The 576,716-nt window shown below is 42.9% G+C and overlaps 15 protein-coding genes and 3 long non-coding RNA genes across 32 annotated transcripts; 8 read left to right on the top strand and 10 right to left on the bottom strand.

The window, feature by feature from the left end:
- Window positions 1–41,534: 41,534 nt before the first annotated feature.
- Window positions 41,535–93,187, top strand: LOC106611200 (serine/threonine-protein kinase D1). The gene is made up of 19 exons (XM_014211165.2): window positions 41,535–41,993; window positions 65,801–65,939; window positions 72,591–72,722; window positions 77,296–77,459; window positions 78,105–78,128; window positions 78,379–78,583; window positions 79,372–79,449; window positions 79,884–80,076; window positions 80,515–80,638; window positions 81,032–81,109; window positions 81,554–81,842; window positions 82,234–82,286; window positions 84,454–84,526; window positions 84,834–84,940; window positions 85,206–85,367; window positions 86,043–86,141; window positions 87,221–87,488; window positions 89,230–89,315; window positions 91,940–93,187. The coding sequence occupies exons 1-19, from the start codon at window positions 41,787–41,789 to the stop codon at window positions 92,183–92,185; spliced, it is 2,727 nt and encodes a 908-aa protein (XP_014066640.1). The 5' UTR covers window positions 41,535–41,786; the 3' UTR covers window positions 92,186–93,187.
- Window positions 93,188–246,517: 153,330 nt separating this feature from the next.
- Window positions 246,518–248,911, bottom strand: LOC106611199 (forkhead box protein G1). The gene has a single exon (XM_014211164.1). It carries the CDS (start codon window positions 248,711–248,713, stop codon window positions 247,478–247,480), a length of 1,236 nt encoding a protein of 411 aa, XP_014066639.1. The 5' UTR covers window positions 248,714–248,911; the 3' UTR covers window positions 246,518–247,477.
- A 21,673-nt stretch (window positions 248,912–270,584) lies between these two features.
- LOC106611222 (uncharacterized) lies at window positions 270,585–273,077 on the bottom strand. Its single transcript, XR_001330080.2, has 4 exons — window positions 271,653–273,077; window positions 271,457–271,525; window positions 271,192–271,283; window positions 270,585–271,103 (listed from the first exon to the last, which is right to left on the bottom strand). It is a non-coding gene; the product is annotated as an uncharacterized lncRNA (long non-coding RNA).
- Window positions 273,078–285,239: 12,162 nt separating this feature from the next.
- LOC123724122 (uncharacterized) lies at window positions 285,240–288,724 on the top strand. The gene is made up of 3 exons (XR_006756814.1): window positions 285,240–286,419; window positions 286,529–286,633; window positions 288,375–288,724. It is a non-coding gene; the product is annotated as an uncharacterized lncRNA (long non-coding RNA).
- Window positions 288,725–298,867: 10,143 nt separating this feature from the next.
- LOC123744616 (uncharacterized) lies at window positions 298,868–304,058 on the bottom strand. The gene is made up of 2 exons (XR_006770987.1): window positions 299,242–304,058; window positions 298,868–298,942 (listed from the first exon to the last, which is right to left on the bottom strand). It is a non-coding gene; the product is annotated as an uncharacterized lncRNA (long non-coding RNA).
- A 27,930-nt stretch (window positions 304,059–331,988) lies between these two features.
- LOC100194743 (EH domain-containing protein 4) lies at window positions 331,989–368,777 on the bottom strand. Its single transcript, NM_001139772.1, is given in 6 exon segments — window positions 331,989–334,221; window positions 341,002–341,166; window positions 343,397–343,809; window positions 356,398–356,495; window positions 359,277–359,453; window positions 368,278–368,777. Coding segments are annotated over 6 exon segments (1,641 nt in total). The 5' UTR covers window positions 368,508–368,777; the 3' UTR covers window positions 331,989–333,663.
- A 1,650-nt stretch (window positions 368,778–370,427) lies between these two features.
- On the bottom strand, window positions 370,428–390,885 carry LOC106611198 (TNF receptor-associated factor 3). The gene is made up of 11 exons (XM_014211163.2): window positions 390,578–390,885; window positions 381,080–381,354; window positions 380,503–380,554; window positions 380,257–380,361; window positions 379,851–380,015; window positions 377,173–377,253; window positions 376,900–376,974; window positions 376,589–376,681; window positions 376,032–376,172; window positions 374,973–375,147; window positions 370,428–372,447 (listed from the first exon to the last, which is right to left on the bottom strand). Exons 2-11 carry the CDS (start codon window positions 381,349–381,351, stop codon window positions 371,876–371,878), a joined length of 1,731 nt encoding a protein of 576 aa, XP_014066638.1. The 5' UTR covers window positions 381,352–381,354; window positions 390,578–390,885; the 3' UTR covers window positions 370,428–371,875.
- A 467-nt stretch (window positions 390,886–391,352) lies between these two features.
- Window positions 391,353–403,470, bottom strand: LOC106611196 (REST corepressor 1). 2 transcript variants are annotated; one of them, XM_014211159.2, is made up of 12 exons: window positions 402,655–403,470; window positions 402,496–402,555; window positions 401,795–401,875; window positions 398,505–398,719; window positions 398,189–398,316; window positions 397,964–398,042; window positions 397,822–397,875; window positions 397,499–397,705; window positions 397,196–397,273; window positions 393,328–393,385; window positions 392,884–393,131; window positions 391,353–392,625 (listed from the first exon to the last, which is right to left on the bottom strand). In XM_014211159.2, exons 1-12 carry the CDS (start codon window positions 402,809–402,811, stop codon window positions 392,584–392,586), a joined length of 1,407 nt encoding a protein of 468 aa, XP_014066634.1. In that variant the 5' UTR covers window positions 402,812–403,470; the 3' UTR covers window positions 391,353–392,583. The 2 variants fall into 2 exon arrangements, with proteins under 2 accessions (XP_014066634.1, XP_014066635.1); XM_014211160.2 differs by having other exon boundaries at window positions 398,198–398,316; window positions 402,655–403,466.
- A 1,921-nt stretch (window positions 403,471–405,391) lies between these two features.
- On the top strand, window positions 405,392–406,906 carry LOC106611197 (ankyrin repeat domain-containing protein 9). Its single transcript, XM_014211162.2, has one exon. It carries the CDS (start codon window positions 405,902–405,904, stop codon window positions 406,769–406,771), a length of 870 nt encoding a protein of 289 aa, XP_014066637.1. The 5' UTR covers window positions 405,392–405,901; the 3' UTR covers window positions 406,772–406,906.
- Window positions 406,907–407,041: 135 nt separating this feature from the next.
- On the bottom strand, window positions 407,042–444,376 carry LOC106611195 (tectonin beta-propeller repeat-containing protein 2). The gene is made up of 20 exons (XM_014211158.2): window positions 444,195–444,376; window positions 443,481–443,724; window positions 443,178–443,306; window positions 442,452–442,583; window positions 441,775–441,932; window positions 438,021–438,327; window positions 437,519–437,651; window positions 436,838–437,242; window positions 435,875–436,632; window positions 435,447–435,630; window positions 433,053–433,226; window positions 426,796–426,976; window positions 426,262–426,403; window positions 422,728–422,968; window positions 422,347–422,436; window positions 421,901–422,134; window positions 415,315–415,463; window positions 412,686–412,827; window positions 412,353–412,502; window positions 407,042–409,154 (listed from the first exon to the last, which is right to left on the bottom strand). The coding sequence occupies exons 2-20, from the start codon at window positions 443,700–443,702 to the stop codon at window positions 409,003–409,005; spliced, it is 4,083 nt and encodes a 1,360-aa protein (XP_014066633.2). The 5' UTR covers window positions 443,703–443,724; window positions 444,195–444,376; the 3' UTR covers window positions 407,042–409,002.
- A 1,636-nt stretch (window positions 444,377–446,012) lies between these two features.
- On the top strand, window positions 446,013–451,236 carry znf839 (zinc finger protein 839). 2 transcript variants are annotated; one of them, XM_014211157.2, is made up of 8 exons: window positions 446,013–447,219; window positions 447,448–448,365; window positions 448,643–448,846; window positions 449,046–449,138; window positions 449,380–449,526; window positions 449,766–449,876; window positions 450,019–450,112; window positions 450,229–451,236. In XM_014211157.2, the coding sequence occupies exons 1-8, from the start codon at window positions 447,013–447,015 to the stop codon at window positions 450,915–450,917; spliced, it is 2,463 nt and encodes an 820-aa protein (XP_014066632.2). In that variant the 5' UTR covers window positions 446,013–447,012; the 3' UTR covers window positions 450,918–451,236. The 2 variants fall into 2 exon arrangements, with proteins under 2 accessions (XP_014066632.2, XP_014066631.2); XM_014211156.2 differs by having other exon boundaries at window positions 446,019–447,219; window positions 447,445–448,365.
- On the bottom strand, window positions 451,115–458,182 carry cinp (cyclin dependent kinase 2 interacting protein). Of its 3 annotated transcripts, none has more exons than XM_014211049.2 (5): window positions 458,027–458,182; window positions 452,590–452,773; window positions 452,278–452,410; window positions 451,900–452,029; window positions 451,115–451,683 (listed from the first exon to the last, which is right to left on the bottom strand). In XM_014211049.2, exons 1-5 carry the CDS (start codon window positions 458,031–458,033, stop codon window positions 451,484–451,486), a joined length of 654 nt encoding a protein of 217 aa, XP_014066524.1. In that variant the 5' UTR covers window positions 458,034–458,182; the 3' UTR covers window positions 451,115–451,483.
- Window positions 458,183–458,353: 171 nt separating this feature from the next.
- adprs (ADP-ribosylserine hydrolase) lies at window positions 458,354–466,270 on the bottom strand. The gene is made up of 6 exons (NM_001141536.1): window positions 466,000–466,270; window positions 465,549–465,645; window positions 465,241–465,448; window positions 464,778–464,971; window positions 459,082–459,185; window positions 458,354–458,895 (listed from the first exon to the last, which is right to left on the bottom strand). Exons 1-6 carry the CDS (start codon window positions 466,184–466,186, stop codon window positions 458,540–458,542), a joined length of 1,146 nt encoding a protein of 381 aa, NP_001135008.1. The 5' UTR covers window positions 466,187–466,270; the 3' UTR covers window positions 458,354–458,539.
- A 603-nt stretch (window positions 466,271–466,873) lies between these two features.
- On the top strand, window positions 466,874–498,817 carry si:ch211-266o15.1 (zinc finger MYM-type protein 4). Of its 5 annotated transcripts, none has more exons than XM_014211153.2 (27): window positions 466,876–467,427; window positions 467,974–468,457; window positions 468,697–468,708; window positions 468,860–468,909; window positions 469,019–469,183; window positions 469,317–469,380; window positions 477,454–477,772; window positions 477,930–478,107; window positions 478,254–478,466; window positions 479,094–479,241; window positions 481,654–481,769; window positions 482,054–482,392; window positions 483,060–483,210; window positions 488,893–489,053; window positions 489,345–489,507; window positions 489,661–489,777; window positions 489,895–490,086; window positions 490,440–490,585; window positions 490,835–490,964; window positions 491,247–491,432; window positions 492,828–492,922; window positions 493,350–493,506; window positions 493,917–494,071; window positions 497,326–497,440; window positions 497,564–497,806; window positions 497,981–498,104; window positions 498,300–498,817. In XM_014211153.2, exons 1-27 carry the CDS (start codon window positions 467,392–467,394, stop codon window positions 498,529–498,531), a joined length of 4,491 nt encoding a protein of 1,496 aa, XP_014066628.2. In that variant the 5' UTR covers window positions 466,876–467,391; the 3' UTR covers window positions 498,532–498,817. The 5 variants fall into 5 exon arrangements, with proteins under 5 accessions (XP_014066630.2, XP_014066628.2, XP_014066627.2 ...); XM_014211152.2 differs by having other exon boundaries at window positions 468,604–468,708; window positions 493,917–494,002; XM_014211151.2 differs by having other exon boundaries at window positions 468,604–468,708.
- Window positions 498,818–518,893: 20,076 nt separating this feature from the next.
- gjb9a (gap junction protein beta 9a) lies at window positions 518,894–521,636 on the bottom strand. Of its 2 annotated transcripts, none has more exons than XM_014211197.2 (2): window positions 521,461–521,636; window positions 518,894–520,330 (listed from the first exon to the last, which is right to left on the bottom strand). In XM_014211197.2, the coding sequence occupies exon 2, from the start codon at window positions 520,319–520,321 to the stop codon at window positions 519,512–519,514; it is 810 nt and encodes a 269-aa protein (XP_014066672.1). In that variant the 5' UTR covers window positions 520,322–520,330; window positions 521,461–521,636; the 3' UTR covers window positions 518,894–519,511. The 2 variants fall into 2 exon arrangements, with proteins under 2 accessions (XP_014066672.1, XP_014066673.1); XM_014211198.2 differs by having other exon boundaries at window positions 521,456–521,630.
- An 819-nt stretch (window positions 521,637–522,455) lies between these two features.
- ptp4a2a (protein tyrosine phosphatase 4A2a) lies at window positions 522,456–526,360 on the top strand. The gene is made up of 7 exons (XM_014211150.2): window positions 522,456–522,623; window positions 523,116–523,244; window positions 523,512–524,040; window positions 524,283–524,375; window positions 524,607–524,737; window positions 524,908–524,982; window positions 525,535–526,360. The coding sequence occupies exons 3-7, from the start codon at window positions 523,945–523,947 to the stop codon at window positions 525,644–525,646; spliced, it is 507 nt and encodes a 168-aa protein (XP_014066625.1). The 5' UTR covers window positions 522,456–522,623; window positions 523,116–523,244; window positions 523,512–523,944; the 3' UTR covers window positions 525,647–526,360.
- Window positions 526,361–526,566: 206 nt separating this feature from the next.
- On the top strand, window positions 526,567–569,058 carry ppp1r13ba (protein phosphatase 1, regulatory subunit 13Ba). Of its 6 annotated transcripts, XM_045723588.1 has the most exons (18): window positions 526,567–527,391; window positions 535,618–535,765; window positions 537,569–537,688; window positions 539,391–539,461; window positions 551,388–551,489; window positions 553,594–553,768; window positions 554,301–554,497; window positions 554,947–555,087; window positions 555,983–556,175; window positions 556,529–556,654; window positions 563,330–563,412; window positions 563,746–564,178; window positions 564,478–565,241; window positions 565,652–565,792; window positions 566,040–566,173; window positions 566,338–566,504; window positions 566,938–567,137; window positions 567,436–569,058. In XM_045723588.1, the coding sequence occupies exons 3-18, from the start codon at window positions 537,631–537,633 to the stop codon at window positions 567,475–567,477; spliced, it is 3,027 nt and encodes a 1,008-aa protein (XP_045579544.1). In that variant the 5' UTR covers window positions 526,567–527,391; window positions 535,618–535,765; window positions 537,569–537,630; the 3' UTR covers window positions 567,478–569,058. The 6 variants fall into 6 exon arrangements, with proteins under 6 accessions (XP_045579544.1, XP_014066622.1, XP_045579545.1 ...); XM_045723589.1 differs by lacking the exons at window positions 526,567–527,391; window positions 535,618–535,765; window positions 537,569–537,688; window positions 539,391–539,461 and adding exons at window positions 549,316–549,880; window positions 550,008–550,055; XM_014211147.2 differs by lacking the exons at window positions 526,567–527,391; window positions 535,618–535,765; window positions 537,569–537,688; window positions 539,391–539,461 and adding an exon at window positions 544,377–545,622.
- On the top strand, window positions 568,027–573,260 carry sdsl (serine dehydratase-like). The gene is given in 5 exon segments (XM_045724950.1): window positions 568,027–568,038; window positions 571,435–571,528; window positions 571,987–572,014; window positions 572,016–572,083; window positions 572,253–573,260. Coding segments are annotated over 5 exon segments (396 nt in total). The 3' UTR covers window positions 572,447–573,260.
- Window positions 573,261–576,716: the final 3,456 nt, after the last annotated feature.

The raw sequence follows: 576,716 nt of genomic DNA, 5'->3' as shown, positions 1-576,716 counted from the left end.
ATACCAAATACCAAAAAAACACATTCTACTTCAACCATTGTAAACTCACATAGCCATGGTGTGTACAGTAAGGTAGTTTCTTACATGTTATATGTGTTGATGATTCGATATTAGTGTCCGTTTCTATATCAACGGTGTGATGACAGGTCCACCCTTGTCAGAGGGATATCTTCATACAGTGGATGGGTGGTTGTGGTTGTCTTTCTGTGTGTGTGTGTGCGTGCATGCGTGCCTTTGTACACGCACACGTGAATGTGTGTATGTGTGTGCACATGTGTGAGTGTGTGGGCTGCTGATGGCTGCTGTCCACATTCTGAACAGGTACCCACCTGACCTGAGCCACCAATCCTCAGGGCCTGGGCCCTGTTGACATGCTAACATGGCGGGCATGTCAGCTATAGCTCTGACTGTAAGCCAACAGTTTATTTTAGATAGACATCAGCAGCATCTCAACAGCATGTCTTTAGCCTTTCAGCAGCATCTCAACAGCATGTCTTTAGCCTTTCAGCAGCATCTCAAGAGCATGTCTTTAGCCTTTCAGCAGCATCTCAACAGCATGTCTTTAGCCTTTCAGCAGCATCTCAACAGCATATCTTTAGCCTTTCAGTAGTATCTCAACGGAATATCTCGAGATGTAGAGCATCTACAGATGGACTATCCAATAAAGTGTGGCCTAATTTGTTTACAAGCATGATAGCTAGACTTTTAGTTTATGGTTTTCACAGCTTGTTGGCCATTATCCAGTCAGCATTTCTCAATGAGTTCAAAGCAAGTGAATGCATCCAACTGGTATTTACGACTTCACCGCACACTTGGTTAAGATGGCAGCATAACAGGTTCCATGGTTTCTTATTAAGATATATGCTGTGAGCTCCGCCCCGGTCGCTCCCTAGCCACACGCATAGTCACTTCCTGGTTTGAGTTGGGTCTGTCAGAGATGTGGGGCCTTTTATCAATTAGATTTCCTCACCTCCTGCTTCCTCTCTCGCTTACTTTTGGAAAAGGTTACATTGAGGAGAGTCGGCGAGGAGAGTGAACGTGCATGAGACAGTCCTTCTCCACTAGCAAGTCATTACGTAGAATAAATGTGTAAATTACATTTGTTTTGTGCAAGACATTTTATAGATAAAACGATAAGTAGCATGTTGTTTTTAAATGTGTGCATGTTTTTCTCCTCCGACAAAACAAAAACTGATTCAAAAGAGGTGTGTCAGGTTTCAAATCTCTTCCACGAAGAACTCACATGACTATCCTCGATGAAAGGTGGCTATCGAGGAGGGGAGGACATTCTTCCAGTTAGCCTTCTAAGAGCTGACACAATCCTCAACCACTTATTGGTTTCCGGGTCACGAAGGAGAGAGGACGTAGGACGGTCTTTTGCCCAAACGAGAATCTCCCGCTGTATATAATGATAAGATGGTCTTGTCACAGCCCTAACAGTGGGAGTCGTTGTCCCAAAGGCAGGAAGGCAGGTGGTCTGCTTATTGGTATGCTTATGTGGACAGATTTTATTGGAGTAAACCCTCTCGCTTCGCCTCTTCCTCTCTGGGTCTGTCAGGAGTAATTTTGTTTTGGTCAGAAATGTTTGATTGCTAAAAAAAACTGTTTATAATTGAAAAGCGTAGTTTTCTCACGCCATACAAGTGAGAACTATCTTAAAGACTTGTATGGGATATTGTCTCTGTTTATCAGAACAAATCATTTATTGTGGCTGGATTAAATCGATTTTTGCTTGTTTTGTTGAATGTTTTATGGATTTTGGGATTGAATTGAATTTGTACCCGACCCTGATAGCAACTATAGACAAATTTTATTTCAAAACCATATACTAATTGATTAATTGTTCAACTGAATGTTAATTATTAACCCTTTGGTGAAACACCAACAAAAATTACACCAACAATGGACTTTCAAGAAAATGCATGACAGGACTTATCAAACGTTTGCAAACGAACAGACTTGTCAACAAAATAGCTTCTGCAGCTGCCTGGCTGGATAACCTTAAAACAAGCAAAGAAAGCCCAGCCAGTGGAGATTTCCATAGAATTGTGTGTGTGTGTGTATGCGTGCGTGCGTGCGTGCGTGTGTGTGTGTGTGTGTGTGCATGCATGCTACTGTGTGTCAGCTGGCCAAACATAACACAAGTCTTTAACAGGCCACTGCTCATTGATGTAACATCACTGATCATCTAGGTCACACAAACAAGTAAAAACTCATGTGAGGAATTCAAATCCTCCTGAATGCCGTTAAACTCCTGGAAATAGCTCAATGAGAGGGAAAGGGGATACCTAGACAGTTGCACAACTGAATGCATTCAACTGAAATGTGTTTGATTAACTCACCTTACTGTAAATCCAATATTACAGTTAACTCCCTATTCCTGTATATCTTAATCTTAAAATATTCATATTCACATGGAGCCTTTGTACAGTAAATTATTATATACTTCAATAATTATAACCAGTATTGGTTTCATGCTGTTTTAGACAGTCCATACATTCTAAAGAATATTTAAGAGTCAGTCTGTCATCTTACACCTTGCATTTGTACTGGAGGCTTGCACCTGTGTCATATGTCTAATCTATTTCCTGTCTGACTTACCTCTTCTTTTACACCTGTCACATTTTGTCACCGGGACCTCACAGGACCTGACAAAAGTGCATTGTGATTTTCACACGTGGGTTTTCACATGATTCATGTTTTTTTTTCTTCACATATGGATTTCTATATGTTAATTGTTATTTCCTACATAAAGGGCAGACCTGCAACAGCTGTGTCTAAGGGGTGGTATCTTGAGACATGTAGGATGCAGGTTAAATTCTCAAGTGGTGTGATTCTCAAACCTATAGAAGTCACATAGGTTGAGAGACAATATGGTGTTACAGTATATAACAATGTATAGCCACATTATTATAGATGCTATGCAAACCACACAAGTTAAATCATCTCTTGATTCCTCTACAGAGTTTTGGCCAGACTACCAATGTGCCAAACAGGTATGAAGCATAATATTAATCCCTTGACTATTTTTGTTGTACATACTGATTTAAATTTTTAAACTTTTTTGACTTGTTGCACCCTCGACAACTACTATGATTATTATTATTTGACAATGCTGGTCATTTATGAACATTTGAACATCTAGGCCATGTGCTGTTATAATCTCCACCTGGCACAGCCAGAAGAGGACTGGCCATCCCTCATAGCCTGGTTCCTCTCTAGGTTTCTTCCTAGGTTTTGGCCTTTCTAGGGAGTTTTTCCTAGCCACCGTGCTTCTACACCTGCATTGCTTGCTGTTTGGGGTTTTAGGCTGGGTTTCTGTACAGCACTTTGAGATATCAGCTGATGTAAGAAGGGTTATATAAATACATTTGATTTGATTTTGATTTGATTAAAAATCTTTACACCCTTGCACATACAATTTATTGTTCACTGTAGTTTTCTATGGAACTAATTCTGTGTTATGATGCTGTTGATTCTGTCAGGGTCTGGGAGGGTCTGTGAGAGTCTCAGTGGTAAATTAACTATGGAAAACAGTGCCCCCTGTTGGGGAGGATGCCTCAGAGCAGAGACATGGATTACTGTCAGCAATAGGTTTGGGCTTTTCCAATGATCGATATTTAAACAAACCATTGTAGCCTAATCTTTTTACACTGCCTACAGGAGGATACAGTCCAAATAAAATTGATCTGTTATTGTGCAAAATTCTGAATGAATAAGTATCTAGGCGTGACCAGATGAATTAGAGATATAACCAAACACAGAGTACTGTATGTGTGCTCAACAACAGACAGTAGATGGCAGTGCAGAACACAAATTGAGTGACAGCTATGCTTGGTATAACGTTTATATAAATTATTAAAGAATACCAAATCAAACAACATTATTTAGAACAACAACATCTTAAAACCCACACGAAATAATGCAATTAATTCCTCATTAATTCTATTAATGGCTTTGTATATCACTGAGTGCAATACGAACTGGAAAATGGAACTAGACTAATTGAAAGGTATCTAATAACATCTGTTTAGCATAGTGTGATGGAGGTATAGATGGTAAAAAAAAACGTTCAGATGATGAACTCAGTCTAAAATAAATAAATACAATTCAATTAATCTAATGTATTTCATAAAGTCCTTTTAACATCATCAATTGTCCCAAAGTGCTTATACAGACACCCCAAACAGCAAGCAATGCAGATGTAGAAGCACAGTGGCTAGGAAATCTCCCTAGAAATGCAGGAACTTAGAAAGAAACCTAGAGATGAACCAGGCTCTGAGGTGTGGCCAGTCCTCTTCTTGCTGTGCCAGGTGGAGATAAGAGTACGTGACCATTAAGGGTAGATAAACCCCAAATACCCATCAGTTGGGTGGAGTGAGTCACTAATGGCTGGATGACTGAACCTTCAAATCCTGTCTCCCCTGTAGATGGAGCTTCCATATAAATAAAATGAATTCGAATTATATGGACAGAACATTCTTCTTGGCTTGAGCAAAGCTACATAGGCTGTACTACCACTGTATTGTACATGGCTTGCCTAGACATAGCTCTTTAAGGTTGAACATGCACAACTATCACTGTGCACAGGGCAAACACTGGAATTAAACTGGAAATGATACACAAGGATTAGTGATTTTCATTAACATTGTGCGGTTAGTCCTAAATCTGCCTCACTCAGACTCAGCCTCTACCAGACATCGACTCTTACATTTTCAGAAATCGTCTTTTACATTTTGGCCGGTGATTAAGTTGCTCTATTTACCCCCATTGTGTCGTCTGAATAAAAAGCCCATGGAGGTGGCTGTCGGGCAAGAAGCGCAGTGTAAAATGCCAAGTAGACGAACGGGGGGAGGGAAGACTGAGGAATAAAAAGGGATGCAGCTTGCCTTGCAGCAGTATGAATTTGGTTAGGGCAAGTCAAATACTGGGTTGAGATATCCTGGTTACTGAGCAGAAGATATGTGCTTCAATCAACTTTATTGGTTTGAGTCTAATTATACTACCTAGTAGCTACAGTATGATGAGTCTAACACAATCAGTCCAATATCAGTACTGTATCTTCATATTGCCTGTACGCAAATCAAGGCAGATGTTAGTTCATCTCACACTACCTCATCATACAAGTCCGTGAAAGCATCCATACCCAGGGCCGACTCTAGCCTTCTGGGTGCCCTAAGCAAAACTTGGTTAGTGGTCCCCCCACCTCATGACAAAACATTTTAGTGGCCCCTCTCTTGAAGGTGGAGAGAAATATATGTTTTAAATTGAATTTCCTGCAATTCTACACGTTGCAATGGGGTGGAGAGACATTTTTGCAGTTTAAAGCTAATTTCCTGCAATTCTACATATTTTGGAAAGTCATATGCCATGTTAATATGATATGAGTGAGAATTACTAAAAAAATCAATGGGGGCCCCTAGCGACCGGGGCCCCTAAGTGACCGCTTATGTCACTTATGCCTGCAACCGGCCCTGTCCATACACACTCTTATGTCTTATTTATTTCTATCTAAAATGACAAACAATAATTAAGCAAGCTGTGTTTATGGGGGACACTGATGCGAGAGAGAGATCCTAAACATTCAAACATGGGTATTGGCATACATATTGTGAACACACACACAGCCTTTGAAAGGCAGGGAGCCGTTGTCATGGTAATAGAAGGAAAACACACTCCAGTCAGTACACACTACTCTGTGAGTGAGCCAGGCAGCCTCTGAGACACTGGCAGACTGCTTCTGTTTGCCTGCCTAGGTCAGAGTAGAATTTGTGATGATGTTTACATTTCTTTCTGACTCCTTGGTGTCGATCTCGATCTTGCCTGACCTAAGGAACATCATCTACTGTCTACACTACAGATGTGTGATGTTCCGCCAATGTGCATTTCACCTAATTACTTCTCTCAGTACCATCCTCATTCAGTTACCATGTAATAAGACTGGTGTGTCTGTTTGAAACAGGAAAGATGTCTCTACTATATGTTTTATTCACTTGAAATACAATAAAGCCGTCCTTTATCGTAAGGGAGGAGTGTTTAAACAGTGACATGACATTTCAGAGGAAGATTATACAACTATAATACACTTAGAGTAGACATGTATGAATTCCAGACAGTAACAAATAATAAGCATAGGTATCTGAATCTCAGTAACATTTCATCTCTATAAACAACTTGATGGTGAAATGTGTTCAACTGTTCTAAAGGGAACAGAGCTAGATTTAAATAGTAGGTCCTATTTGTCTTCTTTTAATACTTTAGCTTCACTTGATAGAGTTTAACTAGTGCAATGGAACCAATGGAATAGTGCAAACCCAACCCAGAGCCTTATTTTGAGAGTTGGGACAACTTTTCGAATTTTGAATATTGTTTTAATTCTGGACATTCAGTTACATAGCATTGCACATGTTATGTTAATGAGGAGCTAACATGGCTGCCATAGAATGTTGTAGTGTCATGTAAATGCATCATAATGCAAAACCTGAATGTCCTAACCATAGAGATCCTATTCAATTACTGGAGTGGCTATATCATAAACTATAAAAGTTCCATAATAAGGTGGAAATGGCAGCCATAATAGCCAGGGAGGAATCCAAAACCAGTCTAATTGGAATGAATGGCAGTAGAGGAATACAGTAGGTGATGCAGTTCCTGCTTTTACCTATGCAGGAAAATAAAAGTAAGGCATGTTGTGTATCAGAAATGGTGTAATGGAATTATAGTCAACATAAATATAATTATTAAGTTTATAATTTACAGTTTATCCTGTTATGGATAGGGGGCAGTATTTTCACTGCCGGATAAAAAACATACCCGATTTAATCTGGTTATTACTCCTGCCCAGAAACTAGAATATGCATACAATTACTAGATTTGGATAGGAAACACCCTAAAGTTTCTAAAACTGTTTGAATGGTGTCTGTGAGTATAACAGAACTCATATGGCAGGCCAAAACCTGAGAAGATTCTATATGGGAAGTGCCCTGTCTGACCATTTCTTGGCCTTCAGTAGCCTCTTTATCGAAAATACAGGATCTCTGCTCTAACGTGACATTTTCTAAGGCTCCCATAGGCTCTCAGAAGGCGCCAGAACGTGGAATGAGAACTCTGCAGTCCCTGGGCAAAAAACAGTAGGGCTTTTGGAGAGTGCTCCTTCTGAGAACAATGACACTGGCGCGCACGTGCATGTGACGACTCCATTTTCTACTTTCAGTGTTTGAACGGATACAACGTCTCCCGGTTGGAATATTATCGCTATTTTACAAGAAAAATCGCATAAAAATAGATTTTAAACAGCATTTGACATGCTTCGTAGTACGGTAATGGAATATTTTGACATTTTTGGTCAAGATACGCGCCGGCGCGTCACCCTTCGGATAGTGTCTTGAACGCAAGAAACAAAACGCAGCTATTTGGATATAACTATGGATTATTTGGAACCAAAACAACATTGGGTGTTGAAGTAGAAGTCCTGGGAGTGCATTCTGACGAAGAACAGCAAAGGTAATCCAATTTTTCTTATAGTAAATCTGAGTTTGGTGAGTGCCAAACTTGGTGGGTGTCAAAATAGCTAGCCATGATGGCCGGGCTATCTACTCAGAATATTGCAAAATGTGCTTTCACCGAAAAGCTATTTTAAAATCGGACACCGCGATTGCATAAAGGAGTTCTGTATCTATAATTCTTAAAATAATTGTTATGTTTTTTGTGAACGTTTATCGTGAGTAATTTAGTAAATTCACCGGAAGTTTTCGGTGGGTATGCTAGTTCTGAACAAAACATGCTAATGTAAAAAGCTGGTTTTTGATATAAATATGAACTTGATTGAACAAAACATGCATGTATTGTATAACATAATGTCCTAGGAGTGTCATCTGATGAAGATCATCAAAGGTTAGTGCTGCATTTAGCTGTGGTTTTGGTTTTTGTGACATATATGCTAGCTTGAAAAATGGGTGTGTGATTATTTCTGGCTGGGTACTCTCCTGACATAATCTAATGTTTTGCTTTCGTTGTAAAGCCTTTTTGAAATCGGACAATGTGGTTAGATAAAGGAGAGTCTTGTCTTTAAAATGGTGTAAAATAGTCATATGTTTGAAAAATTGAAATTTTTTCATTTTTGAGGTATTTGTAATTCGCGCCACGCTATACCATTGGATATTGGTGAGGCGTTCCGCTAGCAGAACGTCTGTCCCTAACAGGATTATACAGGTTTTATACCAATTTTCAAAAATAAATGTCTCAGATTTAGTTTTATTGGAAAGCTGTGAGTGCTATTATATGATACAATATCAGTACTTGTTGCATTTCCAACTTGTTTATGTCCTATCATCAACTGATTTCAGCCAGTGTATGGCTGTGGATTGGCTGCATTGTTTGAATGGAATGTTGACATATTGGCAGTTAATTTGAAATATTAATGCAATCATTCTTCTAAAACTGTCTGGCTAGCTATCTAATACACAAACAGTACAGATACATTCATTGTTTTACACCATATTTACACCACAGCACTGGCAAACCATAGTCCCAGTTGGTATTCACATAATAATAAGGAATTCCCCTTGACCATTTCCACAAATTGGCGGAAACAAACATTCTTTCCTATTGACCCCCACTGTAAAAGATCCTACTTTGGCGTAGATTTTTTTTGTTATACAGAAATAACAAAACATGCTGAAAAGCTGCTGTGTTGTTGAATTTACATGTAGCCAGGTCAAAAATCCCTACCTATGGTTTGCAATGCTTCCATGTAGGGAAATAGAGCCTGCGAGAAGAGCCCTGTGGCTTCAGGCTATTCGGTGCAGGAGAGTGGGAAATGTGGGGACACAGTGTGCGTCTGCGTCATGGGTGACTGTTCACTCAATTATCAAGTTTGCAGACGCCACTACAGTGGTAGGCTTGATTACCAACAACGACGAGACGGCCTACAGGGAGGAAGTGAGGTTGTGGTGTCAAGAAAATAACCTCACACTCAACGTCAACAAAACAAAGGAGATGATTGTGGACTTCAGGAAACAGCAGAGGGAGCACCCCACTATCCACATCGATGGGACAGCAGTGGAGAAGGCTGAAAGTTTTAAGTTCCTCGGCGTACACACCACGGACAAACTGAAATGGTCCACCCACACAGACAGCGTGGTGAAGAAGGCGCAACAGCGCCTCTTCAACCTCAGGAAGCTGAAGAAATTTGGCTTGTCACCAAAAACACTCACAAACTTTTACAGATGCACAATCGAGAGCATCCTGTCGGGCTGTATCACCGCCTGGTACGGCAACTGCTCCGCCCACAACCGTAAGGCTGTCCAGAGGGTAGTGAGGTCTGCACAACGCATCACCGGGGGCAAACTACCTGCCCTCCAGGACACCTACACCACCCGATGTCACAGGAAGGCCATAAAGATCATCAAGGACAACAACCACCCGAGCCACTGCCTGTTCACCCCGCTATCATCCAGAAGGCGAGGTCAGTACAGGTGCATCAAAGCTGGGACAGAGAGACTGAAAAACAGCTTCTATCTCAAGGCCATCAGACTGTTAAACAGCCATCACTAACATTGAGTGGCTGCTGCCAACATACAGACTCAATCTCTAGACACTTTAATAATTTAGAATTGGATGTAATAAATGTATCACTAGTCAGTTAAACAATGCCACTTTATATAATGTTTACATACCCTACATTACTCATCTCATATGTATATACTGTACTCTATACCATCTACTGCATCTTGCCTATGCCGTTTGGCCATCGCTCATCCATATATTTATATGTACATATTCTTAATCATTCCTTTACACTTGTGTGTATAAGGTAGTTGTTGTGAAATTATTAAATTACTTGTTAGATATTACTGCACGGTCGGAACTAGAAGCACAAGCATTTCGCTACACTCGCATTAACATCTGCTAACCATGTGTATGTGATCAATAAAATTTGATTTGACATATTTAGAAATTTCGTAACGGCTATAGAAAACATTAGCATATTTTTCTTACAATCAATCTTACAATCAAAGTTTCACATTCAACCTTTTAGTCTGAAGAACAAAATAAAACCACCGTAAGCATGTTTTATAATATTTCAAAACATTTATTTGAAAATCCAAAGTTCATCATCAATATAAACGACAACACTAACAATTGTGAATTTAGAAAACATGAACATTAAAAGGAACAAAGTGTGCATGTGTGTGATGCTTACTTATGCTGTTTTAATCCATGCATTTGTTACAAACCACAAGCGTGTGACTATGCTATTTGCAGACCGGTGTGTTGCACTGAGAACACCTTTAGAGAAGGCTTATGAGCCTCCTTATGAAACTCATTTTACTTAATGAGTTAAAAAGGATAAATTAAAATGGTGATTAATGAACATTTAAAAACAAGATATTTTATAAATATGTTATTAATTACTTTGATTTTATTGTTGTAGCAAAAAGAAAGGGCAGTTTGACGAGTGCATTGCAGTGAATTCCATTGGAAATACATACGGGTCATATTTGACCCATATATGAAAACTTGGGGTAGTGATACAAAAACAGTTTTTACTTAAAAAAATAAGAAATTAAAAAAACAAAATTAGGATGTTAAAACATTAAAGATACATTATTTAATGAATTCCTGCAATATTAGATAACATTTTTTGGGGGATCAATACAGCAAAAAAACATTAGGCCGGGTCATTTTGACCGGGCACATGCATCCTAGGGTTAAATGTAGTTTTGTAATTGACTAAAAATAAAATTGCATTTGAAAAAGGTCAAGTTTTTGCTGTGAACCAACATGGTAACCTACAGTTGAAGTCAGAAGTTTACATACACCTTAGCCAAATACATTTAAACTCAGTTTTCACAATTCCTGACATTTAATCCTAGTAAAAAATCCCTGTCTAAGGTCAGTTAGGATCACCACTTTATTTTAAGAATGTGAAATGTCAGAATAATAGTAGAGAGAATGATTTATTTCAGCTTTTATTTCTTTCATCACATTCCCAGTGGGTCAGAAGTTTACATACACTCAATTCGTATTTGGTAGCATTGCCTTTAAATTGTTTAACTTGGGTCAAACTTTTTGGGTAGCCTTCCACAAGCTTCCCACAATAAGTTGCCTGAATTTTGGCCCATTCCTCCTGACAGAGCTGGTGTAACTGAGTCAGGTTTGTAGCCCTCCTTGCTGGCACACGCTTTTCAGTTCTGCCTACAAATTTTCTATAGGATTGAGGTCAGGGCTTTGTGATGGCCACTCCAACACCTTGACTTTGTTGTCCTTAAGCCATTTTGCCACAACTTTGAAGTATGCTTGGGGTCATTGTCCATTTGGAAGACTCATTTGCGACCAAGCTTTAACTTCCTGACTGATGTCTTGAGATATTGCTTCAATATACCCACATAATTTTCCTCCCTCATGATGCCATCTATTTTGTGAAGTGCACCAGTCCCTCCTGCAGCAAAACACCCCCACAACATGATGCTGCCACCCCCTTGCTTCACGGTTGGGATGGTGTTCTTCGGCTTGCAAGCTTCCCCGTTTTTCCTCCAAACATAACGATGGTCATTATGGCCAAATAGTTCTATTTTTGTTTCAAGTACGATCTTTGTCCCTATGTGCAGTTGCAAACCGTAGTCTGGATTTTTTATGGCGGTTTTGGAGCAGTGGCTTCTTCCTTGCTGAGCGGCCTTTCAGTTTATGTTGCTATAGGACTCGTTTTACTGTGGATATAGATACTTTTGTACCTGAAATACATCAACAGATACACCTCCAATTGACTAAAATTATGTCAATTAGCCTATCAGAAGCTTCTAAAGCCATGGCATATTGTTCTGGAATTTTCCAAGCTGTTTAAAGGGACAGTCAACTTAGTGTATGTAAACGTCTGACCCACTGGAATTGTGATAGAGTGAATTATCAGTGAAAGAATCTGTCTGTAAACAATTGTTGGAGAATTTACTTGTGTCATGCAGAAAGTAGATGTCCTAACCGACTTGCCAAAACTATAGTTTGTTAACAAGAAATTTGTGGAGTGGTTTTATTGACTCCAACCTAAGTGCATGTAAACTTCCGACTTCAACTGTTGGTAACCACAGGTTGTTTTCCCCACAGGCGGGCAGGGTCGCGACATTCTATTTAATACCGACTGGGACTATGATTGACCAACTCCTTGACCAACATGGCTGACCTTTGGACAATCATAAGATTCATGTCCATTCCAGCTTTCTAATTCCTAATTCTATGGTCCCAACCCTCTAAATACATGGCTCTGCCCCAACCCATCTGGCACTCCAGGCAGACTCAATTAGACACAAAGTATTTTGAAAGAAAATCAATACTATTTGAACCCAAATCTGAATCATGGATGTCAACATGGTTGCAGAGTTTTAGAGGAGCAGTCTGTTTGTTAGAGCCCACTGTGCCAAATGACCCTAGCACTGAGCACTGCCATGATGTCCCTGTGTCACTGAGTCACACTGACGTCCCTGCAAACATACAACGACCTACTACTTACTGTATGTTGCAAAATGTTTTTTCCAGCAATTGTGGAATATTTCTGCAATCAGGAAGAAATAATCAGGAAATCCTCCAACCAACATTTCTGGAAAACCTGGGAATTTGGGGAAAGTTAATTAAATTGTGCAACCCATTCACCATCACATGCACCATCATTTTACAAACACTGAGGCTGCACGGAGCGAATATAGACCATTCAAACACTGAGGCTGCACGGAGCGAATATAGACCATTCAAACACTGAGGCTGCACTGAGCAGATATAGACCATTCGAACACTGAGGCTGCACTGAGCAGATATAGACCATTCAAACACTGAGGCTGCACTGAGCAGATATAGACCATTCGAACACTGAGGCTGCACTGAGCAGATATAGACCATTCAAACACTGAGGCTGCACTGAGCAGATATAGACCATTCGAAGACTGAGGCTGCACTGAGCAGATATAGACCAAACACTGAGGCTGTACTGAGCAGATATAGACCATTCAAACACTGAGGCTGCGCTGAGCAGATATAGACCATTCAAGAAACACGACTGGTGGACAATACAAAGGGCTGAATTTAATTTAACCTGGCCTGCATTACTTTATTTATTCCCCCAGATAATCACATGTAGATGTAGTGCATATGCACGGTGGAAGAAGTTTGTAAACAAAGACATTGACTGTGTAAATGTGCTATGGTGGGTTGCGTTGAATTCCAGCCAAAGTAGTCCAGAATGAGAAACCTACGCCTCTATGGATAGTGTGGTGGTAATCATGGCAGAAAATACCAGCACCCAGAGTCATACGTTAAATATAATGATCAGGAGATGATGCTGTAACAAGGTTCTCAAAGTGTCTATACTTCACTGACTTGTTTCTGGATATAACTTGTTGGATTCAACACAAACTGTAGAAAGTGTCTAGAGACCTCTCATCCCCGCTCGTTACCCTCTCTTCTGATGTCAAACACATTACTGTTGCCAAAACCTGATTTACCAGCTATTCACTACATTAACTTCAACATTTATATATTTGTAAAAAAGTATTTTACTTCATCTAGTTTCACATTTTCCCATGCCATCTGTTGAAATCACAAGGGTGAAATTAAAAAAGTTGTAAATTAACAAGTTTCCACATGTTGAAGGTGAAAGTGGCACCATTTTTAATTATACTTGGACGGGTGCTAATTCTAAATACTTAATATAACAAATGGCAAATGGGCTCTTGCCAGTTCCCTTGGTAATTGGGACTTTGTGTTCTTAGTGTCTGCTACATTCATTAACGCTGCAATGAGCCCAGTTACAATATGTTCTTTATTTGTTTAAATTGATTCCCCTGAGTTTTGTGGGGAGGTGTGAACGCTGCTGGTGGTGGTGATGACAAACCAACCTGGTGCCTGGAGCACTTCATTAGGGGCTTAGTCAGCTTAGCTCGTCCCCGACTGGCCAATGGCTATGGTACCAGCAACACAGATAGCCTTTTCTATGTACTGCACCAACACCACATCACATCAAATGCTATTTGAAATCTTTAAAATACTTTGAGATGTTGCTCTAACATGCCTGGAGTGCCAGATGGGTGGGGTTTGTACTTCGGGACTATTCTATTGATCCATTATACCAGACAAGGTCAATCCAAAGACATTGACTGTAAATCCAAAGACATTCTAGGGAGTTTTTCCTAGCCACCGTACTTCTACACTTGGGGTTTTAGTTTCTGTACAGCACTTTGTGACATCAGCTGATATAAGAAGGGCTTTATAAATAAATGTGATTAAATTTGATTGAATCCAGCATATACATGATTAGAAACGATCAAATAATATTTGAACCCAGGTCTGGACTCCAGAACAGAACCAACAGGATTGGATTCAACCAACACTCCTCAGTCTGATACTTTTACCTCATGCTCTCTGGGCAATGATATTACATGTTCTCTAATTACTAAAGGTGAGGACATGTAGATAGTCACATGTGAATATATCTAATAACAAACCTTTCCAAAGAGGGAAAAGGTCAAGAGAGAGGCAGTCTACATTTTTATTTCTTGCTCACAGGCACAGACACACAACACACCATACACAAAGCATGCATGACACCTGGGATAATTGCCCTCGTCTTTGGTACAGAGTGTCCTTGTATCTGCTAATCATATCCCCACTTATGGCCTCCACCACTCCCATTCTCGAGTCTGTGCATTTCTTTCAAATAAATGTCAGCTTACCTATTCTTTCTCGTCCCTTTTAAAACAGTATTTTCTCCCATCACTCTTTACAATGGGAAATAATGGCTCAAAGGTAGGATTTTGAAATGAATGGCTTTACATTTGATAAACACATTACAATGGGTCCATACTAGCGAACATAAGCAATAATTTAAATTTAAACAGGTTCTCTGGCACAAAATGCGAATCAGCCAATTCAAATCTGTGATTTACTTGCACGTGACATAATGCTAAATTGTAGCTGGTCCCATCAGATAACATGGCACACGTTAGCCCTATGCTAACCTCAACAAATGGCACTAATTATATTCTGGCACGAATTCTTCATCAACCTATCAAAGATCTTAGACTTTATATCCACCAACCAATGGCATTTCTTAAAATAGGTCAACTCTAGCCACGAGAGGGATATTTTAAACCTACCACTTGTTCCGTTGGTCTGTAACAAAATGTTGTGTGCCGTTATTGCATTGATGCAGCCTTGACTAGGATACTAGCTACTACTAACATTAGTCGACATTTTCACGTTTTTGCATATATGACAAAATACAATGTTTTTGTTTCTGATTTATACACAACCATGTGCTTTTATGGAACAAAAATATAAACAAGGTACTTCCATGTATGTTTATCGTACATCGTAAAAAAAATGAAGAGCCTTATGGATTTGTCAAATAGCAGTCATGTAGGCTATTATTGTCATAACTTTTAGGTGGCACACACTGCTAAAGTGGTTGACTCTAAATTGATAGTACACTTTAATGGGTGGGTTCGAGCCACCCTCGCATCAAGCTTTTTTGTTGAGGAAAAAACTGTTCACTGCCGGTCCTTGTTGCTCGATTCAAAACACGCGACGAAGTGGATAGTTATAATAATGCATAGCCTATAAAATCTTGTAGGCATGCATGTACACTATGTGTAGCCTACTTAAGCAATAAGGCCAGAGGAGATGTGGTATATGGCCAATATACCATGGCTAAGGGCTGTTCTTAGGCACCACGCAATGTGGACACAGCCCTTAGCCGTGGTATATTGGCCATATATCACAAACCCCAGAGGAGCATTATTGCTATTATGAACTGGTTACCAACGTAATTAGAGCACTAAAACGAAATGTTTTGTCATACCCGTGGTATACGGTCTGATATAACATGGCCTTCAGCCAATCAGAATTCAGGGCTCAAACCACCCAGTTTATAAATAAGAATATACTAATGACAGCCAAGTGTCTTCCTAGACTAAGACTGTCGATTTCGGACTCGTGATTAACTTATTTTAAAAGAACTGCAGTACTGCCATCTGTAGAACGATATCGAGAGTGCAAACTACAGTCCTACTGTAGACTTTGTAATACTCATCCTCCTCGAGTCAAATAAGCCATCTGTGACAAAGCAGATGATTATAAAAATGCATACAAAACGTTGTAGACCTACATGTCCATGTAATATAGCCTATGCACTAACACAATACACATAAATCTACATTTTAAGGTGGGGAAGGGAACTCATGTGAGATTCGAATGCCAGCCACGAGTAATTACGTGGACTAGGCACTTTACACAGAGAGCCATCTGACCAGTCAGTAAAATACACACTATAGTTGCTTTGATGATCAGAACGTGCTGTTGGACTGAGGTACAGTATGTTAAAGACACTTCCATGAACAAGCGTTGGAACATGTCCAACCACGTCAACGATTTTAATTGGCTGATGCAGAACTCGTGCCAGGATATAATCAGTGACACCTGGTGAGGTTAGCATAGGGCTAACATGTGCCATGTTATCTGATGGGGCCAGCTACAATTTAGCGTTCTGTCAGGTGTAAGTAAATCGACACTTTTAATTGGCTGATAAGGATTTTGTGCCGGAGAACCTGTTTAAATAAAAATGATTGCTTATGTTCGCTAGTATGGACCCACTGTAATGTGTTTATCAAATGTAAAGCCATTCATTTCAAAATCCTACCTTTGAGCCATTATTTCCCATTGTAAAGGGTGATGGGAGGACAATAGATTTTGTGTGGGCGGACAGCAGGCTTTTCTGTAAAATCCTGTTTTTAAAAAGAACAAGAAAGAATAGGTAAGCTGAAATTCAAAATAAAATAAAGGCACAGATTCTTGAGTATGGGCCCTATGAGTTCCCTCTTTGTTTGTGTACATGTATGTGTATGTGAGGGGAAAGAACAAAGACTATTGTAAATACAACCCATATTTAGGTTGATTTATTTTCCCTTTTTTACTTTAACTATTTGCACATTGTTACAACACTGTATATAGACATAATATGACATTTGAAATGTCTTTATTCTTTGGAACTTTTGTGAGTGTAATGTTTACTGTACATTTTTGTTTATTTCACTTTTGTTTATTATCTATTTCACTTGCTTTGGCAATGTAAATATATTTTTCCCATGCCAATAAAGCCCCTTGAATTTAATTGAGTTGAAAGAGTGATATGGAGAGAGACAGGGAGGAAGAGAAAGACACACAGAGAGGGAGAGAGAGGCGACGGAAGTGAGGGAGGGAGCAGCATTAACCGGTGTGTGTGTGTGTGTGTGTGTGTGTGTGTGTGTGTGTGTGTGTGTGTGTGTCTGATAGTACGTGACCCTGCGTGCTTAGTAGTTGTGTTTTGAGAGCTGTTAGTTATTTTTTGCCCAAAAACTTATTCCAACACATACAGTAAATATTAATGATACACTCGATAATGACTGTGTAAATATACACAAAAAGGAAGCATCTGTGGTCACCCAGCTGCGTAGACTAGAGATGTTTTTGTCGAGACTGATGCTTGTGACTCAAATGACGCTACGATATATACCCACACATTGTCAATGTGGCAACACTTTATTGGTAAACAAGAAAACTCAGTTTAGTCAATAAATGATTCACTACATGACCAAAAGTATGTGGACACTTGCTCGTCGAACATCTCATTCCAAAATCATTGTAATTAATATGGAGTTGGTTCCGATTTGCTGCTATAACAGCCTACACTCTTCTGGGAAGGCTTTCCACTAGATGATGAAACATTGCAACTGGGACGGGGTCAAGAAAGGTCCTTACCCAAACTGTTGCCACAAAGCTGGAAGCACAGAATCGTTTAGAATATCATTGTATGCTGTAGCATTAAGATTTCCCTTCACTGGAACTAAGGGGCTTAGCCCGAACCATGAAAAACAGCGCCAGAACATTATTCCTCCTCACCAAAGTTTACAGTTGGCACTATGCATTCGGGCAGGTAGTGTTCTCCTGGCGTCCGCCAAACCCAGACTGCCAGATGGTGAAGCGTGATTCATCACTCCAGAAAACGCGTTTCCAATGCTCCAGAGTCCAATGACGGCAAGCTTTACACACTTGGCATTGCACATGGTGATCTTAGGCTTGTGTGCGGCTGCTCGGCCATGGAAACCCCTTACATGAAGCTCCCGACAAACAGAGGCAGTTTGGAACTCAGAAGTGAGTGTTGCAACCAAGGACAGATAATTTTTCTGTGCTTCAGCACTCGTCGGTCCCGTTCTGTGAGCTTGTGTGGCCTACCACTTCGCGGCTGAGACGTTGTTGCTCCCAGACGTTTCCACTTCACAATAACAGCCCTTACAGTTGCCCGGGGCAGCTCTAGCAGGGCAGAAATTTGACAACTGACTTGCTGGAAAGGTGGCATCCTATGGCGGTGCCACGTTGAAAGTCAATGAGCTCTTCTGTAAGGCCATTCTACTGCCAATGTCCATCTATGCAGTGTGCTTGATTTTATACACCTGTCAGAAACGGGTGTGGCTGAAATAGCTGAATCCACTAATTTGAACGGGTGTTGCTGTACTGCAGAAAGCTTTGGTTATGACCTTCAGGACTACCCTGGTGTGGCTCCTTTAAAACACACACAAATGCTCTTTAATGAGGCGCTTCTCTTCTCACTCTGTGGCGGGCCAAACGCCCCTTTGTTATTTACTGCAGCTATTTTCCTGATACACTCGCTCGCCCGGCCCTGGAGTGGTAAAATAGCAGTAATTGCTGGATCGTTTGCAGGTTGTTTAGCTTGTGCACCAAGCCAGATGAGAACCACTAATGAGCGCAGCTTCCAGCAGCAATTAGTGAAGCAGTCATGTACATCACAGATGATTTGCAATTAACCAGATACATATCATATGTGTGTGTGTGTGTGTTTCGGCTGTTTGAAGGGCGGTGGGCCAATGAACATGATATATAACCCTGTGCTGAACTAAGGGTAAGGTTTCTGTTATCTTAGGTCCAGTGCTTTTTAGATCACATGGACTGTCAGTACTTTCATCCATCTATGAATTTGAGAGCGGTTACATTTTCCCAAGCCACTTGCCTCGGGCAAGGCTGCCGTTTAGCTGAGACACAAACTCAGGATTGTGGCCTTAAGTGGATTGCTCAGTGCAGGATAAACAATACCTCATATGATATCAAAGTGATTGAGGCTCTATTATTCTCATGGTGGACATGACAGATGCTATGAGTGAGAGACTGTCAGATCAGACAGCTTTCTCTCTCCACTACACACCTTCTTGATCTTATGCTGCTAAAATAGTCACTGTAGTAACCAGTGGCCCAACAAAACCATTAGAAAATCACTGTCAGGATATTGCGCCAATTGTTACGATTACAGGTTGCCAAGGCAACAGAAGAAACCACAAGGGCAACATCCAATCAACAAAGGACAAGGAGACCCTGAATTGTGGTCCTGCTGCCAACCCATTCATTTGACTGGTTTACCACATTGAATATCCTCTCTGCTACATCTTGTATATTATTTCTACAAGCTTGAGTTCAATGTGTCTGGATCTGTTAGTCGATTGTTTCTTGACTGAAAATGCCAAACACAATACAATGCATTTAGTGAAGATCAGAAACATTTCGAGCTCTACATTCCTAAATGACTAAACCTTTTTAAAATGTATTTTTTACATTTACATTTACGTCATTTAGCAGACGCTCTTATCCAGAGCGACTTACATGATAAAAGCTCTTTAGAGACCCTCTTCCTCCAGTGGACAGTTCAATTAGCAGGTTTGAAACTGTAGATGGATATAGTGTGTCTCATAGGGGTCTATTATCAAGTTTACTGACCCACCCACCCACCACCACCACCACCACCACCCCTTTTGTGGCCACACCCAGGCAGCACACCATCCAATTACTGTTATCAGTAGCCCTGGGCAGAGTCTGCCTGCCTGTTGGGGCCTGGCCTCAGCTAACGAGAGGGGTGACAACAGGGTCATTATCCGCCTGTGACTATGTAGTCACAGAAAATATCTGTTAGGGGACAGTAAAATCCCTAATGAACACAAGCCAGTGTGTTGGCAGTCCCTCCCCTGCTTCCTCCGACTCAATTAAAGTTGTTTGTGGGAGACACAAAATAATTAAAGGTGCACTTTGTTTTGTTTTTTTGGGTCGGGTGAGGGCTGCCCCTGGCACTGTTGCAATATGTTTTCTTCTGTTTGCTATTCAATTTCCCACTTAAGTATCAAAAAAAGGCTTCTAGCGTTCATTGCCCCCTATTATGAAATCTGGAGAGTTTGTTGTTATTCCTCATGTGAGAGAGAGGTGCAATTACGTGGAGAATTTACATTCTACACCAATCACATTTAATCACACACGTCTTTATGGTGGGGGAGAAACAAGGCATATGTTTATATCTATGTAGAAGTATGAGGGGATGGCAATATTATGTTTCACAACTGCCAGTGAGTAAACATTGATGAGTGTGTAGACCCACGGAGAAGGCGAGGTTCATACACAAGATGTTATGTGTGGTGTTTTTAACAGAGCTGTCAGCTGTCATCAAACGGCAAGTTAGGTTATACACTGATTATACATTTGGGGCTTCTGTACATTTATCTTAATTAAGGTTGAGAGTGCTTCCATAATTTGTTTTCTTGTAGTATACTATTCACATATCTCAAAGTAACAGGAGAACTTGAAATATTGTTAATTTTGTGTTTCACTAGCCAATCTCTCAACCAACATCTGCACATGCAATAGCAATGAGTTATAATGACTTCTACAGTAAATTTGTGCAGATCTGTGTTCGTTTGCATGGCGGAAATGTCTCCCCAAATGTAATATTTTTCACATTTCCATAATCAGAAAAAGCTTCATGATCCACATATCCCCTTTGCAGCTATGCAATATACCAGGGTTAATGAAACAAAGAGTACAAATTACTAAAGTTTAAGACATTATCCCTTGTTTTATTCTTACCCCGCCAATATAACATGGCAATAACATGTTTATCTACTTAGTTGTGTGGATCAAACCTGTTGGCTCCATAATCATAAACAATGGCTGTGTTTGAGGATGCAGTTTTACCACTGATCTACGGAGGGCTGTATGGTATCAGCCATTGATGGAGGAGAAATTAATTGTTGTGGTTTAGCTCAAAGAAGGATTCCCAGTGCAGCAAATTAAGTCAGCCAACATTTCCAAACACATACGTGACTTGACTGGAGCATACGCACCATAGAGAAGCATCAGGCTTCTAGTCCCCACAGGTCACCAGCACACACTCTGTCTAGTGTGTAAATGCTTGATGTTCAGTATTAAAGTCTGCTATAAAAGTAGTGTTTAAGGGTATGTGATCTAGGATAGAGAGTGCACAGACATAGTGTTTCTTACTACTATGCTGCCCTTTGCTTCTTGTGTGCATTGATGACAACAAGTAAACAAACTTCAACAAAAACAACATGGCATCAAGTGCTATGACATTTTTACACCTACATGCATGCATCCCATTGTTCTCTGAATATCACCCATGGTAAGAATAACAATGGCAGACAGTGATAACTTACAAACAGGAACTGTTTGCGCTGTTACCACCAATGTGTCATAACAGATAGTGTGTCTTCACCATAGGGATTTAAAGTAGAGCCAAAATGTACCCTTATAAGGAACATACAACACTTTAGGGACAGTACAAGATAAACTCATTGCAATGTCAGCCTTGCAATAACAGGGTATGGCCAGAGGAGACAAACTCTGATAACCTCTGACTTTTTCCAATGTTGTCATCTTACAGTAATCAGAACCTTTATATGGCAGTTGGTGTATTGGGTATTGTAGTTGTAATATACTTTAGTTCTAGGTCCAGATCTTGGCTAGCTTCCTCTCCAGGGGTTATCGGCTGCATCACGGGACATGAGGCCCTCCAGCGGGTGGTGAAGACGGCCCAGTACATCTACTCAAAACGATGCCTGAGGAAGTCCTGCAGCATCATCAAGGACCGCACACACTCCAACCACGGACTGTTCACTCCTTTACCGACGGGCATCGGGTCTCGGACCAACAGGCTCAGAGACAGTTTCTATACACAAAGCATCCGACTGCTGAACACTTGAACTGGACTGACCACCTGCTCTGATTCTCCACACCTTAGAACACATGCACCTACTCAAACACACACACACGCACACACACACACAAACATACTGTACATACACACATCCATCAACACATACATACACACACAAACACCATGTCTCTTTTATTTGTCCACAGGGCCTGATTGCACAGGGAATGCACACACACACACACACACACACACACACACACACACACACACACACACACACACACACACACACACACACACACACACACACACACACACACACACACACACACACACACACACACATACACACACACACACACACACACACACGCTACACACACACATGCATTCATTCAGGTTCCCTCTGGACAATGCAACTGTCACACCCTGATCTGTTTCACCTGTCTTTGTGATTGTCTCCACCCCCCTCCAGGTGTCGCCCATTTTCCCCATTATCCCCTTTTCGTGAAACCTGCCAGCATTTTGTTCCCCTGCTCCTGCCTGTTTCTTGTTCCTGTTTTCTGTTCCTTCCCGGTTTTGACCATTCTGCCTGCCCTGAGCCTGCCTGCCGTTTCTGTATCTTACCCCACCTTACTGGATTATTGACCCCTGCCTGCCCTGACCCTGAGACTGCCTGCCATTCTGGACCCTTTGCACCCTCTCTGGATTCTTGATCCCTGCCTGCCTTTGAACTGTTGTTTGCTTGCCCCTGTTGTAGGAATAAACTTGTGTTTCTTCAACACTGTCTGCATCTGGGTCATACCTGAAACATGATAGTAACAACAATAAGAAAATATGGAAAATATGACCAACTAGCCCCTCCATCTAATGAAATGTTGTCTTTTCAAATATTGCATGGCACAGATTTTGGAACAGGGCTACTAAAACATTGCACTCTACAAGCCCAGCTGGCCAGTGCCCAAAATCCTTAGTTTCCATCCCTGCATGTGTACACTCTAAAAGTAAAGGTTCCTGGACGGTCCTTTAGGGATTCTTCAAATTGAAACTGTGCGGGAACCCCTAATAAATTCTTTGAAGAACCCTTTTAGGGTTAATTTATGAAGTGCCCCCCATTATTATTATTAATGTCATGCCCTGACCATAGAAAGCCTGTCTATTTCTCTATTTGGTTAGGTCAGGATGTGATTTGGGTGGGCATTCTAGATTTTCTATTTCTTTGTTGGCCGGGTATGATTCCCAATCAGAGGCAGCTGTCTATCGTTGTCTCTGATTGGGGATCATACTTAGGCAGCCCTTTTCCCACCTGTGATTGTGGGATCTTGTTTTTGTGTAGCTGCCTGTGAGCAGCCAAGAACGTCATGTTTCGTTTCTCTTCTGTTTTGTTTTTTTGGTGAGTTTCATCTTCATTAAAAGATGTGGAATTCCATGCACGCTGCGCCTTGGTTTATTTACGACAGGGAGTTTGTAGACAGTGAACGTGACAATTAATCAGCATAAAAATAACAACAATAACAAAAATATTTTAGTTGTCAGTGTTTATTATGACTTTAGTGGCAAAGCAGAATTGAAAAATCTAAATATGAGGTACAATAGCTACTGTATATCCTCTGGCGTGTTGTGATGTTGATGTCCTCTGTAGGCTTTCCATAGCCACAATGATTTTGCACTGCATGGTGATCTAATAGGTTTCCTGTTATAGTCATCAGAAGTGTAGGGAGGGTGAAGTCTGAATACAAAAAATATATAATTATACAGAGATGATTAACAGAATGTGCACACAACAGTATTCATATCTTGGTTTTTGTGGCCAAATTATGTGAATGGAAAAACCTGCTTACTTTTGACAACAGTTTTCATACACACACCTTGTCCATAATGTTGAGGCCTCTGGGATCGTCAGTGAAAAGTCAAGGGAGGAGGAAGATTGCTGCTGTGACTGAGTCCTATAAGGTTTCAGAGAAACCATTATTTAAAATGAATTGTAGATGATACATGTGATCTGCATAACATGAAACAAACCAATACCAATTGTACATACCTTGTGCCTCCATGTCAGTATCAAATAAATAAAATTTTATTTGTCACATACACATGGTTATCAGATGTTAATGCGAGTGTAGCGAAATGCTTGTGCTTCTAGTTCCGACCATGCAGTAATATCTAACAAGTAATCTAACCTAACAATTTCACAACTACTACCTTATACACACAAGTGTAAAGGAATTAATAAGAATATGAACATAAAAATATATGAATGAGTGATGGCCGAACCACATAGGCAAGATGCAGTAGATGGTATAGAGTACAGTATATAGATATGAGATGAGTAATGTAGGGTATGTAAACATTTTATAAAGTGGCATTGTTTAAAGTGGCTAGTGATACATTTATTACATCCATTTTTCATTCTTAAAGTGGCTAGAGCAGCCACTCAATGTTACTAATGGCTGTTTAACAGTCTGATGGCCTTGAGATAGAAGCTGTTTTTCAGTCTCTCAGTCCCCGCTTTGATGCACCTGTACTGACCTCGCCTTCTGGATGATAGTGGGGTGAACAGGCAGTGGCTCGGGTGATTGTTGTCCTTGATTATCTTTTCGGCCTTCCTGTGACATTGGGTGGTGTAGGTGTCCTGGAAGGCAGGTAGTTTGCCCTCGGTGATGCGTTGTGCAGACCTCACTACCCTCTGGAGAGCCTTACGGTTGTGGGCGGCGCAGTTGCTGTGCCAGGCGGTGATACAGCCCGACAGGATGCTCTCGATTGTGCATCTGTAAAAGTTTGTGAGTGTTTTGGTGACAAGCCAAATTTCTTCAGCCTCCTGAGGTTGACGAGGCGCTGTTGCGCCTTCTTCACCACGCTGTCTGTGTGGGTGGACCATTTCAGTTTGTCTGTGATGTGTACGCCCAGGAACATAAAACTTTCCAATTTCTCCACTACTGTCCCATCGATGTGGATAGGGGGCTGCTCCCTCTGCTGTTTCCTGAAGTCCACAATCATCTCCTTTGTTTTCTTGACATTGAGTGTGAGGTTATTTTCCTGACACCACACTCCAAGGGACCTCACCTCCTCCCTGTAGGCCGTCTCGTCATTGTTGGTAATCAAGCCTACCACTGTAGGGTCGTCTGCAAACTTGATGATTGAGTTGGAGGCGTGCATGGCCACGCAGTCATGGGTGAACAGGGAGTACAGGAGAGGGCTGAGAACGCACCCTTGTGGGACCCCAGTGTTGAGGATCAGTGGGGTGGAGATGTTGTTACCTACCCTCACCACCTGGGGGCGGCCCGTCAGGAAGTTCAGGACCCAGTTGCACAGGGCGGGGTCGAGACCCAGCTCAATGACGAGTTTGGAGGGTACTATGGTGTTGAATGCTGAGCTGTAGTCGATGAACAGCATGCGTCGGCTGGGGATGCCGTCTGGGCCGGCAGCCTTGCGAGGTTTAACACGTTTAAATGTTTTACTCACGTTGGCTGCGGTGAAGGAGAGCCCGCAGGTTTTGGTAGCGGGCCGTGTCAGTGGCACTGTGTTGTCCTCAAAGCGAGCAAAGAAGTTGTTTAGTTTGTCTGGGAGCAAGACATCGTGGTCAGCAACGGGGCTGGTTTTCCTTTCGTAGTCCGTGATTGACTGTAGACCCTGCCACATACGTCTTGGGTCTGAACAGTTGAATTGCGACTCTACTTTGTCTCTATACTGACGCTTAGCTTGTTTAATTGCCCTGCGGAGGGCATAGCTACACTGTTTCCGGTCACCTTGTCCTGATTAAAAGCAGTGGTTCGCGCTTTCAGTTTTGCGCGAATGCTGCCATCAATCCACGGTTTCTGGTTGGGGAATGTTTTAATAGACACTGTGGGTACAACATCACCGATGCACTTGCTAATAAACTCGCTCACCGAATCAGCGTATTCATCAATGTTATTGTCCGACGCTATGTGGAACATATCCCAGTCCACTTGATCGAAGCAATCTTGAAGCGTGGATTCCGATTGTTCGGACCAGCGTTGAACTGACCTGAGCACGGGCGCTTCCTGTTTTAGTTTCTGTCTATCGGCTGGGAGCAACAAAATGCAGTCGTGGTCAGATTGCAGTCGGCATTTGATTGTAAGGAATTCTAGGTCAGGTGAACAAAAGGACTTGAGGTCCTGTATGTTGTTATGATCCTACCACGCCCCGCCCTTCTTCTTACCAGAGAGATGTTTGTTTCGTGAAGAAGCCGGGTGGCTGTACCGACTCTGATGACGTATCCCGAGTGAGCCATGTTTCCATGAAACAAAGAACGTTACAATCTCTGATGTCTCTCTGGAAGGCAACCCTTGCTCGGATTTCGTCTACCTTGTTGTCAACAGACTGGACATTGGTGAGTAATATGCTCGGGAGCGGTGCGCGATGTGCCCATTTACGGAGCCTGACCAGAAGACCGTTCCGTCTGCCCCTTCTGCGGCACCATTGTTTTGGGTCGCCGGCTGGGATCCGATCCATTGTCCTGGGTGGTGGACCAAACAGAGGATCCGCTTCGGAAAAATCTTATTCCTGGTCGTAATGTTGGTGAGTTGACGTTACTCTTATATCCAATAGTTCATCCATGTAATAAAACCTAATATTTCCTGGGGTAACAATGTAAGAAATAACACATAAAAAAAACTAAATACTGCATAGTTTCCTAGGAACGCGAAGCGAGGCGGCCATCTCTGTCGGCGCCGGAAGTATACCTGCAGACACAGACACACAAATAAGTGAGCAGTTCAGTCATCTGCACCGAATGCAGCAATAGCCTTTAACATATTCTTACATATTCTTACCTCTTTGTTGATTCATATCCATTGAATTGTGTCCATTTTTTTATCATTTAAAAAAAGGGAGAAAGTGTCAAATAACACAGCCATTTGCACAAATATAAAAACAATATACATTTGGATCATAAAGAGAGAAACCCTAAATTGAGATCTTAACATTTTTCAGTTAAGTGCCTGCACCTGCTGTTGTCTCAAATTAAAATTAAAATATTTCAGTTGGGCAGTTAGGTTCCTGAAAGAACCCCCAAGAACTTAAGAGGTTCCTTGATTAACCCACCTCCTATGTGGTTCTTGGAAGAAACCTTTGGGGAATATTTTCAGTTCCAAGAACCCTAAGGCTCTTCAAGGAACTTTGAGGATCTTAGAAGAACCCTTGTTGAACCCCTAACCCCTGCAAGCACCATGCTCTACCAACTGAGCTACACAGGACTTCTCAGCAGCAGCAGCAGACTGACTACATGTCTTCTCTCCACCGATGTACAATGTAGAGATTATCTTGTACCTTATGATTAATGAGAGAGCCAAGTTAATTGCTAAGTGAGAGGACAGCAGTGCTACCACTAGAGAACACTGAAAAAAGGGAGGCTCTTAACTGAAAACTGTCATACCTGACAAGCATAACAACTCTTTCTCCTTTTCTGCATGCTTGCAAAACTCTCTCCTGCTTATTACATAAATTGTAATTAGAAGTCATCACGACATGGAACAGGGGGTCTTGACCTGTAATTTCTCATACACAGAGAGGCCTTATTATCCTCGGGGAGATGCTTTGACAAATGTTGCCAATTTACATTGCATTTGGTTCCTGTGTGACATGCAAAGATAATCTTTTGATTCCGATCTACTGTAATTTAGACAGATTTCAAACATTTTATTTTACGGATTTATCAGTGGAATAATGTTAGGTCCCGTTGTTGGGGAGAGAAATTATATGTAATTGCGGAGACCTTATGGAGTCAAACATGAAATGACATGCAGTCATTTCAAAGGTTAATCACCTGAAATAGAAATACCGGTATGTTGTTTACTTGGATCAAACTAAATACTATGTTGTTTAATGCCCATGTAATGTTCAAAACCAATGAGGGGAAAATCGAACTGAACTACACAAAATTATAGATAAATACCCAACTTTATTCACCAGACTAAAACAGAAAGAACAACAGAAAGAATAATTTAATGTGCTTGGGCTCCCGAGTGGCGCAGTGATCTAAGGCACTGCATCCCAGTGCTAGAGGCATCACTACAGACACCCTGGTTCTAATCCAGGCTGTATCACAACCGGCAGTGATTGGGAGTCCCATAGGGCGGTGCACAATTGGTTTGGCTGGTGTAGGCCGTCATTGTAAATAAGAATTTGTTCTTAACTGACTTGCCTGGTTAACTAAAAAAATATAGGGAGCTACAGTGGACTAAACTCCACTCCATGGTGATGGAAGTTTCTGATGAACTTCACCAACGGTGTGGAGCCGAGACCAGGCTTTGTGGAATGGAGTTAAGACATCTTAAGAGCAACAGCCAGTGGCGACCTGTCATTCAGGACCTATTTTGAGCCCCACATTCTTAGCAAAAAAAAAAAAGAATGTTATTTTGGCCTTAATACGTGTCACATATCAGTTTGCAAACAATGTAAAAAATTGTTTTTATCATTGAGTTAATAAAGCCGCATACAAACATGGTCTCTTTTTTACTTCCTTGAGTAAGGCTGCTCCGAAATGCAGCTGTTTCAGCCTAGCTCAGTGCCTTCTGTGGTGGTGGGGCAGCCAGCGGAAAATATGGAGAGTAGGGGTAGGTAATGTTCTCTAGTTGCGCCATGATTAGCTCAGTGTTCTGTCACCCGTGGGGAGAGTACGTCACCGCCAAGTCTAAGGGTAGACCTCAAAGATTCAAGCCCCTTGGGTGCTGCCATAGAGTTACATTAAAAGTGCCCATCCAAGAAGGTCTCCCGGCCGCAAACCTGAACCTATAGGGGAGGGTCCGGGTGGGCATCTATTCTTGGCGGTGGCTCTAGTTCGGGGCGTAGCCCCCACTCCGCCCGCTGATCCCCCCGCTTCTGTGTCGCCGGAGGAACCAGACCGTGGATCACTGCTGGAGGCTCAGAACTGGAGACCACCGCTGAAGACTCTGGGCTGCAGACCGCCGTTGAAGACTCTGGGCTGCAGACCGCCGCTGAAGACTCTGGGCTGCAGACCGCCGCTGAAGACTCTGGGCTGCAGACCGCCGCTGAAGACTCTGGGCTGCAGACCGTCGCTGGAGGCTCCGGACTGGGGGACGTCGCTGGAGGCTCCGGACTGGGGGATGTCGCTGGAGGCTCCGGACTGGGGAACGTCGCTGGAGGCTCCGGACTGGGGGACTTCGCTGTAGGCTCTGTGCCATGGATCATCACTACAGGTTCTGCACCATGGATCATCACTGGAGGCTTCTTGCCATGGATCATCACTGGAGGCTCCGGGCCATAGATCATCACTGGAGGCTTCATGCCATGGATTATCACTGGAGGCTCCGGGCTATTGATTATCACTGGAGGCTTCGTGCCATGGATCATCACTGGAGGCTTCGTGCCATGGATCATCCCTACAGGCTCCGGGCCGTGGATCATCACTGGAGGCTTCGTGCCATGGATCATCACTGGAGGCGTCGGGCCATAGATCATCACTGGAGGCTTCTTTCGTGGAGCTGGAACAGGTCTCACCGGACTGGGGAAACGCACTGGAGACCGGGTGCGCAGAGCTGGCACAGGGTATACTGGGCCGTGGAGGCGCACTGGAGGTCTGGAGCTTAGGGCTGACACAACCCATCCTGGCTTGATGTTTAATTTAGCCCGGCAAGGGCGGAGCACTGGCACAGGACGAACTGGGCTGTGCAGGCGCACTGGCGACACAGTGCGCAGAACTGGCGCAGGATATACTGGGCCGTGGAGGCGCACTGGAGGTCTGGAGCGTATGGCTGGCACAACCCGTCTTTGCTGGATGCTCAACCCAGCTCGACAACTTCAGTGCGCGGGCACAGATCACACCGGCCTGTGAGTGCGCACTGGCGACACAGTGCGCATCACCGCATAACACGGTGCTTGCCCCGTCACTCACTCCCCACGGTAAGCACGGGGAGTTGGCTCAGGTCTCCACCCTGACTCTGCCAAACTCCCCGTGTGCCCCCCCCCCCCCCCCTAAAACATTTTTGGGGATGCCTCTCGTGCTTCCCTTGATGTTGGTTCTCCCTGGTCCGGCTCGTCTTCACAGTAAGCGCACGCTGCTTGGCTTTCTTGTGGTGGGATCTTCTGTCACGATCACTATCTTCGAACTCCCTGTCATAAATAAGCCAAGGCGCAGCGTGCCGGTAATTCCACATCCTTTATTTAGAAGTGAAACCGAACAAAACAATAAACAGGATAAACAGAAAGAAACGTGACGTTCTGGGGCTGCTCAAAGGCAGCAGCTCAAAGGCAGCTACACAAAAACAAGATCCCACAACTCAAGGAGGGAAAAAGGGCTGCCTAAGTATGGTTCCCAATCAGAGACAACGATGGACAGCTGCCTCTGATTGGAAACCACACTCAGCCAAAACAAAGAAATAGAAAAACTAGATTGCCCACCCCGCATCACACCCTGACCTAACCAAACTAGAGGAAAATAAACGTCTCTAAGGTCAGGGCGTGACAGTAATACTAAGTGTATGTTGTTTTTTAAGCTGTTAGTAGCCCATGTGCCTCACCCTAATAATTTGATCTATTTACCCCTCTTAATTTCACCTACTTTTCTGACTTGGTGGTACACATGTAGCCTATAACCATTTTTAGAGAAATGTAATCATCGAATTTTGTTAGAGCTTTCATTGTCTGCTTATATGCACCCTTTATTTATCCTACGGTTCTGACTTTGTGTACTGTAAGAATGGCCCATGTTCTGAATTCTGTCGCTGTACATTTCAAAAGTGCTAAACAATAGTTATATTGACTACGTCCGTCCTAGCTCGCTCAGTAATGTCTTAAATGAAATTACGGATTGCCTCTTATCCGCTTGTCGTCCCCTTATGCCATAGTTTGTACATCTCAAATGTCATTTGAAACCACATTTGTTTAAACAAGTCAGCCATATCAGCTATGTTTTTTTAAAAGACAGTAGATGAGGCTGAATTAACTGTTTCGCTGCCAAACGAGAGTCCGCTGATAGCCAGGTGTAGCAGTGGTAAGATGTTGTGACTGCTGTTGGGACAGCTTTACAGTATGTAGGCCCTAACAATTTATGGGCACCGTTTGTCACCGTTATAGTGCAATTCATGTATTGTTTAGCATTGTGTTGTGTAGTGGCTTTGCTGGCATGCACCCCACTTGTTTTTTGTTGTTGTTTTTTGCCCACCAAGATTTACAGTTGAAGTCGGAAGTTTACATACACCTTAGCCAAATACATTTAAACTCAGTTTTCACAATTCCTGACATTTAATCTTAGTAAAAATTCCCTGTCTTAGGTCAGTTAGGATAACCACTTTATTTTAAGAATGTGAAATGTCAGAATAATAGTAGAGAGAGATATATTTCAGCTTTTATTTCTTTCATCACATTCCCAGTGGGTCAGAAGTTTACATACACTCAATTAGTATTTGGTTGCATTGCCTTTAAATTGTTTAACTTGTGTCAAACTTTTCGGGTAGCCGAAAAGCTTCCCCCAATAATTTGGGTGAATTTCGGCCCATTCCTTCTGACAGAGCTGATGTAACTGAGTCAGGTTTATAAGCCTCCTTGCTCGCACACGCCTTTTCAGTTCTGCCCACAAATCTTCTATAGGATTGAGGTCAGAGCTTTGTGACGACCACTCCAATACCTTGACTTTGTTGTCCTTAAGCCATTTTGCCACAACTTTGCAAGTATGCTTGGGGTCATTGTCCATTTGGAAGACCCATTTGTAACCAAGCTTTAACTTCCTGACTGATGTCTTGAGATGTTGCTTCAAGATATCCACATAATTTTCCTCCCTCGTGATGCCATTTATTTTGTGAAGTGCACCAGTCCCTCCTGCAGCAAAGCACCCCACAACATGATGCTGCCACCCCCGTGTTTCATGGTTGGGATGGTGTTCTTCGGCTAGCAAGCTTCACCCTTTTTCCTCCAAACATAACGATGGTCATTATGGCCAAACAGTTCTATTTTTGTTTCATCAGACCAGTTTTAATGACTCCAACCTAAGTGTATGTAAACTTCCGACTTCAACTGTACATGCTAAAATCGCCACTGGCAACAGAATTGAGCAAAGAGTCGGTCGTTGTATTTGTTTAACGTTTTTTAGAAAAAGTTTGGATTTCAGCAAACAAAGAAAGCCACACAACTACATGGGACAAACCACAGGAGGTTGGAAGAGGCACCTTAATTGGGGAGGATGGGCTCGTGGCTATTATAAACATGATAAAATGGCGCCAACAGAGAGGGCTGCCTTGCTTCTAGTCCTTAGGATACTTTGCAGTATTTAGTTTTTTATGTATTATTTCTTACATCGTTAGCCCAGAAAATCTTAATTGTTATTACATAGAGCCGGGAGGAACTATTGGATATCAGAGCAGCGTCAACACACCAGCACATCCAGCACTACGACCAGGAATAAGACTTTCCTGAAGCGGATCCTTTGTCCGAACCACCCAGGGCATTTGAAATGATTCCAAAGGCTGACCAAAAACATCGCCGCCGGAGAAGAGGGAGTTGGAGCGGTCTTCTTGTCAGACTTCGGACGTGCGCACACCACCCACCGCTTCAGAGTAAATGACTTGCTAATGTCCAGTCCCTAGATAACAAAGTTGACAAAATCAGGGCAAGGGTCGCTTTCCAGAGAGACATCAGGGATTGTAACATACTCTGTTTCAAGGAAACAACATGGCTCTCTTGGGATATGCTGTCAGAGTCGGTACAGACACCTGGATTCTCAGTGCATCGCACCGACAGGAATAAACATCTCTCCGGGAAGAAGGGTGAGGGTGTATGTTTCATGATTAACGACTCATGGTGTAATTGTAGCAACATACAGGAATTCAAGTCCTTTTGTTCAGCTGACCTAGAATTCTTCACAGTCAAATGCCGACCGTATTATCTCCCAAGAGAATTCTCCTCTGTTATTGTCACAGCCGTGTATATCCCCTTTCAAGCCGATACAACAATGGCCCTCAAGGAAATTCACTGGAATTTATGCAAACTGGAAACCATATATCCTAAGGCTGAATTTATTGTAGCTGGGGATTTTAACAAAGCAAATTTGAGAAAAAGGCTACCTAAATTCTATCAGCATATCGACTGTAGCACTCGCACTGGAAAAACACTGGACCATTGTTACTCTAACTTCCGCGATGCATACAAGGCCCTCCCCCGCCCTATTTTTGGCAATTCTGACCACGACTCCATTATGCTCCTCCCTTCCTATAGGCAGAAACTCAAACAGGAAGTACCCGTGCTATTCAACGCTGGTCTGACCAATCGGAATCCACGCTCCAAGACTGGAATATGTCCCGGGTAGCCTCAGAGAATAATATTGACGTATACGCTGATTCGGTGAGTGAGTTTATTAGGAAGTGTATAGGAGATGTTGTACTCACTGTGACTATTAAAACCTACCCTAACCAGAAACCGTGGATAGATGGCAGCATTCGCGCAAAACTGAAAGCGCATACCACCGCATTTAACCATGGCAAGGCGACTGGGAATTTGACAGAATACAAACAGAGTAGTCATTCACTCCGCAAGGCAATCAAAAAGGCACAACGTCAGTATAGAGACAAAGTGGAGTCGCAATTCAACGGCTCGGACATGAGACATATGTGGCAGGGTCTACAGAAAATTACGGACTACAAAAGGAAACCAGCCACGTCGTGGACACCGACGTCTTGCTTCCAGACAAACTAAACACCTTCTCTGCCTGCTTTGAGGATAATACAGTGCCACCGACACAGCCCGCTACTAAGGACTGTGGGCACTCCTTCTCCATGGCCGACATGAGTAAGACATTTAAACGTGTTAACCCTCGCAAGGCTGCCAACCCAGACGACATCCCTAGCCGCGTCCTCAGAGGATGCGCAGGCCAGCTGGCTGGTGTGTTTGCGGACATATTCAATCTCTCCCTTTCCCAGTCTGCTGTCCCCACATGCTTCAAGATGGCCACCATTGTTCCTGTGCCCAAGAATGCAAAGGTAACTGAACTAAATGACTATCGCCCCGTAGCACTCACATCTGTCATCATGAAGTACTTTGAGAGACTAGTCAAGGATTATATCACCTCCACGTTACCTGTCACCTTAGACCAGGGGTGGACAAACCTTTTGGCTCGAGGGCCACATCGGGATTTTGAAATTCAACGAAGGGACAGATTTTTTGGGGGACCAATTGATTGTTAAAATCAATTGCTGGGGCCTCCGAGTGGTAAAGCAGTCTAAGGCCCTGCATCGCAGTGCTTGAGGCATCACTACAGACCTGGGTTCGATCCCAGGCTGTGTCACAGTTGGCAGTAACTGGAAGACCCATGAGGCCGCACACAATTGGCCCAGCGTCGTCCGGGTTAGGAGATGGTTTGCATGCCGAGATTTCCTTGTCCCATCGCACTCAAACGACTCCTGTGGCGGGCCAGGCGCATGCACGCTGACATGGTCAACAGGTGTACGGTCTTTCTTCCGACTCATTGGTGCGGCTGGCTTCCGGGTAAAGCGGGCATAGTGTTAAGAAGCAATGCGTCTTGGCTGGGTCGTGTTTCAGAGGATGCACGGCTCTCGACCTTCGCCTCTCCTCGACCTTCGCCTCTACTATGCCTACTATGCCTACCCCCCTTGCCCTAGACCCACTTGAATTTGCTTACCGCCCCAAAAGGTCCACAGATGATGCAATCGCCATCACACTGCACACTGACCTATCCCATCTGGATAATAGGAATACCTATGTAAGAATGCTGTTAATTGACTAGCTAAGCATTCAACACCATAGTACCCTCCAAACTCATCATTAAGCTTGAGGCCATGGGTCTCGACCCCAACCTGTGCAACTGGGTCCTGGTCTTCCTGACGGGCCGCCCCCAGGTGGTGAAGGTAGGAAACAACATCTCCACTTCGCTGACCCTCAACACTGTGACCCCACAAGGGTGCGTTCTCAGTGCCCTACTGTACAACCTGTTCACCAATGACTGCGTGGCCATGCACGCCTCCAACTCAATCATCAAGTTTGCAAACGACACAACAGTAGTAGGCTTGATTACCAACAACGACAAGACAGCCTACAGCGAGGAGGTGAGGGCTCTCAGAGTGTGGTGTCAGGAAAATAACCTCTCACTCAACGTCAACAAAACAAAGGAGATGATCGTGGACTTCAGGAAACAGCAGAGGGAGCATCCCCCTATCCACATCGTCAGGACAGCAGTGGAGAAGGTGGAAAGTTCCTCTGCATACATATCACTGACAAACTGAAATGGTCCACCCACACAGACAGTGTGGTGAAGAAGGCGCAACAGCGCCTCTCCAACCTCAGGAGGCTGAAGAAATTTGTCGTGTCACCTAAAACCCTCACAAACTTTTACAGATGCACAATTGAGAGCATCCTGTCGGGCTGTATCACCGCCTGGTACGGCAACTGCACCACCCACAACCGCAGGGCTCTCCAGAGGGTGGTGCGGTCTGCACAACGCATCACTGGGGGCAAACTACCTGCCCCGCAGGACACCTACAGCACCCGATGTCACAGGAAGGCCGAAAAGATCATCAAAGACAACAACCACCCGAGCCACTGCCTGTTCACCATCCAGAGGGTGAGGTCAGTACAGGTGCATCAATGCTGGGACCGAGAGACTGAAAAATAGCTTCTATCTCAAGGCCATCAGAAGGTTAAACATCCTGGGACCGAGGGTTGAAAAACAGCTTCTATCTCAATGCCATCAGAATGTTAAACAGCCATCACTATCACAGAGAGGCTGCTGCCTACATACAGACTTGAAATCATTAGCCACTAATAAATGGAACACTAGTCACTTTAATAATGCCACTTTAATAATGTTTACATATCTGGCATTGCTCATTTCATATGAATATACTGTATTCTATACTATCTATTGCACCTTAGCCTATGCCGCTCTGACATTGCTCATCCATATACACTGCTCAAAAAAATAAAGTGAACACTTAAACAACACAATGTAACTCCAAGTCAATCACACTTCTGTGAAATCAAACTGTCCACTTAGGAAGCAACACTGATTGACAATAAATGTCACATGCTGTTGTGCAAATGGAATAGACAACAGGTGGAAATTATAGGCAATTAGCAAGACACCCCCAATAAAGAAGTGGTTCGGCAGGTGGTGACCACAGACCACTTCTCAGTTCTTATGCTTCCTGGCTGATGTTTTGGTCACTTTTGAATGCTGGCGGTGCTTTCACTCTAGTGGTAGCATGAGACGGAGTCTACAACCCACACAAGTGGCTCAGGTAGTGCAGCTCATCCAGGATGGCACATCAATGCGAGCTGTGGCAAGAAGGTTTGCTGTGTCTGTCAGCGTAGTGTCCAGAGCATGGAGGCGCTACCAGGAGACAGGCCAGTACATCAGGAGACATGGAGGAGGCCGTAGGAGGGCAACAACCCAGCAGCAGGACCGCTACCTCTGCCTTTGTGCAAGGAGGAGCAGGAGGAGCACTGCCAGAGCCCTGCAAAATGACCTCCAGCAGGCCACAAATGTGCATGTGTCTGCTCAAACGGTCAGAAACAGACTCCATGAGGGTGGTATGAGGGCCCGAAGCCCACAGGTGGGGGTTGTGCTTACAGCCCAACACCGTGCAGGACATTTGGCATTTGCCAGAGAACACCAAGATTGGGAAATTCGCCACTGGCGCTCTGTGCTCTTTACAGATGAAGCAGGTTCACACTGAGCACATGTGACAGACGTGACAGAGTCTGGAGACGCCGTGGAGAACGTTCTGCTGCCTGCAACATCCTCCAGCATGACTGGTTTGGCGGTGGGTCAGTCATGGTGTGGGGTGGCATTTCTTTGGGGGGCCGCACAGCCCTCCATGTGCTCGCCAGAGGTAGCCTGACTGCCAATTAGGTACCGAGATGAGATCCTCAGACCCCTTGTGAGACCATATGCTGGTGCGGTTGGCCCTGGGTTCCTCCTAATGCAAGACAATGCTAGACCTCATGTGGCTGGAGTGTGTCAGCAGTTCCTGCAAGAGGAAGGCATTGATGCTATGGAATGGCCCGCCTGTTCCCCAGACCTGAATCCAATTGAGCACATCTGGGACATCATGTCTCGCTCCATCCACCAACGCCACGTTGCACCACAGACTGTCCAGGAGTTGGCGGATGCTTTAGTCCAGGTCTGGGAGGAGATCCCTCAGGAGACCATCCGCCACCTCATCAGGAGCATGCCCAGGCATTGTAGGGAGGTCATACAGGCACGTGGAGGCCACACACACTACTGAGCCTCATTTTGACTTGTTTTAAGGACATTACATCAAAGTTGGATCAGCCTGTAGTGTTGTTTTCCACTTTAATTTTGAGTGACTCCAAATCCAGACCTCCATGGGTTGATAAATTGGATTTCCATTGATTATTTTTGTGTGATTTTGTTGTCAGCACATTCAACTATGTAAAGAAAAAAAGTATTTAATAAGATTATTTCATTCATTCAGATCTAGGATGTGTTATTTTAGTGTTCCCTTTATTTTTTTGAGCAGTATATTTATATTTATATCTTCTTATTCCATTCCTTTGCTTAGCTTTGTGTGTATTTGGTATTTTTTGTGGAATTGTTAGATATTACTTGTTAGATATTGCTGCACTGTCGGAACTAGAAGCACAAGCATTTCGCTACACTCGCAATAACATCTGCTAACCATGTGTATGTGACCAATAAAATGTAATTTAATTTGATGATTTGGTAATGGCTGGAGTGGAATGAGTAGAATGGTATCAAATACATCAAACACATGGTTTCCTCTTACTCTATTCCAGCCATTATTATGAGCTGTCCTCCCCTCAGCAGCCTCCACTGGGACAAACATAGGTACAAGATGGACGTTTCATATTTTTTAAGTATTGACATTGGGCGAATCGATATAATCCGAGCTAGATTCCACCAAGCCTAGTTTTGGCGCCACGCCGTTGATGAAGTTTATCGGAAACTTCCTTCACCATAGTGTTAAGTTTAGTTCGCTAAGTTGACCTATGATCTAAAGTAACACACACATCTATAACTGAAAATAGATTAGACACTTCTAACTCTTGAAATGGGTTAAGTGCAAGGGCTGAAAAACATCTCTCTAGTCTTTTTCAACAAGTGGATCCATAATTATGATCCAGATGTATTTGTAATCATGATGCTGCAGAAATTATTATCTAATCTTGCCATTTGATCAGGGTAGGTAGGAATTTTCTTTGGACCTTTGTATAGTGAATCACGTGTAGCTAACTACCTGATGATAGAAATTATGATTGAAATATTCACTGTATGCATCATTTCTAGCTAACTGTTCCCTATTTTTTTTTGGTGAACAATTTGTATGAAACATAAATAAGTACTGGGATTAAGACAGATGATAGTCTTGTCCTGTATGATTGTAGAGCATGACGTTGTGGTTTTGATTCCTGGGGCTGCCCAAAATGTACATACAGTAGAAATGTATGCCCGCGTGATTGTAAGTTGCTTCGGAGAAAAGTGTCTGCTAAATTATATATATTACAATAGGCTTCACAGACAACAAACTTTGCAGATGTACTGTATATACTGACAGAGATAATATAATATATCTCCATCAAAAAGAGGACAGTCTCACACTGTGTCAGCCTTCCATTCAAACACACAGAAACACATCCTCTAAGAGGATTCATAATGGTGCTGTCCCTCTATTTTTTTCTGGGAGGCTTACAATAATCAGAGTAATTTGCTGCCACGGTCAGCAGGCCTAAAATGATGGAATCCAACCATCCATCCATCCACACATCCATCCATCTCGATGAGAGTCTAGCAGGGCTTTCATATGACATGTGTCACATACAGTATTGAAGTTGACATAATGGTGGAAACAGGACTTTGTAAGAGGACTTTGTCTTCTGTCAAAATGTAATACTGTAAGGTGGATACTTTAGTTAAATCTCCTTATGTAATATATCATGATGCATTATGCTAGCTATTAAATCACGTAATGCTACATATATTTGTATGTAGTTTGACCATGAAAATGGGTTGAGGTTCAAACTATGATTTTGGATACATTGTTCATAGAGATAGATCTCTATGGCAGTGTCACTCGAGGCACTGTAAATGTACTGCTGTGATGTCTCTATGCCTTTATCAGCTGCAAGCTGCTCGCAAAATACTCAAAGCTGATATGATGGAAAAGCATATCTGCTGGTGTAAATGTATTACATCTGAGCTGAAGCATTAATGTGTACAAGGTTGAAGCGTAGGAGGAGAAGCATCAGCTGTCCCCTCTCTCTCTCTCTCTCTCCTAGCAACCACTAGTCTTGAGCTCTCCCAGCTTGTTACCAACATGCCAGCACACATGCTGTTCTAGGAACACTGTTTAGCAAATCCACATTATTTCTTACTGTTCTAAGAATACTGTTTAGCAAATCCACATTATTTCTTACTGTTCTAAGAATACTGTTTAGCAAATCCACAGTATGTCTGTCACGTGTGCTCCCTCTCCGGCCTCTAGGTGACCAGGCTGCTCGTTATGTCGCACACCTGTCACCATCGTTACGGGCATCAGCGCATCATGACACTCACCTGGACTCCATCACCTCCTTGATTACCTGCCCTATATACAGTTGGAGTCATTGAAACTCGTGTTTCAACCCCTCCACAAATTTCTTGTTAACAAACTATAGTTTTGGCAAGTTGGTTAGGACATGTACTTTGTGCGTAACACCTGTGGATGTATTTCAAGGCCTACCTTTAAACTCAGTGCCTCTTTGCTTGACATCATGGGAAAATCAAAAGAAATCAGCCAAGACCTCAGAAAATAGTAGACCTCCACAAGTCTGGTTCATCCTTGGGAGCAATTTCCAAACGCCTGAAGGTACCACATTCATCTGTACAAACAAGAGTACGCTAGTATAAACACCACGAGACCACGCAGCCATCATACCAGTCAGGAAGGAGACGCGTTCTGTCTCCTAGAGATGAACGTACTTTGATGCGAAAAGGGCAAATCAATCCCAGAACAACAGCAAAGGACCTTGTGAAAATGCTGGAGCAAACAGGTACAAAAGTATCTATATCCACAGTAAAACGAGTCCTATATCAACATAACCCAAAAGGCTGCTTAGCAAGGAAGAAGCCACTGCTCCAAAACTGCCATAAAAAAGCCAGACTACGGTTTGCAACTGCACATCGGGACAAAGATCATACTTTTTGGAGAAATGTCCTCTGGTCTGATGAAACAAAAATAGAACTGTTTGGCCATAATGACCATCGTTATGTTTGGAGGAAAAAGGGGGAGGCTTGCAAGCCGAAGAACACCATCCCAACCGTGAAGCACGGGGGTTGCAGCATCATGTTGTGGGGGTGCTTTGCTGCAGGAGGGACTGGTGCACTTCACAAAATAGATGGCATCACAAGGGAGGAAAATTATGTGGATATATTGAAGCAACATCTCAAGACATCAGTCAGGAAGTTAAAGCTTGGTCGCAAATGGGTCTTCCAAATGGACAGTGACCCCAAGCATACTTCTAAAGTTGTGGCAAAATGGCTTAAGGACAACAAAGTCAAGGTATTGGAGTGGCCATCGCAAAGCCCTGACCTCAATCCTATAGAAAATTTGTGGGCAGAAATGAAAAAGCGTGTGCGAGCAAGGAGGCCTACAAACCAGACTCAGTTACACCAGCTCTGTCAGGAGGAATGGGCCAAAATTCAGGCAATGCTACCAAATACTAATTGAGTGTATGTAAACGTCTGACTCACTGGGAATGTGGTGAAAGAAATACAAACTGAAGTAAATCATTCTCTCTACTATTGTTCTGACATTTCAAATGCCCGTAACGATGGTGATCCTAACTGACCTAAGACAGGGATTTTTTACTAGGATTAAATGTCAGGAATTGTGAAATACGGAGTTTAAATGTATTTGGCTAAGCTGTATGTAAACTTTCGACTTCAACTGTATTTATTTGACTGTTTTACTGCAATGCTGTTATGGACCACTAGGAAGTTATCCCTGGGAGCAGGTTGAGATCAGTTCCCCCTCCAGAATCACTCATAAGGACCAGGTAATAATAACAATAATAATAATCATTTGGTGGGTGCCTATACCTGTCCTATTTCACACATGTACAAGTGTGTAATAATATGCATGTGTGAATTGGAAATGTTATTTTCTATTTTGTTTTGCATATCCCAACTACAGGTGTTGAATAGCTCCTCTCATCACTTGTTTTGCCCCTGTACAAAATATACTTTATTCAACTTTTAAAATTAGAATTAATTAGCCATAATTAGACACGTTTTTTGTTGAATTTCTACATATGATTGTCCCATTGCCTTATCCATAAAATGTACTTCTAGATTTGGCTCTTGGCTGTAAGAGAATGGAAGTCTAGTCGGTGGTAATATTTCCATTGAGTCAGCATTTCGGAAGGTTTGAGAGGACATAATTAAACTTAAAAAAAAGAGAGGGTGAGGGGTAGTCTACCATCCATTTCGCTCCTCGTCACCGCACAGCTCTTCTTTCCTCTCGCATCACTCTGTCTCACTGATGATGAGATCTATCATCAGTCAGGCAGGAGGCGGGCTCTGATCACATCCGAACATTCAAACATAACTGACGTAGGCTATACTTCATCGTCTTTCACCTCTCAAATGATATAAGAGATTTTTCATAATCTCTCTGATTTCTATCATTCGTTTTATTATCCTTATAATCTCGTCATATTTTGCATTCATGACACGGTCGAAGATTTGACATTTTAGTTTGATATTCAAAACAGGCGGTTGTTTAGCGGTTAGACAAGTACGTAGATTTACTCACCTATGTCAAGTCGGTATTGTTTTGACTCCCGGGAGAGTCATATGAGCGCTCCGCCAGTGATCCGACCGCCAAGTCCCCTGTCCCCGGGGTCTAATGGCATATCTTTCCAGATACAGATCGGGCTGAGCCGCGAGCCTGTACTTTTGGACTCGGTCGACTTCAGCCTCGCTCAGGTCCGGGAGATGGCATGCTCCATCGTGGACCAGAAGGTAATATTCTATCACTTCTGCAGCGCCATTCTTATCATGGATTTAGTTGGAAAACATGTAATGCACAGATATAGGCTAGGTATTAGTGATCTATTAACTTTTGCCTACATGTTTACATTCAGGTATAAAGATTTCAGTCTATTATATGGCGTGACATAATCCATACCTCTGGGCACAGACTTAAATTCAACGTTTATTCCACGTTGGTTCAACATATATTTTATTGCAATTACGTAGAAACAAAGTTATTTCAACCAGTGGATGCCCAGTGGGATCTGACCCAGCCATACAGTAGGTCATGTTTGTCTAAACATTACATTTTTTGTGGTTCCTTTCTGATAGCATGCGATGAAACAACTCAGAAAAGTCCATGGTCATGCTTAGGCAAACAAACTATGAAGGAAATAAGTGGCTACAGTTTACACTTTTTTAGACCCCCCAGTTGAGCAAGAGTAGTGGCAGCAAGGGAAATAAATTGGTGACATGAAGTGGTTTCTGTTAGAATTACAGGGGGGTGGGCAGCTACCCCATAAATGTATTGGTCATGGAAATATATACTTACAAAGAGGGTTTATCATGAAGAGAGAGGAAAAGTTCAACATAAGAAAGGAAACGTTAAACAAGCTAAGTACATTAAGAATCCAGATGTTTAATAAAGTTGTAATTGATCACTTATTAACAACATGGTAACTACAGGTGTAGAATCTTAAATTGAGCCTGTTTGCTTCAGCAGGAAACTAATCCTGCAGCAACAGGAAATGCCAATTATTATGTGGATTATAATTATTGGACATTTTTGTAAGAGGTTGATACATTTTTTTGTAAGAGAAAATCAAGTCTGAAATGTCAAAGTGGAAATGACAAACTTCAGAAGCCTTTTAAAACCTCAAATACCAGTTTTACATTTCCTGCATTTCAGGAATGTTCTCCTGTAACACAGTGATCAAATTAAGATCCCACATCTGTAAGTGTCTCTTAATAGCTGTATGTTCACACTTTATTAGAGACTATTTTACAGCTCTTTGCTGTACTGCTGGCATGCCAACACCACCCCAGTGCAGACTCTCAGTAGGCCTACACTACTGGCTCTGCTTGAGTCTAGTCTATAGTGTGCTCATTAATAATGACAGGCTCAGAGGTGGAGGATTTTAAGTTTTGACTGTGAAGGTTTATATTATAATGTTCTGTACTGTACTGTAGCCTATGCATGTGTCGCAAATGGCACCCTTTTCCCAATATAGTGTACTTCTTTTGACCTGGGCCCATAGGGAATAGGGTGCCATTTGGGATGCGAACTATCTGTGTTGTGAGCATGGTGAGGAGTTATAGTACATTCCATGCACAGAGATCACTGACATTGTAGAACAGTTTTGAATAACAAGATAATTATCTACCATTGGAGCATGTGGTGATCACCTCCTTCCTCCATAATCATCAGGCCTGTTGTAGCCTACATGGTGTATGTATGATATCTATTACTCCAAGATCTGAGGTCGTATAAACCCCTTTCATATCTAGAAGAAAAACACCTAGTCTTTATCATAGCATCTTCTTTATAGGCTGCCGTATTTTGTTTATATCTGAAAAGGGTATGGGCTAAAAAACACAGTTTGTTAAAACCCACCTGAAAACTATCTCTCAAAGACAATTTTATGTAGGCCCACATATGTTGTAACTTGATAGTTTCATTTGGTGATGACGTCTTTACCCACTGGGCACAGACGTCAATTCAACGTCTATTCTACCCTGGTTCAACGTCATTTCATTGAAATGACGTGGCAGCAACGTTGATTCATCTATTGTGTGCCCAGTGGGTATAGTCTCCCTTCATTAGTTTATTTCCACTCCAACATGATAACGTTTCCACAGGCCCAAGTTATTGTAATTGATCATATGACAAGTTATCTGTAACATATATAAAGTTCCTGGGTTGCACCTCTGTCATCCTCTGAAGCATGGGTATTAAAATGTAGGCTTTTGTTGTTGTCTAAGGGTTACAGTAGTAATACTGACATGACACTAGAAAGCAGAAACACCTTCTGTCCCAGGGTTATTAGTGTGTGTGGGAAAATGACACTCAATTCTTAATGAAGTAAGGCACAAAATATATATGAACTACAGGAGGTTGTAGCTCAACACCTTGTTGTAGACACATTGTATCACAGAGAGAGGTTCCCTCTCGTGTATAGATGCTCAGAAACACTTAACACTAATTTAAATACCGTAATTTCCGGACTATTAAGCGCACCTGAATATAAGCCGCACCCACTGAATTTAAAAAATATATATTATTTTGAACATAAATAAGCCGCACATGTCTATAAGCCGCAGGTGCCTACCGGTACATTGAAACAAATTAACTTTACACAGGCTTTAACGAAACACAGCTTGTAACAAAAATAAATAGGCTTTAACGAAACATGGCTTGTAACAAAAATAAATAGGCTTTAACGAAACACGGCTTGTAACAAAAAATAAGCAGTAAGCTTTAGTTGTCTTTTTGCACTGAGTCAATTCCTCACGCTGCTGTTTCCAACGTCTTATCATCGACTCATTAAGACCAAGCTCCCGTGCAGCAGCTCTATTTCCTTTTCCAACAGCCAGATGAATCGCCTTCAACTTGAAAGCTGCATCATATGCATTTCTCCATGTCTTTGCCATGATGAGGGTGACAAAATGACTACCGTAATCAGAATGATGGGAAGTTTGAGAGCGCTCGATTTAATCTAAACAGTAAACAAAAAAGTTGTTTGAACTTAACCCGTTCGGCAATTTCATTGGTCTAATGAAAGCTTCATTCCGCCAAAAAACTGAGCATGTCAAAGAATGTGTTTTTTTTTGAGAAAAAAATTTAAAGCGGGAAAAATCCATATATTAGCCGAGTCATTGTTTAAGCCGCGAGGTTCAAAGCCTGGGAAAAAAGTTGCGGCTTATAGTTCGGAATTGACGGAAGTACGAAGTGAGGTGAGATCTTAAATATATATATGTGTGTGTGTGTGTGTGTGTGTGTGTGTGTGTGTGTGTGTGTGTGTGTGTGTGTGTGTGTGTGTGTGTGTGTGTGTGTGTGTGTGTGTGTGTGTGGTGTATAAAGGGACAAAGCTGACAGTATGCAACAGGGCCTGTGTGGATTATGAGAAAGTAAGTTTGATTTCACATTAGCATGTCTTGGGATGGATCAAGTTGACTTTATAGAAGTTAAGATTTGGCCCTAAATGCCTAGAATTAGTAATCTAATTGCAACTTTACTAAAAGCCAGTTTGGCACGATGATTGGTCTTTCCAGGATAAATGACCTCCTTGGGAATGGTTGCATCGAATGTTTGACAGCTTCAAGGTCCAATCAAAGTTTACAGCACTACTCTGGCAGCTCTCTGGGTCTTCTTTGCCAACTTAAAGAAGTCTGGTGTGCCGATTAGAATGTCTATTTATAGACAAAATTATAGAGATAATCTTACTGTGGCAAAGAGAGAGTTAGATAATTTAAGGGCAATGATAACATTGATAGTCATGTCCAAAGAGAAGTTCCTTGAAAGGGTCTTGTTATAGCTTAGATGGACATGTCAATAACCTTCAATGACTGTCTGACTGTCTGATACTGATATTGATTCACACACTGAGTGCAGTTACATGCACAGAATATTGTGATTATTGTGTAGAGTCAGATTCATATAATAGTTCATGAAAACGATTGCATGCTTTGCAAGAAGAACGATTTCCCTAATAATCCTGTTTACATGGACACATTGGAAAACAGGCTACCTGATGATACTGCCAATCAAAATAAACATTCTACCACAGTGATCATGTTATTTTTGGGAAGCATATTTGATTCTGAGTTCAGACATATAAAGTTTATATTTGATTCTGAGTTCAGGCATATAAAGTTTATATTTGATTCTGAGTTCGCGCTAAAGAGGGAGGCTCACTCGGCTGGTGCTAGCACATGTGCAGATCAAATACACCGCTGGAATGATGATTAAGGTGTTTACTTGTCTTAATAATTCAAAAGATTGCTCAGAAAAGCAGGTGTTTTAATCGGCGTATGCTTACTTCGATTTTGACCTTATGCCAATTAAGATAAGCAGAGTAAGGTGTTTATAAGACTATTGTATAATCTGCCTACTGCCATAATGAGTTTAATTTTGAATTATTAGTGTGCATGTAAACATTCTCACTATAAAGCTCTGCCTTTCAATTATGTTGTGTGTTTTTTTTTGGAGGAATGGAACTGTACATGTGGAATGAAGATTTACAGTAGTAATCTGTAGTAAAACAAACAGAGATACAGATGTAGAATCTTAATTTGAGCCAGTTTCTTACAGCAGGAAAATAATCCCGCAGCAAAACGAAATGTTCATTATTATTATAATTAATGGACATTTTTGTAGGGGTGATATATTTTTCCTAAGGGAAAATCAAGTCTGAAATTTCAAAGTGGAAATTACAAACTTCAGAAGCCTTTTTAACCAGGAAGGTTATCCTGCAACAGGTTGATCAAATTAAGATCTGAATAGTATGCAGATGCAGGTGCCCATGATGTATATCGGATTGTCGTGTCATCCTCCACCTAACATGCAAGTCCTGATCCAAATAAGATCTTGCAACCATGAACCAGCATAACCATAACTATTGACATTACATGTATGAGTGTTGAACAGTCCTTTAATAAATTCACCTGCTGTTGGACTGAGAAACGAGGATGGGCAGTCACCTCCTGACCTCTTCATTACTTCTTCAACCAGGGTCCTGGTTCCCATCAAAAGGCTGTCTAATAGACCTAATAGACTGTTAACAGGCCATCCCATTGGATGTCCTTATTAATCAGTTGGCACCATGTTAGTTCCACACAGGAAGTGCTAACTTCCTTGTTCAGTCTGTGTCAGTCCATAAGTAGAGCTGTGATGGGAGCTGTGATGACCACATAGACTAAGCATCCATCCCACAAGTCCGTCAACCAACCTCAACCTTCCATCACAATTCTTCTACTTCTTCTTCACACCAAGCTTTCTTTATTTCTTCACCCACTATAATAACCACTCATATTCAACACTGGGATGCTTTCATAAATTCTTAATGCCGTAAATATGGTTTCAGAAACAGAAGTAATGTATGTTATGTATTTGGAGATAAAGATGGTGATTTTTATATCATGATGATAGCCAGTTCTATTTCTCTTTTTCGCTACGACTGTATGATATACATCTGGTAGTTTTGAACTTTCATCCCTGGTATTATACAAATGAGAAACATTAAACAAACATTATCAAGTTATAGTTTACTGTACGTGTCCCCAAGATGAAATTAATTAGCAAAATTATTACATTCTGTGGTCAGCTCCCCAAGGTTTGTCTCCTAGTTAGAGAATGGTCCCCCAGTTGCTTGGCAACTGATTTTGATTGCCTGTGAAGTATCCATATGAGTGCCATTATCCTGATGAGAGCCATGTGCAGTAGGGTCACGTACTAGCAGACACATGCACACGCACACACACACGCATGCACGCACGCACGCACGCACGCACACACACACACACACACACACACACACCTTGGGAAGAACAGAACCGAAGATGAAGGTTGTGCGATGTGCATAGGCCATTGTGGAGCAGATGTTTTGGAAAGCATTCTAAGCACCATGCATCTTCATTAGCATAAAAGAGATGCTGTAGAGGGTCACCATTCCCTTTGAGGATCATGGCCCTTTTCTGCCCCAGCACTCTCACGAGTGCTCTCCCCTTAGTGTCGGCACCATAAAAGCCTTCTTTGGTCTCATCTGCTAATTAACTAGGATGTACAGTAAAAATCTGTAGTGTCGACTTTGTGTTATCTAGTGTGTTCTTACAGACTAATATTCATCCGCTCTGGTTGCACCCTTTAAAGCTGCAGTCCGTAACTTAAACAACAACAAAACACTTGTAAACAACTGAGGGATGGGGCTGGAGGAATGGAACTATACTAAAATTACATAGATGCTGCTATGGATGCAAGGACTGACCATCCATGAGATGCAATAACGTGTGTGTTTACACTTGCAAACAATGGAGTAAAATAATATTATATTTTGGGTTCTGATGGGGTGTCATGACATATGAATAAGATTAATAGCTATATAACATACATTTAAAAGTAAAAATAAATAATTTATACCACTTCTAGATTGCCCCTTTAAAAGATATATGCTAGTGATGCTAGAGACCCCCTCATTAACGAGCATTGTACTGATCCTCACCACTGAGAACAGGTAGAGAAAGGCAACAAAATTATATACCTCTGCCTGACTGTTCATTACTTTAGTAATTAAGTAAACACTGCACTCTCAATAATTTAAATTACAAAAAATAAGCTGTGGTTTCTGTCAGTGTTGGGAAAAATAAAAATCGATACTACGACCTCATAGCACTCACATCTGTAGCCATGAAGTGCTTTGAAAGTCTGGTCATGGCTCACATTAACACCATCATCCCGGAAACACTAGACCCACTCTAATTCGCATACCACCCCAACAGATCCACAGATGACGCAATCTCAATTGCACTCCACACTACCCTTTACCACCTGGACAAAAGGAACGCCTATGTGAGAATGCTGTTCATTGACTACAGCTCAGCGTTTAACACCATAGTGCCCACAAAGCTCATCACTAAGCTAAGGACTCTGGGACTAAACACCTCCCTCTGCAACTGGATCCTGGACTTCCTGATGGTCCACCCCCAGGTGGTAAGGGTAGGCAACAACACATCTGCCATGCTGATCCTAAACACTGGGGTCCCTCAGGGGTGTGTGCTTAGTCCCCTCCTCTACTCCCTGTTCACCCACGACTGCATCGCCAATCACGACTCCAACACCATCATTAAGTTTGCTGACGACACAATGGTGATCACCGACCATGATGAGACAGCCTATAGGGAGGAGATCAGAGACCTGGCAGTGTGGTGCCAGGAAAACAACCTCTTCCTCAATGTGAGCAAGACAAAGGAGCTGATCGTGGACTACCGGAGAAGGAGGGCTGACATGTCCCCATTCACATCGATGGGGATGTAGGAGAGCGGTTCGAGAGCTTCAAGTTCCTTGGTGTCCACATCACCAACAAACTATCATGGTCCAAACACACCAATACAGTTGTGAAGAGGGCACGACAATGCCTATTATCCCCGAAGAGACTGAAAAGATTTGCATGGGTCTCCAGATCCTCCAAAATTTCTACAGCTGCACCATCGAGAGCATCCTGACCGGTTGCATCACCGCCTGGTATGGCAACTGTTCGGCCTCCGACCGTAAGGCGCTACAGAGGGTAGTGCGTAAGGCCCAGTACATCACTGGGGCCAAGCTTCCTGACATCCAGGACCTCTATACCAGGCAGTGTCAGAGGAAGGCCCAAACATTTTTCAAAGACTCCAGCCACCCAAGTTATAGACTATTCTTTCTGCTACCACATGGCAAGCGGTACCGTAGCACCAAGTCTAGGTCCAAAAGGCTCCTTAACAGCTTCTACCCCGAAGCCATAAGATGGCTGAACCCCCCTCTGAGCCTGCCATTATTAATGAGTACACTATAGACTAGACTCTAGCAGAGCCAGTACAGTGAAGACCTACTAAGAGAATACACTGGGGTGGTTTGGCATGCCAGCAGCGCAGCACAGCTGTAAAATAGTCTCTAATAAAGTGTGAACATACAGCTTTTAAGGTCAGAGATACTTACAGATGTAGGATCTTAATTTGATCACCGTGGTGCAGGAGAACATTCCTGAAATGCAGAAATGTACAACTTTTTTGAGGTTTTAAAAGGCTTCTGAAGTTTGTAATTTCCACTTAGAAAATTCAGATGTGATTTTCCCTTTCGAAAAATGTATTAACCTCTACAAAAATGTCCATGAATTATAATCCACATAATAATTCAGATTTACTGTTGCTGCAGGCTTATTTTCATGCTGTAGCAAACTGGATTAACTAATATTTTTAAAGCTGTACTTCTTGTTGACGTAATTCATGCTAATGTTGGGTTTTTGAGCTAATGCTCAATTGACTCCCATTCACTCCTTGCGGAGTGCACTCCTTGTCCCAGAATCAACCAGCATGCAACGCGCGGCCCGTTGATGACGTGTGGCCAACATACACAATGGCTGTTAATACGATTCCAATGGAGTTTCCCATCTCCTAAAAAGTATCTCTGTTATGGTGACAATGAGAAACCGTCTTAAAAGAGAACTATGATTAAATATGGTGTCAAATGATTAACCAAGAACGTATTCTCTTTGTCGACTATAGTTGTGTCTGGGAGAAAGAGAGTAAGAGATTAGTACAGGGTACAGTACATTAGAATAGTCCATGTCAGATTCAGGTGTTACATATCTCAAGTGTTTGTTAATTAGTACAGTGCATACAGCATAAGATCAGTTTCATATGCATACAGCATACATACAATATACATACAGTGTACATACAGTATACATACTGTGTATATACAGTATGCGTACTTATTTAACTAAGTGAGTGAGCACTCCAGACACTTGGTTATTCACTGTAAAATGAAAAGTACAGTATAATAACAAGTAGGAATTTCATTTACAGTGAGACACGTTAATTGATTTTGTTCCGGTAATTAGTCTTTATAATAAACAATGATTTTCTTTTCTCTACTGGTTATGGACACCCACCCATCATACCCCATGGTACCAGTTATTTCTCAGCTCTTTAGTAGCTATCTCTCTAGCTTTCATATCAGACATTCTCTCTTAATGCATGCGTTCAATACTAGGGTTATAAAATATTAACTTTCCCCAAATTAATACCGGTTAAAGGGTTCCAGATTTCCTGTTTATTCCCTTCTGATTCCGGGAATTTTCCAACCGATATTTCTAAAAAACCTAGGAATTTGGAGAGAGTTACAGGAATTTTGCAACTCTATTCAAATACACTAGTATCCCTGAAGAGTTACATAAATCACATAAAAAAAATAAAGAAACTGTGGCAGGGTTAGTCTAGACTAGAGAGTTTGCCTTCGAATTGCAATTGTATGTGTTGTGAGCATTTATGTGTACTGTACCGCGTATCACTCTGAGGACTAAAATAATAGCAATAGCTGCAGCAACAGCTCTTCTATGGCCGCCAGTCATGGTGTGTGTGTGTGTGTGTGTGTGTGTGTGTGTGTGTGTACACAGAGTGAGGCAGAGAAACAAAAGCCCAGAAGTGTAACAGTATTGACCAGTGGTTGTCACACCACAGCCAGCAGAACTCACAGTGAGAAACATGATAAACCTCTGCTCATACCACACAGGGATAATAACCTGGCTGGAGATGTTTACATTTTAGTAGACACTCTTATCCAGAGGGACTTACAGTAGTGAGTGCATACATTGTCATACTTTCCACCCCCATACTGGTTTCCCATGAGAATCAAACCCACAACCCCAGCATTGCAAGTGCCATGCTCTACCAACTGAGCCACACAGGACCAGGACAGAAATGAACAATGGTGGTTTTAACAAGAACACATTTATTGCATATGTTTTGGTTGAGTCTTTTCTCCTTTCTATTCAATGAGTATCAGTGAATGAATGTGAGAGAATATGAACATGTGAGGAATCTGGATGAAGTACAGTTTGAGAATCACTGATATTGCGTGAGTTACAGTACTTAACCTCAAATGCCTCTCATGTGTTTGTATATTGGAGCAAGCCTATGACTGTGAGGGTCAGATATGGGCCTAGAACAGAGGAGGCGTGGACATGGGCTGCATGGAGGTTGTCAGCTAATTAATTTTGTAACATTTGTTTTGAGTGTTCATGCCAAGTGGTGGCTAGGGGTTTGCTGTGACAACATGTGATGATGGCTGCACTGTAGAAGGGATGTAAGGATCAGCATGGTTTAGCTTTCAGTTTGTTCAAATATACATTTCAGCACACAAAATTTGGTGTTAAAAGCATGAATAATCCAGATTAATAAAGCAGAACTTGTGTATCTTCTTCTTCTCCTCCTCCTCCTTGTTCTTCTCAGCAGCTCCATAACAAAGTTTATTATGTATTTACTCATAGAGCATCATTTTTTTAAAATCAAGATGAAGCTTGGATTTCCTCTACAAACTATTATTTTAATATCAATGTGACCTTATGCCAGGCACATTACACATCACCTCACTATATTTTTGTACAGTGCTGTACTGGCCGCACATTTACAGAATCTGAACATCACTTCAAGGTTGACCTTTGAAAACATAACTAACGATTCAGTCGAAAAGTTTTTTGTGTGGAAACGATGTTTCAGATTCTATGTGAAGAAGCACAAAAACATTTTCCTGCGAATGCGTGGTTAGTCTTGGAAAGATGCGTCTAATACACTTAGAAAGAAATGTGTTAAGTAGAACCATATACTGTAGGGTTCCTTGGTTTGTCCCCATAGGGTAACCCTTTTTGGTATACAACCCTCTATGTAGGGTTCTTCATAGAACCCCCTGTAAATGGTTCAACTTAGAGCCCTCTATGAATGGTTCTGCCTTGGAACCTCTATAAAGGGTTCTACCAATAACATCTAAAGGTTCTTCCTAGAACCATCGATGAACAGTTCTACTAAGAACCCTTTTATCTTTGAAGGGTTCTTCTAAGAACCCTATATGAACGGTTTCACCAACCTTATTTGCCTATAAAATAAAAAATGACAATACATGACATATTGTATACTGTATCATAAAAACTTTCTTTGAGGACCTAGTTATAACACCTAGTTATAAATTCCTGGTTTACAGGCCACATCAGCCCTGCAAGTCACTTTATGCTCACTTGCAAAGTGATGTGTAATTCCTATTGGAATCCAGCCAGAGTGAGGGTATCCAACAATTGGAACTTTTAATCAACATCAACCTGCATTCAGAATGACTGCCAGGGTAGAGCAGATTGATTAACCAAGTCATCTAAACTGGAACAACCATCTCAGTAACGGGTCCCAATATTCTCCTACTTTCTGCTCAATAAAATCATCAAAGTGCTACATTGAAAGACAGAAATCATGGCAAAGATATCAACTACTGTACATCAGTACTGTATATGTAAAATGATGAAGGGAATAATATATACATGTACAAATATTCCCATGTAGGTACAGTTGAAAACATTCTCACACCTATTTTTAAATGTATCATATTACTCAAACTCCTGATGTTAAAGTTTAAACACTGAGGTAAACACTAATGCTCTGGCACTATTTAAAAATGTATCATATTACTCAAACTCCTGATGTTAAAGTTTAAACACTGAGGTAAACACTAATGCTCTGGCACTATTTAAAAATGTATCATATTACTCAAACTCCTGATGTTAAAGTTTAAACACTGAGGTAAACACTAATGCTCTGGCACTATTTAAAAATGTATCATATTACTCAAACTCCTGATGTTAAAGTTTAAACACTGAGGTAAACACTAATGCTCTGGCACTATTTAAAAATGTATCATATTACTCAAACTCCTGATGTTAAAGTTTAAACACTGAGGTAAACACTAATGCTCTGGCACTATTTAAAAATGTATCATATTACTCAAACTCCTGATGTTAAAGTTTAAACACTGAGGTAAACACTAATGCTCTGGCACTATTTAAAAATGTATCATATTACTCAAACTCCTGATGTTAAAGTTTAAACACTGAGGTAAACACTAATGCTCTGGCACTATTTAAAAATGTATCATATTACTCAAACTCCTGATGTTAAAGTTTAAACACTGAGGTAAACACTAATGCTCTGGCACTATTTAAAAATGTATCATATTACTCAAACTCCTGATGTTAAAGTTTAAACACTGAGGTAAACACTAATGCTCTGGCACTATTTAAAAATGTATCATATTACTCAAACTCCTGATGTTAAAGTTTAAACACTGAGGTAAACACTAATGCTCTGGCACTATTTAAAAATGTATCATATTACTCAAACTCCTGATGTTAAAGTTTAAACACTGAGGTAAACACTAATGCTCTGGCACTATTTAAAAATGTATCATATTACTCAAACTCCTGATGTTAAAGTTTAAACACTGAGGTAAACACTAATGCTCTGGCACTATTTAAAAGAAAGAAAAAAACATTCCAGTAAAAAAGCTTATTCAAATTCAGAAGGGTTAAAAATAATAATCAACGAACCCTTTCTTCCAAAACGGTTCTTAGGTTGTTTAAGGTAGAACCCTTTGACTTACAAATAGCCCTCGTCTTCTAAAAAGGGTTCTTCAGATGAAAACGGCATAACCCTATCCCTCTGCACAGAACCCTTTTGGAATCCTTTTGAAATGTAATGCTTTGTACAGTCGAGTTTGACAATATCTCACCTTCGGTGGTGACAAGAGCTTGGACAAGTCAGACAATCTTGAGGCGTCTCTAGCTGTATGTGCTATACTGTGTGTGCTATTTAGTATCACCCAAGCCACATCCACACCTCTGTCTCTTGATAGGGAGTTCCTTTCCATTTACACAACTCAGTCAGGACTCTGGACCAAAGACCACACTATTTCTGGGGTAAAGGTGTCAGTTAGTAAACACAAGGAAAGGTGTATAACTTTTTACGTAATGCACTGTATTTTGAGAGTACATGCCATTTCTCATGACAGGAAGGTGATCCTATAAGATTGTCAGGATTTGTAAGTTGCTATTTGATTGAAATGGTGTCCATTCTATGTGATGCAAGGCTTATATTTACAGTAACTCCATTATTAAAACGAGATAGCGATATACGCCCACAGTACAGTCGTGGGGTACAGGCACTGGAAACTGATCCATAACATGAAACAAAAATACATTAACAAAAAGAAGAGGCAATTGATGTCAAAGCAATGAGGATGTTATGTGGGTCGTTCCACCAATTTGGTGCCTTTTGAGAAGTGTACTGTAACTTTGAGGGGGAAAAAACATTTGCTTTTACCTCATTTTAACATTCTGTCGTAAAGAGCACATGATCAACTTCATAAAAAACAAGTTTTTCCATATCAAGAGGTTAAATAAAAAAAATACTATATAGTATTATAGTATACCTATAAAGTGCCCAAAAAAGTTACAGGGTTGACCGTAACAGGGTTTACCATTTTTATCTTAAATCAGCCATCCCCTTGTGACAGGGGAATGGAAGCTTGTTGTGTGCAACCAGGAGGGGCAAAAAATGTATTGTTAAAACATTTCTAGCCTGTCTATCTATGGGTAGCAGGGTTGACGTGTTATGCTCGACCAACTCAGTCTTCCACCACAAAACACCATGAAATGCCCAAAAAGAGTAGAACCAGCTTACCTGCTTTTACGCTATGATTTGACCATCAGATGATCAATGTTTCTTTTGAAAAAAAAGGAATAGTTTCACAATATTAAAACGAGAGTTCAGATCACGTGAAAGGGTTAACCTTAAAATGAGGGACAGTAAAAATGTTTTCCTTCAAATGAATCACTAATCACATTAAATAAATAATAATCTTCAGAAATAACTTTTTCAAAGCAACATAATAACTAGGGCTTTACAATGATGGTGAAAACTTGGAGACATTTTGGGGTTAAGTAGGTTAAACTCTTCTTGGAAGTCCACAGATGGTGCACAGAGGGACATGTGAAAATGTAGATTTTTTTGCACTTTATTCATATAAAAATTCTTATTGAATTGTGAATGTGATTGATTCTCCATGTGGTCTATATTTCATTATTATTATTTATGGTCACATATACTGGATAGATGCAAAAGGGCACTTTTTTATTAAAGAGCACTTCGTTGAAAATGTAATGTTGGTGCACAACTTCTACTTAAAATATCAAAGGCACTCATTTCGTTATTCTTAGTCTTTTTTTCACACTCAATTCTGCTTGTTCACTCATTTCCACAAAACTGTGAAAATTGGATTTGTTTTGATTTGAAATAGGTTGTGTAGTCATTGTGTACTTCCTTTGTCAGAGCAGTATAGCATTTGGTTTTGCTATTCTTGGGCGTTAGTTTAGAAACGTTATGACCACGGTGCATTTAGACACTTCTATGCACTGAGATGTATACAGTACTGCTGCAACAGACTGCTCTCCCACCACTTAGACACGTTTTGTTCAATTGCAGCTGATGTGCATATTCAATTTTTAAATCAGATCATTTCGCCATGATTATACTTGGACTTGGAACTCGACCTAAGCCTTGTTTATACCTGCCGTTAACATGCGTCCTTTGTCCTGATCGTATCCGGATTTTGATTGTGCACACATTTTCAGAAATATGTCTACACAATGTATTAAAATGTGTCTCATATCTGTCCACCGTGCCCACATTGTGACCAGATTTCCTGGGCCTATTCTTTCAAAAAAGAATATGTATTTATTTATTTTAAGACATAATGATTAAATGGTTTCACTGTCCATATCTGTCTACACTTGTAAGATATCCAGACACAATGCACGCCTGGCTACCTCCAGAGCTGGTCATGAATATCTGATCACAATCAGATCAGAATGCATCTTTTAATCATCTACACCTGTCTGAAAATGTGGGCACAATCAGAATGAGGACAAGATCAAGACAAAGGATGCATGTTAGAACCAGGTATAAACAGGGCTTGAGACACTTATAGCACAGGTTCACTCAGTCATGAATCAATGACATTGTTGAGCTTCACAGTTTGTGTACTATATTGCATTTTTTCACAGCTTTTTTGAATTCATCATGCATTCACCACTATATTTAGTTGATGTATTCATGAAAACAAAAAAACACATCCCCACTAACAACAGAGGACCAGACTATTCTTCTCTCAATCCACCTTTTGAAAGAATGATGTTTTTTGACCGTAGGCACAAATATCTTGTTTGAAAACCTCAACAAGATTTAAACCTTTGCACAGTGGAGTTTGCTACCAAGGTGTAAGGTGAAAGAAAAGCATAGGTTGATGTTCTCGGAAGGAAGGGCAACTCAATAAGACTAGTCTATGGCGTAGGTGTGAGAGCAGAGCGGCAGTTAGAGCTGCATTGGTGATTCACACAGGCTGAATAGCTTTCAGAGGCTATTTTCCCCTCAGCCGACGGACTGAGCCACAGCTGCTTCTAACAGTGTTAAAAACAGAACTTCAGCTAGCTACGGCACTGACTGCGTCTATTGTTTGAGGGAGAAGACGGCCTCCAAATTGATGTTCTTTGTACATCACACTTATCCATAAAAAACATAAAGCAGGAAAATAACAGTGTTGAAAGGCCATCTTGGAAGTGCCACATCAGTCTCCCCAGAGAGGCAATATAGCTAGTACCTTTGCCTGTGAATTTCCTGTGCTTTTAAAAGAAGCATTTCTCCCTCATAGGGGGGTAAATGACAAGGTTCAGTCTCTCTCTGCTTGTCTTTTGATGGTTCAGACATTCAGCAGATATATGTGAATCCGTTGTGTCAAATAAATGAATATAATTTCAATCAGGAATCGAGCCTTGGGTTACGCTGCCATGACAACCCTACTGTTACAGTGGGGTTTCTCTCATGGTGACCTCAGTACCACGCTTACCTCTCTCTATATTTTTGTACAGACCTCATTAGAGGCTGACAGGAGAGATATCTACTGCCATTAACTAGGTAGAGAAAATTGAGATATAGCTTTGCATTTTCCACACTCATAGAAATAAGGTTATGGTTAGGGTACAGTACAAGTCTAAATATATATTTTTTAAAACAATCACATAATGTATCTTCAAAGGTACAGATATAATCTTACATGGTAGGCCTACTGTTCGGTACCTTTTAGGGTACATGTGTGGACAATCTACTATAATGGTACATTTTTGTACCCAATATTTTGAATATAAAGGGACAATCATCACACACTCTCAAAAACCACGCCCATCATTATCATATTTCCCAGCATACTCTATTGCAGGTCGATTTTTGTTTGTTTGTTTCAATATGTGTTTTTGCATGCACATTGATTGATTGATCTTATGCTACACAAAGATAAATATCATACATTTTTCTAAGCTAATCCAATCTGTTAGTATTTGGAATGATTGCACCCATTACTGAGATGGTTGTTCCCATTTAGATGGTTTACGTAGTCTCATTTATAATTTTTCCCTACCTTGGCAGTCATTATAAATGCAGAATGCAGGTGATTAAAAGTTAACATTCATGGATATTCTAACTTTACCTGGATTCAAATAGGAAATACATATCACTTTGCAAGCCAGCATAATGTGACTTGCCTAATGTGGCCTGCAAACCAGGAGTTTCAGACCACTGTGTTGCGGTAAAACTAGGCTGTCAAATTATCGCCTTATGATATATGTAATGTATTGTCATAAAGAGTTTAATTTCAATGATAAAATGTTAATTTAGGCACTCTACAGGACTGAAAGCCATTGAATGCTACAACTATATCTCTATCACTAGCACACAGTCGTATGGGTGGTACTGGTAACTCAAAAATGTGTGTGAAAGGCACCCTGGGAAATATGCAAATAAGGCTTTACACCCTACAGTGTTAAAGCAACACCCCAAAACCTTTTTCGAGGTAATTTTTTTGCCACTTAAAAGGAACACACAGCTTCATCACAGTGGTGGCACCCTAAAAAGTCAAATTTGTACCTTTTCTGAAGGTAAGCTTTTCTACCTGTACTATCTTGTCCCCTAATGTACACTATTGTCTCTATTAAGGTGCAAACTGCCAGGGTACAATTATGTACCTATAACTAAAGGTGCAAGGGACGTAACTTGCAGGGTACCACTACAGTGACAAGTGTTTGTGCCCCTTTAGGAACTAATCTAAACCTTTATTTCTGAGTGCAGGAGCTGTTTGAATTTCAACCAGACAAACAGGTTAGGGCTTTTTCACATATAGTCCTCCTTAAATGAAGCGATCTCAGTCCTCTTTAAAGTGAACTCTGGGGTAAAAAAAGAGTAATTCACACTGCCCTTGCCTTTGACTGAGGACTCAACTCTTTTGCTAGTTCACCTCACCTATTTTGTGGTCTGAGTTATCTTTGCATTCACATTGCTGTGAAAGGAATCAAGATCTTTTACCAACATTCACTCAATGCACTCTGGGTTTTTACGAAGTGCAGGAAAAGACATTCCATCAGAATGTGTTATCAGACAGCTAGATATACCTACAGTTGAAGTCGGAAGTTTACATACACTTAGGTTGGAGTCATTTAAACTCGTTTTTCAACCACTCTACACATTTCTTTTTAACAAACTATAGTTTTGGCAAGTCGGTTAGGACATCTACTTTGTGCATGACACAAGTAAATTCTCCAACAATTGTTTACAGACAGATTATTTCACTTATAATTCACTGTATCACAAATCCAGTGGGTCAGAAGTTTACATACACTAAGTTGACTGTGCCTTTAAACAGCTTCGAAAATTCCAGAAAATTATGCCATGGCTTTAGAAGCTTCTGATAGGCTAATTGACATCATTTGAGTCAATTGGAGGTGTACCTGTGGATGTATTTCAAGGCCTACCTTCAAACTCAGTGCCTCTTTGCTTGACATCATGGGAAAATCAAAAGAAATCAGCCAAGATCTCAGAAAGAAATGGTACACCTCCACAAGTCTGGTTCATCCTTTGGAGCAATTTCCAAATGCCTGAAGGTACCATGTTCATCTGTACAAACAATAGTACGCAATTATAAACACCATGGGACCAGGCGGCGTCATACTGCTCAGGAAGGAGACGCGTTCTGTCTCCTAGAGATGAACGTACTTTGGTGCGAAAAGTGCAAATCAATCCCAGAACAACAGCAAAGGACCTTGTGAAGATGCTGGAGGAAACAGGAACAAAAGTATCAGTATCCACAGTAAAACGAGTCCTATATCGACATAACCTGAAAGGCCGCTCAGCAAGGAAGAAGCCACTGCTCCAAAACCGCCATAAAAAAGCCAGACTACGGTTTGCAGCTGCACATGGGGACAAATATCGCACTTTTTGGAGAAATGTCCTCTGGTCTGATGAAATAGAAATAGAACTGTTTGGCCATAATGACCATAGGTATGTTTGGAGGAAAAAGGGGGAGGCTTGCAAGCCGAAGAACACCATCCCAACCGTGAACCACAGGAGTGGCAGCAACATGTTGTGGGGGTGCTTTGCTGCAGGAGGGACTGGTGCGCTTCACAAAATAGATGGCATCATGAGGAAGGGAAGCTATGTGGATATATTGAAGCAACATCTCAAGACATCAGTCAGGAAGTTAAAGCTTGGTCACAAATGAGTCTTCCAAATGTACAATGACTCCAAGCATACTTCCAAAGTTGTGGCAAAATGGCTTAAGGACAACAAAGTCAAGGTATTGGAGTGACCATCACAAAGTCCTGACCTTAATCCTACAGAAAATTTGTGGGCAGAACTGAAAAAGAGTATGCGAGCAAGGAGGCCTACAAACCTGACTCAGTTACACCAGCTCTGTCAGGAGGAATGGGCCAAAATTCACCCAACTTATTGTGGGGAGCTTGTGGAAGGCTACCCGAAATATTTGACCGAAGTTAAACAATTTAAAGGCAATGCTACCAAATACTAATTGAGTTTATGTAAACTTTTGACCCACTGGGAATGTGATGAAAGAAAAGAAGCTGAAATAAATCATTCTCTCTACTATTATTCTGACATTTCACATTCTTGAAATAAAGTGGTGATTCTAACTGACCTAAGACAGGGAATTTTTACCAGGATTAAATGTCAGGAATTGTGAAAACGAAGGTGTATGTAAACTTCCGACTTCAACTGTATTTACAATTTGGATGCTAATAGTGTCACGTCCTGACCAGTAAAAGGGGTTATTTGTTATTGTAGTTTGGTCAGGGCGTGGCAGGGGGTGTTTGTTTTGTGTGTTTCGGTGTTTTTGGTTTATGTTCTATATTTTCTATTTCTATGTGTATATCTAGTTTTCTATTTCTATGTTGGGTTTTTGGCAATGAGCCTCAATTAGAGGCAGCTGGATGTCGTTGTCTCTAATTGGAGGCCATATTTAGTTGGGTTTGTTTTCACTTGTGTTTTGTGGGTGGTTGTTTCCAGTATAGTCTGTGCACCTTACTGGACTGTTTTCGTCGTCAGTTTATTTTGTTTAAGTGTTTTCTTTAATAAAGAAAGAAGATGAGCACTTTACCCGCTGCGCCTTGGTCCAATCCTTATGACGTCTATGACAGAACCACCCACCAAAAGAGGACCAAGCAGCGGAAGAAGGAGCAGCAAGAATGCACATGGGAGCAAATATTGGACGGCAAGGGATCCTGGACATGGGAGGAGATCCAAAAGGGATTGAATCGCCGTCCATGGGAAGAAGTGGAGGCAGCAAGGGCAGAACGACGTTTCTGGGAGAGGAAACTTAGGGAGCTACATGAGGCCGAGAGGCATCCCCCCCAAAAAAATTGGGGGGGGCACACGGGGAGTTGGGCAGAGTCAGGATAGAGACCTGAGCCAACTCCCCATGCTTATTATGGGGAGCAACGGATCAAGCAAGCACCTTGTTATGCGGAGATACGCACTGTGTCGCCCAAACGCATGCACAGTCCGGTGCGGTCAATAAGGGCTCCGCAGCGTGGCCGGGCGAGAGTTGGCCGGCAGCCAGGGAGAAGTGCGCCGGCGCAGCGCATCTGGCCACCAGTGCATCTCCTCGGTCCAGTTTACCCTGTTCCTGCTCCTCGCACTAGCCCTGATGGGCGTGTTACTAGGCTGGTGCCTCCAAAGCCAGCCCCACGCATCAGGCCTCTAGTGCGCCTGCCCAGTCCAGTACGTCCTGTTCCTGCTCCCCGCACTAGCCCTGAGGTGCTCGTCACTAGTCTGGCGCCTTCAAAGCCAGCCCCACGCATCAGGCCTCTAGTGCGCCTGCCCAGTCCAGTACGTCCTGTTCCTGCTCCCCGCACTAGCCCTGAGGTGCGTGTTACTAGTCTGGCGCCTCCAAAGCCAGTCCCACACATCAGGCCTCTAGTGCGCCTGCCCAGTCCAGTCCGTCCTGTTCCTGCTCCCCGCACTAGCCCTGAGGTGCGTGTTACTAGTCTGGTGCCTCCAAAGCCAGCCCCACACACCAGGCTTCCAGTGCACCTGCCCAGTCCAGTGCGTCCTGTTCTTGCTCCCCGCACTTACCCTCCAGTGCGCCTCCATAACCCGGTACAGCCAGTGCCTGCTGTGAGCACTCGGTCTCCAGCGACGCTCCTCAGCCCTGAGCCTCCAGCGACGCTCCTCAGCCCTGAGCCTCCAGCGACGCTCCTCAGCCCTGAGCCTCCAGCGACGCTCCTCAGCCCGGAGCCTCCAGCGACGCTCCTCAGCCCGGAGCCTCCAGCGACGCTCCTCAGCCCGGAGCCTCCAGCGACGCTCCTCAGCCCGGAGTCTCCAGCGACGCTCCTCAGCCCGGAGTCGCCAGCGACGCTCCTCAGCCCGGAGTCTCCAGCGACGCTCCTCAGCCCGGAGTCTCCAGCGACGCTCCTCAGCCCGGAGTCTCCAGTGACGCTCCTCAGCCAGGAGGCTCCAGCGACGCTCCCCAGCCTAGAGTCTACAGAACGGGAGCTACGCCCAGAGCCAGAGCCACCTCCGTAGTGGGAGGATTGGGGGGGGGTGTAGCACAGGGACCGTTGTTGACGGTGGCCAACCTCCCTTCCCTCCCTTTAAGTTTGGGGTTGTTTTGTGGGGGGTTTTGTTTTTGAGGTGCATTCGGGGTCTGCACCTTTGGGGGGGGGGGGTACTGTCACGTCCTGACCAGTAAAAGGGGTTATTTGTCATTGTAGTTTGGTCAGGGCGTGGCAGGGGGTGTTTGTTTTGTGTGTTTCGGTGTTTTTTGGTTTATGTTATATATTTTCTATTTCTATGTGTATATCTAGTTTTCTATTTCTATGTTGGGTTTTTGGCAATGACCTCCAATTAGAGGCAGCTGGTTGTCGTTGTCTCCAATTGGAGGCCATATTTAGTTGGCTTTGTTTTCACTTGTGTTTTGTGGGTGGTTGTTTCCAGTATAGTCTGTGCACCTTACTGGACTGTTTTCGTCGTCAGTTTATTTTGTTTAAGTGTTTTCTTTAATAAAGAAAGAAGATGAGCACTTTACCCGCTGCGTTTTGGTCCAATCCTTACGACGCTTATGACAAATAGATTGCATTTAGTTCAAAGACAATACATACGAATTATAATCAGAAGATAATATTAACATGCACATATGCTTGGTAACAGAAAAATAAGTAATAATTGCAGATTAAACAATGCTGTAATTGAACATTTTACACCCAATGTAGGCTACTGCCCCTTTAAGAGCTAGCGTTAATTTGTACCCTATTTTGTGTTGATCACCAAATATTGTTGTCTTCTCACACTATTCAAACCCCACAATCAAATAAACAGCATATGAAGTACTCTTAGCCTATAGATCACATATTGCAAACAAATAATCAGAAACATCTTGTCAGTACAAAACGCTACACATACGTTTTTTCCGCGAATCTGACTGATCATCTTCTCACTTTTGCAGAACCAATGTGAGGTGTTATGGCAGGGGAAACGGTGTTGCATAATGTCAAGCCAACCTGGAGAACTTTGTGTACATATTCCCTTAAAAAAGTGAGCCGGACCTTGGAATTAAAGCGAACCGAACTCAGACCACCTCTTGAGATGGTCTCAGTTCGGTTCGCTTCGGGGGCTCTTTTAAGTGGTCTGAGTTCCTTTTGGAGTGTTCACACTGCACAACAAATTTGGGTTTACAAAAATTGGCTGAATGTGACCAAGTGTGAAAACACCCTAAAATTTGTGATATTGCTACTAAGATACATCATTCACAATAGGATTAGCTAACATATTAGACTCATAGTACAATTGTGAGATGCTTAACTTTTTTTTCATGATAGAGATATGTTCATTTCCATGCCACTTGAAGTCTTCTTTCTTTTTGTCTTAGACAATATTTGCAATATATTATCATTGTTCGTTCACATTGATTTAAAAATAAATCTACTTGGTCTCCTTCCCTCTAGCTGTTTCTGTTGCATCGTTATTCTCAGTTGCTCCCTTTGCAAAACGTCTAATTATCTCTCAGAGTTATTACAATAATAATATTGCAACAGTCCATTGTCGGTGTTACTAACAAGTTGTAATTGGATTAGTCTAAGGGTAACAGTTGATTAAATGACTGTGTGTGTGTGTGTGTGTGTGTGTGTGTGTGTGTGTGTGTGTGTGTGTGTGTGTGTGTGTGTGTGTGTGTGTGTGTGTGTGTGTGTGTGTGTGTGTGTGTGATGTGAGCTTGGCTAGATGGTGAAATAGTGGAATTGGCTACATGCTGTAACCTAGCTCATCAGAGTAGATCAATAGCGGGTTATGCACAGCAGTGGTTCCCTCACCAAACTACACAGGTCAGTCAATATGTTGCTCTTTTCTTTGACATTGGATTGATTGGCAGGCTGTTATTCCTAAAACTGTTTTGTAACTAACCACAGAAATAGTGTTTAAACGCAGTGCAAGTAGTTTGACTTTGGATAGATTAGTGAAAACTGACCTTGAGAAATCCAGTGTTCTACTACAGAACATGGTGAAACAGACCAGTCTCCTTTTACTATGTTTCTAAATACCAAGGGTCGGTTCAGCTGGGTGCAACGTTACAGCATGTGCAGCTCTATCAAATGCATTTCTCTCTGCAATATTCTGAACGTTTCACCTAATTGAATACACCCCAGGTTTGTTTAGTGTCCTTGCTGTGGGCTGTTTTCTAGTATCCTGGGTATTTATTTGTATTAAGCACAGGTAATTTTCTAACTCCATTAAAATATAGGAAGGCCTCGGTTAATTAATGTGGGCTCCTTGGCAACAGACTGTTTGGTTGAACACCTACCCTACATTTACCAAAGGAGGACAATTGCCATGTCTGTTTGTTGGCTATAGGCTTCTGCCACTTGGTAAAGACTGTATATAACATATTATAAGCTGCATAATAAGACATCATAAGGGCTCGTAACATGCTTATAACAGTCTGCATCATTATGGGGCTCCATAATCAGCAGAGTAAAACCAATTTGAAGAGGCATATTACTTAGCTGTGACTTGCATTACTACTGAATGGAGGCTGTGATGAACAGCTTTGTAAATATCCCTGAAGGACCATTGGAGCTACTCAGTAATGTGCTTGTATATTTATTACATCAATTGTCAGTTTGGTATCAGACAGTACAGTATCATCAATTGTGAAAATTTGAACTATGGGCTTTCTAAATTGAATTTAGAGACAACATCACTGGTCCTCTAAATGTTATAAGGTTAATCTAATCAAAATCAAATCAAAGTTTATTGGTCACGTACACAGATTTGCAGGTGTTGTAGCAGGTGCAGTGAAATGCTTATGTTACTAGTTCTAACAGTTCAGTCGAATGTCTAGCAAATACAATACTAATACACAAATAAAATAAAACAATGAATCAAGAAATGTCAGAACAAGTCCAATTAACACTCCATGTAGATATATTAGAGTGAGCAGTGTCAGAATCCAGAATATAAATACAAATACATGTTGTGTATAGACAGTATATAACTTGAAAAGAAAATGGTATGTACAGTAGCATGTATATTAGGGTGAGCTATGTGGAGAAAACCGTACACTCTGTCCTAGTCTGCTGTGTGAGATGCCTCCAGAAGGACCTCTATTGAGCCTGGTGTCTTCTTGGGTTGCATACAAACAAAGCAGAAAAGGGCCTCTTTAATTTGACAATTTAACATAATGTTTTATAATAGTTTGAAAGGAAATGATTGTACATTTCTCTCCACTAAGTCAACAAGCAATATAACAACAAATCGGGTTTGAACAGAACTCTAGTCAACCAAACAAGAAACCTATCAAATGTTAACCAATGCCAGCTACTCTTTTTGTCTCTCCCACACAGTTACCTGAGTGTGGCTTCTATGGGATGTATGACAAGATCCTGCTGTTCCGCCACGACCCGGTCTCAGAGAACATCCTCCAGCTGGTGAAATGTGCTACAGACATCACAGAGGGAGACCTGGTTGAGGTGGTCCTGTCAGGTAAGACCAGTGCTCACTACACAATACACACTACCTGGTTGAGGTGGTCCTGTCAGATAAGACTACAGTACACACTAGAATAGGGCTGTGTCCGTTAGCCCAAAACGGAAGAAAATAAACTGAAAGAGGGAGGAACTACCCAAACTTGACCAATAGGAAACATTTGTTTTGGTTTTCTGATGCACGGTTTCCCTAATGAAAATGATCCCTCCTTAGAAGGTCACGCATGGCACAACCTTATCTTCATCATTTAAAGTGGAACTTCTCAACATGCAGACAGTGTTCCTCTGGATTTGAGTATGCAGCATGCTCCTGTTTGAGGGTGAGTTCTGTTCACCTGTGTTGTTTTTGCATATAGGTTACATTCATTTAACCTTTGTCCACAGTATATTAACGCATATCATTAATGCAGATCATATCACCGCCACCTTACCGGCCACTCTAGACCAACTTCAGTTTTCATACCACCCCAACAGGTCCACAGATGACACTATCGCCATCACACTGCACACTGCCCTATCCCATCTGGACAAAAAGAATACATATGTAAGAATGCTGTTCATTGACTACAGCTCAGCACCATAGTACCCTCCAAGCTCATCATCAAGCTGGAGGGCCTGGGTCTCAACCCCTCCCTGTGCAACTGGGTCCTAGACTTTCTGACGGGCCGCACCCAGGTGGTGAAGGTAGGAAACAACATCTCCACTTTGCTGACCCTCAACACTGGGGCCCCACAAGGGTGTCTGCTCAGCCCTCTCCTGTACTTCCTGTTCACCCACGACTGCACGGCCATGCATGCCTTCAACTCAATCATCAAGTTTGCAGACAACACAACAGTAGTGGTCTTGATCTCCAACAACGACGAGACAGCCTACAGGGAGGAGGTGAGGGCACTCGGAGTGTGATGTCAGGAAAACAACCTCTCACTCAACGTCAACAAAACAAAGGAGATGATTGTGTACTTCAGGAAACTGCAGAGGGAGCACCCCCCTATCCACATCGATGGGACAGCAGTGGAGAAGGTGGAAAGTTTTAAGTTCCTGGGCGTACACATCACAGACAAACTGAAATGGTCCACCCACACAGACAGTGTGGTGAAGAAGGCGCAACAGCGCCTCTTCAACCTCAGGAGGCTGAATAAATTTAGCTTGTCACCCAAAACCCTGACAAACTTTTACAGATGCACAATCGAGAGCATCCCGTCGGGCTGTATCACAGCCTGGTACGGCAACTGCACCGCCCTCAACCGTAAGGCTCTCCAGAGGGTAGTGAGGTCTGCACAACGCATCACCGGGGGCAAACTACCTGCCCTCCATGACACCTACAGCACCCGATGTCACAGGAAGGCCAAAAAGATCATCAAGGACAACAACAACCCGAGGCAGTGCCTATTCACACCGCTATCATCCAGAAGGCGAGGTCAGTACAGATGCATCAAAGCTGGGACCGAGAGATTGAGAAACAGCTTCTATCTCAAGGCCATCAGACTGCTAAACAGCAATCACTAACTCAGAGAGGCTGCTGCCTGCATTGAGACCCAATCACTGGACACTTTAATACATTGATCACTAGTCACTTTAAACAATGCCACTATAATAATGTTTACATATCTTACATTACTCATATCACATGTATATACTCTATTTTATGCCATCTACCTCAACTTGCCTATGCCACTTGGCCATCGCTCATCCATATATTTATATGTACATATTCTCATTCACCCCTTTAGATTTGTGTGTAGTAGGTAGTTGTTGGGGAATTGTTAGATTACTTGTTAGATATTACTGCACTGTTGGAACTAGAAGCACAAGCATTTCACTACACTCACATTAACATCTAACCATGTGTATGTGACCAATAAAATTGGATTTTATCTGATTTGATTTGCAATTGAACATAGGCCTATTGCATTCACTGGTTCTATTCAGCTCTCTTTTCTGTCAGTTATGTAGCCTCTGGAATAGACCATTTGACATAGGGAAGAGAGGTGAACTCTCCTTTGAACCCTTGAGGTTGAATAACAGCAGAAATTGGTAGGTTCCTTTTGTTGTGTTCAAAATGCAGAACATGTTCAAGCTTCATACAGATTGTGAACAGAGTACAAAGCATCTCCATAATAGCAGCTTGAAAAGAAGGAGAGCGATACAATGTTACCCAGCGTAATGGACTAATCAGTAGACAGAATGATAATAGTGAGGACATAATGTTACAATGAAATGAATTTACATGACATAAGCTTGTGTGTATTCAGTGCGCTTGGCTAATAGCCAGGGTAGGGTTTGGCCAGGGTAGGTCGTCATTGTAAGTAAGAATTTGTTCTTAACTGACTTGCCTAGTTAAATAAATAATAATCAAAACCCTAGAAGGTTAGCTGCCAATCAGAACAAGTCAAGGTCTAGACATTTGGAGCTATCCCAATATGCAAATTTACCAAAGACAATAAGCTCTATCTCAGATGCCCCTCTCTTTTGAAATAATAAAGCGTTTATGGAAATAACAAACAGTAAGTTGTCACACAAATTGTTAATCATCTATGTGTGTCCAGTGACGTCCCTCTCCACTGGGCACAGACGTATATTCCACGTTGGTTCAATTTAATTGAAATGACGTGGAAACAACATTGATTCAACCAGTGTGTGATCAGTGGGTTTGCTTTGTTTTTGGCAGTGTTCTGCCCCTCTCCACCTGCTCCCCTTGTTGTGGAAAGTTTAAATGCCTCACCCGGTGAGAAATCAGGTGTGGGCTTATCTTAGCTCAGGAGTAGGAAGTGATCCAAGTATCAATCTTGACACTGGTAAAGTGTTTTTCTAAACACTTGGCAGGCTTTCTCTTCCCCCTCTGTGTGTTACAGTATGGCAGGTCATTTAGTTGTGTCTGTGGTACAGCGACAGGAGAGACATGGGGTAGAATGACACCTCTGTTACCGTGGCTACACCCCTCACTGGGAAGGAGACGGCTCAGGTGATTTACACGCCCAGATGCACAGATTCTCATAGACATGCTCCCCGACATCTGTTATGACACTTTTTAATGACACACTCAACAGCTGAGAGATCAGTGAGCACACGCGGTAAAAGAAACACAGGGAAAACCTTACAACTGTCAGAAAGAAGAAGTGAAGACGAGACAGTCTGTGGTTATTAATTGTGATCATTTCCACCAAGGTGGCTGATCTGAACAAAATGTGTCCTCTGTTGACTGGTGTGTTGACATGTGTTTCTGTGTCTGTTTCAGCATCAGCCAGGCAGCGCAAAGTGAATCACAACAGAGAACTGCATTGATTCTAATGTCTAGCTATTGTGTTATGTTAGGGTCACGTGTTGTAAAGGTTCCCATTGGTATGTCTTACTGCACAGGTATTTATTTTTGTACTACTGTCTTTATTCAGTTAATGCTCGCACTCACATTTGAGATAAAAGATCAAAACAAGTTATAACCTTCTTATGTTCCTTAATCTTGATAAGTCTTAGAAGGTATATGAGGGAAGACAGTGTGAGTATGATCATGCTAAAATAGAGCAGCTGCTATAAACGCTTCCCAACTTGACAGAGCCAGTACACTTGAGCTCCATTGAACTCATCAATAATATAATTAATTCCCTTCACAGATGATCACTTTGGTTAAATCTACTACGTACAAGGACAAATAAAAATGCTTATGGTTGGTAAATTAACATTACGGTATGTTACAGTGCATCCCAGAAAGTTGTTTTCACCAGTCAGTCTTTCTGTCTGTAAGGGTGTTTAACTGGCGGCAGAGAAGTCAGACGCAGGAGAGAAATAACTGTGTTTCCAACAGCGCAGTTTATTACAAAAAAACCCCACCGGAAACCATAATAATAAAAATCAATGGGTGACATAACCCGACGCACACATACACTTACAATAAACAATCTCCGACAAGGACATGAGGGGAAACAGATGGTTAAATACACAACATGTAATTGATGGGATTGGAACCAGGTGTGAAGGAAGACAAGACAAAACCAATGGAAAATGAAAAATGGATCAGTGATGGCTAGAAGGTCGGTGACATCGACAGCCGAACACCGCCCGAACAAGGAGAGGGACCGACTTCGGCGGAAGGCATGGTGATCTCCCTAATCAACCCTGACCCTAATGGTCGACTATCTAAGGCGTGAACGGGGAAGGGCACATCCACGGGCACAATGGGGGTCCCTAAACTATGAGCTAACGCTCTATCAATGAAATTCCCAGCCGCGCCTGAATCTACGAGCGCCTTATGCTGGGAATGTGGGGAAAACTCAGGAAAAGTGACAGACACAAACATATGTGCAACAGAGGGCTTTGGGTGAGAATGGTGCCGGCTCACCTGGGGTGACGCCAGAGCGCCCTGCCTGCTGCCTCGATCCCCAGAGGAACCAACCCGGCACCGACCGGCAGTGTGACCTCTGCGGCCACAGATGGTGCACGAGCGGAAACCCCCTCCGGTCTCCCTGTGCACCGCCCCTCCCAGCTCCATGGGTATCGGAGAGGGGGTGCGGGAGGATGGAACCAACAGACCCCGATCTGGACGTCCGCAAGTAGCCAGCAGGTTGTCCAGCTGGATGGACAGGTCCACCAGCTGGTTGAACATGAGGGTGGTGTCTCTGCAGGCCAGCTCCCGACCGACATCCTCGCGCAGACTGCAGCAGTAATGGTCGATCAGGGCCCTGTTGTTCCTTCCCGCGCCGGCAGCCAGGGTCCTAAACTCCAGGGCGAACTCCTGGATGCTCCTCGTCTCCTGCCTCAGATGGTAGAGGAGTTCACCCACCACTCTGCCCTCGGGTGGGTGGTCGAAGACTGCCCGGAAACGGCGGGTGAACTCCTCAAACTGGTCCAATGCCGCATCTCCCTCTCTCCACACTGTGTTGGCCCACTCCAGGGCTTTCCCGTTGAGGCACGAGACGAGGGCGGACACCCTGTCACGACCCGATGGAGCTGGGTGGGCGGTGGCCAGGTAGAGGTCTAATTGTAACAGGAACCCCTGGCAGTTCGCAGCCCTCCCGCCGTACTCCTGGGGCAAGGAGAGATGAATCCCACTGGGTTCAGGCGGGAAAGGGGCGCTCAGGGGAGATCCCGGCAGTGCTGGTGGAGGCGCTGGAAGAACTCCCTGTCTCTCCCAGCGGTCCATTGTCTGGACAACGTGGTCCATGGTGGTGCCAAGATGGTGTAGTATTGCTGCATGCTCCTGGACGCGCTCCTCCACTCCTATGACCGGGGCACCATTTCCTGCTGACTCCATAGTACGGTCGGAGATTCTGTAAGGGGTGTTTAACTGGCGGCAGAGAAGTCAGACGCAGGAGAGCAATAACTGTGTTTCCAACAGCGCAGTTTATTACAAAAAAACCCCACCGGAAACCATAATAATAAAAATCAATGGGTGACATAACCCGACGCACACATACACTTACAATAAACAATCTCCGACAAGGACATGAGGGGAAACAGATGGTTAAATACACAACATGTAATTGATGGGATTGGAACCAGGTGTGAAGGAAGACAAGACAAAACCAATGGAAAATGAAAAATGGATCAGTGATGGCTAGAAGGTCGGTGACGTCGACCGCCGAACACCGCCCGAACAAGGAGAGGGAACGACTTCGGCGGAAGTCTTGACACTGTCAAAAATCTCACAATTTGTGTTTCCTCATTTGATCTTTTCAACTTCTAGAGCAACTTAATTAGTGTGAAGGTGGATAGGATGCTAAAAACACTTTTTCTGTCATCAGCATGAGGGTGTGAACAGAGTACATTTGTTACGTTGGCGCAGGATGCTACTGGATGCAAGCAGGGGTGTGTACACCATACTGTAAACATAAATATGGAAGAGAGGAAGAACTCAACTTGAACTCTGTCCTATGAAAATGCTTTCTGCCCTGTTTGTACACTGAATTGCGACACACTGTAACACTTTTTGCCATTGTGGAAGAGTCAAATGATCAATACTGTACCATACTGGAATGTAGATACACTGTGTATCATGTGAGCTGTCTTTACCACCGCAGTAAAGTTTGTTTTCTTGTAGTATGCTGTACTAAGCAAGCCACTAGAACTACTCATTTGACATAGGAACACATTTGAAAATGCAAATAAACATATTTAGATTAAGTCTACCTAGACTCCACATTCACATACACACAATTATTTTCTGAAGCATGTAATGACAGTTTACATGTTGTTAAACTTCCAAACATATATTGGCCTTTAAACAAAAGGCAAAACAATAATTTGAATAAATTGAAGCAGTTTATCCAGCAGAATGGCTAATCAGAATGTATTCTACTTGAGCGTGCTGAGACAAGCATGTTGGTGGGGAGATATGTGTGTTTGATGAGGCAATCTACTCTCCTGCTGTGCTCTCCACTCTATCCCATTGGCCCAATGCAGCCTAACTGCACCAGCCAATCAGAAAATCACAACTTCATATGCAGCAAAAATCCTTGGTTACCTCAACATGTACCAGGGAATGGCCATTCATTTTTAATTGTACATCCATTGAAAACACGGTCCCACTACACGACTACTATATCACTATTCACAGAATACAACTCAGTTCTTGAGTACTGTTTAAATCTAGGAGTGTTAGGAAAATGTTGGAATTGAACCATTGACTATTGTTGTTGTTGTCGTTGTCCTGTTCTAGCCTCTGCCACAGTGGAGGACTTCCAGATCCGTCCCCATGGCTTGTTTGTCCACTCCTACCGGTCCCCTGCCTTCTGTGACCACTGTGGAGAGATGCTGTGGGGCCTGGTGAGACAGGGTCTCAAGTGTGAAGGTAGGTACTGTATAGAAGGAGCTCTGGACTGCGTCTCAAGTGGCACCCTATTCCCCATATAGTGCACTACTTTTGACCAGAGCTCTGGTCAGAAGTAGTGCACTTTGTAGGGAATAGGGTACAATTTTGGACACAACCGTGGGCCTATTTCAACAAATGTAATTAGGTTCCAGCCACTCTGACACCATTACGTAACTTTCTAAGAGAGGATATTATCAGGGTACATTGGATACAGGCCACTCAGGTGTTCTCTAGTCTGAAGAGGTCTCTTCAGGGTCCACGATGAGCAGCAAAGTCCCTGCTTGAAGAGTGTTGGGAAGAAGAAAACAATTTGTCATCTGTCAGGCTGAAGAGACAGTTGGAAAAGGGTTGGAAAGGTAGTGCATAGAGGGGATGAAGGTATACAGAATAGCCTAACATGTATAAAAGTATTACATCATGTGGTGTCTGACTGAAATGGTGGCAAGCTCATGAAGGAAAGTTTCCCAAAGACAAAGTTTCAACAATCCATGAATGACTTGTTCCATTAGATGATTCCTACTTATACTGAACAAAAATATATTACAGTTCATATAAGGAAATCAATCAATTGATCTTCTGTCACGTTCGTCGTAATGATTGGACCAAGGCGCAGCGTGAGTAGCGTTCCACATCTTTATTATAACGTGAAACTTCAGCAAAATACAAAAACAATAAATGATCAAACGAAACGTGAAGACAGGGAAGTGCAAACAGGCACCTACACAAAAACAAGATCCCACAAAACACAGTGGGGAAATGGCTGCTTAAATATGATCCCCAATCAGAGACAACGCTAAACAACTGCCTCTGATTGGGAACCATACCAAGCACACCAACATAGAAATAAACATAGAACACCCCCAGTCACACCCTGACCTACTATACCATAGAGAACCAAGGGCTTTCTATGGTCAGGGCGTGACAGTACCCCCCCCCAAAGGTGCGGACTCCGGCCGCAAAACCTGAAACCAAATAGGGAGGGTGGGGGGGGTGATTAGTGTCGTGGCGGCTCTGGTGCGGAACGAAGTACCCGCTCATCCCGCGGATCCGCCAGCATCGGGGGCGGCTCTGGTGCGGGCCGAAGAAACCGCTCATCCCGCGGATCCAGCCATGGACCCAGGCTGAACACTGTGCCTGGACTGGATCTCGATGCCGAGGAAGGCTCCTGCCATGGAGCGGGACTGGACACCAGCCCTGGCCTGGACATCGGTGCAGTGGAAGACTCCTGCCATGGAGCGGGACTGGATGCCGTGTCTGGACATTGGCGCCGAGGAGGGCTCCTGCCATGGAGCTGGACTGGACGCCGTGTTTGAACTGAACATCGGTGCAGAGGAAGGCTCCTGCCATGGAGCGGGACTGGACGCCATGTCTGGACTGGGCATCAGCTCAGAGGAGAGCTCCTGCCATGGAGCTGGACACCGTGTTTGGAAGCTCCGGACCGTTGACCCTCGCTGAGGGTTCCGGACCGTTGACCGTCGCTGCAGGTTCCGGGTTGTGGACCGTCTCAGGAGGTTCCGGGCTGTGGACCGTCTCAGGAGGTTCCGGGTTGTGGACCGTCTCAGGAGGTTCCGGACTGTGGACCGTCTCAGGAGGTACCGGACTGTGGACCGTCTCAGGAGGTTCCAGACTGGGAACCGTTGCCGGAAGCTCTGGACTGGAAACCGTTGCTGGAAGCTCTGGACTGGGGACCATTGCCGGAAGCTCTGGACTGGGGACTGTCACCGGAAGCTCTGGACTGGGGACCGTCGCCGGAAGCTCTGGACTGGGAAGGCGCATTGGAGGCCTGATGCGTGGGGCCGGCACAGGATGTACCGGACTGGGGAGGCGCACTGGAGGCCTGGTGCGTGGAGCTGGCACAGGACGTACTGGGCTGTGGAGACGTACTGGAGACCTGGTGTGTAGAACCGGCATCAATGGTACCGGTTCGATGACACACGAGCTGGCACAGGACGTACTGGGCTGTGGAGGCGCACTGGAGACCTGGTGTGTAGAACCGGCATCAATGGTACCGGTTCAATGACACACCTCGCATGGCAAGTGCGAGGGGCTGGCACAGGACGTACTGGGCTGTGGAGGCGCACTGGAGACCTGGTGCATAGAACCGGCACACATGGCACTGGACAAATGACAAGCTCCTCAAGGCAAGTGTGGAGAGCTAGCACAGGACGTACAGGGAAGGCGTACTGGAGACCTGGTGCATGGAGCCGGCACAACTTTCACCAGACTGATAGCACGCTCCTCAGGACGAGTACGGAAAGCTGACTCAGGTGGCATTAAACCGATAACACGCTCCTTAGGGCAAATGTCGTACATCCTCCATCAATTCAATAACTCTCATTTCTCTCTCCTCCAAATTCTCCCTCAACTCACTGACGGTCTCTGATTCTCTCCGTTCACTCTCCTACAGTTTCTCCCTCTTCTCCCAGACTGGCTCTGGTTCACTCCTCGGCTCCGCCAACCACCCCTTGGTGCCCCCCCCTCAAAAAAATATTTTCGGCCTGTTTTTTGTGCTTTCTATGTGGCCGCGAACCCCGACGTCGTCGCTGTCCTCCCTTCTCACCTTGCGTCTGCTTCCACGGCAGGCTTTCGTTTCTTGCCAAGATTTCCTCCCAAGTCCAGGATATTCTCTCCTCGATCTCCTCGTAAGTCCAGGATGCCATCTCCTCCTGGGCACACTGCTTGGTCCTGTTGTGGTGGGATCTTCTGTCACGTTCGTCGGAATGATTGGACCAAGGCGCAGCGTGAGTAGCGTTCCACATCTTTATTATAACGTGAAACTTCAGCAAAATACAAAAACAATAAATGATCAAACGAAAGGTAAAGACAGTGAAGTGCAAACAGGCACCTACATAAAAACAAGATCCCACAAAACACAGTGGGGAAATGGCTGCCTAAATATGATCCCCAATCAGAGACAACGCTAAACAGCTGCCTCTGATTGGGAACCATACCAAGCACACCAACATAGAAATAAACAACAAATAAACAACATAGAACACCCCCAGTCACGCCTTGACCTACTATACTATAGAGAACCAAGGGCTCTCTATGGTCAGGGCGTGACAGAAATAAATTCATTAAGCCCAAATCTATGGATTTCACTGTTGGTCACAGATACAGTACCTTAAAAAAAAGTAGTGGCATGGATCAGAAAACCAGTCAGTTTCTGGTGTGACCACCATTTGCCACATGCAGCGCGACACCTCTCTTCCACATAAAGTTGATCAGGCTGTTGATTGTGGCCTGAGGAATGTTGTTCCACTCATCTTCAATGGCTGTGCGAAGTTTCTGGATATTGGTGGGAACAAGCTGTCATACACGTCAATCCAGAGCATACCCAAACATGTTCAATGCGTGACATGTCTGGTGAGTATGCAGGCCGTGGAAGAACTGGGGCATTTTCAGCTTACAGGAATTGTGTACAGATCCTTGCGACATGGGGCCATGCATTATCATGCTGAAACATGAGGTGTTGGTGGCAGATGAATGGCACGACAATGGGCCTCAGGATCTCGTCAGGGTATCTCTATGCATTCAAATTGCCATCAATAAAATGCATTGTGTTTGTTGTCTATAGTTTATGTTCGTTGTCCGTAGCAAAACCCCACCGCCACCATGGGGCACTCTGTTCACAACGTTGACATCAGCAAACCGCTCGCCCACATGATGCCATACGTGCTGTCTGCCATCTGCTCGGTACGGTTGAAACCGGGATTCATCCATGAAGAGCACACTTCTCCAGCGTACCAGTGGCCATTGAAGGTGAGCATTTGCCCACTGAAGTCGGTTATGACGTCAAACTGCAGTCAGGTCAAGACCCTAAGGACGACGAGAATGCAGATGAGATTCCCTGAGACTGTTTCTGACAGTTTATGCAGAAATTCTTTGGTTGTGCAAACCCACAGATTCACCAGCTGTCTGGGTGGTTGGTCTCAGATGATCCCGCAGGTGAAGAAGCCGGATGTGTGGGTCCTGGGCTGGTGTGGTTACACGTGGTCTGCAGTTTTGAGGCCGGTTGAATGTACTGCCAAATTCTCTAAAACATTGTTGGAGCTGGCTAATAGAAGATAAATGAACATTCAATTATCTGGCAACAGCTCTGGTGGGCATTCCAGCAGTCAGCATGCCAATTGCACTCTCCCTCAAAACCTGAGACATCTATGGCAATGTGTTTTGTGAGTGGCCTTTTATTGTCCCCAACACAAGGTGCACTTGTGTAATGATCATGCTGTTTAATCAGCTTCTTGATATGCCACACCTGTCAGATGGATGGATTACCTTGGCAAAGGAGAAATGCTCACTAACAGGAATGTAAAGAAATTTGTGCACCACATTTTAGAGAAATAAGCTTTCTGTGTGTATGGAACATTTATGGGATCTTTTATTTCAGTTCATGAAACATGGGACCAACAGTTTACATGTTCCATTTATATTTTTGTTCAGTGTAGTTCCATAAAGACAGTCTCTCACCAGTTTGATGCAAGTATAGAAATGACCACGTTACACGTGAACTCACCTTTGCTCTGAAACCGTCTCCTTCTCTCCTCTGAAGGTTGTGGTCTGAACTATCACAAGCGCTGTGCCTTTAAAATCCCAAATAACTGCAGTGGTATCCGCAAGCGGAGGTTGTCCAATGTCTCTCTGACCGGCTTGACCACACTGACCACCACACGGTCCAATGAGCCTTCGCCTTTCACCTCCGACGAGGCCTTACTGGTGAGTTTAACCTGGTTACTGGTGAGTTTAACCTGGTTACTGGTGAGTTTACCCTGATTACTGGTGAGTTTATCCTGGTTACTGGTGAGTTTACCCAGGTTACTGGTGAGTTTACCCCTGGTTACTGGTGAGTTTACCCCTGGTTACTGATGAGTTTACCCTGATTACTGGTGAGTTTACCTCTGGTTACTGGTGAGTCTACCCAGGTTACTGGTGAGTTTACCCCTGGTTACTGGTGAGTTTACCCCTGGTTACAGGTGAGTTTACCCCTGGTTACTGGTGAGTTTACCCTGGTTACTGTGGGTCATCATGAAGAGCTACACACACATGTGCATGCTCACACAGGCATGGACGCACGCACGGACCCAGGCACACACACACGCACACACACCATAGATTACTACAGTACATGCCCTACACATTCCCAACCTCTCTAATGGCAAATTGTTGAATTATGATGAGAAGCATGTTCCTAATATAAACCAGCCTTTGTGGCTGGTTGTGTTCATGATGAATTCTGTTGGAGCAGGTCTTTACTCCAGCAGCAGTCAGTCATGTGTGTGAATATTGTTATGGTTTAACTCTGATCTCTCTCTTCACCTCCTCCCTGTGTGTGTCCCTGTTCTCTCCTCGCTGCATGCTCAGTCTCCTGTCAGTCCCGGCATGGAGGTAGGTACCCCAATACCCTGCCCTCACGTATTGCAGTATCAATACGCCTATTATCACCAGAAGCACATGGGTCTTTCCCTGTTTCTTTGTGTCATATGCCAAAATAAGACAAATAAGGAAAAGAAAGGAGATGGAATAATATAATTTTAGCTTAGGTTGTTGTTGCTTGTCATCTGTTACCTACCATGTGCCTTGCTCTGAATGGGGCATCAGGGCAACACTAACTAGTCTACCCTGCTATCCTCCACAGCAGAAGTCACAGACAGACTTCTTTTCTGGCAGAGAGAGAAGGTCCTCTTCCTACATCGGCCGGCCTATAGAGTTAGACAAAATCCTCCTGTCCAAAGTTAAGGTGCCTCACACCCTCGTCATCCACTCCTACACACGCCCCACCGTCTGCCAGCACTGCAAGAAGCTACTCAAGGGCCTGTTCCGTCAAGGCCTGCAATGCAAAGGTACCATAGGGGTTCAGAGGAACTTGAGATAATGAGGGAGGTTGCCAGTGGTTAGCGGAGGAGGTGGGGATGATAGTGAGTCACACAGTACATACTGCAATAATGTGTGACTCACCTGTGGGCTTTCGCCAGCTCAGTATTTTCAGGTGGTATTATTTTTGGAAATCTCAAGACTCTGTTGTCACAGAGTTGGCAAAGCTAACAGATGGCAGTTGTTTCTACCTCAAGCTTTATTTGTGACATCTTAAATAACTATTGTGGCCTGATTAATAGATAGCCCTGTAACTTTATAATTACATGGTTAATTGCAAATGCAGAAACAGTGTTGTGACTACCATAGACATCATATAATTCACAGATGTACTGTAACTCTATGGTTACTACAGTGTACACAAGAATATGTCAATCATTATTTGAATATGTTGGTAACCCATTGTATACAAGTGATAACGCCCTCAACGCTGGTGTTTGGAGGATATATTGGAACGGTTAACAACACCCGTTCCAATAGTATATCCTCCAAACACCGGCTTCTCGGGCATTATCACTTTAATAGAGTTGTACTTTATATATTCAGCAGAACAGAGTGTGATAGTATCGCGTGTGAGACAGTTCATTTGGTACTCTAGCAGACAGATAAGGGTCTGTTTGTAGTCACAGTGCTATTAGACAGGTTTCATATGGATAGGCCATCTTTCTCTCTCTCTCTCTATCTCCTTTCTCTATCTTTCTCCCTCCCATCTTACACACTCTCTCTCACTCTCTCTGTTTCTCTCTCACGGTTACAGATTGCAAATTCAACTGTCATAAACGATGTGCGCCCAAAGTGCCAAACAACTGCCTTGGAGAAGTGTCTAAAAATGAAGGCAAGTTTCACTTCAGATAGTCATTTGCTTTAAGTGTGGCAGATTTTTCCTAGTAAGTGGTGGTCCATCTCATATAGTTTCCAAGAAATGTCACAGGATTGAGATATTTTTCTTTCAGTTCTGCAACATTTACTTCAGTTATGAGAGACTGTAGAACGAGAATCATATATAGGACACCAGCTGAATTCTTGGAAGTACCAGAATATTCCTTGAAATATCAACAGAATTATGAATGTGAAATGATGTCGCTGTTTTATTTTAAAATCTCTCCCACACTACCGCTCTGATATTCTTTGTATTTTCCGCTTTTCATTCCTTCTTTCTTCTTAAAAAAAAACAGGGGTTTTCTGGCATACTTAATTTTCTACTATTCTCTTTGCCTACACCTTGTGTGTTTCCACCTGTTGCTCCTCCTCCTCCTCCTCCTCCTCCAGATCTGCTGAGCTCAGGGGCGGAGTCTGATGTGGGGATGGGGGAGGGTTGTGACGACCACGACAGTGACATGAACAGTGGTCTGAGAGATGACATGGAGGAGGCCATAGTGCCTGACTCGGGCCTGCTGGAGGCTGGCCATGGGGAAATGGGAGACCTCCATGACCCAGAGGACGACTGCAACAGGGCTATAAGGTGATTGACTGGGCCTGGGACTAGGACAGGGGGACCCCCAATGGCTATGGCTGTAGATATGTACAGTAGTCATAGGTCCTGTTAAAATATCCATTCTAGCATACTGCTTAGAATGAAGCAATGTACCCTGGCTCAACCCTTTCCCTACCCATAACCCTAGCCCTAGCTTCATGTCCACATTCCAGTTCAACCCTTAGCCTTAACCACAACCCTAGCCCTAGCTTCATGTCCACATTCCAGTTCAACCCTAACCTTAGCCTCAACCCCAACCCTAACCATAGTTTCATATCCACGTCCCCGTTCTAACCTAACCCTAACTTCATGTCCACACCTCAGCTCAACCCTGACCCAATCCATAACCCTAACTGAGTCCTGAAGTTGAGAAGAAAAGCATTCACACTGCCAGAGTTTTTATGTTTGACTCCCTTTATTCCAAAGCCCATCTACTAGCAACAACATCCCGCTGATGCGAGTGGTCCAGTCAGTCAAAAACACCAAGAGGAAAAGTAGCAATATCATGAAGGAAGGTTGGCTAGTGCACTTCAGCAGCAAAGACACTCTGGTAAGTCTGATTATATTCATGTATTTTTATCACACCAACTAATCAATCTGCTGTAGAATGGCAAAATTACATGATTTCTGGAAAACCTGCACATTTTGGAAAACGTACTGAAAATTTGCAACACTGATGTTCTGCCATTTTATAGACTTCATCATCTTTTCTGTGTTTTTTTGTAATGTTTTGTGTGTTTTGTGTAAGTTATTTTGTAAATGCTTGTCTTTTAATGTTAAATGTTGTTTTTATTTAGTCAAATCTGCTATGGGCACTGACCTATGGCATAATAGATGCTTTATGAGTAGATGGAAACCCCCATTGCCAAGAGGTGGAAGGCACCAGGAAAATATGTTATGTTGCCCCAGTGTGTGCAAGGCTCTCTATCTGTTTCCACTTCAGAGGAAAAGACACTACTGGAGGCTGGACAGTAAATGCATCACGCTTTTCCAGAATGACACAGGCAGCAAATACTACAAGGTAAGAAATCAATTGAGATGTTATATAGATTATTATGGGTGAGTGGTGAATGAAATCTAGGAACTGAAGTTAATGCAAAATAATTTACTGTAATTTAGAGTTTGAATAAGACGAGGTAAACATGCAGTTTTACACTGTACCCCGTATAGATAAGCAGGCTGCAATCACTTTTTCATATAAAGACTTAGTAAGATATCATGTAATTTGTAGCAAGAAATAAGCAGCCTGGACCAAGACATTGATCAGACATTGATCAGATTGAAATATCATGTTTATATTAAAATGCAAGTGCTCTAACCACTGTAAAACGACTGCTACTACAACAATCAATCAAATGTATTTCATAAAGCACTTTGTACAACAGCTGTTGTCACAAAGCACTTGACAGTAACCTGGCCTAGTCCCCAAACAGCAAAGAGTAATACTACTTCTGCTATGTGGCAGGAAATTCCGTTGTCAGAGGTGTTGTCTCTGGACCCAGCCAAGACCTTCAACCTGCTGTCTGAGGGCTCCAACGCCCACTGCTTTGAGATCGCCACGGGCAGCTTGGTCTACTATGTAGGGGAGAACCTTGCGAGGCCGGAGGGCCCGGGGAGCATGTCAGCCCACAGCAGTATGCTGGTCAGCGGGGTCGGGCCGGATGTGGCCAGGATGTGGGAGATGGCCATCCAGCATGCCCTTATGCCCGCCATCTCTAAAGGACTGTCACACGGGTCACGTCACAGTGGCCACAGTAAGTATAGGCAAAGTTAATTGGATAGATGGTGGCATAGATTGACTCTTATAGAAATGAATGTAATTGAATTGAAGCAACCTTGTTTTACTCAGCACTAGGGTTGCAAAATTCTGGTAACGTTCCCAAAAATCCCAGGATTTCCAGAAATCCTGCTTGGAAGATTCCTGGAATCAGGAGGGGAATAGGCAGGAAATCCTAAAGCCTCCAACCAGGATTTCTGGGAATTTGGGGAAAGTTACTAGAATTTTGTAACCCTACTCAGCACTAGGAAGGAACACTCTCAAGGTTATAGTATGGAAGACTATTAACTCTTATGGAATACTCTTAACTCTTATGGAATACTCTTAACTCTTATGGAATACTCTTAACATTTCCCTTACACCAACAGAGGATGTTTCCATCAGTATTTCAGTGTCCAACTGCCAGATTCAAGAGAACGTGGTAAGTAGGATTTGGACTCACGTTATTTGAACGACTTTGGGTATATTTTTATTTTCAGATTTAGTGACTATAATATTGGTCATAATATATCTATACTGCTCAAAAAAATAAAGGGAACACTTAAACAACACATCCTAGATCTGAATGAAAGAAATAATCTTATTAAATACTTTTTTCTTTACATAGTTGAATGTGCTGACAACAAAATCACACAAAAATAATCAATGGAAATCCATTTTATCAACTCATGGAGGTCTGGATTTGGAGTCACACTCAAAATTAAAGTGGAAAACCACACTACAGGCTGATCCAACTTTGATGTAATGTCCTAAAAACAAGTCAAAATGAGGCTCAGTAGTGTGTGTGGCCTCCACGTGCCTGTATGACCTCCCTACAACGCCTGGGCATGCTCCTGATGAGGTGGCGGATGGTCTCCTGAGGGATCTCCTCCCAGACCTGGACTAAAGCATCCGCCAACTCCTGGACAGTCTGTGGTGCAACGTGGCGTTGGTGGATGGAGCGAGACATGATGTCCCAGATGTGCTCAATTGGATTCAGGTCTGGGGAACGGGCGGGCCAGTCCATAGCATCAATGCCTTCCTCTTGCAGGAACTGCTGACACACTCCAGCCACATGAGGTCTAGCATTGTCTTGCATTAGGAGGAACCCAGGGCCAACCGCACCAGCATATGGTCTCACAAGGGGTCTGAGGATCTCATCTCGGTATCTAATGGCAGTCAGGTTACCTCTGGCGAGCACATGGAGGGCTGTGCGGCCCCCCAAAGAAATGCCACCCCACACCATGACTGACCCACCGCCAAACCGGTCATGCTGGAGGATGTTGCAGGCAGCAGAACGTTCTCCACGGCGTCTCCAGACTCTGTCACGTCTGTCACGTGCTCAGTGTGAACCTGCTTTCATCTGTGAAGAGCACAGGGCGCCAGTGGCGAATTTGCCAATCTTGGTGTTCTCTGGCAAATGCCAAACATCCTGCACGGTGTTGGGCTGTAAGCACAAACCCCACCTGTGGACGTCGGGCCCTCATACCACCCTCATGGAGTCTGTTTCTGACCGTTTGAGCAGACACATGCAAATTTGTGGCCTGCTGGAGGTCATTTTACAGGGCTCTGGCAGTGCTCCTCCTGCTCCTCCTTGCACAAAGGCGGAGGTAGCGGTCCTGCTGCTGGGTTGTTGCCCTCCTACGGCCTCCTCCACGTCTCCTGATGTACTGGCCTGTCTCCTGGTAGCGCCTCCATGCTCTGGACACTACGCTGACAGACACAGCAAACCTTCTTGCCACAGCTCGCATTGATGTGCCATCCTGGATGAGCTGCACTACCTGAGCCACTTGTGTGGGTTGTAGACTCCGTCTCATGCTACCACTAGAGTGAAAGCACCGCCAGCATTCAAAAGTGACCAAAACATCAGCCAGGAAGTATATGAACTGAGAAGTGGTCTGTGGTCCCCACCTGCAGAACCACTCCTTTATTGGGGGTGTCTTGCTAATTGCCTATAATTTCCACCTGTTGTCTATTCCATTTGCACAACAACATGTGGAATTTATTGTCAATCAGTGTTGCTTCCTAAGTCGACAGTTTGATTTCATAGAAGTGTGATTGACTTGGAGTTACATTGTGTTGTTTAAGTGTTCCCTTTATTTTTTGAGCAGTGTATATTATATATAATAATGCAGTAACAATATATTGCGGGTCATGTCTGCTCCTCTTGCATGGTTAGATTATTTTTTAGATTTTGTAGGATTTCAAAAAAATAATAGACAAAAGACAGTAGACAACTTAACATTCCACAGACATGGATCCACTAAACTAGACATGACAGTGGCTGGGACTGTCCAAACTTCAACATAAAGAAAAAAGCTGAATGCGTGGTTCGATTTCTGAGGTGACATCATCTTCTAAGTAGCTCAAATGGAGATTATTTTGATTACCCACTCAGCCGAGCAGTTGCCATAGCTACTCTCGATAATTAGTCACAGTACCACTGGTTATAATTATATTTCTGGGCAACTCTTCCAGTCGTGTATGAGATTAGTGGGTATTAAGTTGTCATGTGAGAAGAGATAAAAATGGTTGTAGACAAACCAAAAACTAAATATTTGTGACAGTATACACATTTAAACCCATTGACTGGATTTTCACACCTACAGGATATCAGCTCAGTGTATCAGATATTCCCGGATGAAGTCCTTGGATCGGGCCAATTTGGGATTGTTTATGGAGGTGATGCATTTGTACCTCCTTGTCACACTGATAACCTGGGAAAAAAAAGTGTTAACTTGATTGCACGAGGGACACAGCCTTTTATAACAATTCTCTCCTGATCTCATGCCAGAAAAATATTTGCATGACCAAGGAGGTGTTTATTATATTGTGAAATAATGCAGTACATTGTTAAAAGGGGGTCATCAGATCAATTTTAATCTTTTGGAAAAGTATTTGAGATAATCATTCATTCTGAGAAGTAAAACCTGTATAAACCTGTAACCTGCCTTTGATTTCTCCATAATATAATGTCTCCATACTACAGGAAAGCACCGAAAAACTGGCCGGGATGTAGCAATTAAGATCATCGACAAGTTACGCTTCCCCACCAAGCAGGAGAGCCAGCTACGCAATGAGGTCGCCATCCTTCAGGTAAACACACCAGCATGCGTGGTCCTGTGTGCTCCTATGAAACACACACACTATTAGAAGCTTTTTCTCAGATGTTGCCAGGCGCACGTTATGATGAACACATGAGAGGAAAAACAACAGATGTAAAGACAAAAATAGAGATATTGTCTCGGTAGGTAAATAATGAAGTTATTATCATGACAACACAGTGGGTGTTTGGAGAGCCTGTCGAGCTCTCTGCCTGCTTCCTTTAAAAGGCTTCTGTGTTTCTGTTTTTACTTCCTAGAACCTGCACCACCCTGGGGTAGTGAACCTGGAGTGCATGTTTGAGACGCCGGAGCGCGTCTTCGTTGTCATGGAGAAGCTCCACGGAGACATGCTGGAGATGATCCTGTCCAGTGAGAAGGGGAGGCTGCCTGAACGCATCACCAAGTTCTTCGTCTCACAGGTAACCCTGGCTGACAAGCGTTGTCGCTCAAAGACAATGGATGGATGTGCTGTAGCAGTGCCACACACCTGCTTTTACTGTGACACTCACATACTGTATACTGTATAGAAACACAGTCAGTGAAGTAAGTGGCTTACAGGTATGTATTTTTTTAATGTATTTTTCTGATATCATAATATTTGTTTAATCATGTGTTGTTGCACTTTTCACTATGATATGCAATGTATTTATTTATTTCAAGTAGCTCTTTGCTGTAGTCAAATGACCTAGTGGCCTCATGGCGGGAATGTTATTCATGTCTTTCATCATTTCATAATTAATAAACATGATTACATTTTTGTTATATTTCAGACTATATATATATAAAGTGTAATATAAAGTGTAATACTGGGATGCAAACTCTCAATGTAATAGATTTCAACTCTATATCTGACATGGTACAGGTGTCTTATTTTTTTAAGCCCATAACCATGTGTGTGAGGTGTATGCTTTTGTTTCAAAGTAGATTTGTTTAAAACTACCAAGAAACAGTCAGTGTGAACCTGATTTAGCTCATTGCAGTAATGTTTGACAGTATATAAATGCAAATGACCAGATTATATTAAATGTTTTAATCATCCCTAATTAAAGTAATCATTCACCGTGGACAAATCATTAATTTCACATATTTTTCAGATTCTTCAGGCTCTTCGTCATCTCCACTTCAAGAATATCGTCCACTGTGACCTCAAACCAGAGAACGTCTTACTGGCGTCTGCAGATGCTTTTCCACAAGTAAGCAAACATCCAGCTCAGCCTCCAAACAAGCCAAAACAGAAACATCAATTTCACAGACATAAACAGACATTCATCTATCAGTCTACTCTAAGATAATGTGGATGATTAGGGAAACTGCATGCTCAGTGTCTCTACAATGTTCTATGTCTCTTAATTTTAATGATGCACTCCCAATTATGCTGCCCTTCTCTCCATAGCCATAGCCCTGTACTGCTCTGTACTGTACTATGAGTCACTGTTTTAGGCATGGCCAGGCATCAGATGGGTGTTAAACAAATTGCATTTGTGTTATTTACAACAAATATTTTCTGAAAGGGAAGAAGGAGAGTCCGTTCTTATATATCTGTATTTCATTTCCCCAAATATGCTCTGGCAACATCACTGGCATCATTATAGTGCTGAGAACTGACATCCTCTGGCAACATTATAGTGCTGAGAACTGACATCCTCTGGCAACATCACTGGCATCATTATAGTGCTGAGAACTGACCACTCTGCAGTCTTGCCAAAGTCTATTTTGGTAGAATTCTGTAGCTACAATAAATCGTCTGTAGACCATATCATGTCCATGTCGAACAGACAGTGTGATAACGTTAACTGGCCTTTTGGGTAATCCTTGCCAGCTGATTATTATTATGTCTGTGGAACCAACTGTTTGGATGGCGAACATACAGTATGTTATGTATTAGAGCGTTGGACTAGTAACCAAAAGGTTGCAAGTTCGAATGCCAGAGCTGACAAGGTACAAATCTGTCGTTCTGCCCCTGAACAAGGCAGTTAACCCACTGTTCCTAGGCCGTCATTGAAAATAAGAATTTGTTCTTAACTGATTTGCCTAGTTAAATAAAGGTAAAATAAAAAATAAAAATTAGCCTTCTCTAACAAGTCTTAGTCCAGTTACTCTAGTATGAAACCCTTGATTACCACCACACTTTCTCATGTTCAAGTGAACACGAGACTTGGAACTGTGGCAGTGCAATATTCACTACCACACATGACCGTGTCTCAAACATCACTGATATTCCCAACATACTGGGGAATCTAGTGTAATTTGAGACACCCTATCTGTGTCTCAGGTGAAGCTGTGCGACTTTGGCTTTGCCCGCATCATTGGAGAGAAGTCTTTCCGTCGGTCAGTGGTGGGCACTCCGGCCTACCTGGCCCCTGAGGTCCTGAGGAATAAAGGCTACAACCGCTCCCTGGACATGTGGTCTGTGGGGGTCATCATCTACGTCAGCCTCAGCGGCACCTTCCCCTTCAACGAGGACGAGGACATTCATGACCAGATCCAGAATGCTGCCTTCATGTACCCACCCAACCCCTGGAAGAAGGTGTCCCAGGAAGGTGGGTGTCTGTCGAGCAGCAATGACTCATGCATTACTGTGATAACTGCATTACTGTAAAATAACATTTGATATAGTTGTGTTGGAATGATACATCATTACTCTGAAAATCAGACTAGAATAGCCTCTTCCTGAGTCTCTGTTCGATTTTGTAATCATATAGTGAATGTTTGCTACACGGTCAGAATGCCTTTTATGATCATCTGATTTAGTAGCGGTGTGTGGGTAAAATCACTGAAGAACCCAAGCCAGAAAGAAAAGCCATATTACAACCTATGTGTTGTGATAATTGCGCTGTTTGCTCTAGTTAACATTAGCCTTCAACATCTAGCTACATATTGAACTTTCGTCCTCTCAGTCCAGGGGCACAATGTATGAATTTATGTTTGGATTAGAATCGGCATTATAATCATTGGCCAGTACGGAGAATTAAGTAAAACCACAAGCCCAAATCCCTATCTCCATCCATGGCTAATTTAGGAAAGGGACAATTTTAGCTAGCTAGCTAGCCACCGGAGGACACCAACACAACTAGATGCAACAATTTAAGTTGTTTCTGTCAATGACATATTTCTTTTTATGCGATGTGATAGGAGTGAAGCAAAATCCAAACTGGCTTCCCTTGACACTTTATTTTGGTGTGCCAGGACCATTCACTATTGTGCTTGCTCAGTTTAGCTCAAAGCTGATTGCCTATTATTTTATACTTTTTTGTCAATGGAGGCCAAATGCTCGCTTGCTTCCCTTGCATTGAATGGTATGGGCGCAACAATGTCATACTCTTTATGACCAGACAGAATCAGATAGATGTCATACACATACAGAAACAGAGGGGCGCTGTTTCGCTCACTCAGATGCTTTCTCCGGTGAGATACATTCATTATGAAACACAGAGACGAATGATAAATAAATAAAAAATGAATACACGCCATACATTTACGAAGTCAGTGAGTCAGTTTTATGTTTATCTGAGGGAGTCTGCAGATTTTATATAATTGATTCGTGTTAGGGCCTGTCTAGCATAGGAACCTCTCTTATCACAATTGTTCTCACCTCTAGTGCTCCATGGCTCACAAAACGACTATGAAAGCCTACAACACAAATCCTGGCCCCAACAACTATGCTGCTATTGAATTGAGCGGATGGCATGCGTCATTGTCCGAGAGATGGAAAAGGAAGGAAAGAAAGTCTGTGTGTGTTTGTGTGTGTGTGAGAGAGAGAGAGAGAGAGAGAGAGAGAAAGGGAAGAGAAAGCAACAGAAGGAGTGTGTGAGTGTGTGTGTGTGTGTGTGTGTGTGTGTGTGTGTGTGTGTGTGTGTGTGTGTGTGTGTGTGTGTGTGTGTGTGTGTGTGTGTGTGTGTGTGTGTGTGTGTGTGTGTGTGTGTGTGTGTGCGAGAGAGAGACAGAGGGAAGAGAAAGCAACAGAGGGAGAGTGTGTGTGTGCTTGAGAGAGAGGGAGGAATAGACAGAGGGGGGGGAGAGAGAGAGTGTGTGAGAGAGAGAACCAATTCTTGTTGCAGCCTATTCATGTGCATAATGCCAAGCGATCCCTGGTACTATAGAGGAGTGGCCTAAAGGTCAAGAATCCCAACTGGGACTCAGAGAACCATGACCCCTGAAATAATCTTAACATGATGTTGGCTTTGCTCATTAGCCCTTGCATGGCTCTGAAAGGGGCCTGCACCAAATCCTCTAGGTTTCCCACCATGAGTTATCCTCTGACGGCCTGCTTTGTTGTTCCAGCAATTGACCTCATTAATAACTTGCTGCAAGTCAAGATGAGGAAGCGCTACAGCGTGGACAAGTCGCTAAGCCATGCCTGGCTACAGGTAAGCCTTACTCTGGACTAAACTAGATATTTGACATAAATCATTACAGATATAGAAACAAGTCTCTCAGCCATCCTGGCTACAGGTAAGCTCTCCCTACTGCATACTCTCCATACTGCATATATCACAAATTAGTTTAAAAAATAATTACATTTTCGGGCCGTCTTGCAGCCATCCCTGGCTACAGATAAGCTACCCTTCCATAGCTGCGGAAAGTATGGGTGCTGCAGCACCCCCTGAAAAATTACAATTTAAAAAATATATGAATAAAAATATATATTTATATAAAAAATTTAAAAAGTCGTGCACTGGGCCTTTAGTAGTATTATCGGACTGATATAGACCACAGGAGGTTGGTGGACCTTAATTGGGGAGGACAGGCTCGTGGCAATGGCTGAAGTGGAATGAGTGGAATGGTATCAAATACATCAAACATATAGTTTCCATGTGTTTAATGCCATTCCATTTCCAGTTTCAGCAATTATTATGAGCCGTCCTCCCCTCAGCAGCCTCCCCTGATATAGACGTCTGTAGTGCATGCAAAACAAAAAAAATCTGCATCTCCACTTAGTTGTATAATTAAGAACAGTATCTTGCAGGATTCAATAGGTGATATTGTAAGAGTAGTTGCCATGCCCCTTTCTCTGCTATTGTCACTCTAATGGAATCCAGAAAGAACTAAACCCTTTCCTCAAAGATTTACATCAAAAGGTGCAAAGTTATGGGCAATGACACAAAACATCCACATCAAATTAAATTGTTTTCTTGATCAAATAACATCACTTTTTGTGCAATATTAAATTACCATCCTTACAAACCACTTAATGTAAATGTGCGTTACTGTATTGTACATAGGCTGGTTATCTAGGTTTGTACCTGCAGACTTTCTATCACCACGATGAAAAACAATGCACAATGCAGTAATTGAGTACATTGAGACATAAGTGATTTGTGATGATGTGATGTGAGAATGTGGCTCAGTTGGTATGGTGTGCCACTTACAATGCTAGGGTTGTGGGTTTGATACCCATGGGGGACCAGTATGAAAATGTATCCACTCACTACTTATAAGGAATGATTGGTTACTACATGATTCCATATGTGTTATTTCATAATTTTGATGTATTCACTATTATTCTACAATGTAGAAAATAATACAAATAAAGAAAAACCCTTGAATGAGTAGGTGTGTCCAAACCTTTGACTGGTATTGAATATCAAGCAAGTATTTTTATATTCCACAAGTATTATCAGATTATCTGTTTTGTTCAGATAATCATCAGACTCAAGTTAGAAATGATGGTAAACAGTAATACATATAGTTTTTAAAAAATCACAAAAGCAGTGCACTGGGCCTTTAATAGTACAGTATGTCTACAACGTGGGGGGGAAAACTTCTTTAAATTAGAGATTTAACAGACAATGTAACAGATAAAAAGAGGTACTGTACATATCACAAAGGAGTAAGAAGACTTATTGTATTTGGATAAGTCTGTCAGCCATCCATGGCTACAGTAAGTATTTTATATTATTTTTTCATTTTTATTTTTTTATCCCGTTTTTCTCCTAAATTTCATGGGATCCAATTGGTAGTTACAGTCTTGTCTCCTCACAGCAATAAGCCGCACTGCTTCTTGACACAATGCCCACTTAACCCAGAAGCACCAATGTGTCGGAGGAAACACCGTGCTCATGGCGATCGTGTCAGCGTGCACTGCGCCCGGCCCGCTACAGGAGTCGCTAGTGTACGATGGGACGAGGACATCCCTGCCGGCCAAACCCTCCCCTAACCCAGATGACGCTGGGCCAATTGTGCGCCGTCCCATGGGTCTCCCGGTCGCGGCCGGCTACGACAAAGCCTGGACTCAAACCCAGAATCTCTAGTGGCACAGCTAGCACTGCGATGTCAGCCATCTATGGCTACACTAAGTCTGTCAGACCCCCCTGGCTACACTAAGTCTGTCAGTCTGTCAGCCATCTATGGCTACACTAAGTCTGTCAGACCCCCCTGGCTACACTAAGTCTGTCAGACCCCCCTGGCTACACTAAGTCTGTCAGACCCCCCTGGCTACACTAAGTCTGTCAGACCCCCCTGGCTACACTAAGTCTGTCAGACACTCCTGGCTACACTAAGTCTCTCAGACACTCCTGGCTACACTAAGTCTGTCAGACACTCCTGGCTACACTAAGTCTATCAGACACTCCTGGCTACACTAAGTCTGTCAGCCATCCATGGCTACACTAAGTCTGTCAGACCCCCCTGGCTACACTAAGTCTGTCAGACCCCCCTGGCTACACTAAGTCTATCAGACCCCCCTGGCTACACTAAGTCTATCAGACACTCCTGGCTACACTAAGTCTGTCAGACCCCCCTGGCTACACTAAGTCTGTCAGACCCCCCTGGCTACACTAAGTCTGTCAGACACTCCTGGCTACACTAAGTCTCTCAGACACTCCTGGATACAGGTAAGCCCTACAGCAAGAGAGATGAGAGACATGAGTTTGTCATCCAACAGCCGCATAAAATCCTGCAAAATGATTTTTTGTGACACAATCAAAAGAAAACAATTGAAACTGTAGGCTAATGCTAACTACTGTATCCCTGCTAATGATGTCCTTCTCAGGACTACCAAATGTGGCTGGACTTACGTGGCCTAGAATGGAAGATGCATGAGCGCTACGTCACGCATGAGAGCGATGACACCCGCTGGGAACGCCACGCTGAGCAGCACGGCCTGACGTACCCCGCCCACCTGGTCAACCCACACGCCGATGTCAGCGAGGGGGTGGAGCCTGACCCCGAGTCGGAGGAGGTGGACACCATGGCGGCCACGATGGCGGCCCTCAGCGACAGAGTCAGCGTGATGTGAATACTGTAAATGCAGGGCTACTGCCCCCTTTAGAGTCAACGTGCTGTAGTACTGAACACTGCTGCCTCTGCCCCCTTTAGAGTCAACGTGCTGTAGTACTGAACACTGCTGCCTCTGCCCCCTTTAGAGTCAACGTGCTGTAGTACTGAACACTGCTGCCTCTGCCCCCTTAAGAGCCGTCTCACTCCCTCCACAACACAACACACCACAGCACAACTGACTCACTGACTGACTGAGCCCTCCACTCCCAGCCAGCAGCTAGGGGCTCGATATCCAAACCCTGCCTTTAAACTAACTGCCTAACTAACAATTAATCCCATTTCTAATTGTCTGTATATGAGTCAATCAGGTGTATTGCCTACCTGCCTAATGAAAGACAATCTAATTTCTTATACTGTAAAACTCTGGGTGTGAAGGATCATCCAAGTGTACTGTATGTTAAGTCAACAGCAGCAAACAATCCCCCCCAAAAAGCCAGCTAAACGATTTAGTCAAAACCAAAATGAGATGTGTTTCACTGTGATTGGGTGCAACCCAACGAGACAGCTCAGGACTAACCTTAGTGGTATTAAGAGTGAGAAAGGATACTATTATTACTAACGTTTTATTTCACTCTTGAATGTACCTTTATATGATGACATGGTAAGAATTCACAGAAAACCAGTATAGCCAGAAATGGTGGAAAGACAAAGACAGAGAGGGAGAAAGAGAGCGGCCTCTGTAGGCTTCAAGAGTATGGAGACAAATCCTGAGGCCTGGATACAGAGAAACAGTGAATGTAGAATACCTGTAAGCATTTGTTCTCATCAAGAGCTAGCTGCTTTTCTAGTGTATAGTGTTGAAATGTGTTCATGATGTGATGCTGAACGTTGCGTATGTGGCTACTGTACAGTATGTTTGTGCTCTTTGCACAATTGCAACCAGCCTTTAATGCATTTTTGCCTACAGGGAATACATTCTTTTCTCTGGCTACACATTTAAATAAATATATTTCAAAGCTGATATGTAAGTGTTTAATACCATGGATTTATTACATGATTTGTGAGTTTGCTTTACATATACACCCCAATGCCTCATGCCTCATATTTTGACCTACATTTGAGTACACTGGCAACAGGAGTTATTGAGAACATATGTTTACAAATTGCAAGTTATTTTAAATATGGCACCCATACTCATGCTGCATCCTCATCCATCGCTTAGGGGGACTGCGTAAAGAATGACCATGGAGAATCAGGGAGAAAGATGAGGGCAAAATAGCCATTCCCCATACTGGGAGAAGAAAGTCAAGCCAGAGGTGAGACAAAACCATATGCACATTAGCTGAATGATGAGAGAGAGAGAGAGAGAGACTATTATTCACTTGGAGATTCATGTTGATATTACATGTATATGATTGAGAGCTGGTTGAATCGGATGGTTTATTATAGGTATGAAGGCCTAAGTACAGTAGCTTGGGTAATTCATTCGGGGGACTGATTCATAATCCATTTCCAGAGCAATACGGGTTTAAAAATATATATATATTTTAGAGATAAGTTATCCGTTTTCATACTTTGGAGATATGAAGGCAAATAACTTATGCTGGTTTATACTGGCACATTGGAAAGTTACACGCACTGTTGAATGTACAACAATTACTATTCTACCATGAGATGGCGCTCAATACAAAATGTTTTCCGTGTTAGTCAATGGATCAGGGTCCACGCATACGTACTTTGTGTTTAGTTGGGCACCAGGGGCCATAAGAAAAACATACAAAATTAAGAAAGACGGTAAATGAAAACATGCATTCCATACAAGACAAAAACATGAATATATGAATTACCAGCTTTGTGACTCTTATCGGAAACCCAAACAAATAAGAGCAGAAGTGATTGCTTCAAGTAAAATTATTTACAAACACTAAGACGTATGTTTCCATCGAACATTTAACTATTAGGAATAATAACAAGTTAAAAGTGCATCCTTCCATAAACACTACCCTGCTAAAACTACCATAAACTTAAGTTACCAAATTAATGTTTTAAAATTATTTTATTGAGTGGATTAGAACCAGCGCAAATATGTTGATTTATCTCATAGTTTCTGTTGAATATAAAGAAATGCAGTATGCAATGGTGTGCACTTCTCGGCATGATTGTCAAAATAGTGGACGAGGTTGTACACTTTGCCTTCTTTGAAAGCTTGGTCAAATCAAGATTACCTACCAGTATGTGGTATATCGAAAGAGAAAAATGCAGCAGAGAAGCCAGCTCCTCTATAAGGATTGCTTTTTGAAAGCATGAATAATTAATAATTAGTATTATTGACTTATTGCAAACATTATTACAAACATATCACAAATTGCAAACTGTAGCCATATTCGATAAGAGTCAGCAATACATTTTTGGGAAGGCAGGATATTCACTTGTTAAGGCTGGTTATAGGCTATACTCTTGTTCGGGTATAACAATAATGCAACGAAAATGACAGTTTCGTCTCCCGAGGATTTGATTAATTAAGCGACGAAATTCGAGACACTGGTTATTACCGATATTCCGATGCTTGAAATAAGCAACTAATTTAGCACAATTGTAATTATTATTGTTTTTATTAAATATTGTATTACCATTAGCATATTGTTATTATTACTTAGACATTTAACTGATTGTATTATTGATTATAATTTATAGTTAATTATTATTAGGCCTACATTATTATTAACAATGTTATTTTTGTTGCTGTTATTATAAGATCATTATTATTGTTATTTTAATAGGCTATCATAATCTTCATACAATTATTTTCAAAGAAGATTTACTAATACATAAAAAATACATGAAACATTATAACATGATAATAATATTTATTTTGCGGGAGATATTCCACAAATAAACGAGAATTAAAATCTTGTGTCTAGCCTTCCGACACAGTGTGTACGAAGAATCAAAGAGAACCAAACAGATATCTCAATGATAATCAAATAAAACAGGAAAGTGTATGAAACACGATACAAAGGATGGAACCAATGTTTAGGCCCTACTGGTGAATCAAAATCTCACCTCGAATAGCCCTCATCGGCAGTGGCCCCCCATGTCTGCAAAATAAATGGGTCTAAATAAACCACATTCACATAATTTCATGAATTAATTTGCATATTCTACTTCTGTTTGTAGCATTTTATTAACAATAGAAGAGAGCTGTCGACAACGTTTAGGCTATTTAATAGCGGGTTTTGCAGTAGAAGATATGTTGACTAGTTTATATGCTAATGACAAATCACAAGTTCTACTGATGATAAACCGTATGTTCTGTTTCCAGATAAAATACTGAATGGGATTGTGGCATTAGTAGCCTAACTCGTTTATTCATTATATTCCAATTGTTGGCACAAGTAATAATTCCACCAAAAGGAAAACAAAAAAGCTAAATGATATGGTACTTCTGTTAGACAACAAGAACGAAAAAAGTCCCTTTGCAAGTTGAGGAGGGTATGTCCATTTTGAGAACATAGCCTATACCAAACGAGACTCCTTCATGTAGGCTACACTACACTAGTATGTGGTCTTTCTCTTCCTGCACCGTTTAGTGGTGGCTTGTATTCCTCCTCTGATATTGATTTTATGTCAGGACTGTTTTCCTTTCCAGGTTTCCCCCAAAGGATCATTTGAAAAGAGTTTCTCAACTTTGAATATAAAATGCTTGGTGCCAATTAATGCGTCAGTTGGTGTTTATTTGACACAACATCACAAGTACATTTATAGATCTGTGTTGGTTGCCCATGAGCCCGCTACTATAGCGGCGGAAGCGCACTGAGTCCATGTGAACAGAGACGACTCCATTAGCGCGCGGAAATAGCGTGGTGCTGAGTGAATGCCAGTTCGCTGTCTGAAGAATGTACACCTGCAGTTGTACTCCGCCATCCGTCACTCTGCAACTCCAAACACATTCTTTACAACAACCGTGGTCGCATCGGTCAGTGAGCGACGACAGCAGGAGACAACTTTTCAAGCATAACTTAAAAACAGGCCTTCAACATACACACTGCCTACACATAACACTGAGTTTTAAATTACACCCTCTTGAAATATCCCACAGAAAAAAATAGGCCTACATTTATTTTCGCATAATGAAAGTATTTTCATATTCTTTCTTTTCGTTTGTAATTCTGTCCACAACTTGCACTCTCTTTGGGTAATTATGAGACCTCATCCTTATATAACTTAATTTCCTGCACATGCCGATTTTGATAGGGTCTTCATAAATAATACACTCATTGCCAATATATTAGGAAGACAGAAGTGATTTTGCACATTTTAGTCTGTTTGAATTTGATCACAATATGACAACACCCATTCGTGCATGGAATATTCCTTTTTTTGTCTGCAGAAGAGGAAATAAATGTTAATATTACTTTCAAAAATGAAACTTACTTGTCCAATGAATAGGCTATATAGTGTTAGAGGTTGCTACGTCGTGCACGAGGACAAGTGGAACGAATAAAAGACAGATCACATCTAAAGTATAAAAACATCGGGTTCCGACTGAAACCAGGAATAGCTCATCTAAAGAGCATGACATGCAGACAAATTGAATGAATAACTTTACAAATCACACACTCCACCAGTGGTGTTCTCAATCAAAATATATTACATCAATTAAACATTCCGTTCATTCCAATTATTCAACAGTATCACCTAGATTAAATGACTCCACCAATGGACCTGAATACAACTACTCCCTCACTGCTTGTGTAACTTATGCCCTACCTCTGAAAAATTAAGTGTCAAATAGTTTTTAATCTAATAAAGACTAACATTTTTAAAGTACAATTAGTTGGTAGAATTATAATTATTCAAATTTAGTAGAATACACAGATGGAATACCTAATTCCATTAGTTGGAGGTTTGTTAAAAGGGGTTGGGTAAGGGGAGGGGCGGCACACAATCCACAAAAGCGATTTTTTTTTAGGCTGAACTTTGCACTATGCTTCACTCCCTCTGAGAAGCCCTTCCGATGTTGGTGTTGGAGTGCTGAAGCCTTCATTCCCCATCCAAGACAGCCTTCCATCCCCACAGCCAGGCCTCCAAATTAGTGTTGGAGTGCTCCACTCTCTTTAATATTTCAGCAATATTGCCATCCCCTTAGTCAAAAGTTCAACTTTAAAACATATATTTTTCCTCTGGATGCCCCCACAGGGAACAGTTCAAGTTCTACAAATTGGGCTAGCTAAATATTATGATAACCTTTTCCCTTCTAATTTGTAGTGGAGTCTGAACACATGTTAGGCTCAACATCAATTACTGTGCAACATTTCAAGTGCATGGCTCATGGAAATGTCAGGGAGCTAGTGGTGGGGAATCAACCTCGCTGCACTGCACCGCACTGTGCCAGAGAGCATCATGGGAACTTATTTAGCCCAAACACAAATGTGCTGTTGTCTCTATCCAATGAGCCCTGTTGCCTCTAGTCGTAGAGAGAGAATCTGGAAAGTCATGAAGCAATTTGTCTGTCAATTAATCGAGAGACAGATTCAGGTTCACAGGCTCTCTCTCCCCTCTCCCTCAAAGTCTGTTTGCCTGGGATTATTTCACACCAGGTCTGTTTATGCTCATATACTTTTGTTTGTTATGGTAGTGCTAGCTGTTTGGGCAACAGAGTAGTTAAGAGGCTCAGAGAGAATTTCCGTGCTGATCGCTCAACGTTCACTCTGTTGCAAAATGTGTCCGACTAGAAAAGAGCGAGAGAGCAAAATAGCCCTGATTATTCCACCATACTCTCCTAGTAGTGGTTAGATGAAGTTATTCTGGGTCACCACTTCTCTCTCTCCGGCAGCCAGAGCAGAGCCACCCGGCGAGCGAGAAGCCCCTCTGTGTCTGAAATTCAATAGTTGGCATCAATGAGCACACCCTGCCTCGCACGCAAGGGGCCAGGAGCGGAAGTGGTCGAGCAGGGTAACATTTCCCTTATTTGGCCCCACCACCACCGTCCACCACCAATACAACAAACTCTGTGCAGTTACACCACCAACACTGCAACCTCCCTGTGTGTTTGTGTTTAGCTGCCAGGGATGCCATACTGACCAAGCGAGTGGTTGCACTCTGCTGGGATTGAGGGAGGCAGGGATTGGATGACTAGCTGTATGGGGATTCTTTGAGTCTCTGTGTGTTCTTGGGCAATGCGGTGGAGATTAGTGGGATTACGGGTTTGGCAGAGGGAGGAGGGTTTAGGGATTAAACAAACCTTCCTTTCTGGCTCTGAACAGACACAGCATGCCAATGTTAGTGGTCCACTAGTGCTGTCTGTTGATCCTGCTTCTTCCCCAAAGCATGTTCTTCTTCTCACCGGCAATTAAGAGGAACATAAATGTTGGTCCTCCCAACTCTAACTGGGCTGGGCCTGCTCATGTTAGGCTGCATACATACACTCTGAGCAGCTTTCTTCGTGTCATTGACGTGCCGTTAATGTCTGTCAGTCACCCACTCTATCTCCTGCTCAGTCAGTCAGTGACTATGTCATGGAGCTGTTTTATTCAGATGAATTCTCAAGTCCGTGTGCCAGTTGGTGGGAATGTAGGTCAGATACAGACAGTAGAATGTTGATGAAAGCTGGACCTGGGTGATTCTGTCTGGAGGGAAAAAGCTGTAGAAATATACGCTCATCAAATACAGTAGAACCTATATATATACACATTTCATACATCTCATCAAATCCAGTAGTACAGTCTATATACACATTTCATACATCTCATCAAATACAGTAGAACCTATATACACATTTCATCAAATACAGTAGTACAGTCTATATACACATGTCATACATCTCATCAAAACAGTAGTACAGTCTATATACACATTTCATACATCTCATCAAATACAGTAGTACAGTCTATATACACATTTCATACATCTCATCAAATACAGTACTACAGTCTATATACACATTTCATACATCTCATCAAATAAAGTAGTAGAACTTATATACACATTTCACAGAACATTAATATAACCTTAGAACAGGTCTGTCTTGTAAAATAGATTTGATCTCAATGAGAATAATCTGTATAAATCAAAGGTTAAATGAAAATAGCATTTGCAATATTCCATATACGAATGCTGTGAAGTATAAAATAGCTGTTTTTCGTCTTAAGTGGTAGGGTAGTTTCCCCCTACCGCGGCATATTAGTTTGACAGGCTGGCTTACGATGGAGGAACTCTGTTGAATCTCACACTTAAGATGGAGTGCAAATAGGTTCTTGACCCCCAAGGAACCCTAAAAAAGACCTCCGCCAGAAAAGTAGTCAATATGAATACTAGATAGTTGATTTGATTCAATAAATTGATTGTCATTAACTGTTGTTTATTTTACACTATACATTGTTGACACAATAAAAGCAAGTATTGAAAAGATCATTTCATCTCTATTTTCTATCACTGTACATGAATCTTACAGTGAGCCTGTCAAGTACAGCATAGACTCAAAAATTAAGACTCACAATAGCAATTCCTAAAATGATGTAACATATTAAACCAGCTTCTTCCAAAGTCTTTCAACGGTATCATTTAGATGACAAGTAAAACACTGCCATCAAAGTCGTTGTTTCTATATAAAAATCAATGTGGAAAAATGACTATAATGTAATGGACTCAATTCCATCTCACTTTTAATGTCCTTTAAGAGTGAGAGAGAGAGAGAGAGAGAGCGAGAGCACAATGAGTGGCAGGGTCATAATGAAGGGTATGTTCAGCAGTTGATTTGACATATTAGGAATTGCGCAAGCATCTCTCCAGTTCCCTGGATCTTTTAATGAGTAAATATTAACAGTAATGGCATGCAGTTTCCCCCGGTCAAATTCACCTTGCTATCTTTCTTGTTCACCTCGGTGACACCATCCGTGTTTGCTGAAGCTGTGCCTAACGTCACCTTGGTAACCATAAAAAAAGCCCCTACTGTAAGCGAGAAAGAGAACACTAGTCCGGAGCTTTAATAAGGGCCCCTATTACAAGCCAATGTTCTAAAGGCATGAAATGAGAGTTACTTTCATATGAGCATCATCATCTCAAAGTCCCTTGATTGGTTTCTCTCGTGTGTCCTTTGTATAAAGTTTCAGGGTAAAATACCCGTTGGGCATGCAAGTTCTAAATTGAGTTCTAAATTGTTACCTAATTGTGCTCTATATGCTGTTTTTTAATGTTATTCTTTCTTTCTCACAGTAGGTCTGACTGAGAGAGTGCTACTTTGACTTCAATCAGAAGGAGAACATTCTCATTATGTTTTATACACCCTTAAAAAAGGTGCTGTCTACAATCTTAAACTGTGTAGAGGGTACTTTCTTGAGGTAAGACTAACTTACCTTCAACTTGAAGTTAACTTCAATTTCAAGTTACCTTCAACTTAACTTCAATTTCAACTTAACTTCAACTTACCTTCAACATCAACTTACCTTCAACATCAACTTAACTTCAACTTAACTTAAATTTCAACTTGCCTTCAACTTCAACTTACCTTCAACATCAACTTAACTTCAACTTAACTTAAATTTCAACTTAATTTCAACTTCAACTTAACTTCAATTTCAACTTACCTTCAACTTCAACTTACCTTCAACTTCAACTTACCTTCAATTTCAACTTAACTTCAACTTACTTTTAACTTCAACTTACCTTCAGCTAAGGTCCTTACAGCATGGAGACTGTGTTGAGTGAAGAAGACTGTTAGAAATGCAATCCAATATCTTTCCATATGTTGCCTGTGGGTATACGGAAACCATGGTAACATGAACTTTTTTTTGTAGAAAAATATGAAAAGTGGACTTGTTTGCAAATTACTGACTACTATTGCGTTAAGCTTCATGCATTTGGCCGTACTGTGTTTTCTGAAAAGAGATTGGCACCTCAAAGAATAGGGTTGTTTTATCATCATGGTGTCCTGCTGAAAATCCAGATTGGGCACCTCACAAAATCACCCTCAGTTTATTGGCTGACATTACATTACATTACTCTGGTGGGAGCTAAAGCTAGAGTTACAGTATGTACTTGTCATTCTATTCATGTTGTGTACAGGATTACATTCTGTGTTTTATTTTCAGACAGGAGAATAGTTTAAAAAAAGAAAACGACTTGAAGGCAATGTAATTGGCCACAAAGTAATGGTCCTCTGATTATTTACATGAAACACATTCTTTTTCAACCAAGCGTCACAAATAGTTTCACTTTCTGACATTACTCCTGCCTAGAGGAATCGAATTAGACAGTCACATGAAGAAAGCCTCTGTGTTCTTCATTTTAAGTAGTGTCACATGGCTTAGAAAAAGCTGTTGGGTTCTGTGACTGAAGGGTTTTACCTGATGTTTCAACATATCAAACACCTCTTCAAACTACTGCTTTGACAACCTCCCTCTTGTAGTCTGGACAGTTTGATACGAAGTAACCTGGGTTTTGTTCAGATGGGTTTGGGGTGGACGTTTATTAGTCTGTAAATATTTGTGTGATAGTTTCGTTCCGACATTCTCATTATGCCATGTTATGTTTTTCTTGTGGCAAGAGATGGTCTGTATGATGACTTTTATAACTTCAGACTTTCTGTGGGAACAACAGCACCATTAGTGTGATTTGTATTCTGTACTGATAATAGGAATGGTTCACCTGATTGCCGGTTTAGCCTCAGCATATTTGAATCCAAGTACTCTGTATTTGACCTCTTTGTGAACATTACCTAACATAACATCTTTGCAGCTATTACAGGTTTTGCATCTGCATCATTGAATGATGAGTATATTTGACCTGAACATAACATAAAACAAATATTCTAGCTATTTTGTTTACCTTAGAGATATCGGCAGCCATATTCTCCCCAGCTGACTGAGCTAGAGGTGAACTGACACTGCTGCTGACAATGTCATCTATACGCCTGACTGTTTACAAATATTCCGATCCCAGGCATGTTGACTTGGTCATGGTTGTTTATAGCAGCAGTCCAACAGCATTAATCAACAGCCAGCAGAGGTATCTGAAGAGACTGGTTCCCTGGCTAGAGAAGATAAATAACACTCTGGTGGCTCACGATGAGTTCAGCCTGAGGAGAGAGGCTGGAGAGAGAGAGGTGAGAGAGAGAGGAGTGAAAGAGAGAGAAGAGAGAGAAAGGAGAGAAAGGGGGGATGGGTAGAGAGAGCGAGAGAGAAAGAAAGAAGGGGCGGGTAGAGAGAGAGGAGAAAAAGAGGGGTAGAGAGAGAAAGGTGGGAGAGAGAGGGGTGGGGTAGAGAGAGAGAGAGAGATGGGAGAGAGAAGAGAAAGAGTGGGGGTAGCGAGAGAGAGGAGAGAAAGGGGTCGTAGAGAGAGAAAGAGAGCAATGAGAGCAAGATGGGAGAGAGGGGAAAGAGAGAGGGAGAGAAAGAGGGGGGTAGAGAGAGAGGAGGTGGAGAGAGAAAGAGAGAGAGATAAAGAAAGAGACAGAGAGTTATTTAGGAGCTGACTGATTCTCTGCCTTATAACCTCCTGATTATAATCTTGACCTTGGGGTTTGGCAAGTAATTCTGGGATACCACAACTCCTTGCCATGCAGTGGGAAACTAGCCTAGGCCTACCCTACTCTATTTCGGCTTAGTAGCTGCTGTATTCAGATAATTATTATTGTGCCTAGGGCAGGCCAGCCTATTCCAGTTCAGCTATGCAAAAACACTGAGAGCAGAGCAGGTTGGAAGGATGTAGTGCAGAGTTTTGCAAGGTAGGTTTATTATTGTTTCTATTGTTGTGATCTTAACATGTGGTCCAAAGTTGCACTGTGAGAGGAGGGTGGTAACACAATCTCTCAGTCTTGTAAGGGGCTATTAAATGATTGGAGTATGTAGTCTGAACATCATAATATAACACTGGCCCTTTGTCTGTGCTTTCTGTGCAAATCAATGCTAATCAAAGAGTCCATTTCCTACTTGAGGGAGATTGGTAAATTATTACATATTCACCAAATGAGTGTCACCACGAGCGACAAAACCACCATGCAATCACATTGCACAGTATCTGAAGTATGTAAAAACTACAATGGGGCTTTTAATGAATTTTCGAATAAAAGGTGGAATGGAATGATGCTGTGAGAATATTATATCTATGCATAAGATATCATACCTATACAGATTTAAAAAAGGGATACAGAAAGTTGTTACTGTGGATACTCATGGATTGCGCACACACATAAGTGCCTTTACTAAATCTGAGACATTTTCAAACTTCTAACAACTGAATATCTATCACTTAGATTTTTGTAGTGATATGGATCGCTCTCAACAATGCACAATACAAATAGATGTCTCAATGCTTTTCTCTGGATATTTGTAATTACCTGAAGATTTTGAAGGTTAATACAAGGTCATTGTAACCACAGATTAAAAATGATGTCGTACACAGCGCTGTTTATTTCCACTGCTTCCATAATGATATACAGAGGAGTGTAGAAATTCATTCACTTCTGTGTAAAGTTAATCATGTAATCTATCAAAGTACAAAGTGGACATAGTTGAGCACAATGGATTGTGAGAGAGCCCAATTCATGTCAAACATAATGACAATTAACAGCCAAACCGCTGTAGGAATAACTCTAATAGCAGAGTACAAAGGCCATAACTGGCACAACCGTTGTTCTTGATAAGACATGTCTCTGTTTACAAAATCCAAACCCTAAACATATTGTTCTAAGGGGCATATTGAGAGAGTTTATTTTGAATCCTACACATTCCTTTGTCTCTCAGGTCCTTTGCATTTTTTTCTTACTGGCACCTTGTAGAGAAACTCAGAGGGAGAAGCTAGTGAGAAAAGAGTGATGAACACTACAGTGACACTGGCGTTGTTGCTAATACTTCAAGACACAAGGACGATGTCTTAACGGGTCGTTGACTTACTGCACTTGACTCTATCTCACCATCCATTTAAATAAACTTGATAGTGAATGCATGCAAGGTGAGGCCATTGTTCTGTCTCATGTGCCAATCTAGCAGGTAGTATTTGTGTTTGTGTTCCAAGGAATCTGTCGAATCCATTTTTCGGAGGCCAACAGGTATTTATGGTTTACCATCAAACTACATGGGCCCACTGAGTGGTGTTTTTTCTACTCTGGGAAAGGACCTTCTACCCCCAGGGCTGAACAAGGCCAATCTGGCTGTGTTCTTCCTAACCCTGGGAATCTACGCTGACATTGTGTACATGGTGAGAAAGCTAATCCGCATGGATGGTCTCTGTGAATCATGGACACATAGCCCTCTCATTATCCTCGACCACAGTCTCCCTGGAGGTGTGGGGAGTGGAGGGAGGTTGGGGGGTGGGGGAAGACGACGACGATCTGCGAGGCCTTAGCAAACCCCAGATACAACCAGGGCGCTCATTACCAATCTGTTAGAAGGGTCCCTGTGCGGCCCAAATGCCTCAGCTGGTCAGGTAAAGGGGGTCTGATCCTTTCTCCCCCTGAACACAATGTACTGCAGCAGGCTCCTCAGTGCACTGAAACAACATGGCTTTCAGACGAGCTGCAGGTGTCACAGCCCTCCAAGCCCCCCAACACCTCCCATCCCTCCTTCCATTTGCTGTCAAGCAACATGGAATCACATAGTGGAAATGCGGAGGGAAAATGAAATAATGGTGAGGCAAAAGTTTGCTTGATCTCCCCCGACATATTCCCTCATGAACTGCAATTAGAGATGACTGATATTGGTGGGAGAGTCGGTGTACCAAACCACACTCTCCCAATTAGGATCCCACCCTTTTGCAGATGACTAGCAGTATTCAATGCAACAAAACAATCAGATTGAAAATACTATAATAGAATCAGATAAAAAAAAAATTATTGTATCAGATAAAATGCACGTCTTGTATTACACTTGTATTTTTTGTGTGATGGTTGGAAATATTTCAAACTTACTGACCTGCTTCACCTGTTGGCTAATTTAGTTCCGTGCTCCTTGGAAGACGAGGGACCTGGTCAACAGTAGTGCACTAAATCGGGAATAGGGTGCCATTTGGGCCACAACCATTTGGGGAAAAATCTATTAAAAGCAGACAACAATGTGACATGATGGAACACATTATCACTCTCCTCATATGATGGAACACCTTATCACTCTCCTCGTAAGATGGAACACATTATCACTCTCCTCATATGATGGAACACATTATCAATCTCCTCGTAGGATGGAACACATTATCACTCTCCTCATATGATGGAACACATCATCACTCTCCTCGTAGGATGGAACACATTATCACTCTCCTCGTAGGATGGAACACATTATCACTCTCCTTGTAGGATGGAACACATTATCACTCTCCTCATATGATGGAACACATCATCAATCTCCTCATATGATGGAACACATTATCACTCTCCTCATATGATGGAACACATTATCACTCTCCTCGTATGATGGAACACATCATCACTCTCCTCGTATTATGGAACACATTATCACTCTCCTCGTATGATGGAACACATTATCACTCTCCTCGTATGATGGAACACATTATCACTCTCCTCATATAATGGAATACATTATTACTCTCTTCGTATGTTGACGGTTTCAGTGTGACATGATGGAACACATTATCACTGTCCTCGTATGATGGAACACATTATCACTCTCCTCATATGATGTAATACATTATCACTCTCCTCGTATGTTGACGGTTTCAGTGTGACATGATGGAACACATCATCACTCTCCTCATATATTGATGGTTTCAGTCATGAACATGCAGTATTACCTGTTTCCTTTTAGTTTTTTATTTGCTTGTTTTGATTGTGTGTGTGCGTGCACGTGTGTGTGTGTGCATGTATGTGTATGTATATGTGTGTGTACGTGTGTGTGTGTGCACCGTCGAGCCGTGTTCTCTATGCTCTGATTACTGACTACATGGAAGGAAAACACATCTGCATGTTATTATCACACATCACAGTAATTCCCTCTCTGATTTCCAGACACAGCAAATGTTAATTCAGGCGATGGGTGCCGTCAATAATTACACAGGTGCCTGTTTTGATCACCTATTCGTATTGAGATGAGATCAGAAATAGTTCTTAATTGAGGAGCAATTGATAAAAACACACACACGTCAGCAAAGGAAGATGAATCATTTAATTATTTAAACTCTCAATCCAATGTGAGATGGAAGGTCTGGAAAATACTAAACAGTCACTATTCTATCATTCCTAGTCATGTATTACAGTATATCACCCTGGTCTCATAGACAAGACATAACATAGTAAACGTACAGTTGAAGTCGGAAGTTGACATACACTTAGGTTGGAGTCATTAAAACTCGTTTTTCAACCACTCCACCAATTTCTTGCTAACAAACTATAGTTTTGGCAAGTCGGTTAGGACATCTAATTTGTGCATGACTGTAACGCGCTGGCCATAGAGAGGGGTTTTTGTTCTTTATTTTGGTTAGGCCAGGGTGTTACATTGGCTGGGTGTTCTATGTTCCTTTTTCTATGTTTTTGTATTTCTTTGTTTTGGGCCGTGTGTGGCTCCCAATCAGGCACAGCTGAAGCTCGTTGTTGCTGATTGGGAGTCACACATAAGGAGCATGTTTTTCCTTTGGGTTTTGTGGGTAATTGTTTCTGTTAGTGTTTGCACCTGACAGGACTGTTTGGCTGTCAGTTTTCTTGTTTTGTTTGTATAGTGTTCTTTCTTTATTAAATATTCAATGATGAACACTAACTCCGCTGCACCTTGGTCTCTCTCTCACGACAGCCCTTACAATGACACAAGTACATTTTCCAACAATTGTTTACTGACAGATTATTTCACTTCTAATTCAATGTTTCACAATTCCAGTGGGTCAGAAGTTTACATACACTAAGTTGACTGTGCCTTTAAACAGCTTTGAAAATTCCAGAAAATGATGTCATGGCTTTAGAAGCTTCTAATTGACATAATTTGAGTCAATTGGATGTATTTCAAGGCCTACTTTCAAACTCTGCTTGACATCATGGGAAAATCAAAAGAAATCAGCCAAGACCTCAGGAAAAGAATTGTAGACCTCCACAAGTCTGGTTCATCCTTGGGAGCAATTTCCAAACGCCTGAAGGTACCACATTCATCTGTACAAACAATAGTACGCAACTATGAACAACATGGGGTCACACAGCCGTTATGCCGCTCAGGAAGGAGACGTGTTCTGTCTCCTAGGGATGAGCGTACTTTGGTGCGAAAAGTGCAAATCAATCACAGAACAACAGCAAAGGACCTTGTGAAGATGCTGGAGGAAACAGGTACAAAAGTATCTATATCCACAGTAAAACGAGACCTATATCGACATAACCTGAAAGGCCGCTCAGCAAGGAAGAAGCCACTGCTCCAAAACCGCCATAATGTAATAAAGTCTGTGTGAGCTGGTGTGGAGGAGTCTGGCGCAGGACAGCAGATATGAGTAAAAAGCGTATTTACTCAAAATACAAACAAATACAACGCAATAATGCGAGCCCACAATAACGGACCTTATTACATACAAACAATTACTCACAAACAAACATGGGGGAACAGAGGTTTAAATAATGAACAAGTAATTGGGGATTTGAAACCAGGTGTGAAAGACAAAGACCAAAAAAATGGAAATTGAAAAGTGGATCGGCGATGGCTAGACGTCAAACGCCGTCCGAACAACGAGAGGGACCAACTTCGGCGTAAGTCGTGACAGTACCCCCCTTTGACACGCGGCTCCAGCAGCACGCCGACACCGACCTCGGGGACGACCCGGAGAACGAGGCGCAGGGCGATCCGGATGGATACGGTGGAACTCCCGCAGCAACAAAGGGTCCAAGACGTCCTCCACCAGCACCCAGCATCTCTCCTCCGGACCATACCACTCCCACTCCATGAGGTACTGAAGGCCCTTCGCCTGACGCCTCGAGTCCAGGATGGCTCGAACAGCATACGCCGGGGCCCCCTCGGTGTCCAGAGGGGGCGGAGGAACCTCCCGCACCTCAGACTCCTGGAGTGGACCAGCCACCACCGGCCTGAGGAGAGACACATGGAACGAGGGATTAATACGGTAATCTGGGGGAAGCTGTAACCTGTAGCATACCTCATTCAGTCTCCTCAGGACTTTGAATGGCCCCACAAACCGAGGACCCAGCTTCCGGCAGGGCAGGCGGAGAGCCAGACCCGGTCCCCTGGTGCGAACACCGGGGCCTCACTGCGGTGGTGGTCGGCGCTTGCCTTCTGCCGCTTCATGGCCCGTTGCAGGTGTACATGGCCTGCGTCCCAGGTCTCCTCCGAGCGCTTAAACCATTTGTCCACCGCAGGAGCTTCGATCTGGCTCTGATGCCAAGGTGTCAGAACCGGCTGATACCCCAGGACGCACTGGAAGGAAGAGAGGTTAGTGGAGGAGTGGCGGAGTGAGTTTTGGGCTTTCTCTGCCCAGGGGATGGACGCCGCCCACTCTCACATATCGGCCAGTCCAGCCAATATGACTGCAGAAACCTACCCACATCCTGGTTTACTCTCTCCACCTGCCCGTTACTCTCGGGGTGAAAACATGAGGTGAGGCTGACTGAGACCCCCAGACATTCCATGAACGCTCTCCAGACCCTGGACGTGAACTGGAGACCCCGATCAGAGACTATGTCCTCAGGCACCCCGTAGTGCCGGAAGACGTGAGTGAACAGGGCCTCCGCAGTCTGTAGGGCCGTAGGGAGACCGGGCAAAGGAAGGAGACGGCAGGACTTAGAAAACCGATCCACAACGACCAGGATCGTGGTGCTGCCCTGTGAGGGAGGAAGATCCATCAGGAAGTCCACTGACAGGAGCGACCACGGCCGTTGTGGAACGAGTAGGGGTTGTAACTTCCCTCTGGGCAGGTGCCTGGGAGCCTGGCACTGGGCGCACACCGAGCAGGAGGAAACATAAACTCTCACGCCACGGTGGACCACCAGTACTTCCCACTAAGACAACGCACTGTCCGACCGATGCCAGAATGACCAGAGGAGGGTGACGTGTGTGCCCAATAAATCAAACGGTCGCAGACAGCAGACGAAACGTACAGACGCCCAGCTGGACACTGGAGAGAAGTGGGCTCTGTACGTAATGCCGGTGCCACTAGGCAAGAGGCCGGGAGTATGGGAGTGTGATCCATGGACCGCTCCTCTGTGTCATACATCCGGGACAGTGCGTCTGCCTTAGCTTTCTGGGAACCTGGTCGGTAGGACAGGGTGAACACAAAACGGGTAAAAAACATGGCCCACCTTGCTGGCGAGGGTTCAGTCTCTTCGCCGCCAGATTGCGGTGGTCAGTCCCGATGAGAAAAGTGTGTCTGGCCCCCTCAAGCCAATGTCTCCACGCCTTCAGAGCCTTGACGACAGCCAACAGCTCCCGATCCCCCACATCATAGTTTTGCTCCGCCGGGCTGAGCTTCTTCAAAAAGAAGGCACAGGGGCGGAGCTTCGGTGGCGTACCCGAGCGCTGAGATAGCACGGCTCCTATCCCAGCCTCAGACGCGTCCACCTCCACTATGAACGCCAAAGAGGGATCCGGATGAGCCAGCACGGGAGCCGAGGTAAACAGAGCCTTCAGATGACCAAAAGCCCTGTCCGCCTCAGCCGACCACTGCAGTCACACCGGTCCCCCCTTCAGCAGTGAGGTAATGGGAGCCGCTACCTGACCAAAACCCCGGATAAACCTCCCGTAGTAGTTGGCAAACCCTAGAAACCGCTGCACTTCCTTTACCGTGGTGGGAGTCGGCCAATTACGCACGGCTGAAATGCGGTCACTCTCCATCCCCACCCTGAAGTGGAAATGCGGTACCCTAGGAAGGAGACGGACTGTTGGAAGAACAGACATTTCTCAGCCTTGACGTACAGGTCATGCTCCAACAGTCGATCGGGCAACCTGCGCACCAGGGACACATGCTCGGCGCGTGTAGCGGGTATATCAGAATGTCGTCGATATACACCACTACACCCTGCCCGTGCAGGTCCCGGAAAATCTCGTCAACAAAGGCCTGGAAGACTGATGGAGCATTCATCAACCCGTACGGCATGACCAGGTACTCATAGTGCCCTGAGGTGGTACTAAATGCCGTCTTCCACTCGTCCCCCTCCTGGATACGCACCAGGTTGTAAGCGCTGCTGAGATCCAATTTTGTGAAGAAGCGCGCCCCGTGCATTGACTCGATCGCACTGGCAATGAGAGGCAGCGGGTAGCTGTACCTCACTGTGATCTGATTGATACCCCAATAGTCAATACACGGTCGCAGGCCTCCATCCTTCTTCTTCACAAAAAAGAAACTCGAGTCGGCAGGTGAAGTGGAGGGCCGAATGTATCCCTGCCCCAGGGATTCGGAGACATATGTTTCCATAGCCGCCGTCTCCTCCTGTGACAGAGGATACACTCCTGGCAAGTGCTGTGTCTACCAGGAGATGTATTGCACAATCCCCCCGTCGATGGGGTGGTAATTGAGTCGCCTTCTTCTTACAGAAGGCAAGAGCCAAATCGGCATATTCTGAGGGGATGTGCATGGTGGAGACCTGGTCTGGACTTTCCACCGTAGTCGCTCTGATGGAAACTCCCGCACACCTCCCTGAGCACTCTCGTGACCACCCCTTGAGAGCCCTCTGTTGCCACGAAATAATGGGGTCAGGACAGCCCAACCAGGGTAGGCCCAGCACCACGGGAAACGCAGGAGAATCAATAAGGAAGAGACTGATTCTCTCCTTGTGACCCTACTGCGTAACCATGCTTAGTGGAGCGCTGGCCTCCCTAATCAGCCCTGACCCTAATGGTCGACTATCTAGGACATGCACAGGGAAGAGCATATCTACAGGAACAAGGGGGATCCCTAAACTATGAGCAAATTAACGGTCAATAAAATTCCCTGCTGCGCCTGAATCTATGAGCGCCTTATGCTGGGAATGCGGGGAAAACTCAGGAAATTTGATAAACACATACATGTGAGCAACAGGGGGCTCTGGGTGAGCCTGGTGCCGACTCACCTGGGGTGACACGATAGTGCCCTGCCTGCTGCCTCGACTCCCTGAGGAACCCCCCCAGCACCGACCAGCAGTGTGCCCTCTGCTGCCACAGGTGGTGCAGGGATTGGCCCCTCCTCCGGTCGCCCTAAATGCAGCACCTCCTAGCTCCATGGGCGTCGGATCGGAGGTGCTGGGGGATGGAACTGACAGGCCCCGATCCGGACGTCCGCGGGTGGCCAGCAGGTTGTCCAGCCGGATGGACAGGTCCACCAGCTGGTCCAACGTGAGGGTGGTGTCTCGGCAGGCCAACTCCCGACGGACGTCCTCGCACAGACTGCACCGGTAGTGATCGATCAGCGCCCTGTCGTTCCATCCCGCGCTGACGGCCAGGGTCCTGAAGTCCAAAGCGAAATCCTGCACGCTCCTCGTCCCCTGCCTCAGGTGGAACAGACGTTCACCTGCCGCTCGACCCTCAGGCGGGTGGTCAAAAACTGCCCGAAAGCGGCGGGTGAACTCTGTGTAATGGTCCAATGCCGCGTCTCCCTCACTCCATACAGCGTTGGCCTATTCCAGGGCTTTACCTGAGAGGCAGGAGACGAGGGCGGACATGCTCTCACGTCCCGAAGGAGCCGGGTGGACGGTCCCATCATACTCCCTTGGGAGTGCGAGCCGAATCCCGCTGGGACCGGGTGAAGGAGGGGTGGACAATGGAGCCTGCTGTAGTGGGGCTGGTGGAGGCATTGGAGGACCTCCTTCTCTCTCCCATCTATTCATCGTCTGCAGCACACGATCCATAGCGGTGCCCAGATGTTGTAACATGGTCGCGTGCTGCTGGATGTACTCTTCGACCGCAAAAGGGGGGTCGTCTGCTCCTGCTGACTCCATTTCAGGTGAGTAATTCTGTAATAAAGTCTGTTTGAGCTGGTGTGGAGGAGTCAGGCGCAGGACAGCAGATATGAGTAAAAAACGTATTTACTCAAAATTCAAACAAATACAACGCAATAATGCGAGCCCACAATAACGGTATTACATACCAACAACTATTCACAAACAAACATGGGGGAACAGAGGTTTAAATAATGAACAAGTAATTGGGGAATTGAAACCAGGTGTGTAAGACAAAGACAAAACAAATGGAAAATGAAAAGTGGATCGGCGATGGCTAGAAGGCCTGTGACGTCGACCGCCGAACGCCGCCCGAACAAGGAGAAGGACCGACTTCGGCGGAAGTCATGACACATAAAAAAGCCAGACTACGGTTTGCACCTGCACATGGGGACAAAGATCGTACTTTTTGGAGAAATGTCCTCTGGTCTGATGAAACAAAAATAGAACTGTTTGGCTATAATGACCATCGTTATGTTTGGAGGAAAAAGTTTTCTTGGGTCTTCCAAATGGACAATGACCCCAAGCATACTTCCAAAGTTGTGGCAAAATGGCTTAAGGACAACAAAGTCAAGGTGTTGGAGTGGCCATCACAAAGCCCTGACCTCAATCCTTTAGAAAATTTGTGGGCAGAACTGAAAAAGCGTGTGCGAGCAAGGAGGCTACAAACCTGACTCAGTTACACCAGCTCTGTCAGGAGGAATGGGCCAAAATTCACCCAAATTGTTGTGAAAGGCTACCCGAAATGTTTGACCCAAGTTAAACAATTTAAAGGCAATGCTACCAAATACTAATTGAGTGTATGTAAACTTCTGACTCACTGGGAATGTGATGAAAGAAATAAAAGCTGAAATAAATAATTCTCTCTACTATTATTCTGACATTTCACATTCTTAAAATAACGTGGTGATCCTAAATGGCCTAAGACAGGGAATTGTACTTGAATGAAATGTCAGGAATAGTGAAAAACTGAGTTTAAATGTATTTGGCTAAGGTGTATGTAAACTTCCGACTTCAACTGTAAGTCCAGGACATACAAATGAGTATGATATGTTATTTTTGGTATGGTAATAGGTGGCTACTTAAGGAGGGGTGGGCGTGTAACTTTAGCATTTTAGCAAATTAGCCACTTTTCAACTACTTCCTACTTTGCATTACTTAGCATTTTAGCTAACCCTTACCTTAACCCTTACCCTTACAGAATAAGACAAAATGCTCTGAGACCAGGTTGATTATAATCCACATCACAAGCACTGAGAACAAGACAATCATGCCCAGATGCTTATGTTAGCCCATTCATTTCACTTCAAAGTAATGTCTCACCCAGCCAGAGGTAGTTCCCTAACACTTTTGAATGAGCGTTCATTTGAGAAGCTGGAGAGTCATGTTTGTTTCCAAACATGGTGCATTGTGAAGGTTATACCTGACACCAGTATGCCACCTGAGCAAATACAGGAGGAGAGGGAGGGAGGGAGGAACGCCCAGCTGCTAATCTGTCTTCTCCTGTCTACCTGACTTGTCTCACTCACACACACACACACACACACACACACACACACACACACACACACACACACACACACACACACACACACACACACACACACACACACACACACACACACACACACCCCTCAGTGAGCCTCAACCCCTGTCTGTCACAGTCACACTGCCTGCCTGATGGGAGGGGACAAGTCAGATGCTTTCCCACGGTCCCTCTGACGCTCTGCCGTGCTGCCACTGGCCTGCACTCCACTCAACATGGGGATTTTATTCCCAGGACAGCTTGCCCTCAGACCTCGGTTCAGACAGTATTGGACATCAGGCAAATGGAGGAGATTGAGGTTCAACTCAAGGTCCCGAATGACTCTGGGTAGTAGTCAATAAAGACTCCATGGAGATTGTCGGAAGAGTAGGGGTGCTAAAAGGGTGCTAACTCTGAAATTAGCCTGCCAGGTGCTGCTAACCTGAAGTGTCACACTATCATGGTAACCTAATCATCCCCCAGCTGGCTGATTCAGCCCCAATCTCTCCACTGGCACATACACACCAGGTTGTTGTTTTAAAAGAGAATGTGTTAAATTTTTCACATTTACATTTTAGTAATTTAGTAGACACTCTTATCCAGAGCCATTTACAGTTAGTGCATTCATCTTAAGATAACTAGGTGGGACAACAACTTATCTCAGTGATAGAAAGTAAAAAAAAGTCAAATTGAATAAAATGTTATTCGTCACATGCTTCGTAAACAACAGGTGTAGACTAACAGTGAAATGCTTACTTACCAACAATGCAGAGAGAGAAAAAGAGAAATAATAAATATAATAATAACAGATGGAATAAATACACAATGAGTAACGATGACTTTCTATACACGGGGTACCAGTACCAAGTAGATGTGCAGGGGTACGGGGTAATTGAGGTACACATGTACATAGGTAGGGATAAAGTAACTAGGTAACAGGATAGATAATAAACAGTAGCAGCATGCAATGAGTCAAAAGTGCAAAAACGATTTAGTAGTCTTATGGCTTGGGGGGTAGAAGCTTTTCGGGGTCCTGTTGGTTCCACTTAGGCTACCTAGTGAGATAAAGGTCAAATAACTCACAGTTTGGGTATTTAGATGAGCACTGGGCCACATTGGCCATTTCCTTTCATTAAAACACCAAGAGAGGCATTCCATTGGACACCCATTCTAAATAAAATCCTTTGGATTAAAAATTGGTTATTCTTTATATATTGATGAAGATGTATTATTTTTTTTCTATTTTTTTTATTTGACACCTCTAACTAGAAGAATATATTAAAGTTATTTGAGAAGAGGATATTTGACAAATGTTACTACAGTTTTTTACAATCACTTTGGCACTAATTTAAGAACCTTGATGGCATTTTTTCAAAACTCTAGACACAAAACTCACAACCAATGATCAAAATGCAAATTTTTCTAAATTAACACTTTTTCCAATTACTTGGATACAATACACATAAAGCCAAGATCATTTGTTCATTGAACTAAAATCACCTGTTCAAAATGACACAACTTAACATCAAAGTATTACCATTTCAAAATGCAATTCACACATTACATCTGAGATGACTGCCTATTCATTTCATTACAATTATCTAACTATCAATTGATACAACTGATCAAAATGATAAGTAACTGTTGCATTACTCTTAATGCATAGTTTTATGGAAATTGACAAACAATATTCCATGTTTAGATCATGAAAGTTTCAGGATTACGAGATCCATTGACATGAATTACCGTGGAACATGAACCAATTGCACTACATTATCTATGGATGTAATATTTAATCATCATTCTTTATCAGACACTGTTTCTATGGTCCCATGTACCACTTTTCCAGACCATGTTTTCAGATTTGACATTACTGTACACTCACTGGCCACTTTATTAGGTACACCTCTCTAGTACTGGGTAGGTCCCCCTTTTACCTCCACAACAGCCTGAATTATTCATGGTGTTGTATGTTTAAGAGATGCCATTCTGCACACCACTGTTTTAAACAGCTGTTATTTGAGCATTTGTGGCCTTTCGGTTAGCTTGAATGAGTCGGGACATTCTCCTCTGACCTCTCTCATTAACAAGGTGTTTTTGCCCACAGAAATGCCACTCACTGAATGTGTTTCGTTTATCGCACCATTCTCTGAAAACTCTGGAGACTGTAGTGTGTAAAAATCCCAGGTGGGCAGCTGTTTCTGAGATGCTGGAATCAACATGTGTGGCATCAACAGTCATACCACGGTCAAAATTGCTTAGATTACTCATCTTGCCCGTTCTAATGTTTGGTCGAACAACATCTAAAGCTCTCTACTCTATATACTCTATATATTGAGTTGCAGGCAGCCACATGATTCACTGTTCGAATGTAACCTTCCTTGATGAGCTAAATCAGGTCTGTAGAGCTGATGGCGTGACCTATGTCATTGCGTGGGATAATGTCAGGTTCCACCATGCTCAAATGGTGCAAGCATGGTTTCAGGCCCAACCACAATTTACCACCCTGTACTTGCCCCCATACTCTCCTTTCCTTAACCCGATTGAGGAATTTTTCTCCACATGGAGGTGGAAGGTATATGATAGGCTCCCTCACGAACAAGCCGCCCTTCTCCAGGCCATGGATGACGCATGCAATGGCATCACGGCAGACCAGTGTCAGGCCTGGATTCACCATGCCCGAAGATTCTTCCCAAGATGTTTGGCTAATGAAAACATCCATTGTGATGTGGATGAGAACCTATGGCCAAATCCACAAGACAGGGTTGAGGGGAATATAGAAGTACAGTAATCAATCCTTTATTTTGCTTTTTACAGTAAGCCAGGTGAGGAACACTGCAGTTGACGTTTTACTGTAGTTTTTTTTTTGTAGCTAATTATTTTTGCTTTGATTCAAAGAAACCTATGTTGTGATTTTATTGTATTTCATCAATAAATGTAATATTTTGTTCAATGATTCCACTGTGGCTATAGTATTCTCTCTACTAGTCCTTTTACAGTGATGTATTTACGTGTAGTAGCATAATGGAACATGTATCACATATTTTGTACTACAATATTTAATGATTGTACGAACAACTACACAGTGAAACTATCGGTATCTTGTATGTGGGTGATCTAAATTCATGTTCCTATGGTATTTCATGATAAATCAGTTATTTGAACCAATGATTCTGCAAGTGCAAGGTTTCTTTAAAGATATGAATGCACAATGCAATGTTTTGAACATTGGACAGCCTGTGTTACAAGTGATGACCGTTTTGAGTTTTGTGTCTAGAGTTTGAAAAATGACCACAAGGTTCTGAAATTAGTGCCGAAGTGATTGTTAAAAACTGTAATAAATAATGAAATCAAGTTACAAGACAATTGCTGTTTTTCATGTTACATGAATCATGGTCGAGCTCATGTTGCATATTTCAGGCATGTAGAAGTGTATCTTACTGTGACAAAGCTGCATTAAGTGGACAACTAATTCCTTGATTGACAGATGGCTGTCACTTTAGATGAATGATATGTGACTCTCTATTCTGAGAGACAACGTCCTCTTGACAGTGCCCTGACCTTTGACCCTTGACCTGACTCTTGTTCCACCACTGGTTCACAAGGGCCATTCTCCACAGGTGCAGGACAAAGAGCAAGACAAGGGAGATACTAAGTGGCCACAGATTTATTGTTCTCTCTCTAAACTACACCCTAAAGGAGGTGAAGAGGCAGACATGAAGCTCTTGAGACTGGGATGGTTTGTGCTGATGCCCTGTGATCTTCCCTTGGACATCAGTAGGACTGGGGAACAGAAGACTGGACATGAAAGGGACTAGGGGACACACTTTGGGCGACAGGCTGGGGGACAGACTGGGGGACAGAAAGATAAATGGAAGGGTGAGATAACCAACTCTCTCTACTCCATCAATCTATTGAAGATGATTCTCAGGTGCGTAGTGGATCAGTGGACAGTGCTGGTAACTTATAATTATAGAAAATCTAACTTTTTCTTAGTAATGAAATAAGTCATTGATGTTATGGTGCATTATATTTGTCCTATTCAGATAATTGAATTATCACTTAGCTAAAAAGCAGTAATACAAAAAGGCTAAACGTAAAAACGTTGATTAAATTATTTCTAAGTGTTCTGAAACTAAGAGTGTGTACCAGCCCACTCTTAGTTTTATAAATGCTATTATACGGATGGTAATTACATGGCAAATAAATAGCCACAATATTATTTTTGGACCAACCTTGAATTAAGTCAAATGGTGTTTACTGCTCCACAACGTTGATCATTACTAAATAGCATTTGATCAGGGAGCACTGCACCAGTCGAAAGTGGACTGCAACCCCCACACAAAAACATGCAGAGGCGTGAGCATAATAAATAAATAATCACAATAATTTAATTCTTCCCAGACCAGCCTGATGATTGTTCACTTCTTTCCTCTATGTGTATAATGATTAATAGCAGCTTAGCCCTGGAAGGCGGGCCCTCTTTCTCTTTACATGAGAACTGCTGGAGAATGAATTAATACGCTTTTTCTCCAGTCAGCCAGAGCAGCACAGTGCATGGTAGAGGAACAGCATGATTACAGTATGTTATCAAGAAAATTAGTTGTTTCATTTGAGCATATCCCCAGCATGCTGGAAGCAACATAACAACTCTGCTTTTGTTTACAGAATGCTTCATTATGTTGAGACAAGCTGGAGATTCCAAACACCTGCTAGTTGTTTTAGATCATCCAAATGAACAAAAACAGTACTAACGTGATTACAGGGCTGATGTGGAGTCAACTTTCTTTCTGCTGGAGTGAGGGAGGGCTCGGGGAGAAGTGGAGGCAGCAGCATGGACAGGGCATATTGACTCGCAGATTCTTAGAGGTCATCCAGACAGGTCAAGGGTTGCGACCTGTGGTCATTATTCACCCGCAGAGTACTTTGATGAGTAACATGACACTTTGTAGATAGGGTTTGCAGATAATTGTTCCGAATGAAATACTGTGATTATGTTACTCCTTGTTGCCAGGGATTACATTTTGATAGAAACACTTTCGGTGGGGAAGTGAACAACTTGTATTAAGTAGTCCATATGCTTTTCAAATCAAATCAAGAAATATGAATAATATGTCATGGGTATAAAACCAGTGCCTGCACCCATCAGAAGGCTCATTGTGCTCACAGAATTGTGCAAACTCCTTGTAATGACATACCATGTTTTTAATTCATTTCATGGCGAGAGATTGTTGACACCGAATAGGTAGAGTGCATCATGGCTTGTTGACAAATGAAACAGTTTGGCATGGATAACAGTCACTTAGTCAGTAGGTTCCTGTCATTATAAACTTACACTTGCAAGAACCAAATACATTTTTTTGATGGAAAAAAATTATTTTTTAGCTGAGTGTATTTTTCTTCCAGGCATAGTGAATATACCTGGTTATTTGGTCATTGTGTTGGTGACAGGCATTTGACATATTTCTAATACAGGGGTAGGTGGCGCAGGTGTAGCAGCCAGTCAATGTAAAGAGAGTCTCAAAATCCCTTCTTGCGTGGAGATGGAGGTTTGCCAGCCAGCCCAGCAGCAGAAAGGTCTATGCTTCATGCTGTGACAAGCAGCCAAGCCAGGGAGGTGGAAGGGCCCAAGCAGACACACAGGCCTTTCCTCAATTGGATTTGCTCAACTCTTGCGTCCTCTCTCCTCCGTCCTCTCTCCTCCATCCCTCTCTCGCCTCCTTTTGAAAAAGCTCAAAGAGAGGGAATGTTGATGAAAATGTGATTGTATGAAATGAAACTCCACTCACACATCACACACTCACTCCACTCACACATCATCATGCAAATGACTTTTGCATGGGTGGATCCCAAGATAAATGTATGAAGTTATCAAAACAAATTAAGTTTGTTGTGCAAGACATCGAAAAAACGATAAGTAGCATATCATTTGTAAATGTCTGCATGCTTTTCTACTCTGACAAAACAAAAGCTGATTCAAAGGGGGGGTGGCAAACTCTTCCACGAAGGACTCAGGTAGGATAGACATGACTATCCTTGATGTAAGCTGGCTATCGAGGAGGGAAGGGCACTCTTCGGTTCGCCTACTAACGAATTCACATCCCCTTGACCACTCAACAACGTATAGGTTTCCAGATCAGGAAGGAGAGAGGACGGCAGAAGAGAGGGTAGAGGAAACTGCTTGTCAACCTCCTTCTCTCCATCTGATGGGTGAAATTAATCAGGAAGGGGAACAGCTACATCATGCCTGATGTAGGGTTACCTCCATGGCAGGTGCTACGTCCCAAATGGCACCCTATTCCCTACATATGGGCCCTGGTCAAAAGTAGTGCATTATATAGGGAAAAGGGTGGCATTTGGGATCAACACAGGGTGTTCTTCAGTGGCCATTCATTACTCGCTGTTGGTGGTGGTGGAGACAGTTGAATATGGCCAAGGTTCCCTTGTGAGCTTTGACTGACAGGGTGAGTGTGGGACGGGTGAGAGGGGGTGGGGTTGGGTAAGGGGGTCAGGTTTGTGATGTGAACTCCACTTAAGATCTGAATTGCCTTCTCCACTCCAATCAGCTTGGTGGAAGTTAAATGAAGTGCCTTTCATTTTCCTCCCCTCACACTTCCTCCCTGTCTGCAAAGAGAGACTCCTGCGGGAGTCTGACAGCCGCACAATCACCTCTCCATTCACCACTGCTCCTATTTTAGCTTAACATAGAAAAGCATGCGTTGGTTTTAACACATGGTTATAGCAATTAGACGGACAGGAAATATTTGAAAGAGACAAAGCTAGAGTCTTGGATTTAGCCTTACAGATGTTTCAGAATCAGTCGAGGACAGGTTAGGGTAAAATGTGGGAAACATTTATTTGTTTTGTTTCCTGCTCTGTCGATCAAAACAGACTATGGAACTGGTGAATTAGACAAGAGTAAGGTGTAATCTGGATTCTGGATTCTACCCTCACTTTGGATTCTAATTCTGGGTTGTAACTCCACTCTGAATTCTAACTCTGGGTTCTAACTCCACTCTGGATTCTATTTCTGGGTTCCAACTATACTCTGGGTTCTAACTCCGGGTTCTAACTCCACTCTGGGTTCTAATTCTGGGTTCTAACTATACTCTGGGTTCTAACTCCGGGTTCTAACTCCACTCTGGGTTCTAACTCTGGGTTCTAACTCCACTCTGGGTTCTAATTCTGGGTTCTAACTCCACTCTGGGTTCTAATTCTGGGTTCTAACTATACTCTGGGTTCTAATTCTGGGTTCTAACTATACTCTGGCTTCTAACTCTGAGTTCTAACTCCACTCTGGGTTCTAATTCTTGGTTTTAACACTACTCTTTCCGGTGAACATATTTCACATTGATGATGATTGTCATTTGTGAATAACAACTGACCCCCACTAATCACTCTGTAACTGTGTATATTAATGATGTAGCAGCAACAAACTAGAGGCAGAGAAACGTTATGTCACGTAATGTCTTTGAATAAAAATAACCAGAGAAAATGATTGCTTTGTGTGTGAGAGAGTTGGAGAGTTCTCCTCTGTTTCTTGCTGTGTTAGATTACAGAAATATCTTTCCCCATTAGAAGATATGGAGAAAAAAAACGAAGGGGGAAAATGTACCATTTAATTAAACAAATGTTCCCTTATACATTCACATTGTACAAAAACATGCAAATACATTGACAGTCACAATAGAAAACTTGTACAATAAGAGTATAAGAACATGAGGTTCCTAGCCTGGGTGAAGTATTTGTTTAAAAGAATAGAGGAATGGAGAAAAAAAACAGATGCAGCAATTAGGAGCCTATTGCTGCAGCAGTGGAGACATGACAGGAGTGGATGACTGTGGCTTTCACCCTCACACCCCCTTGTCTCCTACATGAGTCCCTTAACAATTCCTGTCAGGAACACTCTTTGAGAAGTGCTTGCACTAGACAATGGCTCTTCACCCTTATTTTGTGCTCTAAGTAATACTGCAGAATGCTGGAAGGAGCTGAAAACAGGCCGTAATGTGAGAAAGACGGGCAGTCATTGTGGAAAGTGTGAAAACCAGAAGGACCCTTGTGAGAGGCTCGCCTGAAAGTGCTATGAAGACCTTTAGTCCTTTGCTCTCCCTGAATCCCCAATTAGACAAACATTAACATCAATTAAGCCTTTATATGACACAGGTTCCATATAATTACCTTAATGGGTTGACGCTTTCTTTAGCAGCAATTTCTTAAACAAACTTGAGCCTTTGTGTGACGGGCTAAGAAAATGTTCAGCAGGGAGTATTTGCTTTTGTCAGGCTTTCTAAAGAGCTAGCTGAATTGTTCTATTTAACAACAAACACCTTCAGAGAGGACCCTCGAGCAGCTCCAGTTCCCACCACATCACACTGCACTCTTCCAAGCTGATTATCCCCACAAGACAAATAAAATCTGACCAGCCCGGGGAGTGAAGACACATGCAGTGAGGGCTAGGATACAAAAGGCCTCAGTGAGTCTGGCAGAGGCTATGCATCAAGGCAGACGTGGCCCAGAGAGAGAGATGGAGAGATGGAGCGAGACAGAGAGAGAGAGAGGGAGCGAGAGAGCGTCTCCTCCGATTGAATTAGCTCTCTATTTAATGTCTAAAAAGAGCCAGATCCGCTGCCTGTCCAAGAAACAAAAGGGGGAGAATTAGAAAAACAGGATCTGGGTTATAAACAAGGCAAATCCTCCGCTGGTCAATTGAAAGGAGCCACCACTAATTAAACAAGGACCGGCTGCTTCCATTCCTCTCCTCCTGCTCATGTCCTGACACCTCTCTCCTCTGGCATCTGCACCAAGGCCCTTTTCCTTTGATATAGACAGCAAAGCACAGCCACAGGGCTCCAACATACAAACCACTGAGACAGGTTGTTGTCTACACATGAAACATAAAATATATTTAAGACCATTGTTACGCATTTTAGGTTTACGTTCAGTATGGTTATGACAAGACAAATCAGATCAGATTGTGCATTGAGCGAACATGATTAGACTTCCTACATTTCTCTTGAGGAAGATATCACTTCAACTTCAACATATTTTTTAACCATGAATAATACATTGATTTTGGACTGTGTATGGATAGTGTGTAGTTGATCGTGTAAAGATTCTAATTAGGAAGGAAAGACCTTCCTACCATAGAAACTAGAGTAGCATAAACTCTGTAGTCATAGCCTTCTTTTGTTCAAAGCTTATTTTCATGCCCCGTTATATCATAAAAGTGAATACCCCTAGTATTTAAAATGGGTCTTGTAAAATCAAAGTGGACCTAAAATTGCTTTGTGGGCCATCAGAACAAAATTATAACTGACCAGAGACATAATTAACTCTAGGGGGCAGTAGCTCTTCAGGACCATGCTGACTGCTATAGGCCCAGCCTTGTTCAGACTACTACACCACAACCAGAGCTGTACACACCTAGGATCTTAATTTGAACCAGTTTGCTACAGCAGGAAAATAATCCTGCAGCAACAGGAAATGTGAATTATTATATTATAATTCATGGAAATGTTTTTTTAAGGGTTGATACATTTTTTTTGTTATAACAAATCAAGTCCGAAATTTAAAGTGGGAATTACACATTTTAGATGACTTTTCAAACCTCAAATACACTACAAGTTTGCATATAGAAAATACTCAGCAACAAAAGAGTGGCTCGTTGGCTTGTCAGTTGGCTTGTCAGTTGCTCTAATGAAGTGTTTGTGTGCTCAGGGCAACAGGTGCGTGGCTGCGTGATTTGGAATAGGCATGGGAAGATAGAGAGAGAGAGAGATGGCTTCTACCTGCAAAACGATTTGTTTTATCATATAGTTTAATATGAGTTTAGCATCAAATGTGAAATATATCAAACAAGAGAGTGGAGACAGATCCATGAATGTTGGGGTCAGAGGGTTAAAATTAGGCCAGTACTGCAGATTTGTCTTGATATGGTTCCATTAAAACATGTTTATATGCCCAGCTCCCAAAATCACAAATGATGTGTGCAACATAACGCTCCTAACAATGATGATGCTTCCATTACTAGAACACAAAACTTAAGATCTTAAATGAAAATGAATTATATTCTAAATATTCTGAGATGACATTATTTCTACTTTCATGATTTCACTGTGAATTCTAAAATACAAATTCCTAGATCAAACAAGAAGCAACATTTCTTAGATGAATATTTTAAAAGCAGATATGTTCAGAATGGCCATTCAGGATTTTGATTAGAACTCCAGAATCCTAGAGAGGTAGCTGCATGGGAGTCTGGGCCTAATCTTCAGAGTGAATGGCTTGTGTCTTTATTTTCACTTCTGTGTGGGCATGTTGTCAGCTTTAGCCTGCATGGACTGACAAAATAAAAAGCATATTCTAAAAGCACTCTTGGGCAAAACAAATATCTGGGTTTTAGCCAGGTAGCTAGCTATAACTAGCCGGCTAGAAGGATGACGTTAGAAGCTAATGTTGAACGGAGCCTGACCTCAGCAGGAGCAGTTGGCTGAAATAAAGCTGGGCCAATAGAAGTTCTCATAACGAAATACATTTTCTTTACAGAGAGTAATGAGACATACAGTTGGACCAAATAAAAAAAATGTATAGGGTCCCCTGAGATAATCTTTAATCTTATCAAACACATAAATAGCTTGTTTCTCTTCAAATGGGTACAGAACACAACATTTTAGAGTCAACTAAGGACCTTTTACACTGTCAGAATTAACTTTCAAGTCATTATGTGTTGGGACAACCTGTGGGACTTAACATTTCGAAAATATGTATGTAGTAAATAAGTTGTGAAATACGTGTTATTGAGTAGAACTTGTAAGATAGTGATGAATAATAAGTTAGTAGTAAGTTGGGACTGGCAGGTAGCCTTGTGGTTAGAGCACTGGACTAGTAACCGAAAGGTTGCAAGATTGAATCCCATATCTGACAAGGTAAAAATCTGTCGTTCTGCCCCTGAACAAGCCAGTTAACCCTCTGTTCCTAGGCTGTCATTGAAAATAAGAATTTGTTCTTAACTGACTTGCCTAGTTAAATAAAGGTTACATTTTATTTTTCAAAAATATTAAAGTTAGAAGTTTTTTTTCATGTAGTTGTGGCAATATCCTGCCATCTGGTGGTGACTGGAATGCATTACATAATAGGAACTATTACAGATTGATGGTCCTTGAAATTAATATTCGTGCTTGAAAAAGTACTTGAAAGTCCTTGAATTTGTCTTGCTACTGTCTGCACAAACCCTGAAAGGGGAATGAGGTTGGCTAAATTGACCTACTGTTGATGCTCCAGGAAAAACCTTTCAGCCATGATACATTTCATAACTTAACCATTTGTATTAGTTAGTTAGTCAAACATGTTTTAAGCGTGCAAAATCATGAATCAGGTCAAGATGTTGTTTAAACTTTCACCCGATCTCTGTGTGTCTGTGCACTCAATCACTGACAAAAAAAGAGAGTTGTGCATTGTCCTTACCAGAGTTTTGTTAGGCTGTGATGCACTTCACTTTATTGCTAGCTAGTGATATCATTGTCATACCAGTGGCATAACTGTTAACTGTCATTGTAAGATAATATCAACAGAATGGTTTTTACAATATGTTGCCATTCCAAGGCAAATTTTTGCTTTTTGCTTTTTTTCACAGATCAACATGATGTTGGTGGGCATTTACACAAGGTATGTCATGTAACAGTTGGGATTTTGCATAGCTGACTGACCTTCATGTCATAAAGTAATGATGAACTGTCGTTTCTCTTTGCTTATTTGAACTGTTCTTGCCATAATATGGACTTGGTCTTTTACCAAATAGGGCTATCTTCTGTATACCACCCCTACCTTGTCGCAACACAACTGATTGGCTCAAATGCATTAAGAAGGAAAGAAATTCCACAAATTAACTTTTAACCTGTTAGGGCTAGGGGGCAGTATTGACACGGCCAGATAAAAAACGTACCCGATTTAATCTGGTTACTACTCCTGCCCAGTAACTAGAATATGCATATAATTATTGGCTTTGGATAGAAAATACCCTAAAGTTTCTAAAACTGTTTGAATAGTGTCTGTGAGTATAACAGAACTCAAATGGCAGGCCAAAACCTGAGAAGATTCCATGCAGGAAGTGGCCTGTCTGACAAGTTGTGTTTCATCTTGGCTCTTTTTATTGAAGACTGAGGATCTTTGCACTAACGTGACACTTCCTACGGCTCCCATAGGCTCTCAGAGCCCGGGAAAAAGCTGAACGATATCGAGGCAGCCTCTGGCTGAAACACATTATCGCTTTTGGCAAGTGGCCGATCAGAGTACTATGGGCTTAGGCGCGTGCCCGAGTCGACCCCGTGCTTTATTTTCTTTCGTCTGTTTACCTAAACGCAGATTCCCGGTCGGAATATTATAGCTTTTTTTATGAGAAAAATGGCATAAAAATTGATTTTAAACAGCGGTTGACATGCTTCGAAGTACGGTAATGGAATATTTCGATTTTTTTTTGTCACGAATTGCGCCATGCTCGTCACCCTTATTTACCCTTTCGGATAGTGTCTTGAACGCACGAACAAAACGCCGCTTTTTGGATATAACTATGGATTATTTTGAACCAAACCAACATTTGTTATTGAAGTAGAAGTCCTGGGAGTGCATTCTGACGAAGACAACAAAGGTAATAACATTTTTCTTATAGTAAATCTGACTTTGGTGAGTGCTAAACTTGCTGGGTGTCTAAATAGCTAGCCCTGTGATGCCGGGCTATCTACTGAGAATATTGCAAAATGTGCTTTCACCGAAAAGCTATTTTAAAATCGGACATATCGAGTGCATAGAGGAGTTCTGTATCTATAATTCTTAAAATAATTGTTATGCTTTTTGTGAACGTTTATCGTGAGTAATTTAGTAAATTCACCGGCAGTGTTCGGTGGGAATGCTAGTCACATGCTAGTCACATGCTAATGTAAAGGCTGTTTTTCGATATAAATATGAACTTGATTGAACAAAACATGCATGTATTGTATAACATAATGTCCTAGGGTTGTCATCTGATGAAGATCATCAAAGGTTAGTGCTGCATTTAGCTGTGGTTTGGTTTTATGTGACATTATATGCTAGCTTGAAAAATGGGTGTCTGATTATTTCTGGCTGGGTACTCTGCTGACATAATCTAATGTTTTGCTTTCGTTGTAAAGCCTTTTTGAAATCGGACAGTGTGGTTAGATTAACGAGAGTCTTGTCTTTAAAATGGTGTAAAATAGTCATATGTTTGAAAAATTGAAGTTTTTGCATTTTTGAGGTTTTTGAATAACGCGCCACGGGATTACACTGGCTGTTATGTAGGTGGGACGATTTGGTGCCACCTACCTTAGAGAGGTTAACAAGGCACACCTGTTAGTTGAAATGCATTCCAAGTGACTACCTCATGAAGCTGGTTGAGAGAATGCCAATAGTGTGCAAAGCTGTCATCAAGGCAAAGGGTGGCTACTTTGAACAATCTCAAATCTCAAATATATTTTGATTTGTTTAACACTTTTTTGGTTACTACATGATTCCAAGTGTGTTATTTGATAGTTTTGATGTCTTCACTATTATTCTACAATGTAGAAAATAGTAAAAATAAAGAAAAACCCTTGAATGAGTAGGTGTCCAAACTTTTGACTGGTACTGTATGTGTATTTATGACGGTGTTGTTGATTGTGTGTGAGTGTTTGTGTGTCCAAGTGCTGCGGTCGCTGTGCCAGGCCTCGGCCACCCCCCTGTGGAGCAGCAGCTCTATGTGAGCCAGGCTCTGCTGCTGTGTGTGAGACTACTGAGTGATGCAGAGCAACAGGAGCTAAGCTCAGGTACACCCCCTACACTACGGCACAGAACTGTCACACGATAAGAGCTCTTCAAACTACTTTCTGACCTGTCTGCCTCCGGTATTCATTTGAGAAATGAAAAACATTTTTCCTATGGAAAACGACTATGAGTGTTTTGTTATGGGAAGTGTCCATGTAGTCCTGCCTTGTTGAAGTCCGTTTTCTTCCGTTTGGTGTCTAATAATCACAACCCTCATGTCCTTTCCCCTGTCTACTGAGCCAAGCTCAAATTGGAGGTACAGTACAGTATAGCACCTTAACGAAGGTTTAGGGTGTATGTCAATAGTCTGAAGTGGCTCACTCTCACTATATTATGTTCTCTGCTCCTACTGATCTAAATTAATGGGTGAAAACAAATAATGCTTTCACCTATCTGCTGTTGAAAGTACAAATGAAAAAAGGAGATAGTGGATGCCAATGTAGACTATTGAGGTGCACCCCCACAATAGGCTATGGCTGCCTTGTTATGAGTCCTGTGTTAGGACACATGGAAGGGTGTGTGTTATGTGTTTCTTTCCCTCAGGATGAGGAGACCAAGGAGCTGCTCTCACTGATGTCTCCACTGTCTGGTGAAGAAACGGAGCAGCTTGATGACAGATTGGATCTTCCTCAAGAGGTCAAAGGGCAGACTGTACGCTCTCAGGCAGTACCATCCCAGGCTGCTTCAGTGGCCCAGAAATCAGGAGTTTTATATTTAATTCAAATCATTACAACTTAATCTTCCCATGGGCAGTTAAGAAGGAAAACAATAAATGAGTTACCTCTGGTTCGTTCAGCCATTCCTATGAGGGAAAGAATAGGGTTTTGGGATAAACGCTGAAAATAAAGTCTGATATTAACACAGGCTTAGGAGATCTTATACGTTTTGTTCTGTGAGATAATATCAGTCAGTTAACATGGCCATTATGAATTATGAAGTATTTATGTGCTTTTTATCATTACATAAATGCTTCAAAATTCACAAAAAGTGTTGTTGAAGATGATGAAGATTATCTCATAGAACAAAACGTATAAGATCTCCTAAGCCTGTGTTAACCACAGACCTTACTGTCGGCGTTTATCCAAAAACCCTCCAAAAACGCCATTCATTTCACTGTAAGATTTGTCCAACGAACCAAGGCGGAGTTAGTGCCTACAAAAAGACGCCATTTCTATTTCTCTTTATAGTAGTGTTGTATTAACTAGGCTCTATATCCCTGTCCTGTGTGTGTATGTACCAGTGATGATTCACTCACCCACTACTAACCAGGAGATGAGCAAAGCTGCCCCGCCACACTACCTAAGAGACTGTTTGCCGGGTAAGATACATTATATCGGTCTCTATGGGTGGGAGATGGACATTTAAGCTTACCAAAGCTCTTTTTATTTTAATGACTTGTTGAATGATTGATCCATTCATCCTTCCATCCCTCCATCTTTCCCCAGCCTTCCTCTCCTCTGAGGACCCAGTAAGGGTGGAGTTCAGTCAGAGAGCTGTTGAGGGACTGGTTCGGAAGAACCCTTCTACAGTCAGTGAGGTGAGAAATCCCACATGATTTTTAAATGTTAAGCATTTGTCACCATTGCGGTTCATTTCAAAAGCAAAAGGGAGTATGTTCCATCATCTATGTTAATTTACATTAGTGCAAATTGTCTGTCGATTATTCTTGTCATTTCCCAACCCTTTTGGCTGTGGGAAAGTTTATTTCCCCTCAGGCACACACATTTGTTCTTTGTTATTATGAAAGTTATTTGTGTAGAATGTACTTTTCCCCACTCATTCACCGCATTTCTTTACATTGCTTATGCATATTCGGTGGCCTGTTTGCGTCCAGACTACACTATTGTAAAAAAGGTGCTATCAACAACCAAAAAAGGTTATTTGGCTGTCCTCATAGGAGAACCCTTTGAACAACCCCTTTTGGGTTCCATGTAGAACCCTTTTGTCACGAATCCCACCGAAGGTGGCTCCCCTGCCTGCTCGGGCGGCGCTACTAGCCGCCGCTGATCCCTTTTTCCTTTTCATTTGGTATGTCTGATTGTTTGCACCTGTTCCTCATTTGGTTCTCTTGATTTTTGGTTATTTAAGCCTGTGTAGCCCGCCCAGGTTTGTGCGGGATTATTTGCGTCAGAGTGTGTTTGTTATTGGATGTGCTGGCGATCGACTAGTGTTGTTTTATGTGCATGCTGTGTACCTGTTGTTTTGGGCACTTCGCATTTCACGCCGGTTGTGTTGGCGTCGACCGTTTTGTTGTGTTACGGAATAAACACATTATCTCCTTACCTCTGCTCTCTGCGCCTGACTCCTACCACCACTCCTAGCATTTACTGACACCTTTACATAGAGAGTTCTACATGGAACCCAAAATAGCTCTACCTGGAACCAAAGATGGTTCCACCTGGAACCAAAAAGTGTTCTCCTATAATGACAGCCGCAGAACCCTTTTGGAAGCCTTTGTTTTTTGTGCTGTATATCAAATTCCGAACACAATGCCAATCCTGGCAGATCTAAACCTAATGTGAGCACCATGTGACTTTTGTGTGTTCAGACCTAAAGCAGCTTGGAGTGAACGGATAATAAAAGTCGCATTTAAGTGCCTGGTGTTACCGAGGCCATAGGTTGTACATATCCATTACTTTGAGTGTTTTATATAATATAACTAAATGTTTTTTTCTGTGTTGCAGAAAAGAAATTCAGCGGCAAGGCCACAGAACATGATATACGCATAGCTGTGTTAGTCTTTGTTTGATCCATTTGTTTGTTTCAGTTTTCACTAGTTAAATCCTTTCACACATTGTTGATTTCAATTTGGATTGGTTGAAAATACTAAACTTACCACTGAGTGTTCAAAGGATTAATATCACCTTCCTAATATTGAGTTGCACCCCCCTTTTGCCCTCAGAACAGCCTCAATTTGTTGGGTCTGCTGGCCCATGTTGACTCCAATGCTTCCCACAGTTGTGTCAAGTTGGCTGGATGTCCTTTGGGTGGTTCACCATGTTTGATACACACGGGAAACTGTTGAGTGTGAGAAACCCAGTAGTGTTGCAGTTCTTGACATACTCAAACCGCTGCGCCTGTCACCTACTACCATACCCCGTTCAAAGGCACTTAAATATTTTGTCTTGCCCATTCACCCTCTGAATGGCACTCATACACAATCCAAGTCTCAATTTTGCAAGAGTTGGTTGATTGGTTGGTTCGTTGGTTTTCCATTGTGTTGATGCCGTTGAAAGGATCGGCGTTCCGTCAATGGGACAACGCATTATGTCAAGATCGCAGATTTTAGAGAAACAACAAATGTCTGTACATATAAGTGTCTTATATCGGCTGAAAGCTTAAATTCTTGTTAATATAACTGCACTGTCCAATTTACAGTAGCTATTGCTGCGAAAAAAATTCAATGCTATTGTTTGAGGAGAGCTCCTAACAACAAAACACTTTTTTCACCGCAATAGGTTTGATAAATTCACCTCTGAATGTGAAATGTGTACTTACATTCTGAAATATTGCTCTGATTTATCATCCAAAGGGTCCCAGAGACAACATGAAGTGTTGTTTTGTTAGATAAAATCCTTTTTCATATCCTAAAAAGGTCCATATAGCATGCATGATTGATTTTGTATGTCCACTCGTTCAATTTGCAAAGAAAGGAATCTGTGAGAATCTCACCCTAAACGTTGTTTTAACAAGTCAAATCACATCCGTGTCTATTCCTCAGAGATCCTAGAAGGTAACAACACTTCACTATTTCATTAGGGGTGTAGTATATCCTATAGGACACCATATTTGGTCAGAGAGCGACGCCTTCATGGCACACCGATGATGCGGGCGGCCATCACTTGAACGACTGTAGCTTTGTCAAATAAGCACCAATCGGGGTCAAACAAAGCTAGCTAGATAGCCAATGAGCTGGGCTTTACGGGAGTCCCGTACCGGGCTTTACATGGTCCCGTACTCTCTACGGGAGTACGGGACCATGTATAGGTCGTAAAATTTAGCTACTAACCTTGTACAACAGCATACCTTTTCATTTTGGACAAAAATTATAAGGATGTTATGAAAACTGCTTGTTTTGCAAATGTTAAACTTATAATATGGCTACTAATACTTGGAAAGCTAAATCAAGGTCCAAGTATACAGATTTGACGATATTCTTGCAGAAAAATTGAATATGAATGCGAATGTCTCCTTCACAATTTGCCCAAATGTACCTGGGGACTTGTTGTTCACTCATACTTCAAGTTATCCATCTGAAACTTTGCACATACACTGCTGCCATCTTGTGGACACTATCGGAATTACAACCAGAGTGATGGCTAGAACTATCAAAGATGGTGGTAGAAAAAGATCGGTTGGTTTTTTCTTTGTATTTTCTTCTACCAGATCTATTGTGTTATATTCTCCTACATTCAATTCACATTTTCACAAACTGCAAAGTGTTTCCTTTCAAATGGTAACAAGAATATGCATATCCTTGCTTCAGGGACTGAGCTACAGGCAGTTAGATTTGGAATGTCATTTAGGCGAAAATTGAAAATAAATTGTTTTAAAAGACTAAGAATAGGATGCAATGTCCAACCCAAAATATAAGCTTGTTTTACTCCATTGTTTGTAAACAATATAATTGCACAAACACATTCTCAGTTGGTTGCATAAATAATTATGATTACTAAATGTTACATGAAATATACATTTTAAATATAAAAAACTGAATGGAAACCCCTTTGTTAATATGTATTGGCAATAATTCACTTAATGGTGAGGCATAAAAATAAAAACTGTCACGCTGGATGTTTGAAATATGAGTAGGTGATTTGAGTCATGCTTCTTCAGTGGATAAAGATAATTAGCATTTGAATGTTGTAAATACTGGAGTGATGTATGATTGTTAGTAAAATTGTTCATCAAATTTTCTTTGATACTTTGTCCATGTGTATGCAAGTATGTTGAAATTACATTGTTTTCAAGTTGTTTTCAACCAAAACCGAACGTAGTAGATTGCATGTCTGGTATAGTCATCTTGAATGTCTTTTCAACAACATTTTGCTAGGTGGGTAGTGTGTGTGTGTGTGGCTTCTGGAGGGGGAGTTTCAATGCAGGCGAAAGTGGTCATATTCAGTGAAGTGGTGGGAAGCGGAGGGCTAACTTTGCTAGTTAGCCAGATTTAGTTTCTTCACGAGACTCAAAGGAAACCCTAGAATGTCCTGGTATCTAGAGTCGCTACCTGGTCTCGCCACTCGATCATCAACTCTTTTTAGCAATTTATACAATTCATACGCTATACACAACAGATATTTACACTGAACAAAATATAAACACAACATGTAAAGTGTTGGTCCCATGTTTCATGAACTGAAATAAAAGATCCCAGAAATTTTCCATACGCACAAAAAGCTTATTTCTCTCAAATGTTGTCCACAAATATTTTTAAATCCCTGTTACTGAGCATTTCTCCTTTGCCAAATTAATCCATCCACCTGACAGGTGTGGCATATCAAGAAGCTGATTAAACAGCATTATCATTACACAGGTGCACCTTGTGCTAGGGACAATAAAAGGTCACTCTAAAATGTGCAGTTTTGTCACACAACACAATGTCACAGATCTCAAGTTTTGAGGGAGCGTGCAATTGGCATGCTGAATGCAGGAATGTTCAACAGAGCTGTTACCAGGGAATTTAATGTTAATTTCTCTACCATAAACCGCCTCCAACGTCGTTTTAAAGAATTTCGCAGTATGTCCAACCGGCCACACAACAGCAGACCATGTGTATGGCGTCGTGTGGGCGAGCGGTTTGCTGATGTCAACGTTGTGAACAGAGTGCCCCATGGTGGGGGTTGGGGTTATGGTATGGTCAGGCATAAGCTACAGACAACAAACACAATTGCATTTTATCAATGGCGATTTGAATGCACAGAGATATGATGACGAGATCCTGAGGCCCATTGATTGTGCCATTTATCCACCGCCATCACCTCATGTTTCAGCATGATAATGCATGGCACCATGTCGCAAGGATCTGTACACAATTCCTTGAAGGTGAAAATGTCCCAGTTCTTCCATATCCTGCATACTCACCAGACATGTCACCCATTCAGCAAGTTTGGGATTCTCTGGATTGACGTGTACGAGAGCGTGTTCCAGTTCGTGCCAATGTCCAACAACTTTGTTCAGCCATTGAAGAGGAGTGAAGCATTCCACAGGCCACAATCAACAGCCTGATCAACTCTTTGTGAAGGAAATGTGTCATGGTCACACCAGATACTGACTGGTTTTCTGATCCACGCCCCTGCCTTTTTTTTTAAGGTATCTGTGACCAACAGATGCATATCTATATACCCAGTATTGGGAAATCCATAGATTAGGGCCTAATGAATTTATTTCAATTGAAGGATTTCCTTATATGAACTGTAACAGTAAAATCTTAGACATTGTTGCATGTTGCGTTTATATTTCTGTTCAGTATACATTACAGAAAACAGCCACAGCTGTCCGCTATTAACCAGAAATACAATTTTAAAAACTCCCGCCCCCCGGCTATTGTCATTTGTTCCTTTCCCTTCCCCTACTATCCCTCTGATTGGCTAAGGCATCAACAGGGATTAACTCGGTTACAGATACATTTCTTAGAACTTGAAAACAGTTCATTTGTATCTTTCTGTTGAGTTTCAATGGAATTATTTATATCACACTGGCGTCTCAGAGCAACACAATAACTTCCTTTCAAAATAACTGAGCCCTGTGCAACTTGCATTTATTATTTTTAGTATGACTTAGTTTTCTTAGACACAGCTGGATATTTACCTGGATAAGTACCTTGTTGAAGGACTGAGAACTGCGGAGAGAGAGAGAGAGAGAGAGAGAGACCCTTCTAAGGATTTAGTCCTAGCAACTGTTTATATTTGTACCTTTCAGTTCCTTGACAGGGTTGACTAGGAATATTTAGAGTGTCTTTGGCGTCTTCTGGAGGTGACATGTTATTAAGCTTTCATAATGCAATTGTTAGAGAAACACAATTTAGCTATGCCTGTTGAAGACATACGGTACAGTGCCTTCAGAAAGTATTCATACCCCTTGACTTATCCAACATTTTCTTGTGTTACAGCCAGAATTCAAAATGGATTAAAAAAATAATAATTCTCGTCCATCTATACCCCATAATGACATCGTGAAAACATGTTTTTAGACATTTTTGCCCATTTCTTTAAAGGGAAATGCAGAAATATCTAATTTACATACTGTAAGTATTCACACCTCTGAGTCAATACATGTTAAAATCACCTTTGCCAATGACTACAGCTGTAAATATTTCTTGGTAAGTCTCTAAAAGCTTTGCACACCTGGATTGTACAATAATGAAATTCCACTGCTCGACTGAGGGACCTTACAGATCATTGTTTGTGTGGGGTACAGAGATGAGGTAGTCATTCAAATATAATGTTAAACACTATTATTGCACACAGAGTGAGTCCATAGAATAGAATAGAATAGAATAGAATAGAATAGAATAGAACTTTATTGTCCATCCAGGATGGACAATTGTCTTTGGCATCACCTTCATTAAACAAATCACAGACACATACATTCTCACATCATACACATTTAAACCAGTCAGTCCATCATGTTGCATACACTAAAAACATAGAGGACATTAATACATTCACTCACAAACGACCACTGTCGTAACTGCGCTAGATAGATAAGTACATATACAATTGACTTTGCATTTAGTAGTCCAACAGCACAAGGAACGAATGAATGTTTGAACACGTTCTTCTTGGCCATGGACATTCTGAAGCACCGGCCAGAGGGAAGCCTCTCAAACTGAGAGGGTAGAGGCTGGGAGGGGTCGCCAATGACAGCCAGTGCCTTCTTTTTAGTTGCCTTGAAATTTGGTAATCATGCAACTTATTATGTGACTTGATAAGCAAATTTTTACTCCTGAACTTATTTCGGGTTACCATAACAAAGGGGTTAAATACTTACTGACTCAAGACATTTCAGCTTTTCATTTTTAATGAATTAGCAAACATTTCTAAAAACATAATTGACTTTGCCATTATGGGTTATTGTGTGTAGGCCAAGGTAAGTTGAGCCAACTTTGTTTCTAGGAAACCATATACAAAATGTATCATTTGTCCAAATATTTAGGAAGAGGCCTTTTCATGGAGTCTTTGAAGGAAGAAATCACATAGAAAAAGTGGTAAGCAAGTCGAATTTATTGTGTTAGAGGTTTCGTAATGCTTGTGTCTAAACCAAAGTAGATCATTTTAAGATTTTTCTATACTGTACATCAGTTGGGGTCTCTATAAGCTTCAATATGAGGTCCTAAACCTAGCATGAAAGTGCATCCTTGTAGCTGTGTTGGCTAATATAGTACAAAGGTTCGCCTTGGGGTAAGTTGAGCCAATGGTTGAGCCAATGGCAAGTTGAGCAAATTTAAGTGTTTTCTTCCCAGGTGTAATACGAGGTATTATCCCTAGGACATGATGTAATAACAGGGACTGGCCTATGTTAAATGTGTTTAAAAACTGCAAAGTGTTTGTTAGGTGTTAAGCCTGAGTTAAAATATGCTTAAAATTATTAAAAGAAAAAAAAGCAATTGTGATTGTGTTCAATTGTGTTTGGCGGCTTTCCCTGTCTTGTCCTGCAGCTCAACTTACCCCAATATTTTCCAAACTCGAATGTTTCAATGAATTGTGATTATTTCCAGGGATACACAACATCCTGAAATACAGTATGTGTAGATAACTTGTTAAAAATAATACTGTATTTCCCTTGACGGAGTGATGCTGAATGTAAAAATGTCTCTTCCCCTATAGTGAGTCACTTCAACAAAGAGGGAATATAGCTTACTTTAAAGAGTTTCACAATGTTAATAAACAAAAGGGGCAATATCAACAACAACAAAAAATAAACAATCATAAAACAAATACAAAATAACCCATATAACTACAAATTGACATAGTGACTTTCCTGTGATTGTTTGTGTCCTTATAAGCTGTATGACAATTTATTTTGAACCCTCGCTGTATGGTCCGTTTAAAAGCATCAACAAGTTTATCCTATAAGGTTCAGAGTTCTCTCTCTATATTATAACCAACAAATTATTTTAAAACTGCAGTCTACAGCCCTGCAGTAAATAACATACAGTATTCACACCCCTTGACTTTTTCCACATTTTGTTGTGTTAAAGCCTGAATTTAAAAAGGATTAAATGTAGATGTTGTGCTGACATAAAAGAGGCTGACATAAAATACTGACATAAAAGAGGCTGACATTAGAGGCTGACATAAAATACCCCATAATGTCCAAGTGGAATTATGTTTTCAGATTATTTATTTTTTTACAAGTTAATAAAAAATAAAAAGCTGAAATGTCTTGAGTGTCACGTCCTGACCAGTAAAAGGGGTTATTTGTTATTATAGTTTGGTCAGGACGTGGCAGGGGTGTGTTTGTTTAGTGTGTTTCGGGGTTTTTGGTTTATGTTCTATGTTTTCTATTTCTATGTGGGGTTTTCTAGTTTGTCGATTTCTATGTTAGTTTTGGGAACGACCTCCAATTAGAAGCAGCTGGTTGTCGTTGCTTCTAATTGGAGGCCATATTTAAGTAGGGGTTTTTGTCTTGTGTTTTGTGGGTGGTTGTTCCATGTATAGTCAGAGTACCTTACAGGACTGTTTTTCGTCGTTCTTTTGTTCAGTGTTCATTTCTTTAATAAATCAAGGAGATGTTTCACATACCCGCTGCAGTTTGGTCCGATCATTACGACGGTTATGACATTGAGTCAATAAGTATTCAACCCCATTGTTATGGCAAGCCTAAATAAGTTCAGGAGTAAAAATGTGCTTAACAAGTGTCACGCTCTGACCTAAGAGAGCTGTTTTTTCTCTGTTTAGTTAGGTCAGGGTGTGATATGGGTGGGCATTCTATGTTTTTTGTTTCTATGTTTAGTTCTTGTTTTTGTATTTCTATGTTGGTGTTTTGGGATGATCTCCAATTAGAGGCAGCTGGTTCGCGTTGTCTCTAATTGGAGATCATATTTAAGTTTTTTTTTCTATTGTGTTTGTGGGTAGTTGTTTTCTGTTTTGTTTGTTGCCTGACGGAACGGTTTGCTGTCATTTTGTTTCTTTGTAAAAGTGTTTAGTTTTCATTAAAGTATAATCATGAGCACTCAACACGCCGCGCCTTGGTCCCCTCTATACGACGCCGTTACAGAACTACCCACCACGATTGGATCAAGCGGCGTACCCGGGCAGAGATGGATACCTGGTTAAATGAGGATTGGATTGAAAGGAGAAACTGGACTTGGGGCCGGGTAATAGACAGGTATCGTAGCCTACCGGGGAAGAACGAGAGGCAGCCCCCAATTTTTTTGGGGGGGCACACGGGTAGTTTGGCGGGGCCAGGAGTGAGACCTGAGCCAACTCCCCGTGCTTATTGTGGTGAGCATGTGCCTGCCTCTCGCACTCTCCCTCCAGTGCGGCTCCATAGCCCAGTACGTCCTGTGCCTGCTCCTGGCACTCTCCCTCCAGTGCGCCTCCATAGCCCAGTACGTCCTGTGCCTGCTCCTCGCACTCTCCGTCCAGTGCGCCTCCATAGCCCAGTACGTCCGGTGCCTGCTCCTCGCACTCTCCCTCCAGTGCACCTCCATAGCCCAGTATGTCCGGTGCCTGCTCTGTGCACCCGGTCCTCAGTGCATCTCTCCAGTCCGGTGAGACCTGTTCCAGCTCCACGAGAAAAGCCTCCAGTGATAATCTATGGTCCGAAGCCTGTAGAGATGATCCATGGCCCGAAGCCTGTAGTGATGATCCATGGCACGAAGCCTGTAGGGATTATAAATGGTCCGGAGCCTGTAGGGATAATCCATGGCAAGAAGCCTGTAGGAATGATCCATGGCCCAGAGCCTGTAGAGATAATCCATGGTACAAAGCCTCTAGTGATGATGCATGGCGTGGAACCTGTAGAGATGATCCATGGCGTGGAGCCTGCAGCAACGGTCCCTAGTCCGGAACCTATAATGACTCTTCCCAGTCCGGAGCCTCCAGCGACGCTCCCCAGTCTGGAGCCTACAGCGACGCTCCCCAGTCCGGAGCCTCCAGCACGGTCTGCAGCCCGGAGTCTTCAGCGGCGGTCTACAGCCCGGTGTCTTCAGCGGCGGTCTGCAGCCCAGAGCCTTCAGCGGCGGCCTTTAGCCTAGAGTCTTCAGCGGCGGTTGGCGGTCCAAAGCCTCCGGCGATGATCCACGGTCTGGTTCCTCTGGACACACAGAAGCGGGGGGATCAGCGGGTGGTGGGGGTGCTACGCCCCGAACCAGAGCCGCCGCCAAGTACAGATGCCCACCCGGGCCCTCCCCTATAGGTTCAGGTTTGCGGCCAGGAGTCCACACCTTTGGGGGGGGGTACTGTCACGCTCTGACCTAAGAGAGCTGTTTTTTCTCTGTTTAGTTAGGTCAGGGTGTGATATGGGTGGGCATTCTATGTTTTTTGTTTCTATGTTTAGTTCTTGTTTTTCTATTTCTATGTTGGAGTTTTGGGATGATCTCCAATTAGAGGCAGCTGGTTCGTGTTGTCTCTAATTGGAGATCATATTTAAGTTTTTTTTTTTTTCTATTGTATTTGTGGGTAGTTGTTTTCCGTTTTGTCTGTTGCCTGACGGAATTGTTTGCTGTCGTTTTGTTTCTTTGTAAAAGTGTTTAGTTTTCATTAAAGTATAATCATGAGCACTCAACACGCCGCGCCTTGGTCCCCTCTATACGACGCCCGTTACAACAAGTCACATAATAAATTGCATGGACTCACTCTGTGTGCAATAATAGTGTTCAGCATGATTTATAATGACTACCCCACACATACAATTATCAGATTCAACCACAATATTTATTTATATATTCTTCATTCCATTCCATTTCTTTACTTTAGATTTGTGTGTATTGTTGTGATATTGTTAGATATTACTGGACTGTTGGAGCTAGAAACACAAACATTTTGCTACACCTGCAATAACATCTGCTAAACACGCGTATGTGACAAATACATTTGATTTGATTTGATTTGACCAGGGAGGTTTTCCAATGCCTTACTAAGAATTTAAATTACACTTTTGATGGTGTATCAATACACCCAGTCACTGCAAAGATACAGGCGTCCTGCATAATTCAGTTGCCGGAGAGGAAGGAAACCACTTAGGGATTTCACATGAGGCCAAAGGTGACTTTAAAACAATTACAGAGTTAAATGTCTGTGATAGGAGAAAACTGAGGATGGATCAACAACATTGTAATTACTCCAACACACTAACCGAATTGACAGAGTGAAAAGAAAACCTGTACAGAATAAAAATATTCCAAAACATGCATCCTGTTTGCAACAAGGCACTAAAGTAAAACTGCAAAAAATGTGGCAAGAAATGTGCTTTTTGTTGTGAATACAAAGTGTTATGTTTGGGGAAAATCCAATACAACACATTACAGAGTACCACTCTCCATATTTTCAAGTGTAGTGCATCATATTATGGATATGCTTGTAATTTTTAAGGACTGAGGAGTTTTTCAGGATAAAAAATAAATGGAATGGAGCTAAGCACAGGCAAAATCCTCGAGGAAAACCTGGTTCAGTCTGCTTTCCACCAGATACTGAGAGATGAATTCACCTTTCAGCAGGACAATAACCTAAAACACAAGGCCAAATCTACTCTGGAGTTGCTTTCCAAGTCGACAGTGAATGTTCCTTAGTGGCTGAGTTACAGTTTTGACTTAAATCTACTTGAAAATCTATGGCAAGACTTGCAAATAGTCTAGCAATGATCAACAACCAATTTGACTTTTGAAAAGAATAATGGGCACAATCCAGGTGTGGAAAGCTCTTAGAGGCTTACCCAGAAAGAAATCACTGCCAAAGGTGCTAATACAAAGTATTGAGTGTGAATACTTATGTAAATGAGATATTTCTGTTATTTACATTTTAGTCATTTAGCAGACACTCTTATCCAGAGCGACTTACAGTAGTGAATGCATATATTTCATACATTTTTTTCCATACTGGTCCCCCGTGGGAATCGAACCCTCAACCCTGGCGTTGCAAACACCATGCTCTACCAACTGAGCCACACAATTCTCAATAAATTAGAATCAAATTCTAAAAACATGCTTTCACTTTGTCATTATATGGTATTGTGTGTAGATGGATGAGAAAAAAATATATTTATCAATTTGAATTCAGACTGTAACACAGCAAATTGTGCAGTAAGTCAAGGGGTATGAATACTTTCTAAAGGCACTGTATCTGCAACTGCATATCCCAAGCATACATAATTTACTGGGAAGCAAATTTACTCGCTAACGGGTCCAAAATTAATCATGACTGGATTTGACATTCCATTTTAATTAACAAGTTAGAAGCAACTTAAAATGAATGCAGTTGTTAGATCTTTTCTCATGTAATCAACACATTGCCTAGATAATTCTATCTTGAGAATAATTAGGTACCATAGTTAACTATCTTTACCTAATGGATTTGTCTGGCTGAATAGGCTGTGCTGATGGTACCATGGGGATTGGAGCTGTTTTCAGTGTTGATGTGATGTAGCTACATTCATGAAGTAACGGCACGGTAAAGTAGCAACCTTGGTACAACCACTGCATAGTGACATTTTCAGATCACAGAAATGGATATCTAAAATAACATCAATGAAAAAATAACATAAATAAGGTTTGCACATCCAAGAGATTATAACAAAGTTGTGCTTATTCAAATTTTATTCAAATATTATATGAAAATCTGCATAAATTAAATAGAAGGTATTAAAATGGTAATAGCAGAAACAAGTTCCAAAATGTTTTATATGGAAACAAGGGAAACATCTTAGTTGTACTAGAAACAACAGCAGTAATAACGTACTAATGATAGTTAGCATTTTTCTAAAACTGTAAATAATATAGTGTCTGTGATCTGAACCCAATCCAGAGAAGCAGAGAAAAACTAACTCAACTGCCTCTTAAAAGTCCCTTGCTAAGGCTTAATCTTGTTCCACCTGTAATCTGCTACATAACCCACAAGTGTTTCACAGCAATTTCCTCCTGAAGAATAATATCACTTGTATTCAGGTGACTGAGATTGGAATTACATGGGGGTGAAACAATCCTTGTTCTGTGGCCCTATCCCTCCTCTAGCCGTGACATGCCAGTGGAGCAAGTTACTGAAGCTACTTAACTACTTAAAGAGGCTTAATGAATTCATCAAAAAGATAAGGTAATTGAGGAGGAGAACTGATATTTTTGAGAAATACAAAGAGGGGATTGTCCTAAAACTATAATCCACGGTCTTATTTCCTCTTGTTGGGTGTATTTTGGGGATAGATGTTTCAATATCTTCAAAAATAGGGCAAAAGTACATCAACTACGGCAAGGTGTAGAATTATTGAAGATGGATATTGTTAATTCATTCCTATACCTACATTTATGCAGAAATATACTGTGATCATAAATGGTTCATGCTCAATTTTATTCAAACGTCTAAGCACATATTCATAAATTTCCTCCCTCATGTGAGAACCAATCTACAGTCAAACTAACTATTTATCTACATGTTACAGAAAGTGTTGCTCAATCCAAAACCATGCATCATCTGGCATATGACAAGAACATGATTTATATTGCTCTCCTCTATCAATAAATGTGTTATTCCTCACAGACATAAATAAAGACTTAGAAAACGGTTCTATGGTTCAATTTTGAAAAGTGAAATAGACACATTAACACAATCTGTCATATCCTTAAATAGTAAATCCTAGTGATTTGCCAACAGAGTCTGGGAGACCAGTGTTTTGCACTGAGACTAGAGCATCATGATGCCTCCTTCTTTAGGAAGTGTTCAAACATGGCACCTTCTCGATCTCCATTCTCACTCTCTCCTCCTCATCACCTGAACTGTCTGAGGCCTGTCTGTCAATCTGGAGAGGAGTGGTGGGAGGAGGAGGATATGAAAGACAGCATTCCATTTCTATTTCAGTTGGGGGTAGGAGATATAGCACCCCAGTGGTGCTGCCAGCAAAAAGAGAAGAAGAAGAAGATGGACGCAATGTGGTGTGTTCTGTACATTTATCATCCCCACCCCCACCATGAAAGGCAACCTTCTCTCTTTTTTACGCTCTCAAAGAGCAGATTGACTCCCCTTGCCCCCCTCGTGATTGAAACTTCAACCCCGAGCAGATGTCAGAGGAGAGGGAGATGCCAGCCAGAGATGGGCCAGGCAGGCCAGAGCCACTGTGAGCCGCTGAGCCATAGAGCACAGCAGAGCAGAGCAGACCGGGAGGTGTGAGGCTTTGTGTCAGGTCCACAGCTAAAGGACCAGGCACAGCGGGGATTTTAGCACATCCATTGGGATGTCTTTAGTCCTCAGGAAAATGGCTGGAAGGAGTTAGAGGGGTGGAGGGGGTGGGTCGTTTTAGAGTTCCCCGCTACCACTATATACCAATTCTATTTTCTCCATGTGTACAGACGTATCCCGGGATGCTGGAGAGCAGTTCAACCGTCATGTCGAAATTATGTTCAGTTTTTAGACAGAATCAGGCATAGTGGCTGACTGAGAGATACTGGGAGGTTAAGAAAACAATGAGTTTCCCAAACATGACTGTATGGGAGGGAAGGAGTGAGGAAGGGAGAAGCAGAGAGGGCCGATGCTTAATGGTTATTGCCTTATGAATAAACAACCCTGGGTATGAATCCCTGTAGAGCAGCTGGCTCGTGCTTCTCCAAACAGTCCTCCTCGGCCAAAACTTACACCCTCTCAGATATCTTTAAGAAAATAAATCCTAAAAGCATTTATTAAAATAGACACAATTTTAATCCCTAATGATGCTCTTTATTTAAGCATGTGTTACTATCATAACCTCATTGAAGGTTCCAGCCCACTCAAGCTACCGTTCCGGAATAAAACAGACTCTCTCTCTCTCAACTGTTAGAAGATACCCGCACAAGCTGTGATTGAAAATAGTCTAAAATGTTTTTTGTTTACTGCGACATACTCAAAGTATCAATACATGTTTAGGAGGAATTGAAATACCAAGCATTTTAGAAGGGTCAGATGAGTTCATTTAAACACATTTCATAATAACAGACTGAATAAATAGAATAATGCATCACTTCAGTCCCTGGTTATCTGTAATCCAAGTGTGACTGATCTGATCAGGGCGAGTGAGAAAACAGTGACAGACTCTTTGTCTGCAATATTTCACATCCAGTGTATATTTCTAATGGTGTGAGAGCACAAAACTATATTAACGAAGCTGTGTGTGTGTGTGTGTGTGTGTGTGTGTGTGTGTGTGTGTGTGTGTGTGTGTGTGTGTGTGTGTGTGTGTGTGTGTGTGTGTGGAGTAGGAGTAACGTACCACCCGAGGTGATCTTTCCCAGACAATACCTATCCATATCAATGTGGAACCCAGATGGTTTAGGATCTACTTCTCTGCCAAGCAGATGGACCTACGATGTACATCAATGGTCACAATTATCAGTGCACCACACACACACATACCGCTTGAAAACGAATATAGGGAATCTGAGAATCACAATCATTACTGATACTGGCCACAGTCCAAGCTGGGTGACCTCAATCATTCCAATGTGTTTACATTTTAAGAGTAATTGAGAAGGACGCGTCATTTGAATGCCATTTGATTTTCTCTCTTAAAGCTAGAATCCACAGTTGCTACATCCATTTTTGGACTTGTAAATTAATGATGTGCATACCGATTTATTGTTGAATAATATAACTCATAAATGCCTAATGAGCTTAGTTCAACTGTCGTACCTCATCAGAACCCAAAATATACGCTTGTTTTACTCCAATGTTTGTAAACAACGTAAATGTAAACAAACATTGTATAACCTCAAAACATGGTTATAACTATAATTTTGATATCCATAGCTCTGTCTATGAATTTGAAAGTGGTTACATTTCTGCAGGCCCATCCCTCAGCTTAATTACCAAAACAGAGGCGGGTGGTGACCGCTTTGTTATTTTTTTCCACTGTGGATTCTAACTCTGAAAATATTTTTCTAGTTAGAAAGTCCGTCTAGCACCATAGACATTACCACCAGTTACAATCATATTCAAGAACATGTTGCTAAAACATTATCTTTGACCTATTAATGTCAAACTCCATTTTAGATATTGAAGTAATAATGAAACAGGCATGGCCGCTGGTCATCTGTCTGTTTTCAGTGTTTTGTTTTCAGGGCCGTTCATTCGCTCAGTGAGAATCTAATCCAGTTTCATCCATCAGTGCTACCTACCTCCACACTAATCCACTTCCCAGGGGACACATCTGGAGCAATAGAGAAAAGGAGATTTAGACACAGTTTACGTTGAGTAGTGTTTAGTACACCAGCATCACCACCCACAAAAGCTGGAAACAACAGTCAAACAATAGCTCCTTTAATTGCTCCACAATCATGAATTTGTCTTCTTAAGGCACAGGATATACCAAAATGTATCTATGTTTCTTTTATTTTTGGGCCTTCAAGTGTAAACAACACCCAAAGTCATGTAAACATCGTAGTGTTTTAACAGAGAGTGGCCGGGCTAGGGGATAATTGAACTCTGCTGATGGACAAGCTCCAAACGGGAGAAACCTGAGAGAAATCAGGAGGCTTCTCTTTCCTCTCTCTTTCAGACACTCATGTTGCTCTAATTGTTGGGGGCTAGATCTCTGGGACTAGGTTCAGTTTCTGCTCACAATGATACATAATCCTAATAAATGGAAATGTTTAGGAGTAGATTGTTTCCTGTGGTCATAGATCATGTTTACTTTGTTTCTGTCATTTTGTTTCAAAGAGGGTTAGAGAGTGATTTTGAGTGTCATAGATCAAATATGTTTTACTCTCCTGTAAGTTCTAATGTGATTTGAACATTATAGAAACACTTTACAATATCATCATATAAGGATAATAACAGTATTTTCTTCTGAGTGGCACCACCTTGTATGAAAAAAATGTAAGTGTATTTTTTTACCTTAAAAAAGCAAACATATAAATGTATAGTGATTATATAGGCTGTGTTTACACAGGCAGCCCAATAATTGGTCTTTTAATCAATTAGATCAGATCTTTTGCCAATTTATTTAGCCGGAATTGGACTGACTGCCTGCGTAAATGCAGCCATAGTGACTTATTCTTGAAATGAGTTTTCTGGGGTTACTGGCAACACATTTTCATTTTCCAAAGCAGCAAGCATAACAGACAGTGTACGATTTCAACTCTAGTCGAAGTAATTAGTGAACCGCCTACTGTTTGCCTTAAATAAAGGAGGCCAAAAATGATATTGACAGCCACGGCCTCTCGCTGGGAAGTGAGCGACAAAACATGTAATTGTGGTAAGGTTTTGATCACAACTAACTGGGAACTGTTCTAAACATGAAAAGGGTTGATGGATTGATGGAAGATTGCTGCAACGCATAAAGATCAAACCCCTATTGTCGCTCTGCGGACACTGGGCCCACTGGATCCCCATTGATCCCTCCTCACAACATTTCACACAACATTTCTAAGGACTGTGTGGCACTTTTTTTTCTTAGTAACAATCTAAAGATATTAATTTAAAAAAGGATGTGAAAAATATACCCGAGGACCACTAAATACTTTTAATTATGGTCATACATTATTTGGATAGTCCCCAACAGATGACAGATGCTCAAACTATCAAATGCAACTCAACTATCAGAGTACAAATACATCTAAATAATGTGTTATCTAAATGATTTATTCCGTCAGTTGAATTATGTGTCTCAATGGTTTTTCTTCCTATAGAGTACTTTAAACCCCTGGCACGTTCCTCTCTGTTCGTGTTTAAAGGGTATGTAGCCGGTTCAGTAGGCTTTCTGCTGTAGCCTCTGAAAGGCAGGCATCTGGCACTGTAATTAGAGTTCTGTAATTACCAGTATGCCATTTCAAATGTCCAGTGTGTCCCTGCATTATTATCATAAGTAACAAACACAGAGAGCCAGTTGCAGAGGTCACTGTGCAATTAACAGAGGATGAGTACAAGGTTGTCTAAGTGCTATTAATTACATAACGGGCCATAAAAACTTTGCTGCTGTTTTTTGGTGCTATTCAGACTTTTTATCAACAAAAATGTAATAGGTAGGCTATACAGTCAGGAGAGTTAGACTATTCATGAGGGTGTGAAATTACCAAGCAGAACATGCAGTCATGGGAAATTAATTAGTTACCCGTTCGACCTGTTAGCATATAGTAAGCTATATGACTGAATTTGGATAACATACATATCATCATCATTTCTGTGTGTGTTTTTTCCTGACTGCTCATTGACACCTATTTCAATACTTTGCTTTGGTATGTTTGTTACATACAGAAATGGATCTTACACAAACTAGCTGTCGTAGATGAAAGGTATCTAACGTCTAAGTGCAGAGTTAGCTAGGTAACTTCCTGAGGGCAGCTAGCAAAATACTTCCTCTCCAGGGCCTTGGCTGGTTGACCCCTACCCAGTAGCACCCTGCCGTGCTATTATACCCCAGTATTCTCAACCCTACCCTGGGCATTCCCCTCCTTTTGGAGCCCTTACAATGGAGACCCAGCATGGAAGTAGTCCTCTCCTTGCCACCTGAATGTACAGGGCCTCACCAACATTCTCAAAGGGAATTCTCAATGACTTACCTGGCTAAGTAAAATGTAAGTAAACATTTATTCATCTGGTTGACATGGGCTGTCATGAAATTATGTAATTGTCTTTTTGTATTATGAGGAGGACCGTAATGTTATCACTCCAATGTCACCCATATCATGAAGCGTAAGACTGATACTGATTGGTCCATTTTGATTTTGATTATTCTTTAAGCCCTCCAGTGGTATTAGGCAAAAATTATTATAGTTGTTTGTAATGGAGGGGTGAGGTAGCCAGGTTAGGCTACAGGTATGAATGGGAGTGAATCGGTGCAGTGGGAAAGGAAAGGGGAGGAAGGAAAGGCTAATAGGTATGCTGCCATGCAGTTGGAAAGGGAAGGCTAGTAGGTATGCTGCCATGCAATTGGAAAGGGATGGCTAGTAGGTATGCTGCCATGCAACTGGAAAGGGAAGGCTAGTAGGTATGCTGCCATGCAATTGGAAAGGAAAAGCTAGTAGGTATGCTGCCATGCAATTGGAAAGGAAAGGCTAGTAGGTATGCTGCCATGCAATTGGAAAGGAAAGGCTAGTAGGTATGCTGCCATGCAATTGAAAAGGAAAGGCTAGTAGGTATGCTGCCATGGAACGGGAAAGGAAAGGCTAGTAGGTATGCTGCCATGGAACAGGAAAGGAAAGGCTAGTAGGTATGCTGCCATGGAACGGGAAAGGAAAGGCTAGTAGGTATGCTGCCATGGAACGGGAAAGGAAAGGCTAGTAGGTATGCTGCCATGGAACGGGAAAGGAAAAGCTAGTAGGTATGCTGCCATGTAATTGGAAAGGAAAAGCTAGTAGGTATGCTGCCATGGAACGGGAAAGGGAAGGATAGTAGGTATGCTGCCATGCAACGGGAAAGAAAAGGATAGTAGGTATGCTGCCATGCAATTGGAAAGGAAAAGCTAGTAGGTATGCTGCCATGGAACGGGAAAGGAAAGGCTAGTAGGTATGCTGCCATGCAATTGGAAAGGAAAGGCTAGTAGGTATGCTGCCATGCAATTGGAAAGAAAAGGCTAGTAGGTATGCTGCCATGCAATTGGAAAGGAAAGGCTAGTAAGTATGCTGCCATGCAATTGGAAAGGAAAGGCTAGTAAGTATGCTGCCATGCAATTGGAAAGGAAAGGCTAGTAGGTATGCTGTCTGCAGTGGGAAAGGAAAGGCTAGTAGTGTGCTGCCGTGCATGACGTTCCCTCACAGCCTCAGAGAGAGGGACTCTGTGGGAAGCTCTGTGAGGAACAACACTCCTGGTCACCAGATAATGGAACTTCTGAATCTCTACCATCTGCTGTTTGTTTAACACACACAAGGTCAAAAGACCAGCCACTCTTTTCTTTCTCTACTCTGTCACTGACTCTGCGTGGGCGAGGAAGTGGGGAAAATCGATGATATACCTTTTCTTCTACCTCTATCACATAATATTTTTGTGTTTAGCTCAGTATAGCTAGGAAAACAAAGCTCATTGCTTTAAAGGAGTTCACACAGTGAGATAGGAGGTTAGTACAACTGACTGACTGACTCATGTTTGGGTGTTGGTTTGGGTTGATTGTTTCACCCTGGCCTCTCCGACAAATCCTCTTGTAATCAGGAATACAGTGCCATCAATGTATACAGAGATCATGTTGTGGAGATTAGTCACAATGTCACTCTGTGATGATCTCTGCTCAGTGCTTACTGCAGATGTACAGTGGGGGGGAAAAGTATTTGATCCCCTGCTGATTTTGTACGTTTGCCCACTTACAAAGAAATTATCAGTCTATAATTTTAATGGTAGGTTTATATGAACAGTGAGAGACAGAATAACAAACAAAAAAATCCAGAAAAACGCATGTCACAAATGTTATAAAATGATTTGCATTTTAATGAAGGAAATAAATATTTGACCCCCTCTCAATCAGAAAGATTTCTTGCTCCCAGGTGTCTTTTATACAGGTAACGAGCTGAGATTAGGAGCACACTCTTAAAGGGAGTGCTCCTAACCGCAGCTTGTTACCTGTAAAAAAGACACCTGTCCACAGAAGCAATCAATCAATCAATCAGATTCCAAACTCTCCACCATGGCCAAGACCAATGTAACGACGGTCGTCAGGAATGGACCAAGGCGCAGCGGGTTGAGTGCTCGTAATTAACTTTAATGAAAACACTTACACAAACAAAACAAAACGATGGACGACGAATACAGACTTGAAGGCAAAAGACAGCAATTCAAGAGACAACCTCCCACAAATGACAAACACACCCTAATATATCCTGTTAGGGCTAGGGGGCAGTATTTGCACGGCTGGATAAAAAAATGTACCCGATTTAATCTGGTTACTAATCCTACCCAGTAACTAGAATATGCATATACTTATTATATATGGATAGAAAACACCCTAAAGTTTCTAAAACTGTTTGAATGGTGTCTGTGAGTATAACAGAACTCATTTGGCAGGCAAAACCCTGAGACAGATTCTGACAGGAAGTGGATACCTGATGTGTTGTATTACCTTTAAACCTATGCCATTGAAAAACACAGGGGCTGAGGAATATTTTGGCACTTCCTATTGCTTCCACTAGATGTCACCAGCCTTTACAAAGTGTTTTGAGTCTTCTGGAGGGAGATCTGACCGAACAAGAGCCATGGAACGATGATGGCCCATTAGACACCTGGCGCGCGAGTTCATGTTGGGTACCCTCGTTCCAATACGTTATAAAAGAGTGCATTCGTCCACCTTGAATATTATTCATGTTCTGGTTAAAAAAGGCCCTAATGATTTATGCTATACAACGTTTGACATGTTTGAACGAACGTAAATATATTTTTTCCCCTCGTTCATGAAGTGAAGTCCGGCGGGCTTAGATCATGTGCTAACAAGACGGAGATTTTTGGACATAAATGATGAGCTTTTTTGAACAAAACTACATTCGTTATGGACCTGTGATACCTGGAAGTGACATCTGATGAAGAGAATCAAAGGTAATGGATTATTTACATAGTATTTTCGATTTTAGATCTCCCCAACATGGCGGCTAGTCTGTATCGCAACGCGTATTTTTCTGGGCGCAGTGCTCAGATTATTGCAAAGTGTGATTTCCCAGTAAGGTTATTTTTAAATCTGGCAAGTTGATTGCGTTCAAGAGATGTAAATCTATAATTCTTTAAATGACAATATAATATTTTACCAATGTTTTCTAATTTTAATTATTTAATTTGTGGTGCTGACTTGAATGCCGGTTATTGGAGGGAAACGATTTCCTGAACATCAACGCCACAGTAAAACGCTGTTTTTGGATATAAATATGAACTTGATAGAACTAAAAATGCATGCATTGTCTAACACAATGTCCTAGGAGTGTCATCTGTTGGAGATTGTAAAAGGTTAGTGCATAATTTTAGCTGATTTTATGGTTTTGGTGACGCCTGTCTTTGAATTGGCACAACATTACACACTACTCTTGTAAATGTACTGTCCTAACATACTCTAAATTTATGCTTTCGCCGTAAAACCTTTTTGAAATCGTAAAACGTGGTTAGATTAAGGAGATGTTTATCTTTCAAAGGGTGTAAAATAGTTGTATGTTTGAAAAATTTGAATTTTGACATTTATTTGGATTCAAATTTGCCGCTCTTGAAATGCACCTGCTGTTGATGGAGTGCACCACGGGTGGGACGCTAGCCCATAGAGGATATAGGCCTCTCAACAAAGGCAACTAGACAACACCTGCCTTCAATTGAGAGTCCACACCCCAATTAACTAAACATAGAAACAGACTAACTAGAAAGAACATAGAAATAGACTAACATAGAGCAGTGCCAAAAAACCCCGGAATACATAAATCAACTACCCTCTACATAATACACACACCCCGAACCACATAAACCAAATACCCTCTGCCACGTCCTGACCAGCCTACACTAACAAAATAACCCTCATACTGGTCAGAACGTGACAACCAAAGAGCTGGCCAAGACCAAAATTATAGACTGATCATTTCTTTGTCAGTGGGCAAACATAGAAAATCAGCAGGGGATCAAATACTTTTTTCCCCCACTGTAGGATGTTAATTTGATCACTGTGTTGCATGAGAACTTTCCTGCAATGCAGGAAATGTAAAACTTGTAGTGTTTTTACATTTTGAAAAGTCTTCTGAAGTTTGTAATTTCAACTTTGAAATGTAAAACAAAATTTTCCCTTATGACAAATGTATCAACCCCTACTAAAATGTCCATTAATTATAATCCACATAATAATTATCTTTTCCTGTTGCTGCAGGATTAGTTTCCTACTGAAGCAAACTGGCTGAAATGAAGATCCTGCATCTGTACCACTTTATCATCACCATGTACAGTCGGCTATATTCTACTTCCACCAAATCCCCTTTAATAATATTATGGAATCTAGAACAAATACCGCAGCATGTGATTTACAACCAACATGGAATTATTATGTCACATTATAATCCCAATTTTTTTATTTAATTTTTTTATTTAACCTTTATTTAACTACGCAAATCAGTTAAGAACAAATTCTTATTTAAAATGACGGCTTACCCCAGCCAAACCCTAACGACGCCAGACCAATTGTGTAGCCTAGTGGTTAGAGCGTTGGGCCAGTAACTGGAAGGTTGCTGGTTTGAATCCCCGAGCTGACAAGGTAAAAATCTGTCGTTCTGCCCCTGAACAAGGCAGTTAACCCACTGTTCCCTGGGTGCTGAAGATGTGGATGTTGATTATGGCAGCCCCCCGCACCTCTCTGATCCAGAGGGGTTGGATTTAATGTGGAAAACACATTTCAGTTGAATACATTCCGTTGGACAACTGACTAGGTATTCCCCTTCCCCTATGGGACTCCCAATCACAGCTGCCCTGTGATACAGCCTGGAATTGAACCAGGGTCTGTAGTGATGCTGTGCCACTTGGGAGCCCTCACTACAAAAATATTAAATAACTAAAATGTTACTGTATTCTTCAAAAATGTCTCCTAAAGGAGGATACACGGGAGGAGAAGGAGGAGATGGCATCTAGATATGGTCTCTGTCATTGTACTGGACAGGAGAGTAAAACACTAAAGCAGAAAGACAGTCTTACTACAGATGTAGGACATTAATTTGATCACCTTGTTGCAGGATTGCCTTCCTGCAATGCAGGACATTTAAAACTTGTACTGTATTTCAGATTTAAAAAGGCTTCTGAAATGTGTAATTTCCACTTCATTTTCCCATATGAAAAATATATCAACCCTTACAAACATGTCCATTAGTTATAATCCACATAATAATTCACATTTCCTGTTGCTGCAGGATTATTTTCCTTCTATAGCAAACTGGCTGAAATTAAGATCCATCTGAACCCTTCAGTGGCAAAGCAGCCAATCTCACATTCAGGAGAATGACAGGAAGTCCTAAGGACATGATAGAGATATATGCAATGCTATCTAACGGTAAAAGTGTGCCAGTGCCTATAAACCGTAGTTAAGCACAATAGGTTAAATGGAGGGGAGAGTGCATAGGGTGACAAGAGAAACTAGAGGGCAGTACGCTGTGCCATATAGATGGAGCAGCAAGCCGTATAGCAGCTTTGATCATGTAAGTGGTAATACATCCTCACAGTATTAGAAGCACTGCACCAGAATCAAATGCATCGCTATTAATTAGCTAATGCATGCAAGTCCAGGCAGACGTTGGTGTTGTGCCTAGGTACATTTCCTATGGTACTGTATATGGGCTGCTGTGTCTTAGAATCAAAACGGAGAGCAGTGATCATAGAAAACAGGAGACTCGTGAGACATAGTGGACATGGGGTAGTTTTATTCTCTCCTCTAAGAGGCTTTAATTCACTGTGTGTCTCTCAGAGGTATTGAGGTACCCAGGAAGACAGCCCAGTTCACTTCAGACTAGTACTTAAATACAGACACATCCAACATAGACACAATCTATACGGACTCAAGCCAGCACACTGCCGAGCACATGCATCGCCGTGAGAGCACAGATTAATAACATGCCTGCAGGGACGACATAGTAAGTGAGTGAGCTGAGCCATGTTCTGATCCTGTTATGAGCTGCTAGGCCGGTGTCTTACCCGGCCTGTTGACCTTATACTGCTTTCCTGTAGTAGTCTGTAGTGTGTGTTCATGTTTTAAATGTATGTCAATTGTTAAGTGTTTTGTCTGTAATGTCTTTTTCATTATGTGTCGAACCCCAGGAAGACTAGCTGTCGCCACTGGCATAGGCTAATGGGTTCCTAATAAAAAATAAATTATTCATCTGCTCAATTAAATGCATAAAGGTAATTTTACAATGCTCACCTGGCCAATATACTGTATGGTCACAAATATACTTCTATGTCAAGTGTCCAAACAGCTTTGCAAATAAATGATAAATGAATGTAATATGTGAATGTGTTAATTGTTGCTGTTGTTGTTGGTTATTGTTGTTGTCGTTGATTGGTCAGCAGAGGAGCAGAAGGATTATTTAGGGATAGAAACAATGGGTGTAATTAGACGTGGACAGGTCAGGGGACAGGGCCAGGGGGTAAGGTACAAGGGCAGGGGGGCTGGGGACAGGGCAGGGTCTGGGACACCACAGGACACTGCAGGCCTCAACAATGGATCGACTCTCCTGACAGGAAGCTACTTTAAAAGGTTGATCCCATGAGGTCAGCAGCAGAGGTGGAGAAAGCAGAGGAATCTCTTTTAATGAAGTGTTGTTAATCAGTCTGGTGTCAGAGAGAGAGACAGAGAGATAGGGGGGGGGGTAGAGACAGAGTCCCTTTTGGACCAACGGTCTAGTCCAGGCCACATAGCCCCATTTTACAGTAATGCAATGAAAAATGTGGACTAAAAGACTAAAACTTTGAAACAGGACGTAAAAATAGTATCAGTGTTTCAGACCCTATCATGAATGTTTACATTATACAAGCAGACTTAAAATCCCTCATTTGGAGACTTTGACGATGAATGTAATTTTCCATGGAAAGCTTACATACTTAAAAAAACATTGACGAGGGTGCTGGTTCAAGTAAAGTGGTTTTGCTATGGAGATATTATTAAATCCACTTTGATGTACAGCATTTGAATGAATTAGTTTCCCATTCTGGGGTTGAAGTGAGAGATTGCAGCAATCTGTCTTCCTTGGCAAGGTCTTTACATTGGGTTGTAAGAAACAGCTCGACTAGAGGGAGAACCAGTGTAGCACTTTTCACAGCAGGTAGAAATATAATGCAGCTGATTATTAATTTTAATTAAACACATTTTGGAAAATTATATTGAATATCTGAACCCCTGGTGTTTTAATTACTTTATTGCCTCTCAGCTTTAACAGTAAAAAGCTTTGCATAGGTTGTATTGGGAATATATCCTAAAAAAAACACAGCTGGAGAACCAAGGGGCTTCTTCGTTCATTTCTATCATTCATTTACTATTAGAATCACAGACACACCAAGACAGAGACATTTGTCAATTGATACCACTGTGAATACTAATTTGCCACCAGACAAAAGAGTGTTAAACTCTCAGTTTATTTGCTGACAGCCTACAGGTTACCATAGAATGCAGCTAGTGACATGACTGAGGAGGAGGAGGAGGAGGAATATTCAACATTATTGTTGCGTGATGAAAACAAAACTCTTTGAAAACAAAACTCTGCTGAGCGCTCCCGCAGGAAATGTGATAATTTCTGTTTGTGATCATTATGAGAGGTTAAGATGGATAACATTCAGATGCCTTGCTTCTTGTAGCTAGCTGGGTTGTACTGAACTATACTGTAGCTTAGGTTACACCTTGATGACAGGAGGCAGGACCAGCTGAGGGGAGAACCCCTCCACAACTGAATCATCAGACACTTTCTGAAAGCCCCATCTCAAGTGCAGTTGATTGGATGGAAAAAAGCCGGCACTTGAAGCATTTGAATATGGTCATCAGGCACTAATGGCCTGACAAATGTCAGCATCATTGGCTATGTGGAGAGACAAATAGCAACTACAAAGCGCTTGGCCCTAAGCCTCTTGAATATCCTCCACCAAAACCAGACAATTCCAACAAGCCATTATCCCATCTCTTTGTGTAGCGGCTGGAGAGATCATACAGTTCAATGGGAGGATTACCCCTACTTGAGCGGGGCTGAGAGAGATTCATTGATAAGTTCCTGTTGGGGTTGTAGCAGGTGGGCTCAGCTATGCAGCAGGGGTTTTGGGAGGACCACTGGGATGAGAGTTTGGCCTATAGCTATGGACGAGCAGAATCACTCATCCATAGAAATGCTTACACAAGCAATTTTAGAACGTCCAATTAATTGCAAAGTATACCCATTACAAATAAACAATTGTGTCAACATTGAAGTAGTTATAGACATGCCATATATTTATGATTAATCTTCATAGATAGGATTATGGATATGGCCCACTAAGGAGTATGGATATGGCCCACCAAGGAGTATGGATATGGCCCACCAAGGAGTATGGATATGGCCCACCAAGGAGTATGGATATGGCCCACCAAGGAGTATGGATATGGCCCACTAAGGAGTATGGATATGGCCCACTAAGGAGTATGGATATGGCCCACTAAGGAGTATGGATATGGCCCACTAAGGAGTTTGGATATGGCCCACTAAGGAGTATGGATATGGCCCACTAAAAAAGGAAGTCACAGTAGCTGTAGAGGAGATAATTTGATATTTCCTGGGGTGTCAGGATAGCTGATAGGGACAAGATGCTTCAGGCCAGGAGTAAAGTAGAGTGACAACAGGAACCCAGTGCTCCAAATATGGGCAGGAGAGGATGCTTGGATAATAAATCTCTGTCTGTATGGGTACCAAAACTGAATTGTTTTGTGACTGTGTGTCACCAACAAGTAGACTATGTCAAAAGAGCAAATAAGCATTTTCCATAGGATTTTTTCACTTTGGCCCTTCTTCTAGCCAAAAGAAACAGATGTTTTATTTTATTTTAATGTACATTATTAATAATAACATATCAACAGGAAGGCTTTATTCATGATCAATAATGTATCAAGCTGAAGTTACAGTGGATCACTGTGAGAGGTCATAAACACTGATCAAATAACATGTTAAATAATTCATATCGTGAACATTCTGATAGATGCCGCGCCACTGGGCAAAATACATTTTCTACAGGCTTTTCTTGCAGTTGTAGCAATCCGTATTGGCTCAGATACACACATTAAAATGCTCAGCAATGGATGTTTAACCACAAGCCACTGTAGTATGTCTACTGCGTCAGCTATTCTTACACTCAAAAACCCAGAGACATCGTACCAGCAGTGCAGGCAGAGATTGGATGTATTGATCTGTCTGAACAGCCGTCTTTAATAAATACTGGCCTACATTATGAGTGCAGGGTTCTGTTCTGACTACAGACATGCTAGCTAGCTGATGAGGGCTTGCTGTATGCCTCTCCTAATCGGTAATCAGAGCAAGTTTTCAGTGGAAGATAATCTGTGGCTCTTTGCATCCTCGCTCAGAGATGGAGATGCAGGCGTCTAGGCCATGCAATCAGGATCAGGAGAACTACAGTGATTGCTCGGGTTGCACTTGTGAAATCAGGGGCTTGCATGGCCTCATTGGTCTGGGCCTGAAGGAGATGGTAAAGCCAGCCTCTCTTTAGGTTTTGCTTTTCAAGCAAATAGACTTACTGATTGGACTGACTGTGTGAACCAATGGATGTCTATGGGGTTTTCTATCCAGAACTGGTCGTATGAGTCTGACAGACTTTCATTGTATTTCATGAAAACAGTGATTGGAAGGACTGCAGACAATGTTTTCTTCAGGTGTAAAAAAAAAGAAAGAAGAAAATACAATAAAGACTTTTATTTATTATTTTTTGAATTCAAAATAAAAATGAAAGGCAGAAATGTCATTATTTCCCCTGTTGTTAGACTGTTGGGTCTCACTTTAAAAAAAGTACAACTTACAAAGGCATTACATAGCATACAGAAAGGTTTCACAAGCACTGCATAAATGCCTTACAAATCATCTATAAGCGTACGTCATGCTCTTTAAATGGTCTATAAACATACATGGTGCGTTATTTCACATTTGGCAGTTCACCCTACACTGGGAATTATGTCACCCTTTAAACTCCATAAGTAAAGTATGACATACACACATAGATGATTTGTGAACCATTATGTAGTGCTTATAAAACCTTTATGTATGCTATATAATGCCTTTAATAGTTTTACCTCATTTAAAGTGGGACTGACAGTTGTCTTGAGATGCATTCATTGTGTTCATCTATTTGGTGCTGTACCTGTATAAAATGAATGATGAATTATTTCCCCATTGTGATAAATTAGAACGTAGAACTGCAGAAATGTTCTCAAGTGAGCAAGACAAAGAAGCAACGGAGCATATGAAGAAGAAAAATCAAGTAGTGCAGCCATGCACTCAGCATGGATTCACACTAGCTAATTTAGCACACCAATGACCAAGTAGCCCTTGATGGGCTGAAATCAGATGCTTAACCAAGCCACTTGGGGATGGCACAGACAAATGTAGAGAGGCAGAAGAAAGTGCTTTAGAACTGACGTCTTGTTTTCTTCTGACCTCCAGAAAGCCTTTTCCTGTTTTATACTCCTATGATTCAATTCAATAGGATCATGTGTCATAAAGAAAAGGCAATTAGTAGACGACAGTGAAACGGCCAAGAAAACAAGTTTGAAACACGCTAGAAGACAGCTGTCCAGATATTACACATCTCGGCAAGCAAACTGCTCGCTATTCACTTTTAATGTAAGGCTTTTAAGGAGAAGGATTTAGCTTATCAGTGAGATATGGTCCAAGGGAAAACAATTTTATTGATTCTATCATTTTAGATGTAACCGATTCCTTAAGTAATTTCTCTGGGTTCCTGTGTGTCAGTTTAAGTGTCTTGCTGTGGCTGTTGTAGGCCTTGTGTTCATTTAGAATTCTGCATGGGGAATTTGTGCATAATGTACAAAGTGTTGCAAATATGATACACTCCCCATCACATCTGTCAGAGAGAAAACACACTTATGTTGCCATCCAAGCCCCAAGACAAAAACACTGAGCAAGACAAGGGCAGTCAAATTATTAAAATGAAGTGCTGTTGGGATGCGTCGTGATTGATTGTTTGGGGAAAGTCTATTTCTAAGTATCGATTCTTCCTTTAACCAGCCGGCACTATATTGGTGCTCAGTTGTGTGCACTGATAAATTACTTCGACATGCAAAATAGTGTCTCAGTGTTGATTCTTTTCTCAATATTTTGGAATATATTCAGAAATAAATGTGTTATTTTGAATTTTATCAGTTATTGAATTATTAAAAAGTAATGATAGGCTTGTCATTATAAACACATTGTTTAGCATCTTATTTGTTTGTTTCTTTATCAATTAGTGTTTTTCTCAGTATTTTGTCACGGAAAAAGCCGGCATCTGTTCAAGATGTTTCCTCATTTAACAGACACCGTCTATTTCTGATGACAAAAGCAATATCATTAGAACTAGGGTGATGCACAAACAAACAACTCTGACTTTTAATTAATCTCTCTTCCCTTCTCATCGAGCTCCCACTTTCATACATGTACAACAAAGCATCAACAAATATCAATTTCTAAATATTCTCCTGCAACCTGCCTCACCCAAAGTGGTGTGGATCTGTTTTTTTCTCTAAAGTATTTCTATTTACTTCAGTTCTGGAATCCCTCAACTGAAGCTAGCCAGCTAACTACCTACCAGCTATCAGTCAGCAAACATTTGCTAGCGGTCATCAGCTAACCTTTAGCTCAGAAAGCTCTCGCCAGTTCGAACAACGTGACTCAAACCAGAGCATAATGGACCTATTTATTATTATTTTTTTTTAAAAATTTCCTCCATATCCCCGGATTCCTACCGCAAACTTTGAACATTTTCATCTGGATCTTCGCAACTAGCTAACCGCAATCCCGGGTGACTACACCTAGCTAGCGTTTCCATCCTGAAGCAAGCACCAATTAGCCTGAAGCTATCCCGGCTAGGGCTCCTGTGCTACCACCGAAGCCCACTCCTGGGCTACAATATCCGGAACCCTTCTACTGCCGGTACGGGGCACGGAACCCCGCTGATCCTCTACGACTGGAATAACGACATAATCTGCCCGAGGATTCCAACAGGCCCCTCAGGCGCGACGTCCGCTGAAGGCCCATTCTGCTAACCGCATCCTGCTAGCTACCTAGAGCTACTTGGAACCGTACTAATCCACGACTGGTCTATCGACGTCTCCGCACGAAGAGGCAAAACAGACTTACCTCCATCGCGACGTCCCCCAAAGACCCTTCTGCTAACTTGTTAGCCCAAGTCTGCTAACTGCTAGCTTGCTTGCCCCGGTCTGCTAACTGCTAGCTTGCTATCCCCGGTCTGCTAACTGCTAGCTTGCTTGCCCCGGTCTGCTAACTGCTAGCTTGCTTGCCCCGGTCTGCTAACTGCTTGCTTGCTAAGCCGGTCTGCTAACTGCTAGCTTGCTAGCCCCGGTCTGCTAACTGCTAGCTTGTTTAGCCCCGGCCTACTAACTGTTAACTTGTTAGCATCGGCCTGCTAACTGTCTGAATCGCCGTGTCCCCAGTCAGCCCAACAACTCACTGGACCCATATGTTCACTTGGCAACGCATGCCTCTCTCTAATATCAATATGCCTCGTCTGTTACTGTCCTGGTTAGTGATTACTGTCTTATTTCACTGTAGAGCCCCTAGCCCTGCTCAATATGCCTTAACCAACCATGTTGTTCCACCTCCTACATATGCGATGACATCACCTGGTTTAAATGTCTCTAGAGACTATATCTCTCTCATCATTACTCAATGCCTAGGTTTACCTCCAATGTACTCACATCCTACCTTACCTTTGTCTGTACACTATGCCTTGAATTTATGCTATCGTGCCCAGAAACCTGCTCCTTTTACTCTCTGTTCCGAACGTGCTAGACGGCCAGTCCGTATAGCCTTTAGCCGTACCCTTATCCTACTTCTCCTCTGTTCCTCTGGTGATGTAGAGTTTAATCCAGGTCCTGCAGTGCCTAGCTCCACTCCCACTCCCCAGGTGCTCTCATTTGTTGACTTCTGTAACCGTAAAAGCCTTGGTTTCATAACATTAGAAGCCTACTCCATAAGTTTGTTTTACTCACTGCTTTAGCACACTGTGCCAACCCAGATGTCTTTGTCGTGTCTGAATCCTGGCTTCGGAAAACCACCAAAACCCCTAAAATCTCCATCCCTAACTATAACATTTTCCACCAAGATAGAACTGCCAAAGTGGGCAGTGTTGCAATCTACTGCAAAGATAACCTGCAGAGTTCTGTATTATTATCCAAGATTGTACCGAAACAATTCGAGCTTCTACTTCTAAAAATTCACCTTTCCAGAAACAAGTCTCTCACTGTTGCCACTTGCTGTAGACCACCCTCTGCCCCCAGCTGTGCCCTCGACACCATATGTGAATTGATTGCCCCCCATCTATCTTCTGAGCTCGTGCTACTAGGTGACCTAAACTGGGACATACTTAACACCCCGGCCATCCTACAATCTAAGCTTGATGCCCTCAATCTCACACAAATTATCAATGAACCTACCAGGTACAACCCCAAATCCGTAAACACGGGCACGATCATAGATATCATCCTAACTAACTCACCCTCCAAATACACCTCTGCTGTTTTCAATCAAGATCTCAGCAGTCACTGCCTCATTGCCTGCATCCGTAATGGGTCTGCGACCAAACGACCACCCCTCATCACTGTCAAACGTTCCCTAAAACACTTCTGCGAGCAGGCCTTTCTAATCGACCTGGCCGGGGTATCCTGGAATAACATTGACCTCATCCTGTCAGTAGATGATGCCTGGTTATTCTTTAAAAGTGCCTTCTTCACCATCTTAAATAAGCATGCCCCATTCAAAAAAAAATTGAAATAAGAATAGATATGGTCCTTGGTTCACTCCAGACCTGTCTGCACTTGACCAGCACAAAAACATCCTGTGGCGTTCTGCATTAGCATCGAATAGCCCCCGTGATATGCAACTTTTCAGGGAAGTTAGGAACAAATATACACAGGCAGTTAGGAAAGCTAAGGCTAGCTTTTTCAAACAGAAATTTGCATCCTGTATTACAAACTCAAAAAAGTTCTGGGACACTGTAAAGTCCATGGAGAATGAGAGCACCTCCTCCCAGCTGCACACTGCTCTGAGGCTAGGAAACACTGTTACCACGATAAATCCACAATAATTGAGAATTTCAATAAGCATTTCTCTACGGCTGGCCATGCTTTACACCTGTCTACCCCTACCCTGGTCAACTGACCGGCACCCTCCACAGCAACCCGCCAAAGCCCCCACCATTTCCCCTTCACCCAAATCCAGATAGCTGATGTTCTGAAAGAGCTGCAACATCTGGACCCCTACAAATCAACCGGGCTAGACAATCTGGACCCTCTCTTTCTAAAATTATCTGCCGAAATTGTTGCAACCCCTATTACTAGCCTGTTCAACCTCTCTTTCGTATCGTCTGAGATTCCCAAAGATTGGAAAGCTGCCACGGTCATCCCCCTCTTCAAAGGGGGTGACACTCTAGAACCAAACTGCTACAGACCAATATCTATCCTACCCTGTCTTTCTAAGGTCTTCAAAAGCCAAGTTAACAAACAGATTACCGACCATTTCGAAACCCACCATACCTTCTCCGCTATGCAATCTGGTTTCCGAGCTGGTCATGGGTGCACCTCAGCCACGCTCAAGGTCCTAAACGACATCATAACCGCCATCGATAAGAGACATTACTGTGCAGACATATTATTTGACCTGGCCAAGGCTTTCGACTCTGTCAATCACCACATTCTTATTGGCAGACTCAACAGCCTTGGTTTCTCAAATGATTGCCTCACCTGGTTTACCAACTACTTCTCTGATAGAGTTCAGTGTGTCAAATCGGAGGGCCTCTAGTCCGGACCTCTGGCAGTCTCTATGGGGGTGCCACAGGGTTCAATTCTCGGGCCGACTCACTTCTCTTATACATCAATGATGTCGTTCTTGCTGCTGGTGATTCTCTGATCCACCTCTACGCAGACAACACCATTCTGTATACTTCTGGCCCCTCTTTGGACACTGTGTTAACTAACCACCAGACGAGCTTCAATGCCATACAACTCTCCTTCCATGGCCTTCAACTGCTCTTAAATGCAAGTAAAACTAAATGCGTGTTATTCAATCGATCACTGCCCGCACCTGCCCGCCCATCCAGCATCACTACTCTGGACGGCTGTGCCTTAGAATACGTGGACAACTACAAATACCTTGGTGTCTGGTTAGACTGTAAACTCTCCTTCCAGACTCACATTAAGCATCTCCAATCCAAAAATAAATCTAGAATCTGCTCCCTATTTCGCAACAAAGCATCCTTCACTCATGCTGCCAAACATACCCTCGTAAAACTGACCATCCTACCGATCCTCGACTTCGGCGATGTCATCTTTAAAATAGCCTCCAACACTCTACTAAACAAATTGGATGCAGTCTATCACAGTGCCATCCGTTTTGTCACCAAAGCCCCATACACTACCCACCACTGCGACCTGTACGCTCTCGTTGGTTGGCCCTTGCTTCATACTCGTCGCCAAACCCACTGGCTACAGGTCATCTACAAGTCTCTGCTAGGTAAAGCCCCGCCTTATCTCAGCTCACTGGTCACCATAGCAGCACCCACTCGTAGCACGCTCTCCAGCAGGTATATTTCACTGGTCACCCCCAAAGCCAATTCCTCCATTGGTCGCCTTTCCTTCCAGTTCTCTGCTGCCAATGACTGGAACGAACTGCAAAAATCTCTGAAGCTGGAGACTCTTATCTCCCTCACTAGCTTTAAGCACCAGCTGTCAGAGCAGCTCACAGATCACTGCACCTGTACATAGCCCATCTGTAAACAGCCCATCTATCGACCTCATCCCCATACTGTATTTATTTATTTATCTTGCTCCTTTGCACCCCAGTATCTCTACTTGCACATTCATCTTCTGCACATCTACCATTCCAGTGTTTAATTGCTAAATTGTAATTACTTCGTCACCTTGGCCTATTTATTGCCTTAACTCCCTTATCTTGCCTCATTTGCACTCACTGTATATAGACTTTTTGTTTTCTTTTTTCTGCTGTATTATTGACTGTATGTTTTGTTTATTCCATGTGTAACTCTGTGTTGTTGTATGCGTCGAATTGCTATGCTTTATTTTGGCCAGGTCGCAGTTGCAAATGAGAACTTGTTCTCAACTAGCCTACCTGGTTAAATAAAGGTGAAATAAAATAAATTAAAAAAAATATGAAAGAGGGAGGGAATAGTGGTATATGACCAACAGTAGCTATACAATACGTTATTTAATATCTTTACTGAACATCTAAGCACTAAGACTGTTGAAACCACTGTGCTCACATTTGTCCATACAGTATACTTAGCTGAGGATATTTCAAATGAACATTTACATGACCTTATAGAAATATAAATAATTCTGTGTCATTGTGTCCACAAGTTATCATCAACTGTTCAATATTGTTGATGGATCAGGGAAGTTGACAGTGTTAAACCTTTACGTTTTTGTACAAGTCCATCTAATAGACCATGCTGTCTGGTGCAGCAATGTTCAATAATAACATATTGACAGAGAGGTGTATAGGCTATTGTGTCCATCTCCCAAAGTACTGTAACTCTCTACTGCTGTAATAGAAGACAGTAGGCCTTCTATCCACAACTGAATTAGACTGGCCACAATTAGCAGGATGTTGAAAGAATGGGAAGGTTTTGTTACCCTCACTTATAGATCATATAAGATTTTGATTAAAGAACGGTGGTTTTAATGCACATTGGTCGATTCAAATCAAGTCAGAACTTTTTAGACATTAACTTACAAACCAACAACAGTAACCTGAGCTTAAGTGTTACATTTTTGGCACATTATGGGTGCTTCAAGAAGGGAAACCAAAGACAGAAAATATAGGTTCATATTTCAGCCATCACTGAGTGTGAAAATATCCTCAATTTGATAAAAAATGTATAATGCAACTTTCCTAGTCTTAAATTTGAAATGGGCACTTGTTTTCCCATTATGGTTTCTTTAATCCATTTATGTCTGAGTTGTCTTGCTTAAAGATCGCTCCTCCATATTGGATGCACACCATCTGAGGAATGTGTTCCACTGCTGGGCCTGATAAAATAACACAACAGTTTACATATTTCTAAAACCTGATCTGAAAACTGATTTAAAAATCCATATCGACAATCAAATTCCCTGAAAATATATGCACACAAGTCTGCTTTGAGGTGACTAAAACGAAGCAAATTTGGTTTCAGGAGACAGGAAGGCAGTGGGCAGAGATCAGACAGTAAATGGATACTCATGGTGACCAGCAAGGAAACCCATCCATCCCTGGAGACGCTTAGAGGAGGGCAAGAGAGCCAAGCGATGGGGAAGGAAGAGTATGTGTGCCTTTCTTCCCTTCAGTCTGTCATTAAATATTCACCAAACGGGAGGGATCCTGTTACATTACCCCCTCTTGTTTCTTGTGCCTTTAATGACAGTTGTTGTAAACATACACAGACAAACACCAGCCCCAAGCCTGCACCAGCCACAGTCTTCAGTGGCTGAAATACTTTAATTCCTTCAACTGATAGATTTCTCCTGGCCCCTCAAGGGATGGATGAAGGCCTCTTAGTAAGTGACATCTGCCTCTTGAACCGGACTTTGCAGTCTCTCTCTTTCTCTCTCTCTGTCTCTCTTTGTCTCTCTCTTTCTCTCTCTCTCTCTCTCGCTCTCTTTCTCTCTCTCTCTGTCTCTCTCTCTCTCTCTCTGTCTCTCTTTGTCTCTCTCTCTTTCTCTCTCTCTCTCTCTCTCTCTTTGTCTCTCTCTCTCTCTTTGTCTCTCTCTCTCTATCGCTCTCACTCTCTCTCTCTCTCCCTGTCTTCTAGCCTGTGTTCCTTCGGCAGCCTTTAGTAGCTTGGGTTACTCTGAGTTACTCAAAAATGTGTACGTGTTCAGTGATTGGTCCTTACAGGCGACCGTGTCAGCGCTACCATTTCTCATCCGATATTAATTAAAAGTGATGAGTGACACCTCTGTGTTTGTGTGCGGCTGCCTGACTCTTGCTAGGTTGAGGAGAAACATTTGGCCTGGGCCGAGGAGGACGAAGGACTGGTATTCAAAACATTTGCCTCGTTCATGTTTAAGAGATGTCTTTGTTAATGAATTATGTCTGTTTACAATAAAGCCTAAGTGTCTACCTTTTCACATCGTGGCAGACATTCGGTCTTGGATGACTTCCTGTTGCCATAGGGTACATGCAACTAGACTAGTCTGCTTGTAACTGGGAAACTAAATGAAAACACTACTGTGCTAGGCTAGCTCCTATTGGAGGTTGTGGTTTTATGATATTTGAATTCATTTTAGTTTCAAAATGAGTATTTTGATTTGCAGAGGAAGCCCGAGCCCAACTGTCAATATCCTTTAGTCTAGTTTATATTCAAATTCCCACTTGGTTGACCTAATTCTACTGTTGTAGTTACTTTAATTCTTTAGCCTATATACCTTTTTCTTCACTACCTTAAGAACTGTCATCATGAGTGATGAACATAGTGGAAGTGAATAGATTATTGATTTACAGAGTTTATCTGAAAGTCCTTTTCCATGATATGGCAGTGGAATATGTCTGGAGGTAACAATGTTATATCAGGTAACAATGTTATAGTCACTGTGCTGTTACACAGGTATAACAACAATTTCATTATTTACAAAATGTTTTAACTTGTGGCAAGCAGAAGTAAGATTTCCCTCTGTGAAGATACAGTACTACAGTATGTTGGTAGTGCACTGTTCAATGTCAACATATCCACTGTTTTCACACACATAGTGGTTCCCTGTCACTTGAGTTTCTGGGTTTTGACACAGAGGAATGAAGAAAACCTTACCTTGCTTTTAGTCCCTTTGGCACTTGGAGGGGCCTGTCACTTAACAGCTGGGCTTGGTCTGGGCTCCCTGAGACAGGCAGCACCAAACAGACTTTGTATCAATCTGCCAGTCCTGGTAAGTGGACTGGGGGAATTTCAGGTCTCCAAGGTGAGATTGTGTGGATAGCTCCAGTCGATTGGTTGTGTGAGGAAGTTGCGTGTGTGAAAACGTATCTGAATATAGAGACCCTTTAGGTTAGAAGGTCATTTTGAAAATATATTATTGGTTGAATGTACAGTATATTTGTCACGTCCTGACCATAGAGAGCTCGTGTTTTTCTATGGTAGAGTAGGTCAGGGTGTGACGGGGGTTTTGTCTAGTTTATTTATTTCAATGTTTGGTTCTAGTTTCTTTTTTCTATGTTGGGGTTTTTGTCTAGTTTACATTTTCTATGTTGTGTTCTAGGTTCTTTTTTTCAAGGTTGGGGTTTTCGTATGATTCCCAATTAGAGGCAGCTGGTCATCATTGTCTCTAATTGGGGATCATATTTAAGTTGTTGTTTTTCCCACTAGTGTTTGTGGGAGATTATTTTGAGTTTATGCATGTAGCACCTCTTCGTCACGGTTTGTAGTTTCTGTTTATAGTTTATTGTCTTGCATAGTTTCACATAGAAATAAATATGTGGAACGATACGCACGCTGCGCCTTGGTCTCTTTCATACGACAACCGTGACAGAATCTCCCACCTCCAAAGGACCAAGCAGCGTGCCCAGGAGGAGCAGGGATCCTGGGCCCGGGAGAGAAGAGAGTGGAGGACATCCTGGACCTGGGAGGAGGTAATGGCAGGGGACAAGACCCTGCCATGGAAGCAGGTGGAGACAGCGAGAGAGGAACGGCGACGATACGAGGAACTAGCACGGAAAAGACGGAAGCCCGAGTGGCAGCTCCCAATTTTTTTTTGGGGGGGGCACACGGGGAGATGGGCAGAGTCAGTGTTGAGACCTGAGCCAACTCCTCGTGCTTACCGTGGGGAGCATGTGACCAGTCAGGCACCGTGTTATGTGGTGATGCGCACTGTATCTCCAGTGCGCATTCATAGCCCGGTGCACACTGTGCCTGCGCCCCGCATTTGCCGGGCTAAAGTGAGCATTCAGCCAGGACGGGTTGTGCCGGCTCAGCGCTCCTGGTCTCCGGTGCGTCTCCTCGGTCCAGGATATCCTGCACCAGCTCTACGCACTGTGTTGCCAGTGCGCCTTCACAGCCCAGTGCGTCCTGTGCCAGCGCCCCGCACTTGCCGGGCTAAAGTGAGCATTCAGCCAGGACGGGTTGTGCCAGCTCTACGCTCCAGACCTCCAGTGCGCCTTCACGGTCCAGTATATCCTGCACCGGTTCTACGCACCAGGTCTTCAGTGCGCCTCCACAGCCCAGTACCTGTGCCTGCTCCCCGCACTCTCTCTGAAGTGCATGTCCTCAGTCAGATACGTCCTGTGCCTCCTCCTCGCACTCTCCCTGAGGTGCGTGTCACTAGTCCGGTGCCACCTGTACCGGTCCCATGCATCAGGCCTCCAGTGCGCCTGATGCAAAAGAAACAAACGACGAAGCAGTCCCATAAGGTGCACAGACTATACAGGAAACAACCACCCACAAAACACAAGTGAAACAAACCACAACTAAATATGGCCTCCAATTAGAGACAACGACAACCAGCTGCCTCTAATTGGAGGTCCTACCAAAATAGAAATAGAAAACTTTATTTAAACATAGAACCTACACTAAAACAAACACCCCCTGCCACGCCCTGACCAAACTACAATGACAAATAACCCCTTTTACTGGTCAGGACGTGACAATGGTAGGTTTATTTGAACAGTGAGAGACAGAACAACAACAAAAAAATCCTGAAAACGCATGTCAAAAATGTTATAAAATTATTTGCATTTTAATGAGGGAAATAAGTATTTGACCCCTCTGCAAAACATGACTTAGTACCTGGTGCCAACAAGGGTTTTGCCAATCACAGAGGTCAGACGTCTCTTGTAGTTGGCCACCAGGTTTGCACACATCTCAGGAGGGATTTTGTCCCACTCCTCTTTGCAGATCTTCTCCAAGTCATTAAGGTTTCGAGGCTGGCGTTTGGCAACTCGAATCTTCAGCTCCCTCCACAGATTTTCTATGGGATTAAGGTCTGGAGACTGGCTAGGCCACTCCAGGACCTTAATGTGCTTCTTCTTGAGCCAGTCCTTTGTTGCCTTGGCCGTGTGTTTTGGGTCATTGTCATGCTGGTATACCCATCCACGACCCATTTTCAATGCCCTGGCTGAGGGAAGGAGGTTCTCACCCAAGATTTGACGGTACATGGCCCCGTCCATCTTCCCTTTGATGCGGTGAAGTTGTCCTGTCCCCTTAGCAGAAAAACACCCCCAAAGCATAATGTTTCCACCTCCATGTTTGACGGTGGGGATGGTGTTCTTGGGGCCATAGGCAGCATTCCTCCTCCTCCAAACACGGCGAGTTGAGTTGATGCCAAAGAGCTCCGTTTTGGTCTCATCTGACCACAACACTTTCACCCAGTTGTCCTCTGAATCATTCAGATGTTCATTGGCAAACTTCAGACGGGCATGTATATGTGCTTTCTTGAGCAGGGGGACCTTGCGGGCACTGCAGGATTTCAGTTCTTCACGGCGTAGTGTGTTACCAATTGTTTTCTTGGTAACTATGGTCCCAGCTGCCTTGAGATCCTCCCGTGTAGTTCTGGGCTGATTCCTCACCGTTCTCATGATCATTGCAACTCCACAAGGTGAGATCTTGCATGGAGCCCCAGGCAAAGGGAGATTGACAGTTCTTTTGTGTTTCTTCCATTTGCGAATAATCTCACCAACTGTTGTCACCTTCTCACCAAGTTGTTTGGCGATGGTCTTGTAGCCCATTCCAGCCTTGTGTAGGTCTACAATCTTGTCCCTCACATCCTTGGAGAGCTCTTTGGTCTTGGCCATGGTGGAGAGTTTGGAATCTGATTGATTGATTGCTTCTGTGGAAAGGTGACTTCTATACAGGTAACAAACTGAGATTAGGAGCACTCCCTTTAAGAGTGTGCTCCTAATCTCAGCTCGTTACCTGTATAAAAGACACCTGGGAGCCAGAAATCTTTCTGATTGAGAGGGGGTCAAATACTTATTTCCCTCATTAAAATGCAAATCAATTTATAACATTTTTGATATGCGTTTTTCTGGAGTTTTTTGTTGTTTTTCTGTCTCTCACTGTTCAAATAAACCTACCATTAAAATTATAGACTGATAATTTCTTTGTCAGTGGGCAAACGTACAAAATCAGCAGGGGATCAAATACTTTTTTCCCTCACTGTAATTGATCAGATATTAAAATATCTGAAGAGTTATATTCGCAAAAGTATAATTTTGTAATCTGAAGATTTTCCATGGTGCCCGACTTCCTAGTTAATTAAAATGTACATGATTAGCTTAATCACGTAACAATTACAGAGAATTGATTTGATAAAATAACAGTCTTCACCTATAATGATGCCAAAGACACAACACATTATGACACCCTGTGCGAGGAATCTAAAATGGAATGAGACTTTGCTGTTGAATTATGTATATATCAATTGTGTAAGCAGAATTGTGCAGACAGACTGTTGTATGCAAATAGAGAAAGATATTGGTTGCGTGTGTGTTTCCATTTGAACAAGCTATTTGGATGCGCCTCCGGTCATGTGTTGATTGCATCAGAGCAATGAGTTGTAAATTCCAGATTTAGTCCGTTAGGCCAAACGGTACGATTTCTGTCGGTCAATATTAATGTCTAGAGCAAGGGCATAGAACCAGTAAGGTTAGAAATTAGAGGATAAATCTATTCGGTGACCTGAAGTTATTTGTCCGCCTACCGCGCTAAGCCAGTGTGGGTAGACCACAGGCGTATCTGTTTTTATGTACCCTGCGCTCCGGTAATATAATGCTAGCAAATAGTATGCCGAATGGGTTAACGTGAGACGTCACTAGTAAACCCCTCTTTCCATGGTGAAGGGGACCCTATTTTATGCTTGGAAGTGAGATTTCTGTACAAATAGGATTATCTTAGCACGAGATGCTAAGCTAACAAAGGGAAAACGTAATTTTATTTTTCCTGTGTCACGTTGAAATTCCTCCGCCTTGCGCGATGGAAGTCCCGCCCTTTGTATTTCCGTTTGATTTCAGCTTTCTGTACATTTCTTAAAAAAAAAAAAAATTAGTTGACACCCAAACGTGGATCACGTTAAGATATCCAGCCAGTCGCAATTGACTGGATATCGACGTCTCATTCAATTTTACTAATAAGTAGAATTGCCAGATTTCCCTTTTCAGGTGTATCTTTTAAATAATATCCAAACTGATTGGTTTTCTACAACGTGAAAATTTAAACTTTTCACATTAACCTAGAGCAACGCTCTCAGGTTAATTCAAGTTTAATTCCCAAAAAGCCTATATAGGTTTGATTTATCATGAAAATTGATTAAAATTCCCGCCTCCACCGGGAATCCCATGTGGCTTTGGCCTTAGGGATATGTGAACCTAGTGGTGAATGTACCCTAAAATTTTAACTACTGTTTACACTTATGATAATCCAGACACTCAATTGATTGGATATCATCGTCTCAGTCAATTTAATAAGTTAAATTGTCGAACATACCTTAAGGTTCTTCCAATTAAATGAGACATTAACCTAGATGAACCAACTTCCCAGGTTAATTAAAATGTAATTCCCAGATAGCCTATCCAGGTATGATTAATTATTATCCTTGATTAATCAATTCAATTTGCTTTTGCAAATTCATTCACATCCAACTCACACAGTACAGGTACAGTACTGATGGTTCATTAACATCTATAAATAGATTAAAATCATCTTTGCAGCTTCCAACATATTCCAAAACCAAACGTTTGGAAAATTACGAGAAAAAAAACATTTCCTTTCAAATGTTCTAATAATGTGCAAGCTATCAGAGGGGGTAGTCCCCACATCCCCTAGTGGGTCTATAATTATATACATTAAAATGCTAATCCTTCACACATGAACGGCTGCTCATTCGAGAGTAATTGCAAGTACATATTTACGGTGTATGTCATTGTTGTCTTCTCTGTTGGAATCCGGTCCGTCTGCTGGAGAGTTCATGCGAGTTTCTCTCTCTCTTTCTGTTTCCCTGAAGAACAAAGTCTTTCATGGTTAGAATGGATACTTCGGAGTATCATTCAGAAATGTTCTCATAGAGTAGATTTTTCGGGGGTTGTCGGTATTCACATCCTAGGGTTACATAATTTCTAGCTGCAGACGAGTAATTAGTATCTAAGATTTGCTCTTATTCTGTAGGGATCGATAGTCTCAGAGTTTAACCATTTCCAGCCGTGTAGCCGATGCTCCACATAGTATGGTTAGGAATTCAACCAACATTACAACCTTAGCTTACACTGAGGTTTTTGTAGTCTAAATAACTATTTGCAATCACAGCTCACGCTGCGGGTTTGCTTAGTCGGAAGAGGATTTCCTCAGGAGGGGGTTTTATTCGTAAAAATAGATGCCAGATCATGATGAAGGGTCCATGGACTGTGCTCACGGGGGCGTGGCCAATGACTGAGTTAAACTTTAAAGGGAATACAATTCTCTCACATTAAAGGTTTAACATCACATTACATCATTTCACAAATAGTTTCATCTTTACTAATTCATTTTATACAAGAATTAGATGCAAACACCATAATTGAGAAATGTACACATTCAGAGATATAGTTGTGTGTGTTTCCTGTCCTTCTTGAGGTCATCAAATGAAACACACTCAACATAACTGTCCCTTAAGTGTCCATGGACCCTTCCCACATTCTCACAAGTGGACATATAGTTTAATTTTCCCATTTTGGGGATTTAGGAGTTTGGCCACGTGAAATCCTTTGTTCACTCTGTGGTCTCTCTCTCTGCATGAAAAGGGGAAGAGAGTCTCTGCCAGGAATTTACAACCTGATATAAGAGAACCTGGGTGTAGGAGAGAGTGAGAGGGGGAAGCTATGATCTACGCCCAGAAATGGCCACGTCATGACACTAGCTACATAACAGTACACTTTAACTTAAAATCAAAACAACTTTCTGACAAAATTAGAAATGTGTAATATCTGAAAATGTAGCTGGATAGACTATTTTACCCTCAGAAAGTTTACGTTCAAACGGCTCTCCTGTGAAGTATCAAGTAGTGACCCACAACATACGCCTAGTTTCCTGAAACCAGTCACATATGCCAAACATTTTGCTCACTCATTCAAGGACATTGTGTTGGAAAATTTGGTAGGCTGCCTGAGAATTATATTCATATTTTGAAAAAATAAATAAATATATATATATGTTTCAAAGCTGTGTGTTTGTAGATGCTGCTGCATCAAATCACCTATCACTCTCATTCTGTGTCGCTGGGGTACCAGGCAGCCGACATTTGTTGTGCATCGTTCTCACATTATATTTCCTTTTCCTACCTCTGCTTGCTCTTGTAACTGGGAACCCTACACTCATTGGCAGCGTGCACCCTTCTGCTGAGCCCAGCATCTTGGTCACACTCTGTGACTGGGTTTGAGTGCAGGGCGCTGGGTGCGAGGGGACTGGGGGAAGTGTTAGCTACTTCACCACCATGAGAAAGCCTGGATGATTGTGGGCTGTTGATAGATTTCAGAGGTGTTGATTCAAAGGCTTGAACTCCCTGTACACAAGCTTGACAAAATATTTTGGTGGGAAGAAGAAGTCATTATTGAAGCAAACGACTAGTGAACAGTGTTTTTCTGCACAGCAGCGGGGGAGACGTGATCTGCCTGCACTTGCCAGAGCAGAGCCCCCTGGTTTGTTTGCCTACCGGGCTGGGTGGGTAAGAGGGTACCAGTACCAGCCCTGCTCCCTGCCTCCTCTCCTCTTAGCTCCATCCATTGCTGTGCCAGGATGTGGCCACCTAGCAGAAGAATCAACAAAAAGTACTGTTTCAATTAAACCTCCAGCTGGCGGTGGTAACCGCCCCCCTATCCCCATCACCAGCCCCCATCACTACCCCCGATCACCAGCCCCCATCACCAGTCCAGAAGAGACAACCTTCTCAAGCTTTGTGCAATTAGACACTCCATCTGTCTGAGATGAGAACCCCATCATAGTTACTCCTTTATGCGTTTACTCAGACTTTTTCCAATTGCAGTCCTTCCCATGGAAAAATGTAGCAATGCACTGAGGACTCAATGCATGGCAATTGCTACACAATCATTTTTTCCATCATAATTTCTCAAACATGCTATTTTGATGATTACCCCCAAGTCTCTAATCTCTTTGTCTGTGTTCCGTCCATAACCTTTGAGAGAGTGAAAGAGATCACGCTGTAAAGCAGATTGCTGTGATGATCAATCTCTCTCTCTCTCTCTGTGTGTGTGTGTGTGTGTGTGTGTGTGTGTGTGTGTGTGTGTGTGGGGTGTGTGTTGCGCCGCAACTGTTTTTGCAAATTCAGCTCTCCATCAATGTGTTCAACCTCACATATGCACGCACACAGACACACCTACATGTAAGCTACACATGTATATCTCATATATGACAAATGTTTCCGTCGCGCACAAACAAGACTACGCTCCTGGTGATGTCTATTCTTCGGTTGGGTGTGAATTGAGGAAGGCTGGGAGCCAGATGGGACCGGTGGATCAGGTTACCTGTTATAGCAGCGCATCTGCCAAGCCAGTCAATCACCTTGATGTCTGTGACAGGTCGATGGAGCCTGAGCAGGAAAGGCTAATGCAAAGGGAAGAGCAATTGGTTTGCTGGATCTAACCCTCATCCTCCTTCGCTCCCCTCCTTCACATCCTCCTCCCCTACCCCCAACACTATCTCTGGAGCCTCCGCCTCACCCACCCAGCCCCATGCAGCACCAGCCCTGGACCTGAATATGCAGCTCAGGTTGGCTTCTGAGGGTTCTGTCTGAGGGACACGGGACAAAGGTGGGGCTCAGTTACAGCCAACCCACTACAATTCTGTATTGACCAAGTCAATACAAAATACACTCCAAAAAGTCTCTGAAGTTTTTTTGACATCTCAGATCACTGTCCTTTGTCTATGGCCATAGAACCACTTGGCTCAACCACTTGGAGAGTATATTCTTCAGCTATTGCCTTTGTGCATGTATACTGCTCAAAAAAATAAAAGGAACACTTAAACAACACATCCTAGATCTGAATGAAAGAAATAATCTTATTAAATCCTTTTTTCTTTACATAGTTGAATGTGCTGACAACAAAATCACACAAAAATAATCAATGGAAATCCAATTTATCAACCCATGGAGGTCTGGATTTGGAGTCACACTCAAAATTAAAGTGGAAAACCACACTACAGGCTGATCCAACTTTGATGTAATGTCCTTAAAACAAGTCAAAATGAGGCTCAGTAGTGTGTGTGGCCTCCACGTGTCTGTGTGACCTCCCTACAACGCCTGGGCATGCTCCTGATGAGGTGGCGGATGGTCTCCTGAGGGATCTCCTCCCAGACCTGGACTAAAGCATCCGCCAACTCCTGGACAGTCTGTGGTGCAACGTGGCATTGGTGGATGGAGCGAGACATGATGTCCCAGATGTGCTCAATTGGATTCAGGTCTGGGGAACGGGCGGGCCAGTCCATAGCATCAATGCCTTCCTCTTGCAAGGACTGCTGACACACTCCAGCCACATGAAGTCTAGCATTGTCTTGCATTAGGAGGAACCCAGGGCCAACCGCACCAGCATAGGGTCTCACAAGGGGTCTGAGGATCTCATCTCGGTACCTAATGGCAATCAGGCTACCTCTGGCGAGCACATGGAGGGCTGTGCGGCCCCCCCAAAGAAATGCCACCCCACACCATGACTGACCCACCGCCAAACCGGTCATGCTGGAGGATGTTGCAGGCAGCAGAACGTTCTCCACGGCGTCTCCAGACTCTGTCACGTCTGTCACGTGCTCAGTGTGAACCTGCATTCATCTGTGAAGAGCACAGGGCACCAGTGGCGAATTTGCCAATCTTGGTGTTCTCTGGCAAATGCCAAACATCCTGCACGGTGTTGGGCTGTAAGCACAACCCCCACCTGTCGACGTCGGGCCCTCATACCACCCTCATGGAGTCTGTTTCTGACCGTTTGAGCAGACACATGCACATTTGTGGCCTGCTGGAGGTCATTTTGCAGGGCTCTGGCAGTGCTTCTCCTGCTCCTCCTTGCACAAAGGCGGAGGTAGCGTTCCTGCTGCTGGGTTGTTGCCCTCCTACGGCCTCCTCCACGTCTCCTGATGTACTGGCCTGTCTCCTGGTAGCGCCTCCATGCTCTGGACACTACGCTGACAGACACAGCAAACCTTCTTGCCACAGCTCGCATTGATGTGCCATCCTGGATGAGCTGCACTACCTGAGCCACTTGTGTGGGTTGTAGACTCCGTCTCATGCTACCACTAGAGTGAAAGCACCGCCAACATTCAAAAGTGACCAAAACATCAGCCAGGAAGCATATGAACTGAGAAGTGGTCTGTGGTCCCCACCTGCAGAACCATTCCTTTATTGGGGGTGTCTTGCTAATTGCCTATAATTTCCACCTGTTGTATATTCCATTTGCACAACAGCATGTGAAATTTATTGTCAATCAGTGTTGCTTCCTAAGTGGACAGTTTGATTTCACAGAAGTGTGATTGACTTGGAGTTACATTGTGTTGTTTAAGTGTTCCCTTTATTTTTTTGAGCAGTGTATTTGAAACAGACAATTCTCTAACCAGATTCTAAACAATTTGAAACATTCAAACTGTGGTACAGTCCTGAAAAGCATTTATCATATTAACATACTGTAATATTCTGTATGACTTGTGGTGTATTGCCACAATAGCCAATAGACTGACCCTGTTCCTCCTCACATTAGATAAGACTATATAAAAGATGTAACCTGATACCGCTAGGGGTCCTACATCACCTGGCTTCTTTAAATATGCTCTTACTTGTAAGCTAAGTGATTTGAGAGAGATTGTGCCGAGACTGTCAGAACTTTCCTGTCATATACTTCAACAGCAAATAGATAGCTGCTGGATGAATAATTCATAAGAGGCAATTTTCCCCCAGTCACTGAGTCATCAATCACATCACAGAAATTTTGTGACCCAAACGGCACCCTATTCCCTATTTAGTGCACTACTTTTAACCAGAACCCTGTGTGCACTATATAGGTAATAGGGTGCCATTTTGGATGGACCCCAGGAGGATGATGACCCCTGAGTCGGCCAGTGGAGCTGCTCTCCTGTCAAAGCCAGCCAGGTACTATTATTGGACAAAATGGTTGACACTTGCTGATCTTTTAGTTAATGTTGCACTGCAGCACTGTGAAACTTCCAGTTGCATAGACAAGCTACTAGAGTGTCTAGCTCCTCTTTGCTTATTGACTTACTGGCCAGTGTGAGCTCTTACTATTCTTTACTTTGTTATCGCTATCACACTACGACTGCAGGTGCAAGTAGATTCTTTTCATTAAAAAAAGGTGTATTTTCATAAAGAAATCAATGCAAATATTTTCTACTTTGTCTTTTTTTTTTACCGACAGAATTGCTCTGCTTGAAAAGACCCTCTTCAGTGGAGCAATTTGATCCGTGATTGCATGCATTTACCCATGTAATTGAAATAATGAGAGATGATTGCTTTCAGCTCTTAGTCATAAGTTTCTAATCTTTTTGTTTAATCCTGGCATCAGCTGTCAGCGTGCTCATTGGGGCTTCGGGAAGATACACTGAGGATATCATTTGCATCACCTCAGACTGTAATTTCTTCTCCCTTTCTCCCTGAGCTGATGCATGCTCCTGATTATATACAACTCTCCCAGGAACACAGGAGTTCTTGTGTTGTTTTGATAGGAACAAAGCAAACCGGAGCACAAATATGCAAGCGGCTTGTAGCAAAATTGCTGTCAGCCACAAGCAAAATAAAAAGCCCTCCTCCTCGTCACATGTTCCGTGGCATTTGATAAAGCTGTAATTCCTCCTTCTTCAACAGAGCTATTATGTCCTGATGATGGTGAGGATAGGATGCACCCTGCCACGGAGCTACACCTGACCTCCCTCCATCCCATCCTCCTCAATCAGAGAGACACACCTCTGGGTGAAGCATTTTACAAATGAACTATCAATCCCTCGATGTCTCCAGGCCAGCTGTCTACGACTATCACAATAACAAGAGAACGCAAAGCAAACACAAGCACATGAAAGTGTGGCAGTTCATTCTGCAGCAAATCAAAACGTGTCAAAGGGTTTTGAAATATTACTGAACTCACTTTTTTTTCTTGTGAAAAACAGTGATAGTATAGTGAACATCTTCTAATTACACAGAGAGAGGAAAATAATGATTTACAGTATTTGATTTTTGTAGTATTTAAATGTAAAGTCATCAAAATGGGGATATCTCCTGTCACGTCCTGACCAGTAAAAGAGGTTGTTTGTTATTGTAGTTTGGTCAGGGCGTGGCAGGGGGTGTTTGTTTTATGTGTTTCGGGGGTTTTGGTATATGTTCAATGTTAGTATATTTCTATGTCCGTGTCTAGTTTTTCTATTTCTATGTTTAGGGTTTTTGTTTGACCTTCAATTGGAGGCAGCTGTTTCTTGTTGCCTCTGATTGGAGGTCCTATTTAGTAGAGGTTTCTCGGCTTGTGTTTGTGGGTGGTTGTTTTCAGTCTAGTGTTTGTTGTTTAGCTGTGTGCCTGACAAGACTGTTTTCGTTGTTCTTTTTGTTCAGTGTTCATTTATTTTAATAAAGAAGATAATGAGCATTCACGTACCCGCTGCATTTTCGTCTAATCATTACGACGGCCGTGACATCTCCATGCAGCAGACAATCATTTAGAGCCATTAGTTAGTGCTAAAAATGGTAAAATGACTAAAATGTAATGCTCATGTCTCTTTTCTACTTTTCCTCCAGCCATGCAGGATGATAGACACCAAGTATCCCCCCCAGAGCAATACTAACTTATTACAGTAGCAGACAGACTGACAACTCTGCATTCCCAACCCATACGCTCTCCTTGTAGAATATCCTCTCTTCATTTCTTTCACACTAAACTCCTGTTTCTTTCATCTAATGCAGCTACAGTACTGCAGGCTACTGGAGGCTCTGACCATGACAATGGACATTTTGATATACCCACCATTCAGGGGTTACAGTATATAGGAAAGATTTAACACACACATAAGACATCGTAAAGGTTGCTGAATCATAGGTGCCATGTCTTTCAGGACACCAGATGAGATGCAATCAACTCAGGTGTACATTTTCCTAAACCATTTTATCAGAGATTCTTTTCTATTGTGAGACATGTGACAAAAGGGTTGAAGGTTGGCGGAATGGATACAATAGCTGACATGTCCTCTCTCTGACAATAGCAAAACTTTATTGGATTTTTGGGCCTTTATTCCAGTAAGCGTGTATTAGTTAGGTGTGGAATTGATATAATGATGTGGATAGCACTATGTGGAATAAGAACTAGGGTCTGCATCATATAGGTAACTCTGTGGGTGTTTCCATCAGCAATACCAAGGCTTTCTACCGAGGTCTAGTGTACTCAGGCACAATTTCACATAATTTCCCTGTTCAAAGCCATACAGTTGTAGTCAGAAGTTTACATACAACTTAGCCAAATACATTTAAACTCAGTTTTTCACAATTCCTGACATTTAATCTTGTAAAATTTCCCTGTCTTAGGTCAGTTAGGATCACCACTTTATTTTAAGAATGTGAAATGTCAGAATAATAGTAGCGAGAATTATTTTTTCAGCTTTTATTCCTTTCATCACATTCCCAGTGGGTCAGAAGTTTACATACACTCACTTAGTATATGGTAGCATTGCCTTTAAATTGTTTAACTTGGGTCAAACGTTTCGGGTAGCCTTCCACAAGCTTCCCACAATAAGTTGGAGGAATGTTGGCCCATTCCTCCTGACAGAGCTGGTGTAACTGAGTCAGGTTTGTAGGCCTCATTGCTCGCACACACTTTTTCAGTTCTGCCCACAAATTTTCTATGGGATTGAGGTCAGGGCTTTGTGATGGCCACTCCAATACCTTGACTTTGTTGTCCTTAAGCCATTTTGCCACAACTTTGGAAGGTCATTGTCCATTTGGAAGACCTGTTTGCGACCAAGCTTTAACTTCCTGACTGATGTCTTGAGATGCTTCAATATATCCACATAATTTTCCTGCCTCATGATGCCATCTATTTTGTGAAGCACACCAGTCCCTCCTGCAGCAAAGCACCCTCACAACATGATGCTGCCACCCCCATGCTTCACGGTTGGGATTGTGTTCTTTGGCTTGCAAACCTCTCCCTTTTTCCTCCAAACATAACGATGGTCATTATGGCCAAACAGTTCTATTTTTGTTTCATCAGACCAGAGGACATTTCTCCAAAAACTATAAATGATACGTGAAATTATCTGTCTGTAAACAGTAAACAAAAATGACTTGTTGTCACGCTTGTCGTCGGTTAAAGAGGACCAAAACGCAGCAGGCATGCGGTTGTTCATTTTGAACATTTAATTAAATCAAAACGAACACAAAACAACAAAAGAGAGAACGAACGATCTACTGACAGTCTGCAAGGCACAAGGCTAACACAGAACAATCTCCCACCAATAACAAACACAAACACACCCTAATATATGGGACTCTCAATCAAAGGCAAATAGACAACACCTGCCTTCAACTGAGAGTCCCAACCCCAATTAACCAAACATAGAAACAGACACACTAGACTAAACATAGAATACATGAAAACCAAACAGTGCCCAAAAACCCCGGAATACTTAAATCAAATGCCCCTTCAACAAACACACCACCCCGAACCACATAAAACGAATACCCTCTGCCACGTCCTGACCAAACTACAATACCAATTAATTTTATACTGGCCAGGACGTGACACTTGTGTCATGTACAAAGTAGATGTCCTAACCGACTTGCCAAAACTATAGTTTGTTAACAAGAAATTTGTGGAGTGGTTGAAAAATTTGTTTTAATGACTCCAACCTAAGTGTATGTAAACTTCTGACTCAACTGTATATAGAGAAGCCTCCTGTTATCACAGAACACTCTTCGCTTCCTGATATAATTAAATACAGAATGCAAGGAACAAATCAATTTGGGACAGACTGAAAGCTGTGGATTTCTCAAGCAACAGTTACAATTTAATTGGACCACATCAATTTATTTAACATTTTTGAAATGTCATGCCTTTGCAAGAACTAACCAAATTTGCATCTACTGCTGAATGTTTTTGCACATTGGGGAAATAAATAAATAAGTCTAAATGCCAGTGTACTAAAAATGCCAAGCGTTTTCTAAAGCAGCGAAAGTTGACTTATAAATGCATTGCGTGGTGCGGCCGCCTTCACTATGACTGTTCTGCGTAATGTTTCCAAATGCTTTGAGTGCAGGTAGTCTACTTGGCTTAAAAGGGCAGCAAACTGTGGCATGCCTTTGTTTCTGTTTCCTCTGTTTCGTTTAATGTAGTGAAATATTCAGCCATCGAGACTCATAGAAATCCAATATTGACACATACCGGAAGACATTGGTGCTATTCATTTGAGTTTTATAAAAGAACAAGGGCCCGATTCCAACACAGGAATGTATGCCTTTCCTACACACCCCTTTCCTAAGCATTTCTCAGTAGTTGGTATTCGGATTTACTTTATGAAGGTGCCTAACGAGCTTTGCAGGCTTGGTTTCCTTGTGCACACGCTGAATACATGTATTTCAGCCACTGAAAACCCTCCCACTTGCAGGCCAACAGATTATCTCTTGGAGTTTTCATTTCATTTGCTGCCATTTGACTGCTTTCACATTTGTCTCTAGTGATTATAAGGTAAAATAGATCTAAAAGAAGTATCATTTACATTTACAATTCCCCTCATCCCAACGGATTACTAATTTACCTAGCTCTTATCAATAGATCTTATCAATTTGTAAATTACAGTGCATGGAGAATGGTGTTATTTCAATCTGAAAAAATTAAGTAGATGTTTTCCACGTGGAACTGGCAGGTTCACTTAACCTTTTTCATGGTTTCCTCACGCATAAAGGTGGTGGAATTATTAGGGAATTAAGTCAAGGTCAGAATATGGCGTATCTGTAGACACACCTCCGCCACACCTTCATTTATTCGTTTTCCACCCAAAACTAATAGCTGGTGAAAAGCATGCTTAAGTATGCTTAAGATCAAGGTCAGAATACACATAGAGAGAAAGTGCATACAAATTGAATTATGTTCCATTGACGCACGCTTAACTCGGACAGAATCGGGTCCCAAATGATTAAACTCTACCTCAAGAAATAATCAAAGGGATTTTAAGTCAACACCCCATTGTACTGTATGTTACAATTCTACACACTTTGACATGATTTATTATGCCTTGAGGGGTATTTTGAGGGGTAAGTAGAGGGGTATTTTGAGAACACAGTATAAGTGGAAAGGCCCCCAATCCCCCCCAAAAATATAAATATACACTACCGTTCAAGAATTTGGGGTCACTTAGAAATGTCCTTGTTTTTTAAAGAAAAACTTTTTTGTGTGTATTAAAATAACATCAAATTTATCAGAAATACAGTATAGACATTGTTGATGTTGTAAATGACTATTGTAGCTGGAAATGACTGTTTTTTAATGGAATATCTATAGAGGCGTACAGGGGCCCATTATCAGCACCCATCACTCCTGTGTTCCAATGGCAGGTTGTGTTAGCTAATTCAAGTTTATCATTTTGAAATGCTAATTGATCATTAGAAAACCCTTTTGCAATTATCTTAGCACAGCTGAAAACGGTTGTCCTGATTAAAGAAGCAATAAAACTGTCCTTCTTTAGATTAGTTGAGTATCTGGAGCATCAGCATTTGTGGGTTCGATTACAGGCTCAAAATGGCCAGAAACAAATATCTTTCTTCTGAAACTCATCAGTCTATTCTTGTTCTGAGAAATGAAGGCTATTCCAATGCGAGAAATTGCCAACACTGAATATCTCATACAACGCTGTATACTACTCCCTTCAAAGAACAGCACAAACTGGCCCTAACCAGAATAGAAAGAGGAGTGGGAGGCCCCAGTGCACAACTGCACAACTGAGCAAGAGGACAAGTAGATTAGTGTGTCTTGTTTTTATAGCCTCAAAACATGGTTAAAACAATCATTTGATATCATGGTTGGTCAGTCCTTGCATCCATAGCTCGGTCTATTAATCTGTGAGTGGTTACATTTCTCCAGGCCCATCCCTCAGCTTTTTTACCAAAACAGAGGCGGGGTGCCCGTTTTGTTATTGTTTCATCTGTGGATTATAAAGATATGAAAGTGTCACCAAAAAAATGCAGCATATGGCATTCATTAATCACATGTCCAGGATGTCTCTAGTGGGCCATAACCCTCCCAGTCAACCAGGTACTGGAAACCCCTGCCCCGTGGTCGAACCCTCAGGAGGCATCTCACCGTGTATGCCGGATGGCCATCGATGACACGGGGAGGAGGGGTGGGCCTGGAAATAGAATACAAAGGGCTGTGAGACACAGGTTTAATTCTAGACACATGGAATGTAGGATGTATACGAAGGGTACGGGGCAACAGAAGGCGGACAGCAGAGGGGCTAATGATCTTGGAGATGGGGAAAGGGCCGATAAACCGGGGGGACAGTTTGCGAGACTCCACCAGGAGGGGAAGATCCCAGGTGGACAGCCATACTTTCTGCCCGAGATTGTCACGTCCTGACCAGTATAAGGGTTATTTGTTATTGTAGTTTGGTCAGGACGTGGCAGAGGGTATTTTCTTTATGTGGTTCGGGGTGGTGTTTTATGTAGTAGGGTGTTTGATTTATTATTTCCGGGTTTTTGGGGTTATGTTCTAGGTTTGTATTTCTATGTGGTCTCTAGTCTTTTGTATTTCTTTGTCTAGTTTATTGGGGTTGGACTCTCAATTGGAGGCAGGTGTTTTCTAGTTGCCTCTGATTGAGAGTCCTATATATGGGTATGTGTTTGGTTAAGTGTGTGGGAGATTGTTTCTTGTTTTGCCTGTGTGAGCCTGACAAGACTGTTTTGTTGTTTGTGAGTTCTTCGTTTTGTTATTTTGGTGTTCTCTTTATTTAAAAATAAATACAAGATGAGCATCCACATTCCTGCTGCGTTTTGGTCCTCCATTCCCAACGACAACCGTTACAGAGATGATACTGGGGAGCTGGGCTCCAGTGGCGATCCGCTTGTCGTCAATACCTGGAGGTGGTCTTGAGGGCCGACTGGGCTCTCCTCCAGGTACGACAACAGCGGCGGACAAACATATGGGCTGAAGGCTTGCTGACCTCCTCTTCCTGCTCAGGGAGGAGCGGGGGCTGATACCCAAGGGAACACTCAAAGGCCCGTGGCAGAGCAGGGAAGGGTGTTGCGGGCGTATTCGACCCACACAAGCTGCTGGCTCCAGGTGGTGGGGTTGGTGGAGACCAGGCAGTGCAGGGCAGTTTCGAGGTCCTGGTTGGCTCGCTCCGACTGACCGTTGGACTGGGGGTGGAACCCGGAGGACAGGCTGGCAGACGACCCAATGAGGGTGCAGAACACCTTCCAGAAAATGGATGAGAACTGAGGATCCGGGTCGTAGACCATGTCCACGGGCAGTGCATGGATCCGGAAGATGTACTGCAGTATGAGCTAGGTTGTCTCTAGTAGTTTGGGGAGAGGAATGAAGTGAGCAGCTTTGAAAAACCAATCCACCTTGGTCAGGATGGCGGTGTTTCCATCAGACGGGGGAAGACCCGTGACGACAAAGTCCAGGGAGATGTGAGACCAGGGATGGTGGGGGACAGGCAGAGGTTGGAGGAGACCAGCCGGAGCTTGCCGAGGAGTCTTGTTCTGTGCACACACCTTGCAAGCGGTGACGAATGCGAACACATCAGGAACCATAGTAGGCCACCAAATGCTCTGTCACACAAAGGCCAGGGTCGGACGGGCGCACAGGTGGCAGGCAAGCCTGGAGGAGTGGGCCCACTCCAGGACGGCGGCGTGGATGGCATCGGGAACAAACATTTGGTTATCAGGCCCCCCCCCCCCTCGGCTGGGAGCACTGCGCCTCATGGACCTGCTTCCCTATTCCCCAGCTGAGTGCCGTCGCCAGGCATGAAGTGGGAAGGATGGTCTCAGGTTCCGGGGTAGTAGTCCTGGGGCTATAGTGGCGGGACAGTGCATCCAGCTTGATATTCTTGGATCCCGGCCAGTAAGAGAGGGAGAAGTTGAACCATGTGAACAGCAGGGCCCATTTGGCTTGACAGGAGTTGAGGCGCTTGGTGGTGCATACATACTCCAGGTTCTTGTGGTCAGTCCACACGATGAATGAATGTTCCGCCCCCTCCAGCCAGTGCCTCCATTCCTCCAACGCCAACTTCCCCACATCGTAGTTCCTTTCCATGGCATTGAGGCGATGGGAGAAGAAGGTGCAGGGATGTAGCTTGAGGTCAAAGGTAGAAAGCTGGGACAGGACAACCCCCACTCCGACATCCGATGCGTCGGCCTCCACCACGAGATGGGTCAGGATGAACCAGGATGGGAGCTGTGGTGAAGCAATGTTTGAGGTCTGGAAACGTCGAGTCAGCAGCTGGAGACCACGTGAACGGTTCCTCGGGCGAGGTGAGTGCTGACAGGGGGGAAGCCAGGGTCCTGCAACCCCTGATAAAGTGGCGATAGAAGTTGGCAAACCCCAGGGAACGTTGCAGTTGCACCCTGGACGTAGGCTGAGGCAAATCCATCACTGCTTTCACCTTCCCGGGATCCATCTGGACACTCCCAGCAGAGATGATGTAACCCAGAAAGGGGATGGAGAAGAGATGGAAATCGCACTTCTCCGCCTTCACAAAAGGCTGATTCTCCAGAAGTCGTTGAAGGACCTGCCGGACGTAGAGCATGTGTTCTTCAGGGGAGCAGGAGAAGACGAGGATGTCATCAATGTAGACGAAGACGAATCGGTTCAACATGTCACGGAGGAAATCATTCACCAGAGCCTGGAACACAGCAGGGGCGCGTTGGCGAGGCCAAAGGGCATGACCAGATACTCGTAGTGGCCACTGGCTGTGTGGAAGGCAGTCTTCCACTTGTCCCCCTCTCGTATCCGCACCAGATGGTAGGCGTTCCGTAAATCCAGCTTGGAAACTACAGTGGCCCCCTGGAGCGGCTTGAAGGCCGAGGAGATGAGTTGTAGCGGGTAATGGTTCTTAACCGTAATGTCATTGAGTACCCGGTAGTCAATGCACAGGCACAGGGTCTTGTCCTTTTTCTCCACGAAGAAGAACTGTGCGCTGGAGAGGAAGAGGGACGGATAAATCCAGCAGCTAGGGAGTCCCCAATGTAGATATCCATAGTCTTGGTCTCCGGTCCCGACAGAGAGTACAGACGTCCTCGGGGCGGCGTGGTGCTAGGGAGAAGGTCAATCCCACAGTCATAGGATCGGTGCTGCAGAAGCGATGTAGCCCGGGTCTTGCTGAACACCTCCCAGAGGTCCTGGTACTCCACGGGAATGGCGGAGAGGTCCGGGCACCTTCCGAGCCCTCAGGAAGACGTCCCGGGGCAGGTTGTGCTGACTTCAGGCAATGTGTGTGGCAGAACGGGTTCCAGCCCATGATGGCACCAGTAGACCAGTTAATGAGGGGATTGTGTCGTTTGAGCCAGGAGAATCCCAATACCATGGGAATCAGAGGGGACTTGATGAGCAGGAATTGGGAAGCCTCGCTGTGGTTTTCCGACACTCGTAGGTTGATAGGAGTGGTGTTGTGGGTGACTCGGCCTATAGAGCGCCCATCCAGCGCTCTAACATCCATGGGAATGGAGAGGGGCTGAGTGTTCAGCTCGGACGCCAGGGTAGCGTCCAAAAAGCTCTCATCGGCCCCAGAGTGAAAACCCAGAGAGATTTGGACTGGTCTCCCCACAGCAGAATGGCATGAAAAGGGGTGCAAGCAGCGGAAGCAGGAACGTTCTCCATATGGCCCACCTGAGTACTTGCTCCTACCGGTGAGCCTGGTTTCTTTAACTTCTTGCGAATCATTGGGACGCTAGCGTCCCATCTGGCCAACATCCGGTGACATTGCAGAGCGCAAAATTAAAATTAAATTACTATAAATATTTAACTTTCATGAAATCACAAGTGCAGTACATCAAAATAAAGCTTAAGTTGTTGTTAATCCAGCCGCCAAGTCAATCAACATTTGTAATCAATCTTTAGGTACCCTAAAAAGCAAATAAAGAATCAAATTTAAGACGGAGAATCGTTATTGTCTTTATCGGAGATAAACCAAAAGAACGCGCTCTCTCGGCCATACGCTTCGAAACACTACAGCCAAAATGGGAGCCACTTAGAAAAACTACAACTTCTCCCTCATTTTTCCAAAAACCAGCCTGAAACTCTTTCTAAAGACTGTTGACATCTAGTGGAAGCCCTAGGAACTGCAATCGGGGACGATTTCGCCCTATTATAAAAGTGCCAGCCATTGAAATCAGTGGTATGCTGAATTTTTTTTTTAATGGTTTGTCCTTGGGGTTTCGCCTGCCATTTCAGTTCCGTTATACTCACAGACATTATTCCAACAGTTTTAGAAACTTTAGAGTGTTTTCTATCAAAATCTACCAGTTATATGCATATCCTAGCTTCTGGGCCTGAGTAGCAGGCAGTTTACTTTGGGCATGCTTTTCATCCGGATGTCAAAATACCGCCCCCATCCCAAAGAAGTTAAAGGACAAGAGGCCACGAAATGACCAAGAGTCCCGCAATACAGACAACTCTTCGTGTCAATCCTATATTGTCATTCCGCTGGCGACAACCCAGCTCTGTCTAGTGGCATAGGCTCAGGAAGCGGTGACTCGGTCATCTTCGGCAGCCCTCGGGTTCTATCGGCAACGAGACCATCAGGAGCTTCCGGGATGACTCGGACGCAAGGTAGGATCCCTGGGCGTGCGAGCGAAATCCAAATTCCTCTCCCTCCGTCGTTCCTGTAATCGCCCATCGATACGGATGGTCAAAGTGATGAGGGAATCGAGCTCCGTAGGCAAGCTTGTCCTTGACCCCCTGCGAGACGCCGTGCAGGAACATATCGAACAGTGCCTCTTGATTCCAAGCACTCTCTGCTGCCAACGTGTGGAAATCCACCGAATAATCAGCTACACTGCGGAAATCCTGCCGAAGCCGGATTAGCTTCCGGGTGGCCTCTCGCCCGGGGAACGGGGTATCAAACACTTCCTCACTTCTCCCACGAACCCCTCCAGGCTGTTGTTCCCACACTGCAGTAGCCCAGGTGAGAGCCCTCCCGGACATCAGTGTGATGAGGTAGGCTTTCTTGGAGGGTTCCGAGGGGAAGGAGGAGGGCTGAAGCTCGAAGACAGGGGCACACTGAGCTAGGAACTTCCGTCAGGTGCTCGACCGTCCATTGAAGCGTTCCGGCGGAGGTAAGCGGGGCTCCTGAGAAGCTGGAGTGACCGATGAGACGGCACTGCTAGCAGCTGAGTCGCTGAGGCGCTGTGGGGTTACCACCGTGGTAGGCGACCTCCCAGACAACCCATGGAATTGCTTCAGCAAACTATCCAATGCCCGGTCATGGCATTCAGCCAATGTTTGGACCCCCTCCACAAGGCCACGAAGCAATTCCTTGTGCAGACCGATAGTAGCTCCCTGGGTGGAGATGGCGTTGCGCAGCTGGCCCGGGTCTGCTGGATCAGTCATGGCCAGTTCGTACTATCAGGATAAAGTAAGACCCAGATGCAGACCGTGTCGAAGTAACAATGTTAATTACAGCAACAGAGGCCAAGGTACAGGACGGCAGGCAGGCTCAGGGTCTGGTCAGGCAGAGGTCGGTAATCCAGAGGTGGGGCATAGGTACAGGATGGCAGGCAGGCTCAGGGTCAGGTCAGGCAGAGGTCGGTAATCCAGAGGTGGGGCATAGGTACAGGATGGCAGGCAGGCTTAGGGTCAGGTCAGGCAAAGGTCGGTAATCCAGAGGTGGGGCATAGGTACAGGATGGCAGGCAGGCTCAGGGTCAGGTCAGGCAGAGGTCGGTAATCCAGAGACGGGTCAAAGGTACAGGACGGCAGGCATGCTCAGGGTCAGGGGCAGGCAGAGTGGTCAGGCGGGTGGGTACAGGGTCAGGACAGGCAAGGGTCAAAAACCAGGAGGACGAGAAAATATAGACTGGGGAAAAGCAGGAGCTGACACAAAAATGCTCGTTGGCTTGACAAACAAGAAGAACTGGAAACAGACAAACAGAGAACACAGGTTAAAATACACAGATAATGGGGAAAATGTGCGACGCCTGGAGGGGGTGGAGACAATCACAAAGACAGGTGAAACAGATCAGGGTGTGACAGTAGATAACAATAATAAGTGATATCCGTATCGCCGTAGTCTACACCACACCTGTCATCCTTAAATCCAAGCGTTTATTCAAGTTGGATAATCTTTGGATGCCGACAGCAGTCGTACCATTGGAAGACATACCTTGGACTGTAGCCTACAAAACCCGATTGCTGCTCTTTTCCCACAATCCATCAAACCCATTTGGTGTGTAATCATAGTCGTCTCTGACTTGTAGTCAGACTCGCTCAGGTGGAACAAACTTAAACTTGCACTTTTTTCAATGCTGATTTGAATTTCATTGAGAAAATAGAGAAGTGTCAAATATTTATTTTCGCAAACCTCCATTCTGAATTGAAAAGTAATCCTTGAAGTAATCATCTACATTACACTTACCTGTTTTTTGGAATCCCTTACATGTAACCCGTTACTCCGCAACCCTTCTTGATACACACGGGAAAGTGATGCGTGTGAAAAGCCAAGCAACATTGCAGTTCTTGACACACTCAAACTGATGCGCCTGGTACCTACTACCCTACCCCGTTCAAAGGCACTTAAATCTTTTGTCCTGCCCTGTCACTCTCTGAATGACACACATACACAATCCATGTCTCAATTGTCTCAAGGCTTAAAACTCCTTATTTAACCTGTTTCCTTCCCTTCATCTACACTGATTGAAGAAGATTTAGCAGGTGACATCAATAAGGGATCATAGCTTTCACCTTCGATTCACCTGGTCAGCCTATGTCATGGAAAGAGTAGGTGTTCCTAATGTTTTGTACACTGTGTGTTAAGAAATGATTGGGGGAGACAAATCAACTTGTCCCCACATTCACCGTGGCAATGTCACCTATGTCATACTATAAGATATCTATTAGTGACAGGATAAATGTTCTCAATACTAATTGGGCAACTACGGTGCCCCTAAGGGGCAAAGTAGGAAAACCATTCACAGCAGGTGTTCCAGCTCTCCCCTGGGTTGTATCCGTTAGGGAACCACGGAGCAAAATGAAAACAAGGTGTTCCTGTTGAACAAATCCAGGTAGTCCCTCCCCACTTTCTTCTGTTTTGTGCCAAATGAATAAGACCCTGTTTTCCTGGTGGTTCTCATCCTCTCTCTTGTTGTAGGCTACCATAGTTCACCTCTTCCTGGACCTCACTTTGTTTCTACTCTGACGCTCTTCAGTCTCTTTGTTAAAGTATGATTCATAAAGGTAGCATTACCAGTCTATTCCTATTGCACATCCTCTACTTCGCTCAATCATCCTGGCTCTTGCCAATGACCACACTGAACCTTCCAAATCCGTTGAGACATTTTGACTGATTTATTATGGGGCTTGACATGAAATCCACATATTCAGTTTACACATACATACAAACAAATAAAATAAAATAAAATGGTATTTGTTCGTGCGTGTGTGTGCGTGCGCGTATGTGTGTGTGTGTGTGTGTGTGTGTGTGTGTGTGTGTGTGTGTGGGGGGGGTTGTGTGAGAGTGTGAGTGAGTGTGTATATAGTGTACACACGCACCCTGAGGCCAAACTCATCTGACTAAAGTCCAACAGAAATAATATTTACATGTTTACTCTCCTGTTGTAGTTTGTAGTGGCCTTGACACAGCATTAGTGTGTTATTCATCACACAGCCTCTGGAGCTAGCTGCTCGAGCACTGAGTGAGCTTGGATTAAGTAAACTTTAGTCCTCGTTGCTCAGCCCAATCTGTTAAGTGGGGTTTAACCTGAGTCCTGACAGATAGCTCGGCTTTCCGACTCCTGAACCTCATATCCCAGTGGCTCCACTCCACCAGGGCAACAGAAACCTGCTTCAAAACACGTTCTGTTCACTGAGGCCTCAAATTCCAAAACAATTTATCAGAAGATTGAATATCCAACAGAAAGAGAGGGACTTGTCCATGGGCTGTAATTCAATGCAGCAACAACATAGTCAAGTGGCAGTCTGACCTGAGAGAACCATTACTCCTGTCTGACAAGTGGAGCCCACAGGCGACTCCAGACAGCCTCTTGTGTCCTGGAAAAGTATCTTTGTAGTAAAACGGTTGCCTGCAAGTATTTAAAGTCATTATCTCACATTATTTACAAAACATCCCATAAGAAGAGCTTGACAGTTGACCAGCTATTTTGCTGATTGTGTACAATGGAGACGTCATCGTTTTTAAAAGCTTCTCTGGAATGTGTGCAAACTTTCGTCGACTTTGGGTTATCATAGCACTCAACAGAGCTGAAGAGGAGCTTTACTCACAGGGAAAGGGCAAGAGAGTATTCACTTCCAAAGTCCTCACTCACACCTTGGGTAGAAGTGCCGCTTTTATTGACACGATAAATTAGGTACCTCATTACGGAAAACACGGACTCATCTCTTGAAAAGAGGAAAGCGGTAGGTAGGCCTAGTGAATAATCACCTTGTCATTTGCAATAGAAGATACATGGTAGGATTGTTTAAAGAAAAGATGCAACGTCATACATGTTCACTAGTAAAAGTAGTCACACATGTTCACTAGTAAAAGTAGTCACACATGTTCACTAGTGAAAGTAGTCATACATGTTCACTAGTAAAAGTAGTCATACATGTTCACTAGTAAAAGTAGTCATACATGTTCACTAGTGAAAGTAGTCATACATGTTCACTAGTGAAAGTAGTCATACATGTTCACTAGTGAAAGTAGTCATACATGTTCACTAGTAAAAGTAGTCATACATGTTCACTAGTAAAAGTAGTCATACATGTTCACCTGTGAAAGTAGTCATACATGTTCACTAGTAAAAGTAGTCATACATGTTCACTAGTGAAAGCTCATTTGAGTTTCCTCAATGTATTTGATTCATTTACACAGAATCGTGTTTTAATTTAAAAAGGGGTCAAATGTCAAGGAAATGAACATTGCAATAAACAGTTAATAATACAGGAAGTCTATGTTATGTATGTTATTATTCAGAATCTGTTGTCAATGATAACATCGGCTTGGCTCCTTTGCCAACGTGTTGAACAGTGCAAATCATAAAACCCAAGTTCAAAAAGCAACTGATGTATATTGAATTACCAAAGTAAAAAGATGAAGGCTAAGTTGACACTTAGAATATCAGGTCCTATTCAATAAACACAAACAAAGGCTTTGTACGTGTGAAAGGAAATGTCTACAAGGTGAAACTTGAGAAGGTCCGCAGGTCCAACAACATATTCCCTGTTATTCGCTCTCTTAGATCTGAACAGCAAATCTCTGCACTGCGACACGTGGATAAAAAAAAATGTAGCAAAAGGAAACTGAAAAAATGCCAGTAACATGATGTTTCATTCAGGTCTCAATGTAATCGTCAGCCAATTGTACAAAGCAACACTGCCAGAAAATACTTGTCTACAGATGATGGGACTGCTTTTTCTGCAGGTGAGGGCTGTTGTGTTACTTTAAGGAGGAAGGTCTCCTTATGAATGGGAAGCTTTGTTAAGGCCACAGTTAAATATCTTAATGACCAAGTGCAATGTGTGGCTCAGAAAGTACAAATCTTTTATTCCATTTTTGTCACTAAAGCACAATGCCTTTGACAGTTCTTTGAATATAAAACCAAAATAAAGAATGATGTATCTGTGATTTTTATACCTTTTTATAACTGTTTATAACTGTTTTATAGCTGTAGAACAAAGCTTGTAAAAGGGGAAATTTAGAAGAATACTGTGTTAGATTTTACTTGCAGTCCATGGAAATTCATGTTTTGCTTTGAGCCCAACCTCTTCGAAAAACACACAACCACACACCGTTTATGTGACGCCTCTCTCAGTGTATCCTGGGAAAAGCCGTGGTTGTGACACAATAATTAAACATCTGATTCCCTTACCATACCCAGGGCCCAGGGATGACGGGGCGTGCTCCGTTGTCATCCCGCTAAAAGGGTGATTTGCCTCCTTGCTCTCTGATGAAAACGCTCTTTGACTTAGGCCCAACAATGCAAATTATACATGAAAAGCAAACAAATGAAAAAAGAGAGCAGCCTTTATCTTTTGTAGGGAAATCGGTGTTTGGGTTGATCCAGGGATGTGATCACATACACAGTGAGGCACAGTAGACGCACCTGTTATTCACCAGAATATTTTATCAAGTTCAACTGCAGCAACAAAACCGTCTCAAAGGAAGACAACACCGCCCATTATTTTGTCCCTGAATTGTGCTAGATAAATACTATTAGCACCTTGGGTGTAATTATATCCCTTCAGGTGACATATAATACCACAAGTCAACATGTTTTCAAGTCTTTCTCTCATATTTGTACGGACTGAACTTCCATCTGGATAAAACCATTTTTTAAACAAAGGGGTGAATCAGTAAACTTGGAGGCAAAAAAGCTAACATGTTTTCTACTGGAGTTCCAAGGTTTCATTTTGATCTGTCTCTCTGGCTGGCATGGAGAGTGCACACGGATGGAGAGAAGATAACCTGATCCCAAGCCTTGTTGTACTCTTTGTTACTCCCGCTATGACAAAGAGCTGTGTTTCACCTGCATTGAGAAGATGTAAACAAGTGATTGATGGCTTCTAATAATGAATGTAAAGAACCATTGTTCTGTGTGGAGTCCTTGCCTCATGTAAAGATTTAGTGTCAGGCCCCAGGGTAGCTACCTAATGCTAGTCTCACCTTTCTTCATAAACATCAAAGAAAACCTGTGCTCAAAAGTCACAATAAAGCCCACAGGTAGCCTCTGAGTTTGCACAGTGCTCATTCACCAGACACCCACCCACGAAATATCTGCCGATGGGCAGACATTTCAGACTGCTTGAAATAGCTCTTGGAACATGACTTTAGACACCCAGGTCCTTAGCTTATCATGACACCTCAAGCCAATTACACAGGAGGAATGCTAAAGAAGATAATTGGTTGATTGATTTACCTCTTACTTTCTTTTTTTTCATCAATAGCGCATCATCATTTGGATTGTAAGCGAAACTGCAAGACCTGTGTTTTCTCTTGTGAGTCAACTTTAAAGAGTGATTCCACCACTTTTCAACCTCATTTCCATTATCTCCAGCACAATACCAGTGTTTACATTTGTGAAAATGCCGCATTTCTGCGTTTTGTAGAAACAAATATAAAGTTCAAAAAAGTTAAACCCGATGACACCATCAAAAATGATCAAACACTATGAGATTTACGGTGATGTGATGTGGGAAGCAAGAAAATATCCTCCCTCTGGCTAGAAACTCGTTGCAGGTTTTGAAAATCACAGTTTTTCTTACTTTTAATCCTACCCTGTGATGTCACAGAGAAGCATTTTTTAGGACCTTTCTTCTTATCATTTTAACCACAGATCATAGAAACTTACCGTTTTCCCATATGTAGACACTGGTATGGTGCTGGAGATAAAGAATATGTGGTTAAAAAGTGTCAGACTTGCCCTTTAAACACAAAAAGCAGAGTGGGAAGGACCCAGATTTGTCAAAGAGGTTAGATAGAGTTCACTTCACACCTGTAGCACAGAGGCTGTTGGCAGTATAGGTCCACCAGTAACCTTGGTAACCAATCATAAGGATCATTAGTGGGGTCACTGCTTACTATGTCAATGTGTGAAGTTGTCTGCAAAGCGAGGAACAATTAATGAGAGGCTATACAGTTAGGTAGAGAATATTATTCTGTGAACAAACCATGCAAAAGGTCATATGACAGGGATGTAACTCGTGGTTGAGAGGGGAGGAGAAGTGTATCAGGTTGGATTTTGCACCTTAGTCAGATAGAGAGCAGTACATTGGATACTGGGCTAAGTAGGCCTCAACAGGAAGGAACACACATAATACAGGCGATTGACGGGTTGGACTTGTACAGGCATGAAAATGAGTTTCTCAGAGTCAGACTGGGGGAAAGGTGGAGGAAAGCCAGCTAGAGCAACTCTCATGGACTAGATACCTCTGACAGTCTTCTTCCACAGACAGGTGGGGGAAATATACCTTATATAACCCCTGAGAACTCACCACAAATTATTTTTCTGACTGAAAATGTACAAAATGTTTCAATTTCTCTTTGAGATGGTTTTCAAAATACTGCAGCAAACAGGTACGCACCGTATAGCTTGTGATCCCAAAAAAACATATGTTCCAATGGAGATGCGGCTGAGATTATATACAGTATGCTTTCAAAATCCCTAACAAAAGCCTAGCAACACAATCCTAATAGTCGTGTTAGGCTACATAGCAGACTCTATATGTTGTATTCCTAACGACATGCAGTAGACTTCTTTATTCACACTGTACCTTCACCTATGACCTTAGCCATGATACATAATAATATGAAGGAAGAGGAGTAAAGGAAAAGGAAGAGGATGGCACACAGACAAAAGTTGTATTTATTTAGTTGTATTTATTTAGTATTTATTATTTTATTTTTTATATAAGATGGTAATTGCTCTCTCATTAACACTTGGTTACAATACACTGCTGGCATGAGAGGAAACGTTTTCCATTGTTCTGTTACCAAGAAGGACAACGTGAACATTCATCAAATATCTTTACAGACTTTGATGATTTTTTATTTCGTTGTGTGTGTACCCATTTTGTGCTGCAAAATCTGTCCAATCATTGTTCATGTTGATTTGTCAAAGGACAGCTAGCTGATCTCCTTATCAAATACAATGAGTGAGTGCTGCAGTAAAGAAAATAAAAAAACATGAATCATTCAATTAGACTTTACAGTTCTCATACAGTAAACTCAATATACGTATGTATGTTTTCTCTTTCAGTACAACAAACAAGATAAATTCATACAAAGCATGACAACCTGTCTACAGCTCCAGTGCCTTTGGGGGCAGGGGGAAAGAATGATTCATAAGGATTGAAATCATGTCTTCTTTATCCCCTGGGATAATGGCTGTTGTACCTTTCAGGGGTGATTCTGGACAGATCTTGTTACACCCAGATCTCACTCTCTCCCTCTCTCCCAACCAGCCATTTGAAATGCCATAGATCATTAGCATCTTGGGTTACTTTCCCCTCCACTACTTTTCCAAGACCTCATACTCACTTACTGACTGGCCACATTGCAGTCTCTAAACAAATGTAATAAACTTCCTCAGTGTGATGACATTCCACACCATCTCCATTGTTTATTTTCCTTAAATACTGGGGTTAAATACTGGGGTTAGTCAGAGGCCTGGGTCAGGCTGGGGCTCACACTCTCATGGGTGGTTTTAGATTATCTTAATCAACTAGCTAGCCTAAGTAATGACCTCTCAAAGTTTCACCTCAATACGAGAATGAATCGAAAGGGTTTCGCAGGAAACCGTTGTTTTTTTAAAAGGGTAAAGCTTCTGGCAAGAGGGACAAAGTTGAAGATCATCCATTACCAGTTAGCTGTAGCCTAACTGTTTTATTGAGAAGCAACTCGCTTTGGGAGTTAGTAATCGACGATTTGAATGTTTGAGACAAATCATGTGAATGGACAGACACGTCTCCAAGTGAAATATCACTTATGTCCCCTCCCTGTAGTGCAAGAAATGTGTGCTCTACCTAACTGTGCAAACATACAGTGCCTTCGGAAAGTATTAAGACCACTTGACTTTTCCAACATTTTGTTACGTTACAGCCTTAATCTTAAATAGACCAACAACAAAAAAATGTGCCTCATCAATCTACACACAATGCCCCATAATGACAAAGTGAAAACTGTTCTTTAGAAAGTTTTGCTAATGTATTAAATATTAAAACAGAAATACCTTATTTACATAAGTATTCAGACCCTTAGCTAAGAGACTCGAAATTGAGCTCAGGTGCATCCTGTTTCCATTGATCATCCTTGAGATGTTTCAACAACTTGATTGGAGTCCACCTGTGATGAACGTAATTGATTGGACATGATTTGGAAAGGCACATCTGTCTATATAAGGTCCTACAGTTGACAGTGCATGTCAGATCAAAAGCCAAGCCAAGATGTCGAAGGAATTGTCCGTAGAGTTCCAAGACAGGATTGTGTCAAGGCACAGGTCTGGGGAAGGGTACCAAAAGAATTCTGCAGCATTGAAGGTCCCCAAGATTATTCTTAAATGGAAGAAGTTTGGAACCACCAAGACTCTTCCTAGAGCTGTCCGCCCGGCCAAACTGAGCAATCGGGGAGAAAGAGCCTTGGTCAGGGAGGTGACTAAGAACCCGATGGTCACTCTGATAAGAGCCCTAGAGTTCTTCTGTGGAGATGGTAGAACCTTCCAGAAGGACAGCAGCACTCCACCAATCAGGCCTTTAAGGTAGAGTGGTCAGACGGAAGCGACTTCTCAGTAAAAGGCACATGACAGCCCACTTGGAGTTTGCCAAAATGAACCTAAAGGACTCTCAGACCATGAGAAACAAGATTCTCTGGTCTGATGAAACCAAGATTGAACTTTTTAGCCTGAATGTCAAGCGTCACGTCTGGAGGAAACCTGGCACCATCCCTACGGTGAATCATGGTGGTGGCAACATCATGCTGTGGCGATGTTTTTCAGCGCCTGGGACTGGGAGACCTGCTCCAGAGCGCCTAGGACCTCAGAATGGGGCAAAGGTTCACCTTCCAACAGGACAACAACCCTAAGCACACAGCCAAGACAACGCAGGAGTGGCTTCGAAACAAGTCTCAATGTCCTTGAGTGGCCCAGCCAGAGCCCGGACTCTCTGGAGAGACCTGAAAATAGCTGTGCAGCGACACTCCCCATCCAGCCTGACAGAGCTTGAGAGGATCTGCAGAGAAGAATGGGCGAAACTCCCCAAATACAGCTGTGCCAAGCTTGTAGCGTCGTACCCAAGAAGACTCGAGGCTGTAATCGCTGGCAAAGGTGCTTCAACAAAGTACTGAGTAAAGGGTCTGAATACTTATGTAAATAATATATTTTCTGTATATTTTTTTTCAAATAAATTAACAAAAATGTCTAAAAACCTGTTTTTGCTTTGTCATTGTGGGGTGTTGTGTGTAGATTGATGAAGGAAAACAACTATTTAATCAATTTTAGAATAAGGCTGTAATGTAACAAAATGTGGAAAAAGTCAAGAGGTCAGAATACTTTCCGAATGCACTTTACTATCTCCGCTTTTGCTTCTACAAAAGAAATATACACTCTGAATTGACTGTCTCACAACATGTCAATAGAAATAACCATATGCAGGTAGTGAAGACCTCCTTTACCAAATCCCTGAGGTCAAACAGGTGGTACGGAGAATGCTGACAACACAGGTGCTGAAGATTAGTGTCGCCAAAGTCTCTGTACCTTGAAGAGCACACGCTTTACTGGCAAACAGAAAACAGACTCAGAAAACACAAACACCTGAAAACAAGTCAAATAATCTGATGGCACCACCGCTAAAGTTTCTGTCGTCCATCGCCCACACAGATGATGATGGAGAGATGTTATGGCCATAGGAAAAGACAGTGCTCAATCTCTGTCCAGAGGTACAGCAAAGATATATTATGGCTTAGGATATGAGATACTGGCGTCCTTTTAGAGGCAATCTAATATAGAGCATAACTAACAGCCGTTGGCAGCGATCCTAATAGACACTTCTTTTAGCATAGTGATGGGTAATTAACAGTAGTTAGTGGTTGTCAGGAATATGTAGCTAGCTGCCTGCCAGCCACCACTGTCAAAGATCAAACATTCAACACCCCCACCCACCTAACCCACTACCTGTACTACTCATAGAGCACAACCCATCTACATATCAGTATCTCTTACACCAGCCACTGTACACAGACCGTGTGTGTGTGTGTGCGTGTGTGCGCGTGCGTGTGCGTGTGTGTGTGTGCGCGTGTGTGACAGGCAGGCTAACACAAAACCATCATAAAGCAGCAGGTTACGTATCAGTTGATATGCGAGGCTGCATCGTGTGTCCTTACAGAACCTAAAGCTGTGATTAGCTGTGATTTGGCCTAATGGAACCCAGATTCGACGAAACATTCGGTGTCACAGATTGTGATATGCACTCAGTGTTGTACCTGATCAAGGCTATTAAAGTGCCTTCTTAACCCCAACTGTACCCGTGGAAGACAATGTACATGACATGAAAGTGGTTGTGTCAACTCACCTTTCAATAAATCCTATGACGGATTCTTGTAAACTGAACCCCTTCTCAATATTTAGACAATAGAGATGGGAGGCATAACATAACGGACATGTTGGGAATGGTATGCCTTAGAGCGCTGACCATTAAGGATTATAAGCAATTACACATCCAAAAAGAGAGTTGTTTATTTACTGTAGTCAGTAGGCACCTATATCCAACACACCAATACTGAACACATAACATGAAAAAAGCATAGATCTGTTGTGTATGGTAATAAACTGAGATGCCAAATGTGCCACGAGTTCAAATTAGCAAGGATCCAACTGTGCACAACCAACACATTAACTTATCAAACATCACTTTACATGACATATACTATACACAATTGTCAAAGTTGGAAAGACAGATGTTTTTATGTAAATTCTGGGTTTGCGGTTCAGTTATGGATATAATTAGCCTGGATAGAAATGTGTCATTTCACGGGTCAGCCACAACAGTTTTCCGCTTCAAAACATCTTCCTACAGTATCTTACAATACTGACCAAAACATTAAAACATTTCTCGTAATAGACTGTAAAACAAGGTAGGCACCTCCTTATCTCGCTATTTCTCTTGTTTTTTTCTCTTTCTCTCACTCTCTTTTTTCCTATTTTTAATCCCCCTCTCTTTCTCTCTCTGGTTGCTGTCTTCCATTGAGACCAGCTCCCCCTCTCTATCCAGGAAGAGAGAGGGGGAAGAGAGTGGGGACTTACGGGCATGTGTCTGCTAATGAGCAAGAGCAGGGAGTAAATCAAAGAAAAGCATCGCAGACAGAGCCGTTGCCCTCAGGCCATTTCACCACACTCCCCTGGAGGAAGCGCGCTTTCATTTGAATACATCCATCCTCAGGTCACACTATCTTTTCATCCTTACTGGGGTGAGGAGGGTGGAAAGGCTCAAGCTATGGATGCTCTGTGCTCCAAACGGATAGAATCCCCTCTCCCCTCTCCCCACCCCCCTGCCCCCAAACAAAGCAGACAAAGCTACCGGCTGCACTTCCCACCCCTCTCTGACCCAGACAATGCAGGTAGAAGAAACGTCACACATTCACAGTCCCAACCTTTACCACTTTCAGGTCAAGCTCTCCTAAACCATTCATTCCCCTAAAGTTAACAGCAATTACCTAGTAATGAACAGATTTATCAACAAAACCAATTAATCGCATAGGAAATGCCCTAACAGAGCATGAAAGGCCAGCAGTTTAGCTCACTCAATCAACAGCCATCGCTGGCTTTGCACAGAGAAAGGAATACTGGAGCTGTGGAAGAGTGTAAATTAGTTCTCTTCTTCTTTCTCCTGCTTTTCTCAAAAAGCTGATAAAACACCTTTCTTGTACACGCTATAGATAATGAGCTAGTTTATACAAGGCTCTCAATCGTGGAATAAACAGGCTTGTTTTTTAAAGCCGTACTACTCGTAAAACCAGCATCATGTAAATGTAAAATAATTGGGGGTTTTAAATATGTGAGTTCCCTCAAACAATAGAAAACATTGAAGGCATAAACAATTAGCTCTTCTGTTTCCTAGACTTTAACATGTCAACAGTTTGCATGAAAAGAGAAATTAAATTATGACAGGAAAGAAATAGTCGTAAATATATAATCAAAATGTTGATGCTGGATAGTAAACAATGCCGAAAAAGCCTTTGTGCAAAAAAAACAGAAGTAATCAAGGCACTCTCATGCGGAAAAATGTAAAAGCCTTCATATTAACAATGAGCACTTTTTAATTTTCCCATTACATGAGTGCCTACACAATGCTGTTTTGGCATTGTTTACAATCCAGAATCAACTTATTTTTGTTCAATAGTGTTTCATCCCATGATCAAAGAGCACCTCATGCTAAACAGCTATAACTAAAGAGGTGCCCCTCTCCTGTGTCTCTATATAATCAAAATGATTGATACATTTCAAACAAACCATGTTGAACAACAGCGTAGGACTGTAGCTAACATGAACTGTTTGGATCATTGTCGACATGCTGTCAATCCTCTTTCATGATGCAGATGTTGATTTTGATAACACTAGACTAACTATACTATTCTGCTAACATGTTCCTTAATGTTTACTGATAGGGCTAATATGATAATCGGGACAAGAATAGTACAGTCAGACAAAGGAATGCATCTATTGTGACAAGCTTATGACATTGATCCAAGCTCTGAAGTCTTAAGTCTTAACAGTGGCAACATGCACCACCTTGTAAAAATAAACACAATATATTTTTCATGTCTCAAATCAAATTGATTTCAGCAGCAGCAGCTGATTTCAGCAGCAGCTGAAACCTGGTCCTGACTGAGTCCAAATGCTCCTTGGCAACAAATCAAATTGAGTTTCAAAGCTCCTGCTTGCAATATCTTCTGGTGTGAGATGTTGCCAAAACACCTAGCTAGAGTTCAGGTCGAACAAGTTAGTCAAGTGACTTATTGATGTAGTGTGGGTAAGTGACCTGAAAGAGAGCATGTGTTTGAGTCACTGCGAGCCGAGGTAAGAGCTTTCTCTGATCTTCGGAGAAACTATGTTGTTATGGCTAATCTCAATAAGCACTCCAGTGTGTGTAGTCATGCAGTGCAGTACAGTACAGTGTGTCTGTCCATATAGTGAAGCTACTGTAATGATAGTATCAACAAAACATCTCCAACAGAATATTATAAACCTTGTTGGTACGCAGTCGTTTTGTAGGAGGATGAGGGGCTCAGTGGTGGCATGACATGCTGAAAATATGCAGCCTGGCTGATCCTCAGTCCTCACACAACAGAGAGAGAGACAGAGAGTGTGAGGAACAGAGAGAGAGAAAAGAGTCAGAGAGAGTCAGAGAGAGAGAGAGACGAGAGACAGAGAGTGTGAGGAACAGAGAGAGTGACAGAGAGAGAAAAGAGTCAGAGAGTCAGAGAGAGAGAGAGAGAGAGAAAAGAGTCAGAGAGAGTCAGAGAGAAAGAGAGAGACAGAGAGACAAAGAGGTAGAGAGAGTGTCAGAGAGACACAGAGAGAGAAAAGAGTCAGAGAGAGTCAGAGAGAGAGAGAGAGAGAGACAGAGAGACAGAGAGGCAGAGAGAGAGTGTGTCAGAGAGAGGGAGAAGGGGGTGAAGCACAGGGGATTGTTATTTTCTGTGTGCAAATATAACAAATTTGAAGTAGCACACACTCATATCCTCAGCTCACACGGGGGAAGGGTGAGAACGGGCTCTGTTCACCACAGTGTCAATTTCTTCAGACGTTGCTTCTGTTGCCTCAATTCATTAAGTAGATTGGTGTTGCAGAAATATAGTGAGAAAATAACAGGAATGCATTGAGAAAACTTGTCATCCACTTTAACCCAAACATACAACTAAAAACCAGTCAACAGGATAGAATTCTAGAATGTGGTGAATGCTCCTTTGTTGCAGCTACAATCAAATACCACAGGCAGTATCAGATTGTGGTAAAACAGGTCTTATTTAATATTTGTAAATGCATTATACACCATTAATAAACCGTTATATTGCATTGGTCAAAAGAGTGCAATTACTGGTTAGTGTTTGCAAAATAGTGAGCCAATATTTACCCCCAGTTATTAACCATTTACAAATGCTTATAACATGAACCCGTATGTATCATCATTCAACCTTGTTTTCAAGGGTTGCAGAGTTAAACAATAGTTATTTTCTCACTTTTGGGTGCGATGCATTGTTGTCTCAGGAACAGAAGAGTTTGGTTTTCATGATCTGTCTTGACTGACCATCGACGCCCTTATGTCCTGGACAAATTTACATTCAGGACATTATTCAATCATTATTACCCATTACCAGATTATATCAACACACACTTACTACTTCTCTGTGATATTCCAAGTATGGTGAACGCTCTGGTGTGAAATGGTAACCATAATATCTTTAGTTGGGGAAACAGTGGAGGAGGTATTCTCACAACATTGAATGTTTTAGTCTTCATACCCGCCATTCATTGAATGAACATGTGTTGAAGTGTTGAATCTTCTCTCATGTATGGAGTGATGAGTACCCAATACTGCCTATAAGTATGCTTAAGCTCTGAGTGAACTCTCAAATCATGATTTACCCACATGTATAACTGCTAAAAGTATACCTTATTTTAAAGTGACGGACATGTGGACATTTATAACTGAGTTATCAATATTTATAACTGCTAAAATGATACCTTATTTAAAAGTGGCAATCCACTGACAATTAACAAATGAGTTACCAACATTTTGGCAAACCTTTTGGACAGCTGTTTTTGGATATTGATTAGCGATTGTCAAGGATGCACAGAAATTCCAAAATGTGTGGAGTTTTTAGTTCAGATTATTTGTTTGTGATATGTGATCTATAGGCTAAGAGAGCTTCACAAGCTGTTTATTAATTGTTGGGTATGAACAGTTTGAGAAGACAACATATGTGACGCTCGTCAAAAGGAGTAGACCAAGGTGCAGCGTGTTGAGTGCTCATGATAAATATGTATTTTAACTCAGAACACTAAAGCAAAACAACAAACAACGGAAAATGAACGTCACGTTCTGTAGGCTTTACAGAGCTGTACAGAAAAAAGATCCCACAACACCAGGTGGAAAAAACCCCTAGTATGATCTCCAATTAGAGACAACAAGGACCAGCGTCCTCTAATTGGAGATCATCACAAACAAAACCAACATAGAAATACAAAAACTATAACATAGAAAAACACCCCCTGTCACGCCCTGACCTACTCTACCATAGAAAATAACATCTTACTATGGTCAGGACGTGACAGTACCCACACCCAAAAAAAAAAAGGGAGGGTAGGGTGGGTAACTAATGTCTATGGCGGCTCTAGTGCAGTACACATAACCTTATCCCGCGGATCCTCCAACAGAGGAGGCGGCTCTGGTTCGGGGCGTAACCCCCGCTCCGCCCGCTGATCCCTCTGCTTCTGTGCCACCTGACCGTGGATCATCGCCGGAGGTTCTGGGCTGCGGGTCGTCTCAGGAGGTTCCGGGCTGCGGGCCGTCTCAGGAGGTTCCGGACTGGGGACCGTCTCAGGGGGTTCCGGACTGGGGACCGTCTCAGGGGGTTCCGGACTGGGGACCGTCTCAGGAGGTTCCGGACTGGGGACCGTCTCAGGAGGTTCCGGACTGGGGACCGTCTCAGGGGGTTCCGGACTGGGGACCGTCTCAGGGGGTTCCGGACTGGGGACCGTCTCAGGGGGTTCCGGACTGGGGACCGTCTCAGGGGGTTCCGGACTGGGGACCGTCTCAGGGGGTTCCGGACTGGGGACCGTCTCAGGAGGTTCCGGACTGGGGACCGTCTCAGGAGGTTCCGGACTGGGGACCGTCGCTACAGGCTCCATGCCATGGATCATCACTGGAGGCTTTGTGCCATGGATCATCACTGGAGGCTCCGGGCCATGCATTATCACCAGGATATCCTGGACCGAGAAGGCGAACTGGAGACCAGGAGCGCTGAGCCGGCACCACCCTTCCTGGCTGAATGCTCAACCTAGCACAGCGAATGTGGGGCGTGGGCACAGATCGCACCAGGCTGTGAATGCACACTGGCGGCACAATGCGCATCACCCCATAACAGGGTGCTTGCTTCTTCACTCGCTCCCCATGGTAAGCACGGGGAGTTGGCTCAGGTCTCCACCCTGACTCTGACAAACTCCCCGTGTGCCCCACAAAAACATTTTTTTTGGGGTGCCTCCCGTGCTTCCGTCGTTGCCGTTCTGCTTTCGCTGCCTCCACCTGTTCCCATGGGAGGCGATCCCATCCAGCCTGGATCTCCGCCTATGTCCAGGATCACCTTTCCATTCACAATGTCCTCCCAGGTCCACTTCTGATCACGCTGCTTGGTCCTTTGGTGGTGGGATCTTCTGTGACGCTCATCAAAAGGAGTAGACCAAGGTGCAGCGTGTTGAGTGCTCATGATAAATATTTATTTTAACTTAGAACACTAAAGCAAAACAACAAACAACGGAAAATGAACGTCACATTCTGCAGGCTTTACAGAGCTGTACAAAAACAAGATCCCACAACACCATGTGGAAAAACCCCTACTTGAGGATACCCTAGGATAGGGGGCGCCACAGCGCATTTTGAAAAAAATTCGTTCCCATTTTCAACGGCCTACTAATCAAACTCAGAAGCTAGGACATGCATATACTTATTATATATGGATAGAAAACACCCTAAAGTTTCTAAAACTGTTTGAATGGTGTCTGTGAGTATAACAGAACTCAAGTGGCAGTCAAAACCCCGAGACCGATTGAACCAGGAAGTGGAATTCTGAATTGTGGACTCGACTTCTCATCTTTCCCTATTAATCACACCGTTAACAATGGTTCAGTGAGCACTTCCTATTGCTTCCACTAGATGTCGCCAGTCTTTTCACAGTGGTTTGAGCCTTATACAGTCGAAACTCAGTGAATGAGACGCATTGGAAATTGGTCACAGGGGATTGGCCATCACCATTATGACGCCGGCGGCGCTGTCTACCCCCACCTTTGGAAATGTTTCAAAACACTCTGCAACCGTCCCCGTCAAATCTTATTGGCTCTCTAGGTGTTACAGGCCCTGAAGATTAATGTTTTACAACGTTTGACATGTTTGAACAAACCTAAATGGGAAAAAAAAATAAAAATTCGAAACGGCTGTGCCGCGCCCGGCAGAGTATTTGGATACAGCATTCAGACGCGCTAACAACAGAAAGCTAATGGAACATAAATGATGGACTTTTTCGACCGAAAATACATCTGTTGTGGACCTGGGATTCCTGGAAGTGCTTTCTGATGAAGACAACTAAAGGTAGGCGATTATTGACAATATTATACAAGATGAGATGTGACATGCGATTGTTCCAAGATGGCGCCGAGCTCGGTTTATTAGCTCATTTTCTGTGTATCGCATCTCCTTTTATCGCAAAGTGTGATTACCCAGTAAAGTTAATTTAAAATCTGGTATGACAGGTGTTCTCAAGAGATATTCATCTATAAATGTTAGATTGACAATATAAATTTAAAAAATCGTTTTCGAATAGTAATTTAGCGAATTGTAGCATTCTTTCCCGGGACGCATTTGAGGGGAAAATAGTCAGTCAACGTCAGACGCCGATGTAAAATGCTGTTTTTATATATAAATATGACCTTTATTGAACAAAAGAATGCATGCATTGTGTAACATGATGTCCTAGGTGTGTCATCTGATGAAGTTTGTAAAAGGTTAGTGCTGCATTTAGCTGTTTTTTGGTTATTTGTGATGCAAGTGGTTGGTCGGAAAATGGCTATGTTGCTGCTTTTTACGATGGACTCATCTAACATAATCTAATGATTTGCTTTTCCTGTAAAACCTTTTTGAAATCGGACGACGTGGGTCGATTCAGGAGAGGTGTATCTATAAAACAAACAAAAAAAGTATTAATTAAAAAAATATATATATATTAATTTTTTTAATGCTAATTGGCGATATGATTTTTCGCTGGATTTTGATCCCGCTAACGGGATCAGACGCTGAAGAGGTTTTAAGTATGATCTCCAATTAGAGAAAACGAGGACCAGCTGCCTCTAATTGGAGATCATCCCAAACAAAACCAACATAGAAATACAAAAACTAGAACATGAACATAGAAATACAAAACATAGAAAACACCCCCTGTCACGCCCTGACTAGTCTACCATAGAAAATAACAGCTTACCATGGTCAGGACGTGACACATGGACTAACATTTAGCATTGTTCCCACCCTCTTATGCCTTAGCCCCACCCATCTCCTTAAGGATTCACATGTGAGGTTGTGCTAAAGGTCATGTAGTGTGGTAAAGATTAAGGCTAAAATAAGTAAAAGTAGTAGCCTACAATAAGGACAAATTCCAGGTAAACAGAAAGTGTCCAGATAAAAATATTTTATGAATATTAGATGACGCTTACCCAGACACACTTGTCTAAATTAATCGGTCATGTGAAAGAAATGCTATAACCCCAAGCCACATCTTGCTAACTGGATGGGTATCTACAGAAGATGTAAACAGTACAGAGAAATGGTTAATTGCATCATAGCAATATCAAAAATAGATAGTGTCAATATATAGAAAAAAAGAACAAGTGTCAATGCAGTAGAGAAAGAACAATATCAATAACACGATCAGTGATCCTGGTGATAGATGAGGTAGTTTTATGCAAACAATCAGGGGAAAATTCATTGAGCATGAGGATAAAAAAATAAATAGTAGCAGCAACGTATGGCGTGTGTTAGGAGAGAGTTATGTGAATGTCCATAGAGGCACTGCAGATAGTGCTGATGACTGGGAACTCGCCCCCAGTGATGAAGTGGTCTGTCCAAACCACGCATGAACAAGGAATCTATATTTTTCGAGCCTGTTTCTGTCCTGCCTATGACTTTGATGTCCATAGACTCTTCATCGCAAAACTCCCTGATCTTCTGAAAAATATACATTTGTCTAGCTGTGTCCAGTCCAGTTGGTGCTTGTACAGGCAGACCATCTATGGGAGGAAGGATGTCAGCATTGCGCAGCAGCTGAAACCTGGTCCCGACTGAGTCCAAATGCTCCTTGGCAACAACAACACCAGGCTCCAGAGCATCGAAGTTGTAAAACTGGAAATAACAAAAATAATTAAGAAGACATTACAACCTTGCATAACATCAATTCACCTCCCAACTTAAGATAAGAAGAATAGCCTCATACAATGCAATGAAAATGATATTCACCTGAAGTGCTGGTACTGTTTGATCTGTGACAGTGGACTGAAGTACAGAGTCAGGTGTTGTTGCCAGCCATAGTTTCCACCAGCACCGTACCATTCTCCAGTCCAACCAGCTGTGGGATGTTGAGCCCTGTCACAGTGCAACACCAGCAATCTTGGACAAAGTGTTCACTCTGGTTTTTCTGAAGCGTTGCTTGATGAGGCCAAAGCACCAGTCGCGGGCAAACTTGGTGTGGCCTGTGATCAGGAAGTGAAGGTCCAGACTGTGATGGAGCTTATGCATGGTCACAGTACCAATACCACAATACCAATACCACAATACCAGAGCACAAACTTGTTCTTGTTTTGGCGACTGCAGTTATCACAATTCAGGTCCACACATGTTTCCCCAACTCCGTAGTTGGTGAAGAAATGGTGCTTGTAGTTAATGACTGCGCTGCTGCCTTTGCTGGATGACATGCCTTCATCATTCAAGTAGTTGACTTGTTGTGGTATTCCTTCACAGCAGACGCCAAACAAGCCACACTTGCGAGGAGTTCAAAAGTGGATGGGACCTGGCTGCATAGGGTCAGAAGGATAGTGCACCTGCAAACAACAAAAGAACATTAAGATAAACTAAAATGAATTGTCTCACCCCTGTCAGTCTGTCTTTACACAGCTAAGTGAAAGGCATTTTCCTGCTTCATATATATATTTTTGCTTTGTTTTTTATCTCTCTATCTCTCTATCTATCTATCTATCTATCTATCTATCTATCTATCTATCTATCTATCTATCTATCTATCTATCTATCTATCTATCTATCTCTCTCTGTATTTTACAGAGGTATGTAAAATACAGAGAGATTATATGATATATATATATATATATATATATATATATATATATATATATATCCTTCATATAATCAGTATAAAAGACGAAATGTTGCTTACTTGTTGAGCAAAATCAAAGCTGTAATGCATCCTGATGTCTTTGCTTGCTGGTTCAGTAGGGCCCCCAGGGACAACTGCAGGTCTTGACAGGTGGTCTTGCAGTCAGAAACCATCTTCTGGTAGACAGACCGCTCACTCTGAACAAGCAGGAGATGCTGCTTTTGCTTCTTCAGCTTGGTTGATTTAACAGTTTATGGCAGATTGGCAGGTCTGAAGACCTAAAAGTTGTTACTCTTGCACTGCTAGCACAGATCTGTCTGGGGCTTCGTGCTTGAGATGTGGGGCATACATTTTCTACACAGATTCCTGAAGGAAGACAGCCAGACTACACATACCTCTGTAAAATACAGAAATAATGTGAAATCAACAAAAGTAGTGCCAATCATGTTGGAGGTAAATTAAATAATCAAAACGTGTTGTTTATGCTTACCAAGTGTTGTTATCGATTCCTTGTAGAGATGCCACACCGCTGCTTTTGTCCCATGAGATGTGTCCTGGGTAGCATCCTGCTAATACTATTGCATTATCCTCTACATGGTTATTGATGAAGTCCACAACTCGCTGTAAGTCCTCATGCTTCAGGTGTAACCTGTTCTTGCTTGGGCCAGCTCTCTTTTAAATGGGAGGCATTAGACCATTATCCTTGTATGACTGGTGGAGGAGAGTCAGGCGTGTTCTACTGATGCTGAAAGACAAATTCCAGACACAAATATTTTAGCATTGTTATACAATAGATAGCCGTAATCACTGTCAGACACACCTGGCTAACTTGATGGGGAATGTAATCTGGCGAAGTGGAGTCTTTTGTTTAGACATGTAGCTAATCCCAATCCATAGAGTACTAGAAATACAAACCAATTGTCATAGCTAGCTGAAGTTAACCAAATAGTTTCAATGTTAGCTAGTTAGCTAGTGAACATTATGCTATAACTAGCAATGCAAATGACTTGCTGAGATAATATTACTACACAGATCATATTGTTATCTAGCAAGCCAGCATTCTAACGTCAGCTAGCTAGCTAACAGTACAGTTTAACTTGGGGTCTTTTGTTTAGACATGTAGCTAGCTAGCTAAACAATGAACCATAATCCCAATCCATAGAGTACTCACAATACAAACTGATTGTCATAGCTAGCTACAGATAACCAAATAGGTTCTATATTCTACAATATTACTACACGGATCCTACACATAATGTTAGCTAGCTAGCTCACAGTAAACTTTAACTGTGAGCTAACTTTAACTAGTTAGCTAGCCAACATTAGGCTATAACTAGCAATGTAAATAGCTTTCTGAGACAATATTACTACACGGATCATACACTTAATGTTAGCTAGCTAGCTCACAGTAAACTTTAACTTGCAATGAAAACAACATTCTGACTAAATTAGAAACGTATAATATCCGAAACTGTAACTAGCCTCTTACCCATATACATGGATGAACGCTTCACGGCAGACCGCAATCCCTTTCATTAAATAAGACGTCCTGTGTCGTTTCCGTTTTGTTTGTACAACTTGCTTGGCCTGTTGTGTCAAGTCACTCTGGTTCACACTGACTGTGTGCAATGCCATGAGAGTCATCAGATCTTTCTCTCTCTCTGTCACGGATGCCATGGTTGCCCTTAGTTTGAAGATGTAATCCGGAGACAGGTGTTTTATACAACAGTGTGTTCTCTTTTCGACTCCGCCTCCATTTGCAATCAAACACTATAATTGTATTCATCTCCTTAACCTTCTCTGCTTCTACCCTTAACCTTCTCTGCTTCTACCAGACATTCCACTAATTTCAAAACTCGGTCAACTTCTTCCGTGACAACAACACTGTTGATCACCGTTTCTTCCCCATCACTGTCATCAGAAGACTCTACAATGTCTTTTTCAATGAAAATGTTTTTACCTAAATCAGGTAATTCCTCATCATCTGATTCATTTTCAGAGTCAGAGAGAGTCAGCATGGTACGATCGTCCTTCTGAAAGTATTTCCACTGACCTTTGTCGATAGCGCTTGATAAATTTAGGGCAGCAATGTTATTGAGAACATTAGCTACACATTTGCAGTTCTCCATGGCTAACGTTACATCTTTAGAAAAAACTGCAGTAGAAAGGATTATCTACACATAATGAGCAGCTCATTTTATAGACAGAAGATGCTACACGGCAGACCAATCTAAAACTCATCTCTCGGCATGTCCAGGTTCCTGTCTTTTTCTGTGGCTAAACCAACTAGGCTCGTAATTTTACTTTATTTGTGTTTACAGATGGCATACAAGTTTGTTATTAAAGTACATGAAAGTTCAAATGTTCCAACGCATTTAGATGAAAATAAAAATAAATGTTCAAATGACTCTCCTGTGAAGTCATGACTTGCGACATATGCCTATTTTCCTGAAACGAGTCACATATGTGAAAACACCCTGAGACCTTATGGGAATGTGTGGGAAAGAAGAGGAATGTATGATCATTTAGTATAGACACTAGCTACATTACTCTAATATCATCATTATCATGATTTCTACCATTTATACTATATTCAAAAATCCATTTTAGGTTTTACCTGATGTTTCCAAACTAGCTAGGTAGGACAGAGGTGCTAGCAAAAGTTAGCTAGCTAGCTAGCTACTTAGCTAGCTGAGCAGCGTGCTAAATCATCCAGCAAAACTTTTGTATTCAAAAGATAAACAAATTGCATAGAGAATTTGCACACTTCTCATAGCCACGCCCATCACGATTCTTCAGGACTCACTGTCACATGATGTCAGTGTCAACACAACATTCTGGGCACGTTCCAGGTCGTCTTTATTTCAAGCGTGTTTCACAGATGGGCAGATTTGACAAAGTCTGGGAATTTTTCAGAAACCAGTGAACCACACCAATAATATGTCTTGAGATCTTGAGATGAAGCCTTCATTCCTGAAATAAGTGAACCACAATGCATCATCAGGATTTCAAATGTGGGCAAGACACATCATGGGAGTTGACCATTGGTCTGAAAACCAACCATTTCTGTTCCTGGAAAAGAGCAACAGTACATCTGTCACGACTCCTACCGTAGGTAGCTCCCCCTCCTGTTCGGGTGGCGCTCGGCGGTCGTCGTCGCCGGCCTACTAGCGGCCACTGATTTCCTTTTCCCCCTTTTTGTTGATTTTGTGCACCTGTTTTTGGTTTGGGCTGATTAGCTGGGCTATTTTAGCCAGGAGGCCCGCCTGCTCTGTGTGTGGGATTGTTTGGTACTGTATTGCTTGTGTATGCACGCTCATTTGTATTTTTGAAGTGCGAGTGCGTATGTTGCGCCGACCTGTTTTTGTCCCATGTGTTAGGGCACTTTGGTTTTGGTGTGCGCTCTAGTTCGCTGTTGGGGCGGCTTGTGTTTTGCCGTTGTGTGTTAAATAAATAACACTACCCTGCATTCTGTGCCTCCTGCTCCTGACTCTGCACCCACTACGCCCTAGCGTTACAACATCATGGGAGTTGACCATTGGTCTGAAAATGAACCATTTCTGTTCCTGGGACAGAGCAACAATGCATCACACCCAAAAGTGAGAAAAAAAACAATTGTTTAACTGCACAACCATTGAAAATAAGGTTGCATGATGATACATAAGGGTTCAATATTAAAATCAAATTATTTTATTGGTCACATACTGTAAGGGGTGCATAACTGGTGACAGCGAAGTCAGACGCAGGAGAGCAGAAGTGGGTAATAACCGGAGCAGTTTAATATATATATACATATAACCACCGGCATCCAGAATAATAAAGAATGGGTACAAAACCCATCGCGCACCAGACAACAATGTGCACAAACACTTACAACAAACAATACCACACAAAGACATGGGGGGAACAGAGGGTTAAATACACAACACGTAATGAGGGAATGAAAACCAGCTGTGTGGGAAAACAAGACAAAACAAATGGAAAATGAAAAATGGATCGGCGATGGCTAGAAGACCGGTGACGTCGACCGTCGAACACCGCCCGAACAAGGAGAGGAACCGACTTCGGCAGAAGTCGTGACACATACACGTGATTAGTAGATGTTATTGCGGGTGTAGCGAAATGCTTGTGCTTCTAGCTCCGACAGTACAGTAATATCTAACAAGTAATATCTAACAAATTACACAACACATACCCAATGCACGCTTTACACCTTCTCCACTGTGGTCTCATCAATGTAGATAGGGGGCTGCACCCTCTGCTGTTTCCTGAAGTCCACAATGATCTCCTTTGTTTTGTTGACATTGAGTGAGAGGTTGTTTTCAAAATCAAATCAAATTTATTTTTATATAGCCCTTCGTACATCAGCTGATATTCTCAAAGTGCTGTACAGAAACCCAGCCTAAAACCCCAAACAGCAAGCAAAGCATGTGAAAGAAGCACGGTGGCTAGGAAAAACTCCCTAGGAAAAACTCCCTAGAAAGGCCAAAAACCTAGGAAGAAACCTAGAGAGGAACCAGGCTATGAGGGGTGGCCAGTCCTCTTCTGGCTGTGCAGGGTGGATATTATAACAGAACATGGTCAAGATGTTAAAATGTTAAAATGTTCATAAATGACCAGCATGGTCAAATAATAATAATCATAGTAGTTGTCGAGGGTGCAACAAGCACGTCCGGTGAACAGGTCAGGGTTCCATAGCCGAAGGCAGAACAGTTGAAACTGGAGCAGCAGCACGGCCAGGTGGACTGGGGACAGCAAGGAGTCATCATACCAGGTAGTCCTGAGGCATGGTCCTAGGGCTCAGGTCCTCCGAGAGAAAGACAGAAAGAGGGAAAGAGAGAATTAGAGAGAGCATGTTTAAATACACACACGACACCGGATAAGACAAGAGAAATACTCCAGATGTAACAGACTGACCCTAGCCCCCCGACACATAAACTACTGCAGCACAAATACTGGAGGCTGAGACAGGAGGGATCAGAAGACACTGTGGCCCCATCCGATGATACCCCCGGACAGGGCCAAACAGGCAGGATATAACCCCACCCACTTTGCCAAAGCACAGCCCCCACACCACTAGAGGGATGTCTCCAACCACCAACTTACCGTCCTAAGACAAGGCCAGGCACCACACTCCCAGAGCCCTCATCTCCAACCTGTAGGCTGTCTTGTCATCGTTGGTAATCAAGCCTACTACTGTTGTGTCGTCTGTTAACTTGATGATTGAGTTGAAGGCGTGCTAGGCTATGCAGTCATGGGTGAACAGGGAGTACAGAAGGGGGCTGAACACGCACCCTTGTAGGGCCCCAGTGTTAAGGATCAGCGGAGTGGAGGTGATATTTCCTACCTTCACCACCTGGGGCGGCCCGTCAGGAAGTCCAGGACCCAGTTGCACTGTGGCTGGTTTTCCTTTTGTAGTCCGTGATTGTCTATAGTCCCTGCCACATATGTCTTGTGTCTGAGCCATTGAATTGCGACTCCACTTCAAATCAAAGTTTATTTATCAAGTGCGCGGAATACAACAGGTGTAGACCTTACAGTGAAATGCTTACTTACAGGCCCTAACCAACAGTGCAATTATTAAGTAAAAAATAGGTATTAGGTGAACAATAGATAAGTAAGGAAATAAAAAACAACAGTAAAAAGACAGTGAATAATAACAGTAGCGAAGCTATAAGAGTAGCGAGGCTATATACAGGCACCGATTAGTCGGGCTAATTGAGGTAGTATGTACATGAATGTATAGTTAAAGTGACTATGCATATCTGATAAACAGAGAGCAGCAGCAGCGTAAAAGAGGGTTTGGGGAGGGGAACACAATGCAAATAGTCTGGTTAGCCATTATATTACCTGTTCAGGAGTCTTATGGCTTGGGGTTAAAAGCAGTTGAGAAGCCATTTGGTCCTAGACTGGCGCTTCGGTACCGCTTGCCATGCGATAGTAGGGAGAACAGTCTATGACTGGGGTAGGTGGGGTCTTTGACAATATTTAGGGGCTTCCTCTGACACCGCCTGGTGTAGAGGTCCTGGATGGTAGGCAACTTAGCTCCAGTGATGTACTGGGCCGTACGCACTACCCTCTGTAGTGCCTTGCGGTCAGAGGCCGAGCAGTTGCCCTACCAGGCTGTGATGCAACCAGTCAGGATGCTCTCGATGTTGCAGCCGTAGAACCTTTTGAGGATCTGAGGACTCATGCCAAATCTTTTTAGTTTCCTGAGGGGGAATAGGCTTTGTCGTGCCCTCCTTACGACTGTCTTGGTGGATTTGGACACGAAGGAACTTGAAGCTCTCAACCTGCTCCACTACAGCCCCGTTGATGAGAATGGGGGCGTGGTCGGTACTCCTTTTCCTGTAGTCCACAATCATCTCCTTTGTCTTGGTTACATTGAGGGATAGGTTGTTATTCGGGCACCACCCGGCCAGGTCTCTGACCTCCTCCCTACAGACTGTCTCGTCATTGTTGGTGATCAGGCCTACCACTGTTGTGTCGTCTGCAAACTTAATGATGGTGTTGGAGTCGTACCTGGCCACGCAGTCGTGGGTGAACAGGGAGTAAAGGAGGGGACTGAGCACGCACCTCTGAGGGGCTCCAGTGTTGAGGATCAGCATGGCAGATGTGTTGCTACCTACCCTCACCACCTGGGGGCGGCCTGTCAGGAATTCCAGGATCCAGTTGCAGAGGGAGGTGTTTAGTCCCAGGATCCTTAGCTTTGTGATGAGCTTTGAGGGTACTATGGTGTTGAATGCTGAACTGTAGTCAGTGAATAGCATTCTCATGTAGGTGTTCCTTTTGTCCAGGTGGGAAAGGGCAATTTGGAGAGCAATAGAGATTACATCATCTGTGGATCTGTTTGGGCGGTATGCAAATCGGAGTGGGTCTAGGGTTTCTGGGATAATGGTGTTGATATGAGCCATTACCAGCCTTTCATGGCTACGGACGTGAGTGCTACGGGTCTGTAGTCATTTAGGCAGGTTGCCTTAGTGTTCTTGGGCACAGGGACTATGGTGGTCTGCTTGAAACATGTTGGTATTACAAATTCAATCAGGGACATGTTGAAAATGTCAGTGAAGACACCTGTCAGTTGGTCATGGCATGCTCGGAGTACACATCCTGTTAATCCGTCTGGCCCCGCGGCCTTATGAATGTTGATCTGTTTAAAGGTCTTTCTTACGTCAGCTACAGCTGACAGCTGATGCACTCATGCATATCTCAGTGTTACTTGCCTCAAAGCGAGCATAGAAGTGATTTAGCTCGTCTGGTAGGCTTGTGTCACTGGGCAGCTCACGGCTGTGCTTCCCTTTGTAGACTGTGATAGTTTGCAATCCCTGCCACATAAGATGAGCATCGGAGCCTGTGTAGTACGATTCAATCTTAGCCCTATATTGGCCCTTTGCCTGTTTGATGGTTCGTCGGAGGGCATAGCAGGATTTCTTATAAGCTTCCGGATTAGAGTCCCGCCCCTTGAAAGCGGCAGCTCAACCCTTTAGCTCAGTGCGAATGTTGCCTGTAATCCATGGCTTCTGGTTGGGGTATGCATGTACAGTCACTGTGGGGACGATGTCCTCGATGCACTTATTGATAAAGCCAGTGACTGGTGTGGTGTTCTCCTCAATATAATCGGAAGAATCAAGGAACATGTTCCAGTCTGTGATAGCAAAACAATCCTGTAGTTTAGCATCTGCTTCATCTGAACACTTTTTTATAGACCGAGTCACTGGTGCTTCCAGCTTTAATTTTTGCTTGTAAGCAGGATTCAGGAGGATAGAATTGTGGTCAGATTTACCAAATGGAGGGCGAGGGAGAGCTTTGTATGCTTCTCTGTGTGTGGAGTACAGGTGATCTAGATTTTTTTCCCCCTGGTTGCACATTTACCATGTTGATAGAAATTAGGTAAAACTGATTTAAGTTTCCCTGCATTAAAGTCTCCGGCCACTAAGAGCGCCGCCTCTGTGGGAGCGATTTCCTGTTTTCTTATTTCCTTATACAGCTGACTGAGAGCGGTCTTAGTGCCAGCGTCCATCTGTGGTGGTAAATGAACAGCCATGAAAAGTATAGATAACTCTCTTGGCAAATAGTGCGGTCTGCAGTTTATCATTAGATACTCTACTTCAGTGAGCAAAATCTAGAGACTTCCTTAGATTTCGGGGATAACGGGGATGTCGGCCTTGTTGGGTGTTCACAGTATATCCTGTGCTTCCTGCTTGTTGAGGAAAAAATCTGTGTCTAATCTGAGGTGAGTGATCGCTGTCCTGATATCCAGAAGCTCTTTTTTTGCCGTAAGATGCGGTGGCAGAAACATTATGTACAAAATAAGTTTCAAATAATGCGAAAAAAACACATAATAGCACAATTGGTTAGGCACTCGTAAAACTTTATCTCTATACTGACGTTTAGCTTGTTTGATTGCCTTGCGGAGTGAATAACTACACTGTTTATATTCTGCTATATTACCAGTCGCCTTGCCATTGTTAAATGCAGTGGTATGCGCTTTCAGTTTTGCGCGAATGCTACCATCTATCCATGGTGTCACGTGTGCTCCCACTCCGGTCTCTAGGTCACTAGGCTGCTCGTTATGGCGCACACCTGTCACCATCGTTACGCGCACCTGCGCGTCTTCAGACTCACCTGGACTCCATCCCCTCCCAGATTACCTTCCCTATATATGTCACTCTCTTTGGTTCCTTCCTCAGGCGTTACTGTTTCTGTTCCAGTGTTAAGTCTGTGCTTCTTGTTTTGTTTTATGTTGCGTTTATTTATTAAAACACTCACTCCCTGAACTTGCTTCGATGACTCTCAGTTCAACTCGTTACCCAAGGTTTCTTGTTAGGGTAGGTTTTAATAGTCACAGTGGGTACTACATCTCCAATTCACTTCCTTATGAACTCAGTCACCGTATCCATGTATGCTTCTAGATTATTTTTCGTACGCTACCCAGAACATATCCCAGTCCACGTGATCAAAACAATCCTGAAGCGTGGATTCCGATTGGTCAGACCAGTGTTGAATAGTGCGAAGCACGAGCACTTCCTGTTTGAGTTTCTGCCTATAGGACGGGAGGAGCAAGATGGAGTTGTGGTCAGATTTGCCAAAAGGAGGGCAGGGGAGGGCCTTATAAGCATCCCGGAAGTTTGAATAGCAATATTCGAGAGTCTTAGTAGCACGAGTCGGACAGTCAATATGTTGATAGAATTTTGGCAACCTAGTCCTCAGATTTGCATCGTTAAAATCCCAAGCTACAATAAATGCAGCCTCAGGATATGTGGTTTCCAGTTTGCATAAAGTCCAAATAAGTTTTTTGAGAACTGTCGAGGTTTCGGCTTGAGGTGGGATGTAAACGGCCGTGGCGATGACGGATGAGAATTCTCTTGGTCGATAATATGGTCGGTATTTAATTGTGAGGTATTTAAGGTCGGGTGAACAAAATTACTTGAGTTCCTGTATGTTCCTAGAATTACACCACGAGTCGTTAGTCATGAAACAACCCCCCCCACCCACCCTTCAGATTCCCGGATAAATATTATTTATTCCTGTCGATGTACAGAGTATCCCGAGAGAGCCATGTTTCCGTGAAACAAAGTAAGTTACAGGCAATATTATACGCATTTGTATGTGCATTTATAAATATGTAATAGCTGGAGGTAAGTAGTGGCTAACTTTTTGTCAAGCACTGACTGGCTATCGCACTATTTTGACCAATTTGTTATAACCCATTTATTAATGGTTTATAATACATTTACAAATTATTAAATAACGGGAAATAACATAATTACAACCCCTATATAAACGCTTTACAAATGGAACCTTCTTTTAAAGTGTTACCGGAAATGATTTATATGTATGCTCATGATGTAATCGTTAAAGTTAAGTTCACTGGTTGGGGTTCAATTGTGAACTAGCTGTGAAGAATATTATCAACCACTGAAAGTAGATGTGGATCAGACCAGCAGGTAGTGATCATACAGTACAGATCTAGGTTCTTAATTTGAGCCAGTTTGCGACAGCAGGGAAATAATCCTGCAGCAACAGGAAATATTAATTATAAATCAAGTCTCACATTTCAAAATGGAAATAACAGACTTTAGAATACTTTTTAAACCTCAAACACACTGCAAGTTGTACATTTCCTGCATTACCCCAAATGCTGATGGGTAATCAAAAACAGTCTGGTGTCAGTAGCGGCGCAGATGTGGTCAATAGAGAGTTTTGTCATTCATAGCTCTAATTTCAACTTGGTTAATGAAGCTGACTGAAAACACTATGATTCTGTAGATAGATTCTGGGTTATATGTGAGGTGAAATGTAATATGAAATCTGATGAGAAATATGTATAAATGTAAATTGTTCTCTGGGGACACAGAAAGAGGCCTGCGGGAAGATAACGCAAAGGTTGATGAGAACAGGTGCTAAATATATACAGTATGTAGTACGTCCTCATACACCAGTCTCATCCTAACGTTCTACGGCAGTGTTATTGTTTTGCAGGAACTTCGTGTCCTGATTACATTTCTTTGATGATCTCCATTTTGCACATTCCAGTTATATGGAATGTTTGGAATCAATTAAATAGATGGTATGTTCGACTACTCATAGTATTTTCATATCAAGTTAATGGCTGGCTGCATACAAATTGTGTTATGAATGACCAACTTGTTACATTAAACTGAAATAACAACTTTTAAATATTTATCTTCCTGGAGAACAGACCATGACATTGACTCCTCTCCTGCTGTGGTGAACGTTCCTCCTATTGTTACCTAATCTCTAACGTACCAATGTTTTGTATCACCCTTCACCCAGTGCAAGATTCCCTCACCATGTCCCTGAAGTATCCTCCTCCTGGGATCTCTCCCATTGGTCTCTTTCTTAACACACATCTCTTACCAGCATTCTGTTCCTTTCTTTCAACAGCCACTTGCTCATTGCACCCTAGCCTCCCACATCTCTCTCAACACCAGTACTGCCAAATCTGGTTGCACACAACACACATGCACACACACATGCACACACACATGCACACACACGCACACACACACACACACACACACACACACACACACACACACACACACACACACACACACACACACACACACACACACACACACAGAGAGAAACTCCGGCTTGGCCCCAGATGTGTCCTGTAGCTGGTATCCAACTGTGTTTACATGAAAAGTTAATGTTGAGGAGTCTGTAGTTGTTGGAGTTGGGCGTTCGGTTGATGTTGAGGAGTCTAAAGCTGTTGGAGCTGGGGGTTAGGGAGCTGGGGGTTAGGTTGATGTTGAGGAGTCTGTAGTTGTTGGAGCTGGGGGTTAGGGAGCTGGGGGTTAGGTTGATGTTGAGGAGTCTGTAGTTGTTGGAGCTAGGGGTTAGGGAGCTGGGGGTTAGGTTGATGTTGAGGAGTCTGTAGTTGTTGGAGCTAGGGGTTAGGGAGCTGGGGGTTAGGTTGATGTTGAGGAGTCTAAAGCTGTTGTAGCTAGGGGTTAGGTTGATGTTGAGGAGTCTAAAGCTGTTGGAGCTAGGGGTTAGGGAGCTGGGGGTTAGGTTGATGTTGAGGAGTCTAAAGCTGTTGGAGCTGGGGGTTAGGGAGCTGGGGGTTAGGTTGATGTTGAGGAGTCTAAAGCTGTTGGAGCTGGGGGTTAGGGAGCTGGGGGTTAGGTTGATGTTGAGGAGTCTAAAGCTGTTGGAGCTAGGGGTTAGGGAGCTGGGGGTTAGGTTGATGTTGAGGAGTCTGTAGCTGTTGGAGCTAGGGGTTAGGGAGCTGGGGGTTAGGTTGATGTTGAGGAGTCTGTAGCTGTTGGAGCTAGGGGTTAGGGAGCTGGGGGTTAGGTTGATGTTGAGGAGTCTGTAGCTGTTGGAGCTAGGGGTTAGGGAGCTGGGGGTTAGGTTGATGTTGAGGAGTCTGTAGCTGTTGGAGCTGGGGGTTAGGTTGATGTTGAGGAGTCTGTAGTTGTTGGAGCTGGGGGTTAGGGAGCTGGGGGTTAGGTTAATGTTGAAGAGTCTGTAGTTGTTGGAGCTGGGGGTTAGGGAGCTGGGGGTTAGGTTAATGTTGAAGAGTCTGTAGTTGTTGGAGCTGGGGGTTAGGGAGCTGGGAGTTAGGTTAATGTTGAAGAGTCTGTAGTTGTTGGAGCTGGGGGTTAGGTTAATGTTGAAGAGTCTGTAGTTGTTGGAGCTGGGGGTTAGGTAGTTGGGGGTTAGGTTGATGTTGAGGAGTCTGTAGTTGTTGGAGCTGGGTTTATTGTTTTTATGGAATAGTTTTCATTAAATCATTTTTTATCATAAATAAAGTGTGTATTGCTACGGATTTGGCGACGCTGGGACCACATGTTTGTGTCCTGGATTCTTGTTAAGTAGTAGTTAGCTGCTAGCCATCATTAAAACAGAGCAGGCTAACCCTAGCTGTGTTTTTATCCACGTCTGGGCACAAAAGCTTCAGGTGTGAGATCATTTCCACACAATCACAAGATGAAGGTTGAACTGGAAAATGGACAGGGATTTGTCTGCCCTAAATGCACAACCATCAAGCAGCTTCGGTAAGAGATCCTCTGACTGTTGGCTCGGCTGCGAGAAAAAGGATAACCTGCTTTCTAAGTACACCGACCTTGCTGTAACCCAGGCAAAACAAATCTACATTTTAAATGCCTCCTGTAGCAAAGTTGTCGATGAGTCGGGCGGCATTGATCTGTCCCAATCCAATGAACAGATGTTAAGCTCAACTCCGCGGCCCATGGGAGACTGGACACTTGCAAGGCATAGGAGATCGGAGAGGCAGTCTGGCCACCCTTCATCTATCCGAGAAAATCCGATCTAGCTATCAAACAGCTTTGCCCCTCTTGAGATTGACCTGCCAGCCCCGGGAGTCAGCACGAATCCTGGTTGTATACCAACAGCCGGCGGCCGCCCAGTGGCACCCTCCCCACGGCCACCGCAGTTCAGCAGGTCGCTTCCCCATCGGCTTGCCTATGGTCTGTGGACCGACCAAGGTCCACTGTTACCCAGGAGCCCGTGTCCTCAACATCAACTCCTGCCCACGGTTCCTGCCAACTACTCAAATATTGACACCATCGTCACTCACATAGGTTTTAATGACCTTCGTTTTAGGCGATCTGAGGAACTGAGGGAGGACTACAAACATGTTTTACACCCTCGCTAGCACAGGGAAGATAATAATAATCTCTGACCCCCTCCCATGTTACCGAAGGGGTTTGGAATGTTTCAGCCGACTCTTTGCCCTGAACGAGTACCTGAAGAAACTTTGCAACTGACGGACAGAGTCGGTAGTGCTCCAGTTCTCCCTGTCAGAATAAGCAACAGAGGACTTGGAAACCATATCAACTCCTGTAGAAATGGCACTGTGAGTAACCTAATTTATGTTCTTTTAACTCTGCCTTCTAGTGAGTTTATAAAAACTGTCATCTCCTACCATTATGATAGATTGGAGACTGTCAGAAAACGTGGTTGTAACGTTAATAATTTGATTGCTATTCCATTGATTACCTCGGGCAGATGCCCCAGGGGCAGAGTGGCCACACTCATTGAATATGCCGCTTTTAAATGTTAGAGAAATCACAAGTAAAACCTTTCTCATGAATGACCTCATTACTGAGTACAAAGATGATTTCATGTTTCTCAATGAAACATGGCTGTCAACAGACTGTAATGCCACTCTTATGGAAGCCTACCCCCCGGACTACAGCTTTTCATACTCTATCAGAAAAGGGAAAATGGGTGGGGGACATTTTGTTTGGCAACTTTGGGTCTATTCTTTTATTTAGTATTTTTTTTACCTTGTTTTCTCTCCAATTTTGTGGTATCCAATTGGTAGTTACAGTCTTGTCTCATCGCTGCAAGTCCTGTACGGACACGGGAGAGGCAAAGGTCGAGAGTCATGCGTCCGCCGAAACACAACCCAACCAAGCCGCACTGCTTCTTGACACAATACCCACTTAACCCGGAAACCAGCCGCACCAATGTGTCAGAGGAACACTGTACACCTGGAGACCGTGTCAGCGTTCACTGCGCCCGGCCAGCCACAGGAGTCACTAGTGCGAGATGGGACAAGGACATCCATGCCGGCCACACCCTCCCCTAACCCAGACGACGCTGGGCCAATTGTGCACCGCCCCATGGGTCTCCCGATCGCGGCCGGCTACAACAGAGCCTGGACTCGAAACCAGAATCTCTAGTGGCACAGCTAGCACTGTGATGCAGTGCCTTAGACCACGGCGCCACTCGGGAGGCCAACATTGGGTCTTTTGAACATCATGCTATACTGTAAATGTCAGCCAATGGTGCTGGCCATAACCCTGTAAAAGCCACCAAAGCACTGCCCCACTTTCTTCACTGATTTATCTGAACTATTGCCTATTGTCCTTGAGAACTATGATAAAATCATTATGTTGGGCAATTTTAATATTCATGTTGACAAAGGCTCCAAGGCCATTGAATTTATGAATCTTGCGGCCTCTTTGGACTTTATCCGATATGTTACTAGGCCCACCCATAACCATGGCCATACTCTCGACCTGGTTATTACCAAGGGGCTTTCTATTGACATATCCTCTATTGTTGATGTTGCTTTATCTGATCACCACTGTGGATTTTTTACTACCTTATTGTCCATAGCACAGGGTAATTGTCATAACTGTCAGAAGGATTAGACCAAAGCGCAGCATGTTGAGTGCTCATCTTCTTTAATTAGAGTAACATGAACACTTAAGCCAAAAAAATAACAAAACGACACACCACAGTTCCGTAAGGTAACATAGACTATACGAAAAACAACCACCCACAACCCACAGGAAAAAACAGGCTGCCTAAGTATGGCTTCCAATCAGAGACAATGAAAGACACCTGCCTCTGATTGGAAACCATACTCGGCCACACATAGAAAATGAACATAGAAAATGAAAACTAGAACAAATCCCCATGAAACAAACCAACCCCAAAACACACAAAAACAACACCCCCTGCCACGCCCTGACCATACTACAATGACAAATGACCCCTTTTACTGGTCAGGATGTGACAGTAATACTAAACACATCATTAAGAAACGCTATCTTACCTCTGAAGCTGCAACAGATTTATTGAGTGTATGAACAATACTCCACCACCTATTCTGCCTTCCTCTTGTGATGATTTAGTTGATAACTTTAATAGAAAATTAAGGGCAAGTTGGCATATACAGTCAGTCAGAAGTTTGGACACACCTACACATTCCAGGGTTTTTGTTTATTTTTACTATTTTCTACATCTTGGCATTCTCTCAATCAGCTTCACCTGGAATGTTTTTCCACCAGTCTTGAAGGAGTCCCCACATATGCTGAGCACTTTTTAGCTACTTTCCCTTCACTCTGCGGGCCAACTGATCCCAAACCATCTCAATTGGGTTGAGGATTGAGCAGGCCAGATCATCTGATGCAGCACTCCATCACTCTCCTTCTTTGTCAAATAGCCCTTACACAGCCTGGAGGTGTGTTGGGTTATTGTCCTGTTGAAAAACATATGATAAGCACAAACCAGATGGGATGGCGTATGGCTGCAGAATGCTGTGGTAGCCATGCTAGTTAAGTGTGCCATGAATTCTAAATAAAACACTGACAGTGTCGCCAACAATGTACCCCTACACCATCCCACCTCCTCTTCCATGCTTCACGGTGGGAACCACACATGCGGAGATCATCCGTTGACCTAAGCCAAATAACTCAAATTTGGACTCATCAGACCAAAAGACAGATTTCCACCGGTCTAATGTCCCTTGCTCATTTTTCTTGGCCCAAGCAAGTCTCTTCTTCTTATTGGTGTTATTTAGTATTGGTTTCTTTGCAGGAATTCGACCATAAAGGCCCGATTCACGCTGTCTCCTCTGAACAGTTAATGTTGAGATGAGTCTATTACTTGAACTCTGTGAAGCATTTATTTGGGCTGCAATTTCTGAGGCTGGAAACTCTAATGAACTTATCCTCTAATGCAGAGGTAACTCTGGGTCTTCCTTTCCTGTGGTGGTCCTCATGAGAGCCAGTTTCAACAAATGGTGAAACTGATGGTTTTTGCGACTGCACTTAAAGAAACTTTCAAAGCTCTTGAAATGTTCCGGATTGACTGACCTTCATGTCTTAAAGTAATGATGGACTGCCATTTCTCTTTGCTCATTTGAACTGTTCTTGATATAATATGGACTTGGTCTTTTACCAAATAGAGCTATCTTCTGTATACAACCCTACCTTATCACAACACAGCTGATTGTCTCAAAGGCATTAAGAAGGAAAGAAATTCCACAAATTAACTTTTAACAAGGCACACCTGTGAATTGAAATGCATTCCAGGTGACTACCTCATGAAGCTTGTTGAGAGAATGCCAAGAGTGTGCAACACTGTCATCAAGGAAAAGTGTGGCTACTCTGAAGAATCTCAAATATAAAATATATTTTGATTTGTTTAACACTTTTTTGGTTACTACAAGCAGTCTGCTTTCCAATTTATCCCGAAGGTGTTCGATGGGGTTGAGCTCAGGGCTCTGTGCAGGCCAATTAAGTTATTTCACACTGCTCTCGGCCAACCATTTCTCTATGAACCTTGCTTTGTGCACAGGGACATTGTCATGCTGAAACAGGAAAGGGCCTTCTCCAAACTGTTGCCACAAAGTTGGAAGCACAGAATCGTCTAGAACAGGGGTTAGCAATTCCAGTCCTCAGAGGCCTGATTGATGTCACAGTTTTGCCCCAGCCCTAGCTAACACACCTGACTCCAATAATCACCTAATCATGATCTTCACTTTAGAATACAATTTGATTAATCAGCTGTGTTTGCTTGAGATGGAGAAAAAGTGTGACACCAATCAGGCCCCCGAGGACTGGAGTTGCCCGCCCCTGGTTGTCACGTCCTGACCAGTATAAGGGTTATTTGTTATTGTAGTTTGGTCAGGACGTGGCAGAGGGTATTTTGTTTATGTGTTTCGGGGTGGTGATGTATGTAGTAGGGTGTTTGATTTATTATTTCTGGGTTTTGGTCTATATTCTATGTTTTGTATTTCTATGTTCTTTCTGGTTTGTTGTATTTCTATGTTTAGGTTGATGGGGGGGTTGGACTCTCAATTGGAGGCAGGTGCTTTCTCGTTGCCTCTGATTGAGAGTCCTATATATGGGTAATTGTTTGGTTTGGTGTTGTGGGAGATTGTTTCTTGTTTTGCCTGTGTGAGCGTGACAAGACTGTTTTGTTGTTTGTGCGGTTTTTTCGGTTTGTTATTTTGGTGTTCTCTTGATTTAAAAATAAATACAAGATGAGCATCCACATTCCTGCTGCGTTTTGGTCCTCTATTCCCGACGACAACCGTTACACTGGTCTAGAATGTCGTTGTATGCTCTAGCGTTAAGATTTCTCTTCACTGGAACTAAGGGGCCTAGTCTGAACCATAAAAAGCAGCCCCAGACCATTATTCCTCCTCCGCCAAACATTACAGTTGACACTTTGGGGCAGGGAACGCGTTTGCACTGTTCCAGAGTCCAATGACAGTGAGCTTTATAGCATTCCAGCCAACACTTTCCATTGCACATGGTGATCTTAGGCCATGGAAACCCATTTCATGAAGTTCCCGACAAACAGTTATTGTTGCTTCCAGAGGCAGTTTGGTACTCAGTAGTGAGTGTTGCAACCGAGGACAGACAATTTTTTACACGCTACATGCTTCAGCACTCATCGGTCCCATTCTGTGAGCTTGTGTGACCTACCACTTTGCGGCTGAGCTGTTGTTGCTCCTAGACATGTCTACTTTACAATAACAGCACTTACAGTTGACCAGGGAAGCTCTTGCAGGGCATACATTTGACTAACTGACTTGTGGGAAAGGTGGCATCCATGACGCTGCCACATTGAAAGTTACTGAGCTCTACAGTAAACCCATTCTACTGCCAATATTTGTGTAAAGAGATTGCATGGCTGTGTGCTCAATTTTATGCACCTGTCAGCAACGGGTGGGGCTGAAATAGCCAAATCCACTAATTTGAAGGGGTGTCCACAAACGTTTGTATATATAGTGTACCACATGTGGCGTTCCACAAGTTTCGATTTTGGGTCCGGTACTGTTCAGTTGATATATGTTACCCCTTGGCAGCTTTATCAGAAAGCACAGCATTGATTTTCACTGCCAATCAGACAAAACTTTACATTTCTTTGTCATCAGAGGATTTTAGCTCCACGGATAAATTATTAGACTGTATTAAGGATTTAAATACTTGGATGGCTCACAAATTCCTCCAGCTAAATCAAGACAAGACCGAGATACTTATTGTTAGAGATAGAATCTAGCCGCACATTTTAAGGTCTTTGCATTATTCTATTGGTTTTTAAATCAATCCACGATTGTGCACCCCAATGCATGTCAAACATGCTTTTAAGTTATGTACCGAGTAGGTCCCTCAGGTCCTGTGGCTCTGGCTTTTTAACTATTCCAAAGCCTAGGACCGAGACCTGCAGAGGCCTTTAGTTATTATGCCCCCAGCCTCTGGAATAGCCTGCCAGACAATCTGAGGGGGGCCAAAACTGTGGACATATTTACAAGAAATCTTTAAATACATATTTTTATCTTTGCTTTTCCTTGAGGTGCTTTTTAGTCATTCAGTTTGTGTAATTCTTTTGATTTTTATCTTATGTTCGTTGTGGGGTAAATATTTCCGCTTTTATTTTCCTTGTTTTTTATTATTATTTTCTTGCCAAGCACATTGCGTTGCATTCCATGTCTGAAATGTGCTGTATAAATAAAGATTGATTTGACTTAGGTTGATGTTGAGGAGTCTGTAGTTGTTGGGGCTGGGGATGGAATTGACCCCAACCCTGAAATGGAATTGACCCCAACCCTGATGCGCACCAGTGTTTGAAGCTAGGAAAACACAATTTCAAGCCCCATTGAAAAATATGCTGGTGTGGCGTGACTTCTGATCTCTCAGTCAAGACCTCCAGCTGACCTCTTCACCTCTAATATGACTAAGCCTCAGGATGCACCCTGACCAAATCCTCTTCAGTGGACCACGGTAGCTCACACAAACACCTTTAAATCAACGAGACAGGGACGTCTCTCACTCGAGGTAAAGGAAATGAGACAAAGTAGGCAGAAATGAATGAAACATACAGTCTGTCTGTACTAGCTACATCAGTCTGAAAGGAGATCTGCCTGGCTCATGAAAGCTATCTAGGGGTGCAGGTCCAGCTGGGTTCTGTCTTCTACCTCTATTAATTCCCTTGACTTCCACTCTCTGCACTTCACAATCAAATAACTCCCAAGGTGCTTCATTCTTTATGCTCTTCCATTCATCATTTAGGTTGCTAACGGTTTGTGGTAGATGGTTGTCCTATCAGCGCATGTTCTGTTCTGCAGCTAACTAACTTCCAGGAACCTGGTTGTGATCTATCCATGTTTAAAGGAGGGAGGGTTAGGCCCTATAGACTTCAAATCAGAACAAACACCAGCTGGTTAACTGCTTTTCAACACTTCACAAGGAGGCTCAAGGGTCTTCGCATATAGTTACAGACTGCAAATCAACAGTTATCAACCCCAAACTACAACGTTTAAACCAATTCGATGCCTTTCGGGAAAGACGGTTGATACAATATTTTTGGGATGTTTGTGTCAGGTTCAAAGTTTCCTCAGCTCATAACCTTTCACCTACAGGTATTTCCATTGTGGAAAGAGCCCTCGTGATTGGTGCCTACTCTGGGAGAGAGATGGATTTTTGAGAGGAGGAGGAGGAGTGGAGATGGAGTCATTCAAAGGTCAATCTACCAGCCTCCAAAGCCTCTTAGTAAAGTAAAGCCCTTTACCTGTGAGGTATAGTAACCGGATCACTGGGAGTGTGGGCAAGCGTGTGAATGCAGCACGAGAAAATTAACACACATGCTACACGATTGAGATTAAGTTTCACTTACAACTAGAATATTGTCTAGTTGCATACATGACATTCCACTTGGAACCTGAATATTTTCTAATTCCATAGTTCCACAGAGGGACTATATTTGCATTTTAAACATGTCAGCTCTTAAGCATTTTTATGTGCTCAAATATTGGCTACCACGGGAGGAAATGTACCCTTCAACTGGTTATAAACAATCCCATAGTACTTTAAAGAAGCAGAGGGAAAGAATCTACTGAACATCCCATACAAAGTGCCCAGTTGTTCTGGAATTGCTATTGTCCTAATACTTACAAGCCCATTTTTGCACCCAGTTAACAATTTCACAAGATAGATAACTCCTGAAACACGATAAAATTACAGCTTTTCAACAATGGCATGTAAGACATTTTTCTGCAGCAATTTCATGACAGCTTAAAGCCTAAAATGATGATAATGTGTGCTCTACTCTGCCCTCTTCACTCAAACAGGGATGTGTAAAATGGAGCATAACAATATAAAATGGCTTCTCTAATGGGGTTCTTAAATTGCACAACATATTTATCTTACAAAATATATTCTGTCAGAGATATTCTGCTTTGTTCAATCTCCATAGATGTCAAAGCCTACAGAATGACATCGGCATTTTCCTAATGGGTTGCCTACTACCAGAGTGAAGTGAGTTTTCAAGAAATACATACTGTACGTACAGTAACATCCAATCCCCCCCCCCCCTCCCCCCCAAGTGCATAAAACACTAAATGGAATGTATTCTTGTGATAAAATCACATTCTGCACATGATCAGTCATATAGTTTGTGGAGATGTATTTCTGTTTGTTACTCTGCTACGGAAGAAACCATGAAGACAAAAAGGTTCTTTGACATATTCTTTATTTGTCATCTGTCGGGAACACTACCTGTACAAGTGACCTTTTGATAGGGGTCATACAAAGTATTTTTTTTCTCAGTTGTCGAGAGCACTACACGGCACCTTTTGATAGGGGTCATACAAAGTCTACAACGCATATCATAGTCATGAGGAAGGACAATGATACTGTGCGTGTTTTCAGTTCGCTGCAGCTAGCGACTGGAACGAGCTACAACAAACACTCAAACTGGACAGTTTTATCTCAATCTCTTCATTCAAAGACTCAATCATGGACACACTTACTGACAGGTGTGGCTGCTTTGCGTGATGTACTGTTGTCTCTACCTTCTTGCCCTTTCTGCTGTTGTCTGTGCCCAATAATGTTTGTACCCTGTTTTGTGCTGCTACCATGTTGTGCTGCTGCCATGTTGTGCTGCTACCATGTTGTTGTCATGTTGTGTTGCTACCATGCTGTGTTGTCATGTGTTGCTGCCTCGTTATGTTGTTGTCTTAGGTCTCTTTATGGAGTGTTGTCTCCCTTGTCGTGATGTGTGTTTTGTCCTATATTTTTATTTAATGTATTTTTATTTTTAATCCCAGGCCCCGTCCCCGCAGGAAGCCTTTTGCCTTTTGTTAGGTTGTCATTGTATATAAGAATTTGTTCTCAACTGACTTGCCTAGTTAAATAAAGGTTAATTTAAATGTTAAAAAATGTACAATTCCAGATGGGTTATATCCCAGACTGATTATGTTCCAGACAGGTTAAGTTCCATCTGTATACAGGTTTTAGAATGACAGAGCACATTGGGTCCTCACTCAATTCTCAACAATTAAACGGAAGTCAAACATTTAATGAAGAAAAGAATCTTACATATAGTCATACAAAAGTGAGTATCATTCCAAATCTTGGCTACGTCCCAAATGGCAACCTATTCCCAGTATAGTTCACTACAATTGACCAGGGCCCATAGGGAAAAGGGTGCCTTTTGGGACACATTGAGAACATGTGTAGTGGTCTTCTCTACTGTACACACTGACTTTTCCATAACCTCAAAGGTAGACAATGTTGAGTTTCCCTTTAAACACAGATTAGTCTGAAAACACGCACATATGGCTGGAGCTGTATATCTAATCACATCTGTTGCAGATAAAGATCCTTCCTGTTCTCTTCCCCACTCCTCTCCTTTCCACCTCCTAGCTGTGTGAAGCACTGGGAAGCTTTACCCCCAGTCAGATATCCCTCTCTCTCTCTCTCTCATTTTTGCACAACACCCTGAGATATTGGTTACTGGGGCTGAGTGTTGAAGTGATAGCTCAATGCAGCCTGCAGGTTGACATATGAGAACATTCCAGGTTGCGCTGCACTGCAAGTGGAAGGAACAGATTAGGATACTTAGATGACTATGGTGCGACTTGGTGTGTCGCAAGTGCCTCATGTTTTGAGGGGAGAAATAATTGTACCACGAAAAAAAAACGGATGTATTACAATATTACAATATGAAACCTTTTGTTTCTTTATCTTAGATTGTGACAGATAGGGCAAGGCTGTGTAGTTGTCAAATGAAATAAAGGCCTTAGTGTTGATATAAGGATGAAGTTTTGACAGTGCTTGTTTGTGGTGGCCTATCACTGTAGCAGTGAGCTGAAGAGAGACATACTTTCATCACAGCATTGTGTTACAGCACAGCATGAACACACACACATGCATGCATCTACGTAGGCCTGCACGTATGCACACACACACGCATGAATGCACACACACGCGCACACACACAGGTCCACAAATAGACCAACGAAATGCATGCTCTTCCTCTCCTTGCTGTATGGGATCTGAAATCAAAGCACTATGGTGTTTGCCAGGGCTATTTGTATTCCAGATGAACCAAGACAAATCATTGGGGTACTGAGTTGCCATGCATGTTGTAGAGGCCTGTTTTCACCTCTATTTTCCCTCTATTTTTATGAGTCGCCAATCATAGAAGCAGCACAACTCGGCAAGTGTGGAGCTGCCAGCTGCCACAACGGGTAAGAGCAGGTTGCCATGGCAGCCACAATTGGAGGAGCGCTGTAGATTGGCAGAAAAAAACGTGTCAACAATTGCCCTGTTGCAGAGAGAGAGAGAACCCTCTTCCTCGCTTAGCACTCCATGAAGCCTGAGCCTCGTCGTCTGAGGCGCCCCATGCTGTTTAATAATATCCATTTACTGCTCACAGATTGATCTGGAGATGTGGCGTAGAAAAAACAACATTCTACAAACATTCTCCTCTCTCTTTCTCCAAACTTCTCACAACAAATGTAACTGCTGCAATTTATGCACAAAAGCAGCCTCGTCTGGGAACCGGCATCAAAGGCACTTAAAGTGTTGGTGGGAGGGGTCTGTAAACTGGAGAAACTATGCAGGGGTTGAGTTTGAAAACAAGTGGAGCATCATCAAAGTGAGCATCTTAACCTTATGTTGGCGGCAAGTTAGATAGAATGAATGAGAAGTATTTGAGCCCTCTACTATCTATACTGTAAAATATGGGCTTCCTAATCTGGGCACTGTACAAAATGGCTGTGAAAAATCTAAGTCGACTACTCAATGCCAATAGGTCCAGAGAGAGTGAATTAAATGAAGATTTGTATGTGAGTTTAATGAATGATTCAAAAGGAATTAACATACATAACAATGCACACTTGGTCATGGCTCATTCAATATCACCATAATCAATATGCATCAACACATTGTCTATCCATCACATTATCCCAGCCTTTTGCTAAGAGATCTATCATCATTTGTGCTTTAGGCTAGTTATGAAAATCACTTTTTTTTGTGAAAATGTGTTTGTCAGACTATTCAGGTAATAATGATAGGCAGCATCATTGTGTGACACCAGTCCATAGTGCTCAATTAGAACAACATTTCTGCCAAGACATGAAAATCAGATCAGTGCTGAAATGGTTGAGCTAAAATAACTGAAATGTCCCTATCGGAGAATAACATCTGAAATGTCCCTATTCCCCAGCAGTCTTTCCAGATCTTTACACCTGATAAACAAAGCGGGGTGGATTTTCTTTGTGTGCAGACAAGTAGAGCTTATTTGCTGTACACCTCGTCTATGTCTGGACACTCCCGCCTCGAACTGTGAATGTGCTGTCATCAGTCTAATCAGGATGCCATTGATTTTACTCTGCTGTGGCTGACTAATAGCTAGCTGTCTGTGCTGCTTCCTGCTGAAATTGACAATTGTCACTGTCAGCCTACACCCATACTCTGCCTCTGCTGATGCACATAGTCTCTATCTCGCAAAAAAATAATAATAATAAACAAAACATTAATTTATTCGAGCAGCAATACAAACCCCAGTTTGTGGTAGGTGATAAAAACAGTGATACGTCTGTAAATAAATAGATTTCCCAGTTCCTTCGTCCTTCATGATGATGATACAGAGGTGATCAATGAATGAAAGGTGGTTCTGGGTTGGTGTGGCGCCCGTGCGACCAGGGCAGGTGAATGAGCAAGGTGAATCATGGCGGGGGCTGGCGCTGGCTCTTGTGATGAGGAATTGATCTGGTGTAAAAGCCCTGTGAGAGGCTCGGAGGTCACCCACCAGCCAGAGACCTGCCAGCACTCAGCAGCGCTGCTGTTTGTTTGTTGAACTCCAAGTAGATAATTGGTCTGTAAAATTGGTGGCAGAGGAGGGTCTACATCTCTTTTCTTTCACACATTTCAAAAACCTTCACAGCGAGACCACTAACCCTAAAAAAAAGTGTCTTTCTGTTCTTGCGTTTTCAGGTGGCGGTGCCTGGGGAGCAGGAGAGATGGGGAGATGTTAGGGACTCCATAAAATCTCATTATTGACAGGGAGTTACATTGGGAGCGCTACAGGAGGACTGGCAGACATGACAACAGTGACAAGGTTTAATGTGTTGCATAGGGTATTGGGGAAAACAGCAAATGTCATCCCATGTGAATTTGATAACCCTCTACACACCATGTTCACCACTTTCACAATCAGTTATTAGTTGCAGTGAGCTGCAGCTGGGGTTTTAATCCTTAGACTATAACACCTGGCCTCATGGTATTCTGTCACTGCATGAATTATCTGATGTAGTAGTGATGTGCAATGTTTAATGGGCAATGTTTATCCAATGTTCAGACAATTTTCAATACAGTTGAAATAATCCCCAATGCCAATAAATACTGAAATAAACATTACAACATAAAACAGACACGGATATTTATTTACTGTATACATTGGAAGTTAAACAAAGGTTTGACAATACAAACTAACATCATTATATAACATAAAAAAGTGTGTTTTGTTTCTCCCACTACAACCAAAAAAGAAATAAGCTGAAATAAATATAAATATATTACATATTTTTCAGCAAGTAAAAAAATTGTAAAATGTCAAGTGTAATTTGCACCGTTCAAAATGAGACAGTGGTGTCAATACTCACCAAGCAAACCAGATGCACCAACACGTTTTATTTGTAGAATGCCAAAACGTCAAGGGGATTTTTTTACCCTAAAACAACACTTGGACAGATCCATGTGGAACAAAGAGCTTGAACCTGAATCTGCACAAGCTTCAACTTTAACAGACCCACCATGACCTCAGGAAAAAAATATAATAATAACAATTTACTACACTAGCAAGCAACAACATGCATAATCAAGTGTTTGTCAATGTTTATTCCATTTAGTGCTATGATAGGTCTCTGACAGTTCAGACCCCTCTTTGAGGAATCCCATGGGCTGAGAGCTGTTTAGTACACAGAAAAGCCTGTTTAGAGCCGCAGTCTCCTTTCTGTCAGCAAACTTCAGGAAATGTTGGGGAAACACAGATAGTAACCCAGGAGCTCCATGCAAAGTCTCAGAGTGGTTACATCATCATCTAAACATAATATAGAGGTGTCACATATGTTTGAAGCTATGTATGCAACATGGTATTATTAGAAAACGTAATGCTGACGTCTAGGCATGTTACTTCTGTCACCAGCTGGTGTATTGGTATTGATGTGTAATTATATAAGGCTGATGTATAATGTTTACAAAAAGTAAAGAATAGCTAGCTTCTTGAAAAACATCTAAACAGAATAGAGTAATCATCTGTAAAGTTAAATCTAAGTCACATTAAACAATCATGCATTTCATTATGTATCCATAATGTTCTTCTAAATAGGAATAGAAATGGTACATATGAAAATACAAGTGCAAGCTCTCACATTTGCTGAATGTTAAATCGGCTTCTCTTCGTAGGCAAGAAATAATTTTATTTTCAAACAAAACCTCTCCATTTTGTAGATAGCTTATTTTGTTTTCATTTTTGCAGACAGCAATTTAATCAAACTGTGACTTCATGCCCCACTATTTGCAAATTATATAGCACCTCTAAAACATAAAGGCAAAACATTTCACAAACAAGTTACATGGACCTTGATTACAACAGTAAACATTCTCAGCATGGGTGAGCAACACATCATGGGGCGGATGCAGTCTACTGTTGCTCCCATTGCTAGAGAGGCTGGTACTGGGAGGAAGACAATAACACATCTAACGAGTTGTATTGGCTCTGCTCTAAAGACTATTGTCGAAACCATAACACATCATTTGATTGTTGTGGAAGGGGAGAGCCAAATAGAATCAGAGGATGATGATGTTGATGGGATTTTCAATTGCAATGTTTGGTGCAGTACAGTAGCACATCCAGCAGCACAATGTAATTCAAAATGCCAAGGAATTATTTCATGAATTAGGTGAAAGTTTTCTTTCATTTCAACAACAAAAAGAGATGGTTTATCTTTAGAGATGGTTATGTTTATTTTGTGGGAATCATGACATGATGCATACCTACCAAGAAAACAATGTGACAATTTATTTTGTCATTTATCCCCTACCTATTTTATCCACCCCATCACAACTTTGCTAGGAGTTGAGGCTGGCTGGACAGACCCATTGAACTCATATTCTAATTAACTGATAATCTACCTCTGCTTTTATTGTAGTCAAGGTAACATTAGTGTATATCTAGGATACCCTCAGGAACCTCGTGTAAAGTTGACAAAAGTAACACAACCTGCACATCTGTGGGATTGGTGTAGTTTTCCCAACAGCGCAGATCTAGTTAGTGACTAGCCTGATTGACGGGGGACAAGGTGACATTTAAACAAGGCTCAGGGGGGTTCCATTGTTAGAGCACAGGGCAACTATTCTGTTGGCATAGAAGAAAAACATACTATCCATACAAGGCATGTAGGCTAACATTCTAACAGTATACTGATGCTATACAAATCTACTTTTCATTTGCAGAGAATGTATTAATGTTATTAACAAACATGCATTATGGCTAGCAGCATTGGCTAAACTATTGGCTAAACATATCTCACCAGATTGGACTGTCGGAGAGATGCAGTGGATGCCAACATATTCTTATGATGCCCAAGACAACAGATAAGGCAGGCGACCAACTTGGCATACAGACCCTCAATAGGACAGGAGCTCTACAATTGGGGATCAAATCAAATCAAATGTTATTTGTCACATGCGCCCAATACAACAGGTGTAGACCTTCCAGTGAAATGCTTACTTACAAGCCCAAACCAACAATGCAGTTTTAAGAAAAATACTTAAAAAAAATACAAATAAATAAAAGTAACAAATAATTAAAGAGCAGAAGTAAAATAACAATAGCGAGGCTATATACAGGGGGTACCGGTACAGAGTCAATGTTCGGGGCACTGGTTAGTCGAGGTAATTGAGGTAATATGTACATTTAGGTAGAGTTATTAAAGTGACTATGCATAGATAATAACAGAGAGTAGCAGCAGCGTAAAGGGGGGGGGGGGGGGGCAGTGAAAATAGTCTGGGTAGCCATTTGATTAGATGTTCTTCTGGCTTGGGGGAAGAAGCTGTTTAGAAGCCTTTTGGACCTAGACTTGGCGCTCCGGTACCGCGTGCCATGCTGTAGCAGAGAGAACAGTCTGACTAGGGTGGCTGGAGTCTTTCACCATTTTTAGGCCTTCTTCTGACACCGCCTGGTATAGAGGTCCTGGATGGCAGGAAGCTTGGCCCCAATGATGTACTGGGCAGCACACACTACTCTCTGTAGTGCCTTGCGATCGGAAGCCAAGCAGTTGCCATACCAGGCAGTGATGCAACCCGGATTTAGTGTATACGGCTGAATATATAATACAACTGAACCTGCGTCATGTGTTTGTGCTATAAACTCCCTAAGGCATTGTTGATCAGTATTATCATCATAACAGGGTTACAACAACAAGCTGCTTAATGTTTGTGCATACATCCAAATAAAATTCCTATTAAAATGAACAACTAAATGCTGAATGAATGGACTTGTTTTGATTAAACACCTTAAATGTATGCACGTACACACACGGACACAGGCAAGCGCACACACACACACACACACACACACACACAGGCAGGGATGAGTAGTGAAAACTATTCAGAGAGTCACAGGCTCATGATCAGACTTATAGAGGGCCAAGGGCTAAAGTCAGCAAGAGGGCACTGCAAACTGTCTATTGATGAGAAGATGAATTAGAGTTCAAAAACTGCTACAAAATCATAATTTAGTATGTTTGGTGGAGAGGGTTTTACCTCATTCTAAGGTTAGATGTATTACCCTCATCATTAGCACTAATAGGCTACATGAGATAGCCACTTTACGGATCTATTCTGTTGGCTTATAGGTCACCAGAGCACTCAAAGCCCCAACCTGTTAACACAGTAGCTAAGTAAGTTAGTTAGGCAGCTATTACTCCAGAGTGTGAGAGCAAAATGTCAACAGGATATACTAGGTCTGCCTAATACACGGATTAATTCAACCTATCATGCAAATAGGGCCGACTAAATTTGTCATTAGCAGGCTGAAATAAAATAGGAAACTTGGGGACTGCATTTATCAAGTGTTTCCACCATGTGAGAAATACACGATCGGTCTCTTGGGGAAGATGTGTTGCCAAATGTAAAATAAAAAACGTCTTCAATGTTTTTTTTACCTGTGATTTGTGACTGTGATTGCTATAAGCTTAAGTTACAATAAAATGATATCTAGATGTTTGACTGAAGACATCACGATCTTTGAGGGTTCTGATTAGAGGAAGACCAGCAATATCCTTGCTAATTACTTAACTAGGCAAGTCAGTTAAGAACACATTTTTATTTACAATGACGGCCTAGGAACAGTGGGTTAACTGCCTTGTTCAGGGGCAGAACGACAGATTTTTAACTTGTCGGCTCGCGGATTCGATCAAGCAACCTTTCGATTACTACTGGCCCAGCGCTCTAACAACTAGGCTACCTGCCGCCGTCACTGACTGTTGTCCTTAAAATTATTATTTATTTACAAAGGATATTCAGAACAACAACACCACAACATATAACACAACACAGCAGAAAATACTGCAATATTATCAATGTTCAAACCGAGTGCTGGCTAAGAATGGAGGGATATGCAAGGACCTGCGCTCCCCTATTAGGCCCGAATAGGGAGGACTATACAAGCCAGAGAAACGAATATTGATGTTTAACAAGCAGCTCAAGAAGAAGTTTGATAAATAACAAACTACCTTTTAGTGGATCCTATTTATAAAGCCTTAACTGGGGCCATAATGGAGTAATTAGTTGTATCTCACGTTGGATGTTATTGGACACTGGTCGGCTGTATGAATAGGCCCATTTTTATGTCTGGCCTGATTCGAAATACAACGAAGAGTAATTTTCTGTTTCGATGTATGAGTGGGTGAGGCGGGAGGGAGAGGGGTGGTCTTGACTTTCAACCACCGGAGCTCCACGGGAGATGGGGATGTCCAGGTACAACACGGTGTTTATGTACTCCCAAAAGTGTATCAAAGCTCAGATCCATGGAAATAAAAGAAAAGTGAAACAAAACAAGCATTCGACCGCATAAAATAAAGTATGAACAAGGCAAACAGGTGAGTCTTTGTTTAGGTGGTTGAGGTAGATCGATATCTCGGCTTGCAAGTCCGGATTCTTGCCCGTTTTCCTCCAGCACTCTCCATATCAGTTTACGGTTTGTAGACAGACTGTCGCCACACCTCACTGACAGACAACCTGCCTCACCCCCAAAAGACGGAATAAAAAATATGTCTCCATTATTTTTCAGGGGTGAAAAGAAAAGTGGGTGAGGAGCTGAGAACTGAGTCCAATATCTGAAAAACATTTTAAAATTGAATACAGCAGCAATCTAATGATGTTTGTTTGTTGTTTTCGGCTTTACCCCACTAGAGCAGACTGTTTCGTCATGGGAGAATAATCCATTCCATTATCTCTCTACAAGCAACAAGGGAAGAAATTAGGCAGCGCTGCACATGTGGAACCGGTATATGAATAATTGTATGCAATCTAATTTGCAACTAATTATCACAAGCGATCTGAACAAAAAAAGTGTGAATGCAAGGGCCTAAAATGTAATTCTATATAATCGTATGACGTGTTGTTTAAATGTCCAACAAATCATGGAAGTGTTTAACAGATTACATCTATTTGAACACACATAGGCCACAAGAGTAGTAGTATTTATTGATTTTGCTTGCATATCGATGATGGAGAGAAAAAATCTCATCTTTCCTCATGTCCTCTCTTGATATCAAAATTCTCATTTTGATTGCGAATGTAATCTCCCGTGGGCAGATTCTGCGTGTAGCAGTTGACCAAATTAGGCGAGGTTTTACTTCTGGTTTATAGAGATTATGGGGAATGCGTCAAAGCACCAGTCACTCTCTAGACACAGGTTTAAAGTTGAAAGTGTCTCAATGATTTGCTCTTTAAATGAATTTGTTTAATAGATCTGACATAATGCCGGCACTATCAGCAAGCCACAGTTGATGACCATGGAAATGATATCGGCCTATTGACAACTCGGCTTATTGATGGGCCATTCATTGGCAATATAACACTATAAAATGCCTATAGTCTATTACACCTACTTTGACTATTGCGACTGGCCCATCACTGCGACTAGGCTAGCTGATCAAGATGATTCATGATTTGAGTTGTTCAGCATAAGAGACCCCCATTAAAGGTGCAGTCAGTAGGCTATGCTTTTCACATACTAAATACCTATGTAGTGATATAAACAGTATACATTTATAACACCACTTGAAGGTAAAAAATGTAATATTTGTTCAAAGTAGGCCTATGCCTGCTGCAGACTTACCCTCTTGCAGCATATTCACTTATTGGAACTTGTTCTCAGTGAGAAGGTTAAGACAATAGTTTTTGTGTTGCGTAAAGGTGTGGTTGTACTGAGCATTTATAAGAATGCATAGACGTAAATGACCGTAAATTGTAGGCAGGCCTGTCTGGTGGTTGGGGTAGCATATAAACCGGTTTAGTTGCTATTCTTTTCCAAATATCATTTTACAGCGCTTGCTGCCACACTACACCACCAGCCAACTACTACTACTACAGATGTAGGATCTTAATTTGAGCCAGTTTGCTACAGCAGGAAAATAATTCTACAGCAAGAGGAAATGTGAATTATTATGCGGACTTTTTTTGTAGGGGTTGATACATTTTTCGTTAGGGCAAATCAGGTCTGATATTTTAAAAAATTAAATTACAAACTTCAGTAGCCTTTTTAAACATTGAATACAGTACAACAGAACGATCAAATTAAGCTACTGCATCATCATCATCATCATATTCGACATAATACACATTGTTGTTATATTATTAGATTTCACTAATACAATCAAATGTTCATGTTAAAAATCACCAGAAAATAAACATTGCAACAACAAAAAACAAATCATGCTCTCTCACACGCGTTGACAAACCAAAATGATAAAATAGGCCTCCACATTGAAATATAAGATACTGAAATTAGAACTACATATTGAATGACTCTAGCGAATATCGCAATTCCTATGTCTTCAATAAATCGACAATATTGTTTAGCCTATGTTTTTCTGTAGCCTACATTCTTGAAAATATAAATGTTTACCACAATGCTTTGTGGCTCCGAGGGTATCTAGATACATGAAACCTTCCAATGAGTGATTCCAAGCCGTGAATTGAATATGCCGCAGTACTGATGGGTAGACTATATACCCAGGTGTCTGATGGGTAGGCTATATACCCAGGTGTCTGATGGGTAGGCTATATACCCAGGTGCCTGATGGGTAGAACTATTACTATTATATTTAGTAGTGGAGTAATAATAATACACAATCCTATTGGACGATAGCCTAATAATAACATACATTAAAACATACATTTGGTCATTATTATAGTTCATTGCAAAAATGTATTATTATTATTTTTTTTTTGTATTATTATACACAATCATCAGCTATAGAAAATAGATTTGGGTTGTCTTCACCCAGGTGGTGTGATCACCTCCAATAGACAAACGTTGGACAAACGTTGGTTTTAACCATGCCGTCTCTGTAGAAAGAAAACTCTCTGAAATAGGCTTTGGGCCTCTATTGAATGAATACAACTCTGCGGGGTTATGTCAACGGGCCTGGCCATGTATAGCCCTATGCGTCAAGCGTTGGTAAATTGTAGAATAGTTATTCAAAATAGCTCTCACGCTTCATAGGCTTAATTGTTCTTCAAGTCTGTCCATTTTATTCGCAGTCAGTTGGGGAGTTCTAGGCGCAGTTGGGGATTTTTCACAGATTATGCTTATAATTTGGTCGCACTGCTAAATGTTTTAGAGTTAGGTAGCCTAGATATAGGACAGCGTTATAAACAACAGCAACAGTGAACGTTAGTACAGCTTAATATATAAAAAGTAGCTATGATGCACGTACTACATAAAATTTGAGCAAACAATAAACGTTGAGCACCAGCACCATGAGGTTGTGCGTGACAAGTTGCCTCAGGTGAAGTTGCGCAGCTTGATCAATCAAATCACATGAATAACGTCTCAATATCAAAACTCACTGACAAGCAGCCTCCAACAGTCCTCAACAATGCATCAACTTGTAGTAAATTCGTCTATGGGCCTAAACGAACCATAAAATCAGCCATTTTGGTACTTTATGAATATGTAAATTAGGCCCTATAGGCTAAGTGTGAAGCTTGAATTAGGATACATATAGACTGTTTCAACCTAATATTACTAAGTGACGAAGCAGGATTTTTTTATTTGTGATTTAGTAGACGCTCTTGTGCAGAACGACATACAGTACAGCATACATTTTCATACTTGTCCTCCGTAGGAATTGAACCCAAAACCCTGGCGGTGTAAGCGCCATGCACTACCAACTGAGCCACACTGGACCTGGTGTGCCATGAACCAAGAGGTTGTCAGTTCAAATCATAAATGAGGACATGTTGAATAATAATTATTGTATAAATGAACATGCACAATGTAATCATGTATGTCAACGTGTGTCAAAAATGTAAGTGGAAAACATTATATGTTAAAAGTACTGTGTAAATGTAAGCAAACACATTTTAAATTTACTGAAGTTCTCTCAAATTGGAGCTAAGTTTGGGCCAACAATTATTTTGTTTTGTTCAGGTAACACTTGGACCGAAAAGTATGTCGATCCAGTTACTTAATATATGTTTTTTTTTACAGTAATAGGCAAAAGACGGACCCTCCCATTGTTCTAATTTCCTCAAGACAGAAGTAAAACAATACTTCCGTGTTTGTGGATGAATCTGCTTGTTGACCAACTCATCAAACGGTGTTGTATGCAACCGCATTATGTTCCCCAATGGGCATACCCATACAGGCGATTACTCAAACATACAAACATATTGGTCACAGGATACTAACCTGCCTGCGGCGAACATCACACACACACGCACACACACACACACACGCACACACACAGTGTTGCAGTTTTCTGTCACAGTCGCCTATCAACAGGCCTATCCTTAATACTATTTTTTTTCATGATTTTAAGCATCTGAAATTATAATCGTTAAATCCGAAATATTTGCTCAGTGACGATAAAAAGACACGGCTATAATGGCACTATAGGCTACTTAGCGACACTTACGCATGTAGATAATTACTTTACAACAACCAAAACCGCACACACACACGATCATTTATTTTGTCAGCTTTACACTGACGCTTGTTAATTCCAACTACAACTCTGTGTTGTTGTTTTAGTCGCCCTGCTCTGCTTTATCTTGGCCAGGTCGCACTTGTTCTCAACTGGCCTACCTGGTTAAAAAAAAGGTGAAATATATATATATATATATTTTATTTATATTTAATTTTTTTAAAGATCCAGCGCCATTTATGTATTTTCACATAGGGCCTGGGGGAGAAAAGGAAATCACACGTTGTTTCATTCAGCCCATTATTTAGTTACTATGTAAGAGTTCATCCTCTTATCAACAAAAAAAAGCTAATAAAAAAAAAGTTTTAAAACATAACTATATTTTTTAGGGAGAGATGCACTCTCACAGAACATAAGAATAATGGTGATTAAATGCATTATCAAAACAAATAGACCCAGTAGCCCTTCGTCTAGGCCGGCTAGCCTACTCCTTTCTGTAATCTATAAATTATTGAAAGAAAGCGCTCGAGCATGAGGCTAGAAATAATCCAAAATAGAGCACACTCGGCTTAAGAAAATATTGATATGTCATATGATTGGGAGGATTGGGCCCCTGTGTATAGGATCTGTAGTTTCACGGGAAGTAGAAGTAAATTGAAATGACACGACTTTGCACTTAAACAATCGGATTTCGTCAGGGTATGGGTTGTTTGTTTAACCCGACAGCTCGGTGGAACAAGTCGCACGCTTTACACACTCATTAAAACGATTATTCACGATCTGTCGAATGTTTTCTAGTTCGTTCACACGAATCTCTAGCAAAGTAATACAGTCAGAGACTGCAACAAAAATGTTATTATTGCGTGTGCGGGCTAGATGTTGGATAGCCTGTTGCGTCTCACAAACTGGGGACAGGTTTGACAGACTACTGCAAAATAAGTATTGTTTAACCAGCATTCGAGACACATTTAATCGCTGTTGGTGTGGTGTGGCCTGGACATGACATGCTTGAATAAAATAATGACACCTAACACACACACACGCACACACGCACACACACGCTTGTATAATTTTACACTTACAAGTTTAATTGTTTATTATTATTGTTTATTTGTATTATCATTATTAGGCCTGTTATTATTATTACAATGAATTACTTTACCGATGTGAAAATATGTAATACTCATAACGGACAGATTTTTACTTCAAATTTAGACTTTTTACATCAACGCCTCTGACCAGTGACCATCACCTACATTGTTTATTACTGGGACTGAATAATAAATAACTGAAAATATCTCAGCCTGCACTTTGACAAGGCTTACGCTGCCATGTTATAACTCTGACGCTAATCTCCACATCTCTGCACGCATTTTCAATGTTAGCCATGTAGGGTTAAGGTGGTTATCATGATATTACGTAGCCTTCCAAAAGATTCTAGCGCCCTCAATCTGCGAGGCGTAGAACTACAAGATAATGGCCGATGCAAGCTTTTTGTACACACACAGGCAAGGAATGAAAAAAATAAACGTTTTTTGATTAATACTTCCACATTTTTGGTCATAAATTAATAAAGGATATTACCATTTTTTTAAGTACATGACTACTATTCAGAAAAAATGTAGGACTATGCAATCGTATAGTTATCATTCGCTCCTTTTTTATTGGGCTATTAGGCTATTCGTAGTAGTAGTAGTAATAGTAGTATTAGAGTAGCAGTAATATTCTTATTCGTATTAATAATATTATTCATATTTTATAGTATTATTCAAATCCGTGCCTTTTGATTTGGTCCCAAGAAAAGTTTGGTTTCACCTCATTTTAACATTCTGTCATAAAGAGCAAATCTTCAACTTCATAAAAGAAACTAGTTTTCCCATCTCAAGAGGTTAAAAAAAATACTATAGTAAGTGTGCCAAATGAAGTAACAGGGTTGACCCTAACAGGGTTGACGATTTCATCTTAAATCAGCCATGAATCCCATGTGACATGGGGAATGGAAGCTGTAACAGGGAGTGACAATTGAATGCAAGCTTCACAACAACAACACATTGTAGAACCAGCGCACCTGATTCTACATTAATTTGACTATTGGATGTTCAATGTTTCTTTAGAAAATATATTTTTTAAAGGAATAGTTTCACCATGTTAAAACAAGAGTTCCGTTCGGGTAAGAGACCTTAAAATGAGGGAAGGGGTTTCTTTTACCTTAAAATGAATCACTAATCACATGAAATAAATAACCTAATAACCTTCAGAAATGACTTTGTCAAAGGAACAAAATATCTAATTCTTTACAATAATGGTGCCATCTTGGAGAAATGGTGGGGTTAAGTGGGTTAAAATCATCTTAGAAGTCACAGAGGATGCATAGAGAGACATGTCAAAATACTGAATTTTGGCACCTTAGCAAGTCTTTAATCATATTAACAAATCAGATCTATAGAAATGTTAATGCGGTCTATATTAAAGGGCACTTAATTTACTATAGCAGGCATTTAATATTCAGTAGGCCTATTTGTGCACAATTTCTACTTCAAATATCAAAGGGATAAGGTATGCAAAATGAATTATTTTCGTGGATTGACCCAGGCCTATTATTGCTGAGGCATCAGCACCAATTGTTGTTAGCTGCTGTTGTTGTTCTTGTTGATGATGTTAATGTTTGTGGTCAGATATTTGTGTGTTTAGGCCCATGCGCGCAGAGCCTCAGGATTGTTGCTATGCTATACGTTTATACTGAAGCCCCTGCACGTGCCCTATCATACAGCTGTTACGCTAGTTCTGTGCAGAAAGCAGGATTTGGTGCACAGGCCTACTCATTGGACACCAAATACATAGGATATCCCCACTATTCCCATCCCTGTGTAAACGTGCATAAAGGTCAGTTGTTATCCTATGTGTCTGCGTCGACATACATTCATAAACATGTCTGCTCGTCAATTACCTTAATCGGCTGGTTTCTCTTGGGGTCTATGTCATTTCGTACTACAGTACAGACTTTGATCCCCTTTAACTTAACCAATATATTACCAGAGAATCGAGTATGGCGGTATTCTAAAATTGGTGTTTTCATTCATTCATAGATTTGCATTTGTCGATTGGGAATACTTATATGTTTAACTTCAAAATATAGATGTAACACTAATAGCCTACAGGTCTAGATTTTGGTCTAAATGTGTCATAGATTTTTCACTTCCGGTGAAACGCTTTGTAGTAGGCTGGCGAGTCCAGTCTCTTGAGTAGCTGGTGTCTGGATTGAGTCATTGGCTGGACTGGAGGATGTCCTCAAATCGCTCTGCTGTCGCTTTGGGGTACAACCACGCCCTTACCCAATCCATATTTAAAATGGGATACACCGATTGTAGTCTTCATGACACATGAGACCGAAAACACGAGAACTTGAAATTCCTCACTTATAGGTTAAAAAAGATCTATTATTGTGCTGACAGACAGTAGCGTATATATTTCCGCCTCGATTAGCGGTTACATCACCCATGCAGTATAGGGTAAAGCAACCCAGTTGTAAAGACCAACGCTTGGCACGCAATCCTTTAGTTAATGCTTTGTTCTAAATATGATACGGAGTCCTCTCTGTGGTTCAGGCCTATTAATTGCTAATTGTTGTGGCTAAAAGTGCAAGCTAATAACTCGCAAATTGCCATATTGTTAGGCATTTTATTTGATTCTACATTTTCTGTATACGCCTATTGGCGTAGCCTAAATAGCCTAACAATATGTATGTCCACCGTTTAGAATTTCTTTCATTTATTATCAAACTGTGAATAAATGTAAATATTATCTTATATTTTGTGTGGGAAACAACATTTCTGCTTCAAATGTATCATATTGTTTCTTGGAGCACGTATACTGTATATATTTCCATAATTTAAGAAGATATATTTCTTCAAGATATAACCCTACCTCATTGCCTTTTGAGTGGTCACCCCATTTAACATTTGAACGATAACATCTAACGAGGAGATATTGAGTTGCACTAGTCCATTGTGAAAAGCAGTAAGGTTATTGCATTACAGTTATACTCATTTAACACGAGGCCTCTTTAGGAACTGAACAAATTACTGACCACACAGCGTTGAAAGGTAGGCTTTATATGCTTCTGTTGTGTTTTGTTTGTATTATGTATGCCCTACTACCACCTCGGATGAAGAAAAATACAATAAAGAAAACAATTAAGTAAAACGTATTCTACAGGTTATAGCTGCACAGGCATTTAAATAGTCATGAATTTCCTTATTATTCATTTAGCCTACCATTATATAGAAATGTTTTAGGAACACATGTAGACCTATGGCCTGGTCTGAGTTTGAACAATTTAACGTCCCCGAAGCTAATCAATCAATACTCATCATATAGAGGATATGAGGGAGAGGAAGGAGGACAAATACACAACCACACAAACACCAGCGGTTACTGGTAATAAGTGCTAAAGGGCTAAACCGAATCCAAAACAGCCTGCGCGAGACCATGAATAGTCACGGGCATTCTGTAGGCCTACTACTAGATGTTTCATCTTATCCATCCCTTTGCCACACGATTGTTAATGTGTTATTGCAGTTTATTTAACATGGGTAGGCCTGATTTGTTTTTATCAAACACATACTTTGTACCAAGTGGTGAAAATAAGGGAGACAAAGAAAGGGTAAGTTGGTTCTCAAAGCCAAATGCTGAACCGAGGAGGCCTTTCACGGGTGAAGGCCAAGGCCTAGGTCCTCCACGCACAGTGTTGCCTGCACAGTAGTCCAATAAACAACCACATGCAACATAACAACCAACCGAAACGTACTAATATTCGGAATGACAAAAAAGACAAAACTTTTCATCAGATATGGACGTTCCTATTATTTTATTTTGTTCGATTGACAGTTTTAGCGACAAAACACGGGAATAAGACCACAATATCACAACCATGAAATTTAAAGACAACATAAACAATCACTCCATATTTGTATGAGTCGTTTGCTCAACACGGGTTACACGTTCGCAAAGTTAACCTATAATTACAATAGGTATTGACAGTTCACTAAGTACAAAAAGGATGTGGTCTGGTGGTGACCACATACAGTAAAATATGCACAACACAAGCTAAAGGCATTCATTCATTTTGTCCCCTTCTGAATCTGTTCTGGTGCTGAATACTGAAATTCTCAAGTATTTTTTCTAAACCCATTCTTTGGTCTATAAAGTATAACAGTATTGTGAAAATGTAATATATAAATGAATGTCATAAAGTACTAGCCTAATTTGTTCATAATGGGAGAGGACAAAATAACAAAGAGCCATGGGTTGGTATGGTTATTCTGCATTTTAAAAACACATTTATTTGAAAAGGAAAAATAATACAAATTAGTGTTATTTTTTTGTTGTTTCAAAAATCATATGCCACCAGTGCACTCATGATACGTGATAATACTGCAAACATGGAGACTGGTGGTTGATGTGATGGTATTAGATATTCTTAATATTAAAATTAGGCAAATCTGCAGACTATTTAAATACACATTCTAAGGTAATGCATCTCAGTCCAAAACCTACATTTACTCTTTTTTTTGTTGTTATCACATTGCAAGTTGCTGACGGTGGAATAATAAACAACTTCCCGACACATGGTATATGCCTACGTACACAGAAATAAATGCAGAATATTAATAAAAAATACCTGGACTTCAGTTCTGGCTGCTTTCATTTTGTTTTTCTCTTTGTTTACTTTCTCTTTTCTTTATATGTTTTAGAATGTAAACGGGTGTAAAATGTTCACTTACAGTCTTGCTCCCGAGGGATGTTTTGTTAGTGTATAAGTGGATTTGAAGTTGACCCTTGATTATGATGTGTGAAGTAATCAGAAAGTCCTCCAGAAAGTCCTGAAGAGAAACTTGGAAGCGAAGACCTTAAAGACTCACAAGGAAGAGATGAGGGCGCCTGCGGGGAGGAGGAGGAGGAGGCAGCCCTGGCCGCCATCGAAGCGCTGCTCTGGGAGGTCAGTGATGGATGCGGGACATGGGGGAAAAAGTAACTTGTCTGTCCTGCAAGGAGGTTTATGGACGAACATGGGTTTAAAGAGTAAGTCCCGGTGCAGGGCACTGATAGACCACATGGCACAGAGGCCGCCAACGCCGCCGCCGTTAGGTGATGAGTGGCATAGGGAATGTCTCCATTCACAAGTCTGTCAACACTTAGGCCATTGGAAGAAGGGAAAGAATGGTTGTTCCCCAAACTGTTTTGAGTCAACATTGTACTGTAGGACATAGGATGACTAGGGTAAGCCGATGATGTCCCATTGTAGCTCAATGCGCTGCTGGCCCTCGGATGGTGAAGCGAAAGAAATGGTGACATTGGCCAATATAGAGAGCCGGCTCTATCCATAAAGGTCAACCCAGAGGAAGTAAGACGAGCACCCCGCTTGAAAGCCAACTTTGCCCTGGATGTGGTCGATCTCCGGCGAAGTTTGCCGGTTGTCCCACCGATAAACACATCGTCACTCGAGGGGTCAAGCATCCAGTAGTTCCCCTTACCCGGGTCATCATAGTGCCGCGGGACTTTAACAAAACATTTGTTTAGGCTGAGGTTATGCCTGATGGAATTCTGCCAACCCTGCTTGTTCTCCCGGTAATAGGGGAAATTCTTCATAATGAATTCGTAAATACCGTTCAGAGTTAGTCGTTTATCCGGACTCTGCCGAATAGCCATCATAATTAAAGCATTATAGCTGAATGGTGGTTTCTCGTACTTGCCGTTTTTCTTTTCACCGTCTTTCCCACCGCTCTCTCCCTCTTTGCTATCCTTCTTCTCTTCCTGTTTTTCCTTTTCGTCCGTGCAAGTGGTTTCATTGGACGAATTGTCACTTTTGGTGCAAATGTTCTCTGACTTTGCATCTTGCACTAGGGAAGGTAAAGTAATCTTCCCCTCTTCTGAGACGGTTCTGTGGTGGTTGTCACTTTGGACGGCTTCAGGTACCAGACTGTTTATACTGAAAGATGATTTAGGAATCATTTTCACTTCTTTCCGTTCTCCCATATCCAACATCACACGCAAGGTCAAATGGCAATAAGCAGCAGCACAGTTATATCTCAATATCTTACACCGGCAACTCTGCTAATAAAAACTATTTCATGTTCTTTACAACACATCGATAGGAGACAGATAGTTACAATTAATTATGGAGCCACAGACACTACGCTGTAAAAAAAAATTGGTTGAACCTTTACGGACTACAGCCAACCACAGCACCATAAGTATTAACGCGTCCTCCCTTCTTCCAGCCAATCACAGAGTCGTTCTTAGCAGTTGCTTAAGTGCGCAAGGATACACAGGTTCACCAATGCAACGCAGAATGGGCTCATCCTTATCAACAAAGGATTTATTTCTCGGACCAAAATCATACCAAGAAAATAGACCACATAACCTTAATCCATTTCACTGCTCTTGATATTTCCAGATTGCTGATTCAACATATCTCTCCGTCTTTAAAGTTTCTTTACATTCCGTTGGAAATAAACACAAGAGGATCACAGACATGTAGCGGCCGAAGAGAGGTACTACTTTATGTCTCAAGCATAAGTAGCCTTCTATTCAAATGTGGATATTAGACAACTTATGTTTGAAAAATGGACATGACTGTGACGTTTTTATATGGAGGAAGATTTAGGCTACCTATTTCAACCATAGCAAAACGGCATGAAGCCTATGTTCATGGTCCTTATTAAATGTTCAGGCAGCATTCAAATATTATACTTAATTCATATTTAATTATGTTTGTTTCCCCTCTATCTTTTTAGAGTTCAAATAAATCCAAGCCCCGGTGGTCAGCTACTTGGAGCGCGAGATCTCCATCTTGGGCTCGTGCGTAATGGTTTCGACATATCGTTTCAAGAAGTACCCCTTATATTTTATGTATAGGATATGCGGCGTTGCAAACATCACAAACATATCATAATTATTAGTATTAGGCCTACCATTATCAGCCTAGTAGTAGGCTAGCCTACTATTAGTAGTAGTAGGCCTAGTACAGTAGCCTAGTATATAAGTAGGCCTTGTATTAATAGTATTATTATTAAAAGCTACTACTTTAACCACATATCAAAGCATACAGTAGACCTTTAATAATAGTTTTCGTCATACTAGTAAATCCCTACGACGGGTAAGAAAGTTCACGGGGGGGGGGGGTAGTTGCCTGAGGGCAGACAGTTAATGTGTTGTGAAAAGTGTCATGAAATGTAATGTTTTGTCATATCTTTAATTGTATATAACTGCCTTTATGTTGCTGGACCCCAGGAAGAGCTGCTGCCTAATGGAGATCCTTAATAAATACAAACAGAAAATATGGTCATAACTCTCCAACAAACAAGGGTTGCACCTTGGAGTCGAATAAAGCATGTCTTCACCCATCTTCCATTGATTTAATCTGAAATCTGAAATTCAAACTCAAATGTATTACTAGTCCAGATGCGTAAATGCATTGCGAGAACGAGTAGCCTAAATTTTGGACATGATATATGGTTCTCACAGTGCTCAGCTCAGACCAGTTCCAGGTCAAACAGCTTAGAGAGCTTGTCTATTTGTGTATTTGTATATCTAGGTAAACTCATATCGATGTACGCCAAGACAAATTCACCAAAAAGCGAGCGCAACAGAGCGAAAGAAGTGGTGGAAACTGAGAGCCTCGTGAATTCCCACAAGGTGACTTTTGTTGGCTAGACTTACTGTTGATGCACATTCATGTAAATATTAGTGGCATTCGTTAGAAATGTCAAGCCAACATCATGTGTTTGAAGAAAAAATTAAAATAGAGATTACACAAAGATATCCAAAAATAACGGAGTTGTCGGCCTATAACAGTTATAGTTGTCCTATAATAACACAATTAAACAAATCATGTTATTTTCGATATTTTGGTCCTGTCATGTTGGTATGATATCCAGTATGTTGTTTCGTGATTAGTCATTGATGATTTAAGATAGTGCTATGACCAATGGCTACCTCGGATTTTTCTTAATATTTTTGTCTGCTATTATTAACATATAATAAAAACAATAATAGCCGATATAATAGCAATAACAACAACAATAATAATATGTTATGCTGTTATAGTAACGCACTTCATTTTTATCAAATTTCTGAAGGGAGGGGGAGGGGGAGTGGGACAAAGCATGATGAGAGTTTTTTTGAGTCGGGCTATTTTCCAAATATGTTCGATAAGTTCAATTTCAACAACACTTTTGGTATATCATTGCCAAGTGCAAATTGTTTAAAAAGTCGTGTAATTTCATTTCAGGTTTGCAAAAATTAAGAAAGGTAAACTGCTTAGGCCTATAAGCACCAGCAACGCAAATATCTAATCTATGCGCAATATGATGGGGGGCAATATGATGGGTGGCAGGTATCGGTCAATAGCGTTGGACCAGTAACCGAAAGGTCGCTGGTTAGAATCCCCGAGCTGACTAGGTGAAAAATCTGTTGCTGTGCCCTTGAGTAAGGCACTTAACTCTGATTGCTCCTGTAAGTCGCTCTGGAAAAGTGTCTGCTAAATTGTACATGTACACAAAGTGTTTTTTCTTGCATTCTCATGGTGGTGATGAGTCCAGAGACTATAGCTGTTGTACAGAGAATGTGATACTCCTGAGCAGCCATATCGCATCACTTAAGGAACGGACTGGTTGTCAACACTTTCTTTCAGCTCTAGAAACCAGCGGGAGTAAACAAACAAGGTCATGAGCACGTGCTTTCTAAAGTTTGTGGTATTATCTCTGCAACCTATATCGTCTATTTTGTTATGGCAAATTAGTTTGCAATACACCATTACACAATTTAATATATTTAACGAATAAATGTCAGTTCTATGAGTAAAAAAATACCAGTAATAACCTATAATTAAAATAGGCTATATTTGAAAACTGCATGAAAGACAATTATGGCCTAGGCCTGTGTTGCGCCAGTGAGTGAGGACGCATATGCATCCGATTTCATCACAAATCACATTCATCTACTTGATACACCCTGCAAATGCTGTGCCGCATCGTTTGTTTTGTGAAGGCTATGTTTATGCATGTGCTTGTTTTAAAAACACATATTTGGAGACGCTGCTACTGCAGCCACTGATTATGACGTCTATCTGAATCCTAAAGTGTCGGTATAAGGTAATTAACCTAGCCTACTACAAGAACTGATGCACAGGCCTGATGCACAGCACATCTCTATTGAGGATTAATAGTGAAGAGTAGGAGATTAGTAGGCCTATTTGATGCGATTATTGCATTACAAAATCATTTGATTATTGTCTTATTTCCAAAAGTAAATGCCTACGTTAAATAAAAAGTTATTCAAACACCTTGTTTCCGTAAGGGAACCTAAAGTAAATGAATGGTAGCCTATAATGGTTTACAACGAAGTTCCGGCCATAAAAGTATAATTCTAAAAATAATTCCAACTATGTTATGTTCCACACCTAAAACAAACGCTTACAATTTAATCTCTCAGACTGACAAGCACAATTTAGTTGGCCTCCCGAATGACGCAGCTGTCTAAGGCACTGCATCTCAGCGCAAGAGGCGTCACTACAGTCCCTGGTTCGAATCCAGGCCGTATCACATCCGGCCGTGATTGGGAATCCCATAGGGTGACGCACAATTGGCCCAGCGTCGTCCGAGGTAGGCCGTCATTGTAAATACGAATCTGTTCTTAACTGACTTGCCTAGTAAAATAAAGGTAAAAAAAATATATTGAAAGTACTAGCTTAATCAGTGTATAGGTATGGATTTGTTTTGATTACAATGTCAACAGGTAGGCCTACTGCAACATATTTATAAACACGCCGTTAATCTAAACAGTTATTATTCACTTTCGGGCACAAATAATGTTATGTGGTCATGAGACGATAAGCAAGCAAACAGACAGCAAAACTCCGTTATTAAACTGAACGACACTGGCGCACATATGAGAGCAGAGAGCCCTCTAGCGGTATAGGACAGAAAGCCTATTGGTTTACAAAGCTGGTGTATTGCAGAGGGGAAATCTAAGTCTATTGAATCAATCAATCAATCAATGGTATTTATAAAGCCCTTTTTACATCAGCTGATGTCACAAAGTGCTGTACAGACCCCCAGCCTAAACCCCAAACAGCAACCAATGTAGAAACAAATGTTATTTGTCACGTGACGAATATAACACGCGTAGACCTTACAGTGAAATGCTTACTTACAAGCCCTTAACCAACAATGCAGTTAAGAAAAATAAGTAAAAAATAGATAAGTACAAAAATAATTAAAGAGCAGCAGTAAAATAACAATAGCGATGCTATATACAGGGGGTACCGGTACAGAGTCAATGTGCAGGGGCACCGGTTAGTTGAGGTAATATGTACATGTAGGTAGAGTTAAAGTGACTATGCATAGATAATAAACAGAGTAGCAGAAGCGTAAAAGAGGGGGTGGGGGGAACAATGCAAATAGTCTGGGGTAGCCATTTGATTAGCTGTTCAGGAGTCTTATGGCTTGGGGGTATTGGAGAAAATAATTTTGATTCAATTGATACAATGAAAATAAAATGTTTGATCTGGAATTTTAATAAAACTATTCTCTGCATGTGTTATAATGGCTAACAGAAACACAAGTTACTCCTTCAGTTTATAACACATTTTGCATAATTTAGGTACAGAGATAAAGTATCTCTACAACTGTTATCACAGCAAACCGTTATATTGATTTATAGACCTTGATAAATAATAATGAATAATTATTCGACGTAGGCCTAATTATTTGATCATACATTTTTATTATAAAATTGGTCTGGCCGTGGATAACTTTTTTGGGACCTAACCTAAGGGCACACTTTTTAATTGTGATTTTGTTTAGAGGTGCTGTATTACTTACTGTATTGTAAATCTGTATTCGTTTATAACAGACAAGCCTGCAGTATTTTGACCGTTATGTTCCGTAGTCGATAGCCATGTGTGGGATAGCTGCACAGTTGAAAAGAGTGTTTGCATTTCGCCTTCCCCTAATGTGTGTAGCAGGCTATATGCATTTATTGGTCAACCATAAAGTGAGAGCTTAATTAAAGGTGTGTGCATATATGTTCTCCTGCAATAAATCGGAAAGATGTTCAATTTCAAGCCAATGTTCATACACAACAGGAAGTTTTTTTTTCTCTTTTGTGGTTAGGTCAATTGAAGTAATTAAAAACAACAATTTGTGGAACAGAGATATTTGTCGATATTGCAATCTCGTTATTTTGGGAAATATCCTATTTTGGGGAGTTTTATAATTAGTTTATCAAGGACTGATTTTACTGGCCGAGACCAACATTGTTAAATCTTTGAGCTGTGTGGTGATTGATTTAATCAGCAGCAGCAGCAGCAGCAGCTTTAGGAGGCGCGTGATCGGAATAACGAATAACCTATCGAATGAAGACAATTCTATAGGCTTGGGGCCACTGGGTGTTCAAAACAATAGGAACACCTGCTCTTTCCATGACATAGACTGACCATGGGAATCCAGGTGAAAGTGCCTTTGAACGGGGTATGGCAGTAGGTGCCAGGCGCACGGGTTTGAATGCGTCAAGAACTGCAACACTGCTGGGTTTTACACGCTCAACAGTTTCCCGTGTGTATCAAGAATGGTCCACCCCCCAAAGGACATCCAGCCAACTTGACGCAGCTGTGGGAAGTGTTGGAGTCAACATGGACCAGCATCCCTGAGAACGCTTTCGACGCCTTGTAGAGTCCATGCCCTGAAGAATGGGGGCTGTTCTGAGGGCAAAGCGGGGTGGGGGAGGTGCAACTTGATATTAGGTGTTCCTTAACTTTTTTACACTCAGTGTAGTTCACAATTAAATGCTTTACAGGCAAGCCGAATAATGATGTGATTTTGTAAAACAAGAAAGACAGGCATATATATTAAATTAAAGAAAATATGCCGAGCTACATCTGGTCATTTGACAAATAAGCCCTTTGCCAGCCTGTAGCAAGGCAGAGCATGACATTTGCTTATGAATGATTTCTATAGAATCTGTGTAAACATTATAAAGGGTAAGCCTTTATATCTGGAACATGTTGTTTCGTTTAAAAATGTATTATTAGGATTTTGCTTTTTTTTTGCTTTTCAGTCACAATTCAAACACAACGTAATCGATGTTAAAAACATGATGTCCTGTAATTACTAGAAAACCTCAAAATAATGTAAATGTCATGAATATAACTACTATAAATATTAACCACCACACAGAAATGGTGAAAATGAAATTACCAAAAATAAACGACATGGTTACGACAAGAAAAAATGGTGGGACTTGCTTTAACTCTTTAAAAGTAGTGGAAGAAGTTTAAAATGTTTTAATTCAGCCAAGCAGTTAAATATACTCCTAGTTAAATTTAGCAAAATAATTGTTCTGATTATTTTTATAGACTACACGATCAACCCTATTACTTTGGATTGTGGGGCAGTTGGATCATCACAAATAAATACACTCAGACTAGCCTACTACACTTTTATACAATCTTACTAGAATACCACAGTATAGAATACCACAGTATAGAATTCCAAAGTATATGACAACTGTAATAATAGAGTACAGAAGACAAGGAGACGTTGCTGAAGTTTAAAATAAAGAAATCAACTATTTTATCTCGAGCGTTTAACCCTGACATTCATTTCTTAATCAAATGATAAAGCTGTTAAAAAAAAAGTTCTGACTGGATAAATACATACAGTTGAAGTCGGAAGTTTACACACTTAGGTTGGAGTCATTAAAACTCGTTTTTCAACCACTCCACAAATGTCTTGTTAACAAACTATAGTTTTGGCAAGTCAATTAGGACATCTACTTTGTGTATGACACAAGTAATTTCTCCAACAATTGTTTACAGACAGATTATTTCACTTATAATTCACTGTATCACAATTCCAGTGGGTCAGAAGTTTACATACACTAAGTTGACTGTGCCTTTAAACAGCTTGGAAAATTCCTGAAAATTATGTCATGGCGTTAGAAGCTTCTGATAGGCTAATTGACATAATTTGAGTCAATTGGAGGTGTACCTTTAAACTCAGGGCCTCTTTGCTTGACATCATGGGAAAATCAAAAGAAATCAGCCAAGACCTCAGAAAAAAATTGTAGACCACAAATCTGGTTCATCCTTGGGAGCAATTTCCAAACGCCTGAAGGTACCATGTTCATCTGTACAATCAATAGTAAGCAAGCAAAAACACCATGGGACCACGCAGCCATCATAACGCACAGGAAGGAGAAGGAGACGTGTTCTGTCTCCTAGAGATGAACGTACCTTGGTGCGAAAGGTGCAAATCAATCCCAGAACAACAGCAATGGACCTTGTGAAAATGCTGGAGGAAACTGGTACAAAAGTATCTATATCCACAGTAAAACAAGTCCTATATCGACATAATCTGAAAGGCCGCACAGCAAGGAAGAAGCCGCTGCTCTATAACCGTCATAAAAAGCAAGACTACGGTTTGCAACTGCACATGGGGACAAAGATCATACTTTTTGGAAAAATGTTCTCTGGTCTGATGAAACAAAAATATAACTGTTTGGCCATAATGACCATCGTTATGTTTGGAGGAAAAAGGGGGATGCTTGCAAGCCGAAGAACACCATCCCAACCGTGAAGCACAGGGGTGGCAGCATCATGTTGTGGGGGTGCTTTGCTGCAGAAGGGACTGGTGCACTTCACAAAATAGATGGGATCATGAGGAACAAAAATTATGTGGATATATTGAAGCAACATCTCAAGACATCAGTCAGGAAGTTAAAGCTTGGTCGCAAATGGTTTCCAAATGGACAATGACACCAAGCATACTTTCAAAGCTGTGGCAAAATGGCTTAAAGACAACAAAGTCAAGGTATTGGAGTGGCCATCACAAAGCCCTGACCTCAATCCTATAGAGAATTGTGGGCAGAACTGAAAAAGAGTGTGCGAGCAAGGAGAACAAACCTGACTCAGTTACACCAGCTCTGTCAGGAGGAATGGGCCAAAATTCACCCAACTTATTGTGGGAAGCTTGTGAAAGGCTACACAAAACATTTGACCCAAGTGAAACAATTTAAAGGCAATGCTACCAAATACTAATTGAGTGTATGTAAACTTCTGACCCACTGGGAATGTGATGAAAGAAATAAAAGCAGAAATAAATCATTCTCTCTACTATTATTCTGACATTTCACATTCTTAAAATAAAGTGGTGATCCTAACTGTGTCACAACGTCTACTGAAGGTGGCTCCTCTTTCTGTTTGGGCGGCGCTCGGTGGTTGTCGTCGCCAGCCTACTAGCTGCCACCGATCCCCTTTTCATTTTCGTTTGGTTTTGTCTGTCTTGTGTTATCACCTGTTTTGATTTGAGTTTGTTAGTGGGGTATTTAGTCTAGCTTTCTAGGTTTAGGTTTGTGCGGGATTGTTTGTGTTTCCTGTCGTGGGGTTTTGGGTATTGTTTTTCTCTCTTGTACTTTGTTGGAAGGACGTTTATCCTGGGCTGTGTCCCGACTCTGTTGAGGTGGATTTTTGTCTAGTTGGGTTTCCTTGTTCCCTGCCTAGTTATGGCATTTTTGGAAATAAAACGTTCTACTATGGACCTTTGGTCTACTGCGCCTGACTTCACCCCTCCCTCACTTCTAGTGCATCGTGACAGAATCCCGCACCCAACACTATGGAGTCAGCAGGAGTGGAAGCGCCCCACTCATTCATGGAGGAACGGGTCGCTCAACACACCACCATCCTACATCGCCTGGGAACAGCCATGGACCAAGTGTTGGCACGAATGGAGAGTTGGGAGAGAAGCGCTCTCCCCACCACACCTGCAGCTGCTCTACAACCTGCGCCCCTACCATTGCCGACGGCGCCCAGCCCCAGCGGGATTAAGCTTGCGCTCCCGAGGGAGTACGATTGGACGGCCGCTGGGTGTAAGGGGTTCCTGCTCCAGTTGGAAAGCGTCAGTGTCTCCTGTCTCACGGGTAAAGCCCTAGAATGGGCCAATGCCGTCTGGGAGGGTCCGGACTCTGCAAGGGACCATTACCCAGAGTTCACCCGCCACTTCCGTGCTGTGTTCGATCATCCACCGGAGGGCATAGTGGCGGGTGAGCGGCTATTCCATTTAAGACAGGAGACGAGAAGTGTGCAGGACTTCGCGCTGGAGTTCCGGACCCTGGTCGCTGGAGCGGGGTGGAATGAGAGGGCCCTGATGGATCATTATCGGTGTAGTCTTAGAGAAGACATCCGCAGGGAGCTGCCATGTAGGGACACTACCTGACACTGGACCAACTCATAGATCTGTCCATCAGATTGGACAACTTGCTGGCTGCCCGCGGGCGTCCCGATTGGGCCCTGTTCATTCCACCTCCCAGCACTCCTGCTCCAACGCCCATGGGGATAGGGGGTGCTGCAGCTAGGAAGACTGGAGGGAGAGTCTTCTCCTGCACCCACTGTGGTCGTAGAGGACACACTGCCGACCGGTGCTGGAGAATCTCGTCCTGGAGTCGAGAAGTCAGGCAGAGCACTACTCCGACACCTCAGGTGAGTCAGCACCAGACTCACCCAGAGCCCCCTGTCGGCCACATGCATGTATTGGTTTCTTTCCCTGAGTTTTCCCCTCATTCCTAGCATAAGGCGCTAGTCGATTCAGGCGCGGCTGGGAGTTTTATGGACCGTGGGGTCGCATCTAAGTTAGGGATTCCTTTGGTTCAGTTGGACCAACCCTTCCCATCCTCGCCTTAGATAGTCAACCACTTGGGTCAGGGCTGGTCAGGGAAGCCACAGTTCCACTGGTCATGGTAACGCAGGGGGGGTCATGAGGAGCGGATTAGCCTCTTCCTCATTGATTCCCCTGCGTTTCCGGTGGTGCTGGGGATTCCCTGGCTGGCCAATCACAATCCTAAGATTTCGTGGAGAGAGAGGGCTCTTAACGGGTGGTCAGAGGAGTGCTCGGGCAGATGTGTAGGAGTTTCCATCGGTGCGACTACGGTGGAGAGTCCGGACCAAGTCTCTACCGTGCGCATTCCCTCAGAATATGCCGATTTGGCTTTCGCCTTCAGTAAAACGAAGGCGACTCTATTACCACCTCATCGACGAGGAGATTGTGCGATAAACCTCCAGGTTAACCCTGCACTTCCCAGGAGTCACGTGTATCCTCTGTCCCAGGAGGAGACAGTGGCTATGGAGACATATGTCACTGAGTCCTTGAGGCAGAGATACATTCGGCCATCCAACTCACCTGTCTCCTCAAGCTTTTTTCTGTGAAGAAGAAGGAGGGAGGTTTGCGTCCGTGCATTGACTACAGAGGTCTAAATTCCATCACAGTGGGTTTCAGTTACCCGCTACCTCTCATCGCTACGGCGGTGGAGTCATTTCACGGGGCACGCTTCTTCACAAAACTGGATCTCAGGAGCGTGTACAATTTGGTGCGTATCCGAGATGGAGACAAGTGGAAGACCGCATTTAGTACCACATCTGGCCATGAGTACCTCGTCATGCCGTATGGGTTGAAGAATGCTCCAGCCGTCTTTCAATCCTTTGTAGACGAGATTCTCCGGGACCTGCTCGGGCAGGGTGTGGTGGTGTACATCGATGACATTCTGATCTACTCCGCCACACGTGCCGCCCATGTTTCTCTAGTGTGTAAAGTGCTTGGGAGACTGTTGGAGCATGACCTGTACGTCAAGGCCGAGAAATGTGTGTTTTCCAAACAAGCCGTCTCTTTTCTGGGGTGTCGCATTTCCACATCTGGGGTGGTGAAGGAATGTGAACGCATTTCGGCCATGCGTAATTGGCCGACTCCGACCACGGTTAAGGAGGTGCAGCAGTTCTTAGGGTTTGCCAATTACTACCGGAGGTTTATCTGGGGCTTTGGGCAGGTGGCGGCTCCCATTACCTCACTGATGAAGGGGGGGCCGGTGCGGTTGCGGTGGTAGGCGGAGGCGGACAGAGCTTTTGGTCGGCTGAAGACTCTGTTTACCGATGCTCCTGTGCTGGCGCATCGGGACCCCTCTTTGCCATTCATAGTGGAGGTGGACGCATCCGAGGCTGGGGTTGGAGCCATGCTGTCACAGCGCTCGGGCGCGCCCCCAAAACTTCGCCCCTGTGCTTTCTTTTCTAGGAAGCTTAGTCTGGCGGAGCGTAACTATGATGTGGGGGACAGGGAGTTGCTGGCTGTAGTAAGGGCCCTGAAGGTTTGGAGACATTGGCTTGAGGGGCGCAACACCCTTTTCTCATCTGGACTGACCACCGTAATCTGGAGTACATCCGGGCGGCGAGGAGACTGAACCCTCGTCAAGCTAGATGGGCAATGTTTTCACTAGATTCCGGTTTACTATCTCATATATACCAGGTTCCCATAACACTAAGGCCGACGCACTGTCTCGTCTCTACGATACCGAGGAACGGTCCATCGACCCCACTCCCATACTTCCGGCCTCCTGTCTGGTGGCACCGGTTGTCTGGGAGGTGGACATCGAGCGGGCGTTACAGTCAGAACCTACTCCACCTCAGTGTCATGCGGGTCGGAAGTACGTCCCGCTCGGTGTCCGCGATCGATTGACCAGGTGGTCGCACACGCTACCCTCCTCGGGTCATCCAGGGATTGAGTGGACGGTGCGGGGTCTTAGAGGGAAGTACTGGTGGCCCACATTGGCGAGGGGCGTGAGGTTCTATGTCTCCTCCTGTTCGGTGTGCGCTCAGTGTAAGGCTCCTAGACACCTGCCTAGAGGGAAGCTACAGCCCCTCCCCGTTCCACAGTGGCCGTGGTCCCACCTGTCGGTGGATTTCCTCACCGATCTCCCTCCATCTCAGGGGAACACCACGATCCTGGTCGTTGTGGATCGGTTCTCTAAGTCCTGCTGTCTCCTCCCTTTGCCCGGTCTTCCTACGGCCCTACAGACCGTGGAGGCCCTGTTTACTCACGTCTTCCGGCACTACGGGATACCTGAGGACATCGTCTCTGATCGGGGTCCCCAGTTTACGTCCCGGGTGTGGAGGGCGTTTATTGAGCGGCTGGGGGTTTCGGTCAGTTTGACCTCAGGTTTTCACCCCGAGAGTAATGGGCAGGTGGAGAGAATTAATCAGGATGTGGGCAGGTTTCTGCGGTCCTATTGCCAGGACGGGCCAGGAGAGTGGGCGAGGTTCGTGCCATGGGCCGAGATGGCTCAGAACTCTCTCCGCCACTCCTCTACTAACCTGTCGCCCTTTCAGTGCGTGTTGAGTTACCAGCCAGTCCTGGTGCCCTGGCATCAGAGCCAGACTGAGGCTCCTGCGGTGGAAGACTGGGTGCAGCGCTCAAAGGAGACCTGGAGAGCCGTCCAGCAAACCTTAAATGGGCTGGTGGACGGCAAAAGGAGAGCGCTGACCCCCGCCGCAGGGAGGCCCCCGTGTTCACACCGGGGGACAGGGTCTGGCTCTCAACCCGGAACCTGCCCCTCCGCCTGCCCTGCCAGAAGTTGGGTCCGCGGTTTGAGGGGCCATTTAAAGTCCTGAGGAGGATAAACGAGGTGTGTTATAGGTTACAGCTCCCCTCTTATTACCGTATTAACCCCTCGTTTCATGTGTCTCTCCTCAGGCCGGTGGTAGCTGGTCCACTGCAGGACGTTGAGGTGTGGGAGGTCCCTCCGCCCCCCCCTGGACATCGGGGGGGACCCGGCGTACACAGTCCGTTCCATCTTGGACTCTAGGCGCCGGGGAGGGGGCCTGCAGTACATCGTGGATTGGGAGGGGTACGGTCCGGAGGAGAGGTGCTGGGTACCAGTGGAGGACATCCGGGACCCATCACTGTTGCCGGAGTTCCACAGCCTCCATCCGGATCGCCCTGCGCCTCGCCGTCCGGGTCACCCTCGAGGCCGGCGTCGGCGCGCTGCGGGAGCGCGCGTCGGGGGGGTACTGTCACAACGTCTACTGAAGGTGGCTCCTCTCCCTGTTCGGGCAGCGCTCGGCGGTCGTCGTCGTCGGCCTACTAGCTGCCACCGATCTCCTTTTCATTTTCGTTTGGTTTTGTCTGTCTTGTGTTATCACCTGTTTTGAGTTGAGATCGTTAGTGGGGTATTTAGTCTAGCTTTCTTGGTTTAGGTTTGTGCGGGATTGTTTGTGTTTCCTGTCGTGGGGTTTTGGGGATTGTTTTTCTCTCTTGTACTTTGTTGGAAGGACGTTTATCCTGGGCTGTGTCCCAACTCTGTTGAGGTGGATTTTTGTCTAGTTGGGTTTCCTTGTTCCCTGCCTAGTTGTGGCATTTTTGACAAACTGACCTAAGACAGGGAATTTTTACTAGGATTAAATGTCAGGAATTGTGAAAAACTGAGTTTAAGTGTATTTGGCTAAGGTGTATGTAAACTTCCGACTTCAACTGTAGGATAGACATGGTTGAAGGGAGGTTGACGTGTGGATGATGTGTGTGTGTGTGTGTGTGTGGGGGGGGGTGGGGGTGTTATACTAAGATGTTATACTCTCCAACTTTTTGTCTAACTTGTTGGGAAAGTGGTCAAAATGGCAGTTGTTTGTAAAAGTTGAGATGAAAAGTTGTTGACACAGTTACTAAAACAGCTATATTGTTGGATCCATATAATCTATTTTTGATCTGATTGTATATTTGAATAGCAGAGAAATGGACAAAGATGGCATTCACTAAGTTTTATCTAAAGGGCTGGTAAAGTGGTCAAAACAGCAGTTGTTTCAAAAAGTTCAGGGGGAAAGTTGTTGATGCGACTAAAAAAGATCAATAATTTAATCCGCAGAAGATAATTATGTTCTGATCCCAGATTTGAATAGCAAAGAAGCAGAGAAAAAAACGAACAAGCACTATATAATGAAAGGTCATTCAATAGAGGCCAAGTCTTTGAAAGCTCCATCCTCCGAAGATGGAGAGGGTCAGTTGATGGCTTGATCGAAGGGAGCTGGACAGAGAATGGTAGATGATGGTGATGGAATCTTCTGATGATCATTTTTTTATGGGCAAGTCTGGGAACCAGCCTGACTCTTATAGCCACTGGACTTCTCCGCGTCCACTCTGTGTAGCAGCCACTTGGACAATGCCTCACCAGCTCTGGCAAATATTTAAAGTCAGGACTTTTGCTTTGCAAGTCCACACTAATTATCTTGCTGGCTAATAGGTCTACATTCCAATCATTGTGTTTGCGGTAATAACCGAGCCTACATAGAATCCCTTGATCCCTTTCTTCTACACTTTTAGGGTTCCATTGCTTGCTTCATGTATGTAACCCTTTAAGGTTCTATATAGAACCCTTTTGTATGGTTCTTTGATCAGAACTCCAGGGGTTCTTCTTCACTGAACCAAATATATGAATCCTTGGATCCATATAATGTTCTAAATTAAACCATTTTCAGTTCGATATAGAACCTTAAGGGGTGCCATATTTGAAGCAAGCATGGAACCATTTTTGGTTATTTCCAGAACCTATTTTTCTAAGAGTGTATCCACACGTCTCGTCTTTGACTACATGCTTTTAACAATAAAACTGTTTGATGAAATGCATGACCTGAAATATCATGGCGCATTACCCAAACTGTGTCAAATTCAACAACATGATTGTGTGGTGTAAGCTATAGGCAGACCTAGGCCTCATCGTAACGGAAATATGTGCACCAGCAATTATGAAGAAAAAAAATCACAAATTCTTTCACAAATAGACACAGCTCAAGATGTTAGACCAATTGCAACATTTTGAGTCAACTTTTGAACTACAAAAACAAGGAATAGACTTGAGGAATTGAATGGCTTGTTGCTTTCATTGTCTCTGTCGCCATCGTGCGGTAGCAAATGTTGCTGATTCAAGGAGGCGTAGTACGCTACTGTAGCCTACCAAAGGCCTAGGATCGAAAACGTCGAAAGATCTGTTATTTGTGGCATGTGATTTGCTGACGCTTCTTCTTCGACTGTATGTTGTGATATAATTCTTCACATATTTCTCAATTCCAGAGAAATTGAACATTTCCATCAAAAACATTTATTTTGACAGAATCTGCAACAAACACACAAACGTCCAATCAGATGATCAAAAGTGAGACAGTGCTAGCCTAAATGGGGGGGAAATCATAATAAATGTGGAATATTAGATGAGAAATTGTCCCCTAATTTTATCTGAATGCAGGCTTTATTAGACTAACACATGCTCAGTGTTAAATAAGTCCTTTCGTTGTTTCTTAGTTGAAGTCTGTATCGAAAATAATCGAAACCTGACTATTGCACCTTCTAAAAGTGCATCCATCGTAATCACACCGTGATTAAATTAAATTAAATTATGAAACGAAAATTAATTGCGAAAAGGATACTGTCTTTGGAAATGTCCACTCATTTAGTTGTACTGATTAAAATATGTTAAGATACGAATACTGTTCACACAATGTGATGTTCAAAATATGCTAAAGTTTTCAAAACAAGATTGGAGGCCTTTAATCGATAAAATGACAAATGCACCAATAATGTAGGCTTCTTAAAATGCACATGTATAATTCCAATATCGGGAAATTCGTCATTGGCATAATGAATCGTTTACCCAAAATTTCGTTTGAGCAAGTTAAGGATTATCTATTTGTTTCTACATCAGAGATATTGGGCCTATTTCAATTAGCAAAAGTGGTGATTTGAAAATTATTGTGGATTGAACTGTTGTGCAAAATGAAATACGCCAACTGAATGTGATTATTTTGATAGAATAAATACATTAGTCTTTTTTAATAGGCAGTGGCATAAAATCTCACGAGAAAAGATCACGTAGCAAAATCTTAAGTAGATCAACAAAATGATCAAATTAACATATCAATTGTTGCCAACATATCATCAACAAATGCTCACAGTTTACAACAGAAAAACATTGTGGCATTTTGACAGTTGTAAAGATGATATGAAGATCAATTGTTAAGATGACAGACTCCACTCACAGGAAATACCACAAATCACTTTCAAATCAAATCAAATTGTATTTGTCACATGCGGCGAATACAACAGGTAGACCTTACAGTGAAATGTTTACTTACAAGCCCTTTAACAACAATGCAGTTTTAAGAAAAATACAAAAAAAAAAAGAAATAAAAGTAACAAATAATTAAAGAGCAGCAGTAAAATAACAATAGAGGCTATATACAAGGGGTACAACTGTTAGTCGAGGTAGTTAAGGTAATATATACACGTGGGTAGAGTTATTAAAGTGACTTATGCATAGATAGATAATCAAAGAGAGTAGCAGCAGCGTAAATGAGGGGGAGAGGCAATGCAAATAATCTGGGTACCCATTTGATTAGATGTTCAGGAGTCTTATGGCTTGGGGGTAGAAGTTGTTTAGAAGTCTCTTGGACCTAGACTTGGTCCTCCGGTACCGCTTGCTGTGCAGTATTAGAGATAATAGTCTACGACTAGGGTGGCTGGAGTCTTTGAGAATTTTTAGGGCCTTCCTGTGACACCGCCTGGTATAGAGGTCCTGGATGGCAGGAAGCTTGGCCCCAGTGATGTACTGGGCCGTACGCACTACCCTCTGTAGTGCCTTGCGGTAGGAGGCCGAGCAGTTGCCATACAAGGCAATGATGCAACCAGTCAGGATGTTCTCGATGGTGTAGCTGTAGAACCTTTTGAGGATCTGAGGACCAATGCCAAATATTTTCTGTCTCCCGTGGAGGAATAGGTTTTGTCGTGCCCTCTTCACGACTGTCTTGGTGTGCTTGGACCATGTTCGTTTGTTGGTGATGTGGACACCAAGGAACTTGAAGCTCTCAACCTGCTCCACTACAGCCCCATTGATGAGAATGGGGGTGTGCTCGGTCCTCCTTTTCCTGTAGTCCACAATGGTCTTAGAGGTTAGAGCTTCACAATCATCTTCCGAAGATGTTATGTTATAACAGGCTTCAAAGTATTTCAGAGTATCTAATAAGGAGTTATTGATGTACAGTACCATTTAAACGTTTGGACACACCTACTCATTCAAGGGTTTTTCTTTATTTTTACTGTTTTCTACATTGTAGAATAATGGTGAAGACATCAAAACTATGAAATAACATATGGAATCATGTAGTAACCAAAAAAGTGTTAAACAAAAAGTGTTCAACCAAAAGAGTTAACCTGTCTGGGAACGTGGGACGCTTGCGTCCCACCCTAGTCAACAGCCAGTGGAATCGCGTCGCGCGAAATACAAAACCTCATAAATGCTATAACTTCAATTTCTCAAACATTTCACACCATTTTATAGATACACCTCTCCTGAATCGAACCACGTTGTCCGATTTCAAAAAGGCTTTACAGCAAAAGCAAAACATTAGATTATGTTAGGAGAGTACCCTGCCAAAAAAAAATCACACTGCCATTTTCAAAGCAACTAGCATGCATCACAAATACCCAAAACACAGCTAAATGCAGCACTAACCTTTGACAATCTTCATCAGATGACACTCCTAGGACATCATGTTACACAATACATGCATTTTTTGTTCGATAAAGTTCATATTTATATATAAAAACAGCATTTTACATCGGCGCGTGACGTTCAGAAAATATTTTCCCTCAAATGCTTCCGGTGAATCAGCGCTACAATTTACAAAATTACTATTCGAAAACATTGTTAAAATGTAATATTGTCATTCAAAGAATTATAGATTAGCATCTCGTGAATGCAACCGCATTGCCAGATTTAAAAATAACTTTACTGGGAAATCACACTTTGCAATAAACGACGTGGTATGCTCAGAAAAATAGGCTAGGCAATACATGTTAGCGCCATCTTGGAACCATCTAAAATCAAATATACTATTGTAAATATTCCCTTACCTTTGATTATCTTCATCAGAAGGCACTTCCAGGAATCCCAGGTCCACAACAAATGTAGTTTTGTTCGAAAAAGTCAATAATTTATGTCTCAATAGTTCCTTCTTGTTAGCGCGTTCCGAATGCTACTCATAATGTACCGAAGCACACGGGACTTGTCGTTACGAATGTGCAAAAAATATATATTTACGTTCGTTCAAACATGTCAAACGTTGTATAACATAAATCTTTAGGGCCTTTTTCAACCAGAGCTTCAATAATATTCAAGGCGGACGATTGCACTGTCTTACTAAACGTTTCGGAACAAAAGGGTTCCCATGGGCGCCCGCGTCATAGTAGTAATGGCCCTCCCCCTGTGACCAACTTCCCAAGCCTCTCTTTGGGTCAGTTTCTACCATAGAAGACTCAAACCACTTTGTAAAGACTGTTGACATCTAGTAGAAGCCTTAGGAAGTGCTAAATGATTAATAAGTCCCTGTGTGTTTCAATGGCAAACGTTTGAAGTGATTCCACACATCAGATTTCCATTTCCTGTTAGGATTTGTCTCAGGGTTTTGACTGCCATATGAGTTCTGTTATACTCACAGACACCATTCAAACAGTTTTAGAAACTTTAGAGTGTTTTCTATCCAAATCTACTAATTATATGCATATTCTAGTTACTGGGCAGGAGTAGTAACCAGATTAAATCGGGTACGGTTTTTATCCGGCTGTGCAAATACTGCCCCCTATCCCCAACAGGTTTTAAATAAATCAAAATATATTTTATATTTGAGATTCTTCAAAGTTGCCCCCCAGTGCCTTCATGACAGCTTTGCACACTCTTGGCATTCTCTCAACCAGCTTCTCTCAACCAGCTCCAGGTAGTCACCTGGAAATGCATTTCCATTAACAGGTGTGCCCTGTTAAAAGTTCATTTGTTTAATTCCTTCTTAATGAGTTTTTGCCAATCTGTTGTGTTGTGACAAGGTATGGGTGGTATTCAGAAGATAGCCCTATTTGGTAAAATACCAAGTCCATATTATGTCAGGAACAGCTCAAATAAGCCAAGAGAAACGACAGTCCATCATTACCTTAAGACATGAAGGTCAGTCAATGCGGAACATTTCAAGAACTTTTAAAGTTTCTTCAAGTGCAGTTGCAAAAACCAAGTGCTACAGTATACTGGTTATTATCTAGGCATAGTCATTTTGCAAATCACCTTAAATAACCTATACCCCCGCACATTGACTCGGTTCCGGTACCCCCTGTATGCAGCCTTGTTATTGTTATGTACATTTCTTGTGTTACTTTTTGATTGATTAGATTTTTTTTACTTTAATTTTAGTAAATATTTTATTAACTATTTGTTGAACTGCATTGTTGGTTAAGGGCTTGTAAGTAAGCATTTCACGGTTAGGTCTACACCTGTTGTATTCGGCGCATATGACAAATACAATTTGATTTGATTTGACTTGAAACTGGCTCTCATGAGGACCGCCACAGGAAAGGAAGACCCAGTGTTACCTCTACTGCAGAGGGTAAGTTCATTAGAGTTACCAGCCTCAGATTGCAGCCCAAATCAATGCATCACGGAGTTCAAGTAACAGACACATCTCAACATCAACTGTTCAGAGGAGACTGAGTGAATCAGGCCTTCATGGTCGAAATGCTGCAAAGAAACCACTACCAAAGGACACCAATAATAAAGAAGAGACTTGCTTGGGCCAAGAAACATGAGCAATGTACATTAGACCGGTGGAAATCTGTCTTTTGGTCTGATGAGTCCAAATGTGAGATTTTTGGTTCCAACCACCGTGTCTTTGTGAGATGCAGAGTAGGTGAACAGATGATCTCCACATGTGTGGTTCCCACCGTGAAGCATGGAGGAGGAGGTGTGATGTGTGGGGGTGCTTTGCTGGTGACACCGTCAGTGATTTATTTAGAATTCAATGCTCACTTAACCAGCATGGCTACCACAGAATCCTGCAGAGATACGCCATCCCATCTGGTTTGCTCTTACTGATTTTCAACCGGACAATGACCCAAAACACACATCAAGGCTGTTTAAGGGCTATTAGACCAAGGGGCGTGATGGAGTGCTGCATCAGATGACATGGCCTCCACAATCACCCAACCTCAATCCAATTGAGATGGTTGGGATGAGTTGGACGGCGGAGTGAAGGAAAATCAGCCAATAAGTGCTCACCATATGTGGGAACTCCTTCAAGATGGTTGGAAAAGCATTCCAGATGAAGCTGGTTGAGAGAATTCCAAGAGTGTGCGAAGCTGTCATCAAGGCAAAGGGTGGCTACTTTGAAGAATATCATTTGTTTAACACTTTTTTGGTTACTGCATGATTCCATATGTGTTATTTCATAGTTTTGATGCCTTCACCATTATTCTACAATATAGAAAATAGTAAAAAAAAAAAAAGAATGTTTTAAAAAACCTTGAATGAGTAGGTGTGTCCAAACTTTTGACTGGTACTTTATATCAAATAATATAATGTGAACATACCAAACAATTTGGTGAAGTATTTAATTTCTTTCAGTGCCTAAATAGTTGTTTGGAACCATTGTGTAATAGGTCAAATTGAGGCAAACAATTGTATAATCTCACCTGGAATTTATTTTGTTGTCAAAATAGTTGTTTTTGTAATATTTCACATTCACACTTTAGTAATTTTAGACGCTCTCATGCTGAGTGAATTATAGGAGCAATTATGGTTAACTTCTTTGGGATAGGGGGCAGTATTTTCACGGCCGGATAAAAAACGTACCCGATTTAATCTGGTTACTACTCCTGCCCAGAAACTAGAATATGCATATATTAGTAGATTTGGATAGAAAACACTCAAAAGTTTCTAAAACTGTTTGAATGGTGTCTGTGAGTATAACAGAACTCATATGGCAGGCCAAAACCTGAGAAGATTCCATACAGGAAGTGCCATGTCTGACAATTTGTTGTCCTTCTGTTGCATCTCTATCGACATTACAGCATCTGTGCTGTAACGTGACACTTTCTAAGGCTCCCATTGGCTCGCTAAAGCCGCCAGAAAGTGGAATGGGGTGTCTGCTGTCTCTGGGCAAAGTACAGCAGCAGAGTTTGTAAGTGGTCAGCCTGGGGACAGTGAGACTGAGATGCGCATTCACGAGACTTCTCAATTTTTTTCTTTCAGCCTTTGAATGAATACAACTTTGCCCGGTTGGAATATTAACGCTATTTTATGAGAAAAATAGCATAGAAATTTATTTTAAACAGCGTTTGACATGCTTCTAAGTACGGTAAGGGTATATTTAGATTTTTTTTTGTCACGAAATGCGCTCGCGCGTTACCCTTCGGATAGTGACCTGAACACACGAACAAAACAGAGGTATTTGGATATCGAAGAACAGCAAAGGTAATCCAATTTTTCTAATAGTAATTCTGAGTTTAGTGAGCCCCAAACTTGGTGAGTGTCAAATTAGCTAGCCTGTGATGGCCGAGCTATGTACTCAGAATATTGCAAAATGTGCTTTCGCCGAAAAGCTATTTTAAAATCGGACATAGTGATTGCATAAAGGAGTTCTGTATCTATAATTCTTAAAACAATTGTTATGTATTTTGTCAACGTTTATCATGAGTAATTTAGTAAATTCACCGGAAGTTTTCGGTGGGTATGCTAGTTCTGAACATCACATGCTAATGTAAAAAGCTGGTTTTTGATATAAATATGAACTTGATTGAACAAAACATGCATGTATTGTATAACATAATGTCCTAGGAGTGTCATCTGATGAAGATCAAAGGTTAGTGCTGCATTTAGCTGTGGTTTGGGTTTATGTGACATATATGCTTGCTTGGAAAATGGCTGTGTGATTATTTGTGTCTATGTACTCTCCTAACATAATCTAATGTTTTGCTTTCGCTGTAAAGCCTTTTTGAAATCGGACAATGTGGTTAGATTAACGAAAGTCTTATCTTTAAAATGGTGTAAAATAGTTGATTATTTGAGAAAATTGTGGTATTTTAGTTGGTTTTGTATTTCGCGCCGTGCGATGCCATTGGTTGTTGGCTAGGGGTTCCGCAGGTGGAACGGGGTTCCGCTAGCGGAACGTCTGTCCTCAACAGGCTAAGTGCCTTGCTCAAGGGCACATCGACAGCTTTTTCACCTAGTTGGCTCGGGGATTCAAACCAGCGTCTTTTCGGTTACTGGCCCATTAAGCGCTAGGCTACCTGCTGCCAAACTAAAGGGTAAGGGCACTGGTAAAAGATATGTGTTATTCATTTATAATAACAAAGTTTTAAGGAATGGCCCATCCATTTGACAGTTGTCTTATCCAGAATCTTAAGAGTCCGAGGACTTTCCAGACTTTTCTGAAGTTCCTCCACCCATTTAATCTGCTGCTCTCGGCTGGAGGCAGGTACTGATTGCCATCATCCAGACTGAACAACATACACAGGCAGCAAAACAGACAGTCACAGACATTTTGTCAGAGGTGCATCAGTCTCTATATACTTTATTACAATGTCCTCAAACTTCTAACATAGCATCAATGCTACAGTACTTAGATTGCCACTTTAAGCATAAATGATCTTTTAGTAATGTGAAGGACTCACATTAGTTTGAAGATATGGTCCTTTCTCCTGTAATCTGGGTCATCCTTACATATTATATTGATCGGCGGCCATCACAAAGACCTCTGCAAAAGGGCACCAACATGTAACATACTGAACTCTATTCCTAAACCTGAAAAGATAGCTAATACATTAACTTAAATTTTAAGATACCTCTGTAGCTGCATCCCTGTCTTTGAACAGCATCCCTGTCTTTGTGTCTCCCTCTCCAGTACTCCATAGACAGCATCCCAGTTGTCCAAACCCTGCAAACCAATACAGTTTTATGCTTTTATTGCTTCATCTAGTTGTAGATAATGAATGATTTAATTATTTTAAAAACTTGAGATGACCTAGCTTCAACAGCATCAACAATTGTTTCAGGTCAGAATGTTTCAGTCCTCTACAATGAGGTATTAAAACAGGCTGAGGGTCTTACTTTGTTTCCGCCTTGTTTCAACTTGATCGCCAACATCCCATCCATTTTTACAGGCACTTGACCTCTGACCTATAAATATGTAAACAACACAGTACTCAAGATGGAAAACAGCAGACAGTGTAAAACGTAAAAAATACAAAAGATGGTGTCCACTCAGACTCGGAGCATAGTTAGTTAGTTATTGATCTGATCTCACGTCAGGTGTTGAGTCTGAAAGCGTAGCCGAGTCCTCTGGTAGGACCTTTAATTTCCTGTGGTGCAGCAGCAGAGGGGATGCTGGCAGGTCCCACGGTGGGGAAGCGAGGTCCCACGGTGGGGAAGCGAGGTCCCACGGTGGGGAAGCGAGGTCCCACGGTGGGGAAGGGAGATCAGGGGGAGTGGTGGATTCCTCATCTGGCTGCTCAGGAGGTTCAGAGGGGACAAGTACAGACACAGGTGGGGATCGAGTCTACACAGGTGAGGCTGGGGGAGACCCAAGACAAGCTGGGGCCGACATCATAGATGAGGCTTTGGCTAACATAGGTGAGGGTGGGGGAGATATAGGTGAGGCTGGCTCAGGTGAGGTTGAGGCTGGGGCTGGAGCCAGCTCCTCAGGCCTGGTTAACTTTCCCTCTCTGAGTGATAGCCTTGGCTTGGGTGATAGTTGGTCTCTCTGTGGGAGGCAACTCTTCTTCCTTAGCTGATAATCCATTGGATCTGTAGCGGGCATGGCTACAGGTTTCTGTAGTGGGAGAGGATAGACGGGATGGATGAGGGTTGACTGGAGGGGCGAAGTGTGGAGATCTAGAGGGGGCTAGCTGTGCTCTGGGTGGTCAGGGTCCTACAGGTGGGGCTTAGAGATGGAGGAAGAGGAGGAGGGAGAGCGACATAGAATTAGGAATTAGAATACAAGAATGGACATGAACCTTCTTATGATGGGACAAAGATCCGCCATTTAGGTCAAGGAGTTGGTCAACCAGGTTTTGTCAGTCCTGTGATAAGATATTGTGTAAAATAATTAATTTAAAAAATTGATCTGCACTGTATGTTTGTTAACTAGCTAGCCAGACAGCTTTAGAGGAACACTGTCTGAAATCAGTTGATGATAGTACATAGACAAGTTAGAAATGCAACAAGTACTGATATTTTCAGTGCTTGACTTGGGCAGGAGCTCACCAGAGCTGAGTACCAGCACCTCAAATATTCTACTGCTTGAGCTCCTGTTCCTCTTATAGAATATTAGCTCCAAAGTATTGTGGAGCTCCTGCCCCTAAATATAAACAGTAGTGGCACCCAAAATGAGTACTGGCAGCTATTTTAGTCCATGTCAAGCACTGGATATTGTATCATATTATTGCACTCACAGCTTTCCAATATATATTTTTGGGACATTTATGATCTGTTCACATATATTTTAGAGGCTATTTACAGTGCCTTGCAAAAGTATTCATCCCCCTTGGCGTTTTAACTATTTTGTTGCATTACAACCTGTAATTTAAATTGATTTTTATTTGGATTTCATGAAATGAACATACAAAATAGTCCAAATTGGTGAAGTGAAATGAAAAAAATAACTTGTTTGAAAAAATGTAAAAAATAAATGAATGGAAAAGTGGTGCAAGCATATGTACTCACCCCCTTTGCTATGAAGCCCCTAAAAAAGATCTGGTGCAACCAAATACCTTCAGAAGTCACATAATTAGTTAGAGTCCACCTGTGTGCAATCTGTCACATGATCTGTCACATGATCTCAGTATATATACACACCTGTTCTGAAAGGCCCCAGAGTCTGCAACACCACTAAGCAAGGGGCACCACCAAGCAAGCAGCACCGTGAAGACCAAGGAGCTCTCCAAACAGGTCAGGGACAAAGTTGTGGAGAAGTACAGATCAGGGTTGGGTTATAATAAAATATCTGAAACTTTGAACATCCCACAGAGCACCATTAAATCCATTATATATATTTTTTTATAGAATATGGCACCACAACAAACCTGCCAAGAGAGGGCCGCCCACCAAAACTCACGGACCAGGCAAGGAGGGCATTAATCAGAGAGGCAACAAAGAGACCAAAGATAACCCTGAAGGAGCTGCAAAGCTCCACAGCAGAGATTGCAGTATCTGTCCATAGGACCACTTTAAGCTGTACACTCCACAGAGTTGGGCTTTAGGGAAGAGTGGTCAGAAAAAAGCCATTGCTTAAAAATAAGCAAATACGTTTGGTGTTTGCCAAAGGATACGTGGGAGACTCCCCAAACGTATGGAAGAAGGTACTCTGGTCAGATGAGACTAAAATGTAGGTTTTTGGCCATCACGAAAAATGTTATGTCTGGCGCAAAACCAACACCTCTCATCACCCCAAGAACACCATCCCCACAGTGAAGCATGGTGGTGGCAGCATCATGCTGTGGGGATGTTTTTCATCGGCAGGGACTGGGAAACTGGTCAGAATTGAACGAATGATGGATGGCGCTAAATACAGGGAAATTCTTGAGGGAAACCTGTTTCAGTCTTCCAGAGATTTGAGACTGGGACAGAGGTTCACCTTCCAGCAGGACAATGACCCTAAGCATACTGCTAAAGCAACACTCGAATGGTTTAAGGGGAAACATTTAAATGTATTTTAATGGCCTAGTCAAAGCCCAGACCTCAATCCAATTAAGAATCTGTGGTATGACTTAAAGATTTCTGTACACCAGTGGAACCCATCCAACTTGAAGGAGCTGGAGCAGTTTTGCCTTGAAGAATGGCCAAAAATCCCAGTGGCTAGATGTGTCAAGCTGATAGAGACATACCCCAAGAGACTTGCAGCTGTAATTGCTGCAAAAGGTGGCTCTACAAAGTATTGACTTTGGGGGGGTGAATAGTTATGCATGCTCAAGCATTCAGTTTTTTTGTCTTATTTCTTGTTTGTTTCACAAGAAAAAATATTTTGCTTCTTCAAAGTGTTGTGTAAATCAAATTATACAATGCATTTAGTTTTCCGAGCGTCTAAGAGCAGTTGGAGGCCACGGAAGGACTGTTATATGGCATTGAATTTCGTCTGGAGGTTTGTTAACACAGTGTCCAAAGAAGGGCCAGATGTATACAGAATGGTGTCGTCTGCGTAGAGGTGGATCAGGGAATCACCCGTAACAAGAGCGACATCGTTGATATATATAGAGAAAAGAGTCGGCCCGAGAATTGAACCCTGTGGTACCCCCATAGAGACTGCCAGAGGTCCGGACAACAGGCCCTCCGATTTGACACACTGAACTCTATCTGAGAAGTAGTTGGTGAACCAGGCGAGGCAGTCATTTGAGAAACCAAGGCTGTTGAGTCTGCCGATAAGAATACGGTGATTGACAGAGTCGAAAGCCTTGGCCAGGTCGATGAAGATGGCTGTACAGTACTGTCTTTTATCGATGGCGGTTATGATATCATTTAATACCTTGAGCGTGGCTGAGGTGCACCCTTGACCAGCTCGGAAACCGGATTGCACAGCGGAAAAGGTACGGTGGGATTCGATATGGTCAGTGATCTGTTTGTTAACTTGGCTTTCGAAGACTATAGAAAGGCAGACTATATCTCGGACGATACGAGAGGTTGAACAGACTGGTAATAGGGCTTGCAAAAATGGTTTTGCAGCTCTTTCAGAACATCTGCTATCTGGATTTGGGTGAATGAGAAGCTGGGGAGGCTTGGGCAAGTAGCTGCGGGGGGTGCGGAGCTGTTGGCTGGGGTTGGGGTAGCCTGGAGGAAAGCATGGCCAGCCATAGAGAAATGCTTATTGAAATTCTCGATTATCGTGGATTTTTCAGTGGTGACAGTGTTTCCTAGCCTCAGTGCAGTGGGCAGCTGGGAGGAGGTGCTCTTATTCTCCATGGACTTTAGTGTCCCAAAACGTTTTGGAGTTAGAGCTACAGGATGCAAATTTCTGTTTGAAAAAGCTAGCCTTTGCTTTCCTGACAGACTGTGTGTATTGGTTCCTGACTTCCCTGAAAAGTTGCATATCGCGGGGACTATTCGATGCTAGCTCAGTCCGACACAGGATGTTTTTGTGCTGTTCGAGGGCAGTCAGGTCTGGAGTGAACCAAGGGCTATATCTGTTCTTAGTTCTACATTTTTTGAAAGGGGCATGCTTATTTAAGATGGTGAGGAAAGCACTTTTAAAGAACGACCAGGCATCCTCTACCGACGGGATGAGGTCAATATCCTTCCAGGATATCCGGGCCAGGTCGATTAGAAAGGCTTGCTCGCAGAAGTGTTTTAGGGAGCTTGACAGTGATGAGGGGTGGCCGTTTGACCGCGGATCCATAGCGGATGCAGGCAATGAGGCAGTGATCGCTGAGATCCTGATTGAAAACAGCAGAGGTGTATTTGGAGGGCAAGTTGGTCAGGATAATATCTATGAAGGTGCCCATGTTTACGGATTTAGGGTTGTACCTGGTGGATTCCTTGATAATTTGTGTGAGATTGAGGGCATCTAGCTTAGATTGTAGGACTGCCAGGGTGTTAAGCATATCCCAGTTTAGGTCACCTAACAGAACGAACTCTGAAGATAGATGGGGGGCAATCAATTCACATATGGTGTCCAGGGCACAGCTGGGAGCTGAGGGGGGTCTATAACAGGCGACAACAGTGAGAGACTTATTTCTGGAGAGATTCATTTTTTAAATTAGAAGCTCGAACTGTTTGGCCATAGACCTGGAAAGTATGACAGAACTTTGCAGGCTATCTCTGCAGTAGATTGCAACTCCTCCCCCTTTGGCAGTTCTATCTTGACGGAAAATGTTGTAGTTGCGGATGGAAATCTCAGAATTTTTGGTGGCCTTCCTAAGCCAGGATTCAGACACGGCAAGGACATCAGGGTTGGCGGACTGTGCTAAAGCAGTGAGTAAAACAAACTTAGGGAGGAGGCTTCTGATGTTAACATGCATGAAACCAAGGCTTTTACGTTTACAGAAGTCAACAAATGAGAGCGCCTGGGGACCTGCAGGGGCTGGGTTAACCTCCACATCACCTGAGGAACAGAGGAGTAGTAGGATGAGGATATGGCTAAAAGCTATCAAACTGGTCGTCTAGTGCGTTGGGAACAGAGAATAAAAGGTGCAGATTTCTGGGCGAGGTAGGTTAGATTCAGGGCATAATGTACAGACAGGGGTATGGTAGGGTGCGGGTACAGTGGAGATAAACCAAGGCATTGAGTGACGATAAGAGAGGTTGCATCTCGGGACACACTAGTTATGCTGGGTGAGGTCACTAGGGGCTTCGCAGTAAACTAAAACAATGATAACTATCCTAAACAGTATACACGGCATATTGACATTAGAGAGAGACATAAAGCGAGGCATAAAGCAATCACAGGTGTTGATTGGGAGAGCTAGCTAAGACAACAACGGGTAAGACAACAACAGCTAATCAGCTAAGACAACAACAACAGGTAAAAGGGCGATGAATGGGCAGAGAGGGTCAGTTAACTACACACAGGGCCTGAGTTCGAGGCTGGGGCCGACAGATAAACAAAAATAAACAATATGGAGTACCGTGATTAATGAACAGTCCAGCAGGCATCAGCTATGTAGCCAAGTGATCATAGGGTCCAATGAACAGCAATAGATGAAACAGGGAAGCCGCTGAGTAGTCGTTACTACGCTAGCAAGCGGGAGACACAGCGTTAAAAAAAAAAAGAGTTAGCAGGCCAGGGCTAGTAGAAGCTTCTGCTCCGACGTCTGGCAAAGACCGGTTGAGTGCACAACGGATGGAATTACGTCGGCAGACCAGTCGTGATGGAACGGCGGGGCTCCGTGTCGACAAAGGGTCCAGGCCAGTTGGCAAACGAGGTAGTGTAGCTGGAGTAATTTAGTTTGCTAGCCGGGAGATGCGCCTGGCTCTCGGCTAACTGGTGCTAGCTTCGGGACCAGGGCGTTTGCCACTATAGCCACTCGGTAGCAGCTAGCTAGCAGCAATGATCCGATGCAAAGGTCCAGAGCTTACGGCAAGAATCCGGTGGAGCAGTGGATTCTAGTCGTGTTAGTGAAGAGTCCGGGAGGCATCAGCTGTGTAGCCGAGTAGTCACTGAGCAGGCCGGGAGGCTCAAGGCTAGCTTCGGGGCTGGGCCACTCGGTGGCAGCTAGCTAGCTGTGATGATCAGGGGTAATGGTCCAGGGCTTACGGCAGGAATCCGGTGTTGTAATGGAGAAAACAGTCCGATACTGGCAGGCTGGCAAGTATTATCGAGGCTAAAAGCGACTGGTGACTGTGCAAAAGGTAAAGGCCGCTAGCAGTGGCAAACAATGACTAAATAGCTAGTAGCTAATTAGCTGGTTAGCTTTTGATGGAGGTTCTGTCTATAAGGTCTAAAAATAGCAGATCCGTATCACATTGGGTGAGGCGGGTTGCCAGAAGGTATATTTAATTTAAAAATGGAAAAAGAGATTGAAAATAAATTTAAATATATACAAAACAGACGAAAAATACAAAATGTATCCGGGAGAACGACAAACAACGTCTGCACTGCTACGCCATCTTGGATCTAGACGTGTGAGTTATCTACTGTATTCATGCAAAAGTCATCTTTTCGTTTGTCATCTTTTTCTGTGAGGTGCTGAACCTGTCACTTTGGGCTTGAATCATAGCCCCTAAGTCCTCCTGTTTCTTCATCCACTCCAGAATGTCTGACACAGAGTCCTGGAAAGGAAAACAGGCATCACTGAGCAATTTAACCAGGATTAACCAACTTTCACTTAGTGTGTCAAAAACAAAAATACATAAGACTAAAACCAATCAGCAGTATCATCAAAAATCGTTAATTCAAGAAAATATTAACTATTTCATACTAAGTTCAAACCCAGGTCTCCTGCGCACCACAAGTGTGTGTTAGCCCACTGAGCTAAAGGCTTGCTTTTAACTGGGCTGTCTTCACCCCGTACTCCTCTGCCCTCAGAGTGGCTTCGTAGGTACTGAGCCAGTGCTCTGCCTGCTCCAGTTCCCTCTGTAGCCTTAGGATCTCTACTTCCTCCTGGTACAACAGCCTCCACTCCTCCCAGACCTCCTGCACCCGCGTCTCCAGCTCCTGCAGCTCCAGAAGACGCTCCTCCAACTGCAATGGGTAGCAATAGATAGTCATTAATGAAAACCAGCTTCTAAATGTTCCTTTAACAACATTTAAATGGTAGTACAGTGAAAAACGCACTTTCCATATATATATTTCAACACTTTGAGGTCGGAATAATACTGTGAACTTTTGAAAATTAGGATAATGCCCTTTTAGTGTTAGAGCTATTTGAAAGTATTTGGTTGAATGGAGTTTGGGCTGCCTGGTGGTAAATTAGTTAATAGACCAATAAAGAGAGTTACAAACCTCTCTGACAACAGCTCCCTCCCCCCACTCAGATCCCCTCCCTGACAGTCCTAGCAAAATTCTTACTTGAGAAATTGCTTTTCGCTAAGAAGCCATTTTTGTTTCTTTTTTTACCCTTTTAACTGAAAACAATCACAGTAAGGTACTTAATTGCCCCAAAATTATTTGATATTAAGATAAAAATGGCTGCATTGGACATTTAACATTGTGACACAAGACATAATAATAGAAACATGAGTACAATAATGCTTAACTGTCACGACACCGACGGATGGTGGCGCCCCTCCTCGGCCGGGCGGAGCTCAGCGGTCGTCGTCGCCGGCCTACTAGCTGCCATCGATCCTTTTTTGTTTCACTTTCTGTTGGTTAGGTCTAGGTAGGCACGCACCTGTTTTGGGTTAGTTATTAGTAGGGGGGGGGGGGTTATTTAGTTTAGCGTAGGATGTCTGTGTTTGTGCGTGATTATGTTTCTTGTCCGTTTTGTGTGCTTGAGGAACGTGTGCTGGTTTTCCTCTGCCTGTGGTTGGTTTCTTTGTGTTCACCACCGCAGAAGTATTTAAGGGCTGCGTCCCTATTTTTTGGCGACCATATCTACTTTCTGGAATAAGGAAGTGTGGTCAAGAATTCTCTGTCTCCTGCGCCTGACTCTACCTCTCCTGCTTTCTTGAGCCAGCCCGTGACATTAACATATATTGATGTTTAGGTTGCTTTGACATTGTGTCTGAATGTAAAGTACTGTGCTGCTATCTCTTGGCCCATGAAGTTGCCTTCATCCACAAGGTATTTTCCCTCATCTTTCACGGCCTGTGATTTGTTGAGCTGCATGTCAATCTGAACGTGGTACTCTTCGTGTCTTTTTATTAGCTGCTCCAGGTCAGCGCCCTCCCCTCCTCACCCCTCCCCAGGGACAGTGTCTCTTTTAGCCATGCCCTTGGCAACAAAGGCAAAAATAAAATAACCTAATGATTCAAAACCATAACAGCCCTCAAATGTATATTACAATTACATGTTCAATTACAAATTAGGTCCAGGTCAGGTCACACCTCAATAATTATACGTTCCTAAAGTACATATTACACATCTATAAGCACATCATTAATGTGACATTATAGCATCACCTTAACAAGCCCAACTACATTAAGTCAAAATAAGTAGACCTACATGAGTTCTGTCCACTCTGTGAGGTATCTCTTCACAGCCTCATCCTGCACCAGTCTCATCCTGTGAGGTATCTCTGCACAGCCTCATCCTGCACCAGTCTCTTCCTGTGAGGTATCTCTGCACAACCTCATCCTGCCCCAGTCTCTTCCTGTGAGGTATCTCTGCACAGCCTCATCCTGCACCAGTCTCTTCCTGTGAGGTATCTCTGCACAGCCTCATCCTGCCCCAGTCTCTTCCTGTGAGGTATCTCTGCACAGCCTCATCCTGCACCAGTCTCTTCCTGTGAGGTATCTCTGCACAGCCTCATCCTGCCCCAGTCTCTTCCTGTGAGGTATCTCTGCACAGCCTCAGCCTGCCCCAGTCTCTTCCTGTGAGGTATCTCTGCACAGCCTCATCCTGCCCCAGTCTCTTCCTGTGAGGTATCTCTGCACAGCCTCATCCTGCCCCAGTCTCTTCCTGTGAGGTATCTCTGCACAGCCTCATCCTGCACCAGTCTCTTCCTGTGAGGTATCGCTGCACAGCCTCATCCTGCCCAGTCTCTTCCTGTGAGGTATCTCTGCACAGCCTCATCCTGCACCAGTCTCTTCCTGTGAGGTATCGGTGCACAGCCTCATCCTGCCCCAGTCTCTTCCTGTGAGGTATCTCTGCACAGCCTCAGCCTGCCCCAGTCTCTTCCTGTGAGGTATCTCTGCACAGCCTCATCCTGCCCCAGTCTCTTCCTGTGAGGTATCTCTGCACAGCCTCATCCTGCACCAGTCTCTTCCTGTGAGGTATCTCTGCACAGCCTCAGCCTGCCCCAGTCTCTTCCTGTGAGGCATCTCTGCACAGCCTCATCCTGCACCAGTCTCATCCTGTGAGGTATCTCTGCACAGCCTCATCCTGCACCAGTCTCTTCCTGTGAGGTATCTCTGCACAGCCTCAGCCTGCCCCAGTCTCTTCCTGTGAGGTATCTCTGCACAGCCTCAGCCTGCCCCAGTCTCTTCCTGCGTTGGATGGCCTTGGCCTGCAGACTTGCCCAGCGCGCCTCCATTTCCTGTGGTCTCTCACTCAGACTGGCCCGCACCTGGGGGTACTTCCTGGTCAGCCCCTGCCCCTCCTCTTTAGTCCAGGACACCTCCGCCTCAATGACCACCAAGTCTCTCTGTAAACACACACAGTTATTTGATGGGTGAGTCAGTTGTAACTGACCGGTACCACAAGACAGTGTTAACCCACTGAGCTAAAGCCTATAGGCATTAACCAGAGTAATACATAGAAATAAGACTCAGAAGGAGAGTTTTTAATGCACATCAAGCTTGGTACAGGAGCTGGACAAAAAAATAGGACCACTTTAGAAAAAAGTCTGTCAATTGTGAGCAGACATTGCCTTTTTTGCCTACCGTTTAATGTACCATTTTATGTCCCATTTAAGAAACAAGTTGATAAAATAACTGGATTTAGACTATTACCTTAACTCTAATCTTCACATTCTGGTTGAAGTCGTCCCATAGTTTATGCAGTGCTGCCTCTCGTCTCTGTTCTTCAGCAGACTTCACCTCCTGTCTTAGTTGTTGAACAGTACTCAGTTTACTCTGGCCCTGCATGTTCATCTCAGCCACAAAGTATTCAAACTTCTTCTGCAATACCTTAAAGAGTGACTATTAATAAAAGTGCATTTGATGTGGATCATTACTTGTCTAATTACAGTATTTCACAACTGTAATCTCAAAAAGCCAGTTTTCAGCTACAGCAATATATAAATGATACACCCAACTTCTGATACAGACTGTCCAGTACTTGGCTTGTCCACATCAGCCCTAAATACTTGAGCTGCACTTAATTTGCCCTGTATAATGGAACAGTCCACTCTGCATCATCCACTCTGCATCAAACATACCTCCACGTCCTCCAGGTCTTGTACAAAATCTTTTGACTCAGCCAGGGTCTTGAGGGAGAAAATCCAGTTCTGCAGCTCCTTGTTTTCTGTCTCAAACACATAGAAGTTTAGCCGATCCTCCAGAGCTGCCCGTCATGAGGCAGAGCGGCGCAGGAGAAACTCATAGTCATCCAGCAAGTCTGGAAGACTCTTACTCACTAAATGGCTAACGTAGTGTGAGAGTTGGGTTTCGAAAATGTGAATGAGTGACATATTTGAATGAGAGACATAAACATCAAGTAATACATTTAATGGATTTACAATCATTCCGTGTTGGTATGTGTGTGCTCTGTTGCATGGTAGTACATGTGTTTTGTTACCACATCTAGTACTCAGGCTATTATTTAAATCAAAACAAAAAAAACTGTTAGTATTTTTTTAATAAAAAGTGCATTCGGAAAGTATTCAGACCCCTTGACTTTTTCCACATTTTATGTTACAGCCTTATTAAAAAATGTATAGTTTAAAAAAATATATACTAATCAATCTACACACAATACCCCATAATGACAAAAAACGGAAATATCTTATTTGCGTAAGTATTCAGACCCTTTGCTATGAGACTCGAAATTACGCTCAGGTGCATCCTGTTTCCATTGATCATCCTTGAGATGTTTCTACAACTAGATTGGAGTCAACCTGTGGTAAATTCAATTGATTGGGCATGATTTGGAAAGGTACACACCTGTCTATATAAGGTCCCACAGTTGACAGTGCATGTCAGAGCAAAAACCAAGACATGAGGTCGAAGGTATTGTCCGTAGAGCTCCAAGACAGGATTGTGTCGAGACACAGATCTGGGGATGGGTACAAAAAACTGTCTGCAGCATTGAAGATCCCCAAGAACACAGTGGCCTCCATCATTCTTAAATGTAAGAAGTTTGGAACCACCAAGACTCTTCCTAGTGCTGGCCACCTGGCCAAACTGAGCAATCGGGGGAAAAGGGCCATCGTCAGGGAGGTGACCAAGAACCCAATGGTCACTCTGACAGAGCTGCAGAGTTCCTCTGTGGAGATGAGAGAACCTTCCAGAAAGACAACCATCTCTGCAGCACTCCACCAATCAGGCCTTTATGGTAGAACGGCCAGACGGAAGCAAGATTCTCTGGTCTGATGAAACCACGATTGAACTCTGGCCAGAATGCCAAGCGTCACGTCCGGATGAAACCTGGTACCATTCTTATGGTGGAGCATGGTGGTGGCAGCATCATACTGTGAGGGTGTTTTTCAGCAGCAGGGACTGGGAGACTAGTCAGGACATTTGCAACAAAAAAAAAAGAAAAAAGGTTTTTGCTTTATCATTATGGGATATTGTGTGTAGATTGATGAAAAAAAAAGTCAAAAAATAAATAAATAAAAAAAATATATAAATAAATATATATATATATATATATATATATATATATATTAGAATAAGGCTGTAACGTAACAAAATGTGGAAAAAGTCATGGGGTCTGAATACTTTCCGAAGGCACTGTAGTCACTCGCTCAGTACGCGCAAAATTATGACCTCAGAATCGTTCTCCAAGGATGGTGTTTTTGACGGTGACTACCTACTGCTTCAGAAGACCGAAAAGACTGTAAAGAGATAAGAAAATATTGTTAAACAGGGAAAAATTATTGAAGTTGTTTTTCGATTGACATTGCTTGCTACTGTACTTACACTGAACAAAAATATAAACGCTACATGTAAAGTGTTGGTCCCATGAGCTGAAATAAAAGATCCCAGAAAATGTCCAAATGCACAAAAAGTTTATTTCTATCAAATTTTGTGCACAAATTTGCTTACATCCCTGCTAGTGAGCATTTGTCCTTTGCCAAAAGAATCCATCCACTTGACAGGTGTGGCATATAAATAAGCTGTTTAAAGAGCATGATCATTATACAGGTGCACCTTGTGCTGGGGACAATAAATGGCCACTCTAAAATGTGCAGTTTATTCACACAACACAATGCCAAAGATGCCTGCATACTCACCAGACATGTCACCCATTTATCATGTTTGGGATGCTCTGGACCGACGTGTACGACAGCGTGTTCCAGTTCCTGCCAATATCCAGAAACTTCGCACAGCCATTGAAGAGGAGTGGGACAACATTCCACAGGCCTCAATCAACAGCCTAATTAACTCTAAGCAAATGAGATGTGTTGGCTGCATGAGGCAAATGGTGGTCACACCAGATACTGACTGGTTTTCTGATCCACGCTCATAGATTTTTTTGTTGTCATGGTATCTGTGACCAACAAATGCATATCTGTATTTCCAGTTATCTGAAAACCTTAGATTTTAGGGCGTAAGGATTTTATTTCAATTGACTGATTTCCTTATATGAGCTTTGAAATTGTTGCATGTTGCGTTTATATTTTTGTTCAGTCACCCTAGTCAGCTAGCTAGCCAGACAATATTATTTAGCTAACGCTATCTAGCCAGCCGATGCTTGGCATTGCGCATGGTAAGCTTAGGCTTGTGTGCGGCTGCTCGGCCATGGGAACCCATTTCATGAAGCTCCAGACAAACAGTTCTTGTGCTGACGTTGCTTCCAGAGGCACTTTGAAACTCGACAGTGAGTCTTGCAACCAGGGACAGGCGATTTTTACACGCTACACGCTTCAGCACTCGGCAGCACTTGTGTAGCCTACCACTTCGCGGCTGAGCCGGTGTTGCTCCTAGAGGTTTCCACTTCACAATAACAGCACTTACAGTTGACAGGAACAGCTCTAGCAGGGCATAAATGTGATGAACTGACTTGTTGGAAAGGTGGCATCCTATGACTGTGCCACGTTGAAGGTCAGTGAGCTCTTCAGTCAGGCCATTCTACAGCCAATGTTTGTCTATGGAGATTTCATGGCTTTGTGCTTGATTTTATACACCTGTCAGCAACAGGTGTGGCTGAAATAATCAAATACACTAATTTGAAGGGGTGTCCACATACTTTTGTATATACAGTGTAAGTTAGCTTGCACTTGAATGGCATCCCTCGAAGAGATAGAAGAAAATCAATCTTTCCAACAAGGTGAAGTACTATGAAGGCACCACCGATCTCAACAAGAGGCGCAACATTAGTAGGGGGCAGAGAAATTCACAATTCAAGGTAACGTTAAGCAGTTAACTTCAATTAGATAACTGGAAGGATTTAGCTATGTACAACCATTTTTCAACAACCATTGCTAGGTATACATTTACAGTTATATGTTGGCCATATTGAGGTACTGATATATAGCTATAATGTCACGTATCCCACCGAAGGTGGCTCCCCTGCCTGCTCGGGCGGCGCTCAGCGGTCGTCGTCGCCGGCCTACTAGCCGCCGCTGATCCTTTTTTCCTTTTCTGTTTGTATGTCTTATTGGTTGCACCTGTTCCCTATTTGAGTGTCTTGATTTGTGTTTATTTAAGCCTGCTTAGCCCGCCCAGGTTTGTGCGGGATTATTTTATGTCAGTGTGCTTTTTGGATGTGCTGGCTATTTCGCCTTGATTTTCTTTCCGGACTGTGTGCCCGTTATTACTGGGTTGGTAATTTTGTTCACGCGCCTGTTGTGTTGGCGTTGACCGTTTTGTACCGGAGAAAATAAATCATTATTTCCTTACCTCTGCTCTCTGTGCCTGACTCCTACCACCACTCCTAGCAATTCGTGACATATAAATGAACCCTGATCCAGCAAATGGATTACGGTAATTCCAACTGCCCTTAACTAGTTGTCTTCGCTAGACAGACACAGGCAGACAGAGAGAGAGAGAGAGAGAGAAGGGGGAAAGTGAGAAAGAAAGGATGAATGTGACAGGTGGGAAGAGAGAGAGAGAGAGAGAGAGAGAGAGAGAGAGAGAAGAAAGAAAGAAAGAAAGCAGTGCAATTTACTTAGACTTGAGTATTTCAACAACTCTTGTCTTTCAACTTGTTAGACAATCACATGTACCTACGGGGGAAGGATGGCCAGCCACACAGGAGGGTGATTTTCACTGAGGAGGAGGCCGCGCTGACCGAGATGCATGCTGGCCATTTCGGTGTGAAGCACATGATTGCCAAAATCAACCTACGCTTCTTCTGTCGTGGGATTGTCAAGGATGTGGACAGCTGGGCAAGTGAAATAAACTTTTGTTTATAATCACATTCTATTATATCTGAAATTATTATCATTTCAATTAATGTCATATCAGAGAGCACACAATGTTTCAATTTGTCACTGTGCTTAAAGGTCAGTACCTGTCTAGCCTGACAGAAGTTTGTGAGGGTGAAGATTGTGGGCGCTGGAGTTGTTTCACCATGGCACATGATCGGTAAGAGTCACATTTCAAATTTTGCCCTGATAAGTTGTTTTGTAATGGTTGCTTCATTTGATCACAGCAGAGATCAATATTATAGAATGTGTGTGTGTGTCAGTATCCTTACAAATATGCAAACCTGCATAATGTATGACAGATACGGCTAAGAAGGAAGTAATCTTCTCTCTAAGACTTGAAATGTTAGGGGTGGACCTCAGACTCTTCACAAAATCCAGGAATAGCAACAGCTGGTGTCTAAAACAGCAACTGATTACTTTACCAAGTGGGTGGAGGCAATACCCATTAAGGTCAGTAAAGGAAGAAAATGTGCTTAACTCAAAAATTCCCTTCTGTAACCCATTAAAAAGGGTGCTTGGAACCAAACCTTTATTTTCATTTTGTATGATACCCATCAAGGACCAGACTTACGAGGCCACCTCCAGGGCTTTGATGGACATCCTCAACACCCACAGTTCTCCTGAGGTCATCTTAAGTGACCGAGGTCGTGAACTCTGGAAAAAGGTACGGATGTTAAAGGTTATATTCTGTCACCAATGTACACTGCTCAAAAAAATAAAGGGAACACTTAAACAACACAATGTAACTCCAAGTCAATCACACTTCTGTGAAATCAAACTGTCCACTTAGGAAGCAACACTGATTGACAATACATTTCACATGCTGTTGTGCAAATGGAATAGACAACAGGTGGAAATGATAGGCAATTAGCAAGACACCCCCAATAAAGGAGTGGTTCTGCAGGTGGTAACCACAGACCACTTCTCAGTTCCTATGCTTCCTGGCTGATGTTTTGGTCACTTTTGAATGCTGGCGGTGCTTTCACTCTAGTGGTAGCATGAGACGGAGTCTACAACCCACACAAGTGGCTCAGGTAGTGCAGCTCATCCAGGATGGCACATCAATGCGAGCTGTGGCAAGAAGGTTTGCTGTGTCTGTCAGCGTAGTGTCCAGAGCATGGAGGCGCTACCAGGAGACAGGCCAGTACATCAGGAGACGTGGAGGAGGCCGTAGGAGGGCAACAACCCAGCAGCAGGACCGCTACCTCCGCCTTTGTGCAAGGAGGAGCAGGAGAAGCACTTCCAGAGCCCTGCAAAATGACCTCCAGCAGCCCACAAATGTGCATGTGTCTGCTCAAACGGTCAGAAACAGACTCCATGAGGGTGGTATGAGGGCCCGATGTCCACATGTGGGGGTTGTGCTTACAGCCCAACACCATGCAGGACGTTTGGCATTTGCCAGAGAACACCAAGATTGGCAAATTCGCCACTGGCGCCCTGTGCTCTTCACAGATGAAAGCAGGTTCACACTGAGCATGTGACAGACGTGACAGAGTCTGGAGACGCCGTGGAGAACGTTCTGCTGCCTGCAACATCCTCCAGCATGACCGGTTTGGCGGTGGGTCAGTCATGGTGTGGGGTGGCATTTCTTTGGTGGGCCGCACAGCCCTCCATGTGCTCGCCAGAGGTAGCCTGACTGCCATTAGGTACCGAGATGAGATCCTCAGACCCCTTGTGAGACCATATGCTGGTGCGGTTGGCCCTGGGTTCCTCCTAATGCAAGACAATGCTAGACCTCATGTGGCTGGAGTGTGTCAGCAGTTCCTGCAAGAGGAAGGCATTGATGCTATGGACTGGCCCACCCGTTCCCCAGACCTGAATCCAATTGAGCACATCTGGGACATCATGTCTCGCTCCATCCACCAACGCCACGTTGCACCACAGACTGTCCAGGAGTTGGTGGATGCTTTAGTCCAGGTCTGGGAGGAGATCCCTCAGGAGACCATCCGCCACCTCATCAGGAGCATGCCCAGGCGTTGTAGGGAGGTCATACAGGCACATGGAGGCCACACACACTACTGAGCCTCATTTTGACTTGTTTTAAGGACATTACATCAAAGTTGGATCAGCCTGTAGTGTGGTTCTCCACTTTAATTTTGAATGTCACTCCAAATCCAAACCTCCATGGGTTGATAAATTGGATTTCCATTGATTATTTTTGTGTGATTTTGTTGTCAGCACATTCAACTATGTAAAGAAAAAAGTATTTATTAAGATGATTTCTTTCATTCAGATCTAGGATGTGTTGTTTAAGTGTTCCCTTTATTTTTTTGAGCAGTATATATATATATATATATATATATTTTTTTTTTACAATTTGTTTGAGTTTTTCCATGGTACATAATCAGACATAGTTCAATATCTTACATTGTCAATAGATATTCCTTTCCTACCTCCTCCTCCAGGTTTGGATGAACGGACGAACCAGATCCTCAAAACTGCCATGGAGTTGACGGGTACCAGGAATGGTGAGAGGACAACCTGAAGGTAATTCTCTTTGCACACAACAGCAGCGTCCAGTCCTCCACCGAGTACTTTCCCTATTGCCTGCTGTACAGTTGGGAGCCGCAGCTGTTGACTGAGGTAATATACTGTTCTTTCAAATTTGTGATTGACTTAGTGTTGTTGTTTGCCAAATTATTTTTGTGGGGGGGTTGTCTGTTTTGCATGTTATTTTGACATTAATACGTGTCACTTATCAGTTTGCAAACGATGTAAAAAATGTAATAAAAATAATAGCGTTAGTAATGGTCTCTTTTTTGCTTTCTTGAGTAAGGCAACTCCAAAATGCAGGTGTTTCAGTCTAGCTCTGTGCTTTCTGTGGTGATGGGGCAGCCAGCAGAAAATATGGAGCGTAGGGGTTGGTAATGTTCTCTAGTTGCGCCGTGATTGGCTCAGTTTTCTGTCACTCATGGGGACACTACGTCGCCGCTAAAAAAATTCAAGCCCCTTAGGGGCTAAAATAGAGTTACATTAGAAGTGCCTATCCAAAAAGGCTCAAGGTCATTGGCCACAGATAAAATTACTTCAAATCATGTTATATAGTAGCTTTGATTTGGACTGATCATGTCAACATCATACTTTCAAAATCTTAGCTAGCACTCGTCATCATTAATCAAGTCGACAATATACTGGAAAATCCTTTTTTAATCCTTGTCATATGAAGAGAAATAATGAAGAGAAATTATAGATAAAACGTATCGGTTACCATCGGACATAAACATTACACAACAAGTTGGAAATCGCAAATTCAACAACAAATCTGTATTTAAGGGTCTCTTTTCCAAGCTTAAAAAATTATAAACATTCAACATTGTCCATGCTGTCAATCCAGCATGATTTCTGCCACGCTCAAAACAACTGTTATCTCGGAACTGGGAATCTGATTTCAGTGAGTTCAAGACAACTGGGAACTCAGGGAAAAAACAAGCTCCGACTGGGAAAATACGTTTTGAACGGTCATCCAACTCGGAACGGTAAGTCGGGAACTCTGGCCTCTTTCTAGAGGTACGACCTGAAGATCACTGACATCATCATGATTCAACCTTGTTTTGTTCCGAGTTCCTAGTTGTCTTGAAAGCACCATAAATCCAGAGAATGCCAGACTTTGATGACACAGTTTGATGACAAAATTTGCCCACGAAGGACTGCCGCACCACCTTCCTGTTCAAGTGAGCACAGCACAACAAGTTGAGTCCAAAAATGTATTGTATGCTCCTGCATAAATTATTCAATATGCCTGGGAGATATGTATATTGTGTAGCTAAGAAAGTAATACTAAGTGTATGTTAGTAACCCATGTGTCTCACTCTAATAATTTGGTCTATTTTCCCCTCTTCATTTTGCCAACTGTTCTGACTTGGTTGTGCACATTTAGCCTATAACCTGTTTTATAGAAATGTAATCATTGAATATTGTAAGAGCTTTTGTTGTCTGCTTATATGCCCCTTTTATTTATCATATGGTTCTGACTTGGTGTACAGGGAGAACACTGACGCAAAGGCCAATGTTCTGAATTCTGTCGCTGTACATTTCAAACGTGCTGAACAAATTGTTATGTTGACTACGTCCGTCCTAGCTCACTCATTAATGTCTTAATCAAAATGACGGATTACCTCTTATCTGCTTGTCGTCCCCTTATGCCATAGTTTGTACATCTCAATTGTCAGTATAAACCAAATTTTGTTAAGCAAGTCAGCCATTTCAGATATGATTTTTTTAAAGGTAGTAAATGAAGCTGAATTAACTGTTTCGCTGCCAGACAAGGCTCTGCTTATAGCCAGGTGTAGAAGTGGTAAGGTGTTGGGACAGCTTTATGTATCCCCAAACAGTTTGTGGGCACTGTATCAAATAAAATAAAAAATGGCCACATGCACCTTACAGTGAAATGCTTACTTACAAGCCCAAACCAACAATGCAGTTTTAAGAAAAATAAGTAAAAAATAAAAAATAAAAGTAACAAATAATTAAGGAGCATCAGTAAAATAACAATAGCGAGGCTATATACAGGGGGTACTGGTAAATAGTTAATGTTCGAGGGCACCGGTTAGTCGAGGTAATTGAGATAATATATACATGTAGGTAGAGTTAAAGTGACTATGCATAGATAATAAACAGAGTAGCAGCAGCGTAAAATATGGGTGGGTGGGCAATGTAAATAGTCTGGTTAGCCATTTGATTAGCTGATCAGGAGCATGGCTTGGGGGTAGAAGCTGTTAAGAAGCCTTTTCAACCTAGATTTGGTGCGCCGGTACCGCTTGCCGTGTGGTAGCAGAAAGAACAGTCTATGACTAGTGTGGCTGGAGTCTATGATGATTTTTAGGGCCTTCCTCTGACACCGCCTGGTATAGAGGTCCTGGATGGCAGGAAGCTTGACCTCAGTAATGTACTGGGCCATACGCACTACCCTCTGTAGTGCCTTACGGTCGGAGGCAGAGCAGTTGCCATACCAGGGGGTGATGGAACCAGTCAGGAAGCTCTCGATGGTGCAGCTGTATAACTTTTTGAGGATCTGAGGACCAATGCCAAATCTTTTCAGTCTCCTGAGGGGGAATAGGCTTTGTCGTGCCCTATTCATGACTGTCTTGGTGTGTTTGGACCATGATAGTTTGTTGGTTGAAGTGGACACCAAGGAACTTGAAGACCTCAACCTGCTCCACTACAGCCCTGTTGATGAGAATGGGGGCGTGCTCGGTCCTCCTTTTTCTGTAGTCCACAATCATCTCCTTTGTCTTGATCACGTTGAGGGAGAGGTTGTTATCCTGGCACTACACTGCTAGGTCTCTGACTTCCTCCCTATAGGCTGTCTTATCGTTGTCAGTGATCAGGCCTACCACTGTTGTGTCGTCGGCATACTTAATGAGGGTGTTGGAGTCATGCTTGGCTATGCAGTCATGAGTGAACAGGTAGTGCAGGAGGGGACTGAGCATGCACCCCTGAGGGGACCCCGTGTTGAGGATCCGCGTGGCGGATGTGTTGTTACCAACCCTTACCACCTGGTGGCGGCCCATCAGGAAGTCTAGGATCCAGTTGCAGAGGGACCTGTTTAGTCCCAGGGTCCTTAGTTTAGTGATGAATTTTGAGGGAATCTATGGTGTTGAACGCTGAGCTGTAGTGAATAGCATCTCACATAGGTGTGGGAAAGGGCAGTGTGGAGTGCAATAGAGATTGCATCATCTGTGGATCTGTTGGTGTGGTATGCAAATTGGAGTGGGTCTAGGGTTTCTGGGATAATGGTGTTGATGTGAGCCATGACCAGCCTTTCAAAGCAGTTCATGGCTACAAATGTGAGTGCTACGAGTCGGTAGTAATTTAGGCAGGTTACCTTAGTGTTCTTGGGCACAGGGACTATGGTGGTCTGCTTGAAACATGTTGGTATTACAGACTCAGACAGGGAGAGGGTGAAAATGTCAGTGAAGACACTTGCCAGTTGGTCAGCGCATGCTCGGAGTACAAGTCCTGGTAATCCGTCTGGCCCAGCGGCCTTGTGAATGTTTCTCATGGTGAGTCTTTAGGTGCCTTTTGGCAAACTCCAAGCAGGCTGTCATGTGTCTTTTACTGAGGAGTGGCTTCTGTTTTGCCACTCTACCAGAAAGGCCTGATTGGTGGAGTGCTGCAGAGATGGTTGTCCTTCTGGAAGGTTCTCCCATCTCCACAGAGGAACTCTAGAGCACTGTCAGAGTGACCATTGGGTTCTTGGTCACCTCCCTGACCAAGGCCCTTCTCCCCCGATTGCTCAGTTTGGCTGGGCGGCCAGCTCTAGGAAGAGTCTTGATGGTTCCAAACTTCTTCCATTTCAGAAGGATGGAGGCCACTGTGTTCTTGAGGACCTTCAATGCTTCAGAAATGTTTTGGTACCCTTCCCCAGATCTGTGCCTCGACACAATCCTGTCTCGGAGCTCTACGGACAATTCCTTCGACCTCATGGCTTGGTTTTTGCTCTGACATCCACTGTCAACTGTGGGACATAATATAGACATGTGTGTGCCTTTCCAAATCATGTCCAATCAATTGAATCTACCGCAAGTGGACTCCAATCAAGTTGTAGAAACAGCTCAAGGATGATCAATGGAAACAAGATGCACCTAAGCTCAATTTTGAGTCTCTTTGCAAAGGGTCTGAATAGTTATGTGAATGTGATATTTCATTTTTTCATTTTTAATATATTTGCAAAGATTTCTAAAAACCTGTTTTCGCTTTGTCATTAGAAGGTATTTTGTACAGATTGCTGAGGATTTATTATTTATTTAATCAAACTTTAGAAAAAGTCAAACAGTCTGCATACTTTCTGAAGGCACAGTAATTCTATGGATAAAATAATGTCACTGTACTAGCTAGGTTAGACATATTCCATACATTCTCCCTACATATAATCCTTCTGTCAAACTTTCTATTTCTGTGACTTTTATTTGTGCATATTTTTAATGGTTGTAACTTGTTTGATGACGATGGTTGCATGCAGTCTGTTTTTGCCATTGGCCTCTTCGTCCTTCAGGTGTTCCCACTGCTTTTTGAGGGTCAGGACAGACTTCCGACTTCTGGATGTCCTTCTAAGTGGGATGTTTCCCTCGGCACATCTCCAGACCTCTACTGATGACCACTGAGTACAGAGACTGATGGTACAGCACCTCGGTAGGACAACAAAACTGTCACTCCCTGACCATAGAGAGCCCTTGGTTCTCTATGGTGTTGTAGGTCAGGGCGTGACTAGGGGGTGTTCTAGTCTTTTCATTTCTATGTTGGTGCTCTTGGTATGGTTCCCAATTAGAGGCAGCTGATGTTCGTTGTCTCTAATTGGGGATCATACTTAAGGTGTCATTGTTCCCACCTGCTTTGTGGGATATTGTTTTGTTGAGTGCTGATGTGTGCGCTGTTACTTCACGGTCATTGTTTGTTTATTGTTTTGTTTACGTTTCACTAATAAAAGATGTGGAACTCGAATCACGCTGCGCCTTGGTCCGTCTATCCCAACAACCGTGACAAAAACACATATAAAAGTGTGAGTTGAGTGTTTGTTTCACATTATGATATTACTTTTTTTCATCAATTTATACTGTAAATGCCAGTGTATTTCGACAGGCCTATGCCAATTTATAGTTATGCCCATGGATTTCTGTTTTTTATTGATTGCTATGTAGGTGTACTTTAACTTTAATAATCAATGTTTGTGTGACTGAAGAAGGTCTGACCCAAATAGCATCCTATTCCCAAGATGGTGCACTACTTTTCACCAGGACCCTGGTCAAATGTAGTGCACTATGGGGAATAGGGTGCCATTTGCGGCATAGCCAATGTCTCACCTGTTTCTGAATATCCAGCTGGATCTGGCTGAAGTCTCTGCCCAGCCTGGCAGACTACAGAGGAAGCCACTTCTCATAAATCCACACCTCCACCTCCTCACAGTCATCAAAAAACTCAAACAGCTTCAACTGGCCCTCCAGCATTTTCCTCCTGTTGATTCATTAAGGCAATAACCAACAATAGACCCACTTCAATCAACAGTTACCGTTCCTGTGGTTACACATTTTACAAAGACCTACAGGTACTAATAGGCCTCTATTGTCATTAAATATCAACTAACAACCAATTCAATCAATTGCAGATAAAGAGTGTTTATGCTGTATCTGAAGTGTAAACCATTCTGAAATGAACACACCCGGCAAGATGTTTCTGTTACAAATGTCGTCATTACTGAGGCAAAACCAGACCTTTAGTTAAAATAGAGTCTTATGAATGAACATGTGGTTCTCCGTTATCTGCAATTGATTGTATTCGGGCCTAAGCGGTTGTGTGCATGCTCACCTGTTCTTACTAAGTGCCACCAAAGAGTTGTACTGAGCACTGAGTGATTTGACCCGGGTCTGGATCTGCAGTGCGTCTCTGTGTGTCCCATTAAGGCAATGTTACTGATGGTACTCAGAGTCTCTCCATGAGCAGAGATCTGGGTCTCCAGCAGGTCCTATTTCTGAAGCAGAGCCACCTCCCCAATGTCAGAGGACCCTGCTAAAATCTGAGAGGAAGTAGGAGGGGTGCAAGAGAGGGGGAGAGACAGAGGAGTGGAGAAAGACAGATGGGGGAGAGAGATAGGGGGTGGAAGAAAGATGGGGAGAGAGAGAGAGAAAAAAGAGAAGGGGGAGAGAGATAGGGAGAGAGACAGAGAGGGGGAGGAAAGAAGGAAGGCATAGAGAGGGAAGGAGAGAGAAAGAGACTTAGTTGTGCAAACATACTGTAAGTAGGAAGCATTAAGCATTATACTGTTAAACTGTTGTACATTATACTGTGTTGTTTGCTGTCCATTAGTTGTGTAGCTGTAGATCTCTGAGCTCCTGGGCGACAAGTTCGATGTCTCTGAGGATGCTCAGTGTGTTCACAATGCCCCCCAGCTGCTCTCTCTTCTGCTGCAACTGGAGCAGGTCTTTCAAGCGCTTTGTGATTCTCACCTCTCTGAAACAACGGACAGAAAACACTGATGCAGATGTTATTTTCAGTCAAGTAGGCAGTATTTACCTTCCTGATTAATTATTTGGAGCAATAAATAACAAACATACTGATTATTTAAAAAAAGATTGTAAAATCACTTGGAATTTAATATTCCCGCGAATAAAAAAGAGACATTTGTGATCATGTCTCAAGGTATGAAATTATTCTTATTTTCAAATACAATCACTTTTTGGGCTTAGTTGTGGTTAATTTTGCAGTCTACAAATTATTATAATTATGTTCCGGCCACCCGACCATCAGTGGCTGAATCTAGTTGCCCACTCCTGCTCTAGATGGCTTGGGCCTTGCCGGGATAGTTTAGTCATAAGCCTTACCTCAGAATGACTTGGGCCTTGCAGGGATAGTTTAGTCATAAGCCTTACCTCAGAATGACTTGGGCCTTGCCGGGATAGTTTAGTCATAAGCCTTACCTCAGAATGACTTGGGCCTTGCCGGGATAGTTAAGTCATAAGCCTTACCTCAGAATGACTTGGGCCTTGCCGGGATAGTTAAGTCATAAGCCTTACCTCAGAATGACTTGGGCCTTGCCGGGATAGTTTAGTCATAAGCCTTACCTCAGAATGACTTGGGCCTTGCCGGGATAGTTAAGTCATAAGCCTTACCTCAGAATGACTTGGGCCTTGCCGGGGTAGTTTAGTCATAAGCCTTACCTCCGAATGACTTGGGCCTTGCCCTGATAGTATAATCAACTTCTAAGCCTTACCTCCGGATGACTTGGGCTTTTCTGTGGTAGTTCCCCTTCTTGATGACAGCTGCCATGTCGCCGAGGGTGTCGCTCCCTAACCAGGGTGTCTGTCCCCAGGGCCTCCAGTCTCCGGGCTGCAGCCTGGACCTACACCGGGTTGTTTAACCCCATCAGTTACTGTCTGCTGATCAGCTGGGCTGTGTCCTCCAGGTAGCCCTCCCTCAGCCCTGCCTAAATGGAATTGAATTAAATTGTTGTCAGTGTCATAACACATTATACAGTAAGTGAGTACACACAATAATGCATTAAAAAAGGATGTCATAGAGCATTATACTCATGTCCTTCATAGAAAGTGTTACATAATGTTAATATGCGTAAAAAAGTATGCATATATCAATCTTTAAGATGTGAAAGTATTATTAATTAAAACACTTATTTCCGAAGTGGTCCTCAATGGCAAAACAAATAACACATAATAATAATAAAATACACTAAGACAAAGTTACAAAACAAAAAACATTACAAATATTACCTTCCTGCCAAACTTCTGGGCCAGCTGCTCCAGTTGTTCTGGACAGCCTCAGCAGCGCAGGCTGAAGAAGTTTTCCTCAATGCCTCAATTCCTCAATGCTCAATGTTCCACAGCAGGAGGTCAGACACCATTCTCTCATAATGGATCTTCTGATCATCTAGCTACTTCAGGAGAACTTCCATCTGGAAGAGGAAGAGAGAGAGTTATTACACTAACGGATCAGAAAGAAAAACATGAAATGTAGAACCTATAGAAAATAAACACATGTTGAAATAAAGTAAATATGCTTCTGTACAATCTGAAGCCTAAAGGGCACTGTGCATTCTGCATAAGCATAATTCAGACTTTTCGTCTGCTCGCGAACAATCAGTCATTCTCTATTCAATGCTGTCAAAACAATGATTCGTACCTACACTGCAGTTGCAAACAGAGTCTCAAAAGGGTTAAGGTTGCATGTGGATCACAGGAGGTTGGTGGTACCTTAATTGTGGAGGATGGGCTCGTGGTAATCGCTGGAGTGGAATGGTATCAAATACACCAAACACATGTTTTCCATGTATTTGATGCCATTCCATTTGCGCCGTTCCAGCCATTATTGTGAGCCGTCCTCCCCTCAGCAGCCTCCGTTGATGTGGATGGAGGCTAGATCTTTAAGCCAAACAAAGTCAAGACATAGCTACACACTACAACAGTAGTCTACACACCATGCTCACTACATCGGTACATACACACTACACCAGCACAAACCTGTCTCACTAGATCTACATATACACACACTAGATCTACATATACACACACTAGATCTACATATACACACTAGGCCTACATACACACTAGGCCTCCATACACACTAGGCCAGTACACACCTTGCTCATTTTGGCCATTTTGGGGTCTAATAGTCAAATCAAATTGTATTGGTCACATACACATATTTAGCAGATGTTATTGCGGGAGTAGCCACCTAAACTATTGGTCACTCAGACTGTCACCGAAGAACATGTTATGCCTGTCAGCTCCACTGCTCTTTGTAAATTCTAATTTCACTGCTGCCTTATTCCACACGCAACCTTCCACTCTTAATGATTTACTGTACTGTAATACACCTCAATGATCATAACACCACAGCAACTGTCTCTCCACCTCAGCACTGCAGAAACATGTTGCTGGATCTGTTTCCACGTGTCAGCATGTTGGGGATGATGATGAAATGTCTCCCAGCTTGGCTCAGTCTCAGTCCATTCAAAACAAACAGCACTCAGTGCTCCTAGCTTCCGGCTACAGTGTGTCTCAGTGTCTGTTTCTCCCCACAACAGACAGTCATTGCTCTGCATTACAGGATCTGTATTTGTACTGATCTGATTAGTTTAGCACTAGCACCACCCGTTCTCCCATTACTCCACAGTGCATACACCTCCCATTACAGTGCATACACCTCCCATTACTCCACAATGCATACACCTGGCCTAATCCACAGGACAGTCAGAGAAGGCATGGCTGTTATTTAGAAACTACGGTACATTCAAGATTAGGAGAAGTGCAGTTCAGACCAACGGCCTGCAGAGGGAGCCTGAATCCCAGGTTGATGCCATTGTGTGTGTGTGTGTGTGTGTGTGTGTGTGTGTGTGTGTGTGTGTGTGTGTGTGTGTGTGTGCGTGTGTGTCGCCTATCACATACAGGCAAAGTGTGTTTTCTCAACAGAAGGATCTGTTATCAGCATCACAACTGAGCCACCAGGCCAGATGGGCCCATCCCTGACTAGATCTGATGTGGATATGACACAAGGATCTGCTTTCCTCAATATCATAACCATAGATAATGATGGACTATGATTAAACCCACTACAAATATGTAATTTCTAGAGCAAGTTCAATAGGCCCGTACCGCCCTACCAAGCAAAAGAGCAGTAACTTCGCCTTTTGTCCAAAAGGAGTTACTGAAATGTTTTATACATTAAATACATGCTTTATCATGTGGGCAAAATCCTTCCTCCATTGTGTTGTGCTGTAACTGAAACTGTATGGAACTGAAAGCCGTATACAAATAAAGCTATGAACACAAGTTAGTGTTGACATTTTTTTGTCATGGAAACATTCCAGTGGGTGTACCAAGTAAGAAGTGTTGATGATCAATTACTTGAGAAGGAGACCAAGTCAAGACGCTGTACCAGGTGGATTCAGTTTATAGTAAGGCAGTTTATTATGAGACAAAGATATTTGGCTGAGCGTGCACGGACTCCTTCGTTTAGCTCATAGGGAACTAGCAGAAGAGAGCCCCGAAACATAGTGTACATCCAATTTATACAATGAAATAACAGTGTGTTGACGTTGAGTCTAGTGGGTCCGCTCTCCTGACTGGTCGATGAGTGGAGGGACGGTCCACTCTCCAGGTGGTGTCGACTTCCCATTGGCCCTTGGCAGTGTCCTTTGTCCTCGGAGTCCAACACCCCTAAGTGTGTGTGTGTGTGTGTGTGTGTATTTCTGGTAATTCGTGTCTGGGTGCTTTGCGATATTCATGGAATGTTGTTCTTTACACCAGTGGTCAGTTCGTGTGGCTAGAGTTAAGTCAGCCATCTGTCTCTAGGTGTGGTCGTGATTGGTATCAGTTGGTTGCTCAATATGTCTCTGGAATTTTGTTGTGTGCTGTTGTGAAACATGTTGTGCAAATGCCCTCCTTATATATCATTAGGTAAAACGTTAGATTATCTTTATTACAAATCCCCCTCTTCACGTCTGCAAGACGTGACAAAAAAGAACAATCTGCGGCACAGCGGGAGTGAAAACAAATAAACGGAAGTACACAAATTTGTCAGAGACAAATTTTGTGAGTCCCCCTCTTCTCACATCTCACCTCAGCAGATAGCTTGTCAAGTCTCAATAGGGATTAAAATCATATCATTTCCATTACAATCCACCCGTTTTGCTAGATATTTCACATACATTATAACACATCTATTTTGATTGGATTCAGAAATTTCACACAAATTCAAACTAATTCATGCATCCCAATAGATGGTCTCATCTAACATGTGCTCCTCATATTTGAATGAATCCTCCACCTTGCTCGGCGGTAGGTACTTGTCATCTCATTGATCTGAACTTTGACTCGGTCCGTAGCTCACCATCTGCTCCGTTATCATCTCTCTAGAGTTCTGGTGATTAAACCTCTTGCACACGGGACCAAACAACAACCACACAACCCAATCACACTCATACAGGTGAAAGCAGCCCATAATACAGTTCTTGCAACACTTTTCCATTTCCCAAACATGATCTGTGTTATCAAAAATGTACGTACAGCAATGAACCTAATCATTCTACCTACACCATCCTCTTTGCCCGTAACCTATCGAGAGTCAGTCTATTTTACCAGGTCATGAGGGAGGTGGCGGATAATTGGTCAGAGAACCTCTTTACTGCATCCCCTGTTTCATTCATGAATCTCTGTTGATTAAAATATGTCATTAATTCAATCCACATTATTATTTATTGTCAACTACCAAAATAATGTAGTGTTAAAGCCTTCACATATTTGATTCATAGCTTTGTATTCATCTGGAACTTCCCTGAGGATGCCAATAGCATCCATCTTGTAAAGCTACTCCCATCCTGGTCAAAACTCCTCCTGTGCCTACTTTAGCCTCCTATAACTGGCCTCTGATGACTAACTCGAACTGGTTAGACCAATAACCCCAGGGCGCAATTCCTAACCACCCTTTGTGGTAATTTCTGTCGTATGCGTCCTTTGCTGGTACTAGCCCACCCTTCATCAGTTATAGGTGCTATGAGGTTACACATTTTCTCCTGTGCTTTCAAACCTAAATCAGTCATATTAACAATTACCTTTCCAGCCATTAAAATCATCTTAATTCTCGGTGCCATTTTTGTATCTATAACACTGGTATTCATCCGGAATTTAGGTGAACCGAGGTGGGTTGGCTGAGTACTTCAATCTGGCCAACCCATATTCCTGTACAGTTGTCTGCTTCCCCAGGAAATTGTTTAATGTTTACCTTAAATTCTACATCTTGATCTTCTTTGATTCCTTATTCTGTACGTCACTCATCAGTGTATTATATAGTTTATCTTTTACTTCTTCTCCATGACAACGGTAACCTATGTTTAGTACCAGTAGGTGGTGGATCTGAATATATCAGAAAGATTAGACTATGATGCAGCTCAGAGTTTCTACTCTTCCCAAAAACCGTCAACCCTCTCCTGCCCTTAGTCTCTCTGCTTGGTACCACCCCATACTCACACCTCTAGGAGCACACACAGTGATGAACGGTCGGGATAGGGAATCTTCGTTAAGGAGGTAACCCCCGGACCCTGTTGGTATCGGTTCTTCTCCTAACTCTGTGTGTGATCAGCAGTGGTCATATGTGTACATACCTCCTTGCAGTGGGTAACGTGGACCCAAGTGACTCTCTCAGCTTTTCTAATGGCAAAGGCAATGGTTTAACAGCACCTGGTATGGGCCTTCCCCACGGGGCTGCTTCCCGTCTTTTCTCCTCAGGGACTGGATCCACACCCAGTCTCCTGGTTGGATTGAGTGAATCACCTTCTCCTGTAATTCACCTGTTGAACACAAAATCTTGGACATACGGGTTTGGTTAACAAACAGTCTTCTCATGTGCTCTGCTAGTATATCTTTAACTTCTATGTGTACCTGTTCTGGTATCTCTATTCTCCCTAACTCTGGCATTCTATAGGCTCTACCTGATTAGCTAAACTGTCATCCATCATTTAAAGAGATATAATCCCTAGTGTTGATACTGGGATCTATCTTGTCCTAATATTCTAGCTACCATAATCATGTCCACCAAGTAAGTTGGGAACACTTCTACCCATTTGCTATACTTATCTGTTATTGTTAAACACCCCTTCTTCCCCTTAATTCTGAATAGTTCAATAAGTCCATTTCCAAATGTTGGAATGGACATTCTACAAAAAATGTTTTTGTTCTAGTAGCATCCTATCCTGTTCTATCGCCTGCTCTACCATACTCCCCCTATTTATACATGGCTCAAGCCATGTATCAATTTTGCTGCATTTCTTAACAATGTCTTTTGTAAGGTTAGTAAATTATCCTTATGTCAGCCCTTCTCTTGTAGGATTGCCCCCTTTCATATACCACATGTACAATTCTCCCTGGGGCATTCATCCTTAGCTACCCTGTGCATTTCTCTATCAAGTGTCCTATCTTCTTTAAGATTGAACAACTTCTTTCAACTAAATTATCATATCTTTTCCGAGCGGATTTTACCAAACATAACTTAAAATCATAACTATAATACATGCCTATGGAGCCGATAGTCTCTCTATGTATTAATATCCTAACTAAATGAACCTAACTAAATTATCCTGCTATCTTCTATTCTTATGTCTTTTCTGTCTCTCCAGTGTTATTTCTGTCCTCACCTGTTTATAATTTAACTATGCTGGTCTCCACTCACTAACCGTTATCTAATTCTTCTATGTTACTTTTATCTTCTCTTCCTTGTTTATGCTCTCCTCCTTCTACTTCCAACCCATCAAGGTCTCAGCAGTGCAGGGGAGTACTAAATGTCTCATGGTCTTATTACATAGCTATTTACATTTATCTCGATACCCTCAATAATCCTGGATTCCCTACAGATATTCATATATTCCTGTCCTGTTGGCTTAAGTCTACCATTATTAACCTGTTTTATCCAGAAAATATAATATTACTATTATATTAATTCCACAGTCTTGTTGTGTTAAATCTCTTCCACTAAATACAACCACAGCTGACTTCCTAAGGGAAAATAAACTTATCTAGATAATGTAAAAAGTACCCCTACTTATCAAACGATATTCACGTAACATAATCAGATCAAAATGACTAATCTGAACTACTCCCCAAAGAAAAATTATTGTACCCTTTTCGTCATTTTGTCTTCTCATTGGTTAAAATTATCAATTGTGTCTAAGAACTTTAACTCCATCATAATTATCAGTTCTCCTAGTTTCCTTAAAGTTAGTATCCCAAATGACCTTAAATTCACCATCCAATGGCTTTTCATTGCGGCTGATCAGACCACAAAAGGAAAAGTCACCAGTGGGGTCAAAAAAATCATAACCCCTTTTCAGAACCGTTTTTTCTTTCTTACTACATTAGACAAATGAAAGCTAATAACCTAATGTAGATTTCGTATCTCAAGTTCCCAGAACATTCCCTATCAAAAGAATTTCACGTGTTTAATTAAAACTCAGAAAATAAAACTTTAAAATGCCATGTGTGTCTACCCCTTTAAGATATCCTGTCCCTAGGAATTTTTCCCCAAAGAGCTAAGCGCTCCATATTCCATAAAATAACCACTTGGTCAGCATTTCCTCATACTACACCGATTCAGAAACCCAAAAGTTAACTACAAACAAAACCTAAAAATGCTTATACTTCCATTGTACTCCCCCCAATCATTAGTTTTAAACTTAATTGAACATGCGCTACCCTTGGATACAATACTGTCCTTCAATCTATGAAACCCCATATTTTAACGTACTATTTAACCAATTTGACCCAAGATTGCTTAAAACCCTAAAACCCTTTCAGTTTGTCTGCAAACCGGCCCATTCTGTTTGCTAGGAATACCCTGCCATTATACACAACTGTGTTTAATGTGCACCTTCCCAGTTAATTATAAAATTAACTCCACCTGTAATTCACCTTAATGACTTGATATTTTTCCTTGCAATGTTCAATTCACTGGTGTTACTAAACAATCAATACCACGAATCAATAACCAGAATTTATCACAAAACAAAACGCTTCTTTCCCGCCAAACATAGCCCAGCGATTACCTCTTTTCAAACAGCGTTCTGCCTTTCCTCTATCACAAGATTAAAACCAATATTCCAACTGTATCTCTCTTTCGGCTTCACACTTATGAAATGTCTATGTCCTTATATGTACCATGTAAATCGCCATACTTATAAAAATAACATAATTCAACTCTTTCTCTGTATGCCATTTCCAGCAACAGAGAACGTATTATATCAAAATTCTCTCGCTATTATTTTCTAATTAGTTAGCCTTTCAATTTAAACTAATCAAGCTATCAAAACGTTACATTTATATCTTAAACAAACGCTAGCAACCGTATCTCTCCAGGCAAAACATATCTTCTTACATTTTAGTCCCATGGTGCATGGGCTGGGATCCAAACCCGGGCCTCCCGCGTGGCAGGCGTGAAAACTAAACTATTCGAATGCATACTCGGGTTCAGTGTCTTCCACCTGAACCAAAGGAAACATTAGGCCCCTATCAGCCTGACCAGGGTCAATAGCGGTGGTGATCAGCCTAGTAGCAAGAGTACGAGCGCATGGAATGCAACAGCATCCACAAAGAACGAGTATTGCGACAAAGACGGAAATAGAGACCAGTACTGACGATACCAGCATTTTATATTTACCGAAGGCATCCATCCAAGAATCCCACATAGAGGTATCCACCCCCGAGTGCCGCTTCATCTTGCCGTTGAGAGTACGGAGACCCTCCAAGGCAAGCGTGAAACTACCGTCAGGAGCAGTATTATTAGGAATGAAGGTGCAGCACTGTTCCCCGAAGATAGTACATACGTTACCCTTTTCTGCCAATAGCATATCTACAGCAATACGATTTTGGAAAGCCATGAGCGAAGTTGCTTTCAATTGGCCGTGGATAGCTTCAAATCCCAGTTGAGTCCAATTACCCAATTTCTGAACATTAAAATGGATGTAATTTATTCTATCAATATTTTTGTTAATTGTGCACCACCAGCAAATAGAGGATTCAAACCCAGCAACCACTTGGTCTACCAACTTGTATTCGTCGGGAACCCCCCTGGGGACCCCGATAGCGTCAATGTAGGTGGAGTCCCCCGGCAGTTTGGGCCGCTGCGCTTTTGACTTAAATGGCCCAACCTCGGTTCCCAGGGATTGGATACGAGCAAGAAGATCCCAAACACCCATGGGGTAGACAGAAATAGGCAACAAGAGGTTAATTAGGCCACAGAGGCCAGTAGTATTATCAGGCAATCTATCAAACAAGCGTTTACCCCCACACCACCACCACACATCTGCTCTAGAGAGGGGTTTGAATGATCCGTAAACAGTAAAAACGTCTAGACACCATCCGTCCTGGATATCCCCTACCCAAGCTTTACCCCAGTTAGGTTGACGCAGGTAAAGCTGGCCTTAGCAACAACATAAGAAAATAACGGCTTCATGACGGAGGATAGCGCGATTGGGTAAACCACGTCCCAGTCAGAACAATTTGCATCTAGATTGTCTTGTGACATTAATGGAATCAGACATGTCGGGGAGATAGGGGCAGGCACAATGCGGAGCAATGGTCTTGGCCCCATGCAAACCACACAGTTCTGACGTGTGGTATTAGCTGCTTCCTCAGTTAGCAGGAGCCAGTTGTTAGAGAACCCGGAGATACCGGTAGCTATCTGGATGGTATCATCCATAGTTGGCGGGGAGGTAGCCAAAGTAACTGGACCCCATGCTCCACCCTTCCTAGGCGCTGCCTCAGGAGATTAAATGTTGTCCTTCACCGTGATTGCTTGTGGGCTAGATAAATTAGTTAAGCAAATCCGCAGATTCCAGTCTAGGGAGTTTGGTACATATGGAGCGAGTACAAACTGCCGACAGCCTAGGCTTTTCCTTGGCCGAACAATAAATTTCAACCCCGTTGTAGTTGTAGATAATGTCAGGACCCTGCGCCAACCCCCGACATCGTCCCCCTCAGACCAAGCGGACCAGTCTGGACCAGATTCGGACACTAGATTTTTCCAGGACCACTCGCTATAGCCCCCTAAGGTCATATACCATATTTTGTCAGTAAACTCCATCGCACTAGCCCACCCATTTCTAGAACGTCCCAGAAGCCCCCATGGCAATGTCACTGTAGTGGTGGTGTTTATGGCTAGACATAGGGTGGTGCTCCTAACTTGTGTTGGAGTACATGATTTGTCAGTGTAGTCAGTGGAGCGTTTGTGGATCCTGTGGTTTGTGGAAGGTAGGGTACTGTTGACTGTGGGTGGGTGAGTAAGTTGTTGCACTAGCCATGTGAGAGTTCCTAAGGATACTCCAGTAATAATTATAAAAATAACAAACAGGGGAGCTGATATCCCCAGCCGCTCCCAGGGAGGAAGATACCCCGTCCCTGGGCTTGGCGCCTTAGGACGTGGAAAAGGGAGCTGTGGCCCCATTTCCCTCGTCTAAGGGATCAGTGGTTGGGGTCGAATAAAGGGCGCGTAAGTCGGCCCTGGTTTCAGTCAAAGTTCTGGAAGGGGTTGGCGCTGGAGTGCAGTGTGTAAGGTGGTGCCAAGGTGCTCCTGATTTACCTTTGACCTGGACAGAGTGTGAAGTAACTTCCTTCACTTCGTACGGCCCAGTCCACCTGGGTTCCAGCCACTTTCTCTTGTGGACCTTGACCCTCACCCAGTCCCCAACTTTTACCTTCAGTGGTGGCGAGTCTCCCAACAGCTCCCCCTCTTGGACCTTGCGGATCTGTGTGGAGAGAGCTGCAGAAAGTTCCGTCAGTTTTCTCACATACAGACATTACAATTTGTTGTACATCAAGGGCGGGCATATGACCTCCCTCCCTTGGTGGACCAGGCATATTCAAACCTGCACATACCTTAGCTATTTAGCCTTAAGGGTTTGAGTGGCGCGTTCCACTAACTTTGTATACTTAGCCCGTCGCTGGTTGGAACCAGCGATGTATTCACGGCGCGGACACTGACTTATCTCTTGTGCCCCACCCTCGTAAACAAAGTGTTATTCCTTGTCTAATTTCCCAGGCAATATTCACGGCACGGCGGCCACATCAGTTTATTTATTCGAATTGGTCGGGGTCTCAAGGAACGGACCTTAATAACTTGCAATTACCAGTCCGGAATTAACTATAAAACTTTCAATCAGGCTTATACAAATGCAGTTTATCAAACACTTACAATCAGAACAGATTTATAAACAATTATGCAGCAAGGAATACAAATATGCGGGTCAGCAAATTATGGCTCCTTCCCAGACTACCGGGCAGAATAAACTGAAATCCGGGACGTGGTTTGCACCTATAGTGTCGCGTCGGAAGGAGCTACACTTCTATCAAGTCTCACCGAGCAGTATGCAGTTTACTGAATTCGGGACGAGGCTGAATCAGCCTATTCTATAAGTTTAAACAATACCTATTCTAATACTCATTTCTTTCAGCCGAATGAATCTACCACTTTTTAAGTTTTCTGTATGACATGGGTAGATTGCAGGCCTGCTTATTTACTTTAAATAAACCTGAAAAATACGGGTGAATTTTAGCGGGTGGCCAGACCAGTCATTCCCCGAATCTCACAGATTTATGCTATCAATATTGGGCCACACAGGCCGGGTCCACACAGGACGGGTCCACACAGGATGGGTCCACACAGGACGGGTCCACACAGGACTTAACTAACTTAAAATCTATTCAGTCAAATATCTTTGTGTTCGGCCTTAACATTTAATTATAGTTATTACAATTTCGACAACAATTCATACTCACGCCCAGTACTACTGATCAGAATTTGAATGAGACTATAATACAATATGCAGATTTTGTTTTAACAGGCTCTGCTTACCTTATTTAGTCGAGCTCGTTGATCAGTTTCCTGGGGCGGGCAGAATCGCCGATGTCTCCTGCGAACAGGTCACCCGTCCTTGCGAAATTGTCCCGGACTTGTCTCCTCTCACATCAACCATTAATGGACCGAATTCAGGAGTTTGAAACCATCCTCTGCTACCAATTTTGTTGATGATCAATTACTTGAGAAGGAGACCAAGTCAAGACGCTGTACCAGGTGGATTCAGTTTATAGTAAGGCAGTTTATTATGAGACAAAGATATTTGGCTGAGCGTGCACGGACTCCTTCGTTTAGCTCATAGGGAACTAGCAGAAGAGAGCCCCGAAACATAGTGTACATCCAATTTATACAATGAAATAACAGTGTGTTGACGTTGAGTCTAGTAGGTCCGCTCTCCTGACTGGTCGATGAGTGGAGGGACGGTCCACTCTCCAGGTGGTGTCGACTTCCCATTGGCCCTTGGCAGTGTCCTTTGTCCTCGGAGTCCAACACACCTAAGTGTGTGTGTGTGTGTGTGTGTGTATTTCTGGTAATTCGTGTCTGGGTGCTTTGCGATATTCATGGAATGTTGTTCTTTACACCAGTGGTCAGTTCGTGTGGCTAGAGTTAAGTCAGCCATCTGTCTCTAGGTGTGGTCGTGATTGGTATCAGTTGGTTGCTCAATATGTCTCTGGAATTTTGTTGTGTGCTGTTGTGAAACGTTGTGCAAATGCCCTCCTTATATATCATTAGGTAAAACGTTAGATTATCTTTATTACAGAAGGCAGTAACTGCCATCTAGGGCCAAAGTCATGTCAGAGGTAAGGGTCAATATCAGGGGCGTAGGCACGGGTTGGCCTGGGTGGGGGGCCACTGGGGAGCCAGGCCCACTGTTATAGGAATTTTATATCTTGATGATAACAATCAATAATCAATTCGCCTTGACTAATGCTCAAGGTTTGTAAGACAATGGGTTTAAAATAATTAGGCAAGGACTCAGCTTTCTGCAAAAGGTTTCTGTAGCTTTATTCATGAGAACGTTCTGCCGTCAGGATAACAAAACAGTCATTATATAGTTCTTGCTTACTTACGCACATGCATTTACACACAATCTGTTGGTGACCTGCAACCCCCATACATTTCTCACACTGTTTATCACCTTCTGGCTCAGCCTGTTCCGTTCCTTCAAGGTTAGGAACTCTCTGAAGTTTTACTCCCTTGACCATCTGCTTCTCTAGCTCTCTATACTAATTGCATACACACATTTCTTTCCCTCTCCAGTGGTTCCTGGACTTACCGGAACTAATCAGACCAATCGATCCCTACATTGATCATTACATTGATTATTCATTAACCCTGCTGTATGACTAATAATTCATCATGGTTTATTGATTCATTTACCTTTATTAGATAATTCACTTATCACCCACCCAATCAGATTGAGTAAAAATATACTTGTCAGTGTTTCAAACGGGACATTATTTGCCTTTTTACTTAAGCACAGTAGCCTACTTGACTTGGGCAGGACCTCACCAGAACTGAGTACTGGCAACTGAAATTTTCTTCTACTTGAGTTCCTGCACCTCCTTTAGAATATTAGCTCAAAATAATTGAAGAGTTCTTGCACCTAAATATAAATGGTGCCTGTACCCAAAATGAGTACGGGCACCATATTTCAGTCCAAGTCAAGCACTGGCCTAAACATGCATACACCATCAGATGGAATTCATAGGAAGCAGTAGGGAGGGAGTGGGAAAACTAAAGAGATATAGACTATGTCGTGTCTTTGGTATCATTCAAATTAAGACTGTTATTTTATCATATCAATTCTCTGTAATTATTATTACGTGATTATTCTAATCATGTAAATGTAATTAACTAGGAAGTCGGGGCACCAAGAAAAATATTCAGATTACAAAGTTATAATTTTCCTAAAACACCTTTTCAGATATTTTAATATCTGATCAATTAGTCTTCTAATTAATGAATTATTCTTTACCTCACGTTAGTCTCATGCCAAACGTCGCAAATTGTTGGTTATCTGCATGAACCCAGTCTTCACTATGAATCATCCATACATCAATTGTCTCAATCATTTATTTATTATCTAACTAAATAATCACAGAAATGCATACACAAACAAACAAAGTTGATATGGTTACAAGGAAATGATAGGGGATGTGCCCTAGTGGGCTAAACCGGCATGGCAGCTTGGTAGACAAAGGGATTGAGAAGAGCGCGAAAGACAAAAGACACTACACGGTTGATAACTATAAACTATAACAAAAATGCTAATTCTTCGCACATGATCGCTCACTCATTCGGGAATAACTGCAATCAATATATATATTTACGCTCAGTGTGTCATGATCTATGTTGGAATCGTCCTTCTTTCTGTTGGAAGTTCATCAGCCTGTCTTTCGTGATTAGAATGGGTACTTCAGAGTCCCATTGAGAAATGTCCTTATAAAATAGATGTTTTGGCGGTTGTCGGCCTTCGCATTCAATGGTATAGAATTCCTAGCTGCAGACTAGTAATTAGTATCAAAGATTTGCTCTTATTCTGTCGGTATCGATAGTCTCAGAGTTTCAACAACCATTACAACTTTAGCTTATACTCAGGTTTATGGTCTCTACTCAAACCTTAGCCCTCTCGTGGTAATCGAGGTAAGCTGGTCTGGTGGGAAATCCTTCAGGAGGGGGTTATATTCGTAACAGCAGTGCTCATGGGGCGGGCCTATGACTTAGTTAAACTCCAAAGGGAATTGGAGTTTCCTTCAATAAACAGTTTATAATCTCATTACATAATTTCACAAATAGTTTCATCTTTACTCATTCATTTTATACAACAATTAGATGCAAGCCTCACAACTGAGACTCTTGTATAAACAGAATTATGGTAATGTGGCTGTATTGTCTCTCATGAGTTTCACAAACATTAAATGAAATGGACCGGTTGTAGCTGGAATCTCCCTCGACACATTCTCCAAAACATGGACATTGTTCAGTTCTCAAGTTCTATGACGGAGAAGAGGTTCCTTTGTTCTCCTGTGAAACCTTCTCTCTCTACACTGCATGGCCATGAGGAGAGAGACTCCTCTAGGAATTTATGACCTGCAATAACAGAGCCTGGGTGTAGGGGGAAGAGAGAGATGGTGAGAGAGGGGGATGGTGCTCGCTATACCCAAAGAAGGCCACGTCATGACAACTATATATACAAAAATATTTAGACACCCTCTCAAATTACTGGATCGGCTATTCCAGCTATACCCGTTGCTGACAGGTGTATAAAATCGAGCACACAGCCATGCAATCTCCATAGACAAACATTCGCAGTAGAATGCCTTACTGAAGAGCTCAGTGACTTTCAATGTGGCACCGTCATAGGATGCCACCTTTCCTTATTCAAATATTTTTTATTGAACACACACAAGAATGGTGTATAAGTATTTTGTAGAAAAGACAAGTATGCAATTCTTACCTAAACATAAAAGAGCAGACAGAAACAAAAAGACCCAGAGTTCTAGGTACAAAGTAAATAATACCACTGCTCGGGTGCCGGGGCAAGCACATGCTGCCAAAGGGTAGATTGAAATATTACTGTTGAGAGTGCGTTAAAATGTACAAATTCACAGTGCCGAGTAAGGGAGGAGAGGCTGCCAGATTTAGTCAAATGTTGATAATTTATTGTTCAGAATATATCTAATTCTTTCTAAGCGTACAGCGTTTGCCAATTCGCTAAGCCATAATTTGGTAGAGGGAGCTTCCTTCATTTTCTAAAACATCAAGATTTTATTTTTGCCGAAATGAGACTAAGAGATTAGTTGTTTTGGGGGGTTGGTTAATTGGTTTAGGGTTTCAGACACTCCCAGGATGATCAGAAGCGGGTCTGGGTCAATTTAAGTCTCCAGAACTTCAGAGTGGATCCTACAAATTCCAAACAAATTGCCATACAAGTTAGAGCATAGGGCAAAGCAGTGGAGTAGTGTACCGTGCGCAGCATGACATTTATCACACATAGGGGATGTATCAGGAAATATCCTATGCAGCTTAATTTTGGAATAGTGTAATCTGTGTAATACCTTGAATTGTATGAGACGATGTCTGGAGTTAATGGAGCAGGTGTGGATATACTCCAAGCTATCTTCCCAGTCTGCCACAGAAATGTCAGTCCCTAGCTCTTCCTCCCATTTTGCCTTAATGGCATCTGTAGAAGGTGTGGTAACAGATTGAAAAGCGTCATATAGACGAGATATCAGTACGCCTGAGGTGGGGCATATTTTTATGCATCCGTCAAACATGGAAGGTTTAGCATTCCCAAATGTCGGAAGATGTTTTCTAACATAGTCTCAAATCTGTAGGTATCTCAAAAAGTGACTTCTGGGAAGATTACAGGTTTGCCTCATCAAATCAATGGAGGCAAAGGTCCCGTCTATATATAGATCACATATGGTATTGATCCCTAGTTCTCCCCATCGCTCAAAGGTGTTATCAAGGTTAGAGGGGGCAATGGAGGTATTCCTGGCAACAGGGAGTAGGAATGATATTGGTCTTATGTCAAAGTAGACTTTAATTTGCTTCCAGATACGAACTGTGCTATGTATAATGGGATTGTTACTATAAAGTGACATCTCCAAATTGACAGGCGACAAAATCACAGCACCAATAGAGAAGGGGTGGCAATCCTCACACTCCATACTAAACCAACTGGATGACAGAAGTGCGTCATCCAGCAAAAATGTAACAGCATAGAGGTTAGCGTCCCAATAGTAAAATATACAATTTGGGAGAGACAATCCTCCTTCCATCTTGGATTTACAGAGGTGTTTTTTTTACCTATCCTGAGTGTTATATAATCCCAGATGAATGGATGGTTAATTGAGTCCAGTTGTTTATGAAAGGACTTAGGTATGACTACTGGGATGTTCTGGAATAGGTAAAGCAGTTGTGGGAGGAAGACCATTTTAATGGCATTAATTCTTCCGAGCAATGAAATTAGGAGAGTTCTCCAAAATTGTATGTTTGCCTTGAGTTTTTGCATCAGAGAGGGGAAATTCTCTTTAAATAGTAAGGAGTATTGTTTGGTAACTACAATTCCTAGATAGGTACATTTTCTGAAGGTACATTTTCTGAAGATAACTTAAATGGAAGGAGTTTTAACCAATAGGTGTTTTGCAACCGTATGGGCATTAATTCGCTCTTGTTCCAATTTATTCTGTATCCCGAGAAGGTACCAAACAAATTAATCATATCAAGAATAGCTGGAATACTAGATTGGGGTTCTGTTACATAGAGGAGAATGTCATCTGTGTATAGAGAAATCTTATTTAGAGTATCTTTAGTAGTATAGCAGTGTATTGCTGTATGAGATCTGATCGCCTGAGCGAGAGGTTCAATGATTAGAGCAAAAAGCAGAGGCGACAGCGCACAACCTTGCCTTGTCAGGGTTCACAGGGTTCCTATATAAAAGCTGGATCCATTTTATGAACCCATCTCCAATATTACATTTCTGTAGGACCTTGAATAGATAGGACCACTCAACTTGGTCAAAGGCCTTTTCGGCATCAAGAGATATAACGGCAAGGTCCACGTTGTGCAACCTCTGGGAATATATAATGTTGAAGAGGCGCCTGAGATTGAAGAATGAGTTTCTGTTAGAGATAAAGCCCGTCTGGTCCGAATGGACCAATTTGCCCTCTAAACTGCTAAGCCTGTAAGCCAGAGTTTTTGCTAAAATCTTTTGGTCTTTATTAAGGAGAGATATTGGTCTGTATGACCCTACCTCTTCTGGATCTTTACCCTTTTCATGTATAACTGTAATAAACGCCTCATCCAAAGCAGGTGGGAGAGCTCCATCCTCATTGGCCTGAACCAACATTTTGTGCAGGTAGGGAGAGAGCATGTCGCTGAATGTTTTATAGAATTCAGCAGGGAATCAATCTGTGCCCGGGGTCTTGCCACTCATTAGAGAAGTAATTGTTTCTTGAATTTCTCCAAGAGATATTTCCTTATTCAGGAAGTTGGAATCTTCCTGGTTCAGGGCAGGGAGATTACAGTCCTACAAAAGGTTTTGCATAATTAAGCGTTCGGATCTGCTTTAGATGTATATATAGTTGTAAAACTGATGGAATCTGTCATTGATGTCCTTGGGGGAAGAGAGTAATTCCCCAGATGCAGATTTAACTATGTGAATCATTTGGTCACTCTCAGTTTTTCAAAGTTGTCTGGCAAGTAATTTCTGCGGTTTGTCACCAAACTCAAAATATTTTTGCTTGTCATAGAGAAAAGATTTAGCAATTTTAGCTGAGAGAATCCGATTATATTCAAATTTTAAAGCGGTAATTTTTTTAATGTTCCTCCAAATATGGATGACCAGCATTCTCCCTATCCAGTAAGTGAATTTGTCCCTCCAATTCTACACATTTTTCTCTGTTTTGCCTACTCCTGGCAGCCTGAAAGGAGATGATACAGCTTCTCAAATAAGCCTTCAGTGTTTCCCACAATAATGCTGGGGAAGTCTCTGTGTTGTCGTTGGTATCAAAGAAAAATGTAATTTGGTCTTTAAGATGTTCACAGAATGTTGGTTCTGTGAGGAGCTGAGGATTCAACCTCCAGACCCTCTCGTTTGATACGATGTCACCCAATCTCAGGAAGAAGGTGAATGGACTGTGGTCAGAAATGATAATATCATGATACCTCACATTACAGGTATAAGGGAGTAATTTCGCATCAACCAAAAAGTAGTCAATTCGGGTATAAACATTGTGAACAGGAGTATTCCCTACCCGTTGGGTTAGAGATCCTCCAAATATCAAATAAGTTAGAATTTTTTTATCTAGGTATTCAAGAATTTGCTTGAATAGGAGATAGGGGTACGCCGGGTAGAGGATCTATCCAAATATTGGTCTAGCACACAATTAGCGCCCCCCCCCCACCACTCCCAATGACCAGGTTAGTATGGGAGATATCTGGAATAAGGGCAAGGACTCTTTTGAAAAATGTGGGGTTATCAATGTTTGGGACATAGATATTCAGTAGAGTTACAGGCGTAGAATGGATCTCTCCTATTACGATCACATAACAACCTTCTTTATCTGCAATAGTGGTTTTATCTAGAAAGGGAATTCCTTTCCGTACCAGAATTGCTGTGCCTCTCATTTGACCCACCCACCTACATTTAAGTCTGCTATAAGAATTGTTTTTCAGATGGGTTTCTTGCAAAAATATAATATCAGACGAGAGTGATTTCAAGTGGGCTAGGACCTTGCCTCTCTTAATTGGTTCTTTAAACCCTTGACATTCCAGGAAGTAAATGTAAGCCCTGCCCTCCTCTCATTTGTAGTTCCTATTGTGGCCTGCATAACATGTAACTCAATAAAAATTTAAGAAAGTGCACCAAACCATGAAGATCAGCATATGTAACACCTACACCTGAGCAGTATCCAACAAACCCCTCCCCCCCAGCAAGCACCCTTACACTCCACCCTGTCCCCCAACTTTCCCCAACATTTACACTCCCCCTCAACCCACCTTTAACAGCAAATACAAATAGGGGGAAAAAAGGAAAAAAAGATAAGAAACACACTGTCTGGCCGATGCCAAAAATGCACGGCGCGAAACGAGAGGTAAAACAAAAATAAAATCCAAAATATGCGTTCACCTCTGATAAAGGAATTTATATGTTTAAAGTAATGACTAAAGAATTCCACCCTGAAACGTATAAGACTATGTGAAATGTATTAGAATTATAAGACTATAATCCAATAATGTATGTGTGAGACAAGTTAAGGGTGAGAAATTTATGGTTGAGAAAACAAAGAGCAATTGAACTACATATGACCTGGTTGTAACTCTGAAAACTGACAACAGGAAAGAGGGCCTTTCCTAATCTAGGGAGGAGAGACACGGCTAGAAACTGAGGCTGGTAGAAAAGTGATAAACTGTGTGTGTGTGTGTGTGTGTGTGTGTGTGTGTGTGGGGAGTTATAAAATGACTGTGTATGCATTTTTGACTTCAGAGGTCTTGTGAATAAAGAACCACGAACCTTTTGCAGAATCTTTGCCTAACTATTATTAAACCCAAGGTCTTACAAACCTCGGGAGTTGGTCAAAGCTTAAATGATTGTTTAGTTATCATCATTGGGATTGAAAATTCTCGTGACAACCTCTCACTATCCTAGAACTTCTACTAACATATGAACTGAGTATGCTCCTGCAAATCAAGTGTTAATTTAGCATCTAATAAACCAAAACAGAGTAAGTTGCAACATAAACATATTACGTACTTAATGCCATCCTGGGTCAACCCATGAGATAAGCAAGATAACAGCTCAAGGTTATATTGCTAAGCAATGCAGGTCTAAACATAAACCATCAGCAACCAATATAGACAGCAGTACATTTATACATTGTGGGTTGGGAGATAAGAACAAGGATCTTGCTAAATTAAACATACCCCCCCAATCAAAAATAAATATATATACAGTTGACGTCGGATGATTACATACACCTTAGTCAAATACATTTAAACTCAGTTTTTCACAATTCCCAACGTTTAATCCGAGTAAATATTCCCTGTCTTAGGTCAGTTAGGATCACCACTTTATTTTAAGAATGTGAAATGTCAGAATAATAGTAGAGAGAATGATTTATTTCAGCTTTTATTTCATTCATCACATTCCCAGTGGGTCAGAAGTTTACATACACTCAATTAGTATTTGGTAGCATTGCCTTTAAATTGTTTAACTTGGTTCAAACGTTTCGGGTAGCCTTCCACAAGCTTACCACAATAAGTTGGGTGAATTTTGGCCCATTCCTCCTGACAGAGCTGGTGTAACTGAGCCAGATTTGTAGGCCTCCTTGCTTGTACATGCTTTTTCAGTTCTCGGGCTTTGTGATGGCCACTCCAATACCTTGACTTTGTCGTCCTTAAGCCATTTTGCCACAACTTTGGAAGTATGCTTGGGGTCATTGTCCATTTGGAAGACCCATTTGCAACCAAGCTTTATCTTCCTGACTGATGTCTTGAGATGTTGCTTCAATATATCCACATTATTTTCGTTCCTCATGATGCCATCTATTTTGTGAAATGGATATAGATATTTTTGTCCCTGTTTTCCTCCAGCATCTTCACAAGGGCCTTTGCTGTTGTTCTGGGATTGATTCGCACTTTTCACACCAAAGTACGTTCATCTCTAGGAGACAGAATGCATCTCCTTCCTGAGCTGCATGACGGCTGCGCGGTCCCATGGTGTTTATACTTGCGTACTGTTGTTTGTACAGATGAATGTGGTATCTTCAGGCGTTTGGAAATTGCTCCCAAGGATGAACCAGACTTGTGGAGTTCTACAATTTTTTTCTGAGGTCTTGGCTGATTTCTTTTGATTTTCCCATGATGTCAAGCAAAGAGGCACTGGGTTTGAAGGTAGGCCTTGAAATACATCCATAGGTACACCTCCAATTGACTCAAATTATGTCAATCTGCATCCAAAACCGAGGAGAGCCAAATCTTCTCACCAGAAGGAGGGGTAATTCTGAGTCTGGCAAGGAAGAGCAAGGCTGGGCGAAGATGGAGTTTGTAGAGTTTAGTCATGACATCAGTGTAGCCGGCGCGATGCTTTGCCACATCGGGCAGGTAATCATCATAGACACGGAAGGGATATCCTTTATGTAACAGGTTACCCCTCATTCGAGCGTTGAATTCAGAAGCCTTCTTAAGGTCCACAATACTCTGGCCCTGCGAAGCAACCGTTCAAATGGTGCTCTCGTTTTTGGTGTCCAGTTCAGCAATAGTAGCCTTAAAATCCTCAGCTATAGCAGCATGTAGTTCTCCCAGAGCCTGGATACGTTTTGAAAGTGTCACGTTATTACCTGTGCCTTCCGTCATATCTGTCTCGTTGTTTGGTGGGGAGGAAGGCTCCAATGAGGATTGGCATGTTCACATAAAAATTTACAATATTGTATTCGAAAGAGACTTATGTTGTAAAAAGTGCTGTAAAGTAGCTTAAGTTAGATTGTTTCGCAAAAAAAGTTGCAGGAGCCTCTCTCAAACACAGCTGTTCACTCCAACATGCTAGCTCCGCCCCAGATGCCACCATTCCAACAAGTCAGTTAGTCAAATTTCTGCCCTGCTAGAGCTGCCCCGGTCAACTGTAATTGCTGTTATTGTGAAGTGGAAACATTTAGGAGCAACAATGGCTCATGCACAAAGTGGTAGACCACACAAGCTCACAGAACGGGACCACCAAGTGCTGAAGTGCGTAGTGTGTACAAATCATCTGTCCTCAGAATGCAACACCAACTTACGAGTTCCAAACTACCTCTGGATGCAACGTCAGCAGAATAACTGTTTCGCCGGGAGCTTCATGAAATGGGTTTACATGGCCGAGCAGCCGCACACAAGCCTAAGATCACCATGCACAATGCCAATCGTCAGCTGGAGTGGTGTAAAGCTCACCGCCATTGGACTCTGGAGCAGTGGAAACATTATCTGGAGTGATGAATCCCGCTACACCATCTGGCAGTCCAGATGGTGTAGCGTGTGAATATATGCATAAGTTCACATACATACATACACTGGTGGACTTAGGTATAGGTGACATGGGCAGTTGCCCAGGGCTGCATCTTGCCAGGGGTGGTACGGGGCACAATTGTTTTGGGGAATGGTGACATTTGCACGATTGGTTTTCTATCGCTCATTTGCACGTCACGTCAATGATATCATGTCACCGTGTGGGACTGTGGGTCAATTAATCTTGTCGGAGTGGGCACCCTGATTCTAGTTTGTGAGCTAGGCAGGCTACTGCCTGGGAAGGTCTACCATCAAAAGTACGAGATGGGGAGGGGGCGGGGGTAGGTTGACCTCAGGTCTCCCCACTGGAAGCCCGAGGTAGGGGGAGTGGGGGATTCTATCAAATAGCGCATCTCTAACTTTGTACTGTACTAATGCAATTAGTAAAATCAGTCACACTACGAAATGCTACCAAATAAACCACAATTCATTCATAATCCTGTGAATATATAGTTTCACAGACGTATTGTTGCATTTTTTTCTGGTTTGTGCAAAATTATTAAGAATAATTGCTGGGCAGATTTCTTATGATGACGTAATTGATGACTTTGCATCAAGGAAGGCAAGAAAGGTCAGGGTTTAGATGGCAATTGTGCAATTTAGTTTGTGTGTTTCTTGTTTGAAGTGCAATAGTGTAATAATCAGGTTCTCTTCTTTATAAGTGTGTTATTCTATTTGTGTATTTGTATGATATAGGATTTGTGCAATTTAGTTTTATTTGTGTGTTTTTTGTTAGCAATAGGGGAATAGGGTAATAAAAAAAAATTATTTGTATTTATATACTACAATTTGTTTCTACTTGACTCTGTTACTTCTTTGATATTTATGATATTGTTTTTGTATATATTTTTATACTTACATAGTTCTAAATGTTATGATGATTTATTTGTGTTGTTCCAAATGTCTGAACAGTTAGTGCAGAATGGTGCTATTTTTTTTGTTGGGGGGGGGGCTGAAGGAAGCCATACTAGCTAGAACCGCCACTCCATATATATAATGCAATTAGTATATATATATAAAATCTCAATTCACTCAGTGAGTTGGTTCCAGGTCACGGAGGAACTACCAAAGAGATATCATTATTCTGGTCAGAGGTTCCAAGCCTGTTCTACTCATTCTTATTCTATGGGAAATACCTCATTGAGATTGATGGCTCCGATCTGGAGTAGGATGGTAATCCACAGCAAGCCCAAGATCAGGGTCACGTAGGCATGTTTTTTTTCTTAAAATGAACCTCAAATATCCTTGCAGACTCAGTCTGCCTCTGAGTGCTCCATGATAGTCATCATGTGAAGTGTCCTGGAGTAAGATGTTTTTGGGGATTTCTAAATCCTTCAGTTCACTGAACGCTGTGTTGAGAATATGTATGGTACTGTAACTGTATATTGGTGTATTGTACCTTAGTGTTGAAGAAGTTGGTGGTACAGTAGCTGTATTTATGTGTATTGTACCTTAGTCTTGAGGAAGTTGATGGTGATGCTGTTGATGGGCAGCTTCTCCCTGGAGATGAGCTCTAACAGACGGACCAGGGAGACATGTCTTCAGCTCTGTGTACACCACCCAGGGATAGCTTCTCCTGGAGAGGGAAAGACAACATGGGAGAGATTAGTCCAACATTGATGTGAGGTTCATTCAATTGTTTGTGGAGCATTTATGATCACCAGTGTGCTGCAGGTTCATCCTTTTTAGCAATAGTTTATTTTTAATTGTATATATGTGTGCATAGTTTTTTCAATTCAGTCGCATGCTCCAGCCAAGCAATTTCATACTATTAGTTTTAGTTGACAGCACAGAATGGTTATTGAGCCTTTTTTTTCAGGGCAGACCTGGTTGTGCTAGATATTTTCGAGTTGCGTCAGGGACAATTTTTGCTAACCCTAACCCTTTTCCTAACCTTAACCTAATTATCCTAACCTGCAATGTGAATTCTCCTAACCTGCTGCGTAAGTTCCCCTAACCAGCTACGAAAAAAGACTTCTGCTAGACAAAACTACTATCCACTAATGCGATACAGCAGCTAGCACCACTAGTTACAGTCAACCTATCAAAATCTGCTCATCTCTTTCCTAGAAATATGATTAGTGGACGTGATGAACAATTTAATTCACACATTGTGCAAGTCAGGAAGGAAACTATGATCAACTCGTCGTCACCTTAGCCACTTCTGCAAAAATACAATTAATACATACTGGGGTGTCTATTTTCACTGACCTGTGTAATTTTGTGACATTGGGTTAGGAGGGGCAGGAAACGTTAGCCTGGCTGCAGCCCAGTCAGACAGCCAGCTGCAGACCCAGCCTGGGCTCTGAGGCTTTGCTCTGACATTGGGGCCTGTTAGTTTGGCCTGCTGCCAATGTTCTCCATTAAAGTGTGACTCAGACAAGCAGCCCTCCCTTCCTCACTCAGACTTCCTCTCCTTTCATATCCTCTCCTCCATCTTCTCCTCCGCTCTCTCCTCTTCTTTCCATTCCTCTCCTCTCCTCCCCCCTATATTCTCCTCCACTCGCTCCTTTCCACTCCTCTCCTCTACCCTCCTCTCCTCTGCTTTCCTCCCATCCCTTTCCCACTCTCTCTTCTCCCCTTCGACCAGTGTGACGGCCACTCCCTAATCCAGACCCCGGGGGAATCATATGTCTCTGAACAGATTGTTTTACCTCCTGACAGCCACGCTTGGGTTCAAACACTATTCTAATTGCAAATACTTTATCTGTGCTTGATTAAGCTTGCCTGGTATAATGGAACAATAGAATAGCCATACCACTGCAACCCCCACCCATCTGGCACTCCAGGCAGGCTAGAGAAAACACTCAAATATTTGAAATATTTCAAATAGTATTTGAACCCAGGTCTGTTGATTGACTCTCCTCTCTGCTTGCCAGCTAGCTGGGTAATTATGGGAGAGCCTAAGCAGGCGTGGTCTGCCTTGGTCTCTCTGGAACCACAGTGGTGGACTGGAAGGCAGCTGGAAGGCTGTTGGGAGGGGTAGCTACCAGCACCAGGCCAGGGCTCAGGTTTGAGTAGATTAGTACAGTGCAGTGCACTGCAGCCTGGACCCAGATCTGTTTGTGCTGTATAGCCAACTCCTATGGCCATGTTGTCACATGCTTTGTCACATGCTTTGTTAACAGGTGTAGACTAACAGTGAAATGCTTACGGTCCATTCTCAACAATGCAGAGCAAAAATAAATAGAGAAATAATAGAAAAGTGAAACATGTAATAATAAAAGTAATAATAAATACACAATGAGTAACGATAACGTGGCTGTATACACGGGGTACCAGTACAGAGTCGATGCGCAAGGTATGGGGTAATTGAGGTAGATATGTACATAGGTAGGGATAAAGTGACTAGACAACAAGATAGATAATAAACAGTAGCAGCAGCATATGTGATGAGTCAAAAAAGTTAGTTGACAATGCAAATACAAATTCAGGTTAACTTGGTGTGTTTGTGATCCAGTTTTCTAAATAGTCAGATGTGTATCGGTAATGCCAGTAAAGTGGAGTGCTTATCTGTCTGCAACGTGTCCATGACCTACCAGGACATTCAAGGCATACTGTATGTTGCTTATGAGCAGATTTCAACAGAACAACACCCAGGGGAAAGAGAGAAAGAGAGTAGGAAAGGGAAGGAGAAAGGGGAAAGGAAAGCATTTAAAATACAAATGGTGAGCCATGCATCTGAATCATGTAGTATGATGCCTTGTATCCACACAGAAAAGAGAGGGACATACAATACAAAGAACAGTGTCATATTCTGGCCATTTAAGTTAGCCACCTTCAGTTCCTTAAACAGTTGTGATGGGATCTGAATAACAATGTTATCTTCCCTACAGTCTTAGAAAAAAGGGTTCCCAAAGGGTTATTTGGCTTCCCCGTAGGAGAACTGTTCCAAGTCAAATCAAATTGTATTTCTCACATGCTTTGTAAACAACAGGTGTAGACTATCAGTGAAATGCTTTCTTACGGGTCATTTTCCAACAATGCAGAGTTAAAGACATAGATTTTTTTTTTACTGCAAATAGTGACACAAGGAATAAATATACAGTGAGTACAAGTACCGAGTACCGAGTCCATACGCACGGGTACGAGGTAATTGAGGTAGCTATGTACCTATAGGTAGGGGTAAAGTGACTAGGCAACAGGATAGATAATAGACAGTAGCAGCAGTGTATGTGGTGAGTGTTAAAGTGTGTGTGTGTGTGTGTGTGTGTGTGTGTGTGTGTGTGTGTGTGTGTGTGTGTGTGTGTGTGTGTGTGTGTGTGTGGCGTCAATATGCATGAGTGCGTGTGTTATGTATGTGTGGGCGTATGCAGTGTGTGTGTGTAAGTGTGTGTTGGGGTGTCAGTGTAAGTATGTGTGAGTGTGTGGGTAGATTCCAGTGTGTGTGCATAGAGTCAGTGCAAAAAAGGTTTCAACCCTTTTGGTTCCAGGTAGAACCCTATTGGGTTCCACATAAAACAATTTCCCCAGAGGGTTCTACATGGAACTCGAAATAGTTCGACCTGAAACAAAAAAGGGTTTTTACACGGAACCAAAAAATATTATTCAAATGGTTCTCCTATGGGTTGTAGATAGCACCTTTTTTTTGTAGAAATGGAACATTAAACAAAACTAATGCTATAAAAAGACAGCCTGTCTCTTTCCTTCCAGTGTATCTGATGGGTCTGTCTGGTGCAATATTTATGTCAGACCTTGGATTATGGTAGTTCTATTCTTTCTCTCCAGAGAGTGGTGTGTCCTTTCTGCTATTGATGACAGAATGAGGTTACATATTGACCAAGAGTCTGCACTGTTAGCTGTCTAGACTTCATAAAGCATGAAGGTCCCTTGGCTAGTGTACTGTAGTTTAGGCCTCAGTTTTGGCCTGCATCTCCTCTCTAACTTTTCTGAGATAAGAAAGGCACAGCCTATGTGATTGAATTAAAAGTGTCTTAATAATAACAAAATAATAATACAGAATCATAATGTGTACCAGTAAGTAATATGCTATTCATTTATCTAAATGTTGATTATGCGATCTGTGTGCTCTATTGACGTCTGATCTGAGTTTGATTGGTTATACCTAGGACTTCCTATAGGGGCGCACCGGGCATCCCAGCTCATTACAAGTGACTTGAAGCTGTAGCTAAATATCCGTGTGATATATTTTCATATTTCCCCCTTTCAGGTATGAATGAGATTTCGAATGTATTTGTTCCGGTTAGAATGTTCCAGATGTTACTGTGTGTTATTTAGTCAGTAGCAAATATGTTTAAAACAATAAATGTGTTGTATGTTTAGATCACTTCTTAGCCATTAGCCGTTTTGCTAGCTAGCTTGCTAGAAGGCTGCTCACTTGCACGAGGTGACTTCGTGATCAGAGCGTGCCCGAGAGAGACCACGCGCACAGGTATTTTGTGTGTGTGTGTGTGTGTGTGTGTGTGTGTGTGTGTGTGTGTGTGTGTGTGTGTGTGTGTGTGTGTGTGTGTGTGTGTGTGTGTGAGTGAGTGAGTGAGTGAGTGGGAACAATGGAAAAGTTTTGGGAAATGTGAATGTTGTTGTAATCATTATTTTGTACGTATGTAAATGGATGATTTTATATTAAAAAACTCATTACAAGTGATTTATTTACATATTTCCCCCATTCAGGGGTATAACATTTGAGGCTCCGCTGAGATGAATGCACCTAACACGGAACCCAAACCGGCTGCGACGCGTGAGCCATCGTGCATACATTTATTTTGTCCCCCCACCCCAAACGCGGTTAAAATATCAAAACAAACTCTGAACCAATTATATTAATTTGGGGACAGGTCGAAAAGCATTAAACATTTATGGCAATTTAGCTAGTTAGCTTGCTCCGCCAATTAATCCACACATAAAACGGTCAACCGAATCGTTTCTAGTCATCTCTCCTCCTTCCAGGCTTTTTCTTCTCTTGACTTTATATTGCGATTGGCAACTTTCATAAATTAGGTGCATTACCGCCACTGACCTCGTTCGTCTTTCAGTCACCCATGTGGGTATAACCAATGAGGAGATGGCACGTGGGTACCTGCTTCTATAAACCAATGAGGAGATGAGAAAGGCAGGACTTGCAGCGCAATCTGCGTCAGAAAAATAACTGATTTCTATTTTAGCCCATGGCAATGCAGACGCTCGTTGGTGCGCGCGAGCAGTGTGGGTGCAATAATTGAATAACATAGATTTCGGAATTTATTTTGCAACACTCACGCATGCGACGCGAGCGGTGTGGTCAGCCTGTAAGATCGTCTCCACGAGATAGGAAGACATTCATCTTCAAAACCAACTCGATGACAGTGTGACAGATGGCTACGGTGGAGGTTCGACAGACACTGAGGTCAGAGTGAACATCAGGGAGCAGCAAGGTCAATTCAGTAAAAGAAAACCTTCATTAAAAGCGTTTTCAACTTTTTTTGCTAGTAAAATGGAACCAGCATTAGAGGATATGCAAAAAGAAGTGAAAGGAGCATTGTATAAACTGACTAAATACAATCTAATTGAAATAAGTGACATTTTGGAAATATCAAGTCCGGACCAAACCAAGAGAATCTAACTGGTAAAACACGCATGACCCTTGTTTCACATGTTATAAAATATCTTGAACGGGAAGTAAAAGACACAAGCATTTCGCTACACTCGCATTAAAATCTGCTAACCATGTGTATGTGACCAATAAAATGTGATTTGATTTGAAGACCTAGAGGATGATGGTATGTCTGAAATATATGATAAATGAGCAGGAGGCTAGTGACCTTATCTCAATGGCCAAAGCGAATTAAAATGAAGAACTCAAACTACAAACAGAGCTAGAGAAGTTCAGGCTTTCACTTAAACGAAAAGAAAGTGAGATGCAGGGGCTCGTTAACAAAAATGGAAATGACACTGACACAAACCAGCCCCCCCCCCAAAACACAGTGCAAATGCAGGGACACGCCATCAGTAGGGCACAAAGAGTTCAAGATATCCGGTCAAATATGTGAACCAGGCCAAAAAGAAAGACTCACGTTCTCCAGCCTTGCTCACCAAACCAAAAACGGACTAAATAAAGGGTATCCAGAGATAGAAATAGTGGATGCAGTGGTAAGAGCTATTGCACAAGGGCTGCAAATGCGGCGCTATCTGGAAGGGAAGTCAGAGTTGACTCTGCCCACACTGAGGAAAGTACTGTGGTCTCACTACCAAGAGAAGGGTGCAACAGAACTGTATAGCCAACTCACATAATAAGTACAGAGCAGCAAATAGACCCCACAAAACTTCCTAATCTGTTCCTTAGATCTGATACAGAAAATCCTGTTTGCCTCACAGGAGCAAAGTCTGGTCCTAAGTATGACCCAGCACTGGACCAGAGCATGTTCATGCATACTGTCCTGACTGGTCTACAAAATGACAACACAAGAACGTACATGCAGCCATATCTCTTAGACACAAAAACAACAGATGAGCTGCTTCTAGAGAAACTGAACACTGCATGTGCTAACGAGACAGAGAAACAGAACACTCCATGTGCTAACGAGACAGAGAAACAGAACACTCCATGTGCTAACGAGACAGAGAAACAGAACACTCCATGTGCTAACGAGACAGAGAAACTGAACACTGCATGTGCTAACGAGACAGAGAAACAGAACACTGCATGTGCTAACGAGACAGAGAATCAGAACACTCCATGTGCTAACGAGACAGAGAAACAGAACACTCCATGGGCTAACGAGACAGAGAAACAGAACACTGCATGTGCTAACGAGACAGAGAAACAGAACACTCCATGTGCTAACGAGACAGAGAAACAGAACACTCCATGTGCTAACGAGACAGAGAAACAGAACACTCCATGTGCTAACGAGACAGAGAAACAGAACACTCCATGTGCTAACGAGACAGAGAAACAGAACACTCCATGGGCTAACGAGACAGAGAAACAGAACACTGCATGTGCTAACGAGACAGAGAAACAGAACACTCCATGTGCTAACAAGACAGAGAAACAGAACACTCCATCTGCTAACGAGACAGAGAAACAGAACACTCCATGTGCTAACGAGACAGAGAAACAGAACACTCCATGGGCTAACGAGACAGAGAAACAGAACACTGCATGTGCTAACGAGACAGAGAAACAGAACACTCCATGTGCTAACGAGACAGAGAAACAGAACACTCCATGTGCTAACGAGACAGAGAAACAGAACACTCCATGTGCTAACAAGACAGAGAAACAGAACACTCCATGTGCTAACGAGATAGAGAAACAGAACACTGCATGTGCTAACGAGACAGAGAAACAGAACACTCCATGTGCTAACGAGACAGAGAAACAGAACACTCCATGTGCTAACGAGACAGAGAAACAGAACACTCCATGGGCTAACGAGACAGAGAAACAGAACACTGCATGTGCTAACGAGACAGAGAAACAGAACACTCCATGTGCTAACGAGACAGAGAAACAGAACACTCCATGTGCTAACGAGACAGAGAAACAGAACACTCCATGTGCTAACGAGACAGAGAAACAGAACACTCCATGTGCTAACGAGACAGAGAAACAGAACACTCCATGGGCTAACGAGACAGAGAAACAGAACACTGCATGTGCTAACGAGACAGAGAAACAGAACACTCCATGTGCTAACAAGACAGAGAAACAGAACACTCCATGTGCTAACGAGACAGAGAAACAGAACACTCCATGTGCTAACGAGACAGAGAAACAGAACACTCCATGGGCTAACGAGACAGAGAAACAGAACACTGCATGTGCTAACGAGACAGAGAAACAGAACACTCCATGTGCTAACGAGACAGAGAAACAGAACACTCCATGTGCTAACGAGACAGAGAAACAGAACACTCCATGTGCTAACAAGACAGAGAAACAGAACACTCCATGTGCTAACGAGATAGAGAAACAGAACACTGCATGTGCTAACGAGACAGAGAAACAGAACACTCCATGTGCTAACGAGACAGAGAAACAGAACACTCCATGTGCTAACGAGACAGAGAAACAGAACACTCCATGGGCTAACGAGACAGAGAAACAGAACACTGCATGTGCTAACGAGACAGAGAAACAGAACACTCCATGTGCTAACAAGACAGAGAAACAGAACACTCCATGTGCTAACGAGACAGAGAAACAGAACACTCCATGTGCTAACGAGACAGAGAAACAGAACACTCCATGGGCTAACGAGACAGAGAAACAGAACACTGCATGTGCTAACGAGACAGAGAAACAGAACACTCCATGTGCTAACGAGACAGAGAAACAGAACACTCCATGTGCTAACGAGACAGAGAAACAGAACACTCCATGTGCTAACAAGACAGAGAAACAGAACACTCCATGTGCTAACGAGACAGAGAAACAGAACACTGCATGTGCTAACGAGACAGAGAAACAGAACACTCCATGTGCTAACGAGACAGAGAAACAGAACACTCCATGTGCTAACGAGACAGAGAAACAGAACACTCCATGTGCTAACGAGACAGAGAAACAGAACACTCCATGTGCTAACAAGACAGAGAAACAGAACACTCCATGTGCTAACAAGACAGAGAAACAGAACACTCCATGTGCTAACGAGACAGAGAAACAGAACACTCCATGTGCTAACAAGACAGAGAAACAGAACACTCCATGTGCTAACGAGACAGAGAAACAGAACACTCCATGTGCTAACAAGACAGAGAAACAGAACACTCCATGTGCTAACGAGACAGAGAAACAGAACAAAAGGAAAATTGCCATGCCACAGCGGCCCGCCACTGTCCAATCAGCTCAGACTGATGAGGCACCCTGTTGAAGAGAAATGCCCTCCCCAACAGAACTCATCAAAACGATCCCCTGACCTGGTATCAGAGCTAAAATAATTGAGGTCTGATATGATGGTGTTAAAGGACTTGAGTGCTGAAAGCTTACAAATCAGAGAATCCATTCAACAACCTGTGTTTATACTGCAGAAATATCCCCCACCACCAAGCAGAGGACAGGATAACATGACAATGCATTATCAGGCACAAGGTCCACCGCAGCAGCACTGGCCAGCTCGTGGCCTAGGACGGATGAGAAAAACCGTCCAGTTCCATCAACAATGATATGAACCATAGGTGAGAAAATTAGTCCAGTTCCAGTCGAGATATGAACCACCGGTGAGAGAAACAGCACAGTTCCAGCAGAGATATGCACCACAGCGATACTATGCACCCCCAAACTGTGCCCCTATGAGAAGGTGCTTCCACAGTCAACAGAGCAGATCAGAGGAGTACTGCCAGCACTGCTACAGATGTGATTTTTTTATGCACACACCTGTCTATATAAGGTCCCACAGTTGACAGTGCATGTCAGAGCAAAAACCAAGCCATGAGGTCGAAGGAATTGTCCGTAGTGCTCAGAGACAGGATTGTGTCAAGGCACAGATCTGGGGAAGGGTAGCAAAAAATCTCTGCAGCATTGAAGGTCTCCAAGAACACAGTGGCCTCCATTCTTAAATGGAAGAAGTTTGGAACCACCAAGACTCTTCCTAGAGCTGGCCATCTGGCCAAACTGAGCAATCGGGGGAGAAGGGCCTTTTTTCAGGGAGGTGACCAAGAACCCGATGGTCACACTGACAGAGCTCCAGAGTTCCTCTGTGGAGTTAGGAGAACCTTCCAGAAGGACAACCATCTCTGCAACACTCCACCAATCAGGCCTTTATGGTAGAGTGGTCAGTTGGAAGCCACTCCTCAGTAAAATGCACATGAGAGCCTGCTCGGAGTTTTCCAAAAGGCACCTAAAGTGGCAGCATCATGCTGTGGGAATGTTTTTCAGCGGCAGGGACTGGGAAACTCGTCAGGATCGAGGCAAAGATGAACGGAGCAAAGTACAGTGATCCTTGATGAAAACCTGCTCCAGAGCGCTTAGGACCTCAGACTGGGGCGAAGGTTCATCTTCCAACAGGACAACGAGCCAAAGCACACAGGCAAGACAACGCAGGAGTGGCTCCTGGACAAGTCTCTGAATGTCCTTGAGTGGCTCAGCCAAAGCCCGGACTTGAACCTGATCGAACATCTCTGAAAATACCCCAAAATAGCTGTGCAGCGACGTTCCCCATCCAACCTGACAGAGCTTGAGAGGATCTGCAGAGAAGAATGGGAGAAACTCACAAAATACAGGTGTGCCAAGCTTGTAGTGTCATACCCAAGAAGACTCAAGACTGAAATTGCTGCCAAAGGTGCATCAACAAAGTACTTAATACAGGGTCTGAATACTTATGTATATGTGATATTTCAGATTTAAAATTTTAATACATACATCATTATGGGGTATTGTGTGTAGATTGATGAGGAACATTTTTTTGAATACATTTTAGAATAAGGCTGTAACGTAACAAAGTGGAAAAAGTAAAGGGGTCTGTATATTTTCCGAATGCACTGTAGATAGATTATAAATATACACTACCATTCAAAAGTTTGGGGGCACTTAAAAATGTCCTTGTTTTTGAAAGAAAACCCAATTTTTTGTCAATTAAAATAACAAATTGATCAGAAATACAGTGTAGACAGTAAATGTTATGAATGACTATTGTAGCTGGAAACGGCAAATTGTTTTTAATGGAATATCTACATACAGTTGAAGTCGGAAGTTTACATACACTTAGGTTGGAGTCATTAAAACTCGTTTTTCAACCACTCCACATATTTCTTGTTAACAAACTATAGTTTTGGCAAGTCAGTTAGGACATCTACTTTGTGCATGACACAAGTCATTTTTCCAACAATTGTTTAAAGACAGATTATTTCACTTATGACTCACTGTATCACAATTCCAGTGGCTCAGAAGTTTACATACACTAAGTTGACTGTGCCTTTAAACAGCTTGGAAAATTCCAGAAAAAGATGTCATGGCTTTAGAAGCTTCTGATAGGCTAATTGACATCATGTGAGTCAATTGGAGGTGTACCTGTGGATGTATTTCAAGGCCTACCTTCAAAAGCAGTGCCTCTTTGCTTGACATCATGGGAAAATCAAATGAGATCAGCCAAGACCTCAGAAAAGAATTGTAGACCTCCACAAGTCTGGTTCATCCTTGGGAGCATTTTCCAAATGCTTAAAGGTACCATGTTCACCTGTACAAACAATAGTACACAAGTATAAACACCATGGGACCACGCAGCCGTCATGCCGCTCAGGAAGGAGACGCGTTCTGTCTCCTAGAGATGAATGTACTTTGGTGCGAAAAGTGCAAATCAATCCCAGAACAGCAGCAAAGGACCTGGAGGAAACAGGTACAAAAGTATCTATATCCACAGTAAAACGAGCCCCATAGCGACATAAACTGAAAGGCCGCTCAGCAAGAAAGAAGTCACTGCTCCAAAACCGCCATAAAAAAGCCAGACTACAGTTTGCAACTGCACATGGGGACAAATATTGTACTTTTTGGAGAAATGTCCTCTGGTCTGATGAAACAAAAATAGAACTGTTCGGCCATAATAACCATCATTTTTGGGAGGAAAAAGGGGGGCACTTGCAAGCCGAAGAACACCATCCCAACCGTGAAGCACGGGGGTGGCAGCATCATGTTGTGGGGGTGCTTTGCTGCAGCAGGGACTGGTGCACTTCACAAAATAGATGGCATCATGAGGAATGAAAATTATGTGGATATATTGAAGCAACATCTCAAGACATCAGTCAGGAAGTTAAAGCTTGGTTGCAAATGGGTTTTCCAAATGGACAATGACCCCAAACATACTTCCAAAGTGGCAAAATGGCTTAAAGACAACAAACTTAAGGTATTGGAGTGGCCATCACAAAGACCTGACCTCAATCCCATAGAAAATTTGTGGGCAGAACTGAAAAACTGTGTGCGAGCAAGGAGGCCTACAAACCTGACTCAGTTACACCAGCTCTGTCAGGAGGAATGGGCCAAAATTCACCCAACTTATTGTGGGAAGCTTGTGGAAGGCTACCCTAAACATTTTACCCAAGTTAAACAATTTAAAGGCAACACTACCAAATACTAATAGAGTGTATGTAAACTTCTGACCTACTGGGAATGTGATGAAATAAATAAAAGCTGAAATAAATAATTCTCTCTACTATTATTCTGACATTTCACATTCTTAAAATAAAGCGGTGATCCTAACTGACCTAAGACAGGGAATTTTTACTAAGATTAAATGTCAGGGATTGTGAAAAACTGAGTTTAAATGTATTTGGCTAAGGTGTATGTAAACATCCGACTTCAACTTTAGGTGTACATTGGCCCATTATCAGCAACTATCATTGCTGTGTTCCAATGGCACGTTGTGTTAGCTAATCCAAGTTTACAATTTTAAAAGGCTAATTGATCATTAGAAAACCCTTTTGAAATTATGTTAGCACAGGTGAAAACTGTTGTTCTGATTAAAGAAGCAATAAAACTGTCCTTCTTTAGACTAGTTGAGTGTCTGGAGCATCAGCATTTGTGGGTTCGATTACAAGCTCAAAATGGCCAGAAACAAAGCACTTTCTTCTGAAACCCATCAGTCTATTCTTGTTCTGAGAAATGAAGGCTATTCCATGGTAGAGTTTGCTAAGAATCTGAAGCTGTCGTTCAACGCTGTGTACTACTCCCTTCACAGAACTGCGCAAACTGCCTCTAACCAGAATAGAAAGCGGAGTGGGAGGCCTCGGTGCACAACTGAGCAAGAGGACAAGTACATTAGTGTCTAGTTTGAGAAACAGATGCCTCACAAGTCCTCAACTGGCAGCTTCATTAAATAATACCCGCAAAACACCAGTATCAACGTCAACAGTGAAGAGGCGAATCCGGGATGCTGGCCTTCTAGGCAGAGTTCTTTTGCCCATCTTAATCTTTTCTTTTTATTGGCTAGTCTGAGATATGGATTTTTCTTTGCTACTGAAGGCCAGCATCCCGGAGTCGCCTCTTCACTGTTGACGTTGAGAGGGGGTCAAGCAGTAAAGTATGGGCTAGCATTATAGGGTAATTTGGAAGGCAGTAATATGATGAATAGGCAACTTACATAGCAGAAAGAGGGTGTAAGAAGGACATGGATGATGATTCTGATTTGATATAAAGGTTAAGTGCCCAATGCAATAAAAGTCAATCAGAAATGTGTTTGTTGTTTACAGTAGGTAACTCCCACCTGTGAGGTAACCTTTCAAACCTGATACTTGGGTAACAGTTGTATAAATCAGTCATTGTCAAATAACATATTTCAGACAGAGGAGGCTGGTGGGGAGAGCTATAGAAGGACGTGCTTATTGTAATGGCTAGAATGGATTCAATGGTACGGAGTCAAACACATTGTTTCCATGTGTTTGATATTATTCCATTGATTCCATTCCAGCCATTACAATGAGCAGGTTGTCCTACAGGCCATCCCACCAGCCTCCTCTGGTTTGAGATGGGTTTTGATGCATCACCCATGGCTCAACAGAAACCCATATGATATACAGTTACTTCTGCATTCATAACTCACTTCCTATTCCAGCTAATTTGATCAATTTAAGTGAACTGAAAAATAAATAATTAGTGAGTTAACACTTTCCATGCCGTCTTCAAACCTGCAGGTAGTCCATTTCGAAGGCCCATTCTCCGTACATTCAAAAGAAACATTTATGAACACACTTTATTTTTTTACACATTCTTTAATATATACACATCCCCTGAATGATACAAAGGAATCTATATTGTAGGATTCTTCACAAATGGTAATGCACAATGTTGAGGCTGTACATAAGTGGGAATAGAATATAACCGTTTAGGTTTAGAACGAGAAAGAGATGTCTCCTGCACAACATTCATCATTATAATTGATGCAACACTTTATACAATGAGCAAAAAAAGTCTCCACCTTCCAAGAGAGGAAATTATACAATAACTATTAAATGCATTTATTTTTTTCATTTTAGACTGAATGTTGACAGGAAGGCATATACACTCAAGCACATCCCCCAAAAGCAACAGTGTTGTACGAATGGAGCACTTCTGTTCTGGGCGGTGTATAATGAAAACATAGGGTGGTGGCTGACTAATACGGAAATCTCTCTGACCCATGATCATCAAGCCACCTGGATGATTTGTGGGAGAGAGGAACACAAATTGAACTTATTGTTCAACTATTCAAATAACAATGTTACAAAAACAACACACTTCCAAAATAAAATTGTAACTTTTACATTCAGATAATTGTTAAAGGTTTGAAATTATTTTTAAGAATTACATTTTTTCTAGATCCAGTCTACAAGCTGGCAAGGTAAGAAGACACAGTGCAGCCTTTTTTTACTATACGGACAATAAATCTACAAGGCACAATCATAAGCTTGTTGTGAGTATCATTGTCCTCAAGAAATACACTCCTGTCATATGCACACAAACATAAACATTTTTTTGGGCTAACCCATATTTTCTTCTTAACAATTGCAGAAAATCTAGTATTGAAGCAACAGCAGTTATTTTGCAAAACCAGATTGCGCTCTCTGAAAAAAAATGTTTTTCCCAGTAGGTCAACTGGCCAAGCCACTTCCATTGTCATTGAATGTTAAATCAAGAGGAGATGCACTCTAACCTTTGTCCAGTCTATCACATCAACCTCTCCCACCCATAAATCTTTCCAAGCATGTACTTGTTCAGGAACACACTTCCACATATTTTCTTCCTCTATATTTTGACTACATACTAAACATATGAGACAATTTTGAAATATATTGATTTTAAATATTACTTTAACCATGTGGCAGCATGGTACACACTGGTCCTGGATAAATATACAAGTAACCACTAATCTTAACTTGAGTGCGGTGTCAATACTTTGAATAAATCCTTCATTCATTAAATTAAAAGCTTTGGACAAAGGTAGAAAATAAGACTTGGCCCATATACACTCAGTTGCCATACATCTAAAAATATATCTGAGAAACTGATTATTCAAATCTTTAAGAAAATGTGTTGGTATACCCGAAACTACCAAGAACAGGAAAAAAAAGAATCAACTGAGGGAGTCTGTATCACTTGATAAGAAAAAGTTAACCAACCCTTTTAACATTTTTTTAAGTAAGTCAAAAATCTCAAGGCAAAAAAAAAAGCCTTTAATTCCAGCTTAAGTAGGATTACTGCTTGTTTTTTAGTCAGATTTGACTCCTCCTGTTAGACATTGATCCAAGATCTAGTCTTATGTCCCAAAAGCCACACTAGCACACTACTTAGTATGCCAATACATCACACCATACTACATAGTGCACAAGTTTGGGCATTGGGACACAATAGAGTTGAAGTGTCCTCTCCATTGGTGTTTTTTGGCTTCGTCTTTAGTCCTCGTCATGGTTGTAGAGGATGTCAGCGACCTCGTTCTTCCTGTGGGCGGGAGGCACCAGGTGGTGAGGTAGCTCGGTGGGCAGCTCGTACCCCTCCAGCTTCACCTTGATCAGGTGCTGTGCCAGGGCAAACTCCTCGTCATCCAGCATGCCGTCTTTATCACAGTCCGCCAGCTTCCAGATCTTCCCCAGGACTGTGTTGGGCAGACTGGAGCTCATCATCTCCTTCTTGGCGTTGACTCCACTGATCTTTCCGTTGATGGGATTCATGGAGTAGAAAATCTCATCGTACTTGTGTTTGTCACGGCTCACGATCCAGTCCTCGCAGTCAGACCCGGCGCTGATGCCCTCTCCATAGCCCTGGCCGAAGGGACCGTCTTGGGAGCCCTCAAAGGCCCCACCGCTCACCATGGCTGGGGGTGCCATGCTCTCCTCGTCGCGGATCATGGTCATCAGGCCGGAGATCTTGTTAGCCAACATCTTGTCGACGGACTCAATCAGCTTCATCTTCAGGGAGGGGAACTTGCTGAAGTCATAGTGCTGGAGCTGCTCCTGAAAAACAAAGACAGCAAGAAAGTTTATGAAACAGGGATCAATGTCATTTGTAATCTAGTCCTGCTTCACAAAGTAACACATTACAGTAAGACAGAGCTCTCCAACCCTGTTCCTGGAGAGCTACCCTCCTGTAGGGGTTCGATCCAAGCCGAGTTGTAACTAACCTGATTCAGCTGATCAACCAACTAATTATTACAATCAGGTGTGCTATATTAGGGTTGGCGCGACAGTAGCTCTCCAGGACAGTAGCTCTCCAGGAACAGGGTTTGAGAACCCTGCAGTAAGACAACAGCTTCCCATCTATGCAGCCTACCCAATCACTTTTTATAGATACTGTTTACAGGCCTCCTGGGCCATATACAGTGTTCCTCACTGAGTTCCCTGAATTTCTTTCAAACCTTGTAGTCATGGCAGATAGTATTCACATTTTTGGTGACTTCAATACTCACATGGAGAAATCTATAGACCCACTCCAAAATACTTTTGGAGCCATCGACTCAGTGGGTTTTATCCAACATGTCTCAGGACCTACGCATTGCCACAATCATAACCTGGATCTTATTTTGTCCTGTGGAATAGATAGTGTATGTAAATGTTTTTCCTCATAACTCTGGTCTATCGGATCACTATCTTTTTACGTTGGCAATAAATCATTTGCTTAGACGCCAACCAAGGATTATCAAAAGCTGCGCTATAAATTCTTAGACAACCAAAAGATTCCTTGATGCCCTTCCAGACTCCCTCTACCTACCCAAGGACGTTGGGAGTACAAAAATCAGTTAACTACCTAACCAAGGATCTAAACTTAACCTTTGTAATACACTAGATGCAATCACATCTCAAAAAAAAGAAGAAAAGTCTGACAAGAAACTAGCTCCCTGGTATACAGAAATTACCCAAGCACTGATGCAAGCTTCCAGAAAATTGGAACGGAAATGGCGTCCACCAAAATGGAAGTCTTCCGACTAGCTTGGAAAGACAGTACCATGCAATATCGAAAAGCCCTCACCGATGCCTGATCAGCCTATTTTCCAACCTGATTGAGGAGAATAAAAACAATATATTTATTTTTGATATTGTTGCAAAGCTAACAAAAAAAAAATAGCATTCCCCAAGTTAGGTTGACCTTTACTTCAGCAGTGATGAATTCACGAACATCTTCAACAAAAATATAATTTGAAGACAAATTACGAACTCATCCTTGAATATGGCTATTTCTCCAAAACTCAGTTGTCCTGAGTCTGCACAGAACTGCCATGACCTCGTATCAATGGAAAGACCCACGTTTTTATCCTGTATCTCTCAAAACAATCAGCTGTCTATTGGACCCTATTCCAACTAAACTACTGAAAGAGCTACTTCATGTGCTTGGCCCTCCTATGTTGAGGTGGTAAGGGTATGCAACAACACATCTGCAACGCTGATCCTTAACACGGGGGTCCATCAGGGTTGCGGTTTTTCTGGCCAGTCTTCCCTAAAGCCCAACTCTGTGGAGTGTACGGCTTAAAGTGGTCCTATGGACAGATACGCCAATCTCCGCTGTGGAGCTTTGCAGCTCCTTCAGGGTTATCTTTGGTCTCTTTGTTGCCTCTCTGATTAATTCCCTAATTTGCTTGGTCCATGAGTTTTGGTGGGTGGCCCTCTCTTGGCAGGTTTGTTTTATAATGGATTTAATGATGCTCCGTGGGATGTTCAAAGTTTCCGATATATTCTTTTAACCCAATCCTGATCTGTACTTCTCCACAACTTTGTCCCTGACCTGTTTGGAGAGCTCCTTGGTCTCATGGTGCCGCTTTCTTGGTGGTGCCCCTTGCTTAGTGGTGTTGCAGACTCTGGGGCCAGACTCTGGGGCCTTTCAGAATAGGTGTATATCTACTGAGATCATGTGACACCTAGAGTGCACACAGGTGGACTTTATTTAACTAATTATGTGACTTCTGAAGGTAATTGGTTGCACCAGATCTTATTTAGGGGCTTCATAGCAAAGGGGGTGAATACGCACCACTTTTCAGTTGTTTTTTGTTGTTGAATTGTTTGAAACAAGTTATTTTTTAAATTTCACTTCACCAATTTGGACTATTTTGTGTGTCCATTACATGAAATCCAAATAAAAATCAATTTAAATTACAGGTTGTATTGTAACAAAATAGGAAAAATGCCAAGGGGGGTGAATACTTTTGCAAGGCACTGTATGACCTCAATTAACTCAACTAACCTGTACCCCCCCCCACACACACACACACATTTACCCTGTAAAAAGCCTCGTTAATGTTATTTTATCGTGTAACTTTTGTTCCTTGGATGCCACATCCTGTGGCGTTCTGCATTAGCATCGAATAGCCCCCGTGATATGCAACTTTTCAAGGAAGTTAGGAACCAATATACACAGGCAGTTAGGAAAGCTAAGGCTAGCTTTTTGAAGCAGAAATTTGCATCCTGTAGCACAAACTCAAAAAAGTTCTGGGACACAGTAAAGTCCATGGAGAATAAGAGCACCTCCTCCCAGCTGCCCACTGCACTGAGGCTAGGAAACACTGTCACCACCGATAAATCCACTATAATTGAGAATTTCAAAAAGCATTTTTCTACGGCTGGCCATGCTTTCCACCTGGCTACCACTACCCCGATCAACAGCTCTCCACCCCCCACAGCAACTCGCCCAAGCCTCCCCCATTTCTCCTACACCCAAATCCAGATAGCTGATGTTCTGAAAGAGCTGCAAAATGTAGACCACTACAAATCAGCCGGGCTAGACAATCTGGACCCTCTCTTTCTGAAATGATCTGCCGAAATTGTTGCAATCCCTGTTACTAGCCTGTTCAACCTTTCTTTCGTATCGTCTGAGATTCCCAAAGATTGGAAAGCTGCCGCGGTCATCCCCCTCTTCAAAGGGGGAGACACTCTAGACCCAAACTGCTTCAGACCAATATCTATCCTACCCTGCCTTTCTAAGGTCTTTGAAAGCCAAGTTAACAAACAGATCACCGACCATTTTGAATTCCACCGTACCTTTTATGCAATCTGGTTTCAGAGCTGGTCATGGGTGCACCTCAGCCACGCTCAAGGTCCTAAACGATATCATAACTGCCATCGATAAGAGACATTACTGTGCAGCCGTATCGACCTGGCCAAGGCTTGAGACTCTGTCAATCAGCACATTCTTATCGGCACACTCAACAGCCTTGGTTTCTCAAATGATTGCCTCGCCTGGTTCACCAACTACTTCTCTGATAGAGTTCAGTGTGTCAAATCGGAGGGCCTGTAGTCCGGACCTCTGGCAGTCTCTATGGGGGTGCCACAGGGTTCAATTCTCGGGCCGACTCTCTTCTCTGTATACATCAATGATGTCGCTCTTGGTGCTGGTGATTCTCTGATCCACCTCTACGCAGACGACACCATTCTGTATACCTCTGGCCCTTCTTTGGACACTGTTAACTAACCTCCAGACAAGCTTCAATGCCATACAACTCTCTTTCCGTGGCCTCCAACTGCTCTTAAATGCAAGTAAAACTAAATGCATGCTCTTCAACTGATCGCTGCCCGCACCTACCCGCCCGTCCAGCATCACTACTCTGGACGGTTCTGACTTAGAATATGTGGACAACTACAAATACCTAGGTGTCTGGTTAGACTGTAAACTCTCCTTCCAGACTCACATTAAGCATCTCCAATCCAAAATTAAATCTAGAATCAGCTTCCTATTTCGCAACAAAGCATCCTTCACTCATGCTGCCAAACATACCCTCGTAAAACTGACTATCCTACCGATCCTTGACTTCGGCGATGTCATTTACAAAATATCCCCCAACACTCCACTCAACAAATTGGATGCAGTCTATCACAGTGCCATCCGTTTTGTCACCAAAGCCCTATATACTACCCACCACTGCGACCTGTACGCTCTCGTTGGCTGGCCCTCACTTCATACTCGTCGCCAAACCCACTAGCTCCAGGTCATCTATAAGTCTCTGCTAGGTAAAGCCCCGCCTTATCTCAGCTCACTGGTCACCATAGCAGCACCCACCCGTAGCACGCACTCCAGCAGGTATATCTCACTGGTCACCCCCAAAGCCAATTCTTTCATTGGCCGCCTTTCCTTCCAGTTCTCTGCTGCCAATGACTGGAACGAACTGCAAAAATCACTGAAGCTGGAGACTCATATCTCCCTCACTAGCTTTAAGCACCAGCTGTCAGAGCAGCTCACTGCACCTGTACATAGCCCATCCAACTACCTCATCCCCATACTGTATTTATTTATTTATCTTGCTCCTTTGCACCCCAGTATCTCTACTTGCACATTCATCTTCTGCACATCTACCATTCCAGTGTTGAATTGCTATATTGTAATTACTTCGCCACCATGGCCTATTTATTGCCTTACATCCCTTATCCTACCTCATTTGCACATACTGTATATAGACGTTTTTCCTACTGTATTATTGACTGAATGTTTGTTTATTCCATGTGTAACTCTGTGTTGAACTGCTTTGCTTTATCTTGGCCAGGTCACAGTTGGAAATGAGAACTTGTTCGCAACTAAATAAATAAAGGTGAAATAAAAATAAACTTTGGTTTATTTTACTTTTCATTTAATAAAAAATAAGAAAATCTTACTTTAAAAAAACTGCATTGTTGGTTAAGGGCTTGTCAAGTAAGTATTTGACAGAAAGGTCTACACCTGTTGTAGTCGGCGCATGTGACAAGTAACATTTGATTTGATAATAATAAAGCCTAAAATCACCACGCGCAATGCCAAGCGTCGGCTGGAGTGGTGTAAACTCGATGCCACTGGACTCTGGAGCAGTGGAAATGTGTTCTCTGGAGTGATGAATCACACTTCACCATCTGGCAGTCCGACAGACTAATCTGGGTTTGGTGGATGCCAGGAGAACACTACCTGCCCCAATGCATAGTGCCAACTGTAAAGTTAGGTAGAGGAGAAATAATGGTCTGGGGCTGTTTATCATGGTTCGGGCCAGGCCCCTTAGTTCCAGTGAAGGGAAATGTTAACGCTACAGCATACAATGACATTCTAGACGATTCTGTGCTTCCATTTTGTGGCAACAGTTTAGGGAAGGCCCTTTCCTGTTTCAGCATGACAATGCCCCCGTGCACAAATCGAGGTCCATACAGAAACAGTTTGTTGTGATCGGTGTGGAAGAACATCAACCCCATCGAACATCTTTGGGATGAATTGGAACGCTGACTGCAAGCCCAGCCTAATCGCCCAACACCAGTGCCCGACCTCACTAATGCTCTTGTGGCTGAATGGAAGCAAGTCCCCGCAGCAATGTTTCAACATCTAGTGGAAAGCCTTCCCAGAAGAGTGGAGGCTGTTATAGCAGCAAATCGGAACCAACTCCATATTAATTACAATGATTTTGGAATGAGATGTTCGACGAGCAGGTGTCCACATACTTGTGGTCATGTAGTGTATATTGACCCTGACTGACTTGGGTGGCCATGAGCTGTCCATTGTCGTATATGAGGAAACTTCTAGGCCACATCTGTAAAGCAGGGATTAGGCTTTCCCTGATATGACTCCATTATTGTGGCGTCTAATGGATCATACAGTCATATCAGGGCTAGGATTAGGGTGGGATGACCAAACGATATGTAACGGTTACATTGGCTTAAGGTCTCAGGTCTCGGCGGTGCTGTGGGCTAGGATTAGGGTGGGATGACCAAACGATATGTAACGGTTACATTGGCTTAAGGTCTCAGGTCTCGGCGGTGCTGTGGGCTAGGATTAGGGTGGGATGACCAAACGATATGTAACGGTTACATTGGCTTAAGGTCTCAGGTCTCGGCGGTGCTGTGTTGAACATTTTTTTAAGTAAACACCCATGACTAAAAAGCAAAGACATTTTTGACTATGGCAGGTGGTCCCTCTCCTCAACACACAATAACAGGACAGGGAATTACAGTCCTCCTTAGGGACCAGTACACACTACACTGATCAATAGTGGAGCATTCTCTCAAGACAATGTCTCACAACCAGCTGCACTGTTCTCACTTCAAGTGCTGTGGTGATTCTCTATGTTCAATGAGTTGAGCTTTCCCTTCCTAATCCAAAGCCAGGCTCAGTCTGCCTCTGATGCCAAGCTCGCTCTACTCTCTGTAGCTGACAGAAAACAGCTGCTTTCACACAGAGCTGGGGAGGTGCCAGAGGTGTGGCCGTCTCTCGCTTTCAACCGGATGGCAACGTCCAGCAGTGCTAAACGATGCCCAATGATGAATTTTGATGAACTGTTGATGTTAAAGAAAAGGGTGGAGATGGATTTGATCTGCACAATCCATCTACCCCTTTACTTGTATCTGCAAGTACCGTTTCACTACTCATGTTGAGGTATGCAAGATGACTGAAATGACTATGGGTACATTCAGTATTTGATAATACTCTGCATTTCAGATGAGCCACTGAGTTGCACCTAGATAAAAACCTATGATGTTTTTATTTAACTAGGCAAGTCAGTTAGGAACAAATTCTTATTTTCAATGACGGCCTAGGAACAGTGGGTTAACTGCCTTCAGGGGCAGAACGACAGATTTTTACCTTGTCAGCTCAGGGATTTGATCTAGCAACCTTTCGGTTACAAGTCCAACGCTCTAACCACTAAGCTACCTGCCTAGTGTCCCAAATGGCACCCTATTCTTTTTTTGGGCACTAACTTTGACCAGGGCTCTGGTCAAAAGTAGTGCAGGGGAATAGGGTGCCATTTGTGACGTAGCCATATGAATTATTCTGAAGGTGGGGGGCATGGTAACCCAGCTGACCTGCATCTTGACGACATTGGGAAAGTCTCCAGGGGAGATGTGGTGCTCTCTCTGCAGTATGGTGTAGATCTCAGGAAGTCTCATGATCAGTTCCTCTTTCTTCTTCTCCTTCCCAAACAACGACGGCATCTCTTTCTTCAGGTAGCTGATGATGTAGGCATGCACCTATGGGAGAGATACAGAGAGGGAGTATTAGTATAGTCAAGCCTGAGCCATTTGTCTATTTACGTAATTTCCAGATTTCAGCTTTCCACATATTCAAATAAGGTTCTATTACACTGTATGTATGAGGTCATGCTGCTTTTGATACAACTTTTGTCTACATCTCTGTGGTAGTCTTCCTTCTCCATGCTTGATATTTTCATCTGGTTTCATAATAATAATAATAATAATGATTTGGTGGGTGATTACGTTTGTCCTTTTTTACACATCTGCAAGTGTGTATACGCATGTGTGAATTGGAAATGTGTTTTTCGCATGTCTCAACTCCCCCGGAGACACCCTCAGAGAATGGGGTCACGGCCAGGGACAGCCATTATCAACGACGACCCTGTTGATGAGACTTGTACAGTGTATTTGTGAACTGAAATTGTATAAGGGGAGATGATAAGGTGGGTTAAAACAGAATACATCAGATAGAAGCTGATTGCATTCATTCACCAGGTTCCTTCAACCTCCAAGCATTGTTGGACCAGCAGGGTTATCAATATGTTCCTCATGTTTGCAAGTGTGACTCCACCTTGTAAATGTCCTTGCCAGGGGGAACATTCAACAACACCGGTGTTTACACAATCATTTCCTCAATAAAGTAGGTTTGGGAGGAAGTTCGCTCCTGGGGATAAAGTAAGGTTGTGCCTTTTTAGTTTCCAGAGAATGTTTATTCCTCTTGAAAGCAGGCAGACGTTGTGGGATGGGCAAACAGACGGACGGACAGAGACAGACAGGGTTGGCGTAAACACTATGGTGCTGGAGGCTGGAGTGCCAGTGCTTACAGGCAGGCAGGCAGGCAGGCAGGCAGGCAGGCAGGCAGGCAGGCAGGCAGGCAGGCAGGCAGGCAGGCAGGCAGGCAGGCAGGCAGGAAGAGGGTGGGTAAATATGGGCCTTGGTGTTTTTTAGGACTTCATACATTCCTCTCTGACCAGGGGTGGGGGGCGACCGAGACCGACAGGGCCAACCTGGGAGTACGGACTGAGTGCTTTACTACCTCACATGGTCTCACACACTCTCAGAATAGCAGGAAGTAATGTGGAGAGCTGCTGGATTTCAGTTTGTCTGGCCAGTTGGAAAATATTGCGGAAGAGATAAGGGTACACTCTGAGGAATGGCCCTCCTCTGTTCTGGATAAATTGCTCTGTGTGCTACAGGGAGACTTAAGTACCAGTCTGAATGGAAATACTGGAAACCAGGGATCCCAGAGGAAGTGTTCATGTTGCACAACAGGCCAAAAACAACACAGGTGTAAGACCACGTGGTCAGACTTAAAGATGTAGTCCGGGATCTTAAGCACACTTAAGTGCCGATACGATATGTATAGCGATTCTCACGATTCTATATTTATTGCAATTCGATACTGCGATTCTATTGCGATTTGATGTTCCAAACATATTGCACATTGTCTCCTGCAGAGAGATGAGATAGCATTGTAAAATTAGTTTTGATCAGTCATGGAAATGAATGGTGCTGAAAACATGTTGGCTCATTAATGAAAAAGATAGAGAACAAGTTATAGGATGAAACATTTTTGCAAAGGTACCGTACTGTCACGACCGTCGTATGAATAATTGAACCAAGGCGCAGCATGAGTAGAGTTCCACATTTTAATGATAGTGAAACTTCCAAAACAACAAAGATATAACGATAGTGAAATACATAGCGCACATAGGCACTCATACAAAACAATAGGACACACTAAGTATGATCCCCAATTAGAGGTAACGAGATTCAGCTGCCTCTAATTGGGAACCATACACACACACCAACATAGAAATATAATACCTAGAAACCCCCCTAGTCACGCCCTGACCTAAAACAGCATAGAGAACCCCGAGGGCTCTCTATGGTCAGGGGCGTGACAGTACCCCCCCCCCCCCCCCCGGACTGGGCACCGGCGCAGAGGAAGGCTCCGGCCATGGAGCGGGACTGGAGGAGGAAGGCTCCGGCGTGACACGTATAGTCGACTAGCGCCAGCTGAGCAAAAAATGTTAAATATTTTACAAATCGAGTCAAAGTAGATATAATATTGTCCAAAACAATATTGCGATATGTAACTGTATAATCCCCCTCAAATCACCATTAGAGACATTTGACTTATTAGGACTATTGGCCTCCAGGGACAGCACAAGAATGGGCAGGGCAGAGTACGTACTGGGGGAGTACAGTTACAGAAACACCTTACCTTAGCAAGTCGAGCCCGTTTGATGAGGTCATTGAGTTTGCGTAAGGCAGCGTTCCGGGGCAGGCCCTGGATGTCCTTGAAGAGGTCCTGCGCCTCTGCCTCAAAGAGCCTCCGGTTCTCTGTGTTCTGCAGGGGCTTGGCCCAGAATGAGCCCAGGTAGACCCTCACCACCTCGGGTGTGTTGATGACTTTCCCAAGCGACCACATCAGAGCTCCGTAGACCCTCATTAGCTGCTGGCTGTCCACCTGGTCAGCCTTGTTCAGCACCACGCGGATCTTGTCGTCCTGGCCACGGAAGGCCTTGATGGCCTCAGAGAACTCGTCTGAGATGTCCAGTTTGTGGGCGTCGAAGAGCAGGATGATGCGGTCCACCCTCTCTCCGAACCATCGCAGCACCTCAGAGAAATCATAGCCTGTTGAGCGGGAAAAACAAACAATATTACAATCATGATGCTCAGCCAACATTGAAGTAGTATCATTGTTGTATTAACAATAATTACAACCGATATTCAGCTGTTCTGCTATTGTTTGTAGTCTTTTGTCTGCAGAACATTTGATTTACAATCTATTAGAGTGCGATGATTTCCTGAACTTGAAAAGAAAGCAGTAACGCAAACAAATATCAACCACAAATCAAACACTAGATGTTTATATGTCCTCTAACTAAGAGCGCTACAGCGGCCCAAGGGAGAAATAACTATCTAAAAGTCACCACTAGTATTTATACAACAGCCAACCAGCATCTTTGAAAATGACTACACTATGGGCATCCTGAAACAGAATGAGTGTTTACCTACTTGTAGACAAAATACACACTAAGGTACACATACACTAGCCTAAAGATACAGGTTAAATAATGTGCACGTGGCAGCTGTGTCACTTCTTTTATAAATATGTTTTGGCTCATTGACAAGTACCGGTATTTTAGAAGGTCGCCAGTAAAAAGTATGCATATATACAGGTAACTGCCAAAATAAAGGAAACACCAACACAGTGTCTTAATAGGGCGATGGGCCACCACGAACCAGAACAGCTTCAATGCACCTTGGCACATATTATACAAATGTCTGGAACTCTAACGGAGAGATACAACTCTATTCTTCCACAAGAAATTCCATAATTTGGTGTTTTGTTGATGTCGGTGGAAAAAGTTTTCTTTGCGCCACTCCAGAATCACCCATAAGTGTTCAATTGGGTTGAGATCTGGTGACTGAGACGGCCATGGTACTGTATATGGTTTACATCGTTTTCATGCTCATCAAACAATTAAATTACCACTCGAGCCTTGTGGATGGGGGCAATGATGGGATGTTAATTAACTCAGGAACCACACCTGTGTGGATCACCTGCTTTCAATATACTTTGTATCCCCCATTTGTTCAAATGTTTCCATTACTTTGTGAAAAGGACATTTAAATCACATGATTGCCTGCATGGAAGAGTAGGACTACTGTTATTTTCTTGAATAAACAATGAATGATCATCTTAAATAATTGTGGTTTAATTTTGGAAGGAAAACAGAGTCGCCTTTGAGTAGCAAGGGAAATGTAGTTTAATGACTGCATGTGTTGCTAACAAATAAAATTAAATGGTATTCATCACATGCTTCGTAAACAACGGTGTAGACCAACAGTGAAATGCTTACTTACGGGCCCTTCCCAACAATGCAGAGAAAAAAAGAAGAAGAGAAATAATAAAAATGACAAAAAACGTAATAATAAATAATGAGAAATGATAACTTGGCTATATACACGGGGGTACCAGTACCGAGTCGCTGTGCAGGGGTATGAGGTAATTGAGGTAGATACAGTTGAAGTCAGAAGTTTACATACATCTTAGCCAAATACATTTAAACTCAGTTTTTCACAATTCCTGACATTTAATTCAAGTAAAGATTCCCTGTCTTAGGTCAGTTAGGATCACCACTTTATATTAAGAATGTGAAATGTCAGAATAATAGTAGAGAGAATTATTTATTTCAGCTTTTATTCCTTTCATCACATTCCCAGTGGGTCAGAAGTTTACATACACTCAATTAGTATTTGGTAGCGTTGCCTTTAAATTGTTTAACTTGGGTCAAACGTTTCGGGTAGCCTTCCACAAGCTTCCCAAAATAAGTTGGGTGAATTTTGGCCCATTCCTCCTGACAGAGCTGGTGTAACTGAGTCAGGTTTGTAGGCCTCCTTGCTCGCACACGCTTTTTCAGTTCTGCCCACAAATTTTCTATGGGATTGAGGTCAGGGCTTTGTGATGGCCCCTCTAATACTTTGACTTTGTTGTCCTTAAGCCATTTTGCCACAACATTGGAAGTATGTTTGGGGTCATTGTCCATTTGGAAGACCCATTTGCAACCAAGCTTTAACTTCCTGACTGATGTCTTGAGATGTTGCTTCAATATATCCACATAATTTTCATTCCTCATGATGCCATCTATTTTGTGAAGTGCACCAGTCCCTGCTGCAGCAAAGCACCTGTAACGCCCTGGCCATAGAGAGGGGTTTTTGTTCTTTATTTTGGTTAGGCCAGGGTGTTACATTGGGTGGGCGTTCTATGTTCTTTTTTCTAGGTTGGTTTGTTTCGTTGATTTTGGCCGTGTGGCTTCCAATCAGACACAGCTGTAGTTTGTTGTTGCTGATTGGGAGTCACACATAAGTAGCCTGTTTTTCCTTTGGGTTTTTCTGGGTGATTGTTTCTGTCTAGTGTTTTCTGTTTTGTTCATGTAGGACCAGACAGGACAGTTTGCTGTCGTTTCTGTAGAGTATTTTGTTTATAGTGGTTCATTTGATTATATCTTTAAAATGAATACACATCCTGCGCTGCATCATGGTTTTCTTACGACGACAGCCCTTACAGCACCCCCACAACATGATGCTGCCACCCCCGTGCTTCACGGTTGGGATGGTGTTCTTCGGCTTGCAAGCCTCCCCCTTTTTCCTCCAAACATAATGATGGTCATTATGGCGAAACAGTTCCATTTTTGTTTCATCAGACCATAGGACATTTCTCCAAAAAGTATGATCTTTGTCCCCATGTGCAGTTGCAAACCGTAGTCTGGCTTTTTTATGGCGGTTTGGAGCAGGGGCTTCTTTCTTTCTGAGCGGTCTTTCAGGTTATGTCGATATAGGACTCATTTTACTGCGGATATAGATACTTTTGTACCCATTTCCCCCAGCATCTTCACAAGGTCCTTTGCTGTTGTTCTGGGATTCATTTGCACTTTTCGCACCAAAGTACATTCATCTCTAGGAGACAGAATGCGTTTCCTTCCTGAGCAGTATGACGACTGTGTGGTCCCATGATGTTTATACTTGCGTACTGTTGTTTGTACAGATGAACATGGTACCTTCAAGCGTTTGGAAATTGCTCCCAAGCGTGAACCAGACTTGTGAAGGTCTACAATTTTTTTCTGAGGTCTTTACTGATTTCTTTTGATTTTCCCATGATGTCAAGCAAAGAGGCACTGAGTTTAAAGGTAGGCCTTGAAATACATCCACAGGTACACCTCCAATTGACTCAAATTATGTCAATTAGCCTATCAGAAGCTTCTAAAGCCATGACATCATTTTCGGGAATTTTCCAAGCTGTTTAAAGGCACAGTCAACTTAGTGTATGTAAACTTCTGAGCCACTGGAATTGTGATACAGTGAATTATAAGTGAAATAATCTGTCCGTAAACAATTGTTGGAAAAATGACTTGTGTCATGCACAAAGTAGATGTCCTAACCAACTTGCCAAAACTATAGTTTGTTAACAAGAAATTTGTGGAGTGGTTGAAAAACAAGTTTTTATGCCTCCAACCTAAGTGTATGTAAACTTCCGACTTCAACTGTATGTACTAGGGATGCACGATATATCGGTAAGCATATTGGTAAGCTAAAAATGCCAACATCTGCATCGGCTCTATGTACAGTTGTGGCCAGGAGGACTGGGGTAAAGTTATTTTCTCTGATGAATCCCCTTTCCGATTGTTTGGGGCATCCGGAAAAAAGCTTGTCCGGAGAAGACAAGGTGAGCGCTACCATCAGTCCTGTGTCATGCCAACAGTAAAGCATCCTGAGACCATTCATGTGTGGGGTTGCTTCTCAGCCAAGGGAGTGGGCTCACTCACAATTTTGCCTAAGAACACAGCCATGAATAAAGAATGGTACCAACACATCCTCCGAGAGCAACTTCTCCCAAACATCCAGGAACAGTTTGGTGATGAACAATGCAGTTTCCAGCATGATGGAAAGTGATAACTAAGTAGCTCGGGGAACAAAACATCGATATTTTGGGTCCATGGCCAGGAAACTCCCCAGACCTTAATCCCATTGAGAACTTGTGGTCAATCCTCAAGAGGCGGGTGGACAAACAAAACCCCACAAATTCTGACAAACTCCAAGCATTGATTATGCAAGAATGGGCTGCCATCAGTCAGGATGTGGCCCAGAAGTTAATTGAGAGCATGCCAGGGTGGATTGCAGAGGTCTTGAAAAATTAAGGTCAACACTGCAAATATTGACTCTGCATCAACTTCATGTAATTGTCAATAAAAGCCTTTGACACTTATGAAATGCTTGTAATTATACTTCAGTATTCCATAGTAACATATGACAAAAATATCTAAAGGGACTGAAGCAGCAAACTTTGCGGAAATTAATATTTGGGTCATTCTCAAAACTTTTGGCCATGACTGTATAGTTGATCTATGCCTAATGATACTTTGGAATGCAGGAATAATGCAATATGTTGTATTAAATGTACTACCCCCCCCCCCCATTATTTGCAGATACTATCATACCTGACAGAACCTACTATTCCCAGGAATGAAGATGAACTTGGATACTGGAGAAGTAACAAGCCCCGTTTTCCTTCCTAGCTAAAGCTGCTCGCAAGAATCTTGATGCTCCCTGTACTAGTGTGGACAGTGAGCTCCTTTTCAGTGCAGCTTCACACATTGTTGACAAAAAAAAGCAAGACTCTCTTGTGACAAAGCCGAGCTGGTCCTCTTTGTGAAGAAAAACCTCCCCAAATGTTAAAATTGTAAATGGGCAGTCATACTGTAACCCAGACATCTAGAGTCACTGGAAAAAAATAGACTAAGCCCTATGGCTTTTCTTCTGTTTATTCATGGCTGGTATAGGTCAAGAGTTTAATTTAATTTAAAACAAAGCAGTTTTGTTCTTTAGTTTATTTTTTAATTTCCTAAATCAATGATGAGATGTGTTGTAAATTTGCTCGCATTTTACAAGTCAAGTCAGTTGAGCACATTTGAAAACTTTTAGTTGTGCCATTTATAGCAGTTTATGACAGCCTAGAGTCAGTCATTTTTTCAGGCAGTTAAAGCTACAATTATTAACCTGTTATGGCTAGGGGGCAGTATTTTCACGGCTGGATAAAAAAACGTACCCGATTTAATCTGATTATTACTCCTGCCCAGAAACTAGAATATGCATATAATTATTAGCTTTGGATAGAAAACACTCCAAAGTTTCTAAAACTGTTTGAATGGTGTCTGTGAGTATAACAGAACTCATTTGGCAGGCCAAAACCTGAGAAGATTCTGTACAGGAAGTACCCTGTCTGACCATTTCTTGGCCTTCTTGATTATCTCTATCCAATACAGGGGATCTCTGCTGTTACGTGACACTTCCTACGGCTCCCATGGGCTCTCAGAAGGCGGCAAAAAGCTGAATCGTGGCTTTGCAGGCTCTGGCTGAAAAACATTGGCGCGTTTGGATAGTGGCCGGTCACAGTACTATGAAACTGAGGCGCGTGCACGAGTCAACTCCATTGTTTATTTTCTCTCTCTTTGAATGAAAACCACCACTCCCGGTCGGAATATTATCGCTTTTTTACGAGAAAAATGGCATAAAAATTGATTTTAAACAGCGGTTGACATGCTTCGAAGTACGGTAATGGAATATTTAGAATTTTTTGGTCACGAAATGCGTCGTGCGCGTGACCCTTATTTTCACTTTGGATAGTGTCTTGAACGCACGAACAAAACGCCGCTATTTGGATATAACTATGGATTATTTGGGACCAAACCAACATTTGTTATTGAAGTAGCAGTCCTGGGAGTGCATTCTGACGAAGAACACCAAAGGTAATCAAACTTTTCTAATAGTAAATCGGAGTTTGGTGAAGGCTAAACTTGCTGGGTGTCTAAATAGCTAGCCCTGTGATGCCGGGCTATCTACTCAGAATATTGCAAAATGTGCTTTCACCGAAAAGCTATTTTAAAATCGGACACCTCGATTGCACAAAGGAGTTCTGTATCTATAATTCTTAAAATAATTGTTATGTTTTTTGTGAACGTTTACTTGACCTGTCTTTTGCCTGCCCCTGTTGGAATATTAAACCATTGTCAATTCGACGTGTCAGCATCTGGGTCTTACCTTGATTCCTGATAGATGTGAGCCATGACCAGCCTTTCAAAGCATTTCATGGCTAAATATGCAAGTGCTATTTAGGGGGTGATAGTCATTTAGACAGGTTACCTAGGCGTTCAAGGGCACAGGGACTATAGTGGTCTGCATGAAACATGTAGGTATTACAGACTGGGTCGGGGAGAGATTGAAAGAGTCAGTGAAGACACTTGCCAGCTGATCAGCAAATGCTCTGAGTACTCGTCCTGGTAATCTACGGCCTTGTGAATGTTAACCTGTTTAAAGGTCTTACACACATTGGCAATGAAGCGCGTGATCACACAGTCATTCGGAACAGCTGGTGCTCTCATGCATGGTTCAGTGTTGCTTGCCTCGAAGTGAGCATAGAAGGTATTTAGCTCATCTGGTAGGCTCGCATCGCTGGGAAGCTCGCTTCTATGTTTCCCTTTGTAATCCGTGATCGTTTGCAAGCCCTGCCACATCCGATAAACAGTTTTGTTATATTTCCGTCTTCTGTGACGTATATAAAGTGACATTTGGGAGGCAAACTCAAAAGTGTATACATTTCAACTCTACATCTGACATGGTACAGGTATCTTCTTTTTTTTACACCCATAACCATGTGTGTGAGGTGTATACTTTTGTTTCAAAGTAGATTTGTTTAACACTACCAATAATCACTCTGTGCGACCCTGAATTATCCCACTGCAGTCAAAGGTTAATGAAGCCGGTGACTGATGTGGTAAACTCCTCCTCAATGCCATTGGATGAATCCCGTAACATATTGCAGTCTGTGCTAGCGAAACAGTCCTGTAGCTTAGCATTCACTTCAACGGACCACTTCGGTATTGAGTGCGACTCTGGTACTTCCCGTTTGAGCTTTTGCTTGAAAAAAGGAATCAGGAGGATAGAGTTATTATCAAGGCACAAGGCGAGACCCAAATGCAGACACAGGAGGCAGATTTTTGGAGTCTTACAATGTTTATTAATCCAAAGGGGTAGGCAAGAGAATGGTCATGGACAGGCAAAAATGTCAAAACCAGATCAGAGTCCAGGAGGTACAGAGTGGCAAACAGGCTCGTGGTCAAAGCAGGTAGAATGGTCAGGCAGGCAGGTACACAGTCCAGAAACAGGCAAAAATGTCAAAACCGGGAGGACTAGAAAAAGGAGAATGCAAAAAGCAGGAGAACGGGGAAAACGCTGGTTAACTTGGAAACATACAAGACGAACTGGCACAGAGAGACAAGAAACACAGGGATAAATACACTGGGGAAAATAAACGACACCTGGAGGGGGTGTAGACAATAACAGGAACAGGTAAAACAGATCAGGGCGTGACAGTTATGGTCAGATTTGCCAAATAGAGGGCGAAGGAGAGCTTAGTATGCATTTCTGTGTGTGGAGTAAAGGTGATCTAGAGTTGTTTCGCCTCTAGTTGCACAGGTGACATTAGGTAAGACAGATTTCAGTTTTTCTGCATTAAAATCACCGGCCACTAGGAGCGCCTCCTCTGGATGAGCATTTTCTTGTTTGCTTATGGCCCTATACAGCTCGTTGAGTGCGGTCTTAGTGCCAGCATTGGTTTGTGGTGATAAATAGAAAAACATAGATGAAAACTCTCTTGGTAAATAGTATGGTCTACAGCTCGTCCAATTTGGTCTCCAGTGATTGTACACTCGCCAATAGAACGGAGGGTAGAGGTGGATTATGTACCCGCCGACGTATAGTAGCTTTGTCAGGGTGCCCGCACTCTTAGGTCCTGGTCCGGGGTGAGCAGTATGTCCTGCACCTCTGACTCGTTGAAGTAGAAATCTTCATCCAAATTGAGGTTGGTGATCACTGTTCGGATTTCTATACGTTTTTTTTTTGTTCAGTCATAAGAAACGACGGTGGAAACATTATGTCCAAAAAAGTTAAAATCATCGCAAAAAAAAAAACACAAAAATTAGTCAGGAGCCTGTAAAATGGCAACTATTCATTGCAGCTCCATTTTCATAATCACAAACAATGGCAGGGATTATAAGGCTATAAAGAATGTGAGCAGCCAGACTGGGCCAAGTCATTTAACTAGGAGGAGCTCTGAGAGAGAGGAGAGTGTGGGAACAGTCAATGCTGTAGTGAGATAGGTCACAGCGGACATCGGTATAGTAGCCTGAAGGACACTCATGAAACAAACTTCCTCTGCATGGCTAATTTGAATCATTGGAACTTGGAAAGATATCAACACCACTTTTTATTTTGATGACAACTACTTCAGCAAGTCCAGTGGTCATGAATTATACCACTTGGCCATGACGTTATTGATCATATCAAATCAAATTTATTTGTCACATACACATGGTAACCAGATGTTAATGCTTGTGCTTCTAGTTCCGACCACGCAGTAATATCTAACAAGTAATATAACCTAACAATTCCACAACAACTACATTATACACACAAGGGTAAAGGAATGAATACGAATATGTACATAAAAATATATAAATGAGTGATGGCCGAACGGCATAGGCAAGATGCAGTAGATGGTAAGAGTACAGTATATACATAAGAGATGAGTAATGTAGGGTATGAAACATATAAAGCGGCATTGTTTAAAGTGGCTAGTGATACATCCCACACGGGGGACCAGTAAGGAAAAAAAAAAAAATGTATGCAATGTATGCATTCTGGATAAGAGCATCTGCTAAATGACTAAAATGTAAAATGTAAAAATGCAAGATGCAGTAGATGTTATAGAGTACAGTATATACATATGAGATGAGTAATGTAGGGTATGAAAACATTATATGAAGTGGGATTGTTTAAAGTGGCTAGTGATACATTTCATCAAGATGGCAAGATGCAGTAGATGGTATAGCGTACAGTATATACATTTGAGATGAGTAATGTAAGGTATGTAAACATTATATAAAGTGGCTAGTGATAAATTGATTACATCAATTTTTCCATTATTAAAGTGGCTGGAGTTGAGTCAGTATGTTGGCAGCAGCCACTCAATGTTAGTGATGGCTGTATAACAGTCTGATGGCCTTGCGATAGAAGCTGTTTTTCAGTCTCTTGGTCCCTGCTTTGATGCACCTGTACTGACCTCGCCTTCTGGATGATAGCGGGGTGAACAGGCAGTGACTTGGGTGGTTGTTGTCCTTGATGATCTTTTTGGCCTTCCTGTGACATCGGGTGGTGTAGGTGTCCTGGAGGGCAGGTAGTTTCCACCCGGTGATGCGTTGTGCAGACCTCACTACCCTCTGGAGAGCCTTCTGGTTATGGGCGGAGCAGCTGCCATACCAGGCGGTGATACAGCCCGACAGGATGCTCTCGATTGTGCATCTGTAAAAGTTTGTGAGTGTTTTTGGTGACAAGCCGAATTTCTTCAGCCTCCTGAGGTTGAAGAGGCGCTGCTGCGCCTTCTTCACCACGCTGTCTGTATGGGTGGATGCACCCTTGTGGGGACCCAGTGTTGAGGATCAGCGGGGTGGAGATGTTGTTACCTACCCTCACCACCTGGGGGCGGCCCGTCAGGAAGTCCAGGACCCAGTTGCACAGGGCACGGTCGAGACCCAGGGTCTCGAGCTTAATGACGAGTTTGGAGGGTACTATGGTGTTATCGATGAACAGCATTCTTACATAGGTATTCCTCTTGTCCAGATGGGTTAGGGCAGTGTGCAGTGTGATGGCGATTGCGTCGTCTGTGGTCCTATTGGGGCGGTAATCAAATTGGAGTGGGTCTAGGGTGTCAGGTAGGGTGGAGGTGATATGGTCCTTGACTAGTCTCAAAGCACTTCATGATGACGGAAGTGAGTGCTACAGGGCGGTAGTCATTTAGCTCAGTTACCTTAGCTTTCTTGGGAACAGGAACAATGGTGGCCCTCATGAAGCATGTGGGGACAGCAGACTGGGATAAGGATTGATTGAATATGTCTGTAAACACGCCAGCCAGCTGGTCTGCGCATGCTCTGAGGACGCGGCCGGGGATGCTGTCTGGGCCAGCAGGCTTGTGAGGGTTAACACGTTTAAACGTTTAAATTTACTCACGTTGGCTGCAGGGAAGGAGAGCCCCCAGGTTTTGGTAGCGGGCCATGTCAGTGGCACTGTATTGTCCTCAAAGCGAGCAAAAAAGTTGTTTAGTCTGTCTGGGAGCAAGGCATCGTGATCCGCGACGGGGCTGGTTTTCCTTTTGTAGTCCGTGATTGACTGTAGACCCTGCCACATACCTCTCGTGTTTGAGCTGTTGAATTGCGACTCCACTTTGTCTCTATACTGACGCTTAGCTGGTTTGATTGCCTTGCGGAGGGAATAGCTACACTGTTTGTATTCGGTCATGTTTCCGGTTACCTTGCCCTGACTAAAAGCAGTGGTTCGCGCATTCAGTTTTGCGCGAATGCTGCCATCAATCCATGGTTTCTGGTTGGGGAATGTTTTAATAGACGCTGTGTGTACAACATCACCGATGCACTTGTTAATAAACTCGCACACCGAATCAGTGTATTTGTCAATGTTGTTGTTCGCCGCAATGCAGAACATATCCCAGTCCACGTGATCGAAGCAATCTTGAAGTGTGGAATCCGATTGGTCGGACCAGCGTTGAACAGATCTGAGCGCGGGTGCTTCCTGTTTTAGTCTCTGTCTATAGGCTGGGAGCAACAAAATGGAGTGAGTCGTGGTCAGCTTTTCCGAAGGGAGGGCGGGGGAGGGCCTTATATGCGTCTCGGAAGTTAGAATAACAGTGGTCCAGGGTTTTACCAGCCCTGGTAGCACAATCGATTTGCTGATAGAATTTGGGGAGCCTTGTTTTCAGATTAGCCTTGTTAAAATCCCCAAAATATGTGGTTACCAGTTTACATAGAGTCCAATGAAGTTCTTTCAGGGCCGTCGATGTGTCTGCTTGAGGGGGAATATACCCGACTGTGATTATGATCGAAGAGAATTCTCTTGGTAGATAATGGGTCGGCATTTGATTGTGAGGAATTCTAAGTCAGGTGAACAAAAGGACTTGAGTTCCTGTATGTTGTTATGATCACACCACGTCTCGTTAATCATAAGGCATACACCCCCGCCCTTCTTCTTACCAGAGAGATGCTTGTTTCTGTCGGCGCGATGCGTGAAGAAACCAGGTGGCTGTACCGACTCAGATAGCGTGTCTCGAGTGAGCCATGTTTCCGTGAAACAAAGAACGTTACAGTCTCGGATGTCTCTCTGGAATGCTACCCTTGCTCGGATTTCGTCTACCTTGTTGTCAAGAGATTGGACATTGGCGAGTAGTATGCTCGGGAGCGGTGCGCGATGTGCCCATCTACGGAGCCTGACCAGAAGACCGCTCCGTCTGCCCCTTCTACGGCGCCGTTGTTTTGGGTCGCCGGCTGGGATCCGATCCATTGTCCTGGGTGGTAGGCCAAACAGAGGATCCACTTTGGGAAAGTCGTATTCCTGGTCCTAATGTTGGTGAGCTGAGGTTGCTCTTATATCCAATAGTTCCTCCCGACTGCATGTAATAAAACCTAAGATTACCTGGGGTAACAATGTAAGAAATAATACATAAAAAAACAAGATGCTGCATAGTTTCCTAGGAACGCGAAGCGAGGCGGCCATCTCTGTCGGCGCCGGAAGTCCTTCTATATTAAAGGCCTACTCTTTAAAAATGTGTAATATAACTCAACATGAAAACTACTGATGTCATGATGCTATGAATCATTGAAATCATGTGGAAATGGCTGCAACCTCAGCTGTACACAGAGAGAAAAGCAGGAACAGATGTAGAAGAACACCCATCTCTCCATGGTATGAGTCCCAAATGGCCCTAACACTTCTGTAATTGCACCCAATGTTTCTGTCTTATGCATTGTAAGTATCGTTTTTCTTTGCAGCTTTTCATATCAGAAACCTTGTGGTTTTTCAAAAAGAGGAAAAGAAAGTGAGAACAGGGCAGCACATGATTACCCTAATATCTAAAACAGGGTTGAGGTTACCATCATTTTCTCAACATGGAGGAAACTTGAGTGGGGCTGCTAACAAGGCCTACAGTATGACTTCATATCTCAGGGTTTCCAGTGGAGGCTTAGAAAGCCATTGTTGGATTCCAATTCTGGAGAAAACATAGCTAGAGTCCTGGAGGTGTTGCATCATGCTGTACCATCGGTGCTTCGTGGTGATGATATTATTCAATGTAATATTGGTACAATTATGACACACAGCTGGCTTACAGTGACATCCTGTACATACTGAGAGCATGAACATGCTGCTTATCTATCTGGTGAATTACACAAAACACTTAATAAAGCTCTCCAACCCATGCTCTGACACTTGAAACACACTTGATAGCTACCCATTTGCCCTTACTGCACTGTAGAATACAAAAATGCCAGTATGTGAAAAAGGTGCATCTGTAAAATGTATACAAACAAGGATAGACTTTATACATGATCCACCACAAACAAAATGACTATTCTTTCTTAAAGAAAAGTACCACCATAGCTCTCCAAGTTTGGTAGTTTGATGATTTATAGTTTTAAAAGGGTGGTTGATGTTAATAAAAGCAACATTGAGTGGATGAAGTCTACATCTTGAAGTATTTTGGCATTGTAGGCCTTCCTCCTGTATCAATGTCACATCTCAGCTTGATAGCTATCTACTGACCTCGGCTAACGCGTTGCTTCTCTCCAGACAGGATTCCTGGTGTGTCAATTATACTAATGCCCTGGAGGACCTGGTTAGGCATCTGGGAGCAGATGAACCTACAGGAATACAGGAGCGAATAAAATAACAGAGTAGCATTAGTATTAAAAATACAGTAGAGAAGAAAACAACACTCGTAATAGACACGAAGGCCAGCTACAGAAATCACCCCGATTTTAACTTATATTGTCAAAACATATTGAGACGTTTTCTTTTCTACCCCATCCATTGCTTTTTCTACATTTGGTATGTTTTTGATTTGGAGGAACAGTGATGAGTATTCAACCATTCAATCAGATCTGATCTGATGAAAATATAGTGTTAATGAAAGCTGTATATCTGTCTGGTTGGCAGCAAGGCCCATACCTGTCTCAATGTCTATTGTTTTTGTCAGGAGGGATTTATAGAATGTAGTATGCAGCCATGTACAGTACCAGTCAAAAGTTTGGACAAACCTATTCATTCAAGTTTTTTAACTATTTTCTACATTGTAGAATAATAGTGAAAACATCAAAACTATGAAATAACACATATGGAATCATGTAGTAACCAAAAAAGTGTCAAAACATATTTTATATTTGAGATTCTTCAAAGTAGCCACCCTTGCCTTGATGACAGCTTTGCACACTCTTGGCATTAGCTCAACCAGCTTCATGAGGAATACGTTTCAATGAACAGGTGTGCCTTGTTAAAAGTTAATTTGTTGATGCGTTTGAGCCAATCAGTTGTGTTGTGACAGGGTAAGGGTGGTATACAGAAGATAGCCCTATTTGGTAAAATACCAAGGCCATATTATGGCAAAAACAGCTCAAATAAGCAAAGAGAAACGACAGTTCATCATTACCTTAAGACATGAAGGTCAGTCAATCCGGAACATTTCAAGGACTTTGAAAGTTTCTTCAAGTGCAGTCGCAAAACCCAAAGAAACCACTACTAAAGGACAACAATAATAAGAAGGGACTTGCTTGGGCCAAGAAACACGAGCAATGGACATAAGACCGGTGGAAATCTGTCCTTTGGTCTGATGAGTTCAAATGTGAGATTTTTGGTTCCAACCACCGTGTCTTTGTGAGAGATGCAGAGTAGGTGAATGGATGATCTCCGCATGTGTGGTTCCCACTGTGAAGCATGGAGGAGGAGGTGTGATGGTGCTTTGCTGGTGACACTGTCTGTGATTTATTTAGAATTCAAGGCACACTTACCCAGCATGGCTACCACAGCATTCTGCAGCGATACGCCATCCCATCTGGTTTGGACTTAGTGGGACTAACATTTGCTTTCAATAGGACAATGACTCAACACACGTTCAGGCTGTGTAAGGAGTGCTGTATCAGATGACCTGGCCTCCACAATCACCCGACCTCAACCCAATTGAGAAGGTTTGGGATGAGTTGGACCGCAGAGTGATGGAAAATCAGCCAACAAGGGCTCAGAGCATGTGGGAACTCCTTTAAGACTGTTGGAAAAGCTGTTATCAAAGCAAAGGGGGACCCTACTTTGAAGAATCTCAAATATAAAATATATTTTGATTTGTTTACCACTTTTTTGGTTACTACATGATTCCATATGTGTTATTTCATAGTTTTGATGTCTTCACTATTATTGTACAATGTAGAAAATAGTAAAAATAAAGAAAAACCCTTGTTTGTGGTCCTTGACCACCTACTCTTAGTGACATCTTGTGTGACGCACATTAACGTGCCCGGGAAACAATGAGCTTTGTCGGAGGTTCTCTGGAAAGGAGGAGACGTCCACTGTTCTGTCAGGAATGTCTTTGACCTTAACTTGGGCAACAGTCATAGAAGTACTTAACCATTTCCCCTGGATTATAAATACCTGGAAAAAGGAAACATGCTTCGGCCAAGTGTTGTTTGGCTAAAATTATATCTACGAGAGACTCTTGACTGAGCCCACAAAAGACAGCCAAGCCAACAACAGACAGCCAAGCCAACAACAGATAGTGTGCACTACAACTAACGAAAGGTGACAAAGTCACTGCTTCCTCCTAACTGTTTGTGGAAGAAAATGACAGCTATGTCAAAAGGCTGGGCTGACAGGAAGCAATGGGACAAAACTACCAAAACTATCCCTAACCTTCTAAGCTTTTTTAAATCATGATTACATAAACCAACTGGATCTGCTTTGTAAATCACTCTTGGGAACATAGGGGACAAATCAACAAACCTTGTAACTACAGGGAGGAAAAAGCATATGTTATTTTGCACTGCATGCAGTAATGCATGCTCGGATGAATGTACTCAACAAAACAATGCCTACAATGTGAAACAAAAATGTAATTTCAAGTATGTGTTCTCGCTTCACAAGAAGAATTACTTATTACAGCTGTTATAATGAACAGGGCCCCGTGTCACTAATTTCAGATTTATTAAGACAAAGTGAGAGAGGGAGGTAAATGTAGTTAAGATAAACGATAATATGAACCCATAATACATGACAGGGGGAGGTGGTGTCTGGTTGTAATCAATCAATACTCATATCTAAGAAAATGTCTTAACCTTGAGTTATCAGCTGAACAATTCAACATATCTCTGCTCAAGCCTTTACCAAGGCTCAGATGCCTTTTTATGTAATGGAAAATTCCACATGCCACAGCAATTCATAAAAAATGACACCACCATGTGGGTAACCCTTGATATTGAGAAGATCTTACACCCACAGAGATCCTTTAAATTGTGTAATGTGATTTTATGCTTATACCTGTGTAGTAATACTGCAATTACTATGGTTACAATATTGTTGTTACATAATGTAGTAACAACTTTTTAAGAGCAACTTAATGTAAAGTGTTACCAGTAATAAACAAAAATTGTCCACTTTACCTGTTGAGGAAAGCATTTCCAAAAGCATTGAGTTTACGGAAGGGTTTCTTGGGGTCGACCACCAGAGCGTTACCAGGGACAATCCCCTCGTTCTCCCCGTACATGACAGCGATGAAGCCATCTGTTGTGGGCTCTGGGCCAATCCGCATGCCTGGGAAGTCCTGCTCCAGCAGGTACCTGGAACAGAACAGAGTAAGAGTAAAACACCACTGTTTTGTGATACAATACCTTTATTGCCCATTTCAGCAATGCATACATTACAGCAACACACCAAATCAATACATCCAGATACACCATATCAATACATCCAGACACCAGATACACCATATCAATACATCCAGATACACCATATCAATACATCCCCGACACCAGATACACCATATCAATACATCCAGATACACCATATCAATACATCCGGACACCAGATACACCATATCAATACTAGAGGTCGACCGATTATGATTTTTCAACGCCATTACCAATACCGATTATTGGAGTACCAAAAGAAGCTGATACCGATTAATCGGACTATATATATATATATATATATATATATATATTTTTGTAATAATGACAATTACAACAATACCTGAATGAACACTTATTTTAACTTAATATAACACATAAATAAAAATCTATTTAGTCTCAAATAAATAATGAAACATGTTCAATTTGGTTTAAATAATTCAAAAACACAGTGTTGGAGAAGAACGTAAAAGTGCAATATGTGCCATGTAAAAAAGCTAACGTTTAAGTTCCTTGTTCAGAACACGAGAACATATGAAAGCTGGTGGTTGCTTTAAAACATGAGTCTTCAATATTCCCAGTTAAGAAGTTTTAGGTTGTAGTTATTATAGGAATTATAGGACTATTTCTCTCTATACCATTTGTATTCAATATACCTTTGACTATTGGATGTTCTTATAGGCACTATAGTATTGCCAGCCTTATATCAGGAGTTGATAGGCTTGAAGTCATAAACAGCGCTGTGCTTCAAGCATTGCGAAGAGCTGCTGGCAAACGCAGGAAAGTGTTGTTTGAATGAATGCTTACGAGCGTGCTGCTGCCTACCACCGCTCAGTCAGACTGCTCTATCAAATATAAAATCATAGACTTAATTATAATATAATAAACACACAGAAATACGAGCCTTAGGTCATTAATATGGTCAAATCCGGAAACTATAATTTCAAAAACAAAATGTTTATTCTTTCAGTGAAATACGGAACCGTTCCATATTTTATCGAATGGGTGGCATCCATAAGTCTAAATATTGCTGTTACATTGCACAACCTTCAATGTTATGTCATAATTATGTACAATTCTGGCAAATAAATTACGGTCTTTGTTAGGAAGAAATTATCTTCACACAGTTCGCAACGAGCCAGGCGGCCCAAACTGCTGCATATACCCTGACTCTGCTTTACAATGAATGCAAGAGAAGTGACACAATTTCCCTAGTTAATATTACCTGCTAACATTAATTTCTTTTAAATAAATATGCAGGTTTAAAAATATATACTTGTGTATTGATTTTAAGAAAGGCATTGATGTTCATGGTTAGGTACATTGGTGCAACGACAGTGCCTTTTTCGCGAATGTGCTTGTTAAATCATCACCCGTTTGGCAAAGTAGGCTGTGATTCGATGATAAATTAACAGGCACCGCATTGATTATTTGCAACGCAGAACAAGTTAGTTAAACTAATAATATCATCAACCATGTGTAGTTAACTAGTGATTATGTTAAGATTGATTGTTTTTTATAAGATAAGTTTAATGCTAGCTAGCAACTAACCTTGGCTCCTTGATGCACTCGCGTAACAGGTGGTCAGCCTGCCACGCAGTCTCCTCGTGGAGTGCAATGTAATCGGCCATAATCGGCGTCCAAATATGCCGATTACCGATTGTTATGAAAACTTGAAATCGTCGCTAATTAACCTGTTAGGGCTAGGGGGCAGTATTGACACGGCTGGATAAAAAACGTACCCGATTTAATCTGGTTACTACTCCTGCCCAGTAACTAGAATATGCATACAATTATTGGCTTTGGATAGAAAACACCCTAAAGTTTCTAAAACTGTTTGAATGGTGTCTGTGAGTATAACAGAACTCATATGGCAGGCCAAAACCTGAGAAGATTCCATGCAGGAAGTGGCCTGTCTGACAAGTTTTGTTTTATCTTGCTCTTTTTATTGAAGACTGAGGATCTTTGCAATAACGTGACACTTCCTACGGCTCCCATAGGCTCTCAGAGCCCGGGAAAAAGCTGAACGATATCGAGGCAGGCTCTGGCTGAAACACTTTATCGCGTTTGGCAAGTGGCCGATCAGAGTACTGTGGGCTTAGGCGCGTGCACGAGTCGACCGAATGCTTTATTTTCTTTCCTCTGTTTACCTAAATGCAGATTCCCGGTCGGAATATTATCGCTTTTTTACGAGAAAAATTGCATAAAAATGGATTTTAAACAGCGGTTGACATGCTTCGAAGTACGGTAATGGAATATTTAGAATTTTTTTGTCACGAATTGCGCCATGCTCGTGACCCTTATTTACACTTCGGACAAAACGCCGCTATTTGGATATAATGATGGATTATTTTGGACCAAACCAACATTTGTTATTGAAGTAGCAGTCCTGGGAGTGCATTCTGACGAAGAACATCAAAGGTAATCAAACTTTTGTAATAGTAAATCGGAGTTTGGTCAGGGCTAAACTTGGTGGGTGTCTAAATAGCTAGCCGTGATGGCTGGGCTATGTACTCAGAATATTGCAAAATGTGCTTTCACCGAAAAGCTATTTTAAAATCGGACACCTCGATTGCACAAAGGAGTTCTGGATCTATAATTCTTAAAATAATTGTTATGTTTTTTTGTGAACGTTTATCGTGAGTAATTTAGTAAATTCACCGGAGGTTTGCGGGGGGTATGCTAGTTCTGAACGTCACATGCTAATGTAAAAAGCTGTTTTTTGATATAAATATGAACTTGATTGAACAAAACATGCATGTATTGTATAACATAATGTCCTAGGTGTGTCATCTGATGAAGACCATCAAAGGTTAGTGCTGCATTTAGCTGTCTTCTGGGTTGTGACATTATATGCTAGCTTGAAAAATGGGTGTCTGATTATTTCTGGCTGGGTACTCTGCTGACATAATCTAATGTTTTGCTTTCGTTGTAAAGCCTTTTTGAAATCGGACAGTGTGGTTAGATTAACGAGAGTCTTGTCTTTAAAATGGTGTAAAATAGTCATATGTTTGAGAAATTGAAGTAATAGCATTTCTAAGGTATTTGAAAATCGCGCCACGGGATTACACTGGCTGTTGCGTAGGTGGGACGATTTCGTCCCACCTAGCCCAGAGAAGTTAATCGACAATGCCGATTAATCAGTCGACCTCTAATCTATACATCCGAACACTAGATACACCATATCAAGACATCCAGACACCAGATACACCATATCAAGACATCCAGACACCAGATACACCATATCAATACATCTGGACACTAGATACACCATATCAAGACTAGAGGTCGACCGATTATGTATTTTCAACGCCGATGCCGATACCGATTATTGGAGGGCCAAAAAAAAGCCGATACCGATTAAATCGGCCCCTTTTTTTTTTTTTTTTACATTTGTAATAATGACAATTACAACAATACTGAATGAACACTTATTTTAACTTGTCGCATCCTGACCAGTAAAGGGGGTTATTTGTTATTGTAGTTTGGTCAAGGCGTGGCAGGGGGTGTTTGTTTTATGTGTTTCGGGGGTTTTGGTTTATGTTCTATGTTAGTATATTTCTATGTTTGTTCTAGTGTGTCTATTTCTATGTTTGAGTTTCTTGGGTTGACCTTCAATTGGAGGCAGCTGTTCCTTGTTGCCTCTAATTGAAGGTCCTATTTAGTAGGGGTGTTTTTTCCTGTGTTTTGTGGGTGGTTGTTTCCTGTTTTGTGTATGTTGCACCTGACGGGACTGTTTTCGGTCGTTTGTTGTTTTGTTGTTTGAAAGTTAAATAAAAGTGAATATGAGCACGTCTCACGCCGCGTCTTGGTCCCCATTAGACGACCCGCGTTACAAACTTAATATAATACATAAATACTATCAATTTAGCCTCAAATAAATAATGAAACATGTTCAATTTGGTTTAAATCAAAATGCAAAAACAAATGCAAAAACAAAGTGTTGGAGAAGAAAGTAAAAGTGCAATATGTACCATGTAAAAAAGCTAACGTTTAAGTTCCTTGCTCAAAACATGAGAACATATGAAAGCTGGTGGTTCCTTTTACCGTGAGTCTTCAATATTCCCAGGAAAGAAGTTTTAGGTTGTAGTTATTATAGGACTATTTCTTTCTATACGATTTGTATTTCATATACCTTTGACTATTGGATGTTCTTATAGGCACTTTAGTATTGCCAGTATGACATAACATTGAAGGTTGTGCAATGTAACAGGAATATTTAGACTTAGGGATGCCACTCGTTAGATAAAATACGGAACGGTTCCGTATTTCACTGAAAGGAAAAACGTTTTGTTTTCGAGATGATAGTTTCCGGATTCGACCATTAATGACCTAAGGCTCGTATTTCTGTGTGTTTATTATATTATAATTAAGTCTATGATTTGATATTTGATAGAGCAGTCTGACTGAGCGGTGGTAGGCACAAGCAGGCTCGTAAGCATTCATTCAAACAGCACTTTTGTGCATTTTGCCAGCAGCTCTTCGCAATTCTTCAAGCATTGCGCTGTTTGTGACTTCAAGCCTATCAACTCCCGAGATTAGGCTGGTGTAACCGATGTGAAATGGCTAGCTAGTTAGCGGGGTGCGCGCTAATAGCGTTTCAAACGTCACTCGCTCTGAGACTTGGAGTAGTTGTTCCCCTTGCTCTACATGGGTAACGCTGCTTCGAGGGTGGCTGTTGTCGATGTGTTCCTGGTTCGAGCCCAGGTAGGAGCGAGGAGAGGGACGGAAGCTATACTGTTACACTGGCAATAAAGTGCCTATAAGAACATCCAATAGTCAAAGGTACATGAAATACAAATGGTAGAGAGAGAAATAGTCCTATAATTCCTATAATAACTACAACCTAAAACTTCTTACCTGGGAATATTGAAGACTCATGTTAAAAGGAACCACCAGCTTTCATATGTTCTCATGTTCTGAGCAAGGCACTTAAACGTTAGCTTTCTTACATGGCACATATTGCACTTTTACTTTCTTCTCCAACACTTTGTTTTTGCATTATTTAAACCAAATTGAACATGTTTAATTATTTATTTAAGGCTAAATTGATTTTATTTATGTATTATATTTAGTTAAAATAAGTGTTCATTCAGTATTGCTGTAATTGTCATTATTACAAATAAAGAAACAAAAGAAATTGGCCGATTAATCAGTATCGGCCTTTTGGTCCTCCAATAATCGGTATCGGCGGTAAAAAAAACAACATAATTGGTCGACCTCTACTCTGTATACATTCTATCATTTTGCATTTTTCAAGCTGAAAGACTAAAAAATACTTGCAAATGAATGCGAATACCACATATGAGTAATACCACATAATATGCTACTATGGGAGAGCTTGGCCATCTGCCTAACTGTATGGCACATGCTCACATTTTCAAGTGCCAACGCTAGACACTTTACAGGCTGGCAGAGTGCTTGATATGTGCCCCTCAAGACCAAAAAAAACAGCTACTCATGTTGTTGAGTTCAGACCATGCAATAGGTCATCAGCCCTTCCTGTGAGAGGATGGCACTGTGTCAAAGGTCTTCAAACAGAGGAATGCCAGCTTGCCTTGGCCACATCCACTCAGAGAAGAAGACATGTCTTTAGGATGACTATTAATGGCCTCAACTCCCTAGCCTTGTTTAGGCCAAAATCTGTTTGTGCTGTCAAACACGTCACATTCGGCAAGACAATGACCATAGGAGTTGGCAAGACAGCACAAATAGATCTGGGATCAGGCTATGATCAACTCCTTTGATTTATTATTAAATTCCTTAGAATTGGGTGGGATCCCTGTATGAAGTAACTCTGCAAGCTGTGCAAGAATCAAATCAGTTGTTGTGAATGAGCAATACAATTTAACAGTAAGTGACCATGTAGTCTACTTAAGATAAGAAAATGTTTTCACTAACGTTGATCGTTTTTTGTTTTTTTAAAGTTCAACTTAATATATATTTTTTTATTGTGTACATACTTTCAGCAGCTACCAGACTGGAGTACTGTAGCTTACCAAAGGCACTGTCATGACGTTGCCCTCTTTGGGTACAGCGAGCACAGTTGACCCCCTCCCCCTGCACTTCTTCACCATCTCCCTCTGTCTCCTACACCCAGGCTGCTGTGGTCAGAAGGGGTCGTAAATTCCTAAGAAAATGTCCCACCTCATGGCCACAGTATAAAGAGACAGAGTGTTTTCATGGAGAGACAAAGGAATTCTTCCACCTCACAGAATTGGAGAAACGAACAACATTTATGTTCTGGAGAAGGTATAAAAGATCGGTGAAGAATCCAGCTACAAACTGGTCCGTTTGGTACAATTTTGTGAAACTCATGAGAGACAATACCATGGCTCTGTACATTACCATGGCTCTGTTTATATAATAGCCTCAGTGGTGAGACTTACATCTAATGGTTGTATAAAATTAATGAATAAGGATAGCTATTTGGAATATGTTGGGATGCTTGTAAGATGTTAATGTGAGAGAATTGTATTTTCTGTTTTAAAGTTTTACCAAGTCATCGGCACGCCCCCAGGGACACAGACAGGACCTGGCGTCATGAGACAGCCTTTTTTATGTTCCGAATATAACCCCCCCCTGATTTTCTATCACCAGACCAGGCCTCCACTCCATTACGACTTGGCTAATAGGTTTGACCATGCATCCCTCTACTGAACTTTAACCATACCAAGTGGTTAAACTATTAGACTACCGATACAGAATAAGAAAAAGTCTTTGATATTAATTACTAGTCTGCAGCTAGGAATTCGGTATCATTGAACGCGAAGACTGACGAAACATCCATTCTATAACAACATGAACGAATGTCGCTTTGAAAGATCCATTCTAACCGAGAGAGAGAGAGAGAGAGAGAGAGAGAGAGAGAGAGAGAGAGAGAGAGAGAGAGAGAACTCTCCAACAGAACAACCTTTCCAACAAAGATCCCGACGACATACTGAGCGTAAATATATATATATATTGATTGCAATTGTTCCCGAATGAGTGAGCGTTCATGTGCAAAGGATTAGCATTTCAATTGTTATAATTATCAACTCTGTAGTGTCTCCTCAGTTGACCCCCCCACTCCCCTTTTGTCTAACAAGCCGCCATGCCGGTTTAGCCCACTAGGGACCATTCATTCCTCTACCATTTCTTTGTAACGATACCTACTGTTTTGTATGCCTTTCTGTGAATTACTTAGTTTAGTAAATAAATGATTTTAAGACAATTGACGTATGGATGACTCATAGTGGAGACTGGGTTCGTGCAGATAACCAACAATTTACGACGTTTGGAATGAGACTGACGAGGTAAATAACACATCATTAATGAGGAGACAAATCGATCAGATATTACAATATCTGAAAGTTATATTAGGAAAATTATAACTTTGTAATCTGAATATTTTCCTTGGTGCCCCGACCTTCTAGTTAATTATAGTTACATGATTAATCAGTTTAATCGCGTAATAATAATTACATAGTTATTTGATAAACATGTCTTCAAGTTAATGATGCCAAAGACACGACAGCACCTTCCCTAAAGATAGTGAAGCTAGCTGCATGTCCTATCTTGCTGCAGAACCTGCAGATCAACAAGTTATGAAACTGACGTAGTTTGCGCCTGTCCTGGTGATTCAGAGAGAAAGATCTTAAAATGGCAATAAATTCAGAGGTTTTTAGACAGTTTTACCCATTCTGTAATGGTTCTATTCTTTCTCTCATATATATAATGGTTGGTTGTTCAGAGGCTCCAGGGGAGCACAAAAGGCCCATGTCACCAGACATGTCTCATTGATATTGATGGTGGAAACTGGAAAGCAGTTGGTGGAAACTGGATAGTTAATACTACTCTGCTTCTCTACTTAAACAATAAGGCACAAGGGGTTATGGTATATGGCCAATATACTACGGCTAAGAACAGCCCTTAGCCGTGGTAGTATACTGGCCATATACCACAAACCCCTGAGGTGCCTTATTGCTATTATAAACTGGTTATCAACGTTATTAAAGCAATAACAATACATGTTTTGTCATACCCGTGGTATAAGGTCTGTTATAAACTGGGTGGTTCGAGCCCTGAATGCTGATTGGCTGATAGCCGTGGTATTTGGTATATTTACTTCTCTAATTACATTGATAACCAGTTTATAATAGCCATAAGGCACCTCGGGGGTTTGTGATATATGGCCAGTATACCATTGCTAAGGGCTGTGTCCAGGCACTCCGTGTTGCATCCGCTTAAGAACAGCACTTCGCCGTGGTATATTGGCCATATACCACACCTCCTCGGGCCTTATTTCTTATATATACCACGGCTGTCAGCCAATCAGCATTCAGGGCTCGAACCACCCAGTTTATAATCAAGCTTCCACCTCGTGACATTAAAAAACATTCTAAGTAGCAGTTGGTGTGGCATGTTGACGATGTTTCATGTTGTATTGAATTGGAATATGGAATATTGGTTAAAAAAAAAACTAGAAACAAGCTGTTTACAACCTTAACATAATGCTAACCCATTCCCAACACTAGACAGTTATGTTTACATTAGGTTGCTGGGGGCAACAACCTGTTCCAACAGTGTTTTTCCTCATTTACATTTTGACAGCAATTAACCTCCATTTTGACAGCTCACAACTGTCATAGTAGGCTACTGCTTAGGGGTTATTCAACAACTCAATCATTTCTGACCGGCAGAGAGCCCTGTAGGTAAAATAAAGTTAACACAAACATGAGAACGCATAACTGTTGCTGATTTCTGGATGCACTACCTTATGAACGTCGTCTTCCCCGTAGAATACTGTCCAACCAGTAGAACCATTGGCTTGCTCTGAAAATCCGCTGCCTCCAACGCAGGTGAGTGGAAATCATGGAAAAGATAGGTTTCTTCCAATGGAAATAATTTTTTGGAGTAAAGCTGTTGAAGACCCTCCGTCACAGTTTGGTACATCTCGCCGTCCTTGTTTCTGCCTCCTTGTTCCTTATTCACCCAACTGAACATGATGATGCTCCTCTTCTCAGTTCCCAAATCAAGAACTAACGTTTTACTTCCTTATTTTCCACAGCTTTCAAAGTTTGCGCAACGAGGCTACTTTGTATCCGAATATATTACAAAAATGGGCACTGTTACTTTGAATCAAATATGTTCTTTGGCAACTGAAAAACGTGGCATCTAGAATCTACGGTTGTTTTCCCAACACTGCTTGATGGCTGCTCTCTACAGTAGCTCCTCTGTGCGTCGCAGTAGTTCACAGCGTTGCAGTGGTTCGCGCCACAGTGGTGCCTGTGCGAAGATTAAGTATTATGTTAACAAGATATTCGGGTGACAGCTCTAACAATGGAAATACATGTCCTCAACCGTGGAAGGCAGGCGAGATCAGAAGGGACCATTCTAGCCAATGAGAGTGCAGATAGGCTACGCGTGTGAACAACAGACACAACCAAGTTGTTTTTATCGAAGTTGCCGGAATGCCACGTACATCAACTTATATCAGTAAATTTGTAACAACCTAAACATTATGAAACTTCTATTCGATTAAATAAGCCTCACATAATTTTACACTCTCACTGACCTCCATACAAAAAGGGCTAATCTCACGCAGACAGAGAGTAAATCCTCTCGCTTCGCCTCTCCCTCTATGATTTGCATTACCTTAACGGCACCGCCCTTCCTTTGAATGACCTAGTGACATGAGATTGAATAGTCCAGAGGGAAAAATACGAGTCTAGCCCAAGCCCACTTATACATTTCAATGACGTGACATTGTCATAAGTGAAGTAAAGTTTTCTAACTCTATACTGCAAACTTGAATGGACAATACAAGTTTGCATTAAAGACTTGGACAACTTAAATTCGCCCATAATAATGTTGAAGGAGGACAGGACTTTTATATTGTCCAATTTTTACCGACGCCATGGAATCCATATTAAGTGACAATGAGAATACATGTACTGCATTACATATTGTATGTAGGCACCTAGCAACATGCACGTTGATTAGACACAGATGTCAGAAAGAAAAAGGTGGAATCCTACAATACCTTCACATAACCACATGGTTTATATGTATGCACGTGAAAACATTGGCTAATTATTTAATAGTTGCCAGGTGGGAGCAACTTTACAAAAATACTAGAATGCACATTTATCGTGGAGAATATACATGACCTGAATGTACCCTGATCAGAACTGTCATACAGAATGTGGAATTGTGTTAGCTCTTCATAACATCTCTATCTGCAACAGTTCACTGATGGATACACGTCTTGTTATGCGTTGCCAGGTTCTCCTGAAATGTCACTTTGCGGTTGTAGCCTACCCTTGGTGGAAAATATACTGTAGAATAACATTCTGTACTATCCTGACATCTAGTGGAAGGAAAAGATAGACCGGCACCATGGAGGGTTCCCCATGTTTGTTTTTGGACTGTTTCCTATGAAACAGTGGTCCCCTACAGTCTGCACAGACTTTTTTGTCCAGGCGGACCCACCACAGCCAACCCTAAATAAACTGATCATCAAGACTTAAATTAACCAGCTTGTGATCACTGTATATTTTCCTTGATTCAAAAGAGGAAAAAGTGTAGCTCCCATTTCCTATGCCTTAAAAATGAATTCAGGATAACCTCTCACTCAAATTTACTTAGGTCCATTGCTACCCAGGGAGCATAGGACATCAACGACTCGTCTCTATTGCACTCTGTTCTGTCTTCTCAATCTCGTTCCATCCCATGCCTGATCTTTTGGTGTCTGCTTCAAGCTCCAGCCTCCAGGTGTTTCTCTGGTGCCTTCTTTTCTGTTTCCCTTGTGGGTTCCAGGATAGTGCTTGACTGGTGATGTAGGAGGGCTTTCAGAGGGTGTGGCCAATGCCTCCCCATCTTCTCCTTCTGATCTCCTCCACAGAAATCAAACATCAAAGCACATTCAAGTTTTGTTTAACAATTTTATTAATACACATTCAAACATAACTTGTGCAAATAACATTCTCCACCAACCATCATGAAAACAAGTCACTGTCACTTTATGTCTCAGCTCAATCAACATGGTTGGAGTTTTAATGAGGCATTTTGTTTTCCCAACTGTTACAAAAAAATATGATGCACAGCATCTGTTCTGAACATTACAAAACAATGTGTAAGTTACAAAAAGCAGTATAGAAGTAATTTACAGATCTTTATAGATCTTCAAAATGAAAGGCTAGTCTTATTCTTAACTCCGCGAGACAGTGGCATTGCTGTACCGGTGTGTATCCATTCCTTTGTGCCATCTTTGTCTGTGTCTGAAATGGCACCCAAATCCCTATATAGTGCACTACTTTTGTACAGCTCTGGCCAACAGTAGTGCACAATATAGGTAGCTGGATGCTGTTTCAGATGCAGACCAGGTCCACTAAAACCAAATCTGAAATAAGAGACAGGCTGTAGCCTGCACACAAGACACACCCTAGTGCTCACACGACACCTGTTAATAAAAGCTTGTCAATCAACAACTTTCTCCAACACAATCACAAGACTAGAAACATACATTACATTCTATACTTTAACAATGCAATAATACAACCAAACTTCACCAGCAATGCAAACAGCATACACAACCACATATAGCATTGTATCTCCTTATTCAACATGTCATGTGGGATTGTATCTTCTGGCTTTAATTTAGACAAGTTTCATCAAAGTCAAGTAATGAGTTCTCAGAGATATTTGATATTACAGAAGATAGTTGTGCCGTGCCCAACTATCTCCACACCTCGACTTGTGTTGGATGATGCACTGTCCCATGTTCTTCAAGGCAGAAATGATCAATGTCTACTGAAATATATTCACTATCTCCATTCTGGTAGACTTCCTTCCTTCCTTCCTTCCTTCCTTCCTTCCTTCCTTCCTTCCTTCCTTCCTTCCTTCCTTCCTTCCTTCCTTCCTTCCTTCCTTCCTTCCTTCCTTCCTTCCTTCCTTCCTTCCTTCCTTCCTCCCTCCATCCATCCACTGGGTCCATGTAGTTTGATGATGGTTGCATCCTGATAACTTGGGTTAGAATGATCCATTGCCATTTATACCTCTCCCTGCTGTGAGTAATATAGGCATTCTTTAGACTTTTTAACATTCAGCCTGGTTGAAAAATAACCATTTCCTTCTCTCACCTATCTGGTGAGCAACACAGGCACCAAAGGCAACTGCTCTGAGGTCCACCCAGCTCTTTCTGCAGGCTTAGGCTGCACCTTGAGATCTGCAAAGAAACCTTACTCTTCTAACTTCTGTTATTTTCTTGTTCGCCATCCTTATTTCTGCTCTCTCCATTCCATCTTTTGCAATCTCTCTCACATAAGGGCACCCTGATCCAGATACATCTGCTGTTCTCTACAGACCAGGGGTCAAGGGTCAGGGAGGTCAGATGTGTCCACTGTGACCTTAATGAAGATGGTATCATCCTTGATGTAAGTACCGTTCTCCAACACAGTCTGGGCCACGAACAGCGGGCAGCCGGAGGCTATGTTCATCTCTGCCGTGGGTCGTCTGAAGCTGCTGCTGTTGGGGTCTGGTTTGAAGGCATCCCCTAGGTGCTTCCTGGCTGGGCCCTGGTCCATCAGCATCAGAGTCACCTTCTGCTTAAAGGGCCAGAGCAACAGGGCATCGTACTCGCCACGCATCACCACAAAGAACAGAGACAGGTGGGTTCCTTTCCCCATGCCGTCTCCGTTCAGGTAGACCCGGGCACACATCTTGTAGCCAAAGTAGCCAGTGTAGAAAGGCTGGCTGTAGAGAGACAGGGTCTTTGACGCCACGGCTTCTTGTTTCCGCCGCTTGTAGTCACGGATCTTCCAGATGAGCGTCCCATTGAAGGAGGCCGTCTCTAGGACCTGGAAGCGCAGGTCCATGTCGGCCAAGCGGATCTCGTGGACACTCAGCATGTCGTCCTGACGGGAGAGCTGTGTCTCTAAAGAACCTGCAGAGAAACAATAGCAAGCCAATGGAATAAGAGTCCTGTATGTTTGTACCACTCTGGACTTCTCGCTACTTACATTTTCCCAGACTTTTATGTCAGGCCATAAAAGTACTGGTTTATCTATCTATCTATCTATCTATCTATCTATCTATCTATCTATCTATCTATCTATCTATCTATCTATCTATCTATCTATCTATCTATCTATCTATCTATCTATCTATCTATCTATCTATCTATCTATCTATCTATCTATCTATCTATCTATCTATCTATCTATCTATCTATCTATCTATCTATATAACCAATTATGATTTTTCAACGCCGATACCGATGCCGATTATTGGAGGACCCCCCCCCAAAAAAAGCCGATACCGATTTTTCGGCCGATTTTTGAAATGTATTTGTAATAATGACAATTACAACAATACTGAATGAACACTTATTTTAACTTAATATAATACATCAATAAAATCAATTTAGCCTCAAATAAATAATGAAAGCTGGTGGTTCCTTTTAACATGAGTCTTCAATATTCCCAGGTAAGATGTTTTAGGTTGTAGTTATTATAGGAATTATAGGACTATTTCTCTCTATACGATTTGTATTTCATATACCTTTGACTATTGGATGTTCTTATAGGCACTTTAGTATTGCCAGTGTAACCGTATAGCTTCCGTCCCTCTCCTCGCTCCTACCTGGGCTCGAACCAGGAACACATCGACAACAGCCACCCTCGAAGCAGCGTTACTCATGTAGAACAAGGGGAACAACTACTCCAAGTCTCAGAGCGAGTGACGTTTCAAACACTATTAGCGTGCACCCAGCTAACTAGCTAGCCATTTCACATCGGTTACACCAGCCTAATATCTTGGGAGTTGATAGGCTTGAAGTCATAAACAGTGCAATGCCTGAAGCACAGCTGCTGGCAAAACGCACGAAAGTGCTGTTTGAATGAATGCTTACGAGCCTGCTGCTGCCTACCACCGCTCAGTCAGACTGCTCTATCAAATCAGACTTAATTATAATATAATAAACACGAGCCTTAGGTCATTAATATGGTCGAATCCGGAAACTATCATCTCGAAAACAAAACGTTTTTCCTTTCAGTGAAATACGGAACCGTTCCGTATTTTATCTAACGGGTGGCATCCCTAAGTCTAAATATTCCTGTTACATTGCACAACCTTCAATGTTATGTCATAATTACGTAAAATTCTGGCAAATTAGTTCGCAACGAGCCAGGTGGCCCAAACTGTTGCATATACCCTGACTCTGCGTGCAATGAACGCAAGAGAAGTGACACAATTTCACCTGGTTAATATTGCCTGCTAACCTGGATTTCTTTTAGCTAAATATGCAGGTTTAAAAATATATACTTCTGTGTATTGATTTTAAGAAAGGCATAGATGTTTATGGTTAGGTACAGTTGTGCAACGATTGTGCTTTTTTCGCAAATGCGCTTTTGTTAAATCATCCCCCGTTTGGCGAAGTCGGCTGTCTTTGTTAGGAAGAAATAGTCTTCACTAGTTAACCGTAAGGTTGCAAGATTGATTCCCCAAGCTGACAAGGTAAAAATCTGTCGTTCTGCCCCTGAACAAGGCAGTTAACCCACCGTTCCTAGGCCGTCATTGAAAATAAGAATGTGTTCTTAACTGACTTGCCTAGTTAAATAAAGGTGTAAAAAAATACAAATCGGCCAAATCGGCGTCCAAAAATACCGATTTCCCGATTGTTATGAAAACTTGAAATCGACCCTAATTAAATCGGCCATTCCGATTAATCGGTCGTTCCCTTGTTTTTTTTAACCCCTTTTTCACGCCAATTTCGTGGAATCCAATTGGTAGTTACAGTCTTGTCTCATCCCTGCAACTCGTGTACGGACTCGGGAGAGGCAAAGGTCGAGAGCCATGCGTCATCCGAAACACGACCCAACCAAGCCGCACTGCTTCTTGACATAATGCCCACTTAAGCCGGAAGCCAGCCACACCACTGTTTCAGAGGAAACACCGTACACCTGGCGACCGTGTCAGCGTGCACTGCGCCCGGCCCGCCACAGGAGTCACTAGTGCGCGATGGGACAAGGACATCCCTGCCGGTCAAACCCTCCCCTAACCCGGACAACGCTGGGCCAATTGTGCGCCGCCCCATGAGTCTCCCGGTTGCAGCCGGCTGCGACAGAGCCTGGACTCGAACCCTGAATCTCTAGTGGCACAGCTAGCACTGCGATGCTCGGGAGGCCCCAAAGCACTGTTTTTTTTCAATCACTGCTTTGCTCATAATGTAGCTTCAGACTTTGAACATATCAAATCGGTCCAATATCACATTACACTCATTCTGAGCAACTCCTAAAAGAGTTATACAGGTTTTAGCGACAGTGAAGTAGCAAAGAATAAAATAATTCCCAAGACAAGTGTTGAGAGAGACAGAGACACTGAGGGAGAGACTAGAGAGCGAGACAGAGAGAGAGAGAGCTAGACAAAGGAAGACAGAGAGAGAGTGAGAGAGCATTCAGGGTAACTCACCTAGTGTGTGTGTGGCTGGGATGGCTCCACCCCTTCCTCCCTCTAGCGTTGCAACCCTTGAACGAATGCTCTCCACGGTGCCTCGTAGTGTTTCCACCTCCTCTCGGATGGTCCTCAGAGACCTCAGCTCCAGCTCCATCTCCAAAAGCTTCTCAGAGTGGGAACTCATCAAGTTCTACATGGAGAAAACGTCCACAAACACACACATACAGTTACACACACTTCATGTAGCCTAGGCGGTAGGTAGCCTAGCGGTTAAGAGCGTTGGGCCAGTAAGCTGAAAGAGCGTTGGGCCGACTAGCTGAAAAATCTGTCGATGTGCCCTAGAGCAAGGAACTTAACCGTAATTGCTCCAGTAAGTTGCTCTGGATAAGAGTGCCTGCTAAATTACTTATAATGTAAGTTCCATACATGGCAGGACTTTACCTCCAACTGAGAAATCAGTAAATGGGACTGTGGGACAAGACAAGTATTATTATGTATGTCAAAGACTAGTATTACATCTCTATTGAGAGGTTTTATAATGACAGTGTACAAAACATAAGAAACACATGCTCTTTCCATGACAGACTGACCAGGTGAATCCAGGTGAACACATTGATCCCTTATTGATGTCACTTGTTAAGTCCACTTCAATCAGTGTAGATGAAGGGGAGGAAACAGGTTAAAGAAGGACTCACCTGGTCACAGTTAAGACATGGATTGTGCATGTGTGCCATTCAGAGGGTGAATGGGGAGAACAAAAGATTGAAGTGACTTTGAACGGGGTATGGTGGTGCCAGACGCACCGGTTTGACTGTATCGAGAACTGCAACGCTGCTGAGTTTTTCACATTCAACAGTTTCCTGTGTGTATCAAGAATGGTCAACCACCCAAAGGACATCCAGCCAACTTGACAACTGTGGGAAGCATTGGAGTCAACATGGGTCAGCATCTCTGTTGAACGCTTTCGACACCTTGTAGAGTCCATGCCCTGACAAATTGAGGCTGTTCTTAGGGCAAAAGGGGGTGCAACTCACATGTTTTGTACACTCAATGTACTTCGACCTTTTCATTTACCTGCATGGCAGTGAGCTTCTGCTCCAGCTGTCTGTTATTCTCCCTCATCTCCTCGTACTGAGACTCTGTTTCAGACAGACGGCTGCTTAGGCCTGGCAGAACCTTGTACCGCTCCAGAAGCTCTCCTTTAACATCCTCCATCTAGATGGGTGGGAAACAGTCTGTCTTATTACTGCTTCCATTACCCTGAACTACTTAACCATTCAGCCCTGTGATTAGTTGGTTGTTAAAAAGTTAGTTGTGGTTGAATATTCAGTTTAATATCTCCCAATTTATTATTTTGGGGTACTTGTCAAAATACATGTTGTTAGAATGTATGTGTTATGTGTAACATGTAAGAGCACATACTCAAATGTGTGATTATATCATGAGTCAAAACAAGTATGACAGGTAATGCAGATACAAGGCAACATATTTATACACTGTATGCCTTGCATATGGATTGAAATAGAAGTTGGTCATGATGCTGGTGAATTTTCATTATGTTGACTTTATACATTTTTCCTTTAATGGTACACAGGGCAAATTGTTCTAAAGAACAAAGTAGAGTTGATCACCTTGGCCTCCAGCGTAGTGTTCCTGGTTGCCATCAGCCGCAGGTGTTCAGAGGCAAAGCTAGATTCATGATCCCTCATGTCTTGGTTGAGACCCTACAGAGGAATATCAGGGAAAATATCATATCAGTAACATACCAGCTTAAAACTACTGTATGTTCTCTTAAATTAGTTGTAGTTCAGTGGGACAACAGCCAGATAACAGAGTAAAAGAGACATCACGAGGAGTTCATAGTGGCCATGATATTACAACTTATATTAAGCATATTATTATTAATACCACTTTTAACAATCATAGTAACATGAAGACTGACCTTGAAATTGCATCCAAAGCGAATAAAGGAGCAGGTGACATGAGCCTTGGGGCACTCATGTTGATGACTTGTCAGCTGAGAGTAGAAACACATTTAGGTTCAATCATGTCCTTCTATACCAAGCATTTGCATTACAATGTGGTCTCAATGAAATGGGCAACCGTATCACAACATTTAAAACTATGTTAATCCATCTGATGATAAGAGAAAAGATGGCCATACTTCCTTGCATGAATACATTTTATACTACAAACATTAAAATACACTCCTTACCTCACTCCGTAAGATGGAGGGAAAAGTACAATGATTGGGGCAGGCCACCGGAAATGAAGGACAAACGGTTTCTTTGTGTTTCTGAAATGTTTTAATAAGAATAAGAAATAAAAGTAACAAATAATTAAAGAGCAGCAGTAAAATAACAATAGCAAGACTATACACAGGGGGTACCGGTACACAGTCCATGTGCGGGGGCACTGGTTAGTCGAGGTAATACACTGCTCAAAAAAATAAAGGGAACACTAAAATAACACATCCTAGATCTGAATGAATGAAATAATCTTATTAAATACTTTTTTCTTTACATAGGTGAATGTGCTGACAACAAAATCACACAAAAATAATCAATGGAAATCCAATCAACCCATGGAGGTCTGGATTTGGAGTCACACTCAAAATTAAAGTGGAAAACCACACTACAGGCTGATCCAACTTTGATGTAATGTCCTTAAAACAAGTCAAAATGAGGCTCAGTAGTGTGTGTGGCCTCCACGTGCCTGTATGACCTCCCTACAATGCCTGGGCATGCTCCTGATGAGGTGGCGGATGGTCTCCTGAGGGATCTCCTCCTAGACCTGGACTAAAGCATCCGCCAACTCCTGGACAGTCTGTGGTGCAACGTGGCGTTGGTGGATGGAGCGAGACATGATGTCGCAGATGTGCTCAATTGGATTCAGGTCTGGGGAACGGGCGGGCCAGTCCATAGCATCAATGCCTTCCTCTTGCAGGAACTGCTGACACACTCCAGCCACATGAGGTCTAGCATTGTCTTGCATTAGGAGGAACCCAGGGCCAACCGCACCAGCATATGGTCTCACAAGTGGTCTGAGGATCTCATCTCGGTACCTAATGGCAGTCAGGCTACCTCTGGCGAGCACATGGAGGGCTGTGCGGCCCCCCAAAGAAATGCCACCCCACACCATGACTGACCCACCGCCAAACCAGTCATGCTGGAGGATGTTGCAGGCAGCAGAACGTTCTCCACGGCGTCTCCAGACTCTGTCACGTCTGTCACATGTGCTCAGTGTGAACCTGCTTTCGTCTGTGAAGAGCACAGGGCGCCAGTGGCGAATTTGCCAATCTTGGTGTTCTCTGGCAAATGCCAAATGTCCTGCACGGTGTTGGGCTGTAAGCACAACCCCCACCTGTGGACATCGGGCCCTCATACCACCCTCATGGAGTCTGTTTCTGACCGTTTGAGCACACACATGCACATTTGTGGCCTGCTGGAGGTCATTTTGCAGGGCTCTGGCAGTGCTCCTCCTGCTCCTCCTTGCACAAAGGCGGAGGTAGCGGTCCTGCTGCTGGGTTGTTGCCCTCCTACGGCCTCCTCCACATCTCCTGATGTACTGGCCTGTCTCCTGGTAGCGCCTCCATGCTCTGGACACTACGCTGACAGACACAGCAAACCTTCTTGCCACAGCTCGCATTGATGTGCCATCCTGGATGAGCTGCACTACCTGAGCCACTTGTGTGGGTTGTAGACTCCGTCACATGCTACCACTAGAGTGAAAGCACCGCCAGCATTCAAAAGTAACCAAAACATCAGCCAGGAAGCATAGGAACTGAGAAGTGGTCTGTGGTCACCACCTGCAGAACCACTCCTTTATTGGGGGTGTCTTGCTAATTGCCTATAATTTCCACCTGTTGTCTATTCCATTTGCAAAACAGCATGTGAAATTTATTGTCAATCAGTGTTGCTTCCTAAGTGGACAGTTTGATTTCACAGAAGTGTGATTGACTTGGAGTTACATTGTGTTGTTTAAGTGTTCCCTTTATTTTTTTGAGCAGTGTATGTATATGTAGTTAGAATTATTAAAGTGACTATGCATAGATGATAAACAGAGAGTAGCAGCAGTGTAAAAGGGGGGGGGGCAATGCAAATAGTCTGGGTAGCCATTTGATTAGATGTTCAGGAGTCTTATAGCTTGGGGGTAGAAGCTGTTTAGAAGCCTCTTGGACCGAGACTTGGTGCTCCGGTACCGCTTGCCATGCGGTAGCAGATATTCAGTGTTGTTGTTGTCAGTGCTTAAAGGGCAATTCCACCACTTTTTAACCTAATTTCCTTATCTCCAGCACAATACCAGTATCTACATATGTGAAAACTTTAGATTTCTACGTTTTGTATAAAAAAATATAAAGTAAAAAAGTTAGACCCAATGACATCATCAAAAGTTTAAACATTTTAACAACAGTAATTTTCAAACACTGGGTGTTCCTCAAATAGCATAATTATGAAGTTAAACTTTTGCTTTGTGCATATCTTGTTCCGTCTATTGTTGCCTTTGTCCTGGCTGGAAGAAGGTTCAGTGAATGGGGAGGTGCAGCGTGAGGTAATACAGTAGGGGGAGTGCAAGTGCTTCTCAAATGTAATGTTTTATGCGTTCTCCACACTCTCATCTTCACAAGAACGTACTCAAGAGAATGTCGTGGGAGAATGCACTCGGAGCTTGGGAGTGTGGAGCACGGTAGTATGCATATTGAGAAACACCCTATGAGATTCGCGGTGACATACGGTGCTGGAGAAAATGAATATATGGTTGAAAAGTGTCAGAATTGCCCTTAAGGTGGACTAAAATATGTGCCAGTACTAATTTTGGGTGCCGGTCACACTATTCTCTAAGAGGTACAGGTTCGGTGAGCACCGGCCCAACTCAAGTAGTTGTTCTAGTTACCTGTAATTCAGTCATGGCCATCTTGTGCATGCAGAATTCACAGGTGGTCTCTCTGTGTTTACATTTCCAACTCAAGTGCTCAGAAATGTCTTTGCGCATCATCTTCTCTTTGCACTTTCCTAAAGGGCATGGCACCTCAAAATACGGACACACATTCAAATGATCCTGGGAAAAAAGGAGGAAAATGAATCATAAGGATTTGGTGTAAAGAAAATGTAGCCTATTATGAAGTGCTATAAATAAGATCGCATTTGGGTTGTAGTCATTACAGTTTCAACAGGAAACATTCAATCAATGTGACTGAAATCAACGAGAATTGTAGATAAACACTTTTCTAGAGCTTGAATAATGACTGTGTGTAAACAATGGGACTTTTTCCATTTCCCTCAGTCAGTCAGACACTTACCATGACCTGATGTAGACTCATCTGCTCCTTACAGCCATTCTTCTCACTCCTGCAGTACACTCTCAGAGCCATGATCTCTCTATGGCAGCACACATCACGGAAGATCTGACAGAAAACACAACAGCTACTGTGAGGAGACACGCTGCGATTATGTACGAGGCCATTTAGAAAGGGTATAGGGCTGTTTAGCATGGGTATCATAAGGATGATGACAGTGATGCAAATCATTCACATACGTAGTCTTACCTTGTCTTTGAACAGCGGCTCCATATCTGCTGGACATACTGGATTTGGTTTGCTGTAAAGGCGACAAGACATTTAGGCACATTAATACGATGATGATTGACGCGGAGTGAGAAATCTATCATTATAAACTGGGTGGTTCGAGCCCTGAATGCTGATTGGCTGACAGCCGTGGTATATCAGACCGTATACCACGGGTATGACAAAACATTTATTTTTACTGTTCTAATTAAGTTGGTAACCAGTTTATAATAAAGAACAGCCCTTATATATATTATATATATATTATATTAGCCATATACCACACCCCCTTGGGCCTCATTGCTTAATTAACTAATGTCCAATCAAATCCTCCTTTTACCAACATGTGGCCAATGACATCATTATTTCTCAATCATAATCATCACACAATCACTAAACAATTATGACAACCCCCATTACCAGAAGACAGCTGACATATCAAACACACTGACAAGAAGATGTTTGTAATTTCTCAACTATCATTTCCTCAACAAAAAAAACATACCCCTTCACTCTTACACTCATCATGAAACTGAAATCTCTTGTCCTCAGTCCTCACCTTAGCTGCTCAGAGATGCAGGTTTCACAGAAGCGGTGTCCACACTCTGTCTGCCTGGGGTTGCAGAGCACTAGCCTGCAGGCCTCACAGCAGTATTTGGGCTCTGGGGTGGCTATGAAGTGGTCCCAGAAGCCCCCGTGCTGGGGTAAGAAGCCTGTCTCGGGGTCGCTGGGCCAGGGGCGCTGGGCCAGAGAGAGAACAGCCAGGGAGGGAGAGCGATGCTGGAGGGGGATCTGCAGCTCCCGCACGTCCGCATTCCGCCCTGCTGACATGACCTGGAGAGGGCACGGGCACACACACACACACACACACACACACACACACACACACACACACACACACACACACACACACACACACACACACACACACACAGACAGAAAGACAGGAGGGAAGAGATGTTTAATAAAAATGCACTCGACAGTTACAACATACAGGACAAACACGCATTTCATAAAAAAGGAGTATACAATTGTCTTATGTTACATGGTCTTGGAGTGGGACAATGGTGTTTGAGCTGAGGATGTGTGTGTGTGTGTGTGTGTGTGTGTGTGTGTGTGTGTGTGTGTGTGTGTGTGTGTGTGTGTTAATGCTGAGCATTCATTGCCACATCAACAGCCCTGACTCTCAGGCCAAACCTTGGGAAACCCCTTCATAACAGACATAGTTAACTGGGGCTAATGTTATCTCTGCTCTGACTCGGGGGGGGGGTGCAGTGCACAAGCAGGAAGGCCCGGCTTGGGACTGGAATAGAGCATATCCAAAAGTAGATGGAGTAGAGCTGGGAGGATAAAGTGAAAGTTATCAACACCAACCATACCGATCACTTACCGCAGGCATTTTGCTGAGATCGTTACTTACTACGATAAGTAGCCTATACTAGATAAATGTGAAGTTTGAAATTAAATAAGTTTGCTAATATGGGTGACTGTTAAAGGGACTGTTGATGGCTCCAATCAAACTATAGTAGAAGTAGTAGCTCAAAAGGATAAAAAACTACTGCGGTGGTGCACATTGTTATAAACGTATCATCTTATGTATTTATCGTTATTGAATCAATTCAGGCAATTTATCGCAATACGGCCTTTAGTCCATATCGCCCAGCTCTAATGGAGGACAGTACAGCTTAATCTAGACTGACACAAGTCTTTATTATAGACTTGCCAACACATTATTCATTTTCCGAGGGCAAGCAACAGGAGGGCAAGCAATCTAGGCTTGAACATCCAACCCAAATAACAGCATACACCATCCTAAAAGACAGCATCATCCACTGAACATCCAATCTCAAACTGGTCAAAACATATGTAAGGTTCTACTAAATATTTAGCTGGTCTTCCATCATTGTCCTTTTGCCTTTTGGTAGGCCGTCATTGTCAATAAGAATTTGTTCTTAACTGACTTGCTTAGCTAAATAAAGGCTAAATAATGAACATTTAAAAAAATACATGTGGAACATTCTTCCAACATGTATGTGGAACATTCTTCCAACAGTGCCTTCAGAAAGTATTCAGACCCCTTTTTCGCATATTTTGTTATGTTACAGCCTTATTCTAAAATTCTAACATTCTTTTCCTCATCAATCTACACACAATACCCCATAATGACAAAGCGAAACGTTTTTTGGAAATTTGTGCAAATGTATTAAAAATAAAAAACAGAAACACCTTATTTATATAAGTATTCAGAACCTTTGTTATAAGAATCAAAATTGAGTTCAGGTGCATTCTGTTTCCAATGATCATCCTTGAGATGTTTCTACAACTTAATTTGAGTCCACCTGTGGTAAATTCAATGGAATGGACATGATTTGGAAAGGCACACACCTGTCTATATAAGGTCCCACAGTTGACAGTGCATGCCATGAGGTCGAAGGAATTGTTCGTAGAGCTCAGAGACAGGATTGTGTCGAGGCACAGATCTGGGGAAGGGTACCAAAACATTTCTGTGGCATTGAAGGTCCCCAAGAACACAGTGGCCTCCATCATTCTTAAATGGAAGAAGTTTGGAACCACCAAGACTCTTCCTAGAGCTGGCCACCCGGCCAAACTGAGAAATCGGGGGAGAAGGGCCTTGGTCAAGGAGGTGACCAAGAACCCGATAATCACTCTGACAGAGCTCCAGAGTTTCTCTGTGGAGATGAGAGAACCTTCCAGAAGGACAACCATCTTTGCAGCACTCCACCAATCAGGCCTTTATGGTAGTGGCCAGACAGAAGCCTATTAGTGCCGGATGCTGGAGGGAGTAGTCGTGCTGTTCTTCGCTCCGCGGGTAATATTACATTTCCATACATTACAACGGAACGATTTGATTAGTGTAATGTTAGCTAGTTAGCTACATAGTTGTCTTTGCATCAAGGATAAAGGTGTAGCTAAAGGTGTAGGTGTAGCTTTGAGAAACTAACTTTGAGAAATTAACAAGGTTAGCTAGCCAGCTAGCCAGCTGTATTCGTTCGTTCGCGCCGTTTTCCAAACGGCATCAACATCACAACACCACAGCTAGCTAGCCAACTTTACCAACTAGCGGTACTGTAGAAACTAAATACATTACAACGGAACGATTTGATCAGTGTAACATTAGCTAGCTACATAGTTGTCTTTGTATCAAAGATAAAGGTAAACACAGCCACTGCTAGCTAGCCAACTCTACCAGCTAGCAGTACTGTATCATTTTTAGTCAATAAGATTTTTGCAATGTAAGCTTTCGAGTTGTGTAGTCCACTTGTGTAGCTAGCAGGACTGACTTTGTGTTAGCTAGCCAACGTTTAATTACTTCTGCGATATGAAAGGAACTAGTCACGGACACGAATGATCCATTGGTAGTTTGTTGTAACCAAGTATTGGTGCTAACCGTGTGTTATTGGATGCTAGCATGCTAGTTAGCTACGGCGTCATAAGACACGGTGCACTGGGTGGGTTTCACGGAAGAATACTGTACCAAGTTATCTAGCTGAATAAACTAAGTTTGAGCCTATTCCTGGAAACATTGAACCACTGTAGTTTACATCAATTATAATTTTAAAGTGGTAGTTGGAATAGTTATATTTGAGTGTTTTAGAGAATGGTTAGTGAGGGAGGCCCTGCTCTCTCGCTTCCCCAGTTGTTTAGTTAATTTTCATTCCAATCTCCTTTGCATTAGCGTAGCCTCTCCTGTAGCCTGTCAACTATGTGTCTGTCTATCCCTGTTCTCTCCTCTCTGCACAGGCCACACAAACGCTTCACACCGCATGGCCACTGCCACTCTAACCTGGTGGTCCCAGCGCGCACGACCCACGTGGAGTTCCAGGTCTCCGGCAGCCTCTGGAACTGCCGGTCTGTGGCCAACAAGGCAGAGTTCATCTCAGCCTATGCTGCCCTCCAGTCCCTCGACTTCTTGGTGCTGACGGAAACATGGATTACCACAGAAAACACTGCTACTCCTACTGCTCTCTCCTCGTCTGACCACGTGTTCTCGCATACCCCGAGAGCATCTGGTCAGCGGGGTGGCGGGACTGGAATCCTCATCTCTCCCAAGTGGACATTCTCTCTTTCTCCCCTGACCCATCTGTCTATCTCCTCCTTTGAATTCCATGCTGTCACAATCACTAGCCCATTCAAGCTTAACATCCTTATCATTTATCGCCCTCCAGGTTCCCTTGGAGAGTTCATCAATGAGCTTGACAAGTTCCTTTCCTGAGGATGGCTCACCCCTCACAATTCTGGGTGACTTTAACCTCCCTACGTCTGCCTTTGACTCATTTCTCTCTGCCTCCTTCTTTCCACTCCTCTCCTCTTTTGGCTTCACCCTCTCACCGTCCCCCCTTACTCACAAGGCAGGCAATACGCTTGACCTCATCTTTACTAGATGCTATTCTTCTACCAATCTCACTGCAACTCCCTCCAAGTCTCCGACCACTACCTTGTATCCTTTTCCCTCTCGCTCTCCTCCAACACTACTCACTCTGCCCCTACTCAGATGGTATTGCGCCGTCGCAACCTTCGCTCTCTCTCTCCTGCTACTCTCTCCTCTTCCATCCTATCATCTCTTCCCTCTGCTCAATCCTTCTCTAACCAATCTCCTGATTCTGCCTCCTCAACCCTCCTCTCCTCCCTTTCTGCATCCTTTGACTCTCTATGTCCCCTATCCTCCCGGCCGGCTCGGTCCTCCCCTCCTGCTCCGTGGCTTGACGACTCATTGCAAGCTCACAGAACAGGGCTCCGGGCAGCCGAGCGGAAATGGAGGAAAACTAGCCTCCCTGCGGACCTGGCATCTTTTCACTCCCTCCTCTCCACACAAAGAAGGTTGACGACATCCGATCCTCGTTTGTTAAGTCAAACGACACCACTGGTCCTGCTCACATTGCCCTACCCTATGCTTTGACCTCTTTCTGCCCTCTCTCTCCAGATGAAATCTTGCGACTTGTGACGGCCGGCCGCCCAACAACCTGCCTGCTTGACCCTATCCCCTCCTCTCTTCTCCAGACCATTTCCGGAGACCTTCTCCCTTACCTCACCTCGCTCATCAACTCATCCTTGACCGCTGGCTACGTCCCTTCCGTCTTCAAGAGAGCGAGAGTTGCACCCCTTCTCAAAAAACCTACACTCGATCCCTCCGATGTCAACAACTACAGACCAGTATCCCTTCTTTCTTTCCTCTCCAAAACTCTTGAGCGTGCCGTCCTTGGCCAGCTCTCTTGCTATCTCTCTCAGAATTACCTTCTTGATCCAAATCAGTCAGGTTTCAAGACTGGTCATTCAACTGAGACTGCTCTTCTCTGTGTCACGGAGGCTCTCCGCACTGCTAAAGCTAACTCTCTCTCCTCTGCTCTCATCCTTCTAGACCTATCTGCTGCCTTTGATACCGTGAACCATCAGATCCTCCTCTCCACCCTCTCCGAGTTGGGCATCTCCGGCGCGGCTCACTCTTGGATTGCGTCCTACCTGACAGGTCGCTCCTACCAGGTGGCAGGGCGAGAATCCGTCTCCGCACCACGTGCTCTCACCACTGGTGTCCCCCAGGGCTCAGTTCTAGGCCCTCTCCTATTCTCGCTATACACCAAGTCACTTGGCTCTGTCATATCCTCACATGGTCTCTCCTATCATTGCTACGCAGACGACACACAATTCATCTTCTCCTTTCCCCCTTCTGATAACCAGGTGGTGAATCGCATCTCTGCGTGTCTGGCAGACATATCAGTGTGGATGACGGATCACCACCTCAAGCTGAACCTCGGCAAGACGGAGCTGCTCTTCCTCCCGGGGAAGGACTGCCCGTTCCATGATCTCGCCATCACGGTTGACAACGCCATTGTGTCCTCCTCCCAGAGTGCTAAGAGCCTTGGCGTGACCCTGGACAACACCCTGTCGTTCTCCGCTAACATCAAGGCGGTGACCCGATCCTGTAGGTTCATGCTCTACAACATTCGCAGAGTACGACCCTGCCTCACACAGTAAGCGGCGCAGGTCCTAATCCAGGCACTTGTCATCTCCCGTCTGGATTACTGCAACTCGCTGTTGGCGGGGCTCCCTGCCTGTGCCATCAAACCCCTACAACTCATCCAGAACGCCGCAGCCCGTCTGGTGTTCAACCTTCCCAAGTTCTCTCACGTCACCCCGCTCCTCTGCACACTCCACTGGCTTCCAGTTGAAGCTCGCATCTGCTACAAGACCATGGTGCTTGCCTACGGAGCTGTGAGGGGAACGGCACCTCCGTACCTTCAGGCTCTGATCAGTCCCTACACCCAAACAAGGGCACTGTGTTCATCCTCCTCTGGCCTGCTCGCCTCCCTACCTCTGCGGAATCACAGTTCCCGCTCAGCCCAGTCAAAACTGTTCGCTGCTCTGGCACCCCAATGGTGGAACAAGCTCCCTCACGACGCCAGGACAGCGGAGTCAATCACCACCTTCCGTAGACACCTGAAACCCCACCTCTTTAAGGAATACCTGGGATAGGATTAAGTAATCCTTCTAACCCCCCCCAAAAAAAGATATAGATGTACTATTGTAAAGTGGTTGTTCCACTGGATATCATAAGGTGAATGCACCAATTTGTAAGTCGCTCTGGATAAGAGCATCTGCTAAATGACGTAAATGTAAATGTAAATGTAAGCCACTCCTCATTAAAAAGGCACATGACAGCCCACTTGGAGTTTGCCAAAAGGCACCTAAAGACTCTCAGACCATGACAAACAAGGTTCTCTGGTCTGATGAAACCAAGATTTAACTATTTGGCCTGAATGCCAAGGGTCATTTCTGGAGGAAACCTGGCACCATCCCTACAGAGAAGCACAGTGGTGGCAGTATCATGCTGTGGGTATGTTTTTCAGCAGCAGGTACTGGGAGACTAGTCAGGATTGAGGGAAAGATGAACGGAGCTTCATACGGAGAGATCCTTCATGAAAACCTGCTCCAGAGCGCTCAGAACCTCACACTGGGGCGAAGGTTCATCTTCCAACAGGACAACGACCCTAAGCACACAGCCAAGACAACACAGGAGGGGCTTCGGGACAAGTGTCCGAATGTCCTTGAGTGGCCCAGCCAGAACACGGAACTGAACCCGATCGAACATCTCTAGAAAAACCTGAAACCTGTGCAGCGACGCTCCGCATCCAATCTGACAGAGCTTGAGAGGATCTGCAGAGAAGAATGGGAGAAACTCCCCAAATACAGGTGTGCCAAGCTTGTAGCATCATACCCAAGAAGACGAGGCTGTAATCTCTGCCAAAGAAGCCTCAACAAAGTACTGAGTAAATGGTCTGAATACTTAAGTAAATGTGATATTTCCGTTTGTATACATTTTCAAACATTTCAACAACAAAAAATAAAAAATGTGCTTTGTCATTATGGGGTATTGTGTGTAGATTGATGAGGAAGAAAAACGATTTAATCCATTTTAGAATAACGCTGTAACAACATGTGGAAAAAGTAGAATGCACTGTATGTGGAACATTCTTCCAACATGTATGTGGAACATTCTTCCATCATGCATGTGTATTGTTCTAAGGAAGGTTTCCATGAAGCTAGAGATGAACTCGGACCTAATGACTGAACCTTCAGCTCTATATCCTGTCTCACATGGTTCAACAGGCTCATTCATACAAATCAAACAATTCAGAATCACACTAGTTAGGATATCAAAACTGGCCACTTCTACAGGTCTGCCTTCAACATTCCCTCAACGTTGAAAGTACATCAGTCCATCATCACTGGATGAGCAAGTGGATTAGTCCTAGGCTATTGGCTGACCAGTTCCTGTGGTTCTCAGGGGACTTCCTGGGATAGTGAAGGGGCTTTTCCACATGCTGCTTCACCGCTGTCTATCATCACTGACTGACCACACACACACACACACACACACACACACACACACACACACACACACACACACACACACACACACACACACACACACACACACACACACACACACACACACACACACACACACACACACACACACAAACCCTAGACCCAGCTGAATCGAAGCAGCCAGCAAAAGTTTGAAATGTAGATTGGCTAGGCTAGATATCTAATTCAAAGCATATAGTACAGTTGAGATCATTTTGGGTACATTTGGGCCGGGAATGAGATTAATCAGGTCTCTCTTCCTCTACGGGAAATCGGTTTGATGAAATGCAGAGCATTATGTATAAAAGGGTATTTCCCCTGTTAAATACACTCACTGATTTACATGGAGAATGAGAAATAGGCCCAATATTCTTGTCTTTAAACCTGGTCATATGCTTGATGTTGACAGGTCAAATTGTATCTAAGAGTGACTGGATGGAGAAAAGTAAAGGGAAATCTGTTACATGTTATAGCTTCTCAGGTGCGATCATCTTCAAATCAAATCAAATGTTATTAGTATCATGCGCCGAATACAACAGGTGAAGACCTTACAGTGAAATGCTTACAGGCCCTTAACCAACAATGCAGTTTAAAAAATATGGATAATTAAAGAGCAGCAGTAAAATAACAATAGCGAGACTATATACAGGGGGTACCGGTACAGAGTCAATGTGTGGGGGCACAGATTAGTCGAGGTAATATGTACATGTAGGTAGAGTATTTAAAGTGACTGTGCATAGATGATAACAATAGAGAGTAGCAGCGGTGTAAAAGGGGGGGAAATGCAAATAGTCTGGGAAGCCATTTGATTAGGTGTTCAGGAGTCTTATGGCTTGGGGGTAGAAGCTGTTTAGAAGCCTTATATGGCCATGCAATGCACCAGCTATCTATTCTACACAGACATTATTGGTACAGAGATCAGTTTCTCCACTCCAATCATACAGATGTAACCAAGTCTTGAATGCTGCTAGAGTATCATGACATCACAACAACAACAAAAAGTAACATGTAGGGGAATTCTATGACTGACCTGTCATTGTACATGGGCAATTCCACAGTAACGGAATTACGCTGAGACTCACTTTTTTCACTTTAAAATGTATGAAAAACAAAAACTATTGATTTCAATGTTTAACAAACAATACAAGTCTATGCACAATGGCTACTTTGAACAACTTACACAGTAAATAAATCAGTTACTGGAAAAACTGTGCAGATGCAAAGTTTGGTAACAGAATTACTGTAAAATCTCCCTCAGTTTTATTCTGTTACAAAACTTTGTATCTGCACAGTTCTTCCTGTAAATGTGTTTTTGTAAACTACTATTTCCACTGAACATTTTTCACTGTAATGTGAAGTCAATGTTTTTGGCTTGGTATACATTTTGAAGTGAAAAATTTGAGTCTCAGCAGAATTCCGTTACATGGAATTGCCCACATGTAATTCTATAGCCTGCCTATAACCTGAAAGCAATAGAACATGTTTCAACTGTGTGAACAGACATGCAAACAGCTGAATCTTCCGAGAATAGAGAATCATGCTTTTTTACAGTGATCTTAGATCTGGTCAATCAAAAATTAAACAGATTCCGTTAAAGAATATTTTCAATGTTTCATATGCATACAGGCATACTGTTTGGCATGATTCAAAGGCATTATTGACATATGTTAAGCATATAATTTGAATTTAAATAAATGTATTTTGCAACCAATATTCACCCAATTGGCCAATACACTAACTGTGTACATTGTGTGAGCCTGTTCACCATACTCAAATAATAATTTATGTAAATTACTTTGCATGCACTGACTAGACAACTAATTTGTCATAACTGCAATGAATGTACTACACATGCATTGGCGTAATACGGAATATATTATAATACAATGAGACATGTCAAGGTGATTATATAGAATAATACATTTTTAGAATTTGCTACTATTGGAATATTTTCACAATTGTTTTGATGGCTAAGTCTCGCAGGCAATTCAGTACACCGAAATTGATATTTGAAATTACCTCATACCCCAATTCGAAGCCTCCCTAGCTCCCCGCTTTGGTACACCACTGTATGGCTACTCAATGTTTTTACAGACATAGCTACATGCTGTGTTCCCACATTGTAACATGGACGATAATATAGTTAACTTTCCTAGCTAGCAACAATACTTACATGAATCAGATCTGTAACGTTGGCCAATGCAACGTCGTTTTTCAGGAGCTACAATGTTAGAAATGGAGCTTCGGTGAATGGCACGTTCATGAACGCGAACACCACAATGTAACCGCTTACAATGAAAACGACCGAACTCCACCGTTTTTAAAATAGGCAGCTAGAGTATTTTTATCGGTAGCTGACATTGTAAAAACAATATTAAAGTAAATATTTTTTTTAAATCGAGATGGGAACATAGCAAAATGGAGCCGCCGCTTATTCTTCTGGCTGTTGATGTCTCAGTTGGAAAGCCCCCCTTCGGTATTTCTTCCCCAGGAAATCCCCGTCATGAAGAAAAAAATTTGTATTCAGCCAGTGACAGGCAATGTTTGTATCGTATTTCCACTAGATGGCAGTGTCATCAACATCAAGTGTGAACTGTACTGCGGGAATTGCTGTCAGATACACAAATGTGCAATGGTCCGTACACTCGGTACCCATCACTTAAACTACTTCAATAATTTCTTCCTATCCAGTAAAAACATATATATTTGTGCAATCTGTTCTGAAACAATACTTCATGATCCTTCTTCAGAAAAGGCTGATCATCACTCAAGGTTTTATATACACTTAGTGTACCAAACATTTGGAACACCTTCCTAATAGAGTTGACCTAAATATGACAAGCTGTGCTGAAAGACAGAACAAATGAGCCTGAGTGACAACAGGTCTGGGACCAGGCTAAAAGCAAATAGCAGGAAAAGACAAATGAGCATCCAGTGAATTCTTTAAATGTCCCTATAAATCCTTCAAATTTATTTATGGTTAATTGATGAGCAAACTGAATACACAATGGTAAATGACAGCAATAAAATATACACACATTAAAACCCCACCTCAGGCATTCACAATTTCTTCACAAATATATATATAAAAAAAAGTTTCAAAACAGTACGCTAAATCATGGCATCAGTACATTAAAAACAGTTGAATAGCATAGGCAGGTTGCTGCGAAAGGGACAGGGTTTGAACTGACAAATAACACTTCAAAACTCAAAATGTTTAAATTAAAAAGTCAAAATTCTCTCATTCATCTACTTAACTTCTCATTCAACGGTCCTTTCAACTGAAAATCATTCATAACATAATTGTGTTGACCCGATTGTCCTGAGGTTACTAGTAAACTGAAAATGGACATCCTCACAATGTTTAACAACTCCTATTTAAAGTTCCTTACATTAATTACAACTAATGCATTATTTCTAAATATGCACTAGGGTCACAGACAAAAGGTTAGGGAGGAAGAAGACAAATAGATGGTTGTGTAGTATCAACTTGCACTGGGTCTCAATACGAAATGTTCCTGTGGAAATGCCATCCTCTCGAACTACGCCCTGTGTTTGTGTCGGGGGTACAACTCGCCTGACTCACCCCATCTCCAACACTGCGATGGTATTTATTGGGGTGTTTCTTTATGGCCGCCTGGTATACAAAGACATCTTCGTCAAGCACACAGAATGACAGGATAGTAATCACAGGGTCATTTCATAATAAAGACCTATTATGATTAAATACTACACAACCAAAACCAGTCTTTACAAAGTAAAGAGGGTTACAGAAGGATAAAATGAAAAATGTGTATTGTGGTCTAGATCACAGGGATCATCTGTAATGTTCAGAGTGACAGGGTAAAAGAGGCCAGATACAAAAACAAGTTAAATTTGATACAGAAGTTTTCCTTCTCACCAAGGTGACAAAAACAGTGATGGGATAAAGTGCAGTCAGATAATCCTGGTTACTTTGACTGTCAGCCCGGCTGAAGAATGGTGCTTGAGTTAATTGGTGGGCAGCTGCAAAACATTCTTGAATTGGGGAAGAGGTAACAGGAATGCCCTTCTTGAAGAAGCACACACAGACAGGATGTAACCTGTGCAGATTCAGATTAATCATCGTCTCTTCAGCACAAAAGTAAAATCTCAGAGGGAGGAGTTCCGCCAACAGAATAATCCAAGATGGCCGACCACTCAGGAGGCCAGAGGTTGTTTTGCCGCCACTGGCGATGAGTCCTGTAAAGGTACAATGGGGAGTATTTACAATTAATACATCTGGAAAATCAAACTGAAATTAAAGACTGGAATTCTTTGTACATCCCTCTGAATTACTATACTGGTGCAGATAAAAAGGGGACCACTAAAATAGTAGGGCACAGTGCAAATGGTGTCTCATTTCATACTGAGATTGATAACTGAATTTAGCCAATCAAACCCGTTACATTTAAAATAAAAATCCATAATGGAATACAATCAAATTGGTCAGTCACAGACCTCTTTTTGACCCTCTGGCACCACAGGGGTGGTGGCTCCATCCTCAGTAGAAGATGATGTGTCCATTTTCTCCTCCTCTCCTCCCTTGGCTGCTCCCGCCATCCCGTGCTCAGCCTCCCATTCCTGCAGCACCTCATCCAGGTTGAAGCGTCGGCGGTAGTTAACAAAGAAGTTCTTCACCTGCACCACAGACTTGTTGCCAATCACGTCCGAGATAGCCTGGAAGTCCCGCCCATATTTTCTGATGGCTGGAAGATGTTACAATGGAGGGAACAAACATTTTAAACAAATGTAGATTATGTGCCATGCCCCCCCAGCAAAACAACTTAAGATGGAATTCTTTATACCATGACTTTTCACATGGGCCTCATTTCAGTTGGTTACATTTTCTACCTCTTCCCTTTCTCTAATCCCTACACATCTGTTGCAATTGAAATCAATTACCTTGTACAGCAAGCAGTTGCTCCTCTGTTGTCCAGCGAGTGTTGAACTTCTGGGTCACCTGAGACATGAATGGTCATGTTATCACTGGCACGCAAACATGACATACACCACAGGTCATAATGAGTTAAAAGCAGGGGTTAGAACAGAAAACTGGAAAAAAATAAAAATATTCTAGGAACAGAATCGGGAACGAAAGTGAGAACAAGTATTTGATAACCTGCAAAATCGGCAGTGTATCCTACTTTCAAAGCATGTAGAGGTCTGTAATTTTTATCATAGGTACACTTCAACTGTGAGAGACGGAATATAAAACAAAAATCCAGAAAATCACATTGTATGATTTTTAAGTAATTAATTTGCATTTTATTGCATGACATAAGTATTTGATCACCTACCAACCAGTAAGAATTCCGGCTCTCACAGACCTGTTAGTTTTATTTTAAGAAGCCCTCCTGTTATCCACTGTTTACCTGTATTAACTGCACCTGTTTGAACTCGTTACCTGTATAAAAGACACCTGTCCACACACTCAATCAAACAGACTCCAACCTCTCCACAATGGCCAAGACCAGAGAGCTGTGTAAGGACATCAGGGATAAAATTGTAGACCTGCACAAGGCTGGGATGGGCTACAGGACAATAGGCAAGCAGCTTGGTGAGAAGGCAACAACTGTTGGCGCAATTATTAGAAAATGGAAGAAGTTCAAGATGACGGTCAATCACCCTCGGTCTGCGGCTCCATGCAAGATCTCACCTCGTGGGGCATCAATGATCATGAGGAAGGCGAGGGATCAGCCCAGAACTACACGGCAGGACCTGGTCAATGACCTGAAGAGAGCTGGGATAACAGTCTTAAAGAAAACCATTAGTAACACACTACGCCGTCATGGATTAAAATCCTGCAGCGCACGCAAGGTCCCCCTGCTCAAGCCAGTGCATGTCCAGGCCCGTCTTAAGTTTGCCAATGACCATCTGGATGATCCAGAGTAGGAATGGGAGAAGGTCATGTGGTCTGAGACAAAAATAGAGCTTTTTGGTCTAAACTCCACTCGCCGTGTTTGGAGGAAGAAGAAGGATGAGTACAACCCCAAGAACACCATCCCAACTGTGAAGCATGGAGGTGGAAACATTCTTTGGGGATGCTTTTCTGGAAAGGGGACAGGACGACTGCACCGTATTGAGGGGAGGATAGATGGGGCCATGTATCGCGAGATCTTGGCCAACAACCTCCTTCCCTCAGTAAGAGCATTGTGGCTGGGTCTTTCAGCATGACAACGACCCGAAACACACAGCCAGGCCAACTAAAGAGTGTCTCCGTAAGAAGCATCTCAAGGTCCTGGAGTGGCCTAGCCAGTCTCCAGACCTGAACCCAATAGAAAATCTTTGGAGGGAGCTGAAAGTCCGTATTGCCCAGCGACAGCCCCGAAACCTGAAGGATCTGGAGAAGGTCTGTATGGAGGAGTGGGCCAAAATCCCTGCTGCAGTGTGTGCAAACCTGGTCAAGAACTACAGGAAACGTATGATCTCTGTAATTGCAAACAAAGGTTTCTGTACCAAATATTAAGTTCTGCTTTTCTGATGTATCAAATACTTATGTCATGCAATAAAATGCAAATTAATTACTTAAAAATCATGTGATTTTTCTGGGTTTTTGTTTTAGATTCCGTCTCTCACAGTTGAAGTGTACCTATGATAAGACTTACAGACCTCTACATGCTTTGTAAGTAGGAAACACTGCCGATTTTGCAGGTTATCAAATACTTGTTCTCCCCACTGTATACTGTTCCGGACCATAACCGCTTTTTTAAAAGCATGGGAACCAGTTAGTAACGTTCTTTTACATTTCAGTCCCACAAAAAATCTGCAACAAAGCGACTACGCAATGTCCTCACTGTCACTCAAACGTATTTCAGCATCTGCATGCCACCTGAAAGTGTTTGAGCGTATTCAGAAAGAGATTTTTTTACTATAGAAGAATGGATTAACTTTTTCAATGCTAGTTAAGGATACTATTTATACTGAACAAAAATATAAAACGCAACATGAAACGTGTCGGAAATATGTTTCATGAGCTGAAATAAAAGATCCCAGAAATTCCATATGCACAAAAAGCTTATTTCTTTCAAATTGTGTTAACAAATTTGTTTACGTCACTGTTAGTGAGCATTTCTCCTTTGCCAAAATAATCCATCAACCTGACAGGTGTGGCATATCAAGAAGCTGATTAAAGCATGATCATTACACAAGTGAATCTTGTGTTGGGGACAATAAAAGGCCACTAAAATGTGCAGATTTGTCACAACACAATGCCACAGATGTCTCAAGTTGAAGAAGCGTGCAATTGGCATGCTGACTGCAGGAATGTCCACCAGAGCTGTTGCCAGATCATTTCTCTACCATAAGCCACTTTCAACGTTGTTTTAGAGAATTTGACAGTGCGTCCAACCATGTGTAACCACGCCAGCCCAGGTCCTCCACATCCAGCTTCTTCACCTGCGGGATAAACTGAGACCAGCCACCCAGATATCTCATGAAACAGTGGGTTTGCACATCTGAAGTATTTCTGCACAAACTGGCAGAAACCATCTCACGGGAAGATCATCTGCGTGCTCCTCATCCTCACCAGGGTCTTGACCTGACTGCAGTTCGGCGTTGTAACCGACTTCAGTGGGCAAATGCTCACCTTCAATGGCCACTGGCATGCTGGAGAAGTGTGCTCTTCACGGATGAATACCGGTTTCTACTGTACCGGGCAGGTAGCAGACTGTATGGCGTTGTGTGGGCGAGCGGTTTGCTGATGTCAACTTTGTGAACAGAGTGTCCCATGGTGGCGGTGGGGTTATAGTATGGGCAGGCATAATCTACGAACAAATACAATTGCATTTTATCGATGGCAATTTGAATGCTCAGAGATACTGGGAAGAGATTCTGAGGCCCATTGTCGTGCCATTCAGCCACCGCCATCACCTCATGTTTCAGCATGATAAAGCACAGCTCCATGTCACAAGGATCTGTACACAATTCCTGGAAGCTGAAAATGTCCCAGTTCTTCCATGGCCTGCATACTCAGACGTGTCATCCATTGAGCATGTTTGCGATGCTCTGGATCGACGTGTACGACAGTATGTTCCAGTTTCCGCCACAATCCAGAAACTTCGCACAGCCATTGAAGAGTGCGACAGCATTCCACAGGCCACAATCAACAGCCTAATCAACTCTATGCGAAGGAGATATGTCGTACTGCATGAGGCAAATGGTGGTCACACCAGATACTGACTGGTTTTCTGATTCATGCCCAAGCCTTTTTTTATTTTTTAAAGGTACCTGTGACAAACAGATGTTTATCTTTATTCCCAGTCATGTGAAATCCATAGATTAGGGACTAATTCATTTATTTCAATTGACTGACTTCCTTACATGAACTGTAACTCAGTAAAACGTTGCGTTTATTTTTCTTCAGTTCACTACATTTTATTACCTACAAAATGGTAAGACATCTTTTTAATTTTAATTCTGGTGCCACTGCATACAGAAGCTTGTTAGCTAGCTCTGGTCCAACGTTAAGCCAAATCTCGGAAGTCCATAGCAAGCTGTTCTATCCGCACTGATTAGTGAAAGAATTTAAAATGTGGAGCCAAATGTTTAAAAAAAACTATTTCAGAGGTTTAAAAAGGAACTACAGATATTGATTTTTAGTTCAAGTCTGTTCAGAACTTCAGCGAAACAAAAAATGTTTCTGTTCAGAACGGAACGATTGGAAAATCATTTTTGTTTCAACCCCTGGTTACAAGCCACAAGAGTAACATTCATTCTATGAAGAAAGAGACCAAATTAGATGGTCAGAACTCTAGGTAAGCAATAGCTTTACCTCAGGTACTCTGAAGTGGTCCACTCCCACATCAAGCTTGTCCTTCAGAGCACTGTTATTCTGTTTGATGCTCTGGATCTAGAAAAGGGATAAAACTCATTCAGGAAAGATTTCTAGGTTAACTCATCTCTCATCTGGACTTGGGTGAATACTGAAGATACTTTAGGTCCTGTTCTTAATTTTCATACAAATCTCCCATTAACATCCATACATGATTGATGCAAAACTTACTCTCATCAGAGGAGAACAAGAAAATCCTATCACAGAGAAGATTAACGTATTGATGTTAAGACTAACACTAACCTGCCGTTTGATAGCAACCAGCTCCATGTCGATTTGTTTCAGCACACCGACTGCAGCAGGGGTGCTGGTGGACATAGCAGCTACGTCTCCCTGGCTCAGGTGCATTCCTTTTGGAGGCTTCTTTTTAGCACGATGCTGGTTCTTCCCTGGAGGACCCTGGGGTTCTTTCTTGACTTGGGTCAGCTTCTCTGCCATACTAGTATTCGGCTAGACGTAAAGGAATACATTTGGGTTAAAATGTCCGAAGTATCAAAAGTAGGCAGAATTTAACATGAATTATGTATGTTTCTATTCAAATGGTAATGAAAATATTTAGACGCTACCTTCTGTACCACTGGTACTGGTTTTATCTCCTGTTTCTCAGGTGCAGCACCCAGCTGAAACAGAAAATCTACATGTTAGTTGGTTCAATAAAACAGCATATATTTTGTGTATTAAGTTAAAAGAGCCTCTGAACAGACCCACCTCTTTCTTCTCGTCCTTATTTGGTTCGTACACTACATCCCTTGGAGTGTTACCATTGGTCTCCTCAGCCTCATTCTCACTAAAAAGATAAAGCAAAACATTTATACATAGAACAATGTATTCTTGTCCTGAGTTTCTAAGATTACAATATGTTTTTCTAACCAATTTAAGTTTTTAAAAAGGAAGAGAGAATGTGGTTCATGCATTTTAAACAAAAGCACACACTTTTCATACCTCTCTTCTCGCTCCCTCTTCTGCTTGCGTGCATGGCGATCCATGACACTGGTTTTGCTCCGTGTCTTCTTCCAAGAGTAGTAAAATCTAACCAAGCTGGCAATGGACTTGTCAGGCAACTAGCACAAGAACAAGAAAACCTTATCAATCAAGGAAAACACATTTTTGTACATTATTTGTTGTTTAGAGACATCACACAATGGGCACCCCAAATTAGTATTTAGTGTCATGGTCAACTATGTGTTACAATGTTTGTCAATGAAGTATTCGGTTTTTAACAGATAGATTTTTTTTTAAAGTCTCTCACCATCTGCTGTATACGGTGGAACGTTTTTCCGTGGAAGCTAAAGCCCTGTTCAAACAGGACCTTGTCCTCCACTGACCACTCATCTGGGAAAGGTGTGAAGTTGGGCAAATCTGCCAGGGACTTCTCAATGTTGTGCTTGTGCCAGAAAAGCATCCCCAGTGCCTGCTCCATGTTGTAACCATGCTTCTCTTTGGTAATTGAGATGTATTCATCCACTGTAAAAACAAATAATTAAAAAAAATAGTATATAGTGCCTTCAAAAAGTATATACCCCTTGACTTTTTCCACAGTGTTTTGTTACAGCCTGAATTCAAAATGGATGACATGCATTTTTTTCTCACCCGTCTACACACAATACCCCATAATGACAAAGTTAAAACATGTTTTATAGATTATTGCAAATGTATTGAAAATGAAATACAGAAATCTAATTTAAATAAGTATTCACACCGAGTCAATACTTTGTGGAAGCAGCGATTATAGCTGTGAGTCTTTCTTTCAACATTTGCACATTATTATTATTTAAAAAAAAATAAATTCAAGCTTGCCATAGAGTTTTGACAAATCTACTTGAAACTCTAACTCAGCCATTCAGGAACATTCACGGTCTTCTTGGTAAACAACTCCATTAAAGATTTGGCCTTGTGTTTCAGGTTACTGTCCTGCTAAAAGGTTAATGCATTTCCTAGTGTCTGGTGGAAAGCAGACTGAACCAGGTTTTCCTCTAGAATTTTACCTGTGCTTAGTTCCATTCCATTTATTTATTGATTTTTTTTATTTTGGGGGTTACAAGCATACCTATAAAATGATGCAGCCACAGCTATGCTTGAAAATATGGAGAGTGGTACTCAGTAACGTGTTGTATTGGATTTGCCCCAAACATAACACTTTGTATTCAGGACATTTTTTGCAGTATTACTTTAGTACCTTATTGCAAACAGGATGCATGTTTCATAATACTTTTTAATTTACCGGGACCCTTCTTTTTACTCTTTCAATTAGGTTAGTATTGTGGAGTAACTACAATGTTGTTGATCCATCCTCAGTTTTCTCCTATCTGTTTTAAAGTCACCATTGGCCTCATAGTAAAATCCCTGAGCGTATTCCTTCCTCTCTAGCAACAGTTCAGAAGGATGCCTGTATCTTTGTAGTGACTGGGTGTATTGATACAGTACATCATCCAATATGTAATTAATAACTTCATCAAGCTCAAAAGGATATTCAAATGTTTTTTTTTTAGCAGACGTTTTACGTGCTCAAATAAAATGAAAAATCAAATTAAAATGTATTTGGCGCATGTGAGAAATACAACAGGTGTAGACTACCGTGAAATGCTTACTTTCCCAACCATGCAGAGCTAGAAAGCTCCTGATCAATTGTGCTATTTTGCATATTTTTTTTAAACTGTGGATTTAAAAACTTTTTTGGGTTTGTTTCATGTTTCCACCATAATTTCCTATGACTGAAAAGAGCTTCTGGACATCAGAACAGCTATCACTAACCTCGATTTGGGTGAGGCCTTCTACTTCAATAAGTCAGAGGTGGAGAACATATTGATTATACAAGACCCAAATCCCAGACACTCTGAGGAGGAGGCGGTGGCGGCGCTATAGAGGCCGACGTGCGGGATACCCGAAGGGACTACGTCTGCGAGTAGATAAACTGCCTACCCTCTGTTCTATTGGCAAACATGCAATCACTGGAGAATAAACTGGACAAGCTCCATTAGAGACTATCATATCAACATGATCTAAAGAACTGTAATAACCTATTTTTCCTCAGAGTCATGGCTGAACAAGGACGTGGAAAATATTAATCTAGCAAGTCCGACCGGCAGTGTTGAGGATGCTCGGGGTTGAGAGTGTCTCTTTGTAAACAGCTGGTGCGCAACCTCTAATATTAAGGAAGTCTTGAGGTTCTACTCACCTGAGTTAGAATACCTTATGATAAGCTGTAGACTATACACCAAGAGAGTTTATCTATATTTTTCCTAGCTGTCTTTTTACCACCACAAACCAATGCTGGCACTAAGAGTGCACTCAATAAGCTGTATAGGGCCATACACAAACAAGAAAATGCTCACACAGGTGGTGCTCCTAGTAGCTGGTTAACGCAGGAGAACTGAAATACGTTTTATCTAAGTTCTACCAGCATGCCACATGTGAAACTACAGGCAAAAACATTTTTTGTTCACCTTTACTCCACACACAGAGACGTGCACAAAGCTCTCCCTCACCCTCCATTTGGAAAATCTGACCATAACTATCCTCCTGATTGCTGCTTACAAGCAAAAACTAAATACAGAAGTGGTCCAATGAAGCTGATGCTAAGCTACAGGACTGTTTCGCAAGTCAGTCAAGTTCTTCCACACTGATCTCAACAAACCATTTCTTTACGGACCTCGGTTTGTGCACAGGGGCATTGTCATGGTGAAACAGGAAAGGACCCCCCCCAAACTGTTGCCACAAAGTTGGAAGCACAGAATTGTCTAGAATGTCATTGTATGCTGTAGCGTTAAGATTTCCCTTCACTGGAACTAAGGGGTTTAGTCCTAACCATGAAAAACAGCCCCAGACTATTATTCCTCCCCCACCAAACTTTACAGTTGGCACTATGCATTGGGGTAGGTAGCATCTGTCGGACTGCCAGCTGGTGAAGCGCGATTCATCAGTCCAGAGAATGCATTTCCACTGCCCCAGAGTCCAATGACGGTGAGCTTTACACCACTCCAGCCGACGCTTGGCATTGCATTAAGTGATCTTAAGCTTGTGTGCGGCAACCGAGGACAGATGATTTTTACGTGCTATAGCACTCGGCTGTCCCATTCTGTGTGTGGCCTACCACTTTGCGGCTGAGCAGTTGTTACTCCTAGACGTTTCCACTTAATAACAGCACTTACAGTTGACCGGGGCATCTCTTGCAGGGCAGAAATTTGAGGAACTGACTTGCTGGAAAGGTGGCATCCTATGACAGTGCCAAGTTAAGTCACTGAGCTATTCAGTAAGGCCATTCTACTGCCAGTGTTTGTCTATGGAGATTGCATGGCTGTGTGCTCAATTTTAAATGCCTGTCAGCAACGGGTGTGGCTGAAAAAGCTGAATCCAAAATGTGGAAAAAGTCAAGGGCACACAGAGAGAGAGAGACAAAGAGAGACAAAAGACTGGAATAACCCTCATCTACCCATTTCTGCTATTATTGTATAGTTAATTCATTAAGTTAAACTTCAGATTTGTAAAAGCAACTATTTTATATTTAGTACATAATGAGAAAATGGATGGGATGTTCCTTACATTTAGCTTCGGCCAGGTTCCGGCTGGGGATCCACACCCGCATGCCCAAATTGTCCCTCTCCTCGGCCACTTTGGCAATCTCTGACATAGGGAAATAATGGGATTAAATGATTACCAGTGACTTCATTACGCTTAAACTACTCTGCCTTTTTCTTTAAAAAAAATGTAACTGGTGAAATCAGCATCACAAGCCAATCAATTATCTCATGGAGACATAATTTAAAACAAATATGGACCATGAGCAGTCAGGACTTACAATCATAAAGTAAAAGCAACTACACAATCAATTTCATAATGCTTCATTCTTTGATGGGTAGCAATCATATCTAAACAATATTTCTCTCTCTCAATAAATAATCATGGTCTTTCGCCCAACAATTATGGCCTAGCTACGACTGGTGTAAATTAAAACTTTTTAATTAGCTATCTCATCTCAGACATGTTTTAATTCAGCATCTAAAAATGCTGAAATATATTGGATATATTTTAACATCTGTGATTGAGTTGTGTAGTTAAATCCATTCAAACATTAAACAAAATGTAGCCGTGGACAGGAGTTGGAATGTCAGAAGAATCAAGATTAGCAGTAACAAGCCAGTTTAGTCAAGGTTCGTGGAATCGACAACCAGGAATTGTTCGAGGCTATCATGTCTGGTAACGTGTTCTAGCTCTACGACTGTCTGAACGGTAAAATGACTTACCTGGATCATAGTCTGGCACAAGGGCTTGATACTGAGTCCCAACTCTCATACCACCACTACCTGAACATTAAATAAACACAGGATTAACATTTTGAATCAGTGTACAATTGTATGAAGTAGTTTAGTGTGACCGAGGCTACCACCGTCGTGTTGACCTACCATGTTCATCATCACTGGAGCAGCCCGAACTTCCTTCTTCCCACGAATTGTTGCTATTTCCATTTGTAGAAAAACTTTTGTTTGGATTATTCACTGCATTCCTACCCCTTCTTTTCCCAGACATTTCTGAACCACTCTTTTCCATCATTGCAGGCATTTTTTAAATGGAGAAAGAGCAACAAAACTATTTGAATTTCGGCTAGCTACTGTCTGGCTATCGTCAGCAGCACCTTGCTAGTTTGCTAGCTAGCGAACAAAGTAACGTTAGCGAGTTGGCTAGCTAAGCTACTGGCTAGCTGGACGAAACTATGATGACCAACTGATTAAACTGGTCAACTACCCAGCTAAAGACTGCTTTATTATAAATTAGTTCAGATAGCTAGCTTGCTCCAAAAAATATGACGAGTGACCAAATAGCTGTTGTATGGCTCTCTGAATATTAACCAGCCACTCAGAAAGCTAGCTAGCAAAAAATACCCAAGTTAGCGAGGGGTGCTTCACTGCTAGCTTGCTACTACTTGGATAAAAGTTGCGGTTGCAACTAGCAAGCTTGATTTATGAAATACATTAGCATAGCTACGTGGCTTTAACACCAGCATTTGTTGACTATATTCTACAGACTTTGACTAGTTAGCCGGCTACTTTTGTCCATTATAGTCGTTACTACGAGGTGTCGAGAATCTTGCCAGGTAGATCGGTTGCTAGTTCACACTCCACGGGGTCTTGATAAATTGCACGATTGCATCAAATGGAACTCAGAACGTTTCAAGCATTGCCCTGAAGAGAGACCCCTCAAGCTAATGATGAGGACCAATTCTCTTCTTACCTGGAAACTAGAGGCTACAATTAATTAATTAATTATTTAATTGGGAATTTATGCAACTAAACAAAATTAGTTCTGCAAATACAGCCAATTTATGGAATTAATAAAAATCCAAGGCTACTTAAATTAATCTCACTGAACAGTGAATAAATTAATCAAATCATATGAATTTCAGTCTTTTTTTTATTTTAAAGGACTGCATTTATTTTCGTTTTTGTTTATATGCCAGGGACCATGCACAAATTATACTTAAACCTATATTAGCTCAATAACCTCAATCTGTCATGAGCCCCTGGTCCCCATCCTCAGAAGCCCTATGAAGGAGCAATGTCTTGCATTCACAGTCACAATCAAGCTAATTCTGGTCTCCTTGAAAAGGGTACTCTAAAATATTATGTGCATGTATTCATAGCAATGTGGCAATGCAGTTGCAAACTATGCCCTCCAAAAATATCTGGCCAGGGAAGTCAAATAATATTTGGGGAGCTCAATAGCCTACTTGAGCTAGACTCATATCTTGCTAAATGGGGGTCCTCCCATAGGTATAGGAAATACTTTCTATAGGCAAATTTTTTACCTGATATTAATTTATCTCATTTTTTTACTTCTCTGGCCAAATACTTCTGGAAGGCACAGTATCTGTGCAGATACATGGATAAGATACGAAATGTGTTTTGTTTTTTTCCTGCTGTTTCCATTGTTATTCCCACACAGATGTGGTGATAACAGATTGTGATGTATTTCATTCTCCACTTAACATTAATTTAATCAAAAACTCATCCATCATGCTTCTTCTGAACTGTAACGTGGCCTATTTTATACAGTATAGCCCAGCCCTATCTAGCTGCAGCAGTCATGCTCACATCTATACACTAAATCTAAATATTATCTTTAGTGATCTTCAATTTCTCATTACATAAGCTACATAGATTACCCATGCCATAACGTCATGTTAGCAGGGTTGGGGTTTATGACTATGGAACATCACTGTGCCTGTTTGCATCGTCACTGGGACATAGTCACTGGGAAATGAAGATTGCTATTACTCAAAACCATGCTCAAGTAGAATATGGAGAACAGTAGAAGCCCATGCAACTCCACAACAGTATGGGCGGAAGGTAGCCTAGTGGTTACAGCATTGGGCCAGTAACAGAAAGGATGCTATAATAATATATTTTTTATTTTACTACACATTTTAATTAGCTGATTCAGAACCAATTTTACACTGATTTCCCACTTCATAACCCATTTTAAACTGCATTTACACTTCTGCATGGCTCATAATAAATAATGTCAACAGGTCAGATTTGATCATACCATGATGTGTGGACATATTGTATGCTGTGTTTGAAAATTAATTTAAATGGGTGAAGATGATGAAGATGTGCATATCCTACTTTGTCAATTCAAGGTTATTTATGACATGTAATTACACATATTCACCAGTCAGATGGCGTGGTGGACTATCGAAAATACGCCTATAATTGTCTGTCCTATACTGAAGCTACTAAAACGAATACGTTATATAACACATACATTTGACTTTTGCACGAACCTACAAGCTGTTACAGAATTTGAGGTTAATTTGAATGTCAACGTTTAAAAAACACTTTCAAATACCTATATTGTTGCCTGTCTAGACCTGTAGTCCATGTTATTGATGTGGTATATCTTGTTTTATAGGTCTACAGTCGATAGGTTTAACCTAATCCTGACGACACAACACGACCTAAACAAGATGTAAATTCCTTGAAATTATGAAACCGAGGCGGCGCGTTGCACCAGACGCTCAATTACATAATGCACTGTGGACCCACAACCTAACGTGCGTCCTATACACCGGACGGTTCTGTATGCACTGGGGACATTCGATAGGGGGGGGGGTTTTGGGCGACAGCGCGTTGCCCAAACAAATTGCTCACATGGTCCACCTAACACATACTTTACAGTTAACTGCACTTGGAACTGAGGACGTCACACTTCATCTCACCTTGGAGTCGTCATCAGACAGCCAATGGGGATTTTTGTTGACGCAGTGAGCGACCAACGAGGGCAGTCGTGAAGGAAGTTCCACTATCGTTCGCCACCAGCAAGGGTATATAAACTGCCGATGGAGTCTGAAGAGGGTTTGAAGCAAGTCAATAACAGCCGAAACATACTGAACACAGACTCCAAGAGCAGCGAGACAGAAGAGCCGTTACGTTTGCTATAGGCTTTCATTTTTATTTGAAAAACTTTTTGCCGTGTGTTATCCAAGTTCCCTGAACTCAGCTATTGATTATTTTCTATATTTATAACTGTTCTCTTGTAAATCACATTGACATCCTGTGTTGATGTTAACAGAGCTGGCACAGAGGTGCTAGGCTATACCTTGCAAAAAAGGTATATTCAGAAATTAAAAGGAATCTGCCGAACACAGTAGCAATGCCTTACGATCTAGGTGTGTTTGACAGCCGGGCCGATTATAAATCAGAGAAACAGTGCAAAAGAACCTCCTTTGCCTTCTACCAAGCAGTGCGGGACCTGTTACCAGTATGGGTGCTCGAGGACATGCGGACAATGGAAGTGTTTCATTGGGAAGAAGAAGGGCGGGCGTGCTCTTTTACTCCACCCGAGGCTTTTCTGTATGCACTTGTTCACGACCATCAACAATACGCCAGATACCTGCTCAACAGATACTCTGTCGGTGCACTGGAGATGCCCAGTCAAAGCTTCTGCTGCTGCCAAGCATCAGCAACACCACATCTCACAGTAGCTGTCCGCTATAATCGTATTACTATCCTGGAAATGATCATGGACTCCCTAAAAGACTTCTCTGATAGTGAGCGCCAGAGCTACTTGAACACCCGTGGATGTTTTCACATGCAAGGAGGCAAAGACGCATTGCATCTGGCGTGCGAACTGGTGCGCCCTGAGTGTTTGATTATGTTACTAGGACACGGTGCATGTCCTTATGTCACAGACCGAGATGGGAACACCCCCTTGGACTGCCTCCTAAATCAGATACGCCAGGGCGAGCCTGACATGCGTAGCAAGCACGTCTGCCTTGGTTACCTCATTCTCTTCATGCCTAAATTAAATTTTCAAATGAAGGGACAGTTGCAGAAGAATCCAGCGCTGTGGCAGAGTCTTATTGGAGAGCAGGCGTTCCAGTGGCTCTTAGAACTATCGCCTCCCTCTCTCTTTGTTCAGGCTATGCAGAAGATGACCCGGTCTATACCTGTTAAACAGCTGGACTCTCTGCCAGACTTTCTGAAAACACTGGACTTCAGGCTACACCAGTATGCCAGATAAAGATTCTCTCAGACCTCTCAGATAAAACTACTTTACTGACTACAGGACTCAAATGTTTATTTTTGGCAATGGTGTGAACGCTTTAATAGTGTGAATAAAATGCAGTATGCAGCTTTGTAAATAGTAACAACTCAAAAGGTTATTTCATTTTGATGTTTAAAAACAATGCACCATAGAATACACATCTTGACTTGTCATACTTTAAAGTAGAGTGAATTGAATAATGTTGCAATGTAAATAAGAGTATTATTGTGTACACGAGAGAACCTGTTGCAGTTGTATTCTTTTATTCAGAATATACTTCCCCATTATCTGGAGGTTGTGGAGTGAAGCAGTGCAGAGAACGTTATTACTATAGTAATTATACAGGCAACTGAGAAGTGTTTTGTTTTACAGACCTACAGAAACAATAGTAGACTAGGTCCAAAACTATAGCACAGCATGAACTTTTCACAGCATGGTATCACCCACCCATAACATGGCACAATGGTTTGAATGTGCTTTTTGCACACATTCATGGTTGTTTTCTCTGCTGACGATTGCACGGCTCATGGTCAGAAGGAAAACATTCTCAGCTCCAGTCCTATCCTAGGCCCCCACAATTTTGTTCCAGATCAGCACTGTGTTAGTGATGAGCTTGAGTAAAAATGTGCAGTCCTATGGAGTTGAGAAACACTGCTCTATCTATGGTGATCATACAGCACCATCAGGCAGAGTCACTGTAAACACCTTTATTAAGATAGTTCATTCATACTGAGGAGAGGCATGGATTCATACAACAGGATTCAGTGGACTTGCAGTGCTGTGTATCCCATGGAATCCCATATAGACACACAGAGGGGCTACTTCAACTCGATCTTTGGGTTTTCCTGTCTAGTGTAAAACATCTGTCATTCAATCTGATTTTACATCTCAAATGGCACCCTATTCATCTATATTGTGCACTACTTCTGGCCCGGACTTTGTCAATCTGAATTGAACTGGCAAAATCCTAAGGATGAAATAGCACTAAAGTACAGTATTCAGAAGCAACAATATGGTACCATTAACTGCATGATTCCCTTAATTATACAGTAGCTGTATTAAGACTGAATAAATTATTTGGTTCGTTTCCCTTTCTGGTAGTTATACAAAATACACGTGTTATAAATCTCCTAGAACAAACTCCTGCAAATATCCCTTCCTTAGTGAGCACAGCATTCCACAGTAAAAAAGGAAGCATCAATCAATATGTGCACAGTAAGCACCTACACTTATATGGTACCCTTGCACTGTGACTAACATAATACATTACTCCATTCAAGTACTTACAGTCATGTTACATCTGTGTTATTATAAACAGTAAAAAAACAGAATGGATCTCCTTCATACTACCATTGTAGTTTCCTTTAAAACAACATGAAAACATAATTCAAAGACCATAGCCCTATATAACTCCTGTGGTAGTGGTTCAACTGGACTAGATGTAAATATTTAATTGAAGATACCCTATTGGAAGGCTCTTAAGTGTGTTGTGGTACGTACAGTATTCATCGGGATAAATCGATATGTAAAAAACAATACAAGAGCTACAGTAAGTTCCTTTGGGAGAGGATGTCTTTTAAGACAGCAGACTGTCTTAGGGTATAAAGTCTAGACTAATGCTGTGTACGGTCTCAGGGTAGCAAGTCTTGACTAGTGCTGTGTACTGGGAGTGCAGTTACCTTCCCACTTCAACTAAAGTGCAAACTAACTAAAATGAAGAAAAATATCACCTTCCTAAAATGTCACCAATATATATATATTTTTTTTAAATAATATAACAATTCATTTGTTAAATTAAATTCAATAGGGATTGGTTGGGTTAGGTTAAAAGTAAACACCAGCATGAGATGGTCTGGGAGACACCCCCGTTCCCTTGGTAACACCAATTATCCCGTCCTGTCTGTCCACAGAGCCATTGTGCAATCCGTACTGATTCATAAGCACCTAGCAGTTGCCTTAGAATCTATTATGTACATAGGATGATAACATTAAAATGTAGGTAAAGTGCCCACCAATAAATGCAATGCAGCCCACTTCAGTAGTCAAAGTGAATATTAATAAAGAGTGGTTGTTTCAGTTGGGGAGAGACGTGAGAAATAGTACCATATTCCCTTCATAGTCCACGACTTGACCAGAGCCCTATGCACTATGGTCCCTAGTCAAATGTAGTGCACTATATAGGGAATAGAACACAATTTCAGTCTTCTTTAGATGACCTCCCACTCCTCCTCCAGGTCCTCTCCGCTCAGGGAGCCTGTGTTGACATGGCAATTGATGGTGTTGTGCACCAGGGTCTCGGTGAGCCGGTGCCTCAGACCTCCAGACACACTCACAGCCCACAGCTCGTCCATGGGTGTCACTGTGGGACAATCAGCACGTTGGAGGTGATCAGTTTGAGCAAGGCGAAGCAGAGGCACACAATTTTCTAATGTTGATCCCCTAACAAGGAGTTATTGGGGATGATTTGTAGATCTGTATTCTGACTGCAATGTAGTAGATCTCAAATGTGTCTCTCTCGCTCTCGAATCTCCCTCCCGCTCTCGAATCTCCCTCCCGCTCTCGAATCTCTCTTCCGCTTCTAGAATGAAAAAAGCTGTGGTTGTGTTCATGAAAAGAGCAAATTTGGTTGGTAGGCTAATTGCTAGTGGAATATTTGTAAGGGGTGTGTTGGTGCCAATTTTGCCTCTTCGACAAGGGTAGTAGTTGCAAATTTGCCTCCGTTTATTACAGATGATCAAATAAGGAAAGAGCTGAGTGGTTTTGGTAAGTTTGCTAGCGGGTTTCGTGTACTGTCGACAGGTTTTCAGGCAGATGCCGTTAAGCACACCTTGTTTCGTTCCGGAGGCAAGTGCTCATTGTTATTCAGAAACATAAACAACAGCTAAATGTGCATTTTAAAGTGAGGCATGGGGAGGGGCTCTACGCAGGGTTTGCCAGCACAGATAGTCTACGGTGTTTTGAGTGTGGGGATTTGGGGAATAAGAGTTTTGCTTGCCCACATAAAGGCCGTAGACAAGGTGAGGGCACAAGTGCCAGTGGGGGAAATCGAGGTCAACGTGCAGGGGGCAATGAGATGCAGACAGCAGAAGCTGGGTCTAGTCATGCTATGGATGGTGGTGTAGACGAGGCTGGGCCTAGTCAGGCTAGAGATGGTGGTGTAGACGAGGCTGGGTCTAGTCAGGCTAGAGATGGTGGTGTAGCTGGGTCTAGTCATGCTATAGATGGTGGTGTAGATGAGGCTGGGTCTAGTCAGGCTATGGATGGTGGTATAGCGGAGGCTGGGTCTAGTCAGGCTATGGATGGTGGTATAGCGGAGGCTGGGTCTAGTCAGGCTAGAGATGGTGGTGTAGATGAGGCTGGGTCTAGTCAGATTATAGATGGTGGTGTAGATGAGGCTGGGTCTAGTCAGGCTATGGATGGTGGTGTAGCTGAGGCTGGGTCTAGTCAGGCTATAGATGGTGGTGTAGATGAGGCTGGGTCTAGTCAGGCTAGAGATGGTGGGGTAGCGGAGGCTGGGTCTAGTCAGGCTAGAGATGGTGGTGTAGATGAGGCTGGGTCTAGTCAGGCTATGGATGGTGGGGTAGCGGAGGCTGGGTCTAGTCAGGCTAGAGATGGTGGTGTAGATGAGGCTGGGTCTAGTCAGGCTAGAGATGGTGGTGTAGATGAGGCTGGGTCTAGTCAGGCTAGAGATGGTGGGGTAGATGAGGCTGGGTCTAGTCAGGCTAGAGATGGTGGTATAGCGGAGGCTGGGTCTAGTCAGGCTATGGATGTTGGTGTAGATGAGGCTGGGTCTAGTCAGGCTATGGATGTTGGTGTAGATGAGGCTGGGTCTAGTCAGGCTATGGATGTTGGTGTAGATTAGGCTGGGTCTAGTCAGGCTATGGATGTTGGTGTAGATGAGGCTGGGTCTAGTCATGCTATAGATGGTGGTGTAGCTGAGGCTGGGTCTAGTCAGGCTATGGATGTTGGTGTAGATGAGGCTGGGTCTAGTCAGGCTAGAGATGGTGGTGACCCCCCGTTGGTCTGCTCGCAGACCTGCAACGCAAGCTGGTGGACTTTTTCTGGTCGGGCCATCACTGGCCGAGGGCGGCAGTGTTGTACATGACCGTCCACAAAGGAGGACAGGGCCTGGTGAAACTGGAGAGCAGGATGGCTGCTTTCCGACTAAAGGCAGTGCAGAGACTGCTGTACCATACTGGTGTTGGCTGGAGGGAACCAGCATGAGCGCTGCTGAGGAGAGCTGGCGGATTAGGGTTGGACCAGCAGCTGTTCCTCATGAAGCTGGAGAGGCTGAGAACAGCAGGTCTCTCAGATTTTTACTCTGCAGTGCTGAGGGCCTGGCAGCTGCTAAGGCCCACACGAGAAGGGGGTGTGGAGCCTGGGCTGTGGGAGGAGCCTATTTTCCACAACCCAACCATCCCTTTGAGATCGGTTCAGTCGGCCACCCTGCAGAGGCAACTGATGGCAGCGGGTTTACAAAGGCTGGGTGACCTGAGACTGCTAGGACAGGAGGGGTGGAAAACCCCGGATGTCCTGGCACAACAAACAGGAATAACGTCTCTTAGGCTGCTGGAGAGATTCCTGGAGGAGGTCCAGGAGGCACTGTCTGAGCCGGTAAGGGGGATGTTTGAGTGGCCAAAGGGAGAGGGGCCACCAATGTTTCCGCCACTGCAGGAGACGGCAGAGACCGGCAAGGGGGTCTGGAGGACTTGTTAGATTTTAACACTCCGAGCCTGGGGGAGTTTGAAGGGGTGGGAGGTAAAGCCCTCTACAACCTATGTGTTAAGGTGAGGAACATTAGGAGCCTAACAGGAGTGAAGGCACATCAGTGGCAGGGGGTATGTGGGGAGGAGAGTATGGTGGGTTTTAGATGGAGGGGGCTCTACAAACCCCCAGTACCAAAGAGGTCAGGGGACCTCCAGTGGAGGGTTCTACATGGAGCCCTGGCCACTAACAGCTGGTTGGCACGGGTTGAGCCGGGAATCAGGCAGGGGTGTCCTTTCTGTGTTATGAAAGAAACTGTGATTCATGTGTTTTCTGTGTGCACCAGGTTAATGTCATTACTGTCTCTGTTGGAATGTCTTGTGTTATGAAAGAAACTGTGATTCATGTGTTTTCTGTGTGCGCCAGGTTAATGCCATTACTGTCTCTGTTGGAATGTCTGTGGGGGAGGTTTTAACTGTTGGGATGTTTATAATGGGATACAGGTATTCGAATAAGGAGAAGGTCAAATGTGTTATGTTGAATTTTCTGTTTGCTCAGGCGTAGTTGGCTATTTGGCTAACAAGAAGGAACAGGGTCAAAGGTGGGGGGATAACAGACCCTTTATTATTTAATGGGATAGTCTCTGCGCGCCTTAGGGTTGAATATGAGTTCTATAGAATGATAAAAAGTGTGGAGATGTTTCAGGAGATATGGTGCGTTGGGGGGCTGTCTGTATAGCTGGGGAAGATGTTTTAGATATACGGTTGTAGAAGTGGTGAGATTTTTTGGTTATTGTGATGTTTTATATCGTGTGGCAGAGGGAAAGGAGAGTATGGTACATGCATGCATGTACCTGTCAGCCAGTTGAGCAGGCCTGGTATCTTCTTCCAGTAGTCCCCTGCTGGGTTCTTGTCAGTGATACCATAGCGCCTCGCCACCTCCCCGTTGGGGCAGCGCACCCAAACAGTCTTCACACTCAGCACCAGCTGACTGGCCTGCAGGCCTGGGAATAAATTGGATAAACGAAAGGAAAAATTATGATCTAGTCTTTGGACAAAGGTTTTATGAATGGGTGTCTGATCTTCCGCTTATGAATATGTACATTACATAGTCTTTGGAGTCGGACAAAGGTGTTATTAATTATCATTGGGTGTCTGACTAGTCGGTCAATCGTCAGGTCATTTACCTGGAATGTGTTCCCAGTCGGTGCCGACAGGCATCTCGTCTGTGATTCCCATGCGAACATGTATGTTCCCTCTGTTGTCCATGGCCCACAGCATGCTGTCGTTGGGACTGGTGTGGATTCTAATAAAATGCACTCCTAGTGGCTGATGGAGCAGGAAACCATGACGGTGTCAACAACACAGCACAACAGGAGATATCATGGGCTGAATTATAAACTCAGTGTGAGAGTCAAATATTTGTGTCTGGTATGTCTCCAGAATTACTTTATCATCAATATCTACAGTAAAATGCTAAGACTATTTAACAGTCTGAAGATATGAGGATTGACTTAAAAATAAAATACATAAGCAACCATCACTGTATTAATCAAATGCAGGCAGATGTACAATGTAGGTAATCATATTGGTCTTTCTATAAATAAAAGGAGCCAATTTGTGACATCAAGGTCAACACTTCAAAATGGTTTGATATACATTTAAATATGATTTTCTTGCTGCTTCACATGTAAAAGGAATATGAGTGTATAAAAGGCACAATGAGACCATAACTCCTAGCAACAACAAAACATCTACATGTAATTCAAATGTCACATCTAACATGGATACTGCATGTTTATTTTGTCATGCCTAGTAGCCAGGTCTGTTTGTGCTTTAGTCAACTTCTCTATCATTTATAGCCATGCTTAACCTTCCATTAGGATGAAAAAGATAAACAGCATCTCTATTTTTTAATAGTCGATATAATAATATAATACAGTGAGTTCTGTAAACAACATAATTGACAATAATAATAACCAATAATTAAATGATTATAATTAGTAAACTCTTCAAGAAGTGTGTGAAAACTAGACATCCCATTCATGCTTCCTCTATCCTGATTCCCTCCACTTCTTGTCTCTCCTTGAAAGTGCATTGAAGCCTAAGAGGAAGAACCTTCCCTCCTCTACCCCAATGTGCTTTGAGAGGAAGGTGAGGAACGGAGGAAACATCCCTCACCCGTCACTCTCTAACATGAGTGGCGCAGCGGTCTAAGGCACTGCATCTCAGTGCTAGAGGCGTCACTACAGACCCTGGTTCGATTCCAGGGTGTATCACAACCGGCCGTGATTGGGAGTCCCATAGGGCGGTGCACAATTGGCCCAGCATCATCCGGGTTTGGCCGTAGTTGGTCGTCATTGTAAATAAGAATTTATGCTTAACTGACTTGCCTAGTTAAAGGTTAAATAAAAACGAAAAAAAAAAAAAATATGTTGCATCACTCACCTGTCACACTCTCATCACTCACCTCTCACACTCTGTCAAATATTTGACAGCTATTACATGTTTTTGACAGCGCCAGACTGACTGACTGAGCTACCATAACACCCATGGCCTGTCCATAAACAACCCATAGCTCCTACTGCCCAGAGTCTAGACACTTGTGGAGATCTGAGAGGGATTGATGGGTGGTGACATGGTGAGAGCTCCACCTTACCCTCTGATAGGCTTGGTGGAATTTTGGTGGAATAGCTTACACCTGTCCAATTCTCTGGGGCAAGGGGTTGTTTCTGGACAGGACTCCACAACCCGCTGGGGTGTGTGGTGGATCTACAGCACAACTCCTGAGGCATTTGTTGGATGTTTAATTACATTGTTATGCACACAGATTTGCACAGGTGTAACCTGGACACACCCACAGATTTCTATTCAAAAACGAATAAACAGCCGTTTTCACATTCCCGATTGCTCCATTTAACTACGGAAAACAAGAGATCAAAACGTACATGGACCGTAATCTTAACTCAGGTATCTTGATTTAATGTTGTCCACAAATTAGGCTAATTATATTGACCACCATAACAACAGACACAGAAATGTTCTGTCAATCCTTGAAATAAACATGAATTCCCGCACCTTGGCAGTTGTTAAATCACATGCAGTATCACACAAGCTCTTTACCACTTGACTGTCATTCAGAAAATCCTTTCCTGAATCAGCTGTTGCACGATAATGTCCCCATGTAACTAAACAGCTAGATATCAAACGTGCATCAAATAACTAGTGTAATTATTGAAAAACCCCGTTAATGACGGTATTGATTTTTGCTTTATTAATCATATTAAAATTACTCTTTCTGTTTGAAGCATTGGATTTTGCAATCACATACATCTTTTTGGATATGTGTGCCCATGAAAACTGTTTTCACACCATAACATAGGGAGATACGAAATTATACCAGGTTACAGTACACTTCCGAGATCTCCATACAAAAAAAAAAGACAACAATATCCAGGAATTTCACAGGATCAGGGTCAAAGTGTAATTCAATTGTTAAAAGCTTACTATATAACAAACAATATCATAAATGTAAGGAAAGAAAGGTAGTGTTTTATGTCACATGATTTTTGCCAAATCTGTGAAGACTCCAAGCATGAGAAAGGGCTTAAACATATGTTTTAATTCAATTTATGAATTATATTGAATGTATCCATGTTCCTCCTTTATATCTTAATGCATTCACATACATTTTATTTATTAATTAATGACTTTGTAAAAGCTCCAAACAGTTGTCCAATAAAATAAATGCTCACTGGTACCCTAGTTCATAGAAAGACCCATATAAACTATACACTGTGGTTAGACTGGCTTTACCTGCTCTGGTGGTTCGATACAGATCCAGGCAGGAAGCATCATGCTGGGGTTGAAAGGTTGCGTTCCCACGCGGAAATAGACCATCCCATAGCCATCACACGCCCACACGTTCTGACTGCCACACGATACGCTGACCAGCCTTACCTGATCTGCAAGACAAAGCAAACCAAAATCAGTTCTTCAGCTTCTTGGAAGTCTTTCTTCATGACATTTACATAATGTTGTAACCGGCTTTGATAATAGGCTAATTTTAACTGGGAGTAATATAGAGTGTATGTACAAGTCTCTATTACTATTGTTTAGTAAGCAGCCTAACACAGCAACCACAGCCATGGCTATTGCTTTTTGCAGCACAACACACTAAGTCCATGTGACAAAACACTATTATGTCACAGTAATCTCACACAGATTACAAAATCTGACTATTGGGATGGGCGACCTCTAAACAAACAATGACCTAGCTACGTCTACTTTAAACATTCAGTGAGTGACGTACATTGCGCTGCCATTGCAAGCCTTGAAATGTATGTGACAAATGCATAGGTCAAGACCTGTCACTGGACCATTCATAGAGCACAGCCAAGCAGAATAACTCCTGGAACTCGTTCCTTGGTCTATTTTTCCTCTGTAAATAAACTCACAAACAGGGTTTCTCTCTTACCATTAATTTTTAATAGCTCACATTTGCATAAAACAGCCAGTGGAGAAGCATGATATTTACCTTTCCCAAACTTAATAGGGCATGTGATGTTGCAAAGAGAATATGGATATAGGCAGGCAACCCAGAGAGGAGGGCAACATGTCTGGAAGTCCTCACAGACACCTCAGTGCAGGAAGTTGACAAATTTAACTGGTTTGTTAAATTGTCATACTAACCTTGATGCTCCTCTATGATATCCTATCATATTGATGACATCTGTTGGGCAGTCCTTTTAATCTAAACACATCACTTAGAACAGGAGGCGGCATATTGATAATGCAAACACTTCAAAGAGTTATCTGAATGGGAGTGATGTGGACACCAAGGAACTTGAAGCTCTCAATCTGCTCCACTACAGTCTTGTCAATGAGAATGGGGGCGTGCTCGGTCGTCCTTTTCCTGGAGTCCACATTCATCTCCTTTGTCTTGATCATGTTGAGGGGGAGGTTGTTGTCCTTGCACCCCACGGTCAGGTCTCTGACCTCCTCCCTATAGGCTGTCTCATCGTTGTCGGTGATCAGGCCTACCACTGTTGTGTCATCGGCAAACTTAATGATGGTGTTGGAGTCGTGCCTGGCTGTGCAGCCAGGAGTGAACAGGGAGAGCAGGAGGGGACTGAGCACGCACCCCTGAGGGGCCCCCGTGTTGAGGATCAGCGTGGCGGATGTGTTGTTACCTACCCTTACCACCTGGGGGCAGCCCGTCAGGAATTCTAGGATCTAGCTGTAGAGGGAGGTGTTTAGTCCCAGGTTACTTAGCTTATTGATGAGCTGAGGGCACTATGGTGTTGAACGCTGAGCTGTAGTCAATGAATAGCATTCTCACGTAGGTGTTCCTTTTGTCCAGGTGGGAAAGGGCAGCGTGGAGTGCAATAGGGATTGCATCATCTGTAGATCTGTTGGTGCGGTATGCAAATTGGAGTGGGTCTAGGGTTTCTGGGATAATGGTGTTGATGTGAGCCATGACCAGCCTTTCATGGCTAAAGACGTGAGTGCTACAGGTTATTTCATAGTTTTGATGTTGTCACTATTATTCTAAACTGTAGAAAATAGTAAAAATAAAGAAAAACCCTTGAATGAGCAGGTGTGTCCAAAATCACAATTCCAGTGGGTCAGAAGTTTACATCCACTAAGTTGACTGTGCCTTTAAACAGCTTGGAAACTCCAGGAAATTATGTCATGGCTTTAGAAGCTTCTGATAAGCTAATTGACATCATTTGAGTCAATTGGAGGTGTACCTGTGGATGTATTTCAAGGCCTACCTTCAAACCCAGTGCATCTTTGCTTGACATCATGGGAAAATCAAAAGAAAATCAGCCAAGACCTCAGAAAAATAATTGTAGACCTCCAAAAGTCTGGTTCATCCTTGGGAGCAATTTCAAAAAGCCTGAAGGTACCACGTTCATCTGTACAAACAATAGTACACAAGTATAAACACCATGGGACCACGCAGCCGTCATACCGCTCAGGAAGGAGATGCATTCTGTCTCTTAGAGATGAACGTACTTTGGTGCGAAAAGTGCAAATCTATCCCAGAACAGCAGCAAAGGACCTTGTGAAGATGCTGGAGGAAACTGGTACAAAAGTATTTATATCCACAGTAAAACAAGTCCTATATCGACATAACCTGAAAGGCCGCTCAGAAAGGAAGAAGACACTGCTCCAAAACCCCCATAAAAAAGCCAGACTACGGTTTGCAACTGCACATGGGGACAAAGATCATACTTCTTGGAGAAATGTCCTCTCGTCTGATGAAACAAAAATAGAACTGTTTGGTCATAATGACCATCGTTATGTTTGGAGGAAAAAGGGGGATGCTTGCAAGCCAAAGAACACCATCCCAACCGTGAAGCACAGGGGTGGCTGCATGATGTTGTGGGGGTGCTTTGCTGCAGGAGGGACTGGTGCACTTCACAATGTCGTCATGAGGAACAACAATTATGTGGATATACTGAAGCAACATTAGTCAGGAAGCTAAAGCTTGGTCGCAAATGGGTCTTCCAAATGGACAATGACCCCAAGCATACTTCCAAAGTTGTGGCAAAATGGCTTAAAGACAACAAAGTCAAGGTATTGGAGTGGCCATCACAAAGCCTTGACCTCAATCCTATAGAACATTTGTGGGCAGAACTGAAAAAGCATGTGCAAGCAAGGAGGCCTACAAACCTGACTCAGTTATACCAGCTCTGTCAGGAGGAATGGGCCAAAATTCACCCAACTTATTGTGGGAAGCTTGTGGAAGGCTACCCGAAACGGTTGACCCAAGTTTAAATTGTTCAACGCAATGCTACCAAATACTAATTGAGTGTATGTGAACTTCTGACCCACTGGGAATGTGATGAAAGAAATAAGCTGAAAGAAGTAATTCTCTATTATTCTGACATTTCACATTCTTAAAATAAAGTGGTTATCCTAACTGACCTAAGACAGGGAATTGTTACTAGGATTAAATGCCAGGAATTGTGAAAAACTGAGTTTAAATGTATTTGGCTAAGGTGTATGTAAACTTCCGACTTCAACTGTGTATATGTGATGGGATGTATAGACATTATGGACAGTATGAGAGTTAGAATATGTAGCGTATCGGTAGAATAGGTAGGATAGAATAGTATATGTATAGCAATAGTTTAATAGGATGGCCTTGACTAGAATACAGTATGTCAACAATATTAAAGTGACCAGTGTTCCATTATTAAAGTGACCAGTACATAGGGCAACAGCCTCTAAGGTGCAGGGTTGAGTAACCGGGTAATAGCCGGCTAGTGACAGTGACTAAGTTCAGGGAAGGGTACTGGGTGAAGGCCAAGGGGTTTTAACCAAGGCAAATAAGCCAAATTATTTCAATTGAACAAAAAATGGCTTCATCCCTCATCCTTTAAAAACATCGTATTTTCATCTTTAGGTAAGGTTGCGGACTCAAATTAAGTGAATTATTTTGTGAAGTAGGCTATGGAGACAGAGGCATCAAAGTTGCTTGTCTTTAGTTCTTTTGTGGAAAGGTTAATGGACAACCCTTCCAGGGGTGAGTCATTGCTCTTTCCATGTATCACATTATCACTATTTGATTAAGCTATTTGACATTCTGTAACAAAGGTCTGTGTGGGGAGAGACTGGGGCAGGGGGCAACTTCTAAACTGTAGATAGGTAGCTGTCATATCTGCTGGGTCTTCTTTTACTATCATAACCCGTGCTAATATCATACTTAACCAGCCTGTCAGAAGATCGGGATTTCCACCTCTCCAAATACAGATAACCCAGGAAGACCTCATATGTTGATCATTGATAACCTATAGAAATACTCCTGGAACTTCTGGGCAAAATACATTCTAAGAAAAGATTAGTCCTAAACGTTCCCTTAGTCAAGACTATAGACACATGGTCTTCAGCCACGTCTCAGGGCAAGGCCGAAACAGGTCTTTGTATCTTTCTGAATAGTGTATATGGTGTTGCAGCTTCTATGCTTGGCTGCTCAGAGTGGTCTTCAAAGCTCAGGTCAAGGAATAATGTTTTCTGGACATTCATGACCTTGGACATCACCCTTTCAACTCTGACCTCTATAATGTAAATCAACCTTTTATAATAAAAAAATGTTCTACACCCAATGAACATCTTACGTAAAAGAAGCTATACTTGCAAATGTCACTATGGCATCACTTTCTAAACTACCCTTCATGAACTATAATGAACTGTGAAAGGTGTCAAAAACATTATGTCCCTGTGCAGCGTTCTAGTTTGGAGACTTAGATCATGTGGTCAATGACACTAACAGAACAGGGCTAAAAATGAGTGCACTCTCAGCTCCTTCCCCGCTCATGTTACATTGTGATGCACACAGAGCCCAATAGGACCTGGCTACAGCTGTCTGCTGTCATCATATGGCTGTCTATTTGCACCCGCCACTTTCCAGCAGCAGAACATATACAACCTGAACCTCTTCAATAAACAAACACTGAAGCTTCTACCAAGTCCCTGGTGGATCTAGCCAAGGGTAGAAACCTATCTGCTATTAGATCATAAAAAAAATCCATGGAAAGTAAGCTAACACTGAACTCTAGGAATGGAGGGTTGGGACTATGGATGGTTGGGCGATATTTGGGTAGACCTATTCCAAGGTAATGCTACTCCAAATATCACTGGTATCCGATATCGTTTTACGCTGCTAATGAGTAGTAAATCATTCCAGACTGTGCAATTTTTCTGCTTATTTGTGACATAGTTACCTTCTCATAAATAAATACATAAAAATAGATAATTCATTCGAGTTTGAAATTGATACAGCCTAACTGATGAAACTGCACCCTTTGATTTGTAAAGTTCAAATATAGTATCGTCTTGCACATCAGAATATGTCAACCATATATCGTCAATGTCAAATATCACTGATACTCGATATTATCAAGCCTAGTAGTGACTGAGTTGTTAAAGATTAGGCCGTCTGCCAAATGAGAGTAACACATCGGTCCAATATCTGTTTAGGATCATGTGTTTTCTGCAGACATGTCAGCTCACTGCTTGAGATGTGGTGACAACAAACAAAATCTAAAGGCCATGTAAACAACACTTCAACCTAAAAGCAGATTAGGTCTTTTTCTTTGGTGAATTTACCTGACATTCCTTCAGCATGGAGTATTGACAGGTCAGTCTCAGTGATTGTACCCTTGACTTGATCTTTTCCATACCTAGCCTGAACTTTGACACCTTGCTCAAGGAAGACCTTAATACAAAACAAGTCTTACGTAAGTACCAGCTGCCAATACCAAGAAAATCAACACCTCCCTCGTAAAAGTGGGGAAGCGAGTGACATCTGACACCAGCCTGTAGAATCTGTGTCCGCGGCCAATCAAGAGGAGGACAAAACGGGTCTTCATACACTGTTGTAAACAGTCTTTCTACCTACCTGGCTCTTACCTTTGAAGTCCAGATCCTCTGCTTCAGGTGTGATAGTTTATTGCTCTCCCTGCATTGCCAAAGGATGTGACTAGGACTAGAAAAACAACCGCATATAGACCCCTTTCTGTGTTTACAAACATTGTCGCAAGAGGGCGATGTGCACAAGTTGGTGGCAGAACAAGGGGGAGTTCTTACAGAAAGACAGCAAAAAAGCCTCTATTTACATGTTGCTTACAGGTGCATTTCACACTACATTTGGATTATAATTGGATTTTAAGGCTTGTATGAATGTCCTGCTTAATATAATGTTTGTTTGTTGAATGTGCGCAAATGGCAATGGCTTTCTTACTGCCGCCAAGAGTGGCGCGAATCTGTGTGTGACGTCAGTATGTCGTGTACTGAAAAAGGGTCTATAGAGACGTGAATTAGGTCAGAGTCAGACGGTCTGCAGCTAGGAGGTGTCAGAATCGTAGCCGACCGGGGGACACAACCTGAGCTGGTGGGGACACTAAGATGGCTGTATGAAAGTATGCAGCTACACGCAACTGACACCAAAAGACAGGCTGACATTTGACAGACTAGACATACAACATGTGCTAGATACAACATGTACTAGATACATATGTGAGACTAGGAACAGATGTCCTAGCCTGATCAGTTATGTAATGGCTATAAAACATAATACCTATTGCCAATATATACACAACTAAATGTTCCTTTAATATCTGCAGACCAAATTAATGAGTTACTGCAGTATAATGAAATGTAGGAAACATTTTGTTTTCCCACAAAACAGAGTGGAAACACCACATAACTACTGCAATCAACCTCCCTGTGAGGGAACACAACACCAATGCGCCAAACAAAATCACAAAATTATTTTTGCATTGAGCATCTAGCAGAGCCATGTATTAGCAGAGCCATCTGGTCTCCACTTAGCTACCCTAGCTTGTGATCTGCCCAGTGTTATTTCTAAATGTGAAGATGGTGGCCTTACCGAGCTGGCTGAGGTCCAGTAGGTTCCAGTGCATACCGGTGGGGCAGCTAGTGGAGAGGGTGCGGATGTGGACGCGGCCGTGTTGGTCCAGTCCCCACAGGGCATCGCGGCAGGCAGAGAGCTGGACCATCTCTGTGCCCTGTGGCAGTTGGACTGTGGTGGGGTGCATCTGACCATCCTGGTCCCAAACACAGAACAGGTCTTTCCTGCTCTGGCCCAGCCACAGGAAGCTCCCTGCAGAGACACAGATACAGTCAGTCACATATTTGTGATGTACAACACAGAGAGACACAGATAACAGCGGCAGATGTCACTACACAGAGAGACACAGATAACAGTGGTCTTCCTTATTTCTGTTAATATATTTGAGATGGGTTGTTGCCATCAGGTGGAGGGTGGGTAGGGCGTGTTATGTTTGTATTACAATATTGTGTTTTGTGTATTACCTTCTTTACTGAGTACAGCCGAGGAATAGACGAATGCCCACTTGGTGGCTGAAACGGTTCCTCTGGGTACCACACCCTGCCAGAACATACCTGTGGCGTCACAACACATCACTGTCACACTGAACACACTGCAGTATTCACACAAAAAGTCCCTGTCCACCACACTGACTTAAAACAGAAGGTGCCAATAAAGCAATGCTTAGCTGATTAAGTTATGTGAAGTGTAGTCATGTCAGAAAGTGCATTCCATAAATTGCATTCCAATGCAGAAAACAAAAATGAAAATTCCTCATGACTAAGCATCTGTGTTAACCCACTGAGCTGAAGCCTAGGCATTTGCTTGGAAAGCTAATGCAAGTCTTGAGGTTCATAAATTCACACCGCTGAGGCTGCCCTTGGCGACATGGAAGTTGTTCCTGCCGGATGCAATCCAGACGCCGCTGGTGTTGGAGCAGACCAGGCTGGGCTGGCACTGGAACTGCTGGGACAGGAAGGCCATGCGGAGGCACTCTGCAACCCGCTCCACCGGGGCCTTGGTGGCTATGGCCATGTTCTGAGTGGCCTGGATCAGAGTCTGGAACAGACTGCCCTGATCAAACACCACATAGTCTGTGATGCTCACCTGAAAAGGAGGGAGGGGGGGGGTAAGGAGGGTGAGGAAGAGAGAGGGAATAAAAGGCCAGAAATGTATAAGCATTAGAAGTTGTGCCATGGTTAGCAGATGTTAACGCGAGTGTAGCGAAAAGCTTGTACTTCTGGTTCCGACAGTGCAGTAATATCTAACAAGTAATCTAACAATTCCACAACAACTACCTAATACACACAAATCTAAAGGGATGGCATAAGAATATGTACATATCAATATATGGATGAGTGATGGCCGAGCGGCATAGGCAAGGTGCAATAGATGGTATAAGGTACAGTATATACATATGAGATGAGTAATGTAAGATATGTAAACAATATTAAAGTTGCATTATTTAAAGTGTCATTGTTTAAAGTGACTAGTGATCCATTTATTGGGTGTCAATGTAGGCAGCAGCCTCTCTGAGTTAGTGATTGCTGTTTAGCAGTCCGATGGCCTTGAGAAAAAAGCTTTTTTTCAGTCTCTCGGTCCCAGTTTTGATGCACCTGTACTGACCTCGCCTTCTGGATGGTAGTGGGGTGAACAGGCAGTGGCTCAGGTGGTTGTTGTCCTTGAATATCTTTTGGCCTTCCTGTGACATCGGGTGCTGTAGGTGTCTTGGACGGCAGGTTGTTTGCCCCCGGTGATGCGTTGTGTGCAGACCGCACCACCCTCTGGAGAACCTTGCGGTTGAGGGCGGTGCAGTTGCTGTACCAGGCTGTGATACAGCCCAACAGGATGCTTTCGATTGAGCATCTGTAAAAGTTAGTCAGGGTTTTGGGTGACAAGCCAAATTTCATCAGCCTCCTGAGGTTGAAGAGGCGCTGTTGCGCCTTCTTCACCACACCGTCTGTGTGGGTGGACCATTTCAGTTTGTCTGTGATGTGTACGCCGAGAAACTTGAAGCTTCCCACCTTCTCCACTACTGTCCCGTTGATGTGGATAGGGGGGTGCTCCCTCTGCTGTTTCCTGAAGTCCACAATCAAATCCTCTGTTTTGTTGACCTTTTGAGTGAGAGGTTGATTTCTGACACCACACTCCGAGTGCCCTCACCTCCTCCCTGTAGGCTGTTTCTTCATTGTTGGTAATCAAGCCCACTACTGTTGTGTCGTCTGCAAACTTTATGACTGAGTTGGAGGCGTGCATAGCCACGCAGTCATGGGTGAACAGGGAGTACAGGAGGGAGCTGAGCATGCACCCTGTGGGGTTGAGGGTCAGCGAAGTGGAGATTTTGTTTCCTACTTTCACCACCTGGGGACGGCCCATCAAAAAAGTCCAGGACCCAATTGCACAGGACAGGGTTGACATTCTTACATAGGTATTCCTCTTGTCCAGATGGGAAAGGGCAGTGTGCAGTGTGATGGCGATTGCATCGTCTTTGGACCTGTTGGGGTGGTATGCAAACTGAAGTGGGTCTAGGGTGGCCGGTAAGGTAGAGGTGATATGATCCTTGACTAGTCTCTCAAAGATTGAATATGTCCGTAAACACACCAGCCAGCTGGTCTGCTCATGCGGCTTGGGATGCCGTCTGGGCCAGCAGCCTTGCGAGGGTTAACACGTTAAATTTCTTACGTTGGCCATGGAGAAGGAGGGGGGCCGCAGACCTTGTCAGCTGGCCGCGACGGTGGCACTGTATTTTCCTCAAAGCGGGCAAAGAAGGTTTTTAGTTTGTGTGGATGCGTGACGTCGGTGTCCGTGACGTGGCTGGTTTTCTTTTTGTAGTCCGTGATTTCCTGTAGAACCTGCCACATACGTCTCATGTCTGAGCCGTTGAATTGCGACTCCACTTTGTCCCTGTACTGGCATCTCACTGGTTTGATTGCCTTGCGGAGGGAATAACTACACTGTTAATATTTGGCCATATTGCCAGTCCTCTTTTCCATGGTTAAATGTGGTGGTTCGCACTTTCAGTTTTGCGGAAAAGTCGCCATCCATCCAGGGATTCTGGTTAGGGTAGGTTTTAATAGTCACAGTGTGTACAACATCTCCAATGCACTTCCTTATAAAATCACTCACAGAGTCAGCGTCTAGATCGATGTTATTCTTTGAGGCTGCTCAGAACATTTCCCAGTCTGCGTGATCAAAACGATCTTGAAGCGTGGATTCCGATTGGTCAGACCAGCTTTGAATGGTTCTAGTCACGGGTACATACAGTTTAAGTTTCTGCCTATAAGACGGTAGGAGCAAGATGGAGTCGTGGTCAGATTTGCCGAAGGGAGGGCCTTGATTACATCGCGGAAGTTAGAGTAGCAGTGATCGAGTGTATTGCCCGCGCGAATGCTGCAATCAATATATTGATAGAATTTAGGCAGCCTTGTTCTCAAATTTGCTTTGTTAAAATCCCCAGCTACAATAAATGCAGCCTCAGGATATATGGTTTTCAGTGAAGTTCTTTGAGGGTCGTCATGGGGTCTGCTTGAGGGGGTATATACACAGCTGTGACGATAACTGACGAGAATTCTCTTGGGAGATAATATGGCCGGCATTTGATTGTAAGGAATTCTAGGTCGGGTGTGCAGAAGGACTTGAGTTCATGTATGTTGTTATGATTATACCATGAGTCGTTAATCATGAAGCATACACCCCCGTCCTTCTTCTTCCCAGAGAGGTGTTTATCTCTGTTGGTGCGATGCATGGAGAAGCCCAGTGGCTGAACCGATTCCGACAACGTATCCCGAGAGCCATGTTTCCGTGAAACAGAGAATGTTGCAATCTCTGATGTCTCTCTATAAGGTAACCCTTGCTCTAATTTCGTCTCCCCTGTTGGCAAGAGACTGGACATGGGTGAGTAGTATACTCGGAAGCGGTGGGCGGTGTGCACGCCTACGGAGCCTGACCAGGAGGCCGCTCCGTCTGTCTCTTCTGCGGCAACGTTGTTTTGGGTCAGCTTCTGGGATTAGATCCATTGTCCTGGGTGGTGGTCTGAACAAAGGATCCGCTTTGGGAAAGTTGTATTCCTGGTCATAATGTTGGTAAGTTGACGTCGTTCTTATATCCAATAGTTCTTCCCGGCTGTATGTAATAAGACTTAAGATTTCCTGGGGTAATAATGTAAGAAATAATACATAAGAATATAAAAAATAAATACTGCATAGTTTCCTAAGGACTCGAAGCGAGGCGACCATCTATGTCGGCACCAGACCCATACTCATCCTAGGGTGAAGTCTAATGCAAACCATCCTAAATTTGACTTTAATAATACATACTCTTAAACGATCATAGTTCAAGATATGCGACGTATGGAAATGATGGGTGTGAGTAACATTGAACACAGTCTGTAGGATACCAACCTGCCACCAGTGGTCATCTTCCCCCTGGGGCTTCCTGGCAGTGACTCCAGTCCTGAACCACAGACTGCCGCTGGTGTCCAGAGCCCAAGCCGTGTTGCTCTCTCCCAGGGCTATACAGATGGGCTCCAGACCCTGACTCTCACTTTGGGAGGAGGAAAAACACATTCACACGAATATGTAATGATCAGCAAAGAAAGCTAACATTGCCTGAGTCCTGAATACTTGCATTAGCTCCCCAAGCTAATGCCTAAGAGGCTTTAGCTCAGCAGGCTAGCACAGTCCTGTGGCATGCTGGAGATCTGGATTTGAACCCTGGTCGGTCATACTAACTAAACGTTCACTGCTACGAGGCCTCTATGACACACATCTTCCTTCCTCTTTTCGAAAAAGGTGAAAGTTTCACTGTTAAATTACAATTATCTGGATTGACCACAACCCACAGGGGTGTCACAAGAACCGAGCAGAGCTAACTCCACTATCACTGTTACTGGGGCCTACGACACACAGGTTCTCTTTTTCAGAAAAAGGTCCTACCTGATTTTGTCAAACTTCCACATTTCCCCCTCAGAGCAGTAGCTGCTGAGGCCATCTCTGTAGAAGACGGCCCTGTGTTGGCTGAGGGCCCACACCACCCCGCCACGCGCTACGATCTGGGCCATAGGACACGGGCAGTCCACCTTCACAGCTCGTGCACACGGACGGTCCACACTCAAACCTGCAGAACGGGATCCCAACCACACAGTCAAGTTTCACAGTCTGTGAGTTAAGGCATTTGTTGTATTTGTAAATAAGGTATGTTTTTTATTTTTAATACATTTGCAAATTCCAAAACATGTTTTCGCTTTGTCATTATGGGTTATTGTGTGTGGATTAATGAGGGGGGGAAAAAATATTTATCTATTTTAGAATAAGGCTGTAACATAACAAAATGTGGGAAAAGTCAAGGGGTCTGAATACTTTCCGAATGCACTGTATGTATATGGGATATATACATTTAATTTGAATTCGATATGATTAACTAAGACACTAATGTGAGACTGCTATACTGCTAATAGTTTAGCATGATTAACATTCTGTTACATACAGACATTCCCGGCCCCTCACTAACTCACATAAGTATTCAGACCCTTTGCTATGAGACTCAAAATTGAGCTCAGGTGAATCCTGTTTCCATTGATCATCCTTGAGATGTTTCTACGACTTGATTGGAGTCCACCTGTGGTAAATTCAATTGATTGGACATGATTTGAAAAGGCACACACCTGTCTACATAAGGTCCCACAGTTCACAGTGCATGTCAGAGCAAAAACCAAGCCGTGAGGTTGAAGGAATTGTCCGTAGAGCTCCGAGACAGGATTGTGTTGAGACACAGATCTGGGGAAGTGTACTAAAAAATGTCTGCAGCATTGAAGGTCCCCAAGAACACAATTGGCATCATTCTTAGACGGAAGAAATTTGGAACCACCAAGAATCTTCCTAGAGCTGGTCGCCTGGCCAAACTGAGCAATCGGGGGAGAAGGGCCTTGGTCAAGGAGGTGACCAAGAACCCGATGGTCACTCTGACAAGTGATCCAGAGTTCTTCTGTGGAGATGGGAGAACCTTCCAGAAAGACAACCATCTCCACAGGACTCCACAAATCAGGCCTTTATGGTAGAGTGGACAGACGGAAGCCACTCCTCAGTAAAAGGCACATGACAGTCCACTTGGAGTTTGCCAAAAGGCACCTAAAAAGAGTCTCAGACCATGACAACAAGATTCTCTGGTCCGATGAATGCCAAGCATCATGTCTGGAAGAAAACTTGCAACATCCCTAGTGTGAAGCATCGTAATGGCAGCATCATGCTGTGTATTTCAGCGGCAGGGACTGGGAGACTAGTCAGGATCGAGGCAAAGATGAACGTAGAAAAGTACAGAGAGATCCTTGATGAAAACCTGCACCAGAGTGCTCAGGACCTCAGACTGGAGTGAAGGTTCACCTTCCAACAGGACAACGACCCTAAGAAAACAGCCAAGACAACGTAGGAGTGGCTTCGGGACAAGTCTCTGAATGTCCTTGAGTGGCCCAGCCAGAGCCCGGACTTGAACCCGATCAAACATCTATGGAGAGACCCGAAAATAGCTGTGCAGAGATGCTCCCCATCCAACCTAACAGAGCTTGAGTGGATCTACAGAGAAGAATGGGAGAAACTCCCCAAATACAGGTGTGCCAAGATTGTAGCATCATACACAAGAACACTTGAGGATGTAATCGTTGCCAAAGGTGCTTCAACAAAGTACTAAGTAAAGGGTCAGAATACTTAAGAAAATGTGATATATTTTTGTATTTTTAATACATTTTCCAAAATTTCTAAAAACCTGCTTTGCTTTGTCCTTGTGTGGTATTTTGTGTAGATTGACGAGTGAAAAAAACGAATTCATTTTAGAATAAGGCAGTAACATAAAAACATGGAAAAAGTCAAGGCGTCTGAATAATTTCGGAATGAACTGTATATCCTCCAAACACCGGTTGAGGGCATTATCAATTTCACAGTTTACCAATATATACAGTTGAAGTCGGAAGTTTACATACACTTAAGTTGGAGTCATTAAAACTAGTTTTTCAACCAGTCCACAAATATTTTGTTAACAAACTATAGTTTTGGCAAGTCGGTTAGGACATCTACTTTGTGCATGACACAAGTCATTTTTCCAACAATTGTTTACAGACAAATTATTTCACTTATAACTCACTGTATCACAATTCCAGTGGCTCAGAAGTTTACATACACTAAGTTGACTGTGCCTTTAAACAGCTTGGAAAATTCCGGAAAAAGATGTCATGGCTTTAGAAGCTTCTGATAGGCTAATTGACATCATTTGAGTCAATTGAAGGTGTACCTGTGGATGCATTTCAAGGCCTACCTTCAAACTCAGTGCCTCTTTGCTTGACATCATGGGAAAATCAAAAGAAATCAGCCAAGACCTCAGAAAAAAAAATTGTAGACCTGCACACGTCTGGTTCATCCTTGGAAGCAATTTCCAAAAGCCTGAATGTACCACATTCATCTGTACAAACAATAGTACGCAAGTATAAACACCATGGGACCACGCAGCCGTTATACCGCTCAGGAAGAAGACGCTTTCTGTCGCCTAGAGATGAATGTACTTTGGTGCGAAAAGTTCAAATCAAGCCCAGAACAGCAGCAAAGGACCTTGTGAAGATGGAGGAAACAGGTACAAAAGTATCTATATCCACAGTACAACGAGTCCTATATCGACATAACCTGAAAGGCTTGCTCAGCAAAGAAGAAGCCAAAACCACCATAAAAAAGCCAGACTACGGTTTGCAACTGCACATGGGACAAAGATCATACTTTTTGGAGAAATGTCCTCTCGTCTGATGAAACAAAAATAGAACTGTTCGGCCATAATGACCATCGTTATGTTTGGAGGAAAAAGGGGGATGCTTGCAAGCTGAAGAACACCATCTCAACCGTGAAGCACGGGGGTGGCAGCATCATGTTGTGGGGGTGCTTTGCTGCAGCAGGGACTGGTGCACTTCACAAAATAGATGGCATCATGAGGACCGAAAATTATGTGGATATATTGAAGCAACATCACAAGACATCAGTCAGAAAGTTAAAGCTTGGACCAAATGGGTCTTCCAAATGGACAATGACCCCAAGCATAATTCCAAAGTTGTGGCAAAATGGCTTAACTTCTTATGGATCCCTTCGCGTGCCAACCCCATTAGCGGGATCGATTTGACAACACCCAGTGAAATTGCAGCGCTCCAAATTCAAAAACAGAAATACTCATAATAATAATTCATAAATCATACAAGTGTTATACATCGGTTTAAAGATGAACTTCTTGTTTATCCAGCCGCAGTGTCAGATTTCAAAAAGGCTTTACAGTGAAAGCAAACCATGAGATTATCTGAGGACAGCGCCCAGCATACCAACACATGAAAATCAGATTTCAACCAGGCAGGTGCTACACAAAAGTCAGAAATAACAATATAATTCATGCCTTACCTTTGAAGATGATCTTCTGTTGGCACTCCAATATGTCCATTAAACATCACAAATGGTCATTTTGTTCAATAAATTCTGTCGTTATATCCCCAAAATGTCAATTTATTTGGCGTGTTTATTTGGCGCGTTTGAATCAGAAAATACACTGGTTCCAACTCGCCCAACATGACTACAAAGTATCTAATAAGTTACCCGTAAACTCGATCCAAACATTTCAAACCACTTTCCTAATCCAACTTTAGATATTTTAAAACAAATAATCAATAAAATTTAAGACAGAATAAACTGTGTTCAATAGCGGATAAAATGAAAGTGGAGCGAGTTTCAGGTCGCGCTCCCCAAACAAAACAGTCCACTTGGCTCTAAACTCAGAAAGGAAAGGGCTACTTCTTCATTACTCAAAGGAAAAACATCAACCAATTTCTAAAGACTGCTGACATCCAGTGGAAGCCATAGGAACTGCAACCAGGTCCCTCATAAATCTAGTTCTCCATAGAAACCCAATTGAAAAAGACAGTGACCTCAAAATATTTTTTTTCCTGGATGGTTTGTCCTCGGGGTTTCGCCTGCCAAATAAGTTCTGTTATACTCACAGACATAATTTTAACAGTTTTAGAAACTTTAGATTGTTTTCTATCCAAATCTACCAATTATATGCATATCCTAGCTTCTGGGCCTGAGTAGCAGGCAGTTTACTTTGGGCACACTTTTCATCCGGACGTGGAAATAGTGCCCCCTAGCCCAAAGAGGTTTTAAGGACAACGAAGTCAAGGTATTGGCGTGGCCATCACAAATCCCTGACCTCAATCCTATGGAAAATGTGTGGGCAGAACTGAAAAAGCGTGTGCGAGCAAGGAGGCCTACAAACCTGACTCAGTTACACCAGCTCTGTCATGAGGAATGGGCCAAAATTCACACAACTTATTGTGGGAAGCTTGTGGAAGGCTACCTGAAACGTTTGACCCAAGTTAAGCAATTTAAAGGCAATGCTACCAAATATTAATTGAGTATGTGAACTTCTGACCCACTGGGAATGTGATGAAAGAAATAAAAGCTGAAATAAATCATTCTCTCTACTATTATTCTGACATCTCACAATCTTAAAATAAAGTGGTGATCCTAACTGACCTAAGACAGGGAATTTTTACTTGGATTAAATGTCAGGAATTGTGAAAAACTGAGTTTAAATGTATTTGGCTAAGGTGTATGTAAACATCCTACTTCAATTGTAAAAATAATGATTGACAAACGTTCATTAGAAACGTTATTTTGATTAATTTATTCATACCATTTCCTTCTTCCACGAGATATAGTCCCGACACAAATCTAAAGTTGCTACCCAAGCCGGCTGGTCGTTCGTTCTATTGGTTCTGTTGCCAGAGACACGACCCAGTCGTTTAGTCTTTTTGTTCTGTATCTATGGACGCGAGCGACCCAGTCGTTCGTTCTAAATGTCCCATCGCCATAATGACTGGCAATGTTCTTATCCCTTGCTTGCTAGCTAGACAACTACGGCTAAGTTACAGTCACGTCAAACAGTGCAGACAGAATAACAGCAAAGTGTCTACATTTGCTTAAGGTGTTTTCTAGTGACATTTATTTGGATACATTCCTAACAATGAGCTAATGATGCACGATTTTGCCTGGCGTAGAAAATGTGCTCTCTCATCAGTTCTAGTTCTGAGGAGCTAGCCAACAACACAGCTAACACAATCACTGAAATCTGAAGCTGGAAAGACAGCTAACTAGCTGCATTTCGTTTCATTTGACCTGTTTTCAACTGACATTTCTTTGCATATATCCATAAAAATTATGCCAGCTGATTCATGATTTCGACTGGCTGACAAAAGCTGCCTGCCTGTCTGTCTCTTCCCGACTCCCGTCGGACACGTTCAATATTATGGGACAGCTGGAGATCGAATTTCAGTATAGAAAAACATTGTTGTAAATGTCAGAGAGACAGACAAGGTTTATACAAATCTCCCCTGTTGAAAATCAAACGCTAGTCTAAAAGAAGTGGGAGATAATGTCAAGATGCTTTTTACAGTGGAGATCAAGTTTATAAATTGCCTGGCTGGGCAGTGAGATGAAACAGAGTAAATAGGCATTTCAACATCATAGCTTTAGCCGGTGGTAACTTGTGGAATAGACATCGGCTGGAACGCAGTTTTAACCAATCAGCATCCAGGATTAAACCCACCCAAAGTATAATAATATAATACCTGTCATGAAAAGCAGGGCAGGGTCAGCGAGTGTGTTACAATCCATCACAACACCAAAGGTTAGACATTACTTTCTAAACGCATGTTTTGGATTTACTAGGCTTCATTATTTTGATCCTTAATATGCCATCCGTACAGAATTATGATTACCTCTAAAAAGATTTAGCCAGTGACTGATGATACTATTTACTATGGGCCTGAACAGCGCCATCTAATGGAGAATGGTTAATCTCAGGAACTGATTTGCTGAATTGAGAGTTCAGACTGCCAATAAACAGGATTGTGATATAATATTCTTAATACTCTGAGACCACCTAGGGCTAAAAATCACAAAGTCTTGTTTAAAATAGAGCGAATCAGGCCGTTGTGCAAAAAGTACATTAACAATACTTACATTAAAGATGCATTCAAATAATGTACCATCAAAATCTTGAAGCAACTTTTTTTTTTACATGAATTTGTCTAAATGTGTTTGATCTAATCAGGTCTGTTCATCTATACTCCATTAATAGTAAAAGGACATACAGTACAGAATAGTCACCAGTAGCTCACCTGTCTGCAGGTAGAGGTCCCCGCTGGTTCGGATGATCCATGCTGTGTCTTCACCAAGCGCCACAAAGGCAGAATCCTCCAGGGCCTTGTACCAGTGCCTCGTTCCTTTGATGGTGACTTTACCACATGCATATGCTGTCATGGTCTTCTGTTCCACCTTCCATAGCAGGGACCCTAAAATAAAATTAAACTTTAATGCATCTACTAATATGTACACTATCGTTCAAAAGTTTGGGGTCACTTAGAAATGTCCTTGTTATTGAAAGAAAAGAAAAAAAATATTGTCCATTAAAATAACATCAAACTGATCAGAAATACAGTGTAGACATTGTTAATGTTGACTATTGTGGCTGGAAACAGCAGATTTTTTATGGAATATCTACATAGGCCCATTATCAGCAACCATCACTCCTGTGTTCCAAAGGCACTTTGTGTTAGCTAATCCAAGTTTATCATTTTCAAAGGCTAATTGATCATTAGAAAACCCATTTGCAATTATGTTAGCACAGCTGAAAACTGTTGTCCTTATTAAAGAAGCAATAAAACTGGCCTTCTTTAGACTAGTTGAGTATCTGGAGCATCAGCATTTGTGGGTTCGATTACAGGCTCAAAATGGCCAGAAACAAAGAACTTTCTTCTGAAACTCATCAGTCTATTCTTGTTCTGAGAAATGAAGGCAATTACATTCGAGAAATTGCCAAGAAACTGAAGATCTCGTACAACGCTGTGTACTACTCCCTTCACAGGACAGTGCAAACTGTCTCTAGCCAGAATAGAAAGAGGAGTGTCAGGCCCCGGGGCACAACTGAGCAAGAGGACAAGTACATTAGAGCGTCTAGTTTGACAAATGGACGCCTCACAAGCCGTGAACTGGCAGCTTCATTAAATAGTACCCGCAAAACACCAGCCTCAATGTCAACAGTAAAGAGGCGACTCCGGGATGCTGGCCTTCTAGGCAGAGTTCTTTTGCCCATCTTAATCTTTTCTTTTTATTGGCTAGTCTGAGATATGGCTTTTTCTTTGCAACTCTGCCTAGAAGGCCAGCATCCTGGAGTCGCCTCTTCACTGTTGACGTTGAAACTGGTGATTTGCGGGTTTAATAAGCTGCCAGTTGAGGACTTGTGAGTTGTCTGTTTCTCAAACTAGACACACTAATGTACTAATGTCCTCTTGTTCAGTTCTGCACCAGGGCCTCCCACTCTTTCTATTCTGGTTAGAGACAGTTTGCACTGTCCTGTGAAGGGAGTAGTACACAGCGTTGTACGAGATCTTTAGTTTCTTGGCAATTTCTCGAATGTAATAGCCTTCATTTCTCAGAACAAGAATAGACTGATGAGTTTCAGAAGAAAGTTCTTTGTTTCTGGACATTTTGAGCCTGTAATCAAACCCACAAATGCTGATGGTCCAGATACTCAACTAGTCTAAAGAAGGACAGTTTTATTGCTTCTTTAATCAGGACAACAGTTTTCAGCTGTGCTAACATAATTGCAAAAGGGTTTTCTAATGATCAATTGGCCTTTTAAAATGATAAACTTGGATTAGCTAACACAACATGCCATTGGAACACAGGAATGATGGCTGCTGATATTGGACCTCTGTACGCCTATGTAGATATTCCATTTAAACACAGCCGTTTCCAGCTACAATAGTCATTTACAGCATTAACAATGTCTACAGTGTATTTCTGATCAATTTGATGTTATTTTAAAATGGACAAAAAAGGTGATTTTCTTTAAAAAATAAGGACATTTCAAAGTGACCCCAAACTTTTGAACGGTAGTGTACATCCAAAGATGTCATTTTGGTAATCAAACTAACTCCGAAAAGTACAGATCTCTCTCGATGATAGTGGTTGCTGGTGCAGTCTGTCTCCATCAACTACAGTGCCTTTCATCTCTTCCACAATATATACACATGATAGACCCTAACAGACCCAGTCACTGAATAAAATATCAATAAAAGCTTAAAAGGTACAATATGCAGAAATCGCCCACCATTTCCTGGTTGCTTAAATTCTAATAGTTCTCTTAATGTCAGTTTATATGATAAAACAAGCAAATATAGTGTAGATAATCTTTGTAGCATCTAAACCGCAGTGGAACATCTTTTCAATACCCCAAAATATAGTATTTTCAGCTGGTGTTCAAAACCGATAGTCAAAGTCGCAAAAATTCAACTTAAGAACGGGAAGCATAGAAATAGTGCATATAGAACAGATCTACCACTTCTTAGACTTGCTTTTAATGATAATGACAGATCTATAACTCACGTTTCTATGTGGATTTGGTCATGTTGCCTAAAAGGTTACATATTGCAGATTTAGAAATAAAAGCATCTAACAATAGATTAATAAAAGCTTCTGCTAAATGACCATATTACAGACATCCTCATCACCTGAAGGTGACAGTGCCACCTGCTGCACATTGTCCTCAAACTTCTGCCAGCTCAGGCCCCTGTCTGGGAGGGCACTGCAGTACAGGCCTCCTTTGAAGTCCAGACACCAGATGTATTGGTCAGTCACAACCAGGTTGAGGATGCCACAGCCTGGCCCTGTGTAGCCCATCCAGCTCTCTGCCAACTACAGGAGAGGAGAGAAGGTTCAAACCAGACACAGCATCCTACAGTAATGGTTTGTGTGTTATAAATGTGCCATAAAATGACTAATAACAATCAAATGATCCATTGCTTTTCATTTTGATGCGCCATTACTAACCACATTGAAATGGAATGTGATGTACTGTAGCACACACAGTGAGGAAGGTGCAAGATGCAACGTCACATGTTGTGTGTAATATAACTGTAACCACTAGTATAACTATTACTGTCTTGTCTTGGTCCTGCTGCCCGATGTTGGACCCCTGGAGGTTGAGGGCGTTGAGTCTGTCTCCCAGGCTGGCGCTGGAGGCTGAGTACGGAACTCCGTGGACAGCGTAAATGTCCTCCTCGTCACTAGAGGGGCACTGCTCAGGCTCCAGGGAATAACACATCTGATCAACACAGCTAGGAGGCTCCAGATCCAGCAGACAGTGCTGGTGGTGGGGGTCGTCCTGGTCCAAGTCATCCGGCCCAATGAGGGGGCTCAGGAGATCATCCTCCTGCTCCTCCATGGGGTCCTGCTCCTTCGAGGTCTGCATGTAGGCAAAGGTGCACTCCAGTAACAGGTCTACGTGTCGGGTGGGAGTCTCCCCCTCTTTGTTATTGACGGAGGGGCTGTTGACATTCTCTGGGTAGGACTGGCACTCCATGTCCTGGGAGGGCAGGGACATGGGGCAAGAGGGAGGCTGAGTCCCAGGGGGTTGAGTCTGAGTCAGAGGGTCCTCTCTCTGGTCACCACCCTGGCTCTGAGCTCCAGAGGTAGTGAGTTCTGGAGAGCCCCCACTGATGGAGCCCTCCTGGTCGGGGGATCCGCTACTCCTGCACTGTAGATCCAGACTGCTGCACGGGAAACTTGTGTGGTCGGAAGCTGAGGGGGGCTCACTGATAGAGGTGCTGGTCCCCCCGTCGCTGCCCCCTCCTCCATCCTGACTGTAAATGCTCTCGGACCAGCTGTTGTGCTGCTCACCGATGCGGTTCCCACTTTCTGTAGAGAGAAAAAGAGAGAGCGGAAGAACATAGCAGCAAGAAGTTTCAACATTAGTGGCTTGAACCATAAGAGAAACGTAATTACAAGACAAGCTGTTAGTTTTTTAATCTATTCAAAAAGCAATTTGCAGCAATTTTTTCACATTTTGTCATCAATCACAGCATAACACACTAGATCTCAAATCACTACAACTGCCACTCGCCTTGCCTCCTCCTCTTGGCCTTCTTCTTGACTTTGATGGCCTGGACCACCAGCTCATGCTGAAAGTCCTCCTGGTTGATGGCACTGTATTGGCTGGAGGAGAGCTCTGACTGCTCCATGGTACTGGTGGAGAGCATCATGCCCTGAACGCTGTCGCAGGACGTGATGGAACTGCTGCGGCTATGAAAATCACTGGTGCCCCGTACACTGCCCCCTCTCTGGTGGTCCAGTCGCTCCCCCACCTCAGGTCTCTCCATCAGGGCTCTGGCCTTCCCCGCCTCGGGGGTGTTACTCAGCTGGTCCTTCTCCAGCACCTCCTCTACCTCCTCATCCACCAGCCTCTCCCACTCCCCCTGCTCTGTGATGATTGCCATTGTCCTGATCGGCTCCGTGGAGACAGTCCAGCCTGTGGGAGGGAGCAGGATGGTAGGAGTGGTCAGGGGAGAGGTCAGATGGAAGGACAACTCAGAAACTGGGCGGGAGAAAGTTAAGAGCAGAAGATTGTTATATATCTGGGAATGACTATAGAGATACAAGAATTCAAAATTAAAGTCTAGGAGTAAGAAAAGTGTTAGCTGGAGATCATGATTCTCTCTCTTTCAACTCTCTATGGTTGGTTTGAAATGAACAAAGTGCTTCTGATATATTATGACATGACGATGTACTATGTATGACATCCTACTGTTGGAAGCCAAGTCCTCAGGAGCATTCGAGATGCGAACAATGTCCCGATCTCCTTTCAGGATGAAGATTTCATTTTCGGTGCATGATACAGAGATGATGTCCCCACAGCTCTCCAGTGCACCGATGATCACCTAGAAAGGCAGCTTTTTTTTTTTTTTTTACAGAGATAGACCTGTAACATGACACCCTGACAGGACACAGGTTTAAAGACTCTCACAGGCTAGATTCACCTACCTGACTACTTTTTTCTCTATCGAAATATGATTTGTGACAAAAGTGATTCAAAAGTGATTACCTGGTTGAGGAAATACATAAGACAGCTCAAATTCATGTATTAATGTATCCATTAATCCAGATATCCATGTAAAGTATCCATTCCTTTGTATTAAGTGAATGATGTAAATGGTCCTGCTTGTCTACCCTTTTGTTATGAAAAAATATATATACAAAAATATTTCAACAACAACAAAGTATCCATTCCTGCCTGAGGACATCTTTACCTGGTTGAGGCAGTCCAACACGTAGACACTATATTCGTTCCAGCTGAGGACCCAGCCCTCTCTGAGGAAGCAGCTCACCACACCCAGCTGCCTCTCGTGGGGCCGGCAACCCCCCGTGGGGCCCGGCCTGGCGATCAGCTCAAACTGCGGCACCTCCTGGTTGAACAGACGCTTGAGGACCAGCGTGTCCACCACAAGCCCTCTTACATCCGTCCGCCACAACCGGAGGCCAGGCCTCGCTGCATAGACTAGCAGGTCACTCTGCTTACACAGGCCTGGCTGGAAGCACGCACCAAACTTCCCATTGCTTTGAGGAACAACAACAATGCAAGATAAATATAGTACACTGAACAAAAATATTAAATGCAACATGCTAGAAATTCTTTTTTTTTTTACTGTGTTTACAGTTCATGTAAGGGAATCAGTCGATTGAAATAAATTGATTAGGTCCTAATCTATGGATTTCACATGACTGGGAATACAGGTATGCATCTGTTGGTCACAGTCAGATACCTTAAAAAAAAAAGGTAGGGGCGTGGATCAGAAAACCAGTCAGTATCTGGTGTGACCACTAGGGCTGTGGTGGTCATGACATTTTGTCAGCCGCTGATTGTCAAGCAAATAATTGCCAGTCTCACGATAATTTAACGTTAATTAACAAACACATTTAGCATCTCCTGGCTTCCATGCATAGCCTACAAGTCACTGATGCAGACCTTTGGATCATCTGTTTCAGAAGAATAGCATACTCTGCGTTGTCCTTGTTAGGCCCTGATCTGGTTATGCCTTTTAGCTGTGGGCTACACTAGTTCATTTAGCAAAAAATATTTACTTAGAATTCCATGGCATTATTTTATAGTATGAAGAATACAATTGAACATAGGTGAATAAAATAGAAAGGATATTTTCTCCAAACGATTTGAGGGAATGCTCACATACAGCTACTCTGTGTTAAGCAGTTCAAGAAACAGGTCCTCCTATATGCGTCATTTAGAGTTCATTATGTAACTTTAGTTGTGAAATAAACGTTGGGCTATATGTTATGATTTTAATACATTGTAAGGCTGCATAAGGTGACTAATGATGATTTGAAAAAAGTCTCATGAAAAGGCATGAGCTCTGCTTTGTTTTCTGTCAGGCTGCACACACTTCATCAGTCTGATTCACAATTTGACAAGCACTTGATAATCCCTAGAATTTCCCGGCGGCATCCCCTTTCTGTGGCCGTAATGCACCCCAAAAGAATCCATGCCTGTTGCGGCTAGTGGCCGTTGTGCCCTTGGGCTGAATATAAAAATTACAATTCCCTTCTCACATCTGCTTGCTCCGAAACACCTCTCACTCACATGGGTTTCTCAGATATCTCAATTCGTATTATTCCAAACAAAGTCTGGGACAGTTGTGGGATGCCATAGATCCCAAATTAATACAACGACTAGCATCATCAAAAAAATATTTAATTGCATGAGGCTGACGCAGCAGATCAGAACATTTAACTAAAAATGTTAATAAATTATTAGGCTATTTCTTCACATTATAAGCGCAGCAATGAGCACACAGCAGTAGGCTATACGGGCAAATGTTCCAAACTGCAATCAATTAGCAGACAAAAAAACTTTCTCAAAAGTCACCGCAAATGCGATTATGCATGTAATGCTTGTATTATAATTTTTAATCGGGAAAATCTTCCCCAAACTTAAAACATGCGCTGCGTATGTACATCAGTTAGGCTCTACACCTGTTGTAAAATGGATTAATGTGCTTCATTTTAAGTAGTTATTTGGCCACTTCAGTTGTGATACAAACCTGATACAAATCAAAACATATAGGCCTATGAGCTAGGCTACTTGACGTGTTTGACTATGACTTGAAAAAGTTGCACAAAAAAAAGTAATGCGCTGTTTCTTGCCTTACTGCACACAAACTGGGCATTATTCACAAGTTATATCATTCACAAGTGATAGGCTAATATTGTCACCCATCAGACTATTCTTGATTTAATCTTGTCTTTACATATACTAAAAAATATAAGTGTGAAATTTGTTTTGATTTAGAATGGACCATTATCATGCACCTGTCTCAAAAAATACATGTCATATATGCACTTAAATAGTGAATGGAGAACACTTTTCCTGTGGATTATTTTCATGCCAGCCAGGTAGGCTATGCTCCTGTGGTAAAGAGAAGCAATGTGATGAATAGTTGAGAAATAAAGTTGAGAAATAAATATACTAGACCTAGCCTATAGAAAGCTGATGGGATCCTCCTCTTTTTAATAGAGGCCATCACTCTGTTTTCTCACGCAATTGCATAGCCTATAGAAATGTTGCATTAGATTTTCAATTACATTTGCATTAATGTGAGTGATTACAGGTACAAAAGAGTGCTGAATACAAGGAAGTTAGCAAGTTCGGTAGGCTGCTAATGACCATCAGCAGCATCAGAGTTGAGAAGCCTAATTACCATGACTAATAGGTTACGTGGAATTTGACTGTCGTCATGACTTGTGACCGCCGGTGTGGCGGTAATACGGTCACCGTAACAGCCCTAGTGACCACCACTTGCCGCATGCAGCGTGACACATCTCCTTCGCATTGAGTTGATCAGGCTGTTAATTGTGGCCTGTGGAATGTTGTCCGACTCCTCTTCAATGGCAGTGCGAAGTTTCTGGATATTGGAGGGAACTTGAGCCCACCGCCGTACACTTCGATCCAGAGCATCGCAAACATGCTCAATGGGTGACATGTCTGGTGAGTATGCAGGCCATGGAAGAACTGGGACATTTTCAGCTTCCAGGAATTGTGTACAGATCCTTACGACATGAGGCAGTGCTGAAACATGAGGTGATGGCGGCAGATGAATGGCACGACAATAGGCCTCAGGATCTCGTCACGGTATCGCTGTGCATTCAAATTGCCATCAATAAAATGCAATTGGGTTCGTTGTCCGTAGCTTTATGCCTGCCCATACCATAACCCTACCATGTGGCACACCGTTCACAATGTTGACATCAGAAAACCACTCGCCCACAGGACACACGACTTTCACCTGCCCGGTACAGTTGAAAACGGGATTCATCCGTGAAGAGCACACCTCTCCAGCATGCCAGTGGCCATTGAAGGTGAGCATTTGCCCACTGAAGTAGGTTACGATGCCGTACTGCAGTCAGGTCAAGACCCTGATGAGGACGATGAGCATGCAGATGATCTTCCCTGAGATGGTTTCTGACAGTTTGTGCAGAAATTCTTTGATTGTGCAAACCCAGTTTCATCAGCTGTCCGGGTGGCTGGTCTGAGAAGAAATCGAATGTGGAGGTCCTGGGCTGGCGTGGTTACACGTGGTCTGCGGTTGTGAGGCCAGTTGTCGGGATGTCCTTAGGGTGGTGGACCATTCGTGATACATATGGGGAACTGTTGAGCGTGAAAAGCCCAGCAGCGTTGCAGTTCTTGACACAAACTGGTGCGCCTGGCACCTACTTCTATCCTACTACTTACTATATTCCGTTCAAAGACACTTGTCTTGTCCATTCACCCTCTGAATGGCACACATACACGTCTCAATTGTCTCAAGGCTTAAAAATCATTATTTAACCTGTCTCCTCCCCTTCATCTACACTGATTGAAGTGACATCAATAAGGGATCATAGCCTTCACCTGGATTCCCCTGGTCAGTCTATGCCACGGAAAGAGCAGGTGTTCTTAATGTTTTGTATACTCAGTGTAAGTTGTGGTACTTCTAATGAGTAAGTGGCTACCTCTTCCTAGGCTTGGTGCCCAGCTGCTGCAGGGTCTGTTCCTGGGTGTAGAACAGCAGGGATCTCTGATAAGAGGAGATGAGCAGGACCTTCTGACTGTACTCCAGCTGGACTATGGCTGAGAGCTCCTCAAACAGTAACACAGGGTTACACACACCCTAAGGATATGAGCATACAACACATGTCAAAGCTTCAACCGCAATACTGGGTTACATACACCCTGAGCATTCTGGGTTACATACACCCTGAGCATTCTGGGTTACATACACCCTGAGGATACTAGGTTACATACACCCTGAGGATACTGGGTTACATACACCCTGAGGATACTGGGTTACATACACCCTGAGGATACTGGGTTACATACACCCTGAGGATACTGGGTTACATACACCCTGAGGATACTGGGTTACACACACCCTGAGGATACTGGGTTACACACACCCTGAGGATACAACACATGTGAGAGAAGTGAGTTAATAAACAAACAGCACAGTGTGATTGATAGATATATTGATAACTGTTATTGGAGGATATAAGGGAGTATAAAGGGGTAATAAATGCTTATGGCAAGTCTCATTATAACTGCATAATACATTATACCTGTAGGCTTTAAGTAAAGTGTTACTAAAAATTCACACAAAAAAGACCTTGACCCAAAATGAAAGCTGCTATACCTGATCCAGGTCCACAGTAGAGTACACAACCTTTCCTTTGTCATCACCAGAGAAGAGCTTCATTCCATTAGCACTCCAGGCCAAGGCTGTGACTGTGCTTTTGTGCAAACCAACCACATCAAATCTCCTTAGCTACAGAAAATAGAGGGACATCAGTGTTTTGCTACACAAATGGACACATTTACTAAGCACTTACATCTGTGCTATGTTTGCACCTGTTCATTTTAGAAGAGAATAAAAAAGGGTTGGGTGGTATATGAATGTTTATACCATCATACTGTTCCTGTACCATAACATACTATTGTTTTCTAAATGTAAAAATAAATAAATACAGCTAGCAAATTACTAGCGAAGTCCCATAGCGGACGCTTGCTTAATGCTAACAATACGCAAGCGAACATAAACTAATTGCAACCCAGCTCATAAAGTTATACAACAATCACAAAAGGCTACTCACAGTTTGCTGTGCTCAAAAAAACAAAAATTAAACAGCAAGGATCTTGATCCAGAAGGGGATTGTCTTTGCTCTAACCAATAAGCATGATCTTGCCATCGAGCCACCACTATGTATTTTTTTTTAAATCATACTGTAGGTATTTCTAAACACCCCGGTATACGGTATATTACCCAAGCCTAGAATAAAAAATATAAAAAAATAAAACAGCTCAAAAACACCATCTTTAGTCATATCAACAGTTCAGTTGACTGATTGGTTTGTTGGCATACCTGTTTGTTCCTGCCTGGAAGTTGAGACACCAGTTGAAAGACAGCAACCCGACCAAACGCCGTGCCCACTGCCACCAAGTCATCAAAACAACTGAGCAGCTTCACTGCTGTGATAGCTTCGGATTTCCCCTGGAACGATAACATGTTTAGAATGACATACTTACTTACTTGGGGAAAAAACTTTTACTTACATTTTTTTTTTTAATATATAATATTTGGATGTTTGTTACCAAATTTGCTTTGGGGTGAAAGTGCTAAATAATTCAATCAACTAAGCAATGCCTAAAACAGTGGCATACTCACCTCTATGCTGTATTTATTAATCTGTCTGACCCGCCTGCAGTACAGGTAGAGCATCCCAATACTGCTCCCCACAGCAATGTAATCGCTGTTGGTGTCCAGAGCAGTCAGGTAGACCACTACAGAGCGGAAGCCTTTCTGGACCTTGGCAGGTATTGCATTAAGCAAGTAGTATAGGGGACAGAACTCCCTCAGGGCGCTCTGTGGAGGAGTTTGGGCTGCCATAGTGCACAGGCAATGCTCTGCTCTGTTGACAAGAAAATTAGGCACGGCTATCAAACATGTGTTGAACGCATGGTGATAGACATGACATCTATGGCATAGAATGATATAATATTTGGCTAGAGTACATAGCGTGGGACCAGGCTTGGTACCTAGCTTGCTAGTTGCTGCAGTGGTTATCCTCAGGTTTTTCACACCTTCTACTAGCTAGCACACGCCAAGTTAGCGCTAGCTCGATTAGCCTAACTAGCAACAATCCACATCAACTGAAACTACCAGCTAGTGACATTACTTGGGCAGGTCAAAATTGAATTAGCCTGCAACCGAAAATATTGGATAGCTAACGAGCTTAGAATGAGCACAGCCAGGCCAAGAGATGTTTATCAGCAATTTTGACATTTCACTTTGAGACATGAGCTAACTAGATAATGTTGACTAGCCTAGCTATCGTTAACTAACTACAAATATAAAACACAAGTGTTTACACAGACTTACATTATATTACGTCCCTATATCCTGTTATCATATAGATGGCACGTACGTTACGCTAAACTCATGTATAAAAGATAGAGCCGACGACATTGCTATCGCAACCTTCTATGATTTACTATTCGAGAACGTCAAGAGCTATGTTGTCAACAACTCTACGACTTCCTAGTCTCGCGGGAATACAATTATGCATGGCTGCCTCTACTGTGCCAGATGAGAAGTTTATTCTCATAAGAAAATGTATTGTCACTATTCAATACTGTTTATTTTTCTCTGTTGTGTGTCAAACTAAATAGGCACCTTGATATTAGGACCAACATTTGTGTATTCATGGACACATACAGTAATCCCAGTGCAGTGACCTGCAGCATCCAGCTATGTGTATTGGCATTTCAATATGATAGACAAAGCAAATATTTGTTGGATCCAGAGCTTGAGGCTGGTAACTCTAACTAACTTATCCTCTGCAGCAGAGGTAACTCTGGTTCTTCCTTTACTGTGGCGGTCCTCATGAGAGCTAGTTTCATCATTGTGCTTGATGGTTTTTGCGACTGCACTTGAAGAAACTTTCAAAGTTCTTGACATTTTCCGGATTGACTGAGCTTCATGTCTTAAAGTAATGATGGACTGTAATTTCTCTATGCTTATTTGAGCTGTTCGTTCCATAATATGGACTTGGTCTTTTACCACAAATTAACTTTTAACAAGGCACACCTGCTAACTGAAATGCATTCCAGGTGACTACCTCATGAAGCTGGTTGAGAGAATGCAAAGAGTGTGCAAAGCTGTCATCGAGGCAAAGGGTGGCAACTGAAGAATCTCAAATATAAAATATATTTTGATTGGTTTAACACTTTATTGGTTACTACATGATTTGATATGTGTTATGTCATAGTTTTGATGTCTTCACTATTAGTCTACAATGTAGAAAATAGTAAAAATAAAGAAAAACCATGGGATGAGTAGGTGTGTCCAAACTTTTGACTGGTACTGTACATAATTGGGTCGTACAGGAGCAGGTGGTTACATCCCTGAATTTGATGTAGAGATATGTTGAAACTAACAGATTAACTGTCAGTATATTAAGTTGAACATTTGGCAATAGTAGGTGCTCCAGTGGGTGGAGGACGCTCCGCTCCACCAGTCAGAAATGTAGAATGGTCAGATTCCCTGTCTGTACTGAACAGTTTATCATCCGGAAAATCTAATAGGAGTGACCTGCTATTGAAGGCATTAATGTTATTATGGAGAATCAAGAGACTGGGAGTAGTAGTGCGATTCTGCTGGGTCCCAGCCCACTTGGGAGTGAAATAGTAGACCAGGTAGCCAAAAGGGCTTTAAAACTAGATATAATTGATATTTGTGCTCCACTGGGTAGAGATGTGTGGCAGAAGATGTGGGACTCAGAGCCCAAGGGCCGGCATTTATATGCCCTCCAAAGAACGGTTGGTGGACCAAGATTCAAGGGTCAAATTAAGAAGGAAGAGGTGGTGTTTGCTCAGTTGAGTCTAGGACTTTGTAAATTAAAATCGGCATTATATCTGGTTGGCAAGCATGCAAATGGTTTGTGTACAGAGTGTATAATTTATGAAACAGTAAAGCATTTGTTGATGTATTGTTGTAAGTACCGGTATGTGGAAGAGAGAGAAATATTGAAGTGTAGGGTTATTGAGGTTGGATGGGGATCAGGGTGTTGAACGGGATTTTGGGGATAGGTTGTTATAAGTTAGTAGGGCTGTTTTTTATTTTCTTAGTAGTACCGTATTACATAAGAGGGTTTAATTTATCTTAATTACTGGTTTCTTTATTCAGTCTGTGAACTGTGATTAACTACACACTCCAGGACAGTAGGCGGTGGCATGCACCTCTAACATTTGTTTGCGGACCGCTATAATGATATAGAATACGAAGAACGGATCCGGAAACGGCATATCAACGCTAGAGAAAAATATAATAGCTTCAGCTAGCAGTCTCTTAGCTCACGACGTGAACTGTTTCCTTCTGTAGCGTTTAATGATTGCACCGTTTCACAATATTGCAACAACAAAAAATTGGGACCATTGCAGTAACCTTTGTAGATAAATATTTTTACAAACGTATTGGTCTGTAAAAATTTATCGAAATTCAAGTTACCTAACCTATCGATTGGTTCAGGATTGCACATGAACATCTAGCTAGCTAGCTACAACAATCAAAATGGCCGACAACGAGAGCAATATGTCAAGTACAACAACAGGGGCAGATCATGTTACAGTGTCTCAAGTTCCATGTGTTTCTGAATTGCCAGTAAACCAGAAGCAAGTCGGCGAGAAATGCATTGAAGCAAATGCACCTGAGATCACCGAAGCCCAGGGCTTGACAGATTTCCTGCAAAACTGCACAAAAGAGGAGACATTCGTTGCAAAGGACTCGCAGGAGGTTGTCAGCCAAACTGAAGACCATGAACAACAACCTGAACAGAACATAATCTTCTATTGTTGAGACCCCAGGTATTGCAACGGGAGCAGAGTATTCTACAGTCAGTGCTGACTTTGTAAATGCTCTTGCACCTGGGACCACCATCATTTATGTGCAACCAGATGGTAGTTTTGTTGAGGGATCAGGTCTGACTGAAGAGGAGCAGCAACAGCTAGTGGAGCAGTTGGCTAAACAGCAGCTTATCACAGTAACTGAGAATGAGGCTGCTCGTCTGTTTGAACAAAATCAAGGCATCAAAACAGTCCCTACTACTTCGTCACAGATACAGTATACTATTCCCAGTACAGCACTGGCTCCCAACGAACTGCAACAAGTGATAGAGCAAGTTACCAAATCTCAGCAATTCATGGCCCAGACACCCAAGGGATCAGAGCAGGTTGTGACCACACTGGATCCCACAACTGGCTTGTTCACGACTGTAGCAGCTTCTGAGATTGCAGTAGCAAGCCCACAGCCACTGGTCACTATGCAGAATGCATCACAGAAGCTGAAAAATGTTGCGAAACATGTGGCACTTCAGTCCCACAATGGTACACGCCTGGTTCAGAAAAAGGTAACAACTTTTGGTATTTGTTCATGTATTCTGTTATAATTTAGCTTGTAGTCCAAATTATTGCTTGTGACTTTCACTGATAAGTAGTATGCTTAATTGTCAAATTCTGTTTTTAAGGAGAAAAAAAAGCTAATATTCGATCATTGCACTTTAATCAGCTGCATGAAATCTACTGTCTGGCAATTATGACCGCCACTGACATTAATATTGTTTATATTTTACCAGCAGGAAACCATCAGAATCCAAGTCCAGATACCCTCTGGAAAGCAGGAGGGGAAAGGACCTACACAGGCTACCATTTCAATCCCTCAACAGAAGAACTTGGCTGTGGCCAGTCAAGGCCAGCAAGTCAAAGTGTCTACAAACGGCAGTGTGAGCAACAGCCCCCAGATCATCCACATCACACCCATAGTGGGACAGCAACAGTACTTCCTACAGCAGAACCCTGGAGACCCTCCTATTCAGCTGCTACTGCAGAGCTCAACGCCTGTGGTTGGGAGCCTGGTTCCCGTTGTGCACAAACTTCCTATACCTGTTCAGACCCCTGTCCAGCAGCCTTCAGGTAAGGCCCCGGTCAATGGCACAACAGTCACAGCAGTTAAACCTGCCATGTCTGTCTCTGTCCCCACAGTGGAAAAAGTCAAAAGGGTCAAAACCAGAATGAAAAAGGCACCAAAAATCAAAACGCGTTCCGGGAGGGTGTCCAGACCGCCCAAGTACAAGGTGAAGGACTATAAATTCATCAAGACAGAGGACTTGGCCGAGAGCCATCAGTCAGATTCTGACGACTACTCTGAAATCAGTGTGGAGGAAGATGAAGATGGTGAGGATGGTAAAAAGGGAGCAGCATCTATGATTTACAGTCACAAGCGGAAGGCTTTTCAATGTGAAACGTGCGATAAAGCTTACATAGGCCATGGAGGTCTGTCCAGACACTACAGGCTGAACCCCTCCCACGGTGAACTGAAGTCACTTCCTGAAGGGACCTCTAAAACAGACAGCCCTGGTAAAAGCGCAGACACTGGGGCCGAACATAAGAAGCCGACTGAAGAAAGTAATGCAAGCAGTGTTAAAAATACATCAGGTCCTGAGAAAAGTGAGGCCACAGAGAAAACAGCTGCTGCAATGTCAACCACTCAACAAAAAGTAAGACCCTACAAAGTTACCGTCTCAACCAATGTTGACAGAAAATTACCATTGGTATGTTTACAACCCATAGCTAATTTAGCCTAAAGCTAATATGGTTATGTCTGTCTGTTATAGTGCCAGTTTCTTGGACACAGACTAAGCCTAGTCCTGTTCTAAAAATACAAATCATGCACAATGGAAAATCTCTTGAAATAGCTTTAGTTCAGGACTAGGCTTAATCTGTTTCTGGGAAACCGATCCATAGTGTTTTACTGATTCTGTTGTACCTCCACAGGCAGATACCACAGCAACCCAAGAAGTAGCAGCTTCTACCAGGCAGGCTGTGGTACAGGCTCGGGGACCAGGGAGGCCCAGAGGACGAGGCAGACCACCTACCAAAGCACACCCAGCGGTGAGACTGGGCCGACCTCCAAAGCTAGGAGGGGGAGCAGCCAGCGTGGAGCAGCAGACCCAGAGTAGGAAAGCATGGCTCAAAGAGGTACATCAAATTAGGCGTCAGGATTAGAAAACGTTACTACCATAATAAATGTGCTCAAAAGCATTTTGTTCTAAGAATGCAACACGCAGCGATGCTGTGAGTATCACATCTGAAAATCATACCTACCAATGGTGCTAATGACAAAGGATAGGAATGTGAATATACTAGTACTTTACTACATCACTTGTCCCCTGTTTAGGTGACACACGAATGTGACAATGAAGAACTTATGGAGACTGTGCTCCCTCGTTTGGCAAAGGTCATGACTGTCTGGGAGTTCCTCCTGATGAAGGTACGGTCACCACCTGAAAAACAGTGCAATAAAAAAAGTTACGCAATACATGGTTTTTGCTACACAATGTTTGAATGCATGGTGATATAGTGGGAAAATTGGATCACATTTTAGGCTTGATATGGAAGCTAATTACCTCTGGACAAATGGTGGATCTTTGTCATATTTTTAGCAACAGTCAAATAAAGAATAAGATGTTCTGTTTAAGTTTACTGAATAAGTGTATCCCATTTAACCTAAGGTGGAGAAGGGGCGGCAACCCAAAACCCAGTTTTCAGATGTGTACCGGGAGTTTGAGAAGCTCCACAGTCAGGTGAAGAAGATGGCCCAAGACTACATCAGTAACCCTCAGGGTGTCCACATGGCCTTGGAGGTCCACAATGTAGAGGTAAAAATGAATACATAATATTTTCCTACTAGCACTGAGTTTGCTGATAACTACTTTGAGGGAAAATGTACTTGCCTACGACTGTGATATGTGGTTGTCTCACCCAGCTATCTTAAGATGAATGCACTAATTGTAAGTCACTCTGGATATGAGCATCTGCTAAATTACTAAATTGTTATTCCATCTTGGAATCAAAATGTGGAGAGTAAAATGTTCATACTGTACATCCTGTCACTTAGGTTGCCAAATCTCTTGGCATCTTCGATGAGGTGAACAAGTTCAAAGTTCTGAACCCTACAACTCAGCAGAATGTCACCAACATGGCAACCAAGAATGTCCACTACATGGAGGTAAGGAGAGCACCATTTAATTTAGACCACACACACTTATGGAATTATGGCATTATTATGGATTTTTTTCATAATAATGAATTGTTATGAGATGCTCAGATTTGAGTAATTGTTAGATTGATGTAAGTCTTTCTCTACCTAGAATTCTAAAATGTTACCTCCAACAAAGAGATTTAAAATGGAAAACCAGGCTGGTGTTCAGATCCATCAGAACGGCATTGAGACTTCCACAAAAGGTATGTTGTACTTTTTTACCTGATGCTACTATCAATTTGTGGATGAATATTTGCTATATGTCCAAAGCAGATCACTTGTCATTATCTTCTGCTTTCTTTTCCCTGTATCCTCTCAGAATCAAGTGAGGCCAAAGTAGAGAACACCGCAACAACAAGCATGAAGTACATATCACCAGATACTGAGGTGGCCACCAAGAGCCCCGTGGGCCCTCAAGTCACTCAGACTGCTACCATCACACCACAGGTCGTCTCATCTAACCCTGAGACGAACATAACACCCATGGAACTGATCCAGGATCACTTATCCAACAGCATGACAGAGACCATTGACTCAGTAGGAGGAGAGGAGGCCATGGAGACAGATCAGGGTGTGTCTGGTACAGAACCCACCGAGGTCCTGAGCTCCAGTGACATAGCGGATCAAATGAAGGAGCTAGAGAAGGCCTTGGCCACAGACCCAGTCGCAGTTGATCAGCAGCCCAGGAGTACTCAGCCGCAGCAGTCCAACCCTACCCCAGTCCAGCAGAGTGGCCTGACCCAGGCTGCCTCCACCTCCAGCGGACTAGGCCAGGTGGTGGTTCAGGAGGCCCAGGGCTGCCAGGACGTCCAGGAGATCTACATCCAGACTGAGGGGCTGACCATGCACCTAGCAGAGGGCCAGGAGGGCGAATTGGCCTCGGAGCGCATCGTCATCGTCAACGGGCCTGACGGCACCACTATGCACATCCGCGCCCCTGAAGGAGTCCCTCTGGAAGCAGTCCACGCTCTGCTTGGTATTGAGGCTGAGGGGAAACCACAGCAGTGATGATGTTTTGTTCCTCCACACCCGGCCACCTCAACACCAAGCACACATCTCTCTTTTCCATCTGGTGGATTTTAAGTGTATTCCTGGTATTCTTTGTAAATTTGTAAACGTTCTTTTCGATGTGGTGTTTTCATCCTTTAACAAGTGCTTAGTTTGTGATATGTTTATATGTAGATAAATATCAAAGCAGTACAAAAAAAAGTTGCACTATTTTATTACTTTTTATATATTTGGGTGTAACATTTTCCAAAAATAGGTTTATAATACCATTGGAAATGAACGCAAATAAAATCAAAAGTTGAGAAATTGTGGTTATTAATTTCCATGTTTCATTTGTGACTCATTGTTGCAGTACAACCATTTCATATGCTGTACAGTTGAACTAATTTTCCTAATAAAGGATGCGAGAACCAAATCATTATATTATTTCATGTTGAAACCAGCAGCATTGCTGTGCATGAGTTCCTTTGTAATGGCCATAAAGTAGTTGTAATCTATTTATGGACTTGTTAGTACAGTAGCCATACAAGTCCATAAACAGTATAGAATGTTCCAACTGAAGTTTGTTAAATTGGCCTATGCCCCGTCTCTAAAAGAAGACCCTCTAACAGTAACTTTGCCCTGTCATCTGTGTACGGCTGATACAGCCAGCAGGAGAGGTACACCATTGAAAGGTCTGGGTTAGTTGTGTGAGCTAGTTCCTGAAGAATAGCCCGTTTCAGAGTCAGTTCTTGCTTGTAGGCTTCATAGAGCTCGGAGGAGACGTCTGCTGCAATGAAAAGAGACATTTCATAAAACAAAAATGGTCCATACTAAAAACACCTCAAGGGCCAGATACAAATTAAGCCTAGCATAGAACTAAAACGCAATTGAGAATCTCCATTGAAAGTGTTTTTTAGTCTAGAACTTGGTGTAGTCTGGAAAACCGGTTCAATGTGTATTTTCAAAGCATAGGGCATCTAAAACTGATTAATAGTCTCACCGAACTGTGACGTAGGCCAGGTCTGAAACAAAGGAGTTTGTCTTCCTCCTGTTCCATACTGGAACGTCTCCAGATCGATGATCCCCTTCTCAGAGGAAACTAACTTCTCCATTTTTGATACAATACGAGTCTGATGGAAATAAAAACAATTGTCAGTAATGACACCGACAGCACAATTGTAGCCTGGTCCCAGATATGTTTGTGTTGTGACAATGACCATTGAGTTTGCAAGACAGTACAAACAGATCTGGAACCAGGCTACAATTGTTGGTGTTTCCAGAGAGAAAAAGAGAAGGTGGAACAATCCTCAATCAAGATTTGGCAGATTCTTCCACAATCTTTGGTTCTGTTCAATAATGGCACAAATAATCGACTCACCATTTTGTCCACGACACGTAGCAACTTGTCACACTCCTCTTCTAGTTCTCTACTGTTTTCAAATGCATTCTCTGAATTAGAGCTGGCAGAGGTGTCCTGACCCTCCATCATGACTTGCATCTCTTTCTGTGAACTGATTTTAATAAAGGGATAAGGAGGGGTGCACTTTAAGAGGTCTCTCACATTGGCATGACTTTCCTCCAAATTCTGTCTAATAATCCATGGATTTATACATGTATTATTATCCTACTACAAATCTTACAACAGCCTCATTGGTAGAAACCACACATTGCAGAACATGGATTGACTTACCTTTTATTGAATCCTAAATTCACTATCTTATTTGCCATGGTGGATCCTTCATCATTCAGTCGGTCCCATTTCAGAATCAGATTGTGCCAGTCTGCTGCGTTGTCCTTCACTTTCCTTGCACTGCCAGTCACTGCAGACTGGGACTTTCTGCCAGGAGTGGTCGTCTCTGATCCTTTTAGGTCTACTGGGGAAAAGACAGAAACACTTCTATGTGTGGCCTAAGAGAGTGTGCCTGCCTGCTAGTGTCTTTGGTGTGGCCAAAGATATGGGAAGAGGTAATTTACTGACAACCAAGTAATGGGTAGATGAGTATATTAGATTAATTTGTATTGCATTGATAGAAGATGAAATAAAACATAGCAAGTGATTCACCAGCTGACACAAGAAGGCTTCTTACTAACTACCATTATGATTCTAAGGATGTAGCCAGAGCCATATATTTCATATTTAACAAAAATATAAACGCAACGTGAAACAATTTCAATGATTTACAGAGTTACAGTTCATATAAGGAAATCCGTCAATTTAAATAAATGTATTAAGGCCCTAATCTATAGATTTCACATGACTGGGCAGGAGCACAACCATGGGTGGGCCTTGGAGGGCCCAGGCCCAGCCAATCAGAATGAGTTTTTCCCCACAAAAGGGATTTATTACAGACAGAAATAATCCTCAGTTTTATCAGCTGTCCGAGTGGCTGGTCTAAGAAGATCCCGCAGGTAAAGAAGGCGGATGTGAAGGTCCTGGGCTGGCGTGGTTACAAGTGGTCTGCGGTTGTGAGGCCGGTTGGACTTACTGCCAAATACTCTAAAACGACGTTGGAGGCAGCTTAGAGTAGAGAAATTAATATTCAATTCTCTGGCAACAGCTCTGGTGGACATTCCTGCAGTCTGCATGTCAATTGCACGATCCCTAAAAACTTGAGACGTGGTGTTGTGTGACAAAACTGCACACAAAAAAATTGTCAGAGACTCCAGTCACCCAAGTCATAGACTGTTTTCTCTGCTACCGCAGGGCAAGCGGAACCGGAGCGCCAAGTCCAGGTTCCTTAACAGCTTCTACCCCCAAACCATAAGACTGCTGAACAATTAAACGAATGGCCACCAGACTATTTACATTAACCTCACCCCCTCCATTTGTTTTGTACACTGCTGCTACTCGCTGTTTATTATCTATGCATATTCACTTTACCCCAACCTACATGTACAAATTACCTCGACTAACCTGTACATTGACTCGGTACCGGTACCCCCTGTATATAGCCTCAATGTTGTTATTTTATTGTGTTACTTTGTAATATTTTTTACATGAGTTTATTTCGTTCTTCTTGAACTGCACTGTTGGTTAAGGGCTTGTAAGTATGCATTTCACGGTAAGGTCTACACTTGTTGTACTCGGCGCATGTGACAAATAATGTTTGATTTGATTTTAGAGTGGCCTTTCATTGTCCCCAGCACAAGGTGCACCTGTGTAATGATCATGCTGTTTAATCAGCTTCTTGATACGCCACACCTGTCGGGTGTAACGTCCATTTGTATAGTTTACTTAGCTACCTGAGTCATCTCTCCCCGCCACCCAATGAGAGCATTTGTTGTTCCTCGACCACGAGACACTTGCATTGAGTCTGCATGGTCAATGCAGCATATGCAACAATGTTGATGACAACGATGATGTTTCCACTTTGCTTCTTAATATAAATCCACTAGCGTTATATCATTAATATTAGTTTGTGTTTTTACATCAGCAAACAGCTTGTTTGTCTTTTCTTCGCAAATTGGGCCTAAATCTTGTTAGCCGCTAATGCTAATCACTAGTTAGCTGGCTAACAAGCTAATAAATGTACTGAATCAGAGGACACATAATTAGCTATACAGCCTGATAATACCAGTGATGGTGTAGACCTAAATCAGCATGATGTTTGTACAACAGCATTAAGTAGCTAAGATAAAACCTTCAATGTAGCCAACGATTATAGGGTCCCCAAGGAAACACAACACTTTGGTTCCTACCCTGTCACAATAACTCCTCCCTGGCATTTTAATTCCTTGTCATGTCAAACAACACTGTATTCAAAGTGTCAACATTTATATTCTAACTATAGAATTAGAATAATCATATTTCCATGATTCCAACAGTTCACACAAGTGTTTTAATCTCAATCACTAGTCAAATTGCAGTTGTAACATTTGGTTAAAAATAAGGCCTAGATGATTTGCCCATATCGTGCAGCCCTATGTGGCAGTATGGAAATTATCTCAAATGAGTGCAGGAAATGCAAAAATGTATGAAAATGCTGAAAACTATTTTTATTTTAAGTTAAATTGAACAGTATAAAAGAATCAGAATGGAGAACGACCCATTGAAATCCCTTGGAATATAGGTGTTGCCACCCTAGGGTCACGTACTACTGAGCAAATTTAACAAGATTGCCGTCTCGCTTCAAGTCCTTAGGAAACTACGCAGTATTTCTTTTTTTAATGTATTTTTTCTTACATTGTTAGCCCAGCAAATCTTAAAAGTCTTATTACATACAGCCAGGAAGAACTATTGGATATAAGACGGACGTCAATTTACCAACCAGGAATACGACTTTCCCGAAGCGGATCCTCTGTTTGGACCAGCACCCAGGACAATGGATCTAATCCCAGAAGCAGACCCAAGACAACGGCGCCGCAGAAGGGGCAGACGTAGCGGCCTGGTCAAGCTCCATAGACGTGCACATCGCCCACCGTTTTCGAGTATACTACTCGCCAATGACCAGTCTCTTGACAACAAGGTAGACGAAATTAGAGCAAGGGTTGCCTTCCAGAGAAACATCAGAGATTGCAACATTCTCTGTTTCACAGAAACATGGCTCTCTCGGGATACGTTGTCGGAATCGGTTCAGCCACCGGGCTTCCCCATGCATCGCGCCGACAGAGATAAACACCTCTCTGGGAAGAGGGGGTGTATGCTTCATGATTAATGACCCATGGTGTAATCATAACATACAGGAACTCAAGTCCTTCTGCTCACCTGACCTAGAATTCCTTACAATCAAATGCCGGCCATATTATCTCCCAAGAGAATTCTCGTCAGTTATCGTCACAGCTGTGTATATACCCCCTCAAGCAGACCACTTGACGGAACTTCACTGGAAACCATATATCCTGAGGCTGCATTTATTGTATTAAAACCTACACCAACCAGAAACCGTGGATGGATGGCGGCATTCGCGGCAAAACTGATGGAAAGAGGTCTGGGAATATGGCTGAATTTAAACAGTGTAGTTATTCCCACTGCAAGACAATCAAACTAGTGAAAAGCCAGTACAGGGACAAAGTGGAGTCACAATTCAATGGCTCAGACACGAGACGAATGTGGCAGGGGCTACAGGAAATCACGGACTACAAAAAGAAAACCAGCCATGTCACGGACACCGACATCACGCTTCCAGACAAACTAAACACCTTCTTTTCCCACTTTGAGGATAATACTGTGCCACCGTCGCGGACCGCAAACAATAACTTTTCTGTGGCCGACATGAGTAAAACATTTAAAAGTGTTAACCCTCGCTAGGCTGCTGGCCCAGACGGCATCCCTAGCCGCATCCTCAGAGCATGCACAGACCAGCTGGCTGGTGTGTTCACGGACATATTCAATCGCTCCCTATCCCAGTCTGCTGTCCCCACATACTTTAAGATGGCCAACATTGTTCCTGTACCCAAGAAGGCAAAGATAACTGAACTAAATGACTACCACCCCGTAGCACTCACTTCTGTCATCATGAAGTGCATTGAGAGACTAGTCAAGGATCATATCACCTCCACCTTACTGGCCACCCTAGACCCACTTCAGTTTGAATACCGCCCTACCAGGTCCACAGACGATGCAATCGCCATCACACTGCCCAATCCCATCTGGACAAGAGGAATACCTATGTAAGAATGCTGTTCATTGATTACAGCTCGGCATTCAACACCATAGTACCCTCCAAGCTCATCATCAAGCTGGAGACCCTGGGCCTGCCTGTGCAATTGGGTCCTGGACTTCGACGGGCCGCCTCCAGGTGGTGAAAGTAGGAAACAAAATCTCCACCTCGCTGACCCTCAACACCGGGGCGTGCTCAGCCCCCTCCTGTACTCCCTGTTCACTCACGACTGCGTGGCCATGCACACCTCCAACTCAATCATAAAGTTTGCAGGCGATACAATAGTAGTGGGCTTGATTACCAACAACGACGAGACAACCTACAGGGAGAAGGTGAGGGTGTGTGGTGTCAGGAAAACAACCTCTCACTCAACGTAAACAAAACAAAGGAGATGACTGTGGACTTCAGGAAACAGCAGAGGGAGCACCCCCCTATCCACATCGAAGTGACAGCAGTGGAGAAAGTGGAAAGTTTTAAGTTCCTTCGGCGTACACATCACAGACAAACTGAAATGGTCCACCCACACAGACAGTGTGGTGAAGAAGGCGCAACAGCGCCTCTTCAAACTCAGGAGGCTGATGAAATTTGGCTTGTCACCCAAAATCCTGACAAACTTTTATAGATCCACAATCGAAAGCATCCTGTCGGGCTGTATCACAGCCTGGTACGACAACTGCTCCGCCCTCAACCGCAAGGCTCTCCAGAGGGTGGTGCGGTCTGCACAATGCATCACCGGGGGCAAACTACCTTCCCTCCATGACACCTACAGCACACGATGTCACAGGAAGGCCAAAAAGATCATCAAGGACAACAACCACCTGAGCCTCTGCCTGTTCACACTGCTACCATCCAGAAGGCGAGGTCAGGACAGGTGCATCAAAGCTGGGACCGAGAGAAGCTGTTCTTCAGTCGATCTCAAGGCCATCAGACTGCTTAACAGCAATCACTAACTCAGAGAGGCTGCTGCCTACATGGAGACCCAAATCACTGGCCACTTTAAACAAATGGATCACAAGTCACTTTAAAACAATGGCACTTTAAATAATGCCACTTTAATAATGTTTACATATCTAACATTACTCATATGTATATACTGTATTTTATACCATATATTGCACCTTGCCTATGCCGCTCGGCCATCGCTCATCCATATATTTATATGTACATATTCTCATTCACCCTTTAGATGTGTATTAAGTAGTTGTTGGGGAACTGTTAGATTACTTGTTAGATTTTAGTGCACTGTCGGAACCAGAAGCACAAGCACTTCGCTACACTCGCATTAACATCTGCTAACCATGTGTATGTGACAAATACAACTTGATTTTACTTTTATTATTCAAAAACATAAAATAACGTCATGCCGTGATATATTTTCTCCATATCGCCCAGACCTAGTAGCTTGCTACCTCTGGTCCAGGGCATCATTCGAAGCTAGACCAGAGCTAGTGGTAGCTAGCTAGCTCAGTAGTGGTCCAATCAATCACCATTGAATTCGCTAACACAAGACTGTAGTTATTGCCTTACCTTCCATTGTTATTGTATATCCATGGTTTATACTATTCAAGGGAAGTTAGTTTATTGAAGTACTCTTGTGCTTTCTGAAGCACACATTTCTTCCAAAGTCAACTTTCGCATATTTCTTCTTCTGGGTCTGTGACAGACTGTCAGCGCCCGTGAAAATACCGCCACCTACCTCAGAGTGTTGAATTACAAGGGATTTCAGTGTCTTGCACCTCCCAGTACATTCTCAGTAACACACACACACACACACACACACACACACACACACACACACACACACACACACACACACACACACACACACACACACAAATACATCATAAAGCTTCTGACATTAAAAACTGTTTATTAAATACTTTTCTCCATCAAAAAGATGACATACAGTAACTCATGTTAAATCCATAATGGGGGTTTTCATGACAGACTAATTTGTTCAACAGATGACAGAAGGAGGACCACAGAATAAGATGATGTATGAAATAGCTATCAATGTATGTTTATCTCTGTCAAAGTCATTTATTGGTTGGGGGGGTCATGTGCTGCTGTGTGTGGCTGACTGTCGGTCCCAGAGTCTCCCTCAGCCGGTGCCTGGTGGTACAGAGTGTGTAGGCGCTCAGCATTTATATCAGCATCCTCTGCCCCTTCACAACACCGCTGCCAGATTTGGGGGATAGCATCGATTCCATAGTGTGCCCCTGCAATGGCCCCCGCCATGCAGGCAATGGTGTCTGTGTCTCCCCCCAAGGCCAGACTGTACGCCATTGTCCTCTCCAGGCCACCATAGCGCTCAGGCAGACCCTCCCGGGGTTCCAGGCAGTGCAGCACACAGAAGATGGCAGTAGGGACAGAATGCAGGGCTGCAATGCCATTGCCTGAGTACAAACACAGAAAGAAGTACATATTTAGAGTGAACAAAAATTGCTAGTCTATCATACTAGCTAGTGATAAGTGATAAACTAGTAAATTATATTCCAAGACTAGTAGAGAATAACAAAATCCTAGAGGGATAATGCCACCATTGAATGTAGATTGTATTTACCCCATAAGTCAATACTGACCTAACTCAGATATGACCTCTTCAATGCTGACACTGTTGTTCCTTTCCATCAGGTCCTTGACTCTGTGCAGTCGATCACAGAATGGGAACTCTGACTCGCTGAAGCTGGAGATACAAAACAGAACAAGATGAAAGAAAAGTTGAGAACCAAAAACTCTCCTCCGCGCAACAGTTATTTCTTCAAGCACCCTAGAAAAGGCATACCCTTATGTTAGAATTCGTCATTGGGCGATTCCACGCCAGGATAGCTCAGAGTCCACTCTGGAAATTTCACATGTTGGTTTATTGTTCCAAACAACGTCTAAAAATAAGCCAAAAAAAATAAATAATATATCGGGTATTAATAAAAAATTGAATTGTTGAATAAATGAATGTAAAAAAAGAATTGCCACTTTCATCATGACATTCTCAAAAATAGTCTGTGATACAAATGTAAAAAGCATGTCAAACATCTTTCCTCCCAATTAAGTTTCTATGTGAGATTTGCCAACAATCTGAGATACCAAAATTATTTTTGGGCAATCCTGGCGTGGAAACAGCCCATTTATTTATTTTTTACCTTAACTAGGCAAGTCAGTTAAGAACAAATTCTTATTTACAATGACGGCCAACCAAAAGGCCTCCTGCGGGGATGGGGGCTGGGATTAAAAATATAGGACAAAAACACACATCACGGCATCATTCTCTAATTGCACACTATTACTCATGTTTACAAGTACAGTACCAGTCAAAAGTTTGGACACACATACTCATTCCAGGGTTTTTCTTTATTTTTATTATTTTCTACATTGTGCTGAGACAGTTGTGCTGAGACAAGGTAGGGTTGGTATACAGAAGATAGCCCTATTTGCTAAAAGACCGAATCCCTATTATGGCAAGAACAGCTCAAATAAGCAAAGAAAAATAACAGTCCATCATTACTTTTAGACATGAAGGTCAGTCAATGTGGAAATTTCAAGAACTTTGAAATGATGACCGCCACAGGAATGGAAGACCCAGCGTTACCTCTGCTGCAGAGGATAAGTTCATTAGAGTTAACTGCACCTCAGATTGCAGCCCAAATAAATGCTTCACGGAATTCAAGTAACAGACACATCAACTGTTCAGAGGAGACTGTGTGAATCAGGTTGTCATGTTCTAATTGCTGCAAAGAAACCACTACTAAAGGGCACCAATAAGAAGAGACTTGCTTGGGCCAAGAAACACGAGCAATGGACATTAGACCGGTGGAAATGTGTCCTTTGGTCTGGAGTCCAAATTGGAGATTTTATTTTTTTTGCGACGAGGTGTGGGTGAACGGATGACCTCCGCATTTGTATTTCCCACCGTGAAGCATTGAGGAGGAGGTGTTATGGTGCTTTGCTGTTGACACTATCTTAATTATTTACAATTCAAGGCACACTTAACCAGCATGGCTACCACAGCATTCTGCACTGATACGCCATCCCATCTGGTTTGCCTTTAGTGGGACTATCATTTCTTTTTCAACATGACAATGACCCAAAACACACCTCCAGGCTGTATAAGGGCTATTTGACCAAGAAGGAGACTGATGGAGTGCCGCATCAGATGACCTGGCCTCCACAATCTCCCGACCTCAACCACATTGAGAAGATTTAGGATGAGTCGGAACGCAGAGTGAAGGAAAAGCAGCCAACAAGTGCTCAGCTATGTGGGAACTCCTTCAAGACTGTTGGAAAAAATTCCAGGAGAAGCTGGTTGAGAGAATGTCAAGAGTGTGCAAAGCTGTCATCAAGGCAAAGGGTGGCTATTTGAATATATTTTGATTTGTTAAAAACATAAAATGGTTACTACATGATTCCATGTGTTATTTAATAGTTGTATGTCTTCACTATTATTCTACAATGTAGAAATAGTACAAATAAAGAATAACCCTTAAATGAGTAGGTGTTCTAAAACTTCTGACCACTAGTGTATATTCCCCGCTACCAGTCACTTTTCAGCCCTGTTTACATTTATATCTTACTACCAGTCATGTTTTATGTATAAACCCACCTCAACCACACCAGTCTACTGCGCATTGAATAAGGTGTAAATATCATACCCCCAAAAAAATGCTAACCTCCCGTTATTGTAATGGTAAGAGGTTAACACGTCTTGGGGGTATGATATTTGTGCGTCTACAACTTTATCACTCATCATTATTCACAATTAATTCAGGACTATCCGTAATCATGGTAGCATCCTCATTAATGTAGAAGTGTAAGTCGCTCTGGATAAGAGCGTCTGCTAAATGACTAAAATGTAAATGTAAATGTGTTTTGAAACACATTGTATTCTTATTTACAATAAGAGACTCCAAAATGACACAATGCCTTATTTACAATTTCTATTGGGCACAAAATAATCTGAAACACAACCAAAACAAACAGCAAATGCATGCAACAAATTTGTAGAATAACAAGCTCGATGTAGTCATTTCGTGCTATAAATATGGGACCAAACACTAAACTTTTGACTACTTTAATACACATATACACCACCGTTCAAAAGTTCGGGGTCACTTAGAAATGTCCTTGTTTTTGAAAGAAAAGCACATTTTTTGTCCAGTAAAATAAAATAGATCAGAAATACAGTATAGACAATGTTAATGTTGTAAATGACTATTGTAGCTGGAAACGGCAGATTTTTAATGGAATATCTACAGTTGAAGTCAGAAGTTTACATACACTTAGGTTGGAGTCATTAAAACTCGTTTTCCAACCATTCCACAAATGTCTTGTTAACAAACTATAGTTTTGGCAAGTCGGTTAGGACATCTACTTTGTGCATGACACAAATAATTTTTCCAACAATTGTTTACAGACAGATTATTTCACTTATAATTCACTGTATCACAATTCCAGTGGGTCAGAAGTTGACATACACTAAGTTGACTGTGCCTTTAAACAGCTTGGAAATTTCCAGAAAATGATGTCATGGCTTTAGAAGCTTCTGATAGGCTAATTGACATCATGAGTCAATTGGAGGTGTACCTGTGGATGTATTTGAAGGCCTACCTTCAAACTCAGTGCCTCTGCTTGACATCATGGGAAAATCAAAAGAAATCAGGCAAGACTTCAGTCTGGTTCATTCTTGGGAGCAATTTCCAAACACCTGAAGGTACCACGTTCATCTGTACAAACAATAGTACGCAAGTATAAACAACATGGGGCCACGCAACCGTCATGCCGTTCAGGAAGGAGACGTGTTCTGTCTCCTAGAGATGAACGTACTTTGGTGCAAAAAGTGCAAATCAATCCCAGAACAACAGCAAAGGACCTTGTGAAGATGCTGGAGGAAACAGGTACAAAAGTATCTATATCCACAGTAAAACGAGTACTATATCGACATAACCTGAAAGGCCGCTCAGCAAGGAAGAAGCCACTGCTCCAAAACCACCATAAAAAAGCCAGAGTACGGTTTGCAACTGCACATGGGGACAAAGATCGTACTTTTTGGAGAAATGTCCTCTGGTCTGATGAAACAAAAATAGAACTGTTCGGCCATAATGACCATCGTTATGTTTGGAGGAAAAAGGGAGAGGCTTGCAAGCCAAAGAACACGGTCCCAACCGTAAAGCACAGGGGTGGCAGCATAATGTTGTGTGAGTGCTTTGCTGCAGGAGGGACTGATGCATTTCACAAAATAGATGGCATCACGAGGAAGGAAAATGTGGATATATTGAAGCAACATCTCAAGACATCAGTCAGGAAGTTAAAGCTTGGTCGCCATGGGTCTTCCAAATGGACAATGACCCCAAGCATACTTCCAAAGTTGTGGCAAAATGACTTAAGGACAACAAAGTCGAGTTATTGGAGTGGCCATCACAAAGCCCTGACCTCAATCCTATGGAACATTTGTGGGCAGAACTGAAAAAGCGTGTGCGAGCAAGGAGGCCTACAAACCTGACTCAGTTACACCAGCTCTGTCAGGAGGAATGGGTCAAAATTCACCCAACTTATTGTGGGAAGATGGTGGAAGGCTACACAAAACATTTGACCCAAGTTAAACAATTTAAAGGCAATGCTACTAAATACTAATTGAGTGTATGTAAACTTCTGACCCACTGGGAATGTGATAAAAATAAATAAAAGCTGAAATAAATCACTCTCTACTATTATTCTGACATCACATTCTTAAAATAAAGTGGTGATCCTAACTGACATAAGACAGGGAATTTTTACGAGGATTAAATGTCAGGAACTGTGAAACTGAGTTTAAATGTATTTGGATAAGGTGTATGTAAACTTCCGACTTCAACTGTACATAGGCCCATTATCAGCGACCATCACTCCTGTGTTCCAATGGCGCGTTGTGTTAGCTAATCCAAGTGTATCATTTTAAAAGGCCAATTGATCATTAGAAAACCCTTTTGCAATTACGTTAGCACAGCTCAAAACTGTTGTCCTGATTAAAGAAGCAATAAAACTGTCCTTCCTTATAGACAAATTGAGTATCTGGATCATCAGCATTTGTGGATTCGATTACAGGCTTCAAATGGCCGCAAACAAAGAACTTTCTTCTGAAACTCGTCAGTCTATTCTTCTTCTGAGAAATGAAGGCAAGAAATTGCCAAGAAACTAAAGATCTCGTACAACGCTGTGTACTACTCCCTTCACAGAACAGCGCAAACTGGCTCTAACCAGAAAAGAAAGAGAAGTGGGAGGCCTCGGTGCACAACTGAGTAAGAGGACAAGTACATTAGTGTGTCTAGTTTGAGAAACAGACGCCTCACAAGTCCTCAACTGGCAGCTTCATTAAATAGTACCCGCAAAACACCAGTCTCAACGTCAACAGTGAAGAGGTGACTCCGGGATGCTGGCCATCTAAGTAGAGTTGCAAAGAAAAAGCCATATCTCAGACTGGCCAATAAAAAGAAAAGATTAAGATGGGCAAAAGAGCACAGACACTGGACAGAGGAACTCTGCCTAGAAGGCCAGCATCCCGGAGTCGCCTCTTCACAGTTGACGTTGAGACTGGTGTTTTGCGGATGCTATTTAATGAAGCTTTTTAATCAGAACAACAGTTTTCAGCTGTGCTAACATAATTGCAAAAGGGTTTGCTAATGTCCAATTAGCCTTTTAAAATGATAAACTTGGATTAGCTAACACAACGTGCCATTGGAACACAGGAGTGATGATTGCTGATAATGGGCCTCTGTACGCCAGTGTAGATATTCCATTAAAAATCCGCCGTTTCCAATACAATTGTCATTTACAATATTAACAATGTCTACACTGTATTTCTGATCAATTTGATGTTATTTTAATGGACCAAAAAAAATGTGCTTTCTTTAAAAAACAAGGACATTTCTAAGTGACCTCAAACTTTTGAACGTTAGTGTAAGTGAATTTGTCCCAATACTGTTGGTCCCCTAAAATGGGGGGGACTTTGTACAAAAAGAGGTGTAATTTCTAAAACGGTACACCCAATAAGGATGAAAATACACTGAAGCTGACAGTCTGCACTTTAACCTCAGTCATCATATCAGTTCAAATCCAAAGTGCTGGAGTACAGAACCAAAACAACAACAAATGTGTCACTGTCCCAATATTATTATTACTACTACGATCACTGCATTGTTGGGAAAGAGCTCTCAAGGTAAGAATTTCACTGTACTGTTTTCACTGGTTGTATCCTTTGCACTTGGTAAATAAAAGTTGATGCTTTTTTACTATCTGTTTAAGTACTTACACTCTTGAGTCACTGCGAGCAGCATCTTCTGCTTCCACCTCCTCCATCTCTGAGATGAGTTTGTTGATAAACGTAGGCCTATGTGGCAGTTCCAAACCCCCCTGTAAAGAAATGTGGACCGCGAGGGCCTGGAGCACTGCTCCATTGTAACCCAGAGAACAGGAGTGGGTCAGCATCGCACCAAGCCTGGAGTACTGGGAGCAGAGAGGGAGAGAAAAAGGAGATACAGAGAGAGCGAGAGCAGAGAAAGAGAGAGAGGATTTAAGTATGGCAGTGCCCAGCAAAATGAAGACAGTCAAATTGGAATGGTTGTTAGGGTGACAGTAGCCTTATATCCTCCTCAAACAGAAAATCTGTTGAGTTTCTAGCTGGTTTTCTATCTGAGGAGGATGTAACCAGCAAGGACAGCCAGTAATGGTAGCCATTGTAGCCACTCGCCCCCACCACACATTCTATCACTAACCCTCCTAATGTCAACTGGGTTACTGAAAGCCAGCGCAAAAGGTGCAGCTCTCATCGCACCACCATTCCCAAAGGAGCCGTGGCCACTGAACTGAGCCCGAGCCGGCTGAAAGACATCATTAAGGTGTGGAGATGCAAGCTTCCTCAACACCTGGATCACACCTGCCCCGTACCCCCGCCCTGGAGAATGGCTGTATTCCTTTGCAAACCTGCAGAGAAAAAGCACCCCAACAAAATATTTACACTTTATAGATACTTAATACTACTGAAACTGTAATACACAAACAGACCCCTAACTGTCGACTTTACCTGCGTGCCATGTCTTGCTCATCGAACCCTGCCCTGGTCAGCAGAGACTGGACAACACAGCGCGTCATGGCAGTGTCATCACTGTACTGCAGAATACCTGGACACGGACACGGACACGGACACACACACACACACACACACACACACACACACACACACACACACACACACACACACACACACGATGATGATGATGACGATATAGTAGTGTGGTGGAGGGTGTCTGATATTAGGCTTAGAGGCACATTCACAGAAGACTGCTATAAATGTGAAGCCATTTCCCATTAAATATAGGTTAATGTTGCATTGAGCAATCCACATATTTTATAGGGATTAGGATTAAGCGGAGAGGGGGGCTGAGGTAGATGCATGGTGATAAATGTGAGTATTTGTACTGTAGACACATTAGTCTATTGTTTTTCAATATTAGTAGTGATCAATCTTGTCTCACCATCGCCGCGACTCTCATCCTCCAATCCGTTCAAATGCTGCAATACACGGTCCATGGGCACCTCCTCTGCACCTTCAAATTCTCCACCAACGCAGTCTCCCAGCACCGCAGCAACCAGTGCACCGCGGAACCGAGACAAAGAGGCTGGTCCTCCCGCTCCCCCTGACCGCACCGCCGTCATGGCCATGTTGTAACTTGTGAATGACTTTTGCTTGCTAAATTATCTGTACCCTCCTCTCTGTACAAACGATTGATCTCCAGTTCGCTGACGATAGCTAGAACAAATCAACAACAATGTCGAGTCTCCTTTCCTGCTTCCTGTTGACGTTTAGTTGACTATTTGACCTATGAGAAACGTTGAGCGTTGCAGCTGGGAATAAACGATTTCGCTAGAACAATAACTAACCCAAGATAGTTCATCTGTGTCGTTTTCAATGGTATAAAATGAAGCATAGTGGGCAGAACAAGCAAAGAGGTGGGCACGAACTATCGAGATCCTATTGGTGAGTTATAGCATTATTTGCATATTTTCGTTAGGGAACGCCTTCTCTGTGAAGTGCGCGTGTGTAATAAGTAAATTCACCCTTGTACTCCCTGTGAACAACGTCACGTCTACGTAGCTTAATGCACCATATTCGTAACATATTTTAGTTTTGTGAACAGAAAACTGTATTGAGATCGGGGTTTTCTTCGATTAGAAAATTAGCAGAATGTCGGCCCAGTTCCGTCTCGCTATATTACTGCCAGCCACTTGGCTTCCTCTCTTCACCATATTTGGAGAGTGGACGTTCCAACCGGATGCTTCAGGTTTGTATATCCGGTGTGAAAATCTGTCTTCTTGTTTTATCTGTAATATTACCTATCAATCTACACTTAATTTCGATCTGCAACGTCAATGCTAAACTACCTAGTAGGGTACAGGACTAATCCATATATGCGCGATTTTAGCTTGGAAAACTAAATAAGGTGTCCACATTGGCTATCTAGCCATAGAAAGGAGTACGAATCAAATAATATGTACGATGTTTATCTACTGATTGGTTACATTTTAATGTATTGCGTTATTGAATCAAATTACCAGACCATAAACAGAGAATGCGCGCATCTATGGCGCTTTACGGTACAGCCATACCAGCAGAAAGGGAGAGTTCGATGTGCATGCAATTTCCCATTGAAAAGCTAGCTAGCGGTTAATAACACCGATTAGAATGCCCCCTCCATGAAAATTATTTCATACACATCCTGCAAATAATAATCTACCTCATGCACAGTGTGAAGTCGCTTTGGCACTGTCTCTAACAATAACATTGTGAAACAGTGCATCCTAGCTAGCTAGCGTTAGCTGCAAAGCCAAAGGAAACACCCCCGAGAAGAACAGCGCGCAACAAAAACATGGCGGAGTCAGAGGAGGCTAAACAAAAATCTCAGGTGAAAATATGTAACAAATAATTAAGACATTATCTTATTAACTAGTTAGCCATCTGTTTCTGTTCAGGCTGGTTACAGCCAGCTTCATATATGTCCCTCTTCAACTACATTAGTAGCTAGCTAAACGTTGCAGTCGAGCTAACGGTAGCTAGCTAACTATTTAGCTAGCTAACGTAACAGTGCTCGTAGAACAATCAACCCTCATATCAAAGATGGGCCCACAGTTCTGTCAAAAGTACGTTATGAGATTGTATTACTGTGTAAGTGTACAACGGCCTATGTCAAGAGGTCTGAAACTGTATGGCAGACAGTCCATAACCGCACATCAGGGTCGCTGTTGCAATCAAGGGCCACTACGGCTGTGTACCTACTACAGTAACTGTTCAGCGGTATGGACCCTCATGGCACAGGCAGTAGAGTGCTTGTTCTGTATGCAGTATGGTTTCTGGTTCACACCCCAGTCAGAACATTCCCCCTCAATATGCTGCACTATTAATACTATAGGAACAAAGTCGTAACTTAAACTGCTTGTCTACCTCCCCACAGCATGAACTCCGGCTGTCCAAGGCTTTTGATGAGGCGGTGAAGCTCTCAGCTCCCATGGCTGGTGAGTCCCAGAGACAGCACACTCCCCTCTCAACCAGATCTCTCTGGAGCAGCATCACAACCGGACCAGTCTTTGATGCACCAGGACCAATCCGACATCCTGACGTAGACCATGATTTTAGCAGTGATGATGAGGGGCATGTATTCCCTCACATCTCTCACCCTACCAGTGCCACCTTCTCCCTGGCTGGTCTGGGGGTGGTCGAGCCAGAAGACGAGCTGGATGGGGTTCCTGTGTTTGGGGTAGATGAGGAGGAGGAGGAGGAGTGGAACATAGCCCTGCCCAAGATGGCACTGGGTGATGTAGAGTCTGACAGAGAGTCACCCGGACGGCCTGACACACAACATGCAGAGACTCAGGATGATGATCAAAATTCGACTGACAGATTCCTTGATGCAGTTTCACTTTCCAAAGTTAGAACAGGTGAGAATGAAACCATGATGTCTAAATTGAGTTGTCCTGTGATATTGTTCCTCAAGCATTTCTTACTTCTCAACATAACTTTTACATTTCTTACTACTTAGGCCTACTTCTTGTGCAATGATTAACAACAGTCATTCTTTTGACAGCTTCTGAGGAGGCTAGTCAAACTGCTAAGTACAGACTAACCATGCAAGGAGAAAGTAATCTTTCAACTAACCACTCTCTGTCCCCTTTACCAGAGAACAGCTTGGGTAAGACTGCAAGCAACCTTGTCCTGCTAGTTATAACTCATTTTAATAAAAACATTAATTTGCTCATTTTTCCGCTTCATGCACATGCTATGCACATTATTAGAGCTGTGATGATGATTCCATTAATTTGCCTTTTCTCCATTTCTGTCAGATGAAGGAAGTCTGAATCGGTCTACGGCTGGGGGATCCAGCCGTCAAGAGGTCTGTTACTGTATGACTTAAGTATACGGGTAGTGTAAATGTTTTTATGAACATAAAAAAAAATGGTCTCCTTCATTTATCAATTTTGTCCCTTTGACCTGACCTCCAGAGGTCAGAGAATGTGTTCCAGAACCCAGCGATGGGGGACAGAGAAGAGCCCCCCATCTCTCCCCTCATGAACATCAAGGATGAGCCCATAGATGAAGGATATGACTGTGCCCTTCTACCCTCAACACGGAGTATCAAGCAGGAATTGGACAACACAACTCCTGAGGTCAGACAACGCTCCCATGTCCTGCCTTCAATCAATCTTCCCCCAGCTTTCACACACTTGATTTGATGGTTCTGTGATACTGTATTTTTATTATTATTATTATATAGACTCTGCTCTGTGTTGTATGTTACAGGAGGAGCTGAGAATCAGTTCTGTCTTTTCCGTTGGAGGAGGAAACTCCTATGGCTCTCCCACTGGTGAGAGAATCAGCATATTATTGTGCCTTTTAGAAAGTATTCATAACCCTTGACTTATTCCACATTTTGTTGTTACAGCCTGAATTCAAAATTGATTAAATTGATTTTTCTCTCACTTATCTACACATAATACCCCATAATGACAAATAAAAACAAACATCTTTTTAGAATTTTTGCTATTACTCTCTAAATTGAGCTCATGTGCATCCAATTTCCTTCGACCATCCTTGAGATGTCACTACGACTTGGAGTCCACCTGTGGCCAATTCAATTGTTTGGACATGAAAGCAACACACCTGTCCATATAAGGTCCCACAGTTGACAGTGCATGTCAGAGCAGAAACTATACCATGAAGTCCAAGGAACTGTCCGTTGATCTCCGAGAGAGAATTGTGATGAGGTGTATATATCTGGGGAAGGGTATAAAACAATTTTGAGTGTTGAAAGTTTTCAAGAGCACAGTGGTCTCCATCATTGGGAAATTGAAAAAATTGTGGAACCCCCCCCCAGACTCTGCTTAGAGCTGTCTGTCTGACCAAACTGAGCAACTGGGCAAGAAGGACCTTGGTCAGGGAGGTGACCAATAATGTAATGAACACTCTGACAGAGCTACAGAGTTCCTTGGCTGAGATGGGAGAACCTGCTGGGAAACAAGGTCTACTTGCATTTGATTTTGTGTAATAAGACATTACAAACAGTAGACGTTTTCTTTATTTTTGTGGTCTAGCATGACTGTGCTGTGACTGTGGTCAGCATTGCAGGTGCTTCACATAGTTAACAGTAGTGAAATTGATTTTGATTGTGATAATGATAGGATCAACCTTTTATACCTGTTGTAAGTAGGAAAACAGAAACAAAAGGGATCGTGATGGAGGTCTGAATACTGCTGGGGATTTGAGTGGTGTTGAAATTAGGCTCTAGAACAGGACACTATACTGTAGAAGAGCGATTACAAAATGTATTTTCCCTGGAACCATCAAACTAAAACATTCAGAGAATGATAGGGTTGGAAGGAAAGCCAAAGTTTTGGTATTTGGCAAATTATTTATTTATGCAAATGGTAAAATGCTACAGGAGAAAATTCTTATCCTTAATGAGGTTCGGGGGAAATGCTATATCTCCGGTGCTAAGGCCAAATTGGGGTAACTGCTGGGATACCACTAACAGTAACCATAGAAGACGTTAGGACTTCCTTGAAAGGTGGGAATGTAACTGAAGCAAAAAAGATGTTGAGTGAAAAGTGGCTCTAGAGTGGATCCCACAACGGTACTCTTAAACTTTGAAGGGATATTGCCAATCAGAGTACAAATCAAATTTTAAAAAATCGAATCAAATTTTATTTGTCAAATGCGCCGAATACAACAAGCCCTTAATGCAGTTTTAAGAAAAAAGTGTTAAAGTATTTACTAAAATAAACTGAAGTAAATATATTAAATAAAAAATAACAATTAAGTAGCAATAAAATAACAGTATCAAGGATATATACAGGGGATACCGGTACAGAGTCAATGTGCGGTGGCACCGGTTAGTCAAAGTAATATGTACATGTAGGTAGAGGTAAAGTGACTATGCATGGATAATAAACTGAGAGTAGCGTAAAAATGGGGGGTGGGGACAATGCAAATAGGCTGAGTAGCCATTTGATTAGCTGTTCAGGAGTCTTATGGCTTGGTGGTAGGAGCTGCTACCGCTTGCCGTGTGGTAGCAGAGATAACACTCTGACTAGGATGGCTGGAGGCTTTCGCAGTTTTTTGGGCCTTCCTCTGACACTGCCTGGTATAGAGGTCCTGGCGGGCAGGAAGCTTGGCCCTAGTGATGTACTGGGCCATACACACCACCCTCTGTAGTGCCTTGCGGTCGGAGGCCGAGCAGTTGCCATACCAGGCGGTGATGCAACTTTTTGAGCATCTGAGGACCTATGCCAAATCTTTTCAGTCTCCTGAGGGGGAATAGGCGTTGTCGTGCCCTCTTCACGGCTGTTTTGGTGTGTTTGGACCATGTTAGTTTGTTGGCGATGTGGACACCAAGGAACTTGAAGCTTTCAACCTGCTCCACTACAGCCCTGTCGATGAGAATGGGGGTGTGCTCGGTCCTCCCTTTTCTGTAGTCCACAATTATCTCATTTGTCTCGATCACGTTGAGGGAGAGGTTGTTGTCCTTGCACAACATGGTCAGGTCTCTGACCTCCCTGTCGGCTGTCTCGTCGTTGTCGGTGATCAGGCCTAACACTGTTGTCATCGGCAAACTTAATGATGGTGTTGGAGTCGTGCTTGGCCATGCAGTCATGGGTGAACAGAGAGTACAGGAGGGACTGAGCACGCACCCCTGAGGGCCCCTGTGTTGAGGATCAGCGTGGTAGATGTGTTGTTACCTACCCTTACCACCTGGGGGCGGCCCGTCAGGAAGTCCAGGATACAGTTGCAGAGGGATGTGTTTAGGCCCATGGTCCTTAGCTTAGTGATGAGCTTGAGCACTAAGGTGTTGAACGCTGAGCTGTAATCAATGAATGGCATTCTCAAGTAGGTGTTCCTTTTGTCCAGGTGGGAAAGGGCAGTGTGGAGTGCAATAAAATTGCATCGTCTGTAGATCTGTTGGTGCGGTATGCAAATTGGAGTGGGTCTAGGGTTTCTGGGATAATGGTGTTGAAGTGAGCCATGACCAGCCTTTCAAAGCACTTCATGGCTACAGACGTGAGTGCTACGGGTCGGTAGTCATTTAGGCAGGTGACCTTGGTGTTCTTGAGCACAGGGACTATGGTGGTCTGCTTCAAACATGTTGGTATTACAGACTCGGTCAGGGACAGGTTGAAAATGTCAGTGAAGACACTTGCTAGTTGGTCAGCGCATGCTTGGCGTACACGTCCTGGTAATCCGTCTGGCCCTGCGGTCTTGTGAATGTTGACCTGTTTAAAGGTCTTACTCACATCGGCTACGGAGAGCGTGATCACACAGTCATCCGGAACAGCTGATGCACTCATGCATGCTTCAGTGTTGCTTGCCTCGAAGCGAGCATAGAAGTTATTTATGTCTGGTAGGCTCGTGTCACTGGGCTGCTCGCGGCTGTGCTTCCCTTTGTAGTCCGTAATAGTTTGCAAGCCCTGCCACGACGAGCGTCGGAGCCGGTGCTAGGAATGCTAAGTTATCGTGTTAGAGAATATGTGCCACCTCCACTTCAGTGCGTTTATGCGAAAGGACAGAGCATATTGCTAATGTGTACAAAGGTAAAATTAGATGTGCAAGGTGTGGTGGGGATCAAGTGTATGGAAAATGTAGATCTGATACTAAATTAAATGTTGCAACTGTGAGCGCGTAGTGCAGCATACTGGTGATGTGAAGTACAATACAAGCCATGGACGTGCAGAGGTACAAAGTAACGAATAATGTATCCCTTGCGGAGGCTGTTTGGAAAATGAACAAGCCTTTTGATCTAAATGCTCTGGTTCCAGTACATTAGCAGTCAGTGCTGGCTGCTTCTAGGATGCCCATTGCACCGAGGGGGTCCATGATACCTCGGACTAGTGTCAATGTGACACGCGAGCATAAATACATGGTAACAGAAATCCATGGTTGTAAATCGTATACACTTCATAGCCTTCTTGTGTAGAGCAATCAACATCGCCCATATGAAAAAGAGCAGGACTGCACGAATAATGGAAGTAGTGAAGGCGTTCCAAGAAATACTGAGCATTGCTGAAATTTCAGTACCCTTGATACATCAGATGATCAGGAACAGAATAAATTGTTGTATTATGTGTTTTATCATCTTCCTTCAATGGAATGCTAGAAGCTTTATTGCTAATTGATTTAGAGATTAAACCTGATGTTATATGTCTTCAAGAAACGTGGCTTAGACCACATATTTATTTTATTATTCCTGTTTATTGTTCAATCAGATCTTGATATAAAACTTGTCTTGCATATCGTAATATACAGTATCTGTTCCACCTGAATATGAATGCATGATGGTGGAAGTCTACAGTACAGGTAGTCATATTAAGCTGTTCAATGTCTACAGTCCTTGTCGACAATTTTCAGTAGCGATGCTTGATGAAATATCAGGATGCTTGGGTTCTAGAGAGATATGGTGTGGTGACTTTAATCACATATTAGTTGGTGGAAGCACACATACAGATGTTAATTGTGTGATTGTCGAAGATATGAGGATAGCAAGAGCATTAGTATGTCTTAACGATGGATGTGGTACAAGAATAGATGTTGTCAGAGGGGTTACATCCTGCCTGGACCTCACACTGGATTCTAACTCTATTGCAGCAATGTGTGAGTGTAATGGATGATTCTACTGTTGGGAGTGGCCATTTCCCAGTTTGTTGTACCATGAAGTGTGATGTCACTATTCCAGATAAGGCACCGTTCAGAAGATGGGGCTTTCCTAAAGCGGGCTGGGAAACGTTTGGAGAACATTGTTTAAACTCTGTTGCAGCTCTGTTGTCTCTAGAGAGGCCTGTTGATGTTGATGCTGCCTCTGTCACTTCTCTTATTTTGAATGCCGCGAACTTACATATACCAGTGAGTGAAGTGGGTATGGAAAGAAAGGTGGTTCCTTTGTAGACTGAAGAGTGCTCTGCGGCTGTTCGAGGAAAGAAATAGGGCCAACAAAGTATTACGTAGGACTTTGACTCCTGAAAATCTGGTTAATTTCCAAAGAAGAGAGCTTTGGTGTATAGGGTCGTTAAGTCTTCCAAGAGAAATGCATGGAGACGGTTATGTTCTACAAAAGGTGCAGGGAATGGACTGCTGAGGACTGGGGTAAAGTCATTTTCTCTGATGAATCCCCTCTCCAATTGTTTGGGGCATCCGGAAAAAAGCTTGTCCGGAGAAGAGCGCTACCATCAGTCCTACCATCAGTCCTGTGTCATGCCAACAGTAAAGCATCCTGAGACCATTCATGTGTGGGGTTGCTTCTCAGCCAAGGGAGTGGGCTCACTCACAATTTTGCCTAAGAACACAGCCATGAATAAAGAATGGTACAAACACATCCCCCGAGAGCAACTTCTCCCAACCATGCAGGAACATTTTGGTGACGAACAATGCCTTTTCCAGCATGATGGAGCACCTTGCCATAAGGCAAAAGTGATAACTAAGTGGCTCGGGGAACAAAACATCAATACTTTGGGTCTATGGCCAGGAAACTCCCCAGACCTTAATCCCATTGAGAACTTGTGGTCAATCCTCAAGAGGCAGGTGGACAAACAAAAACCAACAAATTCTGACAAACTCCAAGCATTAATTATGCAAGAATGGGCTGCCATCAGTCAGGATGTGGCCCAGAAGTTAATTGACAGCATGCCAGGGCGGATTGCAGAGGTCTTGAAAAAGAAGGGTCAACACTGCAAATATTGACTCTTTGCATCAACTTCATGTAATTGTCAATAAAAGCCTTTGACACATGAAATACTTGTAATTATACTTCAGTATTCCATAGTAACATCTGACAAAAATATCTAAAGACACTGACGCAGCAAACTTTGTGGAAGTTAATATTTGTGTCATTCTCAAAACTTTTGGCCACGACTGTACGTAGTGGGGTTACTTTGAACACAGTCGTGAGATTTTAATGCTCATATTAATGTCTATAAGAAGAGGGATATTGTTGACTCTGGATGCTGATTACATTGCATGAGATGCGATTAGCCCTAATAGGCTGTGGATGGACCGCCTCAGGTCATAATAAATAGTGTTATGCAGTGTTTAAGCATCTTCCTGATGAGGTCATAAAGATTCTCCTGGGAATATTTTAATAAGATCTGGAGTGAAGGGGTTATACCTCCTGGATGGAAACTTGCCGTTTACCTTATGTAAAGCCTGGGAAGGATCCTTTTACGTGCAGCTTGTTAGAGACCAATAGCACTGACCTTTAACCTATGTAAACTGATGAAAAAGATTTTCAACGGACTGTCTTATTTCTTTGAACAGATGTTTATTGAGTCAATGTCAAAGTGGATTCCATAAAGGTAGATCTTCCATGGAGGCGTTAGTAAAGGTGATCAATGAAGTGGGAAAAAACTCTGGTCATAAAATAAGTAATGGCTACTGTCTTTTTGACATTGAAAAGGCATACACCACTGTGGAGAGAAGGCCTACTGATTAACATGGAAAGACAGGGTATTGGTGGGGGGGTTATATAAATGGGTTCCGGTTTATTTATCCGTTCTTTTCAAGTTAAAATAGGATCCAATTTATCTGATTATGGAGTTGATAATTGTATTCCTCAAGGCATTTCTATCAGTCCTATTCTGTTCAACATTATGATTAACAATGTGTTTACGAATGTGGTTGGGGCATTGGGGCTTCCCTATATGCTGACAATGGAGCTATTTGGAAGAGGGGAAGGTATGTCTCGTGATCAAATTGATTCAACAAGCTATACTCAACAAAAATATTAACATAACGTGTTGGTCCCATGTTTCATGAGCTAAAATAAAAGATCCCTGGAATTTTCCATAAGCATAAAACGCTTATTTCTCAAATTGAGTGCACATTTTTTTTTACGTCCGTGTTGGTGAGCATTTCTCCTTTGCCAAGATAATCCATCCACTTTACAGTTGTGGCATATCAAGAATCTGATTAAACAGAATTATTACACAGGTGCACCTTATGCTGGGGGACAATAAAAGGCCACTCTAACATGTGCAGTTTTGTCACACAACTGATGTCTCAAGTTTTGACGGAGTGTGCAGTTGGCATGCTGATTGCAGGAATGACCTCCAGAGCTGTTGCCAGGTAATTTAATGTTAATTTCTTTACCATAAGCCACCTCCAACGTCGTTTTAGAGAATTTGGCAGTATGTCCAACTGGCCTCACAACTGCAGACCACGTGCAACTACGCCAGTCCAGGATCTCCACATCTGGCTTCTTTGGGATCGTCTGAAACCAGCCACCGTGACCGCTGATGAAACTGTGGGTTTGCACAGCCAAAGAATTTCTGCACAAACTGTCACAAACCATCTCAGGAAAGTGTGATCTTCATGGATGACAAGATCCTGAGGCCCATAGTCGTGCCATTCATCTGCCGCCATCACCTCGTGTTTCAGCAAGATAATGCATGGCCCCATGTCGCACGATCTGTACACAATTTCTGGAAACTGAAAATGTCCCAGTTCTTCCATGGCCTGCATACTCACCACACGTCACCCATTGACCATGTTCGGGATGCTCTTGATCGATGTGTGCGACAGCATGTTCCAGTTTTTTAAGGTATCTGTGAAATCCATAGATTAGGACCTAATGAATTTATTTCAATTGACTGATTTCCTTATATGAGCTATAACTCGGTAACATTTTTGAAATTGTTGCATGATGTGTTTTATATTTTTGTTCAGTTGGCTGTTAAAAGATGGTTGATTGACTGGGGATTCAAATGATCAGTGCCAATGTCTTTGCTGTATGTTCTTCTCAAAGAAGAAAGTTGCTGATAATATAAACTGTTTTTGTGTGGACATCCTATTGGTAGAGTTTCTACGTTCAAATATTTGGGTCTATTGTTCAATGAGAGAGACATGGAAAGATCATAAATGTTGAAACAAAGTGTAAGAAGGCGGTGAATCTTATGCTCTCTGGTTATGGTAGAAGCTTTTATAGTTTTCTTTACCAAATTTACAGATGGTTCCAAGGAGCAGGCATTTACATTCCTCAATTTGATGTGCAGATACAGTACTTGTGTCATGTTGTTTAAAATCTCTTACATACAGTACCAGTCAATAGTTTGGGCACGCCTACTCATTCAAGGATTTTTCATTATTTTTACTATTTTCTACATTGTAGAAAATAGTTGAAAGAATGCCAAGAGTGTGCAAAGCTGTCATCAAGGCAAAGAGTGGCTACTTTGAAGAATCTGAAATATAAAATACATTTTGATTTGTTTAACACTTTTTTGGTTTCTACATTTTTCCATATGTTGTTTTCATAGTTTTGATGTCTTCACTATTATTCTACAATGTAGAAAATAGTCAAATAAAGAAAAACCCTGGAATGAGTAGGTGTCAACTTTTGACTGGTACTGTATATATTCACAATAAAATAAATGGGTGCTTGATTCTGCCCTGTCTCCTTCAGGCTCTATGGCAGCCTCCCAGAACACCACCTCCATATTTGGACCAGGAAGAAGTCTAATTCCACAGGGGCCAACAATGACTCTCAGGAGCCTGGCTCCAGTGCCCCAGCCACCCCCTCCCCAGCCCCAACCCCAGGCCCCCAGCAGCTCCAACCCAGCCAACGCAGTGCGTGTGTCCTGCTCAGGCTGCTCTAAGATCCTGCTGCGCGGTCAGACTGCCTTCCAACGGAAAGGATCCACCCAGCTCTTCTGCTCCACCGTCTGCCTCACTGGGTTCACCCTGCCTGCCATCAAACTGAGAACCTGTTACCAGTGCCTCAAGTGAGTCACTCAGCCACTGTCATCCAAGTCCCAGCTGAACTGTGGTGGTGCTCCAAATAACATTATTCTTTTTTTGTCTTCCCCATTACTGTAAAATTCTCTTAACGTTATTGCTGTTTATAACTATTTATCTCTTGTCTATAACTCATATCTTCAGGGAGATTGAGGACCCCAAAGATGTGATCAGTGTCATTACAGACAATAACCTGAAGGATTTCTGTAGCCAGTTCTGCCTCTCCGTGTTCAACCGCAGGAGGAAACCAGGGCCTCTCTCCATGCCTTCTGTCCAAGAGCCTGCCACCCTGAGGTGCAGTATGTGCAAGAAGAGCGACACGGTAAGGGACATGACAGACAACCACTGGTTCGACTAGTTCACTTCTAGTTTTAACTCAATCGCAGGTGAGGTTACATGAGGAAATGTTTTATTTGACTTGATAATTTTGCCTGATTTGATAATCCTCCTTCCACCTCTCTCTCTCAGATTCAGCACGAGGTGACTCACCAGGGCTCCTTGCACAAACTGTGCAGTGATGAGTGCTTCATGCGCTTCCGCTCCTCCCACAACCTGGTCATAAACGTTTGTGAGAGCTGTGGCGAGTACTGTTCCAGTGCTGACAGGAACTGCCGGAGACTCCGAGTAGAGGGCGTCACCATAAAGTTCTGTAGTCCTACCTGCATTAGCACTTATAAACAGGTAAGCACGTACAGTCAAGTAGTACACACAGACGGTCCTCCATAGAAACCGTACTCCACTTTTGAAAACTGTCTGGCCTTGGTTATAGATGGTCATATGGTCTTCTATCACAGTGGTGTTTTTTTTATTTAGTCTTTTTTAGCCCATAGATATTATTGTAATTTTTTTTTGTCACTCAAATAGCACATGAATACACATTAGACGTGGCAAAATGTTTACAATTGCAAGAAATTATTTAAAACTGCTAAATTTGCTTTGCAACCCATGACAAAATGTGTAGAATTGCAGCAAATAAGCTTTAACCCAAAATTCTCTCTACCAACAAGAGGGGTTGAAAAGTTTGTGTCATGAACAGTGCTTGTACCCATAGAAATAGACATGGTGTGGGGGGGTGGGGTGCTCCCTAATGTTGGAAGGGGGGCCCAGAGTGAAAAAGTTTGGGAACCGCTGTTCTATCAGGTAGTCGGAGGATGGGCCTCCCCTCTGAGGCTCGTTCCTCTCAATGTTTCTCTATGAATAAATTATTGCTATTATGCACATTTATCTCACTGAGTCCCCGTCTCATCTTGGCCATCATCAAATCTCTCCTAGTTTTATCCACTCTTTCCAATTGTTCCTGTATGACAGACAACCACCAAGGTGATGCCGTGCGGACGCTGCCGTGACCTGAGGCTCATGTCTGACATGTTGGAGAGCACCGACTCAGAGGGCAAGGTGGAACTCTTCTGCAACTCCATCTGTGCCAATAAAAGCTGGCCTCAGAACGAACTGTCAGGTAGCATTGACTTTACCATGGTATAAGCGGAAGTCTGCAAATGTATTTTATTTATCGATATTTTAGGCCTTACGTTGTCTGAAACGGTCTGAAATCTGTTTCTGACTGCTATAATTTTTTCTGGGATGCGTCGGCATTTCCATTTAGTCCAATAATTATTAGTCAGAGAGTGGAAAAACCCTGCAATGGCTTCTGGACTAGGCTCGGTCAGCAGATTTCCCCCGCAAGCCAGGAAACAATTTAGCTTTTCAACCAATATTTCACCATGAAATTGTTATTGAAATGTATTTGCAGTGGTATTAACAAGTAATTTATCTAGCATAAGCCGCCTCCGTCGTTTTAGAGAATAGGGCAATACGTGCAACCTGCCTCACAAGCGCAGACCACGTGTAACCACGGCAGCCCAGGACCTTCTTCACCTGCGGGATCTGGTGCGGAGGAGTATTTTTGTCTGTAATAAAGCCCTTTTGCGGGGAAAACTAATTCTGATTGGCTGTGCCTGGTTCCCCGATGGGTAGGCCTGGCTCCCACGGCTGCGCCCCTGCCCAGTCATGTGAAATTCATAGATTAGGGCCGAATGAATTTATTTCAATTGACTGATTTCCTTATATAAACTTTAACTCTGCAAAATCATTTAAATTGTTGCGTGTTGCTTTATACACTGCTCAAAAAAATAAAGGGAACACTTAAACAACACATCCTAGATCTGAATGAAAGACATATCTTATTAAATCCTTTTTTCTTTACATAGTTGAATGTGCTGACAACAAAATCACACAAAAATAATCAATGGAAATCCAATTTATCAACCCGTGGAGGTCTGGATTTGGAGTCGCACTCAAAATTAAAGTGGAAAACCACACTACAGGCTGATCCAACTTTGATGTAATGTCCTTAAAACAAGTCAAAATGAGGCTCAGTAGTGTGTGTGGCCTCCACGTGCCTGTATGACCTCCCTACAACGCCTGGGCATGCTCCTAATGAGGTGGCGGATGGTCTCCTGAGGGATCTCCTCCCAGACCTGGACTAAAGCATCCGCCAACTCCTGGACAGTCTGTGGTGCAACGTGGTGTTGGTGGATGGAGCGAGACATGATGTCCCAGATGTGCTCAATTGGATTCAGGTCTGGGGAACGGGCGGGCCAGTCCATAGCATCAATGCCTTCCTCTTGCAGGAACTGCTGACACACTCCAGCCACATGAGGTCTAGCATTGTCTTGCATTAGGAGGAACCCAGGGCCAACCGCACCAGCATATGGTCTCACAAAGGGTCTGAGGATCTCATCTCGGTACCTAATGGCAGTCAGGCTACCTCTGGCGAGCACATGGAGGGCTGTGCGGCCCCCCAAAGAAATGCCACCCCACACCATGACTGACCCACCGCCAAACCGGTCATGCTGGAGGATGTTGCAGGCAGCAGAACATTCTCCACGGCGTCTCCAGACTCTGTCACGTCTGTCACATGTGCTCAGTGTGAACCTGCTTTCATCTGTGAAGAGCACAGGGCGCCAGTGGCGCATTTGCCAATCTTGGTGTTCTCTGGCAAATGCCAAACGTCCTGCACGGTGTTGGGCTGTACCCACAACCCCCACCTGTGGACGTCGGGCCCTCATACCACCCTCATGGAGTCTGTTTCTGACCGTTTGAGCAGACACATGCACATTTGTGGCCTGCTGGAGGTCATTTTGCAGGGCTCTGGCAGTGCTCCTCCTTGCAGAAAGGCGGAGGTAGCGGTCCTGCTGCTAGGTTGTTGCCCTCCTACGGCCTCCTCCACATCTCCTGATGTACTGGCCTGTCTCCTGGTAGCGCCTCCATGCTCTGGACACTACGCTGACAGACACAGCAAACCTTCTTGCCACAGCTCGCATTGATGTGCCATCCTGGATGAGCTGCACTACCTGAGCCACTTGTGTGGGTTGTAGACTCCGTCTCATGCTACCACCAGAGTGAAAGCACCGCCAGCATTCAAAAGTGACCAAAACATCAGCCAGGAAGCATAGGAACTGAGAAGTGGTCTGTGGTCTCCACCTGCAGAACCACTCCTTTATTGGGGGTGTCTTGCTTATTGCCTATAATTTCCAACTGTTGTCTATTCCTTTTGCACAACAGCATGTGACATGTATTGTCAATCAGTGTTGCTTCCTAAGTGGACAGTTTGATTTCACAGAAGTGTGATTGACTTGGAGTTACATTGTGTTGTTTAAGTGTTCCCTTTATTTTTTTGAGCAGTATATTTTGATACATGATTGTACTGAGAATTTTATTATTATTATGGAATCCGATTAAAAAAATATATATATCTACAGTTTATTACTGAACTGTTTTAAAGATGGCTTGATCATCTGTGACCTTGCGGACTAGTATGTAAAAAAATGGCAATTCTATAATAACGTCCCCCTGTTGTCACACACAGGAACTGCATTCCCATGTACCTACTGCAAAGTGAAGGCTGTCTCTCAGTACCACCTGGCCATGGTGGACGGCAGCATCCGCAACTTCTGCTCCTACACCTGCGTCAAGACCTTCCGGGTGCTGCTCATTGATTAATTGGTTAAATAGATTGAAACAGATTGTATATTACATATGATCTGTGCTTTCTGTGTGTGTATATTAAAGACTGTTCGGTCTCTATTAGGTAGATTTTAGAGGGATTTAATGAATTTTCTAGCATGCATTTAGGTATATTTTACATAATTATACATTATGCAGAACCATACATAAAAATAAGATGCCAATCAGCCTTTAGAATATGGATTTTACAGAATACATAATATGGCTCTTTTAATGTGCTCTCCTACGATGTAATCTGGTAGGAGGCCGAAGGCAGCCAGCCTCCCCCCCAGCAGGGCCAGATGAACGGCTCCTCATCCACTGGTCCTCCCCCTCCAGCACCACCCCAGGGCTACTTCCGTCCTTATCCCCCGTCCTGGGTCCCCACCATTGGCCACCCATACGCCCCAGCCCAGACCTCTGCTCCACCTCTACCCTATGGAGCCGCCCCAGACATGGCTAGGGCCTATGGAGCAGGGCAGCATCAACCAGGGCTGCCCATGCCCCCCTCCTCTACCTCCACCCCCAAGGGGCATGTGAAACTCTCCTGCCATCAGTGCCCTCAGCAGTTCCGCTGGAAACCTGAGCTCTACGAGTACAATGTAGGTACCTCCCTCTCGTTCCTGAACCTCGTTCCTGAACCTCGTTCTTATCTGATGTTTCATGGCGATTGTAAAATTTGTGGGGGTTTTTCAAAAAAATGTGTTTAACCTTTATTTAACTTTAGTTTTGTGTTGGGGGATTTTTAAACTTTTTTTAATGTTCTTGTGATGGGGTTGTAGTTGTATCTGTCTAATGCTCTTGTGATGGGGTTGTAGTTTTGTCTAATGCTCTTGTGATGGGGTTGTAGTTGTAGCTGTCTAATGCTCTTGTGATGGGGGTTGTAGTTGTATCTGTCTAATGCTCTTGTGATGGGGGTTGTAGTTGTAGCTGTCTAATGCTCTTGTGATGGGGGTTGTAGTTGTAGCTGTCTAATGCTCTTGTGATGGGGGTTGTAGTTGTAGCTGTCTAATGCTCTTGTGATGGGGGTTGTAGTTGTATCTGTCTAATGCTCTTGTGATGGGGGTTGTAGTTGTATCTGTCTAATGCTCTTGTGATGGGGGTTGTAGTTGTATCTGTCTAATGCTCTTGTGATGGGGGTTGTAGATGTATCTGTCTAATGCTCTTGTGATGGGGTTGTAGTTGTATCTGTCTAATGCTCTTGTGATGTGGGTTATAGTTGTATCTGTCTAATGCTCTGTGTCCTCCTGGGCTCTTGTGTTCCTTCAGGGTCGCACCATGCAGTTCTGTTCCAAACCTTGCTGTGTTGAGTTTAAGAAACAGAGTAATGTCATAGTGAGGTGTGAATACTGCAAACTGGAGAAGTTGGTCAAAGAAGTCATAAAATATGACTTCATCGACCGGCCCTTCTGCAGCGAGAGTGAGTACCGAATCCCCTTTCTCTCCCTCTCTTTCACCCTGTCCTTTCCCTCGTTCAGCTAGTCCTTTCTCTCATTCAGCTAGTCCTTTCCCTCGTTCAGCTAGTCCTTTCCCTCGTTCAGCTAGTCCTTTCTCTCTTCAGGGTTTAAAGTTCTCAGTTTCTGTGACAGATTTCTGTCATATTGATTCTGGAGTAGACGTTTTAAATCGGGGGGTTGGGGTGATAATACTGGTTTGGACATGACATAGCCAGACAATAATACAGACAAATATATTCTCAAAAAAATATATATATATATATATTACAGTCTTATTCTAAAATGTATTTATTTTTTATGCATTTGCAAAAATGTCTAAACCTGTTTTTGCTTTGTCATTGTGGGGTATTTTGTGTAGAATGATGAGGGTGAAAACAACTATTTTATCAATTTTAGAGTAAGGCTGTAACGTAAGAAAATGTGGAAAAAGTCAAGGGGTCTGAATACTTTTCGAATGCACTGTCTGTTAAGCTGTGTGCACTGAACTGACATGCATGATTGTTGCCAACACTCCGATGTTCAGATGACGGGAATTAAATCATCTATAATGCACAACACCGCGGTAGAGCGGTATGTAGCCTACTGTAGCTGCTCACGAAGTAATTCAAAGCCTCTACTTTATCACTCATGGTAGGATACAACGTTCCAGTGCTTCTATTTTTTTCAATGTAATGATGTAGGGGAGGGAAACGTATTCTGACCAGCAGTCCGTGCACAACAATTATTAATGCAATCGCAGGAAAACACTTTTGAAAGTCGTTTTGGCAAATGTATTTTGAAAGCAGTGTTGGACTTTGTTAAAAGAGTTGGGTCCCAGTTTTCCTTTGCTTACTTTATTTCTTTACACCTTCAAATGCGCGAGTGGCATTGTTTAACGAATGCAGTTTTACCACCGGAGTTTCAAGAATGGTTTAGGAGCAGCAACGATAATGATTGGTCGTTCGCAACAACCATATTTTTTAAATGGTTATTTTTGGAACCATCTGGAACCAAATAGTGAAAGCCGTCGATTTGTCTCCCAGATTTTTATACTGTTAGCTACTATAGCTTTTTGAGCTGCAAACATCAATTATCTGCAGATAAATTATAAAAACATTCTCTGAAGATGGTAGTTCCTCATTACATGAACAATATAGTTAGGATAGAGCCTCATTCTGGTCCAGATTACATTTTGTCAACTTTTTTTGTTGTTGCAGGCCATATAATAATTTGGTCAGATAAAAATACATTTTAACTCACATTTCACGATCTGACAATGGTAGGCAATGTTTTAGGCTTTACATTTGAGGTTTACATTTTTTTCATGGGCAGAGAAGAAGAGGAAGAGTCCCAACTCTGTTGAAAATATCTCTCTCCAGCAGGTGGCGACGTTCCGTCACCAAGCAAGGAGTTTTTGAATGGAGTGTCAAATTTGGTCAACAACAAAAAATGTATGGCTTATATGCTACGTGAGTTTTATTTGTTCAAATGGAAGTTTCGTAATGCTTAAGTTGTTATGAGTGTACTGATATAAGTAGGACACGTGACATCCCGGCAACTTTGAGAAAAACACTTTAGCGGAGTTGGCTATGCATATTCATGGTGTGAGGCTAGTAGCGTAGCATCTCTCTCCATGGAATACAGGCGATTGACGTCAACAATCCACATTGAATATTCAAAATGATTACAATAATGAGATGTATCCACCAATAGAATGACAGTTATTTTAGGTGAATGTAGCCAAATGATCCGGCTGACAGAAAAGACTCGGAATGACCATCACTACACAACAGCTCAAAGGGAACAATGCTGTCTTAAAAGGGCTTTACATACTTTGTAATACATTTGAGTGAATAATAATGAGTAAATATTTATAGATATTTATTATAAAAGAAGAAGAAGAACTAACAACAATCAGGATGTTGTGTCCAATAGGCTAAATGCAGATAGGCTAAAGCATGGGGTTTGTCTATGTACATTTTATAGCCACTATGCTGCATCAGTTGGGCTCCAGATGATAATGCATATTGCTAATAGCATATCTGATAATATACATTTACATTTAAGTCATTTAGCAGACGCTCTTATCCAGAGCGACTTACAAAATGGTGCATTCACCTTATGATATCCAGTGGAACAACCACTTTACAATAGTGCATCTAAATCTTTTAAGGGGGGGGTTAGAAGGATTACTTTATCCTATCCTAGGTATTCCTTAAAGAGGTGGGGTTTCAGGTGTCTCCGGAAGGTGGTGATTGACTCCGCTGTCCTGGCGTCGTGAGGGAGCTTGTTCCACCATTGGGGTGCCAGAGCAGCGAACAGTTTTGACTGGGCTGAGCGGGAACTGTGCTTCCTCAGAGGTAGGGGGGCCAGCAGGCCAGTGGTGGATGAACGCAGTGCCCTTGTTTGGGTGTAGGGCCTGATCAGAGCCTGAAGGTATGGAGGTGCCGTTCCCTTCACAGCTCCGTAGGCAATCACCATGGTCTTGTAGCGGATGCGAGCTTCAACTGGAAGCCAGTGGAGAGAGCGGAGGAGCGGGGTGACGTGAGAGAACTTGGGAAGGTTGAACACCAGACGGGCTGCGGCGTTCTGGATGAGTTGTAGGGGTTTAATGGCACAGGCAGGGAGCCCAGCCAACAGCGAGTTGCAGTAATCCAGACGGGAGATGACAAGTGCCTGGATTAGGACCTGCGCCGCTTCCTGTGTGAGGCAGGGTCGTACTCTGCGAATGTTGTAGAGCATGAACCTACAGGATCGGGTCACCGCCTTGATGTTAGTGGAGAACGACAGGGTGTTGTCCAGGATCACGCCAAGGTTCTTAGCACTCTGGGAGGAGGACACAAGGGAGTTGTCAACCGTGATGGCGAGATCATGGAACGGGCAGTCCTTCCCCGGGAGGAAGAGCAGCTCCGTCTTGCCGAGGTTCAGCTTGAGCTGGTGATCCGTCATCCACACTGATATGTCTGACAGACATGCAGAGATGCGATTCGCCGCCTGGTTATCAGAAGGGGGAAAGGAGAAGATTAATTGTGTGTCGTCTGCATAGCAATGATAGGAGAGACCATGTGAGGATATGACAGAGCCAAGTGACTTGGTGTATAGCGAGAATAGGAGAGGGCCTAGAACAGAGCCCTGGGGGACACCAGTGGTGAGAGCGCATGGTGCGGAGACAGATTCTCGCCACGCCACCTGGTAGGAGCGACCTGTCAGGTAGGACGCAATCCAAGCGTGGGCCGCGCCGGAGATGCCCAACTCGGAGAGGGTGGAGAGGAGGATCTGATGGTTCACAGTATCAAAGGCAGCAGATAGGTCTAGAAGGATGAGAGCAGAGGAGAGAGAGTTAGCTTTAGCAGTGCGGAGAGCCTCCGTGACACAGAGAAGAGCAGTCTCAGTTGAATGCCCAGTCTTGAAACCTGACTGATTAGGATCAAGAAGGTCATTCTGAGAGAGATAGCAGGAGAGCTGGCCAAGGACGGCACGTTCAAGAGTTTTGGAGAGAAAAGAAAGAAGGGATACTGGTCTGTAGTTGTTGACATCGGAGGGATCGAGTGTAGGTTTTTTTCAGAAGGGGTGCAACTCTCGCTCTCTTGAAGACGGAAGGGACGTAGCCAGCAGTCAAGGATGAGTTGATGAGCGAGGTGAGGAAGGGGAGAAGGTCTCCGGAAATGGTCTGGAGAAGAGAGGAGGGGATAGGGTCAAGTGGGCAGGTTGTTGGGCGGCCGGCCGTCACAAGACGCGAGATTTCATCTGGAGAGAGGGGAGAAAGAGGTCAAAGCACAGGGTAGGGCAGTGTGAGCAGGACCAGCGGTGTTGTTTGACTTAGCAAACGAGGATCGGATATCGTCAACCTTCTTTTCAAAATGGTTGACGAAGTCATCCGCAGAGAGGAAGGAGGGGGGGGGAGGGGGAGGAGGATTCAGGAGGGAGGAGAAGGTAGCAAAGAGCTTCCTAGGGTTAGAGGCAGATGCTTGGAATTTAGAGTGGTAGAAAGTGGCTTTAGCAGCAGAGACAGAAGACTAGAATGTAGAGAGGAGTGAGTGAAAGGATGCCAGGTCTGCAGGGAGGCGAGTTTTCCTCCATTTCCGCTCGGCTGCCCGGAGCCTTGTTCTGTGAGCTCGTAGTGAGTCGTCGAGCCACGGAGCAGGAGGGGAGGACCGAGCCGGCCTGGAGGATAGGGGACAGAGAAAATCAAAGGATGCAGAAAGGGAGGAGAGGAGGGTTGAGGAGGCAGAATCAGGAGATAGGTTGGAGAAGGTTTGAGCAGAGGGAAGAGATGATAGGATGGAAGAGGAGAGAGTAGCGGGAGAGAGAGAGCGAAGGTTGGGACGGCGCAATACCATCCAAGTAGGGGCAGAGTGAGAAGTGTTGGATGAGAGCAAGAGGGAAAAGGATACAAGGTAGTGGTCGGAGATTTGGAGGGGAGTTGCAATGAGATTAGTGGAAGAACAGCATCTAGTAAAAATGAGGTCAAGCGTATTGCCTGCCTTGTGAGTAGGGGGGGAAGGTGAGAGGGTGAGGTCAAAAGAGGAGAGGAGTGGAAAGAAGGAGGCAGAGAGGAATGAGTCAAAGGTAGACGTGGGGAGGTTAAAGTCACCCAGAACTGTGAGAGGTGAGCCATCCTCAGGAAAGGAACTTATCAAGGCGTCAAGCTCATTGATGAACTCTCCAAGGGAACCTGGAGGGCGATAAATGATAAGGATGTTAAGCTTGAAAGGGCTGGTAACTGTGACAGCATGGAATTCAAATGAGGAGATAGACAGATGGGTCAGGGGAGAAAGAGAGAATGTCCACTTGGGAGAGATGAGGATTCCAGTGCCACCACCCCGCTGGCTCGATGCTCTAGGGGTATGCGAGAACACGTGGGCAGACGAAGAGAGAGCAGTAGGAGTAGCAGTGTTATCTGTGGTAATCCATGTTTCCGTCAGCGCCAGGAAGTCTAGGGACTGGAGGGTAGCATAGGCTGAGATGAACTCAGCCTTGTTGGCTGCAGACCGGCAGTTCCAAAGGCTGCCGGAGACCTGGAACTCCACGTGGGTCGTGCGCGCTGGGACCACCAGGTTAGAGTGGCAGCGGCCACGCGGTGTGAAGCGTTTGTATGGCCTGTGCAGAGAGGAGAGAACAGGGATAGACAGACACATAGTTGACAAGCTACAGAAGTGTTGTTTCTTGTATTATTGTCTCCTGTGTCTTTAGAGAACTATAGACCATGCATAGGCTATATGCATGGTCCAATGCCTATGCATGGTCCAATATGTTAAAATCATTTTTACCAATATGTTTTTGGGTTCATTTCTGGAGGTGGAAATTATATTTTATGTTGTCAGCATTTTTATTTTCATTCATTTTGGAATATATGTATATAAAAATTGTCCCCGGGAGGACCCCACACCCCCTAAACAAGGGGACTGGAATTGGTCAAACTCGCCGTATAATGCATGGACAAAATGATCCTCTTTCCCTAAAATCATGATGATCATGACTTTCTTACATGAAAGGGGAGGTTAACGTGGCCCCAGACCATCCATTCTGATATCAACTTAAGTTTAAGTCATTGGATTTCTTTTTTTTCAACCCGTCTTTCACGTAGTCCTTTTCTCTCATCTCGTACACCAACTACACCAACTAACCTCATCATATTTATCTCTTTGTCTGTGTGACTGTAACAGGCTGTAAGCTGCTCTTCAAGCACGACATGAAGGGGCCATGGCGGATGTGCGCCTACTGTGCCAACATCAGCCCCAATATGATCCACAACCACTTTGGTGGCAAGATGCAGGAGTTCTGCAGTGAGGCGTGCATGTCAAATTACACTGTTCTTTTCTATGAGGTCAGAGCTAAAATCATCTTTATGCATGTTGACCTCTGGGTTGTATGTAGAAATCATCTTAGAGTAGGAGTGCTGATTTAGGATCAGTTTTACGTGGACAGCAGGGACCTGATCCTAGATTAGCACTCCTACTCTGAGACGCTTTCTGAATTCGGGCCCTGGTCTCTCACTCTCTTGATCTGATTACCTTACAACCACTTCCTGGTTTGATAACTGGGAGCTGTCTATTTAGTCCACGAATGGTTGAAGTCCTTTGAATTGCTGACCTGTTTGTTGTCGTTCCCTCCCCAGATGGCTAAGTGTGAGTGCTGCAGACGTCAAGGGAAGATGAAAGAGCAACTGAAGTGTTTTGGGGCTGTGAAGCTGTTCTGTACCTTGGAGTGTGTCATTCAGTACTGCTATCAGACCTTCCAACAGCACCCTTGGACTAGCAACGGCACCACTGCTACACAGGGTACTACTAAATGATTTACTCAATTAAATTCCTCTTGAAAGCGACTGCCTGGTTGTCTGACGTATTGCTACATTTCCTTTTTAATGGCGGATTTAGGCATACTACTCAACATGTCTCTCATCCCTGCCCTTCTTTCTCTTTCTCCCGCTGTAGGTCCATCCCAAACTCCATTCCCCTTCTCCAAGCCAGCTCCTGTCATTGCTGATGTTGTATCGTTGGCCACCTCTCCTGCTGGCCAGCCCCATACTACGGCTGCCACTGCCCTGACTGGTAGCTAGCAAATTAATCTAGAACACTGTGGAACACCAAGCACGGTTAAGACATTGTGAAGAAGAGGTCTGGTAATATAAGCTTTGGAGTTAAGACTGTTTTTTGTTTTGCTTGCAGGAGCTCTTCCGACGTCTAACTCTCATGGCAAGAGCCTGGGCGATGCGAGCACCCAGACGGAAGCCATGAGGATCTCAGCCCGCCGGAGGATCATGAAGAACAAGGCCATCATCTGTAAACCCCTCATGCTGGACCAGCAGACCAGCTGCCAGATTCAGACGCAGACCACAGAGAAATCCATGACGTCAATGGGTACAAAAAACACCATGCAATTCTTATCATTTGCAACTTGTTAAAAACAGTGTGTGTGTGTGTGTGTGTGTGTGTGTGTGTGTGTGTGTGTGTGTGTGTGTGTGTTTTTGTGTGTGTGTGTGTGTGTGTGTGTGTGTGTGTGTGTGTGTGTGTGTATATACTTTTATTTTTCACAACACACCAGCCCTGTCCATGAAGTTCTAATAATGTGTTTATTATATTTCTTTGGCCTCACCCTGCCGCTGAATTTGTACATCAGAACTTGCACTACATGTACATAGTGGGTTTAAAGGTTTAGTATTGACCTCTGTTCATCATCCTCTCTCTCGTTGTTGATGTTATTGTTGTTTTAGGGTTCGCAGAGACTGGGTTCACGTACACAGAGAACGGGGAGAAAGTGCGGGTGATTGTGATGCCTGTTCCTGTTCCAGTCTTCATCCCAGTGCCGATGAACTTGTACAGCCAGTACACTCCTGTGCCCATGGGTATCCCTGTGCCTGTACGTCTGCTCCGTGTTCTCTCCTCATGCCCACATCCACTTTCTCTTTATTTTCCATTTTTCAACGGGAATTACTGGGAAGTACCCATCCCTGGTGTCCTTAACACTCGCAGGCCCCCACAAACACCCTCATGTCGTGGATTGATATACTTCTGAGAACCCTGCCATGTTTCATGGTGCATTCTTTTAATGGTCTGTTAACTTGGCTGGTTAAACCATATTGTTCTGTTCTTTGTGCCCCCTGTCCAGGTGCCAGTGCCCATGGTAATACCCCCCTCGTTAAGCCGTTCAGAGCTCAAGGACAGAAAAGACGATGTTATATCTCAGACCATGGCCGAGCAGGAAGAGGAGGAGAAAGACAAACCTGTCTCCCATGGAGGTGAAGAGAATCGTTTTTACTCTGAGCTGTGTATCGTGTATGGGAACGTTACTGTACCTTTATTGTTGCTTGGCACACCAGCTTGAACAGGTCTCTCTTGCAAAATACATGTTACTTCCATAATGAGATGAACCTGTATTAATAGATAGGCATTGTGTTTGAAAAGCAACTTTTTAAATGAAAATCTCTCTGTGGTGGAGGCTCTTACTGAATGCTTACATATCATGTTGTCTGTCTGTCTGTCTGTCTGTCTGTCTGTCTGTCTGTGGTGTTTATCCACAGATCAAGGCAGCGCCTACAGTGGGGACCTGGAGTCGGAGGCCGTGTCCACCCCCCACAGCTGGGGTGGAGAGGACGAGTCCACCTCCACATCCAACCCCCAGAGAGGGGCAGAGAAGCCTTCCGAGCACCCCAGCACAGCTCCCTCCTCCCCTCAACTTTTGGACCTGGAGGCTGACTACCCCCCTGGTGAGAAAGGCTCTGAGAAAGTCAACATGCATTTATGTTCCTAGACATTATTTATACAGTTAAGTCAGTTAAGAACAAATTCTTATTTGCAATGATGAACTTGCAAATTCCCACAGATCACATCTGTGTCATCTGTATAAGTAACATTATAAACTGGGTGGTTTGAGCCCTGAATACTGATTGGCTGACAGCCGTGGTATATCAGACCGTATACCAAGGGTTTGACAAAACCTTTCCCTTTTAATGTTCTAATTACATTGGTAAGCAGTTTATAATAGCAATAAGGCTCCTCGGGGGTTTGTGGTATATGTGGGTTTGGAATATCTGTAACCAAAAACAGCCTTTAGCCGTGGTATATTGGCCATTTACCACACCCCCTCAGTCCTTATTGCTTAATTATAAAACAGGTGGGTCTAATCCTGGATGCTGATTGGTTAAAACCGCTTTCCAGCCGGTCTATTACCACAGGCGAAAGCTTGATCTCAACTGTAAAAAGCATCTAGATCATTTCTTTTAGATTAGCATTTGGTTTTCAATAGAGGAGATTTGTATAAACATTGCTGTCTGTCTCTGGCATTGGCAACATTGTTTCAATATTGAAATTCGTTCTCCAACTGTCCCATTGTAATGAACGTGTAGGGGTCGGGACGAGACAGACAGGCAGGCAGCTTTTCTCAGCCAGTCAAAATCATGAATCGGAGTCATTTTTATGGATATATATACAAAGACATGTCAGTAGAAAACAGGTAAAATGAAACAAAATGCAGCTAGTTTGCAGTCTTTCCAGCTTCAGTTTGAAGTGATTGTGTTAGCTGTGTTGTTGGCTAGCTCCTCTGAACAACAGTGTCCTGACGAGAGAGCGCATTTTCTATGCCAAGAGATATCGCGCATCATTAGCTCATTGTTATGGAAGTCTCCAAACAAATACAAATGCATTTACTTTGCTGTTATTCTTTCTGCACTGTTTAACGTGACTGTAAGTTAGCCGTAGTTGGCTAGCTAGCAAGCAAGGGATAAGAACGTTGCCAGCCAGCATGGCAATAGAACATTTAGAACCAACGACTGGGTTGCGTCCATAGATGCAGAACAAAAAGACTTGTTTCTGGCAACCGGACCGATAGAACGAACAACCAGCCAGGTTGTGTTGGGACTATATCTTGGGGAAAGATGAACTAGTATGACTAAATGAATCTAAATAACGTTTTAAATTAAAATATGTCAGTCATTATTTGAGCATGTTGGTAACCTGCATAAAAGTTATAATGCACTCGAAGCCAGTGTTTGGAGGATATATTTGCACGGTTTGCCTGCCCTTGACTTAGTTTCGGGCCTAACAACAGCCGTACACCGGCACTCGGGCATTATCACTTAAATGTGTATTCCATGCTGTTTCAGATTCGTTTGATCCTGCTGCAGTGAAGGGGCAGAGACTGACTGTAAAGATTAGAAGACGTAAGAGACCCGGAGATGGCTTCCCTCCCAGTAAACTGGTATGTCAATGATATAGGATACGTCTCAAATGGTACCCTATTTCCTTTTATAGTGCACTAGTTTTTGACTAACAGTAGTGCTCTATAAAGGGAATAGGGTGCCGTTTGGGTGCAACATAGTCTACTGGTCACATGGGCGCAACCAGTAGTCTACTGGTCACATGGGCTAGGTGATAGTAATATAAAACTTGGAATAAAGTAGTCATACAGTATTGTAATATAATGGTAACAGAACTAGTTAGTTAGGTAGTATGGCCTCTGTCACATCAGCGCCATTATTACTTTTGACTGCAATAGGGTTGTATTATTAGATTATAAAATCAAAGATATTATACAGCAAAAAAAAGTAAGTGGATTCTACTCCTACTAAGTTGTTGGTCCAATTGTTTTTCCCTTTCCCTTTCTGTGGGCGCTTTCTGTATTGCAGAGTTGTAAGCGAAGTGGGACTATTGACATGGTGGAGCACACTGTTTCACTCCCTCCTGCCAGATCAAAACTCCATCACAAGTACGGGGTGAAAGCCTGGAAGAATTGGGTCCTGCAGAGGAACAAACAGATTGACTGTGAATTTTCCAAAGATGCCTGTGAGTCAAACCTAACTGCACAGACCATTTTTAGATCTGTGCTTATCATGTAAATTGAGTCTAAAATATGCTACCGGTGTTCATGTACCTTTTGTGGTGTTCTGTGTCCATCTTTCTCCCTATGGCAGGTAAATCCATGGTTCCCTAATCTGGTTTTCTGTGTCCATGTGTCACTCTTACAGCAGCTAAATCCATCGTTCCCTAATCTGGTTTTCTGTGTCCATGTGTCACTCTTACAGCAGCTAAATCCATGGTTCCCTAATCTGGTTTTCTGTGCCCATGTGTCACTCTTACAGCAGCTAAATCCATGGTTCCCTAATCTGGTTTTCTGTGTCCATGTTTCACCCTTACAGCAGCTAAATCCATGGTTCCCTAATCTGGTTTTCTGTGTCCATGTTTCACCCTTACAGCAGCTAAATCCATGGTTGTGAAGGAGAACGTGTTGCAGTGTAACTCCTCTGAGCTTAGTTACGGCCTCTGTCATTTCATCAGTGAGGTACGTCGCCCCAACGGCCAGGCCTACCCTGCTGACAGCATCTTCTACCTCTGTCTGGGCATACAGCAGGTATTGAGCCTCCACGTTACTCCCTAGTATTTTATTTTTATTCAATACTTTATCCAAGATACTTCCAGTTAATCCTTATACCTTATTCCGTACTATGTTATCCACTACGGTACCACCTTTTCTGTCTGTCAGTGGCCATACTGGTTATAGTGACGTGATGGCAGCTAATACTGTTTGCAGATGTGTGATGTGACAAATTGACCCTTTTTCTTAATTTTTAAGCAGCAATTTTTGTTCTCTTTGATTTTGCATGAAAACAATAAGAAAAATGTATACAGTTCCATGTGAATTCACAATGCAGCTGCACTGCTGCCAGCAATGTTTATTTGTTTCACGGTGAGTCCTTTTCAGATGGGTAAGCATTGCACCTGTACTCTGTGGGTCCCGACAGATCATCGTGGCGCGGTCGGTCGGTCAGACAGACGACTTTAGGATAAAAATATTTTTTTGTCCCGCCGATTATTTGGAAACGGTCGTCTTTCTGCTTTGTATGTATTAGCCTTGCTTCTAGTTGGGCGTTTCAGATCAAGTGTGCCTAGTGTACATTCGGAAAGTATTCAGACCCCTTGACTTTTTCCACATTTTGTTACGTTACAACCTTATTCTAAAATGTATTAAATAGTTTATTTTTTTCGTAATCAATCTACACACAATGCCCCATATTGACAAAGCAAAAACCTGTTTTTAGAAAAAATGTCAGATCCTTTACTCAGTACTTTGTTGAAGCAAATTTGGCACGATTACAGCCTCAAGTCTTCTTGGGTATGACGCTACAAGCTTGGCTCACCTGTATTTGCGGAGTTTCTCCCATTCTTCTTTGCAAATCCTCTCAAGCTCTGTCATGTTTGATCGGAAGCGTTGCTGCACAGCTTTTTTCATGTCTCTCCAGAGATGTTAGATCGGGTTCAAGTCGGGGCTCTGGCTGGGCCACTCAAGAACATTCATAGACTTGTTGCGAAGCCACTCCTACGTTGTCTTGGCTGTGTGCTTAGGGTCATTGTCCTGTTGGAAGGTGAACCTTCGCCCCAGTCTGAGATCCTGAGCACTCTGGAGCAGGTTTTCATCAAGGATCTATCTGTACTTTGCACCGCTAATCTTTCCCTCGAGCCTAACTAGTCTCCCAGTCCCTGCCACTGAAAAACATCCCCACAGCATGATGCTGCCACCACCATGCATCACCGTAGGGATGGTGCCAGGTTTCCTCCAGACATGACGCTTGGCATTCAGGAGAATCTTGTTTCTCATGGTTTGAGAGTCCTTTACGTGCCTTTTGGCAAACTCCAAGCGGGCCTTTTTACTGAGGAGTGGTTTCCGTCTGGCCACTCTACCATAAAGACCCGATTTGGTGGAGTGCTGCAGAGATGGTTGTCCTTCTGGAAGCTTCTCCCATTTCCACAGAGGAACTCTGGAGCTCTGTCAGAGTGACCATCAGGTTCTTGGTCACCTCCCTGACCAAGGCCCTTCTCCCCTGATTGCTCAGTTTGGCTGGGCGGCCAGCTCTAGGTAGAGTCATGATGGTTCCAAACGTCTTCCATTTAAGAATGATGGAGGTCACTGTGTTCTTCTGGACCTTCAATGCTGCAGATAAGATACCTTTCCCCAGTTCTGTGCCTCGACACAATCCTGTCTTGGAGCTTTACTGACAATTCCTTCGACCTCATGGCTTGGTAATTGCTCTGACATGCACTGTCAACTGTAGGACCTTATATAGACAGGCCTTTCCAAATCATGTCCAATCAATTTAATTTACTACAAGTGGACTTCAATCAAGTTGTAGAAAAATCTCAAAGATGATCAATGGAAATAGGATGCACCTGAGCTCAATTTCGACTCTCATATCAAAGGTTCTGAATACTTATGTATTTAAGGTATTTTTGTTTTTCTATAAATCTGCAAACATTTTGAAAGACCTGTTTTATGCTTTGTCATTATGGGGTATTGTGTGTAGCTTGATGAGAAAATGTTTGTATTTAATCCATTTTAGAATAAGGCTGTAATGTAACAAAATGTGGAAAAGGGGAAAGGGTCTGAATACTTTCTGAATGCACTGTATGTGTGGTTTCTCTGAAATAGTATGCATGAGCTGCCAATGATTGGCCGCCATCTTTCCAAGGAAATGTACTTGCTAAATATAATTAGGCTATAGTTTACTTCATTGCCTAGAAATAAATATTGATCTCCAAAACCAAAATCATCCCACTCCTAAAAGGTAGGCAGAAAAAAAATAGCTAAAGAGAAAGTGCAAGTCTCTAACTTGGCTCTCTTCTAGCTAGCATATTGGCCGATTTAGCCCAGTAATACGATAGCATAATAGAATCTTAGGTTATTTTTGTGCATTTTGATATTGCCTATAGGGCGCAAAATTCGCTGGAACCATGGCTGGTAGGTGAGCTGCGTCACATACTCCTAAAATAACATTGTGGGACTGCTGTTAAGTTCGGACCAGTAGTTCTTGATGTAGAGCGTTGCAGTCGGGACAGAACCAGCAGGTGCGCTATGAAAAGCTGTGGGGGTGGGGATGAAGAAATCAGTCCCGCGCAAACCTCTAACCTGCACTGCCCTTACTGGGGCTCAATTCCACTTCGCAAACGTTTGCATTTCCTTCTCATTTAACTTCTCAAAGTATTGCTATACAGGCATTCGCAGCTATCGCTTGCCTTTCTCCCATTTTTTCCAACTGTTAATGAAGATGGTGGAGAGTCTACTCCAAAATAATTGATTTCTTGACTCCAATTTCTGAGTGTCAAGATTCAGTATTTTTGGAATGGAGGAGACTGATTAGTTGCCATACTTCCGACAACACAAACACTTGCATCTTTCATAGCGATCTATCAACGGACCAAGCAGGACCTATCATCAATGAATAGGCTAGGATATTGAGATGAGCGAGATGCAACACTTTGCTCAGTGTTGCACAGGTTGTTCGCAGCGTGGTAGCTAGGGCACCAAAACAGCGGAGAAGTTGAGCCTCGCTCTTCAAAGCTTTTAGTTGTTGAGGAAATTGACCCACTATGCAGTTTACTTTCTGCATCTACATAACAAAACACAATTTTTCAGTTATGGATTTTTCTTGACATTAAGGATCCAAATGTTGTTTTAAATGTTCACACCCCTACTAGTAACATCAATATTATCTGCACTTTTGCTATAGTAACTACTGCCCCAGGGACATCTATTGTATTTGCCCCTCTGCCAAATATGATATACAGTACCTAATGCCTCTCTCCCTCACCATCTCTCATTTGTCTCTACAGTATCTATTTGAGAATGGAAGGCTAGAGAATATCTTCACTGATGTGCTCTATCATAAGTTCAGCATGGAGATGACTATGATGCTACATTACTGGAGTCCTACCCTGCTGCCCAGCGGTAAGAAGGTTTCTAGCCTTCTCTACTACGCCTGTCCTATCCCTTTAATATCATTGGACCATTTGAAACACACACACAATGATGACACATCCCTCTGTCCCTCCCTCCACTGTTTCTCTTTAGGCTACCTGCATTCCCGCGTGGAGGAGGAGTACCTGTGGGACTGTAAACAGCTGGGAGCCTACTCCCCCATCGTGCTGCTCAACACCTTGCTCTTCTTTGGCACCAAGCTGTTCCAGTTCAAGACCCTGGGCCAACACAGACGTCTGTCCTTCACCAACTTCACCCGCTGTACCAGGGTCACCAAGAACGGCAAGAGCTCCTTCCTGAGGTTTAGGCCTGGTCAGGATGTGTCAGACACCCCCGGTGAGTTGAGTTCCAACCTCAATGCTGTTCAAGGCTATCACATTTTATTCTACATTCTTTATCCCATTAGGAGCAATTAAGAAAGGCATTGCCATATCACAAGCAATAACATCCTCTACGAGTTCCATAATGCGCTAGGTTGTGGGTTGTTTTCTCTTTTGTGTGCATATCCAGAGCTCCTAGCTTTGCCTGCCAAGAGAAGGCTGGATGAAGAGGAAGGTGACATGGAGATGCCTGAGAATACTGAGAACCCACTACGCTGCCCTGTCAGACTCTACGAGTTCTACCTCTCCAAATGGTAAGATTACAAAGTACATCTTTATTTATGTTATATTCCACTCTAATTATACTGTAGCAATATGACTTGTTTGAGATATTGACAAAGTTTTAATGCCTCAATGTTTTGCAGTCTGAAAAACAAAAATTGAGAATATTTCTGGAATTGCTGCCTTTCGATAATTCTATAATCCTCTTCCTTTGTCTCCACCTGCAGCTCAGAGTCGGTGAAGAATAGACCACACCTGTTCTACTTGCAGCCAGAGCTCTCCTGTCACTCAAACAGCCTGCTGTGGTATTCTGCCCAGCAACTAGAAGGCCCTGCGCTGGAAAGCATGCTCACACGCATCCTGGCAGTACGGGAGGTCCACCTGGATGAGCTTCCGCTGCATAATCACTATACTGAAGCCTCCGCAGCCTCCACAGATGATGACAATGACCATTTGTAGTGGGAATAACCTACTCATGGAATGGCACACTATTCCCCATATAGGGCAGTGCACTACGTTTCAACAGGGCCCATAGGGCTCTGGTCAAAAGTAGTGCACCATATAGGGGTTAGGGTGCCATTTCGGACACAGCCATGGACATGCCGCAAACATGCACAATCATGTAAAGACAATAAGATACTGTCTGACACTTCATTTAGTTTTTCATTACGTCTTTGTTTTTAGATTCTAGTTTTAGAAGATGAATGGAATTATGGCTAACAAAACATTAAAACTATTCATGTTACATTCGTTTCTGTTTGTTTTTCTAGTTTGTTAATATAGCTGAAAATGTTACTTTCTACCAATATGCCTTATTCTGAGGGCCCACACAACTAATTCCATAGTCTTGATCATCCAAACTACTAACTAAACCAAGGTGATCACATAATGGTGTACATAGTTTTGTTGTTTTAGTTTTTTGTATGAATCCCTCTGTTGTGGACTTGAATAAGCAACATGATTATGCAAAGGACATTTCTGTCTGCTCTGCTGTCTGTTGTCTGAAGTGATTAAAAGAACCTGACTGAGAATACAACTCATAAACCAAATGGAAATGTTCCTTCACTGTGAAAGTGATCATCATTTAGATTTGTGAATAATGTTATGTTAATGTTAAATTACCTGTATGAAAATCTGAGGAGTTGAAGAGTCATTCTCATCTGCTTGACTGCATGATTTACTAATTGATGGTTCAAAGGTGGGGTGATGTATTGGGTATCGTGCTTTAGCAGTGCAGAGTATTGTTATTGTACAGCGCATGTTGGACAAATAGGAGAGAAACCACGTTCTCCTTGCATGTGCGAAAGGGCATGAGTGGGAGGGAAGAGGGCACTGTACTGAGAGAAGTGGTACTGGGGGATAGTGTGCTGAGCGAAGAAGAGTTTGTGTGGGAGAGAGAGGAGGCAGGTAAAAGAAACTGCAGGCTTTATCCTCATGTATCTCTCAGCCAAGCCAAACACATTGAAAGTGGTTATATAACAGAACATGTTTTGTTTGCTATACCCGTTTCTGAATCGTTTCGAAGGTCATTTCAAGGATATCATTCTGTCAATGTCACATGCATCACCTGTGTGAGACGATGAAGCTGTGACTGTCTTTTCACCACGTCTTTAGAGCCGTCTGATTTCCCCTGCTGATTCATGTCTGGGGAGGACATCAAAGCCCACAGAGGTCAAACCTAAATTGAGTGAAAAGAGGACGGAGAGAAAGAAAAAGAGAAAATTTGTCTTTAATAGAAACCTCTGAAGCAGCCTTAGAAACATGGGGGAGGGGAATCTGCAAGTGTGTGAGGGCGAGAGATGGAGAGTGGGTGAGAGAGAGGAGGGGGGTGGCTTGCGTTGGTGTTCAAATAAGAGACCATTTGTCAAATAATCAGTGCCTCTGAGCAGACGGATGATTTACATGGTTTCTTAAACCTTTAGTTTCTTCATTTCAGAAATGATGTATTCTGGAGCGCAAGCAAAGAGATGGATTAATCAGCTGCCATGGCAATGACAAGTTTTTGACTCATTTATTGATGGGGACAGTTGAAAGTGATGACAGCAGAGACTAGTATGAGGAGAAGGCGATGCAGAGATAGACAAAAGGAAATACTTTTGGGGTTCTGAACGGACCAACACAGAGAACAGTGAGTTACCCAGCATCATGTTGAAGTCGTGTTATTTTTTTGAAGCTGCAACCCTATTCAACACCTTTGCGAATCGGTTTTTGTGTTGTTGGCTGCAGTTCTGTCAGAGCAAGCGAGCAAAATTGTTCTTGAATATGCCTCTATGACAAAAATACTTTCTCAAGCTCCTCTACTGGTATTATTGAGAGGAGAGAGAGAGGCAGTTTTAATCGACTTTACAGATGGCACTCAATCTGAATATTTCTCATATTTGTAATTGACTATTGCATGATGATAAGGAATGAGCTGACATGCATCATACTCATTTTTAAGTTGTCTCACTGCACTTCTTTTATATCTAGTATATTTTAATTACCATCTCTTTTTAGACTACTCTTTTTGGAACATTTACTGACAGTAATTTTTGCTGGTGGTGGATAGAACACTATGGGGAAGCCTTTTAGTCGACCGGGTTGCTTCAGGCAGTGTCCCTGCTGCCTGGAGAAGAGTGTGGACGGGGATGGCTACAATGAGGACGGTTACATCCCCCAGCGCTCCATCTACGACACCATGTGTATCAATGAACATATTGACCATGGCTCTGCTCAGAGCACCATAACCTCCAGGGGAGGCCAGGACAACAACTTCTCCAGCAACGGCAACCTAGGGGTGGGGGCAGGGGCCTGCGGGGACATGATCACGTTCGAGACACGATCTACAACTCCCATACCTTCCATGGGTAGGAGGCTAGACGAAAGGGTGATATTTGACCAGCTGAAGCTGGTTGAAGCTGGCCAGAGCAGCCGTTCCCCAGGGGGGTTTGGGGGGAGGTCAGTGTCCCCCAGTGTCTCCTTGATGTCAGCCCCTGGGGGAAATTCCTCCTTCAGTGGCAAGAGACATCAGCACCAGCATGACAGCGGCAAGAGAGGGGACAACGGCCAGCGCTCCTGGAAAGTCCTAACACCCCCCCAAACATCTTGAACATCTAGAACTCTCATCTGGAGACGTAATGGAGAAGAATTTCTTAAATCCTTTCTACTCACAACACAACATGACCTCCCCTCTGATCTCACCCTTCTCTGGGTCACCCCTTTCCTCTGGCTGTCACACCCCTGTGTTCTACTCCCCAGCCAAACCCCTTCCGTTTCAGCATCAGAGCTTCATCTTCGAAGAATCACCCCCCTCTCAGCCTCGTCACCCCCCTCCCAAACCCCCTCTTGCCCAACTCTCTGTCACGGCCCTCCAATGTGTTCAAGAGGATCTCAGAAGGATAGGAGGAAGAGACAGAGAAACAGAAAGAAAGAATGAGAAAGGGGGAGAGATTGAGAAAAAAAAGGGCAGTATCCCACTCAGTGGGCTCCATGTCTCAAGAGGAGAATGTTGGGGTTTTTGGTTTTGCGCCGAGGACGAAGGCACTGGACTCAGCCATTGACAATGATTCTCCCTTCTCCCCAGAGGTACCCCGTGACACTACCCCCCTCTTGCTCGATCAGATTTCCCCAGGACCTCGTGCTGTGAGCCCCCAGCCTATGGAATCCACCTGGCCTCGCAGGCTGATTGTAAGGAAGAGAACTGTTAGACAAGGTGGTGCAATCCATAACTTTCCTATCCTTCCCCCTCTGCCCTCCCTGGTGGTGCTTAGTGCCATGGAGAAAAAAAATCTTCCTCGCCTCACCCCTTTCTCTGAGCACCAGGGTAAATTGGTAGGGTTGATGGGTAGGGTGGGTTACTCCTTGAAGGAGCAACACTTGGAAAATTGGAGGGTCTTCTCTGCAAAAAAAACTCTCCAAAAAACAGAGAAGGAAGGGGAAGGAGGGGAGGAGCCAGAATGTACAAGCAGCGATGGCACTGAGTCAGGTATAAAGGAGGGAGATCCAGAAAGCAAGGAGCAGGAGGGTGGAGCAAGAGGTGGCGGTGCTGAGGGGGAGGAGGTGGAGGAGTGGGACACGGTGCTCGGTATGGTGAACACACTGTGGGATGAAGGCTGGGGGGATGCAGAGTCTTACACTGGTTCTCTGAGGCACTGGCCTCTGCTTAAACCCCCTTCTGGGTTTGGAGGATCTCACCCACCCTCTAGTGCTGCTTCTGAACTCTCTCTCCTGGAGCTGGAGAGAAGGGCCAAGGATGTAGAAAGTGAGCTTGTAGCAGAACAATGTCTGACAGATTCTCTGAGAAAGAAAGCTTCACAGCTCACAGCAGGGCAGTCTGTTGTTTCTGGAAGTGTCTCTGAACCTGAGCAGATCAGTACCCAACCCAGCCTGGAACTCCTTGCCATGGGGTGTTCAACTGGGACAAAAAATGTCAAGGAAGATGGTTCGCCTGATTCCAACCTGACCTTGGAGTCAGACTCAAGTGGAGTCTTCATGTCGAACCCCAGTCAGACCAGCCAGGAAGACAACGCCTCAGATGGTAGTGACAGACCCTTGACTGAGTCAGACTTGGGGAGCAACACATCTCTGGACCAGGATAAAGACGAGGTGGCATTTAAAGACTGGGGGAGGCAGGAGAGCACAGAGCTCCAGTGGTGCTACCCATCACTCTTAAAGAGCTCCCCTCACTGTGAGGGATATGGGATTGAGGAAGAAGCACCTTTGATGAAAGACACTGAAATGGGTGACATGCAATCCACCAACAATGAAGGGCTTGATAATCCAGATCTACATGATGGTTTCACCCCTTTAAACCAGGCAGAATTGAAATCGAGGAACAAGAGTGTTAAGATCATATCTGGCACTGACTCCCCACTCCCCTTGTCTCCCTCCAGACATGCGATACCACGGAAGAAGTCAGGCCTGGACAGCAGTGACCTGGATCCATTTGTCACTACAGATAGTTTTGTATACCTGGCTGTGTCTGTGCTCCCTGATGTCTCACTGGCACAGGAGGAGCCCCCCTCTCTCCCCACTGAGTCTACACCCCCAACCTCCCTTTCCAGACCCCTCTGCCCCAACGTTGAGGAGAGTGACTTCCTCTCAACAGATAGCTTTGTGTATCTGGCGGGTCCTGAGTGTCATCTGCTTGCCACAGAAGGCCACTCTTCCTTTATTCGTTCTTCCAAGGGGTCCGACTCCTCCGATGACAGCGGGTCCGGAGTGGACTTTGTGCTCGGCTCCATGGTTGGAGACAGTGACTGGGATTCTGATGAGTCCGAGTCCGGCTCTAAGTCTAAACCAATCAAACAACCGACATGGGATCTGTGGGAGGAACTAGAGCAGGAAGTGTTGTCTGATCTATTCTGTGAGGAAGTGAAACCAGTGACAGAGCCAGTGACAGAGGAAATTACAGTCCCCGTAACCGATCAACCGAGGAAGGTTACCTGGCAGTTCAGGGCTGCTGAAGGTTCCACTCGTCAGACGAGTAAAAAAGACACGTCATCCTCTTCATCTTCCTCTTCATCGTCTTCATACTCCTCAACCCACACAGAGGTGTGAGAGGAGAGACACACTGGCTGCGTATCACATGGCACCCTATTCCCTATATAGTGCACTGCTTTTGACCAGGACCCAATGGGAATAGGGTGCCATTTGGGACACAACCAAAGTCTGAGTCTGGTTCATAGTTATTGATCTCACAGTCATTAAGGCAGCCCGTGACATTCTTTTGATTAAAATATAAATTAGTTTTTAAGGTTTTTAACACCATAACCAATTGATTCAGTCATACGTTTTGATATTCATGCTTCATTTAAGTAAAGATAGTCATAGTAAATACTACCTTAATAAGAACTTCATTGTTCATAGATTTCTATTACCATATAAGCAAAACAGTTGCTTTATTTAATGTATTTTCTGTTGCATCAAATAAGTTACATATAATTTGTCAAGTTGATTGATATTGAAATACTGTTGGATTTTCATTTACAGTATTTGTTTCATCTGATTGTTCGACATGACTACACATTTGCTATATACACTGAGTGTACAAAACATTAGGAACACCTTCCTAATATTGAGTTGCGCATCCAATTTTGACCTAGAACAGCCTTAATTCGTCAGAGCATGGACTCTACAAGGTGTCGAAAGCATTTCACAGGGATGCGGGCCCATGTTGATTCCATTGCTTCCCACAGTTGTGTCAAGTTGGCTGGATGTCCTTTGGGGGGTAGACCATTCTTGATACACATGGGAAACTGTTGAGTGTGAAAAACCCAGCAGTGTTGCAGTTATTGATTATTTGTCTTGCCCATTCAGCCTCTGAATGGCACACATACACAATCCATGTCTCAATTGTCTCATGGCATAATTTAACAAGTGACACCCATAAGGGATCATAGCTTTCACCTGAATTCACCTGGTCAGTCTGTGTCATGGAAAGAGCAGGTGTTACTGTTTTTCAGTATATTTCATTTATGAAAAGTGTTGATTGGGTCTTGTATAAATGAAAATCATGAGTGAATGTGGTATATTTTATCATTGGTATATTTGATAATTTCCCAGCGTCGCCGGGTTAGGGTTTGGCCGTCATTGTAAAAAAGAATTTGTTCTTAACTGGCTTGCCTAGTTAAATAAAGGTTAAATAAACATTTTTTTGCCAAAAATATAATAAAGTGCTCTGAAATAAATGTTGCATTGTAAAGCTATGAAGATTTCTTGCAGTGAACTATTGATCTACAGTAGCCTACCTTGCCTGGTTCTTGATGGTGTATAATACTAAGTGATGCATATACATAAAAGGAGCTATTGTAAAGCTTTTATGTACAACTTGTTGTTGAAATGCATAAATGTGCAAATAAATACCTTGACTTGGTGGCTCTAATGGGGATTCTGTGTGTCACCTGCATTTTGTCTGTTGGGAAAAGTAAGCCCCACATTTATTTTTTCTACATTTTTCTTTTACCACTGCAAGTGAATACATCCAAGGGCGACACCCCTCCATTGCAGAAATGTAGGGCTCTGTCTGTCTATTTCAGGCCAAATTAATTAGATCATTGTGAACCAGGCCAGTGAGGTGGCAGTGGATGTGATAATGGGGTGGGGGCTGTCGTAATTAATAGTTAATTTGTATGTCAGCTATAATTCACATGAGGATCAATACCCATATTATCTGAGGAGGCTGACAGACAAACTGTTGTGTTTGTGTCTGAGTAGTAGTTCATTGGGTTTGTTTGTGCCATCTTGCCACTCCTTGTCATTCCAAACATGACAAGGAGTGGCAAGGAGTGGCATGATTGCACAAACAGACTAGTATGGAAAGAATTTAATGCCGGAACACTCATCTTTAAACCTTGCTTGAATAAAACAATGCATTTTTAATGTTGAGCGAGATTTGTGCCTTTTCCTTTTCATTGAACAGAGTAGTACCCAGGCTAATAGTATACGAATGGCCTTTCATCATAGCCACAGTGTTTGTCTGGGTGACTAACCTCTCAATACCATTACTGTGTCACTCACTCATATGAGCCACTGTTCTTTTTTTTGTGTCTTTTTGTTTGAAGAAGGAATCATTGTTACCCCAACCCAAATAAGTGGCACAGTTGACATTGAGCTCTGGCGCATTGAATGACAGAGATGACATCACCCTTTTGTTTGAGCATCTTGAGGAAGGAGACTTCTCCAGTGTAAGTTTGACAGGGCACCACATTAAAAAAAATACACCGCACATGTTCATGCAATGAGGATCTCTCAGTATCATGAATATTGTGGCTTCGGGGTGCTTCAAACACACCAGACGTGGTTATTGCATAATTGATTGATTCTGCTAAAGATTATTATTGAGAATATCTGTTTTACAGTGCCTTCAGAATGTATTCACACCCCTTTACTGTTTCCACATTTTGTTGTGCCTGAATTTAAAATGGATTAAATTGAGATTTGTTGTCACTATACACAATATCCCATAATGTCAAAGTGAAATTATATATATTTTTTCAAATTCATTAAAAATTAAAAAGCTGAAATGTCTTGAGTCAATAAGTATTCAAACCCTTTTTTATGGCAAGTGTAAATAAGTTCAGGAGTAAAATTTGCTTAACAAGTCACATAAGTTCCATGGACTCACTCCGTGTGCAATAATAGTGTTTAACATGATTTTTTTTTATAACTACCTCATCTCTGTAACCCACAAATACAATTATCTGTAAGGTCCCTCAGTCGAGCAGTGAATTTCAAACACAGATTTAGCCACAAAGACCACTTAAGTTTTCCAATGCCTCGCAAAGAAGGGCACCTATTGGTAGATTTTTTTAAAAGCAGACATTGAATATTCTGTTTGAGCTTGGTAAAGTTATTCATTGCACTTTCAATGGGGTATCAATACACCCGTCACTACAAAGATATTTCTGTATTTCATTTCAAAATTTAGCAAACATTTCTAAAAACATGTTTTCGCTTTTATTCAGGCTGTAACACAACAAAATGTGGAATAAGTCAAGGGTTGTGAATACTTTCTTAAGGCACTCTATATTAGCCTGGTCCCAGATCTGTTTGTGCTCTTGCCAACTCCATTGGCATGACAACCCACATGAAAAAATATTATAGTATACTATGGTATACAGTGCATTCGGAATGTATTCAGACCCCTTGACTTTTCCCACATTTTGTTACGTTACAGCCTTATTCTAAAATTGATGAAATTATCAATCTACATCAATCTACACACAATACATAATGAAAAAGCAAAAGCAGATTTTTAGAAATGTTTCAAAATGTATTAAAAATAAAAAACAAATACCTTATTTGCATAAGTATTCAGACCCTTTTCTGTGAGACTCAAAATTGAGCTCAGGTGAATCCTGTTTCCATTGATCATCCTTGAGATGTCTCTGCAACTTGATTGGAATCCACCTGTGGTGCATTCAATTAATTGGACATGATTTGGAAAGGCACAAACCTGTCTATATAAGGTCCCACGCTTGACAGTGGATGTCAGAGAAAAAACCAAGCCATGAGGTCAAAGGAATTGTCCGTAAAGCTCCAAGACTGTATTGTGTTGAGGCACAGATCTGGGGAAGGGTACTAAAAACATTTCTGCAGCATTGAAGGTCCCAAAGAACACAGTGGCCTCCATCATTCTTAAATGGAAGAAGTTTGGAACCACTCGTCCCTCCTGTACCCGGATGCGTCTCGCCTTTCCCAGGGAGTATAATGGGACGGTGGCACGGTGCCAGGGTTTCCTGCTACAGCTGGACCTATACCTGGCCACCGTTTACCTGGCACCCTCGGGAAGGGAGAGGGTGTCCGCCCTCGTCTCGTGCCTCTCGGGGAGAGCTCTGGAGTGGGCTAACGCCGTGTGGGGAGAAGGAGATGCGGCATTGGACGACTTCGAGGAGTTCACCCACCGCTTCCGGGCAGTCTTCGACCACCCGCCGAGGGTAGAGCGGCGGGTGAACGTCTCTTCCACCTGAGACAGGGGCCGAGGAGCGCCCAGGATTTCGCCCTGGAATTTCGGACCCTGGCCGCAAGAGCGGGATGGAACGACAGGGCCCTTATCGACCACTACCGCTGCAGTCTGCGTGAGGATGTCCGTCGGGAGTTGGCCTGCAGGGATATCACCCTCACCTTCGACCAGCTGGTGGACCTGTCCATTCGGTTGGATAACCTGCTAGTCACCCGCGGACGTCCAGAGAAGGCTCCGTCGGTTCCCTCTCCCAGCACCACCGCTCCGGTGCCTATGGAGCTGGGAGGTGCTGCGCTCAGGGAGGCCGGAGCAGGGCTTTCACGTGTACCATCTGTGGCCGCAGAGGTTACACTTCCGGTCGGTGCCGGGTTGGTTCCTCTGGGGGTCGAGGCAGCAGGCAGGGCACTCTGGCGTCACCCCATGTGAGCCTGCACCACTCTCATCCAGAGGCCTCTGTTGTACACCTGTATGTGCATGTTTACTTTCCTGAGTTTTCCCCGCATTCCCAGCATAAGGCGCTCGTCGATTCAGGCGCAGATGGGAATTTTATTGACAGAGCATTCGCCCATAGGTTAGGGATCCCTATTGATCCAGTGGTTAGGCCTTTCCCAGTTCACGCTCTGGACAGTCGACCATTAGGGTCCGGGTTGATTAGGGAGGCCACCACTCCCCTGTGCATGGTGACACAGGGGGGTCACGAGGAGAGAATCAGTCTCTTCCTCATTGACTCTCCTGTGTTTCCCGTGGTACTAGGCCTTCCCTGGTTAGCTCGTCATGACCCCACCATTTCATGGCAACAGTGGGATCTCACAGGGTGGTCGTGAGAGTGCTCGGGGAGATGTTTAGGGGTTTCCGTTGGTGCTACTAGGGTGGAAAGTCCAGACCAGGTCTCCACCATGCGCATTCCCCCAGAATATTCCGATTTGGCTCTCGCCTTTTCTAAAAAGAGGGCGACTCAATTACCACCCCATCGTCGGGTGGATTGTGCGATAAACCTCCAGGTAGACGCCGCACTTCCCAGGAGTCACGTGTATCCCCTGTCATAGGCGGAGACGGCGGCTATGGAAACATATGTCTCCGAATCCCTGCGTCAGGGGTACATTCGGTCCTCCACTTCACCCGCCTCCTCGAGTTTCTTTTTTGTGAAGAAGAAGGAGGGAGGTCTGCTACCGTGTATTGACTATCGCGCCCTAAACCGGATCACTGTGAGGTACAGTTACCTGCTGCCTCTCATAGGCACAGCGATTGAGTCAATGCACAGGGCACGCTTCTTCACCAAACTAGACCTCAGGAGCACGTACAACCTGGTGCGTATCCGGGAGGGAGATGAGTGGAAAACAACATTCAGTACTATCTCAGGGCACTATGAGTACCTTGTCATGCCATACGGTTTGATGAATGCTCCATCAGTCTTCCAAGCCTTTGTAGACGAGATTTTCAGGGACCTGCACGGGCTGGGTGTAGTGGTGTATATTGATGACATTCTGATATACTCCGCTGCATGCGCCGAGCATGTGTCCGTGGTGCGCAGGGTGCTTGGGCGACTGTTGGAGCATGACCTGTACGTCAAGGCTGAGAAATGTCTGTTTTTCCAGCAGTCCGTCTCCTTCCTAAGGTGCCGCATTTCCACCTCAGGGGTGGAGATGGAGAGTGACCGCATTTCAGCCGTGCGTAATTGGCCGACTCCCCCTAAAGGAGGTGCAGCGTTTTTTAGGGTTTGCCAATTACTACCGGAGGTTTATCTGGGGTTTTGGCCAGGTAGCGGCTCCCATTACCTCACTGCTGAAGGGGGGTCTGGTACGTTTGCGGTGGACAGGGCTTTTGGTCACCTAAGAGCTCTGTTTACCTCGGCTCCCGTGTTGGCCCATCCGGATCCTTCTTTGGCGTTCATAGTGGAGGTGGACGAGTCTGAGGCTGGGATTGGAACCTTGCTCTCTCAGCGCTCGGGCACGCCACCGAAGCTCCGCCCCTGTGCCTTCTTCTCGAGGAAGCTCAGCCCGGCGGTGTCACGCCCTGACCATAGAGAGCCTTTTTATTCTCTATTTTGGTTAGGTCGGGGTGTGACTAGTGGGGGTGTTTCTATCTAGGTGTTTTATTTCTATGTTGGCATGGTATGGTTCCCAATCAGAGGCAGCTGTTTATCGTTGTCTCTGATTGGGGATCATATTTAGGCAGCCATTTCCCCACTGTGTTTTGTGGGATCTTGTTTTGAGTTAGTGCATGTAGCACCTCTGATGTTACGGTTAGTTGTTTGTTTCCTTTTGTTTTGTAAGTTTCACTAAATAAAATATGTGGAACTCAGAGCACGCTGCGCCTTGGTCTGTCTCTCCACACAATCGTGACAGGCGGAGCGAAACTATGATGTGGGGGACCAGGAGCTGTTGGCTGTGGTTAAGGCTTTGAAGGTGTGGAGACATTGGTTTGAGGGGGCTAAACACCCTTTTCTCATCTGGACTGACCACAGCAACCTGGAGTACATCCGGGCAGCGAGGAGACTGAATCCTCGTCAGGCAAGGTGGGCCATGTTTTTTACCCGTTTTGTGTTCACCCTTTCCTACAGACCAGGTTCCCGAAATGTGAAGGCAGACGCACTGTCCCGGCTGTATGACACAGAGGAGCGGCCCATGGATCATACTCCCATACTCCCATACTCCCGGCTTCCTGCCTGGTAGCGCCGGTAGTGTGGGAGCTGGACGCGGACATTTAGCAGGCGTTACGTGCAGCGCCTGCTCCCCTCCAGTGTCCCGCTGGGCGTCTGTATGTTCCGTCTGCTGTCCGTGACCGGTTGATCTACTGGGCCCACACGTCACCCTCCTCTGGTTATCCTGGGATCGGTCGGACGGTGCACTGTTTGAGTGGGAAGTACTGGTGGTCTACCTTGGCCAAGGACGTGAGGGTTTATGTTTCCTCCTGCTCGTTGTGCGCCCAGTGTAAGGCTCCTAGGCACCTGCCCAGAAGTAAGCTCCACCCCTTACCTGTTCCACAACGGCCTTGGTCGCACCTGTTGGTGGATTTTCTTACCGATCTCCCCCCTCACAGGGTAACGCCACGATTCTGGTTGTTGTGGATCGTTTCTCTAAGTCCTACCATCTCCTCCCTCTGCCCGGTCTCCCTACGGCCCTACAGACTGTGGAGGCCTTGTTTACGCACGTCTTCCGGCACTACGGAGTACCTGAGGATATAGTGTCTGATCGAGGTCCCCAGTTCACTTCGAAGGTCTGGAGGGCGTTCATGGAACGTCTGGGGGTCTCGATCAGCCTTACCTCGGGGTTTCATCCTGAGAGTAATGGGCAGGTGGAGAGAGTGAACCAGGATGTGGGCAGGTTTCTGTGGTCTTATTGCCAGGACCGGCCGGGGGAGTGGGCAGCGTTCGTGCCCTGGGCCGAGATGGCTCAGAACTCGCTCCGCCACTCCTCCACTAACCTCTCCCCCTTCCAGTGCGTACTGGGGTACCAGCCGGTTCTGGCGCCTTGACATCAGAGTCAGACCGAGGCTCCTGCGGTGGACGACTGGTTCAGGCGCGCGGGGAGACATGGGACACCGCCCATATTCACCTCCAGCGGGTCGTGCTGTGCCAGAAAACCAGCGCAGACCGTCACCGCAGTGAGGCCCCGGTGTTCGCACCGGGGGACCGGGTCTGGCTCTCGACCCGAAACCTGCCCCTCTGCCTGCCCTGCCGGAAGCTGGGCCCGCGGTTTGTGGGGCCATTTAAAGTCCTGAGGAGAGTGAACGAGGTTAGTTACAGGTTACAGCTTCCCCCCGATTACCGTATTAACCCCTTGTTCCATGTGTCTCTCCTCAGGCCGGTGGTGGCTGGCCCGCTCCAGGAGTCTGAGGTGCGGGAGGTTCCTCCGCCTCCTCTGGACATCGAGGGGGCCCTGGCGTACTCCGTTTGCTCCATACTGGATTCGAGGCGTCGGGCGAGGGGCCTTCACTATCTCGTGGAGTGGGAGGGGTACGGTCCGGAGGAGAGGTGCTGGGTTCCGGTGGAGGACGTGTTGGACCCTTCAATGCTGCGGGAGTTCCACCGTCTCCGGCCGGATCGCCCTGCGCCTCGCCCTCCGGGTCGTCCCCGAGGCCGGTGTCGGCACGCTGCTGGAGCCGCTCATCAGGGAGGGGGTACTGTCACGACTCCCACCGAAGTCAGCTCCTCTCCTTGTTCGGGCGGCGCTCGGCGGTCGACGTCACCGGTCTTCTAGCCATCGCCGCTCCACCTTTCATTTTCCATTTGTTTTGTCTTGTTTTCCCGCACACCTGGTTTACATCCCCTCATCACTCTACGTGTATATTATCCTCTGTTCCCCCCCATGTCTGTGTGTGTAATTGTTCGTTACATTTATTGTGTGACGCGGCAGGCTGTTTTTTTCCGGGTATTGTTTTGAACCCGTGGTATTGTATTGTACATTATTTGTGTGACTAGTGCGCTATTCGCTTTTGCCTTGGAGTGTTGTGACGCTGTTGCGTCCGACTGATTTGCTTCTGCCAATTAAAATGTGCCTGTTCACTCATCTCTGCTCTCCTGCACCTGACTCCAGTTGACCAGTTGCACACCCAATCTGACAGTATCTGAATACTTTCCAAATGCACTGAAAATACTACAGTATTCACTGTTCTCTGTAGTCTTTTTTGCAGACTAAAGTACAGTTAATACTACAGTATTTACTGTTATATACTGTAGTATTTACAGGTAACTATAGTATAAATACTGTGGTAAAAGAAAACTGTAGTATACACCATAGTAATTAATGTAGTGTTTTTTGTGGATTGTTGTGTACTGCAGTATTCACCGTTTTTGTGAACTGTACTATACTGTAGTATTTACTGTTGTGTTTTAGCGGACACTACTGTAGCATTTACTATAGTGTTTTTGTTTTATTATAATTGACATAGAAGTGGAGGCTTTCTCCTTCTGGAAACCTATTGGTGAAATACTGAAAGAGCACATTAGAGAATAAAGAAATGAAATTTTTTCAGATTAAACATGTTAATTTTCTCACATTTTTTTTTTTAAAGAGTATGTGGGGGGTGCATGCTGTGTGCTTGTTTCTACAGTGTGATATGTAGCCAGCTGGGACACTGCATGAGTGGGTGTAGCTGAGTGGGTGAATCATGCAGTAGAATATCTGCCAGGTGCTACACTTGTTGAATCGACATTGTTTCCACGTCGTTTCAATGAAATAACGTTGAACCAACGTGGAATAGACGTCGCTGCCCAGTGGGATCAGACCATACTAGAATGAGGGACAATAAGCAGTGTAAGCCATGGCAACGAGAGAGCACTAAAGGAAATGGTTATTGTGGTTCGATGACAGAGGGAAGAATAGAGTGAGGGAGAGGGTGTGTCGATAATGGAGAAATGGATTTGTAGGAGGGAAGTACAAGTAAAAGGGTAACAGGTGTCACTTATGTAACGTTAAGGCAGGCAATGTGCTGTGCTGTGGACGGAGTGTGCTATTTTAGCTGAGAGAGAGAGACAGTGTGGGCTGAGGCTTTAGAACACAGACGGGGGATAGAACCAGTGAGAGACAGAGAGAGAGAGAGAGAGAGAGAGAGAGTAAAAAGAGAGGATTTCAGAAAAGGGAGAGCTTTTGAATTGATCTGTTTAATAATTTTTGTTGTAGCTTTTGAACCGTGCAAAGATTGTTGTGACCTTTTGAATTGTATAAAGGTTGTTGCCTTTATATCGTGTGAAGCATACAGCAGGAAAAGGTTATTGAATTCTATAAAGGTTGTTGCCTTTTTATCATGTAAAGCATACAGCAGGAAAAGGGTTTTTGAATTGTCTGTGGTGGCGATGCAAATTCCTTTTTGTTGAAGAGTGAGAGGTGATTTCATTTGCATGGTGTTCTGAGTGAGTGAGGTGAACGTTGCACATTTCAAAATGACTGAGAGTGGGTGTCGTTGCTTTTGTTATGGCCATCAGCCTTTGAGTCATGAGCACAATACATATTCAATTGAATAGGTTGGAAACAGGTTTCCCTTGATATTCTATACTTCAATTTTCATTGGGGCCTAGACCTGACCTAGCCTACTACTAAGCCCTCTACATAGAGTTAGGGGTTATGGACAGTGCCTTAATTATTACAACAACAAAAAATATATTGCATATATATCTTACAAAATACACACATTTTCACTCCTGTATGCATTTGGACAGTGAAGCTAAAATTCTAAATCTGACTCTATACATATTGGTCATATGAGGCGACAGTACAGAATGTCACCTTTTATTTGAGGGCATTTTCATACATGCAGTATCTGTTTTACCGTTTAGAAATTAAAGCACTTTATGTACCCACAGTAGTCCCCCCATTTGAAGATGTCATACGTATTTGGACAAATTCACTTAAAGTGTATTCAAGTAGTCAAAAGTTTAGTATTTGGTTCCATATTCATTGCACACTATAACTACATCACGCTTGTGACAACAAACTTGTTGGATGCATTTGCAGGACCGGATTAAGAAATCATAGGCCCCGGGGTTACAAAACCTTCTATGGATTATATGTTTAGGGCCACAACGCAACAAGCAGTAGCCTATATTTGGCGCACATGCTGCCCAAACTGCAGCCTTCCTGACACTTTATGTTGGTGTTTCCTTCATTTTGGCAGATACCTGTATGTGCTTGTGATAACAAAAATATGTTTTATAAACTATTGATCGTCTGTGCCTAAATTATATGTTGAACATTTAGAGCGGGCTTCTGTGGTTGGAAAATTATATTATAATAAAATCAAAAATGTAAGTAAATCAAATGTATTTATAAAGCCCTTCTTACATCAGCTGATGTCACAAAGTGCTGTACAGAAACCCAGCCTAAAACCTCAAGCAGCAAGCAATGCAGGTGTAGAAGCACGGTGGCTAGGAAAAACTCCCTAGAAAGGCCTGAACCTAGGAAGAAACCTCATCAGGCCAGGTAGTCCTGAGGCATGGTCCTAGGGATCAGGTCCTCCGAGAGAAAGAAAGAAAGAAAGAAAGAAAGAAAGAAAGAAAGAAAGAAAGAAAGAAAGAAAGAAAGAAAGAAAGAAAGAAAAAGAGAGAGAGAATTAGAGAGAGCATACTTAAATTCACACAGGACACCGGATAAGACAGGAGAAATACTCCAGATATAACAGACTGACCCTAGCCCCCGACACATAAACTATTACAGCATAAGTACTAGAGGCTGAGACAGGAGGGGTCGGGAGACACCGTGGCCCCGTCCAACAATAACCCCGTACAGGGCCAAACAGGCAGGATATAACCCCACCCACTTTGCCAAAGCACAGCCCCCACACCACTAGAGGGATATCTTCAACCACCAACTGACCATCCTGAGGCAAGGCCGAGTATAGCACACGAAGATCTCCCCCACGGCACAACCCAAGGGGGGGGGGCTACCCGGACAGGAAGATCACGTCTGTGACTCAACCCACTCAAGTGACACACCCCTCTTAGGGATGGCATGGAAGAGCACCAGTAAGCCAGTGACCCAGCCCCTGTAATAGGGTTTGAGGCAGAGAATCCCAGTGGAGAGAGGGGAACCGAGACAGCAAGGGCGGTTCGTTGCTCCAGTGCCTTTCTGTTCACCTTCACACTCCTGGGCCAGACTACACTCAATCATAGGACCTACTGAAAAGATGAGTCTTTAATAAAGACTTAAAGGTCGAGACCGAGTCTGCTTCTCTCACATGGATAGGCAGACCATTCCATTAAAATGGAGATATATAGGAGAAAGCCCTGCCTCCAGCTGTTTGCTCGGAAATTCTAGGGACAGTAAGGAGGCTTGCGTCTTGTGACCGTAGCGTACGTGTAGGTATGTACGGCAGGACCAAATCGGAAAGATAGGTAGGAGCAAGCCCATGAAATGCTTTGTAGGTTAGCAGTAAAACCTTGAAATCAGCCCTTGCCTTAACAGGAAGCCAGTGTAGAGAGGCTAGCACTGGAGTAATATGATCACATTTTTTGGTTCTAGTCAAGATTCTAGCAGCCGTGTTAAGCACAAACTGAAGTTTATTTAGTGCTTTATCCGGGTAGCCGGAAAGTAGAGCATTGCTGTAGTCTAACCTAGAAGTGACAAAAGCATGGATTCATTTTTCTGCATAATTTTTGGACAGAAAGTTTCTGATTTTTGCAATGCTATGTTGATGGAAAAAAGCTGTCCTTGAAACAGTCTTGATATGTTCGTCGAAAGAGAGATCAGGGTCCAGAGTAATGCCGAGGTCCTTCATAATTTTATTTGAGACGACTGTACAATCATCAAGATTATTTGTCAGATTCAACAGAAGAGCTCTTTGTTTCTTGGGACCTAGAACAAGCATCTCTGTTTTGTCCGAGTTTAAAAGTAGAACATTTGCCGCCATCCACTTCCTTCTGTCTGAAACACAGGCTTCCAGGGAGGGCAATTTTGGGGCTTCACCATGTTTCATCAAAATGTACAGCTGTGTTGTCCGCATAGCAGTGAAAGTTAACATTATGTTTCCGAATGACATCACCAAGAAGTAGAATATATAGTGAAAACAATAGTGCGGAGCCTAAAACGGAGCCTTGAGGAACACTGAAATTTACAGTTGATTTGTCAGAGGACAAAACAGCCACAGAGACAAACTGATATCTTTCCGACAGATAAGATCTAAACCAGGCCAGAACTTGTCCGTAGACCAATTTGGGTTTCCAATCTCTCCAAAAGAATGTGGTGACTGATGGTATCAAAAGCAGCACTAAGGTCTAGGAGCACGAGGACAGATGCAGAGCCTCGGTCTGACGCCATTAAAAGGTAATTTACCACCTTCACAAGTGCCGTCTCAGTGCTATGATGGGGTCTAAAACCAGACTGAAACGTTTCGTATACATTGTTTGTCTTCAGGAAGGCAGTGAGTTGCTGCGCAACAGCTTTTTCCATTTATTTTTTTATAGGAATGGGAGATTCGATATAGGCCGATAGTTTTTTATATTTTCTGGGTCAAGGTTTGGCTTTTTCAAGAGAGGCTTCATTACTGCCACTTTTAGTGAGTTTGGTACACATCAGGTAGACAGAGAGCCGTTCATTATGTTCAACATAGGAGGGCCAAGCACAGGAAGCAGCTCTTTCAGTAGTTTAGTTGGAATAGGGTCCATTATGCAGCTTGAAAGTTTAAAGGCCATGATTATATTCATCAATGTGTCAAGAGATATAGTATTAAAAAACTTGAGTGTCTCCCTTGATCCTAGGTCCTGGCAGAGTTGTGCAGACTCAGGACAACTGAGCTTTGGAGGAATACGCAGATTTAAAGAGGAGTCCATAATTTGCTTTCGTCAAAGAAGTTCATGACTATATCCCTGCTGAAGTGAAAGCCATCCTCTCTTGGGGAATGCTGCTTTTTAGTTAGCTTCGCGACAGTATAAAAAATATATTTTGGATTGTTCTTATTCTCCTAAATTAAGTTGGAAAATAGGATGATCGAGCAGCAGTGAGGGCTCTTCGATACTGCACGGGACTGTCTTTCCAAGCTAGATTCAGGAGTGAGCCCCCTGGGCCCAGCCCCTGACTCACACAATTGACCAGTCACCTTTATTTATTTTGTAGTTTATTTAAAACAAATTATTAATCAGTTACCCAATCAAGGTAGGCCCCCCAAGTTACCCATGTGGGCCCCCTACCTCCTCTCCTCATCTGACAATTAGCAAAGCGGCAGCAGGCAGTAGCAGGCTGTCTACACTCATTGAGAGCGGACTCCTGAATCTTCCTATGGTTAGTGGTTGAAGTGAAAGAATATATACTATATATATATATATGCCCTATCGGTCTAACACCTACTCATTCAAGGGTTTTTCTTTATTTTTACTATTTTCTACATTGTAGAATAATAGTGAAGGCATCAAAACTATGAAATAGCACATATAGAATCATGTAGTAACCAAAAGAGTCTTAAATAAATCAAAATATATTTGAGATTCTTCAAATAGCCATCATTTGCCTTGATGACAGCTTTGCACACTCTTTGCATTCTCTCAACCAGTTTCACCTGGATGCTTTTCCAACAGTCTTGAAGGAGTTCCCACATATTCTGAGCACTTGTTGGCTGTTTTTCCTTCACTCTGCGGTCCGACTCATCCCAGACCCTTTCAATTGGGTAGAGGTCGGGTGATTGTGGAAACCAGGTCATCTGATGCAACACTCCATCACTCTCCTTCTTGGTCAAATAGGGTGTGCAAAGCTGTCATCAAAGCAAAGGGTGGCTACTTTGAAGAATCTCAAATATGAAATAGATTTTGATTTGTTTAACACTTTTTTGGTTACTACATGATTTCATTTCTGTTATTTCATAGTTTTGATGTCTTCACTATTTTTCTACAATGTATAAAATAAAGAAAAACCCTGGACTGAGTAGGTGTGTCCAAACTTTTGACTGGTACTATATATATATATATATATATATATATATATATGTACCAGTACCAGTATATATATATATGTCTTTTTTAATTGCTGCCTCGTGCCTGGGCCAAGGGGCTACAGCACCAGTAAGCCCCTGCATTAATCCGATCTGTGCATTTGCAGTTTGTTTTGGATTGTGTTTTGCCCAATAGGAACTGAATGGTGAATAATGTCTTGTGCCATTTTGGTGTCACTTTTACATTAATATGGATGCTACCATGGTTATCTATAATCATGAACGAATTGTGAAGTATCCTGCTTGGCATCCGACCGCAAGGCGTTACAGAGGGTAGTGCGTATGGCCCAGTACAAAACTGGAGCCAAGCTCTCTGCCATCCAGGACCTCTATACCGCACGGTGTCAGAGGAAGGCCCTATAAATCGTCAAAGACTCCAGCCACCCGTCATAGACTGTTCTCTCTGCTACCACATTGCAAGCGGTACCGATGCCCCAAGTTTGGAACCAATAGGACCCTGAACAGCTTCTAACCCTAAGCCATAAGACTACTAAATAGTTAACCAAATAGCTACCCGGACTGCATTGACCCGCTTTGCACTAACTCTTTTGACTCATCACATATGCTGCTGCTACTGTTTATTATCCTGTTGCCTAGTTACTTTACCCCTACCTATACAGTATGTACATATCTCCAACAATAACCCCGTACCCCTGCACATCTACTTGGTACTGGTACCCCGTGTATATAAAGTCATCGTTACTCATTGTGTATTTATTCCTTGTGTTATTATTTTTCTATATTTTTCTCTCTGCATTGTTGGGAAGGGCCCGTAAGTAAGAATTTCACTGTTAGTCTACACCTGTTGTTTACGAAGCATGTGACAAATAACATTTGATTTCATTTAATCTTGGGAATGGTGAGTAGTTATCATGTTTTGTATAGCCTCTGTAACTTTCTCACCCATCATTTTTCATGATTCCTTCATGATTTTTGTTAATCATTGCATTATCAGGATTCATTTAGAAGTGTTCACAAACATCTCATTTACTCACTTAGAAATACAATTATCATTCATTATTAAGTTTCTATTGGACAAAACATAACACACAACCTAAACAAACTGCAAATGCATCCAACAAGCTTGATGTAGTCATTGCCTGCTGGTAATATGGGACCAAATGCTAAACTTTTGACTGCTTTAATACACTATAAGTGAATTTGTCCAAATACTTATGACGTCTTCAAACGGAGGGACTAGATATATAAAGAGCTTTCATTTCTAAGCGGTACATTCTGTACTGTCGCTTCATATAAACTACTGATCTCAAATCCAAAATGCTCCAGTATGGAGCAAAATGTACAGTTAGTGCAGTCATCTTAATATATCTAGGTGGGACAACCAGATATCTCAGTCATAGTAAGTATATTTTTCCTCCATAAAGTAGCTACCCCCAAAGTCAGTGTAATATGGATTTACATTTTAGTCATTTAGCAGACGCTCTTATCCAGAGCGATTTACAGTTAGTGCATTCATCTTTAGATAGCTAGGTGGGACAACCACATATCAAAGTACATTTTTCCTCAATAAAGTAGCTCTCAGCAAAGTCAGTGCTATGTGCACCAAAATCAAACGGATCAGGACTACAGACTTGTGGCAGCAGCCTCCTCTGCCTTCTTCTGTCTGCTGATGTTCTGCTGGCTCCCAATAGTTGGATCTACCCTGATATACAATGACCTCGGTGGAGCGATGTTGGTCACCTCATGGCACTCAGCGAAGAGAAGTCTCTTGTTGGCCTGCCGTTCTTTGAGCACCTTCTGTAACCGCTTGCCCAACAGATAGAACATCTCCAGGATGCACATGAAGATGCAGATGGCTGAGGAGACCACCATGAAGATGGTGAAGATCTTCTTCTCTGTGGGCCTGGATATGTAGCAGTCCACTGTGTTTGGGCAAGGCTCCAGGGCACACTTGGAGAGACGTGGCATGTCATAGCCGTGGTAGATATAGTAGAGAATGTAAAGGAAGGCTGCGTCAACCACAGCCTTAAAGATCAGGCTGACCAGGTAGGTCCACCACAGGCCTCCACGTTTCTTCCCTGGGTTGGCGTACAGGTGAGAGCCCTGGTGCTGGGAAGCGTACTTTGAATCCTTCCCCTCGCGATACTTGACGTGAGCCATGACCATGAGAGATGGACAGGTGACGAAGATAAGCTGGAGGGCCCACAGGCGGATGTGTGAGATGGGGAAGATGCTGTCGTAACAGACGTTGGTGCAGCCAGGCTGCCTGGTGTTGCACACAAAGTCCTTGCTCTCGTCTCCCCACACACGCTGGGCGGCAACCACGAACACCATGACACGGAACACAAACACCATGGACAGCCACACACGGCCAAACACAGTGGAGTACTTGTTGACCCCGCTGAGTAGGCTCTCTAGTGCTGACCAGTTCATCCCTGTGGCCTGTCAACACAGAAGTCAGTCACAAGGCAAAATGGTCACACACAGGGTTAAAACAAATCTGTCATAAATTAAATAAATACATAGACTAAACCTGACCACAAAGACACTGACATGACCAATCTTCAATCCTTTTCAGTGCAGTTAAACACATTATTTTCTGTGTGATGGCATTAGTTCTCGCTTGCTACTCTGTGAGTCTTCACAAAGCAGTGTAGGCATTGACATTACTAAATTCAACACTAAAATGTCCATGTAGAAACCACACCTAGTTTATTTACAATAGAGGAAGTCCATTTAGTTAAATAATTAAATTCTTGACTCATCATTTCATGAATCTAACAAGACCTAAATGGCCTACAGTATGTGTATATGTTTTTGTGTTACATCCTCTTTAATTGGTCCATGGAGATTAAACTAATCTACCTTTTGATAGGATTTATCCGCTCTAAATGCTTTTAGAGCTTCGAAGCACAGCAATCAACTTTGAAACTGTAGGCCTTACGGAAATAAAAAACAGAACACCTACTTTTCCATAATGTCAGTAATGACGCCATCATGTAAAATGATACCATTGTATTTTATGTCTCCCACATCCACTCAGACTATTAATTATATATTTACTTTTAGAGCGTAGGCTTGTATTTGACAAGTATTCAGTATTCCAGATCGTGATTGTATTTTATTTATTGATTCATTATTACCAAAGTCTTTGCAACAACAGTACTTGCCAGTAAATGGTTATTTAAATGTGTACAGAGATATTGCTATGTTGGTAGAAAGCAAAAGTGCGTTATCACTACATTCACATCACTGAACAAACAGACGGTGATTGATTTGATGTACTTATAATATAAGGTGTCTTTCAGCGTACTAAAAGGCGTATGTCAAATAAAATGTATTATTATCATTATTATTAAAGACATGTTAAGCACCTTGAGTATAGAACACCTAATGTGTAGAGATAATAAACATACAGTAGGAAACAGGAACGGCTCTTTGGTACAGAGCCTCTACTGTGTCAGGCCTTTCGTACCCCCGGGTCTCTGAATTTTAAGTTAATTTCTCCTCAATTCCCTAAGACAATATAGTTAAGACATGCGTTCATTAAAGTAGGCTGAAAATTACCTTACTTGGGATATGAACTGGGATCAGAAAAATGTAAATATTCCAGCGGAACAAACACAGCAGGAATCTATCCTCAGGTGTCTCTCTCTCCTTTCTCAGAACTCCTGCCTGTGTCACATGGAAAACTACCGAGCGCAAACAGCCTAGCCTACCAGCCCCAGGTGTGTGAGGAGTGAGGACTGTATACTATTGGCAGTGGTGTATTTTTTCTACCTGCTAAACAAAGGGTGTGTGTTTATCTATTCATGAGGACTCAAGGAAACCACACAAGAACAGACCTGTGAATCCAAGCCCACTACCTGAGAGAGAGAGAGAGAGAGAGAGAGAGAGAGAGAGAGAGAGAGAGAGAGAGAGAGAGAGATGGCTGTGGACTGTGAGAGCATCATAGGTCTACTGTAAGCAGTAAGACTAATTAGGCATTTCACACATGTGGAATCCTAAGATTCAGTGGAGGCTTGAGGGAGAAGCTATAGGAGGATGGGCTCATTGTAATGGCTGGAATGGAATTAAATGGAATGGTATCAAACACATCAAACGTATGGAAACCACATGTTTGACTCCGTTCCATTTGTTCAATTCCAGCCATTACAATGAACATGTCCTCCTATAGCTCATCCCACCAGCCTCCACTGTTAAGATTGCGTAACACAGAATGATGACCTCTATGGCATTTTTTTAAAAATGTTTTAAATGTAACCTTTATTCAACTAGGCAAGTCAGTTAAGAACAAATTGTTATTTACAATGATGGCCTATTTAGGCCTATTTCATTATCGCAAATCGCTATGGCAATTAATGCATCTACTAGATTTCTTGTCAAGGCAGACTTTCTTTGTATAGTGTCTTTGCCGTCAGACTTGCTCAAACATGCAATATCCTCTATCACCATCAAGGTCTATCATTGAATTAACATGGAATAATCCCCCAAAAGATGTTGTATTCTTTCTCCAAATGACTGTGTGACTCCCTCTAGTGTTGAGAACCTGAATGAAAACGCTCACTGTATTTTATTCCAACACACACGTTGACGTCACGTACGTCACGTGGTATAATACCAAGCCGCTAGCAAGCTAACGCTTTTTAGCACTGCTGTCAACAAACGGATATGTTGCTTTTTTCAACCAGTCTTTCATCGAATTTTCATTGAAGACGTCAATCATCAGCTTTTTGTAAGTAACTAGCTAGTTACCTACACATCCGGCACGTCATTGTTAGCTAGCTAACGTTAGTTTGATCTGCTGCGTTGCCAACGTGCTAGCTAACCTAGCTTGACTCACAAATACTGTGGCAAATGGCTAATTTATTAGATTAACCTCGGGCAAGCTAATAACTAGCTCGCTATGATGGCTAAATGCGAGTGCTTCTGGAATAGCTACGTGTATAGCTATTACTGCATCATGTATAATATGTAATCATTGCATTTACTGTATTGAACAATTCTTGCCAGAGAGACAGACAGTGATAGAGGGACAAAGAGAGAGAGCTGTAATGTTTATAAATAAATGGTATTGTTCCCCGTCTATGAGCTGAATGAAACCTTAATGTAATGTAAAAAATGTATTTCTATTGTTACTACAGTACGTTTAGGCTTCGCAGCATTGTTCCTAAACGTGGCTTTAATGTATACGCTATATGATTTAGCCTAATGCTTTGTTTTACAGGTCAGGAGCTCTTTGTGAGCAGCAGGAGCCCTAGGCTGTGCCACTGTAGAGAGAAGAATCAATGGTGTGCAGAGTTGCCACACCGCCTTGTGCACGCTGGATGAACGCAACGTTACTCAGCACACAACGGTTGGTTTGTTACACCCATTGATTTTCTCAGTGTTATTCAACATGTTAGGCCTATTTCATTATCGCAAATCAAAATAACATGAGACGTGTAATACAACGTGACAGACATGACATCGTATGGAGTCTTTTATATAGCCTGAATTGGTTCAGTGCTGTGCCCTATCCTAATTTGCAACTAGTCTATTACATGTTAGTAATTGGGCTGTGTTGCTGATAAAACCATTCCTCCCTGTGACTGCTACCTTCCTGTGAACTATATGTTTTCAGGCAGCACATTTATGGCGTTTGTGAGGGTGCCGCACTGTGGAGACTTTTGCCAGGCACAGCACCAGCACCTGTGAGCAGCCTGCAGCCAAACATATGAAGAAATACCCCACCAGAAGTCGACCAGTACTCCTGGAGAGAGAGAGGCTGATATTTCTCCAAGTATATGGCTTGGATTGAGCTAATCCAGCCACTAAACAACCACTAAATAATTCCTGAATGGGCTAGTTGGGATTTAAAATCTAAAGGGATACCCCTTTTCTTTCTTTTGTTTCCTTTTCATATTCCACTTTTTATTTACTTTCGCCCCATTCTCCATAGCCTATATCTTTCAATAACCACCTTTATACCCAATCTAGCTACCATTGTGGAGTACTTTTCTCTACTACTGTACTGTACACCCTCTCCTGGAAGACTGCCTTCTCTGTCTGTCAAGATGAATCGCCCCGCCCCTGTTGAGATCTCCCATGACTGTATGAAGTTTCTGATCACCCACAATCCCACCAACTCCCAGCTGGTGAAGTTTATAGAGGTATGGTATCATTGACTCCTACTAATACATATCCCTTATGCTTTGCATTTACATGAAGCATTGTGTTATTTGGTTTATAGAGTTCTTATACGGTTCCTAGGCCGTCATTGAAAATAAGAATTTGTTCTTAACTGACTTGCCTAGTTAAATCAAGATATGTTAAACCATATTTGGAATGAACTGAAAAACAAAGTGTGTTGAATGATTACTTACTAAACTAAAATCTATTATGTCTATTATAGGATCTGAAGGCTTTTGGAGTGCAGACACTGGTCAGAGTGTGTGATGCCACTTACGACAAAACCCCTGTGGAGCAGGAAGGCATCACTGTTGTGGTGAGACAACCGCTCTGTTCTGCCACTATCTTAACCGGTTACACCTTCAAATTTGGTTGGAGTTGATTGAGGCATTTCTGTTCCAATTGTAGTTGTATCTGCATGACATCTAGACCTGTCCTTTTCCTAATGATGGAGGAAGCATGAAAGCATTAGGCCTATCAATTACCCTACCTAATCAACTAATCCTTTTACAGAGCCTAATACCAACCATATGTACTCTCCAAACAGGATTGGCCCTTTGACGATGGTTCTTCACCCCCTGAACAAGTCGTTGATGACTGGCTCAACCTCCTGAAGTGTAAATTCAGAGAGGAACCCGGTTGTTGCATTGCAGTGCATTGTGTGGCGGGGTTGGGTCGGTGAGTTGTCTACATATTGTATCTTCTCCTTCCTTCGAATGTCTGCTAGCCACCAACTCAAAGCAGTGTTTAGTGAATGTGGTTATTTAGTGAAGGAGGGGTATTTTATATTACACCAACTTTCCCATCTCTACAGTACACTTGATGTGATTGATATAATTTCTCCCCAGAGCCCCAGTCCTGGTAGCGTTGGCGTTGATTGAGTGTGGGATGGAGTATGAAGATGCTGTTCACTTTATAAGACAGTAAGTTATATAATAATTTGGTGGGTGCTTATAATTTGTTCTATTTCATACATGTTCACGTGTGTATTATGCATGTGTGAATTGGAAATACGTTTTTATGCATACCCCATTCCCCCTGAGACACCCTCGGAGAGTGGGGCCACGGCCAGGGATCAGCTGTTATTGACGGCGACCCTGGAGCAATTAGGGTTGAGTGCCTGGCTCAAGGGCACATTGGTAGGTTTTTTATCTAGTTGGCTCTGGGATTCGAACCAGCAACCTTTCGGTTACTGGCCCAACGCATTTAACTGGGAAACTACCTACTGCCCACAAGTTCTCTACATTGATAATATTTGGATACTTCAACCATTTTTATGAATACTAATAAATGAATAATTTTCATAAATTATCAAATCTTCTCGCTACTGTGATTAAAAATGAAGATGATATAAGTTATGAGGTGATTCCTGAATACGTCAGTGTGACATTTTAAAATGCCATCAAAATGCCAAATCATAAAAACCATCAGAAATCATCAAAATGCCATCATTTTGTCCGTGTTTCTTCTCTCAGAAAGAGACGTGGAGCCTTCAACTCAAAACAACTAATGTACCTCGAAAACTACAAGCCCAAGATGCGTCTCCGCTTCAAAGATGCTAATGGACAAAATTGCTGCATTCAGTAAGAAGATAAGCGGTATTGTCAAGATTTACTCAACAAAGAAACTGACTACTATAAGAAAAGTTATTGATTATATTCAAATAATAAAAAAATATACTCAAAGAAAAAAAAGTTATTGATTACCAGTCTAAATAGTAACATTTAATTTGATCAAAGTAAACAATGTGAAAAGACCAGTTAGAGATTAATCTGAGTTGTTAGCACTGCTGTTTTCCTCAACTACTGTAGTGATTCATTAAAGCAAGATGTTTAAAATTGTTCCTTGTTGTTGGTGGTGTGATCATGTATGAGTTGTGCAAAGGCTGAAATCTGTTTTTGTTTAACAGCCTTTGATAGTATTACATATTTAAAAAAATAAGATCATCAAGGAAGAGCACAAATCTGCATAAATACTGTATTTACCTGGTATTTCCTACGAAATTCTGTGGTAGAAATGAATTATAACTTATCTCAACATATTTGGGTAACTGCCTGGTACCAAATGGGGATTGCTGTATTTGAATGACTCATGAATCAACATGTAATTTAGGCCTATAGGTATTACCGTTGTATTACCATTTACCATGTAATTTCAGAGTAAATACCTTAATTGTATTTCAGTTTTTGTGCTGTAAATAAGAGTGTAACGTGATCATGTTTTGGATGATGAGCACCACCACTACAATATGTAGGCCTACACACATTAGAAAACCTCAATAAATTAAGTTAATACAATTAATTTGATGAATTCATGTTTATTTATTTTTTGTCAGACCTGAAAGATCCAATGAATCGTTTCCGTCCCCTGCAACTAACTGTTTAGCGACATGATTGCAACTCCAACAACTATTTTCACAGCACGGACACAAGATGACACTGACGTTCCATATAAAACTGCATCATCCTTTTGAAACGGCTCATATGAACAAAGTTGGCATAGATGTGTGAAAGCAACTGGGTTGAAGGAAGAATGCTCTGGTAGACTATTACATTCATCAGTATTTTGATTATAGTCCTAGTTAGGAATATAATTATCAGAAAATATAACAGTAGAACTACAGTCGGAGAGTTTTCTCCCCCTGTCATGGCGTTTGTAGCTGCGGTAGGAAAGTGGGTTGCATTATCTTGTGAATTTAAAGCTGTTCTAGTTTGATGTAGCTTGTCGAGACCAGGACGAGACCAGGGGCTGATAATAACTACATAGATTTTGCAACGAACGTCATAATGTGACTATCCTGGCTTGAAAGTCCAAGTAACATTGTTGGGGTTGGAATGGATTTGATGTCACATTTTCTTGATATGAGGCATAAATTACTTTAGAGCGTTTGGGTTAACATTTTCAGTATTATTTCACGGATAACCATATAAAAGCAGCTGTCTTTGCTACAACAGCATTTTAGCGGACTTGTCCTGGCCTTGGATTATACTATTTATTCGAGCGCGCGGGCGGTCGAAACCTCTAAAGGCAGTCGGCGAAATGTGGCATGAACTTTCAGTCGCTCAGCAGCAAACTCACCGAAACAACATGCCTCCCAACTATGCTGTGTGATGTTCAGTGATTATTGCGTGCCGTGACCCACTTTGCCCTCAGCGTCTAGTTATGCCTGCATCGCTGTGGGACCAAGTGTCGTTACTTTAGGACCATTACATCCGATTCTGGAGAGGGACGCACTCGACCATACCGACCAGTTATTCGGACCAGAGACAGAGAGTTTCTCCAAGAGATTGGCTGGGATAAACATTAATTGACTGACTAAAATCATGACGCCGGTAAGTAAATAAAAACAATCGGATAGTTTTAGAAGTCTTGGAAATAGATATTGTGGAATGAACAGATGCCTGTGGATAGCTTCGAACAAATGAGCTCTTGTATAAAATAAAACCCGTTAATTTGAATAGAATTTACATATGGATTTTGAGTGGTGGGTGAGCTACAGTACTCCCATCAATGAGAGATGAATATGAAGCGGAATAAGGCAGACTTTTAGGGTAGCCTAGGGAAGATCCCCACACAATAGTGACAGGCAATACTTGTGGTCACCCACCCAGTGACGCACATTCACCAAGACCTGTAACCTCCCTGTCAGTGTCAGTCGACCAGTAACTGTTGTCAGTGTAGGGAAGTACACACACACACACACACACACACGGCTCCAACATGGATCTCCTCATGCCTGTTAATTGGCTTTTGCTCATTGTCCTATTTTCGACTAATATAATTAGTGAGGCATTGTAGTGGGTTGAAAGTTTCACAACTGCTTTATTCACACACCGCAAATATTCCATTTGTATGTTCTTTATCATGTCTAGCAGGGCAGTCCTATTTCTCCCTCAAACCCCTCTTGTCGTCCCTGTACTGCAGAAGCCTCTTTTCGATGCTTCACAGTAACCCCCCCATTACCTTTATTTCCACCCAGAGTTGATACTACCGCTCTCATAGCTATTTAACAGACACCGGAGTTTAGAATTTGGGTAGAATAGTCAGGAAAGACACAGCTAATGGACTGTGTTGGACATTCATCATCATTGGGAGTTAGTGTTTTAAACATCACAGTTATTAGCATATACTCTACTGTAGTACAACGCTGGTGTTTACGAGGCAAAGATCAAGTTCAGAGCCCTCTATTCACTCGGCTCAGACCAAGTGGAGTTAACTGACTGATATTGATTGTGAACCATTTTGTACTCTCCCATCTCATGACTTGACCAGTAGCCAGTTGTAGGCTTACAAAGACTTAGCCTGTTTAATTTACTGACTTACTGTTGTTGTTATAGTGAGAGTCCTCCTCAGCTCTCATTAGTGTAAGTGAAGCCATGCATCACTGTGTGGTCGAGCTGCTGTTGTTGTTATGAATCCCGCCATGCCATGTGCCATTTGTATTGATGTGCCTTTCCGTGTTAGGGTCAATTACATTTCAATTCAGTCAGTTCAGGGAAGTACAGTGAAATTCCCATTACAACAGAGGAACATTTTGTTTTGAATTGGAATTTCAGTTTACTTCCTGAACTTACTGAATCGAAATGGAATTCAACCCAACCATGATCTCTCTAGACTAGAGGATGAAATTAGTGGAAGAACATGGATCATTCTGTGCTGGTCTCTGTGAGCTGCTCCTAGGCAGGGTCCCATCACATCTAAGAGCTATAAATCTGATCCAGAACATACTGGGTTCAGATCCACCCATTCAACCTCTTGCCTTTATGGTAAACACTCGCCCCAGTTCCCTGTCTATGTGCAAACCCACTGGGCATGTATGTCAGCAGTGTGAATGGGAGGCTGTCAGCTCCATTGAATAGACTACAGATGAAGTGCAGTGTTTACAGCTATGTCCTGTGTTTAACTTCAACAATCTCTGGAAGAACAGGATTTTAGCTCTTTTAGTGGTGCCAGGCAAGCCCGTTCCCCTACACAGTGGTTGCTATGGACAATTTATTGACTGTTCTGTGCTGCACAGGGGAGCCAGCTAGCCAGGACACTACATCAGGTGTTGGTAGGTCCAGAGTGTGTCTGACTCTGAAACATCAAACTGTCTGCATTCTGGTTTCTTATCTCTGTTGTCTGTCATGGAAGTATGGGCTCTGGTTAAAAGTGGCACATTATGTCTTCCACCCAACAGACACGTTGCAAATCCATCCACTGATAAAGATATACTTTATCTGAAAATCTCTTGAATGATTTGTATTCCTGTACATGTGGTTTGTTCGATGCCCCAGGGGTATTCCTTTTAAAGGGAGCTTAAAATACACTTTGTTTATAAATAACACACACACACAGACACACACACAGACACAGAGAGAGAGGACTGTCTTTCTCTGTCTGCCTGGTATATGAGGTCTGAGTAACAGGGTAAACTGTGCATCACAGGCTCTCCAGGCAGTGGCTCATCAGTCAGCCCAGCTCCAGGCCCACTGCGACAGCACCTGGTTTGTGTCCTCAGATGTGTTATTGACAAGGCCCGGGGTGTTGCTGGCACAACCGTTAGATTTGGGCTTCATTGGAATCAGCCAGCACAGATCCATCTCGTCACTCCGCAAACCGAATATCAAGTGAATTCGAAAAGATGGGATGGCATCATTTGTTTTCTACTATGGAATAATTTCCTATCAGCCTGTCTGAATGTTGTTTCTCCTCTCAGCAGGCTTTAGTTGTGTTGTTGCTAGGTTGTTTCTGTTTGGAATGGTACAGATGTGGGATCTTAACGTAATCTGTTTCTCACAGCAGTAAATAATCCTGCAGCAACAGGAAATGTGAATTATTGTGTGGATTATAATTAATGGACATTTTTGTAGGACAAATCCAGTCTGACATTTTATAGTAAAAATTACAAACTTTAGAAGCCTTTTATATACCTTGAATGCACTACAAGTTTGCATTTCCTGGAAATTTACTGCAACAACAGGGTGATCAAATTTAAGATTCTACACCTGTAGTTTGAACAAGAAGTGTGTGTGTCTGTGTGTTGTTTAGCTGGATGTTAATGTGCCCGTGGTCAGTGAGTGTCCTGTTCCTCCTATAGGTGCCCTGTCACAGTGATATCCTGGTCTGCTTAGTGTCACCAGGTGCCTCTTATTCCTCTCTGCCTCACACAGCCTGTTCCTTGGGAATCTAATTCTGAAGATGGGTGGCCTCATGATGTTACGTTATGTTATGGCTTCCAGTTGAAGCTCGCATCCGCTACAAGACCATGGTGATTGCCTACGGAGCTGTGAAGGGAACGGCACCTCCATACCTTCAGGCTCTGATCAGGCCCTACACCCAAACAAGGGCACTGCGTTCATCCACCACTGGCCTGCTGGCCCCCCTACCTCTGAGGAAGCACAGTTCCCGCTCAGCCCAGTCAAAACTGTTCGCTGCTCTGGCACCCCAATGGTGGAACAAGCTCCCTCACGACGCCAGGACAGCGGAGTCAATCACCACCTTCCGGAGACACCTGAAACCCCACCTCTTTAAGGAATACCTAGGATAGGATAAAGTAATCCTTCTAACCCCCCCCTTAAAAGATTTAGATGCACTATTGTAAAGTGGTTGTTCCACTGGATATCATAAGGTGAATGCACCATTTTGTAAGTCGCTCTGGATAAGAGCGTCTGCTAAATGACTTAAATGTAATGTAAATGTTACCCCGGGCCTGGCTCTGGCTGCATTTACCAGCACACACACCCTCACCCTGGTTACGCTCCTCACGTTCACTCTGACACCCCAACCCCTATCCTTCTACTGCCTGGTGTCACACACACACACACACACACACACACACACACACACACACACACACACACACACACACACACACACACACACACACACACACACACACACACACAAGCAGTGAGTGAGTCTCTTAGCCCTGCAGGTCCGTCTGTTTGCCTGTGAAAATCCTCTCCCTCCAGCTCTATGAAGAGGTTCTTCAGCATGGTGCAGCACAGCCTGGTCAGTGTGACCAAGGCCTGGATCCACCAGACGGTATGTCCCGGGCCGCAGCCACAGGAGAAAGAGAACAGGAAGGCACAGGTGCCACGCAGGGCAGCTAAGGTGAACGGACGGGCGGACAGACAGGGCTATAGCAGTAGCACTGGACAGACTGGAGCCTGACAGGGAGGTGGGCGCTGACCCTGTCCTGTCCTGTCTTGCCGCTGTCCTGTCCTGCCACTATCCTGTTCTGCCGCTGTCCTGTCCTGCCTCTGTCCTGTCCTGCCGCTGTCCTGTCTTGCCGCTGTTCTGCCTCTGTCCTGTCCTGCCGCTGTCTTGTCCTGTCCAGCTTTGACTCTGACTGCCCTTATATACTACCCACCACTGCGACCTGTATGCTCTCATTGGCTGGCCCTCGCTTAATATTCGTCGCCAAACCCACTTGCTCCAGGTCATCTATAAGTCTTTGCTAGGTAAAGCCCCGCCTTATCTCAGCTCACTGGTCACCATAGCAGCACCCACCTGTAGCACGCGCTCCAGCAGGTATATTTCACTGGTCATCCCCAAAGCCAACTCCTCTTTGGACCGCCTTTCCTTCCAGTTCTCTGTTACCAATGACTGGAACAAATTGCAAAAATCACTGAAGCTGGAGTCTTATATCTCCCTCACTAACTTTAAGCACCAGCTGTCAGAGCAGCTTACTGATCATTGCACCTGTACACAGCCCATCTGTAAATAGCCCACCCAACTACCTCATCCCCATACTGTTATTTATTTTTTGCTCCTTTGCACCCCACTATCTCTACTTGCACATTCATCTTCTGCACATCTATCACTCCAGTGTTTAATTGCTAAATTGTAATTATTTTGCCTCTATGGCCTATTTATTGCCTTACCTCCCTAATCTTACTACATTTGCACACACTGTATATAGACTTTTCTATTGTGTTATTAACTGTATGTTTGTTTATCCCATGTGTAACTCTGTGTTGTTTGTGTCACACTGCTTTGCTTTATCTTGGCCAGGTCGCAGTTGTAAATGAGAACTTGTTCTCACCTGGCCTACCTGGTTAAATAAAGGTGAAATAAAAAAATGTAAAATAAATGTGCTGTTGCTAAAAATAGAAAATGGCATCCAGAGCTGGCTAGGAGTCATTTTGGGAAGCTGGAGAGTGTGATTATATGTTTTTAAGTTGTTATGTATTTGCGCAAGTTTAAGAGTTTGGTGGGCTGTTGATGTTTTTTTGTTAGTTAATGAGTGTAGTTCAGGTGAGGAGATCGGAAAGGCACAGTATGTATGTGGTTGAGGACAATGTTTCTGGTGCATATGAATGCGTATTGTATCTTGTTGTACTGTAGGCATGTGTGGTGTCTTTTTGTAGATTTGAAAAGTTACCTGACTGTGTGGGATTTTGTTATGAATGTTAACATGGAGTAGGCTGTTCAGTGTGACTGAGTGTTTAATACTATTAGGCAGAGGCTAGTTTAGCCACTCTAGCTCTTTGTGTCTGGTTGCTGACCTTTCATTGAGAGACAACAGCAGCTCTGAGCAGGTTAAGGGACGCAGGACAGAGGAGATCAGAGATGCATGCTTACAAATTGTTGCTTTTTGGAAACAGAATATTTAGCAGTGATGATGAATTCAGGACTGGTTTGGGTTTTATCACCCTCGGCTGGTTTTTGTTTGATTCTAAGCAGCCCCTATATAGTCAAGGCTACAGGCCAATCCCTAGGGAGAGAAAAATAAATTATCCTTTTCCCTCACAGTGAGGGGACAATAACCTTACCTTTTTGGATTTGTTTTTGCTCTCTCTCTCTCCTGGTGTATGTTTTCACTTGTCACCCTGTGGGCACACGTTTACAACCGCCATAATCAGATTATTATAGCTCGCTCAGGGTTGTAAACTGAGCCTTACAGAATTCCTCCTCTCAATCTGTCTATCCCCATCCTTGCGTGTGGCAGGGAGAGATTACCTTACATTGTGGACGGGACGTGCAGCTCCGTTTCAGGGCTTGTCTCGGTCGGTGTGTCTGTGGTTTAGACATGTTTATGGGGCTGGGCTGAGCCTTCCGCAGAGGGCTCAGTGGTTTATACAGGCCAAGGGACCAGTGTCAGGCAGCTGTGGGGTATAAATACCTCTGTCTATGTCTATCCTGGTGGACGATTCTGTTGGACAGGGAGGAGGGGGTGGTGACATTGAGAGAGACACATTTTTTAATTCTGCCACACAAATTTGCAGATTAACCCACATTTCCGTTTACAACAGATTGTCAATCTGGAAATGAAATCACCGCCTAGTTTAACTGCAAGTCATATTTATAAATGTTTTTGTAAAAGCCTCATGAGCACCAACATGTAAAAAGCCCCATGACCACCAACATGTGAAAGGACCCATGACCACCAACATGTGAAAGGACCCATGACCACCAACATGTGAAAGGACCCATGACCACCAACATGTGAAAAGACCCATGACCACCAACATGTGAAAGGACCCATGAGCACCAACATGTGAAAGGACCCATGAGCACCAACATGTAAAAGGACCCATGAGCACCAACATGTGAAAGGACCCATGAGCACCAACATGTGAAAGGACCCATGAGCACCAACATGTGAAAGGACCCATGAGCACCAACATGTGAAAGGACCCATGATCACCAACATGTGAAAGGACCCATGAGCACCAACATGTGAAAGGACCCATGAGCACCAACATGTGAAAGGACCCATGACCACCAACATGTGAAAGGACCCATGATCACCAACATGTGAAAGGACCCATGAGCACCAACATGTGAAAGGACCCATGACCACCAACATGTGAAAGGACCCATGAGCACCAACATGTAAAAAGCCCCATGACCACCAACATGTGAAAGGACCCATGACCACCAACATGTGAAAGGACCCATGAGCACCAACATGTGAAAGGACCCATGACCACCAACATGTGAAAGGACCCATGAGCACCAACATGTAAAAAGCCCCATGACCACCAACATGTGAAAGGACCCATGACCACCAACATGTGAAAGGACCCATGAGCACCAACATGTGAAGTTCAAAGGAGAATTTCAAATGTGATGTCAAATGGAAGATAGGAGGCTATATGTTTTTACCAAATCACTGTCTTACTCTAAGCATGTTGTCTTTACATTTAAGTCATTTAGCAGACGCTCTTATCCAGAGCGACTTACAAATTGGTGCATTCACCGTATGATATCCAGTGGAACAACCACTTTCCAATAGTACATCTATATCTTTTTTTTAGTGGGGGGGGGGTTAGAAGGATTACTATATCCTATCCCAGGTATTCTTTAAAGAGGTGGGGTTTCAGGTGTCTACGGAAGGTGGTGATTGACTCCGCTGTCCTGGCGTCGTGAGGGAGCTTGTTCCACCATTGGGGTGCCAGAGCAGCGAACAGTTTTTACTGGGCTGAGCGGGAACTGTGCTTCCGCAGAGGTAGGGGGGCCAGCAGGCCAGAGGTGGATGAACACAGTGCCCTTGTTTGGGTGTAGGGACTGATCAGAGCCTGAAGGTACGGAGGTGCCGTTCCCCTCACAGCTCCGTAGGCAAGCACCATGGTCTTGTAGCAGATGCGAGCTTCAACTGGAAGCCAGTGGAGTGTGCGGAGGAGCGGGGTGATGTGAGAGAACTTGGGAAGGTTGAACACCAGACGGGCTGCGGCGTTCTGGATGAGTTGTAGGGGTTTAATGGCACAGGCAGGGAGCCCCGCCAACAGGGAGTTGCAGTAATCCAGAGGGGAGATGACAAGTGCCTGGATTAGGACCTGCGCCGCTTCCTGTGTAAGGCAGGGTCTTCCTCTGCGAATGTTGTAGAGCATGAACCTACAGGATCGGGTCACCGCCTTGATGTTAGCGGAGAACGACAGGGTGTTGTCCAGAGTCACGCCAAGGCTCTTAGCACTCTGGGAGGAGGACACAATGGAGTTGTCCACCGTGATGGCGAGATCATGGAAAGGGCAGTCCTTCCCGGGAGGAAGAGCAGCTCCGTCTTGCCAAGGTTCAGCTTGAGGTGGTGATCCGTCATCCACACTGATATGTCTGCCAGACATGCAGAGATGCGATTCGCCACCTGGTTATCAGAAGGGGGAAAGGAGAAGATTAATTGTGTGTCGTCTGCGTAGCAATGATAGGAGAGACCATGTGAGGATATGACAGAGCCAAGTGACTTGGTGTATAGCGAGAATAGTCTTGGCAGTCTGTGCTCGTAATATCTCTCCTCTAATGTCTATCGCTCACCTATGGCATCAATAGTCTCTCTCCCTCTTGACTGCCTCTGACTTTGAGGCAAAGCATCTGATAGAAATGTATTTGGGCTAGAGGACAGCCAGAGTTAAGGGGACATTTCCTCCAATACAAGAGCTTTCCTCTCTGGGTTACATGCATTAACATTTCTGCCATATGTATGTTGTATAGTTGCTCATCCGATATTACCAGTAGTCTGGTATTACTACAATAGAAGAGTTTGCTAGGGCAAATACAGTATGTGACTAGGCTATACCTTGTCAGAGATGTATAGTATGTTTGACAAGCTATATCTCTATGTCTCCCTTCTGTAGATGATCTTGACGGTGTACCTGAGCGACAGCCAGCAGATGCTGACAGAGGTGCCCATCACCCCAGAGACCACCTGTAAAGACGTGGTGGAGTTCTGTAAGGAGGCCGGAGAAGGTGGCTGTCACCTGTCTGGTGTCTGGAAGGGAAACGGTAAGTGACACTTTCGGCTTTAATCTCTGACTTTAAACCTCACCTTCAACCCCTAACCTTTGGGTTTAAGTCACTGGTTTAATGGTTCACTGACTGACTGGTGTTAAGCTGACAAGTGAAAAATCTTAGCTTTACAGATATTTAGGAAAGCACTATTTTATGATTTGCCTCTGCTTCATGACTTTCTTCCGAACATTTTAGTGATCTCCTCCAAGTTTTAGATTAATCTATTTAACTCAATGTCTTGATATATACAGGCAAATAGACATCATTGACAGCCAGACATCATTGAGATCTCTTACTTGGGTAATCACCAACTCCTTCCCTTGACAAATGTTTTCCATAGCCTTATCTGGTAAAAGACCAAGTCCATATTATCGCAAGAACAGCTCAAATAAGCAAAGAGAAATGACAGTCCATAATTACTTTAAGACATGAAGGTCAGTCAATCCGGAAAATTTCAAGAACTTTGTACGTTTCTTAAAGTGCGGTTGCAAAGACTGCACTTTAACAAGCACTATGATGAAACTGTCTCTCATGAGGACCATCACAGGAATGGAAGTTCATTAAAGTTACCAGCGTTAGAAATCGGCAATTAACTGCACCTCAGATTGCACCTCACATATTTCAAGTAACAGACTCATCTCAACATCAACTGTTCAGAGGAGACTGCGTGAATCAGGCTTTCATGGTTGAATTGCTGCAAAGAAACCACTCCTAAAGGACACCAATAAGAAGAGACTTGCTTGGGCCAAGAAACACGAGCAATGGACATTTGACCGGTGTAAATCTGTCCTTTGGTCTGAGTCCAAATTTGAGATTTTTGGTTCCAACCGCCGTGTCTTTGAGATGCAGAGTAGGTGAACTTTGAAGAATCTGAAATATAAAATATATTTTGATTTGTTTAACACTTTTTTGCTTAGTACATGATTCCATATGTGTTATTTCATAGTTTTGATGTCATCACTATTATTCTACAATGTAGAAAATAGTAAAATTAAAGAATAACCCTTGAATGAGTAGGTGTGTCCAAGCTTTTGACTGGTACTGTATATATTTTTTTAATAATATTTGAGAACTAACCATCACCAAAATAAAAGCTAAATAGTCAGGGGGAATTGAAAAATCCCAAAACGATGAATTTAGCAGTATTGATTTTGTTATTATGTTTGAGCAAAATAAAACACAGCCATGGCAAATGCATAAAATTGCAGGAAATTTGCTTTCAAACTGGAACAATTTCTCACAACTCCATGGAGAAATGTGTAGTATTAATATTAAAAGATCCCCCCCACCTAAACACATTTTTGATCCAGGAAAACCCTGGCCTGTACATCTCAGACAGTGTTCTAGTAATTCTATTTCAATGACTTCACAGGTGAGGGGAAAATATAGTAACTAGCTATTGGCAAGGTTGGCCTGACTGTCATGGGTTCTTTTCTCTTCTTCACGACACAATACAGTGCTTCAGTACCAGAGTTTAGCCATGGGGGCTTATGTCGTTTATCCATTCTATTAATAGAACGTACTTAGTTCATCTCTAATGATGATCAGGGCTGAGGGGCACTCAACCCACCATGTCACTTTACAATCACCAATAGATAATCACCCAAGTCTATGTATCTAACAACAACTTCTGTTTTCTTCTCCCGCCCAGAGAGAGTGAGACAATTGTTAGTATTGTATATAATATAACTATATTCTAATTCTGTTCTCCTTGTCCTCCACAGAGAGAGTGATCCCCTTATTAGTATTGTATATAATAGAACTATGTTATAACTCTGTACTCCTTGTCCTCCACAGAGAGAGTAATCCCCTTTGACCACCTGATGTATGAGCACCTGCAGGAGTAGGGTCCCAGGAGGATGGAGGTCAGGTTCTACCTGAGACACGAAGACTCCTCCTCAGAGAGCAGCAACCAGGGTGGGTGACTTGGCCTTGGTAGACCTTGCCTGGTCCCAGATCTGGTTGTGCTCTTGCAAACTCCGTTACTGTCTCTTTCAAGGTTTCCATCCAATTTTTTTAAGCAAGTAATGTTGTATAAAAAATGTCATGACAGGCCTGATGGAAACCGAACATTTGTCGGTAAACTTTCTAAATGTCGACAAAATACGCTAGACAAGGTGTTTTTTTTTGTGTCTGTAAAATGCATTATGCGAGAAATGTCGGTGGAAACGCTTTTATGCGCAAATATTGATATAATAACCATCGTATAGAAGTAAACTTGGAGTCACGCGATAACATGTTGTGTGGTCCTCCCGCCTGACTGTGGCCCAATCAGGGGTGGAGGGCAGGGAGACTGGGATCTGACTGGGGCCTGACTGGGGGTGTAAAAAAGGCCTGGGAGGTTGGAACTGGCCTCTGTGAATGAATTAGCCTGTAGTAAAGAGAGGAGCTTTACCGCTGTTCTCACTATTTCTTATCACGTTAGCTATCTATACTGTAGACCAGGTATTCCCAAACTGGGGTACGCGCAATGCCGTCGGGGGTACGCCAAATATAAAATTCATTAATATTTAAAAATAACTATATATATATATATATATATATATATATATATATATATATATATATTCTGTTGCACAATCACTTTATTCCTCGTTATACAGTTGAAGTCAGAAGTTTACATACACCTTAAACATTTAAACTCAGTTTTTCCACAATTCCTAAAATGTAATAACAATTCCCTGTTTTAGGTCAGTTAGGATCACCACTTTATTTAAGAATGTGAAATGTCATAATAATAATAGACAGAATGATTTATTTCAGCTTTTATTTCTTTCATCACATTCTCAATGGGTCAGAAGTTTACATACACTCAATTAGTGTTTGGTAGCATTGCCTTTACATTGTTTAACTTGGGTCAAACGTTTCGGGTAGCCTTCCACAAGCTTCCCACAATAAGTTGGGTGAATTTTGTCCCATTCCTCCTGACAGAGCTGGTGTAACGGAGTCAGGTTTGTAGGCCTACTTGCTCGCACATGCTTTTTCAGTTCTGCCCACATCATTTTCTATAGGATTGAGGTCAGGGCTTTGTGATGGCCACTCCAATACCACGACTTTGTGGTCTTTAAGCCATTTTGCCACAACTTTGGAAGTATGCTTGGGGTCATTGTTCATTTGGAAGACCCATTTGCGACCAAGCTTTAACTTCCTGACTGATGTTTTGAGATGTTGCTTCAATATATCCACATTATTTTCCTTCCTCATGACGCCATCTATCACGCTTAACTGCCAGTGTATGGGTTATGGTAGTAGGTGCCAGGCTCACAGGTTTGTGTCAAGAACAGCAACGATGCTGGGTTTTTCACGCTCAACAGCTTGTATCAAGAGTGGGCCACCACCCAAAGGATATCCAGCCAACTTGACAACTGGGGGAAGCATTGGAGTCAACATGGGCCAGAATCCCTGTGGAACGGTTTCGAAACCTTATAGAGTCCATGCACCGACGAATTTAGGCTCTTCTGAGGCCAAAAGGGGTGCAACTCAATATTAGGAAGGTGTTCCTAATTTTTTGTACACTGTGTATAATGTTAATTTTACTGTTACTGCTATGTATCCATGCTGTGTTAGTGACTAGTTGTCTGCACAGTGTCTGATGTGCTTGTCCTTGTTTCCAATGCAGGGAGCCAGCTCTCTCTGGAACAGTCCAACAGCTGCAGTGGAGGGAGCTCAGACCAGCCTTGTGAGGAAAGGGTAAGTCCTCACAACACAAACAAACAAAAAAACACACACACTGCAGTAAATCACCTAGCCAAACACACTTCCTGGCATAATCGCTGCCTGCATGTGTATGCCTGTGTGTGAATGGGAAGGAAGGCTGTATGACGTCATGATTTGGCATTTCAAGTCCTAATAATTCCTATCCATAGGGCCAAATAGGCACCAGAGACTTTTTACTGTAATGCCAAGGACTTCCTCGGTCACTCACTCCTAGAGATTTCATAGTGGGCCACTAAAACTCTGTGTGTTTGTGAGTGTTACACGCGTTCTGCGATTGTGAGGCCAGTTGGATATATTGCCAAATTCTCTAAAATGACATTGGAGGTGGCTTATTGTAGAGAAATGAACATTCAATTCTCTGGCAACAGCTCTGGTGGACATTCCTGCAGTCAGCATGGTAATTACAGGCTCCTTCAACTTGAGACATCTGTGGTATTGTGTTGTGTGACGTACAGTAACTGCACATTTTAGAGTGGCCTTATTGTCTCCAGCACAAGTTGCACCTGTGTAATGATCTTGATGTTTAATCAGCTTCTTGATAGGCCACACCTGTCAGGTGGATAGATTATCTTGGCAAAGGAGAAATGCTCACTAACAGGGATGTAAACAAATTTGTGCACAACATTTAAGAAAAAAAGGTTTTTGTGCGTATGGAACATTTCTGGGATCTTTTTATTTCAGCTCATGAAACATGGGACCAACACTTTACATCTTGTGTTTATATTTTTGTTTAGTATATACAGAAAGTATTCAGACCCCTTGACTTTTTCCACATTTTGTTATGTTACAGCCTTATTCTAAAATTGATTCTATAGTTTTTTCCCCTCATCAATCTATTCACAATAACCCATAATGACAAAGCAAAAACAGGTATTTATAAAAATGTATTATAAAATATAAACTGAAATATCAAATTTGCCTAAGTAATCAGACCCTTTACTCAGTACTTTGTTGAAGCACCTTTGGTAGCGATTACAGCCTCGAGTCTTCTTGGGTATGACGCTACAAGCTTGGCACACCTGTATTTGGGGAGTTTATTCCATTCTAGTCTGCAGATCCTCTCAAGCTCTGTCAGGTTGGATGGGGAGCGATTGTGCACAGCTATTTTCAGGTCTCTCCAGAGATGTTCGATCGGGTGCAAGTCCGGGCTCTGGCTGGGCCACTCAAGGACATTCAGAGACTTGTCCCGAAAGTCACTCCTGCATTGTCTTGGCTGGTGCTTAGGGTCGTTGTCTTGTTGGAAGGTGAACCTTCGCCCCAGTCTGAGGTCCTGAGCACTCTGGAGCAGGTTTTCATCAAGGATCTCTCAGTACATTGCACCGTTCATCTTTCCCTCGATCCTGACTTGTCTCCCAATCCCTGACGGCAATTTTTTGAATTTTTTTAAATCATATCTTTTGTAGTGGCGGCAACGACTTGGTGTGTTAGAGTGCTCGAGTGAGTGTGTGTGTCGTGTTAGAGTGTGCTCGTGTGTGTGTGTGTGTGTGTGTGTGTGTGTGTGTGTGTGTGTGTGTGTGTGTGTGTGTGTGTGTGTGTGTGTGTGTGTGTGTGTGTGTGTGTGTGTGTGTGTGTGTGTGTAGAGGATTAGGAAAAGGCTTAGTGACAGGCATGATTACAGTTCCCTTAGAATTTGTCCATATGTAAGCAGGAGATAAACTTACTACGGTCTGGCATCTCTGACCCATGCTGGAATCCCCACTGCTTTCTTTGGTATTATTTTTGTGTCAAATGTCAATCATTTCTGCTAGATACTGTCCCCAGGCAGTGCTCAAAAGCAATTCAATTTAGTTTCACAGTTTATGATCTGTTCCATTACAATTTACTATATAACAACTACACGATTACTGCTGCTTGGAAACATGTGATTTGTTTCTCCACGTTTGATGTAGTTTTATGCCTGTACTGCAGTTTCTTCCTGGTTGGGTTTTTCTGATTTATCGAATGACCTTTTGACCTGGTTTTATGTCCCAGTACCTGCTATCTTCTGGTGTTCTTAAACTCTCATCTTCAGATTGAGTCCTAACCTGACATACTCATGCATCACTCACTGTGTAATCTAAAGGTAGTTACACACACATATGTCCGAGTTCAGATTCAGCCATGAATGTTTTAAAAGAAGCAGATAACTTAGTATATCGTTTAGCATAGTAACTCTAGCACTTTTAGCAACAGTGCATCTACCTTTAGTTATCTCAGTCAGTCAGTCCTCATGGATTACAATAGTCTTATGACATAACTGTTTTAAGAGGATTCTTGGGTTGTGTCCCAAATGGCACCCTATTCTCTATGTGGTCCACTATGTAGGAAGGTAATAGGGAGCCATTTGGGATGTATTCTTTGGTCTCATTATTCGTGGGCTGTGGCCATGCAGCCAGACTCTCCTGGTCTGTCACTGATTTCACCCGTCACTCTCAACAGTCAGTCCTCTTGTGGAATTGGCTTTGATTTCCCCTTCTGTTTATTGTCAAAGGAAGGAGTGAATTCATTCTAGGGGTAAGTTGTGTATCCGAGATATGACTTTGATTTCTGTGGGTGTGTATACATGTGTGTGTGTGATGTGGATATGTGTGTGTATACGTGGGTGTGTGTGGGTGGGAGGGAGGGAGGGAGGGACACCCATGAGCTTGTGGTTGAGGGCTATGTGTTAGTGGCACTGCTCTATTACTGTATACTCTACTGTACCGTGTTGATTCTTAGCACTTTCATATTTCTCTGCATCATCTGTGTCTCACAGGGTGGAGAAGTACACTGCCAGGAAAGTGTGTGTCTTGTAATTTATATATAGGCCTACTTTATGTGTTACCGGCCTCAGACAGTCAGCCTGCAGATCTTGCTAAAACTTCAGAAAGTGGTTAGAATAAATGTTTATCACTGTCATAAGTCCCGTGTGAAGTTCAGCTAGTGGAGATACAGGCTAGTGGAGATACAGGCTAGTGGAGATACAGGCTAGTGGAGATACAGGCTAGTGGAGATACAGGCTAGTGGAGAAACAGGCTAGTGGAGATACAGGCTAGTGGAGATACAGGCTAGTGGAGAAACAGGCTAGTGGAGATACAGGCTAGTGGAGAAACAGGCTAGTGGAGATACAGGCTAGTGGAGAAACAGGCTAGTGGAGAAACAGGCAGTGCCTACGCCAGCACCTTTTGCTCTTCTCATTGTTTCTCTTTCAGTGTCTCTCCCTTCTCTTCTTTCTACCCCCTCTCTATCTCCTTCTCTCCATCTCTCTGGAATACAGAGTCTGTATGTCCAGTCCTACCTTCCTTAGACATAAAGTGTGGAGAGCTTAGTTTGGTCATGGCAGCCATTGGACCGTCTGGCTCTGTGTATGTTCACAGCTGTGCTGGGTGGGATCTTGGGCTGTTCTGGGGATGAGTCTGATCATTGTCGGCATGGTCAGAATTCCAGTGGATCTTGTTCATAAGGCCAGAAGTGATAAAATAACAGGTGGTCATACTGGACAGTGGACACTCCCTGCTTTTTCACATACAGTAAACTCTGATTTGATTTAAGCCCCCACATGCACCTGCTAGTGGATGTATTCAAAAGCTTGCTGCAGTGTTCACAGCAGAGGAGACAAAATAGTTTGTGTTACATTGTAACATGTGTCCATGCCTCGATAAGAGTCAATCAACTGAGGTTTGAAAATATGTCATAATGGGCCGCCTGGACTTTAATGGCTCTCTGGCTCTGAACGCTGAGTTGAGCTTTATGGTCATTACTCCTGCTGCCTCCAAATGCACCTGCTACTGGATGTGCTGTGTTGTAATGGAGTGAGCTGTGGCTACAACAGAGCAGGGCTCAGGCAGGGGTGGCTAGATGGAGGGACCCTTATGGCTGACTGGATGCTGTGTGTAATTATAGAAATTATAGCTGGGTTTGTGATAACAGCAAAGAACCTTGTGAAGATGCTGGAGGAAACAAGTACAAAAGTATCTATATCCACAGTAAAACAAGTCCTATGTAGATGTAACCTGAAAGGCCGCTCAGCAAGGAAGAAGCCACTACTCTAAAACCGCCATAAAAAAAGCCAGACTACGGTTTGCAACTGTACATGGGGACAAAGATCGTACTTTTTGGAGAAATGTCCTCTGGTCTGATGAAATAAAAATAGAACTGATTGGCCATAATGACCATTGTTATGTTTGGAGGAAAAAGGGGGAGGCTTGCAAGCCGAAGAACACCATCCCAACCGTGAAGCACGGGGGTGGCAGCATCATGTTGTGGAGGTGCTTTGCTGCAGGAGGGACTTGTGCACTTCACAAAATAGATGGCATCATGAGAAAGGTAAATTATGTAGATATATTGAAGCAACATCAGTCAGGAAGTTAAAGCTTGGTTGCAAATGGGTCTTCCAAATGGACAATGACCCCCAAGCATACCTCCAAAGTTCAAGCCTATAGAACATTTTGTTGGAGGAACTGAAAAAGTGTGTGCGTGCAAGGAGGCCTACAAACCTGACTCAGTTACACCAGCTCCGTCAGGAGGAATGGGCCAAAATTCACCCAACTTATTGTGGGAAGCTTGTGGAAGGCTACCCAAAACGTTTGATCCAAGTTAAACAATGTAAAGGCAATGCTACCAAATACTACTATTGACTCAAATTATGTCAATTAGCCTATTAGATGCTTCTAAAGCCATGACATCAGCTGTTTAAAGGCACAGTCAACTTAGTGTATGTACATTTCTGACCCACTGGACCCACTGGAATTGTGATTAAGTGAAATAATCTGTATGTAAACAATTGTTGGAAAAATGACTTGTGTCATGCACAAAGTAGATGTCCAAACCGACTTGCCAAATCTATAGTTTAACAAGAAATTTGTGGAGTGGTTGAAAAACGAGTTTTAATGACTTCAACCTAAGTGTATGTAAACTTCCGACTTCAACTGTATTTCAATATATATTGTTCCTGCTTGGGTAACCACATTGTTGGCCTGTTACAATACATACATCATGATGGATTTGACAAATATCCACTTTGTTCGATCAGATTTGCTCAATGTGCGCCAGTCTGGTCAATGGTTCCATTGACTGCTATACTGCCAAGATCCTTTAAACGTGTACATTTGAAAGTTACGCTTGCTTCGCCTTTAAGCAACCTAGGTATCAGCAGGCAAGCCAGTAGGGTCTGGAGACTATAGTGAGCGTCGATTGGTTAATCATAACTCGATGTCGCTGAGTATTTGAATAGTTTATTCCAATTTTGGTCCCTCGCCCAACGTCCACCTCCTGACAGTTGGAGAAATTGCTTTTTGGACTATGATAAAGTCTTGACTCTGAGGCTCTATTGAGAAGTACATTTACATGCTAGAAGTGTAATCAGTGAGCCTATTCCTGAGATCACAGCAATTTTAGAATATGATGCATGAACGCTTGTGAATGATACAAGGTTTCCCCTAAATCCCTGTGCGCATCTTGAGGGTCCCGGAATCTGTCTGCCAGACAGCTGTGGCGCAGGGACTTTATGGCAGCAGGAGCTTGGAAGAGGGAGGGGGTGTACTCGTCCTGCAGTCTGGCTCCAGCAGCAGAGAGAGGGAGTAGTGCAAAGAACTGCTGGCACGTCAAAATTGGAACAAAACCCTCACAGGGGTGAAAAATGTATGCTGTCACAAAGTCACGTCAGCGACGAAGAATGGGCGCTTTTGATAGGCTACATGTTTTAGATGTTCTTAACCTACGTACAAATACCCCAATCTTTATATTGAGATAGGGGTATTTGTTGTAGAAACATTTGGGACATACAGAGAAAGACAAATACGATCCGTTATCCGCCAGGCCTAAATAGATGTGACAACTATCCTGTTGATTCTCGCCCCCTCTATTTACTTATTTGTAGATCAGCGTGCCAACGCTTGTAACCGGGACAGCAGGGGACTGACCAACCGCGCTCCTCGAGCCAGAGGAAGAGACTCGCAAATCAACGCATCAGACAAGTGCGAAAGTTCCGATAGGAATCAGTGCATTGTCATTCAGTGGCGCCGTAACCGGCGCTACGTTTTCTGGATTTGCAGAGGAACTATTTGATAGAAAAAATGGAGTGGAAACATGTTGAGGCTGTACAGGAATTTACAGTTGAAGGACAATGCAGCAAAATTAAGGTGCGATCTTGCAGAATTACATGGGACGCCCACCAGGTAATAAAACCTATTTAAATTAAATAGCTTTGATGTTTTGTCATGGTGTGAAGTTTCTCCGTGTTGGTCAGTCACATCGTTGTCTCTGCCAATAAGGCTTTCCATGTGTTGTTATTGATTTGTATAGCATTTCATTGTATATATCCTGAGCGGAGAAAATGATGTTATGTAACATAAGGCTTGAATAAAAAGCAAATAAGAGAATAGTTTGAATATCAGCATTTTTCATGATTTTAATGATCATGCAATGTCATAATTGCATAATTGAATGAATGTTGTATAGAAGTATTGTGAAGTGGCACTGATTTTTCCATTGAAATATTGGCATAGCTGTCCATTATTGTGTGCAATTGAAATGTGTAAGATATGTTCTGTTAATTAAAGCCTACATATTTATTCTTAGGATCCCCATTCATGTGTAATGTGATTTAAACTTAGTGCTATAGTCGGCACCTATATCTATTCCCATAGATGAAACGTTGTAGGTACAGTACAGTGGCATGGTCCTTCATATGGTATGAGGGGTGATGCAGCATTCTGATCCTACACTTGTTTTCTAATATCAGCAGTTATGTCATGGTTTGACGTGACTGAAATGCACTGTAGCATTGTTTTTGACCATTTCCCTGACCTTGCATTAGACCCTGACTGACTCTCGCTTTCCTGCTGTTTAACTGACATTGACAGACTCGTTAAAAGACTGACAGCAGGTACTTAGAACAGCAGTACTGATATCGTCAAAGCACAACGTCTGTTTGAAGCTATGTCAGTTAAAGCTACTCTACAGCTCTGTTAAAATGCATCCAAACCTGCTTTCAGTGATCTTTTCAAACCCCATTTGACTGATGAGGAGAATTTGTTGCTGAATGATGGCAACTCTGCCCATAAGCCCACTAGTCTATTTTTAATTTTTTACATTTCATTTCACCTTTATTTAACCAGGTAGGCTAGTTGAGAACAAGTTCTCATTTACAACTGCGACCTGGCCAAGATAAAGCAAAGCAGTGTGACACAGACAACAACACAGAGTTACACATGGAGTAAACAATAAACAAGCCAATAACACAATAAACAAGTCAATGACACAGTAGAAGAAAATAAAGTCTATATACAGTGTGTGCAAAAGGCATGAGGAGGTAGGCAATAAATAGGCCATAGGAGCGAATAACTACAATTTAGCAGATTAACACTGGAGTGATAAATGAGCATATGATGATGTGCAAGTAGAAATACTGGTGTGCAAAAGAGCAGAAAAGTAAATAAAATAATGAGGTAGGTAGATTGGGTGGGGAATTTACAGATGGACTATGTACAGCTGCAGCGATCGGTTAGCAGCTCAGGTAGCTGATGTTTAAAGTTGGTGAGGGAAATAAAAGTCTCCAACTTCAGCGATTTTTGCAATTCGTTCCAGTCACTGGCAGCAGAGAACTGGAAGGAAAGGCGGCCAAATGAGGTGTTGGCTTTGGGGATGATCAGTGAGATATACCTGCTGGAACGTGTGCTACGGGTGGGTGTTGTTATCGTGACCAGTGAGTTGAGATAAGGCAGAGCTTTACCTAGCATAGACTTATAGATGACCTGGAGCCAGTGGGTCTAGCGACGAATATATAGCGAGGGCCAGCACACTAGAGCATACAGGTCGCAGTGGTGGGTGGTATAAGGGGCTTTGGTAACAAAACGGATGGCACTGTGATAGACTGCATCCAGTTTGCTGAGCAGAGTAATGGAAGCTATTTTCTAGATGACATCGCCGAACTTGAGGATCGGTAGGATAGTCAGTTTCACTAGGGTAAGTTTGGCGGCGTGAGTGAAGGAGGCTTTGTTGCGAAATAGAAAGCCGATTCTAGATTTGATTTTGGATTGGAGATGTTTAATATGAGTCTGGAAGGAGAGTAACCAGACACCTAGGTATTTGTAATTGTCCACATATTCTAAGTCAGAACCGTCCAGGGTGGTGATGCTAGTCGGGCGGGAGGGTGCGTGCAGCGAACGGTTGAAAAGCATGTGTTTGGTTTTACTAGCGTTTAAGAGCAGTTGGAGGCCACGGAAGGAGTGTTTTATGGCATTGAAGCTCGTTTGGAGGTTTGTTAGCACAGTGTCCAAGGAAGGGCCAGAAGTATACAGAATGGTGTCGTCTGCGTAGAGGTGGATCAGGGAATCGCCCGCAGCAAGAGCGACATCATTGATATATACAGAGAAAAGAGTCGGCCCGATAATTGAACCTTGTGGTACCCCCATAGAGACTGCCAGAGGTCCTATAATGTTCAGTGTAGTACTCATTCTATCCTTCTGGCAATGGATGCAATGTTCCGCTGTTGAATTGTATTGTCATGTATTCCAGGAACTCTTGATGTGACAGGCAACACTTGACAGTATCGTTTACTGATGGATGACTGAATGGACCACTTAGAGGCACCTCTCATTGTTACAGACACACACACACACACACACCCGAGTATTGTGTTTGTTAATCAGTGACTACACTCAATCACAGGACGTGGCAGTCCAATGAAGATTGTTGGTGTGTGAGCACCGTGTGATGTGAGCATGCTTGAGTGCGCTGAGAATTATTATTTTTTCTTTAAAAAAGGCGATTCCACTCCAAGATAGGCCAAAAATAGTTTTGGTATCTCAGATTATTCTGTCAATATTCACATAGAAACTTCATTGAGGGCGTCAGGCAGCGTAGTTGTTAGAGCTTTGAACTAGTAACCGGAAGCTCGAATCCCCGAGCTGACAAGGTAAACATCTGTCGTTCAGTTTGACTTTTCAGCCATTTAAAAAAAGAGGGTGAGGGGAAGGGGACTAAGTCCACAGCCTGTTCCTAGGCTGTCATTGAAAATAAGAATTTGTTCTTAACTCACTTGCCTAGTTAAATAAAGGTTAAAAAAAAGGATGGGAAGGATGTTTTAAATGCTTTTAACATTTCTATGACAAATATTTGTTATGTACATGCCTCCTGTAAGACCTTATGATCTGTGAACCGTACATGATACAGACATCATCTTGGTGTCATTATGCTCCTTATAGTGTGCTCTCAAATATGTAGTATGTCTAGATTCTGAAATAAAACAATTCACAATTTATTCAACATACAGTACCAGTCAAAAGTTTGGAAACACCTACTCATTCAAGTTTTTTTTTAAATTTGTATAATTATTATTATTTATTTTAATATTTTCTATATTGTAGAATAATAGTGAAGACATCAAAACCATGAAATAACACATGGAATCATGTAGTAACCAAAAAAAGTGTTCAACAAATCAAAATATGTTTTATATTTGAGATTCTACAAAGTACCCACCTTTTGCCTTGATGACAGCTTAATACACTCTTGGCATTCTCACAACCAGCTTCACCTGGAATCCTTTTCCAACAGTCTTGAAGGAGTTCCCACATATGCTGAGCACTTGTTGGCTGCTTTTCCTTCACTCTGCGGTCCATCTCATCCTAAACCATCTCAACTGGGTTGAGGTCGGGTGATTATGGAAGCCAAGTCATCTGATGCAGCACTCCATCACTCTCCTTCTTGGTCAAATAGCCCTTACACAGCCTGGAGGTGTGTTTTAGGTCATTGTCCTGTTGAAAAACAAATTATAGTCCCACTAAGCACAAACCAGATGGGATGGCGTATCAATGCAGAATGCTGTGGTAGTCTTCACTATTATTCTACAATGTAAAAATAAAGTAAACTCCTTAAATGAGTAGATGTGTCAAAACTTTTGACTGGTACTGTAAATATAAATATCTCAAATGTACCCTTTTTGTTAATTTTAAAGTTGAAATTCGATGCGGTCAAACTGCCACTTCTTTTGCTGAAATTACAACAACAAAGACGTTATTACCTCGGACATCATTACACGTGCGATAGAACAGCAGAGTACTGCAATATTTTTTTATTACGCTGCTGGATGCTCATCTCCTACTTTTCAAAAAAACAAAACAATAACAAATGCACCTGGGGTGACCAGTGGCGCTGTTTCACCTTTCATTGATCTCAGCTTTAAGACCTATTATTTGGAACAATATACTCTACAAGTTCATCACATTCACAGAGTGTGCTCTGCTAATCATGAAATTATGAGCAATTTTAGGAGAACCACCAACACAGTGAATGGGGAAATGAATTGAAAGGGAACTCCCTCTGCTGAATGTGCAATCCTAAAGGAGGGCTGTGATTGGTTAATGACCTAACAACCGTGATCATCAACTAGATTCAGCCATGGGCCGATGTGACCGCAAGAAGCCCAAACAGGTATAATATTTGACTAAAGCATAATAATTTCAAACCTTCCTTACATTTGTATACGATCACATACACTGAGTGTATAAACATTAGGAACATATTCCTATTATTGAGTTGTACCCTCTTTTGCCCTCAGAACAGCCTTAATTCGTCTGGGCACGACAAGGTGTCAAGAGTTCCACAGGTATGCTGGCCCATGTTGACTCTAATGCTTCCCACAGGTTGGCTGAATCTCCTTTGAGTGGTGGACCATTCTTGATACACATGGGAAACTGTTGCGCATGAAAAACCCAGCAGTGTTGCAGTTCTTGACACAAACCGGTGCGCCTGGCACCTACTACTACCATATCCCATTCAAAGGCAGTTAAACCTTTTGTCTTTCCCATTCATGCTCTGAATGTCAAACATACACAATCCATGTCTCAATTGTCTCAAGGCTTAAAGTCTATGTCATGGAAAGAGCAGGTGTTCTTAATGTTTTGTACAATCAGTTATATCGCTCTATTATGTGTGGGAATACTTTGTAACAGATTTCCAAAATTAAAGTCACTTGGAGCTGATTTGCTGGTGTTTTTACAATAATTATTATTAATTTTTTTAGCTCTGAAAACTTGGGGGTGCAAATGTAATCACTGCTGGACCAAATTCGGCCCACGGGCCGCCAGTTGGGGAACCCTGACCTATAACGTAAATTGCTATGTATGAAATGGATAATGTAATTAAAAGTATATTGTTCCAAACAATATGTCTAAAAATAAGCTAAATCAAAAAGGGTACTTTTGAGATTTTCTTATTAATATTTGTAATGTTGAATAAATGAATGTGATTTTATTTTATTATAAAAAGAAAAATCAGAATCTACACATACTACATATTTGAGAGCACACTATAGGGAGTATAATGACACCAAGATGATGTCTGTATCATGTGTGGTTCACGGTTCAAAGGGTCTTACAGGAGACATGTATACACTAGGTCTAAAAAGGTCCTAAAATGGTCACTTTCATTGTAATTTTCTCCTAAATTGTTTGTGATACAAATGAGAAAGCATGTCAAACATCCTTCCTCCCAATGAATTTTCTATGTGAAAATTGCCAGAACAAATTATTTTTGGCCTATCCTGGCGTGGAATCGCCTTATTGTTTTTGATAGCTTTGTGTGGCACACACCCTGCACAGCATCATGGTCAGCAGAACACCTTTAAATGTCATGAGCATACTGTTTGATATTAAAATGTATATGATATTCTGTTTGATATTCATTTTTTATGTCACAAAACTACTGTATGAGTCCTCTAACGTTACATCAAAGAGGACAGTTCTGCTTTTGTTTTTTTGATGTTATAGAGACTTGTCTTCCGTAAGACAGATATGTTCTCTTTGTTTGATGTTATTTAGATCTCCTGCTGCCTACACCAGTCTCTGTAACCCTATTGCCTAATGTTTTATGTGTGTGTTGGTTGAGAGGGCCCACATTTTGAGCGTGTTCTCTCTGTTTGTCTCGTGTGTGTGTGTAGGTGGGGAACCCTTGCGTGGAGCTGACTCTGTCGGAGCTGCAGGAGATGGCCACACGGCAACAGCAACAGATCGAGACCCAACAGCAGATGCTGGTTGCCAAGGTACTAGAACACAGACAATAATATAAACCATTAACATCATTATTGACCTCTCTGTGATAAACCTCCTTTCCAACCGCAATACCCACTGGCGTCTACACCTCTGACATTTCTGGCTAAGCTCAAAGTTTTTACCCTCTGAGTTGAGTGGCTGTGTTGTGTCAATTAGAGCACACAGTAGCAAAATGTTTTAAAGCTTTTCTCATTGGACAAGTTCAGGGTAGTCCCTTTTATTTCAGCTTCCACTGGGCTGGGGAACAGGCACTGGGTCAGAGTGCAGGTCTATATGTTGTAGATCTATAGATGGATCCTCAGCTTCCACTGTCTGGGCTGGGCCATACACCTGGCTCCTTCCTATATGTCACCAGGGATCCATTTGACATGGCACTCTATTCCCTCTATAGGTAACCGGCCAGAATGGGGAGGACTGTGGAGATGATTTACTGTGGTCTCAGACAGGGGGAAGAGTGGATGAACCTGGTTTCTCTAGGTTTCCTCCTTCTAAGGAGGTTTTACTGACCACTGTGCTTCTGCTTGCTCTTTGATTGATTGATGGAATGGGATATAGTTCACACGGTCTGTGGTTGATCTGGTCACATGTCTGTGGTCAGCTTGTTGTGGTCTCTGTGGTCATTTAAACACAACAAGCAGTTCCTAGATCAGCTTGTATGTGAGGATGGGTTCAGTCACGATCTAGGTACAAGGTCAGGGTTACTAAGGTTAGTGCGGTCATTGTGGGAGGTGGCAGCATGCGTTGCCAGGGACAACAGGAAGGGACTAGATGTCCGGCAGGAAATTAGGTCAGCAGTGAGCAGCCAGCTGCTGTGAAGGAAGTGTGTTGTCTCAAGGAGGGGAGAAGACGGAGAGGAACCTAATGGGTTGAACAGTATTTTACCACACCTAGCGTACTGGTCACTTCCCAGGAATATCTAAGTCAGAACATACTGGAAACTCTAATTTAGCACCAGGAAAGCATTTCCGTGTCTCATGACATCAAGGGGACATCTTGTCACGTATTCTTTAGTGTTTCATTGATCATCACATTTCCTTTACAAGGAGTTTGGATCCGGTTGCGGGTTAGGTTTTGACTGATATTTCTCATTCTGAAGGTAAATCTGATTTTATGATGGGGCCGATGTTTTCTGTTCTTTGAGAAGCCATGATGCCTTACTCTGTGGATGATTGTAATAATGTTGATGAAGTGGACTCCTGGAGGCTCAGTGTAGATTGACTGTATAAGCTACACAGCATTTTAGTGAGTCATATTTGTTGAGTGTATTAGCGGTGTGTATTAATGTGCGTGATTAGCTGTGAGTTTCTATTGAGGGGTTACCTCTCTCCTTCTATTGAACAGTATATTGTGTTTAGTCAAACTCCCTGTCCTACTCACTCTGTCTCTCTCTGTCAGAGCCTGTACTGTGTTTGCTCATTCTAGAGCGGACCTGAAAATGCTTGTCAGCACCACATAGTCTTGCAATCCCTTTAATTCGCTCTCATTCACATACTGATTCCTTCCCTTTTCCTTCATTCTCTTACTTGTGTGTACCACTTGTGTGTATTTGGTATGTATGGATTCACTTCCCGTTATTTAGATTGTCTATGTATGTGAGTATTATTTGCAAGGCTGTTTTTTTTTGTGTTGGAAAAACCATGAATTGGCAAAGCCCTTTTCCTATTGTGATAAGATCATTTTTTGGGGTGTATTCTCTCTTCTCTGCGAGCTGGTGTGTTGAGGCCCACTGTGTTAGCTGAATAGGATTGTATTTAATGTTTTCTCTTGCTCCCTCTTTTCTCAATCCTTTTTATTACCTTCTTTTTTCTCATTCCTCTTCATCTTTTGTTCCTTTCAGCTCTCTTCTGTGTGTGTGTGTGTGTGTGTGTGTGTGTGTGTGTGTGTAATTTTATCTGTCATTGCACTGTGCTGGAATGAAGTGGAGGAATGCTTGCACTACATTTTCCCTCCCCACATCTGTAACTCATTGTTCCCTTCTGTTCCTCCAACCCAACCCTCTGCTCCCCTGTCCTCTTTCTCTGTCCTCTCTGTCCTCTCCTGTCCTCTCTCTTCCCTCTCTCTGTCCTCTCCTCCTTTCCCCTCCTCTCCTTTCAGGAGCAGCGTCTGAGGTACCTGCAGCAGCAGGACCACAGACGGGGCCAGACGGTATCAGAGGCTGAGAAGCTACAGAGGTTGAAGGAGCGAGTGGAGAGTCAGGAGGCCAAACTAAAGAAGATCTGCGCCATGAGGGGCCAGGTGGACTACAGCAAGCTCATCAATGGAAACCTGTGTAAGCCATGTGATGCAGGATGCAAACGCACACTCCTCCTGGTGGGAGGAGCTATAGGAGAGCAGGCTCATTGTAATGGCTGGAACAGAGTAGATGGAACGGAGTTTGATACGGTTCCATTCATTCCATTCCAGCCGTTACAATGAGCCTGCTCTCCTATAGCTCCTCCCACCAGCCTCTTCTGACGTAGAACCCCAGCATAGTGGAATCTAGGCCCCGTTCAGCTGTCCATGATGTCATCTCTTTCCCTAGTTCTGTCAGTGAGCCTGGAATCTGACCCTCCCCATGTTGTGGTCTGGAACTGGGTGTGTCTGGGTGCCTTAAAGTCCTTATGTTCATACTGTAGCAGGGTGTAGTCCTGTCCTGTATAACGTCCAAGGCTGCACCCTGTCTGACACATTCTGATACTGGTACTCTGGAGAAAGGGGAGTTGTCCATCCAGTCCACAACTATGTTTTGATTTCTCCCAACACACTCAAACACACAGCTAGTTCGTATCTCACAGTGTACTGCGTCTCCTCTCCTCATGCAGCGGCTGAGATCCAGCATGTGAGTGGGCAGTTCCAGGAGAAGCAGGCAGAGCTGCAGTCAGCTGTGGTGAAGGTGGACCAGCTCACCCAGCAGCTGGAGGACCTGAGGAGGGGACATCTCAACGGCCTGCAGCCCCTAGGAGGACCTCTCACTGGCACCGCCGCTCTGGAGCTACGCAAACTCTACCAGGAACTACAGGTACATTTCCTGAAGAAAATGTGTGCTTGCTTCGGCTGTTCTAAAGTATATTTTGGGTACTACTGCATAATGTACACTGTCTGGTCAGAAGTACTGTACATGTCATCAGAGAGAAAGCTTGATGTGACATTTATTTTTACGTAATACAACAAGCGATGACACTATAAAATGGCACTTCAGATTCACATTTTGTTAGGAAGTTCCAGATGATGTCATCCAGCTGCAGAGCAGATGTGAAGGAGAGGAGATTAGATGAGTCAGGCTGACATTTTCATTCTGAAGGATATTTGTGACGCTGACATAATAGATGTGCAGCTTTGTCTCTCCATTCCTCATCCTGCCAGGGCATGGTTAAACGGAGACAGGACAGGGCGCACGTTGCCCATCCATCTGCCTCCTGGTGTGACTCACAGCCATTCTGTTCCCTGTTCCCTCTGTGTCTCTGTCAGGTGCGTAACAAGCTGAACACGGAGCATAGTGGCAGGCTGCAGCAGAACAAGGAGCTGCTGAGTAAGCGCAACACGGAGGTGACCATGATGGACAAGCGCATTGGGGACCTTCGCGAGCGCCTGCACAAGAAAAAAACAGAGGCACGTCAAAAAGAGATCAACCCCACAGGAAGAAACTCTCAGATTGAGTATCTCTGGGAAGCTTCTATCTCAAGACCTTTTTTTTATTTCACCTTTATTTAACCAGGTAGGCCAGTTAAGAACAAGTTCTCATTTACAACTGCGACCTGGCCAAGATAAAGCAAGGCAGTGCGGCAAAAACAGTAAGCTTCTCTGACAGCTGACGCTTAAAGTTAGTGAGGGAGATATAAGTCTCCAACTTCAGTGATTTTTGCAATTCGTTCCAGTCATTGGCAGCAGAGAACTGGAAGGAAAGCTGGCCAAAGGAGGTGTTGGCTTTGGGGGTGACTAGTGAAATATACCTGCTGGAGCGCGTGCTATGTGTGGGTGCTGCTATAGTGACCAGTGAGCTGAGATAAGGCGGGGCTTTACCTAGCAAAGACTTATAGATGACCTGGAGCCAGTGGGTTTGGCGACGAATATGTAGCGAGGACCAGCCAACGAGAGCATACAGGTCGCAGTGGTGGGTAGTATATGGGGCTTTGGTGAGAAAACGGATGGCACTGTGATAGACTGCATTCAATTTGCTTTGTGTTCCCACTCACTCTCATACAAACAGACCGCCAGCGTATACAGTAGCATAGCATGCATAAATACTGTGTAGTGAAAGTACACAAAGTTTTCACATTTTGCTGCCTTAAAAACGAGCGTTTTAATTTTCCAAATTTAAGACAACAAAATGCTGATAATTTCACTAGGCACTGTTAACACGTATTTAGGTAGTTGACTTTGCTCTCTGTCTCTTAACAATCTCTGTACTCATTGTGATTTGAACCACCGCTGCTTTGACTGTGGAAGTATAGCTGACATTGTATTTTGCCCTCTCTCTCTCTCCACCCTCTCTCTCTCTCCACAGCTTAACAGGATAAACGGTCCTCCCTCCCCCCAGCCCACCCCCAGCAGCTCAGGCCGCGTGGCCGCTGTATGTCCGTACATCCAGGTGCCCGTCCCAGGCAGACAGGAGGTGGGCTACGCTCTGCCCCCAGACCCCGTTAAACCACCGTTTGTCCCTGGGACTGGCACCATCAGCCATGGCCGCTACAAATCAGGTCAGTCCCTGCGCCACACTGCAGCTTTACCTACTTTATCAGTCTCAAACTACTGACTGTCAGACTATATCTGTTTATTTGGGACACCTTGGTTTATCTGATCTGGACAATCATGAGATTGCTATGGCATAGCTGGTAACTTCTCTGAAATTTCTGTTCTAAACTCGTTATATTTTTTTCTGATTATTTTTTATTTTTTATCTGGTTCAGCGTTCTCTAACTTCCTGTCCTCTCTATTCTGTCATGTCTGTCTGTGGACCTCTTCTTCTCCTGCCCTTATTCGTATCGTCTGTTCTGTCGGTGTTGTTGTTGATGTTGTGGTGCCACGCTGTGCGTGGTCTCGGGCTCAGCAGGGGAGGAAGGGTGCGGTGTGAGGAAGCCCTCTGTCCAATGGAAGGTCTCAGATTTAGACATCATAGTGGACCCCATGGAGATGAGAGAGGGGCCCCGGTCCCCCTCAGGGGCCTACAGTGCCGACAGTGAGTCTGCAGCCAGGGGCTAGGGCAGCAGAAGCAGAGGGGCTTCAGTAACAGGGCTCAATATCAACAACATAAATGTAGATAGTTCTGTACTTGCATGTATAACATAGTTACAACTTTGACCTAAAACCAATTCCACAGCCTTCCCTTATTTTATACATAATTAAATATACACATTGAGTGGGGTCTCCGTAACAAGGCCTCAGTAACAGGGCCCTATATTATAATAAAATACACATTTCAAGTTTTATTAGTCGTATGTACACGATACACATGGTAAACACAATCCAATGAAATGCTTAATTGCAGGTTCCTTCTCGGCAATGCTACAACAATAAGAAATAATAAAAGATAACTACATTGAGTGGGGCCTCCGTAACAGGGCCCTATATCAACAACATAGCATAGGATAGGATAGCATAGGATAACAGCAACCTAAAACTAATGCCACTCCCTTGCCTTCCCTCCTTATATAAAATCTGTACAGGTTTAAATCATTATCTTACTATTGTGTTCATCTTCAGTATGCCTGTGTGAGGTTCCATTTCTTTTGGGCCTTGAAAATATATTTATTTACAGTACCAGTCAAAAGTATGGACACACCTACACATTCCAGGGTTTTATTTAATTTTTTTACTATTTTCTACATTTTAGAATAGTAGTAAAAGCATCAAAACTGTGAAATAACACATATGGCATCATGTAGTAACCGAAAAAGTGTTAAACAAATCAAAATGTATTTCAGATTATAGATTCTTCAAAGTAGCCACCCTTTGCCTTAATGACAGCTTTGCACACTCGTGACATTCTCTCAACCAGCTTCACCTGGAATGCTTTTCCAACAGTTTTGAAGGAGTTCCCACATATGCTGAGCACTTGTTGGCTGCTTTTCCTTCAATCTGCAGTCCAACTCATCCCAAACCATCACAATTGGGTTGAGGTCGGGTGATTGTGGAGGCCAGGTCATCTGATGCAGCCCTCCATCACTCTCCTTCTTGGTCAAATAGCCCTTACACGGCCTGGAGGTGTGTTGGGTCATTGTCCTGTTAAAAAGTAAATGATAGTCCCGCTAAGCGCAAACCAGATGGGATGGCGTTTCGCTGCAGAATGCTGTGGTAAACATGCTGGTTAAGTGTGCCTTGAATTCTAAATAAATTACAGACAGTATCACAAGTAACGCACCATCACACCACCTCCTCCATGCTTCACGGTGGGAACCACACATGCAGAGATCATCCGTTCACCTATTCTGCATCTCACAAAGACACTGCAGTTGGACCCAAAAATCTCAAATTTGGACTCATCAGACCAAAGGACAGATTTCCACCGGTATAACGTCCATTGCTTGTGCTTCTAGTAAAAATAAAGAAAACTCCTTGAATGAGTAGGTGTGTCCAAACTTTTGACTGGTACTTGATATTGTAATTCATTGTCATTATGAGCAGCCTCAATTGAATAAGGGGAAATGGTTAGGTAACATGGTTTATTTGTATGGACGTATGACGTTAGAGAAGGGGTTACTGCGGCATTGTTCTCCACCTCTTTGAATGCAACAAGCCAAACATGTCTCACAAATAGAACTCACGTACAGTAGAGAGTGAAATGATAGGTTGTCTTTGATGGACTTGAGCTGCGCCCCAAATGGCACCCTGTTCCATATACAGTACCAGTCAACATTTTGGACACACCTACTCATTCCAGGGTTTTTATTTATTTTTACAATGTTTTACATTGTGAAATAACACATATGGAATCATGTAGTAACCAAAAAAGTTTTAAACAAATCAAAATATATTTTATTTTTGAGATTCTTCAAAGTAGCCACCCTTTGCCTTTGACAGCTTTGCACACTCTTGGCATTCTCTCAACCAGCTTCATGAGGTAATCACCTGGAATGCATTTCAATTGAACCAAGATGGCGTAGCAGTCGGACGTGTGTTTGTCTTGTCCCATGTAAATAGTAGTTTTCCTTGTTTTTTTTTTGGTATATATTTTAATCTCACTTTCCATCTACGGACTGAATATACTTTCCTGCAACCTGCCTCACCCAATGTGGTATGGATCTGCTATTTTTATACTTTAGAACCAGAACCCCATCAGCAGCCTACTCGCTTCTAGCTAGTAGTCAGTTAGCCACTGCTAGCGGTCTTCACTGTTAACTCGGACACCAGCCAGCTTCAGCTCGGTCAATACCTGCCAGTCTGCACAGCGCGATATCAACCCAGAGCATATCGGACTGCTTTTTCTCTACCACATCTCCGGATTCTCTGGACCATTACACCGGATCATCGTAGCTAGCTAGCAACAACCTGAGTGGCTACTGCTGGCTAACGCCTCTGTCCCGAAGCAAGCACCAGTTAGCCTTGAGCTAGCCTCGAGCTAGGCCCATCTCCCGCTTACCAAAGGTCTACCAGCTAATTTTTGGGCTACAATACCTCTTTGGCCTGGACCCTTTATTACTGACACAGAGCACCGCCGATCCGTCACGACTGGTCTGCTGACTTAATTGTCCGAGGAGGTTTCAACAGGCTTTTCCGTTGCGACGTTGCTGAACGGCTCCCTGACTCACCTATTGCTGCTCATTGGACCCTATGATCACTCGGCTACACATGCCTCTCCCTAATGTCAATATGCCGTGTCTACTGCTGTTTAGGTTAGTTATTGTTTTATTTCACTGTGGAGCCCCCAGCCCCACCCAACATGCCTTAGATAGCTCTTTTGTCCCACACATGCGGAGACCTCACCTGGCTTAACTGGTGCCTCCAGAGACACAACCACTCTCATCATCACTCAATGCCTAGGTTTACCTCCACTGTACTCACATCCTACCATGCCCTTGTCTGTACATTATGCCCTGAATCTATTCTATCACGCCCAGAAATCTGCTCCTTTTATACTCTGTTCCCAACACACTAGACGACCAGTTCTTATAGCCTTTAGCCGTACCTGTCATAAAATAAGTTGTACTCATCCTTAAAAATGTCGTACTGGAGAGAAGAGGACCAAAACGCAGCAGGTATGTGCAGGCTCATCTTGACTTTTATTCACTATCAAAATGAATGCCAAAATAACAAACCATGAGAATGAATGAACGAACCACCAACAAACATTCTGGCAAAGCATAGGCTCAACACAGAACAATTCCCCACAAACCCCAGTGACAAACAACTCCTACATATGTGACTCCCAATCAGGAACAACGATTCCCAGCTGTTCCTGATCAGGAGTCACAAGACACACACCAGACTGCCACGTCCTGACCCCCAAACTACTACACCAGCTCCATCTGCTGGTCAGGACGTGACAGTACCCCCCCCCTCAAGGTGCAGACCCCGGAATGCACCTAAAAAAGAAAAAACAAGAAAAATCCCCAATACCCCAACAAAAACCCAACAAACAATAACCCCTAAACCATAAGGGAGGGAAGGGAGGGTGGCTGCCGTCAACGACGGCACTGTGCTACACCCTCCCTCCCCAACCCACCTATCCTGGAGGTGGCTCAGGTGCAGGCAACTCGGGGCAGTCTGGCAACTCGGGGCAGTCTGGCAACTCGGGGCAGTCTGGCAACTCGGGGCAGTCCGGCAACTCGGGGAAGTCCGGCAACTCGGGGCAGTCCGGCAACTCGGGGCAGGTCGGGGCAGGTCGGGGCAGTCCGGCCACTCGGGGCAGGTCGGGGCAGTCCGGCCACTCGGGGCAGGTCGGGGCAGTCCGGCCACTCGGGGCAGGTCGGGGCAGTCCGGCCACTCGGGGCAGGTCGGGGCAGTCCGGCCACTCGGGGCAGGTCGGGGCAGTCCGGCCACTCGGGGCAGGTCGGGGCAGTCCGGCCACTCGGGGCAGGTCGGGGCAGTCCGGCCACTCGGGGCAGGTCGGGGCAGTCCGGCCACTCGGGGCAGGTCGGGGCAGTCCGGCCACTGTTGACTGGCGGGCAGCTCTGACGACGACTGTTGACTGGCGGGCAGCTCTGACGACGACTGTTGACTGGCGGGCAGCTCTGACGACGACTGTTGACTGGCGGGCAGCTCTGACGACGACTGTTGACTGGCGGGCAGCTCTGACGACGACTGTTGACTGGCGGGCAGCACTGACGACGACTGTTGACTGGCGGGCAGCTCTGACGGCGACTGTTGACTGGCGGGCAGCTCTGACGGCGACTGTTGACTGGCGGGCAGCTCTGACGACGACTGTTGACTGGCGGGCAGCACTGACGACGACTGTTGACTGGCGGGCAGCTCTGACGGCGACTGTTGACTGGCGGGCAGCTCTTGTGCCCCCCCCTAAAAAATTATTGGGGGTGCCTCTCGGTCTCCCTTACCTCGCCAGCCTTCTTCCGCTGCTTGGTCCTTTGTTGGTGGGGAATTCTGTCACACAATAAGTTGTACTCATCCTTAAAAATGTCGTACTGGAGAGAAGAGGACCAAAACGCAGCAGGTATGTGCAGGCTCATCTTGACTTTTATTCACTATCAAAATGAATGCCAAAATAACAAACCATGAGAATGAATGAATGAACGAACCAACCAACCAACCAACCAACCAACCAACGAACCAACGAACCAACGAACCAACGAACCAACGAACAGTCTGGCAAAGCATAGGCTCAACACAGAACAATTCCCCACAAACCCCAGTGACAAACAACTCCTACATATGTGACTCCCAATCAGGAACAACGATTCCCAGCTGTTCCTGATCAGGAGTCACAAGACACACACCACACTGCCACGTCCTGACCCCCAAACTACTACACCAGCTCCATCTGCTGGTCAGGACGTGACAGTACCCTTATCCTTTCTATTGTGTTATTGACTCTACGTTTGTTTATCCCATGTGTAACTCTGTGTTGTTGTTTTTGTCGCACTGCTTTGCTTTATCTTGGCCAGGTCGCAGTTGTAAATGAGAACTTGTTCTCAACTGGCCTACCTGGTTAAATAAAAGTGAAATAAAAAAATTAACAGGTGTGCCTTGTTATGTTAATTTGTGGAATTTCTTTCTTTAATGCATTTGAGCCAATAAGTTGTGTTGTGATAAGATAGGGTTGGTATACAGAAGATAGCCCTATTTGGTAAAAGATCAAGTCCATATTATGGCAAGAACAGCTCAAATAAGCAAAGAGAAACGACTTTCCATCATTACTTTAAGACTGAGGTGCAGTTAATCCAGAAAATTTCAAGAACTTTGAAAGTTTCTTCAAATGCTGCCGCAAAAGAAACTCGAGCGCTATGATGAAACTGGCTCTCATGAGGACCACCACAAGAAAGGAAGACCCAGAGTTACCTCTGCTGCAGAGGATACATTCATTAGAATAACTGCACCTCAGATTGCAGCCCAAATAAATGCTTCACAGAGTACAAGTATCAGACACATCTCAACATCAACTGTTCAGGGGAGACTGCGTGAATCATTATCATTTGTTTTTCAACATGACAATGACCCAACACACCTCCAGGCTGTGTAAGGGCTATTTGACCAAGAAGGAGAGTGATGGAGTGAAGGAAAAGCAGCCAACAAGTGCTCAGAATATGTGGGAACTCCTTCAAAACTGTTGGAAAAGCATTCCAGGGGAAGCTGGTTGAGAGAATACCAAGAGTGTGCAAAGCTGTCATCAAGGCAAAGGGTGGCTACTTTGAAGAATCAAAAATGTGTGTATATATATATATATATATATAGAAAACACTTGTTTGGTTACTTCATGATTCTATGTGTTATTTCATAGTTTTGATGTCTTCACTATTATTTGACAATGTAGAAAATAGTAAAAATAAAGAAAAACTCTTGAATGAGTAGGTGTGTCCAAATGTTTGACTGGTACTGTGTAAGCCCTACTTTTGACCAGAGCCCTATTTCAGATGCAGCCTTAAATTGTGTAGTCCTTCAAGTGCTCACCTTTTAATAGGGCTGGGCAGTTGTACTGTTTGAAAGGGAGAGTAGGCAAGGCTTAGTTGGCACAGACACTGCAATAGGTTTAATAGGAAGTCTGGCAGACAGACAGACAGGGAATAGTTTACCTCCAGACAGACTATGTCTCAGAGAGTGAGAGAGTTATCCTCTTGGAGTGATAGACACTCTAATCTCTTTAACCCGATCAGAATCGGGGACCAAAATACACCCAGCACATACACCTTGTATTAGACCTGACCCTGTGTCCCTCAGGTCAGTCTGTTGGTATGGAGGGCAAGCTGTTCCTGTATTGTGCCAGTCTGTTGGTATGGAGGGCAAGCTATTCCTGTATTGTGCCAGTCTGTTGGTATGGAGGGCAAACTGTTCCTGTATTGTGCCAGTCTGTTGGTATGGAGGGCAAGCTGTTCCTGTATTGTGCCAGTCTGTTGGTATGGAGGGCAAGCTGTTCCTGTACTGTGCCAGTCTGTTGGTATGGAGGGCAAGCTGTTCCTGTACTGTGCCAGTCTGTTGGTATGAGAGCACAAGGCAACGAGTTCTTCAAATAGACAGTGTGTGTGTGTGTGTGTGTGTGTGTGTGTGTGTGTGTGTGTGTGTGTGTGTGTGTGTGTGTGTGTGTGTGTGTGTGTGTGTGTGTGTGTGTGTGTGTGTGTGTGTGTGTGTGTGTGTGTAACTGTACTTTCCGTTGCTCATTTGGACTAGCATCAACATTCTCTCTCTCTCTCTCTCTCTCTCTCTGTCTCTGTGTGTGTGTGTGTGTGTGTGTGTACCCCTCCTGTAGCCAATGAAGCAGTGTGGCCCACCCTGAGTAAAAGTGTCTCCTCGATGCAACCTTCAGATTGGAGGAACACCAGCCCAGACCAGGTGAGATCCATGCTCCACCTCCCACTACTACAGTCATTGGGTACATCTCAATAGTCTAAAGTGGCTTACTATCATCATCTCCTCTCTTTCATCTGCAAGGATATTAAATAACTAACCATTAAAAGCAATTCCTGGTTGGTTTTCTACACCATATTGCTTTCACAGACCCAGTATTTTTTAGATCAATGCAGACAGAGAGGACACAAGTGGAGGAAGCCACTTAAGACTATTTAGATGCAGCCATTCACTTTTGGCTCTTTCACACACTCCTTGGACTCTCCTTCCTACTGTCCTATAATGGATCTAACTGGTTCACGGTGTTTCCCTCCACAGAGCCTTGACTTCAGTAAGCTACCAGGAGGATCCGTGTCCAAACCACTACCCATCTACGGGACCTACCCTGCACCTACTGGCCACCCGTCTATAGTCTGCTCTACCAGCTCCCTGACCAGGTCTGTCCCTGCCACTTTAGCCTGGCAGCGTTCAGCCCCAGCACCTCCTGGTTACTCCTCCCAGCAGATCCAGCAGCGTATCTCTGTCCCCCCTAGCCCCACACCCCAGTCAGGCCAGGGGGAGGGGGAGAGGCCTGACCCCCCGCCGGCTGTGGCTGTGAGGCCATACATTCCAGACCGGTCCTCCTCCAGGCCTCAGTCCCCCAGGAAGGGCCCTGCCACTATGAACTCCTCCTCTATCTACCACATGTACCTGCAGCAGCCTGCAGCAGCCAAGAGCTACCCAGCAGGAGGCAGGTCTGCTGTCAAAGCAGGTAAAAGCCTCAATCGATGGACATTATATTTTTTAAAGAGTCAGTCAGACCTGGGTTCTAATAGTATTTGATTTCCTTCAAATAATTAAGCTGCACTTGATTGAGCATGCCTTGCACAGTGGGATCAATGTAATAGTTCCAAAAGTGCAAAGGCGCTCCAGGGAGTCTCAATCAAACTCTCAAAGTATTTGAAGAAAACAAGTTGTATTTCAACCCCGGCCTGATTCAGATAATGCTTGAAGCACGGGTCTCAATCTGTATGGTCCTATATTAATATCACCATCTCCTTTTGTTCGTAGTGTATGGGAAACCCGTGCTTCCCTCCAGCACCTCTCCCTCCCCTGTGCCCTTCCAGCACGGGGCACTGTCCCCAGGAGGAGAGAGTGGAGAGGACATGGTGGACAGGGAAGGGGACACCACAGAGGGTAGACTCCTACCCCCTCCCAGTGTGGAGAACATCCCGCGGCCCCTGAGCCCCACCAAGCTGACCCCCGTGGCCCATTCCCCGCTGTGCTACCAGAGCGACGCCGACCTAGAGGTCCTGCGCCGGCGGCTGACCAACGCACCGCGCCCGCTGAAGAAACGCAGCTCCATCACAGAGCCAGAGGGCCCCACCGGACCCAACATCCAGAAGCTCCTGTACCAGCGCTTCAACACCCTGGCCGGAGGCATGGACGGCAGCAACAGCACCCTGTTCTACCAGCCCGTCTTCATGGGTGGTGTCCTGGGATGTCCGGACATGGACAACATCAACACTTCAAATGGGAACCTGATCGGGACAGCTTCCCTGGTCGTCACTGCGGCAGACATTCCCAACTCAGACCATCGCCTGTCCTCTTCCATGTCCCCTTCCTCTGACTCCAATGACAAAAGGACACCCCCACCCAGTGAGACCGCTCCCCGCGTGCCCACCCCCCAGCCCAGCCTGGAATACAACTACAACAACCAACCTGGTCCTGCTAGCACCACCTCCACTCCCAGGCCCATCCCCATCCCTGAGGCCTCGTCTCCCCAGCAGAAAGAAACCTCTCTCTGGACTGTCACACCCCCGGCATTGCCTAAGGTCAACCTGCGGAGCCACAGCTCCATAATGCAACAGCATGCTTCATTTTTGTGTGCCATAATACATAGGGTCTAGAGTTTCTCCTGGTCAGGTCACATGGTCAGAAACAAAACAAAAAATCTGACTTATGCCAGAGTTGCCATCTGAGTTGCAAATGTTACTTTCTTCACAGGAAAAATTCCCTGCCCTAGTCATGACATTAGACCACAGGAGCCTGCCGAGGGGAGGACAGCTCATAATAATGACTGGAATGAAGTGAATGGAATGGTATCAAACACATGGAAACCACTTGTTTGATACCATTCCATTTATTCCGTTCCAGCCATTACTGTGAGCCCGTCCTCCCCAATTAAGGTGCCACCAACCACCTGTGCATTAGCCAGAGAGTAACTCCACTTTTTCTGTCTCAGCAGATCAAGAGGACTAACCTGAAGAAGCCTGAATCAGAGCGGATAGGCCACGGGCTGCGGGTCAAGTTCAACCCTCTGGCCCTGCTACTGGATGCCTCTCTGGAGGGAGAGTTTGACTTGGTGCAGCGGATCATCTATGAGGTAATCATAGGCTCTTCAATTCAATTCAAACTTTATTGTCCCAGAAGATAAATTCCTTGTGTTGAGTCTTCTCATTTTACGTACCATTCTGTCAGCCTGTGAGAGATTTCAAACTGATTTCTAAGTCAGCTGCTCTTTAAAACATTTTAATGGCTTCTGTGACTGTTAATATAAAAAGGGCTTTATCAATACATTTATATTTGATTCATGAAATAAATGTGATTGATTGATCCTTTCCCCCATGCAGGTTGAGAACCCCAGCACGGCCAATGACGAGGGCATCACCCCCCTTCACAACGCCGTATGTGCTGGACGCCACCACATCGTCAAGTTCCTGCTCGACTTTGGAGTTAACGTCAATGCTGCTGACAGCGATGGATGGTGAGGACGTACACTGTGACCATTTCTCATTGACCTTTTCTTTCTCTTTCTCTCCTCTCTTTCTCTTTGACCTTACCTTAGCTTTGGTCAGCTGCATTTAAAACAGTCAAGACTTCACAATGTCTCCATGAACGTCTCTCCTTTTGTGTCTGTCATGTGTTCAGGACCCCACTACACTGTGCGGCCTCCTGTAACAGTGTGCATCTCTGTAAGCTGCTGGTAGAGTCAGGGGCGGCCATCTTTGCCACCACCATCAGTGACGTGGAGACAGCGGCTGATAAGTGTGAGGAGATGGAGGACGGATACACACTGTGTTCCCAGTTCCTCTTCGGTGAGTGGTGTTGTATAGAGAGAACATGCGGCTCCTGTCTACAAACAACCCCTAGCCCCTACACCCTTACACACTTTTGTAGATCTGTGGAGCTCAAAGGAGAGCTATGGGCCATGTCCCCCAAACAACAGTTATTCCCACACACTCATGCTTGGATATGTAGAATTGGATAGGTATAAGCTATATGTCGAAAGCTCCATCTAATCTATATGAAGGCAAGGCAAAGCATCAACCTTATTGATGGTACCCATCCAATCCTACACTAGGGGCAAGGAGGGGCCCCTCAATCACGGCCGGTTGTGATAAAGCCTGGAATCGAACCAGGGTCTGTAGTGACGCCTCTGGCACTGAGATGCAGTGCCTTAGACCGCTGCGCGACTGGAATCCCCTGAGAACTGGGAAGTGACCCTCTTCCTCTCTGTCCGTCCGCCAGGGCTGCAGGAGAAGCTGGGGGTGATGAATAAAGGGTCTGTGTATGCGCTGTGGGACTACGAGGCACAGAGCTCAGACGAGCTGTCCTTCCACGAGGGAGACGCCATCACCACCCTGAGTCGCAGGGACGACGCTGAGACAGAGTGGTGGTGGGCCAGGCTACATGACAAGGAGGGCTACGTACCACGCAACCTGCTCGGGGTAAGGCCAGTCACCATGATGGATACAACTATGGTCTGAGTCACTAGGAAGTTAATATCATAGAGATCCTATAATTCTGTTTAATTCTATGGTTAATGTGTTGTATGTAGGTATATAGATTTCCACAATCTTGTTTGAAATTAGATGCTAATCTAATGTTAGTTGAATTGATGAGGATCCCAAAATATTTGGTAATAAATCCTAAGTTGTAACATGGCACCCCCTGCTGTACCTGCCTGTAGAATACGAATTTCCATGATCAGAAAATACAATTAATAGTAACATTTTCTTCTTACAGTTGTATCCAAGGATCAAGCCTAGACAACGTTCTCTGGCATAGAGAAGACGGTGCACTTTGCTGAGAAGGCAGTGCACGTTGTTGCGCTCTGACTGGGCTCAGAGCTGGGTCTGACTGGATCTGCAGACAGTGGCTGTGACGGGAAAGTGCCCTCTCTCTGTGCCAGTCTGTGCCACCCCAGAACAAAGGACAAGGGCCATGGCATGGACAGAGGGGGCCATATCCGGACAGAGACAGACAGACAGACAGACATGCTTGGAATTGGTAGTCACTTACCAAAGAGGAAGTAGAGGCAGTATCCACGGCCCAGAGATCTGTCTAAAAAATATTGTAAGGTCCCCCCTGCCCTTCATTGGACCATGAAGCAATGAAGCTCATTGGATCATGAAGCAATGAAACAAAACATTTTTGTTTTATTTTCAATGACTCCCATCACCCTGCCACCACCCCTCATCCAGAGAATACTCTGAGCAGAGCTTCCCTCTTTCCCCTCTCACTCAGTGTTTGTCTCCTGTGTGTCAGAGTTAGGACTTGAATGTGATGATCTCAGAAAAGGGAGCAGAGAACAGGAGCAGTCATGAGTTATTGAATATGGGTTTTGCAGTAAGTGCTGTTTGAAGGCGATCAGAGTTTAAACCCTGGAGTTCATATCTTCAGGGTTCAGCAGAGGAAAGAAGGGAACAGGTTTTTACAAGATGAGAAAAGGAAGGAAAGACACAGAAGGTGTAATTGAAAGACTTTGAAGGCCAGTTAAAACTACTAAAAGATGTGTGGAATTTTTAAAACAGTCATACAATGTTGGTGTTATTTATGCAAACCAAAATGTGTTCTGAAGGAATGAGTGGAAGATGTAATGCTGGGATGGGAAAGTGAAAGGGGCTGCATTCTCTTCTACAGATGCAATAACTATGAAGCTAACTATGGGCGTGAATTTGAACTAAACTCATCAAAACACTCATAAGCCTACAGTATATAAATGCTTTATCACCTAAAAAGGCCTATAGTTGGATCTCTGTTTGGAGTTTGTATTCATATTGAGTTACATTTTAGCAGACGTTTGTACATTGTATTGTTTTCCCTATTTTTGTTTCAGGTTGGTTGTTGTCTTTTTAATACCTATCATGCAAAGTGATACACATTTTGATCACTGAGTATAGCCATACCACAGGAGGTTGGTGGCACCTTAATTGGGGAGGATGGGCTTGTGGTAATGGCTGGAGCGGAATAGTGGAATGGTATCAAATACAGCAAACACATGGTTTCCATGAGTTTGATGCCATTCCATTTGCTCCGTTCCAGCCATTATTGTGAGACGTCCTCCCCTCAGCAGCCTCCACTGAGCCATACTGTACTATCTTTGGTATAGCCTACCTGTTGACTGATGCTGGCTTGATCTATAGGTTGTGTATTACCATCAGTTCTATGGGATGGTTTATGTGACAAAACAAACACCAATCAATATGCACAATGAAATGTAAATGTACACAATAAATAATGATTTCCCTTAAATGGGGATATTTTTTTTTTAACCTATACTGAACAAAAATATGAATGCAACATGTAAAGTGTTGGTCCCATGTTTCATAAACTGAAATAAAAGAATCCAGAAATGTTCTATATGCACGAAAGCTTATTTCTCACAAATTTGTTTACATCCCTGTTAGTTAGCATTTATCCTTTGCCAATATAATCCATCTACCTGACAGGTAAAAGGCTGATTAAACAGCATGATCTTTACACAGGTGCACCTTGTGCTGGGGACAATGAAATGCCACTCTAAAATGTACAGTTTTGTCACACAACACAATGCCACAGATGTCTCAAGTTTTGAGGGAGAGAGCAATTGGCATGCTGACTGCAGGAATGTCCACCAGAGCTGATGCCAGAGGATTTAATGTTCATTTCTCTACGTTGTTTTGGAGAATTTGGCAGTACATCCAACCAGCCTCAGAACCGCAGACCAAGTATAACCACACCAGCCCAGGACCTCCACGTTCGGCTTCTTCATCTGCGGGATTGACTGAGACCAGCCACCCTGACAGCTGATGAAAATTTGGGTTTGTACAACCAAAGAATTGCTGCACAAACTGTCTCAAGGAGCTCATCTGCGTGCTCCTCATCCTCACCAGGGTCTTGGTCTGACTGCAGTTTGGTGTCGTAACCGACTTCAGTGGGCAAATGATCACCTTCGATGGCCATTGGCACGATGGAGGAGTGTGCTCTTTAGGGATGAATCCCGGTTTCAACTGTACCATGCAGATGGCAGACAGTGTGTATGGCGTCGTGTTGGCAAGCTGTTTGCTGATGTCAACATTGTGAACAGAGTGCCTCATGGTGGGGTTATGGTATAGGCAGGCATAAGCTATGGACAATGAACACAATTGCATTTTATCGAGGGAAATTTGAATGCACAGAGATACCGTGAGGAGATTCTGAGGCCCATTGTCGTGCCATTCAGCCACCGCCATAACCTCATGTTTCAGCATGATAAAGCACAGCTCCATGTCACAAGGATCTGTACACAATTCCTGGAAGCTGAAAATGTCTCAGTTCTTCCATGGCCTGCATACTCGCCAGACATGTCACCCGTTGATCATGTTTGGGATGCTCTGGATCGAAGTGTACGACAGTGTGTTCCAGTTCCCACCAATATCCATAAACTTCGCACAGCCATTGAAGAGGAGTGGGACAACATTCCACAGGCCACAATCAACAGCCTGATCAACTCTATGTAAAGGAGATGTGTTGCGCTTTATGAGGCAAATGGTGGTCACACCAGATACTGACTGGTTTTCTGATCCACACCCCTACTTTATTTTTTAACATTTTTTTAAGGTATCTGTAACAAACATGCATATTGTTTGTCACAGTCATGCGAACAGTCACTGTTTTCCCAGTCATGTGAATCTCATAGATTAGGGCCTAATGAATTTATTTCAATTGACTGATTTCCTTATGGGAACTGTAACTCAGTAAAATCTTAGAAATTGTTGCATGTTGCGGTTATATTTTAGTTCAGTGTAGAATGTTATACTTTACGTTTTGCAATGCTATGCGCAATTCTGACATTGGCTACAGTCTTTATACAGTCCACCAAACAAGAGTTAATAATTGATTTCTGATCTATCCCACCTCTGGGCTAAACATTGACCAGTATCTTCCTGACAGGTGCAGTTTTCTGTGAAGGTCGAGTAGCAATCACGCACTGAGAGCCGCTGTAAGTTATGGTTGTCACAAAGTTGCACCATTACAAAATGAATTGTACTATAGCAGCCTACTTCTTGCCTACTGTCTTTTCTGTGGACTGGTCACATAGGTGTGAAAATAAAACCCTGCATTTGTGCATGTGCACTACCATTCAAGAGGAGATCGAAGACTTTCATAGTTGTTGACTAATCGTCTATCAAGGGACTTGGGCCATCACGGCAAATCCAGAAGCCTTTCACATAAATAGTCTGTTTTTGGAGAGCATAGACTTCTGAACGGATGGGGACCACAGTGTATTTAAAAATGGAAAGTTCCCAACCCTCTGGTTCATTCAACATCTGCGGTATTGAACACGTGTCAAAAGGTAAGCATGTTCAAAAGGGTTGAAGTTAAGTTACCATAAATAATTTCACATCTATAGGCCTAATTGAATACACAGTTAGAATACTATTTTAGTAACATTTCAATGATTAGTGTTTCGCACAAGTGATGGGTCTATATGAATCCACTTGAAACAGACAAACAACTCCACATAAACCTTTAAATTACGCACATCATGGAATATGGGAAATGGACGCCATTATAACTGGTTTGTTTACTACGCTTGAAACACTTGTTTGACAGCACCTCCTGGTGTTGACCAGATAAGATGTGATTCAATGCTGCCTTGAGTTCATAATGATACAGAGGATATCCTTATAATTGACGACTGATTTACTTGTGGACTTTGTAGACTATGCCTGTTACCCCATGTGTGTGTGTTTCCATTTTTGTCTCATTTTGCCTGTTCAGGTGTGGGATGATGCTAATGATGAGGCCCTGCGTCTGACCCAGACTGATGCCCTGACCTACTGTATGTTCCACCCTTTGACCATCCTCTGCTCTGGTGAGAAGATATTGAAGTCAGACAAATCCTTAACCGAGCCTGTAGTAAAGGGCATGACTTCAAGAATGACTGACTTAGATCACAAATGATAAACTAGGTGTTTCGAGCCCTGAATGCTGATGGGCTGACAGCCGTGGTATATCAGACCGTATACCACAGGTTTTTACTGCTCTAATTACGTTGGTAACCAGTTTATAATTGTAATAAGGCACATTTTGGGGTTTGTGATATATGGCCAATATGTAAGGAGGTGGGCTGCGGCAGTGTGGCCATCATCTGTGGAGACTGAGGGAGCAGACTGTTTAAATGCAGCAGTAAAGGCTGGCAAGATAGTCACCCTCTCTGACATCACCAGGTGAGAAGAGAACAGAGATTAAACTGAGATTTTCATTTAGCATTATGTTGTATTCAAATCTATTCCATTCCATTCTAATAATCTGTGATGGTTGTATTGTCAGAGGCCAAGTGTCTGGGTTCGAAGACGGGGCAACATGAACATCATATCAGAGCTGGTCACTGACCAGCAGACCCTGCAAGCAGTGGAGACCTTCCTGGGTGAGCGTTGTACCAGCCGTCACTGTTCTCATCCCTATTCTTTACTCTGCTTTATGTGAGGTATAGTTGTATTCTAAAAGAAACATAGCTACGGGTTACGAATAAATATGTTCTGTTTGTGTGTGTGTATACATGTGTGCTTGCTTGTGTGTGTGTGTGTGTGTTCCAGACGAGGAGCGTGTGCTGGTGGAGCTGGCCTGCGGGGCTGTGTTAGCAGCTGTGTACTGTGGAGTCATCCAGAGACTGCAGGGTGAGGGTCGGCTGCCCGTTCCCCTAGCAGGGCCCCTGGTGATGATCGTCTGTGGAGGCAGCAGCGTCAATCAGGCACAGCTGGAACATCTCAGGAAGGTCCTCAATAGATGAACACAGAAAATGGAACCATAGAATTAGATAAACTATAGAAGAACACAGTTTGGAAAACCCTGCCGTAGTAGATTGAACAATAGTATAGTTGGCTACAGCACACACATTATTTACAAGGCTATTGGACTTCCACCAGTTTATGGCTCCAGACTGTGTTAATGAAAGATTATGAGGACGGATTCTTAATAGTTTTTGATCACAGCTTTTTAACACGTTGTATACATTTTCACAATGTTGACCAATACTGCCCCAAATTTCTCTGCTTTGTAATCTGTGCCAAATTTGGAAAATCTCTGACAACCTTTAATTCATGGAATGAAATCTGAAATAAAATTCAGTAGTGCTTATTATTAGTGTACATTTGATGCACCATTCAAATGCAGTTACTAGTTATGACCAACAGGTGGTACTCCTTGTCACTGAGAAGATACAGTCAGAGACTCAAGAGAAAGCTAAACATTTCATAGGCTTCTTTTTATCAGCTTGGTGCCGGTCAAATGAACTAAATAGACCAGACCCAGCTGCTATTGCATTGTTGCCTATGGGAGAGCCACCCCTAAAGTAGACTGGAACTGTGCCAATTTTTTTCAATGGTACAAGGTATTTTTGCCTCATCTTTATAATCCGCCATCTTTGATGCACTATCTCTGCAGACTAACCAAAAACCAGTGGAACTGGTAGGCTATACTAAGACACCCTTATATTGCGTTCCTTCTGATACCAATCTGTTTATATCAGCTATAAGCATGAATGATCTAGTATTACATTGTTTATGATATATAGTACCAGTCAAAAGTTTGGACACACCTACTCATTCAAGGGTTTTTCTTTATTTTAAAATTTTCTACATTGTAGAATAATAGTGCAGACATCAAAACTATGAAATAACACATATGGAATCATGTAGTAAACAGTGTTAAACAAATCAAAATATACTTTACATTTGAGATTCTTCAAAGTAGCCACCCTTTGCCTTGATGACAACATTGCACACTCTTAACCAGCTTCACGAGGGATGCTTTTCCAACAGTCTTGAAGGAGTTCCCACATATGCTGAGCACTTGTTGGCTGATTTTCCTTCACTCTGCGGTCCAACTCATCCCAAACCATCTCAATTGGGTTGAGGTCAGGTGATTATGGATGCCAGGTCATCTGATGCAGCACTCCATCACTCTCCTTCTTGGTCAAATAGCCCTTACACAGCCTGGAGGTGTGTTTTGGGACATTGTCCTGTTGAAAACATATGAGTCCCACTAAGTGCTAACCAAATGGAATGGCGTATCGCTGCAGAATGCTGTGGTAGCCATGCTGGTTAAGTGTGCCTTGAATTCTAAATAAATCAAAGTGTCAGCAAAGCACCATCATACCTCCTCCTCCATGCTTCACGGTGGGAACCACACATGCGAAGATCATCCGTTCACCTACTCTGCATCTCACAAAGACACGGCGGCTGGAACCAAAAATCTCAAATTTGGACTCATCAGACCAAAAGACAGATTTCCACCGGTCTAATGTCCATTGCTGGTGTTTCTTGGCACAAGCAAGTCTCTTCTTATTGGTGTCCTTTAGTAGTGGTTTCTTTACAGCAATTGGATCATGAAGGCCTGATTCACGCAGTCTCTTCTGAACAGTTGATGCTGAGGTGTGTCTGTTACTTGAACTCTGTGAAGCATTTATTTGGGCTGCAATTCGGCAGGTAGCGTAGGCAGCAGGTAGCCTAGTGGTTAGAGCGTTGGACTAGTAACCGAAAGGTTGCAAGATCGAATCCCTGAGCTGACAAGGTAAAAATCTGTTGTTCTGCCCCTGAACAAGGCAGTTAACCCACTGTTCCTAGGCCATCATTGAAAATAAGAATTTGTTCTTAACTGACTTGCCTAGTTAAATAAAGGTAAAATAAATAACAAATTCTGAAGCTGGTAACGCTAATGAACTTATCTTCTGCAGTAGAGGTAACTCTGGGTCTTCCTTTCCTGTGGCGGTCCTCATGAGAGCCAGTTTCATCATAGCTCTTGATGTTTTTTGCGACTGCACTTGAAGATCTTGTAAATTTGCCGGATTGACTGACCTTAATGTCTTAAAGTAATGATGGACTGTCGTTTCTCTTTGCTTATTTGAGCTGTTCTTGCCATAATATGGAATTGGTATTTTACCAAATAGGGCTATCTTCTGTATGCCACCCTTACCTTGTCACAACACAACTGATTGGCATTAAGAAGTATGAAGTATTAAGAATGCATTCCAGGTGACTACCTCATGAAGCTGGTTGAGAGAATGCCAAGCGTGTGCAAAGCTGTCATCAAGGCAAAGTGTGACTACTTTGAAGAATCCCAATCTTGTTTAACACTTTTTTGGTTACTACATGATTCCATATGTGTTATTTCATAGTTTTGATGTCTTCACTATTATTCTACAATGTAGAAAATAGTACAAATAAAGAAAAACCCTTGAATGAGTAGGTGTGTCCAAACTTTTGGCTGGTACTGTACATGTAGGCTACGCTATTGTTTAAGCTGTCATGGTTGATGAGACACAGTCTTAACAAACCAAACATGGCTATGTTAAACAGATATCAGTAGCAGCTTCATATAAAACCGATTATAAAATAATTTCAAATCGTCATGGATAAGCTCATGCTCACTTTCAATTTGCTTAACTACCTCTATTTTGACAAGCTGTGTTGAATTGAAGAATGTCTACTATTGGGATCGGCTAATTACAAGCTATGAGGTCTCTAAAGGTAAATATTTAATGATCAAAAGCCCCTTGGCCTTGGGCTATCTCCTGAAAAGCAGAGTGTGTGGAGGATAGATCCTGTATCTGGAAAGCTAAGGACTGGAATGCCAAGTCTTACTCTTCCACACCCATGATTCTGCCCATCCATAATGTAAACACATGCCATGTGTGAGCATATAATGTATGTATATAAAGATGTAATATAGCTCTGCTTCTACCTATAGTAGCCTCATGTGTTTCACTGTCTGTGAGTACAGTATGTATTAGACACTCTCTTTATCGTCTCCCAGGCTATAGTGTCATAACAAGCACCATAGAATGGAATGGCACGGCTGCTGAGTTTATTGAATGTTTACTGCACACTTAGGAAGCAGTTCACCAAGGCCCTAGGTCAGTCACAGCTCTAACAGGCCTTTATGTTGCTTCATGAATTTAAGTACGATTTCCAGCATGAGTAGAAGAATTAAAGATGATATAGTAAAAAAAATCAAGTAACCTTAGAGTTATCAGTTTGATATAAGCTGTAGAAATGGAAAGTAAGGTGCTTCTTTTTCTTCTTTTTTTGGGGTCACTGGTATTTTGGAAAGGACAGTCATTGAGAACCACTAATGCTGCATCTACACAGGCAGACCAATTCAGATATTTTTTCCACTAATTGGTCTTTTGACCAATGACATCAGATCTTTTCACATCATATATTTTTCACATCTGATTGGTCAATTATCCCTCCCCCAGGAGACAGAGTATTAAGGGTTAATCTGAGATCAGATCAGAGTCATTAGAGAATTGATCCCTCACCTCCCATAAGTGGACATCCCAGGGATGGCACCCTATTCAATGTATACTACTTTTCTGGTCAAATGTAGTGCACTATGTAAGGAATAGGGTGCCATTTGGGACTGAGCCTCAGGTATCAATGACGGTACCTTCTAGACAAGGAAAGGACAGGGTGGTACAACAATATACTGTACACGAAATGGCATACTATATTCTATGTTACTGTAATGGAGTTATAGGAATAACGTAACACTGTACGCCGTTTTCATTGAAAACTATCACACTTTTGGAAATACACAATCTGTTGGTAATATTCAGTGTGGATGAAAGAAATGAAAAAGCACAGTTCTGTATGTTTGAGATATGAAAGATTTGAGAGAGGGTGCAGACAGCTGTATAGTTTGCCTGTCTGCTGAATAATGTTTCCTTTGTTCTGTTAGCTATAGGTCTAATAACAGTAGACTAGTTTATAGAAATAGTCTTGTGGTCCATCTTCAATCATCTCAGGCATTTTTAGACAAAGCGTGACATACTATCCTACCAATCATTAATCCTCCATCAATCACAACCTTTGATGTCTAGATGTACTGTGTATGTGTGTGTAGAAATGGCTTGGTGGATTTCTCCTTTTGTTTAGAACTATAAATCAAGTGCTGGAAATCAAAACTTTGTAAGGTAAACGTTTGTTTCAGTGGTGTTCTATCTGCATTATAAAGATCTTTTACACATCTCCACAGTAAAGTTATAGGTTGTAGAGGCA

The sequence above is a fragment of the Salmo salar genome, chromosome ssa09 (genome assembly GCF_905237065.1).
Source record: "Salmo salar chromosome ssa09, Ssal_v3.1, whole genome shotgun sequence".
NCBI lineage: Eukaryota > Metazoa > Chordata > Actinopteri > Salmoniformes > Salmonidae > Salmo > Salmo salar.
Note: the sequence above shows the minus strand (reverse complement) of the source record. Positions and strands in the feature narration are given on the sequence as shown.

What these genes read in the sequence shown, in the direction of transcription:
- LOC106611200 (XM_014211165.2), top strand. Translation starts at nt 41,787, where the DNA reads ATGTCAAGTCGGTATTGTTTTGACTCCCGGGAGAGTCATATGAGCGCT. An exon ending in ATTTGGGATTGTTTATGGAG is followed by an intron (nt 84,527 to 84,833) that starts GTGATGCATTTG and finishes TCCATACTACAG; the next exon opens with GAAAGCACCGAAAAACTGGC. An exon ending in GAAGAAGGTGTCCCAGGAAG is followed by an intron (nt 87,489 to 89,229) that starts GTGGGTGTCTGT and finishes TTGTTGTTCCAG; the next exon opens with CAATTGACCTCATTAATAAC.
- LOC106611199 (XM_014211164.1), bottom strand. Translation starts at nt 248,713, where the DNA reads ATGTTGGATATGGGAGAACGGAAAGAAGTGAAAATGATTCCTAAATCA.
- LOC106611198 (XM_014211163.2), bottom strand. Translation starts at nt 381,351, where the DNA reads ATGTCAGCAGGGCGGAATGCGGACGTGCGGGAGCTGCAGATCCCCCTC. An exon ending in GCTTTGGATGCAATTTCAAG is followed by an intron (nt 376,682 to 376,899) that starts GTCAGTCTTCAT and finishes ATTCCTCTGTAG; the next exon opens with GGTCTCAACCAAGACATGAG. An exon ending in AGAAGCTCACTGCCATGCAG is followed by an intron (nt 375,148 to 376,031) that starts GTAAATGAAAAG and finishes TTCTCCATGTAG; the next exon opens with AACTTGATGAGTTCCCACTC.
- LOC106611196 (XM_014211159.2), bottom strand. Translation starts at nt 402,811, where the DNA reads ATGCCTGCAATGATGGAAAAGAGTGGTTCAGAAATGTCTGGGAAAAGA. An exon ending in ATAAGGACGAGAAGAAAGAG is followed by an intron (nt 397,876 to 397,963) that starts GTGGGTCTGTTC and finishes TTTCTGTTTCAG; the next exon opens with CTGGGTGCTGCACCTGAGAA. An exon ending in ACCACTTCAGAGTACCTGAG is followed by an intron (nt 393,386 to 397,195) that starts GTAAAGCTATTG and finishes TTCATGTCTCAG; the next exon opens with GTGACCCAGAAGTTCAACAC.
- LOC106611197 (XM_014211162.2), top strand. Translation starts at nt 405,902, where the DNA reads ATGCCTTACGATCTAGGTGTGTTTGACAGCCGGGCCGATTATAAATCA.
- LOC106611195 (XM_014211158.2), bottom strand. Translation starts at nt 443,702, where the DNA reads ATGGCAGCCCAAACTCCTCCACAGAGCGCCCTGAGGGAGTTCTGTCCC. An exon ending in TGTTGGACTGCCTCAACCAG is followed by an intron (nt 437,652 to 438,020) that starts GTAAAGATGTCC and finishes CTGCCTTTCTAG; the next exon opens with GTGATCATCGGTGCACTGGA. An exon ending in GGCCAAGAGGAGGAGGCAAG is followed by an intron (nt 436,633 to 436,837) that starts GCGAGTGGCAGT and finishes TTCTCTCTACAG; the next exon opens with AAAGTGGGAACCGCATCGGT.
- znf839 (XM_014211156.2), top strand. Translation starts at nt 447,013, where the DNA reads ATGGCCCAGACACCCAAGGGATCAGAGCAGGTTGTGACCACACTGGAT. An exon ending in TGTCAACCACTCAACAAAAA is followed by an intron (nt 448,366 to 448,642) that starts GTAAGACCCTAC and finishes GTACCTCCACAG; the next exon opens with GCAGATACCACAGCAACCCA. An exon ending in CATTGAGACTTCCACAAAAG is followed by an intron (nt 450,113 to 450,228) that starts GTATGTTGTACT and finishes GTATCCTCTCAG; the next exon opens with AATCAAGTGAGGCCAAAGTA.
- cinp (XM_014211049.2), bottom strand. An exon ending in AATTTAGGATTCAATAAAAG is followed by an intron (nt 452,411 to 452,589) that starts GTAAGTCAATCC and finishes TATTAAAATCAG; the next exon opens with TTCACAGAAAGAGATGCAAG. An exon ending in TACGTGTCGTGGACAAAATG is followed by an intron (nt 452,030 to 452,277) that starts GTGAGTCGATTA and finishes TATTTCCATCAG; the next exon opens with ACTCGTATTGTATCAAAAAT.
- adprs (NM_001141536.1), bottom strand. Translation starts at nt 466,186, where the DNA reads ATGGCCATGACGGCGGTGCGGTCAGGGGGAGCGGGAGGACCAGCCTCT. An exon ending in ACCCAGTTGACATTAGGAGG is followed by an intron (nt 464,972 to 465,240) that starts GTTAGTGATAGA and finishes CTCTGCTCCCAG; the next exon opens with TACTCCAGGCTTGGTGCGAT. An exon ending in GCTCGCAGTGACTCAAGAGT is followed by an intron (nt 459,186 to 464,777) that starts GTAAGTACTTAA and finishes TTGTATCTCCAG; the next exon opens with CTTCAGCGAGTCAGAGTTCC.
- si:ch211-266o15.1 (XM_014211151.2), top strand. Translation starts at nt 467,392, where the DNA reads ATGGCGGAGTCAGAGGAGGCTAAACAAAAATCTCAG. An exon ending in GGGGATCCAGCCGTCAAGAG is followed by an intron (nt 468,910 to 469,018) that starts GTCTGTTACTGT and finishes CCTGACCTCCAG; the next exon opens with AGGTCAGAGAATGTGTTCCA. An exon ending in CCGGCCCTTCTGCAGCGAGA is followed by an intron (nt 483,211 to 488,892) that starts GTGAGTACCGAA and finishes TGACTGTAACAG; the next exon opens with GCTGTAAGCTGCTCTTCAAG.
- gjb9a (XM_014211197.2), bottom strand. Translation starts at nt 520,321, where the DNA reads ATGAACTGGTCAGCACTAGAGAGCCTACTCAGCGGGGTCAACAAGTAC.
- ptp4a2a (XM_014211150.2), top strand. Translation starts at nt 523,945, where the DNA reads ATGAATCGCCCCGCCCCTGTTGAGATCTCCCATGACTGTATGAAGTTT. An exon ending in TGTGTGGCGGGGTTGGGTCG is followed by an intron (nt 524,738 to 524,907) that starts GTGAGTTGTCTA and finishes ATTTCTCCCCAG; the next exon opens with AGCCCCAGTCCTGGTAGCGT. An exon ending in GCTGTTCACTTTATAAGACA is followed by an intron (nt 524,983 to 525,534) that starts GTAAGTTATATA and finishes TTCTTCTCTCAG; the next exon opens with AAAGAGACGTGGAGCCTTCA.
- ppp1r13ba (XM_045723588.1), top strand. Translation starts at nt 537,631, where the DNA reads ATGGAGGTCAGGTTCTACCTGAGACACGAAGACTCCTCCTCAGAGAGC. An exon ending in ACCAGCCTTGTGAGGAAAGG is followed by an intron (nt 539,462 to 551,387) that starts GTAAGTCCTCAC and finishes GTGTGTGTGTAG; the next exon opens with GTGGGGAACCCTTGCGTGGA. An exon ending in CACCCCCGGCATTGCCTAAG is followed by an intron (nt 565,242 to 565,651) that starts GTCAACCTGCGG and finishes TTTCTGTCTCAG; the next exon opens with CAGATCAAGAGGACTAACCT.